Raw genomic sequence first — 576,716 nt, 5'->3', positions numbered from 1 at the left:
CTAACACCTATGCCAGTATCTCCAAAACATTTGCCTTCAGCGTTGACACTCTTTCAGTTACAGACATGCATTTACCTGTCTTTCTGATATCTCCATTTGGATATCTAAAAGGTATCATGAATTTGACAGATCCAAAACAGAGCTCTTGTTACTTGTGCTCCAAAGTCTGCTTCTCTCATACTTTTCCCCATGTCTGTAAAGGAACAACAATTTATTCATTTGCTCATGCCAAAACTCTAGAAATCATTACTGTCCTCTGTACCTAAATCCTATATATAATGTTTTAGTAAGTTCTATGGGCCCTACATTAAAAATATATTCCAAATTTGACCATTGCTCATCACCTCTATTTCTATTACATATGATACCAACTAACTGATCTTGCTTCTGTTCTTATTTCCTTAAGCAAATTCTTCATAAAGTAGGCAGCATTGTATTTTTAAAAAATAAATCCTATTATGTTAGCCTGCTGCTCAAATTCTACAATAATTTCCTGTTCCAAAATCTAACTTTTAAACACATCTGACAGAACTTCAATTAGAGTGTGTACTCAATAATTCTTTGAATTTATCTTCTAATCTGTTTTTGTCTTTTTTTTTTTCTTCCCTTAATTCTGGTCACATTGGCTTAGTCTTCTCACAGTACTTCGAATATATCAAGTTTGTCTCACCACTTTCTATTTTGTCTTCTGGGAATACTCTTCCCAGTAGAAATTTCCAGGGTTCTTCTTTCTCCATCTGGTTTCTGCTCAATCCTTCTTTCCCTGTTCCATATGACTCTTTATCTTATAACTGCTTGATTTATCATTACAAAATTAATTACTACTTGAATTCATGCATGTATTTATTTTTGTGCCTATTGTCTGTTTTAACTATTGTAATGTAAGCTCTCCAAGAACAAAGATTGTATCTGCTTTGCTTATTGCTATTATTTCAATGTCTAGATAAATAACTGACACATAATATTCAACGAAAGAACAAATTGATTAATAAGTCATCATTTGGGAAGGAGAAGAATGATTTAGATGGTGTTGCATTACACACAAAAATGAATCAGTTTGAATCTTTATTAAAGAACAAGAAAGCAATGCAGTAAGAGAAATGACACACATTTGCCAGACTTTCCTGTAATCACATACTTAATTATCTTATCTATCCTGCTGGATTGTAATGTCCAGAGAACAGCAAATGATATTTGTGCTTACCACTGCATAACACTGTGCCTATAGGAAAAATCAGCTACCCTCTAAAAACCTGTTGAATGAATGGATTTTAAGAAAGCCCTGGGACTTAACCAATTTAGGAGGCTGGTGCAGTCATCAGGATATTTCAGGGAAATTAGTATAGTTTAACTATATGGTAGCTCCTTCTAAATCATTTATTTTATCTAAGGACAGTAAACGCTTCTGGAAAATTAGACAAACTTGTTTGTGGAAAATTATATCATTTCCCAAAGGTATCGCTGTAATGATGATGAAATTATTTGCAAGTCCATTATAGAACTAAAGAAAAACTGCACAAGATGGTGGGCATACAGAATGTTGAATTAATCTGATAAATGTCATCAATATACTCTTAAAGGCTTTTTATTGCAACAGAATTGATAATGAACAAAGGCTGAGCTCTGTTTCATAAACATCCACTGACTTAGTGAGATAAATGCTTCATACATTACTCAATAATTCAAATACATGATTAGCAGGGCAGTAAAAACTGATCTGTGTTGTGTTGGATGTTTACATCTGTGAGCAGATGAATCAAACTTTTCTATCAGAAACAACAGTTCCCAGAAATTCAGTCAGAAGTTTGAAATTAAGAATATAGTTACAACTCCACCATAGGAAGGAAAAAGAATAAGGAAAAGAAGAAAAAGGAAAAGACAAGATATTTACAGAATACAAAGGTCTGAAACAACTCAGTTTTCTTGGCCTCCATCTGCCTGACTGATCTTGTCTCCAACTCTCTAATGCTCCTCCAGTACTGACTAAAATCCAGCAAAATCTATCATCTTGGCAGGCAGTAAATAGTTAAATGAAGCAACACATTTTTAGGAATTTATTATTTAGACCCCTGGGCTTGCAACAGGGTGTTCAGTATTCATAGAACTTCTTCATTCGTTTCTCTCTCCAGTACTAACTGTTTGTAGCTTCTTCTGCTTTTCTTTCCCTCCCTGCTCTATGGATTCTCTGTCTCACTCTGCCTCTTTCCTTCTGTCATGTCCTCTCCTTTTCTCTTGGACAAGATGCTATTTCATACCATGTAATTATTAACAGGTAATATTAACTGGAAAAATAGTTATGTAACTAAATGATATCCGCTTTTATTTTATTCATGTTGTTAAAAATGAGTAGAGTAGCCCTAAAAATACAATGGCTTAAGGAACAGTATTTTTAGAAATTGGGGAAAAAATAAAAACATTGTTAAAATAGTAATTGCTTAAATATTGAAACTTGCAGATTTAGGTTACAGGCAATAGATAACATTTGTGTACTATACTATATTTTACTTGTATTTTTATTTGGTCACTTTATACAGTAGTTCAGAACTGTTAAGAGCTTAAGTGTGTTGTGTATTACAACATGGTTAATATTTTATCAGAAAGTTATTGCCTTTGCCTTGAAATTGTTTTATTCTTTGAAATTCATTCTTTTTTATATTCTTTTAGAAAATTTGCTATGCTGTAAATGTGTTCCATCTAGGAAACTGGTTTTTATTAACAAAATATCCTTTGGCTTTTAAAGTCAGTGGAAAAATAATTGCTTATGTGAAGTTTGTTAAACCTGATTTTGTTTGACTGGAGCTATTCCATTATCAAAAGACTACTCGACTTTAGTAATACAAACCGAAGTACATAGTGTTTTTCCTCATTCTGTAGTTTTATAACGAAAGAGAGATTTTTGGAAATAAATGCTGTTTGTAGTAAATGGTAAATAACTTTTTGAATGACTTCTCTATATTTTTAAATTAAAAAAATAGTCTAAGTTGTACATTTTTTAAAAATATATAATTCTATAGGGTACCTGGGTGACTCAGTTGGTTAAGCGTCTTACTCGTGATTTCAGCTCAGGTCATGATCTTGGTCATGTGATCGAGCCCCACATTGGGCTCCACACTGAGAGTGGAGCCTGCTTAAGATTCTCTCTCTCCCTCTGTCTCTGCCCTCGCCCAACTCTCTCGCTGTCTCTCAAGCATATATATATTTCTAGTCAGTTTGATATTGCCATAATCTACCTACCTGAACTGAAAAGAAAAATGAAAGCTTTTGTTAATTCCTTACATCCACCTCCCCCCAAACACATATATGATAATAAAATGAATGTTATAACATGAATCTGGATTGGAATTGTTGCTATAATGAAAAGCTTCCTTATAATTATGTTTTCAAAATATGGAGGCAGTTCTAGTTTTTCCTATAATACAGGAAAGAAACTGTGATAAATAACATAAACAGCAAGTCAGAGAAATTAAACTTGATGAGATTTAAAGAGCAGAGAACAGGCAAAGAGCATAGCGGTTGGAAATCTGTCTCCATAACTCAATGACAAATACAGATATTCTTTCATGTAGCATATAAAGCTCATCTTTTGTGCATAAAATTGAACAAATTTTGTGGTACTTCGAACATTTAAACTGTAATATAGTTCATATGGTTACTATAACTTGTAATTACATGTATTTGTACATTTTTTTTCAACCGGAAACAGGAATTAGTTTAAAGTAGGACTATTTGGAAGACAGACTTAAAAATTGGTATTATTGTAATTATAAATATAACATTTTCTAAGAAAACACCATTATTATTATAACACTTAGAGTTATTGATAAAAATGAATTGTAAGATATTTAAACTAGACAAAGGAGAGATAGTCATTTTTTTATTATTAATGATGCCTTTTAAAGCACTGGAGGCTAATAAAAATAAAAATAAAATATATTGGGGGTGATTATTAGATACAAGGAATTCTTTTAAGTGCTTATATTAGATTTCATAACAGCTGTTTGAATCAGTTACTTTTGTATGTATCATGAAAAGTACATAGAAGTAATTTGCCCAAGATCCCATAGTGGTGGAGTCAGTGTTTGAATTCCATCAGTCCAGTTTCCAAATCCATCCTTTAACCCACTTTTCTTGTAAGGTTCAATCCTGCTGGCCCCTATTATAATTTTTCCACCCAACTTATTCTATTTTCTCAAATGAAGACTCTTTTATTCCTTCCCATCACATCTAATTGCTCCAATTTCCACAGAGGACCCAATGACTATACAAATGAGCTGGAGCAGGAATGAAAGTGACACTCAGAGCTGTTGTTTCTTGTCTTACCATTTATTTTCCTTTTGGTTTTGAGTTTCTTGAGATTTTTTTTCTTTCATTTATTTATTTTTTCTAAATCATTTTGGGCTTTTTAATTATATCACATGGAATCAAATTATTTATTCAAATCCTCACTGATATTATAAAGTGGTTATGAAATAATCACAAAATCTATTGTCTTAACGGTAAAACAAAACAAAACAAAAACAAAAACAAAAAGGCCACTTTCCAAGTAGCAAATTTTAGATTATTACTCACAGAGAATACTTTTACTCATACCTAAGAAGTTAATATTATTCTTATTTTTAAGACCTTTAAGGTTGATAAATTTGAAGAAGGAAAACTCATTAAAACTGTAAAATGTAGTCTGGTCCTCTAGCTTTCATTAATGATTTAGAGTCCAAGATTTTTAAAAAGTTGAACAAATAGCAAGTAATTCCAATAGACTCTAGGCATATCCTGTAAGAGTTTAATACACACGGCTATGTGCCCTTGCAACCACACAGAGGAAAAAACTAAACTAAACTAAACTAAGAATAAGCATATTTTGTGGGAGAGCTGGTCTTTTCCATCAGTGCGCGCCTTTCCAGGGGACTTGTGTGTTTGCCCGCCCCATCAGTCTCTAAGCTCACAGGAAACGCCTAAGCAGAAAAGAAATAAAACCACATTACAAGATGATCTTCCAGATGAAAGTGTGTTCCATCTAAGAACAATAAATAAATAGATAAAGTAATTTATCTCCCAAATACACTAGATGTAATTTAGGGAATTGTAATTTTATTTTTATTGTAATTTAGGGAATTTTGTAATTTATTGTAATTTGGGGAATTTTGTCACTTCGAGATAATGTTGAAAGGGGGAAAATTGGCAAAACATTCCGGTAAGACTATAACTAAATTTCTTTTTCAATAAAAACTGTAATGTCTTTCATAGTTTATAATGATGCATAGATACATAGATTCGTACAGATGGATATAGATAACTATAACTACACATAGATTTATATTATCCATATCTCTCTTTATCTTTGTACCTATCATGTATCTATCATCTCTATCCTGTTGGTTCTGTTTCTCTGGAGAACTCTAAAACACTTCCCAAACAAACAGGGTTTGTGGACTAGCACCATCAACATCCCCAAAGAGCTTGATAAAACTGCAGAATCTTGGACTCTACTCTGGACCTGCTGCCATAGAATTTACATTTTAACCAGTTTCCCAGTGATTTGTGTGCATATTACAATTTCATAAGGACTGCATTAGAGTACTGTCCTGAGTTTAAAAGTATACATTTATCAGTGTGATTTCATTAGGTTAATAGCTCTCTCCCCGATGAGGTTCTAAATTCATGAGCATAGAATCAGATCTTAAATGACTACCCTAGCCGTATTTTAGTAATAGCATACTATTATATCTTAGGCTTGCACACTATTGTATCTTAGATGACTACCCCATTTTCTGACTCAAATTTATTGAGCTTTCTAGCCCTGAAAACTAAATGCCAGCAAGAAGATAATCACAATTAATATTAAGTAGTACAGGGTGTAGGACAATTTAAATTCCTATTACTTTTATAATATTTTCCATTCCTTAATTATACTTTCTATAAGAAGCTAATTTTTTTACTTACCTGAGAACTAGCAGATTATTAAAATGACCAAAAATAGGATGTAAACAAAACCACCATTAAGAGGAATCATATATATTTTGAAATTCTTATTTACAAATAATACATAGGTAACAATAACCATTTGTGTTTAATTATTAATTCTAAAGTACAAAGATATTATCTACAGAAAAGTTTTTTCACTTGTCTCTCCATCCCCACCTCCCCAAAAGATTGTGTAGAAGTAGATATCAGTCCTAAGTTTTGCTTCACCTCAGTTTCTTGCTGTAACTCTTAGGATTTGTTTTTATTTGTTTGTTTGTTTTAATATTGAAGAGCACATTGACTAGGCTTTTAGTATATGTGCTGCCGAAGAGAGCACATATTTACTAGATTTTTAAAAAATATATTAACCATGATGATCTTATAATCTGTTCTTTTTTAATGGAGTAGTTACTTTAGGTTTTCAGGGGCCCAGGAGGACAGAGCATGCATTTGGGTGAATAGTTCATCTTTTATCTATAGTCTTCTCTACACCCTCGAATTTATTTTCAGAATTGGTATAGCAAGACAAAAATATGTTCTTCTTCCTTGACATCATACAATGTCACACAAAAATTTAGTAAGTTAACTAGAAACTTCTGGGCAATTTCTGGATAATATAGCCTAATGTCATCATGCATATTTTAAAAACTGGACTTTTCAATCAAACACATACTTCCAACTCAAGAATGATATAATCAAATTGCTTTGGTACTTAGGCTATTATGTTAAGATATTCTATCACAGACAAGAGTAAAACATAAAGACCTGATGTAATTCAAAAGATTTTTTTTTTTTTAGTTAGATTAGCCCACATTCCTCTAATTGCTATCATCCTTTTTCTAACAAACACTAAAAGGAGAAAACTCAATCAAAAGGAATATTCTGTAGAGGGTAATCCATAATAAAATCTATTTTTCTGTCTCTAAAAAAAAAAAAAAAACAACAACAACCTAGTTCTAGAAGATGAGATATTCAAGTCTACTTACTGGAACGCAATAATACAATAAGCATGGAAACAAGATAAAAAAGCTTTTAAAACTCTACTCATTTTTCTTCATCATTTTTTAATGTAATACCACAGAATATATTTAGTTTTCACCATGGTGAATTATTGAAATTAAGGAAGTTAAAGTTCTCTCCTTGATAATGGGGTAGATATATTCTCTTGTCAGCAAAGTGAGTCAGTCTGTTTTGCGATTTGTCCAGCTGCCATATCGACTACGGAGCAAGTGGGTGGCTTCGTGATTTCCACTCCTCCCTTTGTCTTTACAGGTGTCTCTTTTTCTTTTTGTTCTTGTTTGTTTTTGTCCCTATCGCATAGTCAAATATTTTTATAAAACTGAGCTATGAAAAAAATAATTTCAAAAATTACTATAAAATGTGATGTCGATTTTGAAGCAAGTAAAGAGTTTTCAAATAAATGTAAAATATAAAGGACTAAGGGTATTAAGAAATCAGGGAAGTAGACATCTAGCAATGCATATTCTTGAAGAAAAAGAAAGCAGATGTTTCATTAAAATTATTCTTTAAGGGGCGCCTCAGTGGCTCAGTTGGTCAAGCATCTGCCTTTGGCTCAGGTCATGATCCCAGGGTCCTGGGATGGAGCTCCATATCAGGCTCCCTGCTCAGCAAGGAGCCTGCTTCTCCCTCTCCCTCTGCCTACAGCTCCCCTGTTTGTGCTCTCTCTCTGTCAAATAAATAAATAAAATCTTTTAAAAAATTATTCTTTAAGTTTATACGAAAAGAGAAGAAAATAAATGGTTCAAAGACCTTGCTCTTATTTAACAAAGCAGGGAAAAACATGTAATAATAAAAAGAAGTCTTAGAACCCCCACAGACACTCCTCGAGGAATGGAAGACAGGAGCTAGTGAATAGGTGCTCCAGCCACCCATGCAGCATCTACCCACCCACCATAACCCTGGCATTCTTTTGGTAACTTCCAGCAATAACCTAAGAAATTGCTAGAACCATCTCTTAAATATTGCTCTTGGTATTATTCTTGCTGATAGATAAAATAACTATTCTGGCTTTTTGTTTTTGCTGATTAAATATGTCTATTCTTTATAATATTTTTATTTCAAACCCTTACAAAAATATACAACTCAACTCTTATTTTTATTTGTCTTTAACATGGCTTTTTTTTTTTTTTTTTTGGACATATCCTGAAAGATCAAAAGAAGTCCTGGAAATAATTTTTGTAAGAAACTAATAGTATGAATATTACACAATTTATAGAGTCCTAAATTCTAAATGCTTAAGCTAGCTGTAAACATGATTTTCAAATAAACCTGATTAGTTAATTAGACATTTATAAAGTCTATTCTGAAATGTCTTCCAATTTCTGTATGGTGAGTAAGGCTGGCAGTCGTGTATATGTCTCCCACATCCTCGAACAACTGTGGAGTTTTGCAAGGCTATCACAAGCCCAGTAAAGTGTGACCCCAAGGATCTGAGAGTGAGGATACTTCAAAATCTCTCCAAAGAATTGGACTCAGAACACTTGAATTGGCACATATAAGGAAGCATACTACAAGTGCTCTGAAAAAATAACTCTAGTGAAGGGGCTCTACATATACACAGAGAAATATTTTTGTTGTATACCACCAGCAAATCAGTCCTTGAGAGCAAACCATGAATTCTGACTCAGGTGATTATTTTTTTAACTGAAACTCAGAAGCCTCCACGTGAAAAATAAAGACGACTTTGTAAGAAATAAAAACACCTTTACCACTTATTAATTACAAGTAGTCTTGCACAAGTTATTTTTGTTTAGTTTAGTTTTAATATCTTTGGCTTCATTCTCCTTACATATAAAATGAAGAGATGGGGCACCTGGGGGGCTCAGTCAGTTATGCGTCTGACTCTTGATCTCAGCCCAGGTCTTGATCTCAGGGTTGTGAGTTCAAGCCCTGCACTGGGCTCCACGCCGGGCATGGAGTCTACTTAAGGAAAAAAAAAAAAAAAGATTGCCAAGAGTCTTACTAGCTTAGAAAACACAGAATTCTGTGATTTGTGAATATCAAGTACAGAGGAGCAGATTTTACCTTTGTGTTACTTCTGTTTAATTTATCACATATTTACAGTAAACTGATGCTTGCACAAAGTGCAATTATCTTGTTTTTCTCTAGAAATCTCTTCATTATTTAAGCATATGCTTATGGAACATATTGGGAACAATATGATAACATGATGGATATTAGGTAGCATTAGTGAAATTATATCCTAGAGATAGATGATTAGGAAAAAAGAGGAAAAACTACTTTCATTTACTATATTGTGGGTTATAACATACCAATAGTATACACTTCTTTGAATAAACTACTATCCAGAGATTTTATCCTTTGGAGGATCTTTCCTCAATTTTCTGTGAATTTTTCCCTATTTTGTTCATCTTTCTTTTTCTACCAACAGTACTTAAATCCAGCCCTTATGGCCTGGAACATGTACTGTTATAAAAGCTTTTTAACCAATTTATTTGCTCTTAATCTTTTCTATTTCCAATTGCCTTTTATTCATCTGCTGAATAAATCTTTTAACATTGCTCTCATGATGTTACTCAATGGATCAAAAAATTTAACAATTCTTCATTACCTGCAAATAAATCCCTAATCAAGAAATAATGTCTAAGACTCTTGCCATTTGACTTCAGATTATCACCATTCCCTCCTTCTAACATATATATATATATATTTAGACACACTAGATAGCTCACAGTTTTCTGAAGAATTTTGTATGCATTTCCACCTGCCCAAATTGTTACCTTTGCTTCTGAGGATCATCTTGTCATTTCTAAAACTGGAATAATCGTGCCTTAGTCTCATCTGATGACCTTACCTCATGTTGCAGAGAGAAAATAGATGTAATTGTTTAAGGACTAACCACAACCAATCTCTCTCTCTTTCTTTTTTCTCATTTGCATCATCAAATATTGTATTCAGTCTTCTATCCAAATCCAACCCCTCCTTTTGTCCTCGAGAGCTCATTCTATTTTACTTTCTCAAAGTCTTTGCAACAGAGTTATCCTTTTCCTAGTTTGAATCATAAATTTCTCCTTCTTCACTGCATCATTACATCAGCATTAAAAATGCAATCCGTTTATGACATACAGGTTGCAAAGCTCTGGATCTTGCCTGGTTCATGATTCTAAACTTCTTGAATCACAGATTAAATTTTCTAAATAGTTTATATAAATGATTTATGGATTCCTGTTAATTGATCTAAAAAGGCATATAGCATATTTTAAAATTGCAGGGGGCTAGGCATCACACAGAATAGTGAATAAATATACTGCATGGTAAACAACAACAAAAATGTCAGCATATAGTTAAAGGGCAAATATTCACATAGAATATCCTGAACATAAAAAAGAATAGATGTAGCATTTGATGAGTAGCGTAAAAAAGATGAGATCATTGCAATTTGCCAAACTGAATTTCCCATATACCTTGTTTAAGAACTATTTTACTTAATAATTTAATAGTTTTTATGTAAAAGAATTGTCTTCACTTGCATGGAATTCTCATGTGACCTTGAAAATACGCAAGGATATAATGTATAGTATATTCTCATCCAGACCTCTATGTTCTAAACATCTGGATGATAAACCATGTCTAAAGATATGAGGTTCTATCTCTATATCAACAAGTGCTAAAAGCTATATATACATTTTAAAGTTAAAATTACGACGCACATATAAATTTAAAATAGCTATGTGTGAAACATCTTATTTTACTCTGTAACTGATAAACGAGCCAGTAAGATACCAAAACTGGTTCAAGATTCCTAAGAATAGATATGTATATAGACAATCAGGAAGGCTAAAATAAATTTGCTAATATATGCAAAACTGGTCAATATCAAAAAGAAAAAACGTATTGTTTGGAATGATCTCTTCCACCCTGGTGGGTTGGGATGAAGGAAATCAATTGCATCTCCACCAGACATAATTAACTATCAGCTCTGTAAACAGGAATAACTTACATCACATCAGTTTTCCACAGTTAATTTCTATCTGTACAGAGCTGCATAACAGACCAATAAGAGCAATGAAAGGCATACGCCCCTATGGAACCAGATTGCCCCCAAGTGTCTGCTAGCAATACCTAGCATTCCATGCAACAGATACCCAGCAATCACTTACTCATTTCAAAAACTGTCAGTTTGTTCGTTTGTTTCTGATAAAAGTATGTTCTGTAGAGGTGGCAGCTTATAGAGATTCACTCACGGAAGGTGACAAGGATATAAAGTCTGATGTTTCCTGGTTTTTAATGTCCAAACAGATAGGCAATTATCAAAGCAAATCTCCATCTACTCTAAATTTGCTATAAACAGAAGCAGATTTCTAGACTGCAACTTTGAAAATCTGTCCTTCCACCTGTTTATATGCCTGCTAAAAGGAAAAAAAATACTGCTAATTGCTATCATAATTTAAACATACATTAACAAAACTTGATTTTAATGGTTGGCAGTAATTTTCAATGTGAAATAAACATCAATATTACCTTTCTTTAATACTATTTGAGGTTATAGAGAAAAATCTATGATCACTCTTGTCAACACACTTATTTTGATATCCCCCAAATTTGAAAACACTAATTTAAGTCATAATTAAACTGTCAGTATAGAGAATGAGATCTGACTTTACTTAAAAATCCATGTTTTATTTAATTTCTCCAATTTTTTTGATCAGTATCCAGTGAGATAAATCTGAAAATATCATATAATGAAAAAAAGAGAAAGACTTATTTTAGCTTAGATAAGTTTTTCTAAATTTTGTTACTATTTGCCAACATTCAAGTAGGTCCCAAGTGAAAATTCTCTACTGTTTTCCATGCATTTTCTCTTTCATTCTCCTTACCTTTTTGCCTTTTCTAGTAATGTGAACCCTTTCATTGGGCATTAACCTCTTTGAAACCGTTAAATCCTTTGTATCAACTCAAACTGAAAGAATCCAGACTGTTCACTGGTGTAAAGGTCCATATCTGTGTTCTATTGTTTTTCTATCAGGGTTATTAATACTGTAAGAAAATTGCTCACAAAGATATTCTCCTCCTTACTGCGTTTTAATAAGCTGCTTATGCTAAGCAGGTGTCTGCAATTGTTGTGCTGTTAAGCAGGGTACACACATGTATCCAAGGGATAAACAGGTGATTCTGCTTCAGCTGAGTCATTTACATGTCTCTATAAAATATGTATGACCAAATTTACACATCAGTGTAAATGGCAATAGTTAGATGTTCCTTTTGACTCGTCTTGAGAGATAAAAGTAAGAAAGATACTAGGGATTTAGAAAGATTATCCTGAAATTCTCATTAAAACTATACAATACAGGGGAGAAAGTAAAATGCATACAGATTTTAAAAATATTCTAAGCATTTTTAGCTCTAAAACCACTCAAAATTTCTCTCAGGATTATACATTTGATGTGTTTGACTTCTAGATCATCACTCTGAAATAAATTCAGGCAGAAATTACTTAAAAATTCTGAGATTTACATAAAATTGGTAGCAGTGTTAGTTGCTATTCTATAGGATTCAGGCTTTGGCTCTTTTTTTCTTTTTCTTATACAGGATATCTACTATGTTCTCAGGCTGAGAAATACCAAAACTCTCTTCAGAATTGGAGAACAGTGATTATAACCAGTGACTGGACTTTGTAACTTGGATATACGAAGAACAATATACTCTTATTCAAGACATTCAGCTGGAGATTGTGAGAAATGCAGAATCTCTGGCTCTTCCCCAGACCTAAAGAATCATGGTTTGAATTTAACAAGATGCGCAGGTGATCCATAGGCACATTAAAGTTTGAGAATCACTGCTTTTAATGGCTTCATGCCTTCTGCCTTGCATCTCTTCAACTCATCCTTCATGAGATGAGTTCTGAACTCTGAGACACTGCAATATTATCACAATGTATTCTAATATGAGAAAGATTCTCATACCAAAAAATAATTGAAAACCATAACTCAATAGTACAACAATTTTGATATTACTAAGAGACAGACTAGATTGTCTTGCTGCTTAAATATATATATTAGTGTAATGTATAATAGTCTCTAAAATAAAATCCAAACCCCTGGCAGGCGAGGCCTGTGATGATCTGGGCATAGCCCAATCATGTCACAGTCACACACAAAGTAGATACTTTAAATACATTAAACACTTGAAATCCTTGGAATTCCTATTATCTCTCTTGCCTCTACACTCTTTAGGTACTCATTCTTCTGGCTGGAATGCAGTAGTCATCTGGGCACCTCTTTTTCAATCTGATGAATTTTCTATCAAGTGTATGCACTATGAAGTCCTGCCTAATTTCAAACTCTCCTTATGTCAGCATTTTACTTATATGTCTATGAGATCCCCCCCTTTGAAACTGCAATACACATATTCATATGCATCTACATATTCAAGTCTGAGTCACATGTAGACCAAGAGAAAATAAAGATAGGAGTTATTTCATTCATATTTGTGTCCCTAGATATAGTAGCCTCTAAATATATGTGAAAGGATGAAATAATAAAAGAGTATTAAAATGGCTCCCAGTTTTTATATTCATGTTTTATCTTAGACCAACATGTCATGACAATCAGAAGGTCATGTATGATATCTACCCCACTGATAAGAGAATCTGAATATTGTCTTGAAAAAGTAGACTATCTCTGCATCCCCATTCTTAGAGCCTTAAAAAGCATTAACATAAAGAGAGAGAAAAGATGCATCTGGTTTATGTCATCTGTCTCTTCTGTACAAGGATTTGAGGTTTATCACGAGAGAATATCTAGTCCTAGCCCATTGCTGCTCTCTCTGTTATTCACAAAGTATGCATTACCTTCATAAGCAATATGTAATTATTAAAAGAGTAACCTAAATCTACTTCCTGATGAATGTGGAAGAATGAGTATTTAAAATCCTTTTGAAGACTTTTTCAACCTTGGTATTATATCGTTCTACAGTGAAATCTAGATAAACTCTTTATTTTGCATAAATATAGAATAGAGAGGAGAATAAATAAAAAGAGAAATGCTTAGGGCACAAACAAGTGAACCCATTTATTTCTGTAATATCTCAGAAACACTTGTATATTTTGGAATATCTGAATATATACATATATTCACTATTTCATGACAAATTACATAATTACAATTAGACTATATTTATATACATCATTATGAGTTCAAGCTAAACCTTTTTGTGTAATATAGAATGTGAGATGAGCCAATGGTGTTTCAGCTATTTCATGAAACTTTTAAGTCTTCTCTTTAGTCCACATATTCATTTTATCTCTAAAATACCTTCTATTTCCTTTATCTAGCTCACCAAGTGTTATATTTACTCTTTGTCTGATATTTATTCACACATTCATTATTTATTAATTACGTACAAGCAGTTGTTGGGAACTCCATGAAAACCAAATTTGTTAGTATGAGGATAATAATGGAACGATCAAAGGATCTGGCATATAGATTTTTACATACAAGAAAAGTGAGAGCTGAGCCCTGAAAAGGATGTTGATAGTGATGACAATTTTTTGAATTCATATTTCATGCATGTCTGCCTTTCACATGCACCCTTCCCCAACTAAAGGAATGATGTTTAATGGGATCTGGCTTATCTATTTCTGTAGCGCTCATATTAAGAATGGTTTTAAGTAGTGAATCTGAGGATATCATTCCTTCTACAGTTCTGAGAAAGTAACAGCTGTTATTTTATCAAACATTTTTTTCCATTACCTCTATTTAACATTTCTTTTCTTAAATAGAATAATTCTTCAGATTGATCTTCCAGCTTCCTCATTTGTTTTATGTCTTCCGTATTCTCCATTAGAAGTATTTTTCCTTTCCAAGCTCTGAATATAACCTTTTTCTTGCAGTCTCTTTCTTTTTCAAGTGCTATAATTTTATTTAAATTTTAGTTAATTAACATACAGTGCAATATTGGTTTCAGGAGTAGAATTCAGTATTCATCACTTACATACAACAGGCAGTGATCATTACAACAAGTTGCCCTCTTTAATACCCATCACCAGTTAGCCCCTCCCCCACCTCCCTCCATCAACACTCAGTTTGTTCTCTATCATTAAGAGTCTCTCACAGTCTCTATTTGCTTCCTATGGACTCAATTCCCTTCATTATCTCTCAGACTTTCACACATTTTTATTCTGAAGCTATTATCTGATTCCTCCATTAATTACTTCTTTTATTTATATTTTTCTCTTTGTTGATTTTTATGTTTATTTCCTGGGATTCATCTTTTCCAAGTTGTGGGTCATGTTTTGCATCACAATTATCCCATCTTCTTCTGAGTCTTCTCAGAAGACTTCTCTTCTGAGTCTTCTTCTGCTCTATCAACTGATCATAGGGAACTCCCCAGGAGGCTATAGGTGTGGGCTGGGAAGGAGAAGGCAGTGGAAGAAGAGTGGACACCATAGGCACTGGAACTACTTCTTCATGTATCTTACCTATGCCCCCAGGGCCTTCTCAAGGAGGAGGATATTGTACATAACACTTCTATTTGATGACAGAGTACTGCTGTACACACTCAATCTTAGGGTTTAGTGGGTTAGATCACGCCCAGTTCATGATGGGCAGCTCAGATCACATTAGGTAACTTGGTGGCCCATGGTTAAGCATTTAGTCTCTACTACAGTGCAATAGCAGACCAAAGCTACTTCTCCAAAGGACAGTAATTATCCATGGAGAATGGCAGGACTTTGCTCCAAAATCCAAAGGGCCTGCATTGTGATTCACCTATAGGAGCTCTGAATAGCACCCGTAACTGTCACTGATATTTCGAGGACCATTAGATCTGTACATCATATGGCCCAGTAGCAGAGCAGCTTTTAAGCAGACTGGGAAGAGTTGCAGTTCAAGTTCAAAACAGCCAACTGGCCAAGAATTCTTTCTAGCTCAGGCAGGTCTGTCCTTGTTCTATTAAAACCTTCAGCTAATCAGATGATGTAATTACTGAGGGTAATCTGCTTTACTCAAAACCCAGGGATTTAATGTTAATATCATCCAAAAAGAACACCTTCACAGAAACACATAAAATAATGTATGACCAAACACCTGGGCACCATGGCCCAGCATGTCAACACATAAAATTTACTATCATAGGTGACATAATCAGAATTGTTTTTAATAAGATAATTACAGTGGTGACCAGTATAGACTTTGAAGAGAAGAGTATTCTTGAAATACTTAAAGAACAGGTTAATAGAATCTTTGGTAGTGATAGGAATCAAGATATCAAATAGAAAGGCTATATCCAAGGGGCACCTGGGTGGTTCAGTCTGTTGAGCATCAGACTTGATTTCTGCTCTAGTAATGATCTCTGGGTCATGGGATCGAGCCCTGCTTTGGGCTCCATGCTCAGAGAGGAGCCTACTTGGGATTCTGTCTCCTTCTGTCCCTCTCCAGGCTTGTACTCTCTCTCTAAATAAATAAATAATCTTAAAAAACAAAAGAAACACTATAACCAAAAATAATTATAATAAATTCGATAAGATAATTATGTATCAAAATATTCAACAAATATTTAGAATTAAGAGACTCAGAGAGGTGGACTAAGAATGAAAATGCCAGCTTATTGGTCATTCACACAGAAATCAGAATTGAATCTATACTTATTTTTTAAAAACTTTGACCAGCACACATATTCTTTCAGTGAAATATTTTTTATTGGTTTAAAATAACAGTGTGGTGCTTAAAGTCACAATTATTTAAAAATTCTTAAAATTAAGACTCATATTGGGAAAAATTTTATACTTCAGCTTCTGTAAAAAAATGTAATCCTAAATATTCCTAGAAACAATCAGAAAGCTGGTATTGTGATTAATGATGAGATTTAGGTTAATATTGCTGACTTATAAGTAGATTTACAGGACTTCATTTTGTACAGTGAATATTGTGTAATTTAGTTTTGTCTAAAGAAGTACTGCAGTGCTTTGATACATCAATCAATAAATCTTATTTATATGGGAAAAATATTAAGTTCAATAATGACAATAGCCAGTGACTCATTTTATGCAGCTGTTGCATTAGCTTAACTGTCTGTGCTCAACTGCCTTAGAATCAGAAGACTGAAAAGGGCTTTAAGAAAATATATTGCCTATCACCCTACCCTAGCTGTGCTACATATTGTAACAGTATTAGAAATCTAAGATGTCCATGTCTGACAGCCTAAATTTTTTAAATGTTCTTTTATTCACAGTTGAATTTTAATTTGTATTATATTAACTGTTTTCAATTTTATCTTTAATGATTTAAAAAATTAAAAATCTTCACAAAATCAGCTATTTTATTAATCTAAGTTTTAATATCCTGATTTCCTACTAGCATCATCAAAGCTTTATTATATGTCACACACCAAAACACTGAAGTCTGTTTCCTTTTGTAAAGAATGCCACCAATTTATTCTATTTTGTCAATTTTCACAAAATGTAATTTAATGTAACCTTGTAAGATAGTACTGCTGCTTTTTATGTTAACATGTTGAACGAAACTACAAATAGAAAGAAATTAAGATGACTTACTTTTAATTTTTCAACAATAGAGGTAATGGACCTAACGTCCAATTACATTGTTTTCTCTTTCTGAACACAACTCGTTGATTGATGTGCTTCTCAGTATTGTAAAGAATTGCTGTTCTTAAATGTCTTATCAGAGGACTTAATAGAGCAAGTGAGAGAACCTTGACTTTGATTAATGCAGTTTAAAAAGAAAGAAAAAAAAGACAGTCAAAATAGGAAAAAAAAGGTTATAATAATAGCTATTGGCGGAGCGTTGGTGGTATAGTGGTTAGCATAGCTGCCGTCCAAGCAGTTGACCCGGGTTCGATTCCCAGCCAACGCAAGCAAAAATAATAGCTACTGGTGCCAAAGAAAATAAAGCTAGTTTGGTAATGCGGGTGCTGTGCAACATCTTGAAGCCATGCCATCTTTTCTTTTCTCTCTCTCTCTCTCTCTCTTTTTAAGAATTATTTGAGAGGGCACCTGGGTGGTTCAGTCAGTTAGGCATCTGCAGTCCGCTTGGGTCATGGTCCCAGGGTCCTGGGATTGAGTCCCACGTTGGGCTCCCAGCTCTGCAGGGAGCCTGCTTTCTCCCTCTCCCCCATGCTCAATCTCAATCTCACTATCTCTGTCTCTCCTTCTCCCTCTTGAATAAATAAATAAAATATTAAAAAACAAACAAGAAAAGAATTATTTGAGAGAGAAGGAGAGGGAATATGGGCCGGGGGGTGGGGGGTGGGGGACAAAGGAAGAGAGAGTCTTAAGCAGATTCCGTGCTGACTTGATGCGCCCAACGTGGGGCTCAATCTCACAACTGGAAGATCAGACCTGATCCGAAATCAAGAGTCCAACACTCTAGTGACTGCACCATTCAGGTGACCTACCATGTCATCTTTGCTATCATTAGTTTTTGTACTTAAAACTTAAAGGCTTAAAATCATATTACCTTCAAAACTGCCTTAAGATTAAGGGGGAGAAATGAACTAATAAACTGCCGGTTGTGGGAATTGGGGTTTAAAGACCTACAGCAAAAATAAAGGGTCAGAAAATACTAATTTTCTACATAAAAATAATACTTGTGCTAACCAATTCTTCATTCCAGTGGAACTGTGTCTAACAAGTATGTGCATTTGGCATTAAAAGAGTTCTAGACTAATCCTTTACTAAGCAGTTGCACCTCCAATTAATGACAGGGATAGTCTTCAAGTTTTGAGCAGCAGTACACTTGTGACATTTTTTGTATCAAGGTAATGTTTGAATTCTTTCCTTTTGAAAAATTATTTTGAATCAATTAGTCGTATCAAGGTAAGGGATGTGTGTAAAGTTTTTGAAAACCAGATATTACAAAAAGTTTCCTAAGAGTGAGTCATGCTCTGACCCATTCCTTTGTAACTTCTGCTTCTCATGGGTAACTCTTTTCAATCTTTCCAGTTGTTTGTTTTGTAATTTATCTTATGTTCCTAAATATTATGCTCTGCTGCTACGTTTGCCCCACCAATTACAGACTCCTCTATCTAACAGTTATGATGTGTTAAGACATACCTCTTACAGCCATTTCTTAGATCCTGACTTTCTTCTTTTCTCATCCTTCTAATTAATTATATTGTCATTTAATTTAAACTGGCAATTAGGGTTTTCCTTATTATTATCTGTAAAAAATGTTCACTGAAGAACCACACAGTGTACCATGTATAATTATACTTCCTCCCTTATATATCCATATTTTTCTAGAAGTTATAGGTTTTATTTTATTTTTTTCAGATATTCAGTTGTCTGTATATTGCCATTATATTTTTCTACATATCTTCTCAGATATGCAATGTTGTTCAAATGGTAAACTCTATCAGCTAATATATCAATTTTCATTTTTTTCTTTTTATAAAGATTTCATTTATTCATTTAAGAGAGGAAGAGGGAGAGAGAGGGAGAGAGAGAGAGAGCACAAGCAGGGGGAGGGGTAGAGGGAGAGGGAGAAGCAGACTCCCCCTGAGCAGGGATCCTGACATGGGGCTCAGTCCCATGACCCTGAGATCATGACCTGAGCTGAAGGCAGACACTTAACTGACTGAGCCACCCAGGCGCCCCTTTCATTTTTACCCCTTACAATCTCTTTTCTTCCTGCTCCATTTTGATCTGGCTTCTCTCTGGGCCTGCTGTACTTCCATCATCTTAGGACTTCCCGGATGGGTCTTCCTTTGTTTGATTCTTCATATTTTTGTTTTAATTGGTTTACTCCTTTATTTCCAGAAGTGCATTTGTCACTTATTTTCTAAGAAAGGATACATGTGAAATATTTGTCTTGAGCCCTCAAATATCTAAAAAAGTTTTTATTCTATGCTCAGACTTGATTGACAGTATGTACTAATATACCTTATTGTTCCTGATTCATTCAAAAGAGTCTGAGTTTTCTCATTTGTATAATGAAGAAGTAAGAAATATAAGAATTATGTGATCCCAATTAAATTACATGACTGATTGGTCAGAGCTATACAGTTTTATTTCACAATCTTCCTTGACAAGGTTTACTTAAGCATTATTATAAGCAATAATTTCTCTTTCTGGGAAAATTTCTCTGTTTCTTGACACGGTTCCTTTTTAAAATTTACATTTATTTAAGAGTTACTTCTTTCAAAAAATTTTACTAATAAATTTAAAATTATGCTTATTATAAAAACAACTCTTGTCTTTGGCCACAACATTCACTTCTCTTATATAAGAAAAATGCTTTAATCATTTTTCAGTTTAAATCATTGAGATCCTGAGTATAAATACAATAGTATTATGGTTGCTTTAATTATTTTTTATTTAAGGAAGAAATTCAACCAGACTATCATAAAATATTTTTAGAAACAAAGGGTCAATAACTTCCGAGTAGATACTGGCACAAACTTTCTCAAGAAAATGTTCTGTCACAACAAATACAAAATATATCTATGAAAATACATGGGTTGGAGCTACCTGTGCTCAATCAGTACAGATATAGAAATTTTGGGAATGGGAAGAGTAGGAAAAGCACAATTGGAGTGGTAAAAGATGTTTTCTGTCCTGGGGAGCAAATAGTGGAGAAGCTGAAGTACATAATTTTTACTGCAGTTGTATTACAGGCAGATGAGCATATTCTCCTTGGCTTTAGAGAAGTGTCTAAGAATACAAAGCTACATTATTTTCAGAAGAAGGACCACTTGAATTTTGAATCTAAGCTAAAATAATAAATAAATGAAAAAATATTCACTCCATGGTAATTGTCAACACATTCATTTGTACTTAAGATTAGCTTAATCAATTTAATTCATATTTCTTTCATAGAAATTTAAAATTTCTACTCAGTAATAATACCCATCACTATCTCTTATTGAGAAGAAAATAACTAGGAAAACTCTGCCACATATATGGCAGATACATATTTTTAAAAGTCTTATAAAAGTACACACTATGCGGGGTGCCTGGGTAGCTCAGTTGGTTAAGCGAGGGCCTTCGGCTCAGGTCATGATCCTGGAGTCCCGGGATGGAGTCCCACATCGGGCTCCCTGCTCAGCGGGGAGTCGGCTTCTCCCTCTGACCTTCCTCTCTCTCGTGCTCTCTACCATTCTCTCTCTCTCTCTCTCTCAATAAATGAATAAAAAATCTTAAAAAAAAGTACACACTATGCATATGTAAAGATGCTCACAATCATCAGTGAGTAAAAAAAAGGTAAGTTAAATAAAGAGATATTATTACTCCTGATTGGCACTTTAACCCACTTTAATTGGAGAGGATATGTGGAAATAATCGCTATCATATCCTACTGACCAGAGTGGAAATTTGTTCGACCTTTCTGGAAGGCAATATGCATAAAAATTAAAAATGTGCATAAGTTTGACCTAGCAATTTCACCCCTAGTGATTTATGCAAAGAAAAATAATTGGAAAAGGACAAAGATGTACAAAAAATATTTTTCACAGTATTATTTATGGTATCAAAATAGCAACAACTCAAATGTCAATTAGGAAGAATTTCATTAAATAAAAATTATGATATCTCAACATAATTTAAAGCTGTGTAACTGTTATAAAAGTAATAGCAATTCTTTATTAACCTATGGAATATTTACCATATAATGTTAAAACAGCCCAATTATTATAAAATATTATGGAAGTTTGACTACATTTTTTTGTGGGGGGAGAGGGTATCCCACACCCATAACCACATACAGAAGCAAGTCTGGGAGATTATGTAGCAAATTATTAAAAGTACTTAAAAAAAAAGTATTTTTGAGTGGTTTGTGGGCAACTTTCTTAAAAATTTATATTTCTGTGTTTTCTGTTTTTAACCCAAGAATGTTACATTTGTATCAGAAAAAAAATGTTTATTTTTTAAAACTATCAGACACACACACACACACACACAGAAATGTCCAAATGTCAAGAGTGATTATAATGAACAGAATTATCTGTTCATATTCTGTTTATTAGATCAGATGAGAGAAAAAAAAAACCTGAATGTCAAAGCATCCTATTTAAAAAACTCATACAATGATTATTAATATTATATTACTAATTTTAAAGGTAGTTCACTCTACCAAATCATTAATCAGATGTCCGAAGACATTTGTTTCCCAATAACACAAGGCAGGGGCTATAAATGCTAATCAAATTCCAATGTGGTAGTATTTAATCTATTCAAATACAAAAGTAAGTAGACTATATATCTTTTGTGTGAGGGGCTCAAAATTAATAAAAATGAGAATTTAACTATGTTTTTCAAGTAGAAATTAATTTAAAATCAATTGGAATTGGAAAGTCCTAAAGAATTACTTTATGAGATTTATTTATAAATTAATTTCTATTAATGTAATTGAAAAATATGAAATTTAAGCCTTCCATACAATAACAAAAAATGTCTAAGTTCTCCTACATATATACTTAGTAGCACACAATGTCAGATTTCACATTTATATCAGATTTACCCAGCTCTCGGAATCTTTTAGCTCCACTGAAACATTGATTACATTATTTGCCAACCATCTTTGGTGCCTTTTTTAAAGTAATATATATATATATATATTTTAATGCATAAAGTTCAGGTGAACAAAGAAGAATATTTAAAATTTAAGTGCTAGCAAGAAGTGGGAAAACTTAACCACCATGAATGCTGTTCTTCACTGTTCCCACAAAGCCTCTGAGTCGTTCTAATTAGTAAATACATGTGCTTCCAAGTGTGCATTTTTAATAGCACATCCAGTGCCAGAGGTCAGCCATTATTTACATAAAAATGGGAACTGAGATGGCAATGTGAAATCAGATGTTAATACAAAAGGCAAAATGTTAATAAGAGAGGCTCCTGGAACAAAAGACATGATGCTGGTCTGTTGAGTTCTTTTGATTATTCATTCTGTACACTTGTAAGTAGATTCAAATCACGATTAAAATTAAAAGCTATCAGGGGCTTTAAAACATCAGGGAGCAAGGATGCTCAAGCCTTGACAGTCATTACCACTAGAGAAATGAAGATAGAGAGGAACGACTTATGGAGCATGAAGCCTGGGATCCAGAAGTCACTGAGGATGGACGGGTCATGGATATGTAATGCCACGTAGCATTACTGAGTTCAAGGGTCTTCAGATATCAGGAATAAGTTGAAAGCATACAATAAAGGGTTCAGTAAATATATACATTGAAATTCCCACGCATGATTTCCTATTAAGTGGTAATTTTAATATAATTAACATTCTCTTAGAACTTCAGTTTTTTTTTTAGAACTTCAGTTTTAATAATTTCTTGGCAATTTTACTGTTATAGATAATGTTTTATTCTTTTCTGGCTAAGCCTTTGCCTTTAGAAACTTAATTTTAGTAAGTGACCCCAAACCACTTTTCAGATGAACTCCTTATATCTTTTTTTTTTAAAGATTTTATTTATTTATTTGACAGAGAGAGAGATAGTGAGAGCAGGAACACAAGCAGGGGGAGTGGGAGAGGGAGAAGCAGGCTTCCTGCCGAGCAGGAAGCCTGATGTGGGACTCGATCCCAGGACCCTGGGATCATGACCTGAGCCGAAGGCAGACGCTTAACGACTGAGCCACCCAGGCGCCCCTGAACTCCTTATATCTTTCAATTCTCTACTACACATCACTGTGATGATCTTTTCTGACAATTGTTTTGTAACTCCATCCCCACCCAAAAAAATCATGATCTGCATCAGTTATATTTGATAACTTAAACTGGCAACACAAGAATTTCATTAACATAGAACTAATTCAGATAATGATACCCTGGATAGTCATTAAAATTTTGTTTTGCTTGAATAAACTGCACAAACTGGCATGTTTAACAAATAATTATTAAGGTGAGCATATAATTGTGATATTATTATGATGATGATGATGATGATGATGATTATAAAACTCTCCCCTTTGTCCTTGAGGATATGAACTGCTGACTCATTGTCATTTTCTCTGCATGTATTGAGCATTGACCATGGGCCAGACGGTCTCTAAAGAGGATTGCATTTCTCATGTAGGCTTCGTAGCAATACCATGTGTTTGGCACTATGAGTATTTCTGTTTCACAGATGAGCAGTCGGGAACTTAGAGAGCTTTCTATGGCATCAGTGGCAGAGTTGGGACTTCAGTAAGGGAGTCCAGTTCTGTATTTTGCATACATCATCACCTTTACTCTATTGCTTTTTAAGAAATAGTTATTTCTTCATTTGAGGGGGGGAGGGGCCGAGGGGGGCGAGAGAGAGAGAGAGAGAGAGAGAATCTCAAGCAGACTCCCTGCTGAGTAGAGCATGACATGGGGCTTGATCCCAGGACCCAGAAATCATGACCTTACTCGTAACTCAACTGACTGAGCCACCCAGGTGCCTCTACTCTATTAATTTTATATGCAGAGATAAAATTTGTAATGAATTTACTCATTAAATAAAGCTGTTAATGTTTCAGATTACTAGTGTTTTAATTTTAAAATGCAGTTTTTGAAAATTCATTTTCAAGGTATGTTTTAGTTTAGTTTTTTTCTTTGTTTTCCTCTACTACTCCCTCTCATGTTTGAGAGTCAGTATGGTTGTATTATTTTTCTTGCATGTTTGTTAGATTTGTTATAGTGTGTACAAGGCAGGTTTGCATTCTGGCTCTATCATGAAGTGCCTGTGTAAATATGGCAAGTTACTTACCTCTTTTTTTTTTTTAAGATTTTATTTATTTATTTGAGAGAGAGAGAATGAGAGAGAAGAGGGTCAGAGGGAGAAGCAGACTCCCTGCTGAGCAGGGAGCCCGATGCGGGACTCGATCCCGGGACTCCAGGATCATGACCTGAGCCGAAGGCAGTCACTTAACCAACTGAGCCACCCAGGCGCCCCTACTTACCTCTTTTGACATCAGTTTCTTTAATTAGAAAATGGGAATGATAGCATTTCATACTTCATGGAATTTTGTATGAAATATCAAAAAATTAATTCATATCATATTCATATATGAAACAGCCCAGCTCATAAATATGCTAAATATAGATCTTTTATTATTAAGATGTTCTTTGGTAAGTATTGAATGGAATTTTTCATTTTAAATTTGTCAAAAATTTTTATGGAACTAAATATATGTAAAATATTATACAAAGCATAGCGAATTGAAGACGGAGCCAGAGAACTCCATATGCTCCTAATGATTTTGTTATCTCTCTATTCTCCCCTCAACTCAAACATTCACAGCTAACCCGACACAGCGTGCCAAGAAGACCATTAAGATTCGTTTCATCATACTCTTTGTTTCTGTTCACTATAGTCACATGAAATCCCAGGACTCCTGGGTCATCCCTCATAATCAAGACTTTCAAGTCCTTAGAGGTCTATGCGTCCCATAATCTGACTCCATCTCCCACTTCTTCAGATTCACTCCTGAGACTTCTTCACCCAGTTCTGGGCCCAGAAGCCTGACCAACATATGCTGCATCAACATTTTCCTCGTACTTTGGCTTCTGATTGGATTAGGCCAATGAGAATCACCTGCAGAAGATAGGAGAGAGAGGGAAGAACAGGTTGGTATATTTATCCCTCAGGCGCCGTCCCTGTGGTGTCCCTGTGGGTCAGAATTTTTCGGACCAAAAAGGTCTTAGCTTCTGTCAGGTGCCTCTTCGTGCAATTCTGCTTATTCTCTGGGTCCCTCCACTTGCCTCTTCAGGGTGCTATCACTCTCTTATCATTTCCCCAGAATTTTACAAATAGTTCCTTTGCTTAACTCATCTCTTCTCAAACTCAGGTGGCCCCATCCAAGCATACAATCTGTTTCTCATTGAGGCCATGGCTGAACATGCCCCAAATCTCCAAATTCTTCCATTGTTTGCTCTAGAACCTACAGTCTGATCACAGAAAATTCCCTGTGTCCTTATCTTCTGAAACTTCTTGAGTCAACTAAAAGCAGGGTCTCTTTTGAGGATACTGCTACCCCTGTGGCCTTCTCATATGTAGTGTCAACTTATCAGACATTTATGCTATAGGGCTTGGCATTTATTGACACTTTGGGGTTATTGTCCCTTTCTCCATCCTAAAAATTCCATCTTTAAAGTTATGCCACACAACTAAACCACTTTATACTCCATCTTGTTGTATTATCTATAATGGCCCCCTTCATTTGTTGTCACCTAGGAAAAAATAGCCCTAAGCCTGGTTCCATCCAACTGGTGCAGCTGGTGTGACAAGAAAAAAGTTATAGAGCCATGATGCTTGACCTCCTTTTTTGGATCACCAGCATTATCTGAGCCCAGAACTCTTTCCAGCATTCAACTATATTTCCTTAATTCATTATCTCTCTTACTTATAGATTTTCTCTCCATTTTAACCCCCAAAACACCATCCTCCATTCTCACATGTAGGAGAGAGAACTAACTCTGCTCCTACCTCCACCTTACCCAGCCAGCCTGCACTTTACTCATTATTTCTGCTGCCTTTATTCTTGTTACTATAGATCAGGGATTCTCAACATCAGTCATAGTAACTCCTAGAGATTCCTGGGTTTATTTTCATTTATGAAATAATTGGGAGGAAGGTGGCAGTGATTTAGTTTTTAGATGGCAGGGATCAGGACTCCTATAAAAACTGCAACAAATGGGATAGTAATGCCCTCAAAGTGTGTTTTCCTACATGCCTTACAACTTTTGAATGTCTTGCCATGAATTCATGTATATGAATATATGTTTATAATTATCTGTATCTAGAACATAATTCTACCTAGAAAGTAAACATAAAGGAAAATTTACCTTTTTTGAAAAAAAAAATTTGAAAAATGTCATACCCAACAACATAGCTCATTGTATTTGAGGTATTTGAGGCTAGCTACAATACACATATGTCAGTCTGTACTTGTGTTTGTTATGTTAACATAGATCCTCCTGTCAAAGTGGTCATTTGCTTCATTAGGTGCTCCGGTGCAATGATTTTCTAGAAATTCAACAAAATGATTATTGTTTTGCTATTAATTTTATTTGTTTTGACTGTAGTGATGACATAATGTTGATATTTTTGAAATTAAATCTGAAGATGTTATATTTTATAGAAACATAACTTTTGTGTAGTAAAGGGCAAGCTACCAAATATTGCTATAAACAGAGGAAACGGCCCTGATGGCATTGAGAACCATCATATAGTTGAATAGGTCATGTTCCTTTCAAAGCCCAAACTTGTAAACTGAATTTCATCCTCCCTTTCTTCCCCAAGACAGTAGTACTTCAACAACTGGCCTCAGCTCTCTCTCACCATTCATTTATCCCAAAATCATTCTCCAAAGTGTATAAGCAGGCTAAAACATGTTATAGTTTGTCTCAAAAAAAAATAAAAAGAAGTTTTCCTTGAACATGTGTGGTGCTTAATTTTACTCTACAGAAAAATTTCAAGATAGTTTTACATTATTCACTGTCTCTTAATCCTCTAATCCTTTTACCTATTGAACTCATTTTATTTGGGCATTACCTCCACTATTATGTCAAAAGATCTCTTGCTGAGAACAATAGCATGTCCTCATTGCTGAACCCAGGGTTCTATTTTTTTTTCTTTTCTTTTTACTGGCCCATCCCAGAATTTAACTTAATTATTTTTCTTTTCCTTTTCTTTCTTCTTTTCCTTTTCCTTTTCTTTTTTCTTTTCTTTTCTTTTCTTTTCTTTTTTTTTTTTTTTAACTCTACATGTTGCAGTGCCCTAGGGATCATTCCTTAGACTTCTTTTCTTCCCCTAGTAATTTCATCCAATCTCCTGATCTTAATTATCATCTACGTGCAGATGATTCTGAATGTATTCCTCCAGCCTGGACTTTTGCCTTTAACTGAAGACCTGCTGTCCAACTTATGATTAGACATCTGCACATGAAGTTTAATAGGTACTTCAAATATGATTATGTCCAAGTCTGAACTTTTAAGTTCATCCCCCAAATCTACTCCTCATACACTCTTCCTCAGCTCAGTTAATTGTGAGTCACTCTTCCCATTGTTCAGGCCAAGAACCTGGGATCATCCTTGACTCCTTTCTTTCTCTCTCTCCCCGTATCCACTCCATTGGTATTTTCTATTTGTAAAATGAAATGAAATCTTTGAAACCTATGTTCAAAATGTACTCAGAATCCAACCACTTTTTACTATCTATGCCATTCTTCCTTTGAGTAAGCCTCACTGAATTAAAAGACTCCTGAGTGGTGTTTCTTTTTGCAACCTTGTCCCCCTTTTGTCTATTTTTCACCCAGTATGCAGACTGATCTTTTGGAAATGTAACTCAGATCATGTCACTCCCTCTCCTTCCAATCTCATTAAGAGTAAATTTCAAAGTTGTCACAAGAGCCTTCATGAACTGGCCCTCTGCATACTTCCTGAACCCATCTGCATCTGTTGTCTTCTCACTGATCCGACTCCAATTCCATTGACCTCCGTGACCCTCGTGGAACACCTCAAGCATAATTTGGCTTCACAGCATTTGCACTTGCTTTTCTCTCCTGGATAGGTCACCTTCCTTCTATCCATAGGGACTGTCCTCGATGGTTCAGGTATGTCACTTTTACAGTGAATTACTCCCTAAACACCCTAGAAAAACTATCCACCTTCCCTTTTCTAGCAGCCCTCTCTAGTCCCCTACTTTGGCTTTATCTTTTTCCCACAGTCATTGTCATCATTTGACAATTTCTGTATCAAATTTTAACTTTATTAATTTTAACCTGTTAAGTAGCCAGCACATCTTTTGCTTTCTAATTCTTACACAGACAACCAGTGGATTTGAAAAAGACCTTTGAGATCATTTTAGCAAAAATTTCTTTAAGATCTATCTGTCTATCTATCTATCTATCTATCTATCTATCTATCTATCTATCTATATCTATATATCATAACAACAGGCTTGCCTACACAGAAAATAAGTACTCACCTAGATTCTGAAGTTCATGTCAAACAGAGGATGAGGGAAATAGAAAGGACTACTAGAACTAAAATAGAAAAGGACTATAGTTAGCCCCAGATGGCTTCAGGCTGTAGGTTAACGGAAGAGTATGGTGTTCAGCAGTGGAGTGTCGGCTAAAGCTGATTATTTTCTGGCACGTTCATTCCGTGCTCAGAGCAGTAACCGAAAGAACTACATAAATTGCTAATAAATGATTCAAGGAGTTTTGGAAATACAATGACCACATGGAAGAATGATCATGGTAATCATATACAATGCCTCTTACACTACTTTAAAGGCATTTTAAAGCCTGAAAACTTGGAATGGATTTCGAATACCTACTTATGGGTGGTTTTGGGCAAGTTACTTAAAATTCCTGAGCCTTTATTTCCTAATTTGCATAACGGAGATACTTAACAAACCTACCGCAGGTGGTTATGGTGAGGATTAAGTGATTTCATACATAGAAAGTGCTTAGAACAATGCCTATGTAGAAGAGGAAAAAGTTTTTCTGACTCTTAGGATCTCTGGCTAGGTCTGAAAATTAAACTGACAAAGACAGAGTAACAGGAGAAAAGCACACGAATATTATTGAATTTCTACATGTACATGGGAGCCTTCACCGGAGAATGAAGACCTGAAGAAGTGAGCAGAGCAGACTTTTATCCCTTTGAGACAAAGAAACAACACATTTGTGAAGAACTCACAAGACAGAAGATTGGGCTGGGAAGATAACGGTTAGTTTAACAAGGTTTGTTGCAGATATCTCTGGGCTGATAAGAGTCTGTCTCCAGTAAAAGAAAAATTTAGTTGACAGAAAGGGAGGAGCTTTTCCTGCATTTATTGCTTTTTAATTGCCTTCAGCTCAAAATAATTTTAGATCAAAGAGACCTATTTTGGGGTGACATAGTCTGATTTCTTTTATCTAGCAAATAATAAGCGAGCAGTATATATTAGCTTTATTATTACTATTATTATTTCTCTTCATTATCCTAAACTGGAAATCTTTTAGTCATTTTAAATTCATTTTTAATACTTTGAAAGATTAAAAGTGCATTTTTAGATGTTTTGTTTAAAGACCTCCCTTTTAAATTTAAGGGAAATAAAATCTGCAAGGTTTAAATATATTGAATTAGTATTTTATTTCTGGAACTGTTTAATACGTTGGAGCTCTCTAAATATCTAGATTTTGTGGAAGATAATTTTTTCCCAGAAATTAAATACACACACACACACACACACACACACACACACACACACACACACACACACGTGTGTGTGTGTGTGTGTTTAATAGAGACAAGTGACACTGCCTTAAAATTTGTACTCCTCAGTGAAATAATCCAAAATCAGGCCTCTTCTCTAAGCAGGTTATTGCTTTTATTCCTGTGCGGGTACCCACTGTAAAAATATAGGTAAATCATTAGAGAGGGTGCTTTACTATTATTATTTGAGAAATCCTATCCCAAGAGATAGGGTCTAACATTCATGCTGTCTGATGAATGAAAGCTCTAAGACATGAAGGGGCCAGGCTTCGATGGAACGTGACAGTAAATACTGTTCCTGTCAGTCAGGCCGAAGCAGCCAGTGGGGCTTTGGCTATTTCTGATATAATTAAGCTCCATGCTTAGCATAAGAGATGCATTTAATCAGCCATATGATTTACATTGTATGTCAAATGATCAAAAGTTGACACACTGCACATGAATGTTAATTCTCATTCTGAAGATCATTGTTTCTATGGACTAAAATAACAAAAAGATTATTTCTAAGGCCCTCCCTTTATTTTCTCCTATCTTTCTAGGTTCCCCTGTTTTCAAACTAAATATCTGTACATATTCTAACACCAGTGACTTCTTGCTGTGAAAATTTCCCATGGGGGGCTAAATAACAAATTAGCACTAGTTTGGGTAAAGGTTTCCTAATTAGCTGATCAAGGCTGTCAGGCCAGGAGGAAGCAAACCACCATGATATTCTTAACACTTCACACATTCCTCACTCACCATCTTCCATTCCTCCCTGCTAATTCTGATTAGTTCAGAGGCCTTGAAATCAGCCTAGCTTTTGAAAGTAAGCTTTTGTAAGTTGCATTCTTTCTTTCCTAAATATGTTTGTTGTCTGCAAGCCAAGAGTACATTTAGAATCTTCTGTAAGCTTCATCTGAGGAGGATCGAGGTTTATAATAAGAAGGCTATTTGCATATAAATTATGCCTAGAGTGTACAGAGAGTGAAGTCTGAGAAATGCTATTATTTGGAAAGAAAACAGAGGGCAATCTCTGATATAAAACCATTTTTTAAAGTTCTGTGGAATCGGATGGTTTGTATTTCCTGTGGCACAACCAGCTGCAAGTTCAGGGGGAACATTTTGGCAATCTGCAGGACTCTCAGCCAAGAGCTTGTATGGCATTTAATTAGAAATCAACATTCTGTGGGGGTGTATACAAAGGGATCTGTGTGATTATCAGAAAGTGAAGTTCTTTGCCTAGTTTGAATAACAGAAAAATTTAAAACATAATGCTATTTATTTGTACCTGGAGTTTTACATACACTTAAAAAATAACACAACTATTTAGTAGAGCACTAACATAACAAATATTTCATTCACTTAAAACAAATATTCTATCCATTACTATACTGACTGTCCAAACTGGTGTTACACATGGGGGACAGAATATTTCTGACTATAAATTTGGCCTTAAGTAATCAGCAGTAGCTTATTTCCAAGGTCGTATTTGAAATGAACTATCCATCTGACATTTTTCAACTATTTTGATGAACAAATGCAGCTGAAAAGAGAAAACCTACCATACACTGAGAGGTCAACATGTCTAGAAATATAATCACATAGTCTGTATGGAAAATCATCCATGGTGAATTTGAGCAATCCTTCTGCCCTCTGGTCCTCATGTTATAAACCATGAGACACCTATGAATTGACTATTGCAATGATGGAGCTGTATAACAGGAGGACCAGTTGAATAATTTGTTTCTAAAGAAAAAAAAAATGAAGACACCTTTAGGGCACAAAGACACCTTGCTAATGAGATAACACCCCGGCTAAATTAAAAACCTCACCTAGCCTGAAGTCATTTAGATTTGTTCTTTGTTCATTTCTCTTTGTTCCCTCCTCCCTCTACTTTTCAATTCTTTGCTGACTTTTCACTTATTTACACGCCAATGTGATGATTATTTTACTTTAGTATAATGGTGAGACTTTGTGTGAGATGTATGATGCAAAGCCCTGCAAGTTATTAGGCTAAAAAGATTGAAGTTGTGCCTGAATATAAAAGAAAACTTTTGAAAACAGATACCTGCTTAGAAAGCTATTTCTCCAGGGGCCAATTCTTTTAGGGAACATCTTTCATTATATACCTGTAGCTTCACTGACTACAAAAGTCACAATGTGTGGTTTCTTACTCCTCATTTTAGTTCATGAAAACTGGATCTGACTCTTCCAGTGTGAGCCCAAGACAGTGCAGCGTTCGGGCAGTGAATGTAATCCCGTTAGACCACAGGAGAGAAGATAATTTGGATGGTTTTAGGATTCGCTTCTAAAAGAAGATCAATTCTTTCAACTGCATTATTAATTGTAGAATTTGTGGATTTCACACCATTTCTTCTTTCACTTGAGGAGAGATTATGTTAATACCTTTGCGAGTCTGAGAAAATAAAAATAGTTCACAAATTAGTGAGTTGTAACAAATAGCACATGCTGTTTTTAACTTGACTAGGCCTTCAATTTCCTTAGTAGAATTTTAATCTCTTAGAGGCGTGGGTCCTCTGTTCAAGTTCTTTTTTCATGATCATCCCTCAATTGATCATACAACAACAGTTTATGAAGTACAAGTCCAAAGCATGAAGCTAGAGATGATAAAAGATAAGACAAGATATCTCGTTGAGATAAGCTACATACTATGGCAAATAGGGTCTTAGTTATCTGATTCTTAGAACTACTTTTCCTCTACCACATGCTATGCTGCATTTATAACAAAGTAGAAGTAAATTATTTTAAATAACCAACCTCCAATTTACCTCTTTGCCAGATTAACTAAGGTTCATCATTCCCTGTTAATCATAATGCTAGATCTCCATGATTTTCTGGACTATTTCTCATACAAACCAGCATTTCTGCCCCTATCTAGTGAGTTTCATCCTTGCCAGAATTATATTTATTTCCAAATCTTTTATGTAGTTATGCATGTTATTGTTATTATAATTTGATTAACTATTGCGTGAACCGATGAAACATGAGTGGGAAAAGACCATTATTTCCATGAAAACTAAATTAAATATTTTAGAAAGATGTAATGAAGCTGGGTTAATAAATTCAGTGCAATGGATAACTATAAAATACAGGGGGAAATTATATTGCTGAACTTACATTTTATACAAATGTCTTTACTTTCTAGCTGCATTCCAAAGTAAAACAAAATTGGGGAGGATAGATCATGAATTTTGGGAGTGATTTATGATAAATAAAGTGCATGGAATTCTTATTTGTGGCCCCCATACTGTAAGAGTTCAGAATAAACAGGCTTGCATATGTTTGAAGTTAAAATGAAATATTTGATGTCTGTCCATTTATAATTTCTCACTATAATGGATTGTTTGATTTAACCAACAAGGAATCTCAAAAGCTTAGGGTATAGAATCCTCCATGCTCTCCTATCGTGATGTCTTTGCACAAGCTGTTTTGTTAGCTACTGTTGGAATCAGTCAATCAATCAACCTTTCCCTTTCCCTGTCACTTAATTAACTACTTGCCTATTCTTCTTCTTCCCCCTTCTTTCTTACTTGGCTAATTCATACATGTTTTTTAGTACCCATCTAAGACATGATATATATGTAAGCTTATTAATACTGTGTGTATTGAGTTTGTATATCCTATGCACAGAAAATACTACTCAGGCACTTCTTTTGATTTAAAATCAAATTTAATTTTATTAATTCAAATTATTAAACTCAAAACCCTATGTTTTTCTTGAATGTTTATTTACACATTATAAATATTACTTTTCTATTTCTAAAACTAGTAAATTTTAACAATTACTTTAAGTGTTCTTTTGATTAATATCTATTCTAATATATAAACAGATAAATTTGCTAAAATCTTAAACTACACTTACATATTTAATACATTTGGTTTTCTTATTAAGTACTCCAGTAAGTATTCTCAAGTACTTAAATAATACTTGTGAATTTGATAAATTAAACTTTTAAACACCTTTACTATTAAGTTTATTTAAGTATTCCAATTAAGTTTATAACCCAAGTAAATTTTCAACTTACAATAATAACTATACATATTATATCATCATAAAATATTTTGGGAAGAGCAATTACTCAATTATGCCAAATTCTCTCAAGCATCATATATAATAATACCAGGAGATATTACACAGAATATTCCCTTAACATAAAAACAGTTTTTATGTGTTTAATTTATTTCATTATTTCTTCATCAAAACGTTTAATCTTCATATGGGTAAAATACACTAACCCACCAAGGAACAATTACATGGTCCTGTGATAGGCAGAATAACACCCCCTTTCTGCAGATGTCCATACCCTAATCTCTGGAAACTATGAATATTTATGTTATGTGCAAAAGTGATTTTGCATATTGATTAAAGGTATGGACCTAGAGATGGAGAGATCTTCCTGGATTTCCCACTGTAGCCTACTCCAATCACCTAAATCTTTAAAAGGAGAAATTTCTCCTAGCCTGCTCGGGGAAAGATGACAATGGAAGAAGAGCAGAGAGATGTGACATAAGAAGACTTAATCCACTCTTGCTAATTTAGAAGAAGGAAGACATGAACCCAGGACTATGAGTGGCTTTAGAAGTTGGGAATGTATCTCAGTTGACAACTGGTCTGAAAATCATAAAAAACAAAATTCTGCCAACAACCCAAATAAGCAAGGAAACTGATCATCTTTGAAAGTCTCCAGAGAGAAATACAGCCCTGTTAATAACACTCTGATTGACTCTGTCAAGACCTGTTCTGACCTGAGTTCTAACCTACAGAATTATAAGATAAATGTGTACTGTTTAAGCTGTTAAGTTTGTGATAATATGTTACAAAAGCAATATAAAACTAATGCAAATCCCAAGCAAATTCTGAACATGGCATCTCAGGATATTTGCATATTTTCCAGAAATTTAAGCCAGGTGATGAAAACTGAAGCAACAATTACCTGGTGCAGTTTTCCTACACCCAGACTGCTATATGGAGCCCTCATCTACCATGAAAACGAAATAGATTCTTAACTTCAAAAAAGAGTAGTTTTGTAATCAATACTCCCATAATTCAAGTTGCAGTCTACCTAATAATCAAACCTCCTGTAGTTTACTTCTTAATTGGATTCTACTAATGTATTTATTATTCTATTTATGGTGATTTATTGAAATATTTGTCTCATAGTTTTTTATATACTGTTATTTATTTTGGTATTTGTACTTGAAAATTATACTTTTTTTCTTTTTTTTTATTATGTTATGTTAATCGCCATACATTACAACATTAGTTTTTGATGTAGTGTTCCATGATACATTGTTTGCATATAACACCCAGTGCTCCATGCAGTACGTGCCCTCTTTAATACCTATCACCAGGCTAACCCATCCGCCCACCCCCTCCCCTCTAGAACCCTCAGTTTGTTTCTCAGAGTCCATAGTCTCTCATGGTTCGTCTCCCCTTCCTATTTCCCTCCCTTCATTTCTCCCTTCTTAATATCTTCTTTTATTTTTAATATACAATGTATTCTTTGTTTCAGAGGTACAGGTCTGTGATTCAACAGTCTTACACAATTCACAGCACTCACCATAGCACATACCCTCCCCAATGTCTATCACCCAGCCACCCCATCCCTCCCACCCCCCACCACTCCAGCAATCTACAGTTTGTTTCCTGAGATTAAGAATTCCTCATATCAGTGAGGTCATATGATACATGTCTTTCACTGATTGACTTATTTTTCTCAGCATAACACACCCTACAGTTTTTTATATACTTTTAAATGACAGCTGATTTGATTCTACCCATCTCCAGAAGTTCTGGTGTCAGTTTCAACAATCATTGTAATGACAGTCAAAAAGCCTTCCCTAATATATACAGATTAGCACTGCTTAGTGCTAGTGTCCCTTATATGTAATTCTAGATCAAGCACCCTATTCTCTACTTCTGCCATAACATTTATCATCCTATATGGAACTTAACAACATGTACTGTACCCTATGCAATACAGTAAACTTAATGAAGATAGAATGATATACATATTTAATTTAGGACTAAACTTAGTAAGATTAATATGAACTAAATCAAATGATTTGTATTTAAAAAAATGTTTGTTTAAAAAAATAAAACGACTATTCACTTCCTTTTCAATCACTTTGTCCTATTAATTATTTTAAAATGAGGTATAATACGTATAAAATGCAATTCATCCTTTTTTGTTGTATAGTAGCAAGAACAGTGAAGGATTTGAGGTCTGAAATTTTATCCTACCTACAAGCTGACAAGTTAGCCAGTCACAATTTCATGGGTGCTGGCCCAAGAGACCTTGGATCAGAAACAAAGAACTATAACTTGCAGCAGTAATATTTGCTCCACAAATTTTGTTTGAGCCACAATCCCCACAGCCAATGGAAAGAGGGTCAGATGACATGCCCATGTAAGGAGGTGCATTACAGGGAAGAAATCAGCTTAGGGAACCTGCATATTTTATAATGTCAGTAAGCCTTTTCCCAGAGAGCAACTTTATTTTTATTACACTGAACTATAAATAAACCTGACCTCTATTCTGGAGGAAGATACTATCTCTATCTTCTAAGACAATTTGTTCTATAAATACTCTTGAAAAATTGTCAGAAATAGACAGAAAATATTTCTGCTTGAAAAGATGTTCAGAGACATGAGAGACCCATCGGAATTGTCTCTCAACACTATCTACTCCTTGTCACTACATTGTCTTGGCTTCCAGTGAGTTTTCCCGTGGGTATTACCATTTTGTTGGCTACTCTGATGAATCTGAACAACAGAGACTGGGACCAAATCTGTTCAATCTATCCAGTCAGTATTTAATTAAGACTATAATCAACAAGATTCTGAGCAGTGGGATGAGGCTAGCTTGCCATATTGACCTTAAATATGTACTCTAGAGTCCTGAATCCAATGTGGTAAACAAACCCATAAACCAAATTATCCGTGTCTACCTTAGAAAACCAAGTGGCTTTCTCCTTAGGTTTATGAACTGAACTTTCCTCTTGGCAGAAGGTATTGCTCTAAGTGCAGCAGAATGTATTAGTAATTGCACAGCCACTGCCTTCATTCATAGGGAGGAAGTTAGAGCAAATATATCATTCATAACAACCCTGACCAGCGAGCTGAGGATGACCTCAATACCTCCAAGGGCAAGGTCGTGTCACTGATCACTATGACTAAAGTAAAGTACACATTTCATATGATCTTTTCTAATTAAACAACTCCTTTCTTTGAGATAACTGTCTGTAAAAAACACAAAATTAATGAGCCATTTAGCCCTCTGGGAAATTTTCTTGAACATATTTGTTTCCTCTGGCTCTTGTAACAAATTACCACAAATGTAGTCACTTAAAACAACAGATATTTATTATTTTACTGTTCTGTCGTCCAAAATCAATGTGTTAGCAGGGTAGCACTCCCTCTGCAGCCTCTAGGGAAAGATCTGTTCTTGCCTCTTCCACCTTTGATGGCTCCAGGCTTTCCTTCTCTTGGCTGAATCACTCCAATCTCTGCCTCTGTGATCATACTGCCTTATCTTCCTCTGTCAAATCTCCTTCTGCTTTTCTCTTACACAAACACTTGTCATTGGATTTAGCGCCTACCTCGATAATCCAGGGGAATCTTCTCCTCATCTCAAGATTCTGAACTAAATTGCATCTGCAAAGATCCTCTGTCCAAATAAGATAATATTCGTAGATTCTGAGGATTAAGATGTGAATATATATTTCAGAGGCCACCATTCAGCTAAGTACAACAAGTAACTAAGTGTAGCTTCATCTCTGAGGTATTTCTACAATCATCTGAGCACTATGTGATCTACTGTGGTGTTTCCTTAAACAATCGAAGGTCTCTTCTAACCACCACCAAGGGGCAATCACTATCTTTCTGGGATGAAGGCAAGTTAATTCCTGGTTTCCTAAAAAAGTCCAGTTCTGGGGATATATGTGATGCCCCTGGTGGGAAAGTGCTGACAGTTGTCTGCTATCTGCAGATCTGAACTACATCGCTCTGGAAGTGCAAGTTGATGGCACTTCCAACGTGGCCTCTGGCTGACTGGGAAGCCTTAGAGTTCCCAAGTCGGTTAGAATAATTACATTTAGTACATGCTTTTAGAAAAACTGCCTACAGGCAGCCAATACAACCTGTCTTCTTTGTCTGTTCACTGACTGGATGACATTTGTCCATCTATGGAATGACAGATGAGAACAGCTGAAGAGCGGGGTGAAGCTGATATCCAGAGATTCTGGCAGATATTTTGCCTGAGAGTTGAAGGAAATTGGACTATCTCTTGCTGTTTCCAATAGCTTTTTAAGCAAAATTAGGTGGACTATCTATCAAATCGTGGTCAGAAGCATCTGGTAGGGAATGGCAGAATCTGCAGTCAAATTCCAAGCAACTGCAATAGTTTGGGAGAGCCAAACAAGGGTGTCTTCTTTGCTGAGAAAGCCTCCAGGGATATTCCTGAGAGAAAATGATTATTAATGCTTCTCTTTCCCCTATATCTCTCCGAGTCTAATGTACTTTTTTCTCCAGGTGCCATGATATTTTGCTCCCCACAAAATTGATATGTGCTATTCCAGTAGCTATAACTTCTAACCATCTCCTACTTAGATGCACATCTTTTGTCCATAAGGATCTGGGCAAGAGGGTATAAGGACATTTTTGTAAAACTTATAGGAATTAATTACTTATATTCCCCACTTTGGTCCATGTGGATCACTCTAGAGAAATTCAGTGAACAGTGTACTTAGCCAAATATCCATTATCTTTATGATCTAGAACTACATTAGTCCAACAAAATTACAAATAGCTTAATCAAAATTAACTTAAGCCCCTTAAACTGCATGGCATATGAACCAGGCCAGCCCTTTTTTTGCCATTAGGGGAAAGAAAAAAAAAAGAGTCCTGAATTTTCAAATAAGTCAGTATAACTCCCACACCTTTCATATGGATTATCACTCAGAATACAAGACAGAAGAGAAGATCCTTTTCCTGGCACACACATAGTCAATGACCAAACTGCTTTACTAAGGTGTGTGGTCCAGGAAGAGGTGAGGGAAGTAAGGTCAAAAATATATTTTTTAAGTACTTTATATATTTGTTTATTTGAGAGAGGGAGAGCAAGAGAGAGCACGAGTGGAAGGGAGGGCAGAGGGAGAGGGAAAAGCAGACTCCCTGCTGAGCAGGAAGCCCAATGCAGGGCGGAATCCCAGGAGCCCGAGATCATGACCTGAGCTGAGAGCAGACACTTAACCGAATGAGCCCCCCAGGACCCCCAGGGTCAGAGATATTTTGAGTTGATGTTTGAAGCGGTTCTTCTAACAATCATCAATACCAGATCACTGTGCTTGGTAGGAAGCTTTGGTTTCATTAAATTCTCAATTTTTAGCCCATTGGTGAGTGTCTTTTGTGATAATAGGCATGCTATTGTCATACTGCAAAAGGTCCTGAAGGTCAAAAACATAACAAAGTTTACTTTTAAGGTTCAGAATAATGCCCACACACCTGACCCCCAATGCCCAAGCCCTAATCCCAATAACCTATGAGTATGTTACCTTATATGGCAAAAGGGACTCTGCAGATAATATTAAGTTGAATCTCTTGAGATGGGCCATTACTTGGATTATCTGAGCAGGCCTAATATCATGAGTATTCTTATAAGGGTGAGGCAGAGAGAGATACTATAGCAGGTAAAGAAAAGACAATGTGACAACGGAAGCAGAGACTGTAGTGATGAAGCCAGGAGCCAGAGTCAAAGACTGCTAACAGGTTCTAGAAGTTGTAAGACACAAGGACAGATTCTTTCTTGATGCTTGCACAAGTAACCAACCATACTGACAACTTTTAAGACTTTTTATCAGACTTTGTTTTTTCCCTCCAGAACTCAGAGAGAATAAACTTGTGTGATTTCAAGCCACTAAGTTAGTGGTAATTCGTTATAGCAGCAATAGAAAACTAAAGCAGTGGGGCTTGAGTGAGCTGATCAGCCTGGGATTAACACCTTAACCTGAAAATATGCCAGCAGCAGAGAAATACAATTAATAGCTACAAAAGGTGATAGTAGTGATCAACGAATCAATATAATCAATTTCCCAGAAGTTTACAGGCCACACCCCATGAAATGCGTTCTCTTTTACAATGAAACAACGAGTCCATTTCGGACAGGAGTCACATGTCTGGCATGCAGTAGCATCAAAAAAAAAAAAACAAAAAAAACAAATTCCTTCTGCCCAGTTTGTGATGGTGGATGTGTTGCAATGTCTGGTCCAATGATGGATTCAGGAAGCAAGGACAGCAATCTGGGTAGTGGAGACTTAATCTGTGGCTTGATTTCAGTCAGGCTGGTCAAAGAATAGACCCTTCCATGGCATCTACATGAGTCACCCAGGTGGTTCAACTGGCAACTATGATTGGTTTCCCCAATTTATGGTTTTGAGGAGAATGTTTTCAATCTGTCAATCTATAGTCATCATGTGGCATTAAGTGGCAGACAAAACAGCTATATCATTAGAAACAGCCTAAGCGTCAGTAAAAAATATAACAAGGTTAATCATTTAGCGTATTGACCAAAGCTGTGAGAACACCCTTGAGTTCCATCCATGAAACAGAGTGATCATGTTTATTCTGATGATGCATAGCTATCAGTGAAGCTGAATTTCTACAGCAGCCCAGAGGATATCATTGGGTTTCATTTAGGTAAATAGTCAGTAAAAAAGGCCCAGGCACTTAGGGGAAGCTCTGTGAATCAAGACCCTATTAAGAAGTAGATTCACCCAGGCAGCCAAGGATTAACCGTTTCATGTAGGGCTAAGATAAAACTCTAAGTTCTTCCATTATTGATTATGTGGTTTTCATTTGACAAATGAGCCTTTTCCTACCTTGTTAGTAATTGAGTCCAAACTGACCCACCTCCAATGGGCCCCATTAGACTACAATGTCACAAGACTTATGTGGATCAATTGTTCAGTTTCTATCAGGATCCAGTAGGAAAATAATAGCTGCTTTTTTAAAATAGATATTCCTGGTGCCTGTGTCAAGGAAGCAACTAGTCCAAAACCCAAAGAAGTACTTGCAGGTAGAGGATGTCTCCATTTCCTGAGATTCCATTTGGTAAAAACCAGTGCTAACTATTTTTACTCACAAATACTTATGTTCCCAAATTCATGGGTTTTTTTCCTTATACCAACAATCCATTATCCTAGTTTCTGAACATCACTTGGATATCCTACAGTTAGGCATTTTTGATGCTAACTACCTGGGTTTAGCATCAGATCCCACAAGTTAAGGGTTTAGTCCCTTAAGACTACCCCCACTTCATATGCTAGACACAGTTCCCAGACTACCAGGACTGCTGACCAGCCAGCTAACTACAGGGAGTTCACATAGCTCCCTCCTCAGGTTTAATACTTGGTTAAAATGGTTCATAGAACTGAGGAAAGCACTTTCTTTACATTTACTGGCTTATTATAAAGGTCACAGATGAACAGTCAGATGAAGAGGTATACAGGGTGAGGTCTGGAAGTGTCCTGAGTACAGGAGCTCTGTCCATGGAGTTAGGGTGTGCCATTCTCTTGGCATGTGGATGCATTTGCCAACACAGAAGTTCTCCCAACCTCTTCATTTAGGCAATATTATGGATGTTCTATTACATAGGCGTGATTGATTATTAACTTAATCTCTAGCCCTCCTCTCCTCCTCAGAGGTTGGGGATAGTAAGCCTAAAAGTTCTAATCAATAGTCTTTTTGGCAGCTAGCCCTCATCCTGAAGCTCTCTAGGGTTCTATCAGGAGTCACCTCATTACAGTAAGGTATCCTCCTACTATGCAGGACATTCCAAGGGATTTAGGAGCTCTGTTTCAGAAATAAAAGGCACTCCTAACATCCCCCTGCTCAGGAAATTACAAGGGCTTTAGGAGCTTTTTGTCAGGACCCAGGAGCAGAGAAAAAAAATATAGATTTCATATCATGCCATTGTTAGTCACAAGATTTGCAGTTCAAGGTATCCTTTTGGGTTGTGGAGCCACCAAAGGGATCAGCCTGTCTTACATTGTAGTTCTTCCCTATTGGGAGCACACACTCTGGAATGTACCAGATAGGGAAATCCACACATAAAGCTCAACAATTCCTACTATGCATTCATGTATAAAGGTAGCAATAATAGTACACTAAATTGGCCTAACAGCTTCATCCACAAGGTGAATTAGCTTTCCATTCCCTGTTGTGACTTCCCTTCCTGGTAGGCAGAATGATGGCTTCCCAAAGAGGCCTGTGTCCTAAACCCTGAAATCTGTGAATATGTTATATTACATGGCAGAGGGAAATTAAGGTAGCAGATGGAATTAGGGTTGCTAATAAATCAACAGATCTTAAAATAGGGAGCATATCATGAATTATCTGGCTGTGATGTAAATGTAATCCCCAAATTTAGTAATGTAATCCCCATTACTAAATGGGGAAGAAGGAGGAGAAGAATTAGTGTCGGAGTGATGTGGTATGAGACTCAAATAGCTGCTGCTGGCTTTGAAAATTGAAGAGGACTAAAAGCTAAGGAATGCAGGCAACATCTAAAATCTGAGAAAGGCAAGAGAGTGAAGTCTTGCATAGAGCCTCTGGAAAGGGATTTTGCCTTGCTTTGCCAACACCTTGATTTTCACTCAGACCATATCAGAGTTCTGACTTCCAGTACTATAGGATAACTTTGTGTTTTTGAGGCATTGGATTTGTGGTAATTTGCTGTAACAGCAACAGGAAACTAATCTACTGCCTAAATCCTAGCAGTTTAAGTCAAGAGCCCTCTCTCCCACATGGGACCGGAAAGTGTGTTGATTTGAAGTTCTCTCTCCAAAAAAATTTGAGCCCCTGTCTTCATTTTAGGAAATGTTCTCTCAATAACCCATTAATTCTTCTGTCAAATATTATTTTTCAACATCTATGAGTCGGGAACTGTGGTGAGAAATGGGAATATTAAAAAAAATTCTGTCCTCAAGTAAGTTAGAGTTTGCCAAAATATATTTTTATACCAATTTTGGTAACATATCCTATTTTTATATCAATCTGGTCTTTCAGACTTCTATACTAGTCCACTTTTAACTATATAGCAGTTTTAGAATTATGTTTACTTCCTATTGCAGATTAATTCAGATTGTCTCTGAATCAAAATGTTATTATGTATTAGTTATAGAAGAATTCTAAGTTTATTTTTTATTTTTTTAATACTTTATTTATTTGACAGAGAGAGAGAGAGCACAGAGGGAGAGGGAGAGGGAGAAGCAGACTTTCTGCTGAGCAGAGAGCCTGATGTGGGGCTCGATCCCAGGACCCTGGGATCATGACCTGAGTGGAAGGCAGATACTTAACCAACTGAGCCACCCAGGCACCCCCAAGAACTCTAAGTTTAAATTAAAGCAATAGATTTTGCCTTAAGATAATAATTTAACTTTTATATGAATAGATTGCTCCAACTTTTCAAAGCCATTTTATGATCCCTTTTGATCATCCTAACAAAAATAAATAGAAAAGGCATTATGTAGTTCTAATGTGATCTCTCTAGCTCCTTGGTGATACTGATGCTGCTCATCCCTGGATCACACTTTGAGAGATGAGTTTCCATATCAAAGTCTACTTCCTATATGTGGTTTTCAGCTGAAGTCACACTTTGTTTATATTAATCACCTTTATGGAATCATCTAGGGAAACCAGGTATCTCAGTTTGTTTTACCTTTTCCTCAATGATGTACGTTTTCCACATCTTACAAGGTCAGAAATGAGGCAATGTTCCTAATACAGATCTTCTGTAATCAGAACCATATTTTCAGTTGGCAGTGAATCTTACCTCCGAAATTTTTATAATCAGGTATAATTACTGATAATATGACATATATTGAAAAGGATGAAACTAGAAAATGTTTTATCTTCTCAATACTTACTCTGCCTTCTTGCATACCAATATCATGTTTACACTTTAAAATCTTGATTATGTATTATTTACACTTTAAAATACAGTCTAGGCATTGACTGTCCATGAGGCTATGGACCTCTTTTCAGCCTAGAGAGGTCACCACAGTAGGTTCTTTTTTTTTTTTTTTTAGATTCCGTATTAATGGAGCCATAAGATCTTTTTAATCTGGTTAAAAATAAAGTAAGTTGGACAAATGTAAATTAATGTTTAGATTTCTAGAAAAATTATTTTTTGATACTATTGAATATTAAGTTTGTATGCCTTTTGTCATGGACTAAATTGTGTCCCCCCCCAAATTCATGTGTTGAATCACTAACCCCAAATATTACTGTATTCAGAGATAGGGCTTTGAAGAAGGTAATGAAGGTTAAAAAAGTTATAAGGGAGGGACCTTAATCCGATGGGACTGATGTCCTTATAAGAAGAGGAAGATGTATACAGGAGACCTTTCTCTGTCTTTCTGTGCACATAAAAGAAAGGCCACATGAGAACCCAAAGAGAAGTTGCTGTCTACAAACTGAGGAGAGAGATATCACCAGAAACCAACTATGCTGGCACCCCATTCTCAGACTCCCCGCATCTAGGACTGTGAGAAAATAAATTTCTGTGGTTTAAACCACCCAGTTTGTGGTATTTTGTTATGGCAGCCCAAAAAAACTAATACTTTTTTTCAATTAATGTGTAATTATGTTGGTATTTAGAAGCAGACTTTTCACTGGAGCCAGAATTCCTGAGTTCAAGTCTTGCTTTTATCTTTATTAGCTGTTTGATCTTGAACAAGTGACTTAGCATTTCTGTGTCTCCATTTTCTCATCTGTGAAATGGGCATAATTATAGTTCCTACCCTTTAAGGTTGTGGTGAAGATTAAATTACATGTTGTAGCTAAAGACCTTGGAGCAGTCCTCGGAATAAAATCATGAGTCATGATGAAGATGGCAGTCGTGGTGGTTATACAGACTGACTGGAGAATCACAAGCTCTAAAAAGTAATTTTAGGCAGTTGAATAGCGTTCCTAACATAAGGTAAAGGCCAAATTTCAGAATATAAAATAGTTAAGCTGGTACATATTTGTGCTTGTGGCAGGGTGGCTGACAGAGTCTGCTTTATCTCCAAATCCTCAGTAGCATCTAAGTCTTTCCAGTGAAAACCAAGTGTTGATATCCTTAAAATATAGTTCACGCCTAGCACACATCTGCTATTGAAACAGGTGCTCCATATTTTGAGAGGATATGAGCAGCTACAGAAGTACAGCAGCAAATGAGCACGGTTCAGGTTAGTAGAATAATTTCGCATAATTATTGCAGTTAAAGACTCGGCACACACGCAACTTTGTGATATCTTTTCCTCTGAACTTACAGTGTTTTGAGACCCACCATCCCACTTTTGGCATGTGTTAAGGTACCGGTGACCTTATAGCCATGCCAGCATTGCTCTTGGCTCTTAAACTTCTGCAGCATTCCAAGTTTACAAACTGCAAAACACAAACAACAAAAATGACATTTCACCAATCTGATGCGTTTCTTCAAAATAGACCAACAGAGTCAACTGCAGGTTTATCAGAAGAAACGATTCCCTGATCTCTATCCCTCTTGAGTCATGGACTGGCATTTCTTTGCTGTTGGAAAAGATTGGAGTCAGACAACGGTATTGGTTTAACTGACAAGAAAAACATCTTTCTAGATGCATAAGAGGTTACTCCTAAACTCTCCCCCACACAAACACACACCCAAACTATACACACAAAGGAAAATTTTAAGTCATATGTTTCCAAATGATAAAAGAATCAGAAAAAAAAAGAAAATCTTTTATAAATATATGGGACACATCATTTTGGTTCAGAATATAAGATTTTGTATGGCCTAAATGGGTAAAATAAAGAAACAGACAGACAATGGGCCAAAAATCTAACCATTAAGAAAGAACAGATTGGAATTGCTTGGTTTTCAAGAATTTGGAAACACACATATGCAAAACTAAGACAATGACACTGACAAACAAAAAGTGTTCTTTTTATAAGGCTCTACACAAATTAAAAGAAATAGTATATTAGTGACCACATGAGAATCAATCCTCTGACAGTTTCTTATTTTTCTTCCAATAAAAGATATATTTACCAAAAGTAAATTGAAACCCTATTGACTTGTTGAAATGCAATACATTTCAAGTTGACATTTAAACATAGACCCAAGGTTTAATAATGTTCTTAAACCAAAATGTAGTTTTTTCACAGAGACAAATGCTATAGTCCTGGGATAAAGAAGTCTTCAATGAGTTGATGAACTTATTGTAAAAAAGTCTCTAATAGAGGATTAGAAGGAAAGGTACTGTAGAGATTCATGTTATCATTATTTTGATTAATTTATATTATTTTTATCTTTCTAGCTGTAAATGTCACAGGTCACTGACTTCATTCAGAACACTAAGAACTCATCTCAAGTTATCTAATACCAATAAAATCTCATATGAAATATTTAAATACTTAAGTACTAAATGTTGACAAAAGTAAATGATGTTCTTTTCAGGTTTGGTCTGCTCAGTGGCCTGTGGCCAAGACTCATAGCAGAGGAAAGATTCAAGTCCTGAATCAACCATGAATTTTTACAAAAGTACATTATTTTACTCAAAATAACAATTGCTTTTGCTTCCTTGCTTAGTTGATTTACCAATGGAAAACACAAATGAGACAGATTAAAAAACAAAAAGACACAGATAATGTTTTATTTATTAACTTGAATAGTGTTTCCGTTATAGGTACATGTATATGTAACACATACATATACACACACATAACACTGTGCCTTGTGGCATTTATATTCCAGCAGGGAAAAACAGAAAGACGGTGGCTTAGTGATGAGTGTACTGTGTGTAGCCAAAATGTCTGGGATTTAAAATCAGACTTTAGAAATCAATTCATGGCCACTGAGAAGCTGGGTGATCTTATTTAATCCCTTAAAATCACAAGGTTTATCTTTAGAATTAGGATAAGTGTGCTGTTTTAAGGAATTATGGAAAGGTACTAGGAAAGATACCTTTTAATTTGCCAAGTTTTCTGTTAATAAATCAGTTTCTTTTACCAACTGGGACTCTGAGACACCAGAAAGCTAAGAGGCAGATCAGGGGGAAATAATTTTTTTTAAACCAAGGTAGCTTTTCTCCCCCCAACCAGAGCTAACATGGGATGATAAATACAACCATGGAGACTTGTTTCCTTTTCTTCTGATGATGAAGTCTGTTTCCATAACAGTTTTGGTTACTGATCCTCGATTCCAGACCCTGTGTTTGAGGAGGGTAGACAAAGAGATTGTGTTTCTATGGACACAATCTGGACACACTACTTCTCTCCTTTGGGATAACCTCCCTCTCTCCTTTATGCCTAAATGATTGACTGTGATGACATCTAATTACAACTTTTTCGTTCTCATTTGCATCACTAAGGGGCTGGCTTCTCTATTCACCATCAGAGATATCACAACGTGGCAAGCATGAAAGAATTTCTCATGACATAATGTGGGAAACCAAGACAAAGGAACATTGTGTGCTTTCATTCCATTTTCCTGTTATAACTGACTTAAATTGCCTCATGGGAATGGAATGGCTTGAGCCTGGTTCTATCAGACTTTCTTTGTGACAATTTACCAATTCCAAGTATTCATAGATGACAAAGCATTGTCACATGGAAAATAACCTGAAATCCCCCAGATCACCAGAGGCAGGTTTGTCCAAAGGGATCCCTGGCTAGGTCTGTATCTATATCTATATCATCTATATTTATATGTATCTATCACTATCTCTATCATATGCACATCCACATAAACACATATATATACACATTCATATATGCACACACACACACATACACACACACACACAGATAGATAGATGATAGATAGATAGATTGAGATTCCAGGTTTGGAATGTAAATTAATGAGACAGTAGGTGTATTAGTGTTCTCCAGAAAAATACAACTAATAAGAACTGTGTGTATAGCAAAAGATATTTATTATAAAGGAGGCACTCATGTGACTATGGGACACTGGATTGGTAGGCTGGAGACCCAGGACAGCTGATCATGTAGATGAAGTCCAAAAGCAGACTGCTGGAGAATTCTCTCTTGCTCAGGGAATGTGCCTTTTAGATACTCAGAACAAAAGAAATCCTAGGACTCAAAGTACAATGTTGAGTTTAGCATAAATTTCCCATCACCTTTATCACCTTTGTCTCTATCATCAGGATTTATGAATACATATGTAGATTATTCTATTTTACTCTTTTAAAAGTTTCAATGAAAAAGTTGCCCTTTCTTGAATATTGCAAATAAAAATATATAACAATACTAAAACATGAAGGAAGCTTAAATGCATATTACCAAGTGAAAGAAGCCAATCTGAAAGGCTACGTGCTGTATGATTACAACTATATGGTTGGCTTAAAAAGGTAAAACTGTGGAGATAGTTAAAAGATCATTGGTGGCCCGGATTGGGGCAGGGGGCTGAGATGGATCAATAGGCAAAACGGAGGGCTTTTAGGGCCATGACAATATTCTATATGATACTAAAATGATGCATATGGATTATTACACATTTATCCAGACCCATAGAATGTACAACACCAAGAGTGAACCCTAGTATAAACTATGCACTTTGGGTGATTACGATGTGTCAATATAGGTTCATGAATTGTAGCAAATGTAGCATGACATTGGAAGATAATTGATAATGGAAGATATGCATGTGAGCGGGCACTAAATATATGGGTAATCTCTGTAACTACCTCTTAGTTTTGCTATGAATCTAAAGTTTTTCTAAAATATTAAAGTCTTAAAAGAAATAGTGTACTTCTTTTAAGGCCCCAGTCATTCTCAAAATCTTTCAGATTCCTAAGTAACTTTCTGTTTTTCATGTCATATATCTGGTATTATTTTTGAGCACACTCAAATATCCTTTATCTAAATTTTTCAAGTCAGAACAAAATTCTGAACCCACCAGTTCAAATGACATTCAGTAAATGGAATAAAAAAAATGGCAGTTATGTACTGATGAGATTTAATATTTAAAATCAGATTATTTAAAAAGTACTATAGGTCACTCCATGATAATAAGCATTGTATATTTTCCAAAGTCAGTGTGTGGTTCTCTGACTTTACAATAGTTATAGAGTAGAGCTCTTTTTAATCGTTGCCACTATTGGGAACATAACAGGAAAGAGGTCAAATCAGAAGGGGCAACATTATTTATTACCTTTGAAAACTATGCAAATAAACCATCACTGTACTTTTCCATTATAAAATTTAGGAGCTTATTTGGCACATGATAAATACTCAATAACTGTAGAATTAATTTCCTGCAGCACTTCTGAGTCTTTTCTGGTTGGCAGGGTTTATTATGAGGAGGGTAAGAACACAGCTTTGAAATTTTTTCATCCTGTTATATTAAAATAGGGGGAGATGAACCATGAGAGATTTTGGACTCTGAAAAACAAACTGAGGGTTCTAGAGGGGAGGGGGTTGGGAGGATGGGTTAGCCTGGTGATGGGTATTAAAGAGGGCACGAACTGAATGGAGCACTGGGTGTTATACGCAAACAGTGAACCATGGAACACTACATCAAAAACTAATGATGTATACATGGTGATTAACATAACATAATAAAAAAAAAGGTAAAAAAAATAGGTTGAAGTACTTTGTCTTAGTTATATCTCTCTTGTAACAATGTATTACAGCCTGGATACTGTGAGAGAAAAATTTCACAGCATGGAAATAAGAGTGTGGGTGGAAAAAGATTATGTTCAAGGTATACCGTTGTTGGTGGGCAACACATGTATCTTTATAATGAAATATAGTTCTGTGTTAAAAAATTCAATAATTCATACGCTATATTTATTATTGATTTATAGTTAGCTTAAAAGTTAAACATCAAATCAAACATGTCTAGGTGTTTTCTGTCAGAAGGATTTTTTAAAATTGCTTTCCTCCAGAAATTGAAGTCTTTACAAATATTCCAATTAACCAACTAAAATGGCATTTTATCTAAGAAACTAAAGAAAATGGTTGCTAAGAAAATGCCTTGTAAACATTTTGTTCAAAGCCTTCATTGGCTTACCCAGTGTTGCAGAGACTTCAATGCATTGAAGATTTGTCTTAATTTTATTATGACTTCCTAAAAGTTATGTAATGTAAATGTTACAAATATTCTACATATAAGAATATAAACTAGTCAAAAATATTTCAAAAGTCTTTTAAACAATTTTTTGAAATTACTAAGGTAAATGATTGAGAAAAGAAGAATTCAAAAGAGATAATTTCATATTCTTTTGATTATAATCTATGAAGAAAACAAAAGTTAGGATTTAAAACTCTCTTTTGGGGGCATATGTCACAAAATAAGTTGTTAGTGAATTTACCAAGTCACCACAAACTCACACTATCCATTTCCTATGAATTATATTTTTACAAGTAGTATTCATACCATATGCACATTGGATTTTTCTATGTACAAACCAAATTATTTGAATCATAAGCCAATGTGTGATCATTCCAAACCATAATTTCATATATAAACAGGTTTGCCACAATCCAGAAGTTAATCACACTCAAACGAATGCATTAGCTAACCAACATATTTGTGATAAAACTCCAATCTGTTAGGCACACAGAATTGTCTGGAATTGGATTTTGTTGTTGTTAAAACCATATGGTATTTTTTTTTTCAAAAGCACATTTGGTAGACCTCTTGCTGTGGCTTTTCTTTTGATAATTTTGATTTAAATTTTTTTTTCTTTCCAAATATTCATTTGATTGTCCATTCCAAATCAGTTTATCAAAGAGTGCTTGATCAAAATGAATTAAGTTGTTGTCAGATGTTGTTAGTTAACATGCATAATAACTGTGTTTATGCAAATAATATTTGTTAGGTACCATCTATATGTAGGGCATTTTACTAATCATATGTAAATTTAAGAAATGGTTACCTCCAATAATTTTGTTTAGGAGCTTCCACCAAGGTAGAGAGATGAGACACTGATTATTAAGTTAAGTGGAAAGACTATAAATACACATGTAATTAAGCAATCAAATTTATAATAAAGGAAATAAATTCAATAGTATCATCATCGTGCCAATAAATTTTGATAAAGAATGCTCGACAAGGTGAGGATTGAGTTTGTCCTTGAGAAAATATATTGTTTTGATATAGATATAGGAAGAAATGTTAGCAAATTCAATGTATCCCAAACCCGGAGAACATATTCTTTTTTTGTTGGGAGTGGTGAGGGGTAAGACGATGAGATGGAGAAATAAGTTTGGTTTGAGAAAAACAGGAGATATGGTTTGTCTACTAGAGTCAGGGGAGATTTTGAAAAACTTTATAAAGGGATAGAAAGTGTGAGGCATTATAGAATAGATAAAATTGAAACATCAAAAGTTTAAAAATAGAGAGGAAACCTTTTTGTTTGCTTTAAGAATTCATCCTGTAGCGGCGTATATGTGCATTGGGCAACAATGGGACATGGTTACGACATGGTTAAGACATTAACAGTCTAAAAACAGAAGAAAACTGGTATTTTAGAAAGAAATATTTGAGGCATAAGGTGCTAAGTATATGAATAGTTATTTTTTAAAATAAATAAAAAAATAGACATAAAAATAAAAATACCCAAGAGTGATGTACTAGATATAGTATTTGAAAGAAAGTGTGGATATTATTATACATATTATCGAGCTGAATGATTAGCAGAATGGCTTGAAAATGGTAGAGTTAAATTATTTAGTAGAGAAAACCCATTATAGACGGAGTAAGATGGAGTGACTCCGGGAAGAAGAGGGTGATGAATGCAGTTAGAAAGCTACTTCAGTTTGAGATGATGATGAGGGATTATTTACCTGATTACTGAATGGCAAGAAAAGGTGTCATATTAATGAGGCATAATGAATATTCACTAGTGACAAAAATAAACAACCCTGTGCATGACCTCTACTTCCTTTTGACTTGAATGGACTCATTTCATTAATTCTTTTGAGATACTCAAGATGATTTTTATATATTTATTTACTTACTAAATTATTCCCCCAAAAGATTTAATATGGATTGCATCATCAAATATGCCAATGTATAAAACAAAATAGATACAAATAAAAAAATGTTAGCAAATCAAACAATATCAGGAATGGGGCTAATTTGTAAATTTGTACATCCTTGTCTCCTAATTACATGCTGCTGGTTAGCCAATGTGATTATATTTTCTAGCAAATTCCCAAAAGGAAGAAACAATTTTATAATTCTTTTACAAATTCTTTCAGTTAGAGTTTTTGAGATTAACTCCTTCTAAAGCTTTGGTCTGCTTTTGTACACTTTAAATAGTACTTTGACAATTTTTATCCAATGTGTATAATTAATATAAAAATATTTTATTTATTTGGCACAGAGAGAGAGAGAGAGAGAGAGTGAGCACAAGCAGGGGGAACTGCAGGCAGAGGGAGAGGGAGAAGCAGGCTCCCCACGGAGCAGGGAGCCTGATGAAGGGCTCAATCCCAGGACCCTGAGATCATGACCTTAGCCAGAGGCAGACACTTAACCAACCGAGCCACCCAGGCACCCCTCCAATGTGTATAATTAATATCTAAAAGCAGTTTAATGTGACCATGTCACTCCTGTGCCATAGAAGTCCTTCAGTGTTATCTTTCCCATTGTCACTATCACAAGCAGAGCTGTGCTTTCTATTAAATCAATGACAGTTTTTGTTTGTTTGTTGTTGCTTTTGTTTTTTGAATATATATTTTTGCAACCATGCATAAGTTTATACCAATTGTCAAGAATCTCTCTTTAATTATGACAGCATTTCATGCATTTTTGTTATTTATGACATATAGTGTCATCTTATGTTTTCTTATGATACATTAGTGAAATATTTCAGGAAATCGTTTCATGAAAATTGGCAACTTTTCAGTTTTTATTATTCCACTACTTCTATTTGGATTTGTCCGCTTTTTATTTATTTATTTATTTATTTATTATTTTCTTTTTTAAGATTTTATTTATTTATTTGACAGAGAGAGAGAGAAAGAGAGAGAAGAGCAGGGGGAGAGGGAGAAACAGGCTCTCTGCAGAGCAGAGTGCCTGATGTGGGACTCGATCCCAGGACCCTGAGATCATGACCTGAACCGAAGGCAGACGCTTAACTGACTGAGCCACCCAGGTGCCCCGATTTGTCTGCTTTTTAAAGAATCACTTAATGAACATATAACTTGGAATATTTTCCTCTTTTACTTTTGCTCTGTTTTCTAATATCTTTCCAAATTACTTATTCATAAAGTTAAGTTGCATTTTTGTTTCAAAGGACATTTTCAAGAAGTGAAATATCTCAAGTGACTCTCCCATCATTTTATTTTCTTCAAAATATTTCAAGTGAATAGAAGATGATTTTCAGAGAATTTCACAATAAATTAATATTTACTTCCAAATCACAATGTTTTCAAAATAATGTCACTGATTCAACATTTTCTGTTAATTTTTGACTGATTTTAAAATAGAAACCTTGTATTTCAGTAATTCTTCTTTATCAAAAATATCTCTTTGGGAAGTATGCAGTTCTTCATGAGTCACAAAAGTTAAATCCATCACATATCCAAATACCAAAATTATGAGGTATATTGAACTTTAATATTTTAAGGTGAACTTAAGGTTGGTGTGATGTGGCATTTTCTGTATGTGATTTTTAAAGTATATGCAGATTTATAGTATAGTAAAAGTTTATAATAAAATTTAACTATTTTTGACAAAAAATAAGATACTTTGTTTTAAATATTTCTATTGATTCACATCCATGAGGACAATGAAAACCACACAGGTATTTCAACAGAAGATATTTGATATAGAGAATCAAATATATTTGATATAGAGATATAGAGAATATAGAGAATATAAATCTGTTGGAAGCCTGTATAAGCAAAAAGAGACCACAGAAATAACCCAGAGATAATAACTACTGAGAAACAGGTCTGGGTGAACAACAACAGCAACAAAAAGAGTTTACACTGTCAGGTCCTAGAATCCCTGAGAAAGGGAACCACTCGCCTGGAGCTTAGATCCTGGAGAAGGAAGTGTAATTTGTCTGTGGCTGTTTCCACTAAGGAAGAATGATGAGACTCATTCTAAGTGTCAAAAAAAAGCTTGAGGAGAACTGCCTGCAGGGGTTGGAGGAAACCGTTATTGCCAAGCAATAATATCTGGGACATCAAACAAAGTTAGAAGGACATCCTTCTCTCCTCCTGCATTCCAATCTCCTTCTAGGCCCTTCTATTTGGAGCTCAGATAACATAAATAAATTATCAATATATTATTTTGGCAACTCAACATTGGGATACATCATTCTACAACTATGTTGAATAGACATGACAAATATAAACAATAGGCTTCTGCCTAACAAAATAACAATTCTCCTTCATATAAATTAAGTCTCTCTCACCCTCTCTACAAGAAGGTAGATGAAAATTCCTGGTAGTCATGGTATCCCTATCTTCACCTCTGTCACAGTACGCATGTTCTCCCTCTTCTTACTTAGTTACAATCACACCTACATATCGTGCAATCCTAAAGGTCGCATTGTAAAATTAACCAACAATCTTTTCACAAACTAGTAAGGGAAATGGTGGAAGGAGACAAGAAGTATTAGCATTGAGAAACAAAAGAGAAATAATTGGCACACTATTTTTTAGATAAATACTGATTTGAAATATAGCCATAAAAGATCGTGACCGAAACATTGAATGAATGATTGAAGGTAAGAAAGTTGTAGTCCCAAATTAAGAACTTGTGTCTTATTTTTGAGAATAGTTTCTAATGTAGTTTTTAATTTGATGAAAAATTTTCACTGTTGTAAAATAAAAACATAATTTACTATTTGAATTCCTTGCTGTTATTATTCTATTTTTTCTCACTGTATTTTCCATTGCAGAAAGCTTGAGGAGATACATGTAATCTCCCTCCCACCCATAACATGCTATGTTTTTGATGAATAACACCATGTTCTTATAGAAGTATCCACAAAGATGTTCTTTTTTCACCTGCCACTTAATTTACTATAAAGATGTTTCCCTGTTCCCTGTTATTTTTATTTAACATTCTATATAAACTAGCAATAATTGCTATATGTCATAGTCTCCAATAATACATTTAGGAAGTTTTCATATGCATTCAGCAACAAGAATATAATAATGATATAACAGAATACTAAAGATCAAAATGTCTAGACTAAAATCATAATTTCCCTGTTTTAATTTTATGGACCTCTGAGTAATATAATGATATGAGAAGTTACTAATAACCGGAGTCATTTGTTTACTTAAGCTACTAAGAGCGACTTATGCCGCATAGTAATACAAATTTATCTTACTGGTATGGCCCTTTCAGTTTTCTTCCCTCAACAGATAAACAGAAAAAAAAAAAATCACACTTTTGATCTCAGTTTAATTTCAAACCACACAACCATGAACTCTTCAATCCCAGGAAGTGATGATCACAGAGGGAGCTCATCCTTTCATCACAGAGTTGAAGAATTATTTTGCTTTGTGCAATTCTGCTGGATACATTGTGACAGATCTTCAATTTCCATTTATTTTCTAATCAGAAAGAGTCATTTCCTTGGCACTGGTACTGGTCTGAGTAGTTCCGGAGGGAAAAACAGAATCAGCAGGGGCAAAGTTTATGATATTTGAAATTTCATTCTTTATTTTGTTGAAAAATTAAAATTAAAGTTAATTTATTTATCCATTAGCAGATTCAAAGCCATCTATATATACACATAAAAGTTCAGGGGCTATTATATGGGTGTTTGTGGGCTTTGAAGCTTTTTAGTTGCTGCTAGCTATTTTCACGAGCAAGACTGGCAGTTTACTGTTATATACTGAATGTGAAAGGAAAGGAGAAGAAATAAAAAGTCTAAGAAGAAATAAAAAGTGGACAGAAGGTAAAAAGAAAAAAATATAAGAAGTAAAAAAAAAACTTTAATCTAGTGAAAAGTTACTTATTCTAAACTCAGGATGTCAGAAAGAGTTCATGTTTGAGATTATTCCACATCTCAGAATATTTTATCTTTTTTTCATATTGTGAGACTTTAACATGGAAGAATATTCATGTTAATAACCACTCTTATTCATGTTTATCTTCCCCCTTTCATCTTTTCTTGTGATGACAGTAACATTTGTTGTGTTGTTACTGAGTGCATTGCAAAGCAAATTATAGGAATTACTTCACACGAGCATCACAAGATTATGAGATAATTACTATCATAAACTTTATTTTTTTTAATTAGTTTATTTATTTGAGACAGAGAGAGAGAGAGAGAGAGAGCAGGGGGAGGGACAGAGGGAGAGAGAGAATCCTCGAGCAGACTCCCCACTAAGTGGGTAGTCTGACGCGGGGCTCCATCCCAGTACCTTGAGACCATGACCTGAGCCGATGCCAAGAGTTGGCCTCTCAACCAACTGAGCCACCCAGGTGCTCCATAAACTTCATTTTAGATATCTGAGGGTTAATGATGTTAACTAGGTAATCCAACATCAGATGTGTCTTTAGTCCCAACCGTGCCTGTGAGTTAGAAAAATGTGTTCCCTCTGAGCAGCCACTTTCCATAGGCTATGGATTAGTAAGTAGAGTTTTGGCTTACTGTGACTTGATTCCTTGACTGGAGACATTGGTACAATGAACACCCTGAACAACTCTGTACGGTAGGTATCCCAGCCAAGAACAACTTGTCACTGGGAGAACTGAAATTCAATTACTCCAAAGCTTGTGTTTGTCAGTACTCCATTCTTCAGACTCAACTAACTCTTGCCAATACTTTAAACCTCAAATGGCTTGTCTCCCTTCCTCCAGATTCATTCCTTAAGTGACCCCTTCTGAATTGCATATCTCTCCCATGAGCTTCCATCACATCTTCTAGATATTTCTGACATGAAGTTATCAAGCTATGACTATGAACATGTATATTCTCCTCAGTTTCTGAAAACATTTCTATTGCCTTAAAAACCAGCACAGAGACTGCCACATTTTAAATTTTTGATAAATATATGTTGCATGAATAGTGTTTCATCAACCCCATGGAAATCTGGTAAATTTATGTCAAGAGCTTCCAGAGCCAGGATATGAATCTGAGTCTCAAAGTGTCAAATAACATTAAAAAATAGAACCATACAAAAGGACAATTCCTTCTACCAGTCTGTCCCAGTTGAATGTACGATGGAGAATTGACAGGAGCTTGACTAGCCTATGAAGCAGAACTGGAGGTGCTAAGTTCCCTCTTCTCTCTCACTGTCCCCTCTTTAAATCTTTCACTCTTATGCTGTTTCAACTTGTTTGTATTTTATGGTTCATTGAAACCAGGTGATATGTTATCATATAAATGAGGCTTAAGTACATATTGACTTAAATATACAAAAACTTTAGTCTGTAAACAACTCAAAATACCCTCCAGCCCACATCTATTTTGCTCTTTGGTGTGACATTTAAAAGAAAGATAAGAAAATGGAGTGTCAATTTTTTTTTTTTTTTAAGTTACTGCTCAGTTGACATTTGTAAATAGCGCAGGATTATAGCAATATTAGATATAACTTGACTAATCATCTTACATTTGACCTCAGTTTGTGAGCATATTACTAATCACATATGATCAAATCCTATTATTTATCAGAGTTTTAAAATACCACTCAATAATAACATTTCCATGAGAAATTAAATGTTCTATACCCATGCTTACTTATGCTATGTAAATATATAAATTTCAGGGCTTGTTATTTCAGAAGTCAAGCTATTATACATTAAGTGGCTAACATGCATGGAAATATGGGTTATGATATGTTTTGTTTGGAGTACTTAAATATGTTTGATTCTCATTCTGTATGTGTATTAACCAGAAGGTTAAAAAAAACCCACCAGAATTTCCAGTACTACCCTTGGAAATATTTAGTGGGTGTGTTTCCCACATAATTAGAAAGAGATCTAAAGTCTCGGTGGAATTACACAGAGCAGGGGCTATAACCAACACAGAGAAATGTGTGCTGTATTCTAATTTCTAAGTCTTTGCCTTTTAACTGGCTTCTTTCCAGCAATGTACGGGTAAATGGTATTTTTTTTTTTTACACTAGTTATGATACCCAGGGAGAAAACTCTTTGTGCACCTCTACAACTGCAAAAAAAGTATGAATAACAATTGTCCAATAATTAGCAAAGATTAAACTAATAGCATAAAAACTGATAGCATAGTACACAAATTTTATATACTTTTACATTGGCATTATGCTTACTACATGCTAGGCACTATTTAGATGTTTTACACTTTAATTCCCCTATCAGCCCTATAAAGTAAACTCAATTATTATCCCTATTTTGCATATGAGAAGACTGAGCCACAAAGGCAGTAAGTAACTTGCCTAAAGTCACACAATAAGCAGTAGTCTGTATTCACACCCAGGCAGTCTGGCTGCAAAATTTGTGGTCTTAAATTCTATTCTACCTGCCTGACTTTGTACAAAAACATGGTAATACAGTTAGAAGAGGTATATTTAGAAGTACAAGGAAAGATGACACATACACATTTGAGCAATTGCATCAGCTTAGAGACCAAATGATAAGGATTCCTGAACATATATGTAGTCAATTTCTTGCGCCTGAAGCCAGTTCAAGGGTGTGATGCCTATGTAGTGGGCTGCAGTCGCAGACTAACCTGGAATGTATGGTGAACTGCTAGGCCAGGTTTACCAGGTGTTTTAGTTACGTGACATACGGAGTTGTTTTCACAAGGAGAGAGAACACCTGCCTTTTTTTTTTTAATTATGTTATGTTAATCACCATACATTACATCATTAGTTTTTGATGTAGTGTTCCATGATTCATGTTTGTGTATAACACCCAGTGCTCCATGCAGTACGTGCCCTCTTTAATACCCATCACCAGGCTAACCCATCCTCCCACCCCCCTCCCCTCCAGAGGCTTCAGTTGGTTTCTCAGAGTCCATAGTCTCTCATGGTTCATCTCCCTCTTCGATTTCCCCCCTTCATTTTTCCCTTCCTGCTATCTTTACTTTTTTTTTAAACATATAATATATTATTTGTTTCAGAGGTACAGGTCTGTGATTCATCGGTCTTACACAATTCACAGCGCTCACCATAGCACATACCCTCCCCAGTGTCTATCACCCAGCCACCCCATCCCTCCCACCCCCCACCACTCCAGCAACCCTCACTTTGTTTCCTGAGATTAAGAATTCCTCATATCAGTGAGGTCATATGATACATGTCTTTCTCTGATTGACTTATTTTGCTCAGCATAATACCCTCCAGTTCCATCCACGTCATTGCAAATGGCAAGATTTCATTCCTTTTGATGGCTGCATAATATTCCATTATATATATATATATATATATATATATACACACACACACACACACACATACCACATCTTCTTTATCCATTCATCTGTCGATGGACATCTTGGCTTTTTCCATGGTTTGGCTATTGTGGACATTGCTGCTATAAACATCGGGGTGCATGTACCCCTTTGGATTTGTATGTTTGGGGTAAATACCCAGTAGTGCAATTGCTGGGTCATATGGTAGCTCTATTTTCAACTTTTTGAGGAACCTCCATACTGTTTTCCAGAGTGGCTGCACCAGCTTGCATTCCCACCAAAAGTGTAGGAGTGTTCCCCTTTCTCCGCATCCCCACCAACATCTGTTGTTTCCTGACTTGTTAATTTTAGCCTTTCTGACTGGTGTGAGGTAGTATCTCATTGAGGTTTTAATTTGGATTTCCCTGACGCTGAGCGATGTTGAGCACTTTTTCATTTTCTTTCGGCCATTTGGATGTCTTCTTTGGAAAAATGACTGTTCCTGTCTTCTACCCATTTCTTGATTGGATCATTTGTTCTTTCGGTGTTGAGTTTGATAAGTTCTTTATAGATTTTGGATACTAGCCCTTTATCTGACATGTCATTTGCAAATATCTTCTCCCATTCTGTCAGGCGTCTTTTGGTTTTGTTGACTGTTTCTTTTGCTGGAGCACGTGACTTTAATAGAGTAGTCAAGAGCACAGAACTGGGGACAGCATGCCTGGGTTTGAAGTCTGACTCTTGTTAGTTGTGTGACCTTGAGTAAGTCATGTAATCTTTCTCAGCACCCTCATCTGTGGAAAGAGGCTAGTAACAGTACTCGATTTTTAGAATTGTAGTAACAATCAAATGGGTTGATGTTAATCAAGTATTTAGAACCATGCTTGGCACAAATCAAGTGCTTTATAAACATTTTGAAGTAAAGATGAATTTAGTGGGATCAAACTTGACTCCTTAAGAGAGTATCACATTTGGAAGAAGACATGATTGTAGTGCCCTGTGGTTTGTCACTCAAATCCTTCACCACCCCACTTCATGAACTCATAAGTAGTTACCGGAGAAAACATAATGTGTCATTGAAACCCGCCACAGTGGTTTCACTAAAACATTGATAGAATTGGGGTGAGGGGTAAAGGTAGCTTTATAAAAGTATAAAAGGAAAGATAAATAATCCTTGGCTTCTGGCCTCAACATACCAAGTATGCCTCTTGTATGCTGAGGCATAGACCACTGGGAAAGGGCATAGGTGGAGCTGGGGGAAGTGTTGGTGCCCCGAGAGCAGGGATTGTGTGAGTAACAGAGCTGCTTGGGCAGCAGTGCATGTGTGAAACAAGGCTCTTCCCTGGCCCTGAGTCCCTGATCCAAAGCAGTAGGACTGTAGTGTAAGGACCATTTGGAAGAGGTTGAGATCCTCATGCCTCTTGTAAGAAATCTAGTGGAGAAACTCCACTCCTCATGCCTTTTGTAAGAGATCTTAGTGGAGAAACTCCACTCCTCATGCCTCTTGTAAGAGATCTAGTGGAGAAACTCTACTCTATTATATATACTTAGGAAGATAGTAAGTAAAGATTAAAAGCAGGATTCCTCCTTTATGTAGCTTTCAGCCGCATGGGTATGTGGTTATCGGGTTATGTAGTATTTTCAACTAAGATCATCGTCACCACACTCCTTCCCATGAGGTGTGCGAAAATGGCAATCATACCCTTTTTTAAGTTTAGTATTAAAAACTAATTTTCGAACTTAAGTGTTGTCACCTAAGTAATGGATGCTAATATATTAAAGGCCTACTTTCATAGTTCACTTTTTCTGATTTTGTACAATCTATTTTAATGTAGTCCCTAAACTTTAAGCAGAAAAACATTTGAAGAGAGTGGGGGGTGGAATTTTAAGCTCAGAGGGATGAAAATGGATGAATATGAGCTTTATTCCAAAGATTTTAGAAGGTGAAAACAAATGGTTCATGAAAACTCAGCTCCAGAAAATAATCACTGAGTGTTATTTGAAAAGTATATCCTTTGATCTCTGGATCTTTGGAGTAAAAGCTACTACACTGTGATAAATATTCTTTATGTGTCCTTATTTACGGGTAAGTGTTCTTTATGTGTGTGCTCGCTTAACACTTTTTCTCAGATATTAAGTTTGATAGTTTGATGACACTCGTAGTCTCAACTAAAATGATAGTGGATCTTTCCTAGGTTTGAGAGAATTCCTTGTTTTACTATTTCTGGGTATTTTAAGGAACTGTGTGGGTGATGTATTAGTATTCATTCATCATTTTAAAATACATTTCACCTGATATTTTTTCCTAATGACCAAAGAATTTGAAAAGCAAAGAACATTTGATGAAAAAAATGAAACAAAACAGAATCATCATCCATGATTCCACCATATCCCAGCAAAAATATTTTCTATTTTGACATTTTCCTCCTTCTTATTAGTTTTAGGATGAGAAATAATAGTGCAGGTCTCTCATTTAAAAACAAATAAAATATGATGAAGACAATTGGAATTCAGGTACTAGGATTCAAAGCCAAAAGGCTGGCAGTGAAAGCTGCAAATCTGAATTCTGGGTCATAAATGTAACAGGGAAATACATTAAGCAAACTGAAAACATTGAGCAATCAGAGGGCTGCCAGGTCAGGATGGTTGGGGGCTGGTGGTTTGAGAGCTGTTCCTCCTGCTAGTTTATCATCTACACTTCAGTGATCTTTATGGAAATGACCAATAAGCTAGCCTGGTACAAGTAAGTCCACTGAGGTAGTTCTTAATACCCATTCTTATCAAATTGAATCACCATGGAACTAATCTTCTGCAAATTATTTCAGAGAGTTGACATTTTATGTGCACATTAAAGCTTCCTGGAAAGGGCCCATCAATCTGGAGAGGGGCACAGCTGATTCCTGTCAGGTTTCAACTTGGTATTTATTAAGCAAAGTCTGTGTATATACTTTAGCACGGAGCAAAACGTGGCCATCCTTAACTGACTCAAGGTAGAAGCAGTAGGAGAAAACAGAGCAGCTGGGAAAGAAGAGAAAATACAATTGTGTTTCAAAGAACAAATAAGTGTATTTAATAATAGTTTGCCAGCATTTTGACTTCAGATAAATGTGTCAACATTGTTTAAAGGATTCAGCTGTCAATACTGACTGATTGGCTTTGTAACTACTTCAATTAATTACAATTTCTAAAAGCCAGTGGAAGAAATAATTACTGTGTGTGAACACCGTAAGACATGGAAGTACTGAAGCAGAAGCTCTCTAGGTATGTCTGAACATGTAATAAACAATAAATTTATCTAACACCTTTTTTGAGATTTAAATAACACATTTTTGATGATGTAGTATGTCAGAAGTATTATCTTGGGCACTCTGGTGAAACAAAAAGATATATAAGACATAGGCAATTCATTCAATACTTAAAGTTCACAAAAGATAATAGTGGGGGTAAAAGACAGAGTTTATGGGATGGCATACTGGGTGGCAAAACAGAGGTAGAGACACTATTTAGGATATTATTATTACACACAATCAGATCAATCTATGTCTTATATAATTTATTTGCTTACAACTTTATAGATTAAAGACATTATCCTATGCATTTCCTATCTCTTTTGCTCTCTGAATCTTTAAAACAATTCTGAGATATGTTAATTACTACTGTTAAACCTGTTCTTCAGGAAGATACTGAGGTTCACAAAAGATGCATACCTCTAGTCATGTGAAATGTAGCTTTGACTCAATGCATTATAACTTCAGGACCAAAGTTCTTATCACCATCCTATGTTGTTGCCCACATAAAATCATGTGACTGGAGTACTGGAGAATTACCAATTTTATTTATTTATTTATTTATTTATTTATTTATTTATTTAAGATTTTATTTATTTATTTGATAGAGAGAGACACAGCGAGAGAGGGAACACAAGCAGGGGGAGCAGGAGAGGGAGAAGCAGGCTTCCCATGGAGCAGGGAGCCTGACATGGGGCTCGATCCTAGGACCCTAGGATCACAACCTGAGCCGAAGGCAGACGCTTAACGACTGAGCCACCCAGGCGCCCCGAATTACCAATTTTAAATAGTAAACATATTCACAGAACCTTTTGCTAGCCAATGAGATGAAAACTTTTCTCATTTTACATTACATTTCATATTATAGAGTAAATGCATTAATTTTCTGAGCCTAATGTTTTTATTAATACAGCCAAACTAACACTTTGTACATGTAGTATTCATCCCTACTTCTCTACCATTTCAGAATCACTAAGCTAACTATGATCTCTATATCACTAAATTCTAAAGATATTTTGCATGGCTTATATTCTTACTTCAAACAACACTGACTACATTTACCAATTCCTTTCTGCAATACTCTTTTCCCTAGATTTTTCCTACCTCTTAGATCACATGGGTCTCAGTTTATCTCTTCTTCTCAAATGCCAGAGTTCCTCAAGTGGGTTTTACAGTTTTCCCCTATATTTTCTCTCAGGGAATCTCATCATTACTCACAGCTTTAAGTATCATCTATATACAGATAACTTTCCAATTTAAATCTCCATCAAAGCTCACCTCTGGACACCATACCTATATATTTGTTTAATTCTCTGATAGTTCTCTTGGATGTTTGAAGGATGCTTCAACTCAGTACTTCTAAGATTAAGTTCATCAATTTCCCCCATTCCTTCCTCATCATGCTGGCCCAGAGTTCTGTATTTCAGATAATAGATGTAACTAAACAAATGCCCTGTAGCCAGGCAAAGAGGCTTTGTTAGAGAAACTGCTTTTCCTGAATTCACAAATACACCCCATTTCAAGCCATTTTACCTGTTCAAATATTTCATTAAATCTCCAAACATGGCTCAAACTTTTTATGGAATTCCCACGTGCTACCTTCAAAATGGATTTAGTGATTCTGGCAAAGTAATTCCCAAACAAACGGATGGTCTTGCATTTGTTTCATGAACAGCTGAAAAATGATGGCCTGAACAAGGCCATCTGGAAAGAGTACAAGTAAGAATATTTGACTTTACAGAAAACACCTTAGCTTAATACCTTTTCTGGAGAATCCTTATGCCAAGCTCATTAACAAAGACAACACTGCCAAGGTATTTTGGAACTTTGGTAGTTTAAACAATTTATAATTTCCAGCCCAATTTCTCTATGTAAATTAAAAAAAATGTATCATTGGAAAAAATATATTTGACTTTCTCTAATTTGTTAAGATAATTAAGAAGAAACAATTCAACAGTAAAAGCTGAAAAAAAAGCTTATCTTTTTTGTATTAATTAACTACTATACACAAATAAAAACTTGCAGTAAAATGATTGAGTACAACACAAGTAATGAGCACATTAAGTCTAAATTTTAGTCTTGGATGCTGTTATTCTAATTTCATTAAAGTCAATTTTAATGTAAGCCCCATGCATCTTAAAAGGAATTTGGTTGAGACATTATGTTCTGCTTGTTTAGATTTTAATAAAGGAAAATATTTTTTTCTAATTATAAATTATTTCAGCACATTTCTAAACAATTAATGTTTAACATGATTGTGGCTCCCATGAATTACAATATTCATTCATAATAAAAAGAATATAAACTTGGTGGTTGACATTATTTTCATGCACTCTTGAGAATATAAGCTAACAGGAAAAAGGACCAATGCTATGTGTGTATGATGCAACTATTTAAACCAATAAGGAAACATGTCATCAATCTTACTCCCTAGAGGTTGTCCATACATCTTTTATATGGAATGTAATATCCCTAGTTTTGCTTCCAGCAAAATATGATAGACCAGTTAACAACTTGCTTTCTAATCATACTTATACAGAAAATTTAAAAACATATGTGAAATATTTATTTTTTGTGTTGTCAAAAGATTTTTTAGGTTTTTAATTTCAATTCCAGTTAGTTAACATACAGTGTTACATTATTATCAGGTATACACTAATTTAACATTTCCATATATCCCCCTGTGCTCATCACAACAAATGCACTCCTAAATCCCCATCACCTGTTTAACCCTTCCCCCACCAATGTTACCTCTAGTAACCATCAGTTTGCTATCCATAGTTAAGAATCTGTTTCTTGGTTTGCCTCTCTCTCTTTTTTCCCATTTGCTCATTTGTTTTATTTCTTAAATTCCACATATGAGTGAAATCATATGGTATTTTCCTTTCTCTGACTGACTTATTTCACTTGGAGTAATACTCTGGCTCTATCCATGTCTTTGTAAATGGCAAGATATCACATTTTATGGCTGAATAATATTCCATTATATAAATATAAACACACATATATACATATGTGTGTGTGTGTGTGTGTGTGTGTGTGTATATGTATATATATATATATATATATATATATAAAATCTCCCACACCTTCTTTATCCATTCATCTGTTGATGGACACTTGGGCTATTTTCATAGCTTAGCTATTATAGATAATGCTTCTATAAACATTGGGGTGCATGTATCCCTGTGAATTAGTATTTTTTTATTCTTTGTGTAAATATCTAGTAGCTCAATTGTTGGATTATAGAATAGTTCTATTTTTAACTTTTTGAAGAACCTCCATACTGTTTTCCAGAGTAGCTGCACCAGTTTGCATTCCTACCAATAGTGCAAGAGGATTCCCCTTTCTCCACATCCTTGCCAAAACTTGTTGTTTCTTGTGTTGTTGATTTTAGTGATTCTGATGGGTGTGAGGTGTGATTTAGTTGATTTTAGTGATTCTGATGGGTGTGAGGTGCTATCTCATTGTACTTTTGATTTGTATTTCCCTGATGCTGAGTGATGTTGAGCATCTTTTCATGTGTTTGTTGGCCATCTCTACGTCTTCTTTGGAAGATGTCTTTTCATGTCTTCTGCCCACTGTTGATTGGATTATTTTGTTTTTGGAGTGTTCAGTGTATAAGTTTTTTATATATTTTGGATAATAACCCTTTATCAGATATATCATTTGCATATCTTCTCTCATTCTGCAGGTTGCCTTTTAGTTTTGTTGATTGCCTCCTTTGCTGTGCAGTTTTTTATTTTGATGAAGTCCCAATAGTTTATTTTTACTTTTTACTCAAACTATTCCAAAAAATAGAAGAGGAAGGAAAACTTCCAAATTCATTCTATGAAGCAGCACTACCCTAATACCAAAACCAGATACAGACTCTACTAGAAAAGAAAACTATAGGTCAATATCCCCGGTGAACATGGATGCAAAAATTCTCGATAAAATACCAGCAAACCAAATCCAACAATACATTAAAAGGACCATTCATTAGGGTCAAGTGGGATTTATTCCTGGGTTTCAAGTGTGGTTCAATATTCCCAAATCAACCAACATGATACATCACATCTGTAATCTGAAAACTATAAAACACTGATGAAAGAAATTGAAGAGGACACAAAGAAAAGGAAAGACATCCCATGCTTATGGATTAGAAGAACAAATGCTGTTCAAATGTCTGTATTACCAAAATCAATGTACAGATTTAATGCAATCCCTATCAAAATACCAACAGCATTTTTCACAGAACTAGAACAAAAAATCCTAAAATTTGTATGGAAGAACAAAAGACCCTGAATAGCTGAAGCAACCTTGAAACAGAAAAGCAAAGCTGGAGGAATAACAGTTCTGGACTTCAAGTTATAGTACCAAGCTGTAGTGTTTCAAACAGTATAGCACTGGTACAAAAACAGAACAGAATAGAAAACCCAGACATGAACCCATAATTACATGGTCAATTAATCTTTAACAAAGCAGGAAAGAATATCCAATGGGAAAAATACAGTCTCTTCAGCAAATGGCTTTGAGAGAACTTGACAGCAACATACAAAAGAATGAAACTAGACCTCTTTCTTACACCATAACAAAAATAAATTCAAAGTGGATTGAAAGACCTAAATGTGAGACCTGAAACCATAAAAATCCTAGAGGAGAACACAACCAGTAACTTATTTGATCTCAGCTGTAGCAACTTCTTTCTAGATACGTCTCCGGAGGCAAAGGAAATGTGTGATTTTAAATATTAAATGATTTTTTTTCTATTGTTGATGTTTCTATCTTGTATTTGACCTTGTTTGAAACTAAAATTTGCTCATGATTTTATGTATATATTTGCATTTGCCTTTGTGTATATACACTGTTTTAGTTTTCAGTTGACCCTTATTTTAGTACTTCTGTATTAATATAATTTCAGATTTATTTTATAGTTACACAATTTTAATATCATAAAATAATGCAACATATAGCATTATATAGTACAATATTTTTTATTTAAGAAAGCTGTTTACTAGCCAAAACATTATTATTTATTTTTTTTTAAGGATTTTATTTATTTGAGAGAGAGACAGCAAGCATGAGCAGGAGGGGCTGGGGAGGGGCAGAGGGAGAGGGAGAGAAGCAGGCTCCCCTCTGAGTGCAGAGCCCTACACAGGGCTCGATCCCAGGACCCAGAGATCATGACCTGAGCCAAAGGCAGATGCTTAATCAACTGAGCCACCCAGGTGCCCCGAAAACATTGTTATTTACAAGCATGATTTCATTTAACCCAAGAAATTCATTCACAAGGTAAAACTTTGCAATCAAAAGTGGAAGTTCTGAGAGTTTTTTTCATTTTCTTTCCCCCACATCTGAACAGAAGGTGTTGAAGCTGGAATTCAAGCACAGGGCATTATACCTAAGTAAATTATTTAAATTTCATGAAAAGATTCCATTTCCTATTGTACCTTAAAATATTTAAGAATGAAATAGTAAGTGAATATCAAGTTGGCTGGGAATCTTAACCAATATATGAGATGGAAAAAGATTTATTTCAAAATGAAACAAACAAAAAATTTATCTCAATTTTTTCTTGATTTCTACCTCTTCTAAGAGAGGTTTTACACACACACAGATATACAATTTTCATATTCAAATTAGACCTGAAAAATCCTAGTACATCTTTAAGATTCATAATGCAAATAAGCATTTTAAAGGATTCTTAGGAGATAATTCTCCACGGGATATTGAATTTCTGAATGTTTTGTGGAGGGAGGCACAGTATGTCTTTTAATATATCTTTTCAAGTATATTTGTATAACGAGCAGCCTTGGAAGATAGGTGCAGAGGAGAAGAATGCTTACTGCCTAATATAACAAATCCGCGTCTTCTAAATTTAGGCTTCCTTTGTTGTAATGCAACCTACCGCATGTGCTGGCTTTCTCTGGGCCAGTTCACATTGCCTCCATGGGACACAAGCGCCAGGGGAACTGAAGCAAATATGCTGATGTTCATGCTGCCTGCTGAGCCATGAGTAACAGACTCATTTGTCTCTGACCCAGGAGTCTGATGACTTCAGCTAGTGTCCATGAAACTAGCAGGTTAACTTGTAACCTTACAAGTAAGATAAAAGCCCAGAACTTTACAACCTTGAAAATGCTCTGACAAGTTTTTCATCAATAATGATTTACAGTATTTAAATAAGCATTTCCAAATATCTTTAACCATGAAGTACTTTTTAAAAGATTTATTTATTTATTTTAGACAGAGAGAGAACACGAGCCGGGGGAGGGGCAGAGAGAGAGGGAAACCAGCAGACTCCCTGCTGAACGGGGGACCTTAACAAGAGGGCTCTATCCCAGGACCCAAGATCATGACCTGAGCCAAAGCCAGGAGTCGGTCGCTTAAACGACTGAGCCGCCCAGGCATGCCCCACTTGTGAAATATTTTTAACCTGTACCTGTAATGTTAATTAGTATTATTCCACAAACTCACCGTACAATGAACATTGAGATTGTCCATCTAACAGTTAAATTGTATATTTCTTGATTGAGTGATCTTTCAAATTGCCATTGGTTTGATGAAGTTCTCATTTAAATGTATTATGATTTCTGTTGTTTTCACTAAATTCAGGTTGTCTGTTATGATATGGTATAAGAATCTTCCAGTATACGTCTCATCCATGGTTGATGGTTTCAGCTTAGCTAAACATTTACCATAAAAAAAAATAATAATACCCATTTCCCCCACTTCTGCTTACTGGCAGTGTTGTCATGGAAATATAGGCTGCGATATATATTTAGAAGGTGAAATAATAGGTAAGAAAAACATGTAGTTACCTTGAAGGAATCAGAGCAATGGCTCAAATGAAAGTGCTACTTGATGGCACTTCATGCACTAAATTCAGGTTTGGGATTTGCACAAGGAATGTGTTTCACTGAAAAATACAATGACTTTTGCTTATGAGATACTATATACTAAGTATTCTGATTTTTATGAGAGATCCTATTCAATTTATAAATGCCTGAGTTTATATATCCTGAGTTTATAAGCTGTATATACAATGAAAATACATGACCAAAAATCAATAACAAAGTGTTTTGCCACCAACCTCTGTTCATTACATTTTCTTAATTATTACTATGAGACTATTCATATCACATGAGGTAAATACTTTTGTCAAGTGAAATAAAACAAAACGAAAGAAGTTGGCAGGAACTCTTTTTAAATTAGGGGCTTCTCTGAAAATGTGACGGTTTTGCTGGTGCAGAAGCTATGACAACGATGTGAAAAAATATAATAATTTTGGGTTTGAAATTGCCTGTCACTCACTACCCCGATGCCTTATTAGCAAAACTTTGATTCTTCTCTTACTTTTAATGTCCTAAGATATTATAGTCTTCTTTTCTAATGTTTTAAAACCACAAATTAAAAGGAAATATATTGAAAATTTTTATTAAAAAAAAACATTTTTCCAAAAAGTTTTCCTTTAAAATGGTGTTAGTTCTCAATGAACGTAAACACTGTCTTTGTTCGCCAAGCCCACCCTTTATTTCAGAAGTTTCTGGATTCCAGAGACCCTCCCCAGTCCACCTAATTCCCACCACCCATTGGGAATTGAATGCTCCAAATTTGGAAGATGAGTCAACTAACAGAGTTCAGCTTTTAACTGCATTCTTCATTTAATGGGTTTTTGTGAGTGGACTTTTCTTCAAACATTTTCCTAAATGTATTTGTGATTATGAGTATAACATATGTGCATGAAAAAGGAAATGAGGGGGTGCCTGGGTGGCTCAGGTGCAGTCTTTTAAGCATGTGCCTCCACACAGGTCATGATCTCAGGGTCCTGAGATCCAGCCCTTGTCCCTCAGGCTACTGGCTCAGTGGGGAGCCTGATTCTCCTCCTTCTCTCTCTGCCCCTCCCTCCTGCTTGTGCACTCTCTCTCTCAAATAAATAAATAAAATCTTTAAAAAATAAAGAAAGAAATTAACAAAGAAATAGTGACTATTAATATTTAATATAAATACATAAGCAAATAACTGGGAAAATAATGAAAATATTTTGTTTTAATGTTGATATTTTAACTCCATGGATAGTCAGCATTTCTCCAATTCATTTCTCAAAATTTTAGTATTTGATGTACCCTTTATGGGCTGGACATTCCTTTACCTGTAAGCTTTTCGCAGAGACTTTGTGCTGTCCATACTCAGCATTTCTCTGTAGGACTTAGCTCCTGGAAACTTCCTCAATTAACATATGGACAGACATGAGGAGAAACTTGAGATTGGTCATTTTAGACATCTTCACGTTTTATTTGTAAAATGTTTATTCAACAAACCCCTTTGTTTGCTTACAGAGAAATGAAAATGACTTTTTACTTTCTTTTTTTTCTGGTTAAATTTTATAAAATTTCATCTATCACAACCCTTAATTTCCCTCATTTTTGTCCATCATAGGATCTTGCAGACATTTAACTGATAGAAGCCATTCCACAGATTGCATATAGAATTATTGGTTAATTTTTATTTCACCATCCTCCAGCAAGCACTGAATATTACCAAGATATTTTGTATTTTCTTACTGCTGAGTTAAAAAAATAACACATTTTTAATATTTGCTGATTTTGAATGAGATTGGATATTGTTCATCTGTTTATTGGCATTTATACTTATTGTATTTGAATAGACTATTAATATCTTATACACATTTTAAGGAAAATTTGCATTTGTTGATATGTAAGAACTTACGTAGCAATGCAGCTAAAACTATGCCTGTCATATTTATTACAGAAATTGTTTTCAGTTTGTCATTTGTCTTTTTTTTGACAGTTATAAATTTTTATGAACATATATCAGTGATATTCTTTAAAACTTCTCTCACTAATTTATACTTAGAAAATACTCTAAACTAAAATCACCTAGATAAAAAGAGAAAATTTAAGATAGAGAGAATTGAGTTCATAATACTGCTGAGTTCTGGATGAGATAGCATGCAATATATCTTTATTCCAATACACCTAGTCTTTCACTTCCATTTTTCAGTTTCAATAAGGAGACCATCCTAATGTGTTTGGTATATATTCTTTTTTTTTTTTCTGTGTGTTCTTATGGTGTGTATACATATATAGGTATAGTTTTGTTTATATGTATTTTTATTTTACATAAATGGAATTATTATTCTGTAAGCCTCAGTTTATTTTTTATTTCTAGTTACACTGCACCCTACATGTTATTTGTACCATGATTAGGTTGATTCTGACTTCTCTACAGTTCCTTAATATGCATGTAACGTCTTTTATTCATCCGTTTTCTCAGAGAAGTTTGCCTGGATTACCTCCAAAACTCCATTACCTCAAACAGTGTGTGTGAACAATCATTATATATGTCCCTATGAATTTATGTGGAAATTTCCTTGGTATATATAACCAGCAACAGGAAATCAGAAACAATAGGTACATTTTTATCCAATTTGACTGAATATTACTAGATTTTTCTTCAGAATGGAGATACCAGTCAGCACTTCTTTTAGTGTATAAAATTTCTGAATGTACTTCTACCTGCCTATACTTGCATTATTAGGTGTCTTATTTTTGCTGAATTTCTGGGAACAAAGTTATGTTCCATTGTTGCTTTCATTTGCATTTCTGTAATTTTAGTGAGTTTGACCATCTCTTTCTGCAATTATTTGCCTTTTGCTGTCACCCTGTGAATTTCTCTTCCTACCTTTGCCCATTTGTCCACTGGCAGTTCTCCTCCAGATCCATTTTGTTGTGTAAACTTTCAGGAGTTCCTTTAGCTTCTTTGTTAGTTATAAATATTGCAAACATCTTCTCTAATTTGTCTTCTTTTTATTTCTATTTTGTAATATTTACTAAAGATCAGGATTCTTAATTTTGCTATTGTCCTATTCACAAGTTTTCTGCTTTTGACTTTGACTTGGGGTTTTAGTACAAACTTTTCATTACCTAGTTCACTAAGAGAATATTTCTTAAAAAGGTAAAGAACTTTAACAACAGTTTTTTTTTTCTATACTTATTGATGTAATAATATGATTTTTCTTTTTGGTCTATTGATTTAGTAGTAAATTTAGTAAGTTACTTTGATGCATGTACCACATATTCAGTGATCTTTGTAATTCTGAGATAAGGTATTTGATTATGAAATATCACTGTTTTGATTTTAAAGCTAATTTGATTTATCTCTAAGTGATATAAATTTACAATTTTCTTGAATTTTCCTTATCCAGATTTCAAATACAATGGTAACTTTATGAAATGAGCTGGGATTTTTTTTTTTCTCAATCTAGTAATGATTTTTTTTTTTGGTTAAAAATTTCTTAAAACCTTTATTGAATTTAATTATGGTAATTTCACATGTAAATATTTAATTGTCCTGGAATTTGTTTTGTAATATGTTAAGATAAACTTTTGTTCAGATAGCCAAATTTTATACCAATACTTTTGAGAGAATGTATGGCTTTCCATTCACTAGTGACTTCTCTTTAATCATTTATTGAGATCTTAAATATGCTAGAAACTAATTCAGGTCTGTTTATATTGTACCATTAAACTTTTCATTGATTTTTGCACTGGTGTTGCAATTATCTTAAAAAATATTGTATATATACTTTGTTTTCTTGCATACCTAAAATATTTTCAATTGTTTTCAAATTATAAAACAAAAGTTAGCTGTGATAAACATGTCTTCCACTCAACTGTTATTGTCAAAATTATTTAAAAATTATTCCACTAGCTTGAGGTGTAGTAATGCAAATTTTGAGAGCTGTTATTACTGCACTTAACAGAGATTAAATAATGCTCTGTACAAAAGAATCCTTTCAGCTATCCTAATTAAACTTCCAGAAGCATTTTCATTTTTTAAGTTGACAATATTGTCCTTCTTAGAAAATTTTCTTTTCTTGAATTTTGTGACACCATAATCTCCTGATTTTTCTCTTGTTTCACAGATAACTTCCCTTCTTCTAGATCTCTTTCTTGGCTCCTCCTTTCTTGTCTACATCTAAAATTCTATTGTTCCTCTAAAGAGCTCAATCCTTAGCCCTTCTTCTCACACTACACTGTCTCCTTCAGTGATCGTATTTAATCATATACCGTCAACAAAATATGACTATTATATTGCAATGTATATCACCAGTTCAGAACACTCTTCTAACTTCCAAGTCTCTGACTTGACATGCCCACCCTGTGAGATGTCTCACAGGAAATTCAAAGTCTTGTCCAAAACAGATATCATAATCTCCCGCCAACTTCAGAACAACATCAATACAAACATCCTCCTCCCTTTCCAGTAAGGAGAGAAGAGGGATCCCTATCTCAGTCCAGTACAAAAACCATCTACTAATTCATACCAGAATGTCATCAATGTTTTCAATGATGCTTCCCTTTTCCTTAAGTACCACCACTCAATATCCTTTGCATTCCAAATACTGTTAACCCTATCTTGAAACACATTTAATATGACCTTATTTTTCCATGTCTACTCTAATACCTCAGAATCTTTACCATCCTTTATGCCTGGACTACTGTAATAACTCTTTGAAGAGTTTTTCCCATACATATGCTGGTTTCACTATTCTTCACACCACTAAGAAACTATATCGAGAACATAAATACTATTGTTTTACTCCAATGCTTGAAACTCTGTTCTATAGTTTTTGTGTGCATGCATGAGTGTTTTATTACATGTCCATTTGAAGATGTTTATCATGACTTATTATTTGCCAACAAAGAGGCTATATTAATTTCCCTTGTTATTTTACATAATATTTGTCAAATATTCTAATTTTTTAGACTTACTAGATGGAGAATAGGATACAGTATCCACTCAGATCCCTCGAATCTAGCAATCATATATTCTGTGCAGTTCTGCTGAAATAAAAGAATTATCTACACCTTTCCTGCCTAACCCTCTGAAATTCTTTATAAGAGTTCATGAACAAGAAAAAATAAATAAAACTACAGCATATCATAAAACTTCTACAAGCGTTCTGCTTATTAATTTCCTCTAAAGTACTTTACTTCTGAGATTTGAATCTCAAATAATTATCCTCCTTAGTTTAATCCTCAAGAAAAGTTAGTATAGTTGTCTATGCGTGTGTGTCTGTATGTGTGTATTATTGATGATGATCATATTTTTTGTCTCATCAGCAGGTGGCATTCATATAGAAAAGGTAGGCTGAGCACTTTCTAGAGTTCTGGTGGTCGCACACACACACACACACACACACACACACACACACACACACACACACAAATCAGTGACCCAAAAGAAAAAATATCTCAATGGCATCAAAAGGTTAACAGAAAAATAATTATAAATATCCAATAAAATATGAAAAAATATTATCAAACTCCATCTTTAGATAAACATTTAAAGTATTTAGCAGTTTTTCACCAATAGTTTCGAAAATATTTCAAAAAGTTTAATCTAATGCTCTTTTGGCAAAGATATATGAAAAATACTTTTTTTGTGGTCACTCTCGTGAACTTGTAAATTCTTATCAGCTAAGAGGGAGATATGTTACTATTTATCAAAATGTTAAATGTACTTTTACTTTAACCCAGACATTTCACTTCTATTATTTATACTTAAGAGATACTAACCCAAGGGTACAAACACATGTGTACATGAAATTTAGATAATGTCTTTTGTTATTAAAAGTTGAAATAATCATATATTGGAAGCTGCATTGAAATAGTAAAATAGAAACTATCAGCATTTAAAATCCAATACCCTGAGCATATGAATTACATATAAACTGTCCATTAGAAATTGTCATGTAAGACTCTGTAAAGCTATTATTCCTGAAGGCCAATGAAGAGAAATTATACATCTTTCCAAGAGTCTGGCCTTCCTCATCATAGCAGCTGTCAGATATCAGCCTTGCTATCAGACAGGTAGTTGTGTTAAAATTTCAAGAACTGTCAGAGACACCGGTTATCATGTGACCTTATTCCATTATCCTTTTAATCAAGGTGTCATGGTGTCTGCAGCACTTCCATTGTGAATACTATTGAGAGGCAATAATATTACTTAGATTCTGTAAATTCATGAAAGTAGCATTATTATCTGATAAAAAAATCAATCTTAAGGAATTTCAATGCAACCTCTAGCTGTAATGCAGAAAAAAGTAACAAAATCACTAGGGTGAACTTGAATAGAAGTGAACCTCAGAAGATCCCCACAGAATTTTTGAGGACGTTGGGAGTGAGAGGTGACAGACTTTGGGAATTTAATGAATCTCCTGTATTGCTATAGATCTACCCTGCCAATGGGAGTCTAGTCTGGATTTATGTTCTGCACAGAGTGAGGAGTCACAAATTTTGCTCACATCCTGAAAGGCAGGATAGTGCTTGACTGTACGTACGCTTAAACACAAGGACCCTGCTAGCTTTCATTTTAACACTGGTTGAGATGGAAATCTTTTGTCCACTTTGCATTTTTTTTGAAATTTCAAATTGTTGGCTTATTGTCATTTAGCCTAACGGTGGAATGGATTCTTAAGCTTATCAATATTTTCTTGAAGAGCTATTTTCATACAAGAAAGTAGAAGTGTGTGTGCGTGTGTGTGTGTGTGTGTGTGTGATTGGGAATACAGCAAAGGCAAGATATTAACCTTATAGAACTTGGTATGCACTAAGCCTATATACTTCCCATACATGTGCTGTTTTTTTCAATATTTTTCAGTGTTTTTTTCAAATAAATATTTTTGAATAAGTGAATGGAGAAATCTGAATTGTTTTCCATGTTAATTTTTCATGTTGATCTCATCTTCATGAATGAGATTCTTTTCTTTCTCTTACTATGTGTGCATACATCTGTAAATATGTTATCACCCATGTGTTATACATACATATTTATACATAGGTACATATATATGTGTGCATATGTGTGTATAAATATAAACATATGTATATGTCTCTCTCTACATATAATGTAATAACCATATGGTAATGTCATACAGTAATAGTAATAGCCATATATAGAGAGGGGGAGAGAGGGAGAAAGACAGAGAGAGAAGTCATATTTTAATGTATTTATCTATTTATTTAATCATTTACTCAATAAACATTTAATACTGAACTAGGTTATGAGAGTAATACAAAAATCAATACATTTAGGGGCACCTTGGTGGCTCAGTCGTTAAGCGTCTGCCTTCAGCTCAGATCATGATCCCAGGGTCCTAGGATTGAGCTCCATATCAGGCTCCCTGCTCTGTGGGGAGCCTGCTTCTCCCTCTCCCACTCCCCCTTGCTGAGTCTCTCTCTGTCAAATAAATAAATAAAATCTTTAAAAAAATCAATACAGGATGGCTGGATGGCTCAGTTGGTTAAGCGACTGCCTTCGGCTCAGGTCATGATCCTGGAGTCCCGGGATTGAGTCCCACATCGGGCTCCCTGCTCAACGGGGAGTCTGCTTCTCCCCCTGACCTTCTTCCCTCTCATGTACTCTGTCTCTCTCTCATTCTCTCTCTCAAATAAATAAATAAAATCTTTAAAAAAAAAAATCAATACATTTGATTTCTGACTTAAGATACTCATCATTCATAAGCTCATTCATTTGACCTGTTCATTGGGTATTTATACTCATCTACTACCCCTGAGAATCAGTTCTTTCTACTCTCAATATTTTACTCTTTCAAGCTATGGTTTCAAGTGAGAACAATACTTGTTTTAAATGTGTTTGGATACCAACTAATTTCTGAAAATGGGATTCTGTCCTACTTCCAGAGAACACTACACTTTTTAAAGATTTTTATTTTTTTAAAGATTTTATTTATTTATTTGAGAGAGAGAGAATGAGAGATAGAGAGCACAAGAGGGAAGAGGGTCAGAGGGAGAAGCAGACTCCCCACTGAGCAGGGAGCCCAACGTGGGACTCGATCCCGGGACTCCAGGAGCCAAAGGCAGTCGCTTAACCAACTGAGCCACCCAGGCGCCCCACTTTTTAAAGATTTTTAAAACATCATTCCTTTACACACATTTTGTAATACCTTTTTTAAAAGATTTATTTATTTATTTGAGATAGAGTGAGTGTGAGTGAGGGGAAGAGCAGAGGGAGAGAATCTTGAAGCAGACTTCCCACTGAGCACTGAGCCCAATATCTGGCTGGATTTCACATGGCTCCATCTCATGACCCATGAAATCATGACTTGAGCCAAAGTCAAGAGTCCGAGGCTTAACTGACTGAGCCACCCACACACCCCGTAATACTTTTTATTGTGTAACTATTTAAACATTCCATATACCTATGGAACTATTTGGAAAACATGTTAACCAGCTTAGATGAAATTAATGTATAGAAAGCAATATGATCCCTAAGAAAGCGGGACATGTGTTCTGCTTCAGAAAGACTTGTGTGCTCAAAAGAACTTGGTTGAAATAAAATCATGCTTCCTGAAAAGCATATGTATTAATGAATCAACTATTTCTCAAGAAGAAGAGTCAATTAAAGGGGGGAAATGACATGTACCTTTTATTCTGGGTAAAAAAAGAAAAAGTGCAGTTTAGAATTCTAGAGAAAATACTAATTTAGCTAAATCTTTAAGTAGTTAGAAGGGAAAGAATCCAAAGAACATCTATTTATCGGTATTTTTCATCATTATTTGGTTCATCAGAATATATTAGATTAAAATAGCACAAAATGGAGAAGATACAAATATTCACAAATTTTATAAAATATCATATATTATGGGAGAAAGCAGTTACTTAGGGATACAGGATGACTTAAATAAGTTAAATTAAATGATAGACTTTAAACAGCCCTGCTAACTCAATAAATGTAGTAAAACAAATTAATCATATTTCTACATACCATATTAAGAAGGGAAATAAGCAATCTAGAAGAATACAAATTTGTAAAGTGATATGCAGTTATTGCTATGAATTGGGCCTCACCTATTATGCAACAAAAATGCTTTTGGATTGGAAAGAGGAAAAATAGGGAGGTACTATTAAAATCAAGTTTTGGGATAAGATGATAAAACTGCGACTCTTAAAAATCATCAAAATAACATACACCAAAGTGATTTTTATTATGGTTTAAAAATAAGACAAAAATTAGATATCTGTTATTAATGCATGAAACAAGTGAATCATGTGATATAAGCTCTAGCAAACTAGAAAGCCCACAGGAGAAATAGATCACTCTTTTGTCTTTCAAAGATAAGAAAAGCATAGACTTCTGTGAATAGTGGATGTTGAATCAAAAATCAGGAAAGAGAACATTTTCATTTCATCTCTTGATATATTTTAGACTGCTCCCTGTTATTCATGCAAGCCTTTGTATATACAAAGAAGAGCTCAATTTGTTTATTCAGTCAACTGAATGACAAACAGCTAAATGGAAAACCTCTCTGGACCCTGGGAATTACTAATAGCAACTTGTTGACATAAGAGAGAAAGCCAGCAGAAAGACAATCAATAATTTAAAGCAAAGTTCTTCAAACTGTATTCCATGAAACAATAAAGTTCTGTAAGATTAATAAATGTCATATGATAAATAAGTACTCCATTTGGGAAAAGTCATGTTTTATATTTTTCCTGTTGGATTTTTCAACAGTATATTAGCATTTTTTTAAATTTTTTGTTATGTTAATCACCATACATTACACCATCAGTTTTTGATGTAGTGTTCCATGATTAATTGTGCATAACACCCAGTGCTCCACGCAGAATGTGCCCTCTTTAATACCCATCACCAGGCTAAACCATCCCCCCACCCCCCTCCCCTCTAGAACCCTCAGATTGTTTTTCAGTGTCCATCGTCTCTCATGGTTCGTCTCCCCCTCCAACTTACTCCCCTTCATTCTTCCCCTCCTGCTATCTTCCTCTTTTTTTTTCCCTTAACATATATTGCGTTATTTGTTTCAGAAGTACAGATCTGTGATTCAACAGACTTGCACAATTCACAGCACTCACCATAGCACATACCCTCCCCAATGTCTATCACCCAGCCACCCCATCCCTCCCACCCCCCACCACTCCAGCAACCCTCAGCTTGTTTCCTGAGATTAAGAATTCCTCATATCACTGAGGTCATATGATACATGTCTTTCTCTGATTGACTTATTTCACTCAGCATAACACCCTCCAGTTCCATCCACGTCATTGCAAATGGCAAGATCTCATTCCTTTTGATGGCTGCATAATAGTCCATTGTGTATATATACCACATTTTCTTTATCCATTCATCTGTTGATGGACATCTTGGCTCTTTCCACAGTTTGGCTATTGTGGACATTGCTGCTATAAACATTGGGGTGCACGTACCCCTTCGGATCCCTACATTTGTATCTTTGGGGTAAATACCCAGTAGTGCAATTGCTGGATCGTAGGGTAGCTCTATTTTCAACTGTTTGAGGAACCTCCATACTGTTTTCCAGAGTGGCTGCAGCAGCTTGCATTCCCACCAACAGTGTAGGAGGGTTCCCCTTTCTCTGCATCCCCGCCATCATCTGTCGTTTCCTGACATGTTAATTTTAGCCATTCTGACTGGTGTGAGGTGGTATCTCATGGAGGTTTTGATTTGGATTTCCCTGATGCTGAGCGATGTTGAGCACTTTTTCATGTGCCTGTTGGCCATTTGAATGTCTTCTTTGGAAAAATGTCTGTTCATGTCTTCTGCCCATTTCTTGATTGGATTATTTGTTCTTTGGGTGTTGAGTTTGATAAGTTCTTTATAGATTTTGGATACTAGCCCTTTATCTGATATGTCGCTTGCAAATATTTTCTCCCACTCTGTCGGTTGTCTCTTGGGTTTGTGGACTGTTTCTTTTGCTGTGCAAAAGCTTTTTATCTTGATGAAATCCCAATAGTTCATTTTTGCCCTTGCTTCCCTTGCCCTTGGCGATGTTTCTAGGAAGAAGTTGCTGCGGCTGAGGTCAAAGAGGTTGCTGCCTGTGTTCTCCTTTAGGATTTTGATAGACTCCTGTCTCACGTTTAGGTCTTTCAACCATTTGGAGTCTATTTTTGTGTGTGGTGTAAGAAAATGGTCCAGTGTTATTCTTCTGCATGTGGCTGTCCAATTTTCCCAACACCATTGGTTGAAGAGACTGTCTTTTTTCCATTGGACATTCTTTCCTGCTTTGTCAAAGATTAGTTGACCATAGAGTTGAGGGTCTATTTCTGGGCTCCCTATTCTGTTCCATTGATCTATGTGTCTGTTTTTGTGCCAGTACCATACTGTCTTGATGATGACAGCTTTGTAATAGAGCTGGAAGTCCGGCATTGTGATGCCGCCAGCTTTGCTTTTCTTTTTCAATATTCCTCTGGCTATTCGGGGTCTCTTCTGGTTCCATACCAATTTTAGGATTATTTGTTCCATTTCTTTGAAAAAAGTGGCTGGTATTTTGATGGGGATTGCATTGAATGTGTAGATTGCTCTAGGTAGCATTGACATCTTCACAATGTTTGTTCTTCCAGTCCATGAGCATGGAACGTTTTTCCATTTCTTTGTGTCTTCTTCAATTTCTTTCATGAGTATTTTCTAGTTTTCTGAGTACAGATCCTTTGCCTCTTTGGTTAAATTTATTCCTAGGTGTCTTATGGTTTTGGGTGCAATTGTAAATGGGATCGACTCCTTGATTTGTCTCTCTTCTGTCTTGTTGTTGGTGTATAGGAATGCCACTGATTTCTGTGCATTGATTTTATAGCCTGCTACTTGAGTGAATTCCTGTATGAGTTCTAGCAGTTTTTGGGTGGAGTCTTTTGGGTTTTCCACATATAGTATCATATCATCTGCAAAGAGTAGGAGTTTGACTTCCTCTTTGCCGATTTGGATGCCTTTGATTTCTTTTTGTTGTCTGATTGCTGTGGCTAGGACTTCTAATACTATGTTGAATAGCAGTGGTGAGAGTGGACATCCCTGCCGCGTTCCTGACCTTAGGAGAATGATATTCGCTGTAGGTTTCTCATACATGGTTTTTATGATATTGAGGTATGTACCCTCTTTCCCTATACTGCGAAGAGTTTTGATCAAGAAAGGATGCTGTACTTTGTCAAATGCTTTTTCTGAATCTATTGAGAGGACCAAAAAATTCTTGTTCTTTCTTTTGTTAATGTATTGTATCTCGTTGTTTGATTTGCGGATATTGAACCAACCTTGCAGCCCAGGGATAAATCCCGCTTGGTCATGGTGAATAATCCTTTTAATGTACTGTTGGATCCTATTGGCTAGTATTTTGGTGAGAATTTTTGCATCCATGTTCATCAAGGATATTGGTCTGTAATTCTCCTTTTTGATGGGGTCTTTGTCTGGTTTGGGGATCAAGGTAATGCTGGCCTCCTAAAATGAGTTTGGAAGTTTTCCTTCCATTTCTATTTTTTGGAACAGTTTCAGGAGAATAGGTATTAATTCTTCTTTAAATGTTTGGTAGAATTCCCCTGGGAAGCCATCTGGCCCTGGGCTTTTGTTTGTTGGGAGATTTTGGATGACTGCTTCAATTTCCTTAGTGGTTATAGGTCTGCTCAGGTTTTCTATTTCTTCCTGGTTCAATTTTGGTACTTGATACATCTCTAGGAATGCACCTATTTCTTCCAGGTTATCTAATTTGCTGGCATAGAGTTGCTCATAATATGTTCTTAGAATTGTTGGCATTTCTTTGGTGTTGGTTGTGATCTCTCCTCTTTCGTTCATGATTTTGTTGATTTGGGTCATTTCTCTTTTCTTTTTGATCAGTCTGGCCAGGGGTTTATCAATCTTGTTAATTCTTTCAAAGAACCAGCTCTTGTTTCGGTGATCTGTTCTACTGTTCTTTTGGTTTCTAGTTCATTGATTTCTGCTCTGATCTTTATTATTTCTCTTCTCCTGCTGGGTTTAGGCTTTATTTGCTGTTCTTTCTCCAGCTCCTTTAGGTGGAGGGTTAGGTTGTGTATTTGAGACCTTTCTTGTTTCTTGAGAAAGGCTTGTATTGCTATATACTTTCCTCTTAGGACTGCCTTTGCTGTATCCCAAAAATTTTGAACAGTTGTTTTTTCATTTTCATTGGTTTCCATGAATTTTTTAAATTCTTCTTTAATTTCCTGGTTGACCCATTCATTCTTTAGTAGCATGCTCTTTAGCCTCCATGTATCTGAGTTCTTCCTGACTTTCCTCTTGTGATTGAGTTCTAGTTTCAAAGCACTGTGGTCTGAAAATATGCAGGGAATAATCCCAATCTTTTGGTACCGGTTGAGACCTGATTTGTGACCTAGGATGTGATCTACTTTGGAGAATGTTCCATGGGCAGTAGAAAGAATGTGTATTCCGTTGCTTTGGGATGGAATGTTCTGAATATGTCTGTGAAGTCCGTTTGGTCCAGTGTGTCATTTAAAGTCTTTATTTCCTTGTTGATCTTTTACTTAGATGATCTGTCCATTTCAGTCAGGGGGGTGTTAAATTCCCCCACTATTATTGTATTGTTGTCAATGTGTTTCTTTGCTTTTGTTATTAATTGTCTTATATAATTGGCTGCTCCCATATTAGGGGCATACATATTTACAATTGTTAGATCTTCTTGTTGGATAGACCCTTTAAGTAGGATATAGTGTCCTTCGTCATCTCTTATTACAGTCTTTGTTTTAGAATCTAAGTTGTCTGATATAAGGATTGCCACCCCAGCTTTCTTTTGGTGTCCACTAGCATGGTGAATGGTTTTCCACCCCCTCACTTTCAAAGTGGGTGTGTCTTTGGGTCTAAAATGATTCTCTTGCAGACAGCATATTGGTGGGTCTTGTTTTTTAATCCAATCTGATAGCCTGTGTCTTTTGATTGGGGCATTTAGCCCATTTCCATTCATGGTAACTATTGAAAGAATGAATTTAGTGCCATTGTATTGCCTGTAAGGTGAATGTTACTGTATATTGTCTGTGTTCCTTTCTGATCTATGCTGCTTTTAGGCTCTCTTTGCTTAGAGGACCCCTTTCAATATTTCTTATAGGGCTGGTTTCATGTTTGCAAATTCCTTTAGTTTTTGTTTGTCCTGGAAGCTTTTTATCTCTCCTTCTATTTTCAATGACAACCTAGCTGGATATGATATTCTTGGCTGCATATTTTTCTCGTTTAGTGCTCTGAAGATATCATGCCAGTCCTTTCTGGCCTGCCAGGTCTCTGTGGATAGGTCTGTTGCCAATCTAATGTTTCTACCGTTGTAGGTTACATATCTCTTCTCCCGAGCTGCTTTCAGGATTTTCTCTTAGACTCTGAGACTCATAAGTTTTACTATTAGATGTCGGGGTGTTGACCCATTTTTATTGATTTTGAGAGGAGTTCTCTGTGCTGCCTGTATTTTGATGCCTGTTTCCTTCCCCACATTAGGGAGGTTCTCTGCTATAATTTGCTTGAATATACCTTCTGCCCCTCTCTTTCTTCTTCTCCTGGGATCCCAATTATTCTAATGTTGTTTCATCTTATCGTATCCCTTATCTCTCGAATTCTGCCCTTGTGATCCTGTAGTTGTTTATCTCTCTTTTTCTCAGCCTCGTTATTTTCCATCATTTGGTCTTCTATATCGCTGATTCTCTCTCCTGCCTCATTTATCCTAGCAGTTAGTGCTCCCATTTTTGATTGCACCTCATTAATAGCCTTTTTGATTTCGACTTGGTTGGATTTTAGTTCTTTTATTTCTCCAGAAAGCATTTCTCTAATTACTTCCATGCTTTTTTCAAGCCCAGCTAGTATCTTTAAAGTCATGATTCTGAACTCTAGGTCCGACATCGTACTAATGTCCATATTGAGTAGGTCCCTGGCAGACGGTACTACCTCTTGTTCTTTTTGCTGAGGTGATTTTTTTTGTCTTGTCATTTTGTCCAGAGGAGAATAGATGAATGATAGAACAAAATGCTAACTGGTTAACAACGTCCCCAGCAAATATACTCTATACAACTCAGAAAAGACCTGAAACCAGGGGAAAATAAAGGGAAAGAAGGAAAAAAGAAAGAGAAAAAAAAAGAAAAAGATAAAAACAAACAAAAACAGAACAAAACAATAAAAACAGAATATGATCAAATATTATCAGGCTAGTGCATAGATCAGTGCCACCTGCTAGATTTTGGGTGTATTTTGGTCTGTTAGAAGAAAGTGCCTTCTAAAATTTTAAAGGAAGAAAGACTTATATATGTACAACATAAGGGTTGACACAATGAAGGGATGGAAGATGACTGTAAAGATGAAAATTATAAAAGATTTTATAAAAGGAATTGATAAGAAGTTTTTGAAAAAAGAAAGAAGATTTAAAAAACAAGAAGAAAAGAAAAAATAAAGGGAGAGAATGTGATCAGGCAGGAGACTAGAACAAAGCCATACACTATTGTTTTATGATATATTTTGATCTGTAATTGAAACTGTATCTCAAAATTTTAAAGAGAGAACAACATATATATATATATATATATATATGTATATATATATATATATGCCAAAAATAAGGGTAACTACTATGAAGGGATAAAATATGACCCTAAAATTGAAAAATAAAAAATGTTTTTTTTAAAAGGGAATTAATAAGATGTTGGTTGTAAAAGGGAAAAAGAAAAATTCAAAAAAAAAAAAACAGTTAAAAAATTATCTTTGAAAAACTAATGAATCATGGGAAAAAAGGCATGAATTCTATGTGGAGTATTCCCCTAGCGCTGGAGTTCTCCTGTTCTCCTTGATTGGTAAACTTGGTCTTGGCTTGCTGGCTGTTCTGGCTGATCTTCTGGGGGAGGGGCCTGTTGCCGTGGTTCCCAAATGTCTTTGCCGGAGGTGGAATTGCCCCGCCCTTGTCGGTCCGGGCTAAGCATGCTGCTCCGGTTTGCTCTCAGATTTTGTTCCCTGCAAGCTCTCGGTGCAGCTTTGGAGGACCAGAGTGAAAATGGTGGCCTCCCAATTTCCGCCCCAGAGGAGCTGAGAATTCGGCACCCCACTCCTCACTGCATCCCCAGAGAAAAACAGTCACTCCCGTCTCCCCAGTCTCCGGCCGCACTCCGTGCTCACCCGGCCTGTGATGGAGCATTTCTATCTCCAGCACCCGACCCCGTGTGAAGTCTCCAAACCCAGCAGATCCCTGCGGTGCGCTCCCGCGCCGCTCCTCCCGGGGGAGGAAGGGGAGTCTCCCCAGCTCTGCCACTTGTTGGGTCCCTGCTGGAGGAACAGTGGCCCGACGGGGCTGCGGATCACAGTTTATGGCAACCCCGAGCTGAGAGCCCACACCTCGGCTCCGTCTCTGCAGCCGGCTTCCCCACTCCGATACCTGGGAGCTCTGCTGCACTCAGGCACCCCCGGTCTTTTTGTGACCCCAACGGTCCTGAGACCACACTGTCCCACGAGGGTTCCACCCACCACTTAGCCACTGGAGCGACGTCCCTCAGCGGAGTCAACTTCTAAAAGGTCCGATTTTGTGCTCCGTGGCTCTATCACTTGCCAGAAGCGGCTGACGGAGGCCCCCTCCCCCACCGTCTATCCTCCCGAATATCGCCTCGGATTTACTTCTCCGCACGTCCTACCTTCCAGTAAGTGGTCGCTTCTCTGTTCAGAGAGTTGTTGCTACTCTCCTCTTCGATCTCCTGTTGAGTTCGTAGGTGTTCAGAATGGTTTGATCCCTATTCAGCTGAATCCTGAGACCAGAGGTAATCCAGGTCTCCTACTCCTCCGCCTTCTTGCTCCACCCCCCTTCATCGTCTTTTTTAATAAATTTCTTACATATTTAGTTGTTTGAATTATTTATTTTCTGTTTCTGACCCTTGAATATAAGCTCCATGAGGTCAAGAATTCTATTGTTCACTAATTCTTAGCACCTAGAATAGTGCCTGGCACTTACATAACTGGAGTTTAAGTTTGCTTATTTTTAATATTGTCAGAATTTGAATTTTTTATAAAGTATGAACTGAGTACAACAGTTGTCTTTTCTTAAATGAGAAGAGGCCATTGGTTTCCCTGATTTAAAAACTCAGATATAAGCTAAATTCCTTCTGAAAATTATCACTCAGTGGGAGATTATTATCCAGTGTCCTTTATCCTCTCCATATTTCTTCAGACAAAATTGCAGGAGCAGTACATTTTGTGAGGAAAGAAAAAAAATAGTGTTCTTAGCAAAAATACACTTAAAATCAATAAGGGACATGCAAAACTCTGTTATTATCCCATAAATACACCACTATTTAATTTTCTAGAATATTTTAAAAAATAAAATAAAACTTACAAGTTACAGAAGCTGAATTGCAACTCTCTCTGTGGTTAACCTAGGCCACTATGGATTAGGTAATAATGACAGATGTGATTGTAGTTCCATTTAAATTTGATCCTTGGTTAAAACGTTCATTCTGTGGTTTGCCTAATGCCTAGCGAGAAGGACAAAAAATTGCTGGCTAGAATTCATGATGGGGATAAAGAACCAAAATAATACAGAAATCCTCAAGGGGGAGAACAAAAAACAAGCTGGCCCCGATCTAGTAATGTGGACTTAAAATGTGTACAGTTTGCTTATCAGATGGTGTCTTTAGTAATAGAAAGAATCAAATCTTCAGTTAAAAAAAAAAAAAACAAAAAAACAAGGGCATTAAAAAGCATTATTATCTTTATATACAAATTATATACTAATAAAGCAATTTGACCGTTTCCTGATCCACTAATAGATCTATAAATAGTAGCTTTCAGGGAAGCTTTGTGTTTCCAGCAAAAATTTCATGTGGAAATTGAGTAATGGAGTTGGGTTTATTTTTTCCTTTTAGGTATCAGTTTTTCCACAACTTGCCTTACGTTTGCTGAGTGGGGGTGCTAACAATGACTTCCTTTGGTGGTATATGGGGTACAAATTTGTAAATGCCTAGGCTTACCAAAAGTGTTTTTTACCAATCTACTCATGATCTTTTTGAAAGTCATTGAGGCACTAGATCAGGCTTTTGAAGGCTACTATGGGAGCAGGAAGAGTAGGCTAGAACTCTCAGTAATTTTGTTCAGTCAAAGTTGACTAAACAGAAATCACCTAAAGTTATAAGGCAGTGGTTTTTAACTAAATTTCTAAGAATTTCTGTTTTGCTAGCATTTCTAATCCAGAATGTCAAGTCTAGAGCAGCAAAAACAGAAGATGAAAAGCAATTACTCTGGCATTCGGCACTAATTAATATAGTCTTTCTTTTTCTTCTTTTTTTTTTAAGGGAATTTCCAACACTTTAATGAAGACTTGCTTTTCACTGTTGAGGTCATTGCCCTGCTAGAGCTGCAGGAAGAACACACCATAGCCTGTTCAGCTCTTGTTTGCTTCTCAATTTGCAGTAATAAGGGAGATGCTATGGTTGTGGTCTCAAGGTACTGCCTGCCCGGTTCCATTACCTGTACCTAGTACCCACTCTCCTGCAGTCTATTTTGTGCATGGAATTGGGCAGAGAGGGAGAAATTCACTGAGGTTTCTTTTGTGGTCTAATATACAGAAGATCTTTATAAAGGTACTCTAAGGGTTTGAAAGGAAAGTTTAGTTTCCGACTTCAGTGTGAAGGATTTGATTACATATATATCTAGCTACCTATACATATGCATGTAGATATATATATGTTTATATAATAATTATTTTTTATATATAGCTACTTATTTGGCTATTTATATCTTATATTTTACTTTTATTGGTGCACTTGTTCTGTCTTGCACAGAGAATCTTCTGCTACTGATCTGTTTCTATTCCCACCTTCTTGTATTTGTGGGGTGGGAAGTAGAAAGGCAGCTATGATTTTAGGTAAGCTTCAGCCAGGAAAAGCCTCACTGCAAAGATGTCTTTTGAATAAAGGCCTGAAGAAAGGGAGGGAGGAAGTCACACAGAACCTGTGGTAAGAACATTCTAGGGAAACAATGCTTCAAGTGAAAAATTTTTGAGGTGATTTGGAAATATGAAACAGAGTGAGGGAGAGGAAGAAAGGCAGGAGATGGAGTCAGAGAGTTGGGGACTGGGAGGGCTGGGGGTACACATCAAAGAGCCTTCATTCCCTTCCTTCCTTCCTTCCTTCCTTCCTTCCTTCCTTCCTTCCTTCCTTCCTTCCTTCCTTCCTTTCTTCCTTTCTTTCTTTCTTTCTTTCTTTCTTTCTTTCTTTCTTTCTTTCTTTCTTTCTTTCTTTCTTTCTTTCCTTCCTTCCTTCCTACCTTCCTTCCTTCCTTCCTTTCACTTTAGGGAGAGAGAGAATCTTAAGCAGGCTCCACACCCAGTAAGAGACAGACACAGGGCTCGATCTCATGACCCTGAGATTATGACCTGAGCCAAAATCAAGAGTCGGATGCTTAACCAACTGAGCTACCCACGTGCCCCTAAGCAGCCTCATTTTTAGAATGAGTTATAAGTAGGGAAATGCCGCAGAGGTTCAGGAGTGCCTGAGGGCCTGCTAACATGCCATGTAACTCAGCTCTCCACAGCAGTGTTTATCGAAGTTGAGTGCATATATTTGTCGCTCAATGAACACTTGCTTGAACATGAACTGAATGAATGTGCTTGTATGGAAGGGCATGGAAACCGTGTGAGCAGCTGTCTTTTGCAACTGTAGCTATACTTTCCAATGTGGACTATGATCTTTTTCTAATTTCTCTTCTCACAGACTTTCTTAGTACACTCTACTAGCTGCCTGGGGCTGCTGCAACCAAGTACCATAAACTGGGTGGCCCACCAACGGGAATTTATTACCTCAGAGTTCTAGTGGGTAGAAGACCAAATTCAAGGTGTTGGCAGGATTGATTCTTTCTGAGGGCTGTGAGAGAGAGAATCTATTCCATGCTTCTCTCCTAGCTTCTGGTACCCTCGGGTGTCCCTTGGCCTGTATATGTGCTCTCCATCTGTCTTCACGGCATCTCCCTGCTATGCATGTCTGCCTCTGTGTTCAAGTTTCCCTGTTTTATAAGAATGTAGTTGTATTGGATTAGAGCCCACCCTAATGGCTTTATCTTAATTTGACCAACTGCAGAGATGCCTTTTCCAAAAAAAATCACATTTGCGGGCCTTGGGGGTTAGGACTTTAACATCCTTTTGGAGGACCCAATTCAACCTGTTCTAATCAAGATATTACTTGCATCTCTGCATTAAAAGTGTTCTGGACAAGGTCACTGATGGCGTCACATAGCTAAATCTAGGGGTCAGTTCTCAGTTCTCTTCTTAATTGACCTGCCACTAGCATCTGATAAAGTTGATCTGCACACTAGTCCTTGAAACACTTTCTTCACTTGGCTTCCATGTTAACATACTCTTCTGTTTTTCTTATAATATCACTGCTCACCTGAGACCTTTTGCTCATCTCTCCCTTTCCCCAATATTTTAATGGTAGAAAAATCTAAGGCTCAATCCTTGTTCTTCTTCTCCATCTGCATACATTGCCTTGGCAAAATCATTTAAGCCTCTGGCCTTAAAAACCATCAACATACAAACAACGTCCACATTTATCATTTCAATCCAGTCTTCTCTCCCATATACCCACTTGTATCTGCAAGTGCTTACTTACCACCTTTGCTAGGATGGCTAATAAAAAGGTCAAATTCAACATATCAAAAATGTAATTTCTGGACTTCCTCTGAGCCCATGCTAATCTCATTGCTTTTTCATCTGAGTTAATGACAACTCTGTCCTTCCTTTTTAGTTAAAAACATGTGAAATCTTCTTTGACACCTTTCTTTCACACTCCAAAGATAATCTCATGCTATCTCCTGTGGGCTCTGCCTTAGAAATATCACCAGAATTTGACCACTCTTTCCAAACTGCTGCTAGTGCCCCTACAGGAAGTCACCATCATCTCTTGCTGGGATTACTGTAATCATCCCCTAACTGCCCACATGGATACAATCCTTGCATCTAATCCTCTCTTTCCAGCACAGCTGCAACAGCAAGACCTTTTGAAAGATAAGTCGGACCATGTGTCTCCACTGTTCAAAACCCCGTGAGAGATTTTCATTTCACTCAAAAAAAAAAAAAAAAAGCCAAAATACTGAAAATGCGTTTAAGATCCAATGTGATCTGCACTTTCCTCTCTCCATGACCTTGTTTCCTAATTCTCTCTCCTTGCTTATTCTCTGTAGCCACATCATCCTCTTCAGTATACTTAACACATACTGAGAATATTCCTCCCTTGGGACACTTGCACTGACTTTTTACTCTGCCTGTAATGCTTTCTCCCCACATATCTGCAAAAATCACTTCATCACTGATTGAAGTCATTACTGAAATATTACTTACTCAATAAGTCTAATTCTGATCTTCTTATTTAAAATACACTTTTGCTTCCTTACTCTGCTCTACTTTTTCTCCTTTGTCCATTGTCTTTCTTAACTAGTGCCATAATCATGTTATTTTCTCATGTGTATGTTTTGTTAGTCCTTCTGCTCTCTGAAGGAGAGCACCTTTTCTGTTTTGCTGATATATCCCAATTAATTTGAACAGTGCTAGTACCAGCCACAAAGAAGGGACTTACTTAATGCACTGAGTTCACATAATGTGTTCATGGTTTTATACAAAGAGGTGGCTGCATATAGTGACCCATTCTGAAGCCAAGAAAATTCAGATTTTAAAAACAAATAAAAATTTAGGTGGGGAGGAGCAAGATAGCAGAGGAGTAGAAGACATAAATTTTGTCTGGTCCCAGGAATTCAGCTGGATAGTTATCAAACCATTCAGAACACCTACAAACTGAACAGGAGATTGAAGAAAAGAATAGCAAAAATTCTATGAACAGAAAAACAACCACTTTCTGGAAGGTCTCACTGAGTTGTGGGGCCCTGAGTTCTCAACTCCTCCAGGACCAGAGGTTGGGAGGCAGCCATTTTCATTCTCGTCCTCCAAGGCTGTCCGGAAAGCTTTCAGGGAACAAAAGCTACTGAGAGCAAACCCAAGCAGATTGCTTAGCCCAGCCCCCGGCAAGGGTGGGGCAATTCTGCCTCCGGTAAAACATTTGAGAATCCCTGCAACAGGCCCCTCCCCCAGAAAATCAGCAAGAACATCCAGCCAAGACTGAGTTTACTGATCAATGAGAATGGCAAACCCCAGTGCTAGGGGAATACAGCACATAGAATTCATGGCTTTCTTCCCATGATGCTCTAGTCTTTCAAAGTTAATCTTTAAAATTGTCTTTATTTTTTCTTTTTCTATATTTTTTAGTTGAATTTGTCTTCTTTCCTTTTTCAACCAACATCTTATCAATTCCTTTTTCAAAATCTTTTTCAATTTTTCATTTTTACAGTCATATTCTATCTCTTCATTGTATTTAACCTTATTTTTTGTATATATATATATATATATATATATATATATATATATATATATATAAGTTTTTCTTTCTTTAAAATTTTGGGATACAGTTTCTTCTAACAGACCAAAATATACCCTAAATCTAGTGTATGACGTTGTTTTAGTCTCCAGCCTGATCACATTTTAAAATTATTTTATTCTCTTTTCAACCAACTTCTTAACAATTCCTTTTTTAAAAAACCTTTTTAATTTTACATCTTTACAATCATATTCCATCCCTTCATTGTATTCACCATTATTTTTGTATATATGTAAGTTTGTCATTCTTTAAAATTTTGGGAGACAATTTCTTCTAACAGAACAAAATACACCCCAAATCTAGTGTGGGGCTCTGTTCTATTCACCAGCCTGATCATATTCTTTTTTTTTCTCCCTTTCTTCCCCCCCCCCCCCAGTTTCAGGTCTCTTCTGGTTTGTTTAGCATATACTTTTCTGGGGGTGTTGTAGCATTTTGTTCTCTCATTCATCATTCTGTTAGCATTTTCTTCTCTCATTCATCTATTCTCCTCTGGACAAAATGACAAGACAGAAAACTCACCTCAAAAAAAAAAAAAGAAAAAAAACACCAGGCAGTACCAGCTGCAGGGACTTAATCAAATACAGACATTAGTAAGATGTCGGAACTAGAGTTCAGAATAACAATTATGAAGATACTAGCTGGGCTTGAAAAAAGCATAGAAGATACTAGAGAATCCCTTTCTGGAGAAATAAAAGAACTAAAATCTAACCAAGTCAAAATCAAAAAGGTTATTAATGAGGTGCAATCAAAAAATCCTACCTGCTAGGATAAATGAAGCAGAAGAGAGAGTTAGTGATATAGAAGACCAAATGGTGGGGAATAGAGAAGCTGAGAAAAAGAGAGATAAACAACTACGGGATCACGAGGGGAGGATTCAAGAGATAAGTGATACCATAAAGCAAAACAACATTAGAATAATTGGGATAAGAAATATTGAAAGGGGTCCTCTAAACAAAGAAAGAACCTAAAAGTAACAGACCAGAAAGGAACAGAGAAAATATACAGTAACAGTCACCTTACAGGCAATACAATGGCACTAAATTCATATCTTTCAGTAGTTACCCTGAATGTAAATGGGCTAAATGCCCCAATCAAAAGACACAGGCTATCAGATTGGATAAAACAAACAAACAAACAAAAAAAACAAGACCCATTGAGATGCTGTCTGTAAAAGACTCATTTTAAACTCAAAGACAACTCCAGATTTAAAGTGAGGGGGTGGAAAATCATTTACCATGCTAATGGACATCAAAAGAAGGCTGGGGTGGTAATCCTTATATCAGACAAATTAGATTTTAAAACAAAGACCATAATAAGAAATGAGGAAGGACACTACATCGTACTTAAAGGGTCTATCCAACAAGAAGATATAACAACTGTAAATATTTATGCCCCTAACATGGGAGCAGCCAATTATATAAGCCAATTAATAACAAAATCAAAGAAACACATCAACAACAATACGATAATAATGGGGGACTTTAACACCCCTCACTGAAATGGACGGATCATCTAAGCAAAAGATCAACAAGGAATTAAGGCTTTAAATGACACACTGGACCAAATGGACTTCACAGATATATTCAGAACATTCCATCCCAAAGCAACAGAACACACATTCTTCTCTAGTGCCCATGCAACATTCTCCAGAATAGATCACATCCTAGGTCACAAATCAGGTCTCAACTGGTATCAAAAGATTGGGATCATTCCCTGCCTATTTTTGGACCACAGTGCCTTGAAAGTAGAACTCAATCACAAGAAGAAAGTTAGAAAGAACTCAAACACATGGAGGCTAAAGAACAACCTACTAAAGAAGGAATGGGTCAACCAGGAAATTAAAGAAGAATTTAAAAAAATCATGGAAACCAATGAAAATGAAAACACAACTATTCAAGACCTTTTGTATGCAGCATAGGCAGTCCTAAGAATGGAGTATATAGCAATATAAGTCCTTCTCAAGAAACAAGAAAGATCTCAAATACACAACTTAACCCTACCCCTAAAGGAGCTGCAGAAAGAACAGCAAATAAAGCCTAAATCCAGCAAGAGAAGAGAAATAGTAAAGGTCAGAGTAGAAATCAATGAAAAAGAAACCAAAAGAACAGTAGAACAGATAAATGAAATTAGGAGCTGGTTCTTTGAAAAAATTAATAAGATTGATTAATCCCAGGCCAGACTTATCAAAAAGAAAAGGGAAAGGACCCAAATCAATAAAATCATGAATGAAAGAGGAGAAATCACAACAACACCAAAGAAATACTAACAATTATAAGAACATCTTATGAGCAACTATATGCCAGCAAATTAGATAATCTGGAAGAAATGGATGCATTCCTAGAGATGTATAAACTAAGAAAACTGAACCAGGAAGAAATAGAAAACCTGAACAGACCCATAACCACTAAGGAAATTGAAGCAGTAATCAAAAATGTCCCAACAAAGAAGAGCCAGGGCCAGATGGCTTCCCAGGTGACTTATACCAAACATTTAAAGAATTAATACCTATTCTTCTGAAACTCTTCCAAAAAAATAGAAATGGAAGGCAAACTTCCAAACTCATTTTAGGAGGCCAGCATTACCTTGATCCCAAAACCAAACACCCCATCAAAAAGGAGAACTACAGACCAATATCCCTGATGAACATGGATGCAAAAATTCTCACCAAAATACTAGCCAATAGGATCCAACAGTACATTAAAAAGATTATTCACCACGACCAAGTGGGATTTATTCTTGGGCTGCAAGGTTGGTTCAACATCTGCAAATCAATCAATGTGATACAATACATTAATAAAAGAAAGAACAAGAAATATATGATCCTCTCAATAGATGCAGAAAAAGCATTTGGCAAAATATAGCATCCTTTCTTGATCAAAACTCTTCAGAGTGTAGGGATAGAGGATAAATACCTCAATATCATAAAAGCCATTCATGAAAAATCCACAGTGAATATCATTCTCCATGGGGAAAAACTAAGAGCTTTTCCCCTAAGGTCAGGAACACCGCAGGAATGTCCACTATTACCAATGCTATTCAACATAGTACTAGAAGTCCTAGCGTCAGCAATCACACAACAAAAAGAAAAAAACGCATCTGAATTGGCAAAGAAGAAGTCAAACTCACTGTTTGTAGATGATATGCTACTTTATGTGGAAAACCCAAAAGACTCCACCCCAAAACTGCTAGAACTCATGCAGGAATTCACTAAAGTGTCAGGATATAAAATCAATCACAGAAATCAGTTGCATTTCTATACACCAACAACGGGACAGAAGAAAGAGAAATTAAGGAGTCAATCCCATTTATAATTGCACCCAAAACCATAAGATACCTAGGAATAAATCTAACCAAAGAGACAAAGGATCTGTACTCAGAAAACTATAAAATACTCATGAAAGAAATTGAAGAAGACATAAAGAAATGGAAAAACATTCTATTCTCATGGATTGGGAGAAAAATTTTGTGAAAATGTCAATGCTACCTAGAGCAAGCTACACATTCAATGCAATCCCTACCAAAATACCATCAACTTTTTTCGAAGAAATAGAGTAAATAATCCTTAAATTTGAATGGAATCAGAAAAGACCCCAAATACCCAGAGGGATATTGAAAAAGAAAAGCAAACCTGGTGACATCACAATTCCGGACTTCAAGCTTTATTACAAAGCTATAATCATCAAGATGTATGGTACTGGCACAAAAACAGACACATAGATCAATGGAACAGAATAGAGAGCCCAGAAATGGACCCTCAACTCTATGGTCAACTAATCTTCGACAAAGCAAGAAAGAATGTGCAATGGAAAAACAAAACAGTCTCTTCAACAAATGGTGTTGGGAAATTTGGACAGCCACATGCAGAAGAATGAAACTAGACCATTTCCTTACACCACACACAAAAATAGACTCAAAATGGTTGAAAGAACTAAATGTGAGATAGGAATCCATCAAAATCCTTGAAGAGAACAAAGGCAACACCCTCTTTGACCTCAGCGACAGCAACTTCTTAGAAACATCACCAAAGGCAAGGGAAGCAAGGGCAAAAATGAACTATTGGGATTTCATCAAGATAAAAAGCTTTTGCACAGCAAAAGAAACAGTCCACAAAACCAAAAGACAACCGACAGAATGGGAAAAGATATATGCAAATGACATATCAGATAAAGGGCTAGTATCCAAAATCTATAAAGAATTTATCAAACTTAACACCCAAAGAACAAATAGTCCAATCAAGAAATGGGCAGAAGACTTGAACAGACATTTCTGCAAAGAAGACATCCAAATGGCCAACAGACACATGAAAAAGTGCTCAAAGTCACTTGGCATCAGGGAAATCCAAATCAAAACCTCAATGAGATACCACCTCACACCAGTCAGAATGGCTAAAATTAACAAGTCAGGAAACGACAGATGTTGGTGGGGATGCGGAGAAAGGGGAACCCTCCTACACTGTTGGTGGGAATGCAAGCTGGTGCAACCACTCTGGAAAACAGTAATGGAGGTTCCTCAAACAGTTGAAAATAGAGCTACCCTACGATCCAGCAATTGCACTATTGGGTATTTACCCCAAAGATACAAATATAGTGATCCAAAGGGGTATGTACACCCCAATGTTTATAGCAGCAATGTCCACAATAGCCAAACTATCAAAAAAGCCTAGATGTCCATCAACAAATGAATGGATAAAAAGATGTGGTATATATATATATATATATATATATATATATATTCCATTATATACGTATATATAATGGAATATTATGCAGGCATCAAAAATGTCATCTTGATTTTGAAACAACATGGATGGAACTAGAAGGTATTATGCTAAGTGAAATAAGTGAATAAGAGAAAGATATGTATCATGTGATCTCACTGATATGAGGATTTTGAGAAACAGGACAGAGGATCATAGGGGAAGGGAGGGAAAAATGAAATAAGGTGAATCCAGAGAGGGAGACAAACCAAAAGAGACTCTTTATCTCAGGAAATAAACTGAGGGTTGCTGGTGTGGATGGGGGTGGGAGGGATGGGGTGGCTGGGTGATGAACACTGGGGAGGGTATGTATCATGGTGAGCACTGTGACTGATGAATCACAGACCTGTACCCCTGAAACAAATAATACATTATATGTTAATGAAACAAAACAAAAATAAACAAACAATAAAAACCACTGATGGTTACCAGAGTGGAGGTGGTTGGGGGGATGGGTGAAATAGGTGACGAGAACTAAGAATACACTTATTATGATGAACACTGAGTAATGTACAGAATTATTGAATCACTATATTGTGCACCAGAATCTAATAACACTGTATGTTAACTATACTGGAATTAAAATTAAAATAAAAAACAAAAAGTAAAATAAAGTAAAATAAAGGGAAAAATAATAAATAAATAAATAAATAAATAAATAAATAAGTAAAAAAATAAAATAAAAACAAGCAAAAATTTAGAATATGTTTATATGTAGTAACATTATTTTCCACATCCAGATCAATTAGATAGATCAATCACAGAACAATATGAAGAAACTCCTTCAAAAATATTGAACACACTAGTATTTTCTGATGAGTTGCCATAGTTTTTCAGATCGATTATTCATCAAATAATTCAATTCCTGCTAACTGTTTCACGTATACATATGAATTTATTTTAAGGAAATAAACAGAAGATTATTTTTTGTCTGATGCTTAATAGGAATTAAAGGAAAATTTCTGGCACTGCTTTCCTTTCTCAAAAAAAATAAAAATCCTTTGTGCAATCTATGTTTATTGAAAATTCAAAAAAACAGTCAAACATTTCCTTTTACTCCTTACCACTGTTCATTTTGACACATGGACAAAATAGAAAACAAACAAACAAACAACAAATAAACAAACAAACCCTCATTTCAGGGCATCCATGACACTGTGGAGATTTAGTGCCAAAGAAGTCAGGGATAGCAGTGAAGGCAAGAGAAGTGATAACACTCAGAAGAAGAGAAAATTGGGACAATAGTATTTGCAAATTATGGAGTCCCAGAAGAAGTTAGAGCACTCTAAGACAAGAGAATAAACTACTGCAGGCCAGAATCTCATTCTCCTAACTCTAGGGAAATACAGTGTAAGTAGGTCTGATGAGCAGATATTCCCCCTGGAGTTACAAGGGGATGAGAATCTGGCCCTATGTCTTTAATTCATACAAAGTATATTTTTATAAGGGAGAAGAACTCTAAGTGGTGCTATTCCGGAGAGGTTTGGAAATTTGTACTGTGTTCAAATAGGTTAGAGAAAGTGCTCTATTCAGGTGTCCTGGCATCACAGGGATGATGTTATCCTGAGGCAAAGTGTATTTAGAGATGCTTTTGAGGTGTTTTTGAGGTTTGCTTGATTTCTCTTCACTTTCTAAAAAGCCAACTTTATATAAAATGAGGGCCAGGTTTGCTGAAAAATTCTTTGAAAAATCCTTTGAGGCTAGAAATCATTATATTACACATAGCAACCCTGGCTATCATAATAAAAACAAAGCATATTGCCCAGCACAGAGCAATCACTGTGGCAGAGAAGAAGTCACGTGATCACCAAATCCCACTTGGCTTTTCTCTTCCCCAGCACACAGGAAAGTACATTTCTCAAGCCCCTTTCCACTTAGGTGAAAAGAAGTAGATCCATCCCAAGGAATGACATGTTCCTTCCAAGTTAAGGAATGGAAGAGCTAATGCCCTTGCTCCATTGTCAGCCTCTCTTCCTCTGTTGTGGTGACCACAAAGGCTTTTTGCTGAGACACCAGAGTCACAGCAAAGAAGCAGCTGGGATCCTCCAGTCACTGTTTGAAGGGAGCTGCCTTGAAGAGGCACTAGACCAGCACAACCTTGTGTGAGACAAATACACTGTTACATGTTGAGTCACTGAGAATCTGACTAATGCCCTTAATAAATGATAGAAATGGTAAGCAAATCAGTGTTAGTAAAACTGCTTGTGTGTGTGTATGTGTAATTAAAACATGTCAGTATTTAATGTAAAAATTCTGTTAATTTGGTCAAATGCAAAGTAATAAGAACACAGTCTGTTAAAAATTTACACACTGCCCTTTCTGTAGAAATTCAGTTGAAGTAAATAGATTCGATTACTGAGATAATTTAAAGTATATTTTCCTCACAAAAACTGTCCAAAATGGAGTTACCGTTGATTTTTGTAAATTGATTTCACTTATAAAATGAAAGAATGTGAATAAAATTAAGAGTTTAAAAACAGTTAAATTTATGAAGATAAGTCATCCATAGCCAAGTCTATATAAACATATTATTGCCTTTGTGGGGAAAAAAAAAAAATACCTCAGCTGATCAAAGTAATCAAGTGACTTTAACCCTAAGGACATAGTCAATATGCATGATACCAGTGGTTAAATTTTCATACTGCTAAACACAGTATACCTTTATGCCAAAGGCTTTGTGTAACTAATCAATTTAAAAAGCATTTACTTAAATACAAAGGTATTCTACTGCTTGTACCCCTCCCCCAACTACTGTCATCCACCATCTTTGTGGGACCCAGATTCATGGTCTCAAGCCCTGTGGGATTCCATGACTAGTGGCACTATCCTTTATGCAAACCACTACAACATCTCTTCCTACTCCTATTGAATCTGTTCTGTCAAATCAGTTGGTTAATGCAATACTAGTCCCATGAAACTGATTATTTGTACCCATATCTACTTTAAGTTCCTTTTATGTTTTATAGTCATAAAAAATCCTTCCAGTTTATTACATGTGCTTCTTCAAGAAAGCTAAGGATAAAATTTATATACATGTAAGTTGCTTATCTACTGCTAATGGTAATCATAGGGTGAATTATTTGAAAAATCTCAGAGCAGTGACTTTTTTTGTATAGAAAACTTCAGTTTGGGAAGATTCACAGGCTTCATTTACTAGAATTAAATTAAAAAAAAGGCAGTAATTATCAGTTCTTTGGTTTAATGCAGCCCTTTTAACAGGATTGTGCTGAGCACCCTGCATTACTGAAGAGTGACACAGCAAATCAAGTAAGAGATTTCTCATTACATTGTCAAAACACAGGAGTGATGGATAGCTATGTGTCTTTTCCAAATTAAGTTACTCTTTTGTTTAGCAACAAATAATTAAAATTTACATAAGAAGACACGTATAAAACAACTCTTAGAAAATCAAGTAAATGAGAAAGAATAAAGAATAATTCATTTACTAGTGTTGAGGCATGCAAAATAGAGGGCTGAATGGAACATATTTAAAACAATCAAACAACTTAAGCCTGAATGCTTCAAAATGTTTATCTCCAGCTTTAATCCTTCCCTTGAAATCAAGTGTTTTATAATGAACTGTCACTAAATGGTACCACCATATACTCAGACCACAAAGTTAGCAATCTTCCCTTACTGATTTTTGCTTCCTGTTCCACATCCAATGCATCCATAAATCCTCTTAGTTCTACTATCAAATCATATTCTGAGTATGACTATCTCTCACAACTTATATTATTATCGTCAGTGGTGGGCAGAACAATGGGCCACTAAAGATGTCCATGTCCTAATTTATGGAACCTGCAAATATGTTAGGTTACATGGCAAAGAGGAATTAGGGATGTGCATAGAATTAAGATTTCTAATTAGTAGATTGTTAACTAATAAAATTGCTAATCATTAGGGGAAGGTTATCTTGGATTATCTGGGTGGGCCCAGTGTAATCACAAGGGTCCTCGTACTTGAAAGAGGGAGGCAGGAGAGGGAGAATCAAAAAGTTGGCAGTCTGAGAACAACTTGAGTCACCATTTTTGGTTTTAAGTTGAAAAAAGGGCTATGAACCAAGAAACGTCAGTGGTCTCCAGGAACTGAAAAGACTTGGAAGAGATTCTTCCTTGGAGGCCCCAGAAGGAACACAAACCAGTTGACACCTTGATTTTAGCCTAGTGATGCCTATTTCAGGATTTTGACCTCAAGAATTATATGGTGATATATTTCCACTATTTTAAGCTTCTAAATTTGAGGAAATTTCTTACAGCAGCAATAGGACACTAACATATCATCCCACTGAAATGATTATATTCACTACTGTGATAGAATACTAAGTAGTTTCCTTAATCCTGTTCTCATCACTCTGAGTCCATTCTCTACAAACAAAATTGGATGATTACTTTAAAATGTAAATTCTATATATTATTCACTTATATGAATCATCTAATTGATGTGGTTTGAAGTCGTGTTCGGGAGCCAATGGCGAAGAAGGAATTCTTGAGATGTTTTTGGTGCAAAAAAAGGTGTTTTTATTATAGCATGGGGACAGAACCCATGGGCAGAAAGAGCTGCATTGTAAGTGTGAAGAATGACTGATTATATAAGATTTTCTATCTTATGGAGGGGAGGTGCCATTAGGGTCCCAGGAAACTGAGGCTATAAGTTTCTGAAGGTTGACTGTTGATAAGATTGCTTTTTTTTTTTTTTTTTTGGTAAATCCTTAAGACAGTTGCAAACTGATAGAGACTAATGTCCTGGGTGACTGTGATCTCTATCAGTTGACCATTTGTTTTTCCCCTTCCTTTGTTCTTGGGCAGCCAGGATTGCCTGAGGAATGTCACAGATACCCTACCTGGGGGTGGGGAGGGTGGATGCAGGTTATTGAGCTTGTGCTTTGGCCTCAGCTTGCCTTTCACTCCTTTATCACAATGACTTTATATCACAATCAGAATATAAATAAATTTGAGAATTTCATTCTGACTCACAAGGCCCTACATTATCTGGTCTTAGTCAACCTCTCTGACTCATTGCCTTCTCTCTTCATTCTGTCCATTGTGGTTTTCTGCCAGAATCTAAAGTTTTCCAAACTCATTTCTGATTCATAACCTTTGCTTTTGTGCATTTTCTGGCTAGACACTCTGGCCTCCAAAACTCTGTATGGTTGGATCCTTCTTAACTTTCCTGTTTCTGGTTAAATATCACCTTCTCAGTAAAGTTTAACTTAAACCCTTTTTTTCCAGTTATCTTGCTTTATTTTTTTTTTCAGAAAACTTATCACTATATGAATCCCCTAGTTCATTTTGTGATTTTATGTTAGATTGCCTATTTTGACACCCCACACACCCAAATAATGTAAACACCATGAGAGGAGAAACTGTGTGCTTCATCAGTGTAACAATGGTCCTTAGAATAGCATCTGACACTTTATAAGTGTTGAATGTATATTTGTTAAATCAATGAATGAAAATATTTAGTGAAGACAATTAAAACTTTTAAATATTAAGGTCATACACAATGAAACACTAATACATGTTTCTTCTGAGTTAAGTGCATTAATTCTACCAATCCAAAGATGTATATTGTCACAATACACATCAGGGTAGAAAGTGTGTATTTCATAATGTGATCATAATTTACATAGTATGCTTTTCTACTCACAACAATGTTCAAGTTTCTCTGATCACAGAGGTTTCCAGAAAGAACTATTATCTTGTGAGTTCTAACCCTGTCTTTTGTAATGAATTAGAGTGATTATTCATTTCTTTCTGTGCATAATTAATTTCTTTCATTCTGCAATGACAGTTGTCCTTCTAGGGTATATGCCATAGGAGTCTAAAATTTGCATTCTGAATTAATCATGATGAGAATAATTCTAGCATAGGTCTCTATGTACAGTCTTTATAACCACATGCTAAATTTAATTATTTCTAAATGATTTGCTAATTATTTGACCTTGGACAAGTTACTTAATCCCTGTGCCTCAGTTTTTTCATCTACAAAATTTTCTTAGTACTATTAGTAGCTATATTGTTGGTTTGTGGTATAAATTAGTTGAAAGGTATATTTTTTCCTGAGCAGGAGTTCTCAACAGTGGATTAAAATGTCCAGTAAACCATGTTTAAATATATATGTTATCATGCAGGCTTTGTTGCTCCATTCCTAGAGCACAAAGAGAGTGGATTTAGCATAATTCTTAGGAGACTTAGGATTTTTGGAATGGTAAATGAGCATTTACTTAAACTTAAAGTAAGCAGCATTAACTCCTAACAAGGGGGTCAGCCTGTCCTTTGATGCTTTAAAACTAGGCATTGACCTCTCCCCTCTAGTTATGAAGTCCTACATGGCATCTTCTTCCAATAGAAAGCTACTTTGTCTACACTGAAAATCTGTTATTTGTGTGACCTCAATTAATGATCTTAGATCTTCTGAGCAACTTGCTGCAGCTTCTACATCTGCATTTGCTGCTTCACATTGTACTTTTATCTTATGGAGATGGATTCTTTCCTTAAACCCCATGAACCATCATTTGCAGCTTCCTCACCTCTCTCAGGCTTTATAGAATTAAAGAGAACTAGGATCTTTCTGTGAATTATGCTTTGGCTTAAGTGAACGTGTGGCTGGTTTGATCTTTTATCCAGACCACTCTAACTTTCTTCATATCAGCTGTTTCACTTTCTTATAATTTGTGTGTTCACTGGAGTAGCACTTTTAATTTTCTCCAAGAACTTTTACTTTACATTCACAATTTGGCCAAGTGTTTGTTACTAGAGGCCTAGTTTTGACTGATCTCCATTTTTGACATACCTTCCTCACTAAACTTAATCACTTTTAGAATTTGATTTAAACTGAGAGATGTGTGGGGCACCTGGGTGGCTCAGTCAGTTGAGCAACCAATTCTTGGTTTCTGCTCGGATCATGATCTCAGAGTCATGAGATTGAGCCCCTCATCAGGCTCCAAGCTCAGTGAGCAGTCTGCCAGAGATTCTCTCTCTCCCCCCTCCTTCTGCCCCTCTCCCCACTCATACTCTCTCTCTCTCAAATAAATAAATAAATCTTTAATAATTAAATAAATAAAGTGAGAGATGTGTGACTCTTCCTTTCACCTGAACATTGGGAGGCCATTGTAGGGTTGTTGATTGGCCTAATTTTAATATTGTTGTTATGTCCTCAGGATTAAGGAGGCTTAAGGAGAAGGAGAGAGACAAGGGAGCGGCCTGTCAGTGGAGCAGTCAAGAACAGACACAGCATTTATTGATTAACTTCTCTATATTACTGGGCACAGTTTGTGGTACTCCAAAAACAATTATACTTGTAACATTAAAGATCACTGATCATAGATCATTCTAACAAATGTAATAATCATAAAAAGTTTGAAATATGCAAGAGTTACCAAAATGCTACTCAAAGACACAAAGTGAGCAAATGCTGTTGGGAAAATGATGCCAATAGACTTGCTTGTTTCAGAGTTGTCACATATCTTTAATTTGTAAAGAAAAAAACAACAACACAATATCTGTGAAGCTCAATAAAATAAAGCACAATAAAATGAGGTATGTCGATATAGAAAACCCTAAAGATTCCATCAAAAACCTGTTATAATTAATAAGTGAATTCAATCATGTTTCAGGATACAAAACCAATATGTAAAAATTTGTAGCACATCCATACACTAATAAAGAACTATCAAAAAGAGAAATTAGGAAAACAATCCCATTTATAATTTAACTGAGAAGAATAATATACCTAGGAATAAACCTTACCGAGAAGGTAAAAGACCTGGGTACTGAAAATTATAAGATATTAAGGAATGAAATTAAAGAACACACAAAATAAATAGGAAAATATTCCATGTTTATGATTTGGAAGAATTAATATTCTTAAAATGCCCATACTACTAAAAGCAATCTATAGATTTAGTGTAACTCCCATTAAATTCCAACGGCATTTTTCTCAGAAATAAAATAAACAATTCTAAAATTTGTATAAAACCACAAATGACCCTGAATAGCCAAAACAATCTTGAGAAAGATCAAAGATGGAGCCATTATGCTCTGTGATTTCAAAATGTATTAGAAAGCTATAGTAATTAAAACAGTAGGGTATTAGCATAAAAATAGAAACATAGATCAGCACAACAGAATAGAGAGCCCAGAAATAAACCCACACATATTTGGTCAATTAATTTATTAATTAATTTATGACAAAGAATCAAGAATACAAAAGGGGACAAGACATTCTTTTCAATAAGTGGTATTGGGAAAACTGGACAGCAATATGCAAAAGAATGAACTGAACCGCTATCTTACATCATACACAGAACTTAACTCAAAATTGATAAATACTTGAACATAAAATCTGGAACTATAAAATCCTAGAGGAAAACATAGGCAGTAAGCTCCTTGACATAGGTCTTAATGATTTTTTTTTAATCTGAAACCAAAAATAAAAGTAACAAAGGCAAAATAAACAAGTGAGACTACATCAAACTAAAAAGCTTCTGCACAGGGCGCCTGGGTGGCTCAGATGGTTAAGCGTCTGCCTTCGGCTCAGGTCATGATCCCGGGGTCCTGGGATCGAGTCCCGCATCGGGCTCCCTGCTCCTTGGGAGCCTGCTTCTCCCTCTGATTCTCTCTCTCTCTCTGTCTCTCATGAATAAATAAAATCTTAAAAAAAAATAAAAATAAAAATAAAAAGCTTCTGCACAGCAAAGGAAACCATCAACAAAATGAAAAGATAACCTACAGAATGGGAGAAAATATTTAAAAATCACATATCTGATAAGGGGTTAATATCCAAAATACATGAAGTACTTATGCAAAAATACAAGCAATCTGATTAAAAATGGTCAGAAAATCTGAATAAACATTTTTCCAAAGAAAACATACAGATGGTCAACAGGTACATGAAAAGATGGTCAACATGATTAGTCATCAAGGAAATGCAAATCAAAACCATAATGAGATGTCATCTTGCACCTGTTAGAATGGATGTTATCAAAAAGATAAGAAATAAGTGTTGGTGACAATGTGGAGAAAAGGGAACTCTTATGAACTGTTGTAAGGAATCTAAATTGGTTGCAGGTTCTATAGAAAACAGTATGGAGGGGTAGTTGGGTGACTCAGTCGGTTAAGCATCAGACTCTTCATTTCACCTAAGGTCATGATCTCAAGGTCATGAGATGGAGCCCTATGTTGAACTCCACGCTCAGAGGCAGTCGGCTTGAGATTCTCTTTCTCCCTATCCCTCTGCCCCTCCTCCCCACACTTCTAAAATAATAAATAAATAAATCTTAAAATAAAAAAGAAAACAGTATAGAGATTCCTCAAAAAAAACAAAAATGGAACTACAGTGTGATCCAGCAATTCTACTTCTGAGTATTTATCCAAAGGAAATGAAAGCACTAATTCAAAAAGATATATGCATCCCCATGTTCACTGTAGCACCATTTACAATAGATGAGATATTAAAAAAAAGTAAGTGTCCATGGATGGATAAGTGGACAAAGAAAATGTGATATCTATCTATCTATCTATCTATCTATCTATCTATCTATCTATCTATCTATCATCTATCTCTATATCCATATCTATTTATATATATATATAATGAAATATTTTTCAGCCATAAAAACATACAAAATCTTTCCATTTGCAGCAACATGGGTGGATCTTGAGGGTAAGATTATATGCTAAGTAGAATAAGTCAGGGAAAGACAAACACCGATTAATCTCACTTTTATGTGAAATCTAAAAAAACAAAAATCTGCATGTAGAAGTACTATTAAGGTTTCTATATAAGCTTTTAAGAATCTGGAGGGTGGGTATGGAGATCCACTCATCTTGAAGCCACTCAAGCAAGACAAGTCTCATATGTAAGTTCTCTTGCATATTAAATCTGCCACCTACAAACCTGGAGTGGTCTCTTCCTGCCCTCTGTATATGGAATATTTTCAGATGTCACTCAGGAGACTCCTGAGGTTATGAACCAACACAAAGTAACAGATTCATCCAAATTGAACAAGTTGTGTGTAGTTTCAAAACTTCACCTAAATTTTACTGTGTATCATGTTTTATAACATAAAGATATATATATTTTTTAAATATTTTATTTATTTGAGAGAGAGAGAGAACGAGAGACAGCACAAGTGGGGGGGAGAAGAAGGGGGAAAGCGAGAAGCAGAGTCCCCACTTAATGTGGAAACTGACATGGGGCTCGATCCCAGGACCCCGATATCATGACCTGAGCTGAAAGCAAATGCTTAAAAGTGACTGAGCCATCCAGGCACCCCTAACACAATTAGCCCCTATAATTTTTTCAGGTACTCCAGAGTATTGTTCTATAATTTGACACTAAAATGGGGCGGAGTGAAGGGTGCTGGTATCCAAAATAAGACAAGAAAGGTGAATTTTCTATTGTGGGAATACTGAAAATATTTTCCTTAAAATATTAAATTTGAAGTCAAGACCCATAATACTATGTAAAACTCCTAAGAACAATTATCACCATGCACATAGCAAGATATTATCCATTTCTTTTTTTTTTTTCTTGAACCCAGGGTGTTTACAGTTATATAAAGGATATAATTAATTTACAGTAATTTAAAATACATATCAATACTACCGCATACTTAGGCCATTCAATCATTATTCAGGGCTATGGACTCCATGGAAATAAATATAGTCTCTAAAAGGGTAAAAATAACTGATGTGAAGCTTATCATTTTTTGTTATTATGCTTATCATCTAAAAAAATACACAGTATACCGATAAAAATTTTTGATTAGTGTAAAAGAGGCTCTGGTTTGTTTTGTTTCATTCTAACCTTTTCTGTTTGATTTAAAATTATTTTTCTGTGATTTGGATTTATATCTCTCACTTCCCCTGAATGAAATTATAATTGTAGGCCTCTAAACTGTAGATAAAATTTTATAGACAGAAATTAGCCCAGTAGGTACTTTTTTTTTAAAGATTTTATTTATTTGACAGAGAGAGCAGAAGCAGAGGGAGAGAGAGGGAGAAGCAGGCTCCCTGCTGAGCAAGGAGCCCGATGCGGGACTCGATCCCAGGACCCTGGGATCATGAGCCCGGCCGAAGGCAGCCGCTTAACCGACTGAGCCACCCAGGCGCCCCTAGCCCAGTAGGTACTTTTATGATATCTAAATATATAGAAAGATTAATGACTAGATTAATTACTGTGGAACTAATTTTTTGGAGGGAGGAGGCAAAAATACTCCCATGTTAAATGGGCTTATGGTAATAATCCTACATAGTGATTCAGAGCATACAGTTAGTAACAGGTTCATTTTAAAGCTAATTTATTCTAACTGGTTCCCTTGGAAAAATCACTTGTCAAAATAAGTGTTGTTATGGGAGTATGTCTCTGACTGACTCTATTTCTATATTTTACTATATATTTCATGACTGAAGTGGGTGATTATTACTCTGGACTAAAATATTCAGGCCATTTATACCTAGCACTTTGGAACTGGATATTTGTATTGAGAATACTCTTCCTCTTCTTCCTCTTCCTCTTTGTTCCCTTACTACTCCTCAACTACCTTTACAGGAAAGGAGCAGAAGAACAATCGAGATTATCTGAAGATAATTTAGGTCTTTAAGGGGTATATTCTCAGTTCACCATTGGGCAGAAATGGCATTGGGATCAATACAGGTTAGAGTCTTTATTTAGCTCCCACATTTGAAAAAGAACTATATTTCTTTCATTTTCTGATCAATGAAAACCAGTGTTATTTTATTACTTTTATCTCCCTACACAAAATGTCTCATTTTTAAATCAAATTTTAATCTTTAAAAATATATATTATATATAAATATATAAATAACATATTATATATTATACATATATTGTATATATACACAAAATTGCATATATTGTATGTATATATACAATATGTATATTTTATATAAATGTAAATACATATATTGCATATTATAATGTATATTATATTGTATATCTTATATGTGTATATATATCTTTGAGGTTAAAAATTAAAATAATATGAAAATTAATAAAATTTCATTATTAAAAATTATGTTATAGAAAGAGTGGAATCTCTACCCCCCAAAAATGAAATGAATGTATTAAAATATGTTTATGATAAACTTCATTTTATTGAGATCATATTTTACTGTATAAATACTGCTGAAAATTGTAATTATACTTTTGGGAAAGAAAGCTGCTTTAGGATAGGGGAAAAATTTCAGAGTTAAAAAATCCAGAATCCAGAATTAAAAAAAAAATAATTGTATGATAATTACTTTGTAGAAAATATTCAATTTTTTAAAAGGAACAAAGAAAAACAGTCTCATAAAACATATTTGCAGCACATGATGACTCCCAAAAAATTGTAAAACAATTTAATTAAAAGAAAAGGGCAAATAATATAAAAATGAGAAAATGCAGAAAAAGAAAAATGCAGATTGTGAATATAAAACTGACATATATTTTCAGACATATGAAATGCCTCTTTAGGAGTTAAGACAATGCAATTCAAAGAAGTTGATGTGGTTTTTCACTTAGATTGGTAAAAATTATAAAAGATGGATCATATCCATTGCTGTTAAACATATGGTATGCTAGTCTAAGTATGAATTATTACAATTCATAAAATAAAATAATGAAATTTTGATTCAACAAGCCACTATTGAGGTTATATTCCACAGCAATAAAATTACTGTGTGTATATGTGTGTGTGTGTGTGTGTGTGTGTGTGCGTGCACGTGCACACATAACTTATATTTTGTATTTATAGGTCAGTGGACCAAGAGGAGCCATACCCTGATAGAGCACACAACTCATTACCCAGAGAGTTTGGCTCTGAGTTAGACAGACTGGACAGGAAGCTGGATTATTTTTCTTAAGATGTGTCAGAGTATTTTCTGTGTGGAAAGAAGGAAGCAAAGGGATATTTGGTACTTGTAAGCGTGGAAAGTTGGGAGACAATACTAACAAATATCCATTTTCCAGATTGTTCTTCATTAGATTTTCATTGAGGAATTCTATAAGAAAAAAATTAAGAAAGATATTTTTTGTAGAAATGTGGTAAGAAATTTAATAGTAAATTTCTGATTTATGATAAATCATAAAAAGACATTTCTTGTGTTACCAACATTTCTACATCTGATGATGAACTATAAGCCTTTATATAAGAGAATTTATTAATCTTGTAATTTATATGTCTCTTAGATTTACTTGATGAGACAATTGTAATCAAATTTTGAATGAAGTTTATACTTGTGTAGGATTTTCTCTTTTCGGGGTTAAAGTTCTGTTTTATTTTAACATTTAATCTTTATTTTTAGTAAACACTGATTTTTAAATTTTATGTGTTACTCAATAGTATTATATTAGAACATGTGGATCCATGCTCTTTTTGTAATGATAGTATGCATAAACAGACATAAATAAAAGCCAATATTTCTATGGTCTGTGATTACATAAGTGCATAAAAATGTTGAGATATTGTCTAAGGGATAAAATGTTATTTATTAAAAGAAATGCAAGGAAAGCATTGGTCCAGGAGAAAATATCTTCTCTGTATGAAATTATTAAAATTTAACAGTAAAGTCTTTGTTTAATTTTACAATCATTTATGATTTTTAATGGGCATTTAAAAATGCTCAAGGAGAAAAAAAGATTGTTTAACAATGGTATCTAATCACCCTTTTAAACTGTTATATTAAATCACTGCTTTGTTGGAAGTCATAATTCATCAAGTAGTTTCATACATGTGAAAAGTTAAAGTATGAGAGAAATTAGAAATAAGTAAGACATTAAGGAATCTGATGTATTTTGAATAGATTGATCGATTAGATGAATATAGAAATGGATAACATGTTGGGCCTTTTCCTTCTTTCCTTTTCATAAATATATCTTTGAAAATGCTATTTGTTGAAGAAATGTCACTTCCCATATTGAGGGGCATGCTTAGTTTTCGAGCCCAGACTTTTGTGGACCAGTGAGAAGTAGCAGAGACTTGGTTGGGAAGAGAACACTCTGCCACTGGGCAGTGAGGGAATCACAGGGAATGAGGTGGGATAATTATTTCCCCATTACTGGGGTTTCTGATCTTCTATGAAAGAATGCAATACTTATCGAACAGAATTTGGTATTTTGAATCTTTTAGTAATAAAAGAATTCCAAATAAATCTGACAAACTTATGGAGATAGAACACAATCAAATCAAATGCTACATAAAACCAATACTATTGTTTTTGGAATGACTTTAATATTGGAACAACTAATCTATAATTAGCAATTAAATGAAGGTGAAAATAGTTGGTTGGAACTAATTAAAGCTCTATGTATAGTAAAAAGAATATTAAGAGTTTACTGGGAAAAATGCTAACTTATTTTCAGTACATCGATTTAATAAGAGTCATAACACCTACTGGAAAGAAGACTGAATGTATTTCTTTAATATGTATATTTAAAAGGGTAAGAATAATCAATTGTGTGTCCCGGGAGTGATTTCAGTTGGATTAGTGTAGCCTGTCTTATTTCCAGGTCTTAATTCCATGAATACCTTAGAGAATCAATATTTATTTTCTAGTAAGATCAAGTAATGAGTTATAGGTGGTCTCAGACTTAAAATGGCTCAACTTACGATTTTTCAACTTGGTGATGGTGCAAAAGTGGTACACATTCAGTAGAAGCCATACTTCAAGTTTTGAATTTTGATCTTTTCCCAGTCTAGCTATATATGTGGTACGATACTCTCTTGTGATGCAGGCCACAGCTCTCAGGCAGCCCTGTGGTCACAAGGGTAAACAACGCTTCCCACACACACAATCATTCTGTGTTTCACTTTCAGTAAATAGTCAATAAATTACATGGAATACTCAGCACTTTATTATAAGATAGTCTTTGTGTTAGATGATTTTGCCTAACTCTAGGCTAATATAAGTGTTCAGAGCATGTTTAAGATAGGCTAGGCTAAGCTCTGATGTTTGGTGGGTTAGGTGTATTAAATGCATTTTTAACTTAAGATATTTTCAATTTATGGTGGGTTACTGTGATGTAACCCCATTGTAACTAAAGGAAAGTCTGTATATACAATGGATGTGATAGTCAAAGAACAGAGAAGTAGTACATACTGAAAAAAAATTACTATGATTTTTGCAACGTTGTATTTTAAGTGTTTTTACTGTACTACTTTGAAATATTGTATATATGTATAGTAATTGACTATAGGAGAAAAGACGGAAAAGCATTTAAATCAAGATAGTTTATAAGCTCTAAATTACTCATTCTCTTATTAAGTTTCATGAGATATAGATATTTATTGAATTTAAGCTCTAAAATTGTGCAGTTTTTCATTATGATATATTTGCATGTAGTGTTCCAAAGCCTGTTTTCATACCCTTTATAGAAAAGGTAGTTTGTTTATTTGTTTACTGTCTAGAAGGTGGTATTGGGGCTACTATAAGGTGTCCCTTTAAAAATTTATGTTTTCAAACAATTGGCAAGATTCTTATTAAGCTGAATCCACTGTTCAGAAGAACCTACTTTTGAGTAATATATCAGGATTGTGCCTTTGCATCAAAGATCTATTACATGAACACTACAGCAATGTGACAGTTCTAATGATGTATGGGATAATTCATCATGAAAGTTAAGTTTTGTTGTATTCTTCAGAGTTGTTCAGTCGCTGAAGAAGAATGAGACTTAGAAAACAAAGTGGGTTCAGCTCAGTTGGAAGAGTTTGTCAGTCATTAAGAAGTCTATCATGCATTTATTTTCCTGACGAGGAAGCTAAAACAGGAGTAATGAAAACTCTCTTATATGAAGCAAATGAGGCAATGTCATTTCTCCAAAATAATGTACAAATGACTTGAAGGATTGAAGTTTTTCTACTAAGTAAAAGAAATTTTGGTCAATGTGTAACGTCTTTAGCACCTACTTATTTATGCAAAATATCCTAAGCTTAAATTTGTATTTTTATGCCTCATTTAAGAAATCTCCAATTTAAAAAAAAAGAAAGAAATCTCAAATTTTATAAAGATGGTCTATTATATCTTATTCCTAAATTTAAAATTAGACTTTAAAATTATGGTTTTTAATATATATGATGACAGGTGTGGATCCATTTTTGTTCCATAAGGATAATCAATTTTGCCAGAATCATTTTAGCATTCATCTTTTCACACTGATCCTCAATGCCCATTTTCTGGGTTCTCTGTTCCATTCCATTGTTCTAATTATTTCCTCTTTTGCTAATATACATATTTTTAATCATTATACCTTGACATCTGATAGGGCAAATTCCTCCAACTTACTCCTTTTGTTTTTCAAAATTAATATGGTTCTTCTTACACTTTGTTTTCCCAAATAAAATATAGAGGCAATTTATCAAACCTCATGAATAATACGGAGTTTTTATTGGAATTGCAAATACTTAATCTAATTAACACCCAGTCATCTCTCAGAGGTCATTTAAATTGATTCTTCCGTTTAAAAACAATCCATGATATCTACAAGACTGTTATATCCCATTATTATATTCTTTTGCTAAAATATGCCTCTGCTTTGCTGTACTTACTATAGTTGAATTCTTGTACTTGTCTCTGGGATTATTTGCTTGTGTTTGTGTCTTTTTCATATAAATGATAATAGTAGTAGTAGTAATAATAAAATAACACAAATAACAAAACACTAAAACACTTAGTCAACACTCACACACACAAACTGAGGTAAATCCTGAAGTAAAGCAGTATACTGTAGTGACTTAGGTTACTGTTATAGCAGATAGATTACCCAGGAGAGATCCACACCTTCAAAGAAAATCTTGGAAGCCCAAGATGTTAAATAGTTTTATAGACTTACAGGTATATCTTTATTTCGGCAAATATAAACCTATCAATCAAGAAAAAAGTCAAATTTAAAAACAGTAATGTCCCATTAAATCTTTATGCTGATTTAATTGAGAGATACACCTATTATGTATGTATTTTATCCATCTGTCTAATATCTATATCTCAAACTTGAAAGCACACATTTCTTTGATAAAGCATGCGAGTATGTTACAAAGGAAGTTTTTGACCAAGGGATTGAAACTAAGGATTACATCTTCCTTTACTGGCTAGAGCAGCTGTTACTTTGTTTCATGCAATTTACTGCTATAAGAACCTAAATAATAGTGAAAAGAGGGTGGGACTCTTCACAGTTGAATTTCTGGGATAGGGCTTTTCACTTTTACTCATTTTGAACACTTCTGTTGTCCTTAAATTCTGTGTTTTTGCCTTCTGATCTAGTCAGATGTGCTTTATCTTTCTAAAAAGCAGAACAAAGGTTTATGTCTACAAATGACCATTTTTTTTTAAGACCGTCTTCCCTAAGGGAAACATAATTTTCCCACTAGCTATTATTTTTTGTATTTGTCCCCCTAAAAGGATCTTTAAAAAGTGGTACCAGCATCAATGGCTGCAAATGTTGTACTCACTACTGATTTCTTTTTGGACAACTTTGACTTAAATGGCAAAATGAATATTAAAAAATTTAAAGAACAACATTGATATACAATGAAATGCAACAGAGATGGAGATTTTTTAAAGATGCAAAAACTCATATAGAGCTGCCAAATCTAGTTACACTAAAAACAAGTGAGAAAAATGTAGACTGCCTCCTGAGCTTTCAAAAACCATCAGACACTCAATACGTAGTAATGACTGAACACATTCACTATACTTAAAGCCTATATTAAAAGAAATGTCTAGAGAAATTTGAATTAAAGAAGATTCTGTGAAATTTGCTTAAGTACAGAATGCACATCTACTTTGAATTTTCTTGCTTTTATTTGAGACAAGTGGCAGATAATTTCACAGCTGTCAGTTAATGCACATAATGAATGTCTTATAAAAGGATGAAAGCATAAAGTTGTATTCATGTTCCCCAAGTATGTAAAATAAATTCAAAAGGATGTCAAGATCTAGTATGAAATGAAAATGCAAGAACACTTTGGTTTAGCAATGTGGGGGCAGGGTGTGGGAGAGTGAATACTAACCCCTTGTCTCCCTACAAATTAAATCAATAGGAAAAGAGGCCTAGAACTAACTGCTTTAACTCTTAGAATTTTGCACCAGTTTCTAAGGGCTTTATTATATGGCACTTTTATCTGACATGGAACCAACTTTAATTAATTGCTTTGAAACACTTTGTCTTTTAAATTTTAATACTAAATCCTGGCATTCTTCAGCTTTTAGAAACTGTGGGTACTTTTTATCTAGACAAGATGGATAAGGGCATTTCCCAGCTATGGAAAAAGAAGATAAAGTGAAATTAATCAAAAAGAACTGCATCATGTTAACAATGGGTATATTTAAGAAGTCTAAATCTCATCCATCTAATCTTTTATAATTCTATAAAACTGTATCAGAGTTACTTCTTGATTTCTGAGATGAAATCGTTAGATATTATTCTTTAATGTTATTGTAATAATCATTGTGTTGACTTAAAAATAAAAAAGAATCAATGATGAGAATATAGGAGATCTATGATCTTAGACTTGCTTCAACTTATTTAAATCACCATAAAATGTGTATATTTTAGATAGCACATAATCACATACTCAAAACATGGGATTATATTGAATTTGAAGCAAAGTGATACCTCACTTTCTCATTCATTTTTTTAATGGTTTGCTCCTATGTACTTCTTTGAAAATCAGTATGGCTTTGCAGCCTTAAACTTCACTTTTGGTCTGGTGTCATGATCCAGCTTAATAAATGAAGGAAACTAACATTTTAGGCCAGTATCCCACTCATAGCAAAATCACACAAACATCATCCTTGGGTCAGGACATTCTTACTCATAGCCACAGAAGTATCCAAAGCACCAACATATTTGTGCCAGTTCCCCAAGCTCTAATTCCCACAGGCAATGCAAAGAGGGAGAGACGATGCTAGCACACGCAAAAGGTTGTCTTACAGGAAACGAATCCTGAGCTTACAGAACTTGAATCTTTTATAACAGACGGTGAACATTCTTGCTCTTTGCTCCAGAGGTCAACACTACCTTTACCTTCTTAGGCTATAAGTCAAGTTTCTCTTTGCTCTGAAAGAAGACATTATCTCTTACCTTTTAAGACTACTCACTTGACTGTTCACAAATACCCTTCAAAGGTTAAACTAGAACAATGATAGTTCCTGTAATTGTAAAATATGCAGAAATTTTGAGAGATACCTTAGAATTGTCTTCCAACAATATCAAGAGTTACTATAAAGCAACAGTGAATAAGATAGGCTGAAATTGGGAGAATAGCAAAATTAACCAAGGAAGAGAGTCAAGCAACAAACCTACCTATATAATTACTTTACAAATATGCCACAGCAGTGTCAGCGCTCTCAGGAAAGATAGCCTTTTCAATAAATTATTCTGAGTTCATTAATATGGGCAAGCAGGTACATATGTGTGAATATGTGTGTGGGCACATGTGTATGTATAATATATAAAATGTGTATATTCACAGACACATACTGACTTCTAGTTTATTCTGTATACACAAAAGTGATTTGAGATGGATTGTAAATTTAAATATAACAAACACTTCTTGGAGGTAAGAGAGACTAGATTTTTAAACATCACTGAAGAAAGACAAATTTGGAAGGTGATGGTAGCTTATTCAATACCCCCTTGGTGGCTTGCCAGATACCTGGTTCAGCAGATCTGAGTTAGCCCAATGGGGGAAGGGTTTAATATTAACACATGGATGTCAGATTATCACCCTTTCTGACAGTCACTTCCTATCCCAAGAAGGTTCCAGCATCACTGCCTAATTGCTGTGGACCCTTCCAGGACCGCTAATTGCCACCATTAAAGAAGTATGCTGCTATGTGCTTCAAGCGAAATCTCAGTGCCTGATGGCAGTCATATACATAAGTGATCTCATGCCATAGGTGAGGTTCTTAATCAGAACTGTCTTGTGAAAGATAGAAGTTTCAGTGCTTCAGGAAAAAAAAAAAAAATGAAAGGGGGGAAGGCATGCTTATCATCAAGACTCTGCTGTCCTTTGCCAAAGGCTTTCTTCAGTGATGAAATCAGGAAAAGGCCAGCCCACAACTGGTATTCAGCTATCAAGAGATCATTTCCAGTGACTTGTTCTGGGTGCCAGCTACCAGGGAAAAATACTTGCACTTTGGAGGAAAGTTTGATTCAGAGAATCAGACCTGGGATGGTGATGAAGTACAAAGGTCTTTATGTGGAAAAGATTGTGATGTACATGGAAAAGCAGAGAACACTCAGTAAAAACAAGTAACTGATATTTGCAGTACTGACTCAGGGGCCACCCCTTAACTACTATTGGTAGATTCTCTACTTGGAGCCCAACAGTTGACTATCACGGTTTAAACCAAAAGAGGCTACTGTTGTTCCCACAGTTCCCCATCACAACAGTGACTAAACAGATTACTTCTTCTTCTGACTTTTGGTATACATATTACCTTGGATATGATTAATGTCTCTTGGAAATGGCTGACACTCCAGGAAGAATAAAAAAAAATCTACTTTTTTTTTATTGGAAAAGTACATACCACACGTTCGTTGTCCTGCAGTTTTCATAGATTATCTTTTCATAGTTATCAGTTGGTTTGACAAATCTTGCACAATGTGAATTCTTGTTGGATATGCAGGCATTCTGTTATAATGATGACATTTTAATAAGGACCCCCAATAAGCAACTGATTACATTGTATTTGATGCTAAGGACAGTTACATAATAATGAATGGGCTCTGATTAAATATAAAATTTAAGTCCCCATCTCAAAACTGACTATCATGGCATATAATAGAATCAGAACCTCTTAAAAGTATAAACTGCTTACCTTGCAGATATCAACTACAAAAAAGGGGACCCAGCACTTATTTGGCCTTTTTGGATATTAGAGACAGTACATACCACTTCTGTGAATTTTATTGTATTTATACTACGGGTCACTAGAAACACAGACACATTTGAGTTGGGGCTTCTTCAACAAGAAACATTGAAAATAGTGCAATCATCAATAATGATAAGCCCTTGATGTAATTTATGGTGATTAACATAACAATAAAAATTTAAAGAAAAAAAAGATTGGCTACTGGAAGAAAAGACAACCAAAAAAATAAAATAATAATAATGGTAAGCCCTAGCCCATAGTCTCCTATCTCCTTCAGACCCCATGAAGTTACAGGAGTCTGACAAAATTTGCAGCTGAGTAGGAAGTTTTCAGCAATGAGATTTTACTAGTTCTCAGATTTTACCTCTGCATTTTGGCCTTTAAGCTTTTTGAACTCAAGGGGCAATTTCTAGAATACTACTAGTCCCTATTGGAGATAGACTATCATGCTGTGGAATAATGGGCATGAATCTCCAACCTGACATGCTGATCTTAAAAAATGTCCTATTTCAATTATTTCCTTAAGATATGACAGGCCCCAATTAATTCTTGATGCTTACAATTATGGGACATACTTGACTCCAGAAATTTTAGCCACCTTCATAAATTGATGGCTATTCATCCATGAGGCACAGAGATGGCTTTGCTTCTGATGGCCTCTTCTATCAGAAAGGTGACACCTGAAAGGACCATTTGCTTTTTTTGTTAGAATAGTTCACCTTTGAGGTGAGCAAATCCAAAGTACTGCTACAGACATTATCCAATCCAATGAATTGCTGATTGCCCATAGCATTGGAGAATGTGCAAGTGGCTACTTTTCATGTGGTTCTCCTGGGCAGAGAACAAACTATTTTCTAGTATATGACGGAAATATTCCTTTATATAGACTCATAGATCAAATATAATGACTGCACTCGTAAAAGGCATGGGACATCTTTCTATGGGGGAAAAAAAAGAAAACAAGAACTTATTCACAAACTTCGTCTTTATGTCATATATATACATGGCCATATGAATTGACTACATTTAAAGAAAGGCCTGGGCTTTTTCTTAAAGGCCAGATAGTAAATGTTTTAGGCTTTATAGACCAAGATTTAAGTAGAGGACATTATGTAGTTACTTATACAACCACTTGAAGTAAAATCATCAACAAATGTATATTTTTAGCTTGCTGGACCTACAAAACTGGAATTTTCCAGACCCTGATCTAAACAAAAGGATGTGAATTGACAAATATGATAAAGCATATGTAACTATCTTTACTAGAGTCTTCTGGATGAGTAACGGAGGTTATTATAAAGGACTGAGGTCCCAATGACAAATTTTTGATTCATGTAGAAGCTGAGGTTACTGGCAAAGCTTGCAGCATTTAACCGGTTATATCAGTATCTCCAACATCTATCAGTTTTCTGTTCTGCTATCTTCAAATATTTAAAAGTTTGGATGTGGCCATATCCACCTTCACTTTGTCTGAGCTTCTAAGCATTGATAGTCTATGGTGGAGAAGGGGAGGATTTGAAGAAATGGCTATATCCTTTCATCTTTTTAAAGAAAAATCACACTCTTCTGCTTTTCTATATCCTGCTTTGACTTCAGCTGATGGATGGGGAGTTCCTATTGCTGAGACCAAGGATAACTAGAATGCATTTATCATTAACATAGACACTAGCTTTGCCTCTGTGGTTCTAGAGGTGCATCCTCCTCTTCTCCCAGGGATTATTTGTGAATGACGAAATACAAACTTCTGCATTCCTGTGTAACTCACTATTTCAGAGTTTAGGCAATCTGGTTTATCACTGTGGAGAAGGGAGGACCTCAAATTCTTGATTGTGAACATATTGGAGACTGAGGCAGGAGATAAACAACTCTTTTCCTATAACCTTTAAAAAACATCCCAGGTAGGTGTTCTCAGTGACAATTCCATACCGTATTGGATGTATGTCTTCCATCTGATACTGATGTACTCTCCCAGACAACACAACGGAAATTGCTTAAACCCCAAGTCATACTGTACAACCATTGGGGCTATTGTATTTAATATGCCTCCAAGAGCTGCAGGTAGATGGAAGAAAGACAAATGATAGTGATTTATGTCCCTTTTTAGAAGATTTGCAAAATAGTGGTTCAACAGTCTGAGTTTACTCAGTAGAAGATTAAACTCTACTTGAAACCAGAAACCTTATACTCTAGAGGTGCTTGCTTTATAGTAGGGACACTTTCCAGACCTGGGAGCTTCCTTGACATTTAATGACGTTGATGTTTTGTATCCTGTCTATGAAATCTGTACAATATTATGGGAACGGTGTTCTTCTTCTCTAGAATATCAGTCAAGATGAATATAGTTTGTTTATATATAGCTTGAGCTATAGGTAAGAATAAAGGATAAGAAGATTGCACTACTTTCTCTCTTTTTCCCCCTAATGAACCCTACTGTATATCTGTATGGCTCCAATGGTATTTATTAATAAACTATTGCACAATAAGCACCCAAAAAACACCAACCATAAACAAAAGTATGACCAATTGGATATTATTAAAATTAGGAACTTCTATTCATCAACAGAGAATCATTGAGAGTGAGAACACAAGTGTCAGAAAAGGAAAATACATTTGCAATATATATATCAAAAAAGGACTCATATTGAGAATGTATATAAAACTCCTACAAATCAATAACAAAAGTATAAACTGAATTTTTATAAATTGATAAAGGCTTGAATAAGTATTTTACAAAGTAGAATATCTAAATGTACAAAAACAATCTATTAATATGGTACAAACTGATAGTTAGAAAATGAATAGGTTCAGGGCACCTGGGTGGCTCAGGCATTGAACGTCTGCCTTCGGCTCAGGTCATGATCCCAGGGTCATGGGATCAAGCCCCATGTCGGGCTCCCTGCTCCACAGGAGGCCTGCTTCTCCCTCTCCCACTCCCCCTGCTTGTGTTCCCTCTCTCACTGTGTCTCTCTCTGTCAAATAAATAAATAAAATCTTTAAAAAAAAACAAAAAAGGAAAATGAATAGGTTCTGGAGATTTAATGCACAGCATCGTGATTACAGTTAACAATGCTATGTTAATATGTTTCAAAGTTGCTAAGAAATTACATCTTATATGTTTTCATCATAAAAAAAAGAAATGGTATTTATGGGATATGATGGAGGTGTTAGCTAACACTCTAGGTAATCATATTGCAATATATAACATAACAAATCAACATGTTATATACCTAGACTTGCACCATGTTGTATGTCAATTATATCTCAATTAAACTCAAACTCACTAGGCATCACAAAAAATGCATCTATGACAACAATGAGTAATATTATAAATTCAAAATAAAGGATAAAGTTCAAAAAGACTGATAATACTCTCTATCGATCAAGATATTGAATGACTAGAATTCTGAAATACAGCTGGTGGCAGTTAAAATCGGTGCAAAGTCTTAGAAAAATTCACACTATCTACTAAAACTAATGATATATAGACCCCATGTTCTAGCAATTTTACTGCTAATCATATTCCCGACAGAAATGAGTACAAATGCACTTCAAAAGTCATTTATGAGAATGGTCATAGTTTTCAATAGTCAAAGACTGGAAAGAACCCCCAAACCTATCAACAGTAAACTAAATTAGGGTATACATTTATACAATGAATACTAAACAGCAACAAAAAGACTGGACTACTGCCACATGCAATAATACACATGCATTTTACTAACTTAACACTGGACAAAAGAAAAGAGACACTGAGAAATAAATACTGATTTGGTTTATATAAAATTTAAAATTGAGTAAAATTAATCTTAATTTTGGAAGTGAGAATAATTTTTATCCTGGTGAAGAAGGTAATGACAACCAGGGAGCACAAGTAGAGCTTATTTCTTTATATGGGTGATGGACAGAAAGTGTGCTCATTTTGTGAAAATTAGTAGATTTGTACACCTATGATGTATCTTCAGTTTATAACTTTATAAATCACTATATGGACATCGTGTGATCCTTCAAACTTTAGTTACACATGCTGTATCTTTTCCATACACTGCAACTTTGTAATTTCAAAAATAAATAGAAACATCAGATGCTTAGCAATTGAACATATACATGTAAATCTGAGAGGAAAAGACATGGTGAAATCTAATAAGATTTATTCTAATTAGGATGGTCTTTGGTTTAAAAATGCTTTATTAATGCATCTTCAGGAAAAGCCCCTTTCATTTCTGCTAATCTCAATTTCTACGTCTTTCAAGATCCCCAATTTCTCCATGAAGTTTCCCTTTACAAAACCTTTGCCAACTTTGAACTCCCATAGCATCTGTATCATTCAATGTGGCCATTGATCACATCCATTAAATGTTCTCTATTCGGTTTGTACAACTAGTACTTAGTCTTCTCCCATTGCCAGTTTGATTAGATTCTTATCTAAAGGTGTGGAGTACTTTCAAAAGAACTGTATTCTGAGTTGCCTACAAAATCTTTTGTCTGATTATAGATTGGAATGGATCGAGACAAATTAAGTTTTATGAATTAAACAGTTCCATCCCCACTGGCAGCGTTTCTTGGGAGCCTAGTGAGCCTACGAGAAGCTAGGGGCTGAGCGGTCGTTCGTCGTGGTCTTCTTCAGTTTCACGCCCCTTCGGATGGCGTTCAGCATGTCTTCCCCTTGCGGAGTATCTCTCGGGCTCAGCTCTGCAGCATCGCTCTCCGGGATCTGGCCTGGGGAAGCAGTGGCACTTGGGGGATCCCTCTCCTGGTCTTCGGCCTCGCTCTCTGGAATCGCTTGTCTGTGCTCCTCAGGGATACTTGGTTTCGGGCCTGGGAGAGGAGGGTTGACGGAGGCTTGGCGGCTCCACATGGAGGAGGGCATGCTGGTGACACCCTGGGGGCCCTCGCCCACAGACGGCGACTCGGGGCTCACCCCTCTCCTCTGGCCCGTCCGGGGGCACGGGCAACACCCTGGGGAGGTCTGGGATGGTTGGGGTCTTGACGGGGATCACTGGGGTCTTGATGGGGATGGGGCCGGCTCCGATGGTCCCCCGATGGACAGAAGGCTTGGTGGAAGGGGTCCGTCGGACGGTTGCAACCCCCGGGGTGACCATAGCAGGTCCGAGGGTGGTAGGGAGGCCAGCCGTTGAGGCTGGGCTCTTGTCCTGGAACATCCGTCGGTAGGACTGGCTGATGTCGCTGTTTCTCGGGATGGTGGAGGATTTGTCAAACTCCTGCTGATCCACCTCCTGGTTAAGGGCTGGAATTTCCTACAGTGCCAACAGTCTTGATTTTCTTAGTGGAAATACATAAGGCTGGGAATTAGGATATATAGATAGATGTAGATAGAGGTCAGGTTTTTCCTGCATAATGACTTTCTTTCTTTTTTTTTTTTAAAGATTTTATTTATTTATTCATGAGAGAGAGAGAGAGAGAGAGAGAGAGAGAGAGGCAGAGGGAGAAGCAAGCTCCCAAGGAGCAGGGAGCCCGATGTAGGACTCGATCCCAGGACTCTGGGATCATGACCCGAGCCGAAGGCAGACGCTTAACCATCTGAGCCACCCAGGCGCCCCATGCATAATGACTTTCAACTAATTATTTCCCTACCAATATTGATTATCTTTTTTGTTCTTTTATTTTCACTATAATTACTTAATTTCTATTTATTTTTTTTCAAAGATTTTTATTTATTTATTGAGAGAGATAATGATAGAGAGAGAGCATCAGAGGCGGGAGAGTCAGAGGGAGAAGCAGACCCCCCCCTGAGCAGGGAGCCCGATGCAGACTCTATCCCGGGACTCGATCCCGAGACTCCAGGATCATGACCTGAGCCAAAGGCAGTCACTTAAACAACTGAGCCACCCAGGCGCCCTTAATTTGTATTTCTTAAAATAAATAATTTTGTAACAATACATGTATTATTTTTTGCCAATTCATGAAATAAGTGATAAATTCGAACACCAGTCTCGTAGGTTGACTATACTTGTATCTGAGGCATATATAACATGAAATTCGCATGTGCTAAATGCTTATTATGTGTCAAATGTTGATGGGGGCTTATATAGTCCGATAGAATAGTTATGTTACAGTAACAGAGAATTCACCAAATCTCAGTGGCTTAATACAATAAGTTTTCTTAGTCACATTATCTGTCCATTTTGGGTGAGCAGAGTGTCTTCATATTATAATCACATGGGGACAGAGGCTGACAGATGCTTCATCACCACCGTCCTTCCATTGATTAAAGCTTCTCTGTACATATGATGCATATCACTTCTCCTCCCATTTTGCCAGCCAAAGAGAACAAAATAGTTAACACCTAGTTTCAATTCCAACAAGGCAGACAAGTGCAATCTTACCAGATATACAGAAAGGAAAGAACAAAAACACTAGTTTTAGGCAGGTAACTGTGGTGGCAGAATTCTTAGAAAGCTCTCTGATTCCCATCCCCTGGTGGACACACCCTGTATAATCACCTTGCTTTGAATTTGAGGAGGACCTATGAACATGATCACACCTGTGATTAAGTTATGTTATAAGGTAGTGTTTTTGCAGATGAAATTAAAGTGTTAAATCAGTTGAGTTTGAGGTAATCAAAGGGAGCTTTATCTGGGTGGGCCTGACTTAATTAGTGAAAATATGGGAAAGTGATATTAGGTCCATTGTGAGTAGAAAGAGTTTCCAGTCGGCTTTCAAAAAACACATTTCTATGTGTTCTATGACTGTAAGGAAATGAATTCTGCCAACAACCACATCAGCTTGGAAGAAAACTCAAAGCCTCAGATGAAAACTTGGCTTCAACCAACACCTTGACTGCAAACCTTGTGAAACTGAGCAGTGGACCCAGATGAGCAATTCCCAGAATCTCGGCCCATTGAAACTGTGATATGATAGATATGTATTGTTTTAAGGAGCTGAATTTGTAATTTATTATACAGCATAGAAATCTAATACAATAACTAAAGGTTGATGCACTCACAACAATCTCACAATCACTGTATAAGTTAAGTAATATTATTTCCAATTTACAAACAAACAAAAAAACTCAGTAACAGAGATAAGGCCTTGTGCTAGTACATGGTGGAGCTGAGATTATCGTTATGTTATCTTGCTGCCCTTCCACTACACAACAGTTTTTTTCTCATTCTAGATAATCAAAATTTGTTATTTAAAGCTATTAGGAAGGAAGAAAAGAAACATTATCTTATTTTCTCTGCTGAGAAATAGAAAAATATGAAATTAAAGTCAAATAATGTGCAGTGTCACTAGGGCAGAGAAATCTAAAAGAATGCAACAGGATCATTTCCATAGTATTCTCCTGCTTTTACTCTCTCCCCTTTTCTAAAAAGTAGTGAACCAAGTCATTAGTATTATTGACACACACTCGATCTACATTTCCACACATCTGAAGTTCTTTTTCCAATATAAGTTATTGGAAACTTGTGAAAGTTAGGGCCTGAAAGAATAGTTTACCAAGCTAAAGACCAAAGCCTAGTAAATATCAATAAACAAGGAACAGTATAATCACATTCATCAATTATGCTGTCACATATTATTTAGTTTATATAGCTAACAACTCATTAGCTAAAACATTTATCATCTTTATAAAAGTAGTATTCTGTGAAAATATTGAGCACGTCTACCCATGTGTGATCAAACACAATGTCATTTATTGACAAGTGATAATGATTTTATTAAACTATATTTGTTTCATTGAAATAAAATAAGTTCAGAAGAAAATCAATTTGTAACCATTATTCAACTTAATGAGCTTAAAGATGTACCCATACTGCATAGCTTGGAAAATAAATCCATTTGAAAACAATTTATTATAGATATACCTTGCTTATTGAAGATAATCTAGAATGAGAACATCAAAATTTAAAAATGGGGGTTTCCAAAAAATGATTTAGAAATATATTATTTTATTGGTAGAGTTTTCCCTCCAAATGAATAAGATTTATGATAATTGTATATTAAAAATCCTATGGGTTGAGAATACCTTGGTAAAATTACAGGGGAAAAAGTCCATCATATGATACGTTCTCAAGGCTAATGGTAGTCAATGCATTTATTTATTTTTTATTTTTTTTATTAACGTATAATGTATTATTTTTTTTCCAGAGTACAGGTCTGTGATTAATCAGTCTTACACAATTCACAGCACTCACTGTAGCACATACCTTCCCCAATGTCCATCACCCAGCCACCCCATCCCTCCCACCCCCTCTCTCCTCCAGCAGCCCTCAGTTTGTTTCCTGAGATTAAGAGTCTCTTAAGGTTTGTCTCCCTCTCTGGTTTCCTCTTGTTTCATTTTTCCCTCCCTTTCCCTATGATCTTCTGTCTTGTTTCTCGAATTCCTCATATCAGTGAGATAATATACTTGCTTTTCTCTGATTGACTTATTCACACATACTGGCGGTCAAAGTAACACTGATTATTCTTCCAGGCCAAATGAGAATAAGATGTTCTCCAAATCGAAAGCCTTTGAAAATGCCATGAACTTAATACTTATAATTTGAAACATTCACTTTGCTGTTTGCAGGAATATCTGGATCAAATAGATATTTTAAAAAGAGATGAAGAAGACAATAAATATTGTAAAACATGTTTTACTTTATATAAGCAATATCTACAGAGAAGTTGGATGATGTTCAAAGAATGAAATGATTGAATATATATTTATTGGTCCCATTAAAATTTGTATTAAATTTAAGTATTTTTTAAAATACTGAAGAGAGATGGTTTGTGTTATGTAAGTATTTCCAAATAAGAATTTCTCTTTATTTTGGGTTTTAACCTATTGTTCATTTCAGCCTACTTCACCTTCATGTTAAGAAATGATACCTTTGAGGGGCACCTGAATGGCTCATTCGGTTGGTTAAGCATCTGCCTATGGCTCAGGTCATGATCTCAGTGTCCTGTGATCCAGCCCCACATCAGGCTCCCTACTCAGTGGGGAGTCTACTTGCCCCTCTGCACCTCCTCTTGCTCATGCACACACGCTCTCTCTTTCAAAAGAAACACAAATCTTGACAAAAAGAAACGATACCCTTGAAATCAAATCAACATCAAAGATTGAAAATGTATTTGAATTTGTGTATATACATTTGTATATTTAGTTATTTTTTAGGTTCAGTTGAGAAGCCTGAAGTTTGCTGTTTATTAAAGATACAGAAATCTTAAATACAGTCTACCTTTGTTTGAACAGAGATGTTCCTCTCTTATCCCTCACTCATTATAGCTACCAATTTGAATTCCAATTTCTACACTGCATTTCAACTCTTAAGGTCTTGAAGCATAATGTAGCTCTTGGTTACTATAGTTTCTCTCTAAGAATAACCTAAAGTATTCACATTTTGCATCACCCAGAAAGTACTGAAATATTTTCTTTGGTCCTGCTTCACCTCAATGTTTTCCCATCTTGGCTCACATTGTACCCTCAGTGATACGTGCTTTTACATACACTGTGCTTCTGTGTCTGAGGTCCCATCTCAATTCCAGCCCACTCCCAATCCCATTTAATTCTAGCAAAAATATTCTGTAACAGTGAACCCAATGTAATCAGATAGTGGAGGCAATTTTAATGAAATATTTATGTTTACCCACACAAGGGATTTTAAATGATTGAATATAACCTAAATTTTTATTTGAATAGATCAAGACAGGCAAAACTTTTGTTAGGTATCTCTATTCTCAATCGTCTTTTACATCAAATCTAAAGGAAAGCTCTCAGCTTTGTAGAGCATGGTATTGGTTTTCTTTTTTATCTATTTAATCCTATTCCTCAATATTATCTATTATAATCTCTGTCCTTTTTGGAACTTCCTTTAACTACATTCAATATGGATGGTAGCCTCTGTGCTTTCTCACACTTGGCCCCCAGTTTGGAATGAATTCCTTTTATTGTTTTAATTACACAAATTGTACCTGTTATGCTAATTTAGCTCAGCTTTTACATAGCCTACAAATTAAAAACGTGTTGTTCCAGTCCACAATAATCTTCAAATACTTTGAGCTAGTAACTATTACTACACCACTAAAAAAGAAAAAATAGTTTTCTAACATTTCGCGTTGTTAGTTTAATGTCTCTTTAAAGTATATACAACTTGTGAGTTCCAGAAACATACTTTATGCCTTTTTTTCTTGTTCTCAATAACTTAGTACTGTGATAACTCATAGTAAAATGGGCACTACAATAATCCTATTAGATAAGATTACATAAAATATTAACAGAACACAAAGCAAAATTCCTAGCAGATAGGTGTTCACCAAATATTAGCTAACAATAGTTAATTAACTCATATTCTTGGTTGATATTGCTAAAACTACTCAAAAAGTTGCTCATACTTTCATAGCTTTGAAGGTTTAATTTCATATATAAAACAAATCAGGAGTGGATTTTTACAAGAGTGGGCATAATATGTTCCTGCTATGTAGACAAAGTAAAAGACTTTTGACAGACTTAAAATTACACAGTGCAAAGGGTAAAGGAAGACTTCATTAACACCTGTACATTTATTTATATAGTAATGTTTGGGTCACTTGATCTGTTAATGATTACAATTACATCATTTTAACTGAAAATATGTGATGCATTGTTAAAAATATTTTAAGATCAAATATAGAAAAGCATTATAAATCCTAAATATGGTCTTTAAAAAAGACTAACCAAATTGTGTCCCTTATGATTATATGTTATTCTGTTTTTAATCCTGAATAGTCCAACATTATTTTTTGGCCATGGTGGTGGTGGTGGTGGTAATGTGTGTGTGTGTGTGTGTGAGTGTGTGTGTGTGTGTGTGTGTGTGTGTGTGTGTGTGTGTTGTATACACTCAACCTGTCTCTCCTTCTGACATGAAAAAAACAGGGGCGCCTGGGTGGCTCAGTCATTAAGCGTCTGCCTTCGGCTTGGGTCATGATCTCAGGGTCCTGGGATCGAGCCCCACATCGAGCTCCCTGTTCCACGGGAAGCCTACTTCTCCCTCTCCCACTCCTCCTGCTTGTGTTCCCTCTCTCGCTGTGTCTCTGTCAAATAAATAAAATCTTAAAAACAAACAAACAAACAAACAATCCCATATTCATGGATATCTTCCCACACTGGTTTGTTGCCACTTGAACCTCTGTAATGTGGGTCATAGTATTTTGCTAAAGAGCTACAAGCTCATGAATTTCATCAAGAAAAAAAAAATCTGTACTTCTTTAAAGGTAAACGGTCTCACCTTTCTGAACAATAGCAATTGGTCTATTATTGGTCTAAAATGAATCATACTGTCAAGTCTGACAAGATGAAGAGAATCTTGTTACTTCTAGGTAGCCTTGGTCTGTTTCCGTGATTTGGATCTGATTTAAATATTTAACTTCCTTTTGGAAGAAATCATTATTAAATTACTAGAAGCCTTTTAAATTGTGCTAAGGCTAACAAAATAATGATGTTTATTCAAGGAAAGAACTGGATGAATGAATGTGATGTAAATAATCTGGTCCAAAAACACTGTGGCCCAGTACCAGTACCTTTAAAGCATCTGGTGCTGTTTGATGTGTAAGAAACAGTTCACCAGATGAGCTAGGCCTGTTTTATTTATGAGATTATGTTTTCATGGAACTCTTTTTATGGAAAAATGGCATCATTGATTTAATAATAAAGACACTGTTGGAGAAAATACAACAATATGCTATTTCCTTTTTAACAAAACAACAAACATTAGAATTTCCAAAGCAAAATTACTAGAGTTGATTTTTTCCATCTGGTGGAAGGTCAAGGACAATGGTAATGATATAATATTACCAAATAGCTAAATTTTGTGTGATGCATCCAGCTTTAGATAAGGTTTCTTTAAGTACCTTGCTACAGGTGATAAGAAAATGCCTGGATTTTGCAAGTTTTTCAAAGCTTCCCTTAAAATTCTTTCAAGGAAATTCTAAGGAGCCTTCTAGGACAAAATTCTCATATCACCAAATTCTTTTAAAAGAGCAAATAAATTTTTCTTATTATAGATGGGGCCATTATTTTTGGCCCCTATTTTTCCTTTGTTATTTAATATTTCCTTCATTATTTGAGACATCCAAATTATGTTTTAAATTTACTGTATCTGCTTTGTACTCTACAATTTGACATGCAATTGTTAATTATTCCATTAAGGTAATTAAAGAATACATTAAAAATAAAGATCCCATACCCACACTGACTGAGGTCAAATCCTTGCTGTGTGACTTTGGACTAGTGACTCAGTGTTTCTGTGCTTCGGCTTCTTCATCCTATCCCTGAGAGTGGCTGTGATGACACTCAAATTACCTCGTATATAAAACTTAGCCCAATTACTAATACATACTTGAAATTTAAAAGTCTGGTTACTTTTGGCATTATTAATAAAATTACTTCATCACAATGCCAATTGATGAGGTAAATGTTTTTGTTGTTTATTTTCTAAAGATTTAATTCTTCCCTTTCTATGAGAAAGAAACAGATCAAATAGAGGCTAGAGTTCCTTTGTACCTTAAAAGCTTTCTTTTTGGTTATTAATTTTGGGGGTTTGAAGTAGCAGGTCCTTAAATCATAAAATGTGGAATCTAAGTAATAAGACATCACTAAAGATATTCTGATCCCAGTACTTCAAGTAATAATGTGAATGAATATTATTTGGATATCAGGTTCTTAGATACACAATCACTCTAGTGGGACAAATACATCTTAAACAAATTGTGAGAGACTAAATGTGATTTCAAAAAATCTAAGTACTTTATAGTATACTAAACTAAATGTAACTTTAATACACTAAACTAAATGTTATTTTTAGCATTCACCTTGAGTTGAACACCCAATTTTATAATGAGCCTGTAACACATACATACAGTCAACCAGGTGCTGACAACTGTGGAATCACAGTTTTATATATATTCTCTTGCATACCCCATATCTTTGATGGGATTTTGTAAATTTTGTTGAAGATATAGAAAGCTTTTGATACTCATCAGCTTCTGACCATATTCCAAAAGAAAGATATCTACCCTCATTCACATAATTATACTAATAGAAAGCTTATTTCTTGGTGAGATTTTATAGATCTAATTTTTATGTTGAGTAAGTTATTTCCTTACAAATTGGTTTCTTTAAAATTCCACCCGATCATTCATATTTTTGCTTTCTGCAAAGCTGATTAACTTAAGCATTATTTTTTCATCTTGTTCTTTTTTACCTAGAATTCTTTTCTTTTCCTTTTTTTTTTTTAAGATTCATTTACTTATCGTAGGGGGTGAGGAATGGCAGAAGGAGAAGGAGAGAAATTCTTAAGCAGACTCTGCACTCAGTGCAGAGCCTGACGTGGGGCTTGATCTCACAACCCTGAAATCTCTACCTGAGCTGAAACCAAGAGTTGGACACTTAACCGACTGAGCCACCCAGGTGCTCCCAGAATGATGTTTTAAAGAGGAAAAAACCCTGAATATCACTTCCCTTCTTCATACTTCTCAATATTTTCTCAGTGGTATTCGAATTAAGTTCATTCTTTAAGATGACCTTTAAAACACTTCATAATCTGCCTCTCTTGCTTCTTGTGCTCTAGACAAAATAGACTTATCTAAAGTCTACAGAAAGATGTCCTTGCTTGTCTTCCATCTTTCAAACATGACATTTTCCTTCTCCTCCTCTCCCTTTGCCTCTTCCTCTTCTGCCTCCCCCTCCCCGGCCTCTTCCTCTTCCTCCTGTGCTAGGCACACACTGACGAATAAAATAACGCTGCCCTTTGGAGCTTACACTCTATTTTGAGAGGATGAAAAACAAATAAATATGCAAGTAAAAATATCTTTGTTTGCTTGCTTTTTTCAAATTTGTTTCTCCTAATTCCTCCTCTGACTAAGGTATACTGATGTCCCATGTGAGAGCTTCAACGTCACTTTCTCATGGAAGCTTGCCCTGACTCTGCTGATTGTTACTCCCCTGTCTTTGGAATGAACAACGCCCCTCATATTTCATTTCTAGCACACTGTATTCATTATGGCTTGTTTGAAGTATACCATCCCTGAGAGCTTGAAAAGTCCAGTCATGGCTCATAACTAATTATCCACCAGTGCATCCTTAGACCATTGCATGGTTCCTGGGAAAGAAAATGTAATTTATAGTTACTTACTAAATGACTGATTGACCAAATACAAATTGAACATGAAACCACATACTTCCCACTTTAAACAAGCAATTCCCTTATTTCTGCAGACTCTGCAGAAATCTAAACAAAGTTGTATTTATATGTATGTAGTATGTATGTATGTATGTATTATTTATTTATTTATTTACTTATTTTCTTTTAGAAGACTGGATGGGGAAGAGATAGGAAAAAGGGTGTTTCATCTTATTAGGTAAAAATGCCTATTAGACAGTCTCCATAATTTGAACAGTGTGATACTTCTGCATAGACAAAAGACTGATGGATGAGATGAATAGAACTATACATACTTAGTACTACTTAATATATGTCAAATTTTATTTCATTTTTTAAAAGATATTATTTATTTATTCATGAGAGACAGAGAGAGAGAGAGAGGCAGAGGGAGAAGCAGGCTCCCTGCTAAGCAGGGAGCCTGACACAGGACTTGATCCCAGGACCCCGGGATCATGACCTAAGCCGAAGGCAGACGCTTAACCATCCGAGCCACCCAGGCACCCACATATGTCAAATTTTAATCACAAGAATTGTTAACATTTCACATCAAAGGGAAAAGAATGGGCTTTTAAAAATATTATGCTGGAACAACTCACTTTTTGAAGAAAAACCTTAAATGCCTATTTATTGTATCAAAATAAATCCCATATTTCAAATAAAAATATATTCCAGGTGGATTAAAAGTTTGACTGTGAAAAAATTAAACTATAAAAATACCAGGAGAAAATGTCTGCAGGTAATTGAATAACCTGTGAGACAGGAAAGCCCTTTCTAAGAAGGGTCAAGGAGTTAACTTTAAAATAATCATATTATACAAATAACTCTTAAATACCAATACAAAAACATATAGATATTACATTGTAAAAAAACAGTTAAATATATTATTTAATGTTTCACTAGAAAATAAACATTGAGCGGATCAAGATATAGTATTAAACTGTTATAAATTAAAGTGCCAATTAAAATAAGTTTGTTGTTTATCATATTGTAAAATGTGTTAAAACTTAGTAGTGAAATAAACGTGGAGAAACAGGCAATCTTGTTGTCTACTTGTAAATTAAAAAAATAATATTTCTTTGGTGAATTGTCATTAAACATATCAAAATGCATTAAAGGGGCACCTAGGTGTCTTAGTCAGTTAAGTGTCCAACTCTTGGTTGGACTCAGGTCATGATCTTAGGCTTAGGAGATTGAGCCCCATATTGGGCTCCACAACTCAGCTCGGAGTCAGCTTGAGATCCTCTCTCCCTTTCCCTCTGCCCCTCCTGCGTATGCACTCTCTCACTTGCTCTCTGTCTCAAATGCATAAATAAATCTTTATAATATGCTTTAAAAATGTATAAACTAAAAATTTGACTTCAAGAAATCAATGATTGCATACCTCTACAACAATGTATGCACATACTGTAAATTTTTGTATTTTGTATAAGAGTAAAAAAAATGAAAAACAACTTTAATATCCAATAATAAGATTTGGTTAAATAATTAAGATAAATTCAAAATTTGTTCTTAAAGTGATAAATCTATAATAACATGGAAGAATACTGACAATATAGTTTTAGTATGAAAAGAAATTATAAAATAATCTTATAGTAAAATTGCATTTTTGTAAAAAAGAAAAGCAACCCTGTATATATTTATATTGGAAAACAATTCTTCAGGGAATCACAACAAACTCTTTTTTTTTTTAAGCAAACTTAATGATTATATCTATATTGTGGAATTTGTGGTGGTATTAGCTTTTGAAAACTTTTATTAGATTTTTTTTGAGAGCTTTTATTAGATGTTAAGCTGACTTCAAAGTATGGGCTTCACAAATTAGAAGATGTGTGAATTTCTGTGGTTCATTTTTTGCATTAAAATGTTCATAATAATAGTACCTGTTTTAGTTGTTCTAAGGATTAAAATGGTTAATATATGTAAGCACTTAGAAGAACATGGTATAAGCAAAGCACTCAAAGAGTTAACTTTTCCTTTTGTCATTCTAATTATTTTATAATGATTATCAATTACTTTTGTGATTAAAAATAAAACTCATCTCACTAGAAGGTCTCCTACGTAATCTGTTGGTACCATAATGAGACCAACTGGATGGAAAAGCTTAAATTACTAAATTTGTTGGGCACAGGGAAAAAGCTATATTCAGAAGCAGTTTCTCTGAATAGTGGCTGAGCATGTTATATACATGTTATATTGCCTAAGCACAGAGTATTTTGATTGGTTCTTAAAGATTTGGTGAAATATTCTGATTGGTTCTAAGGGAGCAGGAAAAAATTCTGATGGGCTCTTACTTCCAAGCAAGGCTGTCTCAGCATCTGATCTGCCCTGACTTCAAGCTATTTTATTGAGATCTTTTTTGTTCCTGATATGGTTTTCAATACCAAAATTTCTCAAAGTGTTTGATTTTAAAGAATATTTTTTTTTTAATATAATGGCCCTGTTACTAATTTGAATTACAGCAAACTTTCTTAGGCTTTCTTAGGGATATGTCCTGATGCTCTCAGGAAGTGCAGTTATAACAATTTGACAAATCCTGTTGGTTGGTTTCCTTTTTCTTTTTACATTGGAATTATTTATAATTTTATCAAATGATACATTTTTTTTATAGTTTCCCATCTCCTTGAGAGTAGTTTCCTTAGAGTTTCTTTGGTATGGTAGTCTTACTCATCCTATTTCTAATTTAAGTGTTCTGAATAGCCTTTTGACACCATCCACTTCTATTCTGATCTTGTGAATGACAGGGATTATGTTATGCAGATACCTCTTCGCCTAACTAATTGTTAGGTTAGTGTCTCCCAACTCTCCCCAGCCAGTTTTATTTCCAGAGGTTTAATCTTATGAGGGAAACCCTCTATTTCCCTAACTTTATGTTACCATCTTGCGGAAATTCACCCAGGCCAATCCCATCTACTCTCTGCTATTCACTCTTACTCGAGGGTGGAGTGACTTGTTTGGTAAGTGAATTAGAGAGAAGGACTGAGCGTACTGATTTCAGACCTGTCTGTGCTTCACTTGTATCTACCTGCCTGAAGGGAGAATGAAGTCTAGTTTGCTCTCTGGTTCTGAGATAGACTGAGTGCTTGACTAAGACCCTCACTCCTACTGAGCCCATGAAAAGGGGCGGAGAGAGAGGATGGCAGTAAGGTTGTCTATTTCAGCAGCCGTATTAGTAAGTACTTTATTTACAGACCAAAAGCCATGACCTCCACTCAGCTATTTATAATAGTAAAGCTGATATTTTGATCAAAATATTTGTGTCTAGTTCAGAACTTGAAAGAGATAGATAGGTTGTTACCTACTTGGCCCTTCCCTTACCCGACCTTAAAAAAGTCTATCCTGATTCTCTCTTCTCTTATTTTAGGAAAACAGGAGCTGAATCAGATGTTCTCATCAAGCCTCTCCTAAGCTTCTAAGTCTATCTGGGACCTCAATTAACATTCTAGAACTAGATTTGACGGAACCTTTGGATTTGAGGAATTATTTGTAGGCATTTTATTTCTGCTCTAAATTTTCTTTTTCCTACCCAAACTTTATCATTTTTACAAATTTTTCATATCAAGTTATGGTTTAGCATAAAGTATCTGATACTAAGCTGCCTTGCTTTAAATCCCTCTATTGCTTGATGGTTGTGTGAATTTGGGCAGCCTTCATCATCTGTACAGTGAGGACAAAAATAACACCTAACTGCTATTATATTGATTAACTGAGATAATACCTAGAGGGTTTCTGACATGTAATAGGCATCCATTGTTAGTTAAGATAGCATCATTCCTTTTATCTTGACCCACGTTCGTTCTCAGAAACCCACATAAACTAGTATCATCTGAAGATGTAGTATAATAATATATCTATGAGATCATGTATATCTATTTTGTCCATCATTGAACTGAAGTCCATCATTATAACTATAAATTGTCTTTGGTATTAGGAAATGATTGCCTGTAGAAAAGTATATACAATTTATTCAACATATAATTTAATAATTCATGTAGTCATTATACATCATTTAACATTAATGATTTGACAGAAGTTTTAGGGAATTGGCTTACATCTTATCCTCAAGCTGCTTATGGATAGATAAAACTGGATGAACTATAATACAACATTAAAAAAGTGGTGTTAATAGAGCACAGCTGAAGTACTCTTGGTTCTTGAGGTGAATAGGTAACTAACTTTAGCTGGAACAATCCAAATAGTAGCATGGGAGATATTACAGTTGTTCTAGAAATTGTAGAGTTGACATAACTTACAGGTCCAAAGCATAGAATGTGTGCATAAATTTATCTTGTTACATGATTTCAATTTTACATTTAATAGTATTTTAATGTTATCTAAGTAGGGACTTCAAGCAAATTAATTTGAAATTCTATAAAAAGTGTTATCTTCAGGAAACATTCAGAGTCATTTTAGATTAAAATAACAAAAACTACAACAAAAACAAGAGCATTACTATGTGAGAAGCCTGGAATAAGTAGTATGTGATATAAAAGTATTTGTTGATGACTAAAAGTGTATTTCCTCCACTTCACATCTAAAATAAAACATGTGTTAACTGTAAAAGTTATCGCACTTACCTACTGCTATTATTTTTAATTATGTGTTATTTTAATTATTTAATTATCTGAATCCTGTTTTCTTTTTTTTTAAGATTTTATTTATTTATTTGAGAGAGAATGAGAGATAGAGAGCACAAGAGGGAGGAGGGTCAGAGGGAGAGGCAGAAACCCTGTTGATCAGGGAGCCCGATGTGGGACTCGATCCCGGGACTCCAGGATCATGACCTGAGCCAAAGGCAGTCGCTTAACCAACTGAGCCACCTAGGTGCCCTAAATCCTGTTTTCTAATTTTTGTTGTCTTGTCACATCTGGGAAACATTTTTTTGTCAATGAAAACAAGCAATAGTAGTTTGGAATCCATACTACAAAGAAAGAACAGAATTTCTGAAATGTTCAATTGCCAGAAAAAAAATCATTTGACCTACTAGTATTTTCTTTGCTATCTATCAACAACAGTACAATAAATGAAGACACAAAACTTTATTAGCTACTTAGGGAAATTACTTGTTTAGAGAAAGGCTGTAATTCAATCCTAAATGTATTAATGCCTCAAAGTCTTTTGAAGCAATTTTCATGATTCAGGAAGATAGTCAAGTAATTTGAAACTCCAATTTTGTTTGAGGAGTTTAAATGTGCCAAATGTCATATAAAACCATAGACATTGTTGAATTATGGCCAATTTGTTGCCTTATCTTGGGATTTCAAATGACATTTTTCTTTTAAGTCAGAATAATAGGAGGGAGTTCCGTTTGACCTGAGCCAAGGCATCATTTTAAACAAGTACACGCTGTTGTCTTGCATGCAAATACTTCCTTAGATGGGAAACTTAAATGGACATATTGTATGGAACATATTGAAAGGAGATCTAAAACATAGTCGTTTATTAGGGTTTGTAACTGTGAGACTCTTTGAAGTCTTGAGGACCACAGTTTGTTTCCAGTGAGTTTGGAGTAAGAAGGGTGGGAAATATCTCACTGGTATTTCCTTTCTCTCGAAGGAACCATTAGGTCAAAGATTAGAAACAGATTTCTCTGCTAGAGTCAAAGTTGAAACTGAAATAAAACAGATGCTTCTTATTGATAGGATGAAAAGGAAGAGTGTATTCTACAGGCTCTGTACATAGTACATATATCTATATATGGGTTTCGTATTACAGTTGTTATTTTTTATTAAAAAGTGATTTTTTAATAATATGAAGACAATGTCTGTTGCTATTCCCCACAGCCATGCTCTCCTGCTTCATCTTTGATGGACAATTTCTTTCCAAAACCTTAGAATCTGAAAATGCCACGTGCTTCCAGACATCCCTGCCACTAGAGCTACTGATATAACCAGTCTTAGCCAAAGGGATCTACAAAGTCATCACCATCATCATTAGTACTCCGTTAAGCTGCAACATCATTGTTGGGATTGCCCTACTATTCTTCTTCTTCCATTGTGAGGTAATAACCCTCAAATTTTTATTTATGTTCAGAAAGGAATTCTGATATTTGTAGCCACACATATCCTAACCAAAACATAGAGTGATTCTATTTTCACCTCAAGAACAATACACTTGGTAACCTGAAGTCTAGGTGTGATAAATATACCCCTGGGTGATTTTAATGAATCAAGTCCTGGTAAATTCTTCTCCCCTTAAGAGGGGGCAAAGTGTGTACATTGCTTCTAACCAGTAGAGTATGGGAAGGTGATAGGCTAACCACTCCCTAGATTAGTTTACATCATACAAGACTGTTTTAACAGAGTAGAGTGGGATTTTCTTACTGGCCTTGAAGAAGTGAGCTGCGTGGTGTGACAGGGCCATAGAGCAAAGAACTGAAGGTAGCTGCCAGCAGCTGAGTGCACACCTGGCTGACAGACACACACACACACACAAAATGAGGACCTCAGTTCTTCAATGATAAAAAATTGAATTCAACCAACAACTATGAGAGCTTGAAGAGGACTCTGAGCTCCAGAAAAAAACAGCGCAGCTGATGCCTTGGTGGTCGTCTTGTAAGACCCTGAGCCCAGGTTCCAACCAAGCCATACTTAGATTCCTGATGTATGGATATTATAAGATAATAAATGTTATTTTATGCCTCTAAGCTTTTAGCAATTTTTTATGCAGCAATTGATAACTAATACATCAAGTCGCCAAGAATACTTGCACAGAGAGGTAATTTTAACTTCATAATCACCTCAAATTTACCAAATCTAAAATTGAAGCTTCTGTGTCTTACAACCCAAACAACGTCTGTCACCCTCAAAATTTGTAATTTCTATAAACTATTTCACCCTTTTATAGCCAATTATGACATCTTCAGTTAAAATTTACACCACAGATTAAGCTTCCTAAAGCAATCTTCTATTATACTTCCTCCCTTAAAGGTGTCCTCTTGTTTTAGCCTGTAAAATTGGTAAAGAGGTTTGTATGTATTAAATACACACCTCTGGCAATAGTGTGGAAAAATAAGCATTCTCATCCAATGCCAGCGGGCATGATACATAGTACATGCTCTTTAAAGGGTAATTTGGTCATATATTTTAAAACCTCAAAAATATTCTTATTAGTTATCTCAGTGTATTGCATAATTCAAACCAAGTGCCTAATCCGGTATTTAACACATCTCATCAAATAACACATGTCCGAAACAAAACACAAATTTGTCCCTCCCAAATTTACCACCTCACTTCAATGTTCACCATTTCAGTAAATGTTACTTCTATTCACTGAATTGTTCTAGCTGAGGCCCTTCCCCTCCTTCACTCTCTCTATCATTCAAAATCAAGAGTTGCTAATTCTACATCTGTCATTTCTACTCTCCAGTCAGAGTGATCTTTTAATAATGTTTTATTATTTTTTGGTTCATTATTAACAGATAGTAATAACTATGCTGTTGTTTAGAGAAAATCCTTCAATCAGTCCCCATATCATGGGGTACAAGGACCAGCTCTTCCAGCCCATTTCATGGCCATATTGGTGGTTCTTTCTTTGACAATTCTGAGAAAATAATAAGACAGAATCTTTGATCTAGGACGACCTTACATATCCTATTTCATAAATGAGAAATCAGTCCTGAATATTTTAAAATTATGGTCCTTTGAGTTATGTAATGCTAAGGATAGATTTAGAATCCATGTTTTAGGATTGTTGTTCAGACTACTTCAATTCCTTTTATCTTCTGCCTTAAACTAGGCAAATTGATTTTACTGTTTGTATAGTTTGTTTTATTATATAACATATCATTTTAATGAATATAAAAATCAAGGTATAGAACACTGGAAACTTTCTATATTGTTCCCTTCTCCTGAACTAAATACTGTTTACTTTATTCAATACAGATAGATGCAAGTTTGAATTCTGACTCCATCACCTAATGACCGTGATTTGGAGATTACTTCTCCTACTTTAATTTTCTCATTTACAGCACATATGTAATAATTATACCTATTTTCATGTTATTGTGAGTATTCAGGAGAATTTGAAATTTTACAGTGCTTTGTATATTTGTTGCAGTAAATGCTTCAAATGAGTCAGCTATCTTGTTGTTTCTCTTATATTTGCTGTTCCCATAATGGCAAACGGACCAGCATATGATATTTTCACTGACAAGCTAATTTGAAAATTAATGCTATGGCAAAAAGCATGTTGTAATCTATTTAGTGAACTCTCGTTTTTTGATAGAAAATAGATCTATTTATATTTTCATTGTAATTGCAATGAAAATTCTGAAAGAAAACCCATAGAACTAATTTTCTCTTCTCAGAGAACTAATTCTTAAAACGATAGTTGGGGGCACAATGTTCTTGAAGTATGGAATAGGAAATTCAACTAGTTTGTGGAAATATGATCCGATTTGTCCCTAAAGACAGGCTTTCCTATAATATCTGGTCAGTCTCTATGAAAATAGTTATCATTATGAGAAAAAAAGATGATAGGTACAAGGCTTTCATTTTATTCAGATTAATTTTTTAGACTTTGAAATTCTTTCCAGTTCAGCGATCCAATTCTGCTGTTGATTGCATGCATTGTTTAGTTAATATAATACATTTTTAAAGATAAATAAACATACCATATAGCACATTTATCACCTTTAGCCACCTAGATTTGGTATCATTATTTTCTAATTTTTTTGCCTCTGCTGCTATGAACAGCAGGAAACTACTTATTTCCACAGTAGTTTTTAGGTAACAAGAATGGTACTTTGACATGGGAATGCATTGATTAATAAAGTGAGTTCAACAACTGCTGTACCACACATAAAGTGATCTGTGAATAGTTTCATTCTTATTCAATGATCAGTTGCTTTTCCCAAGACCATAATAGTTGGCAGAACTTTAATTGCAACTATATTATGTTGAATTATATTCATACACTTAATTCTTGTTACATATCCAGAATATATGAGGTCCTACCTCTGTCAAAAGCTGCAGTCATCATAATTTTTCTCATTCTTCACATTTTCCCTTATAAGAATCTAATGTAGAGAGAATTGCTTTGAATTTGCTTAATATTTGATTAAAGAAATTAATGGATGAAGACAGTTAAACACTTTTTTCTCTTGCTTCTTCTGATTTCTTTTCTACATTTGATCAAAATTTGTTTAGGTTTTGCACTTATTGAGTCACAGGACTATTACACCTAGTTCTTATCTTTTGTTTCTATTACTTTAATTTTTATATCTCAAATGACTATGCATCTAATATATAATAAAGTACACTTTCATGATTCAATTACTTTATAAAATAGTGTGAAGAAGAAAACAAATAAGAATATGATGCATAGGACCAATCCAAGTGGAGTCTAAATCTCTATGCAGAAGATATTAGGTGGATGAATATCTTCCTTCAAAATTAGTTTTATTGAAGTCAAATTAAGGCAAATAAGCACCTTGATGGTAAGACTTTATACATCCCTATGTTTGGAAAGCACTTTACAACATTCTTAATTCTTATAACTATGTATGATAGTTTCATTCTCCTTTTACAAATAAAAAAATTGAAGTTTAGAGTTTTAATTTAATTTGACTAGAGTTACACAATTTAATTAGTGCCTGGGCATCATGTGACCCATCCCTGCCTGACTCCAAAGCAGGTGCTCTTTGTATGGGAACATGATTCTTCTTTCAAACAGAAGCATTAACTAGGAGAAGCAGAAAAGCTAGAGGGTGGGAAGTTTCTAGTGCTGAAAATATCTGGAGGAGAGAAGAGTCACTAGCTCTTGATTTTGCTGTTGTGAGGACAAAAGGGCTTCTGAGACAATTTTAGGAAAATAAGTTACGGGGTTTTGTTTGTTTGCATTTCTTTTAAAACAACATCAGAGAAAATACACATGTACACACATACACATTAATCTCATTTAGAATAATCATCTTTCATACCTTTTATACTTTATTTTTTTCAAATCTTTTCAGAATTCTAGTTGTAAGATTTCCAATGTGGTATAGAAAACTGTTGTAAGAATAGAAATAAAATATTTTTATTATTTAGTTACCGTTATTACATGTTCCTAACAACAAACTATACCTGGGCCTCTGCCTATGCTATTTTATCTAATGGAATTTTGTTCCTTCCAATTACAAAACTTTAGCTGACAAACAAAATATACTCACATTTTACCATGTATCAGAGTGACTTAGAAATGCATTTTTGATTATCTGTCGTCTCTACTGTGTTTGAAATTTCTTAAGAGCAGGGATTATTTCTCCAGTGCCCAACATGACCCCTAAGCATACTGTTGGAAGCATATTAGCTGGAAGAAAAACTATTGAATAAATAACATTAAGTAATTCAGCTTTTGACCAAAATCTAACATCTATGTATTTATTGTCACTGATTTTCAAGTAGTCATGAATCTATTATTTGGAGGCAATACAAAAAAAAAAAAAAAAAGAGAGAGAGAGAGAGAGAAAACTTATAATTTTGTGAGCAAGAATAACATTGTTTTGCAGAGTCAGGAATTTCCCAGGTGAAATCTGAAAAAGACCCCATATACAAAGTGCAGTGAGACACTGAAAAAAGAGGCAGGCCACTCCAGATGGGTAGGTGGCCAGTTTAATAAACAAGGAAAGTTAAATGTGAGGCTTGTCTTGTGTGGCCACAAGATGAGGAGGTCTCTGCATCCAGCAGCTAGAAATGTAGACGTTTATACAGAGGCCAGAACTGAGTTCAATCTTGTATACAGTCCAGATGGTCTCAACAACATAGTACTGCCTTAAGGTTGTGTCCTTGAGAGACTTCTAGCTCCAGAAGGGAAGTAGAGCACACAAAGATGGGGGAGGGAGTGGGGATCCTCCAATTCCCCAGGCCCAGCTTGAGAGTAAGTCAGCAGTAATGTCCTCTGATGACCCCTTCCAGTAAATAACAACAACAAAAATTATTCCATGATTATCAGACAAAATAGAGTGCCCATTTTAACCTAACTTACCTAAGTGTCAATGATGTCAAGATTGTGCCTATCATATGAGATTGATCAATGTTTTCAAAGCAACCACCTCAAAAAAAAGTACAATAAAATCGACTACTCGATGACATCAAAAAAAACCTCTTTGAACTACTGTATTTAAAAATAGCCCAGTCGATATTATAATAAAAACTTGTTAGTGTCTATAAATATCTTTATTGATTCAGGGAGACAATATCTATGAAAGATGATTTTAATTCATATTTTGGGTGAGTATTTTCCTAGTTTCTATGGCTTACACTACTGCATAGATTGTTCTTAGCAGTCTACTCTAAACTGACCTGACTCCTCCTGTTCCCATCCTCACTATCCACAAAATTATTAAAAATATAACGACTAAGAGTGCAATTTAAATAGGAAATTTATTTGGAAAATGTTTCTGATCTTAGAGAACATCTCAGTAATGGAATTTGTGTTAATGTTTCAATAGTTCTGAAAAAGCAGACCAAGTTCTCTGTTCCCTTTTGTGTTTTTCTGCTTTAAATAAACTTGCTTATATTGATCTTTTTCTTCACATTTCTCTGTTTCTATGATTCAATTGACTTCATCTTCTTCTTATAATAGTTTTTACTAAAACAACATGAGACTGTCTCCAGCTAATGGATAAATGATAAAGATTATGATGCAAGGAAGGGAACAGTAGATGCTACCATGAGGGAAAGCAAAAGTAGAAATCAGATCCTCATTTCTATGGAAATGAAGTGTGGGAAGAAGTTTTCTTCCCTGCTGTTTAGGATGAATGTTGGATCCATGGCAGTAATGCAGGAAAGGCCTGTTAAGAGACTCTGGGATTTTGGCTGGTGCCTTCTTTATGCTTAGCCGCACAGCTGGTGCAGGTGCATTTTCAGCCATAATAACTAATAACGTTCCCGGTGGATACATTCAACTGTGGTAAAACAGACAGAAATCTATTATAAATGTGAGTGCAATGTCAATGTTTACAGAAGGAGGTCAAATAACAGAATTCTATTTGGTAAATGTCAGTACTGTATGAGTAGAAAGCATTCAAAATATTTGCATTCTTCTTTGAATGATACGTGTAAAACCCATAAATATTTCATGGATTCTTTTTTAACTTCTATTTTTCTGCCCTCTCCAGAAATTACTTTTTTTTTGCCATTTCTCTGAATCTTAAAGTTGATGCTGCTGCTTATGTGATTGCCAACATTTGAGATCATATGGCGAGCCACTGGACTGGTATAACGAACGTCCAGATCAACTGTAACTTATTGTGACATACCAGACACTTGCATTCAGATGTAAACCCTAGAACCAAACACTTCTTCTAATGCAAATCCACTCGAAAGCATACACAAATCTTTACCTGGCCACCTAAAATCAGCCAGTTATGTCTTGCATTGACTCATTCATTCTCCATTGACTTCAACATAGTGAGATGAATCAGAATAACCACATGTGATTTCAGTCTTTTTTTTTAACACAGGCCAAAACCCAAAACCTATTTGATTTATATAAATATTAATATATATATTTATATAAATAATTAGAAATATGTATTTAAAAATGTATGTGAGTGATATTTATGATTATTTAAACCTAGAACTTGAAAGAAAGTGTGAAATATTATGCTATTAGTAACCTAGTCATTGCTTTCTGTGGAAAGAAGTAAAGATTGTTCTTTTATAGATTATAGAAATGGAGTTAATGCTTCACGGGACTCTTCATGCTATTACTATTTCTTATGTAAGCATCTAATAACATTCAGTTGGAGCGAGGGTATGTAGGGATCATAGTATCTTTTGTTCCCTAAAGTTGGTGTGTGTGTGTTTGTGTATAGATATGTGTACATATATACCATATACCAATACATATGATCCAAGAAATAGGTTGTCTGAAAGGTTAGAAAATTAAATTTAAGGGGCATCTGGGTGGCTCGGTCGGTTCGACATCTGCCTTCAGCTCAGGTCATGATCTCAGGGTCCTGGGATCAAGCCCCACGTCGAGCTCCCTGCTCAGTAGGGAACCTGCTTCTCCCTCTCCCTTTGCCACTCCCCCTGCTTGTGATCTTTCTTTCTCTCAAATAAATTAAAAAAAAAAATCTTTGAAAAAATTAAACATTAGAAAAATGTTGCTGATTCCAGATTTGCCAGACTATTTTAATTTGATACTATGTGAGGAATATATTGCAGCTTTAACTAAAAAAAAAAAAAAAAAACACTCATACAAATCTTTTGCAAACATGGTTTCCCATTTTGTGGCTTTAAAGAGACTTATTTGGCCAACCAACATGATTTTATAGAGATTTTCTTATGAATTTTGTTGAAAATTGTTAACTCTACTACCTCTATTTCAAGACATTTCTTTCAATTAAAGAAATGACCTCTAGAGAAGTATCTACTAGCCTGGGAAATTCCAAGGGTACCTGATTATATTTGCTAATTGGGGTGAAGCAAACGTGATAATAAATAAAGGTGCCATGAGAAGATCAATGAAGATATAGAGGTCTACGAAAAAGACTTGTGGATAGCAATAGTCGACAAGATATATATTTAACATAAAATAAACAATGATCCCAGAACAGCCTGCTACGATTTGAATCAACATGAATAAAAGTCAGTTGCCTGGGATTTTCAGAAAGACCACAAAGCAAAACTCTAGCAAAAGATCTCCCCATGGATACATAGGTAGAATGTCAGTCATATACTGGATCTACTTTGAAGGGATCAAAGCAGAAAGATACTCTAAAGCCAGATATATCTCTATGGGTGTGAGGCATTACCTAAAATTTCACAATTTGATACATACTCTATTTTCTCCATTTTACAATTGAATCTTTTGTAAAGTATCATACTGGTTTCAAATCTTTTTAGAAAAAGAAACTAAGTACATATGGATCACAAAACACATCCTCATCTCAGAAACATTAACATATCAAAAAGGCACAGTATTGAAGAAATACAGTATTTATTAAAGGTTAATAAATTAAATTTAAAATGTTCCTCAGGAATTTGTGTTATTAAATTAAAGCCATTCACAGCTGTACTGAATGCTATGGTAAGATACTCCAGTCTCTTCAGAATTAAGACACTCATTACTTTAGCCATGAAGAGAATCCCAACTCAGGTTAGTTCCTGAGGTAATCCTAGCTTCAAAGATCTCCATGATATTGGCCTGAAACCTTTACTGAGACTGCATTGTATTTCATCTTCTCCCTCCACCCAACTGTGCTTCACACCGAGTTATTCTTGAGACACTACCCCAAAAAGGTCTGATATGCAAACCTCAGTCTCAGAATATGTTGCTTAATGCCAATAGTCCATTGTAAATAACAATTAGTAAACATTTGCCTATTATGGATTTAAATATGTCTCACATTAATAAAAAAGCTGAACACCTGAAGAGAAGTAAGAATAAAAAAGCTCTGAGAATGATGGATGACTAAAATAGCTAGTCAAATGTATATTATGCACTTTGAACTAGTGACTTATTAATCAGTGGGAAAATGGTGTCTTTTTTTTTTTAAAGATTTTATTTATTTATTTGACAGAGAGAGACAACACAAGCAGGGGGAGTGGGAGAAGGAGAAGCAGACTTCCCACCAAGCAGGAAGCCCGATGCGGGGCTTGATCCCAGGACCCTGGGATCATGACCTGAGCCAAAGGCAGTCGCTTAACGACTGAGCCACCCAGGCGCCCTGGCAAATGGTGTCTTAATATTTAACTACAGTTGTCCCTTAATGTAGAGAAGTCCTAGAAGAGCGTTCTGATACTTAACTTTGGGGTTAATACACTGTGAGAAACTTCCCCAGTGTTTCCAGAACTTTGAGATTTGTTCTAAACTAAGTGATACTGTGAAAGAAATGGTTGGATTAGCTATGAACCCAATTCAAACTCCCCTTTCCTCATAACAGTGAGAAAAATATCCCTTGCATTTATTTATTATTTATTTATTTATTTATTTTTAAAGATTTTATTTATTTGTTTTGACAGAGAGAGAGAGAGAGACAGCAAGAGAGGGAACACAAGCGGGGGGGGGGTGGGAGAGGGAGAATCAGGCTTCCCGTGGAGCAGGGAGCCCGATGTGGGGCTCCATCCCAGGACCCTGGGATCATGACCCTAGCCGACGGCAGACGCTTAACGACTGAACCACCCAGGCGCCCCTTGCATTTATTTTTTTAAAGATTTTACTTATTTATTTGACAGAGAGAGAGAGCTCAAATGGGGGGAGCGGCAGAGGGAGAAGCAGACTCCCCACTGAACAGGGAGGTCCATGTGAGGGCTCGATTTGATCCCAGAGTCCTGGGATCCTGACCTGAGCTGAAGGCAGATGCTTAACCGACTGAGACACCCAGATGCCTCTATCCTTTGCGTATAAATCCTAGAGAATTTACTCTTTACTCTTAAGGACTTAAAATATCTAATATCAAGGATATTCATGTTTTTGTCTTATCTCCCTAATAATCTTCTAAGCAAAAAAATAATAGGAATCATAAGTTAAATATTTAACATCCCACAACAACTTGAAAATTATTTTGCAATCAGAAGATACTTAATACATATTTTGAACTAAATGAACATCACTTTCTGATGGACAAGATTGATCTGTTTCATTTATTTAAATAATGCACATTATATTGTTATATACAACATATTATGATTAAACGAGCATGAATTTTAAAACTATATAATTAATCAGTTCCTTACACTGATATTTACTAGTAATGTGAACTTCAGATTCAATTTTCTTATCTCTCAAAGATATTCACGAGTATTAAATGAAGTAACATATTGAAAGTGACAAGAATATTGCCTGATGCAGTACTCACAAAATATTAATTTACTTTCCTCTCCATTCTCCAAGGTTATTATAAATATCCTATTACATAATATAAATAGAGTACCTATTATAAATACTATGGAACTTTAATAAATGACAGTCTTTTATTATTATTACTATTACTGTTATTACTATTAAATAACCAAATTCTACTTAAGTTAAATCTCATACTACTATAAAAGAATAATCTTAGAGAACTGATTTCATGAATGGATGTTATATATTTCTGAACCACTACTAATGGGCTTTCTCTGCTGTCAGATGCAGTGCTTCTGATGCCTCCAAGCATGGCCCCTTCCCCCTTATTGCCCCACATCCTTGGATTCTGACATCGGTATGCTGGAAGGGAAGGGAAAGGAAGCACATATGGCAATGGAAGGTACAATGGAAACAGATCTTACGAATGTTTCTGAGGTGTTACACAGCACCTAGTAATTTGGCTGGAAATTTCTGTGCCTTGATACATTTTACCAACCCGCTTATTTATGTTTTTTTTTTAATAATGTGCATTTTTTTAAATGTGCATGTTAACAATGTACATAATATGTTTGTAATGTGCATATAATGTGCATGTTTTTAATAATGTGTATACAATGTTCATATGTTTCCTAGCCCTTTGCAAAATTCTACTTTTTAAAATTTTAAGGATTAATTCATATGTAAACATTCATAGGCAGATTTGGATGAGCTTTTAACTTTTTAGCTCCTTCATTTATTTTATTACAAAATACAGATATTTTTCCTCAAATAACTAATTCAAAAAGATAAACATAGATCCATTTATCTGAAAAGTAATACAAATTCTAGAAAATGTAATATATATATTGCAATTGTAAAATATTAGTCACCTCCAAAAGGCCAAAAATAAATCCATTTAATTCCATAAATATACAGCTAATACATACTTTAATATGTCATATTTTGACAATAATAGCAAACTTGTGAGTTTCATTTAAATTTAACTATCATAATACTACCACAATAGAAAATTAGGTAAAAATGAGGAAATGAAAAACATTGTGATAAATACTAGCACCCCAAAGTTTGGGTTTCCATTATGTGTAAGCTTGAAATAGGTTTGTAGAGGAATCTGGCTTTATTTAAAAATGAAATTAAAATGGTTGGTGGGGTTTAAAATCCTGTGTGGTAGAAATATGCATTCATTGCCTTTTCTCTTATTACCACCACTATGAATCTTATATTTGATTAAGCTGAGTCTAAAGCATCAGATTCTGTTATCCAGTCAATGATTAACATTTATTCAATAGTTTAATAGTACTGTGAGTCCTGTTAATAACAAAGATGACATTTTTAATTTTATATTCAAATCAAAATAATGGTAACATTTGACAAATCAAATAATTAAAACTGTAAAATGACTTTTCCAGAAGAGAAGATTTATGTTAGAAATATAAAGTTTGTTTCAAGTGTCTAAAATGATCTTATTTTTATTCAGCGTAGTTGATACTCATAGTTTACTTATCTGAAATAATAGTGGATATCAAACACATGTGAAGAAAGCTGAGGGATGAGGGGACCAAAAATTTGTAAAAGAGATTTAATTTAACCAAGGATGAAATAATGCAAGAATTCATTCAAGAATAAAACCACTCTCTGATTATCTCTGTGATGTCATAAATGTACATAAGTGATTCACTGTATATTTTTTGTCCTAAGCAAGCTGGTACAGTGAAGTGGTAAGAACAACAAAAAGAAAGACCAGGAAAATGTGGGGCATTATCTGTAATAGTTCTAGGAACAAAACTTGCTCTACTAGACTATATTATGTAATGTTATAATATTTCCATTGAGAACAGCAATAAGTTTTAGTTTCTAAAAATTATACTAAAATGTATTGAAAGTGGAGAATGTACAGAGGAGGACAGTTAAAATTTTTGGTGGGGAGGAAAGCTTATAGAGTGGATACATGGAGAAAAAAAAATATTACTATGATATTTCTCAATCCAGACAACTAAGGCCAAGAAGATAAAGACATATTTTATGGTCCATAAATTTACAAGTAGCTAATATGTATGAAAAATCTTGATATGCTAGAATAAGAACAAGCATGTTCATACATCAGTGATACAGTATAATTTATGTTTAGTAAATTATAAGTTTTCTTACCTTCAGGAAGTAGAAGTAACAAGACATACAAAAGTATTTTAGATAAGCTTAAAAAAACGTAAAATAATTAAGATGAAATTATTCTTGAAAAACTTGCATGTAAATAGCTTTTAAATTTGTCATTTGGGTGAATAATCGAACTTCTTTAAATATAACTCTGGGTGAATTTGAGCAAAATAATAATTAGGATGAGCGTATAATTATTTGATCCATTTTAACAGTTACAAACTTTCTAATATTTGAAGAATTATTGATAGAAATGTTGCTCCCTGTGAATGACAAGAGAAGAAAGGATAATTAAGTAGGGATAAATTATCATCAGTAATTTTTCTTTTTCTACAGAAATTTATTTTTATATTCAGCGTTCTAGACTTCTTCAGACTAGATTTCAAATTCCTTCTTCCTTCTTTCCCCAATTTCTTGTTGGGATATAGTAGAAAACCAATAGCTTAATCAGATAACAATTTTATTTTTATCACAAATGATATATAGGTGTAGACAGGGGTACTACAGTTAGTCCATAATTGCCAACAAAACGTAGTTACTTTTTTTCTCTCAACCAAGACATCCTTAAAACAAAAAAAATCCTTATTTTTGTTCTCATGACATTACATATATATAAACATATATAAAGTTATATACCAAAATGTTTATGGCAGCATTAGTCTTTACTGCTTCAAACTAGAAAATGTCCATCAGTAGTTAATTAGGTAAATATTTTGTGATATATTGACACATGGATGATTTATAAGCAACAATATGAATGAATTTCACAAACAAAAGTTGATTACAAGTCAGATACAAAAGAGTACTAACAATATATTTCCATTTTTATAAGGTAAAAAACTTGTTGAAACTAATCCATGCTGCTAAATTCTGGATAATTGTTATCTGTGGAGAGGTAAATTTGTGGCTAGAAAATAGAATAAGGGAGCTTCTAGTGTGTTGGCACTCTTCTGTCTCTCATTCTGGGTGCTGATTACAAAAATGTGTCTAATTTGTGAAAATTCAGCAACTGTAAATTTACATGTAATACACACACAGAAAAAAAACATTTTAATAAAGTCTTTGTTTCCAAAGTATTTGCTTAGTGTTCAGCTTGTGGGTAGCACTGGGTTCGATGGGCTGGGGGGGTGAAATTAATATGAATAAGTATTGTCACTCTTAAGAAATTAAAAATCTGGTGGTAGAACGAAGTATGAAAAGAAAATGTTAACTCAGAAAGTTATGGCGACCATGATCCATACATTGGGACAGATATCAAGTATCAGAAGAGGAAGTGTTAACCCTTACTTGGAAAGAAAAAGGAGTAAGTGCTAGTGACGTGAGAAAGTGGTAACAGAAGGTGTCTTCTCCATCCTCATCCTCACTCCTGGGGGCTGCCAGTGAAGGGAAAGAGAAAGGTATAATAGAAACTAGAAGGGGATCAAGTGAAAGATTTTGTTTTATAATGGAAAAGCATGTTCAGCGATATTGGAAAAAGACTATTTTATAAAAAGAGGTGGAGCTTAAAATGTAAATAAGGACTGTAATTACTGATAGAGTAAGGCACCAGTGGGAATAAGGGGGGAGGGGGGATAAAGGTACGAACAAAGGTGGAAGGACCAGCCTTGAAGAAAAGACAGACATTTCTGCCTATATCTAGACGATTTTTCTGAAATGTCCTGGAAATGAAATGTGGGGCCAGGTCAAAGGGATCTACTTCTTGGTCATGTCTAGCTCCATTTGGTAACGTAGGTCCTGCTCATTCTTCCCTTGTAGAGACTAATCTATGTAGCTGTGTTGAACTGAAGAAGACTCCGGCCCAGAATGCTAGGCTTTGCATGATATTTGCGAATATAGGCTTCAGAGACTGCCTAATCTAAATTAGATGTATAAAAACATATGCCTATAGGATTTGATGACTGGCTTAATCAATTTAACCTATGAAAATAATCAGACTCTAATTTATATCATAGAACAAATTAGTCCTATGAAATTTACAGATTAAAAGCTCAGAGCCAGGAAAATATTTTCTCTTTGGATGAAAATATTGTTAGATTAGTTAGAAATTTAGAATTAAGGTTTACTCTCAATTGCAGTAGCTTTACGCTGCCTAGATTTTTTGGTAGACTCATTCTGCTTATATGTTCCTCCATTTTATTTGTAAATTTAACATACTTACAGTTTTATTTTCTCTGGGTTTGAACATAAATCCTCCTAGGTTATTTAGGACTTACATTCAGCTACATATACTCATCTCCTGGTAGATAAACCAGATACCATGAACCCCAAATAGTTTTAATTATCCAGTTTGAGTTTGTTGTATAGTCTAAATCCTTGGTACTCAAAGTATAGTCTATAGACCAGCAGTATCAGCATTACCTGATAGCTTATTAGAAATGCCCCCACTGTGATTTGCTCAATCAAAATCTTTATTCTAACATGACATGACATGACTTCCAAGTTACTTGTATGCACATTAATGTTCAGTGTACAAGTTTAACTTCTTTGTTCCCCACCCCCTTTCATGTTATATTGGATTTCCATTGCTTATATACTTCCATGCTTATATAACTAAGTATCACAAACTTAGTGGTTTAAGATAATCTACATTTAATATCTCACTATTTCCATGCCTCAGGAGTCTGGGATAGTTTAGCTGGATCCTCTGCTCAGTCTCCTAAAACTGCAAACTAGATTATTAGCCATACTGTGTCCCTTTTTTTTTTTTTAATTTTCATTGAGGTTTATTGGCATATAACATTGCATAAGTTTAAGGTGTACAACATGTTGATTTGATATTTTATATACTGGAGAATGATTAAGACCATAGCATTAGCCAATATGTACAACCTGTCACATAATTACCATTTCTTTTTTGTGGTGAGAACATTTAAGACCTACTGTCTCAGCAATTTTCAAGTATATAATACTACAGTATTATTAACTATAATAACCATGCTATACATTGGATTCCCAGAAATTATTCATCTCATTACTGAAAGTCTGTACACTTTAACCGACACTCCCCATTTTCCCCATTGCCCAGCCCCTGAACACCATCATTCTACTCTTTCTATGAATTCTGCTTTTTTTAGATTCTATAGACAAGGGATACCATGCAGTATTTGTCTTTCTCTCTGACTTATCTCACTTAGCTTAATGTCCTCAGGTTCCATCCATGTTGTCCCCAGTGCCAGGATTTCCTTCTTTCTCCATGTTTACGTAAGCACCACATTTTCTGGGTTTGTGGGTGGAGTAGGTCACAGTGAACCATCATCCCTCCTGCTGTGTGGCTGCTATTGATAGCACCTGCTTTTTTTCCATGTTCCTAGTCCTCTCTGTGTGTCTCTACTTTGTGGATCTGGAAACCTTGGTGAGGTGAAAGCAAAGTGGGACATTCCTGTGTTGCCCCCAGAGTCAGGGAAAGCTGGTCAGTCACCCCGCTTTTCCTTTCCCAATGAGGGGAACTGGAACTCTTTCTAGCTGGGGAATGTGCCTTTGTTTTTGTTTGTTTTTGTTTTTTATTTAGGTTAACTGTTTATTCTCTGTTATCCAACACATTGGTGAAGATCAGGAATTATGTTAATTTGTGCATCCCTCCCTCCAATTCCAACCCCTGAAAATAAAAGAAGGAAATTCTAAAAGTCTGAGAGCTTATCAAAGCTGATTTATTGATACCCAAGAGTGAGCTCTGTGCCTCATCATCACTTTTATTTTACACACAGTTCTCAGGTGCTTTGTTTTGAGGTCCAGAATCCTTAAACCTGTTTGTGCATCTGTCCTCCCTATTTCCATCTACATACTGAGCAATGTTGACTTGGGGAATGGGATGATGGCAAAAATGAAGCTGTCTTCTCTTTTTGTGCAGTTACTCAGTTTTCTTGTTTGTTTCTCTGTACCTCTGATGTTTCCTAAGTGGCCTCCAGAGCTCTCCCAGAGCTGATTTTGTATGTGGATAGCTGTCTATTTGCTAATCTTTGTGGGGCAACAAAGGCTGGGGTCTTCTATGCCAACTCTTTGGTGATGTCACTTTATGCTGTGTCCCTTTATGAAGCTCTGGGTCCTTGTAAAAGCTCAGGTGGTTGTTGGCACAATTCATTTCCTTGGAGCTGTAGAATTCATGGTAGCTATTTTTTTTCAAGGTCAAACAGAATTTCTCTGCTCTCAGGGAAGGAATAAACACTACTTTAAAAGCTTTACCTGACTAGGTCAGAATCACCCCCAAACCCTTTTGATTAAATCAAAATCAAACTAATTAGAGATAATTGGAACAGCAAAATCCATTCACCTTCTCTATGAAACATAACATATCAAAGGAGCAACATGCATCATAGCCACAGGTCCCATACACACACACAAAAGGAGGAGATTGTACAGGGTAGTTTATACAGGGGGTGGAAATCTTGGGTGCTATCTTAAAATCTGCCTGCCTATGTATATAGTCATAAAACAAAATGGGAATACACATGTATTTTAAACTTGTGCATATTCCATACTAAATAAATGCTCGGAGAAAATTAAAAAAGTATAATTATGAATATATAACTAATCATATGAAATTCTAAATTTTCATTTAAAATAGTACCATCAACTGAACCCACATATTCTACCCTTTCTATTAAATCTATTGGTTTGTTATCAGAACCAAATATATTCAGTTTGCTTTACTTTGAACACTCTATGTACAGATTTATTATCTTTTTCCTTTTTTTAATCTAAGAAATTCACAATTATTTTTTTAAATTAGATATGTTTAATTTTTATGTTATTTCAGTATATGGGTATGTTTGGTTTTGTTATTGGAGGTAATCTAAAAAAATGATAAAGAAGACCTGGCATTTTCTAGAATATAGAAGGCTGAACCAAGGGCAAAATTCTATTGTTAGTCTGACAGAAAATACAATTTTTCACTATCAAGCTGCTCTGATTTTTAATTGTTACATTCTGAAGTGATAATTAGCAGTTGATGCTGCTAAAAGAGAAGCAATGGAATCTCTGCTAGATGTCATATCTTGCCGTGATTTTGAGATACACTTATAATCCTTAATTATAAGGTTTTACTGAATACACGTTGAACTATACTACAAATATAGATTTATTTTAAAACATCAAAGTTCATATATCATGGACAATATATTTTTGTATAGTGAATTATTTGCTTTTAGATGACACCTTTTAGTTTCAAAGAAATTCAAAGGGCAGGGTCTGTCATTTGGGACAAATGTCTTTTCTGGGTTGCAGACACTCTTTCTTGGGGACATCTCCAAGGACTTTCATATTTTAGTGTGTATCCAGATTTTCTTCATTTTACAAGTATATATCAGAAGCCTACTCTATTCTAGGCATTGTTACGTGTTTTGGATACACATGATGAATTAAAAAAAATGAGGTTCAGGTTGGGCATTGAGAGGACTAACAGATTACATACTTAAATTCTAAATTAATTTTTAAAAGGACAAAGAGAACAAAATGTCAGTTTTTCTCCTCATGGAGATTTTGTTCCACCTAATATTCAACCTAGAATCAAATAGGCGAATCTCTTCACCCAGTTTAGGCAATGTAGTAAAATCTACCTCTTAAATTGTTAGGATAATTAAGCTCAGTATCAATGATGGATAGTCTTTGATTTCAGCTTAAATTAGTGTTTGCTCTACAACAACTGATAACCAATACAGAGGTTGGTACCTAGATTACTTGAAAAAGAAGGATGCTATAACAAAATCCTAAAACAATGAACATGGGCTTTGTAATGTCCCCAGGGGTGGAAGGTAGAAGTGCAATAAGAAAACTGCCAATTGAGGCTAGAAATAGCAAGGTGAAGATTAATTGGCAAGAACATTGCTTGTGATCTTGGAAAACAGAAAAAGAATCTATTTAAAATTGTGAATCTGACTAAAAAATTTTCCAGGAAGAATATTAGAAGTATTCATTGGTTTTATTTATCATCTATGATAAAGTGTTGCAAGAGACTAATTGTACTAATATCAGGAAATATTCAAATGTCAAGGTTTTATTTAAAGATTTATTTTTATTTGAGAGAAATAAAGAGAGAGAGTGCAAGGTGGAGAGGGGCAGAGGGAAAGAGCATAAAAGAATCTCAAGCAGACTCTCCACTGAGTAGGGAGTCTGACACAGGATTCAATCTCAAGACCCTGAGATCATGACCTGAGCCAAAGTCAAGAGTTGGACGCTTAACTGACTAAGCCACTCAGTCACCCATAAAAGTTTTATTTAGAGGAAATATTTTCAACCCAGAGCTTGCTAAGGTGGAAGATAAAACTTGTTTTCATTCTCATTCATTATAGAATTCTCTCACTGGTGTTTTGTTCTTAAACAGTTGTTAATTTTTCTTCTTGTGGGGGTAAGTGATGTCAGGAACAATCTATGTTGCCATCTTGGTAATGTCACTTCCAACAGATGATTATTTACACAAGAAGTGGCTTCAGAGTGTTGCCAGTAAAAATGCCCTTTCAAGTTAAATATTATCTCAAGAATGTGTCTGCAAGCCTCCTTTTTTTAAGACCTTAGAAAGATTCAAGGCAGGGTCTATAGGCTCTCTTAGTTAAAAAAAAAAAAAAAAAAAAAAAGTTTGTTAAAACTCATAAGGATGTTTTCCCACAGTATGTGGAGATATAGCCCAAAGTTAAGAGAAGTTTACCATAAGGAGATTCATGTGGTAGCTTTGTCTAAAGGAGTGAATTATAATCTTTTATATAAAAATGCCTCAAAGAATTTAAAGTATTATCCACTTTGAACTTAAAGGGCCAGAGAGAGAGATCAAATGAAAACAGCCCTCTGAGCCCCAACTTCTCCTTTTTTTTAGAATCTCTACACCTAATGTAGTGTTCAAACTCATGACTCCAAGATCAGGAATGGTATGTTCTAATGACTAAGCCAGACAGGGACCATGCCCCCGACCCCAACTTCTACTTTCATGAAGCTAACTAAAAAAGCCCTTCGACCACAAACCTGGGCATTTGTTAATGAGAAAAGAGGTGTGAAAAAAGACCAAGGGTGGAGGGTGTTGCTGAGAGCCTCAGAGATGCTTAATGGATGGACTCTGACAACTTGGGTCCACATATGAACCAACGGCTCTTATTTCTTCTCTTTTCAAAAGGGAATATCTGCTGTATTAATCCCATTCTTCTTTCACCAATGGATGCTCTGTGTTTGGGGATAATAACTTGTCTTTTTAGTTCAGAGATCTTCAACTAGAGAAGAGCCACATCTGAGGAGCTTCATTTGAATTCAGTCTTGAAGCAAGCGATGAAAAACTGGTCTTCACATTGGTGATTTAACGGGATGAAACTTTGAGGGACAAATGGATGTATTTGTATGTGGGAAAAGTGCAGATTGTTGCAGCCACCGGATGTACTATATTGGATGGTCTTAAAATATGATTACCAATAATTTCTCCTGTTCCTGTATGGGAGACATGCCATCCAGAGGTAAGTTTCATCCTCCCTCCTCTTAAATTTGGGCTAGACTGTGGATAGCTTTGCGCAGTAGAAATCTGTAGCGATGACGTTTTGAGACTTTTGAACTCCAGCTTTAAGCAGGCTGGCAGCTTGAAATCACATAATTGGGGAGAGATTATTAAAAGCTTGTGGACAAGCAACATAAATTCAAGGATTCCCCATTTTTCTGAAGGTAGTTCAAAATATATAAAAGGATGGGTTTTGGCTTATATAGGATCACATACACAACTGTGCACTGACAATTTAAAAATTGAACATTGCCAGTACTCTGCAGCAATTGTGGAATTATTGCAGCCCAAAATCCTGGCCTATGGATTCACCTGGAAAATACATTAGAGGTACACAATTGTTCTGCAGACCAAAGGCTCTTAAGACCTGACCCTCACTTTAGTCTCTTGAAACACCAGGCTGCCCTATGCCTCCATATTTCAAAGGCAAGCCGACTAACCGATATATGGCCAGTCATCTACTAAGGCCAATGAAGCCAAAGCCCATTTGGCCTGTGACTCTGACACTTTATAAAGCTTTGCTGCATGAAATATCTGTCCCTCTGTAGACAAACTTGCAATTAGCTTTCCAGATCCATCAAGATCAAAAGTCCCTGCTTGCTACAAACTGAAGTCCTAAAGCTATTTGCCTAGGCTTCACCACTTAAAAAACAGCCCTTCTCTTTCCCCTTCCTCAACCAAAACCAAGGAAAGAAATAAACAAAAATTCACAATCATCCCACTACAAACTGCTAAGAAAAAGTGACTCAGAGCCCTTATTTGTTAAAGCCTATTGCCTAAACATAAACACCTTGGATATAACAGCCATATAACTTCTGACTAAACTCCCTGTATATACTCATAGTACTCTCAAGCACAATGCACCGCAACAAAGCTTAAAGAGCTTGCTGCTAATATTGCTTTTCTGAATTAAGCAAGCTTGCTATGAGGTCATGGACTTACTGAAAGACGTCATCTGAGAGTTAAGATTCTTACAAATGATCAAACACAGACCAGAGCACATTCTCTATTTATGTAGACGGAGTTCAAAGAAAAAAGAGAAATGAACTGGAAAACAGCTCTTTCAAACTTACCTTTCAGTTCAGCCATTCCTCTTCCCCTGCAGCAGGAGGAGAGAGTGAGGGGTAGAAAAGGCTCTAGAATTATTTTAATGTATATAAGTCTATATTAAACATGAAGCAAAAATCACTCCATTGTTGGAGCTGCAAGAATGTGTATTTGGGGAGCGTGTGAGAAGGTGGTGACGGTATGTGAAGAAACAAGAAGAAAAGTAAGAAAACTTTCCAGAGTGTTTAGATAGTAACACGGGGCACTGAGATAGAGAATGTCTGGATTGAGGGTGAGATTACTTCAGAGTGTGGCAGGCGAAGGCCTCCTGGAAGAGGTGACAGCTGAGCTGAGTAACAAATGATAATAAGAGCCATCCCTGCAAAGACCTGGGAGAAGAATGTTTTAGCACAGGAAAGAACAAGTTGAAAATGCAGTAGTCCCTCCTTATCTGTGGAGGGGAACATTCCAAGATCCCAGGTGGATACCTGAAACCATGGATGATACTGAAGTCTATAAATACTATGTTTTTTTCCTATACACAACATACTTATGATAAAGTTTAATTTATAAACTAGGCAAGAAATTAACATAATAACAAAATAGAACAATCATAACAGTATACTGTAATAAAAGTTAAGTGAATATAGTTTCTCTCTCCCTCTTTCAAAATATCTTATCAGTCTGTACTCACCCTGCTTCTTGTGATGATGTGAGTTGGTAAAATGCCTACATGATGATGTGAAGTGAGGTGAACAGCGTAGGCGTTGTGACACAATGTTAGGTTACTAGTGACTTTCCAAGGATAGGTCAGAAGGAAGATCATCTGCTTTCAGACCACAGTTGACCCAAGGTAACTGAAACCATAGAAAACAAAACCACAGATAAGGGAGGACTACTGTATCTAAGAATGGAATGAACTTGATATATTGGTAGTACATGAAGCTTAGGCTTACTCAGAGAGGGGTCATGTAAAAAAAAAATGAGGTGAAAGATGGACATGACTAGATCAGGATGTGTCTCATAGCTTTGTGCTCAGTAGGTGGTTTTCTATGGCCATATGAGGCAAATGGAAGGCGTGGGACAGAAGTTTCATATAGCAAGTTTATGTGTTTAAAGACCAGTCTGGATTTTGTATGTAAAATAGATTGACTGAAAAGGTGAAACTATTGTAGAAGTTTGAGAAAGGGATGGGTTAAACTGGAATGACAAGGGAAGAAGAATGGAAATTGATAATTTAGAAGACAGTTAGGTGGTGAAGAAAGGTATGATTGTGTATTAAATATCAGAATAAGGAAAAGGAAGATATACAGGATAATATCTAGTTTCTAAGCCATGAGCAACTATGGATGGTATTACTGATGAGAGCAGAAAACTGAAGATAACACACTGGAGTGGAAAAATCAATGGTATTCTTTGTGCTATATTAAGTTTTAGATGCATAATAAACATGCCAGATATATTTGTCTAAGTGAGTATGAAGAAATGAACATACTAGAATAGAAATGAACTTTTTAAGTGATAGCCTTGGGAGAGAAGAGCAGATGTCCCAAAATTGAGGCTTTAGGCATTCTGCCACTAAATAGATGAGTATAAGGGGAGCCAGAGAAGAGTCTAGCAAGAGAGGTCATTGAATAGGGAGGGGAAAAAGGGAGAGAAGTGAATAACAGAAACTCAGTGAAGAAATTGTTTCAAGATGAAAGGATGAACTAATTCCCAGATGTGAAAGGCTTCAAAAACTGCAGAAAGATGTTACAGGGATGGCCACAGTCTTTTCTCTTTCTTCTCTTTCTCCTCTCTCTTTAAATTAGAATTTCAGAACCCACCTCAGAAAATCTAATTCAAAATGTCTGCGAAGGGCCCCCTGACCACATATGATTTTCATTCAAGTAATCTGAACCCCATTTTTAGAAACACTGTCATAGAATCATTAGGGAATGAATTGTCCCTTGTAAGTAGCTAGAATTTTTTTTTCTGTGTGTGTGAATAAAAAGAAGTCTGTTAAGGAAACACTGTGGCATTTGTAAAATTCTTCCCTTGTGTTCTCACTCCTAAAGGTAGTGGCAGCAAAGTCATCAAAATGTGGAAAGGTAATGTAATCAGTGGGGTTAGAGGGATGGGTGACAAGAGTGGTCTGCTCCAGGGTTAGCAATCAACTGTGGGATATTTAGAAACAACAAAACCAATAAAACTGGCTGCATTTTTATTATCATCATGGGTAGGCAGCTCTACACTGTCAGTGATAAAATGTTCCACTAAGCAATTGCTGCAGTTATTGTGAAGTTCTATATACATATTTATATTTACATATTTTCATATATATATATATATATATACATACACATATATGTATGCAGTTTTCAACTGAGCACATTTTTAATATTTATCCTTTATTAACCACATTTTATGTGGAAATTAAATTTGATCTTTGCTGTTTGCCCTTGATACCTGTGGACTCAACTATACGCATTTGTTTTAAACTAAATTCATTAAGATTTTTATTGGATTGCTTGAGCTCCCTTCAGGAGTAAAGCATGTCTCCAACTCTTTTGGTGCTACATATTTATTAAATGGTTAATCAAAATAAACAAAGATAGCACAGCCATCTTAAAGGCAAGGGAGAAAAAAATATAACTCCATTCTCTCATTCAGTGGGACAGCTTGGAGTCCTTTTGTTTTTGTTTTTTTAAGATTTTATTTATTTATTTGACAGATAGAGCACAAACAGGGTGAGCAGGAGAGGGAGAAGCAGGTTCCCGGCTGAGCAGTGAGCCCAATGTGGGGCTGGGATCATGGGATCCCAGGACCCTGGGATCATGACCTGAGCTGAAGGCAGACATTTAACCATCTGAGCCACACAGGCACCCCAGCTTGGAGTTTTTATTTGTTTAATTTCCTCTTTTATTTTTTTCTTTTAGTTTCTCTCTCTCTCAATAATATAGATATATATACACAAATGTGTATATATATGTACATGTATAAATAATATATACACACATATTTTTATGCGGACATTTGAAAGCTGCTATAATTGATCCTGAAGACATGAAGATTTAGAATTGCCATTTCTAAAAATTCATTGTGAAATGGAATTTTTATGAATTTTTGCCAAACTTATCTTTATGTTTAGAATTTTTCTAAGCTATTTCTATATCTTTTCTTCATGTGAGAAAAACTTTTTGAAATAAAAATTAATAGAAAGCATTTTTTGATCAACTATGTGTAACGCTAGATTGACAAATCTGGCAAAACTATCTACTGAACATGATTATGTAAAGAAGATCAATTTTGACGAATCCATTGACAGATTTCCAGAAGATATGCCTTAAAAATAGAAACTGTAATCATTATTCATTGCTATGATAGACCAATATGTAAGTATATATTTATTTTTCCCTGTTTTAAGAATACACTTGTATAATTGAGAAGAATTGTTCATAATTTTTATTGTATGTTATTTTTATTTTTGCTGTAACAATTATATATAAAAAGTTCAATAACAATAAATTCTCCCTGTCAGCATTTTTTTCTGTTATTATTATTATTCCATTATTATTATTCATTTTAGGTCATGGTTATAACTAAAAATAATTTTGTCATATACAGTAGTATGCTCTTTTTTTAAAAAGACTTTATTTATTTATTTATTTATTTGAGAATAAAAGTTTAATTCATGGCTTAAATATTTTTTTAAATTTTATTTTATTATGTTAATCACCATACATTACATCATTAGTTTTTGATGTAGTGTTCCATGATTCATTGTTTGCATATAACACCCAGTGCTCCATGCAGTACGTGCCCTCTTTAATACCCATCACCAGGCTAACCCATCCCCCACCCCCTCCCCTCTAGAACCCTCAGTTTGTTTCTCAGAGTCCATAGTCTCTCATGGTTCATCTCCCCCTCTGATTCCCCCCCTTCATTTTTCCCTTCCTACCATCTTCTTCTTCTTTTTTTTAATATATAATGTATTATTTGTTTCAGAGGTACAGGTCTGTGATTCAATAGTCTTACACAATTCACAGCGCTCACCATAGCACATACCTTCTCCAATGTCTATCACCCAGCTACCCCAATCTTCCCACCCCCCACCACTCCAGCAACCCTCAGTTTGTTTCCTGAGATTAAGAATTCTGCATATCAGTGAGATCATATGATACATGTCTTTCTCTGATTGACTTATTTTGCTTAGCATAATACCCTCTAGTTCCATCCACATCGTTGCAAATGGCAAGATTTTGTTTTTGTTTTTGTTTTTTTTTGATGGCTGCATAATATTCCATTGTATATATCTTGGCTCTTTCCAAAGTTTGGCTATTGTGGACATTGCCGTGGGTGCACGTACCCTTTCGTATCACTACATTTGTATCTTTGGGGTAAATACCCACTAGTGCAATTTCTGGGTCTTAGGGTAGCTCTATTTTCAACTTTTTGAGGAACCTCCATACTGTTCTCCAGAGTGGCTGCTCCAGCTTGCATTCCCACCAACACTGTAAGAAGGTTCCCCTTTCTCTGCATCTCTGTCAATGTCTGTTCTTTCCTGACTTGTTAATTTTAGCCATTCTGTCTGATGTGAGGTGGTATCTCATTGAAGTTTTGATTTGGATTGCCCTGATGCTGACTGCAAGAAAGGGAACACAAGCAAGGGGAGTGGGAGAGGGAGAAGCAGGCTTCCCAAAGAGCAGGGAGCCCGATGTGGGGCTCGATTCCAGGACCCTGGGATCATGACCTGAGCCGAAGGCAGACGCTTAATGACTGAGCCACCCAGGCGCCCCCGAGAAGTACGATCTTAAAAAAAAAAAAAGATCTGTTTCAGGTGTCAAATATGTTAAGTACACCACTTATGGTAATTCCTGTTCGGTCAAAGAGGAGATTCAGGTTTCCAATCAAAGACAATGCTCATGCATATGAAAGTAAAATTTCATTGTCAAGGATTATCAGAAAGAAAAGGAAATAATGTTGATTGTATTTATATTTCTTGAAGTCCACTTGGAAGAAAGGATAATTAATTCTAAGTCGTCAAAGTCGCTTTCAAACTAACTAGAACTGTATAGACAAGGGCATGCTTTTTATTAGATTAGATATCTAGAGTATTATAAGAGAAAATTAAATAGATCAAAGAAAATGAACTGATATGTTTAGAGGTAATTAGCAATAATATCTCTATTTTTTTTTTCCAAAATTTCTCTGTGAGTTTTCATCATGTGACTTTATTTAATCATTTCAACCATCCCATGAAGAAATAGGTCAAGGCAAATATTTGGGACAGAAACCACATTTAATGGATTGAGGAATGAATGGACTTTGATGAAGTGAAAATAAAGAAAGAAGGTAACTTGATTAAATTCTGATGTTTACAATATGTGATTAATCCTAATTAAAAAGCGTGGTGGCACTGGGAGTTTGAACTATAGATTTGCATTGAGATGTGTTGTGCAAACCTCCCTTCAGGACTCAGAGACCTATTACCCCACCTGCTGGCAGATAGCATCAGTTGTTAACCTTCTTCACAATTATCTTGGCTGACAAGAGCCATATCACCAAAAGTCATCTCCTTTCCAAGGAGGTTTGCATCCAGTGAATGGTCAACACTGGATATAAAGACCTCATCATAACCTAGGACAAAGTTAAAAGACCATCCTAGAGTCAGAGCTCCCTATAGATCAGCTAAGGTCTTCACTGAGAAGTATCACAGCCTAACTTCTTCCTTCTTTAAGTTTTGCCTCCTTCCTTTCCTCTGCATAGACTGTGATTCCTTCTTGCTAATCTCTATCAGAGTTTGCTTGCAGTGGATTCCAATCTATGATGGGTGGTTCTGGAAGTGATTTAAGAGAGTACGGACTTCGATAGAATTTTGAAGCTGGATCATCTGTAATTCAAACGGCAAAAAGAACTCCGTTACTGATTGTTAAGTGGAATAAAAATAGCCCCACCACAAGTCTTCAGTTCAATTGTTAAATCTTTTATTGGTATGAGGTGGTATCTCATTGAGGTTTTGATTTGGATTTTCCTGATGGGATGGGTTATCAGTAGAAAGGACATAATATCTGACATGATGTATCAAGAGTTTGGGAAATATTGGGGGGATAGTTGGGTTGGGTGCCATCACTAAGCTCAACTGATGCCTTGGAATGGACTAACTAAATGTTGAGCCATGAGTTGGCAATTAAATGGTAAGTAGGAACTTCAGAAGGCCTCCTTGGTAGTACAGAATGAAGTCTTCATCTTGTGCTGCAGGTGAGTTCAGGACTTAGACAAGGCTCAGGACTTAAGCATAAAGGTATCAAAGGCCCCAGAGAATTTGGCAGGTCTATTATGCTAAGATCAGGGCCCAGATGGAGGAAGAATGTGTCCCTGCCAAATTAGATAGGGAACATCTGGGTTGATACACCCCAGAAGTTTGAATCCTCTACTCCCCTAAATCCTTTGAGTATATAGAACTGACCCAATTTTTCCTGGACTTGGGCCTTCCCCAACTTGTTAGAGATGATATAGAGACATCTCCCCTGCAAGCCAACAGGAATTCTTTCAGGATCCATTTTTGGCCGTGAAGACAATAGTTAGAATTAAGTCACAATATAGTGTGACTGGATATGCTGAGTTTGACAAGGAAAAAAGGCAACCATAATCCAAAGGACCTGCAGGATATTGCCAGCCTGTACTAGCCCAAACTAGGAGAATATACACAAGACTGCATTTTGAGGATAAAGGGAAATAGAACAAGGTTGGATAAGAAGAAGTCTATCAAATTAGGATTATATAATATAGCACTCTTGTAAGGACCTGAAAACTGTGCTAAAATGTCCACTAGCAGCATGCAAAAACCTATGTTTATACTTGCTGAGATAGTAATGCTAAAAACACAAGGGCAGATCAAAGAAAAAGGGATGAAAAGGATCTAAGAACTGGGCTTACAAGAGTGGATATACTACATAAAGCTGGTAAACTCATTAGAGGAGGGCCTGCATGATGCAACACTTACTGGTGCATTTAGTAGTATGCTGGTAAAAGGGTACCGTCATCATTAATAAAGTCAATGGTGGCTCTTTTCATTTGGACAGGAATGACACTAGGAGCTGTCATTACAGAACTGGACTGTATATTAGGTGATACTGGTTATTCACAGGCCAGGATCAATTACATACATGAGTCGCAAAGACATACTGCAGTCAGGGTGGGGTGTACTCATCCATAGAATTATGGAGATGGGTAATAAAACATAATATGCTTAGGTTCCAAATAGGTTCTGGAGGAAGGCCATGCCATTTTCAGTGGAGAATTTTATTCCTTTGGAAACACAATAGTTTATTTACTATTGGGCTCTTAGAGAGGTAGAGAGACTGACCATGAGGCAACACATAGCCATGAGATTTGAGGCTAGAGTTGACTATCTAATGCTGATTTATTTTAGATGCAACAAGTTGTAAAGTAAAGAAGTTCTGTAGTCATCTGTCTTAACATGGATGTGGTACATCCAGGATTGAGCATGGACAGGGCTAGAGGGCACAAGACAGTTGTATGAGAAGGCAGCCCAGATTCCCATATTATTTAACACTTCTCCATTAGCACTTCTCTCCCCTCCCCCCAATAGCACCTATAGCTTGTTAACAGATAAAGGAAACCCTAAGCTCAGTTCACAAATGAGTCAGTTTGTATGTGAGTGCAAATGACAAATTAATGGTGGTTGCACTGCAGGCAAATAAGTGTGGCTCTCAAAAACAGTGGTAAAAGACAAGTGTCCTGGAGTCAGGAGTTCTGGACAGTCATGTGGCCATTGATTTTGTGAGGAAAGAAAATTGGACAAAATTAGAATATAAATGGATTCATGAGCAGTGGAAAAAATAGCTTGGTTTGCTGGTCATGGAGCCTGGTGAAAATGACTAGAAAATCAGCAGCCTGGAAAGAAGCATGTAGAAATACATATGGAAGTGGGAATGACACCTGAAGATCTTTGTATTACACCACAACCAAAGAGCATCTACTGTAGAAAATAGATTAAACAACCAGGTAGTCAAAATTACTTAGACATTTTACTTCACCCATCTTTTGTCATTGGGCACTTGACTTGTCACTAAAAGTAAAATAAGTGTGTTCAAGAAGCCAACGGTAGCAGCTGGATCTAAGAATCTAGGGTTGAAAGCCAACCGTGGACATCAGAAATCTGTGCTATGGAACTTTAGAAGTTCCCAAAGAAGGACACAGAAAAATTCTATTAACTATAAGCTTCAGTTTCCTCATACCAGGGAACCGGCACACAAGAAAAAAGTCACCAAACTTGCAGGGGTAATTGACTGTAATCATCAGAAGGACATAGTACTGCCATTGCATAATGGGTTCTATTTTGGTTACTCTCTTGAAAAATTTTGACACTAAATGGAAAAATACAGCAACAATAGCCTAAAAAGAGCAAAATGACCAGAGGCTCAGATCTCTTACTGATGAAGCTTTGTTTCCTGCCACCAGGAAAACCTCTAAAACCATAAGAAGTTTGAACTGATAGTGAAGGGAGTCTTCAAGGTACAGTAAGGAAGGAACCAATGAATATCAATGAGTATCAGTCCCAAGACCAGTTGCAGCAGCAAAACTGCAGTTCAGTTCATCATTCCATTAACTTTCTCATACCAGTTTTCCCAAGGCAAAGAGGCATCCCAGAATCTACCTTGAAGACCGGCTCCCAAAACTTCTGTAAAAATGTTTGGTTAAGAGGTGGGCCTTAGTGAATGCTGGGACGTGCCTCCTTGATTACTCTTCATGATCAGGACTTATTCCCAGCTGCTGAGAGTGCTACCAGCAGACAGCACTCAGCTCTCGGTTCCCCTTCACATGACCTTAGCAGAAGAGAGCCACATTGCTACAAGTCATTCCCTCTTTCCAGAAAAGCCCATATTCAATGACTATTTCACTCAAGATAAAGAGGTATCACTCTTTAGCTCAATCACGGAACACTCTGGACTCGCCAGATGACCTGAAGTTTCTCCCCTGTCCAGTCCTGCTTCCTTCTCTTTCTTTCTTCCTCAGCTATTGATCCTAAGAGCGCTCCCTTCCCACAAACCTCTTGTACACTAATGTTTGTCTGACTTGCTTTCTAGAGTAGCAACCTATGACAAACGGTAAATTTTTTTTTTTTTTTACAAACGGTAAATGTTCAAATTCTTTTTCAAAATCCTGCATAATGAACGTAAACTGTCTTATTATAGGATGAACTAGTTTATTAAATTAAATAAAATTACTTTGAGAAGTTTTATGGCCCTTAATTTGCATAATTTAAAAATGCCATTATAAAAGTATTTTTGCAATGTGTCATTCTTGTAAGTTCTAGCTCAAATGAGTATTTAAATCACCATCATTTTGTAATTATCATAATCATTATTATGGTTTCAATTATAGGGAAAAAAAGGCACCTGACTCTTTCTTTTTTGCCTGAAGACTCAATTTCTTGTTTGTTCTATTAATGCACTGTAAGAATTTAGAGCAGTCATTCTCTGTAAAAACTGACATTTAATCCCTCATAATAATGTCAAGATCTCAATCGGGAACATTTTTGAAGTTGACCTTTCAGGTGACTCCATGAAGAAAACATCAGCAATAAACACAAATCCAGAAAGACCTGGAGTTTTCAATTGCACAAACATTTGAAATTTAATAAGGGCCCGAAGTGTTCATTATTGTCATTATTGTTTGTTTATTTTTATTTTTTAACAAAAAATGTGTTCCACATTTAAAATTTATATTGTCTGCATAATATTCCATTGTATATATATTATGCAGCCATCAAAAGGAATGAAATCTTGCCATTTGCAACAACGTGGATGGAACTGGAGGGTATTATGCTAAGTGAAATAAGTCAATCAAAGAAAGACATGTATCATCTGATCTCACTGATATGAGGGATTCTTAATCTCAGGAAACAAACTGAGTGTTGCTGGAGTGGTGGGGGGTAGGAGGGATGGGGTGGCTGGGTGGTAGACATTGGGTAGGGTATGTGCTATGGTGAGTGCTGTGAATTGTGTAAGACTGTTGAATCACAGACCTGTACCTCTGAAACAAATAATACATTATATGGGGAAAAAAAAAGAAGAAGATGATAGGAAGGGAAAAATGAAGGGGGGGACATCAGAGGGGGAGACGAACCATGAGAGACTATGGACTCTGAGAAACAAACTGAGGGTTCTAGAAGGGAGGGGGGTAAGGGGATGGGTTAGCCTGGTGTTGGGTATTAAAGAGAGCACGTACTGAATGGAGCACTGGGTGTTATATGCAAACAATGAATCATGGAACACTACATCAAAAACTAATGATGTAATGTATGGTGATTAACATAACATAATAAAAAAAATTGAAAAAATAAAATTTATATTGTCATCTAAAAAACAAATGTGGGAGTAAATTAAAAAAAATAATAAGACAAATAGTCATCTGAGATTACCAAATTTAATTTGGATAAACCTTGTACTTGCTTACATCATGACGTGATGTTTATTTTGATAATTATATTGGATACTTGATTGATTATACAACATGCTTTGTTTGATCATGGTGTGAATTTTAATTTTATAGCTCGTGGTGTTAATTGTAAAAGAACCTTGGGCTATTGATTTTACTCTGTTATGTATTGAATTGATTTGATTCATTCAATTGTATCTTGGATGTCTTTGATCCTTTGTTGCTATTTCTCTTGGTAGCTATAAACCAGAACTACTCCAAAATTTCTGAATTCCTGTAATTAATACTTATCAGTTTGCTCATAATATCTGTGACAAAATGTAAAGGGCATCATGGGAAATAAAGAAAATGGATCTGACACTGTCATGATCAGAGAGAAAAAAGTAATTTCTTAAGAAATGTAATAAGGGTTATAATGAGGAAAGCATAGATAAGTACAGCTCCTTCTAGATGAACTTTGGCCCAAAATTATGTCTTGACTGACACCCTCAATATCTTATTGGGAAATCTTTTTCGCAAGTGTGACTTGCTTTAGGGACTCTAGCTTTAGGGACTGCTTATTATTTCTTTTGAAGTTTTCTGTCATATCAACTTAAATTTTCAAAATAACTAAATCATCTCACTTGAATTCTTCCTCAGGTCTCAAAACATCTTCACTCTAGTTTTGCTTACTTTCTCAAGCACTCGTGTACCAAATCACCATTAAATAATAGTATTCAGTTTCCCAGACTGTTATACAAAGCAGTAATGAAACATACTTTTATCCCTTCCATATTTCATAAATTCATCATGCTTGATAACACCACAGCTATTCATCATCTAACACCAGGATTATTGCAAGGACTATTTAATTGTCTTTTTGTTCAAATATTTTACCTCACTCAATTCTTTCAAAATCTTCAGTTAGATTAATTATTCACAAACAGTAACAACAACAAAATTAGATTAGTTATAATTTCATTAAAAAATAACTTCCTGATTATTCATAATCTAAACAGATGACATCTGAGTATCCTGCTCAAGGTATCACAACTATTAGGTATCAATAATCAAGGAGTCAAACTCAGGGATTCTTACCTTGGCAGACATGTTCTTCACCACTATGCAAGCCTACCTCTTTTATTTATCACCCTGAACACAAAAAGTAGGAAATGAGATGATAAATTGTGCAGCTTACAAAAGCCACAGATGCGTAGTGGGTTAGAGAAAATACATTGTAGGATAATGAGTGATTTTTAAAAATTTAAATAGGCAAAGTCTAAACATTATCCTTCTTTTCTTAGATATAGAAGTTCATAAAGTACAAACATGTTGGAAAGAGCCTCGCTGGTATTTGTGGAAGGCACAGGGAATTCCAGAAACAGGAAAGAGCGAATTCAAAGGTCCTACAGAGGGAAGAGCTCCGTGGTTTGAAAAAGCAGCAGGGAGTCAGTGCAGCTGGAACAGAGTGAATGAAGGTCAGTATATTGTATGTGGTAAGATGATGAATAGGACCCAGATCCTGTAAGGCCTTGGAAACCATAATTAGGATTTTGGTTTTTACTCTTAATGTGATAAAAAGCCACTGAAGGGCTTTAAAGAATGGAATAATAAACATATGACTTACCTTTTGTCAGGAAAATTATGATTTTACTCTTAGGTGCTATATTAAAAGTAGACTGAAGGACAAGGGCAGAAGTGGTAAGATCAGTTAAGAGGACATTCAGTAATCCAGATAAGAGAAGATTGTAACTTAGATTGGGATAATAGCAGTAGAGATGATAAGATATATCTAACAGGATTTAGTAAAGCGGTAGATGGGGAGAAAAAAAAAAGATTCAAGAATGGCTCCAAGTTCTTTTAGTTTGGGCAATTTTGAAGAAAAAAAATTTCCATTTACTAGAATGATAATTACCGAAGCAGAATAAGGATTTGACAGCAAATATCAAGAGCTCAATTTTGTATATGTTAACTTTGAAATGTTTATTACATTTTCATATGGGACTCTCTCCCAATTCACGAGAAAGGTCTAGCATACAGATATCAGTACAGAAATGTTGGCCAATAGATAGTATTCAATGGAGTAAATGAGGGTAGAAAATCCCAATGCTTCAAGTTTGGGAAAAAGAAGAATCATTACAAGACAAAAGAGAATGAAGCCATTGAGTTATTATGGAACCAAGATTGTACTGAGTGTTAAAAGTCAAATGAAGAAAATTGTGTATAGTGACTGACTATATCAAATGCTGCTAATAGGTGAAATGAAATGAGATCTGAAAACTGGCCATTAGATCTAAAAAGGTGACTATGACTAGAACTCTGGTAAGTTTCATAGGAATAGTGGGTTTCAAATTCCAATGGAAATGAGTTCAAGAGAGGATGGGAAGGGAAACATTGGATAGAATGGACAATGAAAATTCATTTCAGGAGTTTTGGTACCAAGAGAAAGAAAAGAATACAATGGGTCAAAAGGAAATGGAGTCTGTGAGTATTAAGCAATAAACTTCAATCTCTAACTACCACATACTTTCTTACACAGATTTTATTAACCTTATGACTGAAAAAAAGAGAAGAATTAATCTAACATGTATAACTCTGATGGTTAATTTTATTCATCAATTTGCCTAGGCTAACAGGTGCCCAGCTAGCAGGTAAAACATTGTTTTTGGATTATCTCTGAGGAAGTCTCTGGAGGAGATTAGCATTTGAATCAATTGACTGAGTAAAGAGGATTGCTTTCACCAATATGAGTGGGCATTATCCAATCATTGAGGGTATGAATAGAACAAACAAGTGGAGGAAAGTTGAATTCCCTCTCTCTGCTTGAGTTGAGATACACATCTTCTCCTGTCCTGGGACATCTTTGGTCCTGTTCTCAGGCCATCGGACTCAGACCAGAACTAAGACCACGTGCCCCTCAATTCTTGGGCCTTTGGACTCAGACTTACCCCATGAACTCTCCTGGTTCTCAAGTCTTCAGACATTATCTGAATTACATTATTTACTTTCCTTGTTCTCCAGCTTGCATATGGCAGATCCTGGCACTTCTCAGCCTCTATAATCTCTTGAGCCAATTAGTACAATCAGTCAATGGATTAATCAATCTCCAATCGGTTCAGTTTCTCTATACATATTAATACAACAACTAAACTTGGAAGAGAATGCTATCAGAGGAAAAGGCAGGAAGTATGGAGCTAGAATTCTTTGTTTCTGCAAACAAATTTTTTATCTTCTACAGTACTGTTAAATGCGTTATGTGAATACCTGATAAAAGGGAGTATCATTCATGTGAAAACATGAGTTCTGTAGAGAAAACAATGTTCTAGGAATATTCCTCATTAGAACCAGGTCTTTGCCAGCAAAAATGGCTAATATTCAGGAATGAAAATAATCTCATCAGGCTAAGGCAGACAATTGGGAGAGGTCAGTAGCAAAAAACCCCACAGAACTCTTAGATGTCAAATGTCTGAACTGGGACACCAAAGATTATACAACACTCTAGGGTGTGGGCGCCTGGGTGGCTCAGTCGTTAAGCATCTGCCTTTGGCTCAGGTCATGGTCTCAGGGTCCTGGGATCGAGTCCCACATCAGGATCCCTGCTCCGTGGGAAGCCTGCTTCTCCCTCTCCCACTCCCCCTGCTGTGTTCCTGCTCTCGCTGTCTCTGTCAAATAAATAAATAAAATCTTTAAAACAAACAAACAAAAAACAACACTCTAGGGTGTAATATTTCCGCAGACAAACTATGAATGGCAGGGTGAACAATTATGAGGACCAGAATTTAAGGGTTGAAGTCTCATCTCAAAACCTAAAACAACAATGTGGGACCTTAATCTCAATACTAAGGCAGATCCTGGTTAATAGAAGCAGAATACAAGATAAGAAAAGAACCAAGATCTAGACGAACTAGATGATAGAAGTCTGAACTCCATGCAGGAGTTCTGTTTCTCTTCCTGTGGGAGACTTAGGAGGATTAAAGGTAGAAAGCACTGTCATACATTTTACCCTTCTAAAGAAGAGTGTTACCTTTGTAGAGCTACCGCACTCCTCATTTGCTCCATTGGGATTCCCTTGCTCTATCTCACTCTTCCCTCCCGAGGGCTGAGCAGTGGCTGTGTGTTATCATCTTGCCATCCTTTGAAACTGATAGCAAGCCTTAAACAGAACAAACTCTAAGTGAACATTTTTTTTTGAATTGAACACAATCTTTCCTCAAGCACACATAATATATATATCTAATGGATGAAGTGTCACAATAGTGCCTATTCATAAAGCTGTGAAAAATGATTATGCTAAGAATCAAAATTATAAAGAAATAACCTATATATATCATGGAAGTTCCCATCGAAATCAGAAACTTTTTTTTCCTCTTTATTCCCTTGATATATTTTCTAGTTCACTTTCTAATTATTACCAGAAGTGCCTACGTTTCCTCCATACTGCACCTTCTTCATTATATACCCATTATCATCAGCAATGCCACATACTCAGGCTAATACGAAGATTAGCCTTTGAGCACCATCAGAGGTGCTCAAAAACCAAAATTGCCTGCCAAAATCTTACCAACCTGAAAGTTTAGAGATGAAATTCCAAATATTCTTATATTAAATTTTGAAGCATTACATTGAGAAAAATTTATGCTGAAGTAATAGTCTAGGCAAAAAAGATGATAAACTGTGTAGACAGAATACCGCCACCAAGATATTTATGTCTAAATCCCCAGAACCTGTGAATATGTTAGGTTACATAGCAAAAGGGAATATGGTTGCAGAAAGAATTACGGTCACTAAATGATGACCTTAAATAAAGAAATTATCTTAGATTATCTCAGTGGGTCCCATGTTACCAACTCCTTCTTTAAAATGATTGAAAGAGGGCGCCTGGGTGGCTCAGTTGGCTAAGCAACTGCCTTCTGCTCAGGTCATGATCCTGGAGTCCCAGGATTGAGTTCCACATCAGGCTCCCTGCTTGGCAGGGAGTCTGCTTCTCCCTCTGACCCTCCCCCCTCTCATGCTCTCTCTCTCTCATTCTCTCTCTCTCTCCCTCAAATAAATAAATAAAATCTAAAAAAAAAAATAAATGAATGAGAGAGTCAGGAGAAGAGGTCAGAGTGATATGAAGTCAGAAGACCTTGACCTATTATTGCTCATCTTGAAGACAAAGAAAGAAGGCCACTTGCCAAGGTATGTGTGTTGCTTTTAGACTCTAAACAGGGTGCGCAACTGATCGCCTTCCCATTGAATCTCCAGAAAAGAATATAGCCCCGCTGAAACCCTGATTTTAGCCCAGTGAGACCCATTTCGGACTTCTGAAATACAAAACTGTTAGCTAATGACTTCAAATCACTTTCAGTGAAAAAATGTACAATAATTTGTTTTAGTGGCAATAGTAAACTAACACAGAAGGGAATAAGAAAACTGAAAATTAACTGACTACACATTACATGCTAAAATACTGTGCAAAAGTATTTTTAAACAATGAGGAAGCCATGGTGCACGTACTACATGACTTACTTTGTAGTTAGTTCACCATTACCTGAGTTACGATGTGTAAGCATTAGAGACAAATTATGCAAATTGTGAAATCCTATGACAAGGGCAAGAGAAACCTAATGATAGAATAAGGTAACAAAGAAGATGGAGACAGAAACTTGAAAATGCCAACTTTTAAGGGTGAGGCAGGGAAGGGAGCTAGGAAAATAGACTAAGAAAGACTGGAAAACCTAAGAAAAGAACCAGATGTTTCAATTGTCATAGGTGCTAATAAGAAAAACTCTGCTGCAGAAAAAGAAGGTGTGGTCAAACACGTCAAATGCTTCTGAGTGAAATGAGTAATGGCAAGTGGGAGGTCATTGTTGACCTTCAGTCAAGATGTTTCAGTAAAGTAATGATAATGGCAATGGTGACTGGTATGGGAGTAGTGATGGGGAGAGAGGTTTTGGATAGAAAAGAGAGGGCAAGACAGAATTGAAGTGTAAATATTTGTGTAAATACTTATATTTTTTTTCTTTTTTAAATGCTTCTTGGTAAAATTTCATAAAATGACTTTGGGACAAAAGCCCCATCCTCAAGAATTTCCACCCAAAATTCTATTATGTAATTTGCAAATAGCTATAGAGAATTAGTACAGTGAAATATTGTTTACAACAATTAATGCAATGGCAAAATGAAGGTACTTAAATATTAGTAATTTGAGTAACCAAGAGAATTTTTAGAATGAATAGACTTTTCCAAAAGCTCCATGATATAATCCTGCTGCTTGAGTATTTGTAATATATCCAATTTATGAGTCATATAGCCAAAGACAAAGAGCTTCTTAGAAATATAGGTAAGGAGAATTCTCTTTGAGAACCATATCTTGATGAGTGGTCTGTGAGAGTTGACAAAACAAATCTACAAGCCGTCATGTTAATGTGCATACAAGGGCCAAGTTTGTCCAGATGTCTAATATGGCACAGATGGGCAGGCGAGGCATTTGGCGGTGGTTTTCTTGTAAACATAAGAGAAAGCAGTACCCAAAGCTAACTTTTGAAGACAGTAGCCTTCCAATTGGGGAAATGTACCAAGCTGGCTGACTGTCATAGTGCTAAGTGCCATCAGCACCCTGCTGCTCTGCTTGGCATCCAGAGAGAGGTGCAGCCCCTATGCCCACAGCAGAGCTGCAGCCAGTCACAGCTGTCAAAACCTGCAGCAGCTCGCTGACTGGGTTCCATGACCTACTTAAGGACTTGGACAATATTTTCCTCTTACATTTTGTAAAAGTTGGTATGCTTTTTATATGTAAGATGTCAGATATGGAAGGTTAACTTCTGTGGCATTCAGCACCACAGGAAAAAGAAAAAGAGAGAAAGAGAGAGGTATTTGTGTTGAGTGTTCTATCTCATGAATTTCTATCTCATTCAGCTAAGAAGACAGACAAATCAACATATAGAGATGTAAAAATTTCTATACTTTGAAGTCATGGTCAGGGTGTCTGTATGTGTGTGTGTGTGTGACCTCTAAAATCTCATTTGTGCTAATGGAAGCATACATGATATTTAATACTCTTTAATCTTAAACCATTTAATTTAGGGAAGCAAAATATATTAGGTGTATAATAAAGTTTTCTCTTGTTATTTGCTTGCTGTTTGCCTCAAACGAAAGTAGCTTTATTTAGGAAACGGCAATACATTTGCAAATTAGGCTTTTAATTTTTCTCTTTTTGTGTGTGTTTGTAGCTCTCACTCATGGTTTCTATCAGCTTATTAGAAGATGAAAAAAAACAGATATGAAGAACCATCAGCATACTCATAAAGTAAACATAGTTCTAATGCTCTAAACTTTTATTGTCCTTCATAACATCAAGTAGTCACCAAAAGCACTTATTTTTAGAAATATGCCCTGAAGGGTAAAGGAAAGAAGAAAATGGTAATTGAGAACAACCTCTGTCATATAGAACGTCCTCTAATCAGCACCTCCCTTTTTTTCCTGTGCTTTGAGAATGAGCAATCCCTGTTTCTTCAAGCATTTCATATTTATCATAATCATTTACTACTGAAAATCAAAGCTTACCCCAGATAATGGCACACACTTCTTTGTTTTCACATTAGATAATTAGAAAAATTAGAAGTTAGGTAACTTTTTAATTTGGTGTATTTTTCAACTGTGTGCCTTTATCGTATGCTACAGAGAATGGGGGATGTGGGACAAGCAAGAAACAGGGAGACAGAAGCTTCATACTGCAGAGAATGTGCTATTGTTTTGCAAGAGAGTTGTGGCCTTGGAAAAACTGTGTTTTGCATGGAATAGACCCCTAAAGATATCCTGTGTTCTTCAATATCTGAGAGTTTTCTTCCCAGTTAAAGATAGGTGTCTTATTTTCGGGTTAAGAGATACAGTCCTTGGGGCGCCTGGGTGGCTCATTTGGTTAAGTGACTGCCTTCGGCTCAGGTCATGATCCTGGAGTCCCAGGATCGAGTCCCGCATTGGGCTCCCCGCTCAGCGGGGAGTCTGCTTCTCCCTCTGACCCTCTTCCCTCTTGTGCTCTCTATCTCTCATTCTCTCTCTCTCTCTCTCAAATAAATAAATAAAATCTTAAAAAAAGAGAGAGATACTGTCCTTTGTCAATAATGCTTTTGAATATTTTTAAAAGACAATTTGCATATGTATGAATTTAAGAGTATGCAAGAATTGCTATTTATACCTTGTGAACAACTGCATATTAAAAAATTACTCTAAGAAATAATCTGGGAAAGTAAAGGCCATGTAGCAATTGAATCTTGTTTTTATCTAAATTATTTTATCTGTGTATTTAATTATGCTACTTACTTATTCAAACCCACTTTAGTACAGCAAGATTTCAAAGTTGCTTTTTAATTAGCCTAGAATATAAAATATATATTTATGATGGGCTCTTATGCACTTAAAATAAACCAGCAACCAAATAAATTGGAGGAAACACAACTAAAAAGTCTTTATAACCAATATCCCTCCAGTTTTTCATTATTCTAGGAAGGTCATATATACCACAGAATGCAATTTACGTGAATTATATATATTAGATGGTTATCATTATGTTTTGTTAAGTAGTCACATAAAAATTAAGCTAGTATTAAAAAAAACAAATTATGATCTGGTGGACTGTAAGTAGAAAACACTTAACTAAGATGGTGAAAATATATGAGCCAGTATTTCACTTTCTCAATTTTATTTTCAAGTTACAGAACAGGTAACTATCTTCTGCCATTAGAGAATATTAGGATATGATGTGTTTATTTTAATTTGTTTCTGAAACTACATGATAAATTATGGCAATTTTAAAAGAGACATTCTTAAAGAAAGAAACTAATGATATGATGAAGTAAAATTATAAAGACGAGGATACATTCTTAATTAAAAAATCTAAAAATTAAATGATATCTCACATTTTAATGATGTATCTCTGATTTTAAAATTGTATATCAAATAAAAAAAAAATCACGTCAGTTATTTGCCTCAATCCAGAGTAGGTTAGATGGTCACATTTAAGGTTTTTTTTTTTTTTTTTTAAGTGCACCAAGGGGATTCCTGAGTAGTGCAGTTGGTTAAGTGACCTACTCTTGGTTTCAACTCAGGTGGTGATCTCAGGGTCCTGAGAATGAGCCCTGTGTCCGGCTCTGCACTCAGCATGGAGTTTGCTTAAGACTCTCTCTCCCTCTCCCTCTGCCCTTACCCCCTGTGCTCCTGCTCTCTAAAATAAATAAACAAATCTTTTTTTTTTTTTTTAAGAAGCACAAGAATGATTGCTAGTAAAGATTTTTACAAAATCCTGTATTTTAAGAAATGAATTCTAATTAGGGACCTTTTAACTTTTTATTTTCTAGTGACTCTTTTTTCCAAGGTTTGTAATTATTATTAATGTTTATGGGTGAGTATGGCAAGATAAATATATTATTTGTCTAATCTTATTTATTCAAAAAATAATATTTCAGCACTTGTGTGAAGCCTGTTAATGATGGTGGTTTCAAAGCCAGAAGTAGTATGGAGACTCTAGGTGTACCTCCAAATTTGGCTTAGAAAATAAGTCAAATTGTTTTGAAAAATAAAACATGGGAAATATTAAATGAAACATCAGCATGAATTATGTAAGTGGAATCAGTTAATAGATAAGAAAGAGAAATATATACCAAAAAAATGCTCAGTCACTAATCATTAGGAAATGAAAATCAAACCCATGAGATATCACTTGATACCTGTGAGGATGACTATTAAAAAAAAAAAAAAAGGACAACAAGTGTTAGTGGGATTGTGGAGAGAGTAGAACCCTTGCACACTATTGGTAGGAATGCAAATTGAAGTAGTCACTGTGGAAAATAGTATTGAGATTTGTTAAAATATTAAAAATGGAACTATCATATTATCTAGACATCTCACTTCTGGGTATTTACCCAAAAGAGTTGAAATCAGGATCTCTAAGAGATATTAACACTCCTATGTTCATTGCAGCACTACTCGAAATAGCCAATGTGTGGAAACAACTTAAATGAAAATTGACAATGAATGGTTAAAGATATCGTGGTATAGTCACACAACTGAATACTATTCAGCCTTCAAAAAGAGGGAAATTCTGCAAAATGGGACAACATGGACATAACTTATGGATACTATGCTAAGTGAAATAAGCCAGTCACATTAAGGTAAATTCTGCATGATTTCACTTACATAAAGTGTCTAAAGTGGTCAAATTCATAGAATCAAAGAGTGGAATGGTGGCAGAAACATCATTACTAATCGACAGGCATGACATTTTACTTGAGCAAGATAAATAATTTCTAGAGTTCTGCTCTACCACATTGTATCTAGAGTCAACAGTAATGTACTACATATTTAAACATTTGTTAAATGTTTAACAGAGAAGACAGTAGATCTCATAGTAAGTGTTCTTACTAAAATAAAATCAAATAAAAAAAAGAAAAAGGAGCACATGAAGAATGACAGAAGTTGTAGTACTCAAATAGTTAAATGAGAAGGAGGTAGCGCCTTCAGGGACACGTAGCAGTTTTTCACTTTGAAAGGGGTTCCTTTTCTTATCATAAGAAGATCATATACTGAAACAGCAGTGCACATGGAAAGCTTTGTCTCCCAATTTCTGTTCCCCATAAATAGAATGGACTTTAATTTGAGTAAATTTTAGACTGTAGACAAATACCAGATTTTAAGTGAGTGGTATAGTTTAGAAAATAAACAAGAAACATTTTAAACCTTAAAAGAAGCAGAAATGGAAGTGAGCTAAAAAATATATTGGCCTTTAAATTTATGACATACAGGAAAGGATCTTGGTAATTTCAACTTTCTTTTCACTTCTAAAATGCTTATGTTAACCTTTTTTTCTGTCATAGTTAATGAAATATTTAAATATGTGTACAATATTTTATTTGTCAGCAAGTCGGTGAAAATGAAACAACACAGAGAGTGACCTTTTGCTTCCACAAGCTTGGTTACACATGTTATAGTTACAAAATGCAAAAGTAGCTGTTACCAGTGTGAGAGTCTGCATTGTGTGAATGGATGTCTCAGTCTTTGGATTCCTCTGAAAAGATTTAGGAAAAGATTTCCATGGGGATCTGCACTAGAATAAAGACAACTAGAAGGAAAGTAGGAAGCACAATGCAGTTTATTAAAGCGAAAGTATGCTCTCAAGGTGGGAGAGCCCACAGGTTCCTGGAGGTAGAAGCTGCCCCTAGTTTGTTTTGGAATTGGATATTATTGGGTCTCTCTGGGCTGGGAGAAGCTAGAACATACAGTGGGGTGGTTTCTTTTCTTTCTTTTTTTTAAGGATTTTATTTATTTATTTGAGAGAGAGAGGGCACGAGCACAAGCAGGAGGAGTGGGAGGCAGAGGAAGAAGCAGGCTCCCTGCTGAGCAAGGAGCCTGAGGCAGGACTGGATCATAGGGCTCCAGGATCAGGACCTGAGCTGAAGGCAGAAGTTTAACCAACTGAGCCACCCAGGCGTCCCACCAGTGGGGTGGTTTCTAATGGAGTCTACTTCTGGTTTATTTGAGAAACTCCTCCCACAGGTTGGGAAGGGGAGTTTTTGACCCTATAACATTTGTACGGAAACTGTCATGGCCGCCTTTCTCCATGGTTGGGCGGAGGGAGGACTCTACCTGCAACGCAAATGAATTATAATGAGTCTAGGGGTTACTCTGAGGCAGAGGTGGAAGAGGAAAGTACATGTTCCTACCTGGGGCTCTGGATCTGTCAGCCCCAAGGTCTTTGCAGGCACAGTGTTGTGCCTCCTGGGCTTCTAATGGGTAACCTATTTATCTATCCGTGTCTTTGCCTCCAGCTCAAATCTCTATCATTCCCCTTCAAGGACTTGGAACTCTGCCTCCAGGCATTCCTTCCACTGGTCTTGTCTAACTTTTACCTAACATATCCAAGGAGTCTAAAATAAGGGGGAATCAGTAATAAATCTGAATTTTATAGTGTTTACAGACATTTTACAAGTGCTTTTTTAATATGAAGTTTTGATTTATTGCATATCACAAACTATTGTTTTTCCTCCCCCCTTGAAGATAATTTTCAGAAACCCTGTGTTCCTGTAGTATATTGTAGATTATTGCTTTAAAAATAATGTCTTGAAGACTGAAGCTACATCTTGGGGTGTGCTTCCTGCACAATGATTTGATCATGCTGAATGTTGAAAACTTTCATTATAGACATTTGTGAAAAAAATATATCTTTTGATCTTCAGAAGCTTCCCAATATAGACCCTTCTGTGACAAATGAATCTTTCCCTGGTATTATGGCTCCTTCCTTGCTATCTAGCATCATGTAATATTTATTGATTTAATATCAATGAAGATTACTAAGTAATACTAGATAATACTAGGTATGTAGCACCTGCACACAAACTATTCACTGGGAAATTAAAATGTGTACAAATAATATATATATATATATAATATACATATATATATATATTTGCCTATACACACACATACGCACACACACATACACTAGCACCATATTAACTACATTTAATTTAAATGATTTTTTTTGTAATAGTAAATTAAAAGATAGATTAGGTGTTGTTATTAAGAAATTTTTGAGTGCCTAACCTCATGCAATTTATAGACCAGGCATTCAATAAATAACTGTTTTAAAATATAGAAGAGGAAATAATGGTTTCCTGTCCAAAACACCATGCCTGGATACCTTTTTCATTTAAGAAACATTTAGGGAGTTCCTTTTGCCTTTTTATTTTGATACAATTTTATACTTCTAGAAGAGTTGTGAAAACAGTAGGGAGTTTCTTATACCCTTCAACCAGCTTTCCCCACTGTTACCATCTTACATGATTATAGTACAATCATTATAAATAAGAAATTAACACTAGTACAATACTGTTAACTAAATTTCAGACTTTATTCAGATTTCACCATGTTTCCCCACTGATACAGTTTTTCCTGTTCCAGGATCCAACTCAGGATTCCACATTGCATGTACTTGTTATGTCTCCTTAGTCTCCTCCAATCTGTAAAATATCCTGTCTTTCTTTGTTTTTCATGATCTTGACATTTTGAAGATCAGTTATTTTATAGAATTTGGGTTTGCATAATAATTTTTCATGATTAGATTATATCATGCCTTTTTGCCAGAGTACTGAAGAAATGACTTGCCCTTCTCAGTTCATCTATCATGGGTGCATGATGTCCATATGCCACGTTGCTGGTCAAGTCAACCTTGATCACTTGGTTACGGTGATATCTCAATTTTCTCCACAGTATGAGGAATTTTTGATACCAGATATGGTCCTTGTCCTTAACCAGCCCACTGTCTTTTAAAAGAAGGAAAAGTATAAACATGAACATAAATATAAGAAATTAGATCATGGATTTTATAGCAATGTGGTTATTGCTAAAGCATTTTATTGGAAAACCTAACAATCTACCAAAATTAGGCAACTTTTCATGGAAGGTGTGATGTGTTAACTGAGATTTAAAGAAAAACTAGGATCAGTCAAGTGAAGGAGGGCCAGAGAGAGAAGGAAAATGTGTTCCAATCATAGAAATCAGGATATGTAAATCCAAAGATGTTTTGGAGAACTGTAATCAGTTCAAGATGACTAAAATAGAAATTACTTGTTGGTAAATCTAGGCTGTTAGGCTGAAGAGGTTGTCAGGAATCAAATATTGAGTGCATTGTATGCCTTCTGAGAATTTGGACAATATCCTACAGACTTCTTATTTTCAGGAAATCAGTTTAACTTTTTAATCATGCTAGTCAATTCCTTGAACAGTATTATCTCAAGCTACTTTTCCAGCCTCATCTTCTACTAAACCCCAGCATGCATAATGTGCATGTACGTACAATGCACTAAACCCCAGTGCTTGTACGTACAGCACTCGAATCTACCATATCGTTGCACGCCTCTGTGTTATTACTTTGGCCTGTGATATTAGTCTTTTTTATCTGGCAAAATTCTATTTGTTTAATAAAGTCTAGGACAAATACCAACTTCTCTATAATAACACTACTTCTTTGGGGTACACCTTAATATTTCTATGATGCTGGCATTTGAACATTCATTACAGTATGATTTTTGCATGTTTATGTCTACCCAACAGAAAATGAGTGATTTGAGTGGAGGAATACGTTCACATATTTTTCTATTCCCATTTTCTATCTCAATGTTCGGCTTATGATCAGAGTTCAATAAGTAACTGGTGAATGAATGAATGAATTAAAAAACAAACAAACAAATAAACAAGTACTCAGCTTAATAGAAAACTCCACTTGCAACTGAGCCAGTTATTTTTAGTTGTTATTGTAAGAGTTAATAAAAGCATTCAATTCAAGAGCATTTTCATGTTATTACTGCAGATAGAATCAGCATAGAGAGAGAAATTAATGTGACTTCTAATTTCCTGTCATAAATATTCAGTGGCATTTGGTGAGAATGCAAATGCTTTCTAGTTTCCTTCATAGTTTATACATTAAAATCAAACTTTATAATTATAATAAAATAAATATGCAATAAGTTATTACTGAGGTTGTTACATAGTTAAAGGCAAGGAAATAGGAAACTCTTTTTATAGATTTCCCTTAATTTTTTCTGCACTTTAACATAATAATCATCATTAAAATTAAGAATCTAAACTCTTTTCAATTGATGAATGAGGTAATTTATCTCATATCAAACAGGAGAAAGAACAAATGTTACGTGGAGGATATAATATAAATCTGTACATTTCAGCAGTAGTTCATTAATTGTAAAACAATATTGATCTAATTAGAGTTTTCAGTGAAGTGTTTACTTTGGCCAGTTTCTAGAAATTTCCCTTCAAATCAAAGAAACAGATTAACTCAATTTGTCTCTGAACTCTCTCAAATTTTTAACAGAATTGAGTTTGAATTAATTTCAATGAGTTCCCTAAGCAGCCTTATATTATCCCATGTGGGAGACATGAAATCAGAGGTGGAAAGAAATTGAGTCAGTTTTTAAAAGTTACAACAAAGTCCATGTTACTTCTTTCATAAAATATAGATTCTATGCTTTACATGGAAGTGGCAAGCTGAGGTATTAGCAAGGATATTGAGAAAATTATTGGAAGCATAACCTTGCTTTTACTAAATTGATTTTAACAGCATGTCTTAAAATTTTTGCTTCCTGTTGATTATACTTGCAGGGAAAGTTAGAGTAGAGATAATGAGACTGAGATTCAGGGCCAAGAAAGTGAGATGTAGTGCCATCACTGCTTACGTTAGGATAACTAGGAGCAAGGGACACAAATAATGGGGGGGAAGAAGAATATGACGGACAAGGCAAACACAAAAGAATCAGTACACGATCAGATAACGGTAAGTCCTAATTTGCAGTGGTACAAACAAAATATTCTCCAATTGGCAGAATCTGAGTGGTAAATGGAGTAAGACTGTTATCACAAGGCAAAAATACTAAAAAGTGCAAATAAAATAATGTCAAATAAAACTTAAAATCATGAACAGAAACTATGTCAAAGACAGCATAAGATATTGAGTTTTCATCATTGTGGAGCTCTCAAATAGAGGATGAATGTTGTCTGCACTCACCCTGTAAGAATAAGCAAAATTCCATCTACAAGCTGCTCGCCCAACAGCAAAGCCATAGTAACCCAGTTCTAAATAATAGAAAAGAAAACAAAATAGAAAAGATAAGTTATAGTAGATCCTTAGGGAAAAAAATAGAACCTGAGCTGAAGACACAATACGAACAAAAAGGGAGCAGACTTGCCAAGGTTATGACTTCTTCTGGACTGTGTATTTTGATGGGCATAAACAAAGTACTTTATGATAGGTTTGACTGCTCTTATGGAGACAGTGTTCAAGGAGCATAGCTAATGAAAAGAAAGAGGAAACAATTCAAGGTTTTGAGAAGAGAATTTAGTTGTAGAAAATGAAGATTTTTTAGTGCCTTCCTACAGAAAATGAAACTACAATGAGAATTTTCTGTGAGTCGTACTTGAATGGCTATCAGGCAGAAAGGGAAAACATAACGACCATGATGGATATAGAAGATCCTAGATATTAAGTGGCAGGTAAAGGAGAATATAAAGTTTCTCCCTATGCTAGATTCCTTCTAGAATAACACAATTTCTACGAAAGGATTTATTTCAGACTAACTTTATAAACCATTTGCATAGAGCATACAACTGATGAAAAAGGGCTCATGGTGACTATTTCTTAGACAGATGATGTCTAACTGAGTCAAACGACCATAGGACATTAAAAAAAAATAATTTCTTTCAAACTTTTCTGGTGCCTGAGACTGTATGCTAGAATTATCAGTGTCCTGCAGAAGATTTTGCGCAAATAAAATATACTAAAAATATACCCGTTTTGTTCACCCAAAAACAGAAACAAGAAAGGAATAGTTTCCTGTCTTAATTTTAAAGTCTTCCACCATAGATCTTGAAATTAGACTAAAAATGTCAAAATACACACAGAATATTGCATTATTTCCTTTTCGGATAGTAGAGATACGACATGGGTATGGGAAAGGATGTACATTGGTATAAGATTTTCACATTAACGATATGAATGATGAGGTATCCTAAAATATAATTATTTCAATTTGATATCACAGGTTTCCAAGAGTTAGTTTCCAATTATCATTGACTATTCCCATCCTCAATGGAAATTTTGTAATATGGATAGTTTCAAATGTGCTTAGTTTTTAATAAAAGAGAATGTTTTTTTGCAAGTTGCATGTTTTCATCTTTTGTGATATTTTCCTGTTTATATTTTCCTCAGTTGGCTTCTACCCTTTGTTTATAGATTTTTCCCCCACACCTAGATTCATAGTCATATCACCTGTGAAAGTATCCTTGTACAAATTGTGAAGATAGAAAATAAAAGTAGAATAGTATTATTGACAATGACAGTTAATATTAATTAAATGCTTCATGTCTCCCAAGAGCTTGACTATTTTATTTGTTTCAAACTTCACGACAGCCATTTAGGATATAAGTTTCTTCTGATTTTATAGGTAAGGAACCTGAGGCTTAGTATGTTCAGGCAGCTTTCCCAAACTAATTCTACTAATAATTGATGAGGCCGGGATTCAACTGTGGTCCATCTGAATCTAGGGACTGACTTATTAACTACAATGGGGCAGAGAAGAAATAGAACTTAGGAGGCTGTGGTCATTTCCATAGCTTGTATTTCAGAATGTGAAATTGAATAAAGATCTCTCCAAATATAGTAGGATGTTTGGCCACCTCCCCCCCCACACATACACACACGTACACACACACAAAGCCTCAAATGCATATTTTCTGCATTTTGAAATATTTAGGTTAAAAATTATCTCCAAAACACTCCTCAGGAGTGCTAAACTGATCCATCACATATTTCTCATAACTTAAGTAAGTTTAAGTAAACTGTTTTGGCCCACAGACTAAAGTTCTGCCTAATATTTAGATAATTCTAAATTTTCTGTGGCCTTCATAAAGAATGGTTAATTTAGTTGGTATCCTTTCTCAGAAGATGCTCCAATATCCCTTGGAAATGCCAGTGAGCACTAACATATCTGGAAATGACTGTATAGTTTTGAATATGTCAATAAAGTTTGTTAGGTTATTCTTTGGCAAACTTCCTAAAGTCACATTTGCATTCTAATATTAGTCTTCACATATAACTACATTGTTAAATCCTGTGTTCCCATCTCAAGAGATATTTGTATTGCGCCTATCTCTACTTGAAAAATAAAATAATTTTGTCTTATTCTAAATTAATTTTAGGGAACTGTCAATTGGTGTATGAAGGCCTTTCCTGTAATTTGGGAATCATGCATATAAAGCCAGTTTAGGCATCTAGAATTCTCTAAATTTCCCAAAGAGAGAGACTGAGTCTGATGAGCATTCTTGCATGTCCATAGTGAGGGAGACATGGCAGGGGGGGAGGTAAGCAATGGAAGGAAAAATAAACAAGGAACGAAAGACCATAATATATGGTCTCTATACCGATTTCTATTTGACATTCCCAGATCTAAACTTCCAAGGAGGTAGTAAATCTCTGAATTCCTGGGTCCCAGAAATACTCCCTAAGATATATTTGAAGGATTGCTACAAACTAACCTCACACATTATTAGAAAACTGACCACAGTGTAGCTAGAAACTTAATTGATGTTTATAAAGATTTGCTGCTTCAAATAACTTAAGAAATTCTCAATTCTATTAAAATCATCTATAAAAATATAGAAAGAAAATCTATTTTTAGAAATTATGATGTCAAAGTTCCTCAGAGTTCCATCTTGGATCTGTTTTGTTTTTTGTTTTGTTTTTTCCTACATATTTTTCCTGTTGAGTGATCTCTACATGTAATTCCAATTATCATCATTCCCCCAAAGTATCTGATTCTATGCTGTTAGCCTAAACCAGCATTTTAAAATTCAGATCCATATATTCTTGTACCTACTAAAGGTCTCCACTCAAATAGTCTGCTGTTATCTTAATATTACATGTTAGACCTGAACTCCTCATTTTCCTTTAGACTTATTTTCTTTTCAAATTTTTACACATGCAGTATCAGTCCCATACCCTAAGTATTTCCTGGAATTAGACCAAAGTTATTATGGTATTATATGATATTATATCTCCAACAATACCAAATGTTTCAGTCCTTTTGGTATAGATGGTGTTAAGATACTGGTAAGTTGTGGTGAGGTTGGTCTTTCCCTCCCAACCCTGTGCCTCACTGGGCTACCAAGTCCATGAAATACTCCTTGTGTTCAAGGCTTATAAATTTCCCTGGCTGTTTTGCCCATTCTCTTTCTCCAGGAGGCCCCCAAATTTCCAAGTGACAATGTTCTGGGCAGAAGTTGTTTTATTCTCCTCTAAATTCTGATTCCTTCTCACTAAGCTTCTTCTTCAGTAAAGCTTCCTTCAGTTTTCCCACTCACTAAATTAATTTCCGTGTATGTGAATGGAAACAAATACACAGTGGACATTGTAAAGGGGAAAAGAACAAATTAAAAAGGGCTGTTTCTCCTCAAGTTTTTATATTACCAACCTTCAGAAATGTCACCACCATTATCCCAGGTACTTGACAAGGTAAACTGGTAACTCTCCTAGATTGCCCTCTTTTCAAACTGTCACCATTTCAATCACTCATTAAATCAACTAAATCAACCCATTAAATATTTTTCAAATCTATCCCTTCTTACAGTAAGTAATTCCATATGTTCAGTCCTTTTGTGTCCACCTGGAATCCATCCTGATACACTCTGCCAAAAATATGTTTATTAATACACAAGCTGGATCATTTTTCTCCTTTACTAGATTTCCCCTCAATTGCTTCCTATTATTCTCAGAAATATCAAATCCTCCAGTTTTAACAAGATATTATTTAACAGTTACATAAGTCAGGGGCTGGCAAAGTAAAGGTGACAAGGTAACATAATTTCAAGCTCCAATGAACGCTAAACAGCATGCCTTGAAGTTTCTAGAGATGGAGGTCTTTTTGAAAATATAGAGTATTATGGAAGAAGGTCACAGGTTTTCCTGGTGAAGACAGCACATTCTCCTGGCTGGCACTAGAGGTCACTTGGTTAATTTCCGGAAGTTTGTGACTTGCAAGACATGAATTATTTCTACAGTCATTGCCACCACTCCAGCTTATAAAACATCAGCCTCCTGTTTACTACTGTGTGAGGGCTAATTACTACAAAAACTAAGCCACAGACCTCTGCATCTCTTCTGCAGCATCAGCATTAGTCTGAAATATGTCTCTTCTTAGTGTGATGCAGATTCACTTTGTTAGTTGATAAAGTTTATCTCTTTTGACTCCATAATTGGAGTATTTCCAGCATTCACTTATACACCTCTCATGCAGATGATTTTGTCGGGATGCTCCAGGCATTCCCTGTCTTTTTGAAGTATGCACCTCTCACAGTCCCTTGTATATCTCCCCCATGGTCTGAACTGCACTCATTGTCCTCATTGTTTATATAAGCTTACTACAGATTTACTCATGTATGCATCCTTATATCTTTAACTTAAAAATTAGGATAATAATATCTTTCATTTTCTAGGTGAACACTTCAATATACAAAGTCCTTAAGTAAACAAATAATAGCTCTTAATCCCCTTGGCAAGGTAGGAATATTCATGCAGTAGGCATCAGGCCAGAGTAAATATCATAATAGTTTGACCCACATGGGTCTTTGGCAGGAGTTAACTGATCAAGTCTTTGCCAGTAAAATAGATCAGCAGTCCATGGGGTGCCTGGGTGGCTTAGTCAATTAAGCGTCTGACTCGGTTTCGGTGCTGGTCATGATCTCAGGGTCCTGCGATTGAGCCTTGAGTCAAACTCTGTTCTCAGTGTGGAGTCTGTTGGAGATCATCTCCCCCTCCCTCTGCTCCTCCCCTGCTCACTCTCTCTCTCCCTGTCTCTAAAATAAATAAATAAAATCTTAAAACACAGATGAGCAATCCTTAAGATCAAACTTGAGTTATATAAGAACAAAACAAAACAAAACACTAGGTGTAATGAGCCAAGTCTTGATGTAAATCTCCATGGTAGATTCATAGTTCTGCTCCAAGTTCCAGGACATTAGTCAGTTCACAAATCAGACCTTGAATGAAGGAGAGTCTGGGTACACATGAGAAAGGACTGCCAATTAACTCTTAAACAAACATCTTCTTCCTTACCTTCCCCGAAGAGTGCTGCAGCCATTTTACAGGGAATAATTGTACTGTGGAAAGGGAAATATCCACACAAGAACTTTTAGGTGTCCCTAGATACTGGCATTAGGCTGACAGTAATCCCTAAGATTCCATAATGCCAAAGTGACCCACCGGTTTGACTGGAGACTTATGGAGATGAGGGGATAAAAGCAATTTGGGCCTGAACCTGTCTTAAAGTGTAGTGAGAGCAGTGGTTCCATGAACATATCCTATATTCCCAGGTGTGTAGTTGGCATTTGTGTATTTAGCAAAGGCAGAATCCTCACATTTTTCTTATTCATCAGATAAGACCCATTATAATAGGAGAAGCCAAGAAGAAGTCCCTAAAATTTCTTCTTCCTATAAAAAGAGTAACCTAAAGGCAAAATATCCAGGGTCACCAGAGAGATTAACGTTACCGTCAGAGAGCTGAAAGATGCACGTGTGTTGCTTTCTATCACAACCTCATGGAAATTACTTGTTTGTCCTACATTGGACAGACAGAACCTAGAGAATGAAATGGATTCTAGGAAATATGATCAGGCGGTGACATTAATGGTAGCTACTTTTCTAGACACATGGTCACTTCAGTGGTGATCACATCTAATATAAGGCCATAGATATGATAAATACATTTTTCTCTGTCTGCTGCTGCTTTGTGTATAACTGAATATGCTTGTTTGCAACTGACAGGGAAGTTCACCATTTTTTTTTTTCCTTCAGAAATACACTTATTTCACTCGATGCCATAGTTTAGTCTGGAGAAACTTCAAAGATCTCCCCATCACAAGGCACTTCGTGCTAGTACAAAAAAATTGATGGCATCATAATGTTTGGACCTGGGAAGCAGTAAGTGGCATACTTGTTTATATCCTGTGTATGCTACTAGGTGGAAAGAGAGGCAATGTTTTTGCTAGCCAGTTTACCATGGAAGAAGTGGTTTGCTTTGTTGTAACGTGCTTGTTTTCCCATGAGTGTCGGCAGAGAATCCCGTCCTGGAAGATTATGTGGGTGATGAGAGGCAGAGCAGCAAAACCCCTTTTGCTGTCATGGGTTTTGGCTAAAGCACTGTGTACCTGGGGTCAGTATTTTCATGGTTGGCTTCCAGATTCCTACATTATGGAAGGGATGGTGGTGTGGTCTGTAGAGAGAAGTTTAGGCAGAGATTCCCTGGGCCCTTCAACTTCCTGACCATGGTAGAAATTGCAGTTTGGGAATCAATTTTGAGGATGATCTTAGGAATCATTTCTGGAAGGCCAGTCTGGAACTTACTTCTTTGTGCCTTAGAATTGTTTTGCAAGAATTCAATTTTTCAGTACTAAATCCCTTCCACATTAACTAGCAAACTTGGCTCCTGCCATCTGCCATTACACTTTAATTGCTACAAGATCTGGACATATAAACCATACGCATATGTTAGGAGTAAAAGTAGGCCTGGAATTGTGTTTCACCCAAATGGTATTTTATCCAAATTCTTTTTTTTAAATCATCTTTACCTCTCTTTGGCATCCCCCTCCCACTTCCTTCTCCCTGTGTTAGAGTCTACATGATTAACATGACACAATTAACTCATCACTGAGCTACAGCCTGATAAACTCTAATGCAGAACATGGGTAAAGATTTATGGGAGCACCTGCCTTAGATGAGGAACAGAAGAATGTCCTTCTGTCTATCTCCAAATCTAAGTCTTTTTAATCCTGCTTCATAGGGCTGTGTGCTTAAAAATATCTATCAATGGCCATCACTTGTACACACAAATATAAAGAGCTGGAAAAGTTACCATAGTCAAATATTTTATTTTGTTTAACTCTCTGAAGGTTAGAAATATGGAATTAGAAGAAAGAAAACCACATATAAGCAAAAGATTCTTTTAAAGAAGGGCCACCCTGCCGATTAGTAATCATGATCTAATAACGATGCCTTCTGGACATAAATAATCCTATTAATCATTCTTCTTTCCCGGAGAATATTTTAGGAAGGTAAAGAGAAGGGAGCTAAAACCTTTTTCTACTGTGATATGAGACTTACATAATACAATAGAAAGTCTTTAATAAAGTGCACAAATACATTTTTTAAAATTACAGGAAACTGGGGAGAAGTATCAGTGACAAAAGTTTATAGGATATGAATATGAGGTTACTTTAATTCTTCCATTGATTTAGTTGTGTAGTACCTGGAATAAGTTTTAACTAAGGACAATTTTTATCCAGTGTTTATCTCTTTCTAGGTATTGTGTCTGGTTTTCCTCTTAAAAACTCCAAGATTTACATGTTTTCTCCACTTTATGGATAAAGCTATTGGGTTAGGGCAATTAGGAAACTTATTTAGGGAACAGAATTGTCCTTTGACTTAGATAAAAAGAAGGGTAGATAAATGAAATCAATACTTAATACACAGATTGGCTCCATAGTATTGAAACTTTGATGTGTAAAATGCATGGTCTTAGACTGCTAAAAGGTTGGGAGTGTCAGATGGATTTAGTAAAACAGGAGACTGTTAATGGATATTGTTATTTCTGTGAGAATCCAAAGCTAGTTAATTATTTTAAGGTTTTATAAACCATTGCAACATATAATTTTATTAATTGATTTATGCAAACTTTTCTATGCAGCTTCTTTATATAAGCATTTATATTTGCTTTATTCATACAAACAATCATAGTTTTGGAAGATCAGGAAGAAAAAAATCACACCTTCTTTGTACCAAGTTGGTAAGGACTGATTAAAGAGTGGAATTAAATTTGAAGCACTCTGTGCTTTTCTGATCCAGTGATGACTTTGAGGATGATGGTATTTGGATTTTCTGCTTCTCCCTCCTACTTATCTTTGTGACCATAGCTAGTCTCTGAATAGAAATGAAAAAGAATAGTGGATTTTTTGAGAATCGAAGAATAGTGGTCTGGCAAATGTACCTTTATATTTACAGTGGAGAAGGAAACATCTAAAGGGAAAATGGAATTCAAGACAAGAAGAAAAGCGTGAGGAATATATATTTGGCTTTGTCATTATCTATTTGCAAAACATTATACACAAATTTAAATTGCAAAGTCTGTAAGATTTCTCTGGGGAGCTCTGTTTGGTCATGTCTACTTCACTGATGAACCTAGGGAAATTAGTAATGCAGTATTTTTGTGACCTCAAAAAGAACCTTCCATTTCTTCATTTCCTCACTAGATAGGCTTTTGGCACCTTATCAGCCAAATATATTGCATATTTAAGTGCAAGGCCTCTTTCTTAACATTATATCAAATGATGCCTGTGATTTTGGTGGCCTGGAGTACGAAAATGCCACAGTTCTCTATTTATAAAAGATTGTACAAAATCTTTTCTCAGAGTGCTAATTACAAATACGGTGAACTTGTTGCCATAGTTTTTCTTCAGATGCATAGCAAGTGGTTGATGTACCACTTCTATTTTCTTTGAGGTAATAGATCACTAAGAAATTAACCTAGTGTGAAAATCACCATTTATTCAATAAACTTAGTTGGCAAAAGTTATTTCAAGTTTCAAGATGTAATATAGCAATTATTTGTTTATGACATTGTTCTTAAAGTAAGCATAAAGAACTAGTTTCAATGATGTGAGTTAGCTAGTGACCACAGTTTTTTGACAGTTCATAATTTCATATGATTAGTATGAAAATAAAAGCTTATATTATATATTCAATATATAATAATTGGTGTTTTGAATCTACAAAATGATTGCTTCTTTTTAAAAAAAAGATTTATTATTAGAAAAAGAACACAAATGGGAGGGGCAGAAGGAGAGGGAGAAAGAATCTCAAGCGTACTCTAGCTGAGCATGGAGCCTGACATGGGGTTCAGTCTCATGACCCTGAGATCATGACCTGAGCCAAAACCGAGAGTCGGACACCCGACCAACTGCTTCACCCAGGAGCCCCAAAAATGATTGTTTCTTATATCCAATATTTTGTAGTTCAATCTTGTGAAGCAATGTAGGAATTTAAATATATAGCGCTAGTACTTAAGGTTAGCCACTATCTGTATAGGAACAATTTATTAAAGGATATTTTTCATTAATAGGAAGCCAAATGCTTTGATAGATTGAATTGCTTTAATTAAATAACTAATTAATGAAATTTACCCTTTTCAGCCAGACTGATTTAATTATAGTCATACTCATATGGAAATCAGAAATATTTAGTGCTTGGAGTGAGGGGAGAAATAGGACATATAATAATTAAATACTTTTCCAAAGACATAATGTTTTAAAGTTTTCATTTTAATCACCCAGTGTTCATCATGAGAAGTGCACTCTTTAATCCCCATCACCTATTTCACCCATTCCCCCACTCACCTTCCCTCTGGTGACCATCAGTTTGTTCTCTAGAGTTAAGAGTCTGTTTCTTGGTTTCTCTCTTTCTCTTTTTTTCCTTTTGCTCATTTGTTTTGTTTCTTAAATTCCACATATGAGTGAAATCATAAGGTATTTGTCTTTCTTTGACTGATTTATTTCACTTAGCATGATACTCTCTAGCTCCATCCATGTCATTGCAAATGGCAAGATTTCCTTCTTTTTTATGGCTGAATGAATTTCCATTATCACACACACACACGCGCGCACGCACACACACACGCACACACACACACACCGCATCTTCATCAATCAATGGACACTGGGGCTCTTTCTAAAATTTGGTTATTGAAAATAATGCTGCTACAAATGTAGAGGTGCATGTATTCCTGTGCATTACTTCTTTAGTATTTTTTGGGTAAATACCCAGTAGTGTTATTGCTGGATCATAGGGTAGGTTTTTTTTTTTTAATTTTATTTTATTAAGGGTAGTTTTATTTTTAACTTTTTGAGGAATCTCCATACTGTTTTCCAGAGTGGGGGCACTGGTTCGCATTCCCACCGACAGTGCAAGAGGGTTCCTTTTTTCTCCACATCCTCACTAACACCTATTGTTTCTTGTGTAGTTGATTTAGCCATTCTGACAGGTGTGAGGAGATATCTCGTTGTAGTTTTGATTGGCATTTCCCTGATGATCAGTGATGATGAGCATCTTTTCAAGTGTTTGTTGGTAATCTGGATGTCTTCTTTGGATAAATGACTGTTCATGTCTTCTGCCCACTTTTAATTGGATTGTTTTTTGAGTCTTGAATTTTATAAGTTTTTATGTATTTTGGATACTAACCCTTTATCAGATATGTCATTTACAAGTATCTTCTCACATTCTATAGGTTACCTTTTAGTTTTGTTGATTGTTTCATTCGATGTGCAGGAGCTTTTTATTTTGAGGTAGTCAAAATAATTGACTTTAAATAATTTATTTTTACTTTTGTTTCCCTTACCACAGGAAAGATATCTAGAAAAAAAGTGCTACAGCCAATGTCAGAGAAGTGTTCTTTCCTAGGATTTTTATGGTTTCAAGTCTCACATTTAGGTCTTTAATCCAATTTAAATTTATTTTTGAGTGGGGTGTAAGAAAGTGGTCCAGTTTTATTATTTTGCATGTTGTTTCTCAGTTTTCCCAGCATGATTTGTTGAGACTGTCTTTTTTCCACAGGATATTCTTGCTTCCTTTGTTGAAGACTAATTGACTATGTAATTGTGGGTTTACCTGTGGGTTTTCTATTCTGGGCCATTTATCAATGTATCTATTTTTATGTCAGTACCTTTCTATGATGATTACTACAACTTTGCAATATAACTTGAAGTCCAGTATTTTGACTTTGAAGTCCAGCTTTGCTTTTCTTTCCAAGATTGCTTTGGCTATTTGAGGTCTTTTCTGGTTGCATGCAAATTTTATGATTGTTTGTTCTAGTTCTGTGAAAAATGCTGTTGGAATTTTGTTAAGAATTGCATTAAAATTTGTACATTGCTTTTGGTAATATAGACATTTTAATAATATTTTTTTCTTTCAATGAATGAGCATGGAAGTGTTTCATAGTTCTCAAAGTACATGTCTTTCACCTCTTTGCTTAGGTTTATTCCTAGGATCTTACTGTTTTTGGTGCAATTGTAAATGGGATTGATTCCTTAATTTCTCCTGCTACTGCTTCATTATTGATGTATAGAAATGCGACAGATTTCTGTACATTGATTTTGTATCCTGTGATTTACTGAATTTGTTTATCAGTTCTAGCAATTTCTTGTGGAATATTTCAGGTTTTCTATGTAGAGTATTAAGCCATCTGCAAGTAGTGTAAGTTTTACTTCTTCCTTATTGATTCAGATGCATTTTATTTCTTTTGTTGTCTGATTGCTGTGGCTAGGACTTCCAGCACTATGTTGAATAAAATTGGTGAGAGTAGACATCCTTGTGTTTCCTAATCTTAGGGGAAAGTCTCTCAGTTTTTCCCCATTGAGGATGATGTTAACTGTGGGTTTTTCATGTATGGCCTTTATTATGTTGAGGTATGTTCCCTCTAAGACCTACTTTGTGGAGGGTTTTTATCATGAATACATGTTGAACTTTGTGAAATGTTTTTTCTGCATCTATTGAAATGATCATGTAGTTCTTATCCTTTTTCTTATTGATGTGATGCATCACGTTGATTCATTTTCAAATATTGAACCACCCTTGAATCCAAGGGATAAATCCCACTTGACTGTGGTGAATGATTTTTTTAACGTGCTGTTGGCTTCAATTTACTAGTATTTTGTTGAGGATTTTTTGCATCAATTTTCATCAGAGATACTGGCTTGTAGTTCTCTTTTTTTGTTGTGTCTTTATCTGGTTTTGGTACTGGAGTAACGCTGGCCTCATAGAATGAATTTGGAAGTTTTCCTTCCTTTTCTATTTTTTTTTGGAATAGTTTGAAAAGAATAGGTATAAACTCTTCTTTAAATGTTGGGTAAAATTTGCCTTTGAAGCCATCTGGTTCTAGACTTTTGTTTGTTGGGAGTTTGTTGATTATTGATTCAATTTCTTTGTTAGTTTTCAGTCTGTTCAAATGTTCCATTTCTTCCTGTTTCAGTTTTGATAAGTTAATGTGTTTCTAGGAATTTATCCATTTCTTCTAAGTTGTCTAATTTGTTGGCATATAGTTTTTCATAATATTCTCTTATAATTGTTTATATTTCTATAGTGTTTTTTGTTATGTCTCCTCTCTCATTGTGATCTTATTTATTTGGGTTAATCAATTTTATTGATTTTTTTTCAAAGAAACAGCTCTTGGTTTCATTGATCTGTTTTATTGGGTGTTTTTTTGTTGTTGTTGTTGATTTTTTTTGTTTCTATATCATTTATTTCTGCTTTAATCCTTATTATTTCATTCCTTCTGTGGTTTTAGGTTTTGTTTGTTGTTCTCTTTCTAGCTCCTTTAGGAGTAAGGCTAGGTTGTTTATTTTATATTTTTCTTGTGCCTTGAGGTAGGCCTGTATTGCTATAAACTTCCCTCATGAACGGCTTTTGCTGCATCAAAAGGTTTTGAACTGTTGTGTTTTCATTTTCATTTGTTTCCATATACTTTTCTTATTTTTTCTTTTATTTCCTTGTTGACCCACTAATTGTTTAGTAACATCTTACTTAACCTCCATGTATTTGTGGTCTTTCCAGATTTTTTCTTGTGTCTGACTTCTAGTTTCATAGTGCTGTGGTCAGAAAAAAGATGCATGATATGACTTCAATCTTCTTGAATTTGTTGAGGCTTGTTTTGTGGGCTAATATGTGATCTACTCTGGAGAATGTTTTATGTGCACTTGAAAAGAATATGTATTCTGTTGTTTTAGGATAGAATTCTATGAATATATCTATTAAACCCAGCCATTTTTCCTTGTTGATTTTCTGTTTACATGATCTGTCCACTGATGTAAGTGGGGTGTTAAAGTCCCTTACTATAATTGTATTACTGTCAATTAGTTCCTTTATGTTTGTTTTAACTATTTATGAATTTGGGTGCTCTTATGTTGGGTGCATAAATATTTATAATTACTATATATTCTTGGTGGATTGCCCCTTTTATTATTATATAGTGTCCTTCTTTGTCTCTTGTTACAATTCTTTGTTTTAAAGTCTATTTCATCCAATATAAGTATTGCTACTCTGACTTTTGACATCCATTTCCATGGTAGATGTTTCTCCAACCTCTCACTTTCAATCTGCATGTCTTTAGGTCTAAAATGAGCATCTTGTAGACAGCTTATAGATAGGTCTTGATTCTTTATCTATTATGTCACCCTATGTTTTTGATTGGAGCATTTAGTCCAGTTACTTTCAAAGTAATGATTGATAGATATGTATTCATTGCTATTTTATTATTCATTTTGTTGTTGTTTCTGAAGATTTTCTCTGATCCTTTCTTGTCTTCTCTCTTTCATGGTTTACTGGTTTTCTTTAGTGATGTATTTGGATTTTTTTTCTGTTTATTCTTTTCATATTTATTAGTGCTTTTTGATCGTGGTTACCATTAGGTTTGTATATAATATCTTCTGCATATAGCAGATTTGTTTTCCCTGTTTACTCCCCTGTGTGCTAGTCTATCTCTCACCCTTCTTCACAACTTTGCCTCTCTCCTCACCACAGTGGCTACAATCTGTTTCTCTCTCAAGCTGCGTCTTCACACCTCCCAACTTCTTTGATGTGGCCTCTTCTCTACCCTTAGTTGTGGCGTTTGTTCTGCCAGTCTTCAGATCAATTTCTAGTTATCTAGTTGTATTCATGGGATGACACAAGCCTAGGATCCTCCTACTTCACTGCTGGGATCCTCCTACTTCACTGCCATCTTTCCCTCTCCCATATATTTTTTTTTAATAAAAAAGATACTTCAGGTTTATGGCACTATCTATATGGGAACATTTTTAGTGTCTAAACAAATTACATCAGATCCTAAAAGCTTACAGCTGACTCCTTCTCTGGAGACTTGCTCTTGGCTGAATATTGAACAGGAGTCAGGTTATCAGGGGTAAGTTACTTACTTCTCTCCCCAACTGTGGACACAGCCTGTCACCAATGACTGACTCATGAAAGTTACAGTAAGCCAGATGCTGTTGCCTCAGTGGACCAACTCTGTGGTGAAATTCATGCCCCAGAGATTCCTGTGGGATCATCCACAGCTATAGACTCTGAAAAACATTTATTTTATTTTTTTATTTTATTATGTTATGTTAATCACCATACATTACATCATTAGTTTTTGATGTAGTGTTCCATGATTCATTGTTTGCGTATAACACCCAGTGCTCCATGCAGTACGTGCCCTCTTTAATACCCATCACCAGGCTAACCCATCCCCCCACCGCCCTCTCCTCTAGAACCCTCAGTTTGTTTCTCAGAGTCCATAGTTTCTCATGGTTCATCTCCCCCTCCGATATTGATCCCTTTTCACTGAGAATATTCCCTCAATAAACCATGCACATCAAATTTATTTTTCAAGTTTTGCCTCTAGGGAACCCAATCTGAAATAATCTTAGTCAATTATTACAGCAAATAAGATAAAAATTTTTCAATGTGTCTGGTTCTAAATGCATATACATTTCTTTATTAAGAATGGTGAATCTGAAAATAGTGAGTTTGAGTTTACATACAAAGCTGGCTTGAGTTTTCCCTGGATTGATTATTACTAACCCAGCAATATAATTCATTCATCTTGTGTTTTGACATTGTTTCCATCTTTCCATTGAACAAAGAATAAGAGCAAGTGGTCTTATTTAATGTTTGCTTCTAATCACATCATTATAGAACCAAAAGCTAAGAGGTGAAACATTTTTAGAAGCAGTCTGGCACATATTCTTTATTCTTATGAGTATTGAAATAACATCCTTTATAAACTTATAATAACAGTATCAAAAATAGATTTTCCTCTATTAGGAATCTTTACCTCTTATTAGTCACAAATATTCCTCTTCAAAGCCAGAAATCTGCAAATCATAATATAGAGAATCTTATGAATATAAAAGAATTACATTAACAGCATCCTTGAGAGTTCTTCATACTTCTTCCATTTAAAATTTCCAGTGATATGAAAGGAGCTCACTATTTCTTTATTAAGAGTTTTATGACTAAGAATATAGATTTAGTATCAGACTGGAAGTGAGTTCTGATTCTCTAATTTTTAACATACGAGACTGACTAAGTTAATTAAGTGGGCCTTCTTTTTTAAGTTTTCAGAAGGAAGAAAATAATAGTACATTTGTTAGGCTGAAAAGTGAGCCCGCCAAATATCTATGTCGACAACCTCAGAAGGCATAAATATTACCTTACATGGCAAAGGGGAATTTGTGGATGTGATTAGGTTACCAAGTAAAATAAAATAAGTCAGAATCTTGTGATGGGGAAATCATCCTGTATTACTGTGTGGGCCCTAAATGTAATAATCAGTGTCCTTATAAAAAGGAGATAAATGGGGATTTGACTACAGAAGATGAGAAGGCAGTATGACTACAAAAGCGGGGGATGGAGGTATGTGCTTTGAAGGAGGAAGGGATCATTAGCCAAGGAATACAGGCAGTGACAAGGAGGCAACAAAAAGCAGTGAAACTGATTTGGAATGTCTGACTTCCAGAACTGTAAGAGAATAAAGTTGGTTGTTTTAAGTCAGTGAGGTTGTGGTAATTTTTTACAACGGCAACAGGAAACTAATAGAGTGCGTGCCCACCTATTTTTAAGTTAGACCTAAACAACATAATGTACATGTAGACCAAAAACCATGCCTAGGAAAATATTAGAGGAAAATGTTAGAGGAAAAGTTTACACTTCATTCTGCATGACAGAATTTTGGGTATTTGCTGCCCAGAGTGTTTTCAACATGAACCAATAAGAACAGGTCCTTCGGCCATCACTGATGCAACAGAGCATCTGCACAATAAAATAATAACTCAGAGGTGAAATGAAATGCTGAGCTACCAGTGTTTTAAAAAAATCACAGAGACGTATTCAATCATTGTATTTATACATAAACCTTCACATGACACCATAAAGAAGGGTACGGCACAAGATTACATTAAAAAGCACATGGTGGCTAGTGCTGTTACTCTGGACCTCATGTATGCTCTTTTAAGCTGATCAATCAAGTCTTAGTTAAAGCATGCTTTCACTTTGCTAGGGTCAAAGGGGTTATTTTATCAAATAAAGATGTATATTTATAAACAAATAAATAAAGCCACATATAAACTTTCAAATAACTGAATGTTAATAAATGAATGTTATTAAGTTAACATTATTATTAATTATTAATATGTTTATATGACAAAAGTCAAAATGTATTTTTGTCTTTACTTTTTACCTCCTCCCTTACTGAACAAAAGAAAAAAATAATAACAAGACAACTATATAGTTTTTTTTTAGTACAGGTAAAATTATTAGCAAAGTGCCAAATCTGAACCATTTATATTGTCTAGGAGACACTTATGTCATTTCTCTGAAGAATGAACCACACTGAGTGCACCCACTCTTAGTTCTTTGTCTATTTAGCAACATCTCACCTATAAGTTCAGTGGATACTAAAATATGATGATATCAGTAAGACTTTGTAGTAACAAACTGGTTAGTAACCGACACTTTCACAATGGAAGTTTAAGTTGCTAAGTTGTAAAATATTATAAGTATCTAGAGATAGAAAGGGACAAAAGGAAGAAGCAGAAAGTCAACATTTGTTACCTAAAATAAATCTAATATTTAACCTATAAATATGTCTGAGCTCTTAAATCCTTCATAAAATGAGAAAGTCACACATTAAAGCTGGGAAATATTATTGCTTTCAATTTGAAATACACATGAGCGTATAGATTCTCTAGAAAAAGTGTATTAGGAAATGTCATCATAAACAAGCTACGTATGAGCACTCCAATCCTACTTAACAAACAGACTAGGATAATTTGCATTCTCTGTCAGTCTAGCTCAGGGTGTTGCTGGGCCAGTCTCAGCAGTGGCAGTCATGTGAGGAGGACCATTTAGACGCAACATTTACTTTGGCACAGATTTGGTTACACACTCAGGTTTTCCTCCGGATGGGCTATCTCCATGCACACATAGGTTTGCCTCTTAATTCAACTACTGGAATTAGGGACAATCTCTGCAAGAGCACTTGGGCAATAAGGGAGCCAGCAGGAGCAGAAGTGGGTATCAGCAAGGCTTTTTCCCTTCTCACTTGCTTCTGAGTGCCTGGATACTTCGCAAAGAACCTGCCTTACTTTGCAGCCGAGTTCTGACAAATGTAGCTTGAGAATAAATTATCTCTGCCATGGCCGTTGTATCAGCACTGGTCCTCTGGTTTGTTAAGAATTTGTGATGAGCTATCAAAGAAAGTGCATGGGTTACATATTTTTTAAAAGATTTATTTATTTATTTGAGAGAGAGAGCTGGGGGAGAGGCAGAGGGAGAGAGAGAGAGAGAGGGAGAGAATCCCAATCAGACTCTCCATTGAGCAAGTAATATGCATGGATTATTAAGAAGCATCAAATATCCAGCTGAGTTTCCTGAGGTGCAATACCTCAATTGATTAAAGTGAATGTCTCTATTTTATACTTTTGAAAGAAACCTGGGGCGCCTGGGTGGTGCAGTCAGTTAAGGATCTGACTCTTGGTTTCGGCTTAGGTCATGATCTCAAGTCGTGATCTTGGGTCTTGAGATCAAGCCCCAGGTCAGTCTCCCTGCTCTGAGAGGAGTCTGCTTAAGGTTGTCTCTCCCACCCCGGTTGCTCCTCCCTCTCATGCTCTCTCTCAAATAAATAAATAAATCTTAAAAAAAAAGAAAGAAAACTTTAGGGTGAGAATGAACATATCATTGGATTTTGGGGGGATAGACTGAGCCCTCAGTGTATCAAGCCCTGAAAAGATGAAGGATTCTAACATATTAAGATTGTTATCCAGAAAGATAAGATAAACAAATAGTGATGAAAGTAATAATATAGAATAATTCATGGTTGGATAATAAGCAATTTCTACAGAAAATATTTCTCTGAGTTTAGGAACATGAAAGACTAGGTTGGATTAGGATCTGCCGCATGCAGAATGATGGCCATCCAAAAATATTCAACTCCTAATTCTAAACCTGTAAGTATGTTATGTCACCTGGGAAAGGAGAATTAAGTTTGCTAATCAGATAACTGTAAAATAAGAACTATTGTCCTGGATTTTCCAAGTGGATGAAATGTAATCACAAGGATCATTGAAAATGAAATTGTGAAATCAGAGTCAGAGAGATTTTGGGGACCCTACACTGATGTCTTTGAAGATGGAGAGAGGGCTACACACCAAAGACACAGCCAGTCTCCAGGAGCTGGAAAAGGCAACTCAGTGAATTCTCCCCAGACTTTCCAGAGGGAACACAGACCCATGCATATCCTTTTTTTTTTCTTTTTTTAGTCCATTAATACCATTTTAAACTTCTGACCTTCAGAATAGTAAGATATAAATTTGTGTAAAATCGTTAAATTGGTGGCAATTTGTTATGGCAGCAGTGAGGAGATAGCATAGTAGTTTTCTAGCACAGAGTCCTAGAATAAGTACACAGTAAAGACATTTGAATGTCCAGTGGATATTTGGTTATAACAAGAATTTTAGGTAATTACAGATTTTGTATAAAGATGTCCTGAGAAATAAGGTGTGAAAATGTAGGTTGGATCCCTTGAAAGTAAAGCTAAGAAACTTAGCTATCTCTTAGGTGATGAGGAAAGTAGAAGGAGCTATCAAGATAGCCTACGTACACTATCCTCTGCGGATGTTTTTTCTGCGGGCCAACCTGCTTTCATATCCCTTTTTTTTTCCTTAGTGTAATCCATATAATCTTGCCTGCCCCCCGTGCTCTAACATTTTAATTTAAGTCAATTGTTATTTCTTCCCTTGGTGCTCCATGAAAAATCTTTAGTTTCTACCATTTATAGGATATAAAGAAGTAGGCTTAAAAAAACAAACAAAAATAAACAACAGCAACAAAAAAACACTCTATATGCATTAACAATTATCGCGTGCATGGGACAATAACCCAACATATTGGAATCATATACACATAGTTATTATTAATGCATGTGGGTTGTTTTTGAAAAGCCTACTTCTTTTCTACATCTTCCAGATTTTGGATGGGAAAATAAGGGATCATGTGGATGATAATGGAAGATCTTTTAGTATATTACAGGCTAAAAACAAGTATTTCACTAAGTTTTGCATAGATTCCTTAACATTTGTATAGACAATACAAACATTGGTGTTTACAATTAATCTATGTAGCAATTCATAAGATACAAAGTGTTTTTATATTTACTCATTTAATCCTCAAGGCAACCTGAAAAGTTGTATATTATTGTTATCATCTCCATATATGGGAAAAACCAAGTGCCTGGGCAGGACTCAAATCTGACTAGCCTGTCTTTAATCCTTTACTATCATAAACTGTTCTATAATCTTTGCCATCCTATAAACTATTTACTTCTTGAAGACTACAAGGATAAAGTTTATGGCTAGGAATTATGGAGGGACAAGAAGTGGAGGGGTAGAGGTTTTGGCCCTGGCGACTTAACCTGCTATTTCTTGTTTTCTATTTATTTCTCTTTGCCTCAATTTGCCACCTGGGATATCCCCCAAGAATTTGTGTGTGTGTGTGTGTGTGTGTGTGTGTGTGTGTGTGTGTGTGTGTGTGTGTGTGTGTGTGAAAGAGAGAGAGAGAGAGAGAGAGCACATGTGCTGCTGGAGCAAAAAAAGAAATGAATATTCCAAGTGGGATAAGTACTGTATCTATGGATGGATTCCAGATTGTTCACACTTTAGAATATGTTTATTTCTTACTGGGGCACTTGATGAATTACCAGGATTTTGTAAAGGGTTGGAATAAAAGCAGTATATTTCTTGGGGTAATTTTTATTCAAATATTTGATATAAAAAAGTTAATTTACCTGGAAACTTATGCAGACTTTCATATTGAAATATATTGTGGAATATAATACAACATTTTTAAAAAATATTTTATTTATTATTTAGAGAGAGCGCACAAGTAGGCAGAGCAGCAGGCAGAGGGAGAGGGAGAAGCAGGTTCCCTCTGAGCAGGGAACCCGATGTGAGGCTCAATCCCAGGATCCTGGGATCATGACCTGAGCCGAAGAAGGCAGACCCTTAATGAACTGAGTCACCCAGACGCCCCATTTAATACAACATTTTTATTATTTATTTAAATGATAAAACATGAAAGTTTAAAAAAATTGCCACTTACAATGGGCTATTTCAGATTACATACCCAAGGGCGCCTGGGTGGCTCAGTTGCTTAAGCGACTGCCTTCGGCTCAAGTCATGATCCTGGAGTCCTGGAATCGAGTCCCGCATCAGGCTCCCCGCTCAGCGGGGAGTCTGCTTCTCCCTCCGAGCCTCCCTCCTCTCATGTGCTCTCTCTCTCTCTCAAATAAATAAATAAAATCTTAAAAAAATTATATACCCGATTATTCAGGGATAAAGTTTACTATTCCTTAGATCATGGGTTTTCCCCATGCAAAAGTTGGCAATTTTATTTGTACTTTATACTTTATAATGTATTTTATTACATTATTATTATTTCAATACAATATTATAATTTTCATACTCTAATTTAATATTTGTAATAAAATGATGAACTACATGTGAAGAATTTAGTATAATGATTGGTACATAATCTTCAAAAACAAATATCTATTATTGGGGATATTCTGTGAGATATATATTAATACCCTCCTACTACATTGTAACTGTGTAGGAAAGAGATGAAATGATTGCATAGAACTGAACTCTCAATGCAAACTGATGCTGTATCTTTCTTTTTTAAAAAAAACTGTATTCCATATAAAAAAAATTGTACTCCTTATGTATAAAACAATGTGTATTCCACAGCTTTTGTTAAGTAACAATTTTTGGATGAATTATGATTTTACATAATATGCATATAATTCACTAAGTTGGAAGACAGGGAATATTTCTAGTTAAAATAAATTTTGAGCCTCTCTCTATCTCCTGTGAGGCCTCTTTTACCTTGAGAAGTTAAGTGCACTTTAAATTATTTAAAATAATGTACTCACACTCAAGTACATTTTTTTAATATTTTATTTATTTATTTCAAAGAGAATGAAAGAGCAAAGTGGGGGGGGCGGGTCAGAGGGAGAAGCAGATTCCCTGCTACCAAGGGACTGGATCAAGACATGAGCTGACAGCTGTCGCTTAACCAACTGAGCCTCCCAGGAGCCCTCAAATACTTTTTTTTAACAGAGATTCATGAATCAGTCACTATAGTGTCCATATTCGAGCTTGGGTGAGCAAACTTCTAATTCTATAAAACTTTAAGAAACATTTTATGTTCATATGCTTTTTTTCTGTGAAGAGCCTATGAAGTTTTCATCAAATTATTGACCAAAAATTACATGTTAAGAAGCAGTGCTGAACTTGATTGTGGCAATTGATCCTGTAACGACTTTACAGGGAACTAGGATTTCTGGATATTAGAGTTGGGGAGAAAAAAGAAGAAAGCAAAGAAGGTTTGAAGGAGGGAAGGAAGGAAGGAAGGAAGGAAAGAAGGAAGGAAGGAAGGAGGAAGGAAGGAAGGAAGAAGGAAGGAAGGAAGGAAGGAAGGAAGGAAGGAAGGAAGGAAGGAAGGAAAGAGGAAGGAAGGAAGGAGGGAAGGAAAGGATTGATTTATACTGACACTCTAGTAGAGTGAGAAAAATAATTTCACAAATAATTTAATTACTCTATTATGAAATCACTTTTTCATCTAGCATTTTGTAAGACATTTAAAAAAATTCCTTCAGTAAAACATATGTAAAACTCTAACTCCAACAGCATCTCTAATATGCTTTAAGCCTGAAAATGTTGCAACTTACAGTTAATAATTTTTTGACTTATGTATTTAATATAGTTATAGCTCAGCATGCAGAGTTCGGTTGAGATAACCCGGCCTAATTTAGGTGAGATATATGAGAGAATATTCTATTCTGATTCAAGTACCAAAGACTAATTTCATGGAGTAGGAAGCACAGAGGAGTTTAAATAATCAGGACTTGGAAATGAAGACATAATAGGAAAAATCACATCATCAATATACCAATATTGTGCATACACAAAAGTTAAAATGATACTCCACTGCAAAAGGGAAACTGAAAAGTCTATTATATTTGGAAAATAATAGAATTTTTATTCACTAGACTAAAAAAACATTGTTATTTAAATACTACTGTAAAAAGTAATAGGTGATCATGTTTTTTGTCTTTATTTTAATATCGTTTTTCTTTTCTTCCTATATAAATGTTTTGCCCTTTTACTCTTAAAAAATCTTATTCTGGAAGCCTTGGATTTCACACTTGTCATGAGTTTGGGGAGTAAAGTAGGCTATAAATCACTGCTATGCAAAACAATTTTTCTTAATTTAATTTTCTTCTTCTTAGAACCCACTCAGTAATTAGATTAGTGGACTGCTGTGCCCTGGAATAAGTATATGACTATACTGCTTAGCCTAAATTGTTTTGACAACAGATTTGTAGAACTAAGACACAGTTAAATTGGGTTTATTTGAACACCAGACGCTTGAGTCGTGGAATATCAACTACCCTCCAGTCATTTCCTAAGCCATGTGAGCATGATCACAGGAAATTTATCATTTCCCCAGAAAGAGGGGGCTTAAGCTGTGTGTCAGATCTTCTGTGCCTTATTCATTTAGCCACATATGTCTCTGAGATATGAATGCTCTCTTCTGGTTACTCTTGGAAGTACCATTCGGAACCTGCAACATAACACTTGGTAGTTAAAGAGCCTCAGAACAGCATGTAGCCATTGATCTCTAAGGGTCTCACTGAAATTACAGAGCTAAAATACAATTCTGTGTCTTCTTAAACATATGAACTCGAAAATAGTTATTGAATAGCATTTCTATTTATGGATCCATTGGGAATGCCATGAGCTTAATTGTGTACATTTTCAACAGATGTCTGCATTAAAATGTTGAGGGCTCCAATACAAATTCCTATAAAGGAAATTCACATGAATATGTTAATTTTCTAACTTGGAGAAGGTAGAATTTTAAGCAAATTAAGCTTCTCCCTTTAAAAAAATTATCTGATATGTACCATAATAAATATATTAGTATAAATATAAATAGTAATATAACAAAATCTTATTGGTACCAACTTTGATATTTCTTAATCTGTGACAATTTAATAATGCAGTAGCCTAGCCTAATATTAAACTTTGCACCATGAATGGAATAAAGTGTTTCAAGCTATGATTTATAACAAAGTAGTGGTATAAAAAATTGACAAAAAAAATCCCTTTAAAGAAAGACAGTGATATCAAGTTCTCTAAAATTATCACTTTCATAAATCTTACTTAATAATTATATGTTGTATACTAATTATAGATTACATCTATCTTATCAGTAAAAAAAGTCTCATGGGCTGCAAGATTCTGTTGTTACTTAAACTATTTAAGCCACTTAAAACTATCTGTATATACTAGACAACTAGACAACTATAAAACTAACTATAAAAACTATAGCCACTTGAAATAAACTATTGTTTTAAAACAACTCCGGAGTTAAGGCAGGCAATTTCCTAAAAGAGTTTTATTTAATGAATAGTAACCTAAAATCAACCTTAAATAGAATAGTTTAAGCATTTACAAAATTGAAGGTCACATTTGAGTCACCTTCTATGATCATTGGGTCTAACAGATTTAGGTGCCATTTCTTAGTATTATCTTCAGAGAAGTTTAATTAGGTATAGTTTTACAATAACAAATTTGTTGAGAAAAGTATAGTTTAGAGAAAAAAAGAATTAACTACATATACCTTCCTACATATTAATTATTCTATTTAATTTGTATTGTGTTATACTATAATATTATATTATTAAAGTGACTTCAGAGAATATACATTCACAACTCTTGTGTGCTTATATAACCACTATCAATATTTAATAAGGAGATTATATAAATTCTTATTTGGAATTCTTCAAGAAAATGGGTCAAGTTTACTTTTCCTGACATATTCTATATTATTTCATATTTCATAGTGAAATATATTAATAAATATGATTCCTTTCTGGTGTCCAGGCTGCTGTACAGATTTAAATCTCTGTAAAAATAAAATTGTTTTCAGTATGTTTTTCCTTAGCTAATCACACTTCTGATTCTAATGACTATTAGACAATCTGTGGAAAAAATAAAAATACTACTGAAGTTATATTTTTCTTCAAGGGCTCTGTTGAAATGTTTTGCAAGTGAATGTCTTCTATAAAATGCTTTCTGAGTCTATTTGGGAAAGACTTTATAGTCCCTCTGTCTGTGACAAAAATACTCTGTGCTGATTGTTGACTGAATAACAATCTTTTTTTTTTTTAAAGATTTTATTTATTTATTTGACAGAGAAAGAGACAGCGAGAGAGGGAACACAAGCAGGGGGAGTGGGAGAGGGAGAAGCAGGCTTCCCACAGAGCAGGGAGCTCGATGTGGGGCTCCATCCCAGGACCCCGGGATCATGACCCAAGCTGAAGGCAGACGCGAAATGACTGAGCCACCCAGGCGCCCCAGCAATCTTTTCTATCATCCCCTTCCCACTCTCACATTACTCAAAAATATTTTTGTATTGTTTTCATTTTCTGCTAAACATGCATTTGGCAATAGCAACTTTTGTTAGAAGTCTTTATTTTATTTTAATTTTTTTTGGCATGGTGACCTGAATATAATATAATAAGTCTTCTTGAGAAAAGCTTTACTATTTTCTATTTTTTTCCATAAGTAAAATGTGGGTACTATATTATAATTCCAGAAAAATTATGCTACATTCTTAGGCAAATTATACATTAAAACAAAACAAAACAAAAAACACAGCAAAAATGAAAAAAGAAAAAACCACAGCAGAAAATGTTCACTTATTTGGTTTTTAAGTTTTCCAGAATAAATATCTTCTGAATATTTGTTATGGAATCAGGAAATATAATCATCATACATACTCACTAGAGAGAATATAAAGAATGGGAAATATGATAATGGGCAAAACTGAACATAAAAAAGAAACACTAATACAGAATTGAGGTTTTCTGAATAGTTACAGTCGAAATTCATTATGTAGGACGTGTATCAGTCAGAAATCAACTAGGTTTTCTGACTCGATAAATTTGTTTAATGGAAAATAGGGAGAATAAATTGGGGTGAAAAGTTCAAGAACTGTTTTTCATTCATTATGAATGCCCATCAATATGGCCTAAAAATATTTATCTTCCATACAGGTGGCAAGATTAATCTCCCATAGTTTGATGGAATTTTTATCTCATTGTCTTTTTTTAATTGGCAGTGAACACTGAAAATGTAGAATTGAACACTAGTACAGTGCTTTCCTTTGATGAGGTTTTTGTCCTATTTTTTGACACTATTTTTTTGAACCAAAATTTCTCCTGAAAAAATAATCACAACATTGCTGTCATTATTTAGTTCGTTTGCTTCTTACCAATAACACCAACTTTCCTTTTTTTATTTCTTTTTTTATTTTTATTATGAACATAGCACCAACTTACTTTTTTTTTTTTAATTTTTATTTATTTGTCAGAGGGAGAGAGCGAATACAAGCAGGGAGAGTGGACAGCAGAGGGAGAAGCAGGCTCCCCGTTGAGCAAGGAGCCCAATGTGGGACTCGATGCCAGGACTCTGGGAACATGACCTGAGCCAAAGGCAGACGCTTTACCACCTGAGCCACCTAGGCGTCCCTGGTACCAACTTTCTAATTCAAAATATACAAGTACCGTTCGTTGCTCTAGTCATTTCATTACTTTAGCATCTTCTTTATTGCAAAATAAAGATGTTTCTTTAAGTGAGCTTTACACACTACTAACAGAATTTTAGATGTGAGAGACAATGTATAGTTTTCTTGTTCCACAAAATTAACAGCATCTAAATCTTGTTTATTATTTTTATTTGCTTATTTAACTGGTGACACTTCAGATCCTCAAATATAATCAAATAGATGCACTTCGACTCTTAAAAAATATATCAGGACAAACAAAACAAAGAACGCAACAAAGTGAAAGCAAAACCAAAGAATGATAAACCCAAATGTGTCTTAGCCAAAGAAAATGTCATATGCATAATAAAGTTATACCACTCAAATTTCTTTAGTAAACTCTCATTATTTTAATAATTTGTTTATTTCAACTGGTTCTTACCCTTGAATCCTTTCCACAATGCCATTTCTTATCTCTACAGTGGACTCTTAATGCATTTACTTCTATTCCATTGTCATTGACTTGATCATCCTCTTCAATTCTATGTAGAAACAGAACCTGGCATTTCTCTGATGATCATCTCCACCAGGCTTCTGAATTTGATTTTACAAGGCCCTACCCTTGAACATCTTTCTTCCTTTTGATTTCTTTCCTTCCTCACTAATTGATTTTTTTTTCCACTACATATTTGTGTTGGGATTGGGTGGAAAGTATGGCACATGAGAAAGGTAGATGTGGTGTTGAAAATTGAATTAAGAAAGACGCAGACTTTTATCAAGTTAAAATTACATCTAAATTACAACTCAACATATTTATTTATTTTGCAATATATTTTCCTTTGAGTTGTAATTCTCCTTCCAAGTCTGATATTTATAAAGTACCTAAAACATGATTATTATGTATGTTAGACTATGTTCTACTTCTGTGATTTATCTATTGTATTTCTCTCTATGATCAAGGAAAGTGTTGTTTTTTTTTTAATATCATCTGTAAATGTTTAAAGGATATTATGTGTTAATAAAGAAGTTATCTTGAAAAACAGCTGTTCCAGTCAGAATTCTTTTGGTTGCAAATGACAGAAATACAAATAGACTAACTGAATGGTATTTTTTTAAATTTTATTTTATTATGTTATGTTAGTCACCATACATTACATCATTGGTTTTTGATGTAGTTTTCCATGGTTCATTGTTTGCATATAACACCCAGTGCTCCATGCAATACCCGCCCTCCTTAATACCCGTCACCAGGCTAACCCATCCCCCCACACCCCTCCCCTCTAAAACCTTCAGTTTGTTTCTCAGAGTCCATAGCCTCTCATGGTTCGTCCTCCCCTCCGATTTCCCCCACTTCATTTTTCCCTTCCTACTATCTTCTGGTATTTAATGGAAGATCCTGTGGTGACTCACAGAATTAACAGAAGATAAACAGGAATTATCAAGTGCTGTTAAGATTCTCCACCCCTCCCCAATCTTTTTTTTCTTCTTTACGCTGCTTGGCTAAATCATTTTCTACTGCGGTCAGACTTTATCTATCTCTTTCTCCCTAAGCTCTAATACAGTATACCACATTCCAGGGAAGGATGTGACTGGCCTGAATTGAGTCATAAGTCTATCCATAATTTTTCTTTTTTTAAAAAAAGATTTTATTTATTTATTTGAGAGAGAAAAAGAAAGAGAGAGAGAGAGAACACGCGAGCAGGGTGAGGGGTAGAGGGAGAAGCAGACCCCGCTGAGCAAGGAGCCCAACTAGGGGCTGGATTCTGGGACTCAAGGATCATGACCTGAGCCAAAGGCAGACGCTTAATGACTGAGCCACCCAGGTGCTCCTATCCATAATTTTTCCGACCATAGGCATGAAGTGATGTAGTTGACCAGATCTGGGTCTATTGGCCCAACCTGACAGCTAGACTGTTAAAGCATTGTGACTGGAGCCCTTTAGGAAAATACCATTTCAGTGGGGCAGAAACAGTATTTTTCAAAGAAATGAGGGATATGTATTACAATAATAATATGAAAGTAATTCTGGAAAAATAGAGGCAAATTCATGAGACCTTAATATTTGACATTTCATAACCCTTCCCCTGTTTTTTTTTCTTTTTCCAGTAGGAAATAATTAAGGCAGAAAATGAGATTTTGGAAAAATAAGGAAGCAAAGAAAGAAGACGTCTAACAATTGTTCATATTATCTTATGTATTAATTAGATAGGAGATTGCTTTTAAAAAAAGATTTCATTTATTTATTTAAGAGAGAGCAAGAGAGAGCATGAGTAGGCAGATGGGAGGGTTAGAGGGAGAGGGAGAATCATACTCCATGCTTAGACAGGGCTTGATCCCAGGTCCCCAAGATCATGACCTGAGCTGAAGGCACACACTTAACCCACTGAGCCACCCAGGCATCCCTAGGTTAGAGATTGCTTTGTGAAGATATGAAATAAATAAAGTTGCTTCTCTATAGACATTTTGTTGCATAGCACATATGACTTCAAACATATTTCTACTTTAACTTAGAAACAAGAAGGATGACAATAAAATATCATAAATTCTCTGCTAAAATCACGACCTTTCTGTGTTGAAAATTTCACAGCTTGTGTCTTTCTCTATCCTCACATCGACTTAATGGCAAATCTTCTGGAAATCATGGCCTCTTGAGCATGACCATAGCCACTTAGTGGAAACTACTGCAGATCACAAGTATTGATAAGATATACTTCGGGTGCTTGTGTAGATTGGCTTCCCATATTGAATTACATCTGAGACTTAGATTGGTTAAATCTTATATCTCAAAATCATGCTTGGAAAATAGAACAAACGAGGCAAACAAACAAAAAAACCCTTCTATATACTGATTTTATATAGATCTTTATACTTATATACCTTCTATATACTTATCCATTGATCTTTAAAAGATTACAGTTCAAAAAAGAAGCATCTGCTGGTGATACCATTTAAACTTGCAATTAATATAAGTGATTTTTCTTATTTACAATAAGCAAAAGTACACAGACAAATATAGAACTAAAATTTAAAATCAGATCACTAGCTTGCTTTGGCCCAGTATAGATTCTGATTAATCATCACTTTCAACATAGTGTGCTTTTGTAAGACAATAAACAATAAACCCCATTAAGTGTCCTAATCACATATACAGGATGTTTCCTTCCTATTTCAGTAAAGTCAGATTTCTCTTCAAAATATTGACATGGTATTTAATAAATCTTGGCTAGTCTGAATCATTCAGATATCTAAAAGAAGTTCATTTTGTATTGTTTGTACAATTTATGAAGTCTAATATTTACTCAGAATTTGCCTAACCTCAAGATATCTCATATGGGGGAAAGAAGCAAAACAATTCACCAAAGTGTGTGAAAAAAACTTATTTATTTATTATAAATATTCATGAAGGGTGTTATTTGTAATAATGCTACCCTGCCACTTCTTGTGGTGATTCCATGAAAAAGAGTTAAATAAACATCATTGGCTGTTTGCCATCTCTAGGGTTCAAAAGGTCTCTTGAGGATTCAGGTAAGAGCTGTTATGTAACTACTTTATAACCACAAAAACAGGTTCATTGTGGCAACTGACTATATCACTTATGAGTGAATTCCATACAAGGAATTAGCCAAATATAACCAATTTCATTATAGAGAGATTTATATTTGAAAAATTATTGTATGCTGTGAAGTACATTTTATTCAGAGTACAAAAAAAATCAGAATCCAAGTCCTGCATCTGCCATAATTAATATATTGCCATATATTAATCTTTCTCAATCTCAACCTCAGTTTTTCAATTATTGAAACAAAAGTGTGCTTTTGTTCTCTAAGAAGCATCAATACTCATTCATTGTGTGTATGATGCCACAATTTTCTGATTTTGTCATACATACATGCTGTGAAGTATCCTTTGAAATATTTTTACATATGAACTGTTTTCCAGACAGTATACTGTATGTTTAGAAATTAGTAGTGGGAAAAGAAATCCAAAATGATATTGTCCTATGTTTATGTTCCCTACCATCTATTAAAAAGTCAGCAAATTCACGTAGATTTAAATAAAGTTGAAAATCCAACTGTATTACTTTCAATTATAAACCATGAAAGGCAGTTATATAAAGTATTAAATTTATTTTAATAATTTTTATAGTATTTTTCCATAAAAGGACAGATTTCTAAAACCTTTGAAGTAATATAACCATTGGAAATAAATTCGTTCTTATAAAGTTCAAATCTCCACAAACTTTTGCTACTATAAAAATATGACTCTAGAATCCCTTAGGGAAGGCAAATGCTGAATTAAATGTAGACTCTTTCTGAATTCTAAATTATTTGAATACAGCTAATATAATATTTACAAAGAAATTCATTGATATATTTCAATTTATGCTTTTAGAAGTAGAATATATTCTAAAATATATAGTGTATATTTTTAGTTCATTTATGTAAATATTAGATTTGGAAGAATTACTAACATTTTTCTAATTATTTTTTTAAAGATTGTATTTATTTATTTGACAAGAGAGACACAGCGAGTGAAGGAACACAAACAGGGGGAGTGGAAGAGGGAGAGGCAGACCCCCTGTGGAGCAGGGAGCCCGATGCGGGACTCGATCCCAGGACCCTGGATCATGACCTGAGCTGAAGGCAGATGCTTAACGACTGAGCCACCCAGGTGCCCCTCTAATTAGGTCTTAATAAAGTTACTTCAATAATATAATATCAGATTATTGATTGCCTTTCTTTGTGTATATGCGTATGTGTGGGTGTGTCTGTATAACCTGTGTTTGCAGGATATAAGCACTATTAGCTCGACTTTCTACCCCTTCTATGCTAGCTACCCACGTTTTTTCGCTTTAGTTTTTATTTCTCTATTGAACAATTGCATAATTTCATAAAGGCATGTATGTGGCAGATGTGCCATCACTCCTCTTTCCCACCCCTCTGCTTGACATCGATAATTAATCATGATAGTTTTCCTTGCTAATCATCACATGTCATTGTATTTATCCACCTCCCAACTGAGTATAAGACAGCCTCTAACAATTGGCAGAAATGGCATGCAAATTTAAATTCACTGGCTATCTCCAATAATTGTGTTTAATATTGAGAGGTCAAGTTCATTAGTCCATTCCACTTATATTTATTGCATGGCTACCAAATATTAAAGAATCATTCTTGTCACTCAGTATTATTTATCTAAATGTATTTTCAACCTTCAGCATGTCAGTTTTACCAAATGCAATCTAATTGAGCAAAAGAAGCTGTTAAAAATACAAAGAAAAGAGAATATTAAACCAAAAAAAGCATAGAAACATGACTCCAAATTCCAATTTTATGAAGTACTTTGGGGAAAAATTATCTCGTTTTATCTGTCAACAAATTTATGAAAAATATTTGAATGAAGTGAAATACAAATGCATATATGCAAATGTTTTAATCATTTATGATTTTTAATTTAAATTCAATTAATTAACATATAATATATTATTTGTTTCAGGGTTACAGGTCTGTGATTCATCAGTCTTATAGAATACACAGTGCTCGTTTATGATTTTTTTAATAGACAAATGTTTTACTTTCGCCTAACTGTCCAGAAGTGTATGACTCAGTATATTTCTATAGCTAATCATGCATTTGCTCATTCAAAAACATAGTTATTAAGTATCATCTGTGGACCACACGAGGTTTAAGATACTAGGTGTAGAACCCTGAGCAAGATAAATATAGCTTCTGCTTTTATGGAGATTAAATCTCAGTCAGGAAGACAATTTCAAAAGCCTAAGTGCTGTGATTAAGACAAATATGGGATGGATAGCATGGGTGAACACAATAGGACCTATTCAAGCCCAGAAGGGCAAAGAAATCATCCTAGAAGAAATGGTCATTAAATTGTGCCTGAAAAATGCCTAAGTGTTAACTAGACAAAGCAGAGAAATGGGAAAATATTCCAAATCAGTTATCGGCATATACAAACTCCTGGAGGCTAAGAACTAGTTAGATTAAAAAACTCAAAGGTAAGTCTTGCTGGAGTTTAATGTGGAGAGGTGAAGTGAGAAGAGGCGAATTGGAAACATAGGCCAATGAACAAAATGGTCCTACAAGTTACAGTGAAGAGTTTGAACATTACTCCCAAGGAAACTTGAAAACATTGAAGCATAAATAGGGAGTGGCATGATTCATATTTCATTTTCAAAGAGTTTCTCACTCCCATCGGCAGATATTATACTGAATAGGTGAAACTAGAGGGCGTTAAAACAAGGAGAGACATGGTACTAAGTCCAGGCAAGGTATTATGGAGGCCTGTATTCATGGTCATGGTGAGGATAGGGAAAATAGCAGGTTCTTTATTGGGGCAGGCAGTCATACACTTAGCGGAGTCAGCAACTGTGAGAGAAGCAGGTCTGTGGAGTTAGATGGGAATGGAGAAAAGCATGAGTTAATTCAGTTTTCAATGTATGAGTGTTTGATATATCCAATAAATATAGAATATTGATAGTTTGAAATACAAAATCATCTATGCTTGTGTATATTTACATCTACATGTCTATTTCTCTGTGATATCTTTATCCATTTCTATATCTCTATTTATGTTTTATTTTTGGAATATATGCATATGCTTAAGAAGCATCATATGGGTAATAAAAATTAAGTTTTAGGAGTGGCTACAATTGTCAAAGTGTGGATACAAAGAAGGCTAAAGTGTTATAATATAGTGCCAGAGACACAACAGATAAACCAAAGAAGTTGAGGTGGGGGATTTAAATATATGTTAAATGGAATAATGAGGCAAGAAAAACTGCTAGAAGTATTCATATGCATATAACCATATGCGTTAGACCACAAACAAAAAATAAAATTATCATTTGACAATATTGCTTCTTAAAGTAACAAGTATGAAGTATGTCCATACAATTAAGTATTTGGTGAAATTAACAAATGCATATATTTAATACTCATGGGTAACACCAGCTCATTCAAAATCTTGTCCTTGCAGAGACCGGATCATAAACGAGCAGTGAATTAATTATATGTTGAAGCAAAATCTGGGATGCTATAATTTTTCTCTTTTCACATATCACTGAATCTCTTCTGATTAGAATGAGAGCATATTAAATTTCGGAATCTATGCCATCCATCATTTGCCTAAAATAAATATATAATGTTAGATTTTGAAAATAAGCTGACCTAAAAATATAGGACAACAATCTATGGATGTTTCTAAACAACAATAGCATGCCTGATTGATTATTTTCACTTCAGTCTAACTAGCAAATTCAATGGAACAAAAATGTAAGGAAATATAATAAAGGTCCCTAAATTTTTTATCCCTTTATAATCCACATCTTGATTTGAACATAGAGATATGCTGTAATCCTATTAGGAACGATATCATACCAAACAAAAAAAGTGATCTTATAGCATCTCATAGTTGCTTTCCTTATATTCTCTGTCAATCAAAATCCTAATTAATGTACCTCAATGTTCTTATTCAGAAAGCAGATTCCCAGGTCTACCTGAGAGCTTTAATATCATGAGAAAAATCCTCCAGTCCTATTTTGTCACCCCACTAAAATCTATACTCATTATCACCTCATCCTCTGCCATCTTACTCTGTCAGTGCTGTGAATTCTAGTGATTTTTTATTCTTGAAATTTTTGGTGAATTCCATATTTTCTGGTCTGTTGCCAAAGAAGTATGGTATATGGGAAGAGGCTGGGAGGAGAACATGACTGTTGATGTAGCAGTTGCTATGCAATATCCAAAATACACACTTAATCTTCACACTAAAGTGGCATTTTTCAAATCACTGTAGACTGCCCCACAGAAGCTTTGCTACTGTCAGTATTTACAACTCTGACTGACAGTGTCAAAGTCCGTAGATACAACCAATCACATCTAATAGTAATAAAATTAGTTAGAAAGAGCTTAATATAAAATCCCCCCTTTATATAGTGATTTACCCTAGAAGTGAATTATCCCATTTTTTAAAAGTATCATAAGTGGGGTGCCTGGGTGGCTCAGTCATTAAGCGTCTGCCTTCGACTCAGGTCATGATCCCAGCTTCCTGGGATCGAGTCCCGCATCGGGCTCCCCGCTCAGCGGGAAGCCTGCCTCCCCCTCTCCCACTCCCCCTGCTTGTGTTCCTGCTCTCGCTGTGTCTCTCTCTGTCAAATAAATAAATGAAATCTTTAAAAAAAAGTATCATAAGTGTAAGTTGGAATGTTTCTGAAAGTAAAACTAAAAAAAAAAAAAAAAAACTTTTTTTCCCAGAGGCATGCTTGAATGGTAGAGATTTAAAAAATGAACAGTAATAAAGTGTCATCAATTCATGGTTTGTATTCATCCCCTTTAATTAGAATTAGATGTATATTTAAGCATTTATTTAATAAATATATTATGTTAAGCAATGAGTGAAGGACATCTATACCATTTTCTCATTCTAGATATTGCCTCAACACTCACTTTACAATTCACTGTGAACGTTAAACATGTTATAAAAGAAAAACAATGTTCATTAAATTACATCAAAAGCCAGGTTTCTGATTCCTACTCTTTTAGACTTTCATTAGTTATTATGATTTCTTTTCTCTAACTTTATTCTTAAGAAATAAAACGTGTAGGGTGCCTGGGTGGCTCAGTTGGTTAAGCGACTGCCTTCGGCTCAAGTCATGATCCTGGAGTCCGGGGATCAAGTCCCACATTGGGCTCCCTGCTCAGTGGGGAATCTGCTTCTCCCTCTGACCCTACCCCCTTCTTGTGCTCTCCCTCTCTCACTCTCTCTCTCAAATAAATAAAATAAAATCTTAAAAAAAAATTTCCTTTAAAAAGAAATAAAACGTCTAAGATAGAGTTGGCGCCCTCTGCATATCTGCTAATACCACTCTACACTACTTTACACCAAAGAAAACATGATTCATAATTCTTTGCATCTTATTCTCATATATTTTTATAACTATGATAAATGTCTAAATCCATAAACTGAAGTTTTTATTTTCATCTTTTGATATCTATCTACAGTGTTTTGTATTATATACAATCTGTATATATATATATATATATATATATAAAATCTGGGCAAATAATTTCTGAAGTGAGAATTTAATTAGAGGGCGCCTCGGTGGCTCAGTCGGTTAAGCGGCTGCCTTCAGCTCAGGTCATGATCCCAGGGTCCTGGGATGGAGACCCACGTCGGGCTCCCTGCTCAGTGGAGAGCCTGCTCCTCCCTCTCCCTCTGCCTGCCTCTCTGCCTACTGTGCTCTCTCTCTCTCTGTCAAATAAATAAATAAAATCTTTAAAAAAAGTATTAAAAAATAAATTTGACCTAGTTTTGTTGAGAGGAATGGGTCCGCAGAGCTCTTAGTGATGTCATATAGAAGTAGAACTTCTCTATTAGCACTTAGGTAGAATCCCATAAGTCTGATAGGTCATGTTTTAGTTGTTCTTTAATGATGTAAGAAAATATATTATATTATTTTACATTATATAATTTAAATTAATAATAATAATAAATCCATAATCTAAAGTTTAAATTATGTAATATATATTTATAATTGTCACATTATTCACTCTTACTCCCTAACTATTTAGAAGTTTATGTTTCATTTTATTATATTATTTAATAGGCTGTAATTTTATGGAGTTGAGTTATTTGTTGCCTTCCATCATAGTATAGTCTCTTAATTGCCCTTCACTTATTTTGGGACAATTTTTATTATTTTCTAGTCCCCTAACATTCCAAATCCAAACTCACATTTCTTCCATACAATAAGCAGTCATGTTAATAGACCTGATACATGTCCTTTGCTATGAACTCATCTTTATAAGATCTACATTTAACATTTTGAATACATGAGTTTTTATTTTTATAAATTGTATCACGTTATAAGTGCCTTTGTTTCTTGACTTTTTTACTTAAAGTATAGTTTTAGATGTCTAAAACTATTGATGTACTATGTGTTGGCTAACTGAATTTAAATTAAGTTAAAAAATAATAATAAAGTATATTTTAGTATCTACTCATGTTGCCCTACACAAACTAGTTTTTTTTTCTAAGATACAATTCCAAAATACACACGTAACAAATGCTATTTAGCTATTCCCCTAGAGGTGAACTTCCATTTTCCCTAAAACTCTCTTTACTAGAAATATCCATGAAAGTTTGGACCCCAGTCAATATATAGGGCCTGATGGGGGCCTTGATTTCCTTTCAAGGAAAAATTACTTTTCATCTGGAATTCCAGTCACACTGCAAACTTCCTTAGATTTGGTCCATGCTTATGGGAGAGGTGTTCTTTGTTTTAAATCCTGAATTAGGGGAGCACTATGTTGCTTGGTTTTTGATGGTGACCTCATGTGGGCTCAATAACAGGTTTTACCTTTTTTCAGTGGGTATTGGAAATCCAGATCTCTCCTGTATCCTGTCTTGATCTGAAGCCTTCATAGCAGACAGCAAAGTAAACTTTGTCCTTTGTCTTAGGACTTTGTCTTAGTGTGCTGCCTTAATTTAGTACTTGAGGCTACCCGTTTCTTTTGAACTAAGCTTTTATTTTAATTGTTATAATTTATCTAGCATTTCTATTTGTCATAACAGATAAGGGCAAGGTGTGCATAACCTGTGCTTGTCATGTTGCTAAAACTTCCCCAAGTATTGTTTTCCAAAACCTAACGCATTTATATAGTTGGCAGTTGAGAATTTTGACTAATGAGAACATATGGTACTGTCAGTACAACAATAGCATGCTACTTAGAATAAAATCAGTTGTCTATCAAAATTAATCTTAATCTTTTTAAGCAGAATAGGCACTACATGCCCTAAAACACAATGCAAAATGTGCCTCCTGGAATCGTAAAATGTGGCAGTATGGTCAACAAGGGGAAAACTATTGGTAGAGCAGAAATGCTTATAAAAAGTAAACATTTGAGAAAATCAGTTTTTTTTTTTTTCTGTGATTAGGTGGATAAGAACAAATATTGTATTGTAGCTCAGAGGGGAAAAATGAGACTTTTTAATCAGTATTACATTTATTCTTGGTATCTATTTCTTATTTTCTTCCCTTCAAAGCAAAATTAGGATGTCAAACATCATGTCAGAAAGAAAAAAAGTCCACATTGTATGCCATGTATCCTAATAGGTTTATTGTTGATCATACGATGTATTTATTAAGGTACAATTGTTGGCAGATCATTTGGAGAACGAAAGCATGGAGGAAGTGGGTAAATTTGAAAGATTGCTGCATTGTTCTGTAGCAATTTTCTGAAGCTGTTTTGACAGGAATATCATTTTAATAGTTTTATTTTCTTGCCAGTAATTGCTAGCAAGCAGAGGTATGGCAGAAATAGAAGAAAACTAAATATAAGAGTAACATGATCACTTGACTTTCAGAACTCTGGATGTGTTGAGGGTGAGGAAAGAAAACTACGAACGGTTTTTATGCCTCTGAGAGTGCTTAGGGGCTCATTATTATAATATCTCATTTGATTGGAGAGTAAAGCTCGTAAGTGTTCATTGTGATTTGCAGATTTTTTTTAATTAAATTAAGAATATATACCTTAGGATTCATTTAAGATGATTTGAGGCCTCAGAAATTCCAGATAAACAAGGGAGCATTTAGAATTTAAACATTTTAAGACATCATTCATTAAAATAAATTTAGGTTAGGTCTAAAAGTCATTGTTTCAAAATAGGGGACTTTAACTTAACAATGCTAATCATACTGAGAAACAAATATTAGAGAATATCCTTGGTATATGAGAGCTGTTGGAACTTCATAAAGTTGAATACTAGAATTTTATTTTGGTTGAGGTATTATAATAAGGTTTAAAATCAAATCAGTCATTTTGTCCTTTCAAAACTAGTTCTGTACAAAAAAAATTAACTACCTTTAAATGGTGAAAATGAAAATTCTCATTCTCAAATTTGATTTCTATAATATTTTATTTTTTATTGTCAAACAATATATGCATAATTAATGACAAAAATTAATTGGGAAGATGGTGCTATTAGGAAAAAGTGTATATAAAACTCTAAGACATAGTCTTATGTGTGTGTGTGTGTGTGTGTGTGTGTGTGTTTGCGTGTGACAGGATAAACTGTTGGAATACGTAGTAACTTGCTATTTACTATTGATTTTCAGGATCAAAGAGTAGCAGGATCAGTAGAAACCATGAAAGTTATAAGACCTAATCTGTAGCTCTGAAGCTTGTTGGTGACTAAGCTATCTTGATTAAATTTGTAGACTAAATTTGTAGTTTTGCATGTTTGCCATCTCAAAGACTTGCAGGGACAATGTCTTATTATCATGATAGTCAAAAATATGTTTTACTTTGTTATTTCTCTGTCTAGCTAAAATCTCTTTTCCTTTAAGATAGTTTACTTGGATTTGTCCCTTTGAGATAGGAAGAACTTGGCAACATTTCCCCCACACACACATGCAGAGACACACATCAAGGCACTTGAGATTGATTTTGGCTACCTCTTTTTCAAAGGCATTTAATTTTATTGTTTTTATTTGTTTATTACTTAGCCACCTAATTGAGGTTTCTTATTTCTCAAGAAAGTCAAGATCTTACTTTATAGAAGAATTTAGCTGTCCCTTAAGTAAGTTTGCCACTTCTCAATGCAATTGAAAATTTCTTACACAGTCTTTGAATAAATTAACCTAATGGGAAGGACTAGATAAAACATTACAATAGTATATTGGATATGAATCTTCACTACCACAGTACAGTAGTTATATTTTCCCTGACCATACTCACGAAATTCCTTTTTAATACTGTGCACTGACTTTTGTAATAGTTTAGACTTCTTCACTTAATAATATGATTTTGCTAGCTTTTAGTAAACTTTTAACTAACTATAAGTTTCATATCCTTTTCCAGTTTTGTTGTACTTAAATTATTTTTTTCTCCACTATGTTATTTGTTGTTTAGAACTATATGTATCACATGATCCAACAATTTACCTCTCTATTAAAAACACTTTTTACTGTAATAAATGTTATACATAAAATTCAATAGTGCATGTAAAAGTTTGTCTAGATTAAGGAAAATATAGTGTATTAAAGAGAAAAATTAGATTTAATTATATCAGGGCAACACATTCACCAACGACTAAAATAACGATGTATAGTCAAAACTATATAAAAATTTATAACCAAGAATCTTGCTTTTACTTTCCACGTAGGTAGATATTTTTATTAGTTTTCATTGTTACTGTTTCTATATGAACATACAAGCAAATACGAATATATTTTCGTATTTCTACTTTCTACACAAAATTGTAATAGCTAATATTTCCTTAATGCTTATTACTTCTGTAATACTCTACTTAATAAATCATCATCTCTAATCTATGAGGTAGGTTCTATGTTATTGGGGAAGAAACTGAAGTGTAGAACATTTCAGTAATTTGCCCAATATAGCACTATTAACAATGAGAGCTGGTTTTGAACCCAGGAAATCTGTCTTCCAAACCTGAAATCTTAACTGATAGACTCCACTGCTACAGTTATAGAGGAATTCCTAGGCTGAAGTGTTAAGATTAACAGTAGATCCATGATCTAAATTCCATCAAATTAGTGCTCATTGATAGAAGAATGAACAGTGAATTAAAGGTAAGGTATTTTGTGAAAATGCTTCTACATACTTTGCTGGTGTTTATAAAGCAAATATATTATGGGAGAACAACACTGATTCTGGTATTTATCCCAGCACTGCAACTCTGTGATCTAGATCTAGGTATTTAACTTTGCTAAACTTAGATTTCCTGATCTCAACAAAGGAAATAAAAATAGCATAGTTGTTGCAAGGCTTAAAAGAGATCATTCATGTATAGTGCTTAGTCCGGGAACTGTCATACTCTTAATTGCTCATTAAATGGTGGTTCAGGGGTGCCTGGGTGGCTCAGATGGTTTAGAGTCTGCCTTCGGCTTAGGTCATGGTCCCAGGGTCCTGGGATCGAGCCCCGCGTCAGGCTCTCTGCTCAGTGGGAGACCTGCTTCTCCCTCTGCCACTCCCCCTGCTTGTGTTCCCTCTCTCGCTGTGTATCTCTCTGTCAAATAAATAAATAAAATCTTTAAAAAAAATGGTAATTCAAATTCTTATCTGTATTACCAATGGCACATGAAATAACTGCATATTCTTCAGGAAAAAAACAACTAATTATTTCTGATAAATCAAACTACATCACTGTTGTTAGGTTATTAAAGCAGATGGCATATCAACAGATAGATCATCTTGAGCAAAATGTCAAATTACCTGTTCACTACTTTATTTTAATTTTTTAATTATTTTTAAAGATTTTATTTATTTATTTGAGAGAGAGAGAGAGTGCACAAGTGGGAGGAGGGGCAGAGGGAGAAGCAGACTCCTCACTGAGCGGGAAGTCCGATGTGGGGCTCCATTCCAGAACCCTAAGATCATGATCTGAGCTGCAGTCAGATGCTTAACTGACTGAACGATCCAGGTGCCCCACTTCTCCTTCTTCTTCTCTTTCTCTTTCTCCTTCTCCTTCTTCTTCTTCTTCAAGATTTTATTTTAGAGAGAGACACAGCGAGCATGTACACGGGCCAGCACTTAGAGGGGTGGAGGGGGAGGGAGAGGGAAAGAATCCCAAGCAGACTCACATACAGGGCTAGATCTCAGGACCTGAGATCATGGCCAAGATCATGACCTGAGCTGAAACCAAGAGTTGGATGCTTAACTGACTGAGCCACCCAGGTGCCCCTACCTCTTCACTTCTAATTTTCACTCACATGGCAATTTCAATCTCATATATATGTTTAAGAAGCTGCCTTAGTAAAATCTTTCATCATTAGATGGAATTAAGACTATGTTTTTTCCTTTCTGATCTTAAAGTAAACAATAATTCGTAATGCAAATCACCTGAAAGAACTCATTGACCCTCTCTTACAAAGATTTGCAGAACTATATTTGACTTGACCATTCAACATCAATTGTAGTACATTTTAAGGTGGGCACTCCAATTGGTTCCCTCCCCAACTGCAAAAAGTTTTAGCCTCTGAGGTGAAATTTGAGAATTTAAATTAAAAAATATATACAGTATATAGTAGAATGGATTCTTTACATTTATGAGCCTCTTGAAGAGAGAAATTGTATCTTATTTTCTTTTTTTTTAAACTCTGGCACATAGCAAATAAAAAATAAAAAAATGGATAAATGGGTTATTCAAAAAATGCAAAAGTACAGAATTTTTTTTAAGTATAGTTGGGTACTATAGATAATGAAATTCAATACATTCTTGTCACTTCATATGGTAATCTTTGGAGGCAATTGAAAATGAAATCCTGAGATATGATTATCTGCACGAAGTGACTATCACAAAATGCAGTTTTACTTTTTATGGAGAATGGCATGAACTCATTTTATAATTTAAATATATATGAAAATTATGGCATTTGAATTTGTATTTCCTTAGAAGAAAGCAGGACCATAGATGGAAGAGCTATGTGTGTATTCAGTCATTTCCTCATGCCAGAAAGCCATGAGAGAGTATATTAGTTATAGGAATATTCTTTTCTCTCTTCCTAAATTTTATTTTTTTTCTAAGATTTTATTTATTGGAGAGGGAGGGAGAGAGAGAGAGCGAGAGCACAAGAGCAGGGGGAGGGAGAAGCAAACTCCTCACTGAGCAGGGAACTTGATGCAGGACTCGATCCCAGGATGCTGGGATCATGACCTGAGCTGAAGGCAGATGCTTAACCAACTGAGCCACACAGGTGCTCCCGAATTTTAATTTTGAAAATTTAAATGTACACAATTGTCCCTACTAAAGATGACCAGAAATATCCAGTCTAGACATTTATTCTATAGAAAATGTATTACCTATAACAATAACAAAAAAATCCTAAAATTAATCAATATATAATTGTGGGAGGTTGATAGTATCTCAGAACAAGGTCCCATTTCTATTTAGTTTCAATTTCTGCCAAAAAGACATAAGGAAATCCATTTTTCAGATTTCAACCATTTAGGGAACTAAATCACTCACTCTCTTTCTCTCTCTCTCTCTCTCTTTTATTTTTCATTTTGGTTATTCTACAGAGAGTCATAAACTTTCTGCTAACAATTAATTGCACTTAATGTGAAAGTGAGTGGATAATCACTAATCACAGGTAATCAAAGCTAAGCTACAAATATGGTACTTTATTTAGAGAAAAAGAAATAAGAAACACTACAGATGTCATCACAGTTCTCCTTCCCTTTGCTTATGAGTCAGTTTTGATGGAGTAAGGGGCCACAACATAATTAGTTGGCGTTTCTACCATGTGAACATTTGTAATATGTGATTTGGAGGCAGGACGATGGGAGAAAGCATAAAACATTTTGACATGTGAGCAAGTTTCACCCATCTGTGAGGAAAACAGATGATTTATGAAGCTTGTCTCCTTATAATTAAAAACAACAGACAGACCTGCTGTTTCAGAAGGCACAATGATGGCCTAACTCATGGAACTGTGAGAAGGCATTGAGTTAAGGCAGCTAGAGAAATTAGAAAAGTGATTAGTATGTATTAAGTATATGACATATGTTTATAATAACAATTATAGATGTTTATTTTGTTGGACTGTTTGGTAATTTTTTTTTTTCCCTTTGACTTTTGCTTTAGTCTATCACTAGTTCTTGTTTATCAACTGGAAGTGTTGAACTGGCCCAGTCTTTAGGCCAAGGACTTAACCACCCAACCAAACCACTGGCCACATGATATAAATTAGTATACAATTGAATCTTTGGCTGTTTTCCATTCCAAGCAAAATAAACAACCAGATGCACTGCTCAAAATTCTGCCAACTGTGAGGATCTCTGTTCACCATAGACTTTCATGGAAGGAGTGAGGCCCCTGGTTATTTGGGCCATTTCCTCATATGTCACCCCAGCTACAGTCTCTTGTGTCTCCTAGCCTGCATCTATGGTCTGATTAAGGAGTTTTCTACAATCAGCTAGCTAAGAGAGAGAGAACAGGCCTAGCTACAGATTGCTCTGTGCAGTATACAGGCACCACCTGAAAGTGGGTAGCTGCCCACACTACAGGTCCTTTCTGAGATATCCATTAAAGACTGGTGAGCAGAAATCTTCCCAGTAAACTGATTTGTTTCTTCAGGGCCTATTTGAGCCTGATCGTGCATATACCACTTCCATTTGATGATGGAGTTCTATTGTGCACACCCAATTTTATGGCTTGGTGGGTCAGACAACACCCAGTTCATGTTGAGCAGCTCAGGTTGCATAGTAACGTTGTGGCCCATGGCTAAGTATTTAGTCACTAAGGCCCTCTAGCAAGTACAAAGGTTTCTTGAAAGGAAAGTAGCTCTCTGCAGAGGATGACAGGGCTTTGTTTCAAAATCCTAAGGGTCTGCACCGTGATTCACATATAAAAGCCTGCCAAAGATGAAAAACAGCATCTCTTTCTGACATTGACACTTCAAGTACCATTGAGTTTGCTGAATAATATGGCCAAAGTGGCAAAGCAGTTTGCACAGCAGACTGGAACTATTGCAGAGCTTTCCCTTATTCTAAGCCCCACTGAAAACTAACAGGTATTTGAATCACTTGATACCCAGAGTAGTACAACCAAATGAGGAATATATTGCCTCCAAAGTCTAAAGACATCTCCTAGGCTCTGTGCTTCTTTTTTGGTTGTAGGAGGGACCAGATGCAAGAACTTATATTCTACCTTAGAAAGGATATCTCAACATGCCCCAACTATGGACACTATGGAAATCACTGAATTGAAAGGCCCCTGAAATTTTTTCAGATTTATTTCCCATCCTCTGACAGGCAAATGTCTTCCCAATAAGTCTTGAGGAGTCGTTACTTCTTGTTCACTAGGTCTAATCAGCATAATGTGATCAATGCCATGTAATGCATCATTGTGATATCTTGTGGAAGGGAGGCAAATTAAGTTTCCCATGGACTGAATTATGATACAGGGCTGGAGAGTTGATATATCTCCGAGGTAGGACAGTGAAGGTGTATTGCTAGTCTTGCCAGCTGAAAGCAAACTGCTTCTGGTGGTTTCACTGACAGGCATCAAGATAAAAGCATTTGTCAGACCAATTGCTGTACACCAAGCCCCAGGGTATGTGTTAATTTTCTCAAGCAAGGTAACCACATCTGGTATAGCACCTGCAGTTAGAATCACCACATGGTTATGTTTATATCATAATCCACTGTCATTTTCCAAGCTCTGTCTGTTTACTGTACAGACCAAATAGGCAAGTTGAGTGGAGATGTGGTGGGAATTACCACTCTGCATCCTTCAAGCCCCTGATAGTGGCACTTTACCTCTGTAAACCTCTAGGCATATGACATTGCTTTTGGTTTACTATTTTCTGAGGTAAAGGCAGTTCTAGTGGCTTCTAGTGGAACTTACCTATGAGAAGTGCCCTCCCTCCACAGATCAGGGGACCCATGTGGGGATTCCGCCAGTTGCTTTTATGTCTATTCCAAGTACATATTCCAAAACTGGGAAGCACAGGATTTGGGGACCCACTGGCTCCACTATGAGATGAGTCTGAGCTAAAATTCCATTGATCACTTGATATCTCTAAGCCCCTAGACTGACTAGTGGATCATAGTGACATAGCGGATCCACTTTGAGGTGGGTCTGAGCTAAAATTCCATTGATCACTTGACATCTCTAAGCCCCTAGACTGACTAGTGGACCATAGTGACCTGGAATTAGTGTCAGTTCAGAACAAGTGCCCAATATTCCCTGAAAAGTATTATTATTTCTTTTTCCTCAGTGTGCAGGCATCCTGGTAAAAGGATGCACATCCCTTTGGGGAAGTCTGGAAGAGAGATTGACAGCATGAAATTTTGGCGGTATAGTGGAGTCCTACTTAAGTATCTCCTGCCTCCTTATTCAAGTGGTTCTGGATCTGTAACCTAGGTCACGTCTGGGAATTGACTCAGGGGTTGTGATTTTCTCTTTATATGATTCCAGTTATACCTCTGTTCACTTGACCTAGAACTCTTCCACTTATACAGACTACATATGAATTTAGTAGACTACTCCTCTATTTCACTTCTAAGGATACCATGATCAGCTAGACACCACCATAGGTCTAGTGAGTCAGGCTATTCTGATTACTGCTTTGACTCTGTTGCCCATCATGGTAACCATGTTTACCTTGGTGATGAAGTGCCACTAACTGACCCCTGCCACCTCAAGATCCAACTATCCTCATTGTATTTAAGGATCTCAATTCAGTGGCAGCAGTTTCCCACTGGAATTTCTGTCCAACAGAGATGATTAGCCAAAAAGTTCTCCAAGGATAGTAAGCCTCTTCTCACAAATTTATTCCTCACAGTTGTGGTAAAAGGTATATTGCTGGGACCCTCCCTGGCTTTTTCCCAGGGTGAGTAAGCAAGTCTTACATGATAAATCCACTCTAACATTCCAGTCCCCTTAAGCCTTTGGATCCCTTCTATCCCTGAGCTGAACATTGAATCCAGAATCACTGTTCAATGGTTATGTCAATGATTTCAACCTGATCCAACTTTATGTTTCTTCCACCATTATCCTACATCCTCATTATCGTTTCCATACAAATCCCTCAGACTTCGGTTTAACCATGTAAGTTGGAAAACTCATGCAATTCTTTTGGCATGCGGCACCCTTCTTCATGTTTCATACGTTTACCTAACATTCAGGTCCTGCTGGAACTGAGTGTGGTTATAGGTGTAGAAGCAATGAGAGGTGCTGGAAATGGGTTCTGATAAAAATCGGCAGGATTTTACAAGGAAATTACTTCAGTGGAGACCAATACAGGTTCCTCGGGCAAAGTAGGGTTAACTTTCTCAGAGAAGGGTGGTAAGACTGCTTCTGCTGCTGCAAAGAACTCATCACAATTTAGGGGTTCAATGTTCACAGCTTCATCAAGATATTACCAACGTTCCCATTTCAATTTTCATTTTCCAATCTTTCCTAAGCAAGTTCCTCACTTTAACAGTAGACATCCTACAAGGTTGGCAATTCAATTTGCACTGTAATTCAGCCACTTGCAGTTTGAAAATCTAGATTTGGGTTTTAGTAATCTCATCTCTGAGACTACAGGAGATAAAGTATTTTTGTTTTTTAGAGAAGACATAGAAACTTTTACGTCATTTATATGATGTTTGAGTAGGGAATTGGAAGACTTCAGTTCATGATTTTTCTTCCCCCCCCTCATTTTGTCAAATTCAATTAGGAACAAGTAGCCAATTTCATTGCATTTTTCAGTTTGATAAAAAATGTTCTACACTAACAAGTATTTGGTCATCTAGAGCTTTGTTTCTTATAAGTATTGTAAGTATTTCACAGGCAGTTACCCAAAGGTGATATTTTGCCTGTCTCTATTCCATATCATACCATGAATTAATCCGTGCTCTCTTTTTTACTGAAAATAGTCACCAGTATGATGATTAGAGAACCAATTCCAAAAAAACTCAGCTAATTCAGAAAACACATTCTGGAGATTCTATTTCTCTAGGACCACTCTCAGTATCAAAATCTGTTCTTGAAAGAAACATATGGATGAATGTGTGTGCATGTGTGTATAAAATAAATGTTCTCTTTATACATATATATGTGTGTGTGTGTGTATATATATATATATATGTATATGTATTAATCAGATATATATATTCCCTCCAGATACTGTCTATTTCTATTGTGCTCCCAGTCATGCTTTGTCCTCACGTTCTCTTCTTCCTGTTATGGAATTTAACATCAGGTGTTTTTCAAATGCACACAGTTTAAAGTGTTGTTCTGTCAGGTATTTTATAGAGAATTTATCTAAAATAATGCATCTCTAAAATTCAGATTTTTTACCATCATTTTTTTTTTTAAGATTTATTTATGAGTGAGAGAGAGGGTAGGGGGATGGGAGAGGCAGAGAGAAAGAATCCTTAAGCAGACTCCTGCTGAGCAGAGCTAGGTCTCATGACCCTGAGATCATGACCTGAGCTGAAACCAAGAGTCTGACACCCAACCCACTGCACCATCCAGGCACCCCTTTTATCATCATCATTGATGATTAGGCGGTAGAACATTCCCAGAGCAACACTCTAATACCAAGGGAGTGGCTCTCTATTCTGCATTACTTGAAAGGGAAATGCATACTATTCAGGATAGGTTTTTCAAAGGTATTAAATAAGTTCCAAGTAAACTTTCTGAGAATTTACCACATATTTACATGATTGTTCTGGATCAAATGTAACACTCTGATTAAAAAAAATAATTGTGGAAGATGTGTGGCCTGAGGCTGAATTGTAAGTGCATGAATGTAGTTTTACTCTGCCAAACTGGGCCTATATATCAATTGAAGTGACATTGTAAAATATCAGCTTAATTTGGTGTAGAAGAGCAAATTCAACCTTATTATTGATGCCTTGGGGATTAATGATTCTACATTTTCATTTTGATTCACTTATTTTGATCTTAAATTGTGAGACTCAATTACTAGAGATAAATCCCATCTAGTCTCATTGCATAATTGGTTTTCTGTAGAGTCCATTATCCTAATAATTATACTCTAATTGGCATAAAAATGAAATATTCTGATAAGGAACATCAGGAAATAATAACAGTAATTAATAGTAATTAAATCCAGTGCAGCCCATCATAGAGAACAGAGGTTGGAGGTAATTTTAAGAATAAATTTATCTAGGACTTAAGCAGAAATCATAAACATTTAACATGCATTTTTGTTTGTCAGTTTATCTATCCAAGCTAAAAATACATTAAAATTCACAACAGAGAATTTTCTTTATACTTATGTCAATTCTGAGTAATTCAATGAGTATACATATGTTAGATAGGTTTGCTTTTATTCATTCATTCAATTCAACACATTTACCGTAAGACAGGCATTGAGTTGAATCCTGAGAGAGAAATGACATATATAAGGCACATCCTAAAACATAGGGATCCTAAAATTTCACCAGAAAGAGGTTGTAAGATGAGGTCTTCTAACAGGGTAATAGGGTAAAATATAGCATCTGTGGGTGCTAGTGGTGGGGATGGGGATTAGGAATATCCTCTTCTCCTATTCCATGTTTTCAAGTGTGGAGACAATAAAGATGACATCTGTGTTTCTATTTCTTCCATTACTCTCTGTTCCCTGAATCCTCTGGGAAGAGAAGGAGTGAGTTATCTGAATAAGTTAGAGATAAAATTGCATTTGCATAGCCAAATTCCTCTTCTTCTTTTTTTAGGATCTTCCTGTCTGCACAGGGCATATTCAGTTCTGCTCCTTCATGCTGCAAATTGTATACAAGATAAATTCAGCACCTATGGGGGGAACTTTCAGTTGTTAGGCATTTTCCATGAGTGGGTGGGTATAAGACTTTCTAATTTGGGGGTTCAGTTTTAAGAAGGCCATTAGGTTACAAACCTAAGCTATGTTCTCCAATAGCTCTGTCATTTGATCTACATCAGTGTTTCAATTACTTATTGCTATATAGCAAACCAGCCCAAAATTTAGTGGCTTAAAACAAAAATTTATTTTTTCGTATAATTCTGTGGATTCACTGGATTTAGTTTGTTAGTTCTTCTGTTGTATATGGTTTAGCTAAGGTCATTTATTATGCTGTACTCAAAGTAAGTTCAAAGCAAGTCACATTACCAAGTCTGAGGTCAGTGTAGGAGGGGATTATACATGGATATGAATACTAAGATATGTTTTTCACTGGGAACTACCACAGGACAATCTACCCCAATCTACCTGTTATCTACCTTTCAGTTGGTTCTGAACTTCAGTGAGGAAAAAGATTACCATTTATTAGAGTCTGGAAACATATTCTTTCCATCTTTCCAAACTTCTTTCCTTGGTACTATTTTTTTCCCTTAAACGGTCCCTATTTCTCAATAATATAATAAGAAGGTATGTGCCATATGTCTTCTTTCTGCTCAGGATGTATATTTTTTAAAAGAAATATCAGGAAATTTACAGTGATGGAGTGGGAGTAAGGTGCAGTGAATAAAGCTTTATAGCAATGCCTTTTATTTATAAAGATGAAAGTCTTCTTCATTTCATACATATGCTAATACAACATAAGTAATCATACGTATCCCATTCCTAACACAAACACCATTATAATACCTGGACAGCAAGATGTCAAAATGTATTCATTCAAACAGTGGCATAATCAGTGGAAAGTACAAACTGACTGACCATATGTTAAAGAAACATCAAAGGAAAGAAACATAGTAAGTTGAGTGGTTGGGTATGGAGGCTATGGTGTCAATTCTAGCTCTGATATAGCTGGACTGACCTGGGACAATTAATTAATCTCTGTATCTCAAATTACATGCCTTTAAAGTGGGAAACATAATAATACTTCTTAGTGTTTATGAGGATTACTGAGATAAAATTATTTTAGAGTACCTTGAACAATGCCAGGCAAATTAAAAAGACTCAATAAATATTAGTTTTTTGTATATATATATATATATATAAAGGTTGGACATTAATAGGTAATATTCAATGTTATGTTTTAGTATCAACCCTTCTCAGCTAATGTACTTACAAAGTAAAATTTGAAGTGTACATCTTCACCATAAATAAACAAGATGACAAGTATCTGATTGTTATTAGGCCAATGTTGCTCACTTGATGGATGATAAATTTTCAATATTTATACACGGTTGCATCTAAGAGTAAGTTACTTGTATTTTGTGCTTTAACAAAAAGAAATGTATTTCAAATTAAGTTCTTAAATCCCATACTTCAACTGACAGCGTCTAGAATCTAACTCATAAAAGATTATTGAAGTTGCCTCCCAATCTATATATCTGTGCCAATGCTTAAGGAGTGACTTTCCTTGAGTGCTGGCAAAAACTGCAAGTGAAATCTTCAAAATAGTAGCAAATGACATTTAAAACTATCTTCCTGGGTTATCATGAGAGGGACTTTATAATTCTTACTAGCCTTAGCCAGGAAAAAGCAACTGCACTGTTAACCTAGCAATTTCTTTCATTACTTGGAATTATATTTTTTAATTTTGTTTTCTGTTTCTCACTAGTAAATTTTCCTTAATATTAAAACTCGAGGTAAAAAGTAATTTCATTTCAACATGGGCACAAATTAGAAATTTACTGCTTTGGGCGCCTGGGTGGCTCAGTTGGTTAAGCGACTGCCTTCAGCTCAGGTCATGATCCTGGAGTCCCGGGATGGAGTCCCGCATCGGACTCCCTGCTGGGCAGGGAGTCTGCTTCTCCCTCTGACCCTCCCTCTGACCCTCTCATGCTCTCCATCTCTCATTCTCTCTCCATCAAATAAATAAATAAAATCTTTAAAAAAAAGAAATTTACTGCTTAATCTGATAGTCTATATACTGCTCCGGATACAATCTGTATGATCGAGGAGAATGAGAAAGGGCGTTGACAAAGGCCATTTCAAATGATTTTGATTGGGGTTGATGGCCAGACTAAGACAGATTTTGTTAATTTTCTGTTACCTGCTTTTGTGATTATTTCCAGATGTCCTTGGAGATTGTAATTGTTCAAAAATTATTTTGTTGGTAATTTAGTAATGTAATTATTTTATTTCAGAATTTTGATACAAACCAAGAACTTTATCGGTGAAAAATTACATCTTCTTTCCAAAAAAATTTATAGGACTCAAGCCATTTACCAATAATGTTTAAAATTTGGATGTCATACAATTTATTTTTCAAACTGAGACACTTTTGAGAGTGAAAGTGTAATTAATAATTACAGCAGGAATATAGGATTAAATCAGACCATCTCAGGCAAACTAGGGTATACTGGCAGCCTGATTATAAGAATATTTACCAGCTATTTTCTCTTTCAAATAATTTGCTTGTCTCAACATTTAAGACTTATGAAATAATTCTAAGAATTGCTTTTATATGACACAGTTTAAATGACGTGTTTTTCAAGAAAAACTGAAAAAAAACAACAATAAAAAGCCTGTGGTATTTTAAAGTGAACATGGAGAAGGGGGATAGTTTTCCTCTCTCACCAATTACACTGGTATTGCTACAGGTGTTAAGCCTGGACCTTAGCCTGCCAAGTCTGGATTGTTTTCATACACAACAATCTCTCATCACAGTGTCCTATAGCAATTGGATCTGAAGCTAATGTAAGTTTATCCTTCTTAACTAACTCACTAGCAGAATATCTTATTCCGCTAACTTTCAGAGTGGTATAAAAGTAGGTAAATGATGCCAGACAATGCAGAATCTATATGGATTAATGTAATCTATCCATTTGCTTGGTGTTGCTGTTTCTGCTGCCTTCTAAAATATTATTTTATGCAACTTGACAGAATTTGCTGGTCAGTTTGTTTATATGTACCTCTTTTTTTTCTGTAAAAACTTGCTATGGATCTATGAGTTAAGAATTTTATATCCTATACTTTTGTGAGATAAGATAAAATTCTGTATCTAAGAATCAATAAAGACCCATACTTGACATACATTCTTTTAGCGGGTTCCTTAATTTTATTGTGCCTAGGAATCTCATCAGTGCATGTCCAGAAATTCTATGTTAGAAGTTATTGGGTGGGATCCAAGGACTTAGCTATTTTAACAACATCTCAAATGATTTTAATATAGGTAGTCTGTGGGCTTTGTTTTTGGGAAACTACTTTGCAAAAGATATTGAGAAATAAGAATGCATACAGGTAAATCTCCTATGAGTTGTTGCTGTGTAAGTTCCTATACAAAATTTCTTGGGATTTCAGTCAAGAAGCTTAATAGACCATTCACGGACCATTGAGTCCATTCATGCACTCAGTAAATGTTTACTGAGAACTCTTCTGGATGCTGGGGATAGAATGGTAGAAAGAAAGGATGGTTCATTTCCTCCAAGAATCTAGCATAGATAGGTCAGGCGAGATTGTGAGGACTACAGTGGGATGTACATGGCGGTATGGAAGCACATAGAAATATTCTTCATCCAGAAGGAAATTCAGGGAAGTCTTCTCAGAAGTACCATCTAAACTAAGAACCAAAGAGTAGTAAGATGCAGTTAGATGAACGGAAAAGAGAGGGCAAAAAAGATCATCCACTATCAGCCAGTCTGGGGAACAGAATGATTAGACATCCTGGAGCATGATGTATATAGCACTGGGGGGCAACAAGGAGGGATGAAGATGAGAAATGTGACTCATGTGGGAAGATGTCATCAGACCATGAAATGACTGGTAAGCAATACCATAGAGTTTAGAGTCAATCAGAATTCTTTTTTTTTAAAGATTTTATTTATTTATTTGAGAGAAAAAATGAGAGAGAGAGAGCACATGAGAAGGGGGAGGGTCAGAGGGAGAAGCAGACTGCCTGACGAGCAGGGAGCCCGATGCGGGACTCCATCCCGGGACTCCAGGATCATGACCTGAGCCAAAGGAAGTCGCTTAGCCAACTGAGACACCCAGGCGCCCTCGATCAGAATTCTTATCCTCAGCAACTTTTATTTAGTCCAATATTGTCTTTAATCAAATTAGTATCTCCTTTTGTTTCACATGCACTTTGTTTCCAAATGATTCTGGTGATTTCCTAATAGTTAGAGACTATCATGAAGTTTACTAAAATATTAAATACATTTTTTGTAACTTTGCCATGCTAATTATCTGTATTTTAAAAAAACAGTACTTCTAATTTCTCTAATAAGGTGCCTAAATTTAAACAAAATATTCTATGCATGTTTTTGTCAATAGTTTTATCACAAGCACGCTGCTTCTAATTGCATAGATTTCTTTTTGCTGTTTTTCTTATTAAGGATAAACTCAACTGATGAGTTCAATACCCTAGCAGCTTTAAAGTCGTCATTAATTTAATGTTACTCACTCTTCATTTATTAGTGGTCCTAATTTCTCATAAAAAATATTTGGAGAAGCTGACCTATACGATTTGATCCCAGTTGCAGGTATGAATTAATCAAGCTCTCCGACTGCCCTTATGCTTCCCTGACAGCTTTAATATTGAAACAATCTTTACTTGGATTTTTTCTCTCCTTCACTTACAGTATTGTCTTAGGTTGGTAAAATTTGGAAAGGCACCTCTAGAAAAGTGATGTGTAATTCTTATCTGAATGTAAACATAAACATTTCCAGTTGCTTAATACTTGTATCAATCAAAGTTTATTTTAATTTTTGACTAAACATATCAAATAACTTGGACATGTACACAGGATGTGATTCCTAGCTAGTCTACATAAAATGTGATTCCCATCACATTTATTGTTTTAAACAGAAATTAAATATTACCACCTCCTATAAAAATGTTTATAAATGTGTGGTCCATAGACCACCCATATTGCTTTGGACATTGGTTTAACAGATACCTACTGAAGCAGAAATTTAGATGTAAGCCTAGCCAGCAATATTTAAGTAAAACTAAGTGATTCTTCTTCATACCAAAGTTTAAGAACAGGAATGATGTAGCTGGTAGGCAGTTTAAGTAATTTCTCTTTTCCACAATACAACATTATATCTATAGTTTCAGAGATAGTTGTGAATATGGTTCACATAAAATGCATATGGAACCAGTTTCTTTTACAGGAATCTACAAATATGGTATGGATTCTTATTACCCTGTGTTATTAAATTGTGACTTCTCTACTACAGAATAGAAATTGAGCATCTATAGTCACTGTAGTCACACAAGTGGATTCTAGATGAATTCAAATCAACTGGGTGGGGTTGTTATTAGATATAAAGATTTGAGAATTAACATATTGGTCTACAAATTGATTTGTAGTATTATCAGAGATATTTTTCTATCAAAAATAAGGAAACTAGGGGTGCCTGAGTGGCTCAGCCATTAAGTGTCTGCCTTTGGCTCACGTCATGATCCCAGGGTCTTGGGATCTAGCTCCACATCGGGCTCCCTGCTCCACGGGAAGCCTGCTTCTCCCTTTCACACTCCCCTGCTTGTGTTCCCTCTCTCGCTGTGTCTCTCTCTGTCAAATAAATAAAATCGTTAAAAAAAATAAGGAAACAAAACATTAAAATTTGCCGCAATTTTCATTATAAAAGTAAAGGTTAACTAAACAAACAAACAAAAAAACTACTGTATTTTTGTGCTGAAAATTACCTCTTCTAAAAATTCAATTTTAGGGTTTCACACAATGATGTACCAGGAATGTTTACCAACTGGCTCTCAAAAAAAAAAACCAAGCCCTAATTTTTAATGTTTGCTCACTTTTATTTTGTCAATAATCTTACCATTTGTGAGTTCAGGCTACAAATATGGTACCACTTTCTATAGATTTCAGAAGTGATGCATAGTAGCATATATTTTATAGTATCCCAATTATGCAAATAAAATAATTGTAATTAACATAAAGAATAAAAACATACTAAAATGTAATGATATAATTAAGAAACTATGACTTCTGAAATTGTGTTACTATATTCACTATAATTTATTTTGTTGACAATTTATATATTTTAACTTTTTAAAATTTTATTGTTATGTTAATCACCATACATTACATCATTAGTCTTTGTTGTAGTGTTCCATGATTCATTGTTTGCATATAACACCCAGTGTTCCATTCAGTACGTGCCCTCCTTAATACCCATCACCAGGCAAACACATCCCCCCACCCCCTCCCCTCTAGAACCCTCAGTTTGTTTCTCAGAGTCCATAATCTCTCATTGTTCATCTCCCCCTCTGATTTCCCCCTGTATTTTCCCCTTCCTACTACCTTCTTTTTTTTTAACATATAATGTATTATTTGTTTCAGAGGTAAAGGCCTGTGATTCAACAGTCTTACACAATTCACAGTCTTACACAATTCACAGCATTCACATAATTCATAGCACATACCCTCCCCAATGTTTAACCCCCAGCCACCCCATCCCTCACACCCTTCTCCACTCCAGCAACCCTGTTTGTTTCCTGAGATTAAGAATTCCTCATATCAGTGAGATCATATGATACATGTCTTTCTCTGATTGACTTATTTGGCTCAGCATAACACCCTCCAGTTCCATCCACGTCATTGCAAATGGCAAGATTTCATTCCTTTTGATGGCTGCATAATATTCCATTTTATATATATATATATATACACCACATCTTCTTTATCAATTCGTCTGTTGATGGACATCTTGCTCTTTCCACATTTTGGCTATTGGGGACACTGCTACTATAAATATTGGGGTGAATGTAACCCTTTGGATCACTACATTTGTATCTTTGTGGTAAATATCCAGTAGTGCAATTGCTGGGTCATAGGGCAGCTCTATTTTCAACTTTTTGAGGAACATCCATACTGTTTTTGAGAGTGGCTGCACCAGTTTTCATTCCCACCAATAGTATGGGAGGGTTCCCCTTTCTCTGCATCCCCGCCAACATCTGTCGTTTCCTGATTTGTTAATTTTAGCCATTCTGACTGGTGTGAGGTGGTATCTCATTGAGGTTTTGATTTGGATTTCCCTGATGTCGAGCGATGTTGAGCACTTTTTCATTGTCTGTTGGCCATTTGGATGTCTTCATGGAAAAATGTCTGTTCATGTCTTCTGCCCATTTCTTGATTGGATCATTTGTTCTTTGGGTGTTGAGTTTGATAAGTTCTTTATAGATTTTGGATACTAGCCCTTTATCTAACATGTCATTTGCAAATATCTTCTCCCATTCTGTTGGTTGTCTTTTGGTTTTGTAGACTGTTTCTTTTGCTGTGCAAAAGCTCTTTATCTTGATGAAATCCCAATAGTTCATTTTTGCCCTTGCTTCCCTTGCCTTTGGCGATGTTTCTAGGAAGAAGTTGCTGCGGCTGAGGTCGAAGAGGTTGCTGCCTGTGTTCTCCTTTAGGATTTTGATGGACTCCTGACTCACATTTAAGTCTTTCAACCATTTTGAGTCTATTTTTGTGTGTGGTGTAAGGAAATGGTCCAGTTTCATTCTTCTACATGTGGCTGTCCAATTTTCCCAACACCATTTGTTGAAGAGACTGTCTTTTTTCCATTGGACATTCTTTCCTGCTTTGTCGAAGATTAGTTGGCCATAGAGTTGAGGGTCCATTTCTGGGCTCTCTATTTTGTTCCATTGATCTATGTGTCTGTTTTTGTGCCAGTACCATACTGTCTTGATGATGACATCTTTGTAATAGAACTTGAAATCCGGAATTGTGATGTCACCAGCTGTAATTTTCTTTTTCAATATTCCTTTAGCTGTTTGGGGTCTTTACTGGTTCCATACCAATTTTAGGATTATTTGTTCCAGTTCTGTGAAAAAATTGTTGGTATTTTGATAAGGATTGCATTGAATGTGCAGATTGCTCTAGGTAGTATAGACATTTTAACAACATTTGTTCTTCCAATCCATGAGCATGGAATGTTTTTCCATCTCTTTGGTCTTCCTCAATTTCCTTCATGAGTATTTTATAGTTTTCTGAGTACAGATCCTTTGCCTCCTTGGTTAGATTTATTAATAGGTATCTTATGGTTTTAGGTGCAATTGTAAATGGGATCGACTCCTTAATTTCTCTTTCTTCTGTCTCATTGTTGGTGTATAGGAATGCCACTGATTTCTGTGCATTGATTTTATATCCTGCCACTTGACTGAATTCCTATATAAGTTCTAGCAGTTTCGGGGTGGAGTCTTTTGGGTTTTCTGCATAACGTATCATATCATCTGCAAAGAGTCAGTGTTTGACTTCTTCTTAGCCAGTTTTGATGCCTTTTATTTCTTTTTGTTGTCTGAGTGCTGTGAATAGGACTTCTAATACCATGTTGAATAGCAGTGGTGATAGTGGACATCCCTGTCGCGTTCCTGACCTTAGGGGGAAAGCTCTCCGTTTTTCCCCATTGCGAATGATATTCGATGTGGGTTTTTCATAGATGGCTTTTATGATATTGAGGTTTATACCCTCTATCCCTATACTCTGAAGAGTTTTGATCAAGAAAGGATGCTGTATTTTGTCAAATGCTTTTTCTGCATCTATTCAGAGGATCATATGTTTCTTGTTCTTTCTTTGATTAATGTATCACGTTGATTGATTTGCAGATGTTGAACCAACCTTGCAGCCCAGGGATAAATCCCATTTAGTCATGGTGAATAATCCTTTAAATGTACTGTTGGATCCTATTGGCTAGTATTTTGGTGAGAACTTTTGCATTCCTGCTCATCAAGTATATTGGCCTGTAATTCTCCTTTTTGATGGGATCTTTGTCTGGTTTGGGGATCAAGGTAAGGTGGCCTCATAAAACGAATTGGGAACTTTTCCTCCCATTTCTATTTTTTTGGAACAGTTTCAGAAGAATAGGTATGAATTCTTCTTTAAATGTTTGGTAGAATTCCCCTGGGAAGCCATCTGGCCCTGGGCTTTTGTTTGTTGGGAGATTATTGATAACTGCTTCAATTTCCTTAGTGGTTATGGGTCTGTTCAGGTTTTCTATTTCTTCCTGGTTCAGTTTTGGTAGTTTATACATCTCTAGGAATGCATCCATTTCTTCCCGGTTATCTAATTTGCTGCCATATAGTTGCTCATAATATGTTCTTATAATTGTATTTCTTTGGTGTTGGTTGTGATCTCTCCTCTTTCATTCATGATTTTATTTATTTTGGTTATTTCTCTTTTCTTTTTGATAAGTCTGGCCAGGGGTTTATCAATCTTATCAATTCTTTCAAAGAACCAGCTCCTAGTCTCTATGATCTATTCTACTGTTCTTTTGGTTTCTATTTCATTAATTTCTGCTCTGATCTTTATTATTTCTCTTCTCCTGCTGGGTTTAGGCTTTATTTGCTGTTCTTTCTCCAGCTCCTTTAGGTGGAGGGTTAGGTTGTGTATTTGAGACCTTTCTTGTTTCTTGAGAAAGGCTTGTATCACTATATATTTTCCTCTTAGGACTGCCTTTGCTGCATACCAAAGATTTTGAACAGTTGTGTTTTCATTTTCATTGGTTTCCATGAATTTTTTTAATTCTACTTTAACTTCCTGGTTGACCCATTCAGTAGGATGAGTCTTTAGTAGGATGTTTTTAGCTTCCATGTATTTGAATTCTTTCGGACTTTCCTGTTGTGATTGAGTTCTATTTCCAAAGCATTGTGGTCTGAAAATATTCAGGGAATGATCCCAATCTTTTGGTACCGGTTGAGACCTGATTTGTGACCTAGGATGTGATATACTCTGGAGAATGTTCCATGGGCACTAGAGAAGAATGTGAATGCTGTTGCTTTGGGATGGAATGTTCTGAATATATCTGTGAAGTCTATTTGTTCCAGTGTGTCATTTAAAGTTTTTATTTTCTTGTTGATCTTTTGCTTAGATTATCTGTCCATTTCATTGAGGGGGGTGTTAAAGTCCCCCACTATTATTGTATTGTTGTCAATGTGTTTCTTTGCTTTTGTTATTAATTGGCTTATATAATTGGCTGCTCCCATCTTAGGAGCATAGATATTTACAATTGTTTGATCTTCCTGTTGGATAGACCCTTTAAGTAGGACATAGTGTCCTTCCTCATCTCTTATTATAGCCTTTGATTTAAAATCTAATTTGTCTGATATAAGGATTACCACCCCAGCTTTCTTTTGGTGTCCTTTAGCATGGTAAATAGCTTTCCACCCCCTCACTTTCAATCTGGAGATGTCTTTGGGTCTAAAATGAGTCTCTTGCAGACAGCATATCAATGGGTCTTGTTTTTTTTATCCATTCTGATAGCTTGTCTTTTGATTGGGGCATTAAGCCCATTTACAATCAGGGTAACTATTGAAAGATACAAATTTAGTGCCATTGTATTGCCTGTAAGATGACTGTTACTATATATTGTCTGTGTTCCTTTCTGGTCTATGTTACTTTTAGGCTCTTTTTGCTTAGAGGACCCCTTTCAATATTTCTTGTATGGCTGGTTTCATGTTTGCAAATTCCTTTAGTGTTTGTTTGTCTTGGAACATTTTTATCTCTCCTTCTATTTTCAATGACAGTCGAGCTGGATATAGTATTCTTGGCTGCATATTTTTCTCATTTAGTGCTCTGAATATATCATGCCAATCCTTTCTGGCCTGCCAGGTCTCTGTGGATAGGTCTGTTGCCAATCTAATGTTTCTACCATTGTAGATTACAGATCTCTTGTCCCGAGCTGCTTTCATGATTTTCTCTTTGTCTCTGAGACTCATAAGTTTTACTATTAGATATCAGGGTGTTGACCTATTTTTATTGATTTTGACAGGGGTTCTCTGTATCTCCTGGATTTTAATGCCTGTTTCCTTCCCCACATTAGGGAAGTTCTCTGGTATAATTTGCTCCAATATACCTTCTGCCTCCCTCTCTCTTTCTTCTTCTTCTGGGATCCCAATTATTCTAATATTGTTTTGTCTTATGGTATCGTTTATCTCTCGAATTCTGCCCTCATGATCAAGTACTTGTTCATCTCTTTTTCTCAGCTTCTGTATTTTTCCATTGTTTGGTCTTCTATATCACTAATTCTCTCTTCTGCCTCATTTATCCTAGCAGTTAGAGCCTCCATTTTTTTTTTTGCACCTCATTAATAGCCTTTTTGATTTCAACTTGGTTAGATTTTAGTTTTTTTATTTCTCCAGAGAGGGTTTCTCTAATATCTTCCATGCTTTTTTCAAGCCCAGCTAGTATCTTTAAAATCATCATTCTGAACTCTAGTTCTGACATCTTACTAATATCCATATTAATTAGGTCCCTGGCAGTGGGTACTGCCTCTTGTTCTTTTTATTTGAGGTTATTTTTTCCATCTTGTCATTTTGTCCAGAGGACAACAGATGAATGAGAGAGCAAAATGCTAACAGGATAACAACGACCCCAGAAAAATATACACTAAACATATCAGAAGAGACCTGAAACTGGGGGAAAAGAAAGGGAAAGAAAGAAAAAAAGAAAAATAAAAGATAATGATAAAAAAAAACAATATGTTCAAATATGATCGGGGTGGTGCATAGATCAGTGCCACACACTAGATTCTGGGCGTATTTTGGTCTGTTAGAAGAAAGTGTCTCCCAAAATTTTAAAGAAAGAAAAACTTATATATGTACAAAAATAATGGTAAATACGATGAAGGGATGGAATATGACTGTAAAGTTGAAAATTATTAAAGATTTTATAAAAGGAACTGATAAGATAAGAAGTTGGTTGAAAAAAGAAAGAGGAGGAATTAAAAAAATAAGAGAGAGTGAGAATGTGATCGGGCAGGAGACTAGAACAAAGCCATACACTAGAGATTTAGGGTATATTTTGGTCTGTTAGAAAAAACTGCATCCCAAATTTTTAAAGAGAGAACGACTTATATATATACCAAAATAAGGCTAACTACAAGGAAGGTATAGAATATGACTCTAAAAGTGAAAAAATAAAAAAGATTTTTAAAAAAGGGATTGATAAGATAATTGGTTGAAAAAGGGAAAAAGAAAAATTCAAGAAAAAGAAAAAAAAGGCAATTAAAAAAATAACTTTGAAAGACTAAAGAATCATGGGAAAAAAGCCATGAATTCTATGTGCAGTATTCCCCTAGCACTGGAGTTCTGCGTTCTCATTTTTATGAAATATTATTTTACCCTCTGGGTTTTTTATTTAAAATCAACTAGCCAATTTAGAATACATCATTAGTTTCAAATGTAGCGTTCAATAATTCATCCGTTGTGTAAAACACTAACTGGGTTTTATCAAATTTTACTATCGATCTTGGCAGAGGCATATGCTTATCATTTTTGATAAGTCTTTCCTTTTCTATAAGCTTTTAACTTAGATTTGGATGCCATTCACTTTTTGCACTTGTTTAGTCCACTGAACAGATTTTAATCTTACTTGAGGCTGTCAGAAACCCAAGAGCACACTGAGAATCTTTGTTGAAATCCAACTAACAGTGTTTTTCTCTCTCTTTTTCACTTATGAAGTATTTAAGTAAAACTCAAGAAAAGTTTCTGAAGTACTACCTTTTCAAGAAAGAAACAGTCAAGTAGATTTGATGGCAATACTTAAAAACTTTCGAGTTTTTATAATAATGAGATTCAAGCTTGAAATCTACTTGCAGAAATACTATTTTATACATTTTATAGATTTGTTGATACAAACAGAAATCTGTTTGTTATCCACATAAATCCAAAGAATTGCCTTCAGATAAACAAATTATCTTAATCACATTTTACAGAGGGAATTTTAGGGTCATTATGGAAACTGGTATTGGACGACTCATAATTTTAAATCTAGAATAAAGTGTAAAGACAAGATAAAGACCCTCATTTTATAAGGACTTCAATCACTGATGACCTAGATAACAAATTTAGAACTGGGATTAGAGAACAGGTCCATGGATGGAAGAGTACCTGGTCTCCAACTGAAGTATGTATATTAATACATTTATGGAATTTGAAAGATACTCAGTAATGGTTAGTACATTAGTGACCCTTGTTGTTATGGAAATTAGATGATGGGATTAATAGAGTTAACAGATAAATTCTTTTTTTTCTCATACATTTGTTTGATGCTTAGAAATTTTTTGAGAGATAAATATAACAAATGGAAAGATATTTGTATCCTCTTGACCAGTTATATGTGGAAAAATATTTTGAAACTATATGTGAAAAAACACCTGAGGAATAGTTAGATGAAGAAGGAGGTCACTTGCTATAAAAAATAAAAGAAATAACATAAACAAAAGGAGCTCTAGGTCTTTTTCCATTGAGTCACATATATAGGATGAAGTCACTGGACACAAGCCTTCAGATTTTCATTATATTTGACCACTATCATTGAGTCAAAGTTTTCTCTGTTAGATATTTGTTGATGAAGAGCCCACAATACAAGTTGTGTTTGGCAATCTGATTTAAGCAGATTTTACCAAAACATACACTTTTTTTTTTATAGAAAGTATGCAAACTGTGAACAAAGACTCTAACTCACCACCATAATCTCAGCCTTAAATCTCATGGTTGATAATTAAATTTTTATTACTGAAGGATGGCTATTTATACTCAAGCAGTAGGGAGTGAAGCCCCCTCTCCAAGTCTGTCTAACTATAATAGAAGGCAGGACCATGCCACATTTCCCAGACACTATCCACTCATGACTCTCAGAGCCTTTTTGCTTTTATCAAGTCCCTTTCTCATTCTGGTTGTTTGGGGTTGTCCTATGCCTTAATTATATAACAATATTCTATAATTATTATGTAATTATTATATAATAACACCTTGCTTCTAAATTTCTTCAGCTTTCTCAGAGTTGTCAGGCAAGATTGATACTTTTAAAAATCATTCCAAGCTCATGGCTATGAAATACACCCAGATGGCTAATCTCAAAGAACATTTTAAACACTCTCCATGCAAACCAACATATTTTCCCATGTTCTGTTAATAAACCAAGCTTTCGACATTTTTAACAACTTGACATCAATATTTCAAGGAGTAATCAGAATTTTTCCAATTATACAATTCTTAAAATTTTGCTCTAGGTGTTAAACGACAAATCTTCCACTGAATGGAAAGATTTTGAACATTTGCAAAATGCTGAAGTGCTTTATTATTGCATTAAATCTGGGCAAATAATTTCTGAAGTCAGAATTTAATTAGAGGGCGCCTGGGTGGCTCAGTCAGTTAAGTGACTGCCTTCGGCTCAGGTCAGGATCCTGGAGTCCTGGGATCGAGTCCCGCATCGGGCTCCCTGCTTGGCGGGGAGTCTGCTTTTCCCTCTGACCCTCCCCCCTCTCATGTGCTCTCTCTCTCTCCCTCTCTCTCTCATTCTCAGTCTCTCAAAATAAATAAATAAATCTTTAAAAAAAGAATTTAATTAGAAAATAAATATTAGAATTGCTGTTAGAAGGAAAATAACTCAGGAACAACAAATCTATTAAGAAATATGAAACTATAATATTGATGACAGTTTTTATCTTATATTTTCAAGCAGTAGAAACTTTTTTGATAATAGTTCTGAAAGAAATCCAAATAGTGCTGAATCCTTTAGAGGTGTCCTGTATGAAAATATGTAATAACCATAACTTACAAGATAGTTTCTTGGCTCAAATTTATTGGATACTTAACTACTTAATCTGTTATTGAGGGTTTTTTTAAAGCAATTGCACAGCTGGAGAAATAGAAATCTATGTGAATTTATGCTCTATTTTATTGGGTTTTTTTAAAGGTCTTCTTAATACAAAGTAGTTGTCACAGCATGAATCACTTATAATATTTGGCAATTTGAGAAAATTGCTGACAATTCAGCAACAGTTTCAGTATCAGCAGGAATTTGTGTGGTTTTTCAATTAAAAAGAATCATTCTAATAGTTATATTTTGATACTTTTCTTATTCACATATTCCTAACTGGGATTAGAATGTTCTTACAATTAATAGTAATGGTTTCTTTTAAAATATCTAAGTTATCTATAAAAGGGAGGTGGTTAAAATACCTGTTAACTGCTTTTTCTGCAACATTATTGGGAGGAATTTCAGTAAGTCCTATAATAAACTTTGAAATCATTTGGGACAAATGTTTAGAAAACCCTAGAGCAGGATTAACATTTGCACTTTCTTACAAACATGGTTAGGGGGAAAGGCAGTCAAAGCCAAGCATATTCACTTTTTATAGTGGTACTTTTTCTGTTTATTGAAAAAATTCATTTTTTAAATCTATAATTTCTTTAGATTGGAATTCCAACCATTGAAAAATGCACTTTAAGGAGGTGTTTAAATGACTATTACTCCTATTATATTACCATGATACTACCAGAAGTATGATGGGAATTTTTGTGAAGGAAAAATAAAGTTAAAGCATCCTTCCTATATTCAACCATTTGGTTAATATATATACAATATCTGGGTATCTGCATGTGTCTTTATTGGTATTTATGTATTTTTTATTTCTATTAAATTGGGTTTTGTCAAGAAAAGAGAGGTAGTGAGGGGGAGAAAGAGAGAGAAAGAGAGAGGGAGAGAAAGGGAGAGTACATAAGCACTGAGCTTCCAGATGTTGAGCTGGTCCATTAGTCAAAGTGAGTGACAGCCAAGCCTTTATTCACTTACTGCAATAGTGTAACCAAAAGGCCAGAAAAAAGATGCTAGCTCCCTCAATGTTTTTTGTTTGTTTGTTTGTTTTTATTTTTCCCCACCTGTAATGGTGCTGGGCAAGGGGTTATAGATCACCAGAGGCAATAGAATGGGAGGGGTCATTTCATTCTGGAAAGACCCTAACAAAAGACTCCTGATGTTTTATGGACCCAGGGGTCAAGAATAGGGAGAGGGGGAAAAACTAGTGTGGGAAAGAACTCAGTAGTGGGGAAAATTATCTTTATGGACATCCAATAAGGAGGTCTCAGTAGGAGCTCCTGAGAAAGGCCTCCACTAAGGGTCCTTTTAGAGGTGGGCCTCCAAATGGAGGTGTTAGGCCAGGAAAGCAGATATGCATAAAAGTCTGGCAAGCTAGCAGATGGGGGCTGAGTCTGAATGCAACACCCTTCAGAGATTGCAATGCACTGACTATGCAACATGTCTGGTATTGAAAGAGTAGTTCTCCACTTACCAAGTAATCACATGAAAGATAGCACATAGGATTTTATCCTGGAGACTGACTCTTCTGATTTTCTTTAAACAAAGGAAAATTTTGTAACCACCATAAATGGAAAATTGTGTCACTTGCCATAATTAAGACAGATACATAACCATTAAACTGTAAGAATTTATACCTCATGTAAAATTACTTCTGTACAAATTGAAGTATGAAAAAGATATGTCTGGACAATAACCATTTAGAGAATTGATACATTTATATATAGAAGATAGAAATATTTTAAAATATGATTAAAATGATTAACCTAGTTTACAAACTCAATTTCAGTATGTCTAATTCAAAGATTCTTGGCCCAAATTATATTCCCCCTCCAGAGTTGGCTACTTTTATTGATTTTTAAAATCAGCTTTATTGCAGTATAATTTACATATAACAAAAATCAGTAATTTGATATATTATAACAAATATGTGTAGTTATGTTAACTATTCCAAAATCATGATATTAAATATTTCCATTGCCCAAAAACGTCTCCACGTGTATTTTTTTAGTAGAACTCTTTCCCTTATCCCTGTCACCTAGCAACCACTGATTTGCTTTCTGTCACAATGGTGTTTTCCATTTCTATAATTTCTCATAAGTGAGATCATAGGGTATGCAGTCTTTTATATCTGACTTCTCTCACTTAGCATGATGCCTTTGAGATTCATCTACAGTGATGTGACTATCAGTAGTTACTTTTTATTGCTAATACTGTATTCAATTATATAGATACCATAAAACATGTATCCATCCATTCACCAGTTGATGGATATTTGGGTTGTTTTCAGTTTGAAGCTGTGATGAATAAAGTTGCAGAGAACATTCTAGTATGGTAATTGGTTGCTACGTCATATTGTAAGTATATGTTTAACTGGATAATAATAACTATCAAGTGTATGTTTATCAAGTGTATGTAATAATTATCAAGTGTATATTATTCATGTGTGTATTTAATAATTACCAAGCATATGTTTAATTGAAATAATTGTTCACAGTGGCTGTGCCATTTTGCAATCCCATCAGCAAAATACAAGAGTTCAGTTTCCTTAATATCCTTATCAACATTTGTTATTGTCAGTCTTTTTAATTTTAGCCATTACAAAGAGTATCTAATTGTAGTACATTGTGGTTTTAATATGTATATCCCTAATAAGTAATAATGTGCAAATTTTCATGTGCTTATTGAACAGTCTTATAACTTTTTGGTGAAGTGTATGCTCAATACATTAACCCATTTTTATTGGCTTGCTTGTCATTTTATTATAAAAATGTAATAAATATGTAACTTTGTATATATTGATTATCACATACATATTTTGCAAATTTTTTTCCAGTTTTGGATTGAATTTTCATTTCCTTAACATTGTATTTCTTTCTTTTTTTTTAAGATTTTATTTATTGATTTGAGAGAGAGAATGAGATAGAGAGAGAGAGCATGAGAGGGGGGAGGGTCCGAGGGAGAAGCAGACTCACTGCTGAGCAGGGAGCCCGATGCGGGACTCGACCCCGGGACTCCAGGATCATGACCTGAGCCGAAGGCAGTCGCTTAACCAACTGAGCCACCCAGGTGCCCTTAACATTGTATTTCTTAGAACAGAAGATTTAAATCTTGCAAAATTGCAACCATTTTTTTCTTTTTTGGTTCAGGTTTTGTGTAATATTTAGGAAATATTTGTTTTCTTTTGTTTTGTTTTGTTTTGATTTTAGTTCCAGTATAGTTAACATACAATATTATATTAGTTTCAGTTGTACAACATAGTGATTCAACAATTCCATATATTACCCTGTGTTCATCAGAAGAAGTGTACTCCTTAATCCCTGTCACCTGTTTCACCCATTTCCCCCACATCCACCTGCCCTCTGGTAACCATCAGTTTGTTCTCTGTAGTTAAGAGTAATGTTTCTTGGTTTGTCTCTCTCTCCTTTTTTTTTCCTTTGCTTGTTTGTTTTGTTTCTTAAAACATATGAGTGAGATATGTTGTCTTTGACTTATTTTTCTTAGCATTATACTCTCTAGTTCCACCCATACAGTTGCAAATGGCAAGGTTTCATTCCTTTTCATGGCTGGATAATATTCCATTATATGCCCATATCTCTATACATAAATATATAGATATTGCCACATATATAAGTCAAATCTTCTTTATCCATTCATCTTTCAATGGACGCTTGGCTGCTTCCAAAATTTGGTTTTTGTAAATAATGCTGCTATATAAAGGGGTACATGTGCCCCTTTGAATTAGTGTCTTTGTATTCTTGGTGTAAATATCCAGTAGTGTGATTACAAAGTGATAAATGTTTTTTTGTTTTTTGTTTTTATTTATTTATTTATTTTGTATATTTTAGCTTTAAACAATAGTTTTAATTATTACATTTAGGTCAATATCCATTTTGAGTAATTTTTCATATATATATGTATATATGATGTGAAGAAGATATATTTCTTTCATGTGGATTTTTCAATTATTCCAGAAAAATAAAATGTTGAGAAAACGTTGTTTTTTTACCATTGAATTACTTTGTTACTTTTGTTACAAACCAGCTGATCATGTAAGCTGATCTATTTCTGCCCCTCCTATTCATTTCTGTATGTTTACATGATCTATTTGTGTATCCTTAAGTGGCTTGATTACTACAACCTTCTTGTAAGCCTAGTAACACTGTCATTCAGAATGTTCTACCATTCAAACTATTTTGGTTATTAGAGGTAATTTTCTTTTACATATAAATTTTAGAATGAGTTTGTTTATCTCTACAACATGAGTTTGACAGGATTTTGACTGAGTTTGCTTTGAGTCTATAGATCAGTTTGGTAAGAACTGATATTTTAACAGTATCCTTTGTGACCCATGAATACTGTATCCTTCTCTATTTGTTTATGTCTTCTTTAGACCTCAGTCATCTAGTTTTGGATTGGTGACCATTAATAACATTATTTCTATAAGACCATATGTTACAGGCTCAAAAAACATCAACAAACAAAACCTTTACATATATTTGGGTAGAGTTAGTTTCTAGGGGTGTATAACTCTTAATTTCTTTAGTTAAATATAACAAATGTCATAATGAGCTGTTGTGAGCATATTCCTTACAATCATAAACCAACCTTAGGTTTGTCATTCAGAAAGTAGGAATTTGGCTTTATAAATAAAGAACTTCAAAAAATTTTAATATGTATGGGGAAAGGCATGAACTATCAATTTAAAAAAATGACAGGACAGCTGGAAATAACACATTGGAAGCCAATTTTACTAATCATGAATCCTTAAAATGCCTGCCTTTTTTTTTTTTTCAAGGAGGAATGCTTGAAATCACTAGGAAGCAAAATGTGATGGCTGTTTCATGCCAAATCTATTTCAATTTTTTTTTTTTTTTTGCCACAGAATTTATGTTTTGAGCAGGGATTACTTTGTAACCAAAGGGAAATTTCTTCAAAAATATTCATGATGAACTTATTTGGGGGAAGAGAAAGTGAAAATTATGAGAAAGTTGAAAATAGATTTGGAATGTACTCCTCTAAGTGAAGAAAATAGATAAAACCATCTTACTTTAATTAACAGAGCTTTCTTCTTCTTCTCCTTGTTCCCCTCCCCCTTCCCCCTCCCCCTCCATCTCCGCCGCCTCCTCCTTCTTCTTCTTTCACGTGGTGTGTATGTGTGTGTGACCGAACTTGTTTCACTTGGTAAGGTAAGGATGTAGAATCAATATCTGGTGTCATCCTAGGAGCAGCTAACGCTATGTTTGTAGTGCCAAGTCACTACAGAGCAGGAGCCCTGCATGTGCAATCAACTGAAAAGGCGAGATTATCTACTATGACCTATGCATTGTCATAGTAACATAACAAGAAGTGTGCGCAGCTATGCCCCGTGGGGTAGACTTTGACTAGTAATAAGTAGGGGCCTGGGAAGGAGCCAACTGATCATTTATTCTCCTTTCCGCCAACAGTAAATCTTATGGCTTCTGAGAACACAGAGAAAGAATAGCGATTACATTTGATAAGAAGCTGTGGCCACATCATTAATGTACTCCTTCCTATCTTTTCTTCCTCTTTCTTTGCCTCACATCCTTTTCACCATCTTCCTGCTTGCTTATATTGCATTATAAGGGAGTACCTACATGCAACTCTTTGAATCAGGTTTTCTGTTCTGGGTACTTTGGCTAAGACAAATGACAAAAGTGAAAATATGTTTAAAATTTCAACTTACCCTTTCCAATGGATTTTATGTTCTAGTGTTAGATATTTGGAAATTGCTTTTTTTGAAAGCTGCCTTAACATAGACTATGACGAGCTCAAACTTAGGTTTATATTTCTTTAAATTGTGAGTCCCACATGACCTGAAAATGATATTCACAATACCTCCTCCCAATTCTTAATAGAAGACAACATATATTTTGTGTACAAGTAATATGCAGGAAGGAAAATCTTTAAAGTCGCTTGGATCTATTTATGCATAGTTAAAACAAAACAGTGGCTTTATAAGCTCTACTGTCCCTCACGAGATTTTTCGCAGGACTTGATCTCAACCAGAGCTGTGCTTTAACTTCTTGGCTGCTGAATATTTATGTAGTCCACATATATTTTACCCATACAACTTTTTTCTTTAGATTTAAACAGTAAAACTTTGCTCAGTAGAGAACAGTTTCTTTTCTTTGTTTTTCTATAATTCTGTAACACTGTTTACATTTGTTTGGCCTGTTCAACATAAATTACTTTTTTTTTTCCTTTTAGCCTCTGTCTCTCTTTCTCTCCATCTCTCTCTCTTTTTCTTTCTCTCCCTCCACCTTCCCTTTTCTTACACTGAATTACATCTTTTCTTTGTTAAGAACATTCAAACAGCCAAAAGACAGTTTAACCTAACATAAAAACTCTTTATCACCTAATTCTTAATATGTCTTCATTATTTTCTTTTAATTAATTTTTCTATTTCTATGTAATGAAACAGAAACTGGAACACTCTCAAAAATCTAATGAGAAGTATTTTCTAATTGTCAACTTCAAAGAAACCAAAATAATTTAAACAACATTTTCATTTACATTCCAAAATATTATCTTTTGTTCCAAACTATTATCCTTTATTATATTCATTTCCAACAGAAGAAATGTTTTTCTAATTCCCCAGAATATGATTTTTTAAACTTGCCCTTTTAAATGTAGAAATAATATGTTAACAGTTTCACATGCAATGTATTGCATTCTTAACACATCCATTTTACAAAAACTTCTTTTTTTAAGTTATATTTTTGCCAAAATGGAAATACTAGTATAAAATTATCCTGTTCTTTTTATATTCTCAGCCTGATCTGGTCCAATTTGTATGTGGAATCTTGCAAATTAATCAATTCTGAATTTCTAAATCATTTGGTTGAAACTTTGAGTTGAATATAATAAAACTTGCCCATTTACTAGTAATGCAACCATATGTCTTTTAGAACATCTCACTATTACTTAATCCTGCAAATTTTGTTACTGTGTGCCTACTTATTTTATTTTATTTTATTTTACCATTTTAAAATAGATACCCAAGTATTTGATATTTTGTACTCCGTGATTTGGTTCACACTAAGAGATTTTTCATGAACTTCATATCAAAATAAAATGGACTTTCTAGCATTGGATCATTAAACAGATTGCGTGGAAGTTAGACAAAACACAGAAGGTACTATTTAAAAAGACCTATAAATTGGACTATATTAACATTGAGTACTTCTGAGGTTTCTGGAGTATTTTAATCTCCCCAAACCCATGATGACCATCAATAAAAAGTATTTCAATTATTTAGTGCTGTGTAACAAACCTCCCCAGCCCTTAATGGATTAAGACAGGCATATAAAATTATATATGTGTATCTGTGTATTTTTCCCCCCTCACAAATCTACAACTTGAGCAAGGATTGGCAGGGAAAATGCATTTCTGCTTCCCCAAGTGTCTGCTGGGGCAGTTCAACACTAGGAGCTGGGATCATCTTAAAGTTTGCTCACTTCATTCACATGTTTAGCAGTTGGTGTTGGCTGTAAGCTGAGACTTCAGTGTCAATTGTAACACTTACTACTACCTTCTCAGGTGGTTTCTGTGGGGTTTTCGACAACATGCTGGCTACCAAGACCAGTGTGTCGTGGGGGAATATTGAGAAAGAGAAAAAAACATGAACAAGGAAGAACTCATATTAGCTTGATAATCTTGACCTGGAAGTTACACAGCATCCCTTAGACCACATGCTATCCAATAAGACAGTCATGATGTCTTATTGAAGTTTACTGGGAGGGACAGGATTATAATAAACTCTGCCTTGTGATGGCAAATGACAAGGTTCTGAAAGTGCATGCAGGATGGTAGATATTCTTGTTACCATTTTTGAATAAAAACAAAACAAAACAAAAAACAGAATTTGCCACAACTAGCAATCATGACAGGAGAAAAAAAAAAGATAAAAAAAAACCCTCATCACCAGCAACGTTAAATGATAATATGTCTTCATGAGCTCCCAACTATAAACAGGCATGTTTGGTAAGACTGAAAAAAACCATGGTATTGCTAACTATGTGAGATGAAGCAGAAGGTGTGTAGAATTCTTCTGCTGAACTTCAGAGCTGGAGGACCAATAAATCAAGCTTCCAGAGGTAAAAAGGTACAATTGAAGGGTTCTCCAATTGGAAAAAAAATTCAGGAAAATCTGAAAATGGGATGCAGAGTTCCTGAGGCTACAATCATGGAGTGGAAGAAAACTGCAGAAATTAAAGCTTTCTTCTCAGACCAAGTCCTGATCTAAAGAAGAACTGCTGAATATAATTTATATTTAACTACACAGAAACACAAGAATCAGAGGAAAGAGAATGTCCAGAAAAAAATGTAATAGAGGACCAGAGGAAATGGTCATGGAATATGAAAGGGTACATTTTGCATATTTTACACTAACAAAAACAGTGGCAGCCCAAGCATCCTGAAACAAGGAAGGCTAGCCCAGCTTACTCACAGTGTTCGAGAATATGCTTTTACAGAATATCTTTAGCTGGCAAAAAAATGTATAGTTTAAACATTATACTAAGAGTGGGGGCTGGGATTAGGAATGATTGAGAAGTTTCAAGCATCTTAGAGTCAACTATTTACAAAGGCAACTGTAACATCAGAACTTTTCCTATCTACTAATTAAGACTTTTATTAGAAAATAATTAATTAGAAGGTTAGATTACTAATTACCTGATACATTTTTAAATTTCTTTGATTAAGGCTCATAACCAATTCAAATCACTAATTTCACCAATTAGATCAGTGCTTTTTGTTTCTATTCAGAGAAGCTAATTTTAATAAGAGACATTTTTACATAACCTTGTATATATCACATCTTGTCACCTGAAATTTATCTTCACAAGGTTAATATCTGTGATAGCTATGGTGGTACTACATTTGAATTAAATATTACAAAGAGCTTTGAACATTTTTTATTGTTTAGTTTCATGTAGTTTAAAATGTCTTTGTTTTAGCTCTCCAAAAATGCAACTGCTGATTCTCCCTGCCCGCCTCCTCCACTAATAGGAGAGAGATGTTTATTGAAATGTCATTGTAATTTCCCAAGTAAAACAACCGATATTGTTTATAGTTACTTGCCCCACTGTTTAGAAAAATTAATTTTAACCTTTGATAACACATTTATCCAGCAAGAAAATGTCAATTAGGTCTTATTTAAAAGAACTTGACCTTTTCTACCTTTTCTGGCAAGTAGAAAGTATAATTGATTTATAATAATTCAGGCAGATGTTTGTTTACTCTGGGTAAAAAACAAGAAACACAAACATTTGTACACTCTATAAATCTGTAACTTCATTATCAATAAGGTCCTAGGGACAGAGAGTGAATTAGAGAGAAGTTAGCAATTAGAGGTCAATTAGAAGGGAGGTTGGCAAAGCCAGGAGGCGGCTAGCTGATACCTCAGTTGGACATTGTTTAAAAGAGACAGAGAAAAATGAGCAATAATTGAAATATGATCATGTAGCTAGCGTACTTCATTTTATTTACCTTTTGGTTTTCTTGCCATATGTTCATATTTTAAATGAATGAAACTGTTGCAGCTAATATATATAATAAAATGAACAATATTTGATTTATATGGAAGGGTACTCTCTACTATTATTTTTTGCATATCATCCTTCAAACTACATTAAGTGAAAAAGAAGTTTCATGACCAGATGGGTTATGGGGAATGCTGAGTTAATAGACATTTGCTCTAGTCTTTATAGGCATGAGTGTTAATGGACTTGAAAATCAACTGGCTACTGTCACTCTTGCTTATATTGTATATAGATGTGCATTTCTATTTTCTCCTTTTTCCTAGTCCCTTTAAGGGCAACACTCAAGTCCTACTCTTCAACTTCCAAAGAACCACATTGTGGTTCTTCTGTATCTTTCTCATCTCTGTTCATGGAAAAGCTGGGGAAGATGTGTGGTGCCACAGGGCATGAATGTAGGGACGGAAAGCCTTTCTTTTGGAATGAAAGGATTCTGTGCCCAGAGGGTAAAAATATCTATTTTCTATGCTTATTTTTTCTATAATCCAGAAGATAGGTCATTTCTAGAAGAGACTTATAATTGTCTTGTTTAGGTACAATGCTTAGATTATTTTTTCACGTGGAAAAATTGTTTTTATACCAATATACAGAAATTCCTCAACTTAAGATGGGATTACATCCCAATAAACTCACTGTAAAGTGAAAATATCCTAAGTAAAAAATGCATTTAACACACCTAACCTACTGAACATCATAGCTTAGCCTAGCCTACCTTAAACATGCCCTGAACACTTACAGTAGCCTACACTTGGGCAAAATCATGTAACACAAAGCCTACCTTATAATAGTGTTGAATATCTTATGCAGTTTATTGAATACTGTACTGAAAGAGAAACACAGAATTGTAAGAGTGCAGACTGGTTGTACATGGGTTAGTTATTTACCTTCATGATCACAGGGCTGACTGGTTCTGTGGCTTGCTGCCACTGCCCAGCATCACAAGAGAAGATCATACCACATATCACTAGCCTGGGAAAAGATAAAAATTCAACTTGAAGCATGGTTTCTAAGAAATGCATATTATTTTTTGCTCCATCATAAAGTAAAAAATGTTCATTGAAACAAGTCAGGGACCATTTATAATATGTTCAAATGATGTCGATCCTCTGATAATTACATGATGGCTTGGTTTCCAGTTTATGTAGGTCATCAATATCCTGTTTTATAAAATACATATATTAATACCAAAGCATTTTTATTTTAGGATAGAGAAAGCATTTTGCCACTAAAATTATCTATCATATCATATGCTTTCTACCAAGTTTTTCTGTACTGAGTCTGCTGGAGTTAGTGCATTGAAGACATATTAAAGAAATACAAGACCAGTTTCCTACCTTAAGGAGTTGTCTAGACTTCCAGAACAGGTTAATGCCTACAAACAAAAGGAGTGAAAAAACAGCCTTTTTCAGAGTGCTTCTGGCGACTGGAAAACTTCCCACTGATTCCTTCTCCTCAATACTCAAAGCCTCAACAACACAATTTTCCCCAGTGACTCTCAGGATGAATTTCATGATACCCTACAGTCTTCTTTCCACCAGCCCTCATAAAATGACTTAAACCAGCTACTTGCTCAGTCCTCACCAGCTAGGCTCTCAGCTCTGCCAGACTCTGATATGGTCAATCTAACTGGATCCCCCCACTCATGCCTAAGTCCACAAAACCTTCTTTGTTCTGTGGAACTCAAGATCTGACATAAATAAAAGTCCCTATATCTCCGACTTCCTTACCAAACATTCCCTCACTTCCTCTTTCTGATCTAACTGAAATCTGCTTTTCTCTTGGAAACATTAATTTCTCTTTGGTCCTTTCAAATACAACTCTCATTGTACATCATCTATGTCACTCGGCCTGGAGATGCTGTGGTCATCTTCAGTATGAATCAGTGTTGCTTCTAGATATTACTCCCTCTCTCATCCATAAAAATGCCAGCCTGAAAAACAAACTGAGGATTCTATAGGGGAGGAGGGTGGGGGGATGGGTTAGCCTGGTGATGGGTATTAAAGAGGGCGCATTCTGCGTGGAGCACTGGGTGTTATGCACAAACAATGAATCATGTTATGCACAAACACTACATCAAGAACTAATGATGTAATGTATGGTGATTAACATAACAATAAAAAATTAAAAAATAAAATAAAATTCAACCTGACAAAAAAAAAAAAATGCCAGCCTTAAAGCTTAGGTCATAAGATCTTATTATCCACTATTGTTCATTATAGAGATAACCACAGGTCCCCAAGGCACTTGGTCTCTGTCTTTGACTATTTTAAAGATTTTATTTATTTATTTGACAGAGAGAGAGAGATAGCAAGTGCAGGAACACAAGCAGGGGGAGTGGGAGAAGGAGAAGCAGGCTTCCCGCTGAGCAGGGAGCCCGATGTGGGGCTCTATCCCAGGACCCTGGGATCATGATCTGAGCCGAAGGCAGACACTTAACCACTGAGGCACCCAGATGCCCCGTCTTTGACTATTTTAAAACCCAGTTTGCCCTCACTCTCTCTAATGCTATTCTTTTTTTTAAGATTTTATTTATTTATTTGAGAGAGAGAATGAGAGATAGAGAGCACGAGAGGGAAGAGGGTCAGAGGGAGAAGCAGACTCCCCGCTGAGCAGAGAGCCCGATGCGGGACTCGATCCTGGGACTCCAGGATCATGACCTGAGCCGAAGGCAGTCGCTTAACCAACTGAGCCACCCGGGTGCCCTCTAATGCTATTCTTGTGTAATTATTAATAATTTCAATTTCCACCTATATTATAATCTTGTCATTACAAATAACTGTTCCCTCTATAATCTTATTTGCAAACATTTTATTCTTGAAACACCTCTGTAATGTTTATACCTTCTCCTTGGACTTCAACTCAACTTTTCTTTGACTCTACTGGAACATTCCTTCCATTATCTTAAGAATGTTTTAATGTCCTTCACTCCCTCATGTTCATCTTCACGTTTACTTCGCTTAGATTCCATGGCTCATTAGTATAATTACCTCCTTTCAGAGGATTTTATTCCTATTTCCTCTTTCCTTCCCTTCACCTATCAGAAAAATCTCTTCCTGGCCCAAACCATCTCTCTGTGTGATTTTCTCTTGAACTCTAAAGCTAAATGTGACTGGGAAAAAAAAAAAAAAAAACTTGCAATAATGCCAACTCATCTCATTTTTCAGAATCAGTAATTGTAAGTAGCATGTTAGTGCTGCCTACCAATTTGATCCCATTCCCTAATTGTTAAATTTCCTTCTTTCTGCATGACTATTTCATACTTTTCCTCTCATCATACTTCTGACATTACATCTATCGTTTACTCTCAGCTAATGATGTTGCTTCTTTTTCCTTCTGGAAAAGAGAAACTGTTAGGAAAAAATCACCCATAAACTCATATGAAAACTACCATCTGCCTCTGAATCCATAGGCTTCACTGTTAGTACAATGGGTGGACTGTCTTTGTGCCAGTATAAGGTCAACAATGCACTCTTGCCTTGGGTTCTATCCCATCTTCCCTCCACAAGGATATTACACTGTCACCGATTTCTCTGAATCATCATTTTTTTCCCCTTTGTCTACTGGATCATTCCCCAAGACCATACAAATAATCTCTGACACCTCTTGTTTTAAGGAAGAAAAGAAAAAATTCCTTAGCCTCAAACATCTTCCATTTATTATCCCCATTTTTATCACAAATCACTTAAATTGTTGTCTCTACTCATAATGCCCCATGGGAAATCAACCAGCAATCTTACTGGCTTCAGTTTATAAGTCCATATCATCTTGGTTCAAGAAAGCTCCATATCTCAACAGGATTGCTGCAAAGACATCCTGTTTGGTTTCCCAGAACTAGTCCTTTTCTTTATAGGCTATACCACAAAACAGTTAAGGTACGCATTTTAAAAGATAAATCTCAACATATTATTCCTCTGCTAAAAACCCACTTCACTCAAAGTGAAATCCAAATCCTCATATATTTACATGATGCAAACACCATCACCTCCCCTACTCCCTCTCTGTTTCCATCTTAATTTTCTTTCTTACTTTCTCTTCTCAAACTACTTTGGCCTCCGGTGTTGGAGCTTTGTCTGAAATACTCTTTTCCCAGAGTTCCACATGCTTTTTCCCATACTTCTTTCACATCTCTGTCCACATGTTATTTTATCATCTGGGCACTCAGGTTACATAAGATTATACTTGGCCTTATGTTGGCCTTGTACTCCTTCTTGGCCTTATGTTTCTCCGTAGGACTTCTCATTCCCTGATGTGTTATATAATTACCTCCTTATTTGTTAATTATTGGGAGATACTTTGTCAGTCTTAATGCTAAAATCCCTATAAAAATTCCTGGCATATAAAATGTACTCGTTAAATATCTGCTGAATAAATTACTTTTGGAAAATACCTTATGGTAAAATTTTCATATGATGAATTTATTAAGATATTTCGTCTGTTGTGTGATGGACATAATGTTGCAAATCTAAAACCAGTTCCATTCTAGAGGGAGTTGTGCTAAAGTGGGGGTTTCCGTTTATTACAATTTTCAATCTATAATCTCTGATTGAAATGAAAGTTCACATCAGTGTATTTTCTGAGACTGATCACCTGTATTAATGTTTAAATGATATGATATTGAAAATTCTTACAAAAGACAGTTGTAAGTGGTTAAAAATGATGGAACATATTAATGTTTAATCAGATATAAAGCAAAAATGGATATCTATATTAAACATAAATAATTACAAGAATAAGGAGTATCTTAAATGTGAAAGTTTCCAAAATTGCTTTTTCATCTAAATCCCTGGAAAGATAAATGAAATACAAAAAGCCATGTTGAATAATTTTTCTTCTGCAGTCTATTTTACAATGTCCTGTAGAAGCCAATGCCCTTCACAAACTGGCCTCTCCAGTTTTATTGTTCTCCTGAGATAGCCTGTCCTTAGCCTCAAATCTTCAGGTTGTGAAGTTTAGTTACCTTTAAATGCGAACAGGCTGGGAATAATTTTACATAACATCTGCCATAACAAGAGGTTCAATAAATTAATTTATAGTAATATACCTTGCCCTTCGAGGATTCTACTGAATATAGGAAGTCATTCTTCTCAAAATATTTGTTCTGGTGCTTAACAGGGATTGGTTTATATTTTGAGAGAAGAACCTCATAACTTTGGGGATTGATTTTAAAAATTCTCCAGAAAGGTAGGCTTTATTCTTTATCCTTCTTTAAGATGAGCTGCCTTTTAAAATTATAACTAACTCATTTTATCTTCTTAGAAAAAGAGGATTTTTTTAATGTCAGAGAGTGTATTATTTCTTTCTTGATTCCCATTTACTCTCAGCTAATGACGTTGCTTCTTTTTTAAATCACTGAAGAAAAGGTTAAGTACTCATTGTAAATTTCTAATTGATTTTTTTGTTTTAATTAACAAATCAAAGTTAAATTTTCCTTAATAAATGCCAGAAAATCATGTCTCCCATAGTGGAAAAAATGAATAATGTTTTTGAAGTTAAATATAATGTTAAATAAGAGTTCCATATCAATGTAGTCCAAAACATTTCTAACGGGATAGATATTTTGATGACCAAAAAAAAAAAATCAAAAATGTTTTTACAGTAACTAATGACACAAATAGTTGCCAAAAGGATAGTGATTACTGTGATCATTTGGTGGGATTTTGAGTGGTTTTCTTTTTTCATTTTCCCACATTTTTTACAATATTGTAATTTAGTAAACTATTGTGGAGAAAGCATAGATTTTGCAATAACAGAGAGAGACCTGTGTTTAAATTCAACTGCAGGGGTTGGTTATTAACTGGATAATATTTGACAAGTTAGTTAACATTTTAAAGATTCACTTTTCTTATCTGTAAAATAGTAGTTAAGAACACCTACCTCAGAGAATTACAGTGAAGACCAATGATATAATATTGAAAACTCTCTTTTTAATTTAGCATATACAGTAGAATGGCAGCTAAGTTAAACAATACGTCAAAATTTTTTTTTTAAAAAAGCAAATCACTTTTAAAAAATTCAATCTTATTTAAAAAAAAAACATCTCTAAGGCTACTAGTGAAGTACCAGAGCTGTTTTTAAAAATTTTCTCTTCACGGGGTACCTGGTGACTCAGTTGGGTAAGTGGGTCAGGTCATGATCTCAAGATTGAGCCCCAGGATGGGCTCCCTGCTCAGTGGGGAGTCTGCTTCTCCTTCTCCCTCCCCCACCCCACAGCTCATTCTCTCTCTCTTTCTCTCTCAAATAATAAATAAAATCTTTTTTAAAAAATTTGCTCTTCATGATAATGCTATGAGCTATGCATTATTAACCTCATTTTACACATGAAAAAAGTGTCTCCGAGAGATCAAGCAACTTGCCAATAGTAATTAGAATCCAGAACTGACCTCCGAATCTAGGTCTTTCTGATATAACAATTCATGTCTTCTCAACAACCTTTTACTAAACTACACAGTAACAGCATGATTAGAGGAGGATGTGACAGTAGCAGAGCTCAAGGTAGGAGAAAAGGGGTCCTCAGATCTGTAAAACTTCTGCTAACTCCTTTGTCTCCATGATAATATCTCATATCTCCATGATTGGTACTAGTTGTATTAACATTTGTAGATAAATTTTGCAGCTTCTATATTTCTAGGTTTGATCTTTTGGCTTGGTTAGTGTCAAAAACAGTTAAATAGTCCCTAAAACATGGGTAGCTTTTAGGTCAACTCTTCCATAACTTCAGTCAGTAAAGAAACAATGAAGTCAAATGGATTTAGACATGCATTACTCAAAGCACAGTAAGAAGCTCAAGCTTCAGGCCTGTGTCTGTTCTTTTCCTTCCTCAAGTCACATGGGGGTGATACAGAGGTGCTTTCAGTCATATCTGTGCATGTGGGACTCTCTTTTATAGCTGAGATTCTCTGAGATCAGAAAATCTCCAGTCTCGTAGGAGGATTGCCAACAACCTTGTCCTCCCGTCCAAAGAGAGATTTTTTTATAACTCTGAAATATGAGCAAAGGAGCCAGGGAGGCTTTCTCTATCTTTATTATACTGATTAGGAAACAAATTTACTATCTGCCACAAAGAGGAGACATTATCTCCAGCCTCCAAAGCTGTTTGCTGCACAAACATCCATGAACAAAATAATCCAATACAAAACCTATTATAAGACATGTAGAAACACCACAGAGAATTGCCCCCAACTGTTGATATTATAGATATGATTGTCCAATTTGCTTTAACATGGGTCTTGATAGCATTTTAGGTCATTTGAGAACTTGCTATACCCTGCACTGAACTCTTGGCTTAACTGGTTTCCCAAACCTCTGCTACAGGTGTATTATGTGCCTTGTTACATGGACCCCAAGGCAAGCCCATTAACTCAAGCAAGTACCATCCCTCCAAATCCCACTTAAGCACTGGAAAGTGAAATTTTAGCTCTTTATGCCCAAACATGCTGTATTTCTTTGTTGACTTTGGCATGGCCACTGCCCCATGCTGTGGTAGGAGCAGTTTGTGAAGTAAACTCATTGTAGAATTTACATGCAAACATGAACAAGAACCCTTTATTTCTGGGTTGTACTTAACCTACCTAACAGATTTCCTCTCATACAGCTAAAGGCAAGAAAGGGAGATCAGACCCTATGCCTTTGTCCTCAACTCCTTTCCCCACAACGCATGAGGAACAGAAGAGTCAGGCTTTATGTTTCTACTTTCAAACACCTTCTTATGCTACAAGTGTATCATCTATCTGTCTATCATCTGTCTATCTATCTATCATCTATCTATCATCTACATCTATCACAGATGCTATTTGAGTTCTCCTACCCTGATTCCTGTTGTTTAAAGCAACTTAGAAAATCCTTGCTTTCTCATGTTCTCTACATAGTCTATCTTTCAATCATATTTCCTTACAGCAAAATCTTATATAGATGTCAGAACCTGAATATTATTAATATATTTTTCATTTTATACTCCTATGGTGATGATCCAAATCCCTTATCATTTCAAACTTAGCCCCATATCTTGTTTTGACTAGGAAAAATGTCACCTTCAAGAAAAATGCAAATGAGAAAGGATGTCACATATCTCTAATTATTACCCTACTTGCAACTAATTATTTATTACATCTGTTTTCTAGGTTTAAATTCAGGACCACCATGGTTGGCCAACAGTCCCACTTAACACTGATTAGACTATTTTGACAGTCATAGATTTATGTCTGTCTGAATGATTGCATTCCAGGAAATTATTTTGTTTTTCCTCAGCACTAGAGGTGGTGCTGCATATGCTGGAACCATTGTTTTGAAAGGGAAAAATTAGATGCAGTTCTGGAAGAAATCCCTCCTAAAAAGAAGTCTAACAAGAAGACAACCATTTTGAGCGCATTATCTTGCCCTACTGTGCCTTCTTCCTGTTCAGAATTCTCAGACCTATGGCATGAAGAATAATGACAAATTCAAAACCGTACATCCTACATTTCCTACATTCTAACTGCTTCCCACATTTAACCACTTAAACTCTTTTGTTATATACTGGTTATGACCATGCTTTTTAATTGCTAACATTTTATTTTTTAGTACACACTATGAAAATGAATCACTTTGGTCATTGAAGAACTCATTTATTTTCAGCTGCCTAACATCCATTACTATCTTCCCAGATGCTCAATTTTATGTTCATTTTTATCTTCTGCATTCATTTTCAATATAATGAATACAGGCAATAATAATTTCAGACAATTAGCATCTCTTAGCAGCTTCAAACAAATCACTCCCACTGCAGTTTACATGTTACCACTGATCTCTATTTTCAAATATTCAGAAGAGATTCCTGAATATTCATAGATCTTTGTTTTTAGCTTTGTAAAAAATTTGGCAAAATATTGGCAAGAACTCTTGTCTAGAAATTAGGAGGACTCACTTTTCTTCTGGTCTGGTAATAACTAAATATGAAACCTTAAGAATGAAACAAATTCTATGAAACTCTGTTTTCTTATCCCTTAAGTAAGGATGTTGAATTATGTAGTCCTAAAATTCTTTTGTGTTCTATAATTCCATGATTCTATTTATTATAATTACTTATCCAAATAAAAATATAACTTAAACAAGAGTGTAGGGGCGTCTGGGTGGCTCAGTCGTTAAGTGTCTGCCTCCGGTTCAAGTCATGATCCCAGGGTCCTGGGATCGAGCCCAACATTGGGCTCCTGGCTCAGCGGGGAGCCTGCTTCTCCCTCTCCCTCTATCTCGCCCCCTGCTCATGGTCTCTCTGTATCTCTGTGTCTCAAATGAACAAATAAAATCTTTAAAAAAATAAAAAAATAAAAAATAAACAAAAGTGTAATCATGAACAAAGCCTTTAAATAAACCTAGTGTAATTCATTGGCCCATTAATTTATTCAAGAAACATCTATTGACCATGTGACATGTTAACAGCAGATATTTCCTTGAGTATAGAGTAGAATGAGTGACACAGTTATTATCATGAAGAAACCTAAGTATATTTAGATAGTAAACTAGAGAGTATTCATTTAGTCTAAACTAGAACTAAACTATCACTAAATTAATTTTTAAAATATTTTGTATATTTTTTTCATGAGAGCAAAGCAATCTTCAAAGGCATAGCTTTAAATAAGCTAAAAATATATTTTCACATTTTGTTTGATCAACTCATTCATTCAACAATTATTTATTGTTTGAATACTATTTGACACTTATTATACTACATTATGTAAACAAAACATAACAAAAAAAAATAAGCCTTGCCTATGCACTTGCTCTTCCTGGGGTCTTGGCATGATTCACTCCTTCACTCCATACACCACTGGAAGAATGACTTCCTAAAGACAAGACGAAGTGGGTGAAAGGATGAGGAAAATCCAGAATGACTCTTAGAATTTTTTACCTGAGCAGATTGGTGATGATAATGTCAATTCCTAAAATGCTAAAGACTGGAGGATGTTCAGAGTTGCAAGGAGGAAACCAAGATTTCTTTTTCATGCCTTTGTTTGAGAAGGCAGTTATGTATGAAAGCAAGCATGCAGACTTGGAAGCTGGATGTATGAATGTGAAAGTCTGGGAATCCATCGGGACTTGTGCAGAAATTTGGGATTATTCAGTATATAGGTAATATATAAAGTCATGAGGCTTTAATGAAATAACCTGGGGAGTTAAAATTGATAGAACTTTTTTTTTCATTATCCTTTGAGTTGAGACAGTACTGAATATGCTATAAATTTATAAAGATAATGCATTTTAGGAAAAATTGATTTGTTTATACACTTGAAACTGAATTGAAAGCTAATTTTATTTCATATGTGTCTCTTATTGCTGAACCTCATGGCATAGACTAGGAACTATTTTAGAGCTGGAAAATAAAACTGGAAGAAGAAAAGAAAATAAGAATCAGTGCAGAACTGGTGGTAAAGGGAGGGAAAAAAAGAAGGAATTTATGGGACCAATACTATATTTTATTTACCTACTTATTTGCATTTCAGTGAATACCTCGAGCACTTAGTTTCTTTCTGATCACAGTTTACTTTATTATTTTCCTTCCATGAAATACTTTGATGTGAAGATGAAGAATGTTTAGGATTTTCTTCTATTTTGTAATTAACAAGAATGAAAAAGTTATTGGGAAATGAATTATGTTTTACAGTAGGAGTTAGAAATGTTATCTAATTTGTTAAGTTGGATGCAATATATACTTCTATATCTGCACTATTGAGACATAGAGGAAGAAGTGTGATAGAAAGTAATTTGCAGAGAATATCTAGACATGCATCAGTTTTCATTGAAATCGTCACATTTTTCTACTAGTAACTGAGACCTATGGCAAGGGGTCTTTTTATGAGAATTTTTTTTGAGAATGATAGGCTTGCAGAATTTTTACAACTAATATTACACTTATTTTCTAAGATTTATTTATTATTATTATTTATTTATTTATTTATTTATTTATTTATTTATTTATTTAAGAGAAACAGGGAGAGAAAGTGAGAGGGAGAAGAAAAGGGGGAAGCAGACTCCCTGCTAAGCAGAGTCTGACACACGGCTGGATACTAGGACCCTGAGGTCATGACCTGAGCCCAAGGCCGACTGAACCACCCTGCCACTGAGCCACCCTGCCACCCCCTAATGTTGCACTTACACACATATGGTATTATTAAATGTTTAGTATTGATGTTCAAATCATCTATTAAGCTGGAACACTGTCCTTTTCCTTAATATATAGTTTTATATTTTAACACTTCTATTACATCTTAAAAGAAGACACAGAAGCATATGTAGAGATTTTCAAACTCTTTAACAACAAGAAAATGTAGCTTAAGACTAAATATCACGTTATTGCTATTAGACTGGCAAAAGTTGAAAAGTTGGATTTTGCCAGATTCTGTTCACAACATATGTTGATCTTGGGAATGTAAATGATATAGTCATATTTGCAAAGCGATGTCTCAGAAATTCTTCTTCTACATATTCCAAATAAATTATTTCAGAGATCCACAGGGATATATATGCATGCTTGTTGACTGCATCTTTATTCAAGGGTTCCGTGAATTAGAGGTGATATGAATGTTCATCATGGGGAGAAAAAAGTAAAAATGTGCTAGATGCAAGTGGTAGATACATACACTGGAGCAATGTGAAGTAAAAAACTAAATGTACACATCTAGTTTGTAATAAGCATATCTCTTAAGCATAGTATTTAGTAGGGAAAAGGGGGAAAGTAAGAAACAATGAGATGTATCACATAATACAATTTACTTAGAAATACATGTACATAAATATTTTGTAAAATATAAAAATGCATATTAAACACAACTGTATGATTGCCTGTTGTTGGGGAGGGAAATGGGGTAGAGAAAGAAAATATCCTTGAACAGACAAAAGATAACACTTACCATAAACTGTGCTACCAAGTATTAAAAATAACATTGAGAGTCATTTTACACAGATTTCATTTAAAACTCATCAGATTTAATGAAGTCTTCTAGGGAAGAATGTACAAATTAAGAGAAAGAGTCAATGAATGTAACTCTGAAATACTATAAATGTTTAGATGAAGGACAGAGACTATGCAGCAAAGGAGACTGAGGAATGAATATAAAACTATCAATAATCCACAATACTCATAGTCCTTAATGGTGCTAATGATTCTTAAAATTCCTTACCATAGTTAAACTATTTTAAACCCAGCCACAATATAAGTTAGTTAATCTTAATCAGCATCCCTAGTTTATAGACTTGGGAAAATGAGACAAAGAATATTTTTTTCTGAAGCCACACAATAAGTGGGAAAATTGAGCTTCAAACTCATGGAACTTTGCTCCAGAGTTTATGGGTCTAACCACTGCACTACGTTGTCTCCATACTTATACAGCAAAACTAGTGGTTTGGGGTCGTGGACAAGAAATCTTTCAAATCACGGCAGTGTCCTGTTGGGTTAGATATTATTTGTAGTAAAATGAGAAGGAAGCAGGACGCAGCAGGGAAAGCAGTTAAATCACTACTTGGCAATTTTATGTAGCTCATAGCTCTGAAACTTCTTTACAACCTGCTCATCATTCCAGCTTAATAAATGTTCAGTTAAACACACAGACTCAAAATCTTTAAAAAAAATTGTCTATCAGATTCACATTTAGTACAGAAGGCCTGGAAATTAGTAAAGAGAAAAGAGAATACAATAGAGAAGAAAAAGTGAAGGGTGCTGATTATAACAATTAGGCTTCTTGAACAGGAGACTAAACCACAGCGCCAAGCGGGGCAGAAAACACTAGAGATCTCAATGAGTCCCAAGGAGAAATCACTGTTTACTTTATTCAAATGACCTGAGGCTTTGAATGAAATGAAAAGCTGAGCAGAGAGCCAGCCACTCAGTATATCTGAAGACATTACAACATAGCATCATGGATAATATCAGATACTACTGTTATTGATTCTTACTTATCACAGAAAGATAAAATTGTTTAGTAAACTTTGTAATACTTGTTATAAAGTGTTCTATCAAAAACAAGGGAGATTGACCTTCCAAATTAACTGGGGATGTCAAGTATCCATAGCCCAACACTCTTCACAAAATCATTTTGGATAATGAAAGTGTCATAATGAATAATTATAGATTGCAATGATATGCTATGGGGAGAACATGACTTCTATATGCATGGCGTAGATTTCCTCAATGTTCATAAATCATCATTCAAGGTAGTCATGATAGAAGCCAGAAAAAAAGAAAAGATGTTAGAAAAGTTGTTCCATGTGTAATAGAATAGAACGTACTCATAAATTTGTAAAATAATGTTGTTTAAACACAGAAATAAAGGGGGGGAAGACTTAAACCTGAATCATACTGAGCATACTGAATCAGAATGAATGCAGAGATTAGTTTCTAATTGTCTATCACATGGTTTTGTTAGGTTTAATTTAGGTTGTGTTGATAAAAGGAATGTGACACTTTTAAAGGAAATGTTGTGTAATAAATGTAAACATACCAGTATTTTTTTGAAAAAGAAGGTAGATCTGATTACTTGCAGATTTCAGTTTGGGAAAGATATAAATTAATAAATAAATGAATGAGTAAATAATCTCCTCATTGAAGGAAAGGAAAGGTGACCTATAGAACATGGTAGGCACAACTAGCCTCTACAGAAATGAGTACTAATTTTGATTATTATTGATAGGAAACACTTTACAGAGAAAACAAATAGTTACTTTCAGGATATAATTTATATAGAATAGGAATTAAGAGATTCATTGACTGAGTCAGATTGCTTGACTCCAAATTACAGCTCTGCAACTTATTAGAAATGTAACATTTCTAGTATACACTCATCCATTTTCTTTTCTGTAAACTCAGAATCATAGCACTTATCTTTGTTGGGTTACTGGGAATAGTACTCTGTGTGAAGTATGGAGAACAATACCTGTCATGTAAGGCAGCAAGTCAGATGATGAACAATTTACTGCTCTCATCATTGAAATGGAGCCTTATGCCATTATCTATATCATTTAAATGGTTTACATTACACATACTTCACACAAGCACGTCAGTTTTATTCACCTATCTTTATCATCTCTCTATCTATCTTTATCTATATATTCTAGAGAGATATTCTCTCCCAGAACTTAATACAACCCTCTAGCAGGGTAACTTAAATAATCAAGAGAATTCTGAAAAATTAGACATGTTACAAAGGAGAAAACTCAACAGACACAACAACTTCTAGATCCAGAACAGGCAAATGTAGTGAAAACCACACAATCAGACCTACGTCATGCAATTCAAGGCAAACTATAAGCAGGGCATTATGATGTTAAAAATAGTAATTTAAAATCAAGTTCCAGAATGTTGGACGTTGGAAAATCTCTTCTGCAGATGATCAAGTTGGTCCTGGAAACCATGGCTGGGCTGATAACTGCAGGTATAGTTCAAGATTTCCTAAAGATGAACAAAGGATAAATAAAGGACAGGGCTTTTGAAACAATAATTTGTCTTGATAACAATAGTTGTGCCATTCATTAATTTATTCTTAAATATAATGGCAATATCATCAAAGAAATTGTTATAAATGTCAAACTTTGAAAACATATTTTTATGTCAATCCCAGTGATGAATAACTTTCAAAATTCCATTGTTGTAAGTGTTTTAGGTAGCTGTAAATATACTAAGGAAATGAGACACCTAGGGAATCTCAAGAGACCAGAAAAAGAATCTTAATTGCAGTTGCTACCCATCCATGTTCTAATGGGAAATTACTGCCTGCATGATGAAACCATCAATCACAAATTCAGAGACTATAACTTAGGTGTTAGAAATTTTGAAAACGTCCTCTATTTAACTGTTAGGAAACAATGAGAAATTATGTGTTGTAAAGACATAAGCAATGAATTTGGAAAAAGACCTAAGCCAAACTCCAATTCAAGGCTGGATTTTCACAAAATCATTTAAACTCATCCTCAATTTCTTTTTTTGTGAAGGAAGAGGAGTCAAACATATTCTGCCTTCTACAGAACTGTAAGAGTCAAATCAAAGAGTATGAAGGTAAAATGTGGAAACTGTAAAATGTCCTACAGATACAAGTTATTATTGTTACATATAATATACCTGACCTCAATCTGTTTCTAGGATAATTTCATAATTTATAAACATGAATAATTAATATTTTCTTTCTTTTTTTAAGATTTTATTTATTTATTTGAGACAGAGAGAGAGAGAGAGAGAGAGAGAGCAAGGGGTGTGAAGGGGCAGAAGGAGAGGGAGAAGCAGACTCCCCACTGAGCACAGAGCCCGATGTGGGACTCGAACCCAGGGCCCTGAGATCATGACCTGAGCTGAAGGCAGATGCTTAACTGACTGAGCCACCCAGGTGTCCCAATTAATGTTTTCTATTAGTCAATGGACATCAGCTGTTCTCCTAGAATAGGTTGGCTCAACACAAAAATAAAACAATTTTACAGTGTGTTATCCAATAACTAGTTTACATATAGAACATGTTTTTAAACACACTTGTAAAAGAACTATGATGATAGTTTGTATAATTACAAAGGTTCATTGTGTATTCCTCATGCCATGTTGCATACATCAACCCTCCCATCTAATTTGCCCCAGACTGACAGGAGCATATCACCATTATTAGGTGAAATGGTAACTATAACTATAACTAATCATCCAATCCAAAATATCTCTGATAGTGAAAGGTAGCATTAAGCATAACTTAAATTATATTTTAGATATTTATTTTAGTTACCAATGATTGTTTTCCCACTCTAGTGTACTTATATAATATTCCTACTCAAATTATTTTTAAAACAAATTCTTTTCAAAAATAGTAATATCATGCATCCATATGTTTAGTGAAAACAAATTTATAATAATTCTTCATATTTATTTTCTGATCACCAAAAAATATAAGCAAAATACTTAATCTTGGCACATAGTAACTCACTTGAAGCATTTCCTTAGCCATAGATGTCTTTGAAATTATGTCACATTTATTTTTCTGAAAAATGCTTTTTTACGAATGTGGTCTATTATTATTGGTCTCTATATTTTATTAGTCTATTACATGGTCTAATTATTTCTTTACAAAATTGGCAGGAATATTCTTCAAACTTTCATTTTATGGGTAACTGACTCTTCTCTGTAGATCATGATATTTTAATCAATAAAATATTCTCTGTATAGAGATGGATAACAGGGTAAACTCCCTGGTTAGTTCAGAGAAGATTCCACTAAGTAGAGGATATCTCAAGTCTCATATTTTTCATGTTAAAAATATGGAGGGAGGCTGGATGGCTCACTTGGTTAAGCAACTGCCTTCAACTCAGTTCATGATCCTGGAGTACCAGGATAGAGTCCCGCATCGGGTTCCCTGCTCAGCAGGGAGTCTGCTTCTCCCTCTGACCCTCCTCCCTCTTATGCTATTTCTCTCTCTCATTCTCTCTCTCAAATGAATAAATAAAATCTTAAAAAATATGGAAATATCTCAGCTTTAACATTTTCATAGGTACTATATTTTTGCCTGCAAATGTAGTCCTTTGCTTTGACAAATATTTTATGAGTGTCATATGCACATTCTGCCCATCTTTTACTACTTATTCAAATTGGACTCCAGAAAGTTTGCATATTTTAGAAACAATAACTTACATGAAGGGATATTTTCTTCATATGTGGAATTTACCTGTAAATGACATTTGGTTGCTTTTGTGTTTTGTCAATTAGATGTGTGAAAAAAAATAGAGCCTTATTTTAAAATATTTGTGTCCTTTTTTAAATTACCTCATGATCAAAATATATTACCTATTTGCATTCATATGATTTATACTATTATGAATACCAGTGATTGTAATAATATCAATAATGTATCATGTATTATTACTAATACTAATGATAGATCATTTGAAGATTACATGAAACAATTCAGATTAAGTGATTAGTACAGCTTCTGTCCCATAGTAAGAGCTCAATACTTCAGCTGCAATTATTTCTCTAGTGAATTTTCTGTTTGGTTCCTTTTTCCAATTTTCAATTAATGTGTTTATTTGTTTTTACTACTTATTAAATCCATATATATGTTAAAGTTGTTAATCTTTGTTCATATGTTACATTTCTCCAGTTTATCCTTTTAACTTTATACATTGTGTTACTTGGATATTTAAAGTATGGTAGGACTGAATGCACATTATATTTAGATAATAGGTAAATCTGTATGTTTTCAGGTGTAATCTTGAATGGAGAATTTAGAGGTTGAAAGTAAAAAAAGCTGAAATAAATTAAATCTTTGCTTAAAAAATTTCACAACTAATTCTATGCTGTTAGGAATAAATAATCAATCAAACAAACATATCTTTAAAAAAGAAAATAAAATAATAAAATCTCATTTTCAACTTTGGTTAAAGTAAAACCTTAAAAATTAAACATTCACTGCTCTATGATTAGGCATGGTTTTAATAAGAGACCTGCCTTCAGTTCAGAATGACATGTTGAAAGGCAGGATTATTCACTGAAACTAATCTCATGTTTCTTTTTTATAAAGGCAAATCCAAAATCAATTCTGCTTTAACAAAATTGATTTGGGATCAGGATTACATATAAATGCTGAATCAACATTCAAGATAACAAACTATATTGGAGGCATCCTTAATGCAGATTGGCAGTCACTAGATGAATGTGACATGATTGATCCTGGTTCTCGTACTAATAACTATTCATTCATTAATGTCCAAATGATTTACAAGGAAACCCCCCCTCCTTTTTTCTATTTTTAAATTATCTTCACTGTTCTAAAGTTCAAATTTCTAAAATTTCCAGTTTCAGTAAGTTAAGTGTAATTCCTAGAAATCTAAAAGTCCTGAGGAATTTGCTAATTTAATGATCTGAATAACTCTCTAGGAAATAAGCAAATTAAAAATGATTACTATTAGGGAATGTTATTTTGAAAATATTTTCTGGAGGATTTTGTAGGAGATTATGAAAAATTTTTGTTTCAAATTTGAAAGGTTAGTATAGTTTTACATTTGTTTTAAAAATTTCTTCTTCCTGTCTCTTAAAACTACTCTTTCATTTCTAGTTTCACTATTACTACAATTTCCTAACTTCTAACAGGCTCTTGTTTTCAACATATCACTAAAAGTGCTATAGAACCTTTATTTCAAGGGGACAATAATATTTAACCTTCTTGATTAGAGTAAAAGAATGTGCTGAACACCTTGACTGGCATCCTATGAGTTTACAAAGAAAGCTGTCTTCCTTTCACAAATACTATTACAGTTGAATAGTTACTTTCTACATAATCCTGCTTCCTATTACTCACACAATTGTTGACAGTCAAGTTTACTGGCCTTAGTCTAAACTTGGCCTTATCTAATTTTGTTTTCTTTGGTGTAGTTTGGTTAGTCTTCTGGCTCAACACTTGTGTTAGGAAGAAATATTTTTTTATATTGTCTTACTCTGCCCCAACGAAAGAATAGGTTGCCTGATTAAGATTTAGAACATTTCTCCCTCTCTCTTCTTTCTCTCCCATCTTGCTCTTTCTCTATTCTCTGTATATCCTTGTATCTGAAAAACTAGTGGATCTACTCTGTTACTTCTATAAGACTTGCATGCCACATTCTTGTCCCTTCTAGAGATAAATCTGGAAGTCCATTTTCCTCTCTTTCTGAGTAATGGAGGAAAAGAATGCACGATAATAGTAATGAGTGTATCATCTCTTTAGGTGTAAAATCTCTTTGGGTTGGATTTCTCAAGATTCAATTATTTAATTATTTATGGAGATTGTAAGAATATTTGACTATGACCTGTATCTAGTTTACAGTTTCCAATCCATTCTTTTTTGGTATTAATACCAGCACTTTGATATGCTTCTTTTTGCCCCATGTTTGATCTCTCAATTGATTTTAAACTTAAAGGAGACAGAGGGGTATGGGAAATAATCACTTGTAAACCCTAACAGGAAAATAACACCCAATCTAATAGGCTTGTAACTTTTAACCCATGTTAACATATTTTCTAGACTCTAACCACAGTTGAATAACCAGAGTTAAATATTTTGATACATAAGGGGATTTATCAGATTCCATTTTTTCAGTTTTTAAAAATTTGTACTTAGACCTTCACTATCTCCATGTATCTTAGACACTATATGATATTTGGCTTTCTGTGTAGGAAGATTAGAAAAATATAAAATGTATGAAGAAGAATGAAAATAATCAAATCAGAGCAGAAATAATACATTGGAAGATTTTCTGTGGCTTGGCTTTCAAGGTTTAGTTTGAGCTGAATTTTATAACTTTGGATTTCTTGTACCTATAGAGTACTTAAGTTAGGGGTAGGTGTCTCAAAACAAATATTTCTGCCTGTAGCAAATTTCCATGTTCTTTGTTCCCTGTTTGTCTCCACTGTAGGAAGAGTTAAATATTTACCTCTCCAGTTCTCCTGAAAGTTATACATTATAGAATCTAAATCTACCTGGGGCTTCTATAAAAGTATTGTTTTTTTTCTCATAAAAAAATGACAGAGAAAACTGGTACCAAACATTCCCTAAAACTGAGTTTAATATTTCTTAGAATTTATCTTCCTGGGGTGCGTGGGTGGCTCAGTTGGTTAAGTGTCCAACTCTTACTTTTGGCTCAGGTCATGATCTCAGGGTCTGGGGATTGGGGTTCTGGGATTGAGCCCCAGGTCCAGCTTAGTGGGGAGTCTGCTTGAGATTTTTCTCTCCCTCTGCCCATTCCCCTGCTTGTGAGCTCTCTCTCTCTTTTTCTCTCTCAAATAAATAAATTTTCTAAAAAAATTTATCTTCCCAAGGAAATTATTTATTAGTAATTAGCAACCCTAGGACAGAGGGAAGTATTGAGGCAGATAATGTGGATGCTTATTTGATATTCTGTATTTTTTATAAACTTTGATTTCAAGGTCATTTTTATAAGGTAATTGTCTCATACTGATCAATTATACTGATTCAAAAGATGAAATTTTAATTTGACACTACCATTATGAAAGCTGTGGTTCTAAAGAATATAAAGGTTTCAGGAGTAGAGCTTAAATCACTGTCACTGGGACCAGTCTTTAATTAGTTTTAGGTATCTTCTCTACTTAAGACTGATATATTAACTTGCTCAAGCTTTATTTTTCATTACTAAAGTCCCAGACTGATTAACTTGTTCTATGATCCTTGTAATCAATTGTTTATCGTGAATTGAACCAACAGCTGCAGAACACAGTTGGAAATAACCCAGGAGCAAAGGAAGACATGATTTCAGGAAGAGAAAAACAAAATGTAAGGAATCAAGCCATCTAAAGTATAACTTATGCAAAGATGAGTTTAAAGGTGTCTCTTGTGTGCTACTTCTTATGTATTAACACGAATTAGTCACACCCCTCGGGTCCTAAAGTAAAAAACACTGACAATGTAGGAAGTAAATTATCTGTGAACATAATTGAAAAGTTTGAGCTCCTATTTTTACACTAAAATTTTAATTATATTACAGTGTTCTTCAGAGGTTTTTTATTGTTGCTGTTCTAATTATATATATCTATTGAACTCAATTCCACTTATCATTTTCATATACAAAGTAAAACTATTTACTTTTTGATACATATATTAAGAAATGCCTACATAAATAGATATATAATTTATTAATCCGCTCAACTAAATTACATGTTATTAAGTATAATGACTAAAATTATGTTAGTAAATAGTTAGTGTAAGCTGTAAACAGTGCATTTCTTTGGAATGAATATTAATTAATTAATTTATTTATATTAATTAGTTAATATTTAACACTAAGGTAAGTTAGGTTTTCACCAAAACACTTTGATATTTAATTTCAAAAGTATAAGCTTTCAAAAAGCACATAACATGGAATTAATAAAATAAGTCAAATTTTATTTTTTATAATAATTCAAAATTTAAATTATTTTCTTCACTTTGCTTTTTAATTATTTTATTATTTGTTTATCTTTTCAGTAATTTGCCCTGCTTCTTTTCACAGAATTTGGATCCTTTAAAGTATTTTTGCACATCATGCTCCACCTCAGCATCTGATTCTGAAGAACTTAATTTGTAACCATATTTCATGTGTAAATCAGATAAAATTCATTTTCTAACACTTTCTTCTAAACAGTATTTGTTCTATTAATTTATCCCATTCCATTTTTCTTTCTTGATACAATTTTAATGAGTTAGAGAAAGTATAATGTTACTTTATATAAAATGATTGATCTTATTAGCTTTAGCAGCTTCATTTAAGAAAATTAGTAATATGTCTTCCTGAACAGCTCATTGACTGTCTCCACTATATCAATTAATTTTCTCAGTAAAAATGAGAGAATGAGATCAGAATGTGGATATGTTGGAATTGGTGGAGCTATGGAACAAAAGTTAGAAGCAATGTGCTTTCAAACTTTCCCAAATTTGCTTTATTTTTTTCCATCTATATATTACCTATCTATCTATCTATCTATGTATCTCTCATCATCATTTATCTATCTATATCATCTATCTATCTATTATCTATATATATTTCTGTTAGGGAAGGAAGAGAAAAGATAACATTAAAATCTTTTTAAAAGAAAAAAAATTTTAATTTTCTTTTTATAATTGCATGGTCAGTTTTATTCAGGGTTTTTTAATTGTTCAAGGGATTGTTACTTTTACTTATGTACAAATACACTACACTGTTTAGAAGTGAATGCTAATTATATATATTTCATTATAGATATTTTACACTTCAGAATATAATTCCATTTTTGTTTTGAAAAAAATAATATAGAAGCAAACCTTATTAGAAAACATTAATATATTCATTCATTTACACTTTCTTTAGGTATTATCAAGGTCCATTGTATCAAAGGTAGTCCTGGTACACATGGCAGATACAAAGATAATTAACAATATGCCTTTCAAAGGCTTACAACTTACTAAGGAATATAGACCCATAAATATGTATCTGTAGTTTGGGGTAATAATGCTGATAAAGAAACTCTGATGAAGAAGATCATGTACTTTAAGGAACAATTAAATCAGACTTCTATGAGTCAAGATGGGGATGGAAACAACCCCCCCCCACACACACACATTCTTTCCAATTTCCAGTACCATGATTGTCTAATCATATTCCAATTTCGGTTTGGTCATTATTGTGAGAAAGATGGACGTTTTAATTTTATGACTCTGTATTAAAGAGTTAAATGTGAGACTTGAAGCCACAAAAATCCTAGATGAGAGCACAGGCAGAAACTGCTTTGATATCAGCTATAGCACATTTTTCTAGATATGTTTCCTAAGGCAAGGGAAACAAAAACAAAAACAAACAAACCAACAAACAAAACAACTATTGGGACTATATCATTACATCAAAATAAAATCTTCTGCACAGCAAAGGAAAAAAAAATCAACAAAACAAAAAAGACAACCTACTGATTGGGGGAAGATATTTGCAAATGATATGTCTGATAAGGATTTAGTATCAAAAATATATAAAGAATTGCTTTCAGTCCAAGATAGAGGAGGAGTAGGAGAACTTAGTTTTGTCTGGTCCCAGGAATTCAGGTAGGTAGCTATCAAATCATTCTGATCACCTGCAAACTCACTCGAGAACTAAGAAAAGAATTACTGCAATTCTACAAATAGAAAAGTGACCACTTTCTGCAAGAATGACAAGACAGAAAAACTCACCTCAAAAGAGAAAACAAGAGTCAGTACGGACTGCCAGGGACCTAATCATTGTGGATATAAGTAAGATGTCAGAACTAAAGTTCAGAAAAGTGAATATAAAGATACTAGCTGGACTTGAAAAAAGCATAGAAGACACTAGAGAATCCCTTTTTAGAGAAATAAAAGAACTAAAATCTAATCAAGTCAAAAAAAGGCTATTAATGAGATGAAATAAAAAATGGAGGCTCTAACTGCTAGGAAACATGAGGCAGAAGAGAGAATTAGTGATATAAAAGACAAAATGATGGAAAATAAAGAAGCTGAGAAAAGAGATAATCATGAGGGGAGAATTCGAGAGAGAAGCAATAACATAAAGCAGAAAAATATTAGAATAATTGGAATCCCAAAAGAAGAAAGAGAGAAAGGGGGGGGGAGAAGGTATACTGGAACAAATTATAGCTGAGAACTTCCCTAATCTGGGAAAGAAACAGGCATTCAAGTCCAGGAGGCACAGAGAACCCCCCCTCAAAATGAATAAAATAGGTTGACACCTCAACATAAAATAGTGAAGCTTGAAGCTTGCAAATCTCAGAGACAAAGGGAAAATCCTGGGGCAGCTTGGACATGAGGTCCACAACCTACAACAGTAGAAACAACAGATTGGCAGCAGACCAATCCACAGAGACCTGGTAGGCCAGAAAGAACTGGCATGATATTTTCAGAGCACTAAATGAGAAAAATATGCATCCAAGAATACTTTAGCCAGCAAGGCTGTCATTCAAAGTAGAAGGAGTGATAAAAAGCTTCCAGAACAATCAGAAACTAAAATAATTTGTGATCACTAAACCAGTTCTGCAAGAAATATTAAAGTGGATCCTTTAAGTGGAGAGCCAAAAAGGGAACATAGACCAGAAAGGAATAAAGACAATATACAGGAACAGTGACTTTACAGGTAATACAGTGGCTCTAAATTCATATCTTTCAATAGTTACTCTGAATGTAAATGGGCTAAATGCCCCAATCAAAAGACACAGGGTATCAGATTGGATATAAAAGCAAGACCCATCAATATGATGTCTGCAGGAGACTCATCTTCCTCAAAGAAACCTCTAAATTGAAAGTGAGGGGGTAGAAAACCATTTATCATGCTAAAGGACATCAAAAGAAAGTGGGGGTAGCAATCCATATATCAGACAAATTAGATTTTAAGCCAAAGATGGTAATAAGAGATGAGGCAGGACAGTATATCATAATTAAAGAAGATCTAGCAATTGTAAATACTTATGCATTTTAACATGGGAGCAACCAATTATATAAACCAATTAATAACAAAATTAAAGAAACACATGAATAAAATACAACAGTAGGGGACTTTAACAGCCCACTCACTGCAATGGACAGATCATCTAAGCAAAAGATCAACAAAGAAACAAGGGCTTTGAATAACACACTAGACCAGATGGACTTCACAGATATATTCAGAGCATTGCAACCTAAAGCAACAGAATACAATTTCTTCTCAAGTGCACATGGAACATTCTCCAGAATAGATCATATACTGGGTGACAAATCAGGTCTCAACTGGTACCAAAATTTTGGGAACACTCTCTGCGTATATTCAGACCACAATGCTTTGAAACTGGAACTCAATCACAAGAGGAAATTTTGAAAGAACTTAAATACATGGAGGTTAAAGTGCATCCTACTAAAGAAAAAAATGGGTCAACCAGGAAATTAAAGAATTAAGAAAATTCATGGAAACAGATGAAAATGAAAACACAACTGTTCAAGACCTTCGGATGCATCAAAGGCAGTCCTAAGAGGGGAGTAGATAGCAATACAAGCCCTTCTCAAGAAACAAGAAAGTTCTCAAATACACAACCAGACCTTACACTTAAGGGAGCTGGAGAAAGAACAGAAAATGAAGCCTAAACCCATAAAAAGAAGATATTTAATAAAGATTAGAGCAGAAATCAATGAAATAGAAACCAAAAGAACAGTAGCACAGATCAATGAAACGAGGAGCTGGTTCTTTGAAAGAATTAATAACATCGATAAACCCCTGGTCAGACTTATCTAAAAGAAAAGAGAAAGGGCCCAAATAAATAAATCATGAGGGGTGTCTGGGTAGTTCAGTCGGTTAAGTGCCTACGCTCAGCTCAGGTCATGATCCAGAGTCTCGAGTTCGAGCCTCACAACAGGCTCCCTCCTCAGTGGGGAGTCTGCTACTTCCTCTCCCTCTGTTCCTCCCCTGCTCCTGCTAAACACTCTCTCTCTCTCTCTCAAATAAATAAATAATTTATTTAAAAAAAATAATAAAATCATGAAAGAAAGACAAGAGATCATAATCAACACCAAAGAAATACAGACAATTATAAGAACATATTATGAGTAACTATATGCCAACAAATTAGGCAATCTGGAAGAAATGGATGCATTCCTAGAGATGTATAAACTACCAACACTGAAACGGGAAAAACAGAAAACCTGAGCAGACCCATAACCAGCAAGGAAATTGAAGCAGTAATCAAAACTCTCCCAAGCAACAAGAGTCCAGTGCCAGATGGCTTCCAAGGGGAATTCTACCAAACGTTTAAAGAAGAATTAGTACCTATTCTTCTGAAGCTGTCTCAGAAAATAAAAAAGGAAGGAGAACTTCCAAACTCTTTGTATGAGGCCAGCATTACCTCAATCCCAAAATCAGACAAGGACCTCACCAAAAAGAATTACAGACCAATATCCCTGATGAACATAGATGTCAAAATTCTCACCAAGATACTAGCCAATAGAATCCAAAAGTACATTAAAAGGATTATTTACCACGACAAAGTGGGATTCATTCTTGGGTTGCAAGGGTAGTTCAACATCTGCAAATCAATCAATGTGAGACAATACATTAATAAAAGAAAGGACAATAACCATATGATCCTCTCAATAGATGCAGAAAAAGCATTTTACAAAGTACAGCATTCTTTCTTGATGGAAACCCTTCACAGTGTAGAGATAGAGGGTACATACCTCAATATCATAAAAGCTATCTATGAAAAACCCACAGCGAATACCATCCTCAAAGGGAAAACTGAGAACTTTTCCCCTAAGGCCAGGAACATGTCAAGGATGTTCACTAACACCACTGTTGTTCAACATAGTACTAGAAGTCCTAGCCTCAGCAATCAGATAACAAAAAGAAATAAAAGACACCCAAATCATCAAAGAAGAAGTCAAACTTTCACTCTTTGCAGATGATATGATACTTTATGTTAAAAACCCAAAAGACTCCACTCAAAAATTGCTAGAACTCATACAGGAAGTTGGCAAAGTGGCAGAATATAAAATCAATGCACAGAAATCAGCTGCATTTCTATACACTATCAATGAGACAGAAGAAAGAGAAAGCAAGGAATCTACATCATTTACTATTGCACCAAAAACCATAAGATACCTAGAAATAAACCTAACCAAAGAGGTAAAGGAACTGTACTCCAAAACACTATACAACACTTATGAAAGAAACTGAGGAAGGCACAAAGAAATTGAAAAACATTCCATGCTCATAGATTGGAAGAACAAATATTGTTAAAATGTCTATGCTACCTAAAGCAATCTACACATTCAATGCAATCTCTGTCACAATACCATCAACATTTTCCACAGAGCTATAATAAACAATTGTAAAATTTGTATGGAACCAGAAAAGACCCCAAATAGCCAAAGGAATGTAGAAAAGGAAAACCAAAACTGTGGCATCACACTTCTGGACTTCAAGCTGTATTACAAAGCTGTAATTGTCAAGACAGTATGGTACTAGCACAAAAACAGACTCATATATAAATGTAACAGAACAGAGTACCCAGAAATGGACTCTCAATTCTGTGGACAACTAATCTTCAACATAGCAGGATAGAATATCCAATGGAAAAAAGACAGTCTCTTCAACAAACGATGTTTGGAAAATTGGACAGCCACATGCAGAAGAATGAAACTGGACCATTTTCTTACACAATACACAAAAATAGACTCAAAATGGATGAAAGACCTAAATGTGAGACAGGAATCCATCAGAATTCTAGAGGAGTACACAGGCAACAACCTCTGTGACCTTGGCCACATCAACATCTTGCTAGACAGGTCTCCAAGGAAGGGAAATAAAGACAAAAATGTAAACTATTGGGACTTCATCAAGATAAAAAGCTTTGCACAGCAAAGGAAACAGTCAAAAAAAACAAAAGAAAACTGACAGAATGGGAGAAGATATTTGTAAATGTTTTATCAGATAAAGGACTAGTATCCAAAATCTATAAAGTACTTATCAAACTCAACACCTAAAGAACAAATAATCCAATTAAGAAAACCTGAACAGACATTTCTCCAAAGAACACATACAAATGGCCAACAGACACATGAAAAAATGCTCAACATTACTCAGCATCAGGAAAATATAAATCAAAACTGCAATGAGATACCTACCACCTCACACCAGTTAGAATGGCTAAAATTAACAAGTCAGGAAATGACAGATGTTGGCGAGAATGCAGAGAAAGGGGAACCCTCCTACACTGTTGGTGGGAATGCAAGTTGGTGCAGCCACTCTGGAAAACAGTATGGAGATTCCTCAGAAAGTTGAAAATAGACCCAGCAATCGCACTATTAAGTATTTACCCCAAAGTTACAAATGTAGTGATCTGAAGGTGCACGTGCACCACAAAGTTTATAACAGCAATGTCCACAATATCCAAACTATGGAAAGAGCCCAGATGTCAAACATACAATGGAATACTACTCAGCCATCCAAAAAAAAAAAAAAAATGAAATATTGCCATTTGCAATGATGGGGATGGAGCTAGAGGGTATTATGCTAAGTGAAATAAGTTGATCAGAGAAAGACCAATTATATGATTTCACTCATATGTGGAATTTATGAAACAAAACAGAGGATTGTAAGGGAAGGGAGGGAAAAATAAAACAAGACAAAATCAGAGAGGAAGATAAACCATAAGAGATTCTTAATCATAGGAAACAAACTGAGGGTTGCTGGTGGGGTGGGAGTGGGTGGGTGAATGGGGTAACTGGGTGATGGACATTGAGGAGGGCACATGATGTATATAATACCCAATGGGTACTGGGTATTATATAAGAATTATGAATCACTGACCTCTCCTTTGAAACTAATAATACACAAAATGTTAATTAATTGAATTTAAATTAAATATACATATGGAATTTATACAATTCAACACCAAAAATCCAAATAATCCAATTAAAAAATGGGCAGAAGATGTGAACAGACATTTCACCAAAGAAGACATACAGATATCTAACAGACACATGAAAATATGTTCAACATCACTAATCATAAGGGAAATGCAAATCAAAAGCACAATGAGATATCACCTCACACATGTCAGAATGGCTAAAATCAAAAGCAGAAGAAACAAGTGTTGACAAGAATGTGGAGAAAAAGGAACCCTTGCGCTTTGTTGGTGGAAATGCAAACTGATATAGCCACAGGAAGACAGTATGGAGGTTCCTCAAAAAAAACTAAAAATAGAATTATCATGCAATCCCATAATTCCATTACTGGTTATTTACCCAAAGAGTACAAAACATTGATTTGAAAAGATACATGCTCCTCTGTTTTTTGCATCATTATTTATAATAGCCAAATTATGTAAGCAACACAAGTGCCCATTGATAGATGAATGGATAAAGGGGAAATGGTACACACACAGACACACACATATACACACACATACATACACACACAGAAGGGAATATTACTCAGCCACAAAAAAGAATGAAATCTTACCATTTGCAACAACGTGGATAGATCTAGAGAGTATAATGCTAAATGAAATAAGCCAGTCAGAGAAAGACAAATACCATATCATTTCGCTCATATTCAGAACCTAAGAAACAAAACAAAACAACAAAGAGAAAGGAGACCAAAAAACAGACTCTTAAATATAAAGAACAAACTGGCAGTTACCAGAGGGGAAGTAGGTGTAGAGATGGGAGAAATAGAAGTATACATAGAAGGGGATTAAGGGTACACTTATCATGATGAGCACTGAGTAATGTATAGAATTGTTGATTCACTATATTGTACACCTGAATCTAATGTAGCACTATACATTAATTTTATTGAAATTAAAAAAATATTAATTGATTGAGACAATCATTGAAGACTGGAATTTACATCTTGTCCCTGAGATTCTAGACTATAGACATTGTGCTAATTAAGAATAGGAGTGTGAAAAAATATTATGACTATGTAAATATTAATTCAAATAATAGCTACATAGTGTACTATGCTTTCATTTCATCCTTTTACAATGTTTTGTTTCTTCTGATGTTATTTGCTGCTTTTTCTCTTTGTTTTCTTAATTTCCACCTATTTATCACTATTTTCTTAACAAATTGCTCTTTATAGGGTCATTTCTTTAGATCCCCACAAAACCCTCAACCAAACATTGAAATATTTCACATCTATTCCAGTTTATATTGGAGTTTCTACTACATATTTCTACTACTGTTTACTACTCATTTTTATCCTGGAACCTCCCTCCTTTTCATCCTTGAAATTCCTTCATCTGGATCCTGATTGGACACAAAATTTCTGGGTTCCATATTTTGAAGTTTTAGTGAATGCCTTTCATTCTTTCCTTTTTTTTAGAGAAATTGGATTTTTACATAAACATGGTATTTAACAGACAGATCTGATGTTGCTTTATTATTTTTTTTAAAGTAAGTTCTAGGCCCAGTGTGGGACTTGAACTCATGACCCCAAGATCAAGAATGGCAGGTTCCACTGACTGAGCCAGCCAGGTGTGCCCCAGTTCATGCCTTTCTTTATGTAGATTATATACTCTAGCTAAGTAACTTCTTAATGTAAAGTTGGTTTTTATGCATTCATAACTGAAATGTGATTCTTGTACCCAATGACTTATTAATGCTCTAATTTTTGACACTGACCCTTTATATTTGTCCTATCTTTATCTTCTGGAGGGTTTTTAAGGTCTATTAATTAATCTTAATATTCTAAACATTTAAGAAAATGTTTAAGGAATCCTGATTAAGGATGGATTCTTTTTGTTCTTTTTCTTTGTTGTCTGGGTGGTTTACATTATTTGGGGAAAAATTTTTTTTATGTTATTTATTTAATCATCACCTTCCTTCTTTTTCTTGTGCTCTTAATTTCAGGGCAGTGTTGAATTGGATCAGTAGATTTCATGTTATATTATCCAATTTTTTTTTGTTCTGTCTTTTGAATAATTTCCTAAACCTTATCTTCTAATTTTTCTATTTTTTTTAGTTACAGTAATAGCATTTTTACTTTTAATAGACATTTCTTGTTTTCTGAATATTTCTTTTTCATTTCATGCTGGCATTGGTTCTCAGCTGAAACATCTCCATCTCTGAGTATTTTTCTAAGCCTGTTAGATTGCGTCTGTTTACATTCAATTCAGTTTTTCTTTTTGATTGGTTTGGTGTTGCTGTCTTATTTGTTGTTGTTGTTGCTGCCATCTTAGAGACTTTTCTCAAATGTCTGATGATCTGGAAAACTCCATTTATATCTAAGATAAATCTATTTGAATTTGGTTAGAAGCTCATGGACATAGGTGGATGTTTCCAGCTAAATATTATCTAGAATAAATAATAACCAAGGGTCTATGATGCATTGCTCTCTGGAGAATGTCACATAGATTACAAGTTTGGGGCAATATGTGGAGATTTGTGATAATTTTAATGTCCCCTCTGTGGGTGAGCCTGTGAATCCCATATAGTGGTCTCATTTATTCTGCACTTGAGTGTTGTGGACCAAATGGGAAAGGACTCTGGGTGCTACTCTTAATACCCCAGACATCTCACTGCCTATTTTATTGCTGAGATTTTTTTAATGTCTGAGCTATTTTACTGCTTGTATCATTCAAACTATTTAGTAAATCTTGATATTAGGTAAGATCTGTGATTTGTATGAGTCTAATTTATTTTTTTAATTTTATTTTATTATGTTATGTTAGTCACCATACAATACATTATTAGTTTTTGATGTGGTGATCCACAATTCATTCTTTTCATATAACACCCAGTGCTCCATTCAGTACATGCCCTCTTTAATACCCATCACTGGGCTAACCCATCCCCCGACCCCCTCCCCTCTAGAACCCTCAGTTTGTTTCTCAGAGTCCATAGTCTCTCATGGTTCATCTCCCCCTCTGATTCCCCCCTTCATTTTTCCCTTCCTTCTCCTAATGTCCTCCACGCTATTCCTTATGTTCCACAAATAAGTGAAACCATATGATAATTGACTTTCTCTGCTTGAGTTATTTCACTTTGCATAATCTCCTCCAGTTCCATCCATGTTTGAGTCTGATTTAAATCGGATCCTGATAGCTCCCCTGACTTCTAGCATTCTCAGAGCTAACAATGGTAGGAAAGCTGGAATTATTCCCTGTTGGAACTGTAGGCTTTTGCTTAATCCAATTTTTACTTTTTCATTACATTTGTTCTTTATATACATTTTGTCTAATATCCTGGCATTTGGAAAATTTTTGATCAGCTAGATGAGTAAGGCAGAGGATAGAGAATTGCCACACATAAATTGATAGTTTTAAGTAAATTTGTGTACAGGAAATTGTATTTGTGCATGATTATGTAATTTAACCATTTACTGCCATTTTAGTGGGGTTTTCAGTGGGGTTGGGCATCAAATGCATGAAAGAACCATTGAACTACCTTTTTTTAAGAATAATATTTACTCGAATGTGTTTTTTTTTAAGATTTTATTTATTTATTTGAGAGAAAGAATGAGAGATAGAGAGCACGAGAGGGAAGAGGGTCAGAGGGAGAAGCAGACTCCCTGCTGAGCAGGGAGCCCGATGTGGGACTCGATCCGGGGACTCGAGGATCATGACCTGAGCCAAAGGTAGTTGCTTAACCAACTGAGCCACCCAGGCGCCCTACTCGAATGTGTTTTAACCCTCAGTAATACAGATTATGCAGTGTCACTTCCAAGACAACTACAGAATTTTTTGCTAAAAAAAAAAAACATGGACATCTAAACAGATTATTCCTGTCTATAATCCTAAATTCCCAAAGAGGTTTGACTTCTGGTATTTTCCAAGCTAGCTCTTCTCTGAATGATCCACTAAATAAACTCTGGACCAAATGTAAATGAGAGGGAAAAAAAAAAAAAAACAACAATCCTACCCAAAGACCCCAAATGGACAGATTCTGAAGGATAGTCTATAGTAGGAAGAATGAAATAACATGAATAAAGTCTCTCATTTACTCTGGCTATTAGACTGAAGTCAGTTCAAGATGGTTGCATGAATGGTAGCCAGAATTTCAATATAAAATACATTGTCTTACTGATTTGAAAGACAGACCAGAGGAAAGATTTTGGGACAGCCACAGTTGTTAGTGACAGCACATACTACAAGAAAACGCAAGAAAGGGAGAAGATACCCAAATTGAAGTTATAAACTATGTTCAGGTTTCTAGAACAAGGACATTATGAGGTAGACTCCAAGCATTTCCTCTAAAGATGAAATAACTCAAACAAGAATTGAGCTACCATTCAAAGGCAGATTTTGCAGTGTGATTTCAACTAAGTAAACTGCAGACTAAATGGGTGGAAAAGGAATTCTTCAGAGCATAACAGAATCCATAATCTCTAAAATATAACATTTACAATTTCCAGTGTGCATCTTAAACTACTTCACAATGTGAAGAAAAACTAATATGTTCTCATTCTTCAGAGAAAATATAATCAATTGAGATGGACACCAAGATAACCCAGATGTTGGAATTAGCATACAAGATAACCCAGATGTTGGAATTAATACACAAATTTTAAAGGAACTATGCTGAATAATAAAGAAGAAAATGTTTAGAATGTTTGAAATGTTTAGAATGAATGAAAAGTTAGGAAATCAAAGCAGAGAGATAGAAACCATTAAAAACCATTAAAAAATGACTATGTGGAGAAATTTACAAAGCGATTTTCAAATTTATATGGAAATGCAAAATTCTATAGTATATAAGCAATTTTGCAAAAGAACAGCATAGTTGAATGACTTACAATAATTGATTTCAAGTATGGAGTTTCCTCAAAAAATTAAAAATAGAGCTACCCTATAGCCCAGCAATTGCACCACTAGGTATTTACCCAAAGGATACAAAAGTTGTGATCTGAAGGGACACCTGCATCCCAATGTTTATAGAAGCAATGTCCACAATAGCCAAATTATGGAAAAAGCCCAGATGTCTGTCAACAGATGAATGGATAAAAAACATGTGATATGTTTATATATAGTTATATTATATATATTTTATTATATATGTTTATATATGTTATATTTGTATATTATATCTATATTTTTATTATATATATTTATATATTATATTTTATACACACACACACAATGGAATATTACTCAACCATCAAAAAGGATGCAACCTTACCATTAGGGTGGATGGAACTGGGGGGTATTATGCTGAGAGAAATAATTCAACCAGGGAAACACAGACAATTATCATATGGTTTCACTTATATGTGGAATTTAAGAAACAAAACAGGATGATATGGGAAGGGAGGGAAAAATAAAACAAGACAAAATCAGAAAGGGAGACAAACCATAAGAGACTCTTAAGTATAGGAAACGAACTGAGGGTTGATGGAGGGGGTGGCTGTGGGTTGATGGGGTAACTCGGTGATGAACATTGAGGGCACGTGATGTAATGAGCACTAGGTGTTATATGCAACTGATGAATTTCTGAACTCTACATCTGAAACTAATGATACATTATATGTTAACTATTGAATTTAAATAAGTTAAAAATAATTGATATCAAGTCTTACTATAAAGCTTCATGAATCAAAATAAGTGTGGTACTGGCAATTAGACCGACAAATAGAGAAATAGAATATGACATCCAGAAATAAGCATTTTTGTTTGTCTGACACCTTGGGCTATGTTGCACAAATTTGATTAAATAATTTACTCTTACAATGTGCTATACGGTGAACGTGTGTATTTGCTCTGGGGGCCTGGAGTTAGAATAACTGAGATCAGTCATGCAGGTGCTTCATGCCTACTTCATGCCTTCATGACTGATCCCTAATACAATTCCTGGACACCAAGGCTTGGGTGAGCTCACCTGACTGGCAACACTTCCTATGTGTTATCATACATCATTGCTGGAACAATTAAGCACATTCCTGTACCTTCACTGGGAAAGGACACCTGGAGGCTTGTGTTTAGTTTCTCCTGAACTTCATCCCATGTACTTTTACCCTTCACTGGTAAGGGTATTTCATGCTCCTTAGAAAGGAGCATGAAAGAGTGCTCTGGCATAATGATAACGTTCTATATCTTGATAGAGGTTTGCTTTGCACAGGTGTATTCATTTGTTAAAACATATGAAATGGTACACTTAATATTTATGAATTTCATTGTAAATTTTACCTAGAAATAATTTTAAACAAAGAGTATAAAAAACAATTAATGGTATATAAGCTGAAATCTTCAGGGTAACCTGTACAGATGTCTGTAACTTACTTTGAAATGCCTCAAAAAGAAAAATAGAATAATGGATGGAAATAGGGATAGATAAGTGGATAGATACGTGTACAAAGCAAATCTAGTAAAATGTTAATGGTTGACTCTAGGTAATGAATATATGAGTGTTCAGAGTAAAATCCAAATTTACATTTGAAAATTTTCCAAATAAAGTATTTGAAAACAATCAAAATTGGAATATTACAACAAATAAATTCCATTTTTACTGTGATTTTGAAACTGAACTACTGATTTCAATAAAGTTTCATCAAATAAGTTTTTCTTTATTTTATGTTTAAATGTTCCCTCTTGGTCTGTTAGTAATCTTAAAAATTATCCTGAGAAAAGCCAAGATACGGTTACATCATATGCAACAGTAAATGAACATCTACTATCCCCATTATTTTGGTTTTAAAACTGCCATTACAGACTGTCAACTAGTTAAAATTTGCTGGTCTTAAAGCAACATTCTATTTCTTAATCTTGGGGTAGATTATAGCAGTATAAAATGCCAAATGGATTCATTAGTTAATAAAAGAAAAAACTAGTTGCCTATATGATTGTGAACTCAATAAAGAAAAGGAACTAGAAAGAATGAAAAAGTTCTATCAGGCTTATTATAGTCTATAATCTTCTTATTGTCCAGAAATAGTCTACTGGAATCTGATTATATTTCATGATTATGCTGTCATATTGTCCCTATTCTTTCTGTTTAAATTTTTACAACTTCTTTGAATCACCTTTTAATCTATCTCTGTTTCATCCAAACAACAAGATGAATGGCTGAATGAGATAGATTTGAGGACATTTTAGGCATATTCTCATGCTGTTTCTTATAGATCATCCTAACATGAACATTGCATTTCACACCCATACAGTACATGGTCCTTAATATGTCATCTGAACTTAATAAGAAACACATCAAAGCCAGAATAGAACAAAATACTTAATGTGAACATTTTAAATGCCTTCAATGTTTCTGCTACCTTTATAAACAGGCCTGGATAAAACATGAAGGTTTTTATTATTTTATTTTCACATAATATTATAATAATACAAGTTCAGCAACGGCCATCACAAAGTTTCTTCCTATGTGCAGTTTCATCTTTCTCTTTCATTTGATAGGATTAACCCGGCCGGTGACATCCTTACTGTCACCTCAACATTTTTGTATGAAAAATGTAAAGTTTTCAATGCACAATTATTTAACTCCTCTGTCCTTCAAAATTACGTTATACCTGTTCCTATATTGTAACACTAGTATGCACTTAGTGGTTGCACTTAGCATAACTCCAACCTGACACAATATGTTATACTATTGTGGTTGGACGTGAACAATCCCATCTTCATCCCCTGGGATGGATCTTGATTTGCATATTATTCAGAGCTATCTCAATACTCTGGTCACAATTATTGCTGTGATGAAGTCATCACTTTGCAGATTAAGGCTGTTTCGGTTCAAAGGATGAGAAAAGAAACCTTTCTAATTCTTGCTTTGAAACCATTTGGTGTGCAGATGGGAGGCTTCAAGTGCCCTAGAAATTTTGCTACTGAAAAGGAAACTATCCTGAGGACTGAGCTGAAACACAACAGAAGGTAGAGGTAAGCAAATAACAAGAAAAGGAAGCAGGTAGGTGATAAAGCCATGCTTTTAAAATGAAACAGTCTCAGGATGTTTTCAATGATGTAAAGCAATAAATTCCTTTACGGTTCAAATTCACTTGAGTTGGATTTTAAGTTTCTTTTTTTTTATAGACTTTTTATTTATTTATTTGACACAGAGAGAGATAGTGAGAGAGAGCACAAGCAGGGGGAGCAGAAGGCAGAGGGAGAAGGAGAAGCAGGCTCCCCACTGAGCAGGAAGCCCGATGCGGGGCTCGACCGCAGGACACTGGGATCATGACCTGAGCCGAAGGCAGCCGCTTAACTGACTGAGCCACCCAGGCGCCCCTGGGTTTTAAGTTTCTTAACTGAAATTGTTTTTTTTTTTTTTTTAAGATTTTAGTTATTTATTTAATTGACAGAGAGAGAGAGACATTGAGAGAGGGAACACAAACAGCGGGAGTGGAAGAGGGAGAAGCAGGCTTCCAACTGAGCAGGGAGCCCGATGCAGGGCTCGATCCCAGGACCCTGGAATCATGACCTGAGCCGAAGGCAATCGCTTAACCAACTGAGCCACCCAGGTGCCCCTGACATGATTCTTTTTTTATATAAAGATTTCATTTATTTATTTGAGAGACAGCTAGGGAGAACACAGCAGGAGAGAAAGAAGCAGACTCCCTGCTGAGCAGAGAGCCCAATGTGGGGCTCAATCCCAGGACCATGGGATCCATGAACTGAGCCAAAGGCAGAGGCTTAACCGCCTGAGCCACCCAGGCGCCCCTTAACTAAAATTATTCTAACTGAAGTGTGTACTCATAGCATTGTGTGATTACTCTTTATATACCTTTCTCCCATATTAAATCATCAACTTCCAGGAATCAGAAGCCATAATGTCTTCATTTCTATCTCCCTAAAACCTAGCAGGCTGCCTGATTCATATACGATTTTTTTATTATTATTATGTTATGTTAATCACCATACATTACATCATTAGTTTTTGATGTAGTGTTCCATGATTCGTTGTTTGCGTATAACACCCAGTGCTCCATGCAGAACGTGCCCTCTTTAATACCCAACACCAGGCTAACACATCCCCCCACCCCCCTCCCCTCTAGAACGAATTTAGTGAATTTTTTTTTTTTAAATAAATGTATTGGTGTGAAACTATTAGCCAAATGGATTTTTAAAAATTAAACACCCACTTTTTTTTCAAATCAGATGCATTATTCACAGATCTGAAAATTTGTCTACTCTCTAAAATGTATTTATTTATAATTCTCAAAGAAATGTTCATGGTGTTTTGTAATAATTCTCAGGGACCTTGAAAATTTTTGAGTCAGATGCACAGCTGAGGTCAAACAGGTAAGGTGACAGAGGGACTCAACAGCACATCCACAGCCAGAAGCCAGCTGAGAGAGGGCCTGCCTTCTTGTTTCAGCTGTTATAATGACATGACAAGGGGATGGCGATGGTAGAGGACAGTTTAGTGTAGTGCTAGATGCTCATCTCTAGGACCAGCTGGATCTCTGGCACCTGTTAGTGGGTGGCCTCAGGCAAATCACTGAACACTTTTGAATCTCATTTTATCTTTTGTAAAACTTAAAAAACAAAAAAATAGAACCTAGGCATCCAAGTTGGAAAGGGAGTAAAATTATATCTCTTTAAAGATGATATGATATTGTGGGTAGAAAACACTAAAGATTCCACTGTTAGAACTCATAAACAAATTCAGCAAAGTTGCAGGATGGGAATTCAACATATAAAAATCAGTTGCATTTCTCTACACTAACAACAAACATGTTGAAAGGGAAATTAAGGAAACGATCTTATTTACAATAGCATCAAAAAATAAATATCCAAGGAGGGAAAAGACTTACACACAGAAAACTATAAACCACTGCTCCAAGAAACAAAAAAAACACAAATAAATGGAAAGACGTTTAATATTTACAGATTGTAAGACTTAATATTATTAATAAAATGTCAATACTACCCAAAGTGATCTACAGATTCAACGCAATTTTTTAATCAAAATATTAACGTTTTTGGCAGAAACAGAAAAGTCCATACTAAAATTAGTATGGAATCTCAAGAAATGCCCCCAAAGCCAAAACAATCTTTAAAAAAGAACAAAGTTGTAGGTCTCACACTTCTTGATATCAAATTTACTAAAGTGTGGTCTCAACATAAATATATATATAGAGAGAGAGACAGACCAATGGAATAGAATAGATATCCCGGAAAAAATCTTCATATATATGGGCCAGTTACTTTCAACATGGGCACTAAAACCATTTAATGAGGAAAGGAGATTTTTTTTCAATAAAAGGTATTGGGAAAACAATATCCACATGCAAAATAATGAAGTTGGCTCTTTATCTTACACTATACACAAAAACTAACTCAAAATGGATCAATGCCATAAAGAGTTAAAAAACTATAAAATTCTTAGAAGAAAACATGGGGGGAAGCTTTATGACATTGGATTTGGCAATGATCTCTTGGTTATGACACTAAATGCACAAGCAACAGAAGAAAAAATAGATAAATTGACTTCATCAACACTTAAAAAAAGTTTTGTGCATCAAAAGACACTATCAATAAGTAAAAATGCAACTTATCAAGAGGGAGAATATACTGTCTAACTTTATATATGAGAAGGGATTAATGACCAGAATGTATAAAGAAGTCCTACAAGCATGATTAAAAAATGGGCAAAGGACATAAAGAGACAATTCTCCAAAGAAAATATACAGAGGGTCAATAAGTTCAGGAAAGGGTGTTCAACATGACTAATCATCAGGGAAATGGGGAAAATCCAAATCAAAACCACCATGAGATACCAATTCACACCCATGAGGATAGAAAAAGAAAACCAGTGTTACAGAAAATAAAGAGAAATTGGAACACTTTCCAATTTGGGAATATAAAATTTGTACAGCTGGTGGGAACATAAGTAGTACAACCACTATTGAAAATGGTATGGCGATTTAAAAAAAAAAACATAAAATTACCAGTTATTACACTTCTGGGTATATATTCAAAAGAATCAAAAGGGACTCAAACAGATATCTGCACACCCATGTTCATAGCAGCATTATTCACAATAGTCAAAAGGTAGAAGCAACCTGACTATCCATCGACAGATAAATAGATAAGCAAAATATGGTATATATGTACAATGGAATATTACTCAACCTTAAAAAGGAAGAATTCTGACAAATGACACAATATGGATGAAACTTGAAGATATTATACTAAGTGAAATAAAGTAGTCACAAAAGGACAAATACTACATGATTCCATTTATAAGAGGTACATAGAATAGTCAAATTCATAGAAAGAGAAAGTAGAATGGTGATGCCAAGGGCTTAAGGCAGAGAGCAGAACTGAGATTCAGTGTTAAATGGGTATGGAGGTTCAGATGAGGAAGATAACAAAAAGTTCCAGAGATAGTTGCCGTGATAATTACACAGCAACATGAATATACTTGATGTCACTGAGCTCATGGCACTTAATAATGGTTAAAATGGTAAAACTTATGTTACATATTTTTTACCACTAATATGATAAGTCGAAGGAACAGAGAAATCTCTCCAGAGGAGAAGAATTATAAGCAATGTACACATACAGATATTCAAAGATATCTGTAGAGATAATCTGTCCTTATTAGTGTCTGTTCTGTAAGTGTGAGCTTCACATAATGACTTCTTTCCAAAGAGTGCAGTATGAGAAGGAGGGAAAAAGAATAACTTTGCAGTCCAGAAACCTGACCGATACTTCCTCAGCTAGGGGATCAAGGTCAATATCAATAGTGATAAATCATATTGATAGCATATACTCTGAATATGAGGTAATAAGAATGGCACTTTTCCTCTGTGATCTTGCTTCCAAAAATCTATAACAAAACAAATCATGAGAAAATCATCATAATTGAGGTATGTTCTATAAAGTTCCGGGGGAGCACTCCTCAAAACTGTGAAATTCATCACAAGCAAGAAAAGTCTGATTTACTGTAACAGTCAAGAGGAGCCTTAGCTTTGAGACATGGCAACGAAATGTAATGTGGGTACCCTCAATGGGATCCCTAGAGAGAAAAAAGATACCAGGTAAAAACTAAGGAAATCTGAATAAAGTATGGATTTTAGTTAGCCATAATGCATCAATATTGGTTCATTGACTGTAATAAATATACATGTCTTTCTCTCTCAAATAAATAAATAAATCTTAAAAAAACTAAAACTGTCCTGATAAAAAAATTTATTTAAAAAAAGGCAGTGAGAAAATGAGTAGACAAAACACAAACTATGAAATAATATTTATAAAATATTTAACAAAATAATTTTATTTAGCATGTGTAAACTTCTTATAATTTGACAAAATATAAAAATTTTAAAATGGAGTAAATTTACTTTCTTAAGTTATTTAAGTTCAGGGCAACTGTTTCAATTGTTTGTTTTGTTTTGTTTCTGAATGAATATTTTGGTGGGGAGATCAAAGTAAACAGCCATCCTCTGTCTTCTAATGAATATGCTAACATATTAAGACAAATTCACATTTAACCAGAGACACTAAGAGTAGTATCATCTTGGAATAGACAGTGAACACTTTCTCTATGAAATGATATAGCTTTGCTTTATAGATTACATTTAAATGGATGAAATGGAGGAATAAAGGGTGAAGCTATGACTCATGAGGATCAACTAAAATTATAAAATTCATAGTGTGACTGAACTGAGAAAATAAATTGCATAATCTCTAAATAGCCAATATTAAGGCATTTGTCAGTATGTTTTACTGATTAAATGTTTTATTAAATCAGAAAAGAAGTGTGTTTCTTCACTACTCAACCCCAAAGACAATATTATTTATACAAATTTGTTTTATTTTATTTCTTACTCCACTTTGAGAAAACATTCACGTGTTTCATTAATAAGCATTGTCTTTTGTTCTCATTATGGTTGTATGATGGGTGGGAATAGGTAGTAAAGCTCTGTGGTGGAATGGGATATAAATATGATCTAGATTTCCCCTAAATGAACATAGAAAGATTTAAAAAAAAAAGGGTAAGGTCTGAAGGTTGTGGACATAATGCTTTGTTTTAGGTAATAAATTGTTATATTTTAAGTTCTCAGTAGGAGCTTCTTCATTTAAAAGTTAAATTGAATGAACCAGATACTGTATTTGTTGCTTACTTCAAAATTAGCCATTCAATTAATGAGAGATGTTGGCAAGGGTTAAGGATCAAGGACTCTGCATTATTCATTCATGTATTTATTATGTATTTCCTGCCACACTACATTACCCTGAATCTATGTCTTATAAATAAGAATTGGGAACCTTGTAACACACTGAATACCAATGTATCTTAGCTGCATAGAAATGTATTACATGCACATGCATTAAAATCATAGCACATTAGACTTGGAACCTTATAGGTCATTTAGTCCAATTTTATCATTTTTCAAATTGTTTGGAGTGAGAATGGGAATTGTTTTGCAGAAGTGAGAGAAAGACTAGGTTAAATAGCTTCTCAAATTTCATATGCATACTTAGTTTTAGAACTAGATTTAGAATCCAGGCATTTTTATTTTCAACACTCTCCCCTTCATTAGGCTGATAATTTGAAAAATGTCACAATTAATGTTCTATGACCTTTATGTGAAAATGTATAACCTCTGGTAAAATTAAATAAAATGTAAATAATCTGCACATATGTTTTAAACAATTATTTTCAAATACTATAAATTATGTTAAATATAATTTGTATATTACATTTTAGTGCAAGTGAAAAGAAACCATAGTATAAAGTAATGGGGGTCAAACATGTAACATTTTGCATTTCATTCAGATTTGGATATCTGATCTCATTTTGTATATTGGATGTGTATAGTCTTACTCTTCCTAAAGGTGAAAAGGTAAATAAATTCTGACATGTTCTTCTATAAAATTAATCTTACAGAATTCTAAATATTTGGAAAAATCAAAAAAAAAATAGAACATGGTCAGGATAATAATTTATTGTGGCCTGGGTAGAATATCATCCACAGTGTTTCTGTCCCTCTACTTCTAAATCTTCTGTTTCTGTAATCAATAGGCATAAATAATTGAAAAGCTAAATTTAAATAAAATAAGTAAAAGCTAACTTTAAGTAGTACAGCTGAAGGCTAGAATCAGCTTGATATGGTAGAAAGAAAAATGAATGGGAGTTAGAAGACCATACATGATATGTAGCATTGTCACTGACCCATGTTACTGAGCAAGTCATTGGTCCTAATTTTCTTTAATCTTGTGAAACAACAAGGACAAGTAACATGTCTTTGCTACTGTTGTATCTGCTTTATACATTCCATGTTGATGATTATTTTTTACTATGAAGAAAATCTCAGGTCTTGTGATTTACTTCACTGATCTTACATTATGTAAACTGAAATTGAGAAATAACAACAATAATTATAATAAGACAGAATGTTCATTGAAAAAATGGTATAAAATAACTCAAAAAACCTGCTATTACTTAAATGAATGTAGACTACAAATATACATTTTAGGTCATTACAATTAAAGCCTACTGAATGTACCATTCCTTAATTGTTCTTCAATTCTTCAAGGGAAAAACAGCTCTTCATTGTTTTTTCGTTTAGCTTTGTTTTGTTTTTAGAATCAGTCCTTCAAAACTCTAGCAGAAATGTTAAGGGTACAAACACAACTAACAGACACATAAGTTCCGGAGTTCTAATACACATGAAAGTGAATATAGACAATAATATTGTATTGTCATCATCAAATTTGCTAAAAGACTTAATTGTTCCCACCACAAAAACAAACAAAAAAAGAAATGAAGCTTACATGACATTATAGAGGTACTATTTCTACAATGGCAATCACATTTCAGTATATAAGTGCATTAAATTAACATGTTGTACACCTTAAATTTACACAATGTTAAATCTCTAATATATTTCAATAAAAACTCATGTGTTAATTATGGATAAAAAAACCTTAGCAGAGCTTCTGAAATAAAATTTAATTTAAAAAAATAAATTTTTATCAAATGTCCTATATTAAGGGTCAAATAATGAATATGTGAACAAAGTTTAAAAGAGTCTGGTTAAGTAGTAATTATTGGTTAGGGAACCAATTGGGTTTGAGGATTTTTTTAACTATAATCCATGTATGTGTTTTTGTACACCATTTAAACACAGAGGACCAACGTAGAGATTTCTAATTATAGCAATGTGGTAGGTCAGATTCAAAGACCTGAATCATTTTTTATTATTTTTTAAAAGATTTTATTTATTTATTTGACAGAGAGAGAGAGACAGCGAGAGAGGGAACACAAGCAGAGGGAGAGGGAGACGGAGAAGCAGGCTTCCGTGGAGCAGGGAGCCCCATGCGAGGCTCGTTCCCAGGACCCTGGGATCATGACCTGAGCGGAAGGCAGAAGCGTAACGACTGAGCCACCCAGGCGCCACTCAGTTTTTAAATATACAGCTGATCTCATAAGAAAAAAAATAAGTAAAATCCCTATTGGCCTAATAAGAGAGCCTTGAGAATCAGAGCAATGAGAGAATTAGCTGACATTAGAGTAGTTCTGGATGGTTTGGGTGACTTCCAGTCTCAGTAGCCACAATTCTGTAGTTTTAATGCCCAGACATGGGAATAAATGAGACATAGAGCTATGTTGCCTACATAATTCTGTGGACTATGAGAGGCTATGTTCTCAGCGAAAAGGTAGCTCACATACAAAAGTAAATCTAACAGACAGAACCTTTTGTCTACTTGTTTTTTTATTAATTCCAAAATGCTATAATTTACAGTTTTACTTCATGTTACATTATATTGTTATTTCTATTAAAAGCACTTACTGAAAATTTATTCATTTGCAGATTTCCACCAAAGTACACTGGATCACTCAGTCTCAAATATTCTTTGATGAAAGAGAATTATAACACTGTACACAAAGCAGAGTTTGAGAAAGTTAAGACTAAATATAAGATTATAAACCATTTTTGTATATTTATGCCATTTTTCATATAATAATTGCACATGGAGAATAGCAATTCAAAATGTTTTTATAGTCAATGATGGGAGGGATCCCTCTTTACATCTGATGAGAATAAACCATACTTTTGATTGAAAGAATGGCTATTGTACATAATGCATCTGGAGCTTTTCACTTAGGAGTCAGATGTTTCATTCATGAATATCTCAGTCAGTGAATGCTAAAAAAAAGGCAATGATTCTAGATTGGTAAGGCTGTGCTAGCATCCTATTTTGTAGGGCATCTGTAATAGCTCTATAATTACAAGGGAATTACATGTTCCTACAAATTACTTGATAATTATACTTGATATTACCAAGTAATTCAAAGATTAGTTACTATATAACTTACAATTTTGAGATCTCATTGCTACATATTTCTTTCCTTATTTTAAGGGTTTGCTGCTACCCTGAATAGTGGACACTAAAATCATATTTCTAATTAATTTTACGTTACTTTGCAACATAAATTTGTTATAAAAAGCAAACATTTGTCAGAAAGAGCCAGTAAATATGAATATGTAGTCATTTATCTTCAGGCTTAATTTGCATTCATAATATATTTCAGTATTATATTTCCTTTAATGTAGATGGTTCTGTGGGACCAGCCAGGGGTTTCTGATAAAAGCTACTTTTAAACCAAAATGATAAATTAGGTAAATAGATTCATAGTAAATTGATATAATCAAAATATTACATTGTATCAAATACTCATAACTATTTAGATTGATAGCAAACTTTAAAGTTCAAATAGTAGGTCAATTCGGTTATGCTAGAGACTCAACAACATTTATATAACATTAATTGGCATAGGGAAATTAAAAGATTTTAGAAACAATTTAATCTGAGTGTAATTATAGAGCAACTGAAATGTGTGTTTGGATATTTGTGAGTTTTAATACAAGTCAAGGAAAAGAAAGGATTAGTTAATGTTTCTTTAATATCCTATGCCAGTTAATAGTCAATGTTTTATATTGGGATTATGAGATGTATAGATGTTTGCTTGCAAGAGGACACCCAATGAGAAGGAGTAGGTGCTGGCGCTATACTCCCCTTCACAGATGGAACAAGAATCACTTAGTTCAGAGAACAAGAGAAATTCAACCAGGTAGGTGTAGCTCTAATTCAAATTGAGGTATTAAGGCCCTCATATGAAAATTTGGGCCTCATTCAAAATTAGGAATTTCAAGACAGCAATAGTTGAACATTAAACCAAACATGAGGTCTTTCTAAATGTAAGTTGTGTGCTCATGTAGTTGGCCCTGTACCAGGATCCAAAATATTTGCTTTTGTGGCTAGCATTGGCTAGGGCATGATAAGACGGACTTCAGAATGGATGATCCCTGGAAGTCTAAGCTAGCAACCTGAAATTAATAAATATTTTATAATCTTTAGAATAAAGAAGTCATAAAAGTGAAATGACCAACTACTATGTAGAAAGCAATAAAGTGGTTTCCTTTAAGTTTCACTCAGGAAAAATTTGAACACTTATACTTTATTATTAAAAAGAAAAATCCTGAAAATAAATGATGTAGATATTAATCTCAAGAAATCAAAACCTAAACTATACACCAAAATAATACGATATATTATAGCTTAATTAAATAACAACTATTTTAACTAATGAAACATTACAAGAATCAATAAGTATTGATTTTTACATAATCAAGCTAAAAAATGGAAAAAATCAGGAAATGTAGGGACTTTGCATTAGTTCTAACTTAATAGATAAATAGTGATTCAGAGAGAAAAATGACATTAGAAAGTATTATAATGTTATAGTTTGAGGTGTCTTCAAATTCCATCACTAAAACAATGGAAAGAGAAGAGGAAGTTCAGAGGATTGGAAGGATAAAGTTTGAAATAATCAGTTGTGATATATAATCATGATAAGGAAGAAATTCATGTCATGGTATTGCTAGGCTAGGATAAAACATTACATGAATTAATGGGTGCACAGAGTAGTTTCAGAAACTGGGGGAAAGATGGAAATCTATTGTTGCACATGAATTCTTGGATGTTAATGTGTTAACAGAGGAAACTCTCAAGTTATGGCCAGGCCAATCTTATGTCTCTTCTAGTGCTTTGATATAGAATAGGCTCTACTATAAAAGAATCCTGATTTGAATAAACAATGAAAAATGACATACAATAATAATAATGTAAGCTATACTCAAGTAGAATAGGCATATTTACATGGAAGCCTATATATTGTTTTCAAATGTTCACGGTCTAAAAATATTTCTTGTGTTTATTATTTTATTTTACCCTCACCTATAATCCATGTTTTGGAAAAGATTTTGAAGAAAAAAATTAAGATTGCTTCTGAAAGTAATAGAAAGCATTTATAAGTCAGTACTAGCCAGAGGCTGGAGAGTCTCTAGCTAAAATTAAATTACTGGTTAGAGAACTTAAGGCAAATAACAATCTTTCAACAAAAAAATGTATTAGGGGTGCCTGGGTGGCTCAGTCGTTAAACGTCTGCCTTCGGCTTGGGTCGTGATCCCAGGGTCCTGGGATCGAGGCCCGCATCGGGCTCCCTGCTCCGCGGGAAGCCTGCCTCTCCCTCTCCCACTCCCCCCTGCTTGTGTTCCTGCTCTCACTGTGTCTCTCTCTGTCAAATAAATAAACAAAACCTTTAAAAAAAAAAGTATACTTAGGTTTTTGCTACAAGCTGTGTGCACAGGAAGTCGGCCTGCGAATATAAGCCATAAAATGAAGTGGCGTCTCAGTTACCTACTCCTACATTTTTAAAAATTGTACCAGATCTCATATATTTGGTATTTGTTCTAGTTTGGAAGGTGGAAAAGGCCTGAGAGTAGCAAGGGCACTGTTACTGGAAACTTGAAAGGCAGTGGGGAAATTATTGAATACTGAGAAAAAGTGACACCTGTTGTAACGTGGCAGGATATCGGGCAACACTGTTGCCTATGGTAATGTGGGAAATTTGAAAATATAGCTAATGAGCCTGTGGAAGTGGCTATGAAGACTTCCAGGCAGCATGTAAAAAGTGCCAAATGACTCTTTTAATTGTGTCTGATAAAATTTGGGAAGACAGAAACGTATCAAAGAAGGAACTGTCCAGTTTCAAGGAAAATTTGAGGGAAATATTTTTACCTAAGGACTTGGCTTGATTGAAAACTAAAGCTATTTCTCCTTTCAACTTCTCTAGCTGGCAAAATATTTTCTAAGTAAGAAATTGCTTCAGAGCAGCAAAGACTCAGAGGGTGGGACCCACAGCTCAGAAAGTAGAGCAGAGAATGAAGAAGCACCAATCCTTGGGAGCGGGACTGTCCTACTCTACACACAATTCGTGTTTTTTTTTTTTTTAATTTTTTAAAGATTTTTTTTATTTATTTGAGAGAGAGAGCAGGAGAGAGGGACAGCACAAGCAGTGGGGAGAGGGAGAGGGAGAAGCAGACTCCCTGCTCAGCAGGGAGCCCAACGCGGGACTTGATTCCAGGACCCTGGGATCACTACCTGAGCAGAAGGCATCCACCCAACCGACTGAGCCACCCAGGGGCCCCCAATTCACAGTTTTTAAACAGAGCGACTTCCTGACATCTGCCTGGCCGTATGGACCTATGACTGCTGCATGTTTCTCATTTTCCCCTATTTGAGCTACTATCCAATACCACAGTGATCCCACCATGACTATTTCTATTACTATATACTATATAAGAACTACCTTCCTTGTTCATCTTTGTCTTTTTAGATTCAGCACTCCAATTCTTTTAAAGTATACACACATATAAACCAGTTCATTGACCAAGTACTTTAGACAGCTGCTCAGCACGGTTGTGTTGGAAATGTGGTTCACTTGGTAGGTCTTCGTGACTCTGAGAGATCATTCAGTTATTTAAAAAAAAAATGATTAGAGAATTAATTTTTAATGAAGTGCAGTTGTATTGTTTGGATAAAACGGGGTTCATATGTGGCCTCAATGCAATCCTAAAAATATAGGAATGTTGTATTTTGAATGGTGACTACTTACTCCTCTATGTTCATTTATGACAAAATTAAATTGACATCATAAGTACTTCAAAGTAACCCTAAGATCTCTGGTCAAGTGTTTAATTGTGACATTTTCCTTCCTAAATATTTCTAGGTAGTTGAGATTTTTCCTAGAAGTAACATGTTGATATTCCATTTACACTTAAAAAGAATTCTGATGTAGTTACAAAGCTATAAATTCAACAGACTTTGCATAGTTTAAAAGGAAGAAAGTAACAAAATAAAGACCCTGAAAAAAGGAATAAAAAACACACTAATCACATTATAAATCCTTAGTCCCAGAGGGTGTGATAACAGAAATAAAAGTTCTAGAGGCTTGGAAGAGGGACTTCAAAAATTGATAATTTTACTGTAGTAATATTTTCATTTAAAACTATATAAAACATTGAGCTATATTTTAAGCTTAATCCATTCTGTTGGATTTCCAATCTACATAAATTGTACAACTTCTTACATAAATGTAGTATGCCAAATAAAGATCATTGTCAAAAACCAAAAACATTATTCAAACATGATGTCAGGTCAGCACATTTTAACGTGGTGGTCCTTTTAAGGAAAATACATTAAAATAATTATTTCTTATCCTGAAAACAATACAGCTTTATAATTACAAGTACTATTCAATCATTTTTTAGCCTATATTTTTGCAATAAAAATTTCAATGTTTTAGGAAATTGGTGCTCATTCTGAAACTAAATTTTCTTACAGTAAGTTTTAATGTGACTTTATAGGGAGAAGAAAGTTGTAAAAATAAATTTCCCTGCATTTAGAAGTAAACCAAATGTACCTATTTCGAAGATGCAAATTGCTATACGTTCAGCAATAACATCTATGATGATTTGTACAGACTTCCAGCCTTATGTTTAAGCATCTTTGTTATAAAAATCTAGTCTTTGAATAGTTTCACCTGTTTCTCCTCTGTGCTTCTGTAGAAATTATTGAAATACTTTCTGAAACATCAAAAATTGCTTCATAGACATTCAACTACTGTCTAGGGGAGGGAATATATATATAGCCCAGGACCATCATCTAACATCTTTCTAAAGACTTGTCAAACTGTACGTAACAGAGAGATCATTTCTGCATTATAGGCATGAAAATGGTTGTAATTAAGTTCTCAAGCCCAACTGCATGGTGAGAGGGATAATTATAAAAGAATTCAAACCAATCTCAGCCTTAATTATTCTGCACAGGGATGGGGTGGGGGAATTTCCAATAGCCTCCTGTTGTGCTATTGGAACCAAAGCAAGCTTGATTAGTACAGATTATGTCGGGTTCTTCTTCACCCAAATAGTTATATTTACTCTCAAAGTAAAATGCAAGTAGTAACCTTTGTCAACTTAGAGAACTATCTCAGAGAATTTAGTTTAAGAGGAGGGTGAGTTACATATGAAGTTGAGGTCATAGACCTGGGAGAAGATTCTCTTAGACAAGGATTAAAATCTGATTCGACAACAATGGCAACAAATTAAAACGTGTCACTGTTTTTCACAGATATGATACTAAAAGGCCCCTTTTATTTGATTTGTGCCATTATATTCTTCACTGTGAAGAGAAGGGAAGTCCTGGAATTTCTATAAAGAGAGCAACTATACAAGTGCTATTATTGTTGTTATTGTCATTAACCTGAGTATTAGTGTATTTCTGTTCTTTATGATTTTAATTTATATATTTTTCAAAATTAGTAAAAATCTATTTTCTTCCTTTTTTATATCAAAATAGAAGAATAGAATACTACTGTTATTGTACTGGAGTGCACACATAATTACAATGAGGGATGAGGTGTACAGTATGAAGTGTTAGGTACTAGAGAGAGAGCTAATAAAGGACTAAGTCATCTTACAGGAACACTTCTAGTGAAACGTCCAGTTCTGAAGACCTTAGGAACATTGCTTATATGCCTTTTATAAATGTTTTTTAAAGATTTTATTTATTTTATTATTTGAGAGAGAGAGAATGAGAGACAGAGCACGAGAGGGAAGAGGGTCAGAGGGAGAAACAGACTCCCTGCTGAGCAGGGAGCCCGATGTGGGACTCGATCCTGGGACTCCAGGATCATGACCTGAGCCGAAGGCAGTCGCTTAACCAACTGAGCCACCCAGGCGCCCTATAAATGTTTTTTTGTTTGTTTGTTTGTTTCTGAACTGTGTGATCTATAAAGGACTTAAATATTTGCAATAAAATATACACCCAAACCCATTAAAACAAGGATTAAAAAATACACCATGTAGGGGAGAATTCTGGGATTATATTTACAGACTAGCTAAATCTATTTATTATAAACAAATCTCAAATATATCTCTGAGCTTCCTGAAAGTCTGGGAAAATATAAAATAACTAACATCACCCTCATTGACTAATATCGGATGCAAAATATTTGTGATACATTATTCTGAGAAGAAATTGTTATGTGAGGTATTAAATAACCCAGCCTAGTACCAACTTTTATTTTTACAGAATAAAGAGCATGAAAATGAACTGTTATTTTATTTAAACATTGTTCCATATGTAATGAAATATCTACGAGCACCTAATGCTATATAGACCAATAGATAGCCTTAATATATTTTATTTATATCTATTTATATCTATTTCATACCTGCATTCAGTTTTGTTTTAATTTTCAATTATAGTTTCATATTTTTAGTGAACTTGTTGTTTATTATTTTAGTACTGATAAAGTATACACTGTATGATAGTCTGAAAATATTTTGAGGAAAATAGAGAATCAGTTATCACATAATTGTATTTCATAATTGCTCACATGAAATATGTGGAACATTTTAAATGATGGTGCTTGATAATTTCAAATTAAGGTAGTATGATTTCCTTTTCTTTTTTTTTTTAAGGATGACTTATTTTTCAAGTCTATACTTATGAAAGGTTGATGTCTATAACTAGCAAAAATAATGGGATTAGCTGTTTAGAGTTATTATAAGAGCTGCTAAATAGTGATTATTCTTTGTTACCTTTTCTCATTCTTGAATTTTTTGCTTCTCACTTCAATGGGCACTCCAAAATTATGTTGCCTTCACATGTATTAACAAATGGTTGTTGAAAATAAGCCTTAAGAGCAGAATTTCCAGTGTTAGCCCTGAAAATGCTAATGACAGCAAATGATCATTTCTTTGTAACCAATATCTCATAGTGACCTTTAAAGACAATGACAAATATTTTGGCCAAAAGTAAATACAGGATCTCCAACTTGTGTAAACTCAAGATAAAAGAAAAGGGAAAATGTCTGTTTCGAATACTATTTCAGTAACAAGACAAAAAATCCAATACTTTTGTTTACCTCAAGATACCTACAAATTATCAACTAGTGAAGATTTACCCTTCTAAATTTTCACACTGCAATCATATCATGGGCACTTCTGTGGAATCTCTAAGTAACACTGATGCTGGGGAACAGAATTATTACCAATATTGTAGATACTCTCACTTAAAGAAGTAAATAATTATGAGCTGACTTATAAGGCAGCTCGTAAATATTTAGTTCAAACTACTTCCCATTATATAATGATTCCTTCTGCTGACGCTGCCAAATTGAATGCTTCCAAAAAAGAAGCAGCTGTATTTTATTTATTTATTTGCCAGAAAGAGAGAGGGAGAGAGACAGCACAAGCAGGGGGAGCGGCAGGCAGAGGGAGAGGGAGAAGCAGTCTCCCTGCTGAGCAAGGAGCCAGATGCAGGACTCGATCCCAGGACCTGGAGATCATGACCTGAGCCGAAGGCAGATGCTTAACTGACTGAACCACCCAGTCTGTACCTTTTTAGGGAAATGCAAAAGTTCTTCAAATTAGCAAATCCAAATGATACTTTGTAAATTTAATTGTTCTTAAAAGTCCTATAAAGCATCAGTAGATTGACAAAATTGAGAAGTGTGGTTGGGAGTGTGAGCATATATGTGTGTTATTGTCCTAGGGCATATGTGTGCATAGGTGTGTGTTTTATTAATATTGATCAATTTGATGACAAGGCCTACTTAAAGTCTATCTTTTGATAGAATCACCTGTATATTTTCACTGTAGTAAGATTAAGTTTTACTTCACAGTTGAAATTCAATCAAATGGCATACTTATTTCCTGATTTGGTTTAGATAGTTTTCTGGAAATGTAAATTCTTCCTGCTGGTTATTAAATTAACCTGCCATGTAAAGAGGGCCATTTGCTATTGTGCTAGGCATTTTTCTCTTGGCTCTCAGATCCACTTCCGTTCATCTCCCTCAGAGGAGCCTCCCTTTGGGAAGCCTCCATTAGAGTTCACACCTACCAACTAGGTTTTCCCATACTTCTTAATGAGCCAAAATTTTGCTATTGGGTGGCACTGGCAAGGGATTGGAGTATACAGGGTTGGTGGAGAAAGCAGATCAGATCTGCTTCTTCATCTCTCTGCATTAGTGAGTTCTTGAGCAATGGCTATTTCTCATCCAGAGTCCCAACTATCCACTCCAAGTTCTCTGTGCTCCTGTTGAGTGGCCCCACATCCTGGGCTCAAGTCACCTGTCTTCCACCCCGCAGATCTGTTTGCTAAGATCTGGACTGCCTCAACTTCTACAGTTTGCACTACTAGCATTTCAAGGCATATTTATACTTAAATCCCTTTCTTACTTGCCCTTTACTGAATTACTTAGTATAGTTATGGTTTCTTTGCTAGACACTGACATAAGCCACTACCATTTTTTATATGGACAAGTTAAATGACAATCTCTAGGCATTACTTCTGGGTTACTACTCTAGAACAGAAAGACCTGGGCTGAAACAGCTACAGTGCTCCTCAAGGACAAGCAGAAGGTTGAATAAAAAATTTACAGGGTGCCTGGGTGGCTCAGATGGTTAAGCATCTGCCTTCGGCTCAGGTCATGATCCCAGGGTCCTGGGATCGAGTCCCGCATCAGGCTCCCTGCTCCTTGGGAGCCTGCTTCTCCCTCTGCCTCTCTCTCTCTCTCTCTCTCTCTCTGTCTCTCATGAATAAATAAATAAAATCTTAAAAAAAATAAAAATAAAAATAATTGTTTAAAAAGAATATAAAAAATTTACAATAAAATTTAGTTAGTAACTAGTTTTTAAAATGTAAACATATTTAAATTTTACGTATAAATACCAAAATGCAGCCCAAGATACTATATTCAGTTCTGCTAGAATTTCCTGGAATTCCTCAAAGACAAATACCCAATAATATCTATTCATTCACAGATAATCATAAACTTATTTAAGTTACACAGGTAATATTGCATTGAATAAAGAAATAAATGTGACATTTTTTCAACTTTTTCTCCCATTGACACTGAATGTCTTAGTCTTTTCTGATACAGATCTATAGAGCATTTTTCTTTATTATTAAGCACAACTTCCTGCAAATAGCAGGTCTTGACATTTTGATTTTATGGGCTGTCTCTATTAAATAGTGATTTTTAAAAAATGAAACAAGCAACATTTCTTTTTAAGACATTTTATCATTTACTTCATTCTCTCTTGCAGTATTATTATTATTATCACTATTATTTATACTTTGTGGCAAGAGAAAGTAAGACAAAATATTTTATTTTCCTATATTTTTGCTGCCTAGAAATGGTTCATATTTAAAGTTTATTCTTTCACCTTGGACAGTCTGACAAGGACAAATGGTTCCTATATCAGGAAACACCCTGAACTGCGAAGGGAGGCTCTCACACTTTGCCTACACAGTGTCCTACAGAGGTGACTATAGTAAGTGTAATACATCATCTGGAAATGGGGCTGCAGAAACGGTGAATCCACGTCCCAGAAACAAAGTTTATTTATTTCTGCTGTTTTGATAGGAGCTGCTAGAAGCATTTTTCTAATGGTCCTAATGAGTCTCTGAAGACCTTGCTTCTTGTTTTATTTCTTACAGTACCTAAAAATAGAAGTTAGTATTTGTGCAGCAATAGAGCTAGATAAATAGCTTCAGGAGCATTCAACAAACCACATTTTTTTTTTTTCTCTTAAACTTTGTTTCGTTTTGTTTCTTTTCTCTGAATGGACTGCCAGAGAGTTTAAACTTATACTCTATGGTTATCCTTAATTTCCTCAGTAAACACCAACAGTTGATAGAAAATAGATGTAACATATGCTAAAAGAGTGATTCATATCCTTTGGGTCTTAAAGGTACAGCACTTTCTAGCCATGTCCAGAATTATTCAAATATATATTTAATCCTATCCTCTGATTACTTATTTAGTACATGTACTACTATGACCTAAGGATATTAGCCACACAACAAGCTTCTCCTTGAGAGAAGAGTTTTGTTTACTACAAGAGTATTAACTTGGCAATACCCCTGGCAGTTTTATAATTTTGGAATTGTACAAAGGACTGTAGCTGCACTGTTATTTTCAAAATTCTGCCTTTAGCTGGAAATTATTCTTTATGATTTCTTAAATAAGAAATGGAAGAGCCTTGGATTTTAATAAGATTGGGACAAATGTAAGCAGTAACTCAGTGAGGCTTTTGAGGCTGAGTTCTATCAATATGACAACCTGATATGTGACCAGGAATGTTACACGGTTTATCACCACAGGTCTTACACTAGAACATTCCATCCCAGGAGGGATCAGAAAAATCTGTTCAAATCTTAAAATGAATATAAACTGCATTTGGAACAGAAAGACAACTTAATGAAGATTTGTGAGAGAATAAATAACTAAAATGGTTATATATTTACATTGAATGACTATATATATAAACTGTAGTGGCTAAATGACTTTGTCAAGCCACTTGGCACTCCATAGTATGTCGCCTTTTACTTCTGAAAGGACATATCACTATTCCCTCCTGCCTCTGCCCCTTTATACGTCCAGTTGTTAGCCTCCAATTGGGTGGAGGCCCAATCAGGTGGAAGCCAGTGCCCTGGCGGTGAAAGAAGTCACACAAGGCAGAACAAAGGAGATAGAAGTTTATTGAATACAAGGCAAGGGAACACCGGGCAGATCAGCAAAGGGGAGATTGTGAGGAGGCAGTGGTGGGGGGCCCTGGGTAAGGAGGACGGTGAGGAGGTACTAGGGAAATTTCCTTTGTAAGTAACCCATTGGTCAGCTAGGGCCTAAAGGATGTTTTGAGGTGGGTCACCTGATGGGCCTGCTTATATTCAGCCCTGGGGTCACCATGAGCCCTTCTACATCACTCGGGTTTCCAATGCTAAAGTTGATTTCCTAAAAGCCTCCTTTACAGCCACTTCTTCCTCTGCTTTTGTTGTCTTTCTCTACTAAATAGTCATCTACATGATTCACTTTCTGTTATAGGGAACATGGAAATTACTATCCACACTTAGTAGTGATATTGTAAGGGCAAATTTTTCAATGTCCGCTGAGTTTCTGAATAAATCAAATGAAGCATTTGAGTCCCTACATCATTAAAAAAACAAACAACAACAAAACCAGAGCTTTCAAAGGGAAGTGTTTTTGTTTCTCTCTCTTAACAACAAAAGTGGGTGAGTGTATTTTTTTTTTTTTAGTTTTAGTTTATGTTTTGATATAATATTTTAGGTGAGATAATGAGATTATTTTCAAAGTAACAAAAGCAAAACTGGAATTCTGTTGAAACCATTCATGAAAAATGCAGACTTCCCCCACTAAAATTTGGAATTAGGAGTGAGTGTGGGAGTTCTTAACTCTGTATGTCATAGTGTATTTTAAAATTTGTTTTAGCAGTCTGGTAAAGATGTTTTAATTTCACCTCCACCAAAAGTTATTAAAACTTATAAAAATACGTGAGAAGCAGAAGACTCTGTGTTGATCAAGGAAACAGAGTATGGATAGACATTAAACAAAAACTGCCTTATCTCTGAGTTTATTAAATGACTGGATCTAGTCTTAAAGAGTCAGAGTGGCACCTCACTGAATTTGAAAATAAAAAGATACAAGAAAAGTATTTATCTGCAGAAGATTTAGAAAATTATTCAAGTTAATGAACTCTTGTATTTTTCCCTTCACACATTATTTGAGAATAGAAATTAAATATGGATCTTTCAAAATTTCTTTAAAATTTTATCTACCCTTTAAATATATTGAAACTCCCTAAGCTGGATTCCCGTGAGAAGTCTGATTATAATAAATTGCTTCTATTGCTTCATTTTGGCAGGTGGGACCATTCATTTTACTTAACATGAATGAGGAGCTTACTTTCCTGGACTATATTATTTATATTATTTTAAACAAGTTCATGTTGCAAAAATAATGGTGATTATTATCCATATTGCCTATTATGATGTGAGTAGTGTGTAACTAGCTCGTAACTCTTTCATTCAGAACCAGTGCCATATAAGATACACAGAAGAATAATCTGTTACAAGATTTTAAAATATGCTATTTTCCAAACGCCAGAAATCTATCAACTCTGGTAATAAATATGCAATAACAGTACAGTATTTTCCTCTTATTGTATATCACTTATGGCAATAATGCTTTCTTTTCATTATCTATCATTTATAAATAGAGACCAAATGTTTCCCCCTCTATCATAAATCTAAATTAGCCGGTACATCATTGACTACTTTATTACTTTATAATGTAAAGTCAGATATATTCCATTTAAATAACAATGAGAAATCAAATACTTATAAAAACATGTTCTAGCACATTTTAAATGAATAAATACAAAGAGCAGAATCATGCTTTCAGAATAAGTGAACATGGTAATGGAGAAGAAAAATTGAGTCCAAAAACAGATTTCACTGTCAAGATTTCAAGGAGTCACAATATGGATAGAAGGGATACATTTAAAGGTCAGGGAAAATATTTTGACAAAATTTTACTTTTAATATGCTTTGAAAGCTGATCAATAGAATATGAAGACATAATGCAAGTAGCCACCTTCTTGAGGTTTACTTACCTATTTTTTAGTCTTTACTTGCCTCCTTTTGGACAAGAATGATTTATGAAATAATGTAAAGCTGCATTTTGCTTCACCACTAACCAAAAATGCAAATAAAACCATCTTTGGAGTCCTTTGTAGGATGGTAGCCAGGAAATTTGTCATATTGAATGGAAAAGGTAAAGGAATTGTTTAGGGTGACCCAAGGGTGTATAACAAGGAGTAATGGCATGAAATGAACTAAAAGGGAGATCTAGGCTGATCTTCAGATCGATGTCCCAAGTTTATTAGGCTATACAACTCTCTCCCAAGGGAAATGGTGAAAGCCCCATTATTTCAGTCACTTAAAATTAACCAGGCAGAATACTCTAGGACATAATGTAAAAAATAATCCTGTATTGTCAGAATCAGATGGAAGAGATGATCTAACAGGTCTTTTCCATCATTAATTTCCAGGGTCTATGAACTAGAGGTTGTGGTTGCAATTAGCAGTGTTTAAATGAAAGTGAAATTTCAATACCACAACTAGCTTCCCTGGAGCTAAAAAGCCTGGACCTAATTCAAAGTGAAAACAAGGGGAGGAGGAAGGGAGCCAAACCAAACTACAATAAATATACTTAGAAGTGACAAAAGAAGGAAATTCTAATGTTAGTGCTGCTACAGATGGCTGTTTAGTCTTTTTTCTTTTTCTTTTACAAAGGAAACTTTGGTGGCAGTCCCAGTTATTATTCTTTTTCACTCATGCATCAACTTGATTCATCGATTTATTTTCAGGTTCGGGGATAATGAATGTTTGGAGACTGTAAGGCTTGGCTCTCTAGTTAGCCACTTGAAATTTGTCCATGCCTTTATTCTCTCCATTTGTATGTTATTTTATCAAGCAATTTCTAAAAGATTCAAAATGCACAGATGAATTTCCAGTGATGTCTGTACAATTAAAGTGTCCAGGGCAATGAAGTACAGGATCTCTAACTAACCAGCCACCCTTAGTAGCTATCTTTGTCAAATTTTTAAAAAGCATTAAACTTTTCTTCAGATATTTGTTAATTCTTTACTCTCTTTTTTAGGCAAAGAAAATGGGAGAAGTGAAAAGGAGCAGCTCTATACCCTTGATGCTGATACTGAAAAATAACTTTCAAAATAAGAATGAGAGTAATATTTGACTCTCATACTTTCTAGAAGTAAATATTTCAGAAAGGTGAACTGAACATTGAATTGCAAAGGAGCTTCCCTGGGAAAAGAGAACCATTTTCATATCAGTAAATACGATCATAGAAGTCTATCAGATGTTTGCAGAAAGGCAGAAAAAATAATTTAGGTGAATTTTACTTCTATTAAAAAGGAAGAGAATGGCCATATTTTAAAATAACTCCTCAAACAAAATCATTCTTATGTGTTTGAACGCCACAGTCATTTTCAAGCCACAGCCTCTGACTTCAAAGAGCACACAGTCTAATGGGCCAGAGGAGGTAAAACATGCCCTGAATGTAGTGCTGATTGTAATCAAATAATTTAATAAATACAACTGTATGTGACAGAAAAATGAATTTGTCTGACTGGTTCAAGGACAGAGCCACAGTGTGCTAATCTGTGACTGTGTGTGTGTGTGTGTGTGTGTGTGTGTGTGTGTGTATGTTGTGAGGATATGAAAAAGTGTTTCTGCAAGTTGGGGTAGGATGAATAACTACATGGAAAAACGAAGTATATAATGTCTTCGGGGAACAGCAGTTGTATGTTGCTAAAGGCAGAAGTTTAGGAAGGAGTACTGAGAAAAAAGGTACACAATAGAACAAGGATTCTGAATATTATGGACTCCATTCATTGGCCATAGAGGACCATTAAAAGATTCTGTATTTGCTCATTTGTTCGTTTGTTTAGCCGGGGACTACTGTGGTCAGTATGCGTACTATAAAAATTTCTGTGTTGAACAGAATGGAAAGAAGAGATTGCGGGAACCACAGAGATCAGTTAAAAGGCTAGTGCAACAATGATAACATTTTTCTTTTCCCCAAATTCTTTCAAATTTAATTTGGCCCCTCACAGCACCCCCAAATAACTAGAAAGTATTGCCAGATCTTGAATAAGTATGATTCTTTCCACTATAATTCAGAGGAAACCAAATGTAATTAAACCAAAAGGGATAAAAGCAAGTTTATCCATGTCACTTATGGCAAGACAAACAGCACAATAACCTTGGCAGAATTAGTACATACAACAGCAAGTTGAATTCTGAAAGCCTATTAAATGAAAGCAGAAACCACCCTGTAATCTCAAGTACCAAGTATAAAAATTGGCCTAAGGAATTTCAGCTTCTGCTGTGAACTGAACAAGGGAAGCCTGGTATCTAGTGCTTTTGCTCCACTAGTATTAGGTTAGAAAGCTAAGAGTCAAAGCTTGGAAGACCACAGGGGGGCGCTTTCACTGAAAACAGCATCATTCATTATCAAAAAGGAGCACCTCAAAAAAATACTTCTGAAGGAATAAAAATGTCTTTTGCTTTGATCACGTTCAGAAACTTCTTTTATCAGGCATATTTTCTCCGATGGCAGGAACATAAGCTTAGCAACATGAACATTCACCTCACAGAGATCAGGTAGCTATAGGCACCTGTAATAAAACACCAATCATTTTTGAAACCACCTCTATCATTGAGCACTACCTAAGTATGTATGAACTGATTTTGCTGTGGCTTTTGTTGTTTGGTTGGTTGATTGGTTTGGTTTGGCTTTAACCAGTTGCTCTAATGTTGATGATTTATTTTAAACGTTTCAATTCACCTTTATCACAAACTCTCCCAAAGCCTATTACTACAGAATAAACTTCACTATAGGAGAAGCTTAAACCTTATCATTAAAGATATTTTTACCCATCAGATGTTTCTATAGCAATTGTTTCTGCAATTATTATTAAGTCAACTCCCATGTGTTTAATGCCACAAATCGCTTATGTAGCCTCTCTCTGTATATCCAAAAGTGAATATACATGATCTTACAGGCTTCTCTAAAGCCTACTGGCGCCTCAGTCACTGTAGATGACCTTATCTTCCAGGGTCATCAGAGAACACAGAAGAGAATAAGTACAAGAACTCTCACAAATTTCTCAACATCTACATATAAATTTCTCTTCACATCATCTTTCTCTCCTTTGTTCCACTTCCATGAGAAGAGACGCCCTTCTATGTGTATGTGGAAGGTGTTAAATATCACAAGGTACCTAGAGCTGCAAATAAGCAGAAAGAAGAGTGCCCTACAGGACACACACTTCCAAATCACGGGGCAAAGGTGAGGGCATGTATTTCATGGAGCCCTGGGTGTTATATGCAAACAATGAATCATGGAACACTACATCAAAAACTAATGATGTACTCTATGGTGACTAACATAACATTAAAAAAATAATAATAACAAAATAAAGGTGGCCATGTTCTGTGCATCTCACATAACCATGTTCCCCTACCATCTAGCTCATGACCTGTGAAGCTTTTGATATGAGAGGCAACTAAACTTAGGACAAGATTTTGAAACATTATACTAGAGAAAGATATTTATGTATATATAATATATATATATGAATACATATATAATTTGAAATGGACTTGTTGAACTGGAAGAAAGGCATCTTGGTCTTTCTTCCTTATAATTCTAGGCTGTTATAGAGGAAAACAAAATGTTCTAAGAGATGCAAATGATAATAATTCTTATCTTTATTAACTTATCTTCACACGTCTATGGAGCCTGAGCCCTAAACTGTAATCATAACGTCAGCTTTACTTTGCATGTAAAAGCAAGGACGCTATCGAAGACTGCTGGAGTTGTATCTTAAACTCCCTTGAAAAGCCTCCCACAAGTCAAAATTTGTCCCACAAGTGGAAAAATTTGAGCATTTACACGAATAACCATTGCAATTTATTAAAGCATTACATGTCTAATTCCATGCGTTTATCAAGATACAAAAATATATTTTTTTTCAATTCCCATTCATCATTTTTGGAAATTATCTAGAACTAACTTGTTTAAAACTGTGAATGAAATAAAATAATCAGACATTTATCTTGACAACTATATCACTGATAACCAAATAAATAATGAGGAGATGTTTCTCTCTATGGCAATATTGCTGCTAAGAAGCAAAGAAAAAAAATCATAGAAAAAAATACCATTTTTCAAACTCCTAATGAAATCCTTAATTTAGGCAATGATAACCAACAGACAATAGCATCATAATAACAAAGACTACTAGCTAATTGATACCCTTTGATGTAAGTACAAAAGCCACCTATGAAGCATTCTTACCAAAAACTTCTAACCTGAATCTGATTCTAGTTCCTATACTTGATGGATGGATGGAAGGAAGGAAGGAAGGAAGGAAGGAAGGAAGGAAGGAAGGAAGGAAGGAAGGAAGGAAGGAAGGAAGGAAAGAAGGAAGGAAGGAAGGATGGAAGAAAGAACGAGGAAGGAAGAAAGGAAGAAAAGATGGAGAGGGGAGGAGAGAGGGAGAAGATGACAAATGAATGGACTTGACAGTTGGTTAAGTACTTGTTATGTGCTCACTGACTACATAGCTAGAACTGGCTGCATTATCTATGTAGCAGGACTTTTGCTGTTGTATTTACATAATGTCCCTTTTTGATAATATTTTCTTATGCATGGAACTTTATTTTTATTAATGTATTATTTGTTTCAGGGGTACAGGTCTGTGATTCATCAGTCTTACACAATTCACAATGCTCACCCTAGTATGTACCCTCCTCAATGTCCATCACCCAGCCACCCCATCCCTCCCACCCCCCTCCACTCTGGAACTTTTAAAAGCACCTTTAAAGATTTTCACATGGTCTTATGTACAGTGTAGTGATTTTCTGAGAACTTCATTTTTAATTTGCAATATAACTTCAAAAACTATTTTCAAATGTTAATCCATAAACACATATAGATTTGCTCCAGTAAAAACAACAAAATAAAACAACAAAAATATCAACCAAATCAATAGTGGGAGTATAAGAAGGATAATGTTTGAGAATAAATAGTCATTGAACTGAATGAGGAAACATGAGCTTGGCCTTCAGAAATAATATATTTGTTATAAAGAAGAGGTTAGTGAATTGCAAAATTAATAACAAAAAGTAGGTCAAGCTCGGATGTTCAATATAGATAAAATACAGCTGATTTTAAAAATATTTTAAAATATTCTATTAACATTTTACAGAGAAGAGTTACAAATGATAATTTTATACTTTCATAAATTTTCACAAATGCAACCAGCACCCAGATTAAGAAACCAAAATTAATCAGCACTTAGAAGCCCTTTTCATGGGACTGACAAAAGGAAGAACCAAGAATGGAAATCAGGGAAAGAGGAAGGGAGAGTGGAAGGGAGAAGGGAAGTAACTTTGGGAGACCTGGGAGAAATCACCACTGTCCTGTCCCACCTGAGGTCTTTGAACAACTTCATGCCCCTGCGAGTAGAGGGAGGATCTGGACTAGATGTTTCCACCTCTGCTCAAGGCTCTCTGCAGATGCAGTACCAGCAGAGCATGCAGTTGTTCGATCAAGCAGAGCAGATCCCTTTGAAGTCTCAAGTCAACCGTGGTCATTTGGGTGGAGGGGGAAAGATGCAGGTGGAGCAGAGTCACAGGAGGACTCAAATGGAGGTAAATGGAGCCTAGGCACAGCCAGCAAGGAGCTGCAGCGGAAAAAAGACTGCCTGGCAGAAGCTGCCAAGACCGTCAGTGCCTCAAAGCAGAGGATTTCTGAACGCAGTACAGAGGATGCAGGTGAACTGCTTGGAGTCTGTGAAACAGGAGCTGAAGAAACAGCTGGATTTGCAACACACACATGGCAGGAAGCTAATCATAAGATTCAGGACCTCCAGGCCACTCAAGAAGTAAGGGCAGACCAGGAGCAGAAAATAAAGGACTTGGAGCAGAAGCTGCCCCTGCAGGAGTGGGATGATTATGAAGAACAGGAAGTGTGCGGAGGCTGCCCGAGTTGGAAAGGGAGCTGAAGCACCAGAGAGGGAAGAGAGCGCCCACATTCTGGAGATGCCTGAGACCCATGGGCTGCTAGAGGAAGAACTGGACGTGCTGCAGCAGAGGCTGGAGCATCAGGAGAAGATACAGGAATATCTGGTTGACCTGGAAATGGAGAAGGAGAGGCTGTTGGCAAAGCTGCAAAGCTGGGAGAGACTGGACCAGACCATGGGCTTGAACAGTAGGAACCCCTCTCCCACCCCCACCCCCCACCCTCAAGAACTTTCCAGGTTTGTGGTTGAGCTATAGCTGAGGGAGCTAGCCCTGAAGGACAGGGAAAGCTCCATCACCAGCAGCGCCCAGGGACAGGATGTCAGGCAACAACTCAGAAGGAGGACCACCAGATCAGCTACGGATCTAGTCTGCTACTGGGAGAGAGGGAGAAGCGGGAGACCCACTAGGCGCTGGCCTTGCAGAACCGGCTCCACTGCAGACGAAGGTGAGGAAATGGAGGCCCAGAGGGGGTGATGTGCCCAGAGCCCACAGTAGGTAAGTAAAAAGCAGTATGTCCCTTACCCTGATCCTGTGCTGCCTCCCTTCCGGGAGCACCGGGGTCTGTCTTGGTTCCCTTCCACCTTCCTGCCGGAACTTGTGTGGTGCCCTGCGTGTGGAGACAGGCTCCTGAAATAAGCAGCTAGGCTGCCACCCCCTTCTGGCTTCCCTGGCGTGTTTGAGCACATCAAAAGTGCTTGCAGCAAGATAGCCCATACAGATGTGTCTCATTGTGATGCTCTGACTTAAAATTAGCAACTTGGGAAGCGGTGTTGATTGCCTCTGCACCCCTCCCCCCAACAATGAAAGAAGAATTGCAACAGCTCTCAGTGGCAGAGGGCAGGAAGGTGAGTGGTGGTGGGAGCAGGTTCCCAGGATGGGCACAGGGCTGACAACCTAGTCCCCTTTTCTTAGAGTCACGCCCACTTCCTTCTTCAGGTCTTTGGAGTTGCCTGTGCTTGGTGCAGGGGTGTCGGGACTCAAGCAGCACAGATGCCCCTCAGATGTACTCTAAGTTAGTTCTTGCTACTCCTCCTGTTCCAGAAGGCCCATACCCCCTCTTCTCCAGAGAACCTCATGCAGGCTGGCCATTGCTTTCTGTTCTGTCACCTTCTTTGTGTCACAGGCAGGAAGCTGGGGCTGCATGGGCCACACTGGGCTGTTGTCAGACCTTTCCAGCTATTTTCTCAAGACTTGATTGAGAATGCCAATTGACATATGTATGCCGATATGTGCATATTCGTTCTAAAAGCATATAAGCATAATGTGACCCATGGGCAATAATTAAATATTAAAATAATTAAATAGCAAGTACATTTATTTTGAAAGTGTTTTAAAAAATAAAATTACTTATAAAATGTTTTAAAAATGTTTTCATTTTTAATTGAGATATAATTGACATAGTATTAGTTTCAGATGTATAATATAATGATTCAATACGTGTATATATTGTCAGATGATTACCGCAGTAAGTCTGGTTCACATCATTTACCACACATATTTATAATTTTTTTCTTTTGATGATGAGACCTTTTAATATCTACTCTCTTGGCAACTTCCAAATACACAATACAGTAATACTAACTGTGGTTACCATGCTTGCTATACATTACACCCCCAAAAGCTTATTTATTTTATAATTAGACATTTGTACCTTTTGATAGCTTTCATCCATTATTGAGGATTTTTGCACCTATGTTCATCAGGAGTATCTTTTCTTTTCTTACCGTGTCCCTGTCTGGTTTTGGTATTAGGGTAATGCTGGCCTTTTAAAATGAGTTTGGAAGTGTTTCCCCCTCTTCTGTTTTTTTGGAGTTTGAGAAGGACTGGCATTAATTCTTCATTGAATGTTTGGTAGATTTCATCAGTGCAGTCATTTGGCTGTGGACTTTTGTTGAGAAGCTTGATTACTGATTCAGTCTCATTACTAGTAATCATTCTGTTCAGATTTTCTATTACTTCATGATTCAGTTTTGGTAAATTGTATATTTCTAGGATGTGTACACTTCTAGGTTGTCAGCATCCCAAAGGTTGAAAACCACTAGGGGGAAGCACATGCCTATGGAAAAAAAAAATCACATTAAATCACACTCAGAGCAACACCTTATTCTGGCTTGAGGGTAAAGAAACGCATAGCAGAGTATCTCTGTTTCAGAGTTAGTTCTAAAAAACAGCTCCTCCTTCTTATTAAGGAGTATCAACATAGAACAACAAATTTAGTGTCATTTATATGACATACTGGGAGACTAAACTATAAAGTCGAATAACACATTCCCATCCATTCTTAATGGGGTGGTGCCACTTAGTTCATCACCGTAAGAACAGATTTTCTATGGGGTTCTCCATAAACAAATAATGGTATAATTTACCTGATAGTTATGTTCACTCACCTTCAAGTATGAACTTCTAAAAACCCAAACCAAGTCAAAATATTTCAGCATGTCAGACTCAGCAATCAACACAATTTTGATGTTTTGACAATTTATCTTACTCTGCGTAGTAAATACATCTGTGCATTCATGAGTTCTAAATCCTCATACTGAACCTCTGTTGTACTTGACAGTCAGCTCTGCTTCTAAAGCAGCCTTTTCCCTAATATTTCTAAACCTTTACTGATCAAAACACTCAAGCCTATTCCTCAATAAAAACAGACATCTGTTAATTCAAGTATATTTCATAAATCCCAACTTGTTACAAGCTCCTTTACAATTCAGCAAGGCAACTGTGATTTAATAAGGAACAAACCACGCAGAATTAGTTTTTCAAGGAAAGCACATAAAGTGGGAGGATGAATAAACTGGCAAGATGTTTTCATTTACTCAAGTGATAACCTCAAAATATGCTAAAAATATATCCTTCCAAATGGATCTAAATTGAGGAAATGTCATTGTATCACTGTGGTTATGAATCACCTTCCCATGACATGATATGACAAAGACTGTGTTTACCTACAAATCTGCTTAATACAATGAGAAGGAAGATTAAGCTCCTCTATCTATTTGAAAGTTACTTCTATAGAAGTCTATATATTTAAAAATTTTTCATTTCTAAAATGCATTTATAATTATCAGTAAGAAGAAACCATTCAAAACTCTTATTACAATGGGGAATTTTAACTCCCTAATTCTATGCTACTTTTTATGAGGCTAAAATTAAGTTTATATGTCTTTCAACTCATCCTTTTATTTTTATTATTTTGGCATTTTTTTATTTTGTTATATTAATCACCACACATTACATCATTAGTTTTTGATGTAGTGTTCCATGATTCATTGTTTGAATGTAACACCCAGTGCTCCATTCAGTACGTGCCCTCTTACTACCCATCACCAGGCTAACCCATCCCCCAAACCCCTCCCCTCTAGAACCCTCAGTTCGTTTCTGAGTCCATAGTCTCTCATGGTTCATCTCCCCCTCCGAAATCCCCCCCTTCATTCTTCCCCTCCTGCTATCTTCTTCTTCTTCTTTTTTTTTTAACATATAATGTACTATTTGTTTCAGAGGTACAGGTCTGTGATTCAACAGTCTCACACAATTCACAACGTTCACCATAGCACATACCCTCCCCCAATGTCCATCACCCAGCCACCCCATCCCTCCCACCCCCTATCACTCCAGTAACCCTCAGTTTGTTTCCTGAGATTAAGAATTCCCCCTATCAGTGAGATCATATGATACATGTCTTTCTCTGATTAAAAAATCTCTTTCAAAAATCTATACAATATGTCTTAAGCCTGCTATCTCTGGGAATTACATAACAATGTTCCTTGGTAATAAATTACATAATAATTAATGATAACAGAGTGCTCTCAAGAAAATAATACTAGATTTTACCAGTTTGATTCTCTTTGTTAGCAAATTGCCAAACAAATATTTATATTATTCCTTTAGATAAATCCAGAGTTATTTTCTTCTTAAAATGCCATACTGGGAACAATGTGTATCTTGATACTTTAAAACCTACAGAAATTTTTACTTCAAGCAATTTGTTTTTACTGTATTTTACAAAGTTACCAGTTTATAACATACTGGAAAAAGAAAAGTGGTCTTTCACTACAGATCATTTGATAAGCACACCTCTATTCTACAACAGGCTAAACTAGAAGCTAATTCAACTGGATTCCGCCTTGTTCCCATCTTTGGAGGCTAAACTTTCCTTTTGCATACTATTACATAAAAATATGTCCCAATCCTTTCAACTTCTATTCTGTTGGCTTTGAGGATTCATTAAATTATTAATGCACTGAACAGAATCTCCCAGACACAATGAGGTATTCATTACTACAAGGTGAAAAATCAATGGGCAGTAGGCTAGGTGATGGCCAGAGATAGTACCACAGTGGTGTGCATACCGGCCCTAAGTTCGTTTGCACACAGACTCATGGTATTTTGACCTATCCATCCACATCTGGTCTTCCACCCATCTTGCTCACAAAAGTTAAAGAGCTCATTTTTGTTTTCCTTTCCAGTTTCATAGAAGCTGAATTTCTAAGACCCCAATATCCCTTCTCCTTCTTTTCTATTACTTCCTCAAATAAACATTTATCCAATTTCTGCTTCTGAAAAACTCTCTTAAAAGTATGCATGGAGAACTGGGTGTTATACGCAGATGATGAATCATGAAACCCTACATCAAAAACTAATGATGTAAAATACGGTGATTAACATAACATAATAAAAAAAAAAAGTATGCATGTAAGGGGCACCTGGGTGGCTCAGTCGGTTAAGCATCTGTCTTCTGCTCAGGTCATGATCCCAGGGTCTTGGGATCGAGCCCCGCATCGGGCTCCCTGCTCAGCGGGGAGTCTGCTTCTCCCTCTCCCTTTGCCTCTCCCCTGTTCATGCGCGCTCTCTCTCTCAAATAAATAAATCTTTTTTTTTTTAATCTTTGTGACTAGTGAAGTATCCACAGCCCTTATGTCTACCTTTGTAATAGATGGTTGAAATCTAACTCTGCAGGTTTAAAAAGGAAGTATATTAAATACCATTTGGGAAAACAAAGTGAGGCCAAAGTGAAGAGAAAAACACAGAGGTTAATATTTTGGATATTATCTCAAATTGGAATAATATATTCTTATTCTTAAATATATTCTTATTCTTAAATATATTCTTAAATATATTTTAAAAGAATATCTTAAATAATATATTTTTATTCTTAAATATATTCTTAAATATATTTTAAAAAGGAAGTATATTAAATACCATTTGGGAAAACAAAGTGAGGCCAAAGTGAAGAGAAAAACACAGAGGTTAATATTTTGGATATTATCTCAAATTGGAATAATATATTCTTATTCTTAAATATATTCTTAATCTTAAATATATTCTTAAATATATTTTAAAAGAATATCTTAAATAATATATTCTTATTCTTAAATATATTCTTAAATATATTTTAAAAAGGAAGTATATTAAATACCATTTGGGAAAACAAAGTGAGGCCAAAGTGAAGAGAAAAACACAGAGGTTAATATTTTGGATATTATCTCAAATTGGAATAATATATTCTTATTCTTAAATATATTTAAAATATATTTAAATATATTTATATATTTTATATATTTATATATAAATATACATATATTACTAAATTTATTGTTACAAAAGCTGTCGATCCTTATTTTACATATTTTGAACTGAAGTTAAGGATTACCTTGTCAAAGGCAGAATGCAGGAATTAAGTGATAGAGCCGGTAACCAAACTCAGTTTTATTCAAATCCAAGCTCCTTTACACTAGACTCAGTGTCTTTTCATCAGTCCATTTCACCCCCACCACAATAATGGAATTTATGGGTAATTGATATTTCCATACATTTTATTTATTGTCTTCTATTTGGCAGCCAAGGAATGACTGAAAGTTATAGATGAAATATTCAGAACAATTTTACTGCATTGAAAGTAAGCTTCATCAGTTACAAGATTAAGACTAAGCTTGAAAAACACCCTAAACAAATGAGTGTATAAATAAATAAAAACATTACATGGCCTACTCAAACAGAAAAAGAAATAGTGTAGGACTTCAGGTTTAAAAATAAAATTACTATGCAAACGATAACCACATAAATGGAGAAGACATTCAGAATATTTGCAAAATAAGATAGAGTTTAGGATATGAGACATAACAAACATTTGTTTTTTCTAGTACGTTAGAATAAAGTGAATATAAAAACAATATAAATCAGAAAAGCATCTTAAGATGTCTTTTTCCTCTATTTTCCACATTTTACTCTTTTTTTTTTCTCTTTGCAGAAACAACTTCTATTGGATGGAAAGAATAAAATTTCATTCCACGTACTTTACCTTGGCCAAGTACAAATGACTTAGAATGGTGTTTATCTTATTAATCTAAATAGCATTAGGGAGGAGAGAGAAATTAACAGAAGAGAAATACAATTCTGATTTCTGAGTCTGCAAATGGAAATACTTATCAAAGAATATGGTCTAACTGTGTGATCCTCTGAATAGAAATAAGGGAACAATGTGAATGATTTGTTAACTAGGTTTATCCTATGAAGTGTAATAATGTAATTGTCTGCTACATCAAACAAATAGAAGTATGCTGATTTAGTCACTTACATAGTTACATCTGCAAAATGTCCTGATTCTCTTTTATTTATTTTTTATATTTTGTTTTATTTTATTTCTATGATATTTGTTCATATTGGAAGGAAGGAAAAGTGAAAAAAAGGAACATAAGCTATTTTCTACAAATGATCTTAAAATTCTATTTTAGCCTTTAAAAATGTATTTATAATAAAACTAATTCCAATACAGAACTATTAAAGTGTTTCTAAGTGCATGCCCATTCTCAACCACAGGACAAATAAACACTTTTTTATTGCAACATGATATTTTAGGGTCAATTATACTTAAAAGTCAAGCAATGCTATTTAACTTATGTTAGGCTTCTAAGTTGCTATCCATGTAAGGAAACGTGTTATAATGAGCCCTCTGTAGTTCTTGACTACAGTAGGCTCTGGGCAGGCAAGAAGCACACCTATCTGGTTCACTGCTATATAAAGGGAATAAAGGACCTCTGCTTGCCAACAAGATGTGTTCCTAAGACAGAATTATGAATGAATCAGAATTTAACTTCATTTTTCATCATGTGTAAAATGAGAAAGTTAGATGAACTGGTTTTAGGTGTTAATAAGTGAAATACTAATTTTTTTCACCTTTTGGCCAAATAAACATGGGAAAAACTGCATTTTACATCTCTCTCCTAAAAATTCACAATGCTTCTTAACATGTTAAATTCTCACAGAAGTCTTGAAACAAAACAAAACAAACCTGTGAACTCTTTCTAAACCAACAGTTCCAAAATATGAATTCAGAACACTGTCTCTCCCCTCCCCCCAGACATTCATATTATTTTACCAGTGGTCCTTTTTATGAAGATGCATGGATTCTCTGGGTGTCCAAGGTACATTTAAATTTAAACAAATTTAGATGCCTAGTTGGATGTATCTTTAGAAAGTAGCATAATCCAGAGGCTAGATTAACTGAAAGAATTGTTGCCTATGTTTAACCAAGCTAAACACACAACATTTATTTATTTATTTACTAATTATTATTATTTTTTAAATTTTAAATATTTTTTAAAATTTAAATGTACTGCATTGAGTTGGCAGACTATTCATCATCAAACTCAAACATCTTCCTAATGGGAAACAAATCCATTAGTTAGATTAATGACTCTAAAGTGCAACAAACAAAATGCCAACCTACAAAAAAGTAAAAGAAGCTCTGACCTAAATTAAGAAACTTGTATCTTGGAGTGGCTCAGTGGGTTAAGCAGCTGACTTCAGCTTGGGTCATGATCTCAGGGTCCTGGGATTGAGCCCTACCTAGGGCTCTCCACCCAGTAGGAAGTCTGCTTCTGACTCTCCCTCTATAGTCTCCCTCTCCCTCTCAAATAAATAAATAAAATCTTAAAAAAAAAAAAGAAAACTTGTATCTCTTATTTTGTTTCACCAGTTTTGTTTATCTAAATATTTGCTCAGGTACACTTTATTTACTTTTGTTCCTTCTCCAAGTGCTAAGCAAGATTCTTTTTTACAGGTCTCCATCCACTGGTCCTAACTTTGCTAAGCTACTTTACAATATGACATAGTTAAGAGTTATTTGGTTTGTAAACACTGACTTATTTTTTTTTATCTTTTCTGTCTCCACTGCTTCTCTCTTCACTCTCAATCAGAGTCAACCTTAACTCTTCTCAGGTTATAATTCAAAACCATCTTGTTGGATATCAAGTCAATTACATATCAGATCTCAAAATTAATACCTTACACTCTATCATTTGATTCTATGGCTCCCTCTTCTGTCTGAAACTTATTCCATAGCTCTATTTATTACATGACATCATATTTCTTAAAAGTGCCAAAGAATATTTTACTGTTAATGAATTAAATTCATTTACTAAAAAAACAAAAAAACAGAGTGGACAGAGCAGTATGTTAAAAAAAATCTTACAGGAGTTCTTTTAGGGAAATATTGTATGCAGAAGAGTCTTAGAAATGTATGTAGAGAAGAGCGGGGCTGTTAGAGTAGGGGCAATGAAATAATGACAAAAGAAGTAGATGTGTACTAATCTGACAAACTTCAGTACTTCCTAGCTGGTCTACAGCTGGCTCTGGATATGCAGTTATAATGTGTGAATGTGTGTGCTGGCAGGGGATGGGGGTAGGGAAAACAATGAATAAATAAGTCCATCTTTTCACCCATCAGAAAATACCTAACAATTAGCCAGAAAGAAGAAAAAAAAGAAAGAAAGAAAGAAAGAAAGAAAGAAAGAAAGAAAGAAAGAAAGAAAGAAAGAAAGAAAGAAAGAAAGAAAGAAAGAAAGAAAAAGAAAAGAAAGAAAGAAAGAAAAGAAAGAAAGAAGAAAAAGAAAAAGAAAGAAAGAAAAAGAAAGAAAGAGAAAGAAAGAAAGAAAGAAAGAAAGAAAGAAGAAAGAAGAAAGAAAGAGAAAGAAAGAAAGAAAGAAAGGAGAGAAAGAAAGGAGAGAAAGAAAGAAAGAGAAAGAAAGAAAGAAAGAAAAAAGAGACTATGACAGGTACATTGCATCTTAGTCTTATATCTCATAATTAAAATTGACAAACAAAAATATGTACCTTCTCTTCACTATGTGTTAAGATTTAATTCTCTGAGGCCAAGAATGGCAAAGATAAACACCTATACTCATGTAGTTTGTAAAAATTTTATTGAAGTAGATCAGAAAACAAAAATATATTAAACTATATTTTTGGGTTTTTTTTTAAAGATTTTATTTATTTATTTGACAGAAAGAGAGAGAGAGCACAAGCAGGGAGAGTGGCAGAGGGAGAACTAGGCTCCCCCCTGAGCGGGAAGCCCGACGCGAGGGCTCCATCCTAGGACCCCAGGGTCATGACCCAAGCCAAAGGCAGATGTTTAACTGACTGAATCCACCCAGGCATCCCTTAAACAATATTTTTAAAAGTAATTTTGATAGAGAAATCTCTGATGTATAAGAATTCCAAATATTTATGTAGATACCCCACTCTGAAGGAGTGGATCTTAACACCCCACTCTGTAAGTGGCTACTGTACAGTACAGTACACTGTACTGACTTCCTTTCAAAGACAATATGGACAGTGGTGGGGGAATTAACATTACAGTGGAGAAATCTGACAAACATTAACTCAGCCAGGTGATCAATGCCAAATTCAATGATGATGAACCATGTTGATATGTATCCTTGATGTGATGAGAATGGCATTTTTCCTATGGGATCTTCCTTCTCAAAATCTATAACCAGTTTAACTTTGAGAAAACCATCAGGTAAGTCCCAGTGAAGGAATATTCTATGAAACACTTGACCAGTACTCCTAAAACTGTCAATGTCATCAAAAACAAAAAAAGTTTGAGAAACTCACACAGTCAACAGAGTCTTAACTTTGAGACATGATGTCTAAATGCTCTGTGGTGTCTTGGATGGGATCTTGGTACAGAAAAATGATTTTAGGGAAAAGCTAAACAAAAATCTGAATAAATCATCAACTTCAGTTAATAATAATGAGTCAGTATTGGTCCTTGAATTGTATCAAGTCTATCATACTAATGTAAGATGTTAATAATAGGGAAAATGGATGTGGGTAATATTTCTATACATCTAAAGCTATTTCAAATTAATTGAAATTGAAATTAAAAAAGTAATGGTATAGCCAAATGACAAATTACATACACACATTCATTAATCTTATTCACTAAAACCAATAAAAACATATTGCTTGGAATTATATTCATGAAAATATTTTTCAGTGATTATTCCTTATTGAGATCCTTCAATATTTATCAAATTTGAAATTTACATTTATATCCCATTTTTCCTGAATATTTCACCATAAATTTGATATCAATGCATACAAACCAAAAAAAGTCAGGTGAGACTATATATGGGAGATTACCAAAATATAATTTTATTCTCACCCTGCTTGTCTCCATTTTTTTTTGGCGGGGTAGATGGACACACAAACATCAACTTAATGTGACACAGTGGATGTTAATTGGCATCTACTGCATACCAGGTACTATGTTAAGCCTTATGAATACCCTAATGAAAATAATTCAATCCTTCCTCAAGGTGCTTAGGGTAAAAATGACAAGAAACAATTATATCACACAATGTGATTCTACTATGATTGGGATAAATAAAGTGTCATTATGGGAAAAAGACAAACTAGACCAACTAACCAGCTCTGGGAATGTGGGGGGGGTGGAGGTTATAGAAAAAAATAAAGGAAGGAAAATACACCCAAATCCAAAAATTGTGTAAGAATTAGCCAGAAAAACTGGTTAAAAACAGTCAAGGCAAAGAAATGACACATGCAAATTTCCAGGAATAGATGCAGGGCTTATTTGTGAACTAAAAATAGTTCAGTAAGTCTAGAACATAAAGAGTACATAGGAGAGATGGTGAGTCTGGGGAAAGACATTATAACAGAAAAGATCTTTTTATATTTGTTTTTTTTTTAAAGATTTTATTTATTTGTCAGAGAGAGAGAGCAGCAGGCAGAGGGAGATGCAGACACCCTGCTGAGCAGGGAGCCTGATGCAGGACTGGATCCCAGGACCCTGGGATCATGACCTGAGCCGAAGGCAGACACTTAACTGACTGAGCTACCCAGGCGTCCCTCTTTTTATATTTGTTGAAGAACCTGGATTGTACCTTCATGGTGATCCAGCAATTGTGCTCCTTGAGGAGATTCAAAGGAGATGAAAACTTATGTCCACTCAAAAACCTGCATGCAGATATTTATAGGAGCTTTATTCATTATTGCCAAAACTTGGAAGCAAGCAAGATGTGTTTCAGTAGGTAAATGCATTTAGAAACTGTAACACATGAAGACTGTGGAATATTATTCAGTGCTAAGAAGGAATAACTATCAAGTCATGCAAAGCCATAGAGGAAACTTAATGCATATCTCTAAGTGAAACAAGTCAATCTTAAAAGACTACATAGTGTATGATTCCAACTAGATGACATTCTGAAAAAGACAAATCTATGGAGACAGTAAAATCATCAGTGGTTGCCAGGGGTCAGGGTGGGGGCAGGGGAGAGGGGGATAAATGGGTAGAGCACACAGGATTTTTAGGGTAGTGTAAATACTCTGTGTGATACTATAGTGGTGGATACATGCCATCATATATGTGTGCAAATCCATGGAATATACAACACCAAGAGGGAAACTTAATGTAAATTATGGACTCTGGGTGATGGCGATGTGTCCATATAGGTCCACTATAACAAATAGACCACTGTGCTAGGGAATGCCAATAGTGGGGGAAACTATGCCTGTGTAGAAGCAGGAAGTATATGAGAATTGAAGTCTACTAAACAAACAAACAAACATAGCACCAAGCCTGACCCCCAGGTATTTTTCTCTAGGGACATAGGAAATCTTTGTAACTGCCTCTCAGTTTTTCTATGAACCTAAAACTATTCTTAAAAAATAAAGTCTGAATAAATGAATAAATCTGGTTTTACAGTGGGGTCTAGATTTAGAAGGTATAAAGACTGGAGGGGGTATGGATAAAGGACAATTAATAGATTAATTCATTCAATTAATGACTGAATTAATCATGGCCTAAACTGAAGGATCAGCTAGCCATGAGTTGAAGTAAGAGGATAATAGTTTCAAGACATATGAAGAGGGGGCGCCTGGGTGGCTCAGTCGTAAGTGTCTGCCTTTGGCTCAGGTCATGATACCAGGGTCCTGGAATCGAGCCCCGCATCAGGCTCCCTGCTCCTCGGGAAGCCTGCCTCTCCCTCTTCCACTCCCCCTGCTTGTGTTCCCTCTCTCGCTGTCTCTCTCTTTGTAAAATAAATAAATAAAATCTTAAAAAAAAAGATATATGAAGAGATTTGTATGCGTTTAGTAAGGCACTGGCTCTCTCAATGTTTTATCCTCATACTGGGAATAAAAATCAAAATCTTGACATAATGACAAAATCTTTAGTTCATCTTGTCCTTACTAATATATCATGTTCATCTACTATGTTCTCCATCACTCACGGTGATCCATCAATACAGATTTTCTTTCTGTCCTGTGAATGTGCCCAGACATGCATATATATACATTCGAGCGCTCTTTCATCTTCCTGGAATAATCCCCTTTCCCTGATCTTTTCATGGCTGACTTCACCTGACAACGATCATTTCATTTTTTGTTTTTTTGTTTTTTTTTTTTAAGATTTTATTTATTTATTTAACAGAGAGAGCGAAAAAGCACAAGCAGGGGGAGTGGGAGAGGGAGGGAAGAAGCAGGCCCCCTTCCGAGCAGGGAGCCCAATGCGGGGCTCGATCCCACAACTTTGGGATCATGACCTGAGGCTAAGGCAGATGCTCAACCATCTGAGCCACCCAGGCGCCCACGATCATTTCATCTTAGATGACATTTTCTCAGAGAGACCTTTCCTCTGTGATTCCTCACCTCCTTCCATTCACACTCTATCACAGCACTCTTATTTTCTTCTTTGGAGTTACTACAATCTGAAATTGTCTTCCTTATAGATTGACTCACATGTCTGCGAGCTCTTTACTTCACTACAATATGAGCTTCCTGAGGAAGAATATTTTGGTATCATAGGGTCTAGGAGATGCTCAATAAATATTTGTTGATGGATGTATGAATCAGTGCAGATTAGCTAGCAAAAGAGGAGACCGGGATGACTCTTAGATTTTTGGTTTTAGCAATCGTTTGAATATTTAAGCATTTCAGTTAAACAGTAAGGAAGGATGAGTAGATTTGTGGGAGAAGAAAATGCTTTCAACTTGGGATGTTTTCAGTTTAAGGTGCTTATAGGCACCAGAGTGGAGATATCTATCTGATGTAGATTTGCCTGGTTCACAAAAGTGTTGTAGGCTGTCTGGGGATACATTTGAATAAGAACAACAAAATAATAGTTGTCCATGCAAACTCAAGCCTGATTGCATGAATTGGGGAAGTCAATTATCATTATGTAAGACAAAGTTTCTAATCATTTGGAAAGAGTGGTATTTGAATTTGCATCCCAGAAACTAATAGTTAAAACAGGGAAAACATTAGTGAGCTAAGAGCCTCAGTAAATTTTTACTTGATTTTATCAAAACAAGTTAGTTTTTGTATTTTTATTTTTATCCGATTCCTAATTCTTTTGTCTTCTTTACTATCATGAAAACTGAATAAACTAGGAGATCCATGGTCCCTCAGTCTTTCCTATGATATGACATTTTTATAGAAGATATTCTACCCATTTTTCAGAGGGAAATCTAATAAATGTGCCTTAGAATATTTACCCTTTGGCAATGGAGTTCGTATGGTAATAAATGCTTCCTGTGATGTGTGAAAACCCTACAACATGAAGAGGAGAGAGGAGACTAGCCGAGTGAAAAAAAAAGTAAAGTGTTATAAGCATTTTTTAGTCATCCTACTTGTATTTTAATCACGTGACCCAACTCTTTAGATTTAATATGATATGGGTAAAATACAACACCACTAAATAAAGTGTGGTGGAAGAATGATTTTTATAGATATAGAACACCAGGCATCCTGTAACCTCACAGCAGCTCAGCAAGGTATTATTAGCCTATATTAGAGATAAGGAGATTGAATTTCAGTGGGATTAAATTAACTCCATAGAGCTAGCAAATGGCTGGGCTGTGGTTGGAAAGAAGATATATCTGATTTCAAAGACGATGTTCTTAGCAGTACACCATGCTGCCTCCTTTGTCAAACTTATTTCTACGGCATTAACTTTTTAAATCCATTCAACAATTATTTATTGATTACTTTCTTGTGCCAGACACTCTGCTAGAGTTTGGGATACATAAATTAACTAGAGAGACAAATATTCTTCCTCTCATGGTTCCTATATGCTAATGGTAAGCAAAGCCAGCAAGAGTAAGAGTAATAAATTATAAAATAGGTAGATTATTACAAGGTGATGATTGCTATAAAGCAACAGATTTAGGTAAGGGGGAATCTGCATGCTGGGATAGAGGTAAAGGTTGTAATTTTAAATAAAAATATCAGGATAGACCTCATTGACAAAGTGACATTTGAACAACAACTTGAAGAGAATGAATGATTAGCCATGAGGATATCTGGGAGAGAGGTGTTCCTGTCAAAGATAATAATATGTGCATAGGCCCTGCATCAGTCAAAGTTTCAGCAGAGAGTACATAGCTCATGCAAAATGGGTGGTTGGTGAAAATTTGAATGTAGGTACTATTTACAAGTGTGTGGACAAGACACAAGGAAGAGTGCTGGAACGCAGGACTAATAATAAAATGGGGGACTGAGAGAGCAGTTAAGGGAAGCAAACCAAGGAGAAAGACCATGGCCTCACAGGAGCTCTGGAAGCCCTTGGTTGAAGAACTCAGTCCACCTGTGGTGATCCTACAGGGAAGGAGCCAGGGTAAAAGCATGTGGACCTCCCCCCTCCCTCTTCCTGATGCTCTCCTGGGAATGCGCATCGGATGAACCCACCAGAAACCAGAGGGCAGGGAATCCACTGAGAGGGCACAGAGGAAGGTATGGAAACATGAAGAGAGGATCTAGACAAGCCGGCCAAGATCTCCAGCTCAGACCCTAAAGTAAAAATCATGCCTGATCTTTCTCAGAAAGCATATGGAACCCAGTGTGACTGGAGCAAGCTGAGTGAAAGGAAGCATGGTAGGAGAGGCAGAAATGCACTAAAGGGGCACACATGATACATATCAGAGAGTGAATTTGAAATTTCAGTTTGCAGTTGCATGTGTACATGTAGTTATTGATTTAGTTCATGCAATTTCCAAACACCCTTACTGATTATATAGTTCACATAAAAAGCTTCCTTCTCATTTGAAGAATTTCCTGAACTTGGGAGCTCTTTGAGTAGAAAGAAATCTAGAAATTCTGTAAAAAGATACATAGTATTAAGAATCAACATCACACTGTATTTAAGACTCTGGGTCCCTGTCACAAGCTGACTTACACTGAAATCTGCAGCTTCTACTTTCGTATTTCATAATGATTTACAATGATTCATATAAGCTTCCTAAGCAGCAATTTTATCATCCAAAAATTAAAAATAATAATAGGACAGTCCTTACAATGTTGCTGCGAGGACTGAATTAATTAATGTACATATAAAAGTTATTGTAGTGCCTAGTACATTCTAGTGTTAGCTTTATGTCTAAAGACATTATTCGTTCATAGGCTAAACTATTTTTCCTAATCTTCCTTCGGAGGTTTGCTTTGTACCTTTCAAAAATCTAGTGATAATTCAAGGAAAGTAGATCTCCACTCTAACTGTGTCTAGTGGTATGTTGATTCACAATAGAGCAGGTAGCTGCTTTTATTTATCGGATATTTTTCTAAATATTTTAAAATGTTCTTGAAGTGTAAGAACAGCTAGGAAAAAAAGTGAAAAGCATTGTGAGTAAACTAGTTTTATCTAAGCTACAAGGTAATTAAAACAATTTAAACATAAGCAAGTTGTCATTCGCATAGACCCATAGGAACTTCTGAGATTTAACCTAAATCCTGGCCTACAATTTAGGATTTCTTCTTTCAAGTATAAAGTTACTATGTAGAATGAGGTGTTGGAAACACCATATAAATGGGGCTATTCATTGACTGTATTGTCTCTCTGTTTTATTGTTTTGTCAATTAAGAACCTAAGAGCCTTTGAAGTATTCCCTTCTGATAACTCATTTTGACATAGAGCTGCCAGGCATCATCCATCCCAATAAGAAGTGACAGTCCTAAGATTAAACTATCATTTCCCTATGAAGATTGTAAAGGTGCATTTACTTATAATTAGTATGCATGCTTTGATGGACCAGACATTTATAGCAGTCTTTCAAATAAAAAGACTAATTAACTATAAATTAATATTTATAAGGCAATCCAGTGCCTGAATTTGACAGTATGTATAGAAAGATGATTCCAAAAAGAAAAACAATAAACTAGGGTTATCTGTCTTACAGGGGTAAAAAAAAAAAAAAAAATAAAAAATAAAGTAAGATCTGAGCTATTATTTCTTTCCTGGATTGAAGTATTTTGTTTTAGGCTTTAAAGTCTTTATTTAGGGAATGCTCTTTTGACCAATACAGGCTTTTCTATGTAGACAGATGGTTGCATTGGCTGACTATTTATGTTTTAGTTAAAAAACATTGTTTTGAGCAGGGAGCTGAATATATTCCATTTGTAAAGAGAAGCTGTATTTGAATTTCCTCCAGCTTTAAAATAGATAGATGGTAGATAGTTAAATAAACAAGAAACATCATTTAGAAAACTCCTCTAAAACCAAGTGGCATCTTAAATATGATATTCTAAAACCTAAGGAAATGCCTAATAGTTTTGTTAATGTTGAACTAGAGAATATTTTACATGTTCTATCTGTTTATGCTTTTTGTAGAGATATACAGTATGAAAATTACAATCTAATAACATACCTTTTCAGTCTCCATCTGTGCTACCATAATCACCCTATTCAACACAGCAATTGGCTCCCTACTACAAGCACTCCTTATTCCATATACTACATCTTATTTTTTCCAAAACTCTGTTAAATATCTAATATAATATATAATTTGCCATTTTTGTTATTGTTTATTGACTAAACTCAAAGCACTCAAAGACAGGTTATTTTTTAGCTGGTATTTCCCTAGCATATGGTAAGTGCTCCACAGAAACTCTTCAAATTTATTTTTTAATTTATTGAAGACAATCTTAAGGTTTCCTAGCATTTTGCTTTGTTCTCAACCACATTATGTCTAGCAGAAAAAGAGTGTGAATATGTAAGAAAGACAAAAGTGTTTTAGATACTATCTCTGCTCTTCATGTCTTCTAGCCATTACAGCACACACCATTTCTATCACTTCATAAGAAAAAGACATTTTCTAAAATCACATGTAGTGATTTTAAAGTGTATTCTTATAAAGCTATATATATATATATATATATATATATATAGAGAGAGAGAGAGAGAGAGAGAGAGAGAGAGAGAAAGGGGAAGAGAGAGAGAGAGAGGAGAGGCAGAGGAAGAGGGAGACAGAGAAAATCTTAAGTAGGCTCCAGGCCCATTGCAGAGCCCAACAAGGGGCTCCATCTCACAACCCTGAGGTCATGACCTGAGCTGAAATCAAGAATCTGATGCTTAACCAGCTGAACCACCCAGGCGTCCCTCGTGGCAAATATTTCTAAGTAAAAATTAAATATTCAAATTATAACCTGATTTCAGGAAAGGCATGTAATTCTCTTTAGTTAATGAAAAAACAATGTGACATCTTCTACATTCTATTAGTGCTGATCATTATTTTGTATGAGTAGCAAATGCAGAAATAGAACTTATGCATTAGAAAAAGAAGAATAAAGAGTTCACCTGGTGGGGTGCCTCGGTGGCTCAGTCGGTTAAGCATCGGACTCTTGGTTTCAGCTCAGGTCGTCATCTCCAGGTGGTGAGATCAAGCAACACGTCAGGCTCCCCGCTCCGTGCAGAGTCTGCTTCAGATTTCTCCCTCCCCCCCACCCCTCCTCACTCTCACTTGTGCTCTCTCTCTCTCTAAAATACATACATAAATAAAATCTTTAAAAAATAAAAAAAATCTTAAAAAATCTTTTAAAAAATCAGAAAGTGGTGTGATTCAGAAGACAACATCAGAACCAAGCAAATAGCATATAAGGCAGAAATGTGTTAATACTGCCAATGGTTACGTGTGAGGGAGACGCAGAGACCATGTATCAGAACAAAAGAAGGTGGATTACATGTAACATGGTGAATCGTGATACACAAGGTGTGGAGAATTTGGAAAAGGTAGGTTCTGCAATCTTATTCCAGATTTAAGCCAATGATTTCCCATCTGTGTTCAGCAGAGCCCAGGGGATAACTTGGAAAAGCACATTAGAAGCATAATGGTTAGATCTCTGGCTCTCTATACCTGCTTTAACCCATTGGAGTTGCTCCACTGTATTGGTTTATAGTTTGTGATGCCATGATAGACATGTTTTGAATTGGGCAAGATTAGTAAATCATTCTTAATAAGATTAATAAGGTCTGGGGATTTGATGTACAGCATGGTGACTATAGGGGAAAATTTGGAGATAAATATATATCTCCAATACAAGCCAACACAGGTAAGCTAGATTGGACATTGAGTAAAAAGCCAATAAAGAAAACCTGCTTACCCTCTGGAATTCTTCCAGACCATGAACTACTTTTAGTACTTTCTCAACTCTTTCCTCCTTCTGTCCTGCAACCATTGGCCTCCTCTTGATTCCAACTTCTGGGCTTCATAGTACAATATTTGTGAACCACCCCCAATAAACTGATAATTGAAAATGACAATAGTAACATAGCATAAAACCAATAGTTACTAAGAATGCATTTTAAGAGCTTCAAATATATCATCATTTCCTTGAAAATCCCATTTCCATCACTACTGCTAACAAGAAGGTTTCTTTTTCAAGCATATTTTACATAATGGTAATACATGCAAGATGGTGACAGAAATATATTGAGGATGGTTTCCTCTAGGCAATGGAGTCTTGAAAGCAGAGAGGACACCAACTTTTGTTCATCATTCTACCTTCTGCATATCACATCATTTTACCTCTGCTTGCATATGGTGTATAGAGTAAAGGCATCCTGCGTGATATTTGGCTCTAGGTGACTAGAGGTGACTAAACTACCTAGGTGACTGTTTCAAGAAGTCACCTGTGCAGTATTACAAATATAAAATCATAGCATGGTCCTTCAGGACTGCCCATGGTTAGTCCAATTCATGCACATCAGACCTGCACGGGGCATAGACCTACTTTAATTGACACATGTAACATATCCATATGTGTTAACATGTCAATTTTACTTTTCAGCCTTATCTAGAAACGTGCCCTAGCCCCAAAACAGACTGGAGTAGGTTGTCATGATAAACACAAAAAAGAAGAAAACAGCAACAAACACCCCCAGATTTATGTTTTCTTTCCAAATCCAGCTATTGAAGACAGGAATTTAACTTCACTAAACATGAACATGAGCTCAAGTAACCGTCTTCAATAGCATATCCAATCCTTTTACAGACACACCTTGGGGGGAAACCAACCCATCTTTAATTAATTTAATTAAAAACAATTTTGTCAATTAACCTGATAAAATAGAACTACCTATGGGCTGTCTGCTGGTGTCCTCCAGAGCCCTGCTGCCTGGCTCCTGCCTTTTGAAACGCCAGCTGCTAATTATTTGCTGCATTTGCAGGCAGTGCTTTTGTTAAGAGTATTGTATCTGTGGAAGTTTTAACATGTTTTCGGCTGACTTTCAGCATTCTAGCATTTCTTGTCAAGCTCTATCTGTTGTAAGTTGTAACCTCTGCATGGCTTCATTTTCACATGCTCATGATAAGTGTTAGACTTGCTATACCATGTCAGTAATGTTTTCTACCGATAATTAGAAGAACTAATAAATATCAATCCTGTCATGTAAGAAAGAAATTCTCTGCCAATGTAAACACAGAGACACACTCAGTTATTGCTGCATCAGCCACATCATTTGATATCACTGTGTGTAAGAACTTTGCTGAATTATTTGAAACCTAAATAGTTAACCACTGACAAAACCAACAGGATTCAGTTTATGCACACATTACTGACTTGGCAGGCTAAAGAGGAGTAATAGAAAGGAATCAAATATCTTTGGTATTAAAGGCACAAATTTAGCCATCGTATTTTTGGATTAGCAGCTACATACATTTTATTCAGTGGCTGTAGGCAAAAGATGCTAAAGACCAATAAGAATAACTTAGCTGATAAGAAACAAAATATAGAAGATTCAAAACAAAGCTTTTTTCTCTAAAAGCAGTATATTTGTTAGTTGAATTTCTATGAATGCTAGAACACAGTGAGATGAGGAAAGTGCCAATCGAGGTATATATATATATATAGAAAATCAAAATAAGATTATATATGAACACAGAAATGTATATAATTTTAATATTTCTAGTATATAGATATTTTTAAGTGTCTGCAAATAGTACTTAAAATCCTTGAAATAAAAGGAATATCTACTATGTCCAACTCACATAACCCCTCTTAATATCTTAAATATTAAGTTGCAAAATGGGGAAAAATGACAAAATGGGGAGTTGAAAATGATAAAGAATATGGAACACAGTCAAAATTCTGTGAGATACCTTTCTAAGATATGAGGTGACATTAATTGATTAACCTGCACTTGATTTTATATTTTTATTATATTTATATAAAGTATGTATAAAAATAAAAAATATATTACACATACTTTATATAAATATACTATATATATATGTATATATAATACACACATACATAGATAATCATTTTATGTGGTAGGCCATCACTTTCTTTAACACTGGTGATTGAATCATATAATGAAGGAAAAAACACCAATCTGATTCAAGTAGGAATAGTACTCAGGAGTGTTTTAGAAGAGTCATTTTAGGATAAAAGATAAAGAAATTGAGACATGATGAGCAGGGGATATGGTAGAAACAGAGGGGTTGAGGAGGAGAGGAAGGAGGCAAGCAAAAGACAGACTTTGACAGCTGTTACACCAGATGCTTTTGACGAAAGTGATTGAGATTGGCAGAATTGGAGAGCAGCTTTTCAATAAAATTATGCAAAATGAGTAAATTGGACCAAAAGCTTTTTTTTTGTCGTTGTTGGCAAAAATAAATTCCTTCAATTACTTTTAAGACTAAAAGCCTAATATGCTTGATATCCCAAAGTTAGATAGCTAGATAACACATAAAACTAGAAAGAAAGAAAGAAGAAAGAAAGAAGAAAAAGAAAAGAAAGAAAGAAAGAAAGAAAGAAAAAGAGAAGAAAGAAGAAAGAAAGAAAGAAAGAAAGAAAGAAAGAAAGAAAAAAAAAAAAAAAAAAAAGAAAGAAAGAAAAGAAGGAAGAAGGAGGAAGAAGAAAGAAAGAAGAAGAAAGAAAGAAAAAAGAAAGAAAAGAAGGAAGGGAGGGAGGGAGGGAGGAAGGAAGAAAGAAAGAAGAAAGAAAGAAAGAAAAGAAAGAAAGAAGAGAAGGGAGAGAGGAGAGAAGAGAAAGAAAGAAAGAAAGAAAGAAAGAAGAAAGAAAGAAAGAGAAAAGAGAAAAAGAAAGAAGAAGAAAGAAAGAAAAAGAAAGAAAAAGAAAGAAAAAAGAAAGAAAGAAAAAAGAAAAGAAAGAAAGAAGAAAAAGAAAGAAAGAAGAAAAGAAGGACGGGAGGGAGGGAGGAAGGAAGAAAGAAAGAAGGAAAGAAAGAAAAAGAAAGAAAGAAAAGAAGGAAGGGAGGGAGGGAGGGAGGAAGGAAGAAAGAAAGAAGGAAAGAAAGAAAAAGAAAGAAAGAAAGAAAGAGAGAGAGAGAGAGAGAGAGAGAAAGAAAGAAAGAAAGAAAGAAAGAAAGAAAGAAAGAAAGAAAGAAAGAAAGAAAGAAAAAGAAAGGAAAACATGACTAAAACATTATTATATAAAAGAACTTTTACCTTTTATCACTTTTATCAATGATTGTTGATTCTTAGACATGATTTGTAAAATGATCAGTGTATTGTAAAATCACAGATAATCAGGGAAATAAAAGAAACAAGTAATGATAAAAATTACTGAGGTTATTGTAAAAGAACATTTAAATGCATACCTAAAGATCTTGCCAACCAACAATAATAGAATCATGACATCCATATTAACTATGTCTATACTTGGCGCTCTCCATAATAAAATCAAAGAATTCCATGACTATGAAAAATTAATCTAAAACCCCAACTATGCCACAATCAAGGAAATTATAAGTAGTGAACTATTAAAGAAATCTCACAAAAAGTGTATTTTACAGACTTTTGTTGCCTATTTTTATTGTAATTGTTTCATTTGAAATGAAAGTATTTAAGGCAAGTCATTGCTTTCAACTAAAGGAAGCCTTAGTTCTTAATTTTAATTAGCAGATTCCTCGAGTCACTAAAAAGACAGTACCTTATATTTTTCTCAATTATTATTTTTTAGAACTGTATAATAATTATGAATACCTATGTGATTCCCTCTCTTTCCCATTCCCTCTCTTACCTTTCTCCTCAGATCTACAAAGTTTAGAATGCATTTATTCTATACTGTGGAGCCATTAAAAATACAATTTCTTTAATATCATCTATTAATTAAACAGGTCTGGGTGGATCTCAGGAACCTTAATTTTTAAAGATCTCCAAGGAAATAGTATGCATCTTTCCCATAAACATTTTTTTTCCACAAATTTTTTTTTAAAACAATGGTTTAGACCAGCATGCCCCCAACTAAAGGCTCAGTTTTCCTTAGGAACTAGGCCTTTTTCACTTAAAAATGTATTTTGAATATATAGCTTTATTGATATAATTAACTATATGTTGTTCTCTTTAATATTTCATATCACTCAATTTTATGGATATAATATTAATTCTTTCATATGCTACGTTTTGAAGTCATTCATGTTATCGCCTATTACTTTTCTGTGTGTGTGTGTGTGTGTGTGTATGTATATACTATGTATGTATATTGTATATATGTATCTTGTATATACATATATATACAATGTTGCAAACCATATCACTTATGTATATTTTTGTTAATTCATAAGTACATTTGTAGGATATATTATGAATATTGAAATTACACCAAACATACTGTTTTGATTGACATGGCCAAATTTCCCTATCAAAAAAAAAAATCCTATCTTCAATGTGTGAACATTTTTCCTCCGGAAGTTCTAAGTTGAGTATTATGGTCGTTTTAACCATTGCTTTTGCCAATTTGAGAGGTAAAAAACAGTGATATCTTTTATTATTTATTTATTTATTTAAAGATTTTATTTATTCATTTGAGAGAGAGAATGAGATAGAGAGAGCATGAGAGGGGGGAGGGTCAGAGGGAGACGCAGACTTCCCGCTGAGCAGGGAGCCCGATGCGGGACTCGATCCCGGGACTCCAGGATCATGACCTGAGCCGAAGGCAGTTGCTTAACCAACTGAGCCATCCAGGCACCCCATCTTTTATTATTTAAATTTGTATTTCTCCAGTTATGAAAAATTGTGTGCTATAGGATATTGTTGTTGTTATTTTAATATGTTCTCTCTGTTCATACGATCTTCCAAATTTTGAAGTTCTTTTCATGTGAATTTTAAGTGTTCTCTATATCAGGACATTAGTATATTTTATGAAATAAACACTTATCAGTGAGCCTCCTGGGTGTCTCAGTTGGTTAAGTGCCCAACCCTTGGTTTTGGCTCAAGTCATGATCTCAGGGTCATGAGATCCTGCCCCACATTGGGCTCCACACTCAGCAGGGAGTCTGCTTGAGATTCTCCCTCCCCCTACTCCTCTACCCTTCCCCCTGCTGTATATAAATATATATATATATTTTGTATATATATATGTATATGTATATATGTATATGTATATATATGTGTATATATATATATATATATATGTATATAAATAAACTAATATTCATTTCCTGAAAGGAGTTGTATCCAGATGGGGGAAATTTCCCCAAATTTTCCTTTAACAAGAGATAAGAGCAGCACTCTGATTCAGTCTTCTTTCCAGTGATGAAAAACAGACGAACACACCTAATGTCTATAGGATTCAAGGATGGCTTTGTGTGCCCCTAAATAACCACTGAAATAATGTGGGAAATTTCAATCTCAGATAGTTCAGACTACTACACAGAAGGGAAACTACTTCATTTCTTATGCTTTTTCACTAATGATTTTGACTTTCATAATCCTGTAACTATTATTTTTTCTCTACTAGAATTATTAGTTGTTATTTAATATTCCATTTGAAATGTATTACTTTTTTGCTATTTAGAATTGATAATTGTAGTAGTAACTTATAAGTATGTGTAGGACAATGTTCCAGGCACCTTATCTTTCAATTCCGTTCAGTCTCACAGTAGATCATCGTGGTGGTGCAGGAGCTGATGATTTATGCACAATCCCTTGTTGTATACCTGTGATGAAGTAGTCCAATCCGTTTCTGGGCCAAGAATTTAGCATTATTCTGACTTCCACAATTACATACCCTCTTTGATTAACTTGCAACTAGTGTCTAAATATTATAGATCTCACTGTAAAATACATAAATCTGAGATATTTGACATACATTTATGAACTCAATGAGATGTCCTCCTTGCCAAATCTGATTCAAGATGTCCGACTTAGACAAAACAAGGTATTCTAACATACAAGTCAACCAAAGGGAACTTCACACATGACTAACATACAGAATAGCAGAAGTGTGTTCCACTGTTTTGTTTTTTGTTTTTTTTCTGGCTATAATCCGTGTAGTGAATCTTAGTCAGGTGCAGGAGACTTTCCAAGCCACCAAAATGTTTCTAGGTATACAGGTCCCAACCTTTAATTCCCAGGTGATTTCAAATGTCTTGGATTATCTATCCAAAGTGTGACACCTAAAAATCAAATGACCAGGCATCATGTTGGCTTCTGTTGAATGTTGATTCTTAATGGAGAAAGACCATCAGGGAGGGCTCTAGTTTCATGGCATCCTTGGGTGCTGGCAAAGACTGTGTTTGCTCATGAGGAGTCTTGTGCTCCCGTTGTGTGGTCCTTCCTTTCTCTCCCTCTGTGGTCAATGAGGTCTGAACAGAGAAAAAAATGCTGACCAAGGATACATCCGAATCTTTAGTCCAAAACTTATGTGCACATCTTTTAAATGTTAATTATCAAGAATTTCTTTCCTTTTTCCCTTCTTCATAATTATGTTTTCCCCACAAAACAGTAAATAATTCATGTCTGGCTATTTGTACTTGGAAATGGGTTGAGGAATCTTTAGTACCCAAATGAAGGCATTTGGTGAATGCAAGGACAGGGGATGGGTAATACTGTGATTAGTATTTTGAAATATTTTGCAATCACAAATAGAAAGCAACAGATAAAAGACTTAGCCAAATATACATAAGAAGGAAATAAAAATGTCAAGGAAAGGTTCACATACATTTTGGCAGTTGAACACAAAAGGTGCAGGGCAAAAAAAAAATCATATTTACAGTAGAAGTGAAAAGTAACAACTTTTTGTAGGATGATACTTAGATCAGAGTTCAAGTATTTCTCATTCTAGGTCCATTTATATGTATTTAGCTAAGATTCTCTCCAAAATTTTATTTTTTTGGCTTATTTTTGCCTTCAGAGCTATTATAGAATTATTTCTGTTTCTCACCTAGTCTTCAATAGACTGCTACTAAACTAAATGGGAGGTTTTTGTTAATATTTTAAAACTCTTCAATAGTGAGTTTCTAAATCTATTAAATTGCGACCGGAAACTAAATCCTGTATCTTTTTTTTTAAAGATTTTATTTATTTATTTGAGAGAGAGAGAATGAGAGATAGAGAGCACGGGAGGGAAGAGGGTCAGAGGGAGAAGCAGACTCCCCGCAGAGCAGGGAGCCCGATGTGGGACTCGATCCCGGGACCCCAGGATCATGACCTGAGCCAAAGGCAGTTGCTTAACCAACTGAGCCACACAGGAGCCCTCCTGTATCATTTTTATCAATTATAGAATATATCTGTAATATTTTATAGGCATTAGAAAAGGTACATTAATTTTAGGATATAAATTTTTATCTAACATTTAGGTATCTATAACCAAATCTTAATTTAAATGCATACAAACACAATTCAATTATATTACTTACATTATCCAAATATTCTGTACTTAATACATTTTTTATTTACTTATCTGTCAATAACTTCTAGTGATACAATAGCTCAAAGTAAAATGAAGTTTTGATATATTCTATACTGACTTGAATTTATCTACATGTAATTTTACATAGAAGGGTCTATATAAACCTTTTTAATTTTAATATGCATGTTTATGTTAAATCACTTTGTTACATAATCAACTGATTTTTATTTTGAAATCTATTATGCCTGAGATTGGTATTGCCTCCTCCATTTTTCTTTGTATTTGAATAATATATTTTACTAATCTTTTATGAAATATAGATGTAGATGTGCTATTTTGAGGCTCATATCATTAGATTTTATTTCTTATATTAAACAAAAATATTTTCTTTTTACTAAGAGAAGGGCAACTCATTTATACTTATTGGCAAAAGTGCTTTTAATGTTTTCATGTACTTATTTAAAAATGTTTTCATATTTTAATACTTCATTGACGCTTTTGTTCTTCTTTTCCTGACTAGGTAAAAACTAAAAATCTTAAAAGATTGAAGCTCATCTTTGTTTTGTGGTCAGAGCTCTAAGGAAATTTCACTGTGCACTCTAACCTGTCTCTTAGCAAGTATGTTCTGTCTGGTTCAAAATGGGTATGTTCTCAGTCTCATCTTCATATAAAAATTTATAAGTTAAAGTCAGTTTCCTTAAATTTTAGTTTCTGCAACAAGAGTTAGATTCCACTGTTAGTACTCTAACTAGGTAAAGTCTACTGGTTGCTATTGCCATCAGCAGACTGGACATTTTTCTTAGTCCTTTGTTGTATATCAGCTAATTTCCTTCAGACTATAGGATTCAGCAAATGTAGGCCAATAGCCAAAAGCCATTAGACTGTGGGTATTACCAAGGGGAAAATAAGATGCCTTCGGTACTCAGATAAGTGCTAAACTAAACTCAAAAGACTGATTATAACAAAAGTTGGGGGAGTATAGTTTTTGATACCATTTATTATATTGCACTGCTTGACACAGTGTAGTATATTGTGCCTATAAATCAGCTGTAGCAAATTATTTAATGATGCATTAACTGTAGAATTTTCACATACCATTACTGATTCTTCAGCCAGTGTTGAGTGCTTTTTCAATAGCTTAATCCATCCCTGAAGTACTGGAGCACATATAGTCATCCATCATTGCAAGACACATAGTTTGAACGGCAGTTTTCTTATATTCTTTTATTTTATATAAAAGTAGCCCTATCAATAGGAGGTCAGATACTAAATAAGAGCTGCCATTAAATATACACTCAAAAGTCTATGCAAAAGTATGTCCTCAATCCTTCTTTAAACTCTGATTTGTTGACTTATTCTTTGCTCCTTCTCTACTCTCCCCCCCCAGTGTAACTTAGGGGTAAAAATTTAAGCAAAATAAAACTGTGAGATAAGTTTTAAAATGATAACTTGAAAAAATGACTTTAAACATTATCATAAGACATATTTAGATAGGGATCATTTAAATAATTTGAATAAAACCCAGTATAAATTTGTTTCTTGGAAAATTTTGCATCATTAATTTTGTTGTTTGCATTAATTTAATAAACCAAACAAGTTTCACACACATCTCAGGTAGATAGTAAGTAGAAAATGTATTGTTGGAGCTTTCATTAAACAAGGAGGACTAGAAATGCTTATTTATCCTTACTCCCTCCTGAAATTTAACTAAAATGATGGTAATTAAGTATGAAAGTTACTAATCCACAAGGAACCTTAAAAATTAAATCAGGGATTAGAGTTTTAATTTTGAATGACTCAGTATATGGATATTGCTTTCCTTCAAATGCTCATTGCAAAACCTTGTAGTTATCCTGAACTACTCTTTTTCTCAAAACCCCCTGTAAAATCCATCAGCAAATCTTTTTAGCTCAAGCTTTAGATTATATCTGGCTTCTCACATACCCACCGTGGTGCAAACACTATCATCATTCATCTAGATATTACAGTTGCTTTCTAGCTGGTTTCCCTTCTCATACTCTTGTTCCTTCCTATAAAAGCAACAGTGAGTTCAAAATGAAAGTCACAGTATTTCAACCATCTTCTCATAACTCTCCAATGTGAAGAAATTCTACTGGGCACAGAAGTACTAGCCTTAAGTGGCTGGCAACGTTTCTTCTTACCTGAACTTCTCCGCTTCTTCCTTTCCTCCAGCTTCCTCTACTCCATGTCTTAGAACATACCGGAGGTCCTGCCTTAAGCTTTTGTTTTCTTCTCTCTCTGAAACATTTCTCTCTCAAAACAGTTCATTTTTTCCTTTCTCCAGGTTTCTCCTATTATCCCCATATCAGCAAGGCCTTCTTCTGCTTGCCCAACACAAAATAGCAGCCCCCTAACTCCACTCTGACTCCTTAACCCTTAGTGTGCATATTTTTCTCCACAGTACCTACCATTATCTGATTTCTTTGCCCAATAGTTTCTTTCTAATTGTCTGTCTTTCCACATTAGAATTTAACTGCCATGATTACAGGGACTCTTTCTTCTGTATATTGGTCTATACCCAGCATATAGAAGAATGCCTGGTATTTAATAGTAGGAATGAATATAAGTTTGTTGAATGATAAAACGAATGATTACATTGGAATATATCAAATCTGAGAGGTTCTCTACCACCAAGATCTTTTATTCTGCAAATTGTCACTTTGACCTTCTTCTCATTTCTTTCTATTTTTTTTTGAAAGGTTAAGAATTGTGTTAATGGTGTTAAATTCCATCTTATTGTACTTCTTTTTTTTATTATGTTAGTTAGCCACTGTACAGTACATAATTAGTTTTTAATGTAGTGTTTAATGATTCATTAGTTAAGTATAACACCCGGTGCTCATCACAACACATGCCGTCCTCAATACCCATCAACCTGTTACCCCCTCCCCCCCACCCTCCTCTCCTCTGAAACCATCAGATTATTTCCCGGGGTCCAGAGTCTCTTGTCTATTTTCTGAATTACTCCCTTCAGACTTAAAACTTCTGCCTGCTCTTAAACTTCAACATCTCAGTCCATCCATGGACAAACTCCACTATTCTATCATTTTTTTGTTATCTCTTCACTATAGATACCAAGAAAAGACCCCATGGTTAGCCTTCTCAAAGATGTTATCATCAATAAATTAGGACTACATTTCCATGTTAACTTCTGTCATTCTCTTTTGATAATGATCAGACATTAGAAATTACTACTGTCTGTGTGCTCTATTTCTATTGTCAAGCGGCCAGTTATTATTACAACATTCCACAAACTATACTCTTTGGACGTACCATGCTTATTTTTTCTATATGTCCATATTCAAAATGATATTAGCCCTTTCAGGCCAGTAGGGTATTTGGTAAAGAAACCACATGTTAGTTTTTAAAACACTGAACTATTCATTATAAAAATTATTGAACAAACCACGTTTCTCCTTAACCTGCTTATTTTGCCCCTGAAACTAATAATACTGCCTTATATGTTAACTAAATAGAATTTAAATAAAAGCTTGAAATAATGAAAATAAATAAAATTAAAAAATTAAAAAAATAGACTCTTTTTGACAGACCTTGGTGCCCACCCAATTACAGATCAAAATCCTTTTTAAGGGAATGGCAGTATAGTATAAGGTATTTCAATTAATATATTAATTCTCAAAAACACTCTTCTTTTACTAAAGACATTTAATTTATGGAGAAGAACCCAATGTTGGTACCTAAGTATTACCTAAATAAGTGACGATATCTAAGTTTTATAATCCAGAGGCAATTAAAAAAAAGACAAATAATAGAGATCACTGAAAGTAAAGCGACAGGTATTTTCAAACATTTCCATGAAGAACCTGAGAGGTGATAATGAAACAAACAAACTATACTCTTTGGATTTGGAACCAAGGAAATCTGCACTGTTGCCTGACATAATCAACCCATTGCTCATCTTGTACTGAGTCTTACCTATTTTTTTTTTTTTTGTACTGTTCCATGATTCATTGGTTGTGCATAACACCCAGTGCTCCATGCAGAATGTGCCCTCTTTAATACCCATCACCAGGCTAACACTTCCCACACCCCCCTCCCCTCTAGAACCCTTAGTTTGTTTTTCAGAGTCTATCGTCTCTCATGCTTTGTCTCGCCCTCCGACTTACTCCCCTTCATTCTTCCCCTCCTGCTATCTTCTTTTTTTTTCTTAACATATATTGCATTATTTGTTTCAGAAGTACAGATCTGTGATTCAACAGTCTTGCACAATTCACAGCGCTCACCATAGCACATACCCTCCCCAATGTCTATCACTCAGCCACCCCATCCCTCCCACCCCCCACCACTCCAGCAACCCTCAGTTTCTTCCTGAGATTAAGAATTCCTCATATCAGTGAGGTCATATGATACATGTCTTTCTCTGATTGACTTATTTCACTCAGCATAAAACCCTCCAGTTCCATCCACGTCATTGCAAATGGTAAGATCTCATTCGTTTTGATGGCTGCTTAATAGTTCATTGTGTATATATACCACATCTTCTTTATCCATTCATCTGTTGTTGAACATCTTGGCTCTTTCCACAGTTTGGCTATTGGGGACATTGCTGCTATAAACATTGGGGTGCACATACCCCATCGGATCCCTACATTTGTATCTTTGGGGTAAACACCTAGTAGTGCAATTGCTGGATTGTAAGGTAGCTCTATTTTCAACTGTTTGAGGAACCTCCATACTGTTTTCCAGAATGGTTGCACCAGCTTGCATTCCCACCAACAGTGTAGGAGGGTTCCCCTTTCTCCACATCCTTGCCAACATCTGTTGTTTCCTGACTTGTTAATTTTGGCCATTCTGACTGGTGTGAGGTGGTATCTCATTGAGGTTTTGATTTGGATTTCCCTGATGCCGAGCGATGTTGAGCACCTTTTCATGTGTCTGTTGGCCATTTGGATGTCTTCTTTGGAAAAATGTCTGTTCATGATTTCTGCCCATTTCTGGATTGGATTAGTTGTTCTTTGGGTGTTGAGTTTGATAAGTTCGTTATAGATTTTGGATACTAGCCCTTTATCTGATATGTCATTTGCAAATATTTTCTCCCATTCTCTTGGTTGTCTTTTGGGTTTGTGGACTGTTTCTTTTGCTGTGCAAAAGTTTTCATCTTGATGAAATCCCAATAGTTCATTTTTGCCCTTGCTTCCCTTGCCTTTGGCGATGTTTATAGGAAGAAGTTGCTGCGGCTGAGGTCGAAGAGGTTGCTACCTGTGTTCTCCTTTAGGATTTTGATGGACTCCTGTCTCACATTTAGGACTTTCAACCATTTGGAGTCTATTTTTGTGTGTGGTGTAAGGAAATGGTCCAGTTTCATTCTTGTGCATGTGGCTGTCCAATTTTCCCAACACCATTTGTTGGGAGACTGTCTTTTTTCCATTGGACATTCTTTCCTGCATTGTCAAAGATTAGTTGACCATAGAGTTGAGGGTCCATTTCTGGGCTCCCTATTCTGTTCCATTGATCTATGTGTCTGTTTTTGTGCCAGTACCATACTGTCTTGATGATGAGAGCTTTGTAATAGAGCTGGAAATCCGGCATTGTGATGCCGCCAGCTTTGCTTTTCTTTTTCAATATTCCTCTGGCTATTCGTGGTCTCTTCTGGTTCCATACCAATTTGAGGATTATTTGTTCCATTTCTTTGAAAAAAGTGGCTGGTATTTTGATGGGGATTGCATTGAATGTGTAGATGGCTCTAGGTAGCATTGACATCTTCACAATGTTTGTTCTTCCAGTCCATGAGCATGGAACGTTTTTCCATTTCTTTGTGTCTTCTTCAATTTCTTTCATGGGTATTTTATAGTTTTCTGAGTACAGATCCTTTGCCTCTTTGGTTAAATTTATTCCTAGGTGTCTTATGGTTTTGGGTGCAATTGTAAAGGGATCAACTCCTTGATTTCTCTCTTCTGTCTTGTTGTTGGTGTATAGGAATGCCACTGATTTCTGTGCATTAATTTTATACCCTGCTAATTTATGAATCCTGTATGAGTTCTAGCAGTTTTGGGGTGGAGTCTTTTGGGTTTTCCACATATAGTATCATATCATCTGCAAAGAGTGAGAGTTTGACTTCCTCTTTGCTGATTTGGATGCCTTTGATTTTTGTTGTTGTCTGATTGCTGTGGCTAGGACTTCTAATGCTATGTTGAATAGCAGTGGTGATAGTAGACATCCCTGCCGCATTCTTGACCTTAGGGGAAAAGCTCTCAACTTTTCCCCATGGAGAATGATATTCGCTGTAGGTTTTTCATAGATGGTTTTTATGATATTGAGGTATGAACCCTCTATCCCTATACTCTGAAGAGTTTTGATCAAGAAAAGATACTGTACTTTGTCAAATGCTTTTTCTGCATCTATTGAGAGGATAATAGGATTCCTGTTCTTTCTTTTGTTAATGTATTGTATCACGTTGATTGATTTGCGGATGTTGAACCAACCTTGCAGCCCAGGGATAAATCCCACTTGGTCATGGTGAATAATCCATTTAATGTACTGTTGGATCCTATTGGCTAGTATTTTGGTGAGAATTTTTGCATCCATGTTCATCAAGGATATTGGTCTGTAATTCTCCTTTTTGATGGGGTCTTTGTCTGGTTTGGGGATCAAGGTAATGCTGGCCTCCTAAAATGAGTTTGGAAGTTTTCCTTCCATTTCTATTTTTTGGAACAGTTTCAGGAGAATAGTTATTGATTCTTCTTTAAATGTTTGGTAGAATTCCCCTGGGAAGCCATCTGGCCCTGGGCTTTTGTTTGTTGGGAGATTTTGGATGACTGCTTCAATTTCCTTAGTGGTTATAGGTCTGTTCAGGTTTTCTATTTCTTCCTGGTTCAGTTTTGGTAGTTGACACATCTCTAGGAATGCACCCATTTCTTCCAGGTTATCTAATTTGCTGGCATAGAGTTGCTCATAATATGTTCTTAGAATTGTTTGTATTTCTTTGGTGTTGGTTGTGATCTCTCCTCTTTCATTCATGATTTTGTTGATTTGGGTCATTTCTCTTTTCTTTTTGATCAGTCTGGCCAGGGGTTTATCAATCTGGTTAATTCTTTCAAAGAACCAGCTCCTAGTTTTGTTGATCTGTTCTACTGTTCTTTTGGTTTCTATTTCATTAATTTCTGCTCTGATCTTTATTATTTCTCTTCTCCTGCTGGGTTTAGGCTTTATTTGCTCTTTTTTCTCTAGCTCCTTTAGGTGTAGGGTTAGGTTGTGTATTTGAGACCTTTCTTGTTTCTTGAGAAAGGCTTGTATTGCTATATACTTTCCTCTTAGGACTGCCTTTGCTGTGTCCCAAAGATTTTGAACAGTTGTTTTCATTTTCATTGGTTTCCATGAATTTTTTAAATTCTTCTTTAATTTCCTGGTTGACCCATTTATTCTTTAGTAGGATGCTCTTTAGCCTCCATGTATTTGAGTTCTTTCCGACTTTCCTCTTGTGATTGAGTTCTAGTTTCAAAGCCTTGTGGTCTGAAAATATGCAGGGACTAATCCCAATATTTGGTACCAGTTGAGACCTGATTTGTGACCTAGGATGTGATCTATTCTGGCGAATGTTCCATAGGCACTAGAGAAGAATGTGTATTCCGTTGCTTTGGGATGGAATGTTCTGAATATATCTGTGAAGTCCATTCGTTCCAGTGTTTCATTTGAGGTCTTCATACCCTTGTTGATCTTTTGCTTAGATGATCTGTCCATTTCAGTCAGGGAGGTGTTAATGTCTCCCACTATTATTGTATTGTTGTCAATGTGTTTCTTTGCTTTTGTTATTAATTGCTTTATATAATTGGCGGCTCCCGTGTTAGGGGCATAGATATTTACAATTGTTAGATCTTCTTGTTGAATAGATCCTTTAAGTAGGATATAGTGTGCTTCTTCATCTCTTATTACAGTCCTTGTTTTAAAATCTAATTTGTCTGATATAAGAATTGCCACCCCAGCTTTCTTTTGGTGTCCATTAGCATGGTCAATGGTTTTCCACGCCCTCACTTTCAATCTGGGGGTGTCTTTGGGTCTAAAATGAGTCTCTTGCAGACAACATATTGATGGGTCTTGTTTTTTAATCCAATCTGATAGCCTTTGTCTTTTGATTGGGGCATTTAGCCCATTTACATTCAGGACAACTATTGAAAGATATGAATTTAGTGCCATTGTATTGCCTGTAAGGTGACTATTACTGTATATTGTCTGTGTTCCTTTCTTGTCTATGTTGTTTTTAGGCTCTCTCTTTGCTTAGAGGACCCCTTTCAATATTTCTTGGAGGGCTGGTTTTGTGTTTGCAAATTCCTTTTGTTTTTGTTTGTCCTGGAAGTTTTTTATCTCTTCTTCTATTTTCAGTGACAGCTTAGCTGGATATAGTATTCTTGGCTGCATATTTTTCTCGTTTAGTGCTCTGAGGATATCATGCCAGTCCTTTCTGGCCTGCCAGGTCTCTGTGGATAGGTCTGTTGCCAATCTAATGTTTCTACAATTGTAGGTTACATATATCTTCTCCCGAGCTGCTTTCAGGATTTTCTCTTTGTCTCTGAGACTCGTAAGTTTTACTATTAGATGTCGGGGTGTTGACCTATTTTTATTGATTTTGAGAGGGGTTCTCTGTGCCTCCTGGACTTTGATGCCTCTTTCCTTCCCCACATTAAGGAAGTTCTCTGCTATAATTTGCTCCAATATACCTTCTGCCCTCTCTCTCTTTCTTCTTCTTCTGGGATCCCAATTATTCTAATGTTGTTTCATCTTACTGTATGGCTTATCTCTCGAATTCTGCCCTCGTGATCCTGTAGTTGTTTATCTCTCTTTTTCTCAGCCTCTTTATTTTCCATCATTTGGTCTTCTATATCGCTGATTCACTCTTCTGCCTCATTTATCCTAGTAGTTAGTGCCCCCATTTTTGATTGCACCTCATTAATAGCCTTTTTGATTTCGACTTGGTTAGATTGTAGTTCTTTTATTTCTCCAGAAAGGGTTTCTGTAATAACTTCCACGCTTTTTTCAAGCCCAGCTAGTATCTTTAAAGTCATGATTCTGAACTCTAGGTCTGACATCGTACTAATGTCCGTATTGAGTAGGTCCCTGGCAGATGGTACTACCTCTTGTTCTTTTTGCTGAGGTGATTTTTTTCATCTTGTCATTTTGTCCAGAGGAGAATAAATGAATGACAGAACAAAATGGTAACTGGTTGACAACATCCCCAGCAAATATACTTTATACAAATCAGAAAAGACCTGAAACCAGGGGGAAAGAAAGGGAAAGAAAGAAAAAAGAAAGAGAAAAAAAAAGAAAGGAAAAGAAAAAGATAAAAACAAACAAAAACAGAACAAAACAAAAAAAAAACAGAATATGATCAAATATGATCAGGCTAGTGCATAGATCAGTGCCACACACTAGATTTTGTGCATATTTTGGTCTGTTAGAAGAAAGTGCCTCCTAAAATTTTAAAGGAAGAAAGACTTATATATGTACAAAATAAGGGTTGATACAATGAAGGGATGGAAGATGACTGTAAAGATGAAAATTATAAAAGATTTTATAAAGGAATTGATAAGAAGTTGTTTGAAAAAAGAAAGAAGAAGATTTAAAAAAAGAGATAAAAAAGGGAGAGACTGTGATCAGGCAGGAGAGTAGAACAAAGCCATACACTAGTGATTTAGGGTATATTTTGATCTGTTAGAGGAAACTGTATCTCAAAATTTTAAAGAGAGTACAACTTATATATATATGCCAAAAATATGGGTAACTACTATGAAGGGATAAAATATGACTCTATAAATGAAAAATAAAAAATGTTTTTTTAAAAAAGGGATTGATAAGATAATGGTTGAAAAAGGGAAAAGAAAAATTCAAAAAAAAATGGTTAAAAAAATTAACTTTGAAAAACTAATGAATCATGGTAAAAAAGCCATGAATTCTATGTGGAGTATTCCCCTAGCGGTGGAGTTCTCCCGTTCCCCTTGATTGGTAAACTTGGTCTTGGCTTGCTGGCTTTTCATGCTGATCTGGGGGAGGGGCCTGTTGTCGTGGTTCCCAAATGTCTTTCCCGGAGGCGGAATTGCCCCACCCTTCAGTCCGGGCTAAGGAATCTGCATGGGTTTGCTCTCAGGAGGTTTTGTTCCCTGCAAGCTCTCGGTGCAGCTTTGGAGGACGAGAGTGAAAATGGCGGCCTCCCAATCTCCGTCCGGAGGAGCTGAGAACTCGGGGTCCCACTCCTCAGTGCGCCCCCAAAGAAAAGCAGCCAGTCACTCCTGTCTCCCCGGTCTCCAGCCGCACTCCATGCTCACCCGGCCTGTGATTGAGCGTTTCTATATCTGGCACCCGACCCCGTGTGGAGTCTCCAAACCCAGCAGATCTCTGCGGTGCGCTCCCGCGCCGCTCCTCCCGGGGGAGGAAGGAGAGTCTCCCCAGCTCTGCCACTTGTTGGGTCCCTGCTGGAGGAGCAGTGGCCCGACTGGGCCACGGATCACAGTTTACGGCAACCCTGAGCTGAGAGCCCGCACCTCGGCTCCATCTCTGCAGCCGGCTTCCCCGCTCCGACACCCGGAAGCTCTGCTGCACTCAGGCACCCCCGGCCTTTCTGTGACCCCGAGGGTCCTGAGACCACACTGTTCCGCGAGCGTTCCATCCCCCGCTTACCCACTGGAGTGACCAGCAGACCGACTTCTTAAAAGTTCCGATATCGTGCTCCACGACTCTATCACTTGCCAGAAGCTGCCAACAGAGTCCTCCTCCCCCGCCGTCTATCCTCCCGAATATCGCCTCGGATTCACTTCTCCGCATGTCCTACCTTCCAGTAAGTGGTCGCTTTTCTGTTCAGAGAGTTGTTGCTACTCTCCTCTTTGATCTCCTTTTGACTTCGTAGGTGTTCAGAATGGTTTGATCCCTATTCAGCTGAATTCCTGAGACCAGACAAAATCCAGGTCTCCTACTCCTCCGCCATCTTGCTGCACTGAGTCTTACCTATTTTTGTATATAGAATTGCCATATTACAAACTGTAGCTATAGATTCTACCACTGACATGATAGAAAATCTTATTATCACACTGGAGAAATAAGTGTCGCAAGCTATGAGGAGTCTTAAAAGCAAATGAGAATTGATGCTTCTTGTATTCTAACTTGTGGTTTCTAGATAATAAATGCTAGCCTTGTTCTGGTCATTTTCACTTGTTTTAGGAAATGGCTTTGTCACGTTCACTGATGTTTGAGGGGTCTATCTGCAACTACCCAGTTTCCCTGGGACCAAGGTCCTGTCTACCTTCTAGTTTTCTTTTTTTTTAATATATATATTTTTTAAGATTTTATTTATACATGAGAGACAGAGGGAGAGAGAGAGAGAGAGAGAGAGAGAGAGAGAAACAGAGGGAGAAGCAGGTTCCCAAGGAGCAGGGAGCCCGATGCGGGACTCGATCCTAGGGCCCCAGGATCATGACCTGAGCCGAAGGCAGATGCTTAACCATCTGAGCCACCCAGGCGCCCTACCTTCTAGTTTTCTGTTAACTAGAAAATGCCATGAACTTTACTTCCTATTATAGGTCATTGTCGACTCTTGCCAAACCTAGTCAGTGCCAAATATATGCCTATATTATCCTCTGATCTTTGCTTGATTCAATAATTTTCTGACTCTTGATTGCCTCCCTGGCTCCTTTGTGTGTTTGATCTTCAGAACCCTTCTATTTCTGGGCATGCCAGTTGGTACCCAATTCTGCCTCATATGTTCTTCACTCTCTATCATATTATCTCATCTACATTTCATCTTTAAGCTTCTCTTCTATTCTAAACAAACAAACAAGCAGACTTCTGTTCCATTCTTTTCTCTTTGTCTTCTTTTGCTCTCAGATGTATCCTCCCCCCAAAGGTATTCCTTTCACCTTACATCAAGTTTCCATTATTTCTTTTCTTTTCCCGAAAAAAGAAAAAAACTCTTTTCTCTTTCTCTCTGTCCTTTACTTTCTCTGCCTCTAAATACAACCATCCCCACTTCTTCCCTAAACTAAATTCAAAATAATTTATCTGAATTCAACTACCTGCTATGAACTATTTAATTATCTCTTGTCCTTCTTAACAGCACAATCTGTAGGTTTTATTTCTATTTTCTTCTCAAGTATTAATACAGTCAGTCCTTAACACATCACAAAAGACTGTCCTTACCATCCCATTCCATATTTCAACAAACATTCCTCTCAAAGTAATAAATGTCATTATCTCCAAAATGATCAATGATGATTCTTTAGTTCTTGTTTTTTTTCTGTAGTATTTAAATTATCTTTTATTTTTAACATTATTTTATTCCTCAGCTTTCATATTCTACATACTTCTAGTTTTCTTATTTCATAGACCACTTTTTTCTTATTCACCTCTGACATCTCTACTTCCTTATTACAGTATTCTTTTCCTAATCCGATATGTATTCTTTAGAGTTTTATTTTAAGTCCTTACTCTCTTTACATTTTTTTCTCTGAGATATTTCATCAGCCTCTTAGTTACAGAGATGGTAGTTGAAGGTAATGAACAAGTGTATATATCATAATCCTTTTTTCAAGTTCTATGATCGGATTGCATAGAATGCTGAAGATAATGAACTGGATACACAATGACATGGCACATTTATAGTAATCATATCAAAATTTGTCATTTTCCCACAAATAAGCTCTTTTTCTCAACATCACTCTTAGTAACTGACATCTGCCTTATTACAATCACCTAGAATTAATACTTAGAAGTCATGTCTTACTTTTCTAAGTTTGTCACATCACATATCCTAATACTTGCCAAAACCTATAAATTCTGTTTTCTGGTAAATTGCTATATCCTGATCTAAATTATTATCACCTTTTTTGGGGGTTGTTTAGTTTCTTTTGGGGGGTGGGGGACTTATTTAGTTTCTTAAACAACATTAGGGACTATACTACTTACTGACATGCCATATAAATAAATACATCCAAATAATTGCCTAATTATTCTTACTGCTTACAGTATTAAACTTTGTCTTTTTTTTAAATCTTTTTATAACCTTTAGGCTCTCAACAATCAGGTATTAATGGACCTTTTGACAAGCATTATGAGTTCTTTCTTGTAATCACTCCTAGACCAATCAAACTTACCAGTCCTTGAGTATCTGTGTACTTTCTCATATTTGCCCATTATGGTTGTTTTTACTGAAAGTCTTTACCAATAATTCATTTTTATCTCAATCTCTCAAACTTATACATTCTTCAAAATGTAACTTTAACGTCACTTCCTTTATAAAGTCATTCCTGGTTTATCACTTATTGATATATTTATTTTCCATAAAATTTCATGACAATATTGTGCATCTGTTGGGGCATTTGTTAAACTGTTCTTTCTTAAAGTTCATACGTTCTTTTGAAAAATATTTATTAAGCACTTCATTTCTTTCTCAATGAGGCCAATCCTACCCACCCACTTAACATTACAATGCTTTCCTTATTTATACTCATGAACTTATTCTCTATTTTCATAGCACTTATCAGTTTCTAAAATACCACACATTTATATATTTATTGTATTTATTGTATACTATCTTTCTTTTGTACACTGTGTTGAAATCTTTATGAATGCAGAAATTTGTGTCTATTTTTTTCACTAATATATTCCAAAATCTAAAATTATGCCTGGCACTGAGTAGACAATCAACAAAAATTTGTTGAATGAATGAGCACTGACTCTATTCCAAGTACAGTGGTCACTGCAATAAATAAAATAGACAAAATTCATGGGTTTCCTATTCAGGGGATTATGATATAGTGAGGGAAATTGAGAGTAAACACAAAATTAACCTAGAATCAAATATGTTGAAAAGGAAAAGATTAACTTACCTGCACAAATGACATGTAAGCTGAATCCTGGAAGATATATAGATGTTATTCCTCAGTGAGCTGTCCAGGTGAAAACAAAACAAAACAAAACAAAACAAAACAGCACCCGTGAAAACACTAAGCTTTTTAAAATTTTCATGCAGCTTAAGTGATGTGAGGAAGATGTTCATGAAGAGATTAGAGAGGGAAGCCTGGGTCATATCATATAGGATTTTATTCTAAGAGCATTGAGAGGTCATTACAGAATTTTAAAACATTGAAGCACAGTAACTATACTCATGTATTTGAAAAAAAAAAACACTGTGGCTATTCTGTTAGGAATGGATTGGAGAAGGAAAAGGGTTAATTAGATAAAAACCTGCCTGATAGCCTATTATAACAGTTCATGTCCAGGGGATGGTGACTCTGGTTAGGATGGTAACCCATGGAGAAAAGTGAAAGAATAAATTTTTTAAGTACATGATTTTTCTCAATTAACATTGCAAACAACTTGAAGGCAAGAACAGTGGTGGATAGATTTTGGCTGTTGTTTGGGATGAGGGAACATTAAGTTTGGATTCAACTATACCAGAATTTGTTGTTCACTTTCCTCCGTTCTAAGCTATGTAGTTTTAGTAAGTACTCAGCTCTTTAAACCTCAGTTTCTCTGCGTATATATTGAGAGTAATCTCATACCACTAATGGAACTTTGGTAAAGTGTAAATTGTATGTGCAAATCTCCTAACAGACTCTGGTTAACAGAGATTTGTATTTGTAGTAGATCCTCAATAAGTATGCTCCCTTAATGTACTATGTAGTTTTTTGAGTACTCTTTTTACACCCATATTCACTCAAAAAATTGTAAATATTGGTACCAGATAACTTCGGGGTAACTTTGATTTCCTTTTCAAAAATTCAAGTAAATAAAACTTTAAAATATATTAAAAATGAGTTTAAATATTATCAAATGATTACAGACACTCAAAACCACTGGTTGGAATAATAAGATATCCAAAATAAATAAGTTATCCTCCAAATTTAACTTATGTATGCTTTAAATTACACTTTTTAGTTTGGAGATCACTACTCTTTCCACAGTTTACTGAGTTTTATCTTCCAATTTTCATTTTGATATATCTTTCTGGGTCAAAAACAGAGCAGTAATTACTTCAGGACATACATATGAAATTTATTAAGTGGGCTTAATTACATTACTTTGCTAGCAATTTACTAGCGATTTTTAAATAAACATTATTTTTCTGCTGGCATCTCCATATATCTTCTAGAAATATACATGCTTCATATATCCAATAATTGAATAATCCTTTTTTTTTATTTTATAAATGAGCAACCTGAGTCCTAAGGTGATTAATTGGTGTGCTCAACATTACGGTTACTTGATGTCAAAGTTTATTCAGTCTTCAATTTCTATGTCCCCATGTCTTTTGGCTACACCAACTATTTCTTTTATGTTGCCTTACTCACATATAACCTCTTCTACTAATGTTATAACCTTGATAACCCAGGAAGATTCAGTGAAAACAAAAAGAGAGTGAGAAAGAGAGCAAGGAAGGGAGAGGAGAAGAGAAAGAAAGGGAGGGAGAAATTGGAGGTTGGGCTTTTGTGATTACAGGCTATGGAACGCCAAGTGGTGTTGGCCACCTCCAGAAGCTAGGAAGAGGCAAGGAAGCATTCTTTCCAAGAGTCATGGGAGAGATTATGGCCCTGCTGACACTTTGATTTTGAACTTCTAGCTTCCAGAACTGTGAGACAATAAATTCCTGTTGTATTAAGCCACCCAGTTCGTGGTGCTTTGTTACAGCAGCCCTAGCCAACTAATACAGTCATTATCATCTTCCTTTTCTGCACAGTTTTGTTGCTAAGAATGACTGCTAAGGGGGGCGCCTGGGTGGCTCGGTTGGTTAAGCGACTGCCTTCAGCTCAGGTCATGATCCTGGAGCCCCGGGATCTAGTCCCGCATCGGGCTCCCTCCTCGGTGAGGAGCCCACCTCTCCCTCCAACCTTCCCCCCCCGCCATGTACTCTCTCTCCCTCATTCTCACTCTCTCAAAATATATAAATAAATCTTAAAAAAAAAAAGAATGACTGCTAAGGGTCTCTGCTGTAAATTTATGATTTTTGAACTGCTTCCAAAAGCTCCCATAAGGAAGAAAATTCCTAACACATCAGATTTGAAAAATCTCCATTGTTGCAAAAAGGGCTTGATCTTTTTCACCAGAATATAAAGAAAAGATAATTTGTTCAGGGACATGTAGATTTGGAAGTTTCAAAACTCATTATTACAGCTGAGGTGAGCTATGGATCTTTGCTTGGTCTGCAGATTTCCACTGAACATCTGGCTTTGGAAAAGAAGAAAGAAATGCCTCAACTGATTACCAGGATCAAGAAATACCATTTCAGTGGTCAAGTAAACTGTATTGAGATTGTTAAAATATTAAATTATTAAGTCACTGAGTACATTTTTTTTTTTACTATGGGCACAAATATTAATCATTATAATCATTATCTTTATTATGAGATTTAGACTTACATATATTGATCGATCACAGAAACTCTAAGAAGCACATGTGAATAAGTAATACAAAACCAAAGTATTGGAAAAATATCTTCTTTGGCTATCCACATGGAAACATTCAAGTTTTGATTTAACCTCATTTGATTGTAGTATGGCCTGTAAAAATATGGGGCAAGCTTTTAAATGGCACCTATTTAAAATGACATGCCATGAAACACGGCAAAATGAATCTCAGGGGAAGACAACTTAATAAGACTATAAATTTCTCAATATAAATTTAAATGAAATGCCTTACGAGATCGTGAAGGATTGCTGGTTAGCCCCTGGCTATCAGGGAAATGGTGGAAAGGTCCCATGAGAACAAGAGCTTCTGAGAAAGGAGGGTTTTCTGTAAAAAGGGGATGTTATGTTGGGAAATTAATCTCAGCTGGAAAACCTAAAAGGGTCGAATTTAATGGGTTTTTGATAACCCTTATGTATATATGTGGTATTACCTAGCTTTGAAGAACATTCTCTTTGTGTAATGGGCTTTGATATAATTTACAACTGCCACTCATTTTTTTGAGTTATAAGTGGTATATTTTCCTAGTCACCCCAGCACTGACATCCTGTGTGTCAAATCAGAAAATGTTTCATTTCCTCTAAAAAGAAAATGCTTTCATCAAAAACTGTTTCTTTCCAGAGAAATACTTGCAACACATATTTTTGACATACATTTTGGGGAAAAATTCCTTTTTTATTATCACAAAAATTCACTTCAGGCTGTGCTGAGGTACTGATTAATGTTTGCCCAGTTGACACTGAAGGTACTCATGTTTCACTGTGCTCTCCAGACAGGCATTAATCCCTTCCAACACACCATGTTGTCATTTCTGCTCCCAGGTTGGGAGCACTTAAAAAAAAAAAGAAAATGCTTCAAACATGGAGTAAAAAACACAGTAAGGAAAAAAAAATACAAGTGGAAGTTGAAAGGACTATTGTCTTACTCAATTTTTTTTTACCTGATTTATTTAAATGGTTGCTGAATTAGGAGATTGTGCTAAGCCAACAGATAGGGAAGAAAAGCTTTTTCAATCTTTTGTCTTCAAGTATTAGTAGATGTTAAATTAAAATTGAAGTGAAGATTAACATAACTTGCTAGAACTTTGTAGAAAAAGTAAGGCTTATTGTTACTATTGTCCTTGACTATAATTTGTAGGGAAGATGTTAAGTCTTTAGTCTCTGTTTGATCTGAACAGTGTTTGATGGTGGACCTAGATGTTGATTAGGGTATGGTAGCATTTGGCCCTGCCTCTATGTAGGATTAGCTAAAAAAACAGAGACATTCAGGCATAATTTTCAGATCTTTCTTCTTTGCACTCCCTTGAATCAGCTGTTAAACTTTCTTCTTTGCATACTGTCAAAATGACTAATAATATCAATAAAAAGTACATGACTGATATTAATGAAGATTGATAGAATGCTTCTTGTGTACCAGACATTAATATAAGCATCTTATAAATACCAGTTTATTTAGTTCTCAGAATAAGCCTGAAGTGTATTTTAACATTGTCTTTAGTTTCCAGATATTTAACAAATTTATATATACAGAAATTAGATAAATTTTGCAAAAAACACTAGTTAATAAGTTGAAGAACCAAAGTTTCAACCCAATTATATCTGGTTACTTTCACTACACCTTTAGCCACTACTCTAAGATATTTTACCCATAGCATCTTGAATCCTTTAGGTACTTCATAGAAAGAGCAAAGAACCATGACGATGAGCTTTATAAGCCCATAAAAAATGAAATTAATTGATTGCTTAAAAGTGTTGGGATGACATTCAAGAAAGCTTTTTATATGTGTAGTCTTCAGTCATTAGGACCATAAATAATTCTTTTTTTTTAAGATTTTATTTATTTATCTGACAGAGAGAGACACAGCGAGAGAGAGAACACAACCCGGGGGAGTGGGAGAGGGAGAAGCAGGCTTCCTGCCAAGCAGGGAGCCCGATGTGGGGCTCGATCCGAGGACCCCAGGATCATGACCTGAGCCAAAGGCAGATGCCCAAGGACTGAGCCACCCAGGCACTCCAGGACCATAAATAATTCTTAAGAGCAAAATCATTTTTAATGGAAAACAAGAAGCATTGTCATATGAAAGGTGATTTTAACTGGATTGCCTACAAATATGTCCCTTGGTCAAACCTACACTTCAAATTTTCTTCTTTAAATACCCTACAATAAAACATAGTAAAGATTGCATGTTTTTACCAAATAAATAAATAAATAAAAGACTGCACATAGAACATAAGAGGAGGAGCTTGTTGATGACAGTTATCATTGATCTTTACTGCTTTTAAACCCAATACTGCAAAGGATATTTTTTGAAGATTTATTTATTGAGGGCGCCTGGGTGGCTCAGATGGTTAAGCATCTGCCTTTGGCTCAGGTCATGATCCCAGGGTCCTGTGATCGAGTCCCGCATCGGGCTCCCTGCTCCTTGGGAGCCTGCTTCTCCCTCTGCTTCTCTCTCTCTCTATCTCTCTGTCTCTCATGAATGAATAAATAAAATCTTTAAAAAAAAAAAAAGATTTATTTATTGATTTGAGAGCGAGAGAGAGAGAGAGAATGCACAGGTTGGGGAGGGGCAGAGGGAGAGTATCTCAAGCAGACTCCCACAGAGGGCTGAGTCTACATGGAGCTGGATGTCACAGCCCATGAGATCATGACCTGGACTGAAATCAAGAGTCAGACACTTAACTGACTGAGCCACCCAGGCGCCACTGCAAAGGATATTTTTTTAAGGGGTGGGACATTGCAAGTTTTGGTCATGCCCAGGCTTATACTAAAGAAGTTGTGAACTATAATAAGAGGGAGGGAGAGAGACAGAGAGAGAAAGGCACAAAGCAAGTCTTTATCTAAAAGACTAGCAAAAATACTGTAATATCACAGTCACTACTTTTATAACTTATTCCAATCTTTCTGCTTGCTAACTATATTTTTCCAATTTTTCCCAGTTTACCTTGAGGTTGATTTGTCATGAAGAAAGTTTTAATTTATAGTGATCATGCTGTAAAAATGAAACTAGAATATGAAAGTATATGTCATATGGGATGATAACATATTAAATATGCAATAATTATATACATAAGAGTAGGCACTCTCCAGTGGGGCATAACAGAGTTATGGGCAGTGGATCTGGTTCACCCCTATTTTAGGCAGTAAGAGAGTAACTTCCTTATAGAGAATTAAAATACCCTAATAAGAGCAAGTTAAGGTTGCTTTGTTTTTCATTATTGCCATATGGCAATTCTAAATAATGCCAATAATTTTCTTGATATGCTACTTTTTCCTTACTATTCCACCGATACTCTACTATAAAGGTTTATGAACAATGGGTAAGAATTAATACTAGCTTATTTAGGACAACTGTTTAAGAAGAGATTTTAATAATTAACATATTGTTTATTTTGTGTCTGTTCATTCTTACATTTCCAATAATTGTTTACTATACCTGTAAATACAGACCCTCAGAATTCATAGATGAGCCTGATATAACTTCTTTCCCAGAGGATCTCAATGGCAGGAATGCTGGAGAGATACCCTTGAATATGCTAGTGAAGTAGAGCCAATATTGGGCAGTCTATAACTTAAATTTTGATATATATGTCATAAAAACTCATTAAGGTATACACTACAATGTGTACATTTTTCTTTTTAAAAACATTGTATTTTTTTATTTGAGAGAGTATAATGTGTACTTTTTATATGTATTTTCAACTTCAAAAAAAGTTTATTGAAAAACTAAAAGGTTCACTGAATATATATGGAAATAACATCATATTAACTTCATTAATTATAAAATTTCATATTCATGAAGTTTTACTTATGTATTTTTCAATGAAAAACTTTAGTTGTTAAGACAGTTTTAAAATCACAGGAAAATTGAGTAGAAAGTACAGAGTTCCCCTATGCCACAGTCCCTACACAGACACAATCTCCTCCACTGTGGGCATCCCGCATTAGAGTGGTACATTTGCTACAGTTGATGAATCTAGACTGATAAATCCTTATCACTCAAAGTCCATTAATTTACATTGGGGCTCAGCTTGGTGTTGTGTATTCCAGAGATATATGTATAGTGAGTCATATCCATCATTATAAAATTATATAGAATATGTGCACTGTCCTAAAAATCCTCTGTGCTCCACCTACTCATTCCCTGCCCCCTGCCCAAGCCCTGGCAACCACTGATTTGTTTACTGTCTCCACAGTTGCCTTTTCCAGAATGTCATCTAGTTGGAATCATATGGCATTTTCCTTTTCAGGAGAATAATAGGCACTTAAGTCTCTTCCATGTCTTTTCATGGTTTGATAGCTCATTTCTTTTTAGCACTGAGTAATATTCCACTGTTTGGAACCATATATCGCTGTCTTTTATGCATTCACCTCCTGAAGGACATTTTGGTTGCTTCCAGGTTTTGGCAATTATGAATAAGGCTACCATAAACATTCATGTGTACACTTTTTTTTTTTTTTTTTAAGTAGGCTCCAGGGGTGCCTGGGTGGCTCAGTTGTTAAGCTTCTGCCTTCGGATCAGGTCATGATCCCAGGATCCTGGGATCGAGCCCTACATCGGGCTCCCTGCTCCACGGGAAGCCTGTTTCTCCCTCTCCCACTCCCCCTGCTTGTGTTCCCTCTCTCGCTGTGTCTCTCTCTGTCAAATGAATAAAATCTTTAAAAAAATAAAATAAAAAAGTAGGCTCCATGCCTAGGGTAGATCCCAATTCAGAGCTTAAAATCTCAACACTGAGGGCACCTGGGTGGCTCAGTTGGTTAAGCGACTGCCTTCAGCTCAGGTCATGATCCTGCAGTCCCGGGATCGAGTCCCGCATCGGGCTCCCTGCTCGGCGAGGAGCCTGCTTCTCCCTCTGACCCTCTCCCCTCTCATGTACTCTCTCTCCCATTCTCGCTCTCTCAAATAAATAAATCTTTAAAAAAAAATAAATAAAATAAAATCTCGACACTGAGATCAAGACCTAAGCTGAGATCAAGAGTCAGATGCTCAATGACCGAACCACCCAGGCTTAGTGTACCTTTGTGTATTTTTTTGTGTGGACATAAATTTTCAACTCCTTTGGGTAAATACCAAGGAGCGGGATCATTGATGGTATGATAGGAGTATGTTTTGTTTTATAAGAAAGATTATATATATTTCTTAATTTGAGAGGTAGGGTTCTTGATTCATAAGAATTCCTAGAATATATATTAACTCTTAGAAATAAAATCCAAAGGAGAACACAGGCATCAACCTCTTCGACCTCAGCCACAGCAACTTCTTCTTAAACACATTGCCAAAAGCAAGGGAAGTAAAGGCAAAAATGAACTATTGGGACTTCATCAAGATAAAAAACTTTTGCCCAACAAAAGAAACAGTTGACAAAACTGAAAGACAACCTACAGAATGGGAGAAGATATTTGCAAATAACATATCAGATAAAGGGCTAGTATCCAAAATCTATAACGAACTTATCAAACTCAACACCCAAAGAACAACTAATCCAATCCAGAAATGGGCAGAAATCATGAACAGACATTTTTCCAAAGAAGACATCCAAATGGCCAACAGACACATGAAAAGGTGCTCAACATCGCTCGGCATCAGGGAAATCCAAATCAAAACCTCAATGAGATACCACCTCACACCAGTCAGAATGGCTAAAATTAACAAGTCAGGAAACGACAGATATTGGCGGGGATGAGGAGAAAGGGGAACCTTCCTACACTGTTGGTGGGAATGCAAGCTGGTGCAACCATTCTGGAAAACAGTATGGAGGTTCCTCAGAAAGTTGAAAATAGAGCTACCATACAACCCAGCAATTGCACTACTGGGTATTTACCCCAAAGATACAAATGTAGTGATCTGAAGGGGCACTTGCACCCCAGTGTTTATAGCAGCAATGTCCACAATAGCCAGACTATGGAGAGAGTCAAGATGTCCATCGACAGATGAATGGATAAAGAAGATGTAGTACATATATACAATGGAATATTATGCAGCCATCAAAAGGCATGAAATCTTGCAATTTGCAGCAATGTGGATAGAACTGGAGGGTGTTATGCTGAGTGAAATAAGTCAATCAGAGAAAGACATGTATCATATGACCTCACTGATATGAGGAATTCTTAATCTCAGGAAACAAACTGAGGGTTGCTGGAGTGGTGGGGGGTGGGAGGGATGGGGTGGCTGGGTGATAGACATTGGGAAGGGTATGTGCTATGGTGAGTGCTGTGAATTGTGTAAGACTGATGAATCACAGATCTGTACCTCTGAAACAAATAATGCATTATATGTTATAAAAAAAGAAGATGATAGTAGGAAGGGAAAAATGAAGGGGGGAAATTGGAGGGGGAGACGAACCACGACAGACCATGGACTCTGAGAAACAAACTGAGGGTTTTAGAGGGGAGGGGGTTGGGGGGATGGGTTAGCCTGGTGATGGGTATTAAAGAGGGCATGTATTGAATGGAGCACTGGGTGTTATATGCAAACAATGAATCATAGAACACTACATCAAAAACTAATGATGCAATGTATGGTGGTTAACGTAACATAATAAAATAAAAATTACTAAATTTGGTAAAAAATTATAAAATCAGGAAGGTTATTAAGCCATAATTAATACCTAATAAATTATACAATTGCTATAGAGCAGAATTTTATACAAACGGTAGGCTTTGTTGTAGATAAGAGGAATTTATACTGGAAAGAGGAAAGCTGAATCCATGCTAAAAACTAAAATTTTATCAATTTCTTGCTCTACATTTTTCCTGACTTTCAATTTCATTTTAAATTGAGTCCACAGCTATTGGATAAAAAAGAGGAAAACTGTGACTAACCTAAAGTTTCTCGAGAATTTTAAGCAAAGTACCAAGTAAATTATATATATAAAAATATGTATATATTATATGTATAATATGCAGTGCTTGTCTAAGGCCTATTTGTGTTAAAAAAATTAAAAAGAAAGGAAAAGAAAAAAAAGACTTTGGAAGAAAGAGTAGCATGACAGTGAGTGGTTTCTGGGGTTTCTGCACCCCCCCACCATAGAAATTAATATGCAGCAAGCGTTGGTATAACCCAGGAATTTGCCTTTCTAAGGACTTTATAAATGCTGCTGGTTTTGCTCGTCTGGAAACCCTGCTGGACCTGCTACTCACCGTGTAGTCTGTAAAACAACAACTTAGCATCTTTGGGGAGATTTAGAAATGCAGAAGCTTAGCCTCAGCCAAAACCCACTGAATCCAAATTTAACAAGATTCCCAGATAATATGTGTGTACCTTATATTTTGAAAAACACTAACCTAGACATAAGAATATGGAAGTTCTCTTTATAAAGATACCAAATTAACTCTGAAGATCTCCCATACCCTTATACACTCTACTATTGTGTGTATATAAACATGAAACAGGAGCAAAATCAAGTTGGAATAGTTTACTTTGACACTCCATAAAATGCAAACATATAAATAAAAGGGTTATGGGAATTATTAAAAGCACTAAATATAGACAAGGTTAGTTATACAGCTGAATCATATTGATTATTGGATTATAAAAACTATTGAGATTATCATTTGTTTATATACTATCTTCATTTCTCATTTGAAAAAAATTATAGTCTTAGTCTGAATGCTTTAAGAACCAAAAGAAACTATTCTGGCAATAAAAAAAAAATAGTCTCGTAGAAAAATAACCCTATAGAGCCCAAATTCTGCTAAAGAATGAGCCCTGTATTTACTAAATCTGTCAGGAAAATCCAAGATAACCTCTCACACTGTCATTCAACGTAAAACATGGCTTTTTCTGTTTCTTTCTTTTCCCATGATTCTTACTCTTCTAATGGGGTCATTTCTAACTTGACAATTCAGGTGCCTCATCTCTGCTGAGCATATTTTCTAATGTGTCACCGAAGTGGTAATTTATATCTCCTTGTCCCTTATCACTAGGTATGAAACATTTAATAATTGACACTTTACACGGTCTGTATTAAATCATTTTGTCAGCAGGCTTTCATTTATTGGGTTCTACACAATCATAGCTCTCGGTCTCCATGGTTTGAAAAGAAGCAAATGTATATTGTCATGAGAAACATCACCTTCTTCAATGGTGGAAATGTCAAATAGTCATCATGTTTGTTCTCTAGTGAGTTTCAAATACCTTGAGAAAGGGAAAACAGTTGCAAAAGTTCAGATCCTGCATTTCTGGAAATTACAATCAATATGGAAAAGGGAAGTACTGTGATTAGAGCCAAAACAGCGCTTTACTAGGAGGTAATAGAGTCCAGCTATACAGTAGCTTTATGACCTTGAGCAAGGCTTTATCTCTGAACCTATTTTTCATCTATAAAATGAACAGATCGTACCAGATGAACATTGACTCACTCTAGCTTTAACATTACTTAATTCTGTGTAAATGACTCATGTTACCTCTTCAGGAATAAAAATGTTGCGAAAACTGTTTTATAAATTATATATAGGCATTTAAAACTGAAACAGAATACTGAATGCCTCTTACTTTATTTACCCTGAAGGAATGAGTCCAATGATTGTATTTGAAACACCATGTGCCCTAATGGCATAAGAATAGCTGAGCCAATGGAATTTTCAATGTTCTTTTAATCCCCCCCACACACACAAACACACACGTGTACACACACACACAGAGTTTCTGCCATAGTTCCTTGATAGGCATGGTCATATTAACACAAGGAACAATTGGCTACAATCTGGAAACATGACTAAATCATGAAAGACAAAGAGAGAGAAAGGATACTTTAGGAAACAAAAAAGAAATTAGAAGCAGGCTTATTCCTCCCACATTGACAGTTGTGTTAACATGTTGAAAGGAGGGTATAAAACCTGTCATTGCAAGTACTATTAAAAATAAAAATTCCCAAGCAGATCAGTGTTAAATTAAACTTGTTTAGGTACACAGTATTTATATTACATAGACTATATCACAGATCATGCTCCCTGAAACATATGATTACTCATTAAAAACTGATGTAGCCTAGCTGCTGCATAAGACAAACACCATTAAGTACTTTACCTAAGTAAAATTAGAGACAGAAAGTAAACATTGCTAAAAATTTAGTGCATAGAAGCATACTTACAATGCTATGTTTATATTTGGTGTGTCTAAACGAGCTGTGTTTTCTTATAAGTAAAGGATAACAATGTAGTGAGATGTTAAACACAAAAATAAAAATGAACGAAAAAAACTGCTTCTTCTCATTATATAGTATATTCTGGCACATTGTCACTGAGTAAACTTAGAAACAGTATCACTGGAGTTTGTTCCTGATACCTCCCTAAGGTGCAAACATTTATTTTTTCTGTTCATTCATTCTGACAGATCTGCCTCTTAAGAAGCAAATTAAAATTTTATTTGTGACTTTGAATTAGTGTGAAAAATGCTGTCTGGAATAGGCCTAAGACATGATTATCTCATTTAGCCTAATAGAAGTTCATCATTTTGATAGAGTTCTGGCACGGAGCAGAGAAACTAACAGGCTTCATTCAAAACAATAGGCTATTATTATTAATAATAATACCAAAAGAGTTTTGTATTATTTCCTACTGAGAAGTTTCCTATTTGACTCAGCAACTCTGCTATTGTAACGAACATGGACACACACAATATGGTAAATATTTCCTGAAGTCTTATTTGTGATTATATAAAATTTGCTTCATTGGCTGAAAGTGACATAAAATTGGGTGTCAGTGGTTTCCTGAAACATATTATCTTGAAGAATAATATTAGGTTGTGTTCTTCATACCCCGACCCCTGAAAAAAATTAAAAGATACACATATAATACTATTTTTGTTGTTCTAGTAATATGTAAGATTTGCTTGATATTTTACAATGAATCAGAGATCATTTTAAACCAGTCAGCCATGATTCAACAGAGAATCGTATTAATTTCTAAAACTACAAAAACTACCTTTGTATTTATTTTCTAGTAAGGTAAACAAATGACACAATGAAGAAGAAAAATGAGGCATTCTTTTCTATTAAAATTAAATTAATTTTTATTTTTCATTACAAAATAATACATGCTCATTGTAGAAATATGAAAAATAAGGGAAGTGTGAAGAAATTAAAATTAGTCCATAATTCTGAGATCCACAAATAATGGGTGGGCCTTTCAGACTTTTTTTTTTTGGTAATTGTTATAGATGTGTATGTTTTTAATCAAACAAGTAATACATAAATAAATGTTCCATAAAAGAAATTCAAATATTATTACAGAAAGCATTGAGAAATCCCTGGGATCATGATCTGAACCAAAGGCAAACGCTTAACCAACTGAGCCACCCAGACACCCCTCATGTCTAGGTTTTTTATAGTTTTGGTTTTGTTTTGTTTTGGGTTTTTTTGCAGTTGCAGATAATACAGAATTTCTATTCTATTTTTAATTGGCTACTATAGTGATAAAATTTTTCTTGATTTATATATCTTGAACTAGTATCTATCAAAAGTATTAAAGATCTTGTTGATCTTCAGGCCTTCTATGTAAATGATCATCTTATAAGGTTTCGTTATCCATTTCTTATGTATCTTTTTGCTTTTTCATTTCTTTGCAATTGATCAGGATTTTCATGTTGAGTAATAATAGCGATTATGATCTACCTTGCCTTTTCAACATCAAAGGGAACACTGGTAATGTAATGTATCTGTGTTATATATGGTGTTTGGCCTGGATTTATTTTATATAGATTTTTTGAGGTTAAGGAAGTTGCTTTCTGTGGTAGTTTATACACTATTTCAACTAGATTAGTCTGGAACTTTTTCTCCAGAATGTATTTCTCCTATATAGCTCAGTTAGAATTGGCTGAGGAGGAATATGCTTAGAAGCTGGAAGTCATAAGTAAAGTGAAGTAGCTAATAACCTCTGCAGGTCAGTGTGATTAGATGTGGAGATAGAGAAAAGCATTAAGTGCTGGCAATTTTCATGTTGCTCTCACTTCTGCTTCACATCCAATTCTCCTTGATTGCTGACCATGTAGATCAGCCGCAGTTCCAGACCTACCACCTGATTCTTGGTTGGATCCACTTATTAGCTTCCCATATACCTAGCCATGAACCTTCCATTCCCTTACATGGGTACAGTTGGCAGAGATTCTGGATTCAATGTGTTAGCTTAAAAGGCTATTAAAGGCTCTAATAGGTTAATTGCTGACTGAGACCAAGATACGAGGTGACCCACATTAAATTCTGTTGGCATGCCAGAAATTCTTCGTATACAACAGAGGAAAATACACAAAGGTAAACAGAGATTCAAAGCTGGAATGGGTTTATTATGTAAGAGTTGCTTACCCTCTTCCTAATTATATCCTATAGGAAGTTGAATAGAATACTTTCTTAACAAAGGCTTTGAGAAATATATTGGAAATAGAGGAAAGACATCTTTAACAGCCCTGTAATGGCTATTCTCTGCAGAGCAGGAATAACAGTGAGAAATGCTGCCACTGAAATGGGCAAGGATCATGTAGTAGTATTAACTCATTAGAGACATGGTGCATGTGATTACCATAATGAAGTCACAGAGATCATTTGCATTGGCTAATTGATCATGATGTCCTTGGACTGCAATAAATGGGCAACCTACTAAAATTTCATTGATTTGTAGCAGTAGAAAAGCTCAGTATCATTGAACAGAAGTCTGATTTGGATCACAAATGGGTCACTACTTACCTTTCAAGAGCTGAGCCAGTTCACAGACACATTGTCTCTTAATTAAGAAGAGGAGAAATCCTTCTGAGGAAGGATCTTGATTTACCGCAAATTTTAAATCTTCTTCTAACCTTCCCTAAATGACTTGTGGTCATTTACCAGGATAGCTCTGTGCTGAAAAAGTGAAAATAACTAACCAGACTCACAGAGGTTACTGGACACTGGCCCTGATGTGACTCTAGTACTTGGTGACTCCAACACCATTGTGGTTCACCAGTCAGACTGGGTGCCTATAGAGGTCAGAAGATTTAATGAAGTTTAACTTCTGGTTAAACCTTCTGGTCTGGAAGGCTCCTCAGTATCTGCAGTTTGTGTGTTAAAAGTTGACTGATCATTTAATATCTCAAAACAGTCAAGACCACAAATGGTACAGACCCTTCAGGAATGATAGTATGACTTATCACACTAGGCAAGGAACCATGACCAACAGAGATATTTGCTGAGAGACAAAAGAATATGCAATAGATGTTGGGAGAAATTATAAAATCACCTATGACCAAATGAATAGCTAGAGAAAGGAGAACTTTGGAATATGTCAGTATCTCTTCCTTAATTTGATGTTAACCAATTATGTTTTCTTTTTCTCTTCCCCTATCCCCTACCCCCATCTCCTGTTACACTACTATCATAAAATACCTCACTGTTTAAGTTACAGGATATCAAAAATGGAATGCCACTCAACCACAAGAAAAATGAACCATCACTCAAAGATGGATAGGGTGTCATGTGGAATTTTGAATCATCTTTTGAGGAGAGGGTTTGTATGCCTTCAGTTGAATGAGAGCTGGTTACTTCATGTTGGATAGAAGCATGATTTTGCTATCATTTTTATTTGAGCATTAAATGTAGTTAAAAGATGTGTTTATGAAAATCGAATTGATTAGAATGGACAATACTTTTTGGAATTTTGTCAAATTAATTTGTTAGAGTTGACCAAAAGAAAATTTGGGGTGAATTTTAGAAAGTGGATGTAAAGGCAGCTGTTACTGTCTGAAGTTGTCATGGTTAAGTGTGGTAACATACAGACGTAAAAGTTGCCAGCAAATTTCAGCTTGTCTTCACACTCCTCCCCCACATACAGCTTTTCTTCCTAACTGTTGAACCTATTGACCAACATTGGTCCCATATCCTTCACCAGATGTTTGGCGTGGACCCACAGGGGTGGTTTTTCACAGGGAGATCTCCAAAAGACTTCCCTTAATAGTCTCATTTCAGTGGTGAGATGAGCTAGGCATTTAAGATTTTCTGGTTGGTGACTACTCCTATTATTCAACTTCCTCCCTAGAACTTCAATATCTAGCTCCTCTGGCAGCTGTGCAAGGTCAAATTTATATAATAAATCCCAAATCCTGAAAATTAGGGTGTTTTTTCCTCCTTCATCGAACACTGATTTAAACACTTTCTATGCTGTGTCTGTTAGTTATTGCTGGGCAATAAACACCCTAAAACTGAGTGACTTAGTTGCCAGCAAGTTCCAGTCTGTCTTCACATTCCTCCATCCATATATAGCTTTTATTATTTCTTAGGTATCAGAAATAGGACAGCTTGGTATCTCTGATCTGGGTTATGATCAACTGACCTGTGTTAATGGGAAATTTTGGGGCTGGAAGTTAGCTGGTCTCGAAGGCCACAGCCCGGACAATTCAGTTCTGCTTACATTTCTTGCATCCAATAGCATGCTAGACTGAGCTTTTTCTCATAGTAATGGTAGGGTCTCAAGACATAGCTAACCTAGGCTCGTTCTCTTAGTGAAGACAGACAAAGGAAGTAGAAAAGCTCAAGCACTCTTTTGAGCCTCTTTTGTGCATCAAATCTGTTAACATCTTACTCACTGCAGATAGTCATAGAAAGCCATAACCAAAATCAGAGGGGGAGGGCATCACATATTTTCAAGGAAAGGAAGAATGGATAAAGGGAGATTATTAACTGGGGCCATCAATGATAACAATTCACCACAAATTTTTAGTTTTTTCATATATGGCTTTATTCACAAAACAGAGTATTGAATATGTTAATGGACAAAGTTAAAAGTTGATATAATTGTTGACAATATTTGCAACACACAAAATCAACAAATTATTATTGAGAATGTATAAGAAGCATTTAATACATCTAAAAATCACACAATAGAAAAATGAGCAAATAAAAAATTATTAAATAAGTAAAGCATAAACCAAAATATCAAACAATCATAGATGTTTAGCTCTATTGGTAATAAATATACAAAAATTAAAATAATAATGAGATACCATTCCATAGACATGATTGGCAAAAACAAAAAGTGTAAGTCTGATAATAATTATTGCCAATATAAATGAACATATCTTAAATCCATTCCTTTGAACATTTGAGTGAGGAAAATAAGTAAACAGAATCTCGTATGTGTGTTTGTGTGTGTGTGTGTGTGTGTAATTACACATAAGTGAATGCTTTTGAGGGGGAAAAATGAATAGTATATGAACTTAGCATTAATTTAAAAATGTAATTAAATTACACAAATATGCACACACATAAGTACATGTACACACGCACAAGTGACCAAGAATTATTTTTTTTATTTTAAGAGAGGGAGAAAGAGAGAATGTGCTCATGAGTGTCAGAGGCGGGGGAAAAAAGGGGGGGAAGAGGCAGAAGAAAAGGGAGAGAGAGAGACTCTTAGGCAGTATACTGCTCAACGCAGAACTGAGCCCGGAGCTTGATCTCATGACCCTGAGATCTTGACCTGAGCCAAAATCAAGAGTCTGATGCTTAACCAACTGAGCTACCCAGGTGTCCCCGGCCAAGAATGATTTAAATAAGCTGGTGTGCTAACAATTCAAGGTTACAATCAATCCTATGTCCTGTATCTAATTTCAAAAAAGCAGTGCTTGTGGTACCCAACCTCCAAAGTGGTCCTCAGTGACCCTTACTCCTAGTATGCATGCAGTTGTATATTCTCCCTTTATATTAAATAGACCTGACCCATATAACCAATAGGATATTATGGATATCAATAGGATAGAATATTTCATACAGTAATTATATGACATGAGCCTAAGTATGAATTTGTTATACATTAATTTGTGTCATGACAGCACCCTATTTCCATATATAGAAGACTGTATTAGCTATCAATTGCTATATAAAAAATTATCTCAAAACTTGGTAGCTTAAAACAACCATAAGCATTTATTAGCTTAGTTTTGTGGGCTATAAATTTGGGATTGGCATAGTTGGGTTGTTCTGGTTTGGAGTCTCCCCTTCACAGGCAAGATGCCAGCTGGGGCTGTAGTTAACAGAGCCTTGACTGGAACTGGAGGATTTGCTTACAAGATCCTCATTCACTTTGCTGTGAAGTTAGTGCTGGCTGTTAGCACAAAAACTGTTTCTCACCATGTGAGCCTTTCTATAGGGCTGCCCATGTGTCTATAAGCCATGGCTTTGGCTTTCTCCAGAATGAATAAACCAAGAGAGAACAAGTCATAAGCCCCAATGTCCTTTATGACAGCCTCAGAAATCACACATCATTTCCTCAATTTCCTGTAGGTTACTAAGGTTACCACTGTTCTATTTGGTAGGAAACTACACAGGATATCACTAACAGGACATGAGGTACATTGAGGACCTTCTATGCATGGGTTTATTTCTGGATTCTTTATTCTATTCCATTGGTCCACTAGTTTACTTCCACCAATGCAATACTATTTTAATTAACATCAATAACATCAATAATTGTCTGAATAGGACAATTTTATAAAAAATTTAGTATATTTCTTTGTTGCTTCAAAGAAAGAAGTTCTTTTTTTTCGATATTGTATCTCATCTACATTTACATTATGGAATTCTTTCATTATTTCCAACAGTAAATTGATGTCATTTATCTTATTTCCTTTTAATCTATGCATCTAAAATATAAATCAGATTTCCTTTATCAAGTGCCCACTGATAAAGTCTTCTAAATTCAGTTGTAGTATGCAAGTGGCCTGTTGTGATAGAACTAGAAATAGTCTATGCGACTTTATTGGTCACAAATAGTTATCAAACATAAAAGACATAACAAGAGACATAATAATTTGCCATTACTTTCTCTATTATCTCTTTTTATTTCTTTTATTTTAAGAGAATTGATTTTTTTTCTTAATTTCCTTAAGTAATGTCTACACCCAATATGGGGCTGAACCCATGACCCTGAGATCAAGAGTCGCATGCTCTACCAACTGAGCCAGCCAGGCACCCCTTTTTATTTATTTTATAAGATCTTATTTTAAATGTGAATGAATAGCTAAGTATTTAATTTAGGAAGCATGTTTTTAGTGCTTTATCTTTGAAAAGCTGATTAGCCAATAAACCAACATTCATAAAATATTTATTATATATTTTTCCAAATTAAGAATGTACATAATTTATAGGAAAAACAAATGATCAAAGTTATTTATTATTTTGACTAAATCTTCTTTGGTACTAAGTTCATATGTTAACCCATTTGGGATAAATTGATAATGAATTCTAAAATTATGACTTATACACTGCAAAATTTATACCCATAATCCCCTACAGAACTGTGCTTTAAGAGCTGATATTTGTATATTTCCGAACCTTTGGGGGTAGGCTGAAAAAAAAATCATTGAATTAGGCAAAAATAAGGTCATGGCAAATTAACTCTTTGATTCTAATCAATGTTGATCCAGCTTCTTGAATGTTTTTTTCCATTCAGACAAGGTGATTGTCACTGGTTAAGACACCTTCTCACTAGGTTAGCCAGGTTTTGTCTCCATTCTTCTCTTAGGACATATAATTGGCATATTTCAGACAGACATATGGTGCACAGCTGCATGGTCTCATTTTTGAGAGCTGGCATACCTCTCCTTCTATTTTGTTTCTTTGACTCACTTCTAGAACTCTTGATGTGTGTTCTCAGTTTCTTCCTTTAAAATGATAAAAGGAAAAAAAAGGTATTTTCTCATATATTTAATGTGTAGATAATAAATGGGTATATAATAAAATTTTCTCAAAATGAAGTCTTCAAATCAGAAATATTGAATGTCCTCAATACAAGGAAACTTAGGAAATTGTTTAGGCATGAGGATGAAAAAGAAAAGATCAAGAACTTGGATAGTAAGAGAGGTCTGGAAACAAATCCAAGTTGTGGATGAATGAATAACTTGAGAAACCAATGTAATGTTTCCTCATACCAGTCTGGCTTCTTTCTACAGTGTTAAGGTATGTGAAACATTAAGCAATTTCTACTTACTGGCTTTCTCTTGTGCAGCATTAGTTCTAACATACCAATTAGAATAGTCAACGATCTGAGATTTAAAATGTTCTGGAATAAAATTAATTATTCCAGAAGAAAAATAATGAAACTTAGATTTGTAAACCTTAGAAGTAAAATTGTATCTTTTCAGAGTCCCGGTGCTCAAAAAATATTTAAAGCTTCCCTTAACACTTGTTATAGAAAGTAATGATTCATTTGTATTAGGAAAGTCTTTGGGTTAACTTGTACAGTTTGAGAGAGAGAGAGAGAGCGAGAGCATGAGAGAGGGTACATGAGATTTCACACATATCATGTCTTAAGTGAAGTTTGGTAACACTCAAATTGTGTCAAACCTGGAGAGATCTGGTAAAGAGGAGAAAGAGAAATGCAGCTGTGACCTCACATATTGATACCCCAAAACCAGATAAGTAGACAGAACCAGGAAGGATAGTATTCTGCTCAGAGGATACCAGCATAGACAGATGACCAGATAGCTCCTAAACACAAGAGCACTACATAACCACCTTGGCATTAACTCCACTTTCAGAGGAAAAAAAAGAAGAGGAGGAAGAAACTACAATTTACTGAGATTCTCACAGGGCAGAATCAAGACCTCAAAATTGAATCTATGTTCAGTCACAAAGGAGATAACATCATGATTCTTACACAGCAACTTGTGGATGAAACATGTGCCTCTTCCAATGCAGTTTTGGTGTTTGGTCTGAGTACTCTCTCTACCCAGGTGTTAATGTGTTCTCATACTACTTTAGATAATATTTGGGCCCCTGAGTTAAAGTCAAGGACACTTTTTTCTTTCTTTCTTTTCTTTTTTTTTTTTAGAATATATTGAATGGTTTGGTTATCAAAAGTTAGGGAAATGTGTTTTAGATCCAGAATGGTAAGAGAATGAGGGGCATTTGTTATAAATGTAGATTTTTGTGTACAAAATCCCACATATAGTTATTCATATTTTCTTCATTAATTCCTTGGTGAGATTTGCAAAGTTTACAGACTGCTGTATTTTAGGGAATGGAGCAAGTATAATAGAGAAGGCAAACATCGTCTCTGCCATTCCAGAACTTGTAATTTAATGAGCAAAACCAGAAAACATATATGTTAAATATTAAATCTAACACTCATAGACTTGTTAGTTATATGAAGATGTGAGAGGAAAAGATATGAGATTTATGAAATGGAGAATAACCTCTTTTTTAAAGGTAAACACGGAACTAATTAAATGGTTAAAGATCAAATGCTTAAATAATGAAAAGAAGTCTGACTAGAGAAGTTTTGATGAACCTCAAAGCTTATATGATTCTGGGAACCCTATTTTTGAAACAGAATACTAAATTATAATGATAAAATTAGGTTTAGGTGGCTAGTGCAATTGCAAGGTTTTGAAACCCTATGTTTAATTCCTTTCAAGCAATTTGAGATATAGTATTTCAATCACATGGGTGATATCATGTAGAGTTTTTGGTTAAGTAAACAAATGTAGATTTCTATCAAAAATTCAATGAGAAATCTTCAAAGCGACCAATTTTGTATCTGACTAAAAAGTAGGATAAAAAGTATATAAGAATTCAAGTGCAGTCTGAGCCATGGGTGTTATGAGAAATGTAGTGGCTTGGTCTGCAATGACAAAGGACAAATGAGAATAAACCCATGACTTGTGGAGATAGTGGTGACAGAGTTTGCTAGAAGATCAAATGTACGAAACAGAAGCAAGTCCTGAATCAAGGAAGATTTCTAGGAGTGGTGGCCTTTACTAAAATGGAAAGACCAAGAGAGGGGTAGTTTTGAGAGTTTATTTTAAAATCTATTGAACATCCATCTTGGCAGCTACATCAAAAAGTCAGGATTGTGATGGTTGGAGAAGAAAAAGCTTGTGTTATCCATGGAAGGAGGTCAGCATTATCCAAAAAGTTTAGTATATTTCAAAAAGCTACTAAAAAGGGTGCCGATATTTGAAAAGGGTCAATATTTACCCAGTACATTTTAAAGCAATCACTTTTCTAAAATTTAGCAATTGGTTTGTGGAGACTATAACTTTCTTCTCTTGTTATATGGGGCAATCTTTTCATCAGAGTCATCAATAAGAGAAAAGTCTATGTGCACTCAACTGGTAGATGAACACATGCGATTATAACATTGCTCAAGATATACTTTATGAAATCCCAAAGAGAAGAGAAGTTATTCCCAGCTGACCCATTGTTGGCTCATTGTAGGTTCTCAAAAGTTATTTGATGTTCTCTTAGAGATCACAACCTGGGAAACCTTTCCATGGATGCTCCTTTAGATCTGCTACTATGACAGATGCTAGTATTAGAGAACTGTGGACTAGGAAGAGAAGCACATAAGTACACAGACAATATAACAAATAAAATAAAGAGCAACAAATTCTTTTATGATTAAGCACTTTGGAGAAGGATGCAACCAGAGTGGGAGATCAGACAAGATTTTTTGGAGAAGAGAATGCCTATGTTGAGTCTAGAGAACAGCTAGTAATTAAGGAAGCAAAAAAAAAAAAAAAAAAGTTCATTATCAGCTCTCCTTGGCCACTTACAGTAGCAGCACTAACTTACTCAATTTGTCTCTGGAAATTTCAGGGGAAAGGCCTTCATTATGTTGAGGCTAAACAAAAATCTGTTTCCACTTAATTTTCATCCATGATTGCATTTCTGCCTTTTGCAGCTGTACTACATGTGTCTACTTCCTCTTACTTGACAGGACTTCAAGTTTTCTCTTTCAAAGCCTTACTGCCCCAGTTACTTAAACTGTTTTTCAATAATGCAGTTTAGAACATTCACCATCCTAATCACCATCAGCTGGGCACACTCACTTTCTACAACGTTCTTAACTTATGACGTATAGAATTAAGCACACCACTCAAGCAGTATTTAAAACACCAAGGAGAATTAAGGCAGAACTATTTTGTTTTTAAAGTATTAAAAACAACCATTCTAGTCTCTGAAGTGGTGGTTTCCACATAATCCATAATTTGTGCAATCAGACACATTTGTGTTTTATCAAAGGTTTCCATAGTTAGGCAGTATGTTAAACACACTTAGAAGGTAGATTTATTACTCAATAGATTTTATGGTTCCTTTGCAACCATTAGCATTTATTGTGTGAATGTGAGTTTTGGCAAACTACATGACTACAGTGAATACAGCATGCACATTATCAAGGTCTTCATGCAATTTCTTAAGAACCTAATTATGTGTATCTAGCAACAGCAACTGCAACAAAACAAAAGAAGATCTGGACATACATGTGTCCTTTAAATAACTTAATAGTAAGTCCACAGTGCCTTAATCTAATTGACCTTCAAAATGTAGCTTAGATTTAGAACAATGATTCCAAAAAGAGGGTGGGGAGAAAAGGTGTAACAGAACTAACGGGGAGCAGAAAGGAATGATAAAATCGAATCACTTGTAAGACATTTTTCAAGCTCCTCACATACCTTGACTTTTCAAAATTTGATGGGGAATAACATATATAATATGGGGGCTTGTTTTTTCTTCTGCCAAGTTACTCTTTTTTTTTTAGGAAAAGAATGAGAAAAATAATGAATTTTAATTAAACTCATCAATTTTGTGCCTCTTCCACCAAATTATTTGGTAAAGTAGTTTTGTTCTTCTGCTGTGTTTTGTCTTGTTTTAATTTACATGGGTACTAGGTATAGACTAGGCTGGAGTGATCAAGAAATGCAGGAGGAAATGTGGAAGGTTCCTGAAGAAGTATAAAATCAGAGCTCTTCACATATCTGCCAAGAATGGCTATCCAAATATTTTTCAAGTGTACCGAGAGTTTTTGTCTACTGAACAGCACAAAGGGTTGTCTCAGGGAAACGTGCATTTGAAGGGTGATGTGAGGAGACTTGTAATGATATAAAGTAGAACTTGGAGAGTCACAGCCTATTAGCAAGGCTGGAGAAAGCAAGAACTGCTTTAGCCACATGCCTTTTACTCCTAAACTATTGTTACCCTTTTGTTTTCAACAAGGACAATGTATCTCACTTCCCAGAAAAAAATATATGTATATAAGTTGTCAAGTGGAAATTCTCTAGGCTTTTTGTTAGCAAACTACAAATGTACATGCACCATCAACCCCACCTGGTTTCCTATTACAAAAGAAGTGCTTCTTTCTACCTAAGGTTAATTTCTCCACTTGTGCTCTGCATCCCATCGCTTTTGGGGTTTGGGGGACAATACTCCATAAACAATGACATGTACCATGCTACAAATTATTTAAATGAAGACTGAATGAATGAATTAATGAATGAATATAACCATGTAGAAGATTCTCATTGCTCAAGTGCATGTGCTTAAAAAGGTCTTCTTCTATTTCCTAGAGCCATTACCTTCATTGTTTATTCAAGTATTTGAGGCTTAGAAAGGGAAACAAATTTGCATTTCCTACCTATGCAGGTTATTCTTTTACGTAGATAGATTAAAGTACTTCAGTCACATCATCTTGAATTTTCTGAGACAAGACTCTTTATATATAATCAATCTTTCTTGCCTCCTTTGAAAGAGAATAGGATTATGCTAATTATTCGACTCTCCAAGTGGCTCTTCATTTTGCCTGACTTTTAAGGATAATAACTCAGGAGACACAGACTCAGGAGGCTGGGATAGGGGAGGGCGGGCATCAGGTTATGGGGAGAGGGGGAGAAATAATAATGGTTATTGAGTAATGTTTTCACCTGTATTATGTGACCTGATGGGGAGAAAAAACAAACAAAAACTGCTTATCCTCACCTGATCCTACATTATTCACTCAGAGACCAGGTCGCTTAGAAGGGTTATACCTATACGTAATCTTACAGTGGGCTTCTGCCAAGGAGGAAAAAAGGAAAAAGTCTTTCTGGTTTCTACCTCACACCCTACCCTACAAAACAACAATTAAAAAAAAAAAAAAGAAGAAAGAAAGAAAGAAAATTGAGGACTTGAGCCATTATCTAAATGAGACTATGGATTTTTCATTTTTAGATATGTATTACTGTTTCAGTTTTATTTCTAAAATGGATGAAAAAGGGCTATAATTACTTAGTAAACAGCCATATTTGGAACCTCCAAAAATAATAGACAATATAGTATAGTTGTTCTTTTGTAAGTGGATATTTAAAACATTTTTTCTCAAACATTTTTACAAGGCATATCACAACCAGATAAATTCTCATTAAGTTGTTGTAACGATGCTTTATTTATACACATTTGTCATCATTGAAGACTCTAATTCAGACTAGAAAAAGAAAGTATATAGTTTCTCCATAGGAACACTCACTCTGAATAGGCAAATTCTCAAGGAATGAAGCACATTTTTATATTACATTTCATTCTTGTAATAGTCCCATCTAAAGAGCTTATTTTTTTCTTTTTTTTTGGTTTTACTCCATATAATTTAGGGGTCTTGAGTTGTTGCAGGTATATGCTTGTTTGTCTTCTACTACTCTATTTTGTAACTACAAATTGTTGATAATAATACAAAAGATCCTTGTTAATAAAAATATAAATACACTTCGGGAAAGATGCAATTTATTTTAGCCCTAAAAAAGATTATTCTAAAGATTATATTTTATTACACTTTAGGTTATGAGACAATTTTTTATCTATAAGCAAATTCCAAACAGCATTATTAATCACCTTTATACATATATGTTCTACAGATTTTCATTTGAATCTGTTTTAACCTCTTACGTTTTCCTCATTAGTTAATGAGCTAAAGAAATTTCTTATCGGTAAGAGCATCAGGATTTTACTTTTTTGAAAATTTTACTTCCTCAACACACAAATAAATGTATTCAAGAATCTAAAAATCTCTATTGTACCCTAATAGGGTTATACATTTTCTCATAAAATTATTGATAAATAATGTGTGAGTAAAATTCAGGCTTCTGGTTATGAAAATAATAGTGTATTTTCCATGGCATGATAGATATTGTATCACTCATCACTGTAAATATCGTGGGGAATACTGGAGTTCTTATAATCATTGTCAATTACATTTCAAAAATAAAGTAATAAAGATGACTGTATAAACAAAGAATACTTTGGAAGATTTGCATTTACTGGTATGACTTAATTCTTTTTATACATGTGATGAATTATTTACATAATAATTGGAATTGCATTTGGACTAAAATTGATGACTAGAGGTCTGAAAAAGTCTTGAAAGAAAATATGAAAAAAACGTGATAGTCTTGGGGACTCAAAGGGAAGTTACAAATTGAAAGATTATAAATGTTACTATTCTGAGTAATAATTCTTTAAATGTTATAAACTCTCTACCATACCAGTTGGATACGTATTCAGGGAGAGACAATTTTGTCCAGACTGTGATCTAGGTATTTTTGAAATAACCGCACATTTACATCTTCATCTGCTGAGGAGGAAACTGCCATATGGAAGGACAATGTTTCTCAAAACAATAAAGATCTTTAGGTTAACCTTTTACATTGAATTTTTCATACCTTAAAACTAAAATCTATCTTCATCAAAGTTAAAATCCTCTCCTTTATAGGACTATACCCCATTCAGGGAGATGGTGAAGCAGGTCCCTTTCACTGAGATTTCATTCCATCATCCCACCACATCAGGATGATATAAATTATAGGGAAGATGCTTTCCTCCCCTTATTAGTATGAAACCTAGAAGTTTTAAGATCTACAAACTTTTCTGTATAATTTAAGTTTCCTTCTTTGCTATTTTTCTGTAGTAGTTAGATACCCACTGCAACCTTAAAGATTCCTGAAAAGGGCAAAACAAGCTCTGTTTCTCTTATTTTTATGACATATTTTGACAAATGAAATGTCCTTACTGTAACATATTCTGAGGAGCGAAGGAAATAACCAAATTGAAATTTTATTTATTTCTGTTTATAACTTTTCTTAAGTGCAATGACAGTTTGTTCCATAGACCCAGCATATCAGCATCACCTGTGAGTTTGTTAGATATGCAGATTCCTGGGCCACTCCTAGCCCTATTGAATCAGATTGTCTGATGTTGGGTCCAGGAATCTGGATTTTAGCAGGCCCTCCAGATATGTATTGTCACATTAATGTTTGAGAGACACTGCTTTATTTTTTTAATTTTTTATTGTTATGTTAATCACCATACATTACATCATTAGTTTTTGATGTAGTGTTCCATGATTCATTGTTTGTGTATAACACCCAGTGCTCCATGTAGAACGTGCCCTCTTTAATACCCATCACCAGGGGCGCCTGGGTGGCTCAGTCGGTTGAGTGACTGCCTTCGGCTCAGGTCATGATCCTGGAGTCCCGGGATCGAGTCCCGCATCAGGCTCCCTGCTCAGCAGGGAGTCTGCTTCTCCCTCTGACCCTCCCCTCTCCCATGTGTTCTCTCTCTCTCTCATTCTTTCTCTCAAATAAATAAATAAAATCTTTAAAAAAAATAAAAAAAATACCCATCACCAGGCTACCCATCCTCCTACCCACCTCCCTTTAGAACTCTCAGTTTGTTTTTCAGAGTCCATTGTCTCTCATGGTTCACCCCCCCCTCCGATTTCCCCCCCTTCATTCCTCCCCTCCTAAAACACTCAGGGATCTTGTTAAATTCAAATTGAATTTCAGTAAATCTGAGGCTGGGCTTCAGATTCTTCATTTCTAAAATCTAACTCCTGAGTGATTGTTCTGTGGACCACGTTTTGAATAGCAAGTTCCTACAGAACCATGGTGAACATCTGAAATTAATCTGATCTTGGACACTGACTTGAATTTGCTTATTTGTTTGTTATGTGTTTATTTGGATGTTAAAACCAAGAAAATCAGAAAAGCTTTTGAAACGAAGACCCCGAAAGCTATATGAAACTTGTTGAAAAGATTATCAAAAATCTGTAGGTGTTCTAAGAGTTTGCTTAAGATAGGAAACCTTATACATTGATCGAGTAGGGATTTGATGTATCATTTCATCAATAAGAACATAAAATGTATTGTCAAAAAGTACCTGAAATGCATATTTTACAAAGTGTAGTGAATTCCAACCGTATTTTAAAAGCAAAAGCCCCATTTTGATGTATATGCATTGGACTACTGTTGCCACCTGCCATATCAAATTGCCTACAATGATGCTAGCGTGCAATTATTGATTTATCACCGTCAGCGGCACATAGCACTCAATCTTCAGTGAGGTAGCAGCACTCTAACCTTTCCTGTTGGTGATTTAGACATTCTCGTTTCCTTTCTATTTTGTTAATTCAAACCATGCCTAGATGGGTTGTCATAGCATGTATTTGCCCTCCACTGTCACATAATAGTTCTAGCTCATCCAAACAACTTACATCCCTTTCAGGACTCTCAGCTCCCACTTGCATGATGTACTGGTGACCTTAGCTTCATCGGTATTCTGTGAATGTCAGAGATATGCTTGCCTCAGCTGCCTGGGCCCTGGTGAGCAGGTGGAAAAATGACCAGTTGAAAATGAGTTGTTAAGACCACTACAGTGAAAAGATTGATGCAATTAATTTTTCATTATGCACAGTGTCTGCAGATTCTAATCAGTTTGGATTGTTCCTCCTTTGAGGCACAAATAAAATGCAAATGGCTTTGGAATGAAAGGAAGCATTCTTTATGGTATAGACTTTCCAAAGCTGTAAAATGGCTCAGGACTAATCTTTGGTGTTAGAAATATTTTATGAATTAGGCCCCGGCAGGCTAATGTAAGTTCTTTCTGGGAAACCCAAGCTGTAGCAACTACAGGAAGCAGCTTGGAAGGTAAATTTCAAGGGCACAGACAACAAATGGGAATGAACCTTGAAGTAAACCTTCCTGGATTGAAAAGAGAGTAGGGAAGTAAAAGAAATTTTTGTTTGCTAAGCTAATTGTAAATTAATATGGCACAATCTGCAGTCATTATGTGTGTAGATTTATTTTCGTAATCCATGCAAAACATTTGCAAAAACAGGAATATGGATTTAGAATCGTCTTTAGTCTCATGATAAAATTTCTCCCCTCTGTTACATCATCTCCTAAAATTTACTTTGTAGATATGGCAACCATGCATCATGAATTAACGTGAACAAGTTAAATTATAGATATGCTTATAATATTATATATCCCATTTTCTCTTAAACTAAGGTTATTCCAATTATGAAACAAACAACTGACAATCTTTTATGGTTAGAATGACTATCCAAATGTATTTTCACTTATTTCAGAAAAGACTGCCTTTAAGTTATATATTTATATTATTTGGGTAAGATATTTTCTTTTATTTGGATTAAAATTGCTAAGGAAAATGTAGAGATATAATTTAAAAATTAATATTGGAAAAATATTGCTAACATGGTCAACAAAAAAGAAGAGTACTCCTTAGTCCTTTGATGCTGCATCATCCATGTTTTAGAATTAAAAATTTATTCCTTTTAAAGACGTTGCTCAGTTTGTGTTACAAAACCATTTGGATTTTTTTTCCTAAGATATGTAATGAGGAATTAAAGTATGCCTCTAGTGAAGTTGTCTTTTGAAATGTGATCTAAGTTGAAGATCATATTTTTATGAGTTCTAAAAAGCCTTTCACAGCATTATTTGGTGACATGATTTAGGAACAAATAATTAGAAGTTCCATTTTCCACTGTGGAGTTCTTCCTAACATGAGAAACTGAGATAACTGTACTTAAACACTTCCTGAACAGAAAAGACTAGTTATAATTATGCTTCACAATGATTTCTTACAAAATTGACTTGCCTTAGGAGATAGCAAATGTGCTAAATTTAATGATTCAACTTTCAGAAGCAATAAACTTTAAAAAAAATCATTCTAGATGTGTACATTTTAAACCTGTCTTAATCCTCCCTTTAACATCAACTTCATCAATGAAAAATCTCTTTTGAGTGCATTCAAGGTGTGTGAGATACAAAGAAACCTATCCTCACAATTGCCCTCAATAGAATTTTAACCTAGGCCTTAAAGGTTTTGCCAAAATAGTCACCTACAATTCATGAGTAGAAAAGGCCTTTTTTTTCTTTTCTTTTTCTCTGCTTCTATTCAATTCTCACTTTCTTTTCCTTGCTCAAGTGAGCAAAGCCAAACAGGCTAAGGACCACCTGAATTAAAAATTAAAAATCAGTTACAAACCTCTCTTCCCTGTTTATTTACATTAAAAAAAATTTGGTAGTTTAACTCAAAAACTATCTTTTTTAAGAAAGAATATTTTATTTATTTATTTATTGAAGAGAGAGAGAAAGAGCACGAGCTGGGGGGAGGAGCAGAGTGGGACAGAGAGGGAGAGACTCCCAAACAGACTCTTCACTGAGCAGGAACACAATGCAGAGCTTAATCTCATGACCCTGAGTTCATGACCTGAGTGGAAACAAAGAGTCAGATGCCTAACTGACTGAGCCACCCAGGCACCTCTCAAAGACTTTCCAATCTGTATACAATATAAACAAGTGAAATTTGTGAGGAATTCCTGTCTTCTTCACACATCCCCTTTTCTAAATATCTCCTCATTCTTTAAATACTAGAAGATCATAAGTCAGTACACTTTCATTCAGCTTCTGAAATTATGTATTACTATTCTAAAAACTACAAAATTATTCACTACCCTTATAAATGGTCTACTAGATTCCAAATACCATGCTGAGACTCTATAAGTAAGAAAGCAATATCCTTGTGTATGAATTCATATTATTTCTAGAATGGTTAATAGTCGTGCAAATAATTATAAAAGCTGATAAATGTTACAAAAATAGAAATATACACAGTGTTATGGACACATAAAAAAAAGAATTTTCTTCTCTTTGGAATAGATCCTATTCAAGCAGAACCTGACAAAATGAGTAGGTAGAAAAAAGAATTCAGGTTAAAAAAAGAAAATTCAGATAGAGTCTGTTGATTGATCCAAGGCTCATGTGGCTGTAAAATGCCATCATCCAGGGAATAATTCTAGTAACGCTAATGGGTTAAGAATTTTCAAATCTGGGTGTCAAATGCGTGGAAATAAATGTGCTAAGAGAGAGAACAAGAGAGAGAGTAGTTGAACATATTGGGAAAAAACAATGTTCATAAAGTACATAGGTAGAAAATAAAGATCCAATGAAAGGGGATGAGGCTAAAAAAATAAAATTAGAAGAACTTTTTAAAAAGGAGCACAGTTGAGAGAAAAGAGATTCAATAAAGATGATATCAGACTTGTTATACCAAAGTATTTTCAAGACACAAAACTTTGAAATTGGAAATATAGAGGTCTTTGATACACACACACACACACACACACCATATATATATATATATATATATATATATATATATAGCTTTTCTCACTTATTTACATTAGGATACTTTATTGATTATTCAATAATCTCTCAGGGTTGACTTTATTACCTATGATTTTGATTTATTTCAGGATTGGAAAGGAGACATTATAACATACTTGTCCTAAAAATAGGAGTGGTAGATCTGATAGGGTTGAGAATCATTGTTTTATCTATCAAAATTATCTTCAAAGTGTAATCTAGTTTGTAAGAACCATTAAGAAAATTAATTATATAAGGAAATTGATTTGATATGAAGGTAGAAGGGAACCAACTCTTAAATATCTGCCTGGACGGATAATTGGAATAGATAGATCTTTTTTGTCATTTCAACTCTCTCCTCATTAGATCTTAAACTATAACATTAAAGTGTATCTTATTCTCTCTGCAAGTGGTAGGTAGGTAGCAGGGTCAAAAAAATCATATAATAGTTCTCATTATTTCACAATTAAAAAGCTTATCATCTATGTGAACCCAGATTCCCATATTCCTCACAATTTTCTAGTGGGTTGGTACCATTCCATTGAATGTGGGGTGGTACCATTCCATTGAATGTGGGGTGGTACCATTCCATTGAATGTGGGGTGGTATCATTCCATTGAACCTCTGGATTAGAATATTTTTGCATGAGATATAACAAGAATGTAAACATGGATATATGTGATATTTCATTTAGTTTTGCTTTTTCTTTCACTTACCAAAAGAAGTAAATTTTAACCAACTATGTGGAATATATTATATATGTATATATTATATATATAATAAAATATATATAAAATCCCAAGTTTAAATGTGGTCTTGTGTCTTGTTATTAATAGTGTAGTTAGTCTATCTATGGACAAGTAGCACATCAGCATCACCCGGGTATTCCTTAGAATTACAGAATCTCAAGTCCCTCCACAGACCTATGGAATCAGAATTTGAATTTTAATAAGACATCCAAGTGATTTCTATGCACATTAAATTTAGTTTGAGAAGCACTGATCTAGTCTTTTGGTTGAATAAATGACCATATGTTTACATACATTTTTATAATTATTGAAAATGAATACCAAATTAATTCTTTTATAAGTGGGGATTTTCCCCCAGGAATGATATATTGCATTAGTAAGTTACACTCATACGTATATATTTAGCAAGACCAAAGCCAATTAGTTGTCTGGATTTAAAGATTTGGGAGATAGTTAGCTCAGAGTTCAGAGTTTCATTGGCTTCAGTCTATCATCTAAAGAGTTAGTGGAAATTTTGTTCATTTTGATGTGTACATTTTTGTGAGATTGTTCTGCTTGAGCATATACTTACAATTTGAATTCATACCAGTTCTCCTCTCCCACCTAATCTTTTACATTTGACTTAAAAAAAAAAAGACATAGTTTCCCACCATCCCAAAACTTATACCATGGAGTATAAAAAGGTTGAGGGCATCAAATAATATATAGTATAAAATTTGATGTCTGAGAAAATACCTTTAGTGAAGATACACTAAACTGGCAGCAAAGCTTAATGTCTTCCTTTCCCTTACATATATTTCCATAAGAGGAAAAACCTTGCAATGGGATCATTTTGGATGTTAGAATTCAGATGTATTATAGAGAGGTGGGGGGGGGTAATGACAGTTTTGCTTTAATGTCCTAACATTTTTTATCCCTAAATTATTGTAAATATTATATCCAAAGTTTCCTAAAATATACCACTTGCAATTATATGGGAGTTGTGTTGATAATTTTAGCTTCATAAACAATTCTCTTTAATTAATTGAATAAATAACAGTAGAATAATAATAATCATGGGAAAGTCTTGAAAGAACTTATTTATTTACATAATGTCTACACTCAACATGGGACTCAAACTCACAACCGCAAGATTAAGAATCACATGCTCTTCCAATTGAGCCCTGAGAAAACTTTTTTTTGTTTACTTAGCAGAAATAAGAAACTGAGAAGGGATATGATTTGATTGGCTGAAAAAAAATTTATCTTTCAAATTGGGATGTTTTTAATGAATTTGAAAAAGAACATAATTGATGAAATATATAAAGTGATTGAATAATAGATCACTGTGTGATATGTACCATATAATTCAGAAAAAAATCAACAATTGGCATGGCTATAACCAAACTTCTTCTATTGTAATATTGATCGTTCTGATGATTTCATAGTGCTTACATTGTAAAAAAGAAAAGTAAAGGCACCTGAGTAGCTCAGTCAGTTGAGGGACCAACTCTCGATTTCGGCTCAGGTCACGATCTCAAGGTTGTGAGATTGAGCCCCAAGTCGGGTTCTGTGCTCAGCAAGGAGTCTGCTTGAGATTCTCTCTCAATCCCTCTCCTTCTGCCTCTTCCCATGCTTGAACATGCATGTGCATTCTCTCTCTCTCTCTCTCTCTCAAATAAATAAATAAATCTTAAAAAAATAGGTAGGAAGTGATTGGAAGCTGAACAGTGCTTCCTTCTAAAAGTACCTTTTAGATTTATTTAGATTATTTAGACTTATGAAAAAAATCTCTCATTAAAAGACGCATTTGTAAAATTCAACATTTATCAAAATATGCATTATATTTGTTTTGCTCAAGCATGTACAAATAATTATAACTTCATTCTAGAAAAAACTTTTGTAATATTTTATATACAAACTTACAGAAACAGAAAATAAAAAATAAAAATTTCAATATATATTTTTTATGCAACATTTTTAATGTTTGAGAAGTATTAGAAAATCCTTGACAAAATAATTGCCTATGTTAAGGATAAAATTCTCTAGGGAAAAAAAGAACAAATATTAGTTCAAGGAGAAAAACAGTATAAATATAGTCTCTAAAAGAAGACCCTGTTTATATATTTTAAAATAAATACGGTAGTACTGAATCATTGTGATATTTAGATTCCTTTGGTATGTTTAAAAAAGATGTTAAATATTTATTCAAAAGCAACAATATATACAATATGCTAAAAACCCTAATATTTGCAATTAGAGACCAAGTTCACTGTGGAGCTAATAAAGCTTAAGTTCAGGGCTCTCCTTCTATTTGCACAGGCTTTTTCCAAGCCTGGGAGGCTTTAACAGAATGTTTATAAAGCCATATGTTCTTATTAAATTTTCAAAAACAAGTTAATTTAAGAGCAATTATTTAAGACCTCCATCACATTCCAATTCGATTTACCCTTCACCACATCTTTTCTGTATATGATTTTAAAGTGGCTTTGGAAATTTTGCAACCCAAAGGGGAAATTGAGTTGGTGATACATTTAGTTTGGGCTTAGTGCAATAAATTTATACAATCCAAACACACTTTGTGTAGAGCTATTATTGTTACTGTTCTGCTGTAAAAATGACTTTCATGGACACTCTTACTACTCACTGTGACAACTCATCATTACCATTACAAGGCTAGAGGTCATACTGTTATATGAGCATGTGCAATAGCAGCCAGCACTTGAACTATGTGGATAATGGGGGAGGAACAAGGTTTGAGAAGTCAAGAGCCAGAAGCTAGTCTGAGAAAATTTCTTCCAGTCATTAGATATACACAATGGTTAGTAGAAGATACTTCATCGATGCCTGTTTCAAACAGAAATTATCTCCTCCTTTACTTGACAATTAATGCGGTTTTGATGAATAGAAATATACCATAACATTTAAAAATTTTTTTGTGGAAATCACAGAAAATACAAATTTTAGAATTTTTGGGATATGGAGAATAAAATCTGTGCAGTACTATAATTAGTAAGTATATATCTTTGTAAAGTCACATGTATTATGTATCCCAACCAAAATAATAGAAACTAAATTTTAACCAACTGTGTTGAGAGACCGATTTTCTTTCTTTTCTCTGTGGAAAGTATTATTACAAAATCATAGTAATATGATGACATGATCAAAAATATGCTGCCAACAATATTGAGATCAAAAAAAGTATTACAGATGAATATCAGACAGTAAATTAATACAAATATGTTGTTTTCCTGGATATTTTTTGATGTTTGTGTTACTTGCCAGTTTATTTTTAAATTTGTAATTTGCTGAGGGACACCTGGGTGGCTCAGTCCGTTAAGTGGCTGCCTTCGGCTCAGGTCATGATTCTGGGGTATTGGGATCGAGCCCCACATCCAGCTCCCTGCTCAGCAGAGAGCCTGTTTCTCCCTCTCCATCTGCCTGCCACTCTGCCTACTTGTGCTCTCTCTCTGTCAAATAAATAAATAAAATATTTTTAAAAATTTGTAATTTGCTGTGATTTCTTATTCTATAGAAATATTATTTTAGGACACCTGGGTGGCTCAGTTGGTTAAGCGACTGCCTTCGGCTCAGGTCATGATCCTGGAGTCCCGGGATGGAGTCCCACATTGGGGTCCCTGCTCAGTGGAGAGTCTGCTTTTACCTCTGACCCTGCCCCCTCTCGTGCTCTCTCTCTCCCTCTCTCATTCTCTCTCTCTCAAATAAATAAATAAAATCTTAAAAAATATTATTTTATATCAATTTTTGTATTAGTTTTGTATTTTGTATTTTTTCTTTTTTTATTATATTATGTTAATCACCATACATTACATCATTAGTTTTTGATGTAGTGTTCCATGATTCATTGTTTGCATATAACACCCAGTGCTCCATTCAGTACGTCCCCTCTTTAATACCAACAATTCTGTGTATATAAACTCTGTGTGCCACAAAAGGAAGTCCACTTTCTTTTGCAATGATTTAAATTTAAGAAAAATTTACCAAAAAGATACAAATATAGGGATCTGAAGGGGTATGTGCACTCCGATGTTTATAGCAGCAATGTCCACAATAGCCAAACTGTGGAAAGAGCCAAGATGTCCATCGACAGATGAATGGATAAAGAAGATGTGGTATATATACAAAATGGAATATTATGCAGCCATCAAAAGGGATGAGATCTCGCCATTTGCAACGACGTGGATGGAACTGGGGGGTTTTATGCTGAGTGAAATAAGTCAATCAGAGAAAGACATGTATCATATGACCTCACTGATAAGAGGAATTCTTAATCTCAGGAAACAAACTGAGTTTTGCTGGAGTGGTGGGGGGGTGGGAGGGATGGGGTGGCTGGGTGATAGACTTTGGGGAGGGTATGGGCTATGGTGAGCGCTGTGAATTGTGCAAGACTGTTGAATCACAGATCTGTACCTCTGAAACAAATAATGCAATATATGTTAAGAAAAAAAAAGAAGAAGAAGATAGCAGGAGGGGAAGAAAGAAGGGGAGTAAATCGGAGAGGGCCATGAACCATGAGAGACGATGGAATCTGAAAAACAAACTGAGGGTTCTAGAGGGGAGGGGGAGGGGGGTGTGTTAGCCTGGTGATGGGTATTAAAGAGGGCACGTTCTGCGTGGAGCACTGGGTGTTATGCACAAACAATGAATCATGGAACACTACATCAAAAACTAATGATGTAATATATGGTGATTAACATAACAATAAAAAATTAAAAAAAAAACTAATGATGTAATGTATGGTGATTATCATAACAATAAAAAATTAAAGAAAAAGAAAAATTATAAAAATATATAAATATATATATTATACATGCATATATTTTATATGTATATATATGTGTATATAACACACATGGGTATACATAGTGTATATATGTATATATGTGTGTATATATGTGTATATGTATGTGTGTACACACTATTGCCTTGCACAGTAGGTTTGGAAAAAATATTTTAAAGCATATAGAAGTAAAACTAGTTTTAGGTTATTGCTATAAGAGATAAACATTGATGTAAGTGAATAGTTGCAGCTTCCCAATGCTGCCTTAGTTCTTCTAGCAAGCAAGTCTACAATCTCATTGCTGATATAACCCAGATGGAAGGAAGATGCACCAGGCCAGAAAGGTCCATGGCCTTAGGTAACCTCCCTGGCATGTCATTAGTTTGGGCAGGGGCCACACAGGCACATAATGGTCTACGTCCTACCATCTGTTTAAAGAGTTACTATACCACAGTTACATAGCTCTACTTCATCTATGACATTGAGCTTACAACATGGGTGAAGTTTTATGAAAATCTCAAACTAAATATGGACTGATTTTGCAATATCATTTTATAGGTAACCAATTGCTATCATCCATGATCATTTTATGCTGTGACTATCTACATAATTCTATGATATGATAAATGACACACAATCATATTTTATGCAGATACTACTTTGGAAGAACATTTACACTAATGAAAGTATACATCAGTTAAAAAATTCAGATGAATATGGAAATTGTGTGGATTTAAAAAATCATCAAAATTACAGTAGTTATATTAAGATGAAGCAGATACTTGAAATTAACATGAAATTATCCCATCTTAAACTGCAAGTAAAATATGACATATAGATAGTAGAAGGGGAATTTTTAAAAGGAGAAATGCTGAGAAGTTCACAAGTGAATCATAGTAGTACTCAGAAACCATGTCATATTTAATGGTGTGAAAATGGGAAAACGAGATAGTCATACATCCTGGGAAGCACAGACTCATACAACATAAGAGTTTCCTGTCTGAGACAATAAAAGACTTCTGTCTACCATCACTACATGATACTCTCATTTGAGACCAATTCAGAAAACCTTTATTTAACAGCACCAGGCCTTGGGTCTTTAAGATTTCCCCCCTTTCTTTGTTATGACCCAGTTTGGTCTTTAGAGACTTACTGCTTTGCCCACAGATTCTCAATTTTGTATTTTTTACTTTTGTAAAAAATTGATATTCATTGTTAATACTTTTTAAAAACCTCTGGTAGAATGAGGCTTGCAGTGTCTGAAATGTATCTTTAGACAAATGAATAAACAAACAAAAGAAATATTCTAACAAACCTTTGTGATTTCAAGATGGGGAATTTTTATTCAACTAATAAATGCCCTTAGAACTACTGATTTCCTTATTAGTAGTCATCAAAAACATTTTCAAATGCTTTCTGACCATGATAACAATGAAAGCTCTGCTGCAATAAATATAAATAACATTTATTCTGAGCACTGAACATTAATATATCAGAGGCAATACTCTTCTATTTGACACTTTTGGGAACTATTTTTGTTAAAGAATCAGAAAGGGGATTTCAAGTGACAATCCTACACCAGCCTTCAGGGGTTGACAGGATGACCTAATCGGTGTTATGAAACCTCTTATTCTTATGATTGATTGATTAATTTTCTTCATGCAAAATGTTATTACTATCCTATTTTTCTTGCTTTATTTACCTTATCTTCTTTTGAGAAATAACAGGGTATGCTAGAAAGCAATGCAAGCAATCAGACATCAAAATTACATTCTTTGTTATTCATCATTACTAAAGAATATAGAGTGTTCTGATTCTACCACCAATACTTCAACACTTGAAGAGATTTAATCATAAGGTTTTGTATATCAAGCATATGTATGTGAGTGTATATATCAGATTTGATTCAACTGAATGTATTCTAGTGTTCATGTCAGTATATGATACTTCAACTAGCAAGTGATCAGGAAAGAAAAACAGGATGGTTACAGAAAGTTGTATAGAATTTTATCAAAATCTTGTCATATTTTGGTAAATATGGTCGGCAATAAGCTTTGGAAGTTTATTCACAAATAACTTTTTTAAAAATCATTTTTTTCATATAGAAAACTTGCACTTGGTGTTATATTTGGATATAAGTATTCTACCCTTTATATATCAAATATTCTCATGCATTATGGATATGAACATTATGGTATGGTGGAATAAGTAAGTTTTCCTAAGGATGCTACCATTAAGATGTTTTCTCCCAAATTTACTTCTTTGCAGAAGTATAGAGTGTGTATTTTTTGCAAGGCATTCATTTCTAAGTAACTTGAAGCACAGATTTACACCAATCATTTCAGTCCATTGCTATTATATACATTTATTTGTATTTCTCTATTATTTGTGAGAGAATAAGCCACAATTTCTAAACAATCAGCTTATTTACGGTTTTTTCCCACCTATAGAATAATATTTTATCCAAAAAGATGCTCCACCATTACAAGAAAATACTTAAATTTTGAGTAGTAACTCTGTCATCACTCTTGGCCTTCCATTATCATATCTCCTATCCCTGTTTATCACCAATTAACTTATTTTTTCATTAAGAGTAACAAAAATAACACTTAAGAAAAATACAAAATATTTTTTTCTGGGAAAAAATCATTAGGCTCCATATATCATTTGCCAGTGTGAGGCATCATTAACATAGTAAGAGAAGCTTTTCTTTGGAAGGGAAAGAATCCTTGGCTTATTTAACTTTGTATATTCTACTACAATGAACAAAATTCATACTCATAAACTAGATATGCAACATAAAAATACCTCATGAAATTTAAACTATTTTATTGATTGTGGATATACCTTTATACCAATAAGATTAAACCTAAAAATACTTTGTTATAGGATAATTTCTTGATCTCCATATTTGACCTACAGGATTGATTCTTTCTTCTCATGAATTTTCCTCAAGCAGAAATAATAACCTCGACCACCCACAACTTAAATCAGTGTGTTAAAAGAACATGTATTAAATCTAAAACATGATCCTCCCAGTCGTGCATGGTAAAGTAAGACACCAGCTGTAGGAACAGTAGGTTTCATCAGGGACTACCCTAGCAATTCCTTCTCTCCTTCACTGTTGCAACCTCTTACTTCAAAAGTGCACCTGCGGGAAGGAACTCACAGCTTGTGCTATTCTGGGAGGGCCACCCATCTACTTAGTGTTTCTTAGTGTACAACTCTCTCATGTAATCATTCTTTTATTTGTACAAACCAAATGTCTTTCTTGGTGGTCAGTAATGTGCTTGGCAGGGTGCTGAGGTGACAGGAAATGAAAGAAAAGTTCTTTCACTCACAGATTACGTTGTATCATGAGAGAGAACACTCAATCAAATGAACAGGCAGATGAATAAAACAATTGGAATTTGTAGGGAATTCTATGATAGAAGCTAATTAAAGTCTGGGACAGAAAATTAAAGGAAAGAGAGATGCTGGGCCGGTGGCTGAGGGCAATGAGATATTTTGGATCTTTATACTGTTGTTTTAAGAACTGAAAGCTTCCGAATCAAAGAAGCTTGGTCACTCACTCATTGGTCAGTCCAAACATGAGACAGAATTGTTTTACAGAACAGTAATGGATGGGAAGAGTCTGAGATGGTCTTCTGCTGCAGCCTCTTGAATTGATGAACACAAGTGCCATGGGAGGTAATAGGGAGTCTTGAGATTGTCACAGAACATAAGGCTTAGGCAGTAGTCCTCAATGTTGGCTGCAAGTTAGACTCACCTAAGATATTTTAAACCCCAGAACATAGTAGAGGCAAATTATACAAGGTTTTCTTGGGGTGGAACACGGGACTCAGTATTTTAAAAAGCTTTTCAGGTGTTGGGGTGCCTAGGTGGCTCAATCAATTAAGTGTCTGACTCTTGATTTCAGCTCAGGTCATGAGCTCAGGGTTGTGATCTCAAGGGATTTTGCACTCAGTGGGGAGTCTGCCAGAGGTTTTTCTCTCCTCTCCCTCTCCTCTCCCTGCTCATGCTATTCTCTCTCTCTCTCAAATAAATATATCTTAAAAAAAATAAAACTTTTCAGATGTTGAATGGAATCAAGGCTGAGAACCAGTGGATGAAGAAATCATTCTCTTTAATTTTTCTATTTTTTGCTAAGGAGTTTGCCTAATATATTTTTAAGAGAAAATTGATGCCCTCCCCCATTACAAAAAGTCTCCACTTACTCAAATAGAAAGTCTGTTGGATCTCAGGCCTTTATAACAGTTCAGTGCCAAACTGTGTGTGTGTGTGTGTGTGTGTGTGTGTGTGTGTGTGTGTGTGTACAACCCTAAACACTTCAGTGATACTTTGTAATTTAATGAGTACATTTGGAATAGTCAGTCCAAAGCTTGTTTTTATAATGCCAAACAGTTTCAAGAAACAAAGGTACTTTGGTGGTAGTCATTTACTGGTAAATATAAAGGAGTCTTATTACCTCCCAGCTTTTGGGCAAAAATAACCTCCTTTGGAGAAGCACTGAAGATTAAGTTTAATTCCTTTTGAACTGTGTTCATAATTGAACAGTGTTTTCTAAGTTCATTCTACCTACAATATAGGTAGCTTTTTTAAAGATTTTATTTATTTATTTGAGAAAGAAAGAGAGCATAGAAGAGGGGGGAGGGGCAGAGGGAGAGGGAGAAACAGACTCCTGGCTGAGCAGGGAGCCCAAAGCAGGGGTTGATCCCAGGACCCCAGGATCACGACCTGAGCCAAAGGCAGACACTTAACTGATTGAGGCACCCAGGGGCCCCACCACAAGTAGTTTTCATTAAAAGTACTAAAATATTTTTTAAGAAAATGTATTTATTCCATTTTCTTAGAATGTAAATGGCATTTTTCAAAAATGTCCAAGTGGAATATAAACTACCATTGAAGAAGAATACCTCTCTGACGCCGCAGGCAGAGGAAAGAGGTCAGGGCTGACTGTTGTTCATTCTCATTTCCTCTGACACTTGCTCGTTTAGTCATTACATTATATATTATGAATAGCTTTATTTTTATTTGTCTGGTACAATTATTCTAAATTGCTTCGGGAAGAGGACCATCTGAAATGAATTTGGCAAATGTCAGATTTTTGCTGCTCTGACCGGAAATTTCTTTAAAGCTTATCGTGTTAAAATATTTTTTAAAAATTTTGATAAAGGCATGTTTTGTAAATCAGAGAATTTCAATCAGAGATGATTTGAAGTATGACATATATTTATGAGAACTGAGCTAAGGGCCCATGGGCATTCTAAATACCAATTCAATGTATTAGGTGTCTTTTGTTCCACAGTTTCCTCATTTTCATAATGCTCCAACTCCTTATTTTCATCCAATATTGCTTTATAAGTGAGTGATAGTAGCTCTCAGAATATCTCTCTTTCTGAATATCCATTAAGCAATTTTTACTTTCCCTGGCAAGAAGAAAAAAGGGGAATATATTATTGAGAAAGAAACCTCATTGAAACTGAGGTGCCCCAATTCTGGAATGGTCTTCTTTGACAAGGAACTTTTTATTCTTTTCTGTAACAAAAGAAAAATACCATTGAGGACTTCTAGACAAAGAAACCTGGTATGGAAATGGTGACAATAGGTCAGCAACGGTTGGTAGGGTCTTCATTTTTGAAAAGCAACTTAGAGTTCTTAAAACTATTTTAGATACTTGGTCTTTGAATATCACATACTTGGGTTTTAATTTATGCTCTGGCACTATTGAGATGTGTGAATTTTGACAAATTTTTCAAGTTCTCTACTGTCTTTGTTTCCTCATTGAAACAATGGAGTTAATGGCATCAACTTTTCAGGGTTATTCTGAGGCTTTGACAGAGCACCTGGTGTATAGTTGGACGAGGTAAATATTAGCTCCCTTCCTGGCCTGCTTTATTTAGCCTTTTGCCTATTGATGGGGAAAACAGCTGAAAACTACTGTCATAGTTTCCTTACCCCACATTTTTCCTCTCAGTGAGGCAAAGCTATGTAAATCTCTCGCCATTAGCATCTATTTCTGGTTCTGTGCATCCACAGAGCATCTTAGAATTGTTCCAGCCACACGCCGGATGTGCCATATTCCTATATTCCTTCTGTTGACTTCCTTTTCTCTGCCTCCTTAGCCTTAGGCAATAAGAGGAATGAGGAGAACAGAGAAGCTAAGTTTCTATCTTGTAAAGAGAGGTCTCCTGCCCATATTTATGCTCTGATTCCTCATTCTCTAACCTCACGGAGAGTGAGGTCCTGAGATTCTGTATAGTTTTGTCTTCGGGTAAATTTAGAGGACAGAAATTGTCTAATGAATGGAGCAAAATGACATCCTAAAAAGACAGCAAACCATTCTTCTGCATAAGGTAGTTAACATTTTGAAAACAATTTATTTGGCAGCACTACCGCATATACTCATAAACCAAGTCAAACAAGGTGAACATATGCACATTGTTGAGCTGAGTGCTGGAATGGCTTTTCCAGCAGCAACACACCTGTGTAACAACATAATTTCCAGGTAAATAGCTCTTTTATTGCTAATTAGAACTGAGTTTGAGATATTGTTTTGAAGCTCCAGGCGAGAAGCCTGGCTATTTGCACATCCCTGACTGAAGAATCATGTCTCTAGAGCTGGAAAGGTCATTCTCTCATCTTTTGTTCATGTTACACTTGCTGAAGAGGACAGCTCCTGAAATAGCTGCTGTGATCCTCGGCAAATATGGAGCGTGGGATGTTACAACCAGGTAATCCCCACGTGCAGTCCCCTTACTCAGCTTCTTCATAAAGAGAAATTCATTGCTTAGCATGCTAAGAGCAGAATTTAAATAAATCTGGGGGCTAACATTATAGATTATAACATAATTTACTCCACTCTTTTTAGTACACACAATTCTTGGGATGGGTTTTTGGGACAAAAAGAAAGCAGTTATTAATCTCTCATTTTACCTTTGATCCAAAATCCTGATTCCTATGTTCTTTCATGCTTTGAATGAGAATTTTTAAGGAGTAATGGGGGAAAAATAAGATAAACCAATGGCTTTTAAACACTATTGGTTTGAAATCAGTTGGCATTTAAATCTGTTTCACAGAAAAACAATATCCTTATCAAAGCAAATCTAGAAAAGAGCCGAATCAGGTACAGCATGAATTAACTCTTGCTCTTTATGATTTTCTTCACCGTGTAAAATCGTAAAGAAATCAATGTTAAAGGAAAGAGTACAGGGGAAGAAAAAGTAAAGGAAACATCTCCAAGTATAGCTATTCAAGTTCTTCATTTTACAGATGAAACAACTGAAGGAATCAGTGAAAAGACATTGGTTTCCATAAATTATACTGTTTGGTTAATTAGTAATAGATCTGGGATGATAATTCATATCTCCTAGTTTATACGACAATAGAGCGTTCACACACCGGACTGCCCAAATTTAAAGACAACAGAGGAATAAACATTTTCTCTTGGTAGAAGTCTTGGTAAATATTTTCAACCAAGCACTTGAGTAGAATAAAAGACAAAACCAATCACGTAGTAAATTAGTGGGAAATTGTACATTTGTTCTAAAGAGAGAAGAAGATAGTTAACCCAAACTAATGGGATCTATGTATGATTTGAGATGATCTGCTTTTTCCTCAAAAATCACAAATATGCCATTCTTTGAAAGATGGACTTACTTAGATAAATATTACTTATTTAGGCAAGAAATCCTAACTACTAAAATAGTATGTTATGGTTACAAATGTATCATGGTCTATCCCCACTTATTTCATTATATTATCCCACAGCAAAACAGCTTTAAATACTTGTGGTTATAAAAAATGTAGGTCATAGAGTCTAACTTCAATCAACATAGTCTCTACAATTTGAAATTTAATAGTGTAAGTGCTGATGAAACCGGAAACAAAAACATGTTAAAATTTTCCTGTGGAAAGACTACCCTCTTGTGACTTCCATCTGTACTGCAACTGTCTACCTTTTTCAAGTTTGGATCGATCCAAGGGGACTTGGAATAGTTTGACTTAGGAGCTAAAAATTACCTTAACAATATTCTTATGAATTCTACTAATTTTTTTATTGTAGCCTTATTTTGAAGATATCGAACCTGAATCCTGGGCGTTTAGTAACACTACATTACAAACACCTCCTTGAGATTTGTAGCCTTAAATAATGAAACCCTAAGAAATCATTTAATATTTGAAGTTGTACATCATCTTCACTAACATGTCACACTATTTATTAACTCTTAATTTTAAAGCCATAAACTTATTTTACATGAAAATTTAAAATTTATTCCTCACACTAACAGCTTTAAAACTACAAAAAATACTCAATATTAGCAATTACTTATTCCACCTATTAACTGTTCAAAATGTCATTAATTAAATTACAGATTTTATGTAATGTGAAATGTCACATAATGTAAGCCATTTCTCTGTTCAAATCCAGTGATAATTAAGAATATTTTTTCAGGGGTGCCTGGGTGGCTCAGTTGGTTAAGCGACTGCCTTCGGCTCAGGTCATGATCCTGGAGTCCTTGGATCGAGTCCCACATCGGGCTCCCCACTAAGCGAGGAGCCTGCTTCTCCCTCTAACCCTCCCCCCCATGTACTCTCTCTCTCTCATTCTCCCTCTCTCAAATAAATAAATAAATCTTTAAAAAAAAAGAATTTTTTTTTCAAACAAGTGTTAGTTTCTTATCACTAAATGGATAGTGAATAGTAACTAAGCCGATATAAGTGGCTAGAGTATTTCTTAGTATCAATTTAAACCTTGTTACAATTTGAAGTGTTGAGGTTGCTGGAAGGATTAATTTAGCTGAAGTCCATTCTCACATTGAAGGGAAAACCACTGAAGTTTTACAATCTGTCCAGGACTCTAAACAAGGGATAGTTCTTTAGGGATAGTCCTATGTACCCAAACCACAAAGGTGTCTACGGCTTTCTGCAGTGTTCCCTGCTTCTTGTAAGGATGATATGAGCATGAATTTATGTTGTGTAGTAAAATAATAGTAAAACAGTAAAGGCAGGATGAAAGACACATAAGGACTGTCTTTAAGTGCTAATGGAGCCTTAAAATTTTACCTTTATTCTCATTTACTTGGTAGGTATTTTGACTATTTTTTAAGTAATCTCTACACCCAATGTGGGGCTGAAATTTATGACCCCAAGAATCAAGAGTCTCATGCCGTACCGACTGAGCCAGCAGGCACCCCTTACGTGGTAGATATTATTATTCAGAAATAGTCACAATGCTTCCTGACTTCTCTAGAAGGAATGTACTTACTTCATTCTGGACATTATGCTCAACAATGTGACTCTGGACAACAGGAGGTCATCACACATGATTAGGCATGAGTATGAAATGGGTTTGTGTTAATTTACTCACTTGCTCCTCTGTTATGATTATCTTAAGAATGCACTTAGCCTAGCTTGCTGGCCCCAGGAAGATGAGAGACATGGGGGGCAGCGCCTACCTCTTCTACCCAAGCTCAGCCTAGATCCATTGCCTCTGGACCGCCACAGATTCCTGAGCTAAACTGAAGCTTCATATTGTATGCTGCTGAGATTTTACGGCCCTTTTGTAGCACTTCATACTGTGGTCATCTTTAATAAGACAACTTTTTTTCTCCACATGGAAAATATCTAAATTGCTTCAGAGTCATATAGAGGCAGTGTCACATAATTGTTCCATAGGTTTCCTCCTTCCAAAATTTTTTAAAGATTTATTTTACTTTATTTTATTTATTTACTTGTTTATTTATTTATTTATTTGGTGGTGAGGAGTTGCAGAGGGGGAGAGAGACAGAGAATCTCAGGCAGACTGCACTGAACACAGAACCCAACCTGGGGCTCTATCTTACGACCTTGAGATCATGCCCTGAGCTGAAATCAAGAGTTGGACGCTTAACCCGCCAAGCCACCCAGGTGCCCCTCTCCTTCCAAATCTTAATGAAACTCACTATTTTGATCCCTGAGATCAAATAAATGTCACTTTCTCAGAGAGCAGTTTCTGATTATTCTGTTTAGAATGTCTTTCAGCAAATAATCCTTTTTGATGACATGCTCAACTTTCTTATTTCCTTCATAAAAGTTAATACTACTTTTAATTTCAATGTTCTTATTCATTAATTTATCTGCAAGCCCCAATCAAATATAAATTCCATGAAGGTAAAATCCTATCTTTTTGTTCCCTGCCCTATCTCCAGTGTCTAGCTCCCAGTATTCTCTCATTAAATATTTTTGAATGAACAAATGAGTGATTTATTCAGCCCATTAATACGTCAATCAGTTCTATTACCTGATCTGGTAAATCCTCACTTCAAACACCACTTAAAAAAAAAAAGTCCTCATTAGTTTTAATAACCTCTGTAACTGTTCTTTCATTTCACCTATGTGTCAACTGTCAAGAATTCAGTAGTTAAGCTGATACCAAATTGTTCTAAGTTGATTCCCAGCCCTCTGCTCTGATCAGGCAGGTATATATATATATATATATATATATATATATTTAAATTGTCAGTTATTGTCAATATTTATTACTGTCAACTATTTCTGTCATGATCCTATTCCTTCTCCTCGTTATATTAAACAAATAAGGTAAAATCTCTCCTAACATTTATGTCAAAACTGTATCTTTTTATGGGCTTGTAACAATGTATGGGTATGTATGAAAGCAGAAAATCTTCGATTGGATATTTTGTATTTATTCATTTAACAATAAATATTTATTGCAGTAATGGATATAAAGATACTTAGAACTTAGATCACATCCTCAAGACCTGACAATCTTGGAAAGGAAGATAAGAGCTAAGGCAGGTATTATGATAAATATAATTATGGCTCAAACTGTTATGGTATTTTATAGGAAGTTAGAGTTTAAAGAAAACTGCATTGCTGGAAGAATATGTGAGCTTTGTTTTCAGTAGGATTCTGAACAAGAGAGAGGAACACAATAACTTAGGGTAAGAGCTTGCTACATAATTGGGCGCCTGGGTGGCTCAGTTGGTTAGGCGACTGCCTTCGGCTCAGGTCATGATCCAGGAGTCCCTGGATCGAGTCCCACGTTGGGGTCCCTGCTCGGCGGAGAGTCTGCTTCTCCCTCTGATCCTCCCCGCTCTCATGTACTCTCTCTCTCTCATTCTCTCTGTCTCAAATAAATAAATAAATAAATAATCTTAAAAAAAAAAAGAGCTTGCTACATAATTGACCATTGGTTTGTGGGCCAGAATTTAAACGAATGCACCAGCCCTGATGGTGTGATAGTATATCTTATGGAGAAAAGATTGTAATTGAAAGATTTCTACTGCCATTCATACCATCACCAAAACAATTATTTTAAGTAGTATTTCCATAAAAATAGAATAGTTACCTCTATATTGAGCAAATCACTACATGAGATACAAAGAAAAATCAAGGTATTTTTCTCAGTGAGTTTATAGTCATTTGATAAGTAACATAAACTTGTCAAGAAGTTGGGTTACATGTAGTAATTATATATATTATTTTATAATTTTTTAAGGAGAACTATTTTATAATTGATAAGTAATGTCTATAAATTCAGGAAAATATTCATAATGTAGAGTGTGAAAGTAGCAATGAGAGGGAAGTAAGGGCAGAATGGGGTGAAAGAGAAGATAAAAATAAGAGGAAAAAGAAAAGGAGAGAGAGAGGAGGGAAGAGAAGGGAGGGAGGAAGCAATGTGCTGTGGATTTTGATAAATTTAGTTCTTAACCCAATTCTTGCTAAGAAGAGTTGTAGAACATGAGTCAGGCCTTGAAAGATAGCATTTTGTAAGTTATAGGAGAGGGAAGGTGTATGTGTGGGGGAAAAAAGAGTATATTTGGGAAATGGTTCATGAAAGAACTTGATTGGGAAGTCAGGATCACATCTCTTATCAGAATACCCAAATTCTGATCCACAGAACACCTTTGATATATTTACTGATGCTTGTTATAGGCTGATCTGTGTCTCCCTCTAAATTCCTATGTTCAAGTCATAATCTTCAGTACCTAAGGATATAACGATATTTTGAGACAGTGTCTTCCTTCAAAGAAGTATTGAATAAAATGAAGTCTTATGGGTGGTTTCTAATCCAGGATGACTGACATTCTTATAAAAGGACTTGAGGGCATAGGCACAAAGAGAAGACCATGTGGAGACACCAGAAAAAGAAGGCTATCTACAAGCCAAGGAAAGAGGCTATCGGAAAAAAAACAACCTGCCAACGCCTCGATGTCAGAATTCTAGCCTCCAGAATTATGAGAAAATAAATTTCTGTTTAAGCCACTCACTTTTCCCCCACTCCGACACTGTAGCTCACTCGTTCTTCAACAGCTGGTGCTGTCTTCCTAAATCACAGAGGAGATCCTGTCAGCCCCTTGCATATGTCCCTCTGTTGACCTCATGGCAAACGGAATAAAGCCCAAACCTCCTAGCTTGAGGGTTAAGGCCCTACTGACCTGGCCTTCAGTATTTCTCCTCACCTCATTTACTTTCCATTTCCTCCTCTAACACATTTCAGCCAAGCTGATTGGGTTTCTTCGCCTTTGGTTTGTTTATTTGTCTGTTTGTTTTTTCCTTCAGGGACATGGCAGTAAATTTGTGTTTAATTGGGTCTTTTCTTCCCCAATTTTTTTTTCATTATTCAAATGTCATTGTAAGTGCTAGCTGCCTTGTCAGAGATTCCTTGTCTAAGCTAAAGAAATATCTGTCCCCATTTTCCTGGTTACTGTTCACATTATCTTATTTTAGTTTCTTCATGTTTCTTTATTTTCCACATCATCTGTTTTGAAGATCCGGACTGTATCTCTTTCATTTTGTGCTTTATCATCAGTGGCTAGACTTTTGCTACCCAAAACTACAAGCATTACCCACATGAGGCTATTAAGCACTTGAAAATGTGGTTACTCCCTGTTAGGATGTTCTATTGGTATAAAATACACACCAAAATTTGAATGTTTGCTATAAAAGCATGTCAAATATATTAATAATCATCATTTGTCAGGTGTTAAAAAATATACTATTGTGGATATGTTTGTTTGAATAAAATATATTACTTTGCTTTTTTACCTGATTCATTTTACTTTTTTAATGTGGTTGGTAAAAGAAATTTAAAATTATGTAAGTGGCTCACAGTTGTGACATATTTCTTTTTTATTACTTTAATTGCTTTATTGAGATATGATTGACACATAAAAGGCTATGCAAATTTAATGTATACAATTTGATGAGTTTGGAGAAAAGTATACATCCATGACACTATTACCAAAATCTATGCTGTAAACGTATCCATCACCTCCAGAAGTTTCCTTCTACGCTCTTTATTCATTATTATTATGGTGTGTGTGATATGAGTACTTAACCAAAAGTCTACCATCTTCACAAGTTTTTGAGTAGATAATATAGTATTATGAACTACAGGCACTATACTGTACCATAGATCTCTAAGAATTTTTCATCTTGTATAACTGAAACTTTACACCATTTGATTACTACCTCTCCATTTTCCCTTCCCTCCAGTCTCTGGCATCATTCCACTCTACTCTGCTTCTATGAGTCTACTTTACATTTTCATATAAGTGGTATCATGTAATATTTGTCCTTTTGTGTCTGGCTTATTTCACTTGGAATAGTATCTTCTAGGTTCACACATGTTGTTACAAATGGTAGGATTTCCTTGTTTTTAGACTGAATAATATTTCATTGGATATATATACCACATTTTCTTCATCCATTCAGCTGAAGATAGACATTTAAGTTGCTTCCATTTCTTGGCTGTTATAAATAATGAACATGGGAGTACAGATATCTCTTCAAGATCGTGATTTCATTTGCAATGCTTATATACATAGATGTGGGATTGGTGGATCATATGGTAATATGTTTATCTTTTCCCCACATCTTTGCCAACACTTGTTATCTTTTTTATTTTGAAAATAGCCATTCTAACTGCTGTGAGGGGATAACTCATTGTGGTTTTGATTTGCATTTCTCTGATGATTAGAAATGTTGAGGATGTTTTCCAGTGCCCGTTGACTACTTGTATGTCTTTGGAGAAATGTTTATTGAGTTCCTTTGTTCATTTTTGTAATTGGGTTAATTTGTTGCTATTGAGTGGTAGAAGCTCCTGATATATTATGGATATCAGATATATTCATCAGATAAGGCTTGGAAAATTTTTCCTATGAAACAACATTTCATAGGTTGTCTTCTCATTTTCTGGATTGTTTCCTTTGCCGAGCAGAGCTTTTGATTTTGATATAGTCCCACTTGTCTATTTTTGCTTTGTTTCCTCTGCTTTTGATGTCCTTTCAGAGAAATCACAGACAAAATCGATGTCCAGAAGTTATTCCTCCATGTTTTCTTCTAGGAGTTTTATAATTTCAGGTCAACATGTTTAAGTGTTTAATGCATTTTGAGCTGATTTTTGAATACGCTGTAAGATAAGGGTCCCAATTTCATTTTTCTGCATGCTTATATGTAGTTTTCTCAACATGATTTACTGAAGAAAATATCATTTCCTTTTTGTGTATTTTTGGCACCTTTGTCAAAGAGTGGTTGACCAGATGTGTGTCTTGCTATTTCTGGGTTTTTATTCTGTTCTATTGATCTATATGTCTGTTTTTATTCCAGAGCCGTATTTCTTTGATTGCTGTACCTTGGTAGTGTATTATGAAATCAGGAAGTGTGATGCCCTCAGCATTGTTCTTTCTCAAGATTGCTTTGAGTATTTGGAGTCTCTGAGGTTGCATATGAATTTTAGGATTAATTTTTCTCTTTCTACAAAAAAGCCAGTGAAATATTGATAGAGATTGCCCTGAATCTGTAGATCACTTTGGGAAGTATGGGCATTTTAACAATATTAAATCTTCTAATCCATGAACATGGAATATCTTTCCATTTACTTGCATCTGCTTTAAACACATTTTTCACCTCCTTGGTTAAGTTTATTCCCAAATATTTCACTCTTTTTGATGCAATTGTAAATGGTATTATTTTCTTAATTTTACTTTTGTATAGTTCATTGTTAGTATGCAGAGATACAAATGATTTCTGTATGTTCATTTTGTATCATTTAACTTTAATGAATTTATTTTTTAGTTATAACAGTGTTTTTGTTGCATATGAGATCATGCATTTGGGAAGAGAGAGAACTTTACTCCTTTTCCAAATAGGACAAATTTTATTTATTTTACTTGCCTAATTGTTCCGCCTAGGATTTCCAGTACATGTTGAACAGAAGTGGCAAGAGTGAACATCTTTGACTTGTTCCAGATCTTAGGTAAAAAGCTTTCAGTTTTCCCCTCCTGAGTATCATGTTAAGTATGGGTTTTGCGTATATAGCCTTTACTGTGTGGAGGTAACTCTCTCCTGTACCTTATTTGTTGAGTGTTTGTATCATGAAAGGGTGTTGGATATTGTCAAACTTTTTTTTTTATTTTTGCATCTTTTGAGATAAACATGTAATTTTATTCTTTCATTGTCTTAATGTGGTTTATCACATTGATTGATTTGCATATATTGAACTGTCCTTATGTCCCAGAGATAAATCCTAGTGGGTCATAGTGTATGATCCTTTTAATGTGCCATTGAATTTGGTTTGCTAATAGTTCATTGATGATTTTTGAATCTATATTCATCAAGGATATTGGTCTGTAGCTTTGCTTTCTGGAGGTGCCTTTGTCTGGCTTTGATATCAAGGTAATTTTGGCCTCATAAAGAGAGTTTAGAAGTATTCCCTCTTCTATTTTTGGGATAGTTTAAGAAGTATTGGTACTAATTTTTAAATATTTTGTAGAATTCTTTTGGGAAGCCATATGGTGCTGGACTTTCCTTTGCTGAGAAATTTTGCTTACTTATTCAATTTCCTTATTTGTTATTGGTCTATTTAGAGTTTCTATTTTTTTTTGATTCAATTCTGGTAGGTTATATTTTTCTAAGAATATATCCATTTCCTCTAGGTTGTCAAATTTATTGGCATATACTTGTTTATTATAGTTCTCTATGATATTTTTAATTTCTGTGACAACATTTATAATGTTTCCTCTTTCATTTTTGATTTTGTCTTCTCTCTTTTTTTCCTTGATTAGTCTACCACAGGTTTTTTACTTTCATTTAAACAACAGCAACAACAAAAATCTCTCAGTTTCACTGACATTTTTATTGTTTTTCTATTCTGTATTTTATTTATTTCTGCTCTAATCTCTATTATCCCTTCCCATCTGGTAGCTTTGGGCTTAGTTTGCTCTTCCTTTTAGTTTCTTGAGATTTAAAGTTAGGTTGTTTACCTTATTCTTTAGATCTTTCTTCTTTTTTAATGTAGATGTTTTCACATTGTATTTCTTTTGGATATCCCTGGTGTATAGCAGTAGCTGAAACATAATTGGTTTGGAAAAAAATATTCATTGCTTGACCTGAACATGCTAGTTAAGGCCAGTCACAGCTCTAAAGGCTTTTACATTTTAACCTTGCAAGTTTGTGATGAAGGTAATTGATTAACTCCACTTTATAGATGGGAAAGCAGAGGAAAGCAGATTATTCATTATGTAGACTTGAAATCATTGCTTAAGAGAGGAAAACATAGAAATAATAGGCACATTTTAACAATGATAATCTCTAGCCAGGTACGGGTAGTTAGTAATTTTTTTAATCTGTACTTTCTGACATTTTCCCATGTTTTCTGCAAAACACATATACTATTTTGTAGTTAAAATATGTACATTTTTAAGAAGCAAAACAAAGCCATTACTAAGGACATTAGGAGCATGAAGACAACAGTTAAAGAAAAAAGAAAAACCCACAGTCTCATGCTTGTGCAATTTAAGAATAGCCTTCAGACTAATCTCTTTGTCTTGTCTCCATATTTTTAATTGAGGCTAATAACAACAATTAGGATGTATCCTACTCTCATATGTACCTGCTAAAATTTTAACTGTTCTCTGAAGCCAGTCTTCTTCTTCCTTGTTCTGCAATTCTATCATAATATTTCTCATATACTTAACTTATACTACTTCCTTAGAGTTAATACTGACCATGCTTTTTTTTTTTTTTTTTTTAATTTTAAAAGGGAAGAGCCAAAAGCCAAGCAAACAGAATAACACCAGAGTCTGCAAATACATGGAGCAATTTTAATTTCTTTTTTCTCTTTCTTTCTTTCTTTCTTTCTTCTTTCAGGTAAATATGTGCAGTTTGTTCCTTAAGACATTCCACTCTATAGCTTGATAGCATTATACCTGCTATGAGAGAGAGTCCTCTTAGCAATAAATTCAATGATTGTCATTAAGAAAGGGACATCAGGTGACATAACTAATAATAAATGAATAATAAATGATGCATTTAGCCATTTAACAGTTCTTTTGCCTCACAATAAAATTATCCCTAAAGAGTTATTCTTACATTGAACTTTTATCAGATTTGAGAGTATATCATTCTTAATTTTTTAAAGCATTCTTTGTATTACCTTAGTGTCTTACAGTTTCAGTGACAGTTCTTACAGTTCTCTTTGCTGCCCCCACATATTTACATATGTTTATGGTATGTAAATTAAACCTTCTTTTGAATTTTTATTTATCTGTAATGTAAAATACATAAATTAAATAATTACATATATTAAATAAAAAAACATAAGTGAGATTCTTTGAGTGATACATTGATGGCTGACTTTGAATTTTCTTCCTACCTTCCTTCCTTCTTTCCTTCCTTCCTATAAATAAATATATACACAATCATATTTATATACATATATGCATGTCTATAAACATATATATTCATATATAAACACATATATAAACATGTATTCATATATAAACATATATATGAGTTGTAGAAAAACTTGTCTTGAACTAAAATCTTTTATAATAGTGTTATTTAAAGAATAAATATAATTTTAGCAAAAGCAATTTAGTTCTACCTATATCCTCCCAGGATCAATCACCTCTTTTTTCTTTGCTGAGTAAAAGAATGACCTGCTGCAGCTTGCCACACATGTTTCCTGAGATGAAACTTATTGGAATAAGAACATGATGAATTTTCCCATTTTTCTACATCCAATCAGTCTGCTCATTGTCTGAGAGCACACTAGATGACTAAAGATGTCAGTTGTTTCTCTCCAGGTTTTTTCCGGTAGCCTTGTGCTTTAATCCGGCTGCTGCTTTGCATTTGAAAACTAAATCAGACTCAATATTTCATAGTCTTTTTGATCTTGGGTTTTATGATAATGAGACTTGGGCTACAGAGACCTCCATTCAGAGAATTCAGATTTTAGCACCTGTTAGCAGGTATTAAAAAAACAAGTGCATCATTTAAATTCTTCCATTCTTTTCAATTTGTTCACCTATAATTAAAAACATTTTGTCCATGAAAAGTGCTCTAGAAAATAAAAGTGATCTTTATGCATTTCTTTTTTATTATAATGTATTCCTTGAATTAACTTCCTACCTGTAAGTCTCAATTTGTCCATCTCTAAAATGGGGAAGGAAGATGGGAGAATTAAGGTTTTGCTGAGTCATCAAGGAACATTTCTGTAGTAAGAAAAAGAGTCTCAAATTTGTTTACAATGTTGGTGTCTGTGTTGTGGCAAAAATAATGAAATTTGGAATCCAAGGAGCAATGTCGAAGCCCAGGTTAGGACTCAACTACCAGGGGGCACAGGACACTGTATTATCCAGGTTCTTATTTTTCTTATCTGGGAAATGAAGTAGTTGGACTTAATGACTGAAGCTGAGGTTCTATATGTCAATGTAAATAACTTGTTTTTAAAAGCTTTTTAAGTAGGCAAATCCATGGTATGTTATTACTGTTAATCATGAAAGAATCTCAAAATAAAATTTTAATAAAGTTATTAACTGTGGGAAAATCAAGGATTCTATTTTGATATTCCTCTTTAATATTGAATGAATATCTCCTCACTAGAATTACAATTGCAATACACACACACACACACACACACACACACACACACACACACCATGGTCTTAACATTATAAACATTAAATATATTCAATATAGTCCATAAATAAAGCAATAAAGCACTCCTTGATCAAGGTCTACTTTTTTTAAAAAAATTTATCTATTTGAGAGAGAGAGAGAGAGCATGTGCCCAAGCGTGGGGTGGGGGCGTGGGGCAGAGGGAGTAGCCCAACATGAGGCTTGATCCCAGGACCACGGAATCTGAACCAAAGGCAGATGCTTAATTGACTGAACCACCCAGCTGCTCCAATCAAGGTCTATTTATAGTATTTCTTACTTCTTTGTTTTCTAACAAGTCATTGAGATGCTCATGGTACATGAACCATTAGGAGAAAAATCTGAATATCACTTTTCTATTTAAAAAAGAGGCAAAATAGGAAGATCTCCATGTGTTAGAATAGTTTAAAATGAAAGTAGGGGCAAAAGATCTAGTTAGGGAGCAAAAAGCTGACAGTAAAATGTAAATAGATATTTTCTGAGGCTGGGGTGTGATGTAGAAATGTTGGGGTTCAGAGCAAACAGTTACAAAAAAATTTTTGGGACATCTTTGATGCAAATAGTTGGTTTTATTAAAACACGGAGACAGGAACCCTGGGCCGAAAGAGCTGCACTGGGTTTGTAACGGGTGACTGATAGTACTTTCAAGTTGGGAGGGGGTTAGGGATAGTGTTACATCTCTAAGAAATTTTAGTAACAAGGTTTCCAGGACCTTGAGGGGGCTAGCTATTGTTAGGAAAAGGTCATTTATTATTGTCTAATAAAACCTTATCATGAGACCCTTCAGATGTATATCGGTGGGCCATAAGCTTGGAGAATGATTGCTAACATATATCTTGGAGGGTAGAGATAAAGCAAGTTTCCAAAACAATTTTTATATGATAAAGGAGACTTAGAGGATCCTGGAGGTGGAGAAAATGTTAAGCTAAGATGGCCTTTTGTCCTTAGCAAAGTATCAAGATCTAAGCAGCTGAGTTCCTAGAAGAAGGTCGTTCTGCCTGTTTTAAGGACTTGTCATTGGGTTGTAAGCACTAAGGACATTTAATTTGTTTCTTTTGCTTTTGTTTCCCACATGGATGGGGGAGTAAGAGGTATCAGGAGTAGAAAAAGATATGGATACAGATTTTCTTTCCTGTCTTTCTTTTCTTCTTTCTTTTCTTCTTTCTTTCTTTCTTTCTTTTCTTTCTTTCTTTCTTTCTTTCTTTCTTTCTTTCTTTCTTTCTTTCTTTCTTTCTTTCTTTCTTTCTTTCTTTCTTTCTTTCTTTCTTTTTATGTTTAACTTATTGGCAATTTGGCAACAAGTGCGGCTTTGCAGAGACAAAGATGCATAGCTATGCTTTTGAACAATGTTCTGACTTACATAATCTTCAAAGAGGAAGTCTTTTGGTGTCTATATCTCACCATTTAGCTTGGCTGAACACACCTCCTGTTGGACGTGTGACCTCCTGCTTTGTTGACAATATGCTCCTGCTCCACCCTGTCCTGCAGAGCTCTCTCAGTCTTCTTTACCAATTCTTTAGGGCCTAGTTCCCAGCTTTCTCTTCTCTTTCTTAAACATTCTCTGAAAGAGATTGCATTCATTCACATAGCTTTAATTGTTCTTTCTAAAATAGCTTGGATCTTGCTTTGTACTCAGGCTTTAACTGTTTGTGTTTGACTTAAGTCTCCGTGGCTGATTTCAGAGTAAATTTGAATACAAACTGCATCTTAAATTTTCTTTGTCACAAACTAGGGAAAAGAATGCATTTGTGGTGGACATTTAAATCTTAAGACAAGAATTATACTTATGACATCTGAGAATGGTTGAAAGAAATTATACTTATGACATCTGAGAATGGTTGAAAGAAGAAAATGCTTCCAGAAATGACAGACTATTTCAAGGCAGTGATTCTTTTTTTTTTCTTTTTTTTTTTAAAGATTTTATTTATTTGAGAGAATGAGAGAGAGAGAGAGTGTACATGAGAGGGGGGAAGGTCAGAGGGAGGAGCAGGGGAGCCTGATGCGGGACTCGATCCAGGGACTCCAGGATCATGACCTGAGCCGAAGGCAGTGGCTCAACCAACTGAGCCACCCTGGCGCCCCTTCAAGGCAGTGATTCTAAGAAAAGAAGATAAAGACATTCCTTTTAACGGGGTTTTAAAATCTGGAAATGGGGGACAAGTATTTTCAAATGAATTGTTTTAGTCATATTATTTATTGTGAAATTTAAGTTGTTAATAAAATGATTCAGAAGATTTTTTGATGTTCTTGTTCGTGAACGTGGGCATAGATTTCATGAGTTTGAGATCCTTGCCGTGTGGTATTGGAATAAGAAAGTTTCCTCTGTGTCATGAAAGTTTCTATGTAAAACCTTCATTTGGAAGTAAGAGTGAGTCAAAATTTTTGTAAGCAAAGGATAATTTGTCTAATCATCTGCATTTGTAAATGGTGAAACACTTTTTATTAAACAAGTATATATACCATTGAAGGTATTCCATCTTATACTGATCATAAGTTTTATATATACCCAAGTGCGTAAGGAGACATTAACCTCCACTTGATGTCAAATAAGAAGAGGGCAATCTATGGAACAGGCACTAAATGGCTAATTCTGTCCTCACTGTACATAATTCAGTATTTGGACAAGACAAATAACAGGAAGATGTACTAAAGATTCTAGTGTCATAAAACCTTTCTGACATAGAGAAAATATGCTTACAGGTATAAGAATTTGATAGGACATCATTAAAAACTCAATAGAAGACCCTCCTTATAATTTTTCTATTAAGTGTATTGAGTGCCCATTTCACACTAGATTTTGTGTTTGGCATTTAAACAATGAAAGACAGATAAAATATAGATTCTGCCTTTTAAGTGTTTATCAGGAAATTGGGAAAGGGGCAAGACGAATAAAAACTTCCAATGTAAAGAAACAATTTTATTTATTTAAATGCATCATAAATGACAAAAGTTTTTCCCATATATATTTTCCATTATAAGTGCCCCCACCCATAAACAGGGATTCTAACTAGAAGTATGTATGTGTATATGGGGATATGTGTGTGTGTATATGTTTATGTAGAAAGGATCATAACATACAGTTAGAATCTTAATGTAAAGATGTGTAGAGTTCAGATTTTACAGTAGCTATAGTTTTTTTTTAAAGTTTTTATTTATTTATTTGAAAGAGAGAATGAGAGACAGAGAGCATGAGAGGGAAGAGGGTCAGAGGGAGAAGCAGACTCCCCGCTGAGCGGGGAGCCCGATGCGGGACTCGATCCCAGGACTCCAGGATCATGACCTGAGCTGAAGGCAGTCGCTTAACCAACTGAGCCACCCAGGCGCCCCATACAGTAGCTATAGTTTTACTTCACTTGGATTCCTTGTCCCTAATAATAATAATAAAAAAAAATCAGAAACAGCTGAACTCTAGTAACCCAAGTTAGCCTAAGAGTTATCTTCTATTTTCCTGCAACCTTGCAAAAGTATTGAAATAATATTACAAACCTCTAAAAAGATACCAAAATATTTCTGGCAATGAATATAAGAATATGCTAATTACTGGAGTGCCTGGGTGCCACAGGCATCCGACTCCTGATTTCAGCTCAGATCATGATCTCAGGGTTGTGAGATCTAGCCCCATGTTGGGCTCCATGCTCAGTGTGGAGTCTGCTTGAGATTCTTTCTCCCTCTGCCTCTCTCATTCATGCTCTTTCTCTCATCCTCTCTCTCTTTCAAATAATTAAATAAATCTTAAAAAAAGAATATACTAATTACAGAATTAAAAATAATAAGTATAATGAATTAATTCCATGATGTTGCATTTTAGAATAGGTTTAAGTCAAAGACTAGTGATTAATTTTGTAATACTTGTTATTACAATTTTTGCCTACACCTTGGTATATTTGTATTTGGCATTTTAAGAATACAAAATAATCAGTCATCCTAAATACGTGAGATTTATATTTTAAGGTAAACTAGTTCATTTTATTTTACTTTTTTAAAAGATTATTTATTTATTTATTTGATAGAGAGAGATACAGCGAGAGAGGGAACACAAACAGGGGGAGTGGGAGAGGAAGAAGCAGGCTTCCGCTGAGCAGGGAGCCCTGATGTGGGGTTTGATCCCAGGACCCTGGGATCATGACCTGAGCCGAAGGCAGACGCTTAATGCCTAAGCCACACAGGTGTCCCTAAATTAGTTTATTTTAAAGAGTTTTTAAATGTTATAAAATTGGGTTTCAAAATTTAATGTTAATAAGTTGAAAAGTTGGTCAAATAATTGCAGATGTGTTTTATATAGGATTTTTCTGGTGAATTATATTAGGTTCATCTGAGAGTGACAGATAATGAACATAACTGCAAATTAAAACTAAAATGTTTAGGGGTGCCTGGTTGGCTCTATCAGTTAAGCGTCGGCCTTCAGCTCAGGTCATGATCCCAGGGTCCTGTGATGGAGCCTCACATCAGGGCGTCCCTGCTCAGCGGGGAGTCTGCTTCTCCCTCTTCCCTTGCCTGCCACTCCCCCTGCTTGTACTCTCTTTTTCTCTCTCAAATAAATAAATTAATTAAATATTTTTAAAAAATGTTTGATATGTCTCTCATATTTAAGTCCACTTGCCTACACTAATAATTTAAAACCTAAGGCTGGGAAGAGTGACATCAGCTAAATGGCAAACAAGTAAACTCCAAGCACTCCCTCCCCCATGGAATTATTAAACAACTAGGAATTAGCTACAGTAACTTTATAGGAGTTTGAGAAATCAGTCGAAGATCTACAGCAACCAAGTGAATGCCCCATCAAGAAAAAGCCTCCTGCAAACTGGTAGGAAATTTTGTGTGTTTTTATTGACTCTTAGCGCACCCACTTCTTAACACTGCACAGACTGGGGAAAGCCCAGTCCTCAGTTCCCTTCCAGGAACCAAAGAGAGCAGCACAGAAGGGGTTTGCGGTGTTATAACCTGTCTGACTGTTGCGCGTGTGACTGGTCTTTGTCACCTAACTCAGACTTCAGATGGTCAAAAGTGGCATGCCTCTGGTCCCAGGATAGGAAAAGCTGTGGGCAGGAGTTGGCACTGCAGGGAGGAATATAGGACTTTAGATGTATGGAGCAAGAAATTACTAATTAAGAAATCCAATGGTTAAGGCCCTGAGAAGAAACAGGGATTAGACTTTTGAGAAGTTAAGACATTTAAGAGCAATTGTCCATATGGGAGAGTGTTGGAAAAAGGGCACATGCACAGGCCCAAGAAAGAGTCACGCCCAAAATATATCTGAGAACACCTTAAGCCTTCCCTTTTATGAGGTACCTAGAGTAGTCAAATTCACAGACAGAAAATAGAATGGTGACTGATTAGGGCTGAGGGGAGGGAAAAATGGAGTTATTATTTAATGAGTGTGGAGGTTTAGTTTGGGAAGCTGAAGAAGTTCTGGAATGGATGGTGGTGATGGTGGTACAAAAATGGCAATGTACTTAATGCTATTGAACTCAACACTTAAAAACCCATAGAACGAATTGTATGTTATGTATATCTTACCACACGCAAAAATACTGAGTTGTGTTGAAAATAGGTCTCACTTGAGCCATTGTAATTAACTCACTGCAGTTGTACCATTCTAAGATCTGGGACTGTTTGAAGACTCAGAATTCCTAAAATAAAGGATAGTCCCTGGGGCGCCTGGGTGGCTCAGATGGTTAAGCGTCTGCCTTCGGCTCAGGTCATGATCCCAGGGTCCTGGGATCGAGCCCCACATCGGGCTCCCTGCTCTGCGGGGAGCCTGCTTCTCCCTCTCCCTCTACTGTTCCCCCTGCTTGTGCTCTCTAGCTCTCTGTCAAATAAATAAATAAAATCTTAAAAATAAAATAAAATAAAATAAAGGATAGTCCATGCAACTTAAAGAGGAACCATATAATAAATGTGAGCCACAAATCTTCCTTCTAGTGATCTCTAAAGGATCATCTGTCAGGTAGCTAGCTCATGTGTTAGTGCACACCTTCTCTAATCATAATGTTGATGCTCTGAATCCAGACTGCCACTGTAATCCACTTATTGGTCAAAGTGGATACTCATTGAGTTTAGTTGATAAGTGGGTTTTTAACTAAACCTGTAGTACAATGGAACTAGGGTTCACAGACTTTGTTTTTATTTGCCCAGTTTCTTCATATATAGTTAAAATTGTTATATTGAGCAAACAGGAGAATATCTACATTGCTCCCTGATATTTGGAGTGAGGGTTATTATAGAGGAATAAATAGTGAAAAGCTTGCAGCTTCCTCTTTTATAAAAATCATAAGTCAAATGCAAAACTATATCCCCTCTCATATGCAGAGATTACTGCCATCCTCAAAAATTTGAAAATCCAGGGAATGGGGGCTCTCATTACAACTTAATTTAACTTACCTTTTCAGTGTCTGTAAAAGAGCATTGGAAGAATATAGTAGATTATTGTACGTTATACCAAGTACTATCTTTCACTGTTGCTATTGTTCCAGATGTGATCTCATTACTGGAGTTAATTAATATTGTAATTACTGATAAATTTTGTATGATTGGTCATCATAGCAATGGTCCCTAAAAAATCACACCTCTCCCTATCCTTTCTTTAATTTAATCCCTTCACTCATTAACACTGGACTCTGCCACGTGATTTGCTTAGGCCGATAGGCTATAGCAAAATGACCCAAGAGGCTTGAAAAATGCTTGTGGGATAGGCTTTACCCTCTCTTGCCTGTTACTTTTGGAAACTAGTCATGATGCAAAGAAGTCAGGCTGGCCTGCTGGAGACATGCAGCCCAGACAAAAATCAGCATCGATTTCCATGCATACTTATAAAACTGAACAAAATTACATGAGATAATTATTTTTACAAATTGAAAAAAAGGTAGAACAGGGCTGGGATCCCTGAGAGAATAGAATCAAACAAGATGAGCCCTGTAATCTCACAGCTTTACAACCTGAATTATGGTGCGAAGACGTCTCTTTAGGCTGCAACACAAGGACAGTTTCCAAAGCAAGTTTCGTTTTGAATTAACTGTGAAGAGGGAAGACAGAGACTGAAGTTCATATAGAACAAAGCAGATGGAATTTGGAGGGCAGGGTACTAGAGAGAACAGGACTATTGGGAAAAGAGTTTCACAGAAGTTTCTTTGATTCTCTTAAGGAAAATCAATCTATGCAAACATAGAGTATAATTTCATGAAGCCAAATACAGAATAACTTTCAGGGAAAAACAGAAAATTATAAGCTTAAAGATTCTCAGAATTTACTCAAGGCCCAGGAGAGTGGAAGGAAGAACAATTATTGAAACCACATAGGTCTGGGAATAGTTTAGGTTTATACAAATCAGAATGGAAAGACCAAATAATATAGAATCTTCAGAATTATATCAACTTGGTAGTAAGACTGACTTAACTCTTGACTATAAAATTACTTTGGCTCTGTGTTAACAGAGCAGAAATACAATCTTAGGAATGATTAAACTAATTCCAAGAAATTTAGGTAAACATAAGAAGAAAATCAAACACTATTTAAAGGACCTATCAAAATCTAGCAAACAAGAGTTTAAAATCTGCAAAGTTCATTCTAAAATGAAAAAAAAAATCTAATAAAGTAGGAAGTAAATGTAATCTATAACCATTTAGTTAAAATCAACACAGAAATGACAAGAAATGTTGGAAATAAAAGGGATATTAAATGCTTAAAAGCTTCCTAAAGCTAGAAGAAGCATGACTGATGAAGAGACAAATGGAAGATACATAAAAGATAAAAACAGAATTCTAGAGATTAAATATAAATATCTGAAATTATAAGTATACTGGAATTAATAAAGACAGAGTAAAGACTATAGAAGAAAAGATCATAGAAATTAAAAAAAATAAAAACTAGTCAAATAGAGAGACAGAAGACAGAAAAAAAATAAACAGAGCAGCTATAAACTGTGAGACATTAATCCGACTAAAACACATGTAGTCAAAGTCCCAGAAGAAAAAGAGAGAGAGGGAGATAAAATATATATTTTTGAAGGAATTGTAACCAAAAAGTTTGCAAATTTCATAAAAATTTTAAACAAGCTCCACAAAAAGAAGATCAAACAAGCTCCACAAAATCAAGCAGAATAAATATAAAAAAAAAACACATCAAAGTACATAAAAATCAAATTCCTAAATACCAGGGATAGGAGAGGGCACCTGGGTGGCTCAGTTGGTTAAGCGACTGCCTTTGGCTCAGGTCATGATCCTGGAGTCCCAGGATCAAGTCCCGCATCAGGCTCCCTGCTCAGGGAGGAACTTGCTTCTCCATCTGGTCCTCCCCTTTCTCATGTGCTCTCTCTCTCTCTCTCTCTCTCTCCCCCATTCTCACGCTCTCAAAATAAATAAATAAATTTAAAAAAAAAATACCAGGGATAGGAGAAAATCTTAAAACAGCAAAAAATTACCAAGCTTTAAGTACTCAAGACAAGATTAAAGATAAGAATGCACGATATGCTTTGTAAAATATATAAGCCAGAAGACAAAAAATAAAAGAGATACGTCTTTATTTCAAGAAAAAAGTTAATCTAGCATTCTTTAACCAGCAAAAATATTTTTCAACATTGAAAATGAAATGAGGACTTTTTAAAAGACAAACAGCAGCTGAAAGAATGAATCACCAGCAAAATGACACTATGAGAATTTGAAAAGAAATACTTTAGGGCCCTGAGTAGCTCAGTAGGTTAAGCATCTGACTCTTGATTTCAGCTCAGGTCATGATCTCAGGATCATGTTCTCAGGGTTGTGAAATTGAGCCCTGGGTCCCTGGGGCAGGCTCTGTGCTGGGCATGAACCTTCTTAAGATTCTCTTTCTCCCTCCTCCTCTACCCTCACCCATGCCCACGGGTAAACATGTGAGCTCTCTCTCTTCCTAAAATAAGTAATCTTAAGAAAAAAAAAAAGTACTTCAGGCAAAAAGAAAATGACACCATATGTTCATTTAAATCTACATGAATGACAGATGCTGATAATGGATATATTATGTGGATATATTTTTTCATTATATATTTTCATATATAATGTTTTACATTTTTTAAAAAAATAAATGAGCAAATATAAAAGCAACATATCATGAGATTGATGACATATGTAGATGTGATAAATATGACAGCAATAGCACAAAAGATGGAAGGGAAGATAAAAGTGTACCACTGTAAGATTCTTTGATAAGTTAAATATACTACAAAACCTAGAACTACCTCTAAAATTAAAAAAATAGAGCAATAGTAAGCTAAAAATAAAGATAAATAAAAATCATTTAAAAATTCAATAGAAGGGGCTCCTGGGTGGCTGAATTGGTTAAGCATCTGTCTTTGGCTCGGGTCATGATCCTCGGGTCCTTGGATCAAGCCCCACATTGGGCTCCCTGCTCCATGGGGAGCCCGCTTTGCCCTCTTCCTCTGTCTGCCACTCCCCCTACTTGTGGACTCTCTCTCTGTCAAATAAATAAATAAAATCTTTAAAAAAATTTAAAAAATTAAAAATTCAATAGAAGACCAGAAAAGAGGGGAAAAAACCCACAAATTACAGGTGGGACAAATAGAAAGAAAGCAAAGAGCAAAATAGTAGATTGAAACCTAAATGTATGGATCATTATATTAAAAATATTAATTTTATACACATTACAATCAAAACACAGATTGTGAGGTATGTTATAAATTAAGACAAAACTATAGGCTGTATTCAAGAAAGCAACACAGAAATATATAAAAAGGTTACAAGTTAAGTTTTAATTTCCCATGGAGTTACAGGAAATTGATTTACTTTTCCTTATAAAAAAGGTACAACACAGAACAAAACAAATGAAATAACAGCACTCAAGAAACTGGACAGCAGGAGAATGTTACCTGAATGATGAGAAACAAATGAAATGAACCATATAATTGCCAGCTTACTTCCTGGACAATGTTTCTAAGTTATGATCCAGGGATGGGGCAACCCTGCAAAGACTGTCTCTGTTTTGAGGAGATTGGGCTGAAATTCTAGGGAAGACAAGATGGCAAGAGTTTATAGAACAGAGTATCAGAGAGGAGAAGCTGCAAGAGAGAGAGAACTCCAGAGATCTGAGAAGTGTCTTCTTCAGACACTTAGTTGAGTACTGATCACCACATGTACATGCTGAAAATACCCAATGCTGAGAAATAAACTATCTGACAGGATTACAAGAAATACCACCTGAAGCTTATATAGGGTCAAGAGTAGTGCCTCTTTCCAACAGCCCAGAGCAGAAAAACTCATAATTCAGGGAATATCAGCTGAGATAATAAGAAAGATTTTGCCTTAGTTACGGGAAAAAAAATTAACCCTAGATTAAATGTATCTTCATACCCACCTAACAAAGATTAAATAATACCCTAAAAAAAATAAATAATACCCTAAAAGATCAAACTGTTTCTAAGTAACTATCTATGTCCCACAACATGGGTGTATTTTCAGTTCAAAACCTTACATTTGGTTCTTTGTATCTTTTATTGACTTGCTAAGGCTTTCTATTTTTTCATTTAATTCAAGAGTGTTTACAATTTCTGTCAAGTAATTCTGTCACCTCTGTTATCTTGGTGTTGACATTTATTGTCTTTTTTCATTCAGTTTGAAGTCTTTCTAGTTCTTGGTATGTTGAATGATTTTTTTATGGAAATTTGTTATATTATGAGATTCTGAATCTTACTGAATTTTTATGTTTTAACTGTTTTGTTTTGATGTTGCTCTGGCTTGAGAAAGCTGTTATCACCTCACTATAACCAGGTAGAGGTAAGTCAATTTCTTACTAGGTGTCCATTGACTCCTGAAGGGGTTGGGAGCCTCTTCTTAGTCTTAATCAAGGATGAGCACACTGGCTTCTCACGTGGCTTCCACTGACAATGCAGGGAGGATGACATTGTCACTGCTGGGCAGGAGTGAATATCCTGCCTTTCCAGTAGACCTCCTCTGACACCTCCTCAGCAGAGGAAGGAGCACCTTGCTCTTGATGAAAGGGGTGAAACTGTAGGCTTGTTACATATTCTTTATTAACACTGGGTGACTGGGATGTCTTGTTATTGGCCAGTGGGAATGAAAGTGAATTATCTGACACCATCATAACAGGTTCTTCATTACAGCCTTGGGAGGCTGGAAGTGGCTGTTCTCCACTCAATGTTAGCTGGAGGGAAGAAGGGTGGGAGCAATATTGTCTGTGGTGTTTGTCTGGAATAGAGGGTTACAATCTAAAAATTTTACATCTTTTTGGCTGGTCCTGATCCTTTTACTAGAGAGTGTCAGCTTTTGTTTGGGATTTATTTATGCTTCTATCTATCAGTATTTTTAAGTAGCCAGCTTCTTTATCTCCAAATCTAGGACATATGAGGCAAAAATAAGACCCAGAGAATTCACTTCCATGTCATTTCTAAGACCCAAGACATTAACCAGTCTACCTTCTTCTCTCCATTTTTCATAATCTTCTTACTTTTGTTTTATACACGACATTCAGGGTTTTTAACTGTGCTAAGTGGAAGCAGTGATATCTACTCCATCTTCCCCAAAATAGAAGACTACATTTTCTTTTGTGAGATAGGTAAAATAACGAGTCTACATAAACGTTTGATCCCATTGACTTCTGTCCTCCTCAGAGTTAGTTTCATAATCCACAATAAGTTCTAGAGAAACTTTTGTATAATATTTAAAACTCAGATCCAGTGAATCTTGCCTGTAGAGTGATTTAAAGTTGTAGGTATAATTAGGAGTAAAAATGGGACTCTCCCTAACAATGCAGTGATATTTGCATTAAAACTATGATTTGAGGCATTAAATATGCTTGATATATAGATTTTAACTGGCTTTAGGTTTAATCTACCAGTTAGAAGTCATTATAATAGATTTAGAAAATAGTCTGGGATTTGGAAGCATTGTGGAAGAAAAGAGTAGAATAAGTAAACCTTGTTTGAGCAGAAATACTGCCTCTGCTTTTCCTGGCTTTGTGACTGTGAAACAATTATTTAACCTCAATTTCATTTCTTTATCTCTAAAAGAACAATGATACTTCCCATAATTATTTCAGTGGGTTATTTTATCCATAAATTTTAAATTTTATATAAATCATTACTCATTGATATCAATCATTATAATATTCACTGTTAAAACCACATATTTTTGAGACCTCATTGGTTTAAATTGAGTCACTGATAATTTTTCAAAAGAAAAACATAATGCATGTGCAAACTGCCTGATCAGTAAAATATGAATTTTATGGACACCAAATAAACCTGATAATAATAATAAGTTTACAGATTCATAAAGCTAAATGAATATCAATCAGGATAAAAGCAAAGAAAGCCAAGTGTACATACTTAATAGAGAAATAGCTGCAACATGATTTTTAATAACACATTAGGGGTTCTACACACAATATCTCTATATAAGTAAGCTCCTAGTGGGCTGACTCTCCTGCAGAAATAAATTGTAAACTTTGTTGGTAATACCAAAACAAAAAGCAAAACAACAACAGAATCTACTCATATGCTTTGCCGATGAACAAAGACAAGCTAGCTGATTTTGAAGATCTGCTGCTACATATAAGATAAAAGTAACAACATGAGCAACTTTTCTGTTGTTACAGCTTTCAGCTAGAGGGAAACCCATGTAAAACTCTGTGTAAGGCATTTGTAAGTTTGAAAGAAAGAAAATTCATTTTTATGGTGTTACAATCTAGGAGACAGATTTCAGTACCATTATAACCACAGAAAAATGCAAAGTGAATTTCAAAAAGAGGAGAGCAAGAGAGGGGATAGCTGCAGTCTATGTACAAACTGTCCAGAATCTGTTTGATACATAAAGTTTCCCATGCATAGGGTTGACTGCAAGCAACCAAACTATGGATGAAGGCACTGAAATCAGATTTCAGCTGCTCTCCAAGATATGGAATTTGAATTTTGAGTCTGTTCAAATTAAATTTTCTTTTAAACATACCAATATCCTTAAAAGGAATATAACAGAATCCTTAGTATCAACAATATTATTTTCACAATGTCCAAATATGAACCAAAATTACTCAATATTATTTTCACAATGTCCAAATATGAACCAAAATTACTCAACATTTTACCAAGAAAATGTGACCCATTGTCAAATATAAAAAACAATCAACAGAAATGCTTCCTGAGATGACCCAGATGTTGATATCACCAGAGAAGAGCTTTAAAGCCTCTATAATAACTATACTCATTAATATGAAGAAAAATATTTTTGTAATTAGTGAAAAGATATATAATAACAGAAATTTTGAAACAATAAAAAAATAGAAATACTCCTACTAAAAAATAAAACATAATATCTGAAATAAAATTTCACAGATTGGTCTTAACAACAAAATGGATATTACATAGGAAAGAATCTGTGAAACTGAAAAAGATCAATACAAATTATCCAATATAAAGAACAGAGAGTAAAAAAGGCTGAAAAATATTAATACAGTCTCAGGGATTTCTGAGACAATATCAAAATATTTGAAGTACTTGTTATTGCAGTTCCTGGAAGAGAAGAGCAGGAAAATTTTTGAGAAAATACTTGATAAAAACTTCCCTATTTTGGTAAAAAATATAAATATAGAGTTTCAAAAACTTCATTGTATTCAAAGCAAGATAGATATAAGAAAACCATACCTAAAGACATCATAGATAAAGTACTGTAAAGCAAAAATAAGAAAAATCCTGAAAGAAGGTATATAGGGAAATCTACAACAAAATCCATGGATGCCAGAAGACAGTGGAATAAAATCTTTAAAATGTTGAGAGAAAAGAGAACTATATACTCAGAAATATTATGTTGCAAAAATATCTTCAAAAATATAGATGAAATAAAGACATTTTCACATAAAATATATTGACACCAGAATGTAATACAAGAAATGGTAAAGAAAGTATTTTAGGCTGAAAAGAAATGATATAAGAGGATTTTTAGGAAGGAATGAAACAGGTCAAAAATGCTAAAAACTTAGTAAATGTAAAGGACAATGTTTTCTTAATTGTCTTTAAAGTACATACATGATTTAAAGCAACATTATAGCATTATTATGTAAAATTATTATACATATTGTGAATATGTCATTAAGAGAGGGAAATGCTCCCACAGAGTCCAATGTTTCTAAATTTTACTTACAGTGGAACATTATTAAACATAAGTAGAATATTATGAGGATATGTATAAATAATTGCAGTATGCATATAAATAATTGCTTTTTGTATTAATTATATATAAATGAACAAAAAGAATGAGATTAGGTAAATTAGTTAAATGACATACATTTTGATATCAGTGGTACAAAAGGAAATCTGTTTCTGAGAAAGCTTCTCAGTAGGAATACCCATAAAATGAAATCTCTTCAGGGAGAGAACTGCCAAGATGACAGACCACATAAGATTAGACAGAAAAACTATGTAAAATTTTTGGATCCCAGTGTACCAAGGGTGGAGATATCAGACCAACTCATCAAAGTAAAACAAATCAATGGGAAAAAAAACTGCTTCAGCATATCAGATACAGTATATAAAGATCTAGTTCATGCACATTCTTGTGTTAACACTAAAGATCCATTTAAATTGTAGTTGCTTGAAAAGTTTTATGATCTGCCCACTTTCTCTAGATTTTATCATCTAGGATCATATTAATTCTAACTTTGTAATGAATATGTGAAATGTATAATTAGATATGAATCTCTGGGATAAATAAAACTATAAAAAAGGATATAGGAATGCTTCCAGTAATCACAGAATAGATACATATAAATACATATGGGATATATACCTGTGTATACTAGATACTAATAGTTTCACAGTTAAATATATACCATAATATATATTTTATTATGTAAGAGTTACATACAGTTCTATATGTATGTATACACTATTATATATAGTATGATATATATGAGCTATATATATTATACATATATACGCTATATATGTAATATGATATATATGAGCTATATACATATACATAATATGAGATATATATATAAGCTATCTACATGAGCTATATACATATATATAATATATATTATGAAGTAGTTACATATAGTTTTATATATATAGTTATATACACTATTACATATAATATATATAAGCTATGTGCATTATATAATATATATATTTGTACTGAGCAGTTGAGTCTGGTAAAGGAAAGAACATTACAACCACATCACATTCACATTTAAATAAGGCCTATGTTGCAGATGCTAAGGTTAGGAGGGCACAACGATCAATGCAGCTGCCATGTTTTACTCTAATTTCCATCCCTGTTGCTCTTTTATAAGAAGTCCACATGCTGTAAGAAAGAAAGAGATGATTTCAAATCTACTAATTATTATCATGATGTTATTAATTTAGACCAAGATAATAATAAGATGGTGTCTATAAAGAAAGACTTCATTATGGAATTAATTGCTTTGATTAGGGTCAACACAGGAGAAAAGATTTGCATAGCGTTTAAGAAACAATTACTTTGATGGCTATTCAGGAACCAAAGACATGCAAATTTAAAGAGAGCATTTTACAATTTCCCCTTTTACATTCAGATGCTAAGTTCTCTGATAAACCCCACTTGTTCAACAGAAAATTAAAATCACTGAATTGAAGAAGATCTTAGTAATGATGTATTATTGATGTATTCTGTAAATGTTCAAATTATTCTTGGCTTCTATTTCAAATTTATTTCACAGAAACAAAAAATGGCATGACAAAGTCAATGTTAATCTTAGTGTTGATGTTGTGGTTGTTTTCCCCTAATAGATGTCGACGGAAGTAAATTATAGTTATCTTTATGAATTTACTGTTACTCTTTTTATTCTCATAGTTCTTGACTAGAAGACACATATGGAATGAGAAACTTCTCTATGTTTAACACCTGCTTCCAATTCATTGACTAAAAATGTAACTTAATTCTTTTGTTTTGCTGTTCTCAGTATTTTTATTGCATTTTTCTCTTTGATGAGTGTTTAAACTCAATTTGAGAGAAAGAACCTCAGATAAATCCCTCATATAAAAACATATTCTCCTTGAGAAATGAAAAATTACCAATATATTTGATATGTATAAGTAAACTAATTTTGTTTTCCCTTTTCTCTTATTCTCTTGGTTGGTATTCACTGTAATGTCCCTTTGAAGTAAATGACCAAAACCATACCCAGGAGTGTATTTGACCATTAAAATTTAGAGGGAGTCATGAGCCTGTAAATGTCAAGATATTTGACTACTATTGAATAATAAGCAAACTAAAAATAGTTTTCTGATTCTAAAACATCTGCTTTATATTGAAAAATGACCATTAACCAAATTGCCAAATGTTCCTTTAAAAACATATATGAGCAAATATTTCCCTTTCATACTATTTTCTTTTAAATTATGCTCTCATATCAACAAAACATCTTACTTTGAAAATAAAAGGAAAAGGTAAAAATATGAAAACCAAAACAAAAATACAAAAGTTTGATCTCTCTTTGACATTTTAATTAACAACAAAACATCTAGAAAATATAATATTCCTAATTTTTCTTTCATATAATCATTTTAGAGACATAAGACACTGTAATTACAATGCTATCAATAAATTCTCATCAAAATTTTCCTTATTCGGAATCCATAAACCCTAAGTAAAAACCAAAAGTGCAAGTATAGAAGAATTATTTTTCATTTTAAAGATTTTTTTTTTTTTAGAGCAGTTTTGGGCTCACCGCAAAATTGAGAGAAAGGTACAGAAATTTCTGTTATGCCTTCCTGTCCCCACACAATTGTAGCTGTCTGAGATCCATTTTTTCCCAAACAATACACTGATATTTACATAAGATATCCATGAGTCTGTAAATAAAGCTGTCTTTTCAGTTCTTCCATATGATGCAAGGCAGGCTGGGTCTGAGGACCCAAAGAGGGATCATGCTGGACCAGGCAAAGGGTACTTGGCTTCAAGCAGGATGGAAATCAAATGTAAACAAGTAGCAGGATAAAGTTTGTTGGGGCGCCTGGGTGGCTCAGTCATTAAGCATCTGCCTTTGGCTCAGGTCATGATCCCGGGGTCCTGGGATCGAGTCCCACATCGGGCTCCCTGCTCCGCGGGAAGCCTGCTTCTCCCTCTTCCACTCCACCTGCTTGTGTTCCCTCTCTCGCTTTGTCTCTCCCTGTCAAATAAATAAATAAAATCTTAAAAAAAAAAAGTTTGTTGAAGGTAGAGAGAGCATATACAGACCTACTAAGTGTCCAGGAAACTCAGAAATGAAAGGAGGGAGTTTCCTGTTTGCTTGGCATCTGGGTTTTTTATTGGCTACTGTGGTCTGGTGTTCATGCCCTCTTAGGCATCTAGGAACTGGTCAGAGTAAGGATAGGGTCCAAGTGTCCTTCATAAGTCATTCATTACCTGAAGTCAGATGTCTTGATGTTGAGATATTATGAGTTAGTTGTCTTGGAGAACTGTTTATGATGACCCCACCCCATCACTCCCTACATGCTATCTACTGTGCTGGAAGACTCCAAATACAGTGTCTCTTTGTCCCTGACAAGGAGGACATAAGCTATTTGCATTACAAAGCATGTGTACAGTGGGGTAGGGGTGCAGGTCCTAGTGAGAATAGAAGCTGGAGCAAAGGAAAAAAATGCCTTTTTTTTATGGGGACCCTTCAGTTTTCCTGTCTCACACACATGAGATCAAAATTGAAATGTGGTTTTCAACAATGCAAATGCAGTAATAAATATATTCATTTAGCATGGTCAAATAAAGACCGTCAGTTTAAATCCATACCCTAAAGCAAGGATTAAGGAATTAGAGTCTATAATTCTCCTTCAACTGCCCTTTAATTTTAAAAATCATCCAGCCGAGCCCAACTCATTACATTTTTCATGAAATTTTAATTATATATTTTTAGTACCAAAAACATCTGCAGAAGCCTTGCCTTGAATGGCTACTACATTGCAGATGACCACAGACAATAAATAAATCAGCTCATATTTTAGTGTGTACCAGAGCTGGCAACATTAGTATCATGAGATATTAATTATAGGATTTCAACTATCTTGTGTCCCAATTAGGCTATATAACCAAGCCCAGATTTGTTACATTTCCCTGCAGATGTGTTGCCCACATCTCTATCTTCAGAACAATTTTTTATAGTCAAAGATACTAGTTATAATAAATTGAATCCAACTCTTACTAACTAAGCAGAAAATGAATTCATTATAATTCTGGATTTATTGGAGAGATTACAAAAATAAGGAAAAGGTTAAGAAACAGAGCAGAAAATGAAAAGGAAACAAGAAACACCAAGATGCAGGAACCACAGCTAAGTCCTTGTTAGTCTGAGCAGGCATTACTGTGGACTTAGCCATCAGCATTACTGTGGAATACCACTGGTCTTGGGTACCAATGCTACACTCTTGCTGGATAACAACACTTTATATTTTTCCTGCCATGAGCATGCTAATTCTAAGGCTGATAGATTGAGAAGTTTATTAAAGTAACTATTAAGTTGAAAGGCCTTGCTTATGAAAAATAATTAGTATTTTAACTACTCACCTAAAAATATGTAGAGAAGAATGACTCATTCAATGCTTTCAATAAACCTTGCTCAGAAATCCAAGTTCATTTTCAGCTTGTCAATGGATCACCTGGAAAACCACCTCCTCTTGTGTTGCCAGTTTTTTGTGGCATGAAGTAAGAAAGAATATCATGCATTTCCTCTTTGTAGATAGAAAGCCTCAGAAAATGTTGGAGTTTAAAAGACCACTGAGTAGGAGAATATTGAAGTTATGGGGTGTAATGTATCCTCCTGATTAAGATATCCTGGCAATAATCTTGGCTCCTTTACTTATGAGACATATGAGGCTGGGTATTTTTTAAACCAATCTTCAAGATAGGATAACAATGGTAACTGTGTATGCATATATAATATACCCGTAGTAATGCAAGTGTTCAGTGAATTAAAACATTAAAAATGTTAGAAGAGAATCCTGACATGCCATAATTATGCCTAAATTTTATATTATTTTATTTATTTATTTTTAATTTTTATTGTTATGTTAATCACCATACATCATTAGTTTTTGATGTCGTGTTCCATGATTCATTGTTTGTGCATAACACCCAGTGCTCCACGCAGAACGTGCCCTCTTTAATACCCATCACCAGGCTAACCCATCCCCCCAACCCCATCCCCTCCAGAAACCTGTTTGTTTTTCAGAGTCCCTTGTCTCTCATGGTTCGTCTCCCGCTCCGACTTACTCCCCTTCATTCTTCCCCTCCTGCTATCTTCTTCCTTTTTTCTTAACATATATTGCATTATTTGTTTCAGAAGTACTGATCTGTGATTCAACAGTCTTGCACAATTCACAGTGCTCACCATAGCACATACTCTCCCCAATGTCTGTCACCCAGCCACCCCATCCCTCCTACCCCCACCACTCCAGCAACACTCAGTTTGTTTCCCGAGGTTAAAAATTCCTCATATCAGCGAGGTCATATGATACATGTCTTTCTCTGATTGCCTTATTTCACTCAGCATAACACCCTCCAGTTCCATCCATGTCATTGCAAATGGCAAGATCTCATTCCTTTTGATGGCTGCATAATAATCCATTGTGTATATATACCACTTCTTCTTTATCCATTCATCTGTGGATGGACATTTTGTCTCTTTCCACAGTTTGGCTATTGTGGACATTGCTGCTATAAACATTGGGGTGCACATACCCCTTCAGATCCCTACATTTGTATCTTTGGGGTAAATACCCAGTAGTGCAATTGATGGATCGTAGGGTAACTCTATTTTCAACTGTTTGAGGAACCTCCATACTGTTTTCCAGAGTAGTTGCACCAGCTTGCATTCCCACCAACAGTGTAGGAGGGTTCCCATTTCTCCTCATCCCCGCCAACATCTGTCATTTCCCGACTTGTTAATTTTGGCCATTCTGACCGGTGTGAGGTGGTATCTCATTGAGGTTTTGATTTGGATTTCCCTGATGCTGAGCGATGTTGAGCACTTTTTCATGTGTCTGTTGGCCATTTGGATGTCTTCTTTGGAAAAATGTCTGTTCATGTCTTCTGCCCATTTCTTGATGGGATTATTTGTTCTTTTGGTGTTGAGTTTGAAAAGTTCTTTATAGATTTTGGATACTAGCCCTTTATCTGATATGTCATTTGCAAATATTTTCTCCCATTCTGTCAGTTGTCTTTTGGTTTTGTGGACTGTTTCTTTTGCTCTGCAAAAGCTTTTTATCTTGCTGAAATCCCAATAGTTCATTTTTGCCCTTGCTTCCCTTGCCTTTGGCGATGTTTCTAGGAAGAAGTTGCTGCGACTGAGGTCGAAGAGGTTGCTGCCTGTGTTCTCCTTTAGGATTTTGATGGACTCCTGTCTCACGTTTAGGTCTTTCAACCGTTTGGAGTCTATTTTTGTGTATGGTGTAAGGAAATGGTCCAGTTTCATTCTTCTGCATGTGGCTGTCCAATTTTCCCAACACCACTGGTTGAAGAGACTGTCTTTCTTTCCTGCTTTGTCAAAGATTAGTTGACCATAGAGTTGAGAGTCCATTTCTGGGCTCTCTATTCTGTTCCATTGATCTATGTGTCTGTTTATGTGCCAGTACCATACTGTCTTGATGATGACAGCTTTGTAATAGAGCTGGAAGTCTGGAATTGTGATGCCGCCAGCTTTGCTTTTTTTCAAGATTCCTCTGGCTATTCGGGGTCTCTTCTGCTTCCATACCAATTTTAGGATTATTTGTTCCATTTCTTTGAAAAAAAGTGGCTGGTATTTTGATGGGGATTGCATTGAATGTGTAGATTGCTCTAGGTAGCATTGATATCTTCACAATGTTTGTTCTTCCAGTCCATGAGCATGGAACGTTTTTCCATTTCTTTGTGTCTTCTTCAATTTCTTTCATGAGTATTTTATAGTTTTCTGAGTACAGATCCTTTGCCTCTCTGGTTAAATTTATTCCTAGGTATCTTATGGTTTTGGGTGCAATTGTAAATGGGATCCACTCCTTGATTTGTCTCTCATCTGTCTTGTTGTTGGTGTATAGGAATGCCACTGATTTCTGTGCATTGATTTTATATCCTGCTACTTTATTGAATTCCTGTATGAGCGCTAGCAGTTTTGGGGTGGATTCTTTTGGGTTTTCCACATACAGTATCATATCATCTGCAAAGAGTGAGAGTTTGACTTCTTCTTTGCCGATTTGGATGCCTTTGATTTCTTTTTGTTGTCTGATTGCTGTGGCTAGGACTTCTAATACTATGTTGAATAGCAGTGGTGATAGTGGACATCCCTGCCGCGTTCCTACCTTAGGGGAAAAGCTCTCAGCTTTTCCCCATTGAGAATGATATTCGCTGTAGGTTTTTCATAGATGGCTTTTATGATATTGAGGTATGTACCCTCTATCCCTATACTCTGAAGAGTTTTGATCAAGAAAGGATGCTGTACTTTGTCAAATGCTTTTTCTGCATCTATTGACAGGATCATATGACTCTTGTTCTTTCTTTTGTTAATGTATTGTATCACGTTGATTGATTTGCGGATGTTGAACCAATCTTGCAGCCCAGGGATAAATCCCACTTGATCATGGTGAATAATCCTTTTAATGTACTGTTGGATCCTATTGGCTAGTATTTTGGTGAGAATTTTTGCATCCATGTTCATCAAGGATATTGGTCTGTAATTCTCCTTTTTGATGGGGTCTTTGTCTGGTTTGGGGATCAAGGTAATGCTGGCCTCCTAAGATGAGTTTGGAAGTTTTCCTTCCATTTCTATTTTTTGGAAGAGTTTCAGGAGAACAGGTATTAATTCTTCTTTAAATGTTTGATAGAATTCCCCTGGGAAGCCATCTGGCCCTGGGCTTTTGTTTGTTGGGAGATTTTGGATGACTGCTTCAATTTCCTTAGTGGTTATAGGTCTGTTCAGGTTTTCTATTTCTTCCTGGTTCAGTTTTGGTAGTTGACACATCTCTAGGAATGCACCCATTTCTTCCAGGTTATCTAACTTGCTGGCATAGAGTTGCTCATAATATGTTCTTATAATTGTTGGTATTTCTTTGGTGTTGGTTGTGATCTTTCCTCTTTCGTTCATGATTTTGTTGATTTGGGTCATTTCTCTTTTCTTTTTGATCAGTCTGGCCAGGGGTTTATCAATCTTGTTAATTGTTTCAAAGAACCAGCTCCTAGTTTCATTGATCTGTTCTACTGTTCTTTTGGTTTCTATTTCCTTGATTTCTGCTCTGACCCTTATGATTTATATTCTCCTGCTGGGTTTAGGCTTTATTTGCTGTTTTTTCTCTAGCTCCTTTAGGTGTAGGGTTAGGTTGTGTATTTGAGACCTTTCTTGTTTCTTGACAAAAGCTTGTATTGCTATATACTTTCCTCTTAGGACTGCCTTTGCTGTATCCCAAAGATTTTGAACAGTTGTGTTTTCATTTTCATTGGTTTTCATGAATTTTTTTAATTCTTCTTTAATTTCCTGGTTGACCCATTCATTCTTTAGTAGGATGCTCTTTCGCCTCCATGTATTTAAGTTCTTTCCGGCTTTCCTCTTGTGATTGAGTTCTAGTTTCAAAGTATTGTGGTCTGAAAATATGCCAGGAAAAATCCCAATCTTTTGGTATCAGTTGAGACCTGATTGTGACCTAGGATGTGATCAATTCTGGAGAATGTTCCATGGGCACTAGAGGAGAATGTGTATTCTGTTGCTTTGGGATGGAATGTTCTGAATATGTCTGTGAAGTCCATTTGGTCCAGTGTTTCTTTAAAGTCTTTATTTCCTTGTTGATCTTTTGCTTAGGTGATCTGTCCATTTCAGTTAGGGGGGTGTTAAAGTCCCCCACTATTATTGTATTGTTGTCAATGTGTTTCTTTGCTTTTGTTATTAATTGCCTTATAAAAGTGGCTTCTCCCATGTTAGGGGCATAGATATTTACAATTGTTAGATCTTCTTGTTGGATAGACCCTTTAAGTAAGATATAGTGTCCTTCCTCATCTCTTATTACAGTCTTTGTTTTAAAATCTAATTTGTCTGATATAAGAATTGCCACCCCAGCTTTCTTTTGGTGTCCATTAGCATGGTAAATGGTTTTCCACCCCCTCACTTTCAATCTGGGGGTGTCTTTGGGTCTAAAATGAGTCTCTTGCAGACAGCATATTGATGGGTCTTGTTTTTTAATCCAATCTGATAGCCTGTGTCTTTTGATTGGGGCATTTAGCCCATTTACATTCAGGGTAACTATTGAATGATATGAATTTAGTGCCATTTTATTGCCTGTAAGTTGACTGTAACTGTGTATTGTCTGTGTCCCTTTCTGATCTATGCTGCTTTTAGGCTCTCTCTTTGCTCAGAGGACCCCTTTCAATATTTCTTGGAGGGCTGGTTTTGTGGTTGCAAATTCCTTTAGTTTTTGTTTGTCCTGGAAGCTTTTTACCTCTCCTTCTATTTTCAATGACAGCCTTGCTGGATATAGTATTCTTGGCTGCATATTTTTCTCGTTTAGTGCTCTAAAGGTATCATGCCAGCCCTTTCTGGCCTGCCAGGTCTCTGTGGATAGGTCTGTTGCCAATCTAATATTTCTACCATTGTAGGTTACATATCTCTTTTCCTGAGCTGCTTTTAGGATTTTCTCTTTGTCTCTGAGACTTGCAAGTTTTACTATTAGATGTCGGGGTGTTGATCTATTTTTATTGATTTTGAGAGGGGTTCTCTGTGCCTCCTGGATTTTGATGCCTGTTTCCTTCCCCACATTAGGGAAGTTCTCTGCTATTATTTGCTCCAATATTCCTTCTGCCCCTCTCTCTTTCTTCTTCTTCTGGGATCCCAATTATTCTAATGTTGTTACATCTTATCGTATCGCTTATCTCTCAAATTCTGCCCTCGTGATCCGATAGTTGTTTATCTCTCTTTTTCTCAGCCTCTTTATTTTCCATCATTTGGTCTTCTATATCGCTGATTCTCTCTTCTGCCTCATTTATCCTAGTAGTTAGTGCCCCCATTTTTGATTGCACCTCATTAATAGCCTTTTTGATTTCGACTTAGTTAGATTGTAGTTCTTTTATTTCTCCAGAAAGGGTTTCTCTAATAACTTCCACGCTTTTTTCAAGCCCAGCTAGTATCTTTGAAGTCATGATTCTGAACTCTAGGTCCGACATCGTACTAATGTCAGTATTGAGTAGGTCCCTGGCAGACAGTACTAACTCTTGTTCTTTTTGCTGAGGTGATTTTTTTCGTCCTGTCATTTTGTCCAGAGGAGAACAAATAAATGAGAGAACAAAATGCTCACAGGTTAACAACGTCCCCAGCAAATATACTCTATACAAATCAGAAAAGACCTGAAGTCAGGGGAAAAGAAAGGGAAAGAAAGAAAAAAGAAAGAGAAAAAAAGAAAAAGAAAAAGATAAAAACAAACAAAAACAGAACAAAACAAAAAAAACAATATGATCAAATATGATCAGGCTAGTGCATAGATCAGTGCCACACCCTAGATTTGGGGTGTCTTTTGGTCTGTTAGAAGAAAGTGCCTTGTAAAATTTTAAAGGAAGAAAGACTTATATATGTACAAAATATGGGTTGATACAATGAAGGGATGGAAAATGACTGTAAAGATGAAACTTATAAAAGGTTTTATAAACGGAATTGATAAGAAGTTGTTTGAAAGAAGAAAGAAGAAGATTTAAAAAAAGGAAAAAAGAAAAGAAAAAAATGGGAGAGACTGTGATCAGGCAGGAGACTAGAACAAAGCTATACATTGGTGATTTAGGGTATATTTTGATCTGTTAGAAGAAACTGTATATCAAAATTTTAAAGAGAGAAAAACTTGTTTACATATGCCAAAAATAAGGGTAACTACTATGAAGGGATAAAATATGACTCTAAAAATGAAAAATAAAAAATGTTTTTGTAAAAAAGGGATTGATAAAATGTTGGCTGAAAAAGGGAAAAAGAAAAATTCAAAAAAAGAAACAGTTAAAAAAATTAACTTTGAAAAACTAATGAATCATGGTAAAAAAAAAGCCTTGAATTCTATGTGCAGTATTCCCCTAGCGCTGGAGATCTCCCATTCTCCTTGAACGGTAAACTTGGTCTTGGCTTGCCGGCTGTTCGTGCTGATCTTCTGGGCGAGGGGCCTGTTGCCGTGGTTTCCACATGTCTTTGCCAGAGGCAGAATTGCCCCGCCCTTGTCGGTCTGGGCTAAGCAAGTGGCTTGGTTTTGCTCTCAGGAGCTTTTGTTCCCTGTAAGCTCTCGGCACAGCTTTGGAGGACCAGGGTGAAAATGGTGGCCTCCCAATGTCTGCCCGGAGGAGCTGAGAACTTGGGGCCCCACCCCTCAGTGCGCCCCCAGAGAAAAGCAGTCAATCACTCCTGTCTCCCTGGTCTCCGGCCGCACTCCGTGCTCACCCGGCCTGTGACCCAGCATTTCTATCTCTGGCACCCGACCCCGTGTGGAGTCTCCAAACCCAGCAGATCCCTGTGGTGCGCTCCCGTGCCGCTCCTCCTGGGGGAGGGAAGGGAATCTCCCCGGCTCTGAGGCTTGTTGGGTCCCTGCTGGAGGAGCAGTGGCCCTACTGTGCCGCGGATCACAGTTTATGGCAACCCTGAGCTGCAAGCCCACGCCTCGGCTCCATCTCAGCAGCCGGCTTCCCCACTCTGATACCTGGGAGCTCTGCCGCACTCAGGCACCCCTGGTCTTTCTGTGACCCCGAGGGTCCTGAGTCTACACTGTCCCGCAAGGGTTCCACCCCCCGCTTAGCCAATGGAGTGACGTCCCTCAGTGGAACCGACTTCTAAAAGTTCCGATTTTGTGCTCCGCGGCTCTAGCACTTGCCAGAAGCAGCTGACCGAGGCCCCCTCCCCCGCCGTCTATTCTCCCGAATATCGCCTCGGATTCACTTCTCCGCACGTCCTACCTTCTAGTAAGTAGTCGCTTCTCTGTTCAGAGAGTTGTTGCTACTCTCCTTTTCGATCTCCTATTGAGTTCATAGGTGTTCAGAATGGTTTGATCCCTATTCAGCTGAATTCCTGAGACCAGACGAATCCAGGTCTCCTAGTCCTCTGCCATCTTGCCTAAATTTTATTTTTTTAATGTATACTGTGAAACTTGAAAGGTATAGTCTTCACAAAGAAATCAATGTAACATAATGCAGGTTTTATATGCAAATCATATAGGAATATGCAAGAGTTATAGGAAAAGGTGATGCAGAAATAAATTTGAGTATACGAAGTGGATGTTAAAATACATAAGCTGTGTTGTAAGTTTCATATTTAGAGGAAAAATACAAATTATAAAAAGTTAATGCAGTTAAACTATGTGGTTTTTAGAATGTGGAGTACTGATGTGCAGATTATGTGAGATAAGAAAAAAATATATGCATCAAGGTTTAGGCAAAGACATTCTGCAATGAATAAGCAATAACAAAGGACGGAGTGAATAAGAAGTAAGAGAATCAGCATATGCCAAATTTCCCTGGGAATCCCAAGCAACAATCTCACCCAAAGGAATGTGGACTGGCCACATTTAGCTAGAAGTATAAAGTCCTACTCAAGTGGGCTGGATACAGAGATTCATATAGACTAGATGGGATTGGTTGAAAGAAGAATGGAAACACTCATTTGTTTGTCAGGCTGTCAAAAAAATGGTACCACTAGGAAATTTAGCAATCAGGTGCTAGGCATAAACACTAGCAGAGGGTTTTAATATGTAACTACTAATATGGGCTCTAGCCTTCCTTGTATTGTCCAACTGTATTCTCTTATCTATTGCTTATTGTTTTGTGTTGTAGTGTCTTTAGTATATTGTATAATTGTATTGTTGAGAGCCCCAAGTCAATCATTTTAAAGATCCTAGTAGAATGAACAGTTAGATAGAAAGCATTTACTGGGGTGCCTGGGTGGCTCAATGGGTTAAGCATCTGCCTTTGTCTCAGGTCCTGATCCCAGGGGGCCTGGGATGGAATCCTGCATCTAGTCTAGGCTCCCTGCTCAGTGGGGAAGCTGTTTCTCCCTCTCCTTCTGCCCCTCCTCCCCACTTGAGCTTTGGCTCTCTTTCTCTCCCTAAAAAATAAATAAATAAAATCTTAAAAAAAAAAATGAAGGGTGGGAAATTGGAGGGGGAGATGAACCATGAGAGACTATGGACTCTGAGAAACAAACTGAGGGTTTTAGAGTGGAGGGGGGTGGAGGATGGGTTAGCCCGGTGATGGGTATTAAAGAGGGCACGTACTGAATGGAGCACTGGGTGTTATATGCAAACAATGAATCTCGGAACAGTACATCAAGATCTAATGATGTAATGTGTGGTGATTAACATAACATAATAAAAGAAAAAAAGAAAAAAGCATTTATCAATAAATTAAAAATCTACAAAAATGAGCATTTAAACTAAAAAAGGTTCATAAAATTGATACAAATGATTAATAGTCATGGTAGCACATTGATTAGTCCAATCAAAGAAATACAAATTAAATAAAAAAGATGCTTGCTTTAACCTCTTAAATAACAAATGCCATTTTTACAACTTAGGAAGTGTAGAAATGATGGGAATTTCAGACAAACTAGCAGGCTAATCATTTTAAATTCCATTATATCCAGTAGAAATGGACTACTCATTAGGCTAATTATGAGTGAAAAATCAATATTTTGTGTCCCCTTGAAACTAGGTTTAAACAAATATAAAAAGAAGATAAAGTCTTTTAAAGCACCACAAATCAAAACTATGGGCTTTACAAAGGTGTGTTCAAAATCCTAGCCAGCTCCATGTGAGATTCTTAAGATCTCATATACTTTTAAACACTGCTCCCAACACATAAACCTTTTTAGTGTCCAGAATTTAACATAGTGTCTGGTACATACTAGGTACTAAATAAATATTTATTGAGTAAATAAATTAGTAACTTAAGTCAGTTGTCTCCCTTTTGATTAGAATTTGAAAAAAAAATTAATGCGAATAGTTTACAGTGAAAGGTTTCCTCAGGAATCAGAAGCAAATGTTTATTTGAATTTAATATTTAAGATAAAAAGTTAATGTTTTATACATAGGGTTAAATTAGAAATTAATATTTTATATATAGGGATACAATTTAATATTAATATTTAAAATTTAATATTTCATATTACATGTAATATGAAACAAATAATATAAACTAAAATTTTAATATTTTATATATAGAGAAAAAATAGAAATTCATCTTCTTAAAAACAACAACAAAATACAAACCCCAAATGTAATCTAGACTATGACATAGTCTATGGAATTATTTGTAACTTGTTTATTTCTGGTGTGGCAAACAATAATATCTTCATTCACTGAATAATTATTGAGCATCTGCTCTGTGACAGTAACTCTTCTAGGCACTGATATCATATTGTAAACCAAACAAGTCTTCCCACTCATCCAGTGCTAAGCTCTTAGTTTATAGGGACAGATGATAAATAAATGTTTCTCTGTGTCTGATGGTGATAAGTGGTTTAAGTTTAAAAAATGACATCAGGGTAAGGGATTAAGAGAGTGCTGGTGGATAGGTGTTGATAGTTCTATTGGATATGTATCTAGGTGTGAAATGTCTATGTTTGATGGTAACTCTGTAGTTGTTTGCAGAACTACTAGACTGTGTTCCAAAGTGGCTGCATCATTTTACGTTCCCAACAGCAGTGTATGAGGGTTCCAATTTCACCATATCCTCTCCAATATTTATTCACACACTTTTTGATTCTATTCATCCTAGTGGGTGTGAACTATTACCTCATAGTTTTAATTTGCATTTTCTTGATGGCTAATAATATCAAGCATCTTTTAATGCACTTGTTGGCCATTTCTATATCTTCCTTTGATAAGGAAGAGTATTCAGATGTTTTTCCCACTTTTTAATTAGGTTATTTTTTCTTTGATAATTGAGCTGATGAGTTTATGTATATTCTAGATCCCTTATCAGATATATGGTTTGCAAATATTTTCTCCCATTCTGAGGCTGCCTTTATACTTTCTTGATGGTGTCCTTTGAGGCATCTATATATATATATATATATATATATATACACATATATATATATATTTTACTTTTCATAGAGTTTATCTATTTTTTTCTTTTTGTGTTTGTGCTTTATTGTCATATGAAAGAAACATTTGCTATATTTGAGGTCATGAGAATTTACCTCTATGTCTTCTTCCAAGAATTTTATAATTTTTGTTCTTACATGTATGTGTCTGATTCATTTTGAGCTAACCTTTGTATATGATGTGAGGTAATATCCAACTTCATTCTTTTGCCTGTGGCTATTTACTTATCCGCGCCATTTGTTGAAAGACTATACTTTCCCTTATTTAATAATTTTGGGACCATTGTAAAATTCAGTTGACTATGTGTATGGGTTTATTTCTGGACTCGATTTTATTCTATTAATCTGTATGTGTTATTTTGTGCCAGTGTCACAAAGTTCTGATTACTACTGCTATGTAGTCAGTTTTGAAACTGGGAAGCGTGTGTCCTCCTCCTGTATTTTTCTTTCTCAAGGTTATTTTGGCTATTCAGTGTTCCTTGTAATTCCATAGGAATTTTAAAATCATCTCGTCAATTTCAGTGACGAAGTCAACATGAATTCTGATGGGTATTGCATTGAAAATGTAGTTCAGTTTGGGGATTATTGCCATCTTAATGTTAAAACTTTTCATTTGCAAACATGGGATGATTGTCCATCTATCTAGATCTCATTTGATTTTTGACAATGTTTTATAGTTTTCACATTATAAGGTTTGTGTTTCTTTTTTTAAATTTATTCCTAAGGATTTTATTCATTTTGATACTATTGTGAATATATATTTTTTTTAATTTCATTTTTGGAGTCATTTCAAGTGTACGGAAAATACATTTGATTTTTGTATAGAGATCTTATATGCTGCAAACTTGCTGAACTTGTTTATTAGTCCTCATAGTTTTTTAGTTGATTCCTTAGGATTTTAAATTCATATTATTTGCTAATATTACTTCATCCCTTCCAATCTGGATCTTTTCTTTTCCCCTTCCTTCATCCTTCCCTCTTCCCTTCTTCCCTCCCTGTCTCCCTTCTTTGTCTTTCTGTTTTTGTCTCTTTCTCTTTCTTTCTTTAATTGTCCTGGCTAGAACCTCTAGTACAATGGTGAATAAAAGTAGTGGAAGTAGATGTCCTTGTCTGATTCCTGATCTTAGGAGAAAGGATTCAGTCTTTCACCGTTGAGTAAGATCCTAGCTGTGTATTTGTCGTAGATGGCCTTTATCAGGTTGCATATAATCATTTCTATTCCCAGTTTGTTGAGTGTTTTTATCACGGAAGTGTGTTCCAATCATTTACTTTTAGGATCCAAGGAATACCTTACTTATCTTTCTATTGGTATGGCCATGATGCTGGCCTCTTTCTAACCAAGCATCAAGAGTTTAGCTAAGCTACTCAATGGTACTGCTGCCTTGGCATCCATTTTATATGGCCAAGTGGCCTGCAGGAACTTCAAACTGACACTAGCCCACTCATGCAAGTGCACATGAGGTAACAGCTGGTTACAGCTCATAGAGTCACAAGCAAATGTAAATTCCTGGTATGATTTCTCCAACAGCCCTTGTGATCAATGTCTCTCCTGCTTCCCAGGGTCTTCACCTTGTGTGCCCCTTAGTTAAGACATCTATGGGGCTTAAGAAAACCCTGGTCTTTTGGTTGGAATTACCAACCTGGCCTTAGATTGAGAACCCCAAAGCACTCTTCCTATAGAACCTAATTAGTCAGCTAATAAAGGCATGTGCCCCAGGTCCTGTCTCTCTCTGTCTACCCTCTGCCTTCCCTCTCTGTGTAGCCCCTCAGATTGTACAGTGTACTCCCTTCAGACCTGAAAGTAATAAACTCTTGAATTCCAATTTAATTTGTGGTCCACTGTTGAACCACAGCTCACTGTCCTGCACCCTGTACTGCACTTAACAAATGTTAATTTAACACCAATGTTAATGATAACACCAAGGCTCTACTGCACTCTCAGATACTTATAGACACATTGAAGCTACTTTCAATATATCTCTGCTGAGTTGAGGATCTGGCACTGGTATGCGGATTCATGCAGCCCACTCTAATTACATAAGCCTCAATCTTCACAATACTGCTAAAACAGCTTTCATTCTGCTATGAAATTAGAGGGAGATATCTACTTACTTTTGGGTTATATTGTTATGGAGGTTGTATAGAACTTAGTGAGACAGCTCCTTTAGTTAACTCAAATCTTCATTCTTTCTTCCAAGATACATTGTGCTGCTGGGTCAAGTAATAGATACTCTGTTTTCTGAAACTCTTCCTTCGATTGTGAGTAGTATTAGCTACCACCCCTCACCATCATTCCACCATATATTTGAGAGGAATTCTCTCTAAATCAGCTGTATCCCAAACTTACTTTCGTTTAACTTGGTAATCCAATGCTACCCTTGTTTTTGTTCTCTGCTTTACCATATATTACTATGTTGTCTTGATATGAGTGATGATTATATGTTTTTAGGTTTTTGGGGTTGTTTGTGCACCACAATCTAAGAAACTGAATTTAATTAGATAATTGTGATAGTATAAATCTTTCTGCTTCTAGGAAAGTCAACAGATTGCATTAAATTTACAATTAGTACATTACTTCCTTGTTCAAAAATATTTGCAATCTTCCAGTACCTATCTGATTAAGTCAGATATTGTCTGACTTAAATATATTTGAGGTACCAGAATCAGTTACAGCATTTTGGGATGGGGGCGGGGATGGGGACTGACAAAGACTGCATATCCCATGGATCTAGAGTGTTAAGCAGAAGTCTAGGTGATGGGTTAGTAAATAAAGTTAAGATGGGAGGGCTGTAGCTGAATGCAGTCTCATCAACTCTCCTCATTATCAGTGGCCACATCTTTGCAAGAATGCTGTATGCCCTGTCTTCGTTAGGAAGACCAATTCCAGATCAAGCCTCCTGTTCATAAATTTGGAAACTGATTGCCCAGGGCTTCTAGTATATGTGGTGGTGGTGGTGGTGGGTAATCAGGAGTGGGTGTGGGTGGGTTAAGGAGGAGAAGATCAGGAGGAAGAAAAAGAATGAAATTCAAAATAGACTTTCTTCTAAAGTGATTAGCTAATTGAAGAAGATGGAATATCAAACTTATAGATGAAATACCCTTCACTGAGGTAGCCTGGGAAAGACTGGAATAACAGATTGTCCCAGACAAGGAGGTAAGTCGTCAAGTTTGAGGAGCCTTAATTAATTCCTCTTAGAAGGAGAGAAATACCTGAATATGAGAAAAAAAAAAACACTTAATACATTTCTCCACTCCTTCATACACTGGTAACAAATTTCTGAAGACTAAGTTATTTTTATTAGAATTTACATTTCTGGCTAGTAGCCATTATCATTTTAAGAAATCTAATAGAGAACAATTATTATCTAGGACTTAGTTTTTTATTTTATTCTACCAATATGACTGTCACAATAAATTTAAAAATATTTAAATTAATGAAGAAGTTAACATCTTTCATTTTTATTAGGTTATTCAAGGAATTATATGTATAAAACTATATTTTACCTAGATACCATTGAATTTTATAGTCCCTAACATTGCCCTTCATATTTAAATATTTTAAAATAAGTTCCAACTTAATTGTCTATTTTTCCTTCTTGTCTGTTAATTTTACCTGGAAGAGTTATTTTAAAAGACACTGAAACTCCGTAAGCCAGAAGCATGCTTAAACTTGTTTCATGGGGTTCTGGTTGATATAGTTTACTAATATTCTTTTAAAATGAGAAAGAGGTGAACACAGCAAGACAACTCTCTGCTTGAATGCTACTACACAGAATCAGAGATTTTTTTTTAATATTTTTCATCATTCAATTTAGATTCATCTTCTGTAGCTTGAAGAAGAAAAACTAGCAACAGTTCCCATAAAAACAACCTTTCCAGGTGGTTATCGGGTCCAATTACAGCTTCACAGCTAAGTATGTCTCAACTTGCCAAGGAATTAGGAAATAATGCTAAGAATATAGCAGGGGATATTTAGTTTAAATAAGAGAATTGTTTAGAATGGAAAATTAGTGTTATATAGAACATTTTTGTCATATAGATGTTACAGATTGAACTTACTCGTGTCCACTTAAGACACAACACAGAAACTGTATTTTAAAGCCAACTGGGTAAATGGAAAAGCATATGAAGAAAAGTCCATATGGTTCTCACTTAAAATCATACTTTCAAAAATAAAAGTTTTAGTTTAAAATAGTTATTTTCATATCCTAATAGGGTCAGTGGGCATTGAACTTGTTTGTTTACAACAAATTCTGAGGGGCAGATTAATATGCATGAATCATTCTAGTAGTTGTTCATTATAATAAAATACTTTGGTAGTGTTACTTGTTAGGTAGGCAGAGAAAAAGAGTCATTTGCCTTATTACATGAGGATTTCCTATATTCTAAGTTACTTCATAACTACATTCAAATATGCAGACAAAAATTTTAAAAATGAAGTTTATCCTCTACTATTAAAATCAAAATAAAACAGAGAGGAAATATTTAAAAAATAAAATAAATAAAAACAAAAATCTCTGAGAACTAAGAAAAGAAAAACTATTTATCATCAATACTTCTAACTGGGTTCAATGTCTTTTTCCTGTATTTTATATTGATAGTAGAGAAACTGGTTCTCTAGTATATTTTATTTCCTTGGACATGCATGAAAAAAATACTTTTGAGTACTGCACATTCAGATCACCATATACCACAAAATCCTATATACAATTATCAACTGGCTTTCTCTGACAAGAGCTAACACTATGCTTTGTGGGAATCATGCTTTTAAGGAAAAAGAAAAGCAGCAGGAAGTCCTTTTGATTGTTGATTATATAGTTCCCAGTGCTGTATATAGCTGTAGTTTGAATCTAAGAAAACTCATGGGTGGATGGACAGTATATTTATATTGTTCACCCTATATGTCAGATGGTTTAATTGACATATTAAGGTTGAGACAGCATGAAAGTGCAAAATCTTGAGAAAATTCTTTTAAGACTATAGAGAAAGATGCATAAGGATGCCTGGGTGGTGCAGTCAGATAAGCAACCCGACTCTTGGTTTCCATTCAGGTTGTGATTTCAGGGTCCTGAGATTGGACTCAACACTCAGCACAGTGTCTGCTTGAGTTTCTCTTTCTTCTTCCTCTGCCCTGACCCCTCTAAAATAAAAAAATAAATCTTTAAAAATAAAAAAAAACTATAAAGATGCATAAAGATGATGAAAATATTTTTCCAATTGTATTAAATAAACGGATGGCTTTTTGATGACTGAAGAGAAGTGATAGTGAAAAATTGAGTAAAATAACATATTTATTTTCATCAAAATTGTTTTCACAATTCCTCATTTAATATTGGGAAATATGAACGGCAATATGATCAACATTCATATACATGGATAGTCTGTAGTTTTATGCATTATATTAAAAATTTAGAGCCAACCAAAAGTTTGATGATAGAGCAATTGTAAACACTGTAAGTTGGTATATTAGTAGTCATTATATCACTTATTTAATTAAACTTTACAGAATGAGAAAATGGTACTGATAAGTATAGAAAATTGATAAAAATCATGATTAAATCTGTACATATTATACAGCAAAATTTTTTATAAGAAGTTATATTCATATATGAAAACAAAACTCTCCAAAAAAAGAGGCCGTCATGATAACATTGTTCTCTAAATAGTGGGATTATTATTTTTATTATTTACATTTTGTGTACTTTCCAAATATCTACAATGGGATATAGTATTTTTTTAATCAGACAAGAAGCATGATAAAACATTTTCCAAAAATTTTGATGCAATGATGTCCATAAGAAATAGCTAATTTTGAAAATGTAAACTCCAGGTTATAATTTTCCATCATTTGTCTATTTGTTTTTTAAGAGTTCACCTGCTAAATTCTTAGGGCTTTTACTCAATTCAGATAGAAATCAGGTTTATAGACAGGAAGCTAGTGTTTTCTTGAATGAAAAGATTTAGCAAACATAGAGTTATTTATTCTAGCCTGTGTTTGCTTTTTCTGAGCACACTAACAATTTTTCTTAATTAAAACCTAGCTAGACATACATTCCAGAAGAAAAGGAATTCAGCTAATATTTGCAATTTCTTCACTGAGACATAATGCCACAGATATTTGGGACTAAAAATATTTCTGTGCAGTATTCAAAAGTATGATTGGTCAAGGCTAATCAATTACTTTGATTATAACAATACATATGAACAACAGTCCAATACCAAGGTAATAAAAATCAATAAACTGACCAATAGGCAAATCTTCTATCAAGATTCTGAAGCACTTCTGTCAGGCTCCCTGCTATAATTATCTCTTGATGAACTTAACATGTTTAATGACTGTGAAATTATATTTCTACAGAGACAATGCACATCTGGAATAACAGCATGCAATTCAGCTGCCTCCAGAGTACCACACCATTGAGCACAAGACTTCAAATAAAGTCCTCACAGTGAAAATGAAGCTTATTCTTTGACATGCTATTGCCTGTCTTGGCCTGGTCTCATTTTAGACTTGCCAGTACGACAGACAAACTTCAAAGTGTCAGGCGAGTACTTTAAAGTTACTGTAACATTTGCTTATTTTGAGGAATACACACTTTTGCCATTAGATGAACGGTTTGGACCTTCTCTGTCTCACTTTCACCTTATCATCTTTAATTAGTGCAAAACCCATGAGTACCAGCCTCTGAGATCAAATGGAAATGCCTGTTTGATGATCCAAATGCCTTAAGAAGCAAACGGAGGAGCAGCTGTTTTGTTTAAAATGAAGGAAAACAGAAGGTAGCATAGAAGAAGGCTGTGAAAACTTAATCATCTCCAAATGCTAAATGGCCTTGTCATAGTTATAAGGTATGAAGGGTAATAACTGGAAATGTTTTCGACTGAGGGTTCTTGCTCTACGAAGATCCCTTCCCTCTTAGCTTTGGTGTTGGGGGCTTAGTTCCAGACAAGCTAATTATCCTTTGAGCTAGTATTTGGCATGTTGACCTAAGGAATGTTCTTTGCGTGAAAGTTTGTAATTTGAACTTGAATTCCCACCCATGGAGGAAAAAAAACTCTGAAGCCAGGAAGAGTGAAGCTATGTGAATTTTAAAGTTTGAAGTTGTATGCCATTAAAGTGAGAGTTGATTCTTATAAAATTTGTCATGTTTTATACCCATGATAATAATATTAAAAAGTACAGTAAAGTATTCGTATTCAGTAGCCTTTTAAAAAATGCTAGAAATACATGGAATACAAAGTTGAATTTAGGACTGGATTATATTTCCTGGACATGAAAAAATAAAATCTTAAGATTTGATTTGTTCAGTCATAACATCTATAAAATAAAATGTTTAAAAATCAAAACCACCATATATGTATAGAAATACGTATATATAGAGACACTGAGGTGTACCAACTTGCAGAGACAAACCAAAGTTTATATTTATATCATGAACCTTGCCTGAAGAATAATATTAAATTAAGATAAAACTGATGGAAATGAGAGACTTAAACTTGTTCTCATTTCTATATGTCCGGAGCTCTGGATTTAAATTACTATTTATACATTCATATTTATGTATATCTATGCACATTTATGCATATACATATACATAAACTGATTTGATTAATCATACTTTATCATTTTTAGTTTATAGGGTTAGATAACATAATATTTGTGCTACTGATATATTAAATTAAATCAACTCACCCTCTCCCTAAGAGAAATTGTACTATGGTTGAAAATTTCTCTTAATTTTAAGGCTCCTTTCAGTAGGAACCTTAGCCCAAACATAGCCCTAAATGTTGATAAAGCTATTTCTCCCTCCTTAGGCACTGAGAGTAGAAATTTCTAATATTATTTCATATCCCCTTAGAAACAGAATGCCAGGTAATGCACTATTTCTGAATAGACTCTATGGATTTTCATGTCCTTAAAGCAAGGGCTATTAGTTTTAGTGCTCTTGAATAAAGTGATTAAGCATAACTATTGGCATGTATTTTGTGAGGGAGCACATAACAAGCAGCGCAGTAATCTTGATAAGGCACCAGACACATCAGAAAGAATGGATGTTTTCCTCTGAGCTCAATACAAGGGCAATGCAAGAGCTTCTGCGGAGAATGCAGTCCATTAAACAGAGATGACCTAATTCACATTTGGTTCAGTAATTGGGTCAGGATGCAATAACTTTTTATAGAATTATACAATTTTAGATCTAAAAGAGCTAAGAAGCCATTATGTGCACCCTTCTTATTTTACTGAAGCTTGGAGCAAAATGAGTTAAAAACAAAATGGAAATAAAAGATGCATGATGTGGTAATATGAATCTTAAATATTTAAAATTGAAAGAAATTTTATATATCTCTTGTCCAACTCCCCCATCTTACAGTTGTGATAAAACAAAGCTCTGAAAAGATAAATGGTAGCCTTATGATAACATTTTAGCTTTTGGAACTAAAATTACACCTTAAGTGTTTCTAGAGATGTCTTTAAGTCATTAGTGTCACAGACTGTGGAATTAGATTGTCATAGTTCAACTCCTGGCTCTCCCACTAACTATACCTGTGATTTCCAAAATGCTAATTAAGTTTGCGTGTGTGCGTTTGTGTGTGCACCTTTGTTTTCACACTTGTGAAATGGGAATGAAAATAGAATATATATTTAATTGTATACATTGCTATACTCTCATTTGTCCTAAGGCTTAAGTGAGCTGATACATGTCAACGATTTAACTCACTGATTAGTACATAGCAAATTCTCAGTGTCCTTTTGTGTGTATGTGTTTGAATGCGTGCGTGTATGTGTGTGTAGTTTTGCAGAAGTTGGGAGGATCATTGGGAAATATTTTGCAGGTGAGATACTTCTTTCCTAAATAATTCAGTTTGGCAAACTATGGTCCATAGGCCAAATCTGGCCCACCATCTCTATTTGTTAATAGTTTTATTGAAATGAATTCACATTTTCCATACATTTATGTATTGTCTGTGCCTGCTCTCATCTTATAGTTGAAGACTTGAATAGTTGTACATTAGGCATGGAAAACTGTAAATATTTACTCTCTGACCATTTACAGAAAAGTTTGTAGAAGATCCCTGCCCTTGAACAAGGGCATTCTCTTATACAACACTAACACCATCATAACCAAAAGAATTTAACATCAATAAAATATTGATAATGTGCAATGTGTTCTTCCACCCATTTCCCCATGTTCTTTCAAAGCCCTTCCTTTCTACTCCCAGTAGCCAGTGATCTGATTCAGAAAGTTCACACCAGTATTTGTTTACTCAGAATGAGCCTCCATCTGATGTAGAGCCATTTTGTCATCTCTTCAAAGATCCTGCTACTTTATTTTCTTTTCTACACAATCTCTCCTGAGTGGCATTTCTTTTTTTATTATTATTATTATGTTATGTTAGTCACCATACAACACATCATTAGTTTTTGATGTGGTGATCCACGATCCATTGTTTTCATATAACACCCAGTGCCCCAAGCAGTACATGCCCCCCTTTAATACCCATCGCCAGGCTAATCCATCCCTCCACCCCACTCCCCTCTAAAACCCCCGGTTTGTTTCTCAGAGTACATAATCTCTCATGGTTCATCTCTCTCTCCAATTGCCCGCCCTTCATTTTTCCTTTCCTTCTCCTAATGTCCTCCAAGCTATTCCTTATGTTCCACAAATAAGTGAAACCATATGATAATTGACTTTCTCTGCTTGGCTTATTTCACTTAGCATAATTTCTTCCAGTCCCATCCATGTGGATGTAAAAGTTGAGTATTCATCCTTTCTGATAGCTGAGTAACTTTCCATTGTATATATGGACCACATCTTTATCCATTCATCTGTTGAAGGGCATCTCAGCTCTTTCTACATCTTGGCTTTTATGGACATTGCTGTTAGGAACATTGGGTGCATATGGCCCTTCTTTTCACTGCATCTGTGTCTTTGGGGTAAATACCTAGGAGTGCAATTGCTGGGTCATAGGGTAGCTCTATTTTTAATTTTTTGAGGCACCTCCACACTGTTTTCCAAAGTGGCTGTACCAACTTGCATTCCCACCAACAGTGTAACAGGGTTCCCCTTTCTCCATAACTTCTCTGACATTTGTTGTTTCTTGCCCTATCAATTTTTGCCATTCTAACTGATGTAAGGTGGTATCTCAAAGTGGTTTTGATTTGAATTTCCCTGATGGCTAAGGATGATGAACATTTTTTCATGTATCTGTTAACCGTTTGTATGTCTTCTTCAGAGAAGTGTCTTTTCATGTCTTCTGCCCATTTTTTGACTGGATTATTTGTTTTTTGGGTGTTGAGTTTGAGAAGTTCTTGATAGATCTTGGAAATCAGCGCTTTGTCTGTAGTGTCATTTGCAAATATCTTCTCCCATTCTGTGTGTTGCCTCTTTGTTTTGTTGACTGTTTCCTTTGCTGTGCAGAAGCTTTTTATCTTGATGAAGTCCCAAAAGTTCATTTTTGTTTTGTTTCACTAGCTTTTGGAGATGTATCTTGAAAGAAGTTGCTGTGGCCGATGTCAAAGAGGTTACTGCCTATGTTCTTCTCTAGGATTTTGATGGATTCCTGTCTCACATTGAGGGCTTTCATCCATTTTGAGTTTATCTTTGTGTATGGTGTTAGAGAATGGTCGAGTTTCATTCCTCTACATGTGGCTGTCAATTTTCCCAGCACCAGTAATTGAAGACAGTGTCTTTTTTCCATTGCATATTTTTGCCTACTTTGTCGAAGATTATTTGATCATAGAGTTGAGGGTCCATATCTGAGCTCTCTATTCTGTTTCACTGGTCTATATGTCTGTTTTTGTGCCAGTACCATGCTGTCTCAGTGATCACTACTTTGTAATATTGCTTGAAATCCAGCAACGTGATGCCCCCAGCTTTGTTTTTCTCTTTCAACCTTTCCTTGGTGATTTGGGGTCTTTTCTGATTCCATACAAATTTTAGGATTGTTTGTTCTAGCACTTTGAAAAATGTCATTGGAATTTTGATTGGGATGGTGCTGAAGGTATAGATTGCTCTGGGTAGCATAGACATTTTAACAATGTTTATTCTTCTGATCCTTGAGCATGGAATATTTTTCCATTTTTTGTGTCTTCTTCAATTTCTTTCATGAGTGTTCTATAGTTCCTAGAGTATAGATCCTTTACCTCTTTGGTTGGGTTTATTCTGAGGTATCTTATGGTTTTGGGAGCTATTGTAAATGGAATCAATTCTCTAATTTCTCTTTCTACAGTTGCATTTTTGGTGTATAAGAAAGCAAATCATTTCTGTGCATTGATTTAGTATCCTGCCACATTACTGAATTGCTGTATGAGTTCTAGTAATTTGGGGGTGGAGTCTTTTGTATTTTCCACATAAAGTATCATGTCATCTGCAAAAAGAGAGAGTTTGACTTCTTCTTTGCCAATTTGAATACTTTTTGTTTCTTTTTGTTGTCTGATTGCTGTTGCTAGGATTTCTAGTACTATGTTGAACAATAGTGGCGAGAGTGGGCATCCTTGACGTGTTCCTGATCTTAAGGAAAAGGCACTCAGCTTTTCCCCATTGAGGATGATATTCGCTGTGGGTTTTTCATAGATGAATTTTATGAATTTGAGGAATGTTCCCTCTATCCCTATACTCTGAAGAGTTTTAATCAGGAAAGGATGCTGTCTTTTGTCAAATGCTTTTTCTGCATCAATTGAGAGGACCATATGGTTCTTCTCTCTCCTCTTACTGATGTGTTCTGTCACGTTGATTGATTTGTGAATGTTGAACAATCCTTGCATCCCGGGCATAAATCCCACTTGGTCGTGGTAGATGATCCTTTTAATGTATTGTTGGATCCTATTAGCTAGGATTTTGTTGAGGATTTTGGAATCCATATTCATCAGGGATATCGGTCTGAAAATCTCCTTTTTGATGGGATCTTTGCTTAGTTTGGGGATTAAGGTAGTGCTGGCCTCATAGAATGAGTCTGGAAGATTTCCTTCTGTTTCTATTTTTTGAAACAGCTTCAGTAGAATAGGTATTATTTCTTCTTTGAATGTTTGGTAGAATTCCCCAGGGAGTCCATCAGGCCCCGGACTCTTGTTTTTTGGGAGGTTTTTGATGCTTCACTGCTTCAATCTCATTACTGGTTATTGGCCTATTCAGGTTGTCAGTTTCTTCCTGTTTCAGTCTTGGCAGCTTATAGGTTTCCAGGAAGGCCTCCATTTCATCCAGATTGCTCATTTTGTTGGCATATAGTTGTTGATAATAATTTCTAATAATTTTTTCTATTTCCTTGATGTTAGTCATGATCTCTCCTCTTTCTTTCATAATTTTATTTATTTGGGGCCTTTCTCTTTTCTTTTGGATAAGTCTGGCCAGTGGTTTATTGATCTTATTAATTCTTTCAAAGAACCAGCTTCTAGTTTCATTGATCTGATCTACTGTGTTTCTGGTTTCTAATTCATTGATCTCTGCTCTAATCTTAATTATTTCTCTTCTAATGCATGGCTTAGGCATTGTTTATTGCTTTTTCTCTTGTTCTTTAAGGTGTAGAGTTAGTTGATGAATTCGGGATTTTTCTATTATTTTGAATGAGGCTTGGATGGCTATGCATTTCCCCCTTAGGACTGCCTTTGCAGTATCCCATAGGTATTGGACCAATGTGTTTTCATTCTCATTGGTTTCCACGAATTGTATGAGTTCTTTGATTTCCTGGTTGACCAAACATTCTTGAGCAGAATGGTCTTTAGCTTCCAAGTGTTTGAATTTCTGCCAATTTTTTTTCTTGTGATTGAGTTCCAGTTTTAAAGCATTAGGGTCTGAGAATATGTAGGGAATAATCTCAATCTTTTGGTATCGGTTGAGACCTGATTTGTGACCCAGTATGTGGTCTATTCTGGAGAAAGTTCCATGTGCGCTCAAGAAGAATGAGCATTCTGTTGTTTTAGGGTGGAATATTCTGTATATATCTATGAGGTCTATCTGGTCCAGTGTGTCATCCAAAGCTCTTGTTTCTTTGTTAATTTTCTGCTAAGATGATCTGTCTATTGCTGAGAGGGGAGTATTGAGGTCTCCTACAATTAACGTATTGTTATCAATATGACTCTTTATCTTGGTTAACAGTTGGCTTATGTAAATGGCTGCTCCCATGTTGGGGGCATAGATATTTACAATTGTTAGATCTTCTTGGTGGATAGACCATTTAAGAATGGTATAGTGTCTTTCTGTGTCTCTAACTACAGTCTTTAGTTTAAAATCTGATTTGTCTGATATAAGAATTGCTACCCCAGCTTTCTTTTGAGGTCCACTGGCATGGAAGATGGATCTCCATCCCTTCACTTGCAGTCTGGATGTATCTTTAGGTTCAAAATGAGTCTCTTGTAGACAGCATATGGATTGGTCCTCTCTTTTTATCCAATCTGCAACCCTGTGCTGTTTTGTGGGAGCATTTAGGTCGTTCACGTTGAGAGTGATTATTGAAAGATATGAATTTATTGTCATCATGTTGCCTGTGAAGACCTTGTTTTTATAGATTGTCCCTGTAAATTTCTGTTGTATATCACTCTTGGGGTCTTTCTCCTTTTATAGAACGCCCCTTAATATTTCTTGCAGTGCCGGCTTAGTGGTCACATATTCTTTCAGTTTCTGTCAGTCTTGGAAGCTCTGCATCTCTCCATCCATTCTAAATGACAGACTTGCCAGATAAAGTATTCTTGGCTGCATGTTCTTCTCATTTATTACCCTAAATATGTCTTGCCAGGCCTTTCTGGCTTTCCAGGGTCTGTGGATAGGTCTGACATCATTCTGATGTTCCTCCCTCTGTATGTAAGGAATCTCTTCCCCCAACTGCCCTTAAGATGGTTTCCTTTGTTCTAAGATTTGCGAGTTTTAGTATTACATGCCGGGGTGTTGGCCTGTTTTCCTTGATCTTGGGAGGGGTTCTCTCTGACTCTAGGGCACGAATGTTTGTTTCATTCCCCAGATTAGGGAAGTTCTCAGCTACGATTAGCTCAAATATATCTTCTAATCCTCTCTCTCTCTCAACCCCCTCCGGGATTCCAATAATTGTGACATTGGAACGTTTCATGATTTCTCTGATTCTATTTTCATGGATTCTGAGTTGTTTTTCCTGGCCTCCTTTTTTCCCTTTTTATCTATTAAATTGTCTTCCAGGTCACTAATTCATTCTTCTGCCTCACTTACCCTAGCTGTTAGATTATCTAGATTAGATTGGATCTCACTGATAGCATTTTTAAGTTCTGCCAATTCAGCTTTCATTTCTGTGCTTAGAGACTCCATGTTGGCATTAATTGATTTCTCCATTCTAGCTATTGTCTTCACAATTGCTAGCCTGAATTCTATCTCCGACATCTTGCTTATATCTGAATCCCAATTGTAAATCTGCGGCATAAGTCATAATCTCTGAGTCTTTCCTATTTTGGGAGTTCCTCCTCCTAGTCATTCTGTTGATGGTGGTTGAGGGAATGAATAGAGTCCAAATTACTGACCACAACTCAAGCAAGATGCACCTGTTTTCTAGGGACCTTAGGGTTGTTGGCCTCTTATTTTCCCAGCCTGTCTTCTGGGGGAGGGGCCTGCCGGGCTGTTTCTCAGACAACCCTGTTTGGGCAGAGTTGCCCTGCCCCCTTTGGGGGGGATGGGCTCAGTGAAAACCAGTTTTTTGGGGCTTTTGTTCTCTGGCGGCTTTCCCTGGTGGCTTTCCCTGTCTCTTCCGAGAGTCAGAGCAGAAGAGACCGTTTCCAACCCTCTGCCTAAGAGCAGAGAGGACGCAGTCTGTTCTTCAGTGAGCTCTCCAGGCCACACTATCTCCGTTTCTGTCTGTGCTGCTATAAACTGCAGCATCCTGGGTTGTGCACCCCTCAGCAGCTCTCCCAGTCCTCACCTCCAGGTTGGGGCACATCTCTGCCCTTTGTGATTCTGAAACCACCAGCCACCCCCAGTTCATATGCGCAGACCCACCGGTCTGGTTTCTGTATAAAGTCCTTTCCCCACCGCTACCGGTCTGCGAGTCTGTGCCCAGTCCCCTGCGTGGGAGGCTATCGCTCACCGGTGATGCAGGATCCCCATGGCCAGGCTCCCTCCCACTGCTGTTTATCCTCTGATATGTGCCCATGGAATCACAGCTCCCCACTTCATACCTCGAAACCAACTGCCTGCGATATTTTATTTGTAGAGATCCAGTTCTTCTTACATCTCAGCCTGATTTCGTGGGTGTTCAGAGTGTTCTATTGTTCAAAAGCAAAATATTTTCAACCCATCAGCTTGTGAGAAATTAAATCTTTTATCCAATGCTGATTTATCTCAAGCAGCCTGGAATTGCCAAGTGAATATCTCACAATACTCTGCAAACACGCCTTCTTGGTTGGCAATTGTCTCAAACCATTTTCCTTGTTTCCTTCACAGGTTACCTTGGAGATGTCTCTGGTTGCTTTATACTTAAAAAAAAATAGCATCTATGTTGCTGATGCTAGGCAAAGATATTGCTATGTGCTAAAATATCAATTTTGTTATCAGTGCCTTCTAATATCTAGATTCAGAGCTCTTGCTGCCTTTAAATAAATACTATAATTATTCTTGTCAGTTGTCTGATATCAGTGCTATAGTCTTTTCAATAGATATAATCATAAAGGAGCTCTCTCAATTTTATCTTGTTTTTCTATTACAGACTCTATGCCCTTGGTCTTAGATTTAAGTTCATAAATATGTGATTATTCATTTAAGAGTATTATTTAATTAAACATAACATTCATTCACAAAATATTTATTGAATAGTATTAGTTTTTACATAAGGCATGCTTCTATACCCTGGAGATTTGAGGGACAAAAAAATGGGAAATGTTCTGCTTTCACAAAAGTTTTTGTTATCAAAGGAAGTTAGACATTAAATATGTAACTTAAAATATGATGAAAGTTGGAATACTGAAACCACAGGATAATATAATAAAACAAGTGGGAAGCCAAACTCATCTAGAGGCCATCAAGGTCTCCTTGGGAAGCGACATTTAAAAGTTTGAGACATGGAGGAAGAATGAGATTTAAGCAGGTCAAAGAATAGAGAGAGAAAAGAGTTCTTTGCAAGAGAAAACAGCTGTCTATGAAAAGCTCAGAGATATGGGGGGGGCACATATGAGAAAGTAGATGTATAGGATTACCCAAGACTTTCCTTTTAGAAGGGTGTAGCGAAATGAGCCAGGAATAATCATGGGGGTCAAATTTTGACAGATCCTGCAAGCTGTATTAAGAAATTTATATTTTTCCTAAAGTGAATGGTCTTGGTTTTCAGTAACATGATCTGATTTATATTTAAAAGTATATTGCTCAAGGGGCACCTGAGTGGCTCAGTCATTAAGCATCTGCTTTTGGCTCAGGTCGTGATCCTGGGGTCCTGGGATGGAGCCTCACATCGGGCTTCCTGCCCAGTGGGAAGCCTGCTTCTCCCTCTCCCACTCCCCCTGCTTGTGTTCCTTCTCTTGCTTTATCTCTCTCTGTCAAATAAATAAATAAAATCTTTAAAAACAAAGTATATTGCTCAAGAAGAGAGAGAGAACTGCCAGATGCAACAACATGGATGAACCTTGAAGGCATTATGCTGGGAGAAATCAGATATAGAAAGACAAACACTGTATAATATCTCTAAAAAAAACACTGAACTTGTAAAAACAGAGAGTAGAAATGTAATTACTAGGGAAAGGGAGGTGGAGGAATCAGAGAGATATTTAAGAGTACAACCTTGCAACTAGTAGATAAATAATTTCTGGAGATCTAATGCACAACATAGTGATTATAATCAAAAATATTGTATTATAAACTTCAAAGTTGCTGAGAGACTACATCCTAATGTTCTCAACATAAAAAGAAGTGATAATGCAGTATAATAAATTTGTCAAACCAACACATTATATAAACTTACACAATCTTATATGCCAACAATACCTCAATAGAAGAAAAAATAAAAATAAACAAATAAATAAATTGCTCTGGCTTCATGACAAAAATGAGCTGTCGAGGAGGATGTGTGGAAGCAGAGACTCTATGTGAGAGGTGAGCATGGCCTGAAAGAGAAGTTATAACACTGGTCATGGAATTGGATTCAAGAAAGATTAAGGAGGTTGACCCTGTAAAGTTTGATGAATGGTTAAAAGTTTTATTACAGGTACATATAGGAATACTGTATGACTTTTTTTTTTAGCTCTTTGGTTGGAGAACTAGGCTGGATTTGTTTCCGTGTAGTGTTGTGACCCTGGAGGAATAAGCCCTCAGGTTTATTTATTTATTTTATTTTAAAAAATTTTTGTTTTAAAGATTTTATTTATTTGACAGAGAGAGACAACAGCGAGAGAGGGAACACAAGCAGGGGGAGTGGGAGAGGGAAAAGCAGGCTTCCCGCTGAGCAGGGAGCTCGATGCGGGGCTCGATCCCAGGACCCAGGGATCATGACCTGAGCCGAAGCAGATGCTTAATGACTGAGCCACCCAGGCGCCCCAAGTCCTCAGGTTTAGAACTGAGCTAGAGATACAGCATGAGTGGCAATGATAACACAGAAGTAGGATGTATGGAATGAGAAAAAACGATTTCCTCAGCTCGAGCTCTTAAATATGACAAAATTTACAAGTTGTACAAAGCAAGAGAAACCTTCAAAAGAGAGAATGAGGATCCAGAGAGATGGAAGGAAAATGGGGAAAATTTTCGGTCATGAAAACCATCTTCAGATAATGAGGGGGGAAAGGTGGAAGATATGATTAAGGAAACAGAAGTAGATTTTCAAGAGTTGTAAAGGCATAGCTGAGATATTGGGGATAGTAAATGTAATGTGGACTCAATCTATGTTTGTTTCTCCAGAAACATTTGGGTAAAGTAGAATTCTAATGGACTGGTGTAAGCAATGAGGTTGAAGAGTAGTTACACAGTAAGTGAAAGGGCTTCAAATATTGGAGGCCAGGGAACAAATCCAAGAAACACTGCTTGCTAGATTGTTTCCTTGGGCAAGTTACATGACTTTTGTAAGCCTTGTTTTCCTATGATTACTGCATTACATTAAATCCAATTTTAAAGTGATGAATACTCAGTAACTATTTGCCGTTTTTATATTTTTTGAATAGAAGCCTGGGGTATATATTATTTAAACTGTGCATGGTCTCACATTTCAAAAATACCATTCAGCAAAAATAAATTATAAAATAACTTCAATACTTCTATCTGCCTTATGAATTATCTTATAAAACTCACAGCAAAACTTTAAAAGAGTATTCTTTAATATTTTATTTTCTTGTCAATATTCTTTTACCCTTAATGTGGTTTGGAACGTCTCATATTAAATGCCAAAACACCCAACTTATCTCTGACAGTCTTGATTAGCACTGCAGTTTCTCCATGCCCCTATGCATTACTTGGTTCATTCACTACAAAAATGGTTTATTTCTTGCTTACTTCATAGCTTTGTTTCTTGTGTCTTTTCATTTAGGACTCAGACTGAGGCACAGTCTCAAACTGGAACACAATTTTCTTTTGGCAACATTAAAGAGCAAGGACACTGGTGGAAACAAGATAGTTAAACTTTCTGCTTAGAACTTGTATTCATATTTCATTGGTCAAAACAAGACACATGGCTAAATCTGAAGAATATTCTCCCCATAGGAAAATATCACATGGCTACAGGTACCGGGAACAGAAAGTAAATAATTGGAAGCAGTCACATCGCTTACCACAGTAGGGAAAAAATGTTAAAAAAAAATCAAGTTTGAGGAGTGTTTTAGTCAACATTCACATCAGTCTTTAAAGAGTATTCAATCTCAGGCAAGCAAGAGAAAAAGTATTTTATGGTAGCGAGATGTGGGATGGGAAGGGAAGTACTTGGGGACACTCACATGTTAATAAATCTTGCTCCTGATACAATTATTAGTAATATAAGACCAACTGAGTGAGCAATCTAGGAATGTAGAAATATTTTTGTCAGAGAGTGGGAAGTCTACACTTAAAATTGTAGAATTTGTAGAATGTCTAGGTAGTAACAATGTCTAAGAGCTAATCATGCAAATATGTGGCTGAAATGAGATGCAGAAGATCACTAGGTTTGGGAAAATGAAGAAATTCCAAGGCTAAAATGATGAGTGACTGTGTAAAATGATGGCAGGATATGGAACATAGAGGAAGACTCTGACTAGTTGCCAAAGCTTTAATGGATTGAGGGGACTCACGTATTTAACTGATAATGGAGAGAGAAATATTTGAAAATATTATTGGCCAGCATTATTATCCATGGATAATTAATGTCTTAACAAAGGTGGCTGAGGTGGTCTAAATTAGCAGAGTGATAAATGTTTTAGTCAGCATTCCCATCAGTCTTCAAATAGTGACCAATTTCAGGCAACAAGAGTCAAATTATCTTATGGAAAAGAGATATGGGAAGTACTTGGGGACTCTCTCATGTTGATAGTGAGAACGGGTTGCTATAAGGTCCTACTGTACTCTCTTCTAGGTTTACTCTAAATAAAACATTCAGAACTAATGATCTACTCTGATAATGTTTTTTTTTTTCATACATGGAATTAAAATGCTGATTTCTAATTTATCTTAATATGGCAGAATGGAGTCATTAATCAAAATGAAAGTGGACTTGAAATTGGAAGAGCTGAATTTGAATATCACTTCTCCATGTCATGGAATCTAAGGACTGAATGATCTTTTTGTTCTTTCCAGTTCTAAAACTTTTATGCCCATAGGGTCAAGTCCATACTTTATTTTTATAGTGCTTCCTGTCTTTGATTAACCTCCTATCAAAGTCCCTGCATTTTCTAAAAACATTTAACTATGGATTTTCAATTTAATGAGACCTTGTTATGGTTTCTTATCTACTTAGGACTAATAAGTATTTTAGTTCCATTTAGGAATCACTTTTTATCTTCCAAAAGTAGGGAAAATAGGACCATTAAGTTTCTCCTGTTCTATATTTGAAACACCTTAAGAATAATTTGCTGTAAGCTTTATGCAGTTATATTCAGCCTTTAGCAATTAAACTTCATTGTTTTACCAAAATAATGATAGAGCTTGAATCTGAACCTCATCGAATTAGAATTCATGAAAAACATCAATCATTAAAACAAAGCGAATTTACCTTGAATATTAATTTAGTACCATTTAATATCTTCCATGAATCATTGAACTTATGAGTCACAAAAATGTTGTCATGATTTATAGTAATAAAATCTCTTTTTTGAAGAGAAAAAACATTGCCATATGTCAGCGAAGAAGAAAAAAAAAGAAGAAAGATTTTCCTTTGAGGAGAAAAAGTTAAAATGCAGTGTGAATAAAAGTCAAATATTTTAAAAGAATTTTGAATGACACTAAATTAGATTTCTCTGTTTTTCACAACACTATATAGAATAACATAAGAGTTTGGAAAATAATCAGATTCAAAGTAGAATGAAAGGAACTAGCATAAATTTCTCTTTTTTTTAAAGACTTCATTTACTTGACAGAGAGAGAGAGAGAGAGCAAAACAGGGGGAGCAGCAGAGGGAGAACAGGCTCCCCACTGAACAGGGGGATCAATGTGGGGCTCCATCCCAGGACTCCGGGATCATACCATGAGCTGGAAGCAGACCCTTCACCAACTGAGTCACCCAGGCTCCCCTCTCTATCATTTTAAATTCATTAACATTTTTATTTATATTATGCCATATAGGTTTTAGGGAAAAAATGAAGGGCTTGTTTTTATTTCATGGTAATAGATGTTAATATTAAGAGGGGGATAAGTATATCTCCATATGGAAGGATCCCAGCAGAGAAAATTTTCTCTTGGGAACTTACATTTGTACAATAATTATTCAGATTCACAACCTTGAATTCACATGTACAAATGGGGTTATAGGAACACAGTTACTTTAGCAAAATATAATATTAAGCAATGCTCAAAGCCTAATGGGAGATCCATTTAAGGGAATCATCAGACCTATGTGGCTAAAAGGTTTTTCCTGATCCGATGTCAGTTTTCTGCTTTTGTGACCTATCACAATGTTATGTACAGATTACAGAACTAATCATGCCTAAAATTGAAAATAGATTTTGAAAAATCAAAGTTTCACATTTGTAGTTACCTTTAGGATCTTTAAATTCATTGTTCATACTTGAAAAATATTTTGGCACATTTTTGTTTTCAATTTCATATCATTAAAAATACTAAGCCTTTATTAACTGGCATTAAAGAGCCACTAAACTGGATTTTGAGGTGAGGATCAGGACTTTTGTATCTCACGTAGCTCTATATTGGCTGAAAACTCACTCCAACTCAGATATTTTTAAAAAGTTGAAACATAATTTTCATGGTTGTTTTTTTTTTTGATAAGTGTTTTATACAAATCCATTTATTTTTTTCTTTATTCTTTATTTCCAGTTGTTCAGGCTTCCATTGACACGACCACACAATGGGAAACTGTCCTATTGACTGGTGAAGAATGCACACTGATGAATACCACTATACCATACATTATGCAAAAGCTAAGCTGCCTGAAATATCCCTGCAATATGTCATTGTTCTCTCTGACAAAGAAGGAAAACTAATGCTGAATGCTGGTTGATTTTCACAATATTTAGCAAGATCTTGGAATTCTTTTTTTTTTCTTTACTGCTTCTGATTTTAAATTTTCTTTGTCACCACATAAGCTACATTTTAAATCTTACCTTATTTTATAGAATAACAGAGTAAATGGTTTTAATTTGTATACGATTGTATTTTACCTCCTACTGTTTATATGATGGGCAATAATATGTAATTTGTTAGACTTTGTGGTTCTTTAAAAACTGTACATTTGACCTCTGTGTTCTATGTATATTAGAATTGTTTAAAATATGTATGTGCTTAATTCTAAAGTTTCATCATGTGCTTATTTGATAATTATAAGGCACTGGAGCAGGTAACTCCTATCAATGCTGATAGGATTTTTTAAATTTCTGCATTTTTTTTAAAGATTTTATTTCTTTATTTGACAGAGAGAGACACAGCAAGAGAGGGAACACAAGCAGGGGGAGTGGGAGAGGGAGAAGCAGGTCTCCTGCCAAGCAGGAGCCTGATGTGGGGCTCGATCCCAAGACCCTGGGATCATGACCTGAGCCGAAGGCAGACGCTTAATGACTGAGCCACCCAGGCGCCCCTAAATTTCCGCATTTTTAAAAAATTCCGGTGCAAATCAGTTTCATGAAATGACTCTTGCCATCCCAAATGCTTTTGGAAAAATCTGGTTAAAATAAAGTTAAACATTTATTTGTTAAAGGACTTCATATTTGTTTTTGTTGTTCACAGAATGCTGCTTGAGACCCTGTAGGATTATTATTTTATAAAACATACTCAGAGAAGTGCTGCTTTACTTTCCTCTTTTAGTGATAATGTTTGTACTTCCTGATTCTTGCTATAAATGAATATTATCACTGCAATTCAGGTTTCAATAGAGATCTCTCAGTGCCTGGTAATGGCAAAAGGAAAGAAATACACTATACAATGAATAGTAGTCTCAACTTTTTTTCATTTAATTTTTTCTCTGAATCATAATATGCCTGCTTGTTAGTTGATTCATTCCATACACTACCCATATAGTTAAGCCGATTTTTTTCTAGATGAAAAACAGATTTCAATGCAAAGGATGCCAAAGAAGTCCTAAATATTATTAACAGTATTTGAAAGTCATGATGTTTTCATGGTGCTTCTTTAGTATTTTAAATGCCAGGACTGATTATAGAATGATGCAAAATTATTTTAGGTTAAGCATGAGTGTCATGATCCTAAAATGAATGAAAAGGTCAAAATTAAGAAAAAAAATCAGTTAAATTTTCCACAGCCTTTGATCCTCATTTGTTTAGCCTGGAGTAAATGTAAGGATAATTTAGTTGAAATAACGCCAACAAACAAATGTGTCAAGGTAATTTTTCTAAATACTTCTCAAGACTTAAAGGAAATGGATAAGCATTTATATTTACTTCATTAAGTGAAAACTACATAAAACTGGGTGGAAGGAGGAAATACTGTTTTATTTTATTTTATTTTTTTGTTTTTGTTTTTTTTTAAGATTTTATTTATTTATTTGACAGAAAGAGACATAGCAAGAGAAGGAACACAAGCAGGGGGAGTAGGAGGGGGAGAAGCAGGCTTCCCCGCGGAGCAGGGACCCCCGATGTGGGGCTCGATCTCAGGACCCTGGGATCACGACCTGAGCTGAAGGCAGACTCTTAACGACTGAGCCACCCAGGTGCCCTATTTTATTTTTTTGGAGATAACTGTTTTAGAATCAAATTCTTTATGAACATAGAGAAAAAGTGCACTTCTATTTATGGTTTGTTCTCTTAGCAGGTTGTTCTTAAGGTCGGGCAATAAGAGAAAATCATTTGTCTTTGAATAAATTGGAAATAATGCAGATATTTAGAATTAATCCGTAGATCTTTCTTGTCGTGATACTTCACATGCTTACAATTGACACAACTAATTATTTACACAGGAGTTTAAGGTAGTTGCACATTTTGAAAATCAACCATAACTATTTAAAGCTAAAACTATCTCTACATAAAATTTGATAATTTTCACTTTTCTTTTCCTTTTGTGAATTTCTTACACATTAAGAGAATTATTAGTTATATTCTGTAAAATAGTTGTCAGATATTGCCTCTGGTATGTGACCAGAAGGAAAGTCATTTCAAATAAAGAAAACTTATTAGATTTATCCTAATAATCGCATATTAAAAATTTAATTTTTGCATACAACAAACCATAAAGCTATAATTCATTTGTTTCTAATTGGTGCAATTTTTTGTATCAGATATATAATATGTTTATGTGATAAAATTAAAGTAGGCTTGTTCCAAGTTATATGGAAACTTGATTGACATTTGTCTTTTATTTTGATGCTATGACTACTCTATTGAACAAATCTGGCTAATTGAAACTTCATGCATGGTTCATCTTGGAAAATTTAGCAACTCTCATAATCATTTACCTTCTTCACCTATGAAAGCAATACATAGAGAAACATAGCTAGATGCTTAATGTAAAATATCTCAGAAACCAAACTAAAGCTGATGAACCAAAGAATGGGATTTTTTAGTAAGAACAAAGTGAAAGAAATCGATGTGTCCTGAGCCCTGCCAGGACCATCTTGTACGAACTGTGTGCTGGATACCTTTAAATATATTGTGCCGTATACTAACACATTAGGCTCAATTATTGAACCTCACATTTTTTTTAAGGTAAAAAAGCTAAATCTCAGAGAAATTGGATATTTTTCCCAGGCTCACACCTAGTTATTAATAAGAATTCAAATCCAGGACTTCCTGACTCCAATCTTCTGCTCATTCTAATACAACAATGTCTTTGCTTATTTCTTTGCTAGTTTGAGGTATTCACCATTGTTATAGAGTACTTCTACAGTCCCTGAGGCTTGTTCTGACAGTGCTATCATTTTAAACTGCCTAGGTTGGGTGCATTTTAAATCTGAAATTTTTTATTAGCTTCAGAAGATTTCTGGCACTTATTTTATATCAAATTCTGAGCAGAAAACGGGTCCATCTCTTGCATAATATAGAATTACAGAAATCCTCTAACAGGATAGGCTACATTAGAACAAAGACTAGGATTAAAAAATGCACCAAGAATGGCAGTATGTTCAATCAGGGATTCCATTCCATCTGAGTTCAAGACATTAAAAAGGTTGTTCAGAAAACAGTGATACTTTGCTTATTCTTGAGAAACAATTTGCATGTCAACCATATCTAGAGAAAACACTAGATACATTTCAAACATCAATTTTAAAACTTGTGTTTTTTTGTAGTATTTTCAAAAAAAGTCAACTTTCCATAACTTAAAAGAAAAAAATTAAGTCTGTGTAAGGGAGAAAAAAATATATTTTCCTTTCCCTTCCTTGGTTCTCATTCTGGGGACCTGCAAATTATACTTACAAAATACAAATTAACAATAGAAAAACAGTTTATTAACATGTGCTGAGCAAGTACGTGGAGGAGAAACTCACTTATGAGTAATTCAAAGAAGTGCTTAGATTTTGGGTTTTCATGGCATTTTAACAAAAAACCTTAAAACTTGTAGAGAAGTGAAAAGATAAGAGAAAAGGGTTTAAGCTTTTAAGGCTATCAAATAGGGAAGGTAAATATATGGGGAAAACAAATGGAAGATAAGTTGTTTTGTGAGGTTCATTATGTACATTCTCGGTACCATCTCTAGACTGATAGGTCTCTAGATTCTTGGCAAATGATGAAGGAAGGAGGGCAGAGAGGTTTTGTTTTGTTTTGTTTTGTTTTTGTATCTGCTGTTTCTCAATTGTCTTTAGTTCAAAATAATTCTTTTGCCAAAGTGGCATATTTTGGGGCTGCATATTCTGATCCTCCTTACCTACATCTTTAAATAGACCATAGGACTTTGCTGATTGTAAGACCATTTACATAATTAGTAGTTCACAAAACAAAACAGAAACTAGTAACGAGGGAGTCCTGGGTGGCTCTGTTGTTAAGCGTCTGTCTTCCGCTCAGGTCATGATCCCAGGGTCCTGGGATCAAGCCCCACATCGGCTCCCTGCTCGGCGGGAAGCTTGCTTCTCCCTCTCCCACTCCCCCTGCTTGTGTTCCCTCTCTCGCTGTCTCTCTATCTGTCAGATAAATAAATAAAATCCTTAAAAAAAAAAAGAAATCAGTAATGAGTCTATAACTTAACTCTTTTGATTGAATTTGCTCATTGATTTTAGGAAGAAATCTAATGGCATCACATGATAAGTATGACAAATGCTTTATACTTGCAATTATCTTCTCAGTATAAAATATATACCTTTTATTATCATTTACTTCAGTATACTATCAGTTTTGGGAAAAGAAATAAGTAAAATATTAATATTTTAGTGACAAAGTCACATGATTATCACTATATAACGATGGCAACAACATGCAAAATTACCCATTGCGAATATTTGTATTTACCACACAGCAGCCAGCAGACTACTAACACAAACATGGATTAGCAAATTTGGTTGTTGTTAGAAGTAAATAAACTAATGCTTGTGAAGTACTTAGGGTATCACCTGGCATATAGACACTGCTCAATAAATATGAGCTATTATTTTATTAAAAAGGTACAAATCAGTTTCATTTATATAAAACTTTGCTCAGGCCTTCGGACGTTCAGTATGTGTGCAAACAACACATATACGAAGGTTGTGAGGTCTATGAATATTGAGGCGGTGTCCTGTTCATTTAGGGATTTTCTTTAAGCACTTGCCAACCGAAATGTGTAGCTCACATCTAATGAATTTTAAATGTTTTAGTGTAAGGTTGTTCACAGTCTATATTTTTAATCTGCTCTGCTACATAGCTCTGAATGACCTGATAACCGTGCTACTTGGTATCCCCTGATCCTGCTCTGCATTTTGCCCTCTGTTCTAGCCATGCTCTCTATGGGGAATATTTTTTTCAGATATTTATTTTGCAAAGGTTAACAGTATTAATAGATAGTGTAAAGTGAGATTTCAAAAAAGCAGGTTACTTATCAAGCTTTACAGTCTAGATTGATGACTGACCTTCCCTAGAGAACAGAGACTTTAACAGGAGTAATAATAGCAACATCGTTATTTACATAAGGCTACTTAACAATACTTAATTAATTCATTATTACTTTGTTATTAGTTTTACATCTGTCAGTTTATTCTCAGTAAATTTCTGTGAGATATAAGATATAGTCATACATTATTTTATAAGGTAAAGAATCATATGGAAGAACAAATTAAATTACTTAAAATGATAAGAGTGAAAAAGAAGTGATTAATCATCTACATTAGGTTAAAATGCTGAGTACTCTTTTTTATTTTAAAGATTTTATTTATTTATTTAACTGACAGAGAGAGAGAGAGAGAGAGAGAGCGCAAGAGAGGGAACACAAGCAGGGGGAGTGGGAGAGGAAGAAGCAGGCTTCCCACGGAGCGGGGAGCCGGATGCGGGGCTTGATCCCAGGACTCTGGGATCATGACCTGAGCCGAATGCAGTCGCTTAACCAACTGAGCCACTCAGGCACCCCAAATCCTGAGTACTCTTTAGCATCATGGAGTTGTTAAAATCACTGATGACTGGGCTGTAGACCAGGAGTTCTGATTTATTTGATTTCATGTATGTTCATGGCTTTGTTTGTTTGCTTTTTAATTTTAAGAATCCTGAGAAATTTTAATTACATGCAGGGTTGAGAAATACTGAACTATTTCTTTCACTTTAAAGACAGGGATTGAGGGGCACCTGGGTGGCTCAGTCAGTTAAGTGGCTGCCTTTGGCTCAGGTCACGATCCCAGGATCCTGGGATCGAGCCCCACATCAGGCTCCCTGCTCAGCGGAGAGCCTGCTTCCCCCTCTCCCTCTGGTCCCCACCCACTCTGTGTCAAATAAATAAATAAAATCTTAGCAAAAATAAAGACAAGGATTGAAATACAAACAGATCGAAATATTTCTGATGGCTAAATAACTATGCCTCATTTAGAAAGAGAATTAAAACTGGAAACCAGGACTCCTGACTCTTACTCCCAGGTTCTTTCCACAAGGTAACAAGTGGCCATCGTCCTCATAGCTAATACTTACATAGGGTTTTATCTATTCCAGGCAATCTTTGATGTAAGTTACATGTATTACTTCATTTAATGCTCACAATAACCCCATGAAGTAAGTATATATAATTTTATAATTTCCCATTTTACATAGAGACTGATGAGGACAAAAGAGAGTAATTATTGTAAACTTCCCTAGTTTACTTAGCTAGTTCATGGCAGAGCTATGATTTAAATCTCAACCAGTTGGTCCTGATTTCTTGGAAGGGAGAGATATTGGAGGTCAATCACCAATGGCCAATGATTTAGTCAATCATGCCATGAAATGAAATCTCCATAAAACTCAGAAGGACAAGATTTGAAGTTTCTGGGTTGGTGAACATGTGGAGATGGGGACAGAGTGGTGTGCTTGGAGAGGGCATGGGAGCTCCACACCCTTCTCCATACTTTGCACCATGCTTCTCTTCCATCTGCTTGTTCCTGAAGGTAATACAGAGTTCAGACAGCTTCCAAGTTGGGGAACCAGAGTGCTACCATGTGCCACAATGCCAAGCCCCAAACTACACAAAGACAGAAATTCTTTTGTTTAGGATCTTATTTTATGTATCTCATCATCTGGCTATTAATTTGTAAACTAATATCAATTGTAATAAACGGTAATTTGATGGGGCGCCTGGGTGGCTCAGTCGTTAAGCGTCTGCCTTCAGCTCAGGTCAAGATCCCAGGGTCCTGGGATGGAGCGCCACATCGGGCTCCCTGCTCAGCAGGAAGCCTCCTTCTCCCTCTCCCACTACCCCTGCTTGTGTTCCCTCTCTCGCTGTATCTCTCTGTCAAATAAATAAATAAAATCTTTATAAAAATTGTAATAAATTGTAATTTGGTGAGTTTAAATATAATATATTATATATATAAATATATTTAAAATTCTTGCTTCAGAGAATTTTCTCTTAATCATAACTCTTCAGTGTCTCTATCATTTTCTACAGCATGATCTACTCTGATTTATGTCACAAAATGTCACATAATAAGTCACAATTTTTTTGTGAGTCAAAATTTTTAAACAACAAAATAATTTTAAACAAGAGTTATTACCATTTTTAGTATGTTTCATGAAACATTGCTTATTGGATTTTTTTAAACAAGTAGCTTACTATTATTCAAATTCATGGCTATAATACAGACTTTAATCCTCAAAATGGTGATTTAAAATATTTTAGTATTCACCTTCACTGATTTGAAATAGGTTAGTATTCATATATTTATCATTTATGTTTGCAGCTTGATTTTAATCATAATTTTATTCTACCTGATTATTTTTCTTGCCAATTTCAATACATCTTTTGGTCACGGAAATGGTGAGCTCAGTTGTCCACATTAGAAGTTACGTTTAGAATGTGACTTTAGAGACTAAATGATAAAATATTCTTCCTCTATTTGCTTAGTTATTAGTAAAATTGCTTATATCAACAAAAACTTCATACCATTGGTAGGGGCAGAGGACATTGTCAATCAAAAGTGAAAAGTATGACAGAGGCAATGAAGAGATAGGATGTGAGGAGTCCAAAGTCACTCCATAGAGATGATTTGATAAAATATCCTGTATAAACAAATTATGAAATATTGATATTTATGAATATTTTCAAATTTGGTATATAACAAATGGAGAAGCAGATATTAGCCTCATTAACTTGGTAAGAAATTGTGTGGTTTTGTTTTTTTCCCATGTTAAAAGAGACTGAATTTGGATCATTTCTAATTATATATATTTGTCTTTGTTCTATTCACATGATAACATAAAACTTCAGAAAGATCAGAGTTGTGACATGCAAATAGAAATTAAGAAAATTGGTATTTTATATGGATGATTTAAAATATATAGTTAACATTTTAATTCATAAATTAGAGGTATCATTAATTACTACTTATATATTTTTAACTTAAGGCTTTTAATGGCCATAACTTTTTAAAAATTCTTCTTTGTATAGTCTAGAAAGATATGTATATGTATATAAATGTATATATATCGTAGAAAGATATGTATTTTCTATATGTATATAGGAAATAGAGTATATGTATATCCTAGAGGTGTGTGTATATATATATACTGGAAATAGAGTATTAAACTATCTTTGAATAAAAGCTATTTACTACATTTACAGAAAAGTTAACAACAATTTTGCAATTTCTGTTCTATTTGTTAGTGATGTTTAATTGTCAGGTTTTAAAGATTTTAATGACTCTTTTTGGGACTTAACCTACTGTCCCTTTATGCCAGGTCATGGTAATTATCCCCTGGGAAAACAAAGTGAAAAAGAATGCTGAGCAAATGCCAGTTCTAATTGTTGGGGTAGGCATCTACCATGTAATTTTTCTAATGTATCATGAAGATGCAAATGGACTTTAGAATTGATTTTATTTTTGATTAAACTCTTTATGCAAATTATTATGCAAATTGATGCCCTTGAGTTCAAGACAATCTGTCAATACAGTACCACTGAAATAGGCAAAAGAAGTATAGCATATTGAAGCCAGTCTATGGAGGTGTTAAGAATATGGTCAATGGTCATTGGCAATTATCTGGTAGATTTGGCTTATGCATGGAGTTAATCAGAAATTTAAAGACCAAAAATAATAATAAAATAGGGTATAAGATTATTGCTCAGGTAGTCTTAGTAAAAACACAATTTTGGAAGTGTATTTTTAGTTTTTCTTTTCTAAACTTGACTTGGTAATTTGATCGATGAACAATATTAGATAAATGATCCATCTATATATATATTTTTTAAAGATTTTATTTATTTATTTGACAGAGAGAGACAAAGCAAGAGAGGGAACACAAGCAGGGGGAGTGGGAGAGGGAGAAGCAGACCTCCTGCGGAGGAGGGAGCTCAATGCAGGGCTCCATCCCAGGACCCTGGGACCATGACCTGAGCTGAAGGCAGACGCTTAACGACTGAGCCACCCAGGCGCCCAGATCCATCTATATTAATTCAAATAATATACATGTTATATATATAAAGAATATATATCAGAATAATTTTACAGAAATCAATTTATCATTTTAATTTTAGCAGCTAAAAGTAGTTTAAAATTTTGAGCAGACGAGTTCATAGTAGTTTCTCTAAATCTTAATTCTTTAAGTGAGATAATCTGGTGAGATACGAATAAAATTACAATTAAGGAAAATAGAGGGAGTGTGACAAACCCCTGAGTTATTTATGTTAAAGTGCTTTGTAAACTTAATAAAACTATTAGTTTCCACAGAGATCATCTTATTTTCAAACTTCACTAAGCTTCATTGTTCTGGTGTACCAATAAAGAGGAAGGAAACTTGGAAATACAGAATTGACTTTTTACAAATTTTTTTCACTTGTGTATTTCACTTGTGTATTCACTTGTGTATTAATCGAAATTGGTATTTTCTGTCATTTCTTCTGAATTGTTACAAGATTCCATGTCATATCAGTTGTTAAAATATTTTTAACAATATACCCTGTAGTAGGTATGTCATGAGAGAGTTCTAAAATCCTACACAATTAATGTGAATTCACTTATCTTTAATAGTAACTATACAAGAAATATTTAATATCAAAAATTCAAATAAAAAGCATTTACAACTTGAAAATATATGGACTTTAGTAGACTTTATTGTGATCCTACACTAAGATACTCTTTAAAAATCTTCATATATGTATACTCCAAACTTAGACTATGAGTAAACTCTTACAAAATTGCTGTTCTTAAAAATATAACCAGGGCATAATCTACATTTAAAACCATATTTCTCTCTCAAGCTTTTTGTCTATGAAAAATATAGTTTACTTAAACATAAACAATCTCAAAACATATATTAAGCAGGATTAAAAACATTCCATATAAGCAGTTAAGACACTTCGTCTTTATGCTATCCAACTCATTTCTAAACAGTTTTTATCTCTAGCTCAAATAATATAATCAAGTTTATTGATGTCCAATAAACTTTCAATAAATCTATAAATGTGGTTTATGAACAAAATTTAGCATTATTTTATTCACAAACATAATAAATCTAATATTTTAATCCAGTGTAGTGGTTAGAATCCCAAGTATGAAAGGTTAAAAAAAATCTCTCTCTAAATAAAATATACACAGGCCATTGTAATCCTACACTTCTTTCCAACTTAAGATAGACAACCATTGGTAAAACCTGATTTAAGAGCAGATTAAAATTTAGTTTTAGATAGTCATACAATTATCTCTTAAATTTTTGGAGACAGTGTTCTTTGTAATTTCTTTTTTAAAACCAGGCTCTGATCAACCTTGGACAAGAACATAAACAAGATTTCTTGTCATTAGTATATAGCAATATAGGTAAGTAAATTAAGTAATTTAAGTAAATTAAGCATGTTGAAAATATATTTATTCCATTTATAGATACTATGACTTTGTCACTTTTAGTCAAAACTGGACATATATATTTAGGCTTTTTCCATCATTATGAGCATGTTTATTGTTATTTGTGGATTTGATATCCTGGTTATGCTGAGCATTTCTGGTTCCCTTAAAAATTTTGGATTGGAGGGGCTCCTGGGTGGCTCAGTTCGTTGGGTGTCTGACCTAAGCTCAGGTCATGATCCCAGGGTCCTGGAGTTGAGCCCCGCATCAGGCTCCTTGCTTGGTGGGGAGCCTGCTTCTCCCTCTTCTCCCTGCTCATGCTCTCTCTCACTATCTCTGTCTCTCTCTCTCTCAAATAAATAAAATCTTAAAAAAAATTGGATTGGAAATTAGACTATGTTTTGCTAAAGAAAAATGCCAATTGAGGAAATGGAGTGAATATTATGGGCTATCTTCCATTTTTAGTTTGTCATGCAAGATTTTGCAACTCTTTTTCAAATGTCCATTACCAAGTTCACTGTCTTTTTCCCAAAAGCCGTATCTCTTCTGTTTCCAAGTCTCATATTCACCCAAACCAGAAAAATAGAGTTCATTCTATACCCTATTTTTTTGTTTTCTCACATCTTGTCAACTTAAAAGTTATTTTAAATTCTTAAATGTATCTGACTTTCAACATCTCTCCTGAACTGCAAGATACTCCAGTTTTCTGAGGCAAGGTTTCTGAAGTGGGTTACCTTCCTCTGAAGGCTCCTTTATATCCCCACAAATCTCCCTGAACTGTAAGCATCCTGGCTACCCCTGATTAGTGATCCCCTCAATCCCTTTCCAATCCATTGGTCATACACACTAACACATCCACACACAACAATACAATAACATATGTATACACAAGAGGATACACTGCCTATATGTTATTCGATCCCTTGAATGCGCCATGTTTTCTCATACCTTTGCTTAAATGGTCTTTTCCAAATCCTTCAGCCAATTCTGAATGATATGAAATGTTCATCAAGTATCACTTTCCTTTGGAAGCTTTCATGATCACTTTAGGCTAAATTATGAGTCTGTTGGTTCTTTGAGAACCGCAGAGAATAATGCTAATATAGATACAGTAAAGAAGAGAAGAGGGACATTTAGAACAATTCTGCTTGGTAAAATTGTTGTTTGTTTTCTTGTTTCTAACTGCATGACTAGATCACTCTGGAAGTGTGAGAAGGTGGGAGTGAAATGGAGGATTTGGGGTGAGAAGAAATAGAATAGGAACTATGGAAATTATGTAAGAGTTGAATGGGGTTAAAAAGATCTGTGAGTAATATTGAATGCTTAATAGCAGTTAGAAATTAATGCATTGGTGTGTTTCTTTTCAGAAGTCAGACTTAAGCACTTTTACCGGAAGCTACCTGTCAACCTGAGAGTTGTAAAAGGAGAAACTCATTGAAAATTCATTCAGGAGTAGGAATTAGGAGGTCAAAAATCAGTAAGAATTTGAAGATGATTAAAATAGTATCACATAAATGAATTTATAAGGAATCTAGGCTGAGTTAGACAGATGGCCAACCTAATACATGGAAAGTAGACCCAAAAAAGCCCAAGGCTTAGCAATTTCAAGAAGTAACACAAACAATTCAATGTAAGTTCCAATGGCAAAGTAACTTTTTCCTGACGCACTTTTTTTCTAACAAGTGTGTCATATATATGTAGTATAATAATTCTGATTAACATTTTGAGACAAACATAATAGATGCATTTATAAATGTATCCGTATTTTTCCCTCTGTAACCAGCAAAACACCTATCAATTTACATTGTTCTTCCAAAGATAAGGAGTTTAAAATAATAAATAATTGAAAGGATTTATTAAGCCTTCATCTAGTATTATCAATACTGCAGCATTCTGAATTTCTATTAAATAAAATATTTATTTTTAAATACAGAATTCTATGCATTTTTAAAATATGTATCTGATGTCTAAATTAGCATACACTGTGGTTCCATAGTCATGCAGTTAAAATGAGGCTTTATATAGTAAATTAATATTTTATTAAGAATAATACGTTCAAAACAGTAAATAGAATTATTTAATATAGAGTAGTATAATTTATGCCTTTTACAAGTATAATTCAATAAATAAGGAACTTGGAAGAATGCCTTATGCATTTTTAATTAATGCAGTAAAGAAAATTTAGGGTAAGATTTTGAAATTCTAGGATCATCTCTGTAGGCAAAGACACCATTTATTTAAATTATCAGATGCAAAACCAAATGATCTGAATTCAGTGGATGTATTTATTTCTGACCTAGCTTTTTAAAATGCAAGTTGATTTAAACTTTCAAAAATATGTTAAAACCCTGTAAATTTAAGATATATATATGTTTTTTCCTGTTATTAGTGTTTTTCCCTTGACACTCACTGCCTTTGGTATTTATAAGACTTCTATAGTACATCAACAATAAATTCAAAGCAGCAAACATACAAACATGATGAAAATATTTTAACTACATGAAGATGTTTCTAACTTCACTGATAAATTTATAGTGGCTTTGTAAACTAAATTTATAAAATAAAATAAAATAAAAAATAAATAAATGGATTGTTTGTTGGGAAAAGGGAATCCAGATGTTTAATGTTTGTCATTGTTTCTACATGAGTGAGATAAATTATTTTAAATTACTCTATATGATAGAGGCTCTGAATTACTTAAGAAGCCTCAAATTTTTTTAGTAGATTGTTGTCCAGATAGCCCAGGAAATAATGAAATATTTTCCTTTTTATTTCCTATCTTTGTTTTAGTGATTTTAGGTTTTATATCTCTGAGGAACTCCTTTCCACTCTTATTTTGTTTATGACTATTTTATTTTTCCCCAAATGGACTATTTGGGGAAGGGACTATTATGGCAAGGGTCATAAATTACATTTTACATACTAATGAATTTTTTAAAGACTATTTTTTAGGAGCAGTTTCAGATTCACAGCAAAATTGAGAGGAAGATAGAGAGATTTTCCATACACTCTCACTCCCACACATGCATAGCCTCCTGCATTATCTACATCACTCACCAAAGTGGTACATTTTTTAGCAAGGATAAACCTACATGACACATCATAATCACCCAAAATCCATAGTACACTTTAGGGTTCACTCTTGGTGTTGCACATTCTATGGGTTTAAACAAATATATAATGACATATACCCACCATCACAATACCATACAGAATAGTTTCACTGCCTTAAAATTCCTATGTTCTCTCCCCTCCCTCAACCTACTGATCTTTTTACTGTCTCCATAGTTTTGCCTTTTCCATAACTTCATTGAGTTGGAATCTGCTGAATAATACTCCATTTCTAGATGTACCACAGTTTATTTTATCTATTCACTTACTGAAGGACATCTTGGTTGCTTCCAAGTTTTGGCAATTATAAATAGAGCTGCTATAAACATTGATTTGCAGGTTTTTAAGTGGGCATGTTTTCGACTTCTTTAGGCAAATACAAAGGAGCACAATTGCTGGATCACATGTAAGAATATTTTTTTTTTTTTAAGAAACCACCTATCTTTCAATGTTGCTGTACCATTTTGCATTCCACAAGCAATGCATGAGAGGTTTTGTTACTCTGCATCCTTACCAGCATTTGCACTTGGCAGCGGTCCAGACATTTGCCACTCTAATAGGTATGGAGTGGCATCTCATTGTTTCTCTCATTTGTGTTTTCTTGATGCTATATGATGTGGAACATCTTTTTTATTTGCCATCTGTATATCTAATTTAGTGAGGTGGCTATTAAGATCTTTAGCCCTTTTTAAAACTGGGTTATTTGTTATATTATTGTTGAATTTTGAGTCATTTTCTAAGATTTTATTTGTTTATTTGAAAGAGAGAGCACGTGAGAAAGTGACAACGAGCAGCAGGAAGGGGCAGTGGGAGAGGGAGAAGCAGACTCCTTGCTGAGCAGGGAAACTGACGTAGGACTGGATCCCAGGACCTTGGGATCATGACCGAGCTGAAGGCAGACACCCAAGCCACTGAGCCACACAGGCATCCAAGAGTCATTTTTATATTTTGGGTGAGTCCTTTATTCAATGTGTCTTTTGAAAATATTTCTCCCAGTCTGTGGCTTCTCTTCTAATTCACTTGACAATGTCTTTCAGAGAACTTAATTCGTTTAATTTTTTTAATCTGAGTATAGTTGACACACAAGGTTACATTAGTTTTAAGTGTACAACATAGTGATTCAGCTTCTCAATATGTTATGCTATGCTCACTGCAGGTGTATCTACCATCTGTCACCATACAATCCTATTACAATATCATTGACTATGTTCCCTATGCTGTAGTTTTTATTCCAAAGAATTATTCATTCAGTAAGTCTACATCTCCTAATGTCCTTCACCCATTTTACCCATCCTCCCACACTCTTCTCTCCGGCAACAGTTTGTTCTCTGTATTTATAGGTTTGATTCTGCTTTTCGTTTTTTTTTTTTTTTTTAATTTTTAATTTTACTGAAGTCCAACTTATCAATTATTTCTTTCATGGATCATGTCTTTGGTTTTGTCTCTAAAAACAGATAGCCATACCCAAGATCATCTAGGTTTTTTCCTATGTTATCTTCTAGGAGTTTAAATGTTTTGTGTTTAAATTTATGTCTGTGATCCATTTTAATTTAATTTGTGAAAGGTTTAAGATCTGAGTGTATATCTAGGTTTGTGTATTTATTTATTTAATTATTTATTTCATGTGAATGTCCAGCTTTTCCAGCATCATTTTTGAGAAGTCTATCTGCTCCCCTGTGTTGTCTTTGGCTTTTTGTCGAAGATCAGACTATATGTAGGCCTCTATTTCTGGGCTGTCTATTCCATTCCATTGATCTAGTTGTATATTACTTATTTTTCCAATACCATAAACTTGATGTAATTGCATATTAGTTTTAGAAGTGTTTTTATTGATTTGGATTTTCTACATGCATGATCACGTCATCTGCAAACAATGACAGTTTTACATCCTCCTTCACAGTTTTTATACATTTTATTTACCTGTGTTGTCTTATTACATTAACAAGGACTTCTAGTTTGATGTCGAAGAGTGGTGGGAGGGTACATCCTTGCCTTGTTCCTGATCTTACTCAGAAAACTTTGAATTTCTCACAGTTAAGTATGATGTTAACTGCGGGTCTTTTTGTAGTTAGACTTTAACAAGTTGAGAATGTTGCTATTTCCGGTTTACTGGTATTTTTATCATGAATAGGTGCTGAAACTTTGTCAAATGCTTTTTCTGTATCTATTGAAATGATTATGTGATTTTTCTTTTTTAGTCTGTTGATGGGACGAATTACGTTAATTGATTTTCAAAAGTTGAACCAGCTTTGCATACCTGGGATAAATCACATTTGTTTACAGAGTGTAGTTCTTTTCAAACATAGTTGAATTCAATTTGCTAATATTTTGTTGAGAATTTTGCATACATGTTCATGAGAAGTATTAGTTTGTAGTTTCTTTTTCTATAATGTGTTTGGTTTTAGGGTAATGTTCACCTAATAGAATAAGTTAGACTCTATTTCCTCTTTTTCTATCCTCTGAAAGAGATTGTAGAAAATTGGTATCTTTTCTTCTTTAAATGTTTGATAGAATTCACCAGCGAACCCATCTGGGCTTAGTACTTTCTGTTTAGAAAGCTTATCAATTATTGAGTCAATTACTTTAATAGATATAGGCCTATTCAAATTGTTTATTTCTTCTTGTGTGAATTTTGGCAAATTGTATCTTTCAAGGAATTGGTTCATTTCATCTAGTTTATAAAATTTGTAAGTATAGAGTTTTCATTGTATTCTTTTGTTATCCTTTTATTATCTATAAGAACTGTAATGATGTCCTACCTTTCATTTCTGATATTAGTAATTTGTGTTCTCTCTCTTTTTTTCCTTAATTAGCCTGGCCAGAGGTTTATCCATTTTATTGGTCTTTTCAAAGAACCAATTTATGGTTTTATTGATTTCTTTTCAATTTCATCGATTTCTGCTTTCTTATTAATTATTTTCTTCTGCTTACTTTGGATTTAATTTCTCCCTTTTTTTCTAGTTTCTTAAGGTGGAAACTTAGATTATTGATTTTAGATCTTCATTTCTAATTTATGAATGAATTCTATCAATTTCCCTCTAAGCACTGCTTTTGTTGCCTCCCATACATTTTGATAAGTTGTGTTTTCATTTTCATTTTGTTCAAAATATTTTTAAATGTTTCATGGTATTTCTTCTTTGACCCATGTGTTATTTAGAAGTGTATTATTTACTCTCTACTTATTTTGGAGTCCCAATTATATTCTTTCTGATTTTCTTACCAGCTGGATTTGTCCATTTCTGACAGAGGAGTGTCGATGTCTCCAATCATGATAGTGGATTAATCTATTTCTTCTTGCAATTCTATCAGTTTTTGCCTCATGTGGTTTGATAATCCATTTTTAAGCACATATATGTTAGGAATATTATGTCTTCTTGGAGAATGAGAATTTCCTTTTCCATTTATTTTATCCAGTAAATGATGCTGATAATATTCCTTTCTTCGAAGTTTACTATGTCTGAAATTAATATAGCTACTCCTATTCTCTTTTGATTAATTTTGCATAGTATATTTTTCTCCAACCATTCATTTACTTTTGATCTATATATGTCTTTATATCTAAGGTGGATTTTTTCTAGACAACATATAATTGAGTCACGGTTGTTTATCCACTACAACAATCTCTTTTTAAATGGTGCACTTGGAGCATTGCCATTCAAAATGATTATTGATATAGTTAGACTAATATCTACTATATTCATTACTGTTTTATATTTGTTACCCTTGTTCTTTGTTCTTATTTCATGTTCCACTCTTTTTCTGCCATTTGTGGTTTTAACTGAGCATTTTATGAAATTCCATTTTTTCTCCATTTTTAGCATATCAGTTATGTTAACTTTTAAACTTTTTTAGTGGTTGCCTTAAAGTTTGTAAAATATGTTTACAACTAATATGAGTCCACTTTCAAATAACACTATACTGTTTCACTGGCAGTATAAGTACCTTATAATAACAAATAATGAATGATACAAGGGATGAGTAGGAAGAATTAGTAATAACTGATAACAAAACTATAAAACTACACAAGAAAAGTAACATAATGTTATGCAAAAATACTCATATATAGTTGGACATTAAAGAATAGATTTAAACCAACTTCATATAATAATGCAAAAATAATAATGCATTATATACTTAAAATTTGCTAAGAGGGGCATCTGGGTGGCTCAGTTGGTTAAGCATCAGCCTTCGGCTCAAGTCATGTTCCCAGGGTTCTGGGATCGAGCCCTGCATCAGGCTCCCTGCTCAATAGGGAGTCTGCTTCTCCCTCTGCCTCTCCCCCCTGGTTTGTGCTCTCTCTTACTTATTCTCTTTCTCCTCAAATAAATAAATAAAATCTTAAAAAAAAAATTGCTAAGAGAGTGGGTCTCTCTCAACTGTTGTCACCCAAAGAAACAAAATAAAATAAATTGTAACTATGTGTAGTGTTAGGTATGTTAATTATCTTATTTTGGTAATAATTTCATAATATGTACATACATAAACATTATGTTGTATATCTTAAATATATAATTTTTGTCAGTCATACCTCAATAAAGGTAGAAATTTTTAAAAATAGTCATTTATATGTAAATCAAAAATTTTATATGTAAAAATGTTATTTTCATTAAAAATGCAATTAAAATATTTAGAATTGAATTATAATAAATATAGTGATATATAAAAAATTGGATACAGCTAAGTCAGTATTTAAAGAAAAGTTTAAAGACTAAAATATAAATATTAGGGAAAAAAGAAAGTTCCAAAAATTTCAAAGTTCATAAGCTTATATGAAATAAGCCTCTATTTCAAAAGGTTAATAAAGAGTTAAGTGTTATAAAAGAATGCAGAAAGAATAAAATTATAAAGAACATAGTAGAAAGTAGCTAAATAGCAATCCACATAAAGAATCAATAGAGTTAAAAGACAGTTTTTGGAAAAAAAATCAAAACCTAATAAAATTAATAGACCTCTGGAAAGATTGATACAGGTAGTCAACCCAATAGAAAAAGAACAAAACACTTGAATAAATGTTGCAGAAAAGAAACCAGACACACAAAATCTACATACTCAATGATTCTGTTTTATAAAGTATCAAGTAAGCAAACCATTTATCAAATTGGCAAAACCAAAGCTACATTGCATAAGGGTGCCTATTTAGGCAGTTAAAGGAAGTGATTACCAAAAAGGCTGCTATGATAACCTCTGTTAGGTAGAGAGTATTGAAATCTGTCAGAGATTATGGGTAAAATTTGGAATTCTGACAATATTTTATATTTTAACCCAAGAGGTTGTTAAATGGGTGTCTGCTTTAACATAATGTTAACCTTGTTTATGTTTCATGTCCTTTTCTGTATGTGTGTTCACTGACAAAAGTGTTAGAAAATAAAAGAAATAGAATGACAGCGAAATTAGGAATACACAATCCCCATAAAAATAACAGACACATGTGATGAGATCAAAATAATTTTCACCAATCATAACCAGTGGGCTAATTTTGCTAGTGTGTCAACTCTGGATATAAAATTATTACTTAGATATTACTTAGAACAGTTTGGAGTTTAGTCCCATTACAACCTATTTTATTAAAGATTTTAATTATTTGTGAGAGAGAGCACAAATAGGGGTGAGGGGCTGAGGGAGAGGCAGACTCCACACTGAGCAGGGATCCTGATGTGGGGCTCGATTCCAGACCTTGGGAATATGACCTGAGCTGAATGCAGACACTTAACTGACTGAGCCACCCAGGTGCCACAACAACTTATTTTTATTTTATAAAAAAAACTGGGGTGTCAAAGAATTGATGGCTGGTAACTTAATTAGAGTGTATGCATAAAAGAACAATGAGTATTTAAGTGATATACTATATTCAAAAATTTATTAAATAAATTTCTTACAAATGGAAATTCAAAATATGCAAATTTAATAGTAAAATTACTTTAATTTTTAACCATCTGCTTTTCTGCTTGCCAAAAAGAAAAAAAAGAAAAAAAAGGAAAAAGGGTATAACAAATGGTGACAGATTACCAAGGGAAAATATTGTATTGTAAAATATTTATTAACTTTATTTTCCATTTGTTTAAAGAATAAGTCACTAAACTTAATTTGACCTAGAAACTAAACATTCTAATGGTCCCAATAGTCCTAATTAGTTGGAGAAACTGAATTTTTACCATATAACCTTCAAATCATCTCTTTGAATTTACTCTTTGCTTCTAAATCTCACTGTTTTCCCAAGTGTTTCACATGTCTCATTTCCTATTGTTAATGAAACAACTCAATCAACAAGCCAGGTTTGTATGTGAGCAGATTTAGCTGAGGTGAAATTGAAAGCTAAGCATTGCATTTTCATTTTCATTGAAAAAATAGAATATTTAATCACCTTCTAATAATCTACTCAAAATTTGACTTTTACCGTGATCATATTTTCTTGACACATATTCCTCCTCAGAAGATCTGCAAGAAAACAATGTTAATAAGATATATTCACCTTTTGGGGCACCTGGGTGGCTCAGTCGTTAAGCATATGCCTTTGGCTCAGGTCATGATCCCAGGGTCCTGGGATCAAGCCCCACATTGGGCTCTCTGCTCAGCAGAAAGCCTGCTTCTCCCTCTCCCACTGCTCCTGCTTGTGTTCCCTCTCTTGCTGTGTCTGCTTGTCAAATAAATAAATAAAATCTTAAAAAAGAGATATATTCATCTTTCCTGTTTTATAGTATAACCAGTATTATAACACTGTATGTAGCTACAATAACGAACTTTTGCAATTATGCAATTGTCCTTATATTTCTTGTGTTTCTATACATTTCTCTGTTCAGATTTACTCAATATATTAAGATATAGATGTCTATATATGCATACAGATATACATACATAAACACACACATGGAAGCTTGCATCCATGTTGAAAATTTTAGTTAAATGTTAAAATAATTTTTTGATTATTTTTATTTATTTTATTTCCTATAATCTAAAAAAAGACATACAGGTGGTAAAATGGAACCCACTGGAATCAAAGAATGTTAAGGAAACTTCTTTTTTTTTTCCTTAAAGACTTAATTATTTGAGAGAAAGAGAGAAAGAGCGAGCAGGGGGAGGGGTAGAAGGAGAAGGAGAGAGAATCCCAAGCCGACTCCCCACGAGCACAGAGACTGATGTGGGGTTGGATCCCACGACACTGAGATCATGACCTGAGCTAAAATCAAGTCAGGAGCTCAACAGACTGTCACCCAGGAAACGGCCCCAAGGAAACTTCTAATATAGGATTCTTTTATCTTTACATAATATTTTACAAAAATAAGAAGTGGAGGGGAACCTGGATGGGATAGTTGATTAAGCCTGAGTCTACTTGAAATTATTTCTTTCTCTCCCTCTGCCCCTCTCACTCGTGCTCTCTCCCTCTCTAAAATAGATAAACAAACACTTTTAAAAAAATAAGAGGTGGAAAAAGGAAATAATCTAAAATAGGCCAAACTAATAAATTGCTTTATTCTCTAAATTCATTTATTTATGCATACAATTGTCTTTTCAAGTTTCATTCATTCAGGTATTCATTAATTAGTATTCATTTATTCAGTGCATATTTGTTTGTCACTATGCACCAGTCACTTATAACATTCTCTGGTAGAAATAAAATTTTATTGTTAAGCCACTGTAGTCAGTCTACGGAGGAATCCAGATATGATAAAAACAGATAATTTAAGCAGAGATAGAAAAAGATGATTTCACTACTTAAATTGAGCCTTTAAACTTAATTAAAAAAAATTCCAGGTTAAGGAAACAAAGACATTCTATACCGGGGGGGGGGGGGAGGGAAACAGAAAACAAGTGTACTAATGCATGAAAGTATGAAGAGGTACAGCATCGCCAGAATTAGAAAGAAGTTTGGGGTGAGGCTACCAGAAAACATTAAGCAACTCTATAAACACTGGAAATAGACATCAATCCTCAGCCACATACTTCAAAATAAAATAATACTAAACCTAAATAAAGTATAAGAAAGTCAAATGTTGCTCTGTTTTTCTCTGTAATGACCACATGAATATTTCTAGAGGTATCTAATATGAATTTTTTTTCCAATAGAGATTCTGTTTTTCCTGTTTTGATGCTATTTTGATATATATTCAATAATTATAATACTGAAGCTATGCTTTATAATATATAAGGTACAAAGTCTAGTGAATCTGACTAAATTCTGGTCCTAGAAAGTTTGGCCATTGATCACTGTAGTATGTATATGAATAACTAATATAATTAGAGATGGTGTATTTCAAGGCTTCAGTTACTTTAACTTGAAATTAAATTTAAAATTTATTGAGAGCCTGCGTGGCTCAGTCAGTTAAGCATCCAACTCTTGATTTAATATCAGGTCATGATCTCAGGGTCCTGGGATCAAGCCCTGCATCAAGCTCCACGCTCAGCGAGGAGTCTTCTTAAGGATTCTCTCTCTCCTGTCTCCCTATGTCCCTCCCCCTACTCATATTTTCTCTCTCTCTCTCGTGCATGCACACATGGGCGCTTGCTCTCAATCAAATAAATAAAACCATGACCAGATTTCTTTAAAAGGCTATTTCACCTTATATTTAGTTTCAAAACCCCTTTCTCTGTAGTATCAGTCAAATAAAAAGTAAAAGTTCTGATTCACATATATTTTTCAGGTGGAATTAGAGATATATTTTCTATCAAATTGATCAAATAATTTTACTTATAAGTCAGGCAAGGTTAACTTTTAATCGCAATAACTGCTATAATCCTAAACCAACATGAAGTACATAAAAATGCATGATTATTCCAAGTTATACAGCTATTCAATTGCCTGAAACCAATGACCTATCTTTTATATATCGAACACAGTATGGGACTCCTTCTGACCTAATGAAATTACTCATGTTAAACACTTAGTAGGAATAAGAGCTTGATCTTTCTGTTTTAGTTTATTTTTTCCTAATCTGAACAGAAAATAACCATATGCTTTCATATATATTTTATTACACTATATTTGTTTTAAAATAGTGGAGACTGAGATTTGATGAGTCTAAATTTTAAATACATTTCTCAAAACTTCATAATTTTACAATGTCAAATGTATATCAGTTAGAGAGGGTAAAGTGATGCCATAAACATAGTGAATCTCTCAAAGGGAAAGAAAATATTGATGTGAGTATATAAGCTGCCCATACGGATAAAAAATTATTTCAGGTAATTAAGTATCTTTCAATCTTGAAGAAGAATATAAATATGTGGGATGTGCTTTTAATAGTTATTTAAAAGAAATTGGGACTTATATAAAGTAGATTCTTAGTTACTAAATTGAAAAACATTGAGATTTTTCTAAAAGCTAATAATAATCAGGATAAAGTAGTAAGCATAACACAACCTTTCAGATGTCTGAATATAATGGTCTGTTTGTTGCTTGATAGATAGTGGTGAAAAATTTAGCATCTATTTTTTCACGTGCAGGGCAGAAAAAACTAAGAAAAACATAAGACTAATTTCTGTTTTCCAATTCTCTTTTCATTATTAATTTTTATCACTTAAAATTTAAAAAAAGGCAGAATTAACATGTCTCCTATCATAACCACTCACAACTCAATTATGAAAGTACTCATTGAGCACATAGGTATTGAAGCTTAAACTTCTGAATTTGTGTGGGTCTTTAAATCTTAGAAAAATCTAGAAAAAAAATCTTATTTCCTTTATGTTCTCTCTCTCTCTTTCTCTCTCTCTAATACACACACACTAAAAAGTATAGATTAGAATTTCTTTTTTTATTTTTTTAAGATTTTATTTTATTTATTTATTTTTAAAAGATTTTATTTTTTTATTTGACAGAAAGAGACACAGTGAAAGAGGGACCACAAGCAGGGGGAGTGCCAGAGGGAGAAGCAGGCTTCCCGTGGAGCAGGGAGCCCGATGCAGGGCTGGATCCCAGGACCCTGGGAATATGACCTGAGCCAAAGGCAGACGTCGAACTGACTGAGCCACCCAGGCGCCCCTAGATTAGAATTTCTGAAAACTCATATCCAGAGATGAATGATTGTAAACTAAGAAAAGTTCAGTTTTCAGCCCTTCTGAGATCCAGGGTCTTAACACGATAGCCAGTGTATCTATGTTAGCCCCCAACATTGTGGAGATTGGCCTCTGTGGTGCCTTACTGACACCATGAAGTAGAGAGCAGATGACACAGTGCACGGTCATTAATCTTATAATCCAGTTCACAAATATTTCCAAAGATAGTGACAGGAAGCTTGCCTATGCACCTCTTTAAGTAATCAGCAATGAGCCAATGTAACATAAGACCACAAATATAAGTAATAATTTAAGTAAACTCTTAGAGTACATCTCTTTATTGCAGTTTATATTATTGTATCAAGAGCTGAAGCATGTATTATTAATTGCTCTATATGCAAAAATGTTAAAATATTTTTAACCTTAAAAGAGAATCAAAAGGAAAGTGTGGTTTGTTCTTTGTTAGACAAGAAGAGTCAGATGGTTGGGACTGAACATTTACTCTTGGGTGTTTAATGTGATATCAAGGAAAAAGAAAACAAAAGGCCGTGTCTAGCAAAGAAAAAGCAAGGTTGAGTACATCCGCAAAAGAGTAGAATCGGTCTACTTAAGGGACCCCTTATTACACATTTGTGCTGAGTGCTACATTAAAATATTCAGGATTAAATTAGTTGCCTAGCTGGAAAAGAAGAAAAAAATTCACACAATAAATTTGAAAACAGAAATGGACAGAAACAGTGCAGGTAACCAAAAGCAAATTTTTCTCAAGAAGAGGTTTAGCTTACCCCTTTGAAGAGACAAATTGGAATCTGTCTAAATTATGTCTTGATATTTCTGGACCCATTTTTATCTGATATTTTGTGAAAGGCAATCATTTGCCGCATTCTTTTTTTTTTTTGCTGCTTTCCTGTAGAAATGCTAAATATACATACTGTCTGAAATAGCTTGATACTATGAGTCATTATCTAATTCAATACATAATTTTCCTGTACAATTTCACTTTGCTAAAATCTAATTCGAGATTTCTATTCCCATATATTTCTAATGATCTAATGAAGATAAATATTTAGGCTTTCAGAAAAATGATTTTCACACAAATAGACGTGTTATTTTATTAATTTGGCTATGTCATTCATATAAAACTCATTGACTCCTATCTTCCCGAGTCTCATTGCTATTCCAGAGACCCTCTTTCAGATATCCAGATTCCTTTCTCACGAGATGCAAAAAAGGGACAGATTTAAGATCCATTCTTTATCCGTGTTAGTTGGATATGTATATAAGAAATAAACCATGCTTAGTAAAGGTTTTAAATAAAAGAAATTCTAGTTCGTGAAAAAAATTCTGTAATGTAAAAAAGAAAATGTGATCTATTAGATATTATCTGCTCCACCCACCAGGGGTGTTGTTAGGCAAAGGTTTTTTTTTTTTTTTTTTTTTGTCTGTTTGTTTGTTTTATGAAGTGTTATCATCTTCATAAAGGTCATTCCCAACTCGAAGGGAGTGGTGACACCTGGTGTGGTGAAACACAAAGAGCATTTTATCCCCTGTGGAATTGATGGAGATGTGGGTAAACCCAGGTTTCAAAATGCCAGAAGTGATGAAGACTGGAGATAAGAGGTGGATTCCTGTGGGTGAGGAAGAATCCAGGCAGTAGGTGTTGTGATGGGCTATCAAATAGCTGCTCAGAATGAACCTAGGCACTCTTTCTTTAGCTGCTAAGAGGTTTGGCTGTTGAGTCCTTCCTGGGTTATGGCTTCCTGTTGAAAAGAGTTTCTCTACTTAGGGATGTTCCCATTTTGGGATGACTGAACTGGGAGTACAAAATCTCTTTCCCCTCTCTTCAATTTAGAATGATTCTTAAGGGACATTCCAATTCAAGGAGGATTTTGGATCAGCTGAGAGCTTTCTTAGTGTTGAATTGTGTTTAGTTTTTCTCTTTGCCATTTTTTTTTTCTTCTTCAGAAAGTGCTCCCTGGTATATTTCCTGCCAGATAATTATCTCAGGGTCAGTTTCCCTGGAATTCTAACCTAAGTTAGCTCAGGAGGAGGAAAGACAACAGTTTGTGCCAGAGTGGCTAAAGAAAAGGTTTGATTTGAAAAGACTTCTCAGTATGGGTTTTGACCTAAATTATTTGCTTTGGTCTATAAACCCACCCCTACTTATCCAACAGCACCTTTAATAAAACAACACTTTCTGAGTGAACTTCTTTACCTTTTAAAATGCAGATAATAGCAGATTCCAGGATTAACTGAAAAGAGAAGATGGGTTTCTAAAAGATGATGGTCATATAGGGTTACATACATTTCATAAACCAGTCTATTGCCAGAGACCAGCATTAGAATTTAACCTATGTTTTGGGAGAAGCATGTAACTAAATAATCCCTTAAATGCATCTGAAAAAGGTAATCAATCATCAATTTATTGATATGATTCAGTGACTATTAAAGGAAAAATGAGGAAGTACTTGGCCTGTGAGAGCTTATAATCTAGGAAGAGAGATAAGACTTACGCATAAATCATATAAGCCAGAAGATTGGCAAATGTTATAGAACATACAAATAAACAACAATGGAGCAAGAGAAAATAATGATCACTCTTGCTTGGAAGATTGGAAGAGGTCTTGTGGTGTCATAAAAGTGGTAGTAGATAAGGTTGGAGGGAAAGAGAGGTCTAATTGTCAGAATGCTGAGGTAAATTTTCCATATTAATTGAAAATTAATCAGCAAAAATATAAGAGGAGGGAGAGATTACTATGGAAGGAAAGATGATTTATTATTAAATTTATCTTGACGCTGACATCAAAGATGGCATTTAAAGTTGGGACAGGAGAAAATGCTCTTCTCATCCCACCATTGGCAGACCCAATAGGGCAATTGCTAGAAACCCAAACAAATGGCACCTTCTCCTTAATCAGAATTTGTCATCTCTGTTTTACTGTGTTTATAGAAGCCTGTGTCCCAGGCACTAACAAAATAGTGATGATAAGGGAAATAATTGCTGATGCTACTGTCCTATATGGCTTGGAGCTCTGGAGAAAGAGAAGAGTAACACTTTGGGGTTATGACTTCCAAAATTTAGGCACTCCTAATTCTCATGTTTCTATGCACTACTCGTTACTGGGGTGGAGAAGACCATTTGTCTACACTGGCATGGATTAGGTAAGGGATCTTAAGAGTGATCATAGAACTGATGTGGTTTTATTTGTTTGTTTGTTTTTGTCATAGATCAATGTTTTTCTTTACAAATGACTTTCAAAACACTTTGTTTCTAATTTTTATTTAAAAGTGATGGGTGCTTGGGTGGTCAGTCATTAAGCATCTGCCTTCGGCTCAGGTCATGATCTCAGGGTCTTGGGATGGAGCCCCACATCGGGCTCCCTGCTCCGCAGGAAGCCTGCTTCTCCCTCCCTCACTTCCCCTGCTTGTGTTCCCTCTCTTGCTGTCTCTCTCTCTCTGTCAAATAAATAAATAAAATCTTAAAAAAATAAAAGTGAAATTATCATCATTTAGATGAAATGTGTCCTATTTGGTTTCTCATTGCCCTGTAATAAATATAAGCTGTGTCAGATTACCATTGCTATATATTATGTTTAAGTTCAATATTATAATCTATTAATGAACTTTCATTTTTTATGTACTTTTTTGCTTATTTGTTTCAGTTACTTGCACACACATGTACACCATACACTTATGTTCCTAATTGAGAGAAAATATAGAAATTCAATTTACATCACCCTGGTACAAAAAAAAGGGACAATCGATAAAACATTTCAAGAATTAGTATACATCCTGATTCACACATTAAAAATATTTGAACTAACTGGGAGTTAGTCTTAAATTGCTTCTAAGAAAGACACTGATCCAGGAATCCATCAGAAGCAAGAATGGAAGCAATCATTCCTAAACTAAGAACAGTAGTAGTTTAATAGCTCACAAAAATGCCTCTTTGGAACAAGGCAATTAACTGCTGCCTCCAATGAAAACCGCCCTGGGAATTTAGGTAGGTAAAGTGTAATTAACTAAATTAGAAGTAATGAAAATGCTACACTTAAACAGTAGTACGATTGGAGAGAGACTTGGTATACTATAGTGGTTTGTGGTCCATTTGAACTCCTAGATACAATTAAAAGACATTTCCTCTAAAAAGATCAAGGGATTTTTATCAGGGAGAATTGCAGCTGCTTGTCAGCCCTTTCCTAATGAACTTTACAATGCCTATATTGTACGTGTGCCTATTGGCCCCATGTTCTGTTGATGCCCTGATCATGTCACTGCTATCTGGGTAATAACACTGATACTGAGGAAGGTTGCAGTGTCCTTCCAGCCAAGTCTCAGATTCAGACTCTTGCACCTAGTAAATACCCAACATGTCCAAAGGAAATGACATTCAGGATCTAGTTAGTGATAGATACTATATTAAATTAATTCCACCCATTATAATTTTGACTAAGATTTAGTAAAATAAACATCTATTATATGGTTATACTGGAGCCCTACAATTGCAAAATTATTACCTCTAGATTATGGCCTTTAAATTTATTTTTCGTAAAACCCATAATAAAAGGGGGTGCCTGGGTGGCTCAGTCATTAAGCGTCTGCCTTCGGCTCAGGTCATGATCCCGGGGTCCTGGGATCAAGCCTGGCATCGGGCTCCCTGCACAGCGGGAAGCCTGCTTCTCCCTCTCCCACTCCCCCTGCTTGTGTTCCCTCTCTCCCAACATCAAATAAATACATAAAATCTTAAAAAAACAAAAACAAAACCCATAATAAAAATAACATCTATTTGTACAGATGCTATATTATAAAAGTTGAACTCAAAAATTTTATTATGTTCATTTCTTTAATTGAGAATAATTTCACTTAAATTTTTATCTATTACTTTGTCAAAAATGTAATCCATGAAGACATTATAGATAGAGGTATTCCAGGCATCTAATCAGCCACCCCACAACAATGTTACTAAAAATATCTAATAGAGACTAAGTTCAGATGAATTACTCTTGCCTGAATTGGGGGGGGGGTGTTTCTTTTTTTAGTTAAATTCAATTACTTAACATATAGTGTATTATCCGTTTCAGAGGTAGAGGTCAGTGATTCATCAGTCTTATGTAACACCCAGTGCTCATTCCATCACATGCCCTCCTTAATGCCCATCACCCAGTTACCCCATCCCCTCACCCCCTCCCCTCCAGCAACCCTCAGTTTGTTTCCCGTGATTAAGAGTCTCTTATGGTTTGTATCCTTATCTGCTTTCATCTTGTTTTATTTTACCTGGATTTGTTTCTTTTAGTAACTAGAATCATGCTGTATGTATTGTTCTTTGTTGTGCTTCTTGGAGATGTTCTCAGCCTGGCACACTCATTTTATCCATTATATATTCCATAGAATTAGTGTCACCATTTGGGTTGCTTCATCCTAGTGTTTTTATTATGTCCACTTTTGTGCCCAACCCAGCACAGGGGCTGGAAGTTGAGAGGAAGAGTGTCATTTTGAGTTCCTGTCGATCTGAGGTGAAGGCGTTATTGACTTGGCGTTGAGCAGGTTGCAGGCAGTGCATGCTGACTGGGGCAGGAGGGCAGCTGGACTGCAGATTTGGAACCCACAGGCCAATAGCATTATGTGTGATGGGGACATGGCTGGTTTTGTTCCTGGTCATGAATTCTTTTAACTTTTTTTTCCCCCCTGGGAAACTCTATCTTTCCTTCTGTTCTAAATGAAAGCCTTGCTGGATAGAGTATTCTTGCTGCAGATTTTCTCCTTTTAGCACTTTGAATATATTATGCTTCTTTCTTCTGGCCTGCAAAATTTCTGCTGAAAAATCCACTGACAGTTCTATGGGGCTTCCCTTGTATGTAACTGCATTCCTTTCTCTTGCTGCTTTTAAAATTCTCTCTTTATCACTACTTTTGGCCATCTTATTTACTTTTTGTCTTGGTGCAGACCTCTTTGGTCTGGTTTTGTTGGAGTTTTCTGTGCCTCCTGGATCTGGATTTCTCTTTCCTTCCCCAGATTCAGGAATTTTTCAGCTATTATTTCTTCAGATAAATATTCTGCCCCCTTTTCTCTCTCTTCTCCTTCTGGAATCCTTATCATGTGACTGTTATGCTTGACAGTGTCACTGAGTTCCCTGGGTCCATTCTCCTTTTGCATAATTTTTTCTCCTCTCATCTGCTCAGCTTGATTACTTTCCATTACTCTGACCTCAACGTTGCTGATCCATTCTTCTACTTCCTCTTGTTTGCTATTTATTCCAGGTGGTCTATTTTTAATTTCATTTAATGAGTTCATTATCTCTAATTGGTTCTTTTTTAGGTCTCTTCTCTCTTTGTGGAGGGTTTCATGGTGGTCTTGCACTCCTTTCTCAAACCTAGTGAGTATCTTTATGAGGATTATTTTAAATTCACTATCAGACATATTACTCATCTCTATTTTGTTTAGGTCTCTTGCTAGGATTTTGTTCTGCTCTTTCATTTGGGACAGATTCCTCTGTCTATTGTCGTGTCTGTTTCTATGTGTTAGGAAAGTCAGCTCTGTCTCCTGCACTTGAAAGCAGTAGCTTTATGAAGAAGAGTTCCTGTAGTGCCCCACAGTGCAATGTCTCCTTTCACCAGAAAATGGTGCTTCAGGGGTGTCTCCTATGTGTGTTGTTACAGGGGTGTCCTACTGTTGTGGCAAGGCTGTGTTTGCCTTCAGTCCAGTTTGAGATGGCTCTCTGCCTGTTGTGGGCAGAGTCTGGTGCATGTGGTGTTAGAGGGTCAGTCCAGGGCTGCCTTGGGCTTGAGTTGAGTCAGACCAGATGTTTGCCAGAGACGAAGTAACACCAAACTGCCATGCACTTTCTTGTGTTGTCCACTGAGAAGCCTTCATTGGTGGGTGGGGCCTGCAGTCAGATCAGCTGCCTGTCCCTAGCCCACTGCTGGTGTCACAGTCAGACTGGTGTGTGGTTATCTTTCCTTCTTCCTGGAGCAGGACTCACTTTGGAGTGGTGTTGGTGTTGGCCCTTACCTGGGCAGCTTTCATACTGCCAGGCCCATGGCACCGCTTTGATAGGATCTTGTCAAGAGCATATCAGAGCGGGTGGATCTGCTGCACTGTGGCCTCTTGTCTATGCCTGGCTATGGAGAGTCAGTTCTGCCAGTCTTCAGGTCACTTTCTGGGTTATTAATGCCGTTGTGGGTGTTCTCTCAGTGGCCACACACGCGAGGTGAGCCCAGGGTGCACCTTCTCCACATTCCCAGCAGCCTCTCATGTTGCCTGAATTTTGGGAGCTATTTTCCCAAATCTCAACTGTACATGGCAATCATATTAACTAATCTAATCAGAGTGTTTTCCTAAGGAGGTTGTCTTTAGGGAAACTAAACAAAAGGCTATGTGATCATAATTGAAGAAATTATAGTAGTTCTACTTCTGTCTTAACTAAAATAATTAATGGAAGATTTATTGCTCAATACGTCTGAAACATAAAAGAAAAATTAAAAAAATTAATATATTATCATTACATCCACCAAAACACATGTTTTTCATTTTCATTTTAAAGGATATTTTATTTATTGTCCATTCATCAAATCTCCATTATACATCAGGTGGGTCAGAAATCATATAACCTCAAAATATTACTGATGCCTATATATGATAAAATTCCACTTCAAGAAAAACATTAACTGCTTCCAATTATTTATTTCTGTCTGAAAATATCCTATTGTTGGTATTGTTTTTGTTAATATATTTACTGTCTATCTTTTCCAATTTGAATGCTAAACACTAAGATAAGAGTCCTTGCCATATATACCACTGTATTGCTGCAGTGTTTTTATAGTGCCTGCAGTATGATACCTGGCATTTAACAAACATTAATTAAAGAAAAAAGAATGCTCACCTCATCTTTCAAAATTATATTCTAACTTGATAAAAATTAAGTGGTCAATTAGTATTTCATTTCCTAATTACATTTTAGTTTTCTTATTTATCTTGAATATATTAATATCGTAATTGTGATTTATAAAATCATACTTTGTTAAATTAATAGAATTATATTAAAAAGAAATATATTAGTAGGAACAATCATATAATTCACAAATTGTACTTTTTTTGCTAAAAGGTGACCAAAGTATTAGTCAAAATTTCAACTTGGAATAAAATCAGATTCAAAGATGGCTTTCATAGAATTATTTTCAAGTCCTTATTTTTTAATGAAAAATAATATTTAGTTTTAATTTTTTAAGTTTTATTTATTTATTTGAGAGTGTGTGAGTTGGGGGGTCAGAGGGAGAGAATCCCCAAGCAGACTCCCTACTGAACGTAGAGCCCCACTTAGGACTTTATCTCATGACCCAGGAGGTCATGACCTGAACTAAAACCAAGAGTCAGATGCTCAACCTACTAAGGCACCCAGGCACCCCTGAAAAATAATATTTAAAGTTGCTTATGTTAGTAAGAATTTTTGTGAATTAGATACAAAACTTTCAGAGAAAGAGAACTTGTTTTTACCTAAAAGGACTGAGCGATAGATGTTAATAAGCTCTCATTTACAATATTGAAAAGTAAGAAAGAACACATAAGTATTTATAAAAGCCTGAGGAAAACAATGACCCAAGGTTTTGGTATCTGGCTAAATTTGTGAGAAAAAAGACATTTTTCAACTGGCAAAGTTTTCAGAAAATGTCACCCATAAGGTTTTCTCAAAAAAATAACTGTATTTACTCATTAAAGTTCTTAACTCAAATGAAAAAACAATGGTTTAGTTCTAAATATAACTTGTTAATTTAATTATACACCTAAACTGTGTATCTGCATATATTCTCTGAATACAAACATTACTGTATCAATGTAATACCAAAATGATTGAAAAGCAAAATTTAAGTCAGGTTGTTTAGGCCTATTAAATGCTAAGAAATTCATAACCAACAGAAATGAAGGACTACATTTATTGTCTCCAAAAATAAATCTTTAGCACTTAAATTCCATCTACTCTGGCTTTGAAATGCTTAAAATATTGAAAAACACATCAGTACTTACCAAAGTACATTTCACTTCATTGTGCTTTTTGAACCTTGAAATTTGCACCTGGAAAATTAAAAACTAGAGAAAGAATCTTTCAAATTTACTAGGGCTTATCTCTAACAATGCAAATATGTTCCACCCATTCTACAATTAAATAGAAAGCCATAATTTTGTTCTGGCCCATTCTACTTTCTACCCTTAGTTACTCTGTAAATTCAAGATTTTTTACAAAAAAGATCCTGCATGTGATGGAATTTTTTTTTAATTTATTTTATTCACTAATCTATAGCTGTTCTGCCATTTCTGCCTTCTTTCTGTGTAGTGAAAAAGAAACGTAAAGTATGTTTCTGTCAAAATAAGTTTATCCAGGAATTATAACTACCTCGGAAGCTCAAAATATGTGCTATGACCACAGATAATATTTTGTTTGTTTCGAGATGGTTAAGTAAGGAACTAGAATATATGGGAGTCTTTTATGAGTCAAAAGCTACTAGAAGCTTTAAAAATTCAATATAATTAAATGGTCAAGTACATAACAAATGTTCCTTTCTGGTTTCAAATATAATCAAATAAATATAACCTAAATCCTAAAATAATCAATTATTTACATTGAAAATAACCAAACTATGTAGGGTATAAACATAAAATATACATAAGTCTTCTATAAAATTACAAAAAAAAAAAGGAGTAGCTAGTTTAAAGAAATATTTTGGAAAATACAAATCTTTGTAAAAATCACTAGAAATACTTTTGTTTTCAATGTTTATAGAAAAATTTAGAGGTGCTGAGATGGGCATAAAGTTCCAATTTTAAATAATTAGTAAGGATAACATATTTCTGTATCAGATCTTGAAAATACTTTTCAGCTTACAGTTTTTTCTAGCATAGTATGTCACATAGTAAGTTTTCAATAAATATTATCCATATGTAAGTTTAAATATGAAAATATTAACTTTAAGTTTGTAAACAGATATAGAATACTAGAGTTTTCTATACCATTACTTAGTTTGGGTGACATATGGAGAAGTTACTATGGTCTGTTCTCACAAGTAACAAGTACTGACATGAAAAAACATAACCATAATGTGTATAATTTGGGCACATGTTTATCTCTAAAATCCACATCATTGAAAATAAATTATTCAACCTATAAACATTCAGAAAATGGAGACTTAATGCATCATTAAGAAAATCAGTGCCTCTTTAATATTTTTAACATAAAATTAAATTATTTTACATATATTGAAGGAAATAGTTCTTATTTAGCATCTGTCATTAGTATGAGTTTTGAAGTTAAAAAAAGCATTCTTTCCTTTTGAATAAAATAATTTATTTTAGCTGTTTTTTTTATTGTAAAAGCAATAGACTTTCTGTAGAAAGTGGATTTTATAAAATTTGTAGATTATTAAAAATCTGCCTCATGATCACTTTAAGAGTAATTTCAGTAATCTTAAATGTAAATCCAGCAGGGGTTATGGTAATTTCTAATGATGACACATTAATAAAAACTTATGCAATTTGCATCATGATATGTAAAATGTTGTACATTTGTGTTTACTATTTTACTGTTGTACATATTCTAAACATCTATATTCCCTTAATATATATTAAACATTTAAATTTTTTATGTGTGTGTTTTATCTAAGATTATAAGATATTTAAAGAGATAAAGCTGTGAAAGGAACAATGACTATGTCAGATTTTGGATTTTATGAAAAAAACTAAAATTACAAAAATTGTACTTTTTAAATGTTATTATTTATTTATTTATTTATTTATTTATTTAAATGTCTGATCTTATTTATTTGTCACTTAGAAAAATCTCATTTTTGACTGGACTCAGAGGTAGAAGCTCTAGGACAGCCTCTGTCTCTTGACAATCTGTTTTTGGTATTTTTTTGTGGCCTCCTTCATTCTTTTAGGGGGAAGTTTAGCGTATTCTGGGGCCTTTTCCTGATTTTTCTTAGTATTTCATTTTATCAGAGCAATAAGTAGACATTAGTGTTGGAGGACATGTGTAGTAACAAGACCCTGAGTCTTGGGCACTTTGGTTCCAGGTTTCTTACTTTCTTTTTTAGGGGCTATCTCACAACACACTTGTGGACATCATCTTCTTTAGAGATTGAAAAGTTTGTGGATTCTGTTAACTCTTTTGGGCCCTAGGTGATGAGGCACAGTAGTATCAGTCATTCCAAGGATGTTCTTCTCCCCTATTTTTACAATGAGTAAGTTGAGAACACTGAGATTGGCATCCACAATGCAACTCCAACCAGATTTGTACTTTCTTTCTCTAGTCCTCCTTGGTCTATAGCAGCAATGCCCCTTACTCAGCAACAGGTGGGCATGGGCATGGGTCAAAACACCCTGCTTCATGGGGAACTTTATTTGTCATTACCGCCACTGACTCAGACCATGTAACCCTTCCATTCTTCACCCAGTGCATCAGCAGCAACTTCTGTGGTCATAAGCTTCTCATAAAAGGAATAAAGTTTGCATTAATCATCCACTTCAATGAGTTTCTGGAAGCCAGTAGTTGGGAAAGAGATGTTCAGCCTCATCTTGATGGAGCCTACCACCTCCGAAGCACAAAAAGAGCTACAAAAATGGTATTTAGCTGGGTAGTTTTTACAGAATGGATTGCAAGAGATAGGATTGATGGAACATAATACAGTTTTTCCTCAACTTACATTGGGGTTATGTCCTGAATAACCCATCACAAATTGGAACTATCATAAGTCAAAATGCATTTAATATACCTGCCCTACCAAATATCATTTTTAAGAGGGAGAGAGTGTGAGCATGGGGGAAGAGCAGAGGGAGAGGGAGAAAAATCTTAAGCAGGCTCCATTCTCAGTGCAGAGTCCAATGAGGAGCTTGATCTCAAGTCCTAAGACCATGACTTGAGCTGAAATCAAGAGTTAGACACTTAACTGACTGAGTCACCAGATACCCCATAGCCTAGCCAATTTTAAACATGCTCAGAACACTTAAAATTAGCTTACAGGTGGGCAAAATCATCTAATGCAAAGTCTATTTTATAATAAAGTATTGAATATCTTATGTAATTTATTAACAACTGTACTAAAAGAGAAAAACAAAATGGCTACATGGGCACAACATGGTTCTAAGTGTTGTTTACCCTTATGATCACGTGGGTACAACATGGTTCTAAGTGTTGTTTACCCTTATGATCACGTGGTGGACTGGGAGCTACAGCTTACTGTTGCTGCTCAGCGACGTCATGAGAGAATTATCACACTGCATATCACTAGCTCGGTGAAAATATCAAAATTCATCCAAGTGTCCATCAATAGGTGAATGGATAAGAAGATGTGAGATATATTATATACTTTATATAAATATATATATATATATATATATATACAATAAAATGAAATACTATTCAGCCATAAAAAAGAATGAAATCTTGCCATTTGCAACAACGTGGATGGATCTAGGGAGTATAATGCTAAGCAAAATATGCCAGTCAGAGAAAGACAAATACCATACGATTTCACTCACATGTGGAATTTAAGAAACAGAAGAAACAAACAAAGGAAAAAGAAAGCAATAAACCAAAAAAAACCCAAACTCTTAACTCTAGAGAAAGAAGCATGGTTATCAGAGGGAAGGGGGGTGGGGGAAAGGATGAAATAGATGAAGGGAATTAAGATTATACTTATTTTGATAAGCACTGAGTAATATATGGAATTGTTGAATCATTATACTGCACACCTGAAAGTAATAAAACACTGTATGGTAAGTACACTGGAATCAAAAGGAAAAAAAAAATCAAACATGAAATTTGAAGTACAGTTTCTACAGAATGCTTATCACTTTCACATTGATGTAATATTGAAAAAATCATAAGTTAAACCATTGTAAGTTGAGGACTGTCTCACATGAAGTATGAGAAGATAGGGAAGTTGTCAGAAAGAACTGGCATGGAAAAATACCTATTGGTATGGAATGAAAATTGACAGGACTTGGTAACTTAAAATGAGAAATAAATCTGAGATGACTTTTCTGAATTTGTATGATAGAGATTGTGATAATAGTGATGCAAATTACAGACAGGGTCATTGATAGTGGGGTTTCAGTTAAATGGGAAGATGATGGTTTTGTTTTAGACATGAATTGGCTATTCAGTTTGAACTTAAATATTTCACATAGATATAAACAACATCTAGTTCCACTTGCTTTAGTATGAGGCATAAGAAATTCAGTTTTGAAGTTCTAAAAGCCAGACAGAGAAAAGTAACCCTGTAGAAATGTAGAATAAGAAATCATAATGGCTTAGATTTTCAAGTGACTGTAGAAAGTATTAATTTGAAGTCTTTTATTTAACAGGAAGATTGAGGATCAGAGAGTTTAAAGGATGCTTCTCAAATCCACACAGACATTTACAGAACTGGGACTGGAATCAAAATCTCACATACTCTAAGTTTGGAGGTGTTTTCTCACTACCATGCTGCCTTCCAATCAATATAAATTTTGTGTTTCTGGTTGTATTTTATTCAAATTTATATAAGTTAGGTTTTAGAAAGAATATAACAATTATTATGGATAATATTTTATATCTTATAAGTACTTTGAAATTTATCATAAAGCACATTGGTATAGCTTGAAAAACAGACATTTTATTTATTAAGTTAGTTAGTTATTTAGTTATTTAGTTAATTAGTTAGTAATCTATACCCCCAATGTGGGGCTTCAACTCATGAACCTGAGATCAAGAGTTACATGATCTACTCACTGAGCCAGACAGGCACTTCAAAACAGACATTTTAAAATCAGTTGTCAGCTTTGAGAGTGATAGATAAATGATATAAGCAATGATTTTAATAATTTAAGAACATAATATTCAATTTGGTAAATATATATTTATAATTACAAATTATTATATCAAACAGCTCATTTTGTCCTCTATTCAATGAACTATTTTTGTAACCATTACTTTTTAAGCAGGGTAAAGCTGAAACTATAAAGTTTTAGTATAATTATGAACTAGAGGATTTAGTTTTATAGCATCATAATCTTCAAAAATTGGTATGGCATAAATACATAGAATGATGGGGCAACAAAAATATGGTTCAAGTAGCTAGTTATTTTCTTCTTTACCAGAATGATCAGTGTACATCTATTCAAATCATTTCACAATTAAGATTATCTCTGGAATTTGTAGGCATACAGTAAAAGTATATAACAGAAACATTTTATCCCAAGGTAAGTACAACTTATCCACAACATATTCAATACCCCGGTATGGTACAAAAAGTAATAGTAAAGTCATTGTCAATTTCCTATGTGCCATGTTAGCATTTGCATGTCAGTGTAACAACAGGATTTTTTGTCTCCATTAGTACTTTAAAACTTTAAAAAGCTAGTAAAAAGTAAAGAAAAAGAGTGCTATCTCTGGGGCCAGACCATCTGGGTTTGAGTCATGCCTTCGTCATTTTCAAGTTGTGTGACCGTGGGGAAATTACGGTAGCTGTTCCTGACTCCATTTCCTCATCTGTTTCCTAGAATTGATAATCTGATAATACTACTGTTATCCAAATGGGATTTCTGTAAGAATTAAGTAAATTAATACATGCTGAGTGCTTAAACCTGAACCAGGCACATGGTATTTTTTTTTAATATTAGCTCTTATTATCATTTTAGGCTTTTGGTATATATTGATGCCAAGTTTTTACCTTGTTAGTGGTGTAGAGAGAAACATGAAGAAGGAGAAAGTGATAAATTTTAAATATAAGCAATTGAAAATATGTTTAAGACCATCTCCAGAGCTATTGTGATTTTCCAAAAAAGATCCAACTTTGCCATCAACAAAATAATAGTTCAAACTTTCTGAATGTAAAGAAATAAAGGAAAAGAAGTAAGAATCATATGCTTTAACATTTACTCCATCAGTGGTTAACACATCCATTAACATTTATAAGGCTTTCCTAGAAAGCATAATGATCTGATTTTGTATGTTAACAGATCTCTAAAGATGTGATACCTATCAAAGATGACCAGTTTTTCAATCTCAAGAGAATATTATATTAAATTAATTTCATTCTCTGAGATGACTTTAGATAGAATTATCTTTGCAACATGAGAACAATATATGGAAATAACAAAAGTAAAACTGGATTGAGTATAAAATACTGCAGTAGATATTGCCAGTTTTCCCACAATCTCCAAAAGTCTTTATTATTGCCAAACAATTGAAATATAAGTTGAAGGATTGTGAGAACATTGATAGTATTGCATTTAATTTAAAAACATCATATAAAATAAACTAAATAAAACTGAAAACTCCAGAGATGAAAAGAAACTACGTGTAAAAAGAACACACTTTTTTTGTTTGTCTCAAAATGAATTTGTGAATATGTGTGTGGTCTTCACGTAAGAGAGGGAGAATTATGAAAAAAATGTGTAATGTGTATATCATTGAAAAATCAGTAAGTCAAAGCATAGTGTTAAAATTTGAAATATTTAATTTTTATGAAATAATTTTTTTCAAAGAAAAAAATTACCAAACAAAAATAATATAGGTGATGTTGAACTTTGCAGATTGAAAAGAAAAACACATTTATGTGTATCAACCCATAAATTAGATTCATGAAATTAATTACAACTCTCTTCTTGTTATCTTAATTTATTTTTATTCCTTTGATACTGGCAGCACTAAATTCAATTTAATACATATTTATGAATGATGTACCATATTGCAGATTCTGAAACAGGAATTTTCAGTATTCTAGAGATATCAGTTATATCCAGATATATCTAAAGATTTAATATATGCTTCTTTTTTTTTAAAGATTTTATTTATTTATTGAGAGAAAGAATGAGAGAGAGAGAGCACATGAGAGGGGGGAGGGTCAGAGGGAGAAGCAGACCCGCGCTGAGCAGGGAGCCCGATGCGGGACTCGATCCCAGGACTCCAGGATCATGACCTGAGCCAAAGGCAGTCACTTAACCAACTGAGCCACCCAGGCACCCCTAATATATGCTTCTTGAGATAGGTCTCTATTTGCTATATACCTCCCTCATATGACTGCTTTTGTGGCATCCCAAAAGTTGTGGACCATCATGTTTTCATTATCATTTATTTTCATGTATTTTTAAATTTCTTCTTTAATTACCTGGTTGGGGCACCTGGGTGGCTCAGTTGTTAAGCATCTGCCTTCAGCTCAGGTCATGATCCCAGGATCCTGGGATTGAGCCCTGCATCGGGCTCCCTGCTCCATGGAAAGCCTGCTTCTCCCTCTCCCACTCCCCCTTGCTTGTGTTCCCTCTCTCGTGGTGTCTCTCTCTGTCAAATAAATAAATAAAATCTTTGAAAAAAAAATAATTACCTGGTTGACCCATTCATTCTTTATTAGGATGTTCTTTAACCTCCAAGTATTTGTGGTCTTTCTAAATTTTTTCTTTCTAGTTGACTTTAAATTTCATGATTTTGTGGTCAGAAAATATGCATGGTATGATATCAATCTTTTTGTACTTGTTGAAACCTCATTTGTGACCTAGTATGTGATCTGTTCTGGAGAATGTCCCATGTGCACTCAAAAAGAATGTGTATTCTGCTGCTTTAGGATGAAATGTCTTGAGTATATCTGTGAAGTCCAGTGTGTCATTCAAAAGCATTGTTTCCTCATTGATTTTCTGCTTAGATGATCTGTCTATTGATGTAAGTGAAGTGTTAAAGTCTCCTAATATAATTGTATTATTATCAGCAAGTTCTTTTACATTTGCTATTAACTGTTGTATATATTTCAGTGCTCCCAAGTTGGGGCATAAATTTTCACAATTGTTAGATCTTCTTGTTGGATAGACCCCTTTATTATGATACAGTGTCCTTCTTCATCTCTTGTTATAGTCTTTGGTTTAAAATCTAGTTTGTCTGATATGCTACTCCATCTTTCTTTTGATATCCAATAGCATGATAAATAGTTCTCCATTCCCTCACTTTCAATCTGCAAGTGTCTTTAGGTTAGGTCTAAAATGAGTCCCTTATACGCAGCATGACACTGTGTAGAAAACCCAAACGTCTTCAACAAAAAAATTGTTAGAACCAATACATGACTTCAGCAATGTCACAGGATACAAAATCAATGTACAGAAATCTGTTGCATTTCTATACACCAATAACTGAAGCAGCAGAAAGAGAAATCAAGGAATTGACCCCATTTACAATTTCACCAAAAACCATAAGATAACTAGGAATTAACCTAACCAAAGAGGTAAAAGATCTGTACTCTAATCTGAAAGCCATACAACAACTATGAAAGAAATTAAAGATGACACAAAGAAATGGAAAAACATTCTATACTCAGGGATTGGAAAAACAAACATTGTTAAAATGTCTATTCTATTCAAAGCAGTGTACACATTTAATGCAATCCCAATCAAAATAACACCAGCATTTTTCACAGAGCTAGAACAAACAATCCTAAAATTTGTAGGAAACCACAAAAGACCCGAAATAGTCAAAACAATCTTGAAAAAGAAAAGCAAAGCTTGAAGCATCACAATTCTGGACTTCAAGTTATATTACAAAGCTGTAGTGATCAAGACAGTATGGTACTGGCACCAAAACAGACACATAGGTCATTGGAACAGAATAGAAAAGGCAGAAATGGATCCACAACTATATGGTCAATTAATCTTCGACAAAACAGGAAGAATATCCAATGGAAAAATGGACAGAAACACGCAAAAGAAAGAAACTGGGCCATTTCCTTACACCATGCACAAAAATAAGTTCAAAATGGATGAAAGACTTAAATGTGACACAGGAAAACATCAAAATCCTAGCGGGGAACACGGGCAGCAACTGCCTCTTTGTCATTGGCTGTAGCAACTTCTTACCAGACACATGGCCAGAAGCAAGGGAAACAAAAGCAAAAATGAACTATTGGGACTTCATCGAGATAAAAATCTTCTGCACAGAGAAAGAAACAATCAATAAAACTAAAAAGGCAAACTTCAGAATGAAAGAAGATATTTCCAAATGACATATTTGATAAAGGGTTAGTATGCAAAATCTATAAAAAACTTATCAAACTCAACATCCAAAAAACAAAAAATCCAGTTAAGAAATGAGCAGAAGACATGAACAGACATTTCTCCAGAGAAGACATACAAATGGCCAATAGACACATTAAAAATAAATGCTCATCACTCAGCATCAGGGAAATACAAATCAAAACCACAATGAGATACCACCTCACACCTGTCAGAATGACTAAAATTAACAACACAGGAAACAACAGGTGTTGGCAAGGATGTGGAGAAAGAGGAACGCTCTTACACCATTGGTGGGAATGCAAACTGATGCAGCCACTCTGGAGAGCAGTGTGAAAGTTCCTCAAAAATCCAAACTATGGAAAGAGCCCAAATGTCCATGTACTGATGAATGGTTAAAGAAGATATTTCATTCTCTTTCTATATATATATATCTTTATATATATATAAAGAATGAAATCTTTCCATTTGCAATGATGTGGATGGACCCAGAGGCTATTATGCTAAGTGAAATAAGTCAGTCAGAGCAAGACAAATACCATATGGTTTCACTCATATGTGGAATTTAAGAAACAAAACAGATGAACATAGGGGGAAGGGAAGAGGCAAACCATAAAACAGACTCTTAATGGAGAGCAAACTGAGAATTGCTAGGGGGTTGTAGGTGAGGGGATGGGTTAAATGGGTGATGGGTATTAAGATGGGCACTTGTGATCAGCACTTGGGGTTGTATATAAATGATGAATCACCAAATTCTACTCCTGAAAGTAAGGTTACACTACATGTTAATAAACTGTAATTTAAATTAAAACTTGAAAAAAAAAAGATTTAATACAAACTCAATTTAAATCCCAAGTAACTTTCATTGTGAATATTAGTACACTTAATTTAAAGGGTACATAGAAATGTAGATGGCTAAAAATAGCAATATCTTTAAAAAATATGAACAAAAGTAAATGATTTACCCTACCAGATGCCAAGACTTATTTTAAAATGGTTTGATTTTAAAGTGTAGTATTAGTGTGATGCTAGGCAAGAGACTCATGGGAAAGGATAGCACAGAAATAGATGTATATGTACAAGGACACTTGATTTATGATAGAGTAGTAGGGGAAGAATAGTCCTTACAATAAGTGATATGATCTGGGGGTTCCTGAAACCAATATTACACTGTATGTTAACTAAGAATTTAAATAAAAACTTGAGGACACCTGGGTGGCTCAGTTGGTTAAGCGACTGCCTTCGGCTCAGGTCATGATCCTGGAGTCCCGGGATCGAGTCCCACATTGGGCTCCCTGCTCAGCGGGGAGGCTGCCTCTCCCTCTGACCCTCCCCCCTCTCATGCTCTCTCTCTCTCTCATTCTCTCTCTCAAATAAATAAATAAATAAAAACTTTAAAAAATAAAAAAATAAAAACTTGAAAAAAAGGGAAAAAATAAAAGAAAATGTGAAACCTCCCCAAAAAACAAAAACAATAAGTGATATGTTGCATAGTACCTAAAACATGTTGCAGGTGGCGGATAGGCCTACATTCAAGAGAAGAAACAATAAAATTTTGAGTAGAAAGATACTTTTAAGGAATCAAAACAGCCAAAAATGTCTTCCACAAAAGTAGTAACATATAGAAAGAGATGGATTTTATTTGTTAAAATGTAAAGTGTTGATTAATGAAAGACAGATTAAGAGTAAAAAAGAAAACCACAGGGTGGAGAAGATATTTCCAACACATATATCCAAAACAATGTTTGCATTCAGTAAATATAAAGACCTTCTATAAATCAATAAGAAAAAAGAGACAAACCAACAAAAAATAGGGAAGATACCTAAATATTCACTTCACAGGAATGCCCAAGGGACTAGCACACCTAACAATAAAGGTAGTCCACCACATTAGTTTCCTTCTTTTACACCAATTAACATATATTTTAGCCCTGTTAGATATAGTACCTCAGGTTTCTAAGCATCTGTATTTTATTTCAAACATGTTTTTTTTTTCCTCTCTGGACTTCAGATTGGATATTATCTATTGATTCATATTCAACTTCCCTTACTGTTTGTTATCTCCAATCAGCTGTTAAGCCAACCTAGTGAAGATTTTTTTGTTTTTTGTTTGTGTGTGTTTTGTTTTTGTTTTCAAAGATTTTATTCATATATTTGTTAGAGAGAGAGAGAGAAAGCAAGCAGGGTGAGTGGCAGACAGAGGGAGAAGCACACTCCCCGCTGAGCAAGAAGCCCAACACGGGGCTCGATCCCCAGGACCCTGGGATCATTACCTGAGCTGAAGGCAGACGTTTAACCGACTGAGCCACCCAGGCATCCCCTGGTGAAATTTTAAAAACTTTAAATATTGAATTTTTCCTGTTTAGATTTGTCATTTCTTTGTTTCAGCTTAGGATTCCTATGTGTTCTTTTGTAATGATCAATTATCAATTTGAATCCTTGAATATTTTTATAATAGTTGCTTTAAATCATTGTCTAGGTAGAAATTTACCTCTGGTCAAGATAAAATAATAGGGACTAAATATATACTGCATCCTGAAACAAATCAAGAAAAAGCAGACAACATTTCTAAAACAACCATTTCCCAAACACTGGACAAAGGGGAATGAAGAACAGCAATCCCTGAGAGGCAGGAGAGAAATGAAGTGAAACTTTCCAAAAGAAGTCAGAAAAAAGGGAATAAAGAATAGCCGGGAAAATAGAGAACACATAGAAACCACTAGATTTAAACTCAATTATATTACCAATAACTACATTTAATGTAGGTGATATTAAGAGGCAGAGATTTTCAGATTAGATTTAAAATGCAAGGTCCAACTATACACTGCTATAGAAAAACTATTTTAAAATAATAAAGCCACAAATTATTAAAATTAAAAGAATGGAGAAAGTGTACCATGGTAATATCATACTATAAGAAGACAGGAAGGCTATGTTAATATCAGATGTGGTAGATTTTAGCAAAAAAATAATATACATATATATTTGACAATATATAAAATATATATATGTATATAATTTTAGATTATAGGTAAGGAAGTTATTTTATTATCTAGACATCCCTGTATTTTGCATTTGATGAAATCTTGCCATTTCCCTTGAGGAAGAGTGGTGGTAAATTTTACTGTGGTGGTTTAGCAAACCACAAAATTTGGAGAATTTCCATTCCTGCAAAGTTTGAGGCTTGCTTGTGCGCACATGAGATACTTTATATGAAGTCTGGAAAGCAACATGAAGAAACAGCCACGTTTTTTTTGTACTCATAAAGTCTGTTCAGGGGCCTCCAGGCCTGCTGTAGCTCATGTGTCATTAAACTGTGGCTAACCTTGTGGGTATAAGGCAGCAGCCCCCCAGAAGTTTCTCCAGCTCCTGCCAGATCTCATCCTTCAGCTTCTGAAGTTCCTGGGCCAGGGGTGTGTGTAGCTCCATGAAAAAGAGCTCCAGTTTCTTCTCCTTGCTGCCCACAATATCCAACTTGGTAGCTTGGAGGTGGTGAGAGAGCAATGCAGGGTCCAGCTTGTCTTCACAGGTTCCAGTCTGGTGTTGATCTCCCCTACTTTATTTACGTCCTTATTTCTTGCTCTGCTATTTTTCCTGCTGACTTTTAGGCTCAGCATCTGATCCCAAAGTAAAAGCTATAGCTAAGCTGTTTAATATATAAGATTAATTGCCTATAATAAATCCATAAAAAGGGGCACAGTTTATCAGGAAACCCTAATAATCCTAAAGGACTCTGCATCTATAACAGAATTTTGAACTATGTGAAGGAGTAACTGAAAGAACTATATGAAAACATAGACAATCCATAGTTATAGTCAGAGATTTTAATGTCTGTATCAAAAATTAATAGAACAAGTAGATAGAGATTCAGTAAATATATAGGACACTGAACAACACTATCAACCAACTTGACTTGATTGAATTTATAGAATACTGAACATAAAATGCATAAAAATATATTCCGTTCTACCCCACACTGAACAATTGCTACTAAGATAGACCACATGCTGCAGAGCGAAACTGTCAATTGTCCTAAAAAGATTCAAGTGATACAGAGTATGTTCTCTGACCACAATGGACTTAAATGAGAAACTAATAACAAGATAGCCACAGAATTCCTAAATATTTAGAAACGAAACACATTTCTAAATAACCTAGGCTAGGGTTGCCATAACGTAATACCAGAAACTGGATGGCTTAAAGAACAGAAGTTTTTTTCTTTAGTTTTAGAGCCTAGAAATCCAAGATGAAGGTTTCGTTTCTTCTGAGGTTTTGTTTCTTCTGAGGACTCTCTCCTTGGCTTGCAGATGACCACCTTTTTGCTGTGTTCTCACATGGCTTTTTCAGGTGCAGAGTGGCCAAATATTTGACTCACCTGATACTCATATTTCCAATGAGGTAAGTGTATATGTATCCCTGGTATACCTTGTATGTCCAAAGTTTCTTTTCTTATTAGGACAACCATCAGGTTATAATAGAGCCCACACATATGATCTCATTTAACTGTAAACTCTTTAAAAGCTTCATCTCCAAATACAGTCACAGTCTGAGGTGCTGGGGGTTAGAGTTGCAATACACCAATTTTGGAAGCGGTGGGGGATACAATTCAGCCCATAGCACTACGCGTCTAAGAAGAATTCAAAAAGAAAATTAAAAAGTACCTTGAACAGAATGAAAATTAAAACAAAACATACAAAAACATACCCAAATCGCTAAAGTGGTATCTTCAGGACATTTTATAATACGAAATGCCTACATTAGAAAAGAAGAACAGTCTCAAACCAGCAACCTCAGCTTCTACCTTAAGAAAACAGAAAGAAACCCAAAGTCACCATAAAAAAAAAGGGGGAGAATATTAAAAAAACAGAGTGGCAACCAATAAGACAGAAATAATGAAGAAAGTCAATTTGAAAAATAAAGGCTGTAATTTGAGAAAAACAGTAAAATTTATTAACCCCTCCTTAGACTGATAAGGGAAAAAGAGAGAAGACAAAAATTGCCAATGTCAGAAATGAGAGAGCTGCTGTTATTACAGATTCTACAGATATGAAAAGAATAAGAAGAAAATATTATGAAAATTTTATAAATTTAACAATTTATATGAAATGGTAATAGTAGTTGATGTATACAAACCACCAAAGCTCTTTCAAAACAGATAACCTGGATAGGTCACCATTTATGAGAAATATTGAATTCGTCTGTAAAAAACTTCCTACAGAACAAACAAGAAACCTCCAGGCCCTGATGGTCTCACTGTGGAATTGTACCAAATATTTAAGAATGCAAAAATACAAATTTGACACACATACTTTATAAATTGAAGAGGGTGAATTCCCCTCATTTTATGATGCCAGCATTACTCTGATATCAAATCAAGACAAAAATTCAATTTAAAAAATTACATTCCAATATCTCTCGAGTTTACAGATGCAAAAATTCTCTTAAAATAGCAGACAAAATCCAACAACAAAATAAGTATATGCAGTTGGTTCTCATAATTCATGAGTTTTGAATTTACTAATTTGCCTATTGGCTAAATTTTATTTGTAACCCCCTAATCTATACTTATAGTACTTCCACAATCATTTGCAGACATGGACAGAGTGGCCAGAAAATTGACTCACAGGACACTCATATTACCAATGAGATGGAATAAGGCAATGTCCTGCCTTCTTGTTGCAGCTTGTATCTTGTAAACAAGTGTCCTTTTCTGGGTCTATTTGTGTCACATTTTGACATTTCTGTTGGTAATTTTGCTGTTAAAATGACCCTGAGTGTGGTACTGATGTGTTATCTTGTGTTGTTAACTGCAAGAAGGTTGTGATGGAAAATATACATGTATTCTAGTTTCATTAGATGAGTTATGATGCTGTTAGTCATGAGTTCAATATTAATAAATCAACAATATGTATTAAATAGTCTTTAAGCATAAATGTACATAAACCAAGGTTATATATTGATCAGTTAATGAAAAGCTGTTATCAGAGGCTCACAGGAACCTAATTCTGCATTTTCCCTAGAAGCAATGTTTAGTATCCACTAATTCAGTGTTCACATTGATATTATAAAACGTTAAGTACAAAAATCAACTTTATTTCTTAAGTGGGTATTATTCCATAAATGTAGAAAACTAAAAAAAGAATATTCATATGTTCATCTCTGTATATAATTGATCCTATATCCATCTTGATTTAAAAAAACAAAAAAATAAAAACCTTTTGGCAAACTTGGAATAGAAGTAAATTTCTGGAAGCTATGAAAATAATTATTAATATTGTACTTTAAGATGAAAGCTAAATGTTTTTCACCTAAGAACAGAAACAAAGCATGCATAACCACTGTTAATATTTCTTTTCTGTATTATACTGGCAGTTCTAAACATTATAATGAAACAAGGACAAAAAATAAAGACTATCTTGATTGGAAAGAAATAAGAAAAACTGTACTTACAGATTGCAGAGTTATCTCTATAGACAATCCAATGGAATTGACAAAAAATTCTGCAAGAATTATTTAATATATTTGGCAAAGTTGGAAGGTATAGTATCAATATATAAGAATATTTATGTATCTATATACTAGCAGTAAACATATTGGAGATTGAGATTTCAAAATAACATTTATATTAACATCAAAAATATCTAATATTAGGAAAAATCTGAATACCTGGTTCTTTCTTTTTGTAGAAACTAATAAGTTTATTCTAAAATTTACATGAAAATTGAAAAGTTTAGAACAACCAACTCATATTCCAAAATGAAGAACAAATATTATAAAGTTATACTATCTGCACACTTATTATAAATATAATAAATGTAGTACGGTATTGACATCAAAGTAGAAAAACAAATCAAGGATGAACGACATAAAATGTTTACTAATCACATATGTGGCAAACAATTCATATTTAGAATACATAAAGAACATTTCAAAACTTAACAAAAATAAAATAGAAACAACAAAAAGAAACAAAAATTTTGAGAAATGGGCACATGATTTGAATATAAAGCAAATGTAGTATATACATACAACAGAATATTATTCAGCCTTAAAAGCAACAGAATTGGATCTGAAGACATTATGTTAAGTGAAATAAACCAGACACAGAAAGAGAAACATTGTATGTTCTCACTCATATGTGGAATCTAAAATAGTCAAACTCATAGAAACAAAATAGAATGGTGTTTACCAGGGGCTGGAGAGAGGAGAAAATGTGGATGTGATTGTTAAAGGGTACAGAGTTATGAAAAATAAATAATCCTGGAGATCTAGTATACAGCACATTGCTTACAGTTAATATTATATTGTATACTTAAAATTTGCTAAGAAGGTAGATCTTTTTTTTTTTAAAGATTTTATTTATTTATTTGAGAGAGAGAGAGAATGAGAGATAGAAAGCACGAGAGGGAAGAGGGTCAGAGGGAGAAGCAGACTCCCTGCTGAGCAGGAAGCCCGATGTGGGACTCGATCCCGGGACTCCAGGATCATGACCTGAGCCGAAGGCAGTCGCTTAACCAACTGAGCCACCCAGGCGCCCCTAAGAAGGTAGATCTTATATTAAGTGTTCTTAGCACACACATTAATAATGATAATAATAATAATAACAACAACAACAATAAAAGGAATGGGAGGCAACTTTGGCAGGTGATGAATAAGTTTATGGCCTTGATGATGGCAATGTTTTCATGGTGTATAGTTAACCCCAAACTCATCAAGTTATATACATAAATATGTATAAGTTTTTAGCATGTCAATCATAGTTCAATAGACTAGTTTTAAAAATGCAATACATATGGGGCACCTGGGTGGCTCAGTTGGTTAAGCGACTGCCTTCGGCTCAGGTCATGATCCTGGAGTCCCGGGATCGAGTCCCGCATCGGGCTCCCTGCTCAGCGGGGAGTCTGCTTCTCCCTCTGACCCTCTTCCCTCTCGTGCTCTCTATCTCTCATTCTCTCTCTCTCAAATAAATAAAATAAAAAATCTTTAAAAAAAAATGCAATACATATGGCAACTAAGCACATGAAAATGTGCTCAACACTATTAATCTTTAGAAAAATGAAATAAAGCCACAAGTAGTTCTTACTATATCTTTTTAGAAGGATAAAAATTACAACATGACTGACTATAGCATGTGTTGGTGAGAGTGCAGAGCACTAGAGTCTCAAATACTGCCAGAATCTTTTTGAAAATTCTAGAAACTTTTTGAAAAACAATTTGGTAGGTTCTTATTTAAACTTGCATCTACCATATGACTCAATCATTTCATACCCTGATATTTATCCAACAAAAATAAAAGTGTATGTTCATAGCAGCTTTATTTGTAATAGACAAAAACTGGAAATGTCTATTATAATGGGTGAACAAATACATATATTGTGGCATGTGTATACAATGGCATATTTATCATCAATAAATATGAATGAATTTGACACAGACACCAACATGAATGAATCTCAGAATCATTATGATGAGTGAAAGATGTTAGACCAGAAAATAGTTCATGCTGTATGATCTCCTTTTCATGAAATTCTAGACCATGAACACACAGTCTATGGAGATGGGGATTTGGAAGAGGCAAGGGGGAAGCATTGCAAAAAGGGACTGTGACATGTCAAACTTATCAAGTTGTATGTTTTATTATGTGCCATTTCTTTATATTAGTTATACCTCAGTAAAGCTCTTACAAATACTTTGTTGAGGAAAAGAAGTCATAAACAAAAAGTATTGAGTGTGATTCCATTTATTTGAAATTCTCTAGTAGCAAGCCTGTATTTGCCTCTTATCGGAGGGTGTAGGACTAGGAATTATTGGGAAGAAGTATGAGGGAACATTCTGGAGTGACTGTGCTCTTCTATCTATATCTTCATGGGATTTTGACTTATATAGTTCCTGCATTGTCAACTCATCCATTGATAAACTTAAGAATTGTAGATTTTATTTATTTTTACTTTTCTCTCCAAAAAGAACACAGATAACAAACCTAGTTTATGAAAAGTATGCCAAAGTGTTTAGGGGTTGTATATTGATATTTGTTATTTACTTTGAAATTCATTAAAAATTTAAGATGGGCTGATAGATGGCTATAGGGGACTGATTGGTGGATAGATATGCTTTGAAACAAACACTAAAATTCCATTTGTAGAATTTACGTGGTGACTATGTGAGAGTTAACTGTATAGTTCTTCCTAGTTTTTTGAATGTTTGAAGTTTTTTTATAAAAAAAATGGTCTAAAAACCTTCATACTGAGATGAGACTTCTTACTCAGCAGAATGTTTAAAATTAAAAATGCTATCTGTGGGGCAATTTGTATTATCATAGACTGCTTATAAGAACATAAGTTGATATTACAACATTAGAGGAATCTTACATTTTCTAACAAAAATGAGCATAAGTGATATGCTTTGAATATAGTAATTTCACCCCTAGATGAACACACAGAAATTCACAGAAGTAATTATAAGATTTTTCATAGCAACATTATTCATAATAGCTCCAAACTTGAAACAACCTAAATTTCTGTAGAATGGATACTCATATTGTGGTCTCTTCATTTAATACACTGTTACACACCAATGAAATGGAATGGACTACAGCTATACAAAATCAAGATGAATCACCTGAACATAGTATTGACTAAGAAGAACCAGATATAAAAGCTTAAGCAAGTGTATGATTCCATTTATCTGAAGTTCAAAAACAGGCAAAACTAATCTACAGCTTGAGAAATCAGTAGGGATTATTTTGGGGGAGAAGAAGGGTATAAAAATTGCTTAAAGCCCGAAGCATGCTTGTGGCATAATTTTTTATTTCTTGATTTTGGCAGTGGTAACACACACATGTTCATTTTATGATATTTACTGGATCTGAATTATTTTTATATGTGTAATTTTTGTGTATATTGGTCATACCTCAATAACTGATATTTAACAATACCTTGGGTTTTATCCAACTAGATAGAAAAATATGCCTCTAAGTCCAGCATTACATAAGTACATTAGATATTTTATATGAGCATGTGTACAAGAACACAAATTCTTTCCTTAATATTTGTCAAAATTTGTCAAAATTCTTTCTTTTTGTCAACATGTGTGTGAATAAGGACAATTTGATAATAAACATCAAAATAGAGCCTTATTTTTTTTTTCTCAAAAACTGTGATTGACTAAATGTAATGGAAAAGGAGAAAGGAAGCCAGCAATGTTGCTAACAAGCGGTCAACAGGAATGAGAAGATAAGTGCAGATAAATAGTAAAGAATTGACAAAAAGCCAGTCTTGGAAGGCTTTGTGATAACAACATATAGGAGCCTATCTGAAGAGACTAATAACTCAGATGGAATAGAGGAATAAATTGGAGAAATGGTAACCACACAAACAATGGGGTTGTCCCAGGAGAACAATGCAGTAAATTTTGCCACAGAAGCATATAGAAATATAATAATTTTTGCTGAAAAGACTTGAGGCGGACAAGAAATGCATCACTTTGAATATGTTCTGTAAACTCTCATGACAGTGTAACAGTTATGTGTCATTTGTTTCTCAAAGTTGTTCTGAAAGGTAGGTTCTATTACCTTTATATTATGAGTGTGGAGACTAAGAGAATTTAAGTAGCACACCTAAAGTGAGGAAATCACTATTTTTATATGGGTCTATCTGGTATCAGTGACTGTGCTGTGTGATTTCTCATATTCTTACAGACTATCAAAATTTGAAAACAAAGTATACATAATTTTTATGTTTTTTTTCCATAGAGAATTTACCACGGCTGTTAGAATTACAAAACATAAATTGTGGAAATAGATTCCAGAATGTATTCTCTTTTAACCAGCTTGCAATGAGAGAGGAAAGGGTGAGGAGCACTCTTTTGAGTCACCTTCTTATGAAAAAACAAATCAGTAGAAAATAAATTGGTACAAGAAAGAATCATTGCATTTAAGCTGCTTCTCTGATGCTTAATATATTATATTTGTATCAAATTCCACTTTTCTGATCATTTTCTATATTCAGGCCTGACTCCCATGGTTAGTATTTCAAGGTATTTTTACTATTTGAAAATTCAAGAGTTTTGTTTTATGAAGGATAAGCATTATTAACATTAATGTTACACTAGTGCCCTCTTGTGAGGGCTCAGGATTTTTACCATTCCTTTGAAAGGGCTTTTGCCGGATTGCAAAAGCAAAAAGATTGTAGAGATCAGCAAATTACCTTTGATGATATAATACAGGTTGCAATTAAAATGTACTTTGCAACCAAAAGTCATGCTTAATTAGGAAGGGCTTTAAAAATTTTCAGTATGAATTTCACATGGAATCACTCTTAGCTACTTATCTTGGCTATATAATTTTACTTATTTGTATATATACATATATAAAATATGAATTAGCCTAAATTAATACACATTCGATAAGACTTCTTCATGCAGAGTCAAAATTTTAAAGAGTAAACCTTAAAGAAAATTATTAAATAAAAATTGTCTCTGCTCCTTTATTTTTTTTTTCTAGTGGCTTTGTAAATAGCTAGTTGGGTACAATGAAGAAATTTTGATTAACAATAAAACTATTAGGGCACGTGGGTGGCTGGGGGGGTTAAGCTTGGACTCCCAGAGTCCTGGGATCAAGCTCTCTGCTCAGCGAGGGGCCTGTTTCTCCCTCTCCCTCTATCTGCCAACCTGCCTAGTTGTGCACTCTCTTTCTCTCTGTCTCCATCAAATAAATAAATGAAATCTTTTTTTTTAAAGATTTTATTTATTTATTTGAGAGAGAGAGAGAGAGAGAATGAGAGATAGAGAGCACGAGAGGGAAGAGGGTCAGAGGGAGAAGCAGACTCCCCACTGAGCGGGGAGCCCGATGCGGGACTCGATCCCGGGACTCCAGGATCATGACCTGAGCTGAAGGCAGTCGCTTAACCAACTGAGCCACCCAGGCGCCCAATAAATGAAATCTTAAATATAGACAATAAAACTATTAGTTGTTGGATATTTGTGAGTTTTTAGGCACTCTAAAGAGTGTGATTCTTTGGGAACCATTCATGTGAATTATTTACTTGTATTTAATGTGAGAAAGTTTGAAGTCATAGCTTTAAAAAAATAATCTAGCTCTCTTCCCTACACCCCCCCAACACAATGTATTTTCTCCTGAGGTAGTTGAATTTAATTAATAATAGCAATTCTTCCAAATCTCTGAATTATCCAATGATATTTATTTTATTTTCAATTTGAATGGAATACATATCTTCTACACATACGTTTCAAAAAAATACTTTAAGAAAAATGTGTTCACATAGGTAGAATAATCTTTCCTTAGCACATATAACACTAAATGAATAAAAGGTATGAAATTGTATGATATACTTGCATTATTTGACAAGATAACGCAGATAATTCAGAGATCTGAATGTTTATTTAATCAATCTTTGGTCAAAAATCCCAAAGGATTGGTTAGAATCGCTGGATGTTTGTCTATGAATAAGATTATGATATCAACTTACACTGACAAATCCTCAGTCATGTATTAATAACTTTGCAAATTATTTTTCTGTATTGAAAATCAATTATACTTGCACATAAGTTTTTACCTATAGATTATATCTCAAATTATTTCTCAAATAACTAAGTCTCTCTCTTTTTCTTTTTTAAGGATTTAATTATATTTTTGACAGAGAAAGAGAGAGAGACAGTGAGAGAGGGAACACAAGCAGGGGGAGTGGGAGAGGGAGAAGCAGGCTCCCGGCTGAGCAGGGACCCCAATGCGGGGCTTGATCCAAGGACCCTGGGATCATGACCTGAGCCGAAGGCAGACAAGGCACCCCACTCTCTTTTTAAAAGGGATCTCAATACTTAAAAAAAGAAAATTAGGGTCTTTAGAATATAAATTAAATTTAATTTATAGTTAACCTAATAAAAATTTTGTTCTTAGAGAAAGAACTCAATAATCAAGTATATCTATTTAGTCAAGATGGAGAAAGACTGTTTAGGACTGCAGGAAAAGAAAAAAATAAGTGAGAAAGAACAAATGAGGAAAGAGGGGGGAAGGGAGGTGAGAGAAAGAAAGAGAAAATACAGGAAACCTTTCAAATCTTTAACAGAGAGGGAAAAACCTGATTGTTTTTTGCAACTTACATTTAGGTTGCATTTATATGTAATACTCTCATTAATTTTCAAAAATTAAGAAAATGAACTACATCTAATACATATTTTTGCCTCATAAAGGCAATTTTTTTTTTTTTTTTCAGAAGAACATCTAAAGGACAGGAATCAAAATGAAAATGCTTTTCCAGGGCAGATTACTTAAGCCAACATTGAATCAAATGGCTCTGGAGTGAAGGGTAAAATCCAGTCAATGGCTGGCTATTTTAAATAAATGATTTAACTCAAGAGTGATGTAGTACTAAAACTGTTACTACCATTGGAGAAATTGAGGAAATTAAATGACATAAAATTTCCTCTATTGAAGAATGCACCGAGTGGTTATCAAGGATAAGCCTAATTACCAGAATACGTTCTTTTCTTTATATAGGTTTTTTTTTTTCTGTTCAATTATGCAATATTTCCTTCCTTTTTTCTTCCTTTTCATTAGGTTATGAAAAATAATAAGTGCAGATTTCTGGCTCTCTTATTAAATTGTCTTATAAGGCAGAGGTCCTGGAAAGAAGTTAATACATAGTTTTAAAGATAGTTACAAATCCTTTTTTGTATATTCACACAGATATGTACAAAAATGGTTAACTTATTATTCCTTATTATAACTTGTTATTGGTTAACTGGTTATATAAAATAACATAAGAATGCTGGAGTTTCACTTAAAATACCAACTGTCAAACAACACTTGAAAAAATGTGTAGGTACATACAACTAGCGCTAAATAAAATTTGTTTGCTAAGAAGGAAAACTTGACTTTTTAAATATTTTCATTTATAGTTATCAGATGGATATTTTTGATTGTTTAATGTATCTATTATTTTCATTATGTTTCAAATAAATCCTCTTTCAATTAACAGCAGCTGAAATTGATTTTGGTCTTTTTCAATGGTAAAACTCCTGATCATGACATAAGTTCACTTATAAAATGAATATTCCTGTATTTTATATATTTTTCTATTATATAATTATCTTTAACAGATTGTTTGTAAGATAGTCATTTAATCAAATACTCTTCTATGATTAGGTTAGATTCTGCAATTTCCTAGTGGCTTATTTTCACTAATTTAAACAATTTCCAGGGAATCCCATTTACCCGTGAAAATATCTCCATGTAAATAGTCACTTTCTCTAGCCATTGGATCCACTTCTCACTATATGAAAACCTCCCAAGTTGGTGATTTGACCTCTAAAATTACACTGAGGGATTAGGAAAATGTATGGAAAGGATAATTTATACAAGATGGAGTTTTACTTTCATTAGAGCCTTTGAAACTATCCGAAAACATTTGAATTAGGCACAAATCCTTATAGTAAATTACAGAACCTATTACTGACCCCATGATGGAGCAGGCCAATGAGTTTTAACTATGCTCTGCTGCCTGATAACTCCTAGAATGAAATTTTATCTTCTTTTTGCGGGGGCTTGAAATTACTTTCAGTAATATGTGAGGTTCATCAGTTTCTATTTATAATTCTCTAATATTTAAACCTCCGATGGGCATCGGTGCACTGAACAGCCTACAGAGATTCGCAATCTCATTTACATGTTGATTCAACCTGGACTGGCATTTGTGATAATGATCCAAAGACCTTTATACTCTTTACAAAACTCCCTAATAAAACACTGGCATTTGTTTGTTTGGAAGGCTGCACTTTATGGTGTTTTAATTATTGCTGTACATTATTCCTTTCTAAATCACTTGAGGGCATATATGTTGAACATTCTATGGTTCTTTATCAAAAGCTGAAAGAAAAACACAAAACAGTGATTATCATTGTTCCTCAACATTGTAGACATGGAATTGTAATACAATTTACTACTTTCATTACTATAAAATTTCTTGCAAATCATTTATAAACACTAACTATTTCAATCTTGTCCAAAAGAGGTAATAAATTCTTGGTGTCATTTTTATATTTGTTATACTGTGGGGAAATAACACAGTGGTCACAAAGCTAATTGCTTAAAAAAGCAATAAGTAAAAATAGTTCTTTATGCATGACGCACCCTGAATTTTAAAAGATTTTCTATAATGTGATTTCAGTACTAATTACATAGATCAATAAAGATGTTAAGCTTGCTTTTTTTGGATAGAGTTATTAGTGCAGCAGTGATAAAAAGCTAGGGGAAAATAGCAAAAAGTATGTTTCCAATATAGGCAAATTAAGTGATTAAATATAAGCTTTAATTAGAGCATCAATACAATACTACTGCTCAAGTCTCACCACAGAAATAGAAAGCAGAGAGACACAGAACTGTTAGACCATCTGTATCATATTACTAACAATTTTTACTTATAGCACTTCATCTGAATTTATATATTTAGGGAGTAAGTAAGAAGCTCATTAAAAGAAAAGAAAATAGATTACGCATCTAGCAGCGATAGCACTGCAAACCATTATAAAACTTTGAGACACTCTCTGTTCAACCCCAAATTAATAATTCGCTGCAAAGGATTCTAGAGACATTAGATGCTACCAGAATGCTCTACCTGGCACTTGGAGGTCAACACTAATTTTTTCAAGGGCTGCCACAGGTACCACAACGCATGTTCTTCTGAAAACATAGTAGTGCTTTATAGTACAATTTAGAATAACAAACAACATTAAAATTAGAACATGTGTTACCAGAAGCCTCATATTCTTTTTCTATCTAAATAGTGAAAGTTCCTAACTAAATCCTGCAATCCTTGAATATACCAGTTCCTTGTAAATTGGCACTGTTATTAGGAGCTGACATATGGTTCTAATGGATTTTTGATGAAACATCTACCATAATTATAAGCTCCCTTTCTCTCTGGTGACATTCTTTGTCTAGATGCCTATTTTTGTATTTTTGTTTATTGTTAATACAGCCACTCAAGCTTTCTCATGATTAGGGTTTGCATGGTATAATTTTTTTTAACCCTTTTAACCCATCTAAATCTTAGACCAGAAGGGAAGATATTCCTTCATTCTTTTTCCTAAAAAAAACTTGGGTTTCTAATATCTTCATGTGGGATTCTGGATGTTCATTTTTAGAGAATACTCAATTCGAAAACTGCTTTTTTTGGTACATAGAAACTGTCAATCCATTTTTTTATAAATAATTCAACTGAAGAATCTCTGATTTTAATTGGAGTATTTTTCCATTTACTTTTTATATAGTATTTAATATGGTTGTGCTTCAGTCTGTCATTTTACCTTTGCATGACTGGAGGGAGGGGCAGACGCAGAGACTCTTCAGAGCAGACTCCTCACTGACCACGGAGGCTGACACAGGCTCAATCTCAGGTATCACCACCCATGAGATCACGACCTGAGCTGAAACCAAGAGCCAATAGCTCAACTGACTGAGCCACCGGGCGTCCCACTGTGTTTTCTATCTACCCCTTCTGTGTTTGTTCTTTTTTTTCTTTTTTCCCTACTTCCTTTTGAATTGATCGAGTACTATCTGTTTTTCCATTTTTTCCTCATGTTATATGCATTTAATTTTTAGTTATGTATGCTTTATTTGAACATATTTATCTATATATTTTTAAAATATCTTATTTATTTACTTGGCAGAGAGAGACACAGCTAGAGAGGGAACACAAGCAGGGGGAGTGGGAGACGGAGAAGCAGGCCTCCTGCAGAGCAGGGAGCCCAGTGCGGGGCTCGATCCCAGGACTTTGGGACCATGACCTGAGCCGAAGGCAGAGGCTTAATGACTGAGCCACCCAGGCGCCCCAAGAACATATTTATCTATTGATTGATCACATTATGGATTAGAATATGCAACCTTAATTTGTCACTACTTGACCTTAACTTAATACTATATCTCTTCATCTTTACTGTAAGAATTTATTTATTTAATTTATTATTTATTTATTTTAAAGATTTTATTTATTTATTTGAGAGAGAGGGAAAGAGAGAGAGCAGGAGCGGGGGGTGGGGAGAGGGAGAAGAAGGCTCCTCACTGAGCAGGGATGCAGGAGCAGGGCTTGATCCTGGGATTAAGACCTGAGGCGAAGGCAGACGCTTAACCAACTGAGCCACCCAGGTGCCCATATATTGTAAGAATTTAAAACAATATTCTTCCATTTTGCTATAATTTGTTTCTTCTTATCCACTTTACCTCTTCATATTTTATAATATGACATCTGTTATTTTCCCTGTAAACAGTCCAATTGTCTTTTAGAGAAATTTTAAAAAGTAAAAGGAATTGTTTATATTTACCTACTTATTTTTTTCATTTCTGTTGTTTTTATTCCTTTGTGTAGTTCCAAGTGTTTATCTATATTCGTTACCTCCCTTCATCTTGAAAAATTTTCAGTAGCATTTCGGGTAGTATAAATCTGCCATTGATGAATTTTCTTGGCTGAAATATTTTATTTCACTAACATTTTTAAAGGATTTAAATTGTAGGTTGACAGTTATTTTTTTTCTTCAGCTTTTAAGATGTAGTTATATTCATTACTCTATTATATCTTAAACTTTGATACAAATTTCAAGAATTATCTCCTAAGTGATCTCCTTGAATGTTCTCTATGAACTTTTAACATTTCATCCCTTTAATTTCTTTTTTGAATTTTAATTTTTTTCATTTGAATATAGTTGATACACAATGTTACATTAGTTTCAGGTGTAGCATGTTTATTCAACATCTTTCTACGTTATCTATGCTCATAAGTGTAGCTACTATCTTTCGCCATGCAGCACTATTAGAATATTATTGACTATATTCCTTATGCTATACTTTTATTCCCATGATTTATTCATTCCATGACTGGAAGCCTTTATCTCCCACTCTGCTTCACCCATTTTCCCATCTCTCTTTCCTCTGTCAACCATCAGTTTACTCTCCTAATTTGAAGGTCTGATTCTGCTTTGGGTTCTTTTTTTTTTTTTTTTTTACTTTCACATATGACTGAAATAATATGGTATTTATCTTTCTCATTCTGACTTATTTAACTTAGCATAATACTTTTTAGGTCCACCTATGAACAATCAGTTTATACAATCCTCTCAAAGAGGTGCACTATTTCAAAATGCAGATCCAAACATGTCATTCTCATATTTGGGATCATTCAGTCACACACTGTGACCTTCAGTATAAAATTCAAATGCTTTAGTTTATTACTCAATTTTTCTTCATAATTGGAAACTCCAACCTTCTAAGCTTTATGTTATTTATTCTCCTACACAAAATACACATTCAAATTATATCAACCAATCAACAAACATAAAAATTACTAGTCTAAGTGTTTTAAAGCAATAAAGTAAGAGACTGAAGAATGCAATTTCTCAGGAGGATCTGCCTGTGTTCTAGGAATATAGAATGATCAGCCCAGGTGTTTCTTATCAGTTGAGTCTTTAACAAAAGTAAGTAGCTACATAGTCATGGAGGAAATAGATAAAGAGTATACCAGAAAAGTTCATAGCATCATAGTTGGAAGAGAGAATTCCAAAGAAAAAAACTTATATACTAAACTTAGGCAATGGAAGGGCAAACTGAGAGGAAGGAATTGATATTAAAACTATGGTTTTACAACAGATTAGATTTTTGAGGTGTAAGGGACATGTAAAATGAACCATGAGAAACATATCATTATTTAATTGGATGGTGGACTAAGAAGAGTCAGGAATTAACTTGAAATGAAATAATAAGGAATAATAGTGAAAAACTACAAGAGAAGCCTTTGGTAGATGTAAAAAGATTTTTCAAAAGAAAGCTATGATAATCTGTGTCAAATACAAAGAAATGCTTAAATCAGAAAGGAAAGAGTAGTGCCCCTTAAATTTGACCTTTGGAAGGTTTTTAGCTTTCTTTTCAAGATTTGTTCATGATAGCAGGAAGTACTAGACAAAAAGCAAAAGGAAACTTGAGTACATTCAATTCTTTCTAGAAAGTTGGCAGTGGAAAAAAAGAAAAAGAAAGTTGGCAGTGGAGAATGGAGAATGGTCATATGTTCCTTAGGGAAGGACTCACAATTGAATAATTGTTATAGACTGAATATGTTCTCTAAAAATTCACATGTTAAATAAAAACACCTAATGTGATGGTATTCGGCGGTGATTAGGTCATGAGGTTGGAGCCCTCAGGAACAGATTAGTGCCTTATTAAAGAGAGCCCAGAGAGCACCCTCACCCCTTCTGCCCAAACGAGGGCAGAGTGAGAAGACACTGTAAGTGAAACAGGAAGTGAGTTCTCAGTAGTCACTGAATCAGCCACTGCTTTGATCATAAACCTCCCAGCCACCAGAATAGTGAGAAATAAATGTTGTTTATGAATCACCTAGTCAATGTTATTCTGTTATAGCAGCCCAAATGGACTCAAGCAATAATATAACTAATGTTGTAGCCATAGTCCTGGTTGACATAGTAAAAGTGAAAAAAAATCGAGGAAAAGGGGTATGATTAATGAACTGAGGTATCTGCAAGAAAAGCATGGCTGAAAATGTAAGTGGTAAGCAGGTCAAAGGGGAATGACTGAGAACTTGAAAAAGTCAAATTCCATAGCTTGTTTGTTTAGGCTCTCATTGTTTAGGCTCTTTTTGTTTTCCATTCAAAAACTCATTGTTTAGGCTCATTGTTTAGGCTCTTTTTGTTTTCCATTCAAAAACTCAGCCTCCCTGACTCAGCTCCTTTTTCCCAGTCCTCTTCCTTGAAACATCCCTCAGGCAAGATTAGAACCTGAGGAATTGTCCACTCCTACTGGGTCAGGAAAGAAAGGTGAGAAGACAAATTCCTTTTTCCTCATCAACAGGACAGGAGTTTCTCACATCTCAGTGTGGGACTCTGTATGTAGTCACTGTAGAAGTAATATTAGACTCCTAAATTTCTTCTGCTTGTAAGAAAAGGTATCAATACACACATTAAAATTTGCAAACAAAATCAACACATATAAAGTAGAGCCTATCATTTATACACACTTAGAATATAAGATATTTTCACTGTAGTAATATCTTAAATATTAAAGACATTTATATGTGTGCACAGTAATTCATAGATTATGCACACACATAATATATATAAACACACACAATATATATTACTCTGTATACATACTATATATAAATAGTAATTTATAAATATATCACTCTGTATAAAATATTTTTATATACATATACACACATATATAAATGTCTGTATACACACACACAAATCCTGCTTCTGATTCTGCATTAGTTTCCTATTGCTGTTATAACCGATTACCACAAATTTGGCATCCCAAAACAACAGAAATTTATTTTCTTACAGTTGTAGAGTTTAGTAGTCTGAATGGGTCAGCAGGGGTATTCTTTCTAGAGCTCTGGGGAGAATCTGTTTCCTTACTTTTTCTAGTTTCCCCAGGCTGCCTGCACTCCTTTGCTTATGGCCCCACGTCACCCTGACCTCTACTTTCTTTGTCACATCTCTTTCTCTGATCCTACTGGTTTCTTCTTGTAAGGACACATTAGACCCAGAGAGATAATCCAGAATCATCTCCCCATCTGATGGCCCTTAACTTAATCGCATTTTCAAAGTGTCTTTTGCTGTATAATTATCCTCAGGATTCAGGAATTAGAATGTGGATTTTTGGGGAGAGGTGCATTTTTCTACCCTGCAGAGATTCAAAAAGATAGGAAGGTAATATCGAAAATTATATACTTGGAGATATGTTTGAAACACTTTTTAGTGTTTCAGTCTAATCAGTGGAGTTCTTAGTCATTAAGCCAGATGCATATACAGATAGGAAGTTTTTAAAAATTGCCATATAAAAGTAGTCTTTAAATATATAGTATATATTACTCTGTTAATAAGATCTATTTTTCTTCTCCTAGATGTCCATCTAAATTAAATGTTTATTTTCAAAATTCATAATATTAACATTGATAAGACCCATTGAGTGTACTATTTCATTACCCTGAAATGACTCATTTTCTTCTAGGTGGTTTGTAAAGCCCCATTGCACAGTAATAGGAATTTAATGGCAGAACTCCTCAATTAAACCTTCACGATCCCAGGAGAGTTCTTATCTTACCTTTCAAATGGAATTATCTGCAGATGTGTTTATTCGTTCAAGATTATTTTAAAGGTGAGAAGATCCTCATTATGAAGACAGGTTAAGAGGATAGCCATCACCCTGCTACTAAAATAATTTGAAGTAAGTGCTTCTGCATCGATGTGCATTACGTTTAATGATGCCATATACCAAAGTGGTTTGGTCTTCAGACCTTTATTAGAGACTTGCTTCCTTCCTGAAATGAGTTTTATACTTTCTATGATTTTGTCCTTTCTATTTTGCAGAGGGTAAGCAACTCTTTGGATCATTAATGCTATGTCACATATTCAGACTGACAGTACCTTCTTCACTGTATTTGAATTTGACTGACTCAGTCTCATATGAACATAATTTCCCATTAAACTGGAGGTCAAATTCTGGTCTTCTCAGTTAACCATTTCAAACTTGGAAATATGGACAAAAATACACTAAAGTTAAGGACTGAATATCTTTGAAAAGAGAAGGAATAAAATGTCAGAGACAGTAGGACTTCTTATCAGAAAGGACACTTAAAGGGTCAAAATTCTTTAGAATGCAATGTTTTTGTTTTTCTTTTTCCAGAAATGCAAAATAATAGATTCCATGTTCAACTATTATTTAGGTAGTTGGAAAAAAGATGATACTCTAAAATTTTCTGTACCTGAATTATTAGGATTCATAAGGACAACAAGTAGAAAACATGTTCAAGTACTATGCCATTACAATTTGGAATATTTTAGTGTGACTTACAAGCTTTTATTATGCTACCCCACAGACTAATTTATAAAGATGGCATTGAATAATCCTTCTGCTAAACTGTGAATTTCTTAAAAACAGGAAGAATTTCTTTAACCTTTGTGTCTCCAGTGTATAACAAACCTAGTATATATGTGATAATTACAAATATTAATGAATAAATTAATATATGAATTGTTAATATTATACTATTAGATTCTTATATTTTAAAAGGATAATGAAATAAATTCTATTTCTAGTTTTGATGCTTTGTCTTCTAAAGTTTTTTTTTCTATTTCTGGAAAGAATAATTCAGGGCCTGGTTTCTCTTTACTTTTGGTCTAAACATTTCCTAGAATGTGGATTTCCAACCCTGGTTTTGCATAAGGGCTGCTCATAGCAGAGATTCAAATTAACTCTGTGACTGACCACATCTGTGTATTGATTATTTTGTTTCACAGGTGATTCTGGTGAAGAGATTTGAAACAGCTATTCTAGACTTAAATTATAATAGATGCCAAATCTCTGGCTGCTAAACTCAAAAAAATGAATCATTTTTACTATATCCAACTTATTTGCAAGGGGTCGTATATAACCTAGATTAGGGAGTCACATCCATCAGTGAGTAGTTCCTTTATTAAAGTATCTTCGTATGAATCATTGGGTGAACTCTGTTTCTTGCTGAGATCATTCCCAATGGAAGTATTTTTGAAATTCAATTATTGAAGACCTGCTACTGTCTATTTGCCATGATACCAGTAGAAGATTATGCTGGCATAAAAAATGCTGATGTAATCTGCCAGATTCCATAATTTCCATCGCTTGCACTATGTAAATTTTCCTCTTTCATTGTTTCAGTAAGATAAAAATTTGGATTAAAAATTGAGACAGATGTTTCAAAATGTTTCAAAAAGGTGATTTGCAAACATTAAGTCAAATATTTAATTTCAATCAAGTGTTATATTTCCCGCTAGTATCACACCAAAGACAGAGAAATGATTTATACATAGAGTTAGATAAATAAATGCCATAGTGACAATAAGGTTTCTTCATTTTACAGCCTCATACACTATATTAAATATTAGTAAAAAAATAGAAAAAATAAAAAAATAAATATTAGTGAATTCCAGGGCACCTGGCTGGATCAGTTGGTGGAGCATGAAACTCTTGATCTTGGGGTTGTGACTTTAAGCCCCATGTTGGGTGTAGAGATTACTTAAAAATAAAATCTTTAAAAAAATAAAATAAATGTTAGTGAATTCCTATAAAGTACAATAGTGGACAGATTTGTGAGAAAGCTGGGCACCATAGGAAGGTCCATGCCCATGTAAGAGATCAAGGTAAACAAGGACTGAGAAAAAGCCATTGGATTTGACATGGCACATACAGTAGTTGGTTTTCAGTGAGTGTTAACATTTCAGGGGGCAACTCTTATCTGTGGTAGTGAAGAGCAGTGTCTTCTCTGACTCCCTATTTATCCTGGCCAGTGTTTATCACTTTCTTAACGTAAGTGCTCTGGAATGCCTCTATTATGGCATGAATTACCTTCTTTGATTGGAAGCATTATGGCTGTTTCCCCTTTCTTCTTCTCACAGCTGTTCAGCTGTGTGTACCACTAGGTAGCTACCAGGAAGGAAAAAATTCCTCAGGAAATATGAACCTAGATGCTACTCAGTTGCTAACCACTTATGGCAGCCCTCTTTATTCTGTGTGTACTTTTGATTTTTCAGAACTGGACTTACTTTCATCAGATATGGGAAGGGATAGCATAGTCTTTTTTTTTTTTTTAAGATTTTATTTGTTTATTTAAGAGAGAGCATGAACGGGGTGGGGGCAGAGAGGGAAAAACAAGCTCCCCGGTGAGCAGGGAGCCCAAAGCGGGGCTTGATCCCAGGACCCTGGGATCATGACCAGAGCTAAAGGCAGATGCTTAACTTCTGAGTCACCCAGGCACCCCAGCATAGTCTTATCTTCGATTGATTTAAATTTTACTGGGCTCATACAATAATAAATGTATTTATTTTTAGTTTTAAAAAAACTTACCGGGGCGCCTGGGTGGCTCAGTTGGTTAAGCGACTGCCTTCGGCTCAGGTCATGATCCTGGAGTCCCGGGATCGAGTCCCACATCGGGCTCCCTGCTCAGCGGGGAGTCTGCTTCTCCCTCTGACGCTCTTCCCTCTCATGCTCTCTATCTCTCATTCTCTCTCTCTCAAATAAATAAAATCTTTAAAAAAAAAAAAAAAAACTTACCAAAATGCACGTATTTAATGCATACATATTGATGTTTCAACACATGTAAACATTTCCATAATCAAGGTGCTAAACATATCAATCACTTCCAAAATTCCTTTGTGTTCTTTTTTGTTTGTTTGTTTTGTTTGTTTGCTTGTTTTTGTGGGAAGAACACTTAAAATGAGAACTATCCTCAACATATTTTAGTGTGCATAATATGTTGTTAAATATATGTACTATGATATACAGCAGATAGCTAGAACATATTTATATTGCATAAATGGACCTTTATACCCATTTAGCAATAATTCCCCCTCATTCTTCGATTCTCTCAGCTCTTAACAGCGACCATTTTATTGTCTTTGTCTATAAGTTTGACTATTTTAGACATGTCATGTAAGTGGAATGTAGTATTTGTCCTTCTGTGACTGGCTTATTTCACTTAGTGTAATATTCCCTAGTTTCATCTATGTTGACACAAATGATAGGATGTCCATTTTTTAAGGCTAAATAATATTCCATTGTACGTATACACTACATTTTCTTTGTCCATTTATCTGTTGCTTGACTTTTGGGTTGTTTCCATATACAAAACCTTTTTTTTTTCTTAGTTTCAGAGGTAGAATTTAGTGATTCATCAGTTGCATATAACACTCAGTGCTTATTACATCAAGTGCCCTCCCTAATGCCTATCACCCAATTATCCCTTTCTCCCACCCAACTCCCCTCCAGCAACCCTCAATTTGTTTCCTAGAGTTTAGCATCCCATGGTTTGCCTCCTTCTCAATTTTCATCTTATTTTATTTTTCCTTCCCTTCCACTGTGTTCATCAGTTTTGTTTCTTAAGTTCCACATATGAATGAAATGATATGGTATTTGTTTTTCCCAGACTGACTTACTTCACTTAGCATAATACCCTCTAGTTTCATCCATGTCATTGCAAATGGCAAGTTTTCATTCTTGTTGATGGCTGAGTAATATTCCATTGTATGTATATGTAATTTCTCCTTTACTGATTCATCTGTGGATGGACATCTGGGTCCTTTCCAAATTTTGGCTATTGTGGACATTACTGCTATAAACATTGGGGTGCATGTGCCCCTTTGAATCTGTATTTTTGTATCCTTTGGGTAAAAACCTAGTAGTACAATTGATGGGTCATGGGATAGCTCTATTTTTAACTTTTTGAGGAACCTCCATACTGCTTTCCAGAGTGGCTGTACCAGTTGTCATTTCCACCAACAGTGTAAAAGTGTTCCCCTTACTCTGCATCCTCGCCAACATTTGTTGTTTCCTGAGTTGTTAATTTTAGCTATTCTGACTGGTGTGAGGTTGTATCTCATTGTGGTTTTGATTTGTATTTCCCTGATGCCAAGTGATGAGCATTTTTTTTTATGTGTCTGTTGGCCATTTGTATGTCTTCTCTGGAGAAATGTCTGTTCATGTCTTCTGCCCATTTCTTAACTGGGTTTTTTGTTTTTTTGGATGTTGAGTTTGATAAGTTTTTTATAGGTTTTGGGTACTAGCCCTTTATCTGATAACTCCTTTGTAAATATCTTCTCCCATTCCATAGGTTGCCTTTTAGTTTTCTTTACTGTTTCCTTTGCTGTGCAAAAGCTTTTTATCTTGATGAAGTCCCAGTAGTTCATTTTGCTTTTGTTTCTCTTGTCTTTGGAGACGTGTCTAGCAAGAAGTTGCTGAGGCCCAGGTCACAGAGGTTGCTGTCTGTGTTCTCCTCTAGGATTTTGATGGATTCTTGTCTCACATTTAGTCTTTCAAACATTTTTTTTTTTTTAAGATTTTATTTATTTATTTGACAGAGACACAGCAAGAGAGGGAACAAAAGCAGGGGGAGTGGGAGAGGGAGAAGCAGGTCTCCCACTGAGCAGAGAGCCTGATGCAGGGCTCGATCCCAGGATCTTGGGATAATGACCTGAGCCGAAGGCAGCCGCTTAATGACTGAGCCACCAAGACACCCCAAGTCATTCAACTATTTTGATTTTATTTTTGTGTATGGTGTAAGACAGTGGCCCAGTTTCATTCTTCTGGATGTGATTGTCCAATGTTCCCCGCACCATTTGTTGAAGAGACTGTCTTTTTTCCATTGGGTATTCTTTCCTGCTTTGTTGAAGATTAGTAGACCATAGAGTTGAGGGTCCATTTCTGGGTTCTCTTTTCTGTTCCATTGACATTTAAAAACATTTATTCATTGATCATTTTCCAACCAAATTTCAGTAGGGAAAGTAACATAAAATGCACTTACTTAGAATGCACTCTTGCCTGTGTTTCACTTTTGTGAAGAAAAACCATTCTTTACTTGACCATTTCTTTTATCATTATTCTATTTCTTCAAACTCTTAGTGCAATGATAGCCAGTAGTATGCAAGTTAAAACTTAAAATAATGTTGTTTTATATATTTCACGCTTCATATTTGCAGTCTTAAATTGACAATTAGTTTGTAAACTTAAGATAAGCATCATATTTTGTGTATTCTTCTGAATAACACTCCATATCTAATTCAGTTTGGAACACATAGTAGTTATTAAATTCTTAAATAATTCATTTTATTTCTGCTTATTAGGAAATTAATCATCATTATTGGTTGGCCTGGATATATTTTGTTTCAAAATTATATTCCATTCAGTTATAGACATTATTTCATAGGTATGGCAGGAAAAACATTAGATTTTTATATAACTTTCAATATCACAATTGTAAATTTTTGAAATTTTTTTATAAATATGTAGACTCATACGTGATACTTTTGGATATTTTTCTATATAGTCCAATCATTTTTTTTTTTTACAAATAGAAACATCAGCAGTTAGCAAGATGAAGCTTTTTTTTCTACAAACAGAAACATTGCCTGATATTTTCCAAAGTTGAGAATATATATAGTCAATTAAAAATGTATTTTATTTTGTTCAAATTTAAAAAAATCTTATCAGTTGTTCCAAAATATTTATTGTAAAAAACAACAACAACAACAAAAACAAAAAACAACAAATAGTTTATTTTTTTCACAGACAGGAAGAAAAGAAACATACTATGCCCTCAATTTGATGTATCATGTTCATTTGAAAAAAGTAATAGCTGAATTCTTCAATAAAAAATCAATAGTATCCAAACCCAACTTATTTTATCAATTCTCTTAAATACTGTCTTATTATCTAGCAGAACAACTTTGAAATATGAAATATCACCTGGGACTTGTTGATGTTTCAACAATGACAAATTCCTCATAAAGATATATTAATATTATGATAAAGAAAAACTAATTGTAGCCATTTCTATCAGTATCTTGATATAAATTTTAAAATACAAATTTCAGACATTTCTCAATGCACCTATAGAGTGATTGTGTAGCTTTTTTTTTTAAAACTTAGAATGAACCAACATCATAGTTTTTTTCTTTCAGTGGTGAAGTAATATTAGTTTGTGGGATACTTTAAAAATTCTTATTGGCTAAATTAATTTCTATAATGTTACTGTCTTCATTTACATGAACAAATATGTCACACTTGCTGTTTTTCTATATAAATAAAAAACATTCTATAATTTTTGGCTTCTCAATGTTTCTTGCTTTTCTACTAACTCTGTAACATATTACCTATATATTAGAAATATCAGTACTTTATGAAATCTCCTACTCAGCCCCTGATCTTTAATGGTTTTACCCAACCACATTTCAGCTTAGGATGTTCTGACATATCTATTTCTTTTTTTTTTTTAAGATTTTATTTATTTATTTGAGAGAGAGAGAGAGAGAGAAAGGGAGCAAGCACAAGCAGTGGGGAGGGACAGAGGGAGAGAGAGAAGCAGACTCCCCACTGAGCAGGGAGCCCTAGGTGGGGCTTGGTCCCAGGACCCTGAGATCATGACCTGAGCCAAAGACAGATGCTTAACCAACTGAGCCACCCAGTCATCCCCTGACGTATGTATTCTTTGCTGTGTATGTCCCAAAAACTATACTAGCAGGCTTTATTTTACTAACAGTAATTATTTTTGCTAAAGGTAATTAGTTCTGAGATGCTTACGCTTTTCATATTCACTGTAACATTCTTTATTTCAGTAAAAACTAGACAAGAGATTTTAAATAGCCAAATATCCTAAAGTTACAATGGGAACTTCAAGTTGTTACAGGAAGCACTCAGCTAAAAGCTTTATTTCTACTTGCTGAGGCTGGTACACAGCAAGCATTCACTCACTATTGAATTAGACAAATGATAAATCACACTTCCTTCACCATAACAGAAATTTCCTGGGTACGTGACCCAGTCTGTATCATCAAGCCTGATCATCATTCCTTGATATTCCACAGAAGTCTTTTCTCAGACATTTTCCTGAAGCTAGAGTCATTGTAGTTATGTCTTACATTTATTAGCTGTCACTTAGTAAACAGTGGTACACAAATAGAACATATTTTCCATTTGGGAAAAATCTTAAATTTGTGCAACTTACCTCACACAAAAGTCTGTTATCTCAACATTCATAAAAAATTAATTTCATAATCTATACACATTCTGAAATATCCTTTTTCAAGTAAAGAATGAAATTTATAGGTATTTATCTATCGAAATGCTACTTTCTTTTCCCTGTTGCTTACTGATGTTTCTTCTCCTATTTGCCTAGAACAGTTTTCCATACTTTTGTTTTTTGATATTTTTTCCAGGCATATTCAGCTGTGCCTTAGACTTTGGGTGATGACTATCTTGTAATGAATTATTTCTTCTCAGACTCATCATAAAATACCCTTACTCTTATAGGAATATACAATTTCAATGCTTTTCACCATTTTCTCTAGCACCCTGACAAGCATCCATGGCTTGTCTTGCCTCTTCTTTCTTTTCTTTTTCTTCTTAGAATTACTTTGGACTCAGTCATACCTAGTATAGTAAGGAACACTCATCTATTTGTAATAGGTTCAATATATTTTCTTATTTCAGAGTAGTATCATTCTCCACTTAACATGTCAATTCATTTAGAAGAAAGACATTTTCTAAAAGTATATAGTACTACATGTTTAAAAAATTTATTCCCTAAAATTAATCAGCAATCTTTATAGGCAGCAAGTAATAAAGTACCTTTTAGAGTGAAAAAAAAAGTACTTTCAGTTATTCTGGCAGCACTGCCTTTGCCTCCTGCTGAGCTTGCCACCTGCTATGCTATAGCACACAGTGGCTAATGAGTTATGAAGATGCCAAGCATCCTTGTCTCAGTGAGAGCACAGACTGCATGTGTTGAATAGTGTCTTCCAAAAATCCATGTCTACTCAGAACCTCAGAATGTGACTTTATTTGGAGATAGTGTCTTTGAATTACTGTATGAGTTAATAGAAGTATCGAGATAAGATTGTTCTGGGTTAGTGTTGATTCTAAATGCAATGAAAGTCTCCTTATAAGAGACAGAAAAGGACACACAGAGACACACAGAAACATAGGGAAGACAATGCAAAGGTGGAGACAGAGAATGCAGTGATGTATCTACAAGTCAAGAAACTCCAAGAATTTTTTTTTAAAGATTTTATTTATTTATACATGAGAGACAGAGGAGGAGAGAGAGAGAGGGAGAGAGAGAGAGAGAGAGAGAAGCAGAGGGAGAAGCAGGCTCCCAAGGAGCGGGGAACCCGATGCGGGTCTCGATCCCAGGACTCTGGGATCATGACCTGAGCCGAAGGCAGACGCTTAACCATCTGAGCCACCCAGGAGCCCGAAACTCCAAGAATTTTAAGCAAGCACCAAAAGGTAGGAGATAAACAGGGGACAATTCCTCTCTTAGAACCAGCCTTGAGGACACTCTCATTTCGGACTCCTGGCCTCCTGAATTGTGATGGAATCATATTTCTCTTGTTTTAAGACATCCTGTTTGTAGTAATTTGTTATGGAGCTCTAGGAAAGTAATGCAGGTGCCTACTGAGGTTTGTGGACACAAATTCAGCATGAAAGAAAACACTGTCACTGTGGTTTCTCTTTAATAACATCGGGTAATGCTAAGTACAGAGGAAAAGGAACAACTGCAATAGTAATAACAGTAATAGTAATACACATTTATTAATGCTGTAGCAAAGGAATCCATATTCCCTCTAAAGCTTCACATACCCAGAGCCTGAAGATAAAATAGATATTGCTCCCCATTGTTTTTCCCGAAGTGTTTTCTCATCCACTCTTAGGCCATCGCACTTTGCTATCTGCGATGTCTTGGTGTTGCTGCCAAAAACAGGGATACAGACCTTAGTCATGTATCTTATTCCTAGATAAATTTAGCAATTTTTCCCTGTCTTCTTTCCACATTCATATCCTTCACCACTTCTGTGGCTTTAACTTCTACACTGGACAAGTCAGGCACTTGGTTCTAATTATATGTATTAACCCTGTCACACTCATCTTCTTATATGGTTATATTTTTCATGTTTGTTTGTTTGGGGTTTTTGTTGTTGTTTGTTTTTTAAGTAGGATCCATACCCAGCATGGAGCCCAACATGGAACTTGGACTCACAACCCTGAGATCAAGACCTGAGCTGAGATCAAGAGTCAGATGCCTAATCGACTGAGCCACCCTGGCACCACCTGCAATGGTTATATTCTTGATGGTCATATCATTGCCAATACTATACAACCATTAAAAGAAAAAATCTCACTTTCAGTTATCAATCTCCCAGTCCTTTGGCTCAAATACACCAGCACTATTCTTCTAGTTTTTCTTTGACATTATTAAGACCTTGAACACATTGACATCTCGTTTCTTCTGTCATGAAGCATCTACTCTTATGCCTTCACTTTCCTCCTTGATGAGACTTAACAACAATTAATTTCATGGCAAATCATTACACTCTGTTCTTTCATCCTGATGCACAACTTTATCATGTCATTTTCTGTTTGACATATATTTTTTTGTACTTATCCAACACACCACCAATATATCATCCAATCACAAACTAGAAAGACTTGCTATCTCTTTCCTATACACCAATTATATAATGGTAGAAGAAAAATAGGGTAACAGGAATAAATATTTTCATTTATAAGATAAAGAATAAGTGCCACAGAGCAGTCAGTAATCTACAGCATGTATGAATTTCTGCTCAGCTCCGATTCCCTGGTTCTGCTTTCAAAATATCAATGTTTCATCTATTGTCTCCACAGTTCTTGATTCCGCTATCTGGACATGGGGGTATCTTTTCCACCATTTCTCTTCTAAGTAGAGCATTGGAAAACATCACACCCCCACTTGTTTTCCAGCTTATCAGCTTTTTCAGATGGTTTCCTGTCTCTAAAAATTTGGAGATCCAGAATTGTTTTTGTTTTGTTTGTTTTTAATCTCAAACAATCTTGTTTTCTTATATTCCAGGCCAGAGGTGATTTGCTATATCAGTAGCTCAAACAAATTGTGCATATTCTTTTTTTTTTAAAGATTTTATTTATTTATTTATTCATTTGAGAGAGAGAGAATGAGAGAGAGAGAGAGAGGGAGAGGGTCAGAGAGAGAAGCAGACTCCCTGCCAAGCAGGGAGCCTGATGCGGGACTCGATCCCGGGACTCCAGGATCATGACCTGAGCCGAAGGCAGTCGCTTAACCAACTGAGCCACCCAGGTGCCCAAATTGTGGATATTCTATGTATTTGATTGCAGTCAAGTTTTATGTACAAATAGTCCCGTCCACAATTCATATGAAACACAACTCTCTAACTATGGTACCTGAAATGAATCAAGCTTCTGTGGGATCATGACCTTAAACTTTCCAGGAGCATTTTATTTCCAATTGAAAAAATTTAGTAGATATAATTTTGATCTTTTCAGAATACTTCTAAATGGATTAGCTAGTCTTTACTCTCAGGCCATATTTTACTGCAACCCCTTGCATTTGTCATTTTTCCTAACTCTGTTACAATGGCCACATTTTTGAATTGGTGAAAAGCACCTTCTTTTCAACCATGCAATTTCTGAACTGTTTATATTCTCTCTAAATTCTGCTGACACAAGAGTGTCATGTCTTTCTTATAGTATAATACAACCACATACAGTCAGTTAGCAACCAACTCATATTTCAACATTCTGTCATGAATTTTTCTTACAGAACTAAAAATTTTTAGATAGATATTATCTTCTTCCAAGTTAAGGTAGGTGACAGTTTTACTAACTCTTTTGCTACTAGTTAACACAGAGAACCATTTTCCAAATTTCTGTAACAGTTGTCTCAATACTGGTTATTTATTTATTTTTATTTATTTATTTTTTGTAAGATTATATTTATTCGAGAGAGAGAGCAGGAGAGGGGTAGAGGGAGAGAATCTTCAAGCAGAATCCCCGCTGAGTGTGGAGCCTGATGTGGGGCTGGATTCCAGGACCCATGAGATAATGACCTGAGCTGAAACCAAGAGTTGGATGTGCAACCAGCTGAGCCACGCAGGTGTCCCTTTACCACTGGTTCTTAATGTAAATATCACATTAATTTTGATATTTCTTACATTTGTGACAACTTCTATATTATCAGATATATTCACAGTAATGGTATACAATAAATCACTCAGAAACTTAGTGTTATGCAACTATAAGCACAAATTTCTTTTTCAGGTCTTTCTTATTCAGCTGCTTAAAAGAGCAATAGATTGTTAGTTATTTCCTGTGTTTCTGTGTATTGCCTGAAGTGTTTCTCCCCTGGTTTTGTTTGGACAGAGTTATGCAGTTGGAGAGACTAAGTGCTGCACTCAATAGGAACGGCTAGGACAGCTGGGCCTCTCATTTACCCTGTAGTTCTTCACAGTGTTACAAATTTGGGGTAGCACTCCACAAGGACAGAAGCAGAAGCTTCGAGGTTTCTTAAAGCTGAGTTTCTGACTTCTATCTCTTTTTACTGCTCAAAGGAAGTAAAGAAGATAGCCCAAACTTAAGAGGAAGGAAAACCAGACCTACTAAATTGAGCAAGATAAAGACAAAGCCACTTATCAAATGAAGATGGAAGGAACTGATATGCTTATCTTTTAAAACAATTTACTACAGCTATTTTTGTTCCATTGCATCTCCACGATTTCATCAATTTTGAAATACACACACACAAAATTTATAATGCACATACTAGTGCTGGTGTATATGTTGGTGTTGTATTGACTCTGTCAGTGGGGAGATAATTGACTTATTTAAATATTGGTTGTTCAATTCATGAACATGATGTTTCTTCTCATATATTTAGGCCATTTTTTAATTCCTTCCAATAATGTTCAAAATGTTCACTAAAGAAGCCCACTGAGCATTTTCTTAAATGTGTTTTTTTCAAGATTTCCAATAAATAATTAAATTAATTTAATTACTAGCATATTTTCCTAGTTTTTACATTTTTTTTTCTCATAAGGTTTGGTAAGTTGCTTTATTTGAAGTATTTGTCCATATTGTCAACATTCCAAAATTGTTGGTAGGTAATACACCTGTAAATGTCTGTCCCCTTTTTTACCCTGATACTTCCTAATTTTTTTGTTTCAGTCTCTCTATCACTGTCTCTCTTCAGAAGCTTATCCTTTGCTCTTTCTTGAAATCAGATTATCTTTTATCTATTGTTTAAGCTTTTCTTTTTTTTTAAGATTTTATTTATTTGAGAGAGAGAGAATGAGAGATAGAGAGCACAAGAGGGAAGAGGGTCAGAGGGAGAAGCAGACTCCCTGCAGAGCAGGGAGCCCGATGTGGGACTCGATCCCGGGACTTCAGGATCATGACCTGAGCCGAAGGCAGTGGCTTCGTTAAGCTGACTGAGCCACCCAGGCACCTTATTGTTTAAGCTTTTCAATGAACCAACTTGGCCTTGTCAATTTTTGCTGTTGCATGTTCATTTTCTATTTTATTGATTTCTCTCTATGTCTTTAATATTATTTTACTTCTCATCTTGCTTTCTTTTCTTTTCTTTTCTTTTTTTTTTTTTAGCTTAAGGAGATAAAAGCTTTATGGCCAAAATGTTCTAATAGATACCATTTAATGCTATAAATATTTTTTATACACCACTTTATCATTTCAAAAGTTTTACTTCTATATGCATTCATTACCTACTTAAAATCTCTCTAAAATGATTTTTTTCTTTTTTGACTCACAGGTTATTTAGAATTATATTACTATTAGCAAGAATTTGGAGATTGTCTAGTTATAAATTAAAAGTTGATTTACTTGTCATGATGAACACTGGGTGATGTATGGAATTTTGGAAACACTATGTTGTACACCTGAAACTAATATGATACTGTATGTTAACTGCACTGGAATTTAAGAAAAAATAAAAGTTGCTGTAAATTTGTAGCTTAATTTCACTTTGTTGAGTATTCTCTGAAATAAGTCAACACTTTGAAATTTGTTAAGAAATTTTAATGTCCCAATATGTAGTTTCCTATGGTAATTGTCCCATGTGCATTTGAAAACAATGTAAATCTCTTACTCTTAAGTGTAGTTTGATATGTATCAATTAGGCCAAGTTTTCAACTGTATTCATCAGATATTTTTATCATTAGTAATGTTGTACCTGCTTCTTCAATCAGCTATTTTGAGAGTGTTGAAGTATCCCACTATGATTGTAAATTTGTCTTTTTCTCTTTATAGTGTTTTCAATTGTTTCTTTTTATTATGTGTTAAAAAGTTATTGGTTCCATTATAAGACATGCAAATCTGCACTTGAAATGAATTTGTGGTGTATAAAAAACACTATGCATTTTCAAAACCCACAGAACTTTACAGCATTAAGTATGAACCATGAAACCTTAATATATGTAAATTAAAAAATCAATCAGGAGATCAGGAGGTCCCAGGATGGAACACTGACTGAGAAAAAGAGTCCAACATTATTAAAAAATACATCATCACATCACCAAAAATGAGTGAAGAAGAAAGTGCTGACCTAAGTAACTATGGAACATTGTGTTTCAGTTGGAAACTATAAGTCAAAAAACAAACAAACAAAAAAACAACTATACATAAACACTGTAGTTGGTAAAGTTATGTATCACAAGAATAAAGGCCAAAACTCAACCTGGCAACTATATTCTGGTATCAAACATGCAAGTAGGTAGATGGCAAATATTGGGAGCCAGTTTATTTACTTTCACAGAAGGAAGTTTCAGATAACCAAGAAGGGAAAGCACAGTAAACCATGTGGTAATGGATTAGAATTGGAGACATTAGTATGAACTTGTATATAGCTTACTATAGATTCGTAGGTACAGATTAATAGATACATAAATAATTATGTGTGTGTGTCTGTGTGTGTGCATACACATATGCATGTGTGTTTTAGTATATTGTCTCCACTGGAGGCCTGGATGAAATAATACTCTACTCCATAAGAAGCACGCTCAGCACTCAAATCTTAAATTCCAATAACATTCCCCCTAAAAAAGAACCAAAGCTCCTTAGAGAAATAGTTGATTCTAGAGCTGGGTAGGGAATATACAAGATAAGCCTAGGATATCTTGAGCTACCATAGAATAAAATAAGGAAAGGCTAAAAAAAAAAAAAGTAGGGTATGTAAAAAGAGAACAAGAGCTCAGTGAAAATATTTCAAATGGCAAGAGCTAAGGAAATTTGAGAAACAAATAAAGAAATAATGTAGCAGTGAATTATAACTCAGAGTATAAAATATATATCCATGAGTTTATATAAATGAAAAATTTAAGAAATAAATGGATGGAGAAGAGATAAATCTCCTATCCAGAAGAATTCCAAATAATTTATATAAATACTCTCTTCTCAGAAAGTTGGAGCTTAAATCTTACTCTTTAAGTGTAGGCTGTGTATAATGACTTGCTTTCAAATAGTAAATTATGTCTTCAGCTCCCTTTAGCAGTCCATATGGCATTCAGTTTGACTGAATACATATGAGTTATTTTCTACCTTACTTAGTTGTTTTTTTTTTTTTTTTTTTTTCCACTTATCCTTCAATGGGTGAAGGCAGGTGTCTGGTTCCACTTTAGAAAAGCTGCCTGTAGCTCACTGTTTTCACAATAAGCAATGCTCCTCTCTTCACATTGTCTACAAATCTCTTCATTTCACAAGTGTTTAGATACTTCACTCCCACTTCTCTACAACTTCCAATTCTGTTTTCAACTGTTCTCCTTTTCTGCTTCCGTGTAGCAGGTGCCTTCATGAACTACCCTGATTACCCTTTGGACTAGAAAATACCTCTCAGAGGTAACCGGCCTAGTAGAATGATAGAATGGCCAATAACACACTGGAATGGACTACAGATACATCACCAGTTCAGAAGAAATCCTATGCAGGTACAGAGTTTTCTCTTGAAAGGTAAAGCAGATACTTTGAATCGGCAACTAATATATGGCAGCTAGAATACATGAATCTGTGAGTCAAGGGGTTAAGGGAAGAGGAAAACCTCTTGCCGTTACACCCAGTAATGACCCACAGAATTGCCTCTTCCTGCCCTCAAAACTTCTCAGTGCTTCTTATTGGGAGATCTTGGTTTCCAAGGGGAGGTACATCTCCATCAGAGACCAAAATATAAAACCCTGCTAAACTGGAAGTTGAAACTGCCACCATGCCATTTTGTGCTTTTGTTACATTGAATCAAGAAGTAAAAAGGAGATTCTATACTCTTTGGAATATTTGATTCTAACCAGCAAAGGCAAATATGGTTGCTGCTATTAATAAGGTCAAGGAGGACCATGTCTGAATTTCAAGGGGTTTTCTGGACTTCCATTCATTAATTACATTTCCAATGGTCTAAGTTAAGGGAAAATTACAGCAAACAAGAATAGACAGGACCATGCAGGATTCAGAAATTTCAATAACAAAATTTGGGGTCTCCCTGACTAGAAAAGGGACCAGTTGAGTTCTTGTCTGAGAACTGTGTCATATGGATGTTTTCTGTGATTCATCGTGCATAACAGACCACCCCCACCTGCACATATGCAGACAGGCTAAAGAATGTTGTTTGTGAGATTTGTGCTGTATAAGTGACTTTTGGAGCCTGGTTAGTTGACATTAGCTGGCCTCCATGTCAGAATTGGCCCTTTTGGTGTGGACGTCAAGAGCTGTATATCTTGCCTTACATCTCCAGCTCCAGACTGGGCTGGACCCCAAGAATGGAATCTGGGAGGGGAGGCAAGCACACCTAGCCCAGGCTCCTTGAATATGTAAAGACATGATTAACATAGAAATGCAGCTCACTCCAAACTGCAAGTAGGCAAACAAATGTTTAACTTCAGACCCCATCATTTCCCTATGACCCTTATGGGGATGGTCAGTTGGAAGTCTCACCTGAGTGGAGAATGCTCTACCCACTCCTTTCCATCGGCACTCCATCGGGACTCCAGCCTGGTTGTCTCAATGGGGCTTCCCCAGCTAATGAGGTTGGATGCTTTAAGTACCTGATTTGATGTAACTCTGTCTTACTCTCCTTTACTGCTTACTATTGCCCTCATTTATGCATAGATTTCCCCTTACTTCTTTTTGTTTCTCTTAGAATTTTTAAATATCAATAAAGTGTTTTTCTCCCCCTTTGAAACCAAGAGCACGGCTGCTGTGAATCTTTTCTTCGGAACAAGAACAACAACAACAATAAAACAGAGTGGACTGTGAAAGAAGGGAGTTAAGACAAACTTCAGCCTTATTAACTAACAATGAATTCTATAGCAGTGATCTGTCATTTGCAGTAGACTACTTTTTTGTAATGTACACTGTTACATCCATGGCTTCCAATGGCCAACACTTCCTAATATTCATATCTCTGACTAGTTTCCTTCACATTGACTCTGAGTTTGGCTCTGTGGTTACCTTTGGTCAAACGAGACATATCCAGTGGGATGCAAGCATAGCCTTCATAAGTGATTTGAGTTGGGAGGGACTCTTTCTCTTGAAAAGCTTTTCTTGTTTGCTACAAACTCCCTGGGTGATTTTATTTAATTTCTATGTTTTCATTTCTATCTATATGCAAAGTAACACCAAATTAGTTCTTCTAACCAGAATCTCTTTCATAGTGTTAGATTTGTAATTTTAACTGCCTGATGAAAATAGTCTTGACACATCAAACTAAACTCTTTCTTTTATCTTTTGATAATAGCTATCCTAACAGATGTGAGGTGATATCTTATTGTGGTTTTGATTTTCATTTCCCTCATAATTAGTAATGTTTAGCACCTTCTCCTATACCCGTTGGCCATTTGTAAGTCTTTGGGAAAATGTCTATTCTTGTTGTTTGTCCATTTAATTGGGTTATTATTATTATTTTTTGCAGTTGAGTTGTATTACATGTATTCTTAAATATTTTGGATAAAATCCTTTATCAGATATATGGCTTGGAAATATATTCTCCCAATGTGCATGTTGCCTTTTCAATTTGTTGTTTGTTTGTAATTTGTTGAAGTTCTTTTGTTTGATAAAGTCCCATTTGTTTACTTTGCTTTGGTTGTATAAGTTTTAGACCATCTCCCCCTCCCCCCCACAAATCATTGGCAAGGTCATTATGCTAAGTGAAATAAACAGACACAAAAAGAAAACAAAACCCTGCATGATCTTAATTATATGTAGAATCTAAAAAGTTGAATACATAGAATCAGAGAGCAGAATTTGATATCAGGGGCAGTGAGGTGGGGAAAATCAGATGTTAGTCAAAGTGTACAAAGTTGCATTTATATAGGATGAATAAATCTAAAGATCTAATACATAACTTGATACAGTTAATAATGATATGGTTAATAATACTATACTGAATACTGGAAATTTGCTAAAAGAGTAAATTTTAGGTGCTCTCATCATACACAAAATGGTAGCTATGTGAGGAGATGGATATGCTAGTTAGCTTGACTATGTATATATCAAGTAACCATTTCAGTATGTAAATATATATTAAATCATGTTATACACCTTAAATACAGATTTTTTTACTAAAAAATTAAATCACAAAACTTTTTTTCTACTTCTAAGACTTTCTCAAATATCCAGTTGCTCAAGACAGAAACATATTTTTTTCTTACTTTTACCATTTACCTCAGCAAATTCATTTCAAATATTTTCAATTTCTTTCTTTTGGGGAGAAGAATGATCACAACAGTATTATTGCGACAGTGTCATAGCTTGTCTTTCACCTGCTTTTCAATGTTGGTACCCATCCAATATACTCTGTACTACAGTCAAATCAAATCTTCTGTTGTATAAATCTGTTATCCTAGCAGAGACCAGGAAACAAATCGAACTGCCAAAATTTTAAAGGAAAGTGTGGATGGGAAAAAGTGATGAAATAAACAACTGGGAAATAACAGTTGAGATCCTGAATCACACTAAGCATGATATAACCTGAGGAATTATCTATTACTTTTGTTTTGTATGGGTATAACTAAAGCATTTCATGAAAATATCAATTTCTCATATGTGAGAAATTTTAAATAATTGTTACAGTCTAAATTTTGATAACATTGGTTTAGAATTATTTACTTTTTCTCAAATCAATGCATTTCTAATTTTTAATAAAAGTGTCTATAAGAGTTATTTTTAACAGGTTGTCATTAAATAGATATATTACAATATTATATATTTATATATTTACAAGTTTAATTGTATCTTATAGCTTATATATAAAGGTCAATTTTTTAACATATTTTTGAGGGTGACATTTATACTATTTGAATGATGAATACGCAATATCTTCTCATGTATTAGATTAAATTATGCAATTTCTGAAAAGTTACTAGTTTTGACTTGGACAACTTTAAAACTTCAGCTATGCTCTGCCAGCCAAAGATGTAGTCATAGCACTATTAAATTAAGGAGAATATTATGAAGTTCACGAATCTCAGCATGGGTTAGATTGTCAGCGAAAAAGCATTTCATCACAATGAGAATGTGGTTACATGTTTACAACATTTATAGATGGATCCAAAACAGAAAGAATACTATCATAGTACTTAAACTAGATATAATTCCTCATCTTATTAAAAATCAGAATAAGTATTAAGATAAGTATATATGGATAAACTTGTTAATGAAATCTATGCATTAAACAGCAAGAAAAATAATCATTGAAATATGTTTTATACTTTTAAAATAAATTGATTTCAGTGTCTTCAAAAATATTAACAAAGTAGGATATTCTTATTATTTAAACAAATAATGTGTTGTTGAATCATACACATTGTAGATTACCTGTAGGTTTTTTTCTCATTTGTTTGCCTAACTTAATCGTTCTGATAAAAAAAAGTCTATACTGTTTATATACCCCATGCGTTCAATCTGTTTTATTTAAAGACTCAGTGCAAGAGTAGTTATTAATGATAGAGACATGATAATCTGACTTTACAAGTGGGCCATAAACCAGATCTGCTACAGATGCTCTGCAGGCAGAACTTTCTAGCTCAATAACTTAATATCTATTTGGTTTTTTACCTAAACCTTTTATGCTTCAGTTTCCTCATCTGAAAAATCGGACTAATGCTACGTATTTCTCGTATTTCTAAGATCTGTAACAAGGATGAATGTATTCATGTACAACATACTTAGAACCCTGCTATGATAGCAGTATTTATTGTCAAATATTATTGCCTTTGGTCAATATATGATGAGGGTTGATTTACAGATATTTTCATAGGAAAATGTAAATCCTGTGTAGTATTTTAATTTTAAACTGAGCTTGGAAATAGTTTAATCTTTTTAGATATGGCCCTAAAATTATACCTTTTTCTAGCTTTTGCTATCTAATCATGCTGCAAATCATGCTGTCAGACTAATGAACATTAGTTGAAAAGCTTTGAGTTATTTGTAATCAAGCTTTTTAAACTAGTGTTATTATTATCATTTTAGAGAAACTGTTTCCCTGGAAAGTGTTCAGCACTTGAAAAACACAGTTATATTAATTGTCTCTGTTATCTTTATGGAGAAAAGAGAGAAAAAGTACTATCTTGATTTTGAAAATAATAATGATTTTTTAAAAGATCTGGTATTTCAATAATTTGTCCATATTCATTCTACTTGGGGAAGTTACTAAAATTATTTCTCAGATTTTATTAAACATAATAACAAAAGAAACAATAACTCTAATCTATATAAATTTAATATGCTAAAAGCTTCAACATATATTATTTATTTAGATAGCCTTTTTTCCCCCCAAAATTCTGGTATATTACTTATTACGGTCTGAATGTTTTTGTCCTCCCCAAAATATATTTGTTGAAATCCTAACCCTTAAAGATAATGGAATCAGGAGGTGGGGTTTTGGGAGGTGCTTAAGTTGTGAGGGTAGGGCTCTCAAGAATGGATTTAAGGCTTTATAAAGATACCACACAGAGATCCTTAGCCACTTGCATCATGTGAGGACACGGCGAAAGGCCAGCCATCTATGAACCAGGAAAATAACCCCAAACACTGGTCTTGAACTCCCTAGTCTCCAGAACTTTGAGAAATAAATTTCTGTTGCTTAGAATGCTACATTTGTGGTATTTTGTTATAGCAGCCCAAATGGACCAACACGTTACTGAACATCATATTATTTTTTCAAAGATTTATTTATTTACTTCAGAGAGAGTAACCATTTCATTATGTAAAGTATCTGTTTTACAAGAGGAGGGGGCGGAACGGAGGGACAGGGGAGAGAGAAGCTTAAGCAGGCTACAGGCTGAGCGGAGCCCTACACTGGGCTGGATGTGGGACTCCATCCCATGACCTTAAGAGCAGGACTGGAGCCGAAACCAGGAGTTGGTCACCCAACTGACTGCACCACCCAGGCGCCCCAGAACATCACATTAGATATGAATTTACAGGAATGACGTGGTGGATATCATCTTCCTAAGACATTAAGAGTTATGCTCATTTCTCAGACTTACGAATTACAGTTCAAGGTTCCTGTGTGGTCACCTAGAGTGACCAGATATCTTTTATTTTGGGAGTAATCGCAATTTTGTTCAAGGAAGAGGGAATTGTACCAGGCACTGAACTAGATGGTTTGCATGTGTTATGTTATCCAATCCTCATAACCACTCTGTAAGATTAATACTCTCAACATTATCATCAGTGAAAAAACAACAGAGGTTCAGTGGTCAAGTAACCTGTCCAAGGACATTCAGTTAGAAAGCAGCAAAACATGTCTTTACAGCTCTAAGCCTCCTATGTCTGTATATTCATAAATTATTTTCTTTAAAGACATTCTTTTAATACACATGTATTTAATTTATATACTCCAGTCCTATTGCATTCTATTTAAATTGTCATATTCTGTGGATTGATTATTTTTTAAATTCACTTAAGGCATAATTATTAAAATGGAAATGTCTCCCTTGTGAAGCAGCACACATTAAAACCATTAGATAATGGTTTAATAATTATGTCTATATAAAATAACAGAGTTCTGAGAAAATGAAATGCAAGTAATCAATGTTGTTTCATGAACTGAGTTACTATAAAGTTGTCTGTTAATAGTATGTTTTAACACAGTAAGCAGACATGATTCATAGCATGAGGATTTTGGCAGTTAGAATGGCAAATATGTGGAATAAGAGTAAGATGGTAGGGGCGGGTTCAACAGAAATGTGTACAAATAGATTAAAACTCTGAGATGATCATTTATTACATTTACATAGTGAAATAAAAATTATATATGCATGTACATATGTGTATTATTTTAGATATAACATTAAAGAAAAATAATAAAAATTTGTTTTTGGTAGAATTCAAATAGAATCAATAATAAAAACCACATCTTAACTGCAATAAAAAAATTACTTTTCAACGGAGTAGAAAGAAAGAAAACTCTACTTATGTCCACCAGAGGGTGGTATTGTAACACTGTAGCATTTCAAATGAGCCTGGCATCAGAAAAATATTGTTTTTCTTTCTTTCTTTCTTCTTTCTTTCTTTCCCTAAAAACATTTTTTTTAAATTTAATTACTAGTTTTAAAAGTTTTTATTTAAATTCCAGTTACTTAACACACAGTATACAGGTGTACATTATACTGATTCAACATTTCCATACAATACCACTTGCTCATCAAAAGTGCATTCTTTAATCCCCAGTCACGTTTTTCACCCCCCCCACCCACACACCACCCCCTCTGGTAACCATTAATTTGATCTCTATAGTTAAGAGTCTGTTTCTTAGGTTGCCCCTCTCTCTTTTTTCCCTTTGCTCGTCAGAACCTCAGCTTTATCGTGGATAAATCAGTCATGACCTTATCTTGTGAGTGTGTTGTGAGGATTAAACAAATTTATTAATATAACACACCTAACACAATACCTGGCACATGGTAAAGGATATGTAAGTTTTGCTATTGTTATGTTTGTTTAAATAAAAAATAAGATTGAAAGATTGATAATATGAGGAAGGCATAGGAACTATGAAAAACAACAAAGGCAGATTTCTTTTTCCTTTCCCAGATTAAGTCTGGCTCCATTATGGCTATTTGACATTTGCCTCATATGACAATTCATGGCCCCTCAAGCCTAAATCAAAAGGAAAGATCAAGGGATCAAGGGAATGTGGGTACAGAAATATTTTTATTTGATAGGCATTAATCTAAGATGGTTTCACATTCTCTCTAGACTTGCCTAGTTGTTTTATTAAAAGTTACCATGTAGGATGCCTGTGTGGCTCAGTCGGTTAAGGGTCTGCCTTCGGTTCAGGTCATGACCCCAGAGTCTTGGGATCGAGTCTTACATCAGGCTCCTTGCTCAGCGAGGAGCCTGCTTCTCACCCTGCTTGTGCTCTCTCTCTCCCTCTCTCTCTGACAAATAAATAAATAAGATCTTATAAAAAAAAATTACCATGCTCTTTGTGGATGAGTACATTCGGTTCTTCCTTGCTGAGCCCACTTGATGGGGAATCTTGTCACAGGGAGAGTACCTCCCCTTCAGCTGGCTAATTCCCAGCTAAGCTTTTGCCTTTCTAGCAGTTCCCTGCACACAGTCTTTTGGTATTGGGGTTCCTACACTGTCTGGCAAGAGCTTTCTTGGACGGAAATATTTAAAATGAATTCAGGTTGACTTTTGTAACCTAGGCTCTACCTCTGACTTTAAATTTTCACCACTGATCTGTTGATGTGGATCAGTACTACACTACAGCCTTTCACCTTTAGATTGCTCAGGCCTAGAGACATCCATCAGTACAGTGAACACACGTAAATGCTCTCTTGGAGAGTCACAACAAGTTTGCTTTATAAAATATTTATAAATCTCTTAAACGACTCAACATTTTTAAGCTCCCAATGTAAGTCCCAATTATTTATTTACTTTTCACTTGGTACTTTCTTCCATAATAATCTTATAACTATAATAAATGTTATAATCATAATAAGAAACATAAGGTATGTGAGATAAGCATATACTTAGAGTCATTGTTATTTCTAGACCTGTATTATGATAATCTTAAATTCTCTTAAAATGGATTGAAGCCTTATTTATCTCTGGATTCCCAATAATGCCAAGTAATGTGATTTTCATGTTTTTAACATACAACAAAATTAATGAAGAATAAATGAAATGCGTAGTTATATTTTAAATAACTTATTTTATTAAACAGTCATGTTCATCTTCTCACTTAATTTCCACCTCCATACTAAAGAAATTATGCTACTTATTTTCTACTTAAAATATTCAACTATTAACTGATGTGGAATTTAAAAATCAAAAAAATAAAACAAAATTAAGGCTATCAAATATTCTTGATATCTAAACAGCTATGTAATAGTGGTTAAGAACAAGATGTTTGTACCAAATATTTCTAAGTATTGGTACAAGGACAGCTGTTTACTCATTATGGACGTGTAAGGTTGAAGTTCCTAAGCATTAATTTCTTCACTTATAATGTGTAGATAATATTAATGCCTTTATAGAAGTATTTTTTGCCAAAATTCAGTGAAATGCATGCTTAAAATAGTTATTATAATATTTATTGCATTGTAAGCTCTCAGAACTAATTTGTTGCCTTTTTAACAAGACATTTGCAAAAATAAAGGTGATTGGTACAGCAATGTTATCTTATTTCTTTATTGTCATGATAATATTGATTAGGCTATTTTCTGTTGCTGGAAAGAAAAATGAAATTCAAATTAGTTTAAGCAAAGAAAAGAGAATCTATTGTTCCATACACTTTAAACATATAAGGTTCTGTTTAGCATCAAGTACAGTCTAGGTGTCAAATAATATCACCAGGACTTAAAAGATCTTTCTTCACTTTTTGCTCCACCTCTTCAGTACTTGGTCAATTCTTGATCCAAAAATGGACAGTATAACATTGAGTCCGATAACCACACTCTCTCTCATTTAGAGCTGGAAGGAAAAGTTCAATGCTATCCTTTCCAGCTTTCACAGAAAAAAAAAAAAAGATGTGTTGCAAAATGTATTGCAAGGCTGTTACTGGGGCAGGTGACTAATATTTTACCAATTTTTAAGGTTATTGGAGATTTCAAAAGCAATTGGCTCAGAACAGGGCCATGTTTTTTCTTCCCCTGAAGTCAGAGTTCAGGGCCTTACTTAAACTTTCAGTTACAAGGACAAGTAAAATGAATATCCAAATAAATGTTAATGGGAATCCTAGGGATGCATTCTGAGTACCTAAAGCATACACTCTAAGTATTTAATATTTCCAATTGGTAAGCATATCTAATGTGTAAAATGGAGGAATAATGATGTTTTCATAGCGTTATTCTTTTATCTTTTTATTATAATATTAACCCCAAATCAAACTGTGCTTAAATCTAAGTTAATTTTTAAATTATTTTCTGTCTATTTTTATCTTACCTTTTCTAAATTGAAAAATAAAAACAGATATTACAACTTTTGTATTCTATTGGGATTCAGTCAGAATAAAAACATTTACTTGGAAGAAAAACTTAAATGTTAACATACCAAAAATATTATTATTTATGAAAAATATTTTAAATTTCAGTTCAACTCGATACTCCTTGGTATTAAGGATTTGGTGCAAAAGAAAGCAGACAAGTTTTCTATCCCAAATAATGGGTGTGAAAGAAAATGAAGATGTACACACACACAAAAAAAGAAGGTAATTTGAGAGAAAGTTAATGTAATAGAGAGGGATAAGAGGTCCATTGTAATGACAGTCAAGAAAATTCAAGGACAATTTTAGGACTTGAATGACCAGATAGAGCTAAAGGTAAAAATCTGGTGGTTGGTGATGAGTAGTTACGTTGTCCTAAAAAGAGGCCACTGTCTGTGTACAAAGCCTTTATGAAGGTATGTTTGAAAAAAAAGAGAGAGAGAGAGAGACATATATAGACGAGCCTATTCCATGTATGATGAAGAGTGGAACATGTTTAGTTAATGAGGTGGGGAGGAACCCAATTATGATAGTGAGCATTATTTTTTATTTATTTATTTGATATATAGAGAGAGCATGAGCAGGGGGTGGGGGGTGGGGGGAGAAGTAGGCTCCCCACTGAGCAGGGAACCCAGAGGTGGGGCTTGATCTAAGGACCCTGGGATCATGACCTGAGCTGAAGGTGGATGCTTAACTGACTGAACCACCCAGGCACCCTTATAGTGTGCATTCTAATCACAGTGAAAGTTGGGATTTTATGTTGGCAATGGGAAACATTTAAACAGAAAGTTATCATGAGACTGCTTTGATGCATGAATCACATACATTTTTATATTCAGCTATCCCCATTAAAACTGAAGGAAGCAAATTATGGAGATGGTTACTCTGCAGACTGTTGCACTCCTTGGCTACAGAAACCTACATTAGATGTAATCAAGCTTGAAACTGCCAATGCTCACTGATTAAAACATATGGAAAGAATGTTTTTAAGAGCTTGCAAATTACTGAAAAAATAAGTTAAAAGATTTGCTTAGGTAATTAAGATTGCTGGATAAAGATAGCTTCACTGACATTCTTAAAGAAAAAATTGAAAAATTAATTGAGGTCTATAAAGAAACTTTGATTATAGAAAAATTAGAGTAACTGATATGAAAGATACTTTGTGGATGATATAACAGTATTTTAACTGTAATTTTTACTATGATGAATTTTTCACTCTTTGTGAAGAACCTATTTTCCTAAAATGCAACTCCAAGGCAATCATTGTATGACACAATATTGAAATGGAACTCTTTATATATTAATTATGCCTGAGTTTCCAATGGTCTGCATAAAACAATACAATCATGCACTACCATATTCAAAAGTATACATTACTGAAGAGAGTCTGTCAATTGCAGCTGAAGTTCATGTTTAAGCATTAAAATAGTGTAGTTTAAAGAGGTGAAGAAAGAGGATTTCTTTGGAGATGGTTTATAAGTTCTGTGCCTTCTTTTTTTTTTTTTAAGAATTTATTTTTAAGTAATCTCCACACCCAGTGTGGGGCTCAAACTCACAACCCCCCGAGATCAAGAGTCACATGCTTTGCTGACTGAGCCAGCCAGGCATCCTGATTCTGTGCCTAGTTAACACTTCTTGTTTCCATGATGAGAATATAACTCCTTCAACTCAAACCAAGTGAAAGAATAGTAATCAAAGGTAACTCTTGGAAAGCTTTGTATGTGCTCCAACATTTATTTAAGGAGGCCTAGAGGCTGGTATTAACAAAGGGCCTAAAATAATTAAAAGTGAAATGCTGTGGCTTACTTGCCTAGCCTGGCACTCTGAGCATATATTTCCACTGAATATTAGGGTGAAGATGCAGCTTTCTTAAGTTCATTTCCTTCTAAGAAAAGCAATCTGTCCAGAGGGTTTCCCACCAGGAGAAGGCTGGCAACAGCTATCAGATGCAAAAGCTGAGGAGGTTGTTTAAGGAAGCCAGCTCTAGGGCAGAATTATCCGTATCAAAAAGCTACCTCTGGAGGTGGCAGAGGGGGTACTCAGAAGAGCCATGAAGCTACTCTAAAGGAAAAAAGAAGTAGTGTTGTGAATCTGCCTCACCCAGAAGGCAACCATGAGAAGCTACATACAGATCATTAAGATGCATAGCAATTAAGTTCTTTCCTACCTTCTACCTTCCCTTCACCCTAACCCAGGGGAGCCAGAAGCGGACTTTGTTGTTACAGTAAAGGAGAAGCATGCACTGCTGGGAAAATAAAAACTCTGTCCACATCCACATCTGTACTGCCTTTTTCCTGCCTAAAGCAGGTCACAGCAGGGGAACAAAGAAAGCTTTACACTGGGGGTGCCTGGGTGGCTCCGTTGGTTAAGCGACTGCCTCCGGCTCATGTCATGATCCTGGAGTCCCGGGATCAAGTCTCGCATCAGGCTCTCTGCTCAGCGGGGAGTCTGCTTCTCCCTCTGACCCTCTTCCCTCTCGTGCTCTCTGTCTCTCATTCTCTCTCTCAAATAAATAAATAAAATCCTTAAAAAAAAAAGAAAGCTTTACACTGGATCAGTGCATGGAATTACTTTGCAAAGATCCTGACTGAACATTTTAATTGCTGAAATGACACTGAAATGACCACAAGACTTTTATTATTGGAGACGTCAAAAGACTGTGGGTTCTCTAAGTGGTAGGGCCTCAGAGTGGATTTGAAGTGACAATGCTCAACATTAGAGTTGATTTTTCTAATTCCCCATCTGTATCTCATTTCTTTTTTTTTATTATGTTATGTTAATAACCATACATTACATCATTAGTTTTTGATGTAGTGTTCCATGATTCATTGTGTCTCATTTCTTACAATGAAATATGTGCTTGTGCTTGTTTTATCATTCACTAGTATGCTACACTTTCAAAGTCCATGCCAAAACTTGCCTCAGTGCTATGCTTCTTGAAGTAAATTTGAGTCATGAGTTAAACAAAGACATGGAAATATAGAGTATAACTGGGTAAACAGAGTGATGTAGACTTGATCTTGCCTCTACTAGGTTGTCATTACTGGTGATGACAAAGTTCAAGTGGTTTTTTAGGACAATATGCATGATAAATTAAATGCAGAGAATAAGCTCGAAGAACACTGTTTAAGAGGTTCTAGACCTATCTGTATGTTAAATACTTTAAAATTAGAAAGTAAAGAAGTATTCTTGAGATAATAGCAATATTTCATGAGATGGAATGTAGAATGTACAATAAATAGAAATTGAAGGATGGCTCAAAACTTTGAGCCTAAGAAATTTGAGAAAAATTGGTTCAGGGACAAGAGAACTGATAAAAGAAGTTGAGATGATCCAATGAATGTAAAATAAAAATTGCAGTTGAAAATGAAAACCCTGGGGCCCCTGGGTGGCTCAGTCGTTAAGCGTCTGCCATTGGCTCAAGTCATGATCTCAGGGTCCTGGGATGGAGCCCCACATCAGGCTCCCTGCTCAGTGGGAAGCCTGCTTCTCCCTCTTCCCCCTCTGCCTGCTTGTGTTCCCTCTCTTGCTGTGTCTCTCTCTGTCAAATAAATAAATAAAATCTTAGAAAGAAAATGAAAACCCTGGTTGGTTGTTCCTTTCTAGAAATTACCCTTTTTCATTCTGCCCAGTAGCTTTATTATGCTAGGTATATAGAAAAAATTGTGTCTTGGGATGCCTCGATGTCTCAGTCAGTTAAGCGTCTGCCTTCGGCTCAAGTCATGATCCCAGGGTCCTGGGATCGAGTCCAGCATCAAGCTTCTTGCTCGGTGGGGAGCCTACTTCTCCCTCTGCCTGCCGCTCCCCCTGCTTGTGCTCTCTCTTTCTCTCTCTCTCTCTCAAAATAAATAAATAAATAAATATTTAAACAAAATTTTGCATCTTGAAAGTGGTAAAGAAAGACAAGTAGACCCTTTGTTAATTTTTTATGTAATTTCCCTTTCTATATTGTACTCTGCTGGATGTTTGCATTGGCCCATGTGGTCAGTGTATATTCTGCGTATAATGTCTGAATTCAAGTTGCATTAGCAAATTTTGAGCCTGGTCACTGGGCATCATCAGAGCAGATATTTTAAAGTGCATTTTATTTAGTGACAACTTATTTTAGTAAAATTCATTCATTTGAAAATTTAGAATTTGAAGAGTTTTGACCTAATATGTTGCCAAAATCCTCAAATTATATAATCACTATACAGAATGTTTTGTTCCTCCCCACTGTTCCCTTATGTCCCTTTATAGTCCACTCTCTTTTTTGCCCTGTTGGCTCCATACAATTACTGACCTGCTTTTTATTAATATATATTAATTTGCCTTTTCTTGAACCTTATAAAAATGGAATTATATCTTATATAGTCTGTTTCTGGCATCTTTCATGCCACATAAAAATTCTGACATTAATTCATTTTCTTGCATGAATCAATAGTTGTGTTCTTGTTTTGTTCCTTTTAAATTACTGAGCAATATTTCATTATATGAATATATTATATTTATTTAAACTTTTCATCATTATTAGGTAATTAAATTGTCTTCAAACTTGGCTGTTATAAAAAAGATAGGAACATTCGTGTTCAGACTTACGTGTATATATGTTTTTACTTATATTGGCTGAATACACAGCTTGGAATAATTGGGTTGTGTTTTAGGTGAATTTTTAATTTTATAAGAATGTACCAGGGGTGCCTGGGTGGCACAGTTGGTTAAGCATCTGACTCATGGTTTCAGCTCCAGGCCTGATCTCAGGGTCATGAGATTGAGCCCAGCGTCGGGATCTGAGCTCAGCATGGAGTCTGGTTAAGACTCTCTCGCCCTCTGTCCCTCCCCACCTGTCAAATAAACAAATAAATATTTAAATTTTTTTTAATAATGTGCCAAATTTTTCCAAATTAGTTGTATCATTTAAAAAATACTCAACAGAAAGGTATGAGAGTTTGTCTTTCTAAATCCTTGCCAGAGCTTAATATTATGAAACTAAAATTTTAATGGCCATTTGCTGGTACTTGTCGTTTTAATTTCCATTTATTTGATAGCTAATGATGTTGAGCATTTTTTGATGTGCTTATTGGCCATTTACATATATTGTAAAGTATTTGTTAAAATTTTTGCCAATTATTAAAATTTATTTGTATTATTGAGTTTTAAGAGTCCCTTTGTACTATGTACAATTTTTATCAGATATATGGTTTGCAAATAAATTTTTCCCATGCTGTGGCTTATATTTTCATTTCTTAACATGGTCTTTTTTTTTTTTTAAGATTTTATTTATTTGACAGAGAGAGACATAGCGAGAGAAGGAACACAAGCAGGGGGAGTGGGAGAGGGAGAAGCAGGCTTCCTGCTGAGCAGGGAGCCCGATGTGGGACTCCATCCCAGGACCCTGGGATCATGACCTGAGCCGAAGGCAGACGCTTAACGAGTGAGCCACCCAGGCGCCCCTTAACATGGTCTTTTGAAGAGACATTGTTTTCTAAGTTATCAGGTTTTACTTTCATCCTTTAATACTTTGTGCTTCCTATATAACACAGTCTTGTCTATGATGATATTGTACACTATGCTATCTTCTATGAGTTTCACAGTTTAGCTTTTACATTTATATCTCTGATTCATTTGGGTTAATTTCATAATTGTTTTAAAGTAAGGGTAAATGTTATTTTTAAAAATATGGATATCGGGGCGCCTGGGTGGCTCAGTTGGTTAAGCGACTGCCTTCGGCTCATGTCATGATCCTGGAGTCCAGGGATCGAGTCCCACATCGGGCTCCCTGCTCGGCAGGGAGTCTGCTTCTCTCTCTGACTCTCTTCCCTCTCGTGCTCTCTATCTCTCATTCTCTCTCTCTCAAATAAATAAATAAATAAAATCTTTAAAAAATTATAAAAAAATAAAAATATGGATATCGAGTTTTTCCAGCATCATCTGTTGAATAAACATTTATTGAAAACCCCTTAAAATGGGATACACTATGACTTTGGGAGCCATTTTTCCTCAATTCTTCCTTCACTGCAAGGAAAACAACATGCCAGTAAGCCCACTGAGCTGCTTTTTATACCTTCTTCAATCAGTTTTTCCACAGTTGGTCATAGTACAGTGGCCTTCCAAATAGCATACTCTCTGTCCATCTTGGAACTTCTGTCTGTAAACCAAGAGAATTTTATTGGTCAATAGAAAGTAGTTCATAAGGTACTGCCCATTTGTCATTAAATCTGTGAACTCCTCAGATGGTTCCAAAGTCAATTTTAGAGGAAAATAGGCTACCTGCTCTCAAGTACCTCCTTGCATCCCTTTAATATCATGCTTTTGTATGAACCATTTTAATTTTATTATACCAGTCTCCTGGGCACTGCCTTTTTTTATTAGAGTGTTTCTTCATCATTATCCAAGACATTATGGATATTTCAAGTTTCAAGATTATTTTGTGTATTTCATGATAGGGACGGTTTCAAATAATGCCCAATAGCAAGCCAGTAATTGTTTCTCAAACAGCATGTACTATAATGCCATGTCTGGAAATTTTCTGATCCAATATTCCAGAGGTCACACTGGGCTTTTGCCATAAGTTCCAGCCCGGGTAAGTATAAGTTGCAGAATCTTCCAAAATTACATCTGAGTGAGTATCATACAGAATGAAAGGCATTAATGGAGTGACACTGTCATCCAGTGCAGGCCCCATTCAGATATGTCCTTCTGGGGACGTAGGAGCTACCAATATTCTCTGATGTGGGATATAAATTCTCCAAAATACAAACATCACCAGTTTCTACACTTCCTGCTTAGTCCCAGGGATTGTCAATGATCACAATTTACTTTTAAGTGCCTGTAAAAATCGTAAGTGGCTTCAGTCTTGGTTATTTCAAAAATTTCACCATTTGCACAAGCCTTTGGACTTTTATTTATTTATTTATTTTTAATTTTTATTGTTATGTTAATCACCATATATTACATAATTTGTTTTGGTGTACTGTTCCATGATTCATTGTTTGTTCATAATACCCAGTGCTCCATGCAGAATGTGCCCTCCTCAATACCCATCACCAGGCTAACCCATCCCCCCAGCCCCTCCCCTCTAGAACCCTCAGTTTGTTTTTCAGAGTCCATCATCTCTCCTGGCTCGTCTCCCCCTCTGACTTACTCCCCTTCATTCTTCCTCTCCTGCTATCTTCTTCTTTTTCTTTTTTCTTAAAATATGTTGCGTTATTTGTTTCAGAAGTACAGATCTGTGATTCAACAGTCTTACACAATTCACAGCGCTCACCGTAGCACATATCTTCCCCAATGTCCATCACCCAGCCACCCCATCCCTCCCACCCCCGACCACTCCAGCAACCCTCAGTTTGTTCCTGAGATTAAGAATTCCTCATATCAGTGAGGTCATATGATACATGTCTTTCTCTTATTGACTTATTTCACTCAGCATAACACCCTCCAGTTCCATCCACGTCGTTGCAAATGGCAAGATCTCATTCCTTTTGATGGCTGCATAATATTCCATTGTGTATATATACCACATCTTCTTTATCCATTCATCTGTCGATGGACATCTTGGCTCTTTCCACAGTTTAAGCCTTTGGACTTTTAGTAAGCAGCTTCTGTTAGTCATGTGTGTCACCACTATGTTTAAGTCAATCCTAACTTGCTCTTCCATTTCTGATATTAACATATCATTGTAGTGTATTACTACATTCAGGATTTTCATTAAGTCCAAATCCCCTCTAACCAAAATTTTACAGTAAGTTGATGAAATCAAAGAACCTTGCTGCATACAGTGAATGTAAATTGGGTCTTCTCCATGTGAAAGCACACTGGTTGATTCCTTTTCTAGACTGGTATTGAGAAAAAAACATTTACAAGGTCCCTGATCACCAATCATTTTTACTTTGTTTTACTTTCTCAACTTTTGAAACCATATCAAGGACTGATGGTACCAGAGGTGGTATGGGATGCTTAAGAGCTCACTGGAGCTGGAAGAGAGAGTTAAGCTTTAGATGTCTGTTGCAGTAGCCAATTAGAAAAACAAGCCAAAACCTAAAGAGTTAAACCATTATTCATTTATTGTGATAGTATAAGTAAGAGTTGAAAGCTGAAGAAGGTGCCAACTCCCTCTGTACCATGTTCTCCCCATGGAATGGTGCACCATTTGAGTGTTAAGTGGATCAGCACAGATGTGTATGTCATCTCACTGTTGAGAAAGCTCTGAACAAAATACTCTGTTAGGTTTATGGACTCTGGAGTGGAGGAGGGGGAGAGGTAAGAGTGGAAAAGCATTGGGTACTGAGTCAGAGTGGGGAAAATTGTCTTCAAGTTTTCCCCCACCTATACTCCATAAGTGGGTATCAGAAGAGGCACCTGAGGGTTAAAGAGATCTAGGGATGATGTCACCCTCAGGGCTGGGAACGTAAACATGTGAAAAGCTTGAGTAGCCATGGGGATCTGAGTCTTTGTACAACTCCCTTCAGAGACTGGGGATCACTGGCTGTGCACCAAATCTGGTGTAGAGAGGGCAGCTTTCCACCTTGAGGCTTGCCAGGTAGAGCCACTGTAACTGCTTATGGTCACTCCAAAAATTCACATAGAGGTTTTTCACCAGGAGCTGGACTCCGTTGGTATACTTTACTCACATCTCAATAGTCTATTCTCAGATGTCTTTGAACCATCCACCCTTTTCATGTGTCACTTGGGGCTACTATATAGGTAATCTGTTGGTACTATCACTCCAGCTTCTATCATGCTGTTAATTAAAATGTCAATCTCCTTTTTTCTAGCAGGTATTCTGTACTGTTTCAGTTTAACAACCTGTGTGGTCTGGGCATTTCTATTGGTTCCCATTTAGCATGTCCAATTAATACAAGACTTGCCAAAGGGTAAACCTACATGCTATTTGTTTTATAATACTTGTTAGGGAAGGTGTACCCTAGTCAGGCATAACATCCATCTTGATATTATAGTCAAGTAAAGGAGATGCAACCACTTCACATAAAGTCTGTTCAAACTTCCTAATTTCTATCCAAACTTTCTCCCCAATCCCATCAATTGTTATATCCCATATCCTCCCAATTTAACTGTGGCCCCTATTAGGTTTTCGTCAACAGGTTTTGGAATCACAGTGCACTGGGGTCCCATGTTGAGGATCCCCAAACAATTTTTTTTAAGATTTTATTTATTTATTTGAGAGAGAGAGAGAGCACATGAAAGGGGGAGGGTCAGAGGGAGAAGCAGACTTCCTGCTGAGTAGAGAGCCCGATGCGGGACTTGATCCCGGGACTCCAGGATCATGACCTGAGCCGAAGGCAGTTGCTTAACCAACTGAGCCACCCAGGTGCCCCGATCCCCAAACAATTTATTCTCCACCCACTGACCATTTTATCCACACATATGCAAATGGCCTGGGGTCCATTCAAGAAATCCTGTCCCTTTCCTCAATCTTTATTCTAATTAATTTACTGATCTATTGCCCCCAGCAATTTGAGGTCAGGTTTCTCATTGTCCTCTTTGCCTTCTAGCTTTTTAACTTCTTTCTATGTAAGGCATATACAGTGGATTCAGTTAGTGCCATTTCATAACGAGGGACCATCACAGGATCCCGTTCATCCAGAAAACTTTTAACAGTGTTGCATCAGACTTTTGTTTCAACCTCATGAACGTCCATATTATTCACCCCATTTCTTAACAACCATTTAACAATTTCTGCCCTGATGGGAAAAAAACTCAGGACCAGCCACTTTGGCTTTCCTCATTCTTTTATAAATCACTCTTTCTTAGCATCTATAATAACCGAAAGGTGAAACAGATAACAATCATGATGTGGCTTCGCAGCAGTAAATTTACACAGTGTTAATAAGTTGCATTGTATCTCCCCGAAAACTCGTATGTTTAAGTCCTAACCCCCAGTAACTCAGAAGGTGATCTCACTTGGACATAGGACAGGGGTAATCAAGTTAAAATGAGGTCATTAGGGTCGGTCTTAATCTAATATGACTGATGACCTTAAAAAGGAGGAAATCTGAATACAGAGACATGCATAAAGGGAAGATTCTATGAAGACACTTTGTAGAAGACAATAATCCGCAAGCCAAGGAGAGAGACCTGGAACAGATAATTCCTTCTCAGACCTCAGAAGGAAGCAGCCCTACTAATACTTTGATTTTGGACTTTTAGCCTCTTGAATTGTGAGATAATAAATTTCAGTTTTTTAAAGCCAAGGAGTCTGTGGTACTTTGTTGTGGTATCCTGGCAAACTAATGCACATAGAGTCCCCATGCAAAGGGGATCTCCTTAATCACAGGATTTACCATGATCTGGGTAAAGGTCATAATAAGTAGGTATATATTTTGATCATCATAAGGTCAATCCAGCATGGTTTGCATATACAGCATATCAGCTACTTCATCTGGGAATTTCCACTTGATTTTTAATGGATCAAAGGCTAATTTCCCTTCTCAAAATTAAAACAAAACAAAACAAAACAAAAAACAACCTATATAAGTTTTTATCCACTCTCCCAGGCTACTGTCCCTTGGGGAACAACATGCTGTATGTTTGGATCATGTATAGACATCTGTGATTGTGCAATAGTAATCTGTGGGTTCTGCATCAACCCAAACATGTACCTCCATTCTGCAGCATTCAAAACCAAGGAGACTTCTCCAAAAGTAGTCATTTTCAAAATCCATTTTTAGTGAAGCTTTTCAAGAATCTGATAACATTGATTTACACAATAAGACAGCTTTATAGTGTATCCCTTGGTTTCAGGGGTTTCTTTGTTTCTCCTAGCCCCACTACCTGGGATACTTTCTTGGTGACAAGAGGTTAGAAAGGTACTAGGTGTTGTTCCAGTTTAACTTCCTCCCTTGGTAGGAGCCCTGAAGCTTAATGTCCATAGTTTGGGCTGAAGGAAATCTGCGCTCAGTACTGTGCCAGGATTTGTCCCAAAAATGTCCTTTAATTCCGTTTTTTACCTATTAGAGATAACAATAACCAAGAGATTATATGTTTATCTTGTGTCTTATTTAACATTTTCTTATGCATCCAATGAGCCAATTCCTCAGGAACTGGGTCTGTTATTTCCTAAATTCCATTGGTTACTTTTATCTTCATTAACTGACATCAGTGGAATTGTCATCTCATGCCCGACAATGGTCACTTTGGCAGCCTTCCAGGTATCAAAAGTCTATCATTCCTACCCTCATTCTTCCTTTTCCCAAAGTTTGTTTCTTGTTTCAGTGAGTCAGTGATGCTTTTTATTTTTCCTTCAGTTTTCTTCTTTGTTTTATGCTTGAAATTTACAATACTGTGTCTTCAATATCACTAATCCTTTTCTAAAACGTCCAATCTGCAATTAATCATATTCAGTGTATTTTTCTTCTCAGACATTAGAGATTTTATCTCTAGAATTTCAGTTTGGGCCTTTTTATAACTTCTCTTTACTAAACATGCTCAGTTTAATCCAACTTCTTGAAAATTTTGTTCATGTATTAACTTAGATTTCTTTTCTAATAATTCTAACACATCACTTGTTTCTGAATCATTTCATTTGATTGAAATGAAAATATGACATAGGGTCATATTTTCCTGCTTTATTATGCCTAATGATTTCTTACTGGATGCAAGCCATTGTGGATTTTTCTTTGTCGATTGCTTGATATTTTTGTATTCATATAAGTATTCTTGAACTTTGTACTGGTATTTACTTAAGTTACTTGGGAATTCTGAAGAGAGAATAATGCTTCTCCCCACAAACATCCACATCTTAATCTCCCTAATCTGTGAATATATTATTTTATATGGCAGAAGGGACTTTGCAAGTGTGATTGAGTTAAGGATCTTGAGATAGTGAGGATGTTCTGGCTTATCCTGGTGGTCCAATATAATGATCAGAGTCTTTATAAGAAGGAGGGAGACAGACCAAAGATAAAATTAGAAGGAGATGTAACTAAGGATGCAGAACCACATGAATGTGTACTTGTCAACATTCCAAAATGCTTTGTATAAAGAGACACATTTTTTGTGGTATGTGTCTTTCTCTGTCCGACTTATTTTACTTAACATTATACCTTCTAGGATTGTCCACTTTGTTGCAAATGGTAAGATATCATTCTTTTTTATGGCTGAATAGTATTGCATTGTGTGTGTGTGTGTGTGTATACCACATTTTCTTTATCCATTTATCTATTGATGAACACTTAGGTTGTTTCCATATCTCAGCTATTGTAAGTAATCCTGCAGTGAATAAGGGTGCATATATATTTTTGAATTAGTGTTTTCATTTTCTTTGGATAGCAGTAAAATTGTTGGATCACATGATAGTTCTATTTTTAATTTTTTAAGGAATCTATAGTGTTCTTCTTTTTTTAAAAGACTTTATTTATTTATTGGGCAGAGAGAGTGAACACAAGTAGGGAGAACAGCAAGCAGAAAGAGAGGGTGAAACAGGCTCTTTGCTGAGCAGGGTGCCCGATGCAGGGCTTGATCCCAGGACCCTGGGATCATGACCTGAGCAGAAGGCAGACGCTTAACGAATGAGCCACCCAGTAGCCCCTCCATAGTGTTTGCTATAGTAGTGGCACCGATTTAAATTCTCACCAACAAGACATGGGAGTTCCCATTTCTTCACATCTTCATCAACACTTGCTATTTCTTGTCTTTTTGATAATAGTTATTCCCACAGGTGTGAGGTAATATTTTGTAGTAGTTTTGATTTATATTTCCCTGATGATTAGTGATGTTGAGCATCCTTTCATGTGCCTATTGACTTTTCTGGAAGAAGGTCTATTCAGATTCTCTGCCCACTTTTTAATTGGACTGTTTTTTATTTTGTTTTGTTATTGAGATGTATGAACTTTCTATATTTTGCATATTAACTTCTGTTGGATGTAAGACTAGCAAATATCTTCTCCCATTTAGTAGGTTGCTTTTTCATTTTGTTGATGTTTTCCATCACTGTTTAGAAACTTTTTAGTTTCTTGTAGTCCCATTTGTTCTTTTTTTTTTTTCCTCACCATTGGTGTCAGAGTCAAAAAAAAACATTCTAAGACCAATGTTAAGGAGCTTACCACCTATATTTTCTTCTAGGACTTCAATGGTTTCAGGTCTTACATTCAAGTCTTTAATCAATTTTGAATTAATTTTTGTCCATGGTGTAAGAAAGTTGTCCAGTTTCATTCTTTTGCATGTAGCTGTCAGGTTTATCCCAACACCATTAATTGAAGAAACTGTCCTTTCCTCACTGTATATTCTTGCCTCCTTTACCATAAATTAATGCATTATATATGTATGGGTTTATTTCTGAGCTTTCTATTCTGTTCCATTTATCTATGTGTCTGTTCTTATGCCAATACCGTGTGTGGAATATAGAAAACAACAAAACAAACAAACCAAAACCCAAACTCAAAGATAGAGAACAGATTAGTGATTGCCAGAGGAAAGGGGGTTGGGGGGATCCAAAATGGGTAAAGGGCATTAAGAAGTACAAACTTTTGAATTAAAATTAAATAAGTCATGGGAGTATAATGTATAGCATGGGGAATGTAGTCAATAATTTTGTATTAACTTTCTTTTTTTTTTAAAGACTTATTTATTTATTTTTAGAGGAAGAGAAAGAGAGAGAGTGCTCATGGGAAGGGGGGAAGGCCAGAGGGAGAGGGAGAGAGAAAAATCTCTAGCAGACTCCCCACTAAATGCAGAGCCTGACACAGGGCTCAGTCTCACGACCCTGAGATCATGAACCGAGATTATGACCTGAGCCAAATTCAAGAGTCAGATGCGTAACTGACTGAGCCACCCAGGTGCCCCAATATTGTATTAACTTTCTAAGGTGACACATGGTAACTAGAGTAATTGTGGTGACCACTCAACAATGTATACAAATGTTGAATCACTATGCTGCACACCTGAAACTAATATAACGTTGCATGTCAATTATACCTTAATAAAATTTACAAAAAGATATAGCAACCAAATTTTCATTTATTTTAAAGATTTTATTTATTTATTTGAAAAAGAGAGCATGAGCAGAGGGAGGGGTACAGGAAGAGGCAGAGGGAGAGAGAGATGGTAAAGCAGACTTCTTACCGTGCATGGAGCTGGAAGCAGGAAGTGGGGCTCAATCCCAGGACTCTGAGATCATGACCTGAGCTGAAGTCAGACGCTTAACCAACTGAGTCACCCAGGCGCCCCACAAACAAATTTTTAAAAAAGCCCACTTCACTGTTATGAAATAGATGAATGCTACATACGTTACAAAAAGAAAGAAATATTTAAAATTTGTCATAAACATAAGCCCTACTATGCCTCAAAGTTAACAAAACTCCAAAGTTCCAGCAATTAGAGTCAGGATGCTGCCTTGCTAAGCTACTCTCACTGGAAGAGTGGTTGCCATTCTGGAATTCAAAGCTCTTCTGTCTTGTAAGGTCCATGGAACCCAGGGAAATACTTTTTTTTTTTTTTTATTTTGTTTTCCTTCCCAGGCCAGCTTAGAGCTGGGAAAATCTGAAGACACTTATGAGCAGACATACCTTACTACCAGTTTTGCTAAGTACAGATTTCCAAACTATTGATGTAACACTGCACCTGATGACTCTAACCATCTTTACTCCAACTCATGACACTTAGTCCTCATCTCACTCTTGACATTGACTGTCTTCCTTGTCTGTATTAGCTGCCAGACATCATATGAGAATTTGCTAATGTTGCTGGAACTCAATTATTGTGAATCACTATGTTAGAATGTTTTCTGCTTCTTTCTTTTTCATCAGTTGATTATTATTTTCAGATATTTTGCTGCCTATACTAGAGTATGGTTCCAAAAAATGGCTGCCTCTAAATTTGAGGTGGGAAACCAACAGACCCATGATGTTATTTTGAGTGAAATTTCTTTCTAGTGTCACTTCTACCATTTACGTATTTATTATGTCTCCCTGTGGCAGCCATGAACAGGCACTGCTGAGCATACCCGCTGTGCAGCTCGGATGACTGGCAGCACCAGCTGCTGCCCCTCTAGACCCACAGTGGCATTCACCCTAAGCCTGCGTATTCCCTGGGCTATTCCCAGCCAGTAATTTAGCACAGCTGAAGTACCAGCTTTGACTCATTCTGATGGGTTGTGAGACTTGAATAATGGGTAACTTGGGCTCTGGTCTCTGCATTAGCCTAGCTGAAATTTTCAGAATTCTGTTGAAATTTGAGACTCTTTCTACCCAATTCTCATACTTTCATCCTCTCCTGGTACACATGTCAGGCTGCTTTAGAGTCTGAAGGCGATCCTTACCTACTCCTTCTCCACTCTTTTTTCTTCACAATAAAAATAACAATTCTTCACAACTCTTATTGCAGGAGTTTCCTGCAATAAATCTCTCACCATCCTACCCCCTCTTGGCACCTGTTTCTTAGAGGATCCAAATCAAAGCTCTGCCACTGAGGAAAACTGTCTGTATTACGTGTGTGTGTGTGTGTGTGTGTGTGTGTGTGTGTGTGTGTGTGTGTTGGTGGGAGTGCTGCTAAAATTCATATCACTTGTGGAAAAAGCACTCTTCTTTTGATAGGTCTGCCCTATAAAATGGCTGCCAAATAAAGACAAAACTTAAGCTATTACAGTTTAATCATTTAAAACATTTCACATATTTTAAAAATAAATATTAGAAAACAGAGACCTTAATAGGGGAGATAAAAATATATTCCAAAAGAAAATAAAGCCAAAACACTAATATAACATTTTATTTATTTTCAACATTTTATCATGTTCTAAATAAAAAAAAGTTATAAAATTGCCATTAATTGGCTGACTCCTGGCATTGTTGTCGACATGCTTTCAAAACTGTAAATTGGATAAAAATGGTCAACAATAAGATCAAAATATCTCCTGCACTTATTGATTATCTGGGGAATGTGCAGCTACAAATGACACCATGTATTCTAGAGACAAATGCTCTTTATATAAACTTAAGAAGGCAGTATCACTTCTGCTTCCCTTCTAAGTCCAATTATACTTTCTCAAACTTTCAAATGTTCCACTTTATTAACCATTTTGTGTTCTATTCTATAGTAAAGCCCTGCTGGAGTCAGATTATTCCATAGATTTTTACTAAATAGAGTTGTTTTGTTTTCTCTAATTCCTCCTATAGGGTTTTCATAAAAATTACATTCCCTGCTTAATAAAATTACCTTGCAAAATAAGATTAATTTTATTAAGTGTATATTTACTGTTAACGGAGGTGAGACTATCACAAAATAAAAATTCATTTTGTAATATTTGCCCATTTTTCTTTATACTTACATTTGTTATATGAAGTGGTATTAGAAAAAAAAAACTATGTGTAATGAAGAATGGTTGAGAACATTAAAAATATTTGGTTTGTATAAATCTTTTTGTCATTGGTTAGTCTCAAACATAGAAACAACAGTTAGCCCATCAGTTACTGCCTTCTGAATGATATCTTGTCTTGGCCTACTCCTAAGGGCAATATTCTATACAACGCCAAAGACTAAGGAGACTTCCAAACAATATCCCACCAGCTTTTTATAAAAAATCACGAGCATATTCTATTATTCATGAGGAAATTCAAAGGACCCAGAATAGCTAAGTGATTTTGAAAGAACAGAGTTGGGAAACTTAAACTCCATACTTTCACATTATTGTCCAGTATTGACACAACTATAAAAATATAGCTCAGTGGAACAGGAGAGAGACCAAAATGGGTGCATAAATATATGTAATTATATTTTGCAAAAGGTACTGAGTTTATTCAATGATGAAACGATAGTCTCTTCTACAAGTGATACAGGAAAATGAGGGGTATCCATATGGAAAAACAAAACTAAAACCCTTAGACCAGTGTTTCTTAAAACTTTTTTTTATTCTCATTTTCCCCTCACAGTAATCTTTTTTAGTTTTTTCTTTCCTAATTACCCCTAAAACTGCAATAAATAAAGTCTCTTTTTCTGACTCTGTACCTAAGTAGAATGCTCAGAGTTTGGTAACGTTATACAGGTTTACGTGAACTGTACTCCCAAATGAGAATGATATGTAGTTGTATTCTAAAGTCCCCCAAAAAATAAATTTGAATTTAATAGCATCTTCAGCAGAAACTGTAAATGATTTCCAGAAGATTATGCATCTGGACAAAGTCACTCAGTCTTACAACCTGTTTGCTTAAATGATTTTAAAAGTGTCTGAATCTAGAACACAAGCCTTTGATCTAAGGCAATCAAATACAGTTATTTAATGGAGACTTCTGGGGTTTTAGACTCAAAGCTGCCTGATGCAGCTGCTTGATACATACTTACTGAAAAGAAAATTACTAGCTTGTTACTGAGTGTGGAAAGAGATTGCTATCAAGGAAAGGCATATGATCCTCGGTAAAGTAAATAAAAATTTGAGTAGAGACAGAGTAGCTCAGCAGAGTTTATTGATAAATTGGAAATGGCATAGCATATTCTAGAGTATTTCACGGGAAATTTCAGGAGCAGTTCACCACATATTCAGTAGTCCCCATTATTCATAATTACTCATTACTGGGATACATTTGAAGACCCCCAGTGCATGCCTGAAAACCTGCATATACTATGTTTTGTTTCCTATACCTATGATAAAGCTTAATTTATAAACAAGGCACAGAGTATAATAACTAATAATAAAATAGAATAATAACAATATAGTGTAATAAAAGTTATGTGAATGTGGTCTTTCTCTCTCTCAAATTATCTTATTGTACCATGCTCACCCTTCTTGTGATGACGTATGATGATAGAGTGCCTACAGGATCAGATGAAGTGAGGTTAATGATGTAGGTACTATAACATAGTGGTAGGCTACTTATGATCTTCTGACAATATGACAGAAGGAGGATCATCTGCTTCCAGACATCAGTTGAAAGTGGGTAACTGAAACACACACACACACACACACACACACACGCACGCACACACACACACACACTCACACAAATGGGGATAAGGCAGGACTACTGCATACGTAGACTACCTCACTGCCTGTGAGGTCAATGGAAGAGCTCTTTGATGGTCAGTCTACTCCCTTTGCTGTAAGGTCTGAACCCTATGAATTTCTCCCAACCAAGCCAAAACATGCTTAGTTCACTGATAGTAGTTCATAAAATGAAAGTTGTGAATTCTGATGAACTTATAGATGGTAAACTCTCGTGGAAAAATAAATGAGAGTAAGTATACACAATGGGTAGAGCTGAAAGTCATGAGTGTACTTAGGAATTAGTCTCCTGCCCAAGGAACATATTTGGATATTGATATACCATTGGGCTGAATCTAATGACCTTATGGTATGTTCAGGTAAATGGGTCCTTGATGGTGGGATGATAAAAATATTCACATATTTTGGGGCGCCTGGGTGGCTCAGTTGGTTAAGCGACTGCCTTCGGCTCAGGTCATGATCCTGGAGTCCCAGGATCGAGTCCCGCATCGGGCTCCCTGCTTGGCAGGGAGTCTGCTTCTCCCTCTGACCCTCCCCCCTCTCATGTGCTCTCTCTCTCTCTCTCTCTCTAATTCTCTCTCTCAAATAAATAAATAAAATCTTTAAAAAAATTCACATATAGGGTACTAAGTTAAGGAAGTCTCTAGGGAAATTTAGAGAAAGAATGAAGGTGATTATCAATTATATGCCCACTATAAAGACCCCGTTGCTGGCTTAGAAGGATATTGGAATGCTAATGAAAGTGCTTCATTCAGATCTCTAAAATTAATGAATTTGGTTCATGAAACGACAAACATGGTCTTCATCAATCCATGTACAGAGAGAACAAACAGCAATCCGTTATCTTTTTACTAGGTGAAGCCATTAATGTGCAAGGAACCGTACTCAATATCCACAGAGGGGAAAATACTTGAAGAGTGTCTTTGGCAAAATTATTTTGGATAATGGTTAATAAGTAGATGACCTAGGAAGTCCTTATGTAAGAATGTTTTAGCAGATCTCTTTAGATGGTTCTCTTTAAATTGCTTATGGTAAATTAACTTGAATTTATTGGATGCAGCTAGCTGGAGAATGGAATTATACACATAGACTCTACCCACATGCCTAATGAAGTATAAAAACTAAGATGTTCCAAATTAAATGATTTCTTCTTACCTAATGTGATGCACACTTAGTACTCTTCCATTACTCTAAAAACAAAACATGTGCTAGTGCAGAAAAAGATGCATTTTTTCCTTCTTTTTTTTATCTGTATCTTATTGCTTGAGTGTCTTCCAGAGATTGATATTGCCATATTTGCACTTGCTTTTTGCTTATATCCTTTGCTAATAATTACTGAAGTTTGGTGTTGGGTAAAATATGATTGTGTAAGCCTGCTTTTCAATAAATTCTTAGTGATTATTCTCTTTTGAACTTCTTTTTTTTAAGATTTATTTACTTATTTTAGAGAGAGAGAGTGAGCAGGTAGAGGGGCAGAAAGGGAGCGAGAGAGAGAATCCTGAAGCCGACTCCCCACTGAGCATGGAGCCTGATGAGCGGCTCTATCCCAGGAGCCTGAGCTGAAATCAAGAGTTGGCCACTTAACTGACTGAGCCACCCAGGTGCCCCTCTTTGAACTTATTTAAAGCACTTAACACTTACTTAAAAACTAAGACATTTCAGGTTTTTCTTCCACATTATTCAGAATACATATACTTTTAAGTCTATGATCTATTTTGAGTTAGTTATTGTGAAAGGTATAAAGTATGTGAGATCTGTGTGTTTATATTATTTTTCTTTACATGTGGATGTCCAGTTGTTCAAAAATCATTTGTTGGAAAGAATATCTATTCTCCACTAAAATTGCCATTGTGTCTTGGTCAAGATCAGGTAACTTATCTTGTGAATGCACTACGTGGACTTAAATATAAATAGCATTTGGATAAAGTTGGTTGATGTCATCATTCAAATATATATAAATGTTTTGTTCTACTTTTTCTATCAATTCCTGGGAGAAAACTGTTGAATTTCAAGTATGACCTTGGGTTTGTCTGTTTCTTAACTCTTCTAATTTTTGCTACATTTTTGGAGGCTTATTATTATTTAGATGCATTTTCTTGGTTGCTGTACATATGTTTTTGATCAATTGGCCCTTATTACTAAGAAATACACATCTTTAATGCTGGCCCTATCCTGGTCTTGAAATCTACTTTGAACATTTAATAAAGCCATGGCAGCTATCCATGTTCATGATACATATGTTTTTCATCCTTTTGCTTTTGATCTTTATGGGTCTTTATGTTTAAGGAGTGGTGTTTTTATAAGAACTGCACAATTGTATATTTTTACTTTTTCTTGTGTAAAAAAACATACAGTGACAATTTCCATAATAGGGAATACAGGAAAACTTTTGTGTTATGGGAATGGTTGATGAAAAGGAGAAATAAGGTTAACCATCTTGAAGATGGAGGCATAACTGATTTATATAGGAATTAACACAATACCTAACTTAGAGTATAACACAGTAATACAACAGAACTCCATATTTAAACCATTTTGAGAGCTTGACCTGTGTATTTCCACCTTGCACAACTGCATTTTCTATAGACTTACATTTAAAGTTCTTTCTTTAATAGAAATTTTCCTGAGCTGCATTTAATATCAACAAATTCCTGAAATTGTTTCTTATAGTGAATGAGTGTTGGAGAAAGCAAATATGAAAGGTTTTGGTGTCAATTACATCAGGTAATTTGATGTCAAATTCAGAGTGCAAAACTATTTTTATATATTACTCAAGAAATCCCACAAGGAATATAACAAATGAACATAAATTTTATCTTGCCTCACCCCTCCAATTTTATTTAGGCTTATTTTAAGAAAATTCATTTCTTCCCAAGATTGGAAGTTGTTTTGTCTAAATATATATGTGAATTTTAAGTTGTAACGAAATAAGGTTTCAACACAAGTATTCTAAAACATGATTAATGTTAACTATAAATATTAGAGTTCTGTGTGTCAATTAAAAATAAACAGTAAATAGGTCACGTAAAAATAATGTGTTTTATTCTTAAAATCAAAATTGTGTTTGGTATCTCCCTTGTTTATTTATTTAAAAGTCTTCTCATTTAAGAAATGAGATAAAAAACTAACTAGATTATTAATATCTATAATTAACATTAAAGGAAACAAATTTCTTTATTATGATGTATCATTACTACTTATTCATCTTTATCCCTAAATATAGTCTCTCTTGACTCTATAATCTTAAATTTAAAAGTATGTTATCTTGCTTTTAAAATAGTCAATATATCTTTATTTCATCATGTTTTCTCTTAATCCACTTAAATCTAAAATTTCCTTAGTTAAATATGTATAATTATTTGTTTCTGTATTTGTTGGAGGCTTTGAGTCAACAGAAAATCCTTTCATTATATTATTGAAATTTCTTCCTGATTTGGGAAACTGGAAGTGAAATAGTGGCTGTCAGATCAATGATGTAAGGTAATTTATCAGAGCATTTAACAAATATTTATTGGATACCTACTATGAACTGAACTTAGTAGTTGTCATTTAAGAAGTTATCTTTACCACTGTATTAATTCTTTCATTAAATAATTTTCAAGAACCCCGTATGTGCAGGAACAGTTCTAGGGACTGGGTTTATTGTTATAGGAGTGAACAAACTAGACAAAACTTCTGTTTACATGAAGCATACATTCTAGTAGCATAGAAAGGTAGACAGATTAAATAGATGATAATAGATAGATACACCAGATAGGTAAAGATAGTTGTGGGATCTATGAAGAAAAATTAAGCAGGCCAAGATTGGAAGGTGACATGTATTTATTTAGATGGTGATATCAGGAAAGGCTTTTCAAAAGAGCTTCAGACATTTGGACTAAAAACTGTAAAGAAAGTAATAGAAATCTGAGGAAGACCATGGAGATAGACCAAAAAGCATAGAGGTCTGAGATGGGTGTAAGGAGACTAGATAGAGGGGCTAGAAGCTTGCGAAGAAGGTAGAAAGTAGTATCCAACATCATGTAATCTCATTCTTTGTCTTCTACTCAAACTCCAAAATTCCAACAGAATTCTTCCTTAGATTAAGGCTATAAAACCCTTAGAATTCTGTTCTCAGTGACTGTTTTATTTATTTAAGTGGGACTACTTTCAATGTGTTCTTACATGAATGCAGAGAATTCTCAACCAGAGCAAGTGAGAGTGCTGGTTACGTAGTTTTGATTTAGCCAGACTATGGTCTACCTTGTCAAATACCAGCTATATTCCTGTTCAACATCATGTGCTTTAGTTAGAAGAATGGAAAAATTCTATAGTGTTGGATTGGTTGAAGTTTCCTGATTATATTGACTTAACATCATCTATTGCTAATAATTGAACACAAAATATCTCCTAGTATATATAGCCACGTAATTATACCTATGTAATTCATGTAGATTTCTAGAACAGTGATATAATCCAGGTGTTGATTTAGGCCAGTCTTGTAGAAGAGATCAGTTTAAGGTTCAAGGTGATCAAAAAGAAAAAATACAGGAGCTTGGTTTGGGAGACTGAGAATAGTATTTATATAAAAATGCAGTAATTGAGATTATACAATAAACTAATATAAATAATATTTATAATACCAGAAAAGACCTATTCTTCCCATGGCAATCCTGATTTAGGACAAACAAAAGTCATCAGCTGATCTTATCAAATAAGACAGAATTTTACATGCCCAAGCATTGAAGCAGGGAGCTAGGGCTTCAGGGGAGCCCCTGGAGCCCTGTCATTTTTATTTCATTCTTTCACACATATTATCTCCCATTTTGTGTCAAAGAACTCTAGTCAGTCAAGTTATTCAAATTTTAGGTTAGCATGTGTTAAGTCTTTTTATTAGTTTTCTATGTAGACAATAATCCTATTAGTCAACTAGGGTATTTTGTTTTTAAATTTTCTCATACTACATTCTGTGGGGAATGATAGATGATTAGCTAGATATTTGATTCCTTTTCTCCAGGGTATCTAAGTTCTAAAGTTTAACTTTAACTATTTTAACATGGGATGGTATATTTTTAAGTGTACAGCTAAAGGTTTCATCATCAAATTTAAACAGTTGCAAAAATTTATCATGAACCTATTGTTAATATTGACACAAAAATCCTGTACATCATTTTTTTAAGTGTTAATGAAATCTAAAGATCACAATGATTTCCATAATTAACTTTTTTAAAAAGTTTGAATAATGATACCCTCTAGAACAGTTGTAAATTTTCTTTCTTTTCTTCTGAATTTATAATGTCTATTTCACTTTCCCAAATACTAATGTAGAAAATATTTTAGTTGAAATTTAAATATTTCAATTAATATTTTAAATTTTTTATTTAAATTCCAATTAGCTAACATACATTGTGATATTAGTTTTAGGTATCAATATAGTGATTCAACACTTCCATACATCACCCTGTGCTCATCACATCAAGTGTACTCTTTAATCCCCATCACCTACTTCCCCCCGCCCACCTACCCCCTGGTAACCATCAGTTTGTTTTCTATAGTTAAGAGTCTGTTCCTTGGTTTGCCTCTCTCTTTTTTTTTCCTCTTTGCTGTTTTTTATTTTTTTAAGTTTTTATTTAAATTCTAGTTAGTTAACATATAGTCTAATGCTGGTATTAATGGTTTCAGGAGTAGAATTTAGTGATTCATCGCTTACATAGAACACTCAGTACTCATCACAAGTGCCCTCCCTAATGTTCAACATCCATTTAGCACATGCCCTGCCCAACTCCTCTCCAGCAAGCCTCATTTTGTTTTCTATAGTTAAGAGTCTTTTCTAGTTTGCCTCCTTTTCTTTTTTTTTCCCTTATGTTAACCTGTTTTGGTTCTTTTTTTTTTTTTTTCTGTTTTGGTTCTTAAAGTCCACATGTGAGTGAAATCATATATTTGTCTTTTTCTAACTGACCTATTTCGATTAACATAATAAGTTTTTAAATTCTCAATGACCAGATTGTTTTGTGTGTTAACAATCTCTTAGATTGTTATCTTACAAGATAATATTAATTCACAGCTGATAAACATAATATTATATAATAGAAGTCATGACAAAGTGTAATAAACCTAAAATGGCAACTAAATTATAATTATAACTTTTTAAATTTCTCTTAGTTACCTTTTCTAGATAGCTAAAAATAGACATATAGGAAAATAAAATTAGATAATGAAATGACCATATAAAATTGAAAAAATTTACTTTAACTTCTATTGTGGACTTTTAAAAAGCTATATATTTATATTTAAATTAAAATGACCTAAACCTTAAGAAAAATTGTTATAAAGGAATAATAGAGATATGGACATGTGAGGATTGTTATATATGGAAGAATGATTTTATTTCATGCTTGAAAACTAAATTCTGTTACATATATGACAAAATTTAGTAACATCAATATCTGAAAGGTATCAATTAATGCT

The 576,716-nt window shown here is 35.0% G+C and overlaps 1 non-coding gene and 1 pseudogene across 1 annotated transcript; both read left to right on the top strand.

Moving 5' to 3' along the window:
* Nucleotides 1-17,741: 17,741 nt before the first annotated feature.
* Nucleotides 17,742-17,813, top strand: TRNAG-UCC. The gene has a single exon. It is a non-coding gene; the product is annotated as a tRNA-Gly (tRNA).
* A 300,643-nt stretch (nt 17,814-318,456) lies between these two features.
* LOC113925579 lies at nt 318,457-319,590 on the top strand (annotated as a pseudogene).
* The last annotated feature ends 257,126 nt before the right edge of the window (nt 319,591-576,716 follow it).

The sequence above is a fragment of the Zalophus californianus genome, chromosome 2 (genome assembly GCF_009762305.2).
Source record: "Zalophus californianus isolate mZalCal1 chromosome 2, mZalCal1.pri.v2, whole genome shotgun sequence".
Classification (NCBI taxonomy): Eukaryota; Metazoa; Chordata; class Mammalia; order Carnivora; family Otariidae; genus Zalophus; species Zalophus californianus.
The sequence above is the reverse complement of the archived record's forward strand: the minus strand, read 5'-3'. Positions and strand labels throughout refer to the sequence as shown.